The following is a 552,323-nucleotide window of genomic DNA, read 5'->3' as shown; positions in this document are numbered from 1 at the left end:
ACACTCCAGAGTCCGGTAAGGCAGCTCCTTGCTAATTTTTAAGCCTTACAAATCTAGTGCCTAAGTCCTATCAAGGTTGTTTGTAATGGTTGCGGTGGGACTCTTGGTTGGGCGTTTTATTTACTTTTTAACCTTTTTTATTTTCCCACAGTCTTACTTCCCAGACTGGCCTGGAAATCACAACAGTCCTCCTGCCTCAGCATCCCAAATGCTTGGATTATAGGCTGTTGGATTGATCAAAATTCATTTAGCAGCACTTGGGAGGCAGAGGCGGGTAAATCTCTATGATTTCAAGATCAGCACGGTCTATAGAGTGAGTTCAAGGCCAGCCAGGGCTACGTAGTGAGAGCTTGTCTCAAAAAGGAAAAGAAAAATAAATCTATATGTAGATTAAATACATTCATTTTACTTAAAATGCACAAATGGAAATTCATTCACAAATCTGTTGGTATTGAGCCATGACATTATTCGATTTCTGCAAGTTGGCAGTTCTCTACGACCCGATCGTCTCTTCGCATAAATCTCATCTATTTTGCATAAATCACACTTACAAGGCAGCATTAGCGTGTTCCCCTTTCTGCTTTTTCTCCTTTACTTTCCTCCTCCTCTCACTCTTCTTCCTTTTGTTTCTTTTTAAAGTGGTTTTTAAAATATTTATCTAGTTTTATGTGTACCTGTGTTCTTTGCCTACATGTCACCTTGCACGATGTCCGTGCAATGCCCTTGGAGGCCTAAAGAGGGTGTTGGACCCCCTGGAACTGCAGTTACAGATGGTTGTGCCCTGCCGTGAGGGTGTAAATAATCCAAGCTGAGTCCTCGGGAAAAGCAGCCAGTGCTGCTGACCACTGGACCATCTCTCCACCGGCCTTTTACTTCTTGAGTCTGTATTCCCGGATGGCCTTGACCTCAAAGCCGTCCTTGGGCTTCAGCTCCTGCGTGTTGAGATTACAGAGACATACTATGCTTTGCTTATTTGTTTATTTAAAACAAGGTCTCACTCTGTAGCCCAGGCTGGCCCAGAATTCAGTGTGTAATACAGCCTACCCTGAACCTCATAGCAATTCTCCTGCCTCAGTCTCCCACGTGCCTGGATTATAGGCACTCCCAGCTTGAGTTTCTATTTAACTGGGTACAGTGGCACATGCATTTAATCCCAGCAGAAGCAAGCAGAACTCTATGAGTTCGAGGCCAGCCTGGTCTACATAGCCAAGTTCTGGGTCAGCTAGGATTACATAGTAAAGTCATAACAACATCCCAACCCCTCAGAAAAGAAGAAACTAAACTAAACTAAAAATAAAAATACATAAAAACAGTGTGCGTGTGTGTGTGTGTGTGTGTGTGTGTGTGTGTGTGTGTGTGTGTGTGTGTGTTTAGCAGCAAGCTGCTCTAACCACTTTGGTCAACCCTGAGTTTCTATTTTTTCTTAAAGTCTGGGTCTTTCTCCTCCTCCACCTTCTCCTCCATCTCCTGCTCCTGCTCCTGCTCCTGCTCCTGCTCCTCCTCCTCCTGCTCCTTCTTCTCCTCTTCCTCCTCCACCACCTCCTCCTCCTCCTCTCCCTCCTCCCCCTCCTCCTCCTCTCCCTCCTCCCCCTCCTCCTCCTCCCCGTCCCTTCCCCCTCCTCCTTCCCCTCTTCCCCCTCCTCCTCCTTCTCATCCTCCTCTCCCTCCTCCCCCTCCTCCTCCCCGTCCCCTCCCCCTCCTCCTTCCCCTCTTCCCCCTCTTCCTCCTCTTCATCTTCCTCTTCCTCCTCGTCATCGTCCTCCTCTTCCTCTTCCTCCTCCTCTCCTCCTCCTCCTTCCCCTCCTCCCCCTCCTCCCTCTTCCCCTCCTCCTCCCCCTCCTCCTTCATGCTCCTCTATTAAGCCGTGAGTTCCTGAGGAGCAGGCTCCAACAACTCAGGCGCTCCTTCCAGCAAGTTCTCACACAGCCTGCTCTCCAGGTGACACAGGCTGGAGCAGGCTGGGCCTTTCACTTTGGCTTCCTTTCATCTTTGATCATTCCCTTGCCTGTTTCAGGGCTGACCTCAGCTCTTAGAGTGCTTGCTATGCCCAATTTGCACATTAATCTCTCGGCATGACTCTGGCCCTTCCCTCGCCTCCACCGCCGGTTTATTTACAGCACGCTGAGTGACACTGGCCTCCTCTCTGGTTTCATCACACTGACATTTATGGAGCAGTCCATTCTGGACACTGCTTATTACCCTGATGTCTACAACATCACCCTTGCAGACACACATTCCCAAAGGTCTGAGCGCCCATTTTCTGAAATGCCCAAAGAACATGTAGTGGGTGCCTCTCTCCGCTCCCTCTGTGCCATTTTGGGGGATTACTGGAAATAGATGGCTCTCGTCAGAAGGTTGAGTTCCTACTTCTTTCACAAAAGCAGTTTGTAGAAATGAGCAGTTGCTGGGAGAGCAGGCCTCTAGCTCTCATGATCTTTCCCCAGGATTCTCTAGGTCCTACCTATGACCAAGTCAACAAGACTTACTTTCTTTCTTTCTTTCTTTCTTTCTTTCTTTCTTTCTTTCTTTCTTTCTTCCTTCCTTCCTTCCTTCCTTCCTTCCTTCCTTTCTTTCTTTCTTTCTTTCTTTCTTTCTTTCTTTCTTTCTTTCTTTCTTTCTTTCTTTGTAGTTCCCCTTTACAAACAGGAACACAGTTCACCGAGAAGTGACAATTCTGTTTCCACTCTTACTTTACATCTTGCACTATCATTTATGAAACCGTGTGAAAACCATCAGCAGGTTTACCATCAGGAACAAGTTTGAAACAACTGATGCTTTGTGAGCATCCCGATTCGGGAAGGGAGAGTAGACAGGTTGATGGACAGCCTGCCGGGCTCTAGAGAGCTCTGCAGGTTTTGCAAGAGCATCTAAGGCATGCATTAAATCCAGGAGTCAGGAGAGAAGGGGTTAGAGAAGAGGCATCTGTGTCACATTGTGAGTCCCCGTGTACTGTACTTTACAACCTATTTTCACATCGATAAGAGGTTTCTGAGTGGTCATTTTGACTACGCATAATTTTTAACTTGCATATAATTGGGAACCCCGTTCCCACAGGAGACATAACTTACAGACCCCACTGCCTGAGGATGTTTGCTTCAAGTATAATAACAGGCCCTCTTTCCGGTCTTGGCTCCAAGATGAACAAAAAGAGAGGAAGCAACGGTCTCACCAAAAAGGACCACAGCCATGGGTAGCAAATTTACTGTAGCAACTGTGCCCAGACCACGGCCAAGGGTAAGGCCATTAAGAACTGCCTCACTTGAGTGTAATAGAGGCATCTGCCCTCAGAGATGGTAATAAAACCAGAGTTTTCCATGTTTACATGTTTCCTGAGCTGGAGCTCAAGCCAGATCTCGAAGCGTGAGCTGTGCGCTTCAGAGAAGGTGGTCAAGGGCGAACCTCGTGAAGCAACCCCACCACAACTTAGACGCTACCAGTGTGTCACGGTAAATATTATTTGGGGATTTCTTTTTTTTTTTTTTTTTTGGTTCTTTTTTTTCCGGAGCTGGGGACCGAACCCAGGGCCTTGCGCTTCCTAGGTAAGCGCTCTACCACTGAGCTAAATCCCCAGCCCCTATTTGGGGATTTCTACCCCACCTCTGATCATTCAGTTCCTAAGTAAAAGACACAAACCATTTACATTTATAAGTCTTAAAAGCACTAGCGCTAGGCAGATATCATCTGTCTATGCTATTTTGCCTACTTCCCTGTCAATAACCCCGAGATAGAACTTGCTGTGTTCTACCAGCGCCGCTCCCAGTCCTTGTGGTGTCTTCTCCCCTTTTCTTCACCCTCTCCTACTCATCTCTGCCTCAGACCCCAAACCCAGGAAATGGAAGCCCCACCTACCTCTCAACATCTAGGAGCAAGGTTTGCACGATAAAAGCTGGCATAGTGAGGCAGCTAGACCCTGGGATACAGAACTCAGAATCACAATACACAGCAGCAGGCCAAACCTCAGCCTCTATGACCTCCACCAGAGCCCATGCAAAGAACTGGCTTCATGAGGATAGGAGAAAAACCATCTGGGGAAAATAAAATAGAATGGAAATTATATGTAAAAGGAAAACATAACATGGCAGCCAGGAGAGAGGGATGATTCTAGAACAATCTTCCGAAAATGTTGGGACTTGGAGTGTTTTCATGGCATCTCATTGTGTAGATTCCATGTGGAGCCCAGGCTGGCCTGGAACTTATGACCCTCCTGCCTCCATCTCCCATGGGCTGGGATTACAGGCCTGTGCCCACCACCGTGCCCAGCCCCCCCATTTACCTAGGAGAACTGAATGAGCCCTTAGCAACCATCAGTGAGATTTCAGGGTGGGATCGTTGGCTGGAAAGCCAAGCACAGTGGCACAGTTCTTCAATCCCAGCACTCAGGAGGTCAGAGATAGGCAAATTTCTGTGCGTTTGGGGCCAGCCTGGGCTACGAGAGACCTTGTCTCAGAAAACAAAACAAGGAGGCTGGGGAGGTGGCTCAGTGAGTAAGAATGCTTGCTTTGCAAGCAGGAAGACCCAAGTTTGATTCCCCTTGTAAAAAGGTTGGGCATGATGATGTGTGATGACTTCAATCCCAGCTTTGGGAAATGGAGACAGGTACCACCATTTCTACTACCATCCCCACATCAAGTTGTGCCCTGCTCTCCTTCAGGGATCCCCATAGCCAGGTGTTGTGTCTGAAAAACGAGTCTTGCTGAGGAACCCTTGGGAGGCAAACAGGCCTATCAGAGTACACAAGGCAAGCTTCAAGGCAAATTTACACACGGTTGAGGTTCTACTGGGGAGAGATTTGAGGAGAGATCTAGGCCGGTTTGGTTTCTCTTTTTGTCAGCTTGACTCAAACTACGAGTCACCCTGGACGAAGAACCACCTCTGTCAGATTGCCCTATAGGCAAGCCTGTGAGGTCTTTTCTTGATTGATTGCTGATTGATGTGGAAGGGCCCAACCCACTGTGAGTGGTTCCACCTCTGGGCACGTGGTCCAGGGTTGTATAAGAAAGCGAGCTGAGCAGGCCACTGGGAGCAAGAAGGCCAGTAGAGTCCCTCCACAGCTTCCTCCGGTGGAACGCTGTGGCCCGCAACCTGAAATTAATGAGTTATCACTACAGAGATCATCCCTGGACAAGATTCCTCTCCTCAGCTGTGGGTGAGTTATGGAAAAATAACAGCAGGTACATACACAGGGGTAGGACAGCCATTCCCACCTATGCTATGGCCAATGGAAAGAGAAGTTTCTAGAACTTGGCAGGAAAGTCTGGAGGGGGGAGAGAGGGAAAAGGAGAGAGAGAGAGAGAGAGAGAGAGAGAGAGAGAGAGAGAGAGAAGTACCCAGTGGCTTGCCCTGCTCCCCACCCATGCCATTCTCCTGTCTGAACCCCTTACAATACAAATCCAATTCCCAATGAGAATTTGAGGGTGCTGGGGTACAGATCATGTATAAAAGACTCCTTGTTGGGTAAAGAATAAGGCAAGGTATAGTCAGGAGGGCAGGGCAAATAAAAGCCAACAGGCCCATAGAGAAGTCTACTGGTGTTATGTCCCCATAGAAAGTTTCATGCTTGACCCACCATATGTGATATATATATATACATATATAGTCTTTCCTCAGTATCCCCAAAAGTAAAACAGTGGGATTTCACGAGGTGTCTCCACATTGCTATCGCTCACTCCAACTGCCACATCCCTGTCCTGAGACTCCACTGATGTGTCAGCCAATCCTCATCAGAACCCAAGGATGTGAAAACCTCCCACACACCCCCACAGTAAGGAGCCTGCTATGGAAACATCAGAGCCAGGATTTGAACCCAAGCCTTACCAGGTGCTACCGTGCTCCCCTCTTTTAACCAGTGAACAGTTTGGCTCAAAGTTGAGACACTGTTCACCCAGAGGAGAAAGGCTCGATGTCTGTGAGACTTCCAAACTCTGTGTGGGTGTAAGATCAGCAGGGGACATTGTCAAAGCCCTTGGCATCCTACTGGCCAGCCGTAGAGGATATGCAAATGAAGGAGCATGGCAGTGTTCTGGGAAGATTTCATGTGTGGATGTAAAAATCTGAGTCAGCTATGATTTCATGTGCAGCCAAATAGCATTCTGGTTTCTTTTTTCCTTGACTTACCAGCCATTTTTAACTCACAGGCCACATAGAAACAGAGTGGACTCGTTGTCTAGTGCACCTTGGAATTAAATACACATTCACTGGATCTCTAGTTTTTTGGCATGGTTCCTGGATAGGGTAGGTATGTTAGAGCAATGTTTTCCCAAATTCACTTCTAATAGAAACCTCAGAAGTTGGGTCATGAATTAAAAGCAGGCCCAAGGAGGAGAGGACACAGGGACACATCTAGGAGAGAAGGCCACGTGAAGGCAGACAGAAGGCAGGCTCGGTGACCTGCATTTACAATCAGAGACAGGCCAATCCCTGGGTCTCAATGGCCAGCCAAGCCTAGCCTAACAGACAAGCTCCAGATAAAAGTGAGAAACGCGGGTTGGGGATTTAGCTCAGTGGTAGAGCGCTTGCCTAGGAAGCGCAAGGCCCTGGGTTCGGTCCCCAGCTCCGTTGCTGGGATTTGAACTCAGGACCTCTGGAAGAGCAGTCAGTGCTCTTAACCCCTGAGCCATCTCTCCAGCCCCATATGTTCTCTTCTGAAGTGTCTGAAGACACCTAGAGTGTACTCACATATAAATAAAATAAATAAATCTTTTTTTTAAAAAAAAAGAGTGTCCTCTAGCCTCTACATGCATATGTAATAGGTGTACAAATGCATGTGTGGGCACATCCATGCACACACACTACATACAAAAACAAAGGTTGAGCCCAAGTGGTATTGATGCCGTTATAGGCTAATATGGAAAACTTGCCAGGAATTATTAGCGGTTCCAAGAGGCTGGAAGGGGCACCCCCACCACCCCAAAAGACCTGGCAGATGCTTTGATTTTGTACTTCTGGTCTCCACATGGATGAAGATTGCACAAACTGCATTTGTGGTTATTAGTCATAGCAGACCTAGACCCCCCACCTAAGAGCTGCCCTTGGAGTTGATACAGGAGTTTGATTAAGCCTCCAGGGGCTGATGGGATCCCAGAGTCAAGGACCTCAGCCTCCATTCACCTTCCCCGTCCGGCAACATTACGGTACCTGTAGGAAACTGCAGCCGGTCCTGAGTTAATTTGGCAATTATAGGATGTTTGCCTTCCTCTCGCTCCCTTGCCTCCCCCATTTAAATTGTTTCCGCCTCTCACCGAGAACCAAGCCCATCCTTCCTTGGCTGGAAAAACTCACCCGCTAACCAACCAGCAAAGCACTGATCCCAGATGCTGGGGGTCCAGAACTCGGGGCTTCTGTCCTCCGAGGGGAGTCTAAACTGAGTGGGGAACTCAGGATGCCTGGCTGTGATGGAGGTGGGACCCTGTGCCCTCTTGGCTGGCACCAGGTCTGACCCGTGGGAGGGAAGGCAGAAGCAGGCATCAGACTGGAACCTCATCACCCCTCACCCCGCCCTGCGACTGCCAAGAGGGCAGATCAGCACGTGTCCTTGAAGTCAACAGTACAGCAGTAGGCAAAGGAAGGAAACCAGCCGCCATGGACACACGGGAACATTGTGATAACGTTCTCCAGGACGCCCTGGGCCTTGCAGACACGCATTCAATTCACGTCACATAAGAGTGACAAAGACAGGGGGCTGGGGATTTAGCTCAGTGGTAGAGCGCTTACCTAGGAAGCGCAAGGCCCTGGGTTCGGTCCCCAGCTCCGGAAAAAAAAAAAAAAAAAAAAAAAAAAAGAGTGACAAAGACAGACCTGCTAATCTGCTGAGGGGCGACAGAACTAGGGACACCAGAGACATAGTCAATGCCTGGAGACCATCACAGACAAAGCACAGCTTAGAGATGGTTCAACTCCGGGAGCAATGGGAACTGCCCAGCTTCCTATGCAGACCCCCAAACAGCAGGCCTTCCCTGACTCCTAGGCCTGGGACACTCAGCCATGAGCTGTTGGGTGGAGATAAGGAAGACCCCTGGGGCCATTTAGAATTAGTGTCGTTGACAACCTCATCATAGTTCGCTCCCACGGCATCTGTACAGGCAAGGATTTAGGGAAGCTCTGAGAAGAATCTAGAAGCTTTGGATGGACGGGAACGATGAGAGGTCAGAGAAAATACCTCAGATTTAGTCCGGATGTCATTCTGAGACCTAGAGCCATGGGGGAGAGGTGGGCAGAGGAGGTAGCCGAGGGCCGGGATAACCTCATCCGACTGCTGTTGTCCATCACCCTCCCACACCCACCAAGTCCTTCCCCTGTAATCAACCCACTGCCTGTGCTTGTCCAGCCCCACCCTCCTGCCTAGACCAGTCCTGCAGACACCGGGGCGTGTGTGAATCAGAGGCCTGGCTCATTTCTGCAGCCTTCTGCGGTTCTTGGGGAGAAGGTGGTGTGAGGTTGTTCGGGTCAGGATGCCTGGATTTCACCATAGCAGGAGTTCCCGGGGTTCTGCCCCGGGGAGCTTCCTGTGTGTGGGGGGGGACACACCCTCTGACACCCAGCCAACAGGGCAGCAAGGCACTGCATGAGAGAAAAGCTATAAGGGAAATGACGGCTCACTGAAGTGACTCAATGACAAGTGACAGTGGGCCTCGGAAGGGGCAGGCAAAGGAAGCAAAGGGCTCATTTGGGGAACCCTCCAGCCTCTTAACAGGGGCAGCCCTTAATGGCTGCTGACAGGGGGAAAGAGAGCCTGAGGCAGCAGTCGGGTTCTTCTGATTTCGAAAGGCTCAGGAGCCAGAGTTATGTAAATTTCCCTTATGTTTAAATACCAGCAAGTAAAACCAACACATATATGGAAGGCATGCTTGCGACAGCTCGAGCCCCTAAAAATGGCAATCTCCCGTCTCAGATGCGTCTGACGCTGTTGCTCCGTCAAAAAGGTAGGGCTCAAAAACTGGGCGTGGCGGAGCGAGCCTGAGATCCCAGCGCCTGGGACAGGAGGATCAGAGGTTTAAGGTCATCCTTGGCCGTGGTGGTGAGTTTGAAGCCAGCCTGAGTCACATAGAGCCCAAGGCTGGGGGTGTACGTTAGTGACAGAATGTTCACTTAGCATGCGTGTGAGACTTGGGTTTGATACTCAATGTGACAGTCACCGAACAAATTAATCTTACCCAGGATGATTTGCATCCCCTCTAACCGTGGTCAGGAGGATTCTGATGTGATGTTGCTTTAAGACTGAGCCGTTGGATTTTTGTTTTCCTTTTGGAATTTTCCTTTCTTTCTTTCTTTCTTTCTTTCTTTCTTTCTTTCTTTCTTTCTTTCTTTTTTTTTTCCGGAGCTGGGGACCAAACCCAGGGCCTTGCGCTCGCTAGGCAAGCGCTCTACCGCTGAGCTAAATCCCCAACCCCTCTTTGTTTTTTTTAAAAAGCATCTGCTCATGTCCTATCCATAGTCAGGAAGTAGAGAGCAATGAATGCTGCTACAACCACTTTAAAAGTTCCCTCCTCGGCTCCTCCCTGTTCCAGAGACAGCCGCATCTTCTTGTGCAGTGCCAGCCTCGTCTCATAGACAAGATGGTGAAAGTCGGTGTGAACGGATTTGGCCATATTGGGCGCCTGGTTACCAGGGCTGCCTTCTCTTCTGGCAAAGTGGAGATCGTTGCCATCAACGACCCCTTCATTGACCTCAACTACATAGTGTACATGTTCCAGTATGGCTCTACCCATGGCAAGTTCAACGGCACAGTCAAGGCTGAGAATGGGAAGCTCGTCATCAACGGGAAGCCCATCACCATCTTCCAGGAGCGAGATCCCGCTAATATCAAATGGGGTGACGCTGGTGCAGAGTATGTCGTGGAGTCTACTGGTGTCTTCACCACCATGGAGAAGGCTGGGGCTCACTTGAAGGGTGGGGCCAAAAGGGTCATCATCTCCGCCCCTTCAGTCGATGCCCCCATGTTTGTGATGGGTGTGAACCACGAGAAATATGACAACTCCCTCAAGATTGTCAGCAATGCATCCTGCACCACCAACTGCTGAGCCCCCCTGGCCAAGGTCATCCCTGACAACTTTGGCATCGTGGAAGGGCTCATGACCACAGTCCATGCCATCACTGCCACTCAGAAGACTGTGGATGACCCCTCTGGAAAGCTGTGGTGTGATGGCCGTGGGGCAACCCAGAACATCATCCCTGCATCCACTGGTGCTGCCAAGGCTGTGGGCAAGGTCATCCCAGAGCTGAATGGGAACCTTACTGGCACGGCCTTCTGTGTTCCTACCCCCAATGTATCTGTTGTGGATCTGACATGCCGCCTGGAGAAACCTGCCAAGTATGATGATATCAAGAAGGTGGTGAAGCAGGCGTCCGAGGGCCCACTAAAGGGCATCCTGGGCTACACTGAGGATCAGGTTGTCTCCTGTGACTTCAACAGCAACTCCTACTCTTCTACCTTTGATGCTGGGGCTAGCATTGCTCTCAATGACAATTTTGTAAAACTCATTTCCTGGTATGACAATGAATACGGCTACAGCAACAGGGTGGTGGACCTCATGGCCTACATGGCCTCCAAGGAGTAAGAAACCCTGGACCACCCACCCCAGCCCAGCAAGGATACTGAGAGCAAGAGAGAGGCACTCAGTTGCTGAGGAGTCCCAATCCCAACTCAGTCCCCAACACTGAGCATCTCACTCACAATTCTATCCCAGACCCCATAATAGCAGGAGGGGCCTAGGGAGCCCTCCCTTCTCTCTTGAATACCATCAATAAAGTTTGCTGCACCCTCAAAAAAAAAGTTCCCTCCTCCTCTTCCTCTTCCTCCTCCTCCTCTTCCTCCTCTTCCTCCTCCTCTCCCTCCTCCTCTTCCTCCTCTTCCTCTTCCTCCTCCTCCTCCTCCTCCTCTTCCTCCTCCTCTCCCGCCTCCTCCTCCTCCTCTTCCTCCTCCTCTCCCTCCTCCTCCTCTTCCTCCTCCTCTTCCTCTCCCTCCTTCTCTTCCTCCTCTTCCTCCTCCTCTCCCTCCTCCTCCTCTTCTTCCTCCTCTTCCTCCCCCTCCTTCTCTTCCTCCTCTTCATCCTCCTCCTCTTCCTCCTCTTCCTCCTCTTCATCCTCCTCCTCTTCCTCCTCCTCCTCCTCTTCTTCCTCCTCCTCCTTCTTCATCTCATCATCATCATCATCAATTATTACTAATGTGCTTGGAGTGTTTTTGCCTATATCTATGTCTATACATCCCATGCATGCCTGGTGCCTAGGGAGGCTAGAAGAGGGCATTGGATCCCCTGGAATTGGAGTTACAGAGAGTTGTAAACTGATCGTGAGTGCTGGGAATCAAACCCGTGTCCTCTGAAAGAGCAGCCAGTGTTCATCACTGGTCCATCTCTCTAACCCACTGGTTCCTTCTTGTACAGTCCAGGATCCCAGCCAGGGAATGGTGCCACCCACAGTAGGCAGGTCTTCCCATCTTAATTAACCTTGTCAAAATAATCCCTGCCTCCCAGGTGATTCTAAGTCTTACCAAGCAAGTTGAATACTGAGATAACCATAACAAGTTCTAACCTTCCCTACCCCACCTCCGACCCCCACCCCGCAAATATTTTATTTGGAAATGGGCTTTCTACAGATAATCGAGTTAAGATGAGGTCACTGGAATGAGCGATAATCCAACGTGACTGGTGTCCACATTGAAAAAGGAAGAAAAATTGGGCCAGGCGTGGTTCTGTATAACTGCATAGCAATGTGTAGTAGGTTGAAGTAGGAGGGTGGCAAGTTGGAAACCAGCCTGGGCTATATAATGAGGCCCTGTCCCAATCATCAAAAAAATAAAAAAATAAAAAAAAATAAAAAATTAAAAGGGAGCAATGACAGGTGGGGACAGGTTTGGGAGCATTTGGACATAGACATAAACATGGAGACACAAATTTAGAGTAAGAACACTATGTGGAAATGGAGGCATATAGCATTCATCAGCCAAGGAAGGGATAAGGGAGCCAGAAGTCGTAGAATAAATGATCCTATACTGGATTCATAGCCCCCAGTACTATGAGACCATAATAAATTTCAACAGTTAGCCATCCTCTCATAAAGAAGCCCAAAGCATTTCCTTAGTCGCTACCTTGGGAGGAAGCCCGAAGCCTTCTAGGGACAGAGATCATCCCTAGGTGTTCTGGCTGACAATCAGCCAAGGCCCCAGATGACAATTGACATCAGCCTCCAGCCTAAGCATGGTCCAGTGGACTCCAGCTCCAGCTTGGAATCTCCCAGCTAAGACCCCTTCAGTAAGCTACTATACTTAACACTCTTCGAAGCTGGCCCAGCATCTCACAAAAACTGACACATATGGAGGGCTTGCTAGCGCTATGATTAATCTCATGATTTTCAGAGGATGCCTTGAAGCCTTGGGGTCTCCCAGAAGTACCCCAGGAACTTGATTGAGAACAGCTGAGCAAATGGGGCTCTGGGACCTTGCTTTCTAAAATAGCAGGACCACCTCATTGGCTTTATGACTTGCTGTAGGGTGGGAGGAGGTCCTCTGTTTACAAATGAGGCCTTTCAAAGCCTCCCTTCTGGTTGAATGAGCAGCAGCCTCCAGGAGTGGGGGGTGGGGTTGGCAAGTTCTTTCTCAGCCCAGATTCTGCTAACAGCCAGCACTGTGCTAGTAGACATCGCTCCTCTGGACTTTATTTCCTGTTCTCGGAGATAAGTAGCTTCCCTTGCGTCTTATTCTCCCAGAAATAGTCAAACCATTGGCTCGCACAAAAAGATGGTGGTGGGCATCAAGGTGTCTCAGCCAGTAAAGACGCCACCAAGTCCAAAGACGAGCAAGTTCAATATTCCGGAACCCACTTGAAGAGGAGGAGACTCCTGAAAGTTGTCCTCTGACTTCAGATGTATGCCGTGGTACATGCACATCAACACACATGCACACACACACACACACACACACACACACACACACACACACACACACCCCTCTCAAATAAATAATGTAATAAAAAATTAAAAATAAATAAATTGGAACTGGAGAGATGGTGGCTTGGCCTTTAAGAGCACTGGGTGCTTTTCCAGAGGAGCCAGGGGTTCAATTCTTAGAACCCACATGGTCGCTCACAACATCTGTAACTCTAGTTCCAAGAGAGCCTCTCGTGCACGAAAAATAAAAACAAATTTGCTTTAAATACATAAATAACAAAAATCATAAAGAAAAGCTCACATTTCCTTCAGTTCATGGTAGATTCAGTTGCAAAAGCTTTAAGTACCTTCCCCCACCCCCACCCCCGCCATCTTTGACACACATCAGCGACCTTCGACTAAGTTTCACTCTGCTGGAGACAAGGGTCCTGTCCTTGGCTATGTCCGTGCTCTCAGAGCCTGCCTGGGTCTGGGTCACTCCACTTGTGCACCCTCACAGTGAGCTTGCTTAACATGTCTCTCATCTTCAACTACAAGTGTTTTCTGGAGAGCAACTGACTCGTGAAGATGACAGAGGGTTTGGGGAATGGAGAATGCTAGCGTCCTGCAACATGAAGCTGTCAAGACGAGAAGTGTAAGTCAGCCTTGACATCAGACTCAGTTGACTTATTGTTATGACTCAAAAGCTTTCTGGGACTAAAGGACACATATTCATGTGCTCGTGTGTTGTGCACACACACACGCACACACACACACACACACACACACACGAAATCTCATTGATGGTTCTGGATTGATTTGTCTAGACAGATGTTCCTCACAGCCTTTTTCTTGCAGATAGCCACTGTTCTACACTTACAGGTTGGGACCATGCAGGCTAGGGTGAGACAGAAATACCAAGGCATAGGAAGCCCAGCCTGGGCCTGTTGAGGCTCAGTACAAGGGAGGGAAGAGGAGGTAAAGGAATTTCCTAACCAAGGACCCAGGCACCTGAACCTTTGCCTTGAGAAGCCTCCTTCTTTGAGCCAGTGGTTCCCAACCTTTCTAACACTGTAACCCTTTAACGTAGTCCCTTGTGCTGTGGTGAACTCCAACCATAAAGTTATTTTTGTTGCTACTTTATAACTGTCATTTTGGCAATAGTTATGAACCATAATGCAAACATCTGTGCTTTCTGATGGTCTTAGGGGAGCCCTGTCTCAACCCACGGGTTGAAAACCACGGCTCTAAACACCAGGGATAGCTGAGCAGAGGTATGTCACATCAGGTTGGGCTTCAGAGGGTGCTGAGCGATGCCTTCAGCTTCAATCAGTTTCTCCTTTACCCCTGGGCTTTGCAGTGAGCTCTAGGGAATGATTTAATTGGCAGTGGCAAAGGTAGTGATTTTAGACATTGCCTTGGCCTTCCAGAAATGCCCGGAAGCAGAACGAGTCTCCTTACAATTATATTAAAGATTTCTGTGCAGAAAAGAGTCTCCTACTGTCTTAGTCAGGGTTTCTTTTTTTTTTTTTTTTTTTTTGGTTCTTTTTTTCGGAGCTGGGGACCGAACCCAGGGCCTTGCGCTTCCTAGGCAAGCGCTCTACCACCTTGAGCTAAATCCCCAACCCCTTAGTCAGGGTTTCTATTCCTGCACAAACATGATAACCAAGAAGCAAGTTGGGGAGGAAAGGGTTTATTCAGCTCACACTTCCACACTGCTGTTCATTACCAAAGGAAGTCAGGACTGGAACTCAAGCAGGGCAGGAAGCAGGAGCTGATGCAGAGGCCATGGAGGGATGTCACTTACTGGCTTGCTTCCCCTGGCTTGATCAGCTTGCTCTCTTACAGAACCCAAGACCACCCACAATGGGCTGGGTCCTCCCCCTTGATCAGTAGTTGAGAAAATGCCTTACAGCTGGATCTCATGGAGGCATTTCCTCAAGGGAAACTCCTTCCTCTGTGATAACTCCAGCTTGTGTCAAGCTGACACACAAAACCAGCCAGTGCACCTACCTTGGTAAAGATGGTGTCCAGTTTGCCCACCGTGCTCAACCTAATGACATGAGCCCTTATGCAACTAGAATCCTCCTCCTGCTTCCCATAGAAGAGCCACAGTTACAGGAGCCTTCTTCCTAGTTTGGGATCTGGACTTTTCCTGAAGCATCGTGTTAGGCAAATGGTTCGGCCTTCCGGTTTCTAAGATTACTTTTGTAAATACAAATGATGTGTATCTGTGGGTTGCATGCCACAGTGTTGACTGGGAGATCAGAGGACAATCATTCACACTTCTACCATTATGTGGTTTCTGGGGATCAAACTCAGGTCATCAGACTTTCGTGGCAGATACCTTTACCCACTAAGCCATCTAAATAGCCCAGTCTTCTGTTTTGACTCGAGAAATGGTAACGAGGACATGTATTCCATGATGCAGAGTCTGTAATTGCTTGATCAATAAATGAAGCCAATCCAAGGGCAGGTCCTTCCTTCCTTCCTTCCTCCCTTTCTTCCTTCCTTCCTTTCTCACTCTCTTTTTGAAACAGTTTCATATAGCCCTGGCTGCCCTTGAACTCTCCATGTTGATGAATATGGCTTAAATTCCCTTACCTCCAGCTCCTGAGTGCTGAGATTACAGGATGTGAGGCTAGCCCTGGTTTATGCAATGCTGGAGAACAAACCCGGCATATTGTGCAATCTCTATACCAATCGAGCATCATCCCGGGCTCTGGCTCCTGCCTTTCCTAAGTGTTCCTACTGAAGGCATGTTTGCCACGAGAGAAGAAAGGTCTCTTCCCTCCTAGAATGCCTGTCACTCGAGGGCCCGGGAGAGCTCTGGCTGATAGGGACTTATCTCCTCCTGCAGAACTGCATCTCTGCTTAGGTCTGCCGACTGCCCAGAAACCATGATGGGAGAGCCACACCACCCTGGAGAAGCCCATCAAAGTCCTCAGCAGATGCTCAGGCCTTGGTGCTTAGAGCATAGTTCACAGTAGAGCCCTTACTTAGTATGCAGAAGGCCCTGGGTTCCATCTCCAGCACAGGGGGATGAGACACAGCTGAGGTCTGCCTCCTGCAGATAACGCTGCTAACGGTTTTCTGTTAGCACAGTTCTGATAAACTTTGATGGCGGTGGATTAGTCCAAGCCTGGTCTAGCTGGCACTTGACTTGGAGACTGCTTGGTGACTCCTGTGTTCTTAGCTCTGCTTAGCTGGAGGAGCCTCTTTAACTGCTCACTAATACCATAGGGTATGTGCTCATGTGATACCCATTGCCCAGGCTTGGGGGAGGTCAAGTGACTTCTCTCGGGTCATGCAATGCCATCTGGGATTCAAAGATAAGGGCCCTTGTCCCCAGGGCTGTGTTCCTAGTCTAGACTTGTAGACACTGGGGCACTAAGAGGAAGCTTGCTTAGGGGCAAGTCTGTTCTCTTCCTGTCTCTCCTGGAGAGGTTGGTTACCCAGTGCATCCCCTCTATGGACTCTTGGTCGAGGTTTATGACAATTTGGTCAGGAGCCCAGACCTCTGGCTGGATCTTGGCCACTCTCCTCAGCCTCCTGAAGAATGCCCTCTCCCAGCTCAGGGATCCTGGAGCAGCCTGTTTATAATGGTGGTTCACAGTGACACTGGGGTTTTGATGGCAAGCAGGGACAAACAGGCTCAGACACCCATTCCTCAATACACCAAATAAAGAGGGGGAAAAAATACAGCAAAAAAGCAGAGAAAGATTTATTGAGTGTGGCTACCCTGGGAAGAAAAAGAAATGACAAGCCCCAGTGACACAACCAAGTCATTCTTTGGGGTATTCTCGTGAGGTCTGGGTTGGAAAAGAGGCCTAGAAGCATGCGTAGCCAAGCAGTCCTGATCAAGGGGTGATTCTGCCCACCACCGGTCCCTCACTGTCTCAGCTCTCGGCTCTCCCTAAAGATAGTCCAATAAGTCATCAAACCTGCTTAAAATCAATCTGGCTGGCACCAGGCTTCAGCCTTTCCCTTCCCTCAGCATAGGATTCCTGGGGAAGTTTTAATTCTCTGGGGACTGTTGTTTCAGTAGTTTGGAAGCCCGAGTGTCCGCCTTCCACAAATGCTCATTCCTTCCAGGACACTCCATCTTTCCTCTCATAGAGAGATGGAGCAAACCTAACATCCGATTTAGCATCAATAATAGTAACATGGGTCTAACCTTGGACCATAGTAACATGGTCTAATCTTGGACCATAGTAACATGGTCTAATCTTGTCTTTAACCAATACCCAAACACGATCCAAGGCTTGGTTGGTCCCCTTGAGTTTGAACGAGAGAGCTCTTGTGGGTCAAATGATAACTGTATCTTCATTACAGATGTGACTCAGGGAGACCAAGCAATGCTCTCAAAGTCTCACAGCTGGGGAAGCACAAGCAATGTGTTCTGATCCCCAGAGGCCAGGCCTTATTTCTGGAAAGCTCCATGACCCACCTGCTCTGTTGCTTCCCCTTCATCTACCTCAGCCCTGGTGTCACTCCTGTCCCCAGAGGGACCCAGCCAGGTATGCAACATCTCCTGGGCCAGGGGGCCTCTGGTACAGCGACCTCTGTAGCACCGGAACCCACGTGTGCTATGAGCTCTTCGGAGCTGTCCCATTGTTTCAGTGTCTGGCATACAAAACACGCAAAACACGCAGAACACACAGAACACACAGAACATACAGAACATACAGAACACACAGAACATGCAAAACACATAAAACGCGCAGAGCACACAGAACACGCAGAACATACAGAACACATAGAACAAACAGAACATACAGAGCATACAGAACACACAGGACATACAGAACATACAGAACACACAGAACACAGAGAACATACAGAACATACAGAACACACAGGACATATAAAACACGCAGAACACACAGAATACACAGAACACACAGAACATATAGAACACACAGAACATATAAAACACGCAGAACACACAGAACATATAGAACACACAGAACATACAGAACACACAGAACACAGAGAACATACAGGACACACAGAACATACAGAACACACAGAACACAGAGAACATACAGAACACACAGAACACAGAGAACATACAGAACACACAGAACACAGAGAACATACAGAACACACAGAACACAGAGATCATACAGAACACACAGAACACAGAGAACATACAGAACACACAGAACACATAGAACATACAGGACACACAGAACACACAGAACATACAGAACACACAGAACATAGAGAACACACAGAACATAGAGAACACACAGAACATACAGAATACACAGAACATACAGAACACACAGAACATACAGAACACACAGAACACAGAGAACACACAGGACATACAGAACACACAGAACACAGAGAACACACAGAACAGAGTATACGGCAGAGGAGATTCACCTGAAGTTCAGTCTTAAACAGGGGTGGGGTGGGAGTGGGGTGTTCTTAAATTTTCTCTACTCCTTTCTGCCCAAGAAAAATTTGGCCCAATATAGATGGGTATGTAAAACCAACATACAGCTCAAGCATTTAGTAGTAGTAAATCAATATATATATACATATAATACAAATACATATAAATTCATTTGAAAGTGATTCTTGGGTGTGCCTGTAATATTGACATTTATTAAAGAAAGGCAAATGCAAATTTCCACACTAACCAGACGGACACAGTTGTTTATGTTGACGTAGGCATTAAATGTTGGCTGAATATTTTGATACTGCAGGGTGTGGTGACCTCTCAACATTTTTCAGAGTTGATGGAGATTTTGATTTTGTAACCGTTGGTAATGACAACATCATTTGTATGAATATGCAGCACAGGATGGTAGGAGTATGTTCCAGACCACTTCAGGATTTGTTAAAAATTCTGCCCTAACCCCAAGCCAAAAGTCACATAATGGTTTGTTAAAATTAATTTTATGTATTTATTTCACAATACTCTCAAGTCAACCACTCGGACAGCAATGTTTATAACCAAATATTCTAGCATAACCCAAACCAGTGGGCTCGTCTGGGGCCTGGAGAATGACTCAGAGGTTAAGAGCAGGCACTGCTCTTGCAGGGGACCTGAGTTCAGTTCTCAGCACCCATTCACACAAAGATACACATGCCCATAATTAAAATTGACAATAAAAATAGTTGGCCAGCATGGTGGTGCATGCCTTTAATCCCAGCACTCAGAAGGCAGAGGCAGGCGGATCTCTGAGTTCGAGGCTAGCCTGGTCTATAAAGTGAGTCCAGGACAAGAAGGGCTCTGCTACACAGAGAAACCCTGTCTCAAACCTAAATAAATAAATGAACACATATTTTTAAAAGATTTACTAATTTGATGGTTCCATGCTGAGGTGTAATTGTAGGAGAGCTTTTTTTTTTTAATCTAAGTCTTTTATTGTCCCCAAAGACACCCCAAAATCACTGGCAGTTCAGGATCTTGTTACTGAAACTGGGTAACTTATGTCTTACTCATCAGCCTGCTTTTCAGACACATAGATGCCAATCGAAAACCTTGTTTTTAAACTGTTGTGGCTTGAATTTGAAACAAATTCAATGTCATTTCCTTCAAGGATTAGTTCATCCTTCTGGGCTTGAGAGAAAGAACAAGCAACCCACCCCTCCATCTGAACCCTGCAGATCTATTTTTCACCCAAGAAGTTTCACATCTCAAACAAAGACCCTTCCTCCTGAATAAGGACTTTGAAGGGGAAGGGAGCATCTGCGGACCTCATCTTGTAACGGAAGCCCAGCGTAACACCCTCGGTCGTGTTCGGAACACGATTGCAGATGGTTCTGACCTCGGCCAGTTCCTTTCTGTTACCCCCACCATTTGTCAACATGCAGCCTTTTCTTTTTCTTTACATCAGACCCAGCTCTACCGTTGATGTGCGGTGAAGTTCCCCCCGAGGGTTATTCTGGGGCCTTTCACAAGGACTGTGTGCCCCTTCAGAGTGGGATATCAGCAAACTGATTCATTCTTGCAGTAGATAGGACAATAAAAGCTAGAAGACCATTTTTAAAATTTCATTTTCGCTGGGTGATGGCTGTTAGGGCTTAAATCTCGGCCCATGACCGGACAGAAAATACCAAGCCAATGGTGGCATATGCCTTTAATCCTAGCAACTGGGAGGCAAAGGCAGGAAGATCTCTGAGTTCCTGGGCAGCCTGGTCTCCAGAGTGTATTTCAGGGCAGTTAGTGTAGTGGCTATTCCTGGTTGTCAACCTGACTATATCTGGAGTGAACTGCAATCCAGAATTGGAAGGCTCACCTGTGATCCTGATCTCGAGGCTGGGAGATACAAGTTTCTGACCTGGATCTTGGCATGGAGATCTTGAGATGTAGTGGCTATGAATCCCAGGAGAGTAGGGCAAGGAGATCTCTGAGTTTAAAGTCATCTGGGACAAAGCAAGTCCCAGATAGAGTCATGGTGGTACACACCTTTAATACCAGGAGACAGGCATACAGAGCTCTAAATTCAATGTCAATCTACAGAGCAAGATCCAAGGCAGCCAAACTTAGGGAGTGGAAGAAGTTGGAAAACAGAAAGCTATTGATTATGTAATAGAACAAGGGGACCATGTTCCAGTCCCTTCAAGCAGCAGAACTCAGCGGCTTCAGCCATGTGTCTCTGGCTTTAGAGTCAGGAGGAAATGGAAACTACTAGGACAATTGATGCTGGCTAGCTAAGAAATTCGTGGTAATTACAAAGAGACCAGCATCACTGAGGTGAAATGTTCTGGGAAGTGTTTTCTGAGAGCACAAAGAAGCCATGTTCCAGAGATAGCCAAGGTTGTACCTCGTGCTGCAGCTGTACTTGGTAATGTGTCAGAGTCACCCAGGTGGTACTGGTTTTGAAGGCATGAAGGGGTCATGAAGAGCAGCTGAGGCTGGGCACTGTGAGAGGCCATGGAAGGCCATTGGTGAAGGTACAGCCTCAGTTGCAATTGACAGCCCAGGACTGAAGGGGTCATGCAAAGGAGTTGAGGCTTGGCACCATGAAGAGAGCCTGTGAGAGGCTATTGGTGAAGGCTTGTTGCAGAAGAAGACCCCAGCGTATTGGAGATGCCAGTACCAGGGGACGATCACCAGGAACAGCAGCAGCAGTGGAGTGGATCTACCCGAGCTTAGAGTGCGACAGAGGGCAGAGCTGGAGAGGTGACGCCAGCCCTTTGGAGGAGCGAGATCATGTGTGGAATCCCGGACATTAAAACAAGAAACTGTAACATTGAAATTGCCTTGGAGACCCCAAGATGTTTGAGATGCCAGACCAGTGGGCTATCTGCTGAGGAAAGCTGCTAACAGGGAGGGGAAACAGCCCAGGAGGAAGAAGTTTGTTGCAGTCAACAAAGATAAAAAAGGAGTTGGAGATCTGAAGACCGCTTTGACTTTAGACATGGAGACGCAGAGTTCGGAGTTTGCCCAGTTGGTTTCCTGCCTTGCTTTGGGGATTACAGTTTAGTGATTGGATGAATCTCAGAAGAGACTTTGAACTCTGGACTTTTAACACTGTTGAGACTGCTATAGGCTATGGGGACTTTGGAAGTTGGACTAAATGTATTTTTGCATTATGCTATGTTTAGATATGGCCCCCATAGACTCATGTGTTTGAACAAGCATTTGGGGGCCAGGGAGTGGAACATCATGGTTTGAATATGCTTGGCCGAGGGAGTGGCTCTATTTGGAGGTATGGTTTTGTTGGAATAGGTGTGTCACTGCGGGCTTGGGCTTTTACACCCTAGTCCTAGCTGGCTGAAAGTCAGTCTTTCAGTAACCGCCTTCAGATGAAGATGTAGAACTCTCAGCTCTGCCTGCCCCATGCCTGCCTGGATGCTGCCGTGCTCCCATCTTGATGATAATGGACTGAACCTCTGAACCTGTAAGCCAGCCCCAAATATATGTGGTCCTTTATAAGACTCGCCTTGGTCATGGTGTCTGTTCACAGCAATAAAATCCTAAGACAGCTAGGGTTACTGAAAAAACCCTATCTAGAAAAAAAAAAAAAAAAACAAAACGTATGTGTATGGGTGTCTTCCCTACATACGTGTCTGTGCACCATGTGTGTTGGATCCCACATACTGAAGTTACAGATGTTGCAGAATTCTGTGAGTTTGAGGCCAACCTGGTCTACAGAGCAAGTTCCAGGACAGCCAGGGATACAGAGAGAGAGAGAGAGAGAGAGAGAGAGAGAGAGAGAGAGAGAGAGAGAGAGAGAGACATAGAGAGACACACAGAGAGAGAAGTCGTTTGTAGTAATGCATTGAATAATGGATTACAGTAAGAACAGAGAGCTGTGTGTGTGTGTGTGTGTGTGTGTGTGTGTGTGTGTATAGTAAACACACTGCAATTCATACACACAGTTGTCTAGAATCTGAGCGGGGGGGGTTATTTGCTGGTATTTTGTGGGGTTACAGCATGCACTGTGCCAAAGAACAGGTGCTTGGTGTTCAGAACCAAGGCTGCGGGGGGGGGGGGGGGGGGCTATGGGAAACACCTTGGGTTCACTATGTGTATCTTGGGCGCTATACATTCAGACACCGCCTTTTACTACTAGTGGCAGATCTTTCCCCGCCCCCATGTTTACACTCTTCCATGGCGTCACCTACAGAAACAGAGGCCAGCTGCTGGCCTCCGGATAGTTCATTTCTTTGAAGAACTCTGTCTCAGCCTGTCTACACTCTTGACGATTCAAACTGTGAGTCAAACTCCCCATTGTCTCCAGGAGACCTAGGAGAGTCCTGTGTCTGGCTTCCTAGGAAGCGTGGTCACCTAGACCCCAGATGTGTCATGGGCCTGGAGCCTGGGCCGAAGAGCTCCCAGATGAGGTACTTTAACTCCACAATGGGGTCAGGGCAGACCCCGTCTTGAGCCCTCTGCACTACTTGGATGTCCTGGGAATTTTCCTAGATACTCTGCAGAGGTCCCTTAAGACCTTGGAGGTGCCCCCAGGTGGTTGCCAACAACTGGGAACTCCAGAGTTGAAAAGGTCTTTGTCCTGAGGCCAGAAAGTGAATAAGCCCAGAGCCCAGAGGACAGTGACAGTTCTTGACCTGGGTGACCCAGGCCACTCCAACCTCAAACTTCCAGACACCAGGGTCTCAGGAGGACGCTGTCACAGGATCTCGGGTCTGTTTTGTTTCAGTGGTGGAAGAGATGTGAAAATAAGTCTTCTCACGGGAAGGGGCTCTGAAGGCGAGCTGAATCCAAAATGGAAGCGAGATTTAGGGTTGTGTGGCTCCACGGCAGAGTGCTTACCTAGCGGGCACCAGATCTGGTTTCAATCCACAGCACTGCAAAGAAGGGACCAAACTGCATGGTAAACACCAGAGAAGACTGAGTGTGGTTTCCAACTTCTCTGTAAGGAATGGGATTAGCCAACCCATTTCAGGCTGCGGCAACAGAGGTGAAATAACGTCTCGCTGATAACAACTAGAGGTATGCCCCGGGCTCGGGGGCGGGCTTCGGAGGTACAGGCCCACACAGCTGCAGGAATCACGCATGCGCAGACTCCAAAGACAGGCTGGGACATAGGCCCAGGCCTAAAGGATTAGAGATCAGGTCACACCTTAAAGGTTCAGTTAAGACCTTAAGTCCCTCCCCAAACTCTGGGGCTTAGCACTTGCTAGTTTCCAGCTAGGCATTAGAGTTCCCAAAGTTAGTTGATTTCCCCCTGCCTGGCCACAGACGGCACCAGCCTAAAACAAATAAAAACAAAACCTCCCAAAACAAAAACAAAAAGTTGGGGTGAAATTTAAACCAGTGGAGTTTTAGGAGAAAGATCGCCGGGACTGGGTTGTAAACGAAGGGAGAAATTAGCATTTTCTTTTGGTCTTCCTCCCTCTGCTATGTTCTAAAAGGAGATGGTCTAGATCCCCCACAGAGAGGAATCAGCTTCCACCAGGCAATCTGAGGGCTGGGGCCCAGGTGACTTTGTCTTCTAAGTGGGTGGGGGACAGGGACTTCTCCACTAACTTCAAATGTTTGTGGAAGGAGTTTGAATTTTAATAAAAAGAGAGGCCAAAACAAGGAAGGCAAACTTAGGATCAAGGAAAATCCTGCAATAGCGACCTGAGAAGGTGGAGCCTGAGGGGTCCCTCTTCCTATGACTACCCTGACGTACCCTTTTCTCTAACCGGGGTGGACAGCTGGCTCTTAAGGTGGGCTGGCATTCCCAAATGCTTTACTGAACATGAAATGAGGGAGAAGACTGAAAAAAATCAGAAAAGCACTTATGAATCAAATTAAAGCTAACAGATGAAAATCTCCTGGGACTCTAGGACCCCAGGGAGGCGCCAACAGGGAACCGCTGGGGTACTGCGGTACCATGGGGAAGGCCATCAAGAGCCTGCATCTACCAGAGTTAATCTGGGGAATGTTAACATTTGAACCAATAAGGGAGGCAAGGGGGTAGGGTGCTGTTCTGTGTTATAAATCCGAGGTGCGGTATGTGGAGGGCGGGGTAGGGATGCCTCTGCGGGCCCATTATGGGGCATCCTTCCCTCTAGGGTACTAGCCACAGTCTAGTGTAGAGTTTATTTAGGGCGTGAGGAAACAAGGTTGAGGGAGTAGAGACAGAGAAAGGCAGAGAGGGAGAGGGAGAAAGTAAAGGAGTAGAGGCCAGCCATGAACACGTGGGGAAAGAAGGGGAGGGGAATGGGGAGAGAAGGGACAGAGAGAGAGAGAAGGGAGAGAGAGGGAAGGGAGGGAGGAAGAACGAGAAGTGACGACTACTTTTATAGTGAGTGAGGCACATCTGGCTGTTGTAACTGCGGAGCCTAGAAGGAATGACAACAGGTGCTGTACCCATTTTAGAGATGTGAAGGCTTGTGGGCCAGAGAGGGGTAGAGTTGAAGGTTTAAGCCGGAAGCAACCCAAGTCTCTCCAACTGGTTTGTCCTAGCACCCTGTTATAGCCACCTCTGACCCACAGCCCTGACTCTAACACTGCTCTCTATTCTGAACCAGGTTTCTCCTTCCTCTTGACAACCTCCAGGTGAAGTTGGGTCAGGGACCCACACAAGGCCGGTCAGACTAAGGGGAGGTGGTATAGGTTCCCTGTGGTAACCCAATCAGGGTCAGAACCCCAGGGATATCTCCGTCCCAAGTTGCTGTGGACCCCGTTTTTTAGTTTCACTAATTTGACATCTCTTTTGGTTGTTGGTGGTGCTGGACTTGAACGCAGTGTGAGCTAGCCTCGTGCTCTGCAGCGAGAGCTAGACCCCTAGACTAGGCACTAAACTTTTAGATTTGATTTTCACAAAGCATGGACAGTTGTCTTTGTGGATAGACCGGGGTTGCGGGGAGGTGAGATCCTGAGAGACAGGTTTTCCAGAGGACAGTAAAGGAGCTGAGAGACCGCGAGGCAACGCTGAGGAAAGGAGGCTGGGGCCGCGGCCTACACCAACTCCACGCCACCAACTCCACGCCCGCTTCCTTTAAGTACTTAGGGAACTTTCACTTCGGCCTGGCTCCGTTTCCTCTTGACTATTTCACCGCCGGCTTTTATTTCTTTTAATGGTCATTCATAGCTGGGGCTTCCTTCACAAAGAGAGCTCCGCAATAGTTGCAAGTATCCGGCCTAAGAACACGGGAGTTAATTCCAGGAGGTCTCCTGGGGCGGTGGTCACCAGACAGAGCGATCAAAGCCAGGTCACCTTGCTGAAAAGCCTCTCCACTGTCCAGTCCGGGTATGGACTCCGGAGGACCTGCTTCTCCCGCGCTCCAGACGAGAACGGAATCCACGGAGCCCAAGCTCCTGCTCGTGCCCCCAGAGTCCCTGGTCCAGAAGTGAGTAACTGATCCTGGAGGAAGTTGTTTTCTTACCATTGTTCAAAACTGAAGAGCCTAGAGAGAGCTTCCCCTTGGGCCCTGGGGAGGAGATGCGCTCCTGTTTCTAGGGACCCTGGGTCGGGTTCCGCGGTAGAGCACTGGGAGCCGTGGGGGCGCAACTCCTAGAAACGAGACCTGCTCTGTCCACCTTCACAAGAGCTTGTAGGGGCTTTTAGATTTGAACCTGGGAGGCCGAGCAGCCGGACTGAGTTCCGTGACAGCCATTGGCTGCGGCGGCGAAGTGACATCAGCGCGGAGGGGTGTGGGAGGGAGGGCTGGGAGGAGCCTGGGAGGGGAGTGTCCCAGCTTCTAGCACACTCGGAGCCCCGGGAGCCAGAGGAAACAAACGCCGGCGCTGCCATGGGTCGCCAGCCTTGCCGAGGCGCCAAGCACACTGAGGGGAGCACACAGCCGCACCTGGTCCGTGCTCGGGGAGCTGGGGGCCGAGGTAGGCGATGAGCATCCGTTTGTGGCCCTGAAAGCCTGGGTAGGCTCGAGACCCCTGGTGACGTGGAGAAGGTAGAATAACCGGGGATCGGGAGGACGAGGACCCTAGAGCAGGGCGCACACACACATACACCTCTCTGGACCCAGCGTAGGTAGACTGGGACCAGACCCAGAGCCACATACCGTGTCCCAGAAAATCGTTTGCGGAGGAGGGGGTAACAACAGGGCTCAGCGTCGCCAGGACTCCCGGATCTGGCCACGAGAGCTGCTCGGGGTGGGGTGAGTGGGCAGGTTTTAAAGGTCCACCCCCTCGCGCAGGAATGGGGTGTGTTGCCGTGGGCAGGCACACAATCGTCTCGGCGGTCGCCCCGAGGGGGGCGTGTGCGCACAGACTTCTCCGTGAACAACAGCTGAGTTCGTCTGTAGTGGCAAAGGGGTGTACGCGTGCTCTCCCGCTCGTACACACACTGCAGTAGGCGCGCGCCACCCGGTGTCGCCCGGCCCGGGAGAAAGGAGGGCAGGAGCCGGCTGGAAGGCAATCGCCTAACGAGCAAATACTCCCCGCCCGCCCGAGCCCTTCCCTCTCCCGCCCCGCCCGCCTCCCTCGGAAGACTTGGAGGCCAAGGCCGCAAGAGGCGCAGGCTCTTGTCGGCCGGGGTGGGGCTGGGCCGAGCTGGCTGTCCCTTTGAAACCTGGTACGAGGCTTTACGCTGGGCGACCTGCGCCCGCGCCCGGTACGCCCGGAGCGTGGTGCTCGAGGCTTGTTCAGGGGCGAGTAGGTAGCGGTTGGTTAATGATTTAACCGCTCGCTTGGGACGTTGAAGCTGAGATCCTGGTCTCTGGCTCCTCCCCATTCCTGGAGCGCCCCCAGCCGGAGGAACAGATCTGCCCTTCTGTGTCTGTGGCGTCGCCTGTTGGAGCTGCCTCTGCCCGTTGGGGTCTCCTGGTTGCTGTGGGTGAGTGTCCCAGACCGTCGGGGTGGATGGCGGTTGAGCTTCCTGGGAGAAGACCGTAGGACTTGCGTGTGTGCCTGAGGGGGGAGGGGCGCTCCCTCTCTGTTAACTCAAACCAGGTTCCTTGTGTTTGCCCAATGAAATACTGCTGCCTGGGCTTCGGAAGTTTTCTTTTTCTTCCAGGGAGAATGAAAAGGAAATACAATGCTTTCTCTTTTCTTCTTGGCTGGGAACTTCTCCCCCCTCCAACAGTCTCACCTCTTGCAATCTGACCGGCTCCCAGGTCCCTCCCTGGGCCGACAGCTCCCATTTTTTTTTTGCCTAGGTAGTTGAGCAGTTGAATGAGGAAAGAGCCCTTGTGCGTGTCTTTACTTTGAAACCTCTTGTCTATTCTCGCTGGAGCGGTTGGGGTACTTTTCATCCTTACCCCCAGCAACCATCTGGACCAAAGATCTGGGGAGCATAAACAATGAGAGGCCCCTGGCAGGGGGCCTCTCCCTTGCAACTTCTTTGCCCCGTCTGGGTTTCCCGCAACGCCTGCTGCAGCTCTCCCGCCCCTTTCGGAGGCCAGGCTGGAGGAGGGGACCACCACTGGGGATGGAGTGAATTTTAAAGAACAAAGAACAGGGCCCACAGCGTGGGGAAACTCAGCTACGGGTTTCTCCCAGAACTTGCGGGTGGGGGTTGCGGGGGGGCTGTGCTGGAGCAGAGCCAGGCCTCTGGGCAACCCGAGGGCCGTTGGCAATAATGGGGCATCCACTTGAGTCCTGGAAGCTCCTATCCATGCTGGGGAGCTGCTACGGTGCGGAGTGTGGGAGGACCATGTGCTACCAGCTCTGATCAGCTGCTTGTATGTGACTACTGATTAATACGGTTTATCTCCTCTGCGAGCAGGGACTTTGCCCCTCAACTATTTCCCACTGTGTGGAACCTTGGGAGATACAGGAGGGGAACTTCTCAGGGCTCCCGGTGATCGATCTTAGCACAGGCTTCTAGGAGCTAGATGCTAAAGCGAGCCTGCTCCCAAACAATCTCAATTTGGGGTTGTCTGGGCCCCTGTGGTAACTGCTCAGGGTTCACAGGGGAGCTCTTGCTTACTTGAGGTTGGACTGCCCATGCTCTGTCTGTACGCTCATGCTGTTCCTTTGAACATTGCTTCCATATTCTGGGGTTCAGTCTCCCTCCTTTTCTGAACCCTCCTCTCCCCCTTCAGTTTGTGGCTCACACGTGCCCGCTCTCGCCAACGATAGCGCGCCCAACCGCCTTTTTGAAACTGACAATCCAAGCTTCCCAGCAGGAAGTCTCAAGCAAAGGGAGGGTTTTCCTCCATAAAGCAGTGGTCCCAGGGGTGGTCTCTTACTGACCTGAGGGATCCTACACCCTCTTTTCAGAGCCTTTTCCAGGAGAGCCTGGGTTGCTTGTGGTTCAGGAACACTCCCTCCGGCCCCCCAAAATGATTTCTATGGCCGGGACAGGCTGTGCCCAGCTGAGGCAGGCATGGTGTTTGATGTTGGTGTCTCCTTCTCTTCCTCTTTCCCTTTATCCCTGCCTCCCCCTTCCCTTGAAGTTTGGATGGAATTGGCAGAGGAGGAGGGTCTGCAAGCCAGCATCCTGGATAGCCTCGGAGTAGCCGCTCCAGCTGTTCTGTTTAGGACAACCATCCCACAGCCTCAGCCCCACAGACACTTAGGCGCTTGCTCCTGACGGGGGAGGGAGAATTTGTCCCTCAGAAGAACAGAGGAGTTGGGTTGATGCCAGCGATAAGGCTGGGGAGTGGAGAGAGCGGTTGAGCAATCTCACCCTGGCAGTTGAGCATGGACCTGAGCTATGGTTAGGTCTTCTGACCTAAGGACTGGAAGCTTCTCCCCAGCCTTGGAGGAAAGGACCAGGTCCTAGAGCCAGGGCACACCTCAAGTGATAGTTTAGCAGAAGTCCCTTGACAGCTGACTCCAGCTAATACTTCTGAAGTGCCTCTGGGACACTCAGCTATCCTTGAGCAGGGCCTGGGACAGTCACTGAGGGAGGGACAGGAGAGTGTGACTAAAAGTAGCCCTGCCTAGTGGGGAAAGTTCAGCCATTAGTGACCCACATTCCTACTCCTGATACTGGTGAAGCCCCAGCTTAAAGTGGGCTCCTGGAGCCTCAGGCTTCCTTTCAGCTGAGGAGCACTAGAGCCCTTCCCTGTGCCCCACACGCTGCTAGCACGCCACTCCTGCTTGGGGTGGGGTATGGGGAGCACTGCTGGCACGTGGAGCTCCTCTAGCGACTGGTGGTCTCTACCTGACCTTTTCAAGCTGAAGTAGGTGCTCCCTTTTTGGTCTGAGGTGGGAACAGTTTGAGGGTATCATGTGTGCATACCTCTGCCCTTAATCCCAGAGCCAGGCAGGGCGAGAGACCCTTGTATGTCTTGGTGTTCAGTCACAGCTGCTTGGGTTGCCATGCCCTGCCTTGGTTCTGAGGGTGGTAGGCAATACCAACTGAAGCCTCCCCAGCTCCCTGCCATCCCTGGGCTCTCCTTTCACCTGTCTTTATTCAGTAGCTGAATGGCCTGGAGACTCCAGGTTTCCATCTTCCTAGATGTGTCAAGAAGCTAGATCTGACGTCAGCACCTCACCCCATCCCCATCTTTTCCTCTGTTCTGCAGGCGTGTACATGGACGCATGCACGCACTCATGCACACCCCGAAAATCCCTTTCTTCAGAATGTTGTTCAGGCCCTGAAGTGCCAGAGAGGAGGCCCCCCCTGCTCTGTCCATGGAGTTTAAAGTTTTATCAGTGGTAGAGAGGGAGAGCTTAGGAGCAGAGAGGCCACTGGTACCCAGTGTGGAAGTCTCCCGAGCGGATCTGGGAGTTACAAAGGAGCAGGCCCTTCACACCAGGAGCCTGGCACACCTGTCTCCTTTGAGGTAGCACCCAGGGTCATCCCAGCTGTGTCTCTTCCTCACCCTTATCCTGGGGAAGAGTGAGAGTATTGCTTCTCACCATACTTATTGAACTGAGATAGGAAGGAGCTGAAGTCCTGTATGAGAAGAGCTGGCCCTCTCCATCCTTCATCACTAAAGGTCAAAGGTGAAGGAGAAGAAAGCCCCAGTCCGAGCTGCCTCATGAGCAGCCACCACTGCAGGGTGGCTGTGCCGAGCTAGCACAGACTCTGTACCTTGGCTTCAGGGGACAGCATTATGCACTGCCCTGGAGTCTATGGGGTAAGGTACATTCAAGGTTGCCCTTGGATCCTGTTTGAAATTAGCAGAGTGCCACTCACTGCGCATGCTCTGTAGATGTGGCGAACCAGCTGAGCGCACATCTCAGGGCTACCTTCATATTTGTTCAGTGCCACCTCTTGCAGTGTTGTGCAGAGGACTGTGTGTGTAAGCGTGTGTAAGCTTACATCCTCACCTCAATCAATGTAGACGGCTTTGAAAGCTATGGGGAAACTGAGGCAGAGATAGCTAGCAAGCTCAATGTGGTGGGCCAGATTGTGATCTGGGGACTCTGGCTCTTAACCCCTTTATTCCAAAGCCAGGATGGAAGCTCTGTCATCCTGCTTAAGGATCTTCTCTGGAGCCCCGAGTACCCTTGTGTCTGCCTCTCCTCTAAGGAGTGGTTCCTAGAAGCAAAGTGAAACTAAGCCAGGCCTCACGGATGGATCTGGTTTCCAGTGCATCCGCTTCCTTCTGATTCAAGACCAGGAGCAGAAGCCCCGCCGACCAGGAGCAGGGCCACTTCCAGACCTGAGAAGCCTGTCCTGCTAGGCACCCTCACCAGTCACCTGTGGTGGCTGGTGCTGGGCAGCCGACTCCTGGAGGCCCACGTTCCAGGAAGGGCCCTGTAAACAAGTGAAGCTCCCGGATGTCCTTGGGTCATTAGTTCTTCGCGTCAGTCAATTGTTGTTTCCGGTCTCTCCCAGGCCCCGGCTCCTTTCTCTTCCCTTGCAGGCAGGCCATGGGTGAGGGAAACCTTTTCCTTCACCCTTCTGCTGGCTTCCTTCCCTGGTTCAAGTCAGAGGGTTCTGGACTAAGGTTAGAGATGGACACTGAGCCGAGATTGAGGTAATTCCCAGCTCTCATGGCTCCCAGAAGGATGCATTCCCCCCCCCCCCTCCACCGTCTGCTTCCTGGAATTAATCAATTCTCTGGTAGAAAATGGAATACCCAGACTGGGGAGATCTTTAAAAATATTTCTTTATTTTTATATATGTGTATCGGTGTGAGCCTGCATGTATGACTGTTCACCATGTGTGTGAACTGCCTTCAGCTGGAGCCAGGTTCCTTGGAACTGGAGTTAGAGACAGTTGTGAGCCTCCCTGTGCATGCTGGGAACAGAGCTCTGATCCTCTGCAGAAGAGCAGTGGATACTCTTAGCTGCACTCTCTAGCTTCAGAGATATTTTTTTTTTAAGATTTTATTTTATTGTATGAGTACACTGTAGCTGCCTTCAGACACAACAGAAGAGGGCATCAGATCTCATTACAGATGGTTGTGAGCCACCATGTGGTTGCTGGGATTTGAACTCAGGACCTCAGGAAGAGCAGTCAGTGCTCTTAACCGCTGAGCCATCTCTCCATCCCCCCAGAGATATTTCAAAATAGTTCTTTTACACACACACACACACACACCACCTTGGTGTGTTCCCTTCTCTCCTTCCACCGTGTGGTTCAGCAGGCTGAACCCAGGCTGTCAAGCTTTGTGACCAGGGCCTTTACAGAGGTGAGCCATCTCGTCGGTCTTGGGGACATCTTTAAAAAGAAAACGGTCTATGGAAGCTGTGGGCTTCCTGTGCGTGTCTGGTCCCTTCAAGGAGTGATGAGTCCCTTACCACCCTGATGTTCTTTACACAGGAGTGGGAACACTCAGAGTTCTGAATCAAGCTTATCTAGATTCTTCTCTCAGCTCTGTCCTTGGGAGCTGTGTGACCTGGGTGACTCCTGGGCTCTCCAGCTTCAACATGGAGACTGCGGTGTTGATCCGTGGTATTTGGTATTGTTGGGAAAAGGACCTAAGATAAAAACTGTCAGACACTCGGCACGACAACCTTCAGTAAAAAGTCATTTAGCGAGAACACAGCATCTAGGACCTGGAGTGAGTGTCTGCTCTGCTTCAGACTTCTTATGACTGTGGCCGGGTGAGAGGACCGCCAGTCTGGCCCTCTCCCTGGGGCTAGGGAGCTTCTCGTCCTAGATGCCAGTTACCAGGACCAACTTTGGGAGATGTCTTTCCAGACCACTCCTGATTCCAAAGTCAACTGCACTCCCCCCTTTCTTCAACTATGGGATTGATTACCCAGCCGTATTGTGTTTCCCCACTTGTCAGCCCGGCTCAGGCAGTGAACTGTATATTCTTAGACACTGTTCAGGATTGCGAATTTGAGTGGGGGTGTGGTAGCACTCACCCATAATGCCAGTGCTCCCAGCGCTGGCGGAGGCAGGAATCTCTGTATAGTGGAGATACTGGAGGCTGTCCGTGACTCCACTGGAGAAGGTGACAGTTGATAGCAGTAGCCATAGGACAGTGCTGTTAATAGTTTAATGCTGGGTGCTGAGGGTGATTCAGTGCTGGGACACAGGCTTAGCACGTGTGAGGCCTGGCTTCCGGGTCCAGTTCTGATTCCCACTTGCCCCGATAAAGGAATATACGGCCAGTCATGCACATAACTTTAGCTCTTCTATAAGCTTTCTGTTTGGTTTTGGGCTTCGGAGACAGGGTTTCTTGTGTAGCTCTGGAACCTACTCTGTCGATCAGGCTGACCTCCAGCTCACAGTGCCGGGTGCTGGTGTGTGTGCCTCACCAATGCGCAGTTTAACGTTAACTTTCCTAATAGTCTTTTTTTTTTTTAAAGGTGAATTTTTATATTAACTCAGTACACCCAAAATATTGCCTTTCCCACAGAAGTGTTGACCTTTGTCAGTGGAGGGGATTGGGACAGGCTCAGCAGTGCCTGCTGCTCTTTCAGAGGAACTCGGGTTGATTGCCAGCACCCATGGCAGTGGCTGTAATATTAGCCCCAGGGGAATCTAACTCCCTCTTCTGGTCTCTGTGCGCATGTGCGTATGCATAGGTGCACGCAAACACACACACTCACACACATAGACACACACATGCAACACAAACCCACACACTAAAGATAAGTGGACGAAAATGGAGAGGTATGCACCTTTAATCCTAGCACTTGGGAGGTCGAGGCAGGCTAACCTCTGGTGAGTTCAAGGCCAACCTGGTCTACATAGTATGTTCCAGGCCAGCCATAGCTACCTAGTAAGACCCCATCTCAAATAAGTACATGAGTAAAAGTACAGAAATCACCTATGGTGTATTTTATATTCTTTAAGAATATGTCTCACACTAATAGCACTACAGTCTCGATGCCAAACTTTATAAATATTTGATCAATGTTTGGATTTCATAAAATTTACAGTCACACGCTCAGGCTTTCCCAACCCGCTGAAGTTTTCCTGTAAAGGAACCAAACACCCTGTTTAAAATTTAAAATACTTTGAATTAGGGGAAAAAAATGTTTCCCAAGTCATACTAGCCACAACTTGAGCACTTGGTGGCCCCTCCTGGCTGGTGGCAGCCAGATGGGTAACTAGGTTTAGGATGTCACTGTGGATGCCAGGCACAAGCCAGTGTACTTCATGTCTGCTGTAGTGTCCCATTCAGAAACACAGGACAAGATCTTCTCTCCCCTTCTCTTGTCTTTTGAGGTAGGCTCTTGTTTTTAGCCCAAACTGGACTGGAACTTGGAATCCTCCTGCCTCAGCCTTCTGAGGGCTGGGATGAGTAGTGGATGATGTCCCTATTCTGAGATACACATGGACGAGTAAATGGATCGGAACAACCAGGATGACTTCAGGGGGAAGAAATACACTTGGGCTCTTACCACAGGATACTCAAACCCTCTTCTGCCTGGTGGGAATCCAGGTCTGCTTCAGGAAGAAGCAGAACAGCGAACAGAAAGCCAGCCACAGCTGTGCAGGATCAGGAAGGCGTTCATAGTAAAGGCATCTTTGGTTGCTTTCCACCCGTTTTACAAGGCTGGTCCTTAGAAGAGTTCAAGAAAATTATTGGTCTTTGTTGCTGATATTTTTTTTTCCTAGTTTTGCCTACACATATGCACTGTGTGTGTGCAGTACCTAAGGTAGCCTGAAGAGGGCATCAGATCCCCTTAGAGCAGGGGTTACAGATGGCTGTGAGCTACAGTGTGGGTGCTGGGAACTGACCCCCATGCTCTTATCTCTCCAGACCTGTTTCTGTTTTTTTGTTTTGTTGTATTGTGTTTTTATTGTTGTTGTTTGAGATGAGATCTCACTTTTTAACTCTGGCTGGCCTGGAACTCACCATGCAGAACCAAGCTGTGACTAAGTCATGAAGATCTGCAGCCACAAGCAGGTTTAAAAAACAAACGAGGGGCTGGGGATTTAGCTCAGTGGTAGAGCGCTTACCTAGGAAGCGCAAGGCCCTGGGTTCGGTCCCCAGCTCCGAAAAAAAGAATCAAAAAAAAAAAAAAAAAAACAAACAAAAAAAAAAAAACGAACTAACAGGCAACATCCTGCTCTGTAGCTCAGGCTAGCCTAGAACTTACTGTGTAGTCAATTCTGCCGTAGTCCTCCTGTGTAGACGTCCTCCTGTGCTGAGACTGCAGACTCGAACCACCAAGCCATTGTGTTACCATGTTATATTTATGTGTTATATAATACTATTTCCTGTCTGTGTCTGTGTGTCCGTCTGTCAGTCTATATTACTGGGGATCAAAATCTAGGGCCTAGCACATGCTAGGTGAGCGGTCCAGCACTCACCTAATGTTGAAAGAGGCTCTTGGCTGCATTGCCTAGGTTTACCTTGCATTTACCACATGAACGAGACTTCTTGACCTGGGATCCTCCAGCCTCACACTGAGTACTTGGGGTCACATGTTACTGGCCTTTGTTGTCCCCCTTTCAGTGACTCAGCGGTAGAGGGCACAGACAGCTGCACTTTGCTGTATTTCTTTTGGGGGTTTTGTTTTGTTTTCCTGTGAGCACTTTGCCCTGCATTTTCCCATGGTTTTAGCACCCGCACCCCCACCCCCAGCCCACGTTTGCCAGACTTGGGGACTAGAAGTCTTTGATTGGCGAGATAAAAGCCAGAGACAGAAAGCAGCTTGGGCCACATACAAATGAGGCACTTGGCAAAATGTGAATCACCATAATGTAAACAGGCATATGCCAAATTTGCCAAAATATTTGCAGACTAGCACTAGGATTTGAAGATCTCAAGCAAGTCTATTGGAAAACGGGAAACCCCTCCTGCCAATAGAGGACTGGGCAAAAGCTTCAAGTGGTTTCCAAGAGAGTAGATATGCGTGACAATGACACGTTTCTTAAAAAAGATTTATTTATTGTTTTATGTAAGTATGTTGTCTTCAGACACACCAGAAGAGGGCATCAGATCCCATTACACATGGTTGTGAGCCACCATGTGGTTGCTGGGAATTGAACTCAGGACCTCTGGAAGAGCAGTCAGTGCTCTTAACCACTGAGCCATCTCTCCGGCCCCTCAATAATACGTTTTTTAAAAACACTCATACTTAGTAATCAAAGAAACGCACACTACAGGTTCAGGAGGAGAGGTGATGTTTGTATTTTGGACTTTCAGTTCAGTGAAAGCCTGGCGCGCATCCTTTGTCATATCAGCAGTTGGGAGCAGAGGCAAAAGAGTGAAATGAAAGTTTGAGGCCAGCCCTGTCTGTAGGAGTTCCAGGCCAGTCAGGGCTACGTAGCAAGACCCTGTCTCAAAGAGGAAACGGAAGCCAGGTGGTGGCAGCAGTACACGTCTTTATTCCCAGCACTAGGGAGGCAGAGGTAGGAGATCTCTGAGTCCAAAGCCAGCCTGATCTGCAGAGTGAGTTCCAGGACAGCCAGGGCTACACAGAGAAAAGAAACACTGTCTTGACACTCCCCCACCCCACCCTGAGTGCAGGTGCGCGCACGCATGCATGTACACACACACACACACACACACACACACACACACACACACACACACACACACTCGGAGAGGCAGACACAGGGAGAGGCAGGCAGGTGCCTAAGATTAGACACTTTGTGTTGCTGGGACTGTAACACGGCAGGGCCTCCTCAATACTGAATGGCAGAAAAAAAAACAAACAAACTGAATGGCAGTGGGAAACAGAAGTGATTTTTCCCTCCAGTGCCTCCAGTGCTACAGAAATGATTACAAACTGGCATATTTACGGAAAAATAAGAGGTTATAGAGTCTTTTTTTTTTTTTAAGATTTATTTATTTTATTATATATAAGTACACTGTAGCTGTCTTCAGATACACCAGAAGAGGGCATCGGATCTCTTTACAGATGGTTGTGAGCCACCATGTGGTTGCTGGGAATTGAACTCATGACCTCTGGAAGAGCGGTCGGACGCTCTTAACCGCTGAGCCATCTCTCCAGCCCAACAGGATGTCTTTTTTTTTTTTTTTTGGTTCTTTTTTTTTTTTTTCGGAGCTGGGGACCGAACCCAGGGCCTTGCGCTTCCTAGGCAAGCGCTCTACCACTGAGCTAAATCCCAAGCCCCGAGGTTATAGAGTCTTAATGAAAGAATAAAACATTTGTGACAGACTGGCTGAATGGAGACTCGAGGTGTTGGGATGGCATTTGGCATGGCGTGTGATTTACCAGCGCATGAGGTGCCTTTGGTCCCAGAAGGAACAATGGCTGCCTTTATTCCCCATCTGCAATGCAAAATCCTGTCTGTGTGATGAGGAGGAAATCTCAAAGTCTGTACTGCGCCGTAGAAGGGGTTTGCTTCCTTACACTTTGTGTGTGTGTGTGTGTGTGTGTGTGTGTACATGTGTACGTGTACCTGCATAGTGCATGTGCCCATGGACGCCAGAGACATTGAGTCCCCTGGAGCTGGAATTACAACAGGGAGGTGAGCTGCTTAATATGGTTGCTGAAAACTGAACATAGGTCCTCTTACCTCCACCATCTTTCCCGTCCTTCGCTTTATCTTTTGAGACAGGGTGTGTGTCTCCCTGAACCTGGAGCTCACCCATTTGACACAGGGAACTTTACTCCCTGGCCCTGGGATTACACCCATGTGCTACTCTGCTGGGCTATTTATCTAGGTGCTAGCAAGTCTGAACTCAGGACCTCATGCTTGCATAGTGAGTCCTTTGCTGACTGAGCCGCCTCCCCAGGCTCCGGGATGAGGTGTTTAATATCTCAGCAGCCACGTGAAACCATGGCCCATTGTCCTGGACATCAGGTGTGGAATATTTAATAACCCAGGGGTTAGAAGCCCTTGCTTGTCTCGTGGTGAACCCAAGTTCAGTTCCTATTACCCCCATCAGGTATCTTGAAACTGCCTGTAACTTCAGTGTCCGGGCTCCTGCACATAGTTGCATACAGACACGTACATATAAACAAATAATATAAAACCTTTTTTGAGACAGGCTTTCTCCCGTGTAGCCCTGGCCGCCCTGGAACTCTGTAGACCAGGCTGATTGAGATCTGCCTGCCTCTGCCTCCCTGAGTGCTGGGATTAAAGATATGCACTGTTGCACCTCCTAGCTAATAAATATAACAATTGTAACTATTTACACACTGCACACACATCTCCCATAAGGAAGTGGCAGAAAATGGGAATTGTGCAGATGTTGTGGTGTGGAGGACTGACTGCTCTTTTCCTTGCTGGGTTCACTCTGGTCCCACCCTGGCTGACTTACTACCATCCATCTCCAGCATCCTGCCAGCCCACCCCCATACCTCCATCCCCAAAAGCAGGGATTCCTAGGTGACATGCTTCCCAACACAGCTGTGGAAAGCACCAAGTAATGTCTGGAGCCTCAGTCACTTTCCCTTCCAGGAATAGGCGGTCAAAGAAGGGATGTTTATCTTTGGGAAGTAGGATGTGCCCTGCCTGGGCGTTGGGCAGTGTTGGCCAGACTTAGCTGGCCTCTGGGAAATGTGCAGTAAATACCCAGATGTAAGAATTAAAGAGCCATCTTGGGTCAGGATTCTGATCTCTCTCCCTAGGATCTGGAAAGGTTGAGACTCAACAGTGGATCAGAGCTTCCTTGAGAAAGATTTGAAACTAGGCCTTGTGCTGACCCCATTCCTAAGTACCCAGGGGATACTCGTGGGTCCTTTCCACTGCCTTCTCAGGACTCTCTGTGGGACTCTGGGAAGCATCAGCTCAGCTGTCCCTAAAGACGAACCTCTAATCAGGGAGTTGGTGATGTGGATTCTGGTCGCAATCATTTTTAGGGTAACAGCCTCCTTAAAGCCCCTCTAAAAATATCTGTGCCAAAGTTTGCCAGAGATGGGCTCCAGTCAGTTCAGAAATTGAGGGAGGGAGGGAGGGAGGGAGGAAATTTAACCTGCTGAAGCCTCAAATGGACCCCCTGCCTGTGAAATCGATGTATCATGAGAACCTCCTGCATGGCTGCTCTGTGGCACAGAAGATCCCGTGTCTGTTCTCCCAGCTCCGTGCTAGACACACGAAGTACCCAGTAAAGGCGAACAGTTGGCAGCCAGAATTTTTCTGCGCATGGTCAGTTGAAGGAATCACCTTGAGTGACCCCTGCCCTTTCCTGGTTTCCCTCTTTGCTCACAGTATTGGGGTGGCCAAGCTGGGACTACGGGTGGAGCAAAAGCCAGGCTTTCACCTACCTGGAGTGTCTGTTGACTGGATCCCACTGTTCCGTGGGTGGCTGACCTCCAGCTCAAAGCTCCAGTGACACTGGCTGAAGGCCAGTCTCTGCTGTGTGGGCGTGGTTGTTACGAGTCACCTGCTTGGCCAAGAAGGCTTGGGCACCAGGAAGCAGCTGCTAGTGTTCTCTGTGTGTGGGTGGGGGGAGGGGTGGGGGGGTCAATCTATACAGATCTGGGAATGAGTCTATTTAATCTGGCATGGGACTATGGGTCTATAGTCACAGATTTATCTTGCTTTTATTTTATGCGTATGGGTGTTTAGCGTGCAGGTATGAAAGTACAGTCATGACGTAGAGCCCAGAAGAGAGCATTAGATCTCCTGGGACTGAAATCTCAGATGTGAACGGCCACATGGGTGCTGGCAGTTGAACCCAGGTCCTCCTTGCTCTTAACCTGCTGAGCCATCTCTCCAGCATCCAGATCTCTATTCTGTAGATTGTCCACTCTTACCTCCCAGACACTTAGCATAAAACATGGCTCTTGGGGGTGAACTGTGAGAGGGAGGAAGGACAGATGTCAGTGGGGAAAGCCTGCAGATTCGCAGAGCCCCACTAGCCCTGGCTGATGTCTTGTCCTTGTACATGCTGAGCCCTGACAACTGGAGAGTTTTAAGCTGTTTTGAAATTAAAGTCTTTTCCTTAAGCCTTTGATGCCTTGGGATTTATTATTATTATTATTAACAGCAGCTTCACCACATTAAAGGGACCTTTCGGGGAGGAGAAGCAGGGGAAATAGTTCAGTTTGTAAAACAGAAGGATGAGGACCTGAGATTGGTCCCTAGAAGCCTTGTTTATCAAGGGTGGGGGGATGGGGGCACCTGCTAGCAAACTCAGAAAGCTGCACCCCTGGATCACACATGGTGGGAGGAAGAGAACTGACCCCTTTCAGTTGTCCTCTGCTAGTGAGCCACGCACACGTGCACAGAATAAACACATACACATACACACATACACATATACACACATACATGTACACACACATACACACACACACACATACACATACACAGGAACACTCGAATACACATACCTCTGCAAGCCCTACCCCCACCCCCCTCCACCAGGGAACCTTTTTCTAAAGACAATGTATCACTGTGTAGACCAGGCTGGCCTCAAACTCAGAGCCACTTACTCTGCCTGCAAGTGCTGGGATTAAAGGCAGGGACCCCCGTACCTAGCCTTAGCCAGTTTCTCCCTTGAGCCCAGCCTCATTCCTTGCTTTCCCTCTGTCCTTTTCAATGAATGCATATCTGTGTGGTGTTGAGACAGCTGTGAGTGGATGGACATTGTGTGTCCCCTTTCCCCATGTGACTGTATGGCCTTGGGACAGACTCTCCACCCCACCCGGCTCCCACCCATCATGGTTTTGTGACAGTCCACGGACGTCATGCTTCCTCATTTTCTCTGCCCTCCCCTTAACTGCCAAGATCTGGTTCTCTCCCAGCTGTTGTGGTTAAGGCTTTGGTGATGAATAACTGAGTATTTGGGACTTCTCCTTTGACACAGTTCCACTAGCTCTGTTGTGGAGGTGGCTGAATTACTCTGTAGCCTAGGCAGGTCTTGAACTCGCTGTCCCCCTGCCTCAGCTCTTCAGCTCTCCCACAGTTGTGGGTACCCCTGTCCTGAGGTCATTAGGATGTAATTAGTTCTTGGGATGAGGTGCTGTGGCTTGTGAAATGTGTCCATCCTCACCCCAACACCCCACCCACCCACACCCACACACACACCTTTATTCCTCCTAACCTTTTTTTCTGGCTCCTATGTTAGGCAAGATGATAGAAGAGACAAGATGTGACGTCAGTGATCCAATTGCAGTGTTACTTGGGGAAAACTTTGAAATTGGCAGAGGAGATCTGGGCTCTAGCACCACCTGGGTCCCTCACAGACTCCATGGCCTTTGGCAAGTCACCTCTCCTTATCCCTCACTGCTCCCCCAGTCCCCAAAGCCTCAGCCAGGCCACTGGGTTGGATCATCTCAGTGACCCCAGGGTGCCACATTTCAACACCCACTCCTACCCATGGGCTGACAATCCACTGGTATGTGGGAAGGACATACCAGAGCCATCGCAGCTGTCCTTTGGTGTCTACAATGGATTGGTTCCAGGTCCCCTTGGGACACCAAAATCCACAGATGCTCAAGACCCTTACATGAGACAGCATAACGTAATGTGTGCATATCCCCGTGGGCACCTTAAACTGTCTCCAAAGTCCCATGTTCCAGTGCGATGTGGATGCTATGAAAATAGTTGCATTATGTTTCAGGGAATAAAGATGGGGTTGGGGTTGTATGTGTTCAGTATTTGTGTGTATAGTGTAGGGGGTGTTTTGCCTGCCTGCGCATGTGTGTAGAGACTGGAGATTGACATGATTAGCGGCTGTACATGGTGGTTGCCTGGGTGGAGGTGGGGGCATGCACTTGTCATGGTGAGTGTGTAGAGGTGGGAAGACAGCTCTGTGAAGTTGGTCCTCTCCTCCCATGTTTCCTAGGGTTACAGGGGTTGGACCCCGGTTGCTAGGTTGGGCCGAAGGTGCTTTACCAACTGAACTATTCTTCCAGTCCTGTATGCTACTTTCAAAAAAGTTATTGTTAGAGGTATTTCTTTTCTATGTGTGAGTGTTTTGTGTGCATAGTTGTACATGTACCATATGCACGCCTGGCGCCTGCAGAGGCCAGAAGAGGGGACTGAATCCCCTGGGACTAGAGTGACAAAGCCACTATGTGGGTGCTAGAAATCAACTGCAGCCAGTGCTCTTAACTCCTGAGCCATCACTCCAGCCCCCACCCTAAGTGAGAGAAGATAGGATCTCTCACTAAGCTGGCTGACCAGGGGAGCCCCCAGGATTTGCCCATCTCCGCATGACGTGTGTGCGCCAGGGATCGAACTCAGATCCTTGTAGACGGCACATGCTTTACCTGTTCCACTGAGTTCTCTCCCTAGCCTGTTTCTGAGATCTTTTCTTTTGACTGAGTCCACAGATGGGGAATCACAGGTTTAGAAGGCTGGCCATCTATTAATTGTGTTTTCTTAAAAGACAAAAACTGCCAAAGAAATGGCTCAGTGGTTAAGAGCACCGACTGCTCTTCCAGAGGTCCTGAGTTCAATCCCCAGCAACCACATGGTGGCTCACAACCATCTGTAATGAGATCGGATGCCTTCTTCTGGTGTCTGAAGACAGCAACAGTACACTCATATTCATGTAATAAGTAAATCTTTTTTTTTAAAAAAAGGCAAAAACTAAAAATTAATGGCTGCATGGTTGGTAATTTGCACATAGCCTATAGGAACCCTGTGCAGGCATGGTTAGCAGAGGAGAGGCAGGTGATCTCTGAGTCTGAAGCCAGCCTGGTCTACAGAGTGAGTTCTAGAAGTCAGGGCTACATAGTGAGACACTGTCTCAAAGCAAGAGTCGTGCGCGCACACACACAGAGGACACTTGAGGTGGATGTTCTTGCGTGGCACCTCCACACTGGAGGTTTAGACACTGACCTGGAGAATTAACCATGGCTTCAACCTGTGGTCTGGGCTGAGTCCCGTCTCTGAAAACCTGATTGCTTGCCCTACCCAGGTATTCTAGAGATATTTGTCGTGGGATGAGAAGTGGGAGTCTTGATGATCGCTCGTGGTTCTGGCTCCGGCTCTTATGTCTTGGAATTGCGGGTGTGCAGGCAGAGGATCTTAAACCAGTACATCCCAAGTTCCTTGTATAAACAGCAGACTTCAGACATACCACAGTTTCCTGCCTCTAATCCCCTCAGAGAACTCCTAGCCGTGTGTCAAAGCCGCATAGCTCTGCTGTCCCTCAGCTGCCCCTAGCCCTCCACAACTCTTTTAAAGCTTCCCAAAGCCTAGTGAGTGTTCCAGAAAATACCAGATCTTTCTCTACTGTCAAAAGGCAGAGCGCTAGCTTCTCTGGGAGAGATGTGGCCTGGGGCGGGCTGGTTTTCCTGTCCTGATGTGAAGTATTAGCCCTGGACACTTGGACAAAGTTAAGTTCTGCCCAGGGGCAGGGACAGTGCTGGCCCTGTGGAAAGAGGTAGGTATGACTCTGGGAAAGGATCCTGGAGTCCCCATGGAGGCTGCCCTTTGGTCTGCCATTGGGGACACCTCAACTCCTGTTGACCACAACTCTGAAACACTCCCAGGATGTGTCCCTCTGTCCTCCCCAGGCACACTCATGTCTTGCCTCCTCCTTGACCCAGATTCCAGAAAAAAAGCATCTGGACTGGATTTCTGTTTCCCCCTCCCGCATGGCTTCCAGGTCAGCCACCAAGAACTTTCCAGGGTTGTTGGTTTACATTCCAATACACACACACACACACACACACACACACACACACACACACACACACACACCCCTACCTACCTCTTACCTGGCCTGTCCTCTGACCATGTGGATTTTTGTTTTATCCCTAAAATATAAAAGCACATTCCCACCGCAGAAATGTCTGTGGTTTCTGTCAGCCAGGGTTTGACACAGCTGCCTTCTGGTTGCTCAGGGCTCGGTTCACAGTGCCCCTTCCTCAGAGGACCCTCCTCCAGTATCGCCTCTTTACACCCCCACTCCCCCCCCCCACCGCCAACTCGCTGTCAGCTGTGCCTTAGGAATGGTAATGTTCTATTTTCACGACCTGGAAGAGTACAGTCATCCCTCAGTATTCATGATGACTGCTTCTGGGACCTTTTCAGATACCCGAATCCCAGACGTTTATCCCAGAGTCCTTTGTCTAAAAATTGCATGGTTTGCGTGTAGCCTGCACATGTCTTCCTGTGTCCCTCAAGTAGGCTCTGGGTTCCTTGTATACACAACACAGTGTGAATGGTTGGTAGACAGAACTGAGCTATCTTGCTTACAATAAATCATACAGGAGAATCTGTGCTGTAGAATCCCCACCCCCACCCCTGTAGAAGGCTTTCTAACTGTGGTTGGCTGAATCTTCGGGTATAGAGAGAACCCTTTCAAGCACAGAGGGCTGGCTGGGCTAATCTGGATAACATGGGGGCCTACAATAACACAGTTAAGTGAATGAATGATAACTGAAACCACTTACAAGCAGTCTGAGCTAGCAGCTGCAGTTTCCATGTGTTCAGCATCCAGTGCCCTCTTCTGCTTAGCCACATTGCCTAGAGCTGGTCTCAAGATGAAGAACCAGGGAAGGACTAACTGGGTGTGGTTGCCCTTGGCATGCATAACTCTGTGGACTGACTGGGATGAGCGAGAGGCCTGACTGGCTGGCTGGCTGGCTGACTATCTCAGAAGAGCATAGCTCTGGCTCCCGCCTCAGGCAGAGATGCCAAGGACAGGCCACTGCCTGGGCATTTGGACTGGGATACATTGATGCAGCCTGATCTGTGTGTCAGTCTGCTGGCCCATCCGGGAAGGTATTGTTCACTGTTCATCTGGGCCAGGGAGGGTGGTGACAGGTCCAGAGTCTGGACTGGGGGGGGGGGGGGGGGTTGGTGGCAGTGCCTTAGGGGAAAGTGGGATGTGGCCTCTGGGGTGGCATATCCACCTGGCCTCATGAGGCAGCCTGTTTTAGGCATTTCCCCAGGGCTGACTCACGGTGTTTAGCAACACTCCTCCCAAAGCCACAGCCCATGTGGTCAGATCTCTTTCAGCAGTGAGCTGGAGGCCTCCAATGCGAGCGAGCTCCTGGCAGGCCTAGCTTCCATCTAGATATAAGACCCTCATCCTCTAATGTCCCTGACCATCTCCTCGGTCCCAAACCCTTGTCCGTCAGAAACTTAGGTGCCTCACTGTTGCTTGGGCTCTTGAAGCCAACAGCTTCAAACAACTTACTGGCTGAGTCTTCACTGGCCCTGCCCGCGGCCTGTCGTGTACTCTGTGTCACAGGTCCATAAACTCTGAGGCGCCTGGTCTCATCCAGCCTGATGGGTGGTGGGAGAACTGGGGACTCTATGTAAGCTCTCTTGCTGGATATTGAAAATGGCTAAGCCATGCAGCCTGTACCCAGCCTCAGGAGCAAGATCCCAGGAAATGGATGGCATTGTGTAGACCTGCCACTGTTTTTCAAGAGGCAGAGAGGGAGGGGCACGAGGTCTGGCCTAGGGTGGCATGCCTGAATGTGGAGTGCCAGTGATTGTCACTATGTGTCCCTACTGTCCCATTTTTATACCTACTGACAAAGTAGTGTGGGAGTGTGGGTCGCTAAGGGGATGACGATGGATTCCTCCTTCCTTCTAACTGTAAGTCCCTCTGGGTGGCTATGGGGACATTGCTGGAGAATCCTGGGCTGCTGAGCCTGTGGTTCCCCTTCCTTTTCTTTCTACTGAGCACTTCAGATAGGAAACTACGGTATGGGCAAACTTCCGAGGTCCTGAGGGGGTTTCCTGGATTTACTGTGAAGCCTTTTCACAAGTTGGTATGATCTTGCGTGCCCCTCCGGCCTCGGCCTCCTCGCATTCCTGTTTCCTGTTTTCGTGTGATCTTACCCTAGGAAAGCACTTCTCAGGTTCGCCTCCCACAGAATGTAGGGAATGAGTGCCCAGCCATTTGGGATGTCATGAATGGAGGATGTAGGGATGGATGCTGTTGGTGTCTAACAGCAGGGCCCAGGGGTGCAGGGACCAGGGGTGCTATGCATGTTCAGCCAACACCACCCCCAATTGAAAAATAATTTTTGACTGGTCCAAGCATCCTCAGGCCACACTAGAATAATACGATTGTTTTTAGACTGCAGAAGGTTCCTTCCTCCTCTGGGGAGTGAGGGTACTCCATTGTTGGTGGGCAGCAAGCAGAGCTCTAGTTAAGGACACAGAATCAGAAGAAAGCCTCAGAGGTGCCTGCCCTGGGCTGGCATGGCTCACTGGGATGTGAACCCAGCTGAGACTGGGTCATCCCTGAAGAGTGATGGTGCTCTCTTCTCCGTAAGATGGACGAGCAGCCTGGTATCCATCTAGCATCACGTGCGCGAGTCCAACACTGAGCTCTGAGCCGCGCTGCGCGCACACCCCCCCCCCCCCCCCCCCCCCCGTCACTGGCAGCAGGGAAAGGGAAGGCAGAGGGATTGCCAGGATACATTGTGATGACAGAGACCAGGCCTCCCTCCCTTTTTCTTTTCCTCTTTTTGGTTTTTCTTTTCTTTCTAACTAGGGGGTGGGGCTGGAGGGATTGCCCAGTGGTTAAGAGCACTGGCTTTTCTTCCAGAGGACCCAAGTTTGATTTCCAGGACCTATATAGTGGCTCACAGCTGCAACTCCAGTTGCAGGAGATATAACACCCTCTTCTGGCCTCCATGGGCACTGCATGCATGTGACAGACGTACATGTAGGCAAAAGACCCACACAACAGACATTTAAAACAAACAAAACAAGCACACGTCACACCACAGTCTGTGTTTGGAGGTTAAAGGACTGCCTCCCACCTTGTTCCAGACAGGGTCTCTTGTTAACTGTGGTGTAGGCCAGGCTAGCCTGCAAGCTTCTGAGGATTCTCTCTCTGCCTCCTGCCTCACTGTAGGACTGCTGGGAAACAGATTCATTTAGCTTTAACATGGGTTCTGGGGATCTGGGACTCAGTCCTCACACTGAGTGGCACACATTTTACCCACGGAGCCATCTCCCCAACCCTTTTATGTTTTAGGCTAAAGAATCTCGACACTTGGCCTGGGGTTCTTCCTGGCTCCCTTTGGTGTTTGCTCTGAGACCAGCAGGGTGATGATTGCTTGGGGGTGGTCATCAGACTGGATGGTGGCTGTTTGATGTGGAATTATAGAATGTAGGGAAAGAGTCAGAGGTCATAGAGAAGTCAAGCCAGGAGCCCAGAAGCTATGCTGTGGGCTGAAAGGAGGTGATGTGAAGGCAGACGGGGAGAGATACTGAGGGACTCGGGAATGAGGGCTGGCCATGCTTTAAATGAGTGAAGTCCAGCTGTGTGACATATGGCGCTGGCCAGGATTTAGAACCGAGACCTGTTAGAACCCTCTGGAAGCCCATAGCCTGGCAGGATGATTGGCATCCAGCTGGTGGGGACAGAACCATGTGACTGGTGCCTGCCAGGAGATGCTGTGAGAAGCAGGTGGCCTGGAGGACTAGCCTTGGCTATGAGGCTTTCCTTGGCTATGAGGCCAAATTGTCCTGGCTGAGGATGTTGGTGGCACCGGATGGTGGGGTGTCAGAAGAGGACACCCTTGTATCAAGCCCAAGAATGGGGCAGGAGAGCAAGGGAAGGGTTGCTGGCTGATAGTGACATTGAGGACATCAACAGGGACCGTCCTGGGAGGTTCGCAGGGAAGAGAGTGTCATTTGTGGACTTAAGGTCAGAGACCCTTTTTGGAGTGGGGTGGTGGCCTTTGTTTATTTAGCTAAGAAAGCAAGAATTTCTAGTTAGTCACTCAGGGTCCTGCACATCCCAAGATAAAGTCATCCAGCCCTAGTAATAAACCGGGAGGGGGTTTCCCAACTTCATCTTCCCAAAGCACGGGAGATGAAGCCTGTGATACACAGAGCTTGGGGCCTCACAGTGATGTCCCAGGCAGGAGTCTCCACGTATGTGACACTCCCATAAGGGCTGGAAGGCCAGGGAGCTGAGTTGGTCCTGTGGGTCCCTACGCGTCCAGCCCAATTCTGATTCAGAGAGCCAGGTTGACCAGCTGCCCACATGTGTAGAAGTGACGGACAGCGTTTGGGCTTGGCCTACCCATTCCGTTCTCTCTGACTCAGGCTGAGGTGTCCAACTCTACAGGGATTCAGGTTAGACAACAGGAAGTTCTCGGAGCTTGCCTGCAGATCAGCTGCCTGGAGCCTACTTGCTTCGGTACCTTTAGGAGGTAACTGTGGATTAAGGTGTTTGTTCCAACAGTATTCCAGCTTAGGCAGGGAAGGGGAGGTGGGATCTGGGGTATTATTTCCCTCTCAGGTTTCAAAGAAAATATGTCTCTGGTACCAAACTGTAGCTCAACTTATAAATATTCTTCCTCATCTCCTCAACGTGGATGAAGAAATGGTGAAGTTAGGAACTCACTGTTGATCATTTTTTCCAATAGTTTGGATGGGAAAGCAGGGGTTAAATGGTATATTATTAACCTTTTGATGGGTACCAGTCTGTATTAACCCTTTGCCTCCTGTTCTCTGCTTACAGCCCTCTGATTGCCCTGTCTACCCTTTGCACTTGCTGGACTTGAGATCTGACCCCACACCTGCCTGTTGCCTTGGGAGTGCCCAGCTCCCCCCACAGCCAGCAAGATGCCCATTCTCAAACAGCTGGTGTCCGGCTCTGTGAACTCAAAGCGACGCTCACGCGCGGACCTCACAGCGGAGATGATCAGTGCCCCACTGGGTGACTTCCGCCACACCATGCATGTGGGCCGGGGTGGGGATGCCTTTGGGGACACCTCCTTCCTCACTAGCAAGACGGGCGAACCTGATGGCGAGTCCTTGGATGAACAGGCCACATCGTCCAAACTCAGCCTCCTGTCCCGGAAGTTCCGGGGCAGTAAACGTTCACAGTCTGTGACCAGAGGGGACCGGGAGCAGAGAGACATGCTAGGCTCCCTGCGGGACTCATCACTGTTTGTCAAGAATGCCATGTCCCTGCCTCAGCTCAATGAGAAGGAAGCCACTGAGAAGGACTCCAGCAAGTTACCCAAGAGCTTATCATCCAGCCCTGTGAAGAAGGCAGATACTAGAGATGGTAGCCCAAAGAGTCCCCATCGGAACGGGGCCACAGGGCCCCACTCACCTGACCCACTCCTTGATGAGCAGGCCTTTGGGGACCTGATGGACCTACCCGTCATGCCCAAAGTCAGCTACGGCCTGAAGCATGCTGAGTCGATCCTGTCCTTCCACATTGACCTGGGGCCCTCCATGCTGGGAGATGTCCTCAGCATCATGGACAAGGACCAGTGGGGCTCGGAGGAGGAGGGAGAGGAGGAAGGCGGCATTTACCGTGTCAAAGAAGGCCCCGGTGGCATTGTCCAGGGGCCCCCTATGCTGGAGGCATCTCCTCGAGGGAGGCAGGAAAGCAAGGCCAGCTGGGACCATGCCTCCATGCTGCCCCACCACGCTCTGGAGGATGACGGTTGGGCAGCGGTCGCCCCCAGCCCCAGCTCAGCACGCAGCGTGGGCAGCCATACCACACGGGACAGCAGTTCCCTGTCCAGCTACACCTCAGGCGTCCTTGAGGAGCGCAGCCCAGCTTTCAGAGGCCCAGACAGGGTGGGGGCTGCTCCCCCAAGGCAGCCAGACAAGGAATTCTCCTTCATGGATGAGGAAGAGGAAGACGAGATCCGAGTTTGAGGCTGGACAGAAAGTTGAAAGTAGCTTCCACAGCTCTGGGCTGCATCTTTTCCCTGCTGCTGCTGCCTTCACTATGACCTTTGACCTTACTTGTAGGTGCAGCTAAGCCTCATCGGAGTGGACCCTGGACCTCAGGGATTGGGATGCCCAGGGAGTAGCATGAGTACTGGTGCCTGGCGGCCTGACTCTGACCTGTCCGTCCTTCCCGCACCAGCTTGGGACAGAGCCGAGTCTGCAGGAATCCATTCTCTTCCGGGCCCCTTGCTTCCAGCCTGGCCTCAGATGGATGCCAGATGTTAGTTTGAGTTCCTGCTGCAATGGCAGAGCCCCAGGTGTGGCCTCATGGACACTTGGTTCCCTTTTGTTCACCTCGTGTCTGGTGCCTACCAGGGAGGTAATGCAGCAGGAGGCAGGGGTGCCCACATATTCGGGCTCCTCCTTCCTCCACCCTTGCCTCCTTACTGGAAGCCTGGTGCTCTTTGAGGTTCAGCTACAGCTGGGGGACAACTTCAACTATTACACTAAATGCAGCCTTTCCCAGGGGCCAGGACAGGATGGGGCAGAGAAGGAACGCCCTGCTCCCAGCTTTTTGTGGTCTCAAGAAGGACCCCCCACCCCCCTCAGCAACACTAGAAACAGGAAAGGGGCCAGCTTGGCCGGCCCGTGGGTGTGTTTGTTCCTTGTTGCTATGTTTAAACCTGAATAGAGCACTGTCAGAATCCCCCACCAGAAGAGCGACTGTCTTGGTGGCAGAGTGACTGTTATCTGACCTGAGTTGGGGTGTACAGGCCCTGCCCAGTGTTTGTCCCTGAACCCCCCACCTCCATAGCTGTTAATGGCTGAATGAGAAAAGTTCTGGAATATGATGCTTAAATAATGCATTATATCCCAGTGTGATGTGTGCTTTGGCTCGTTAGTGTCCTCTCCTTGGGTTAAGGGCCAGGCTTAGCAAAAACACGAAACAAAACAGGACCATATTTGATTTGGATTCCAGGGAAATGAACGTGGGTTTTTGTTTGTTTGGTTTTGGCTTTTTGAGGTACAGTCTCACTCTGTAGCCCAAGCCAGCCTCAAGCTCCTGCAAGCCTCCCTTTCCCTAGGAGCTGGGGTTACAAGTGTGCACCACAGTTCCTGGCTCTTTGTTTTTCTGAAATCTGTTTTGCTCGGCTCCTGTAACTCTACCCAGAACAAGGGTAGAGGCTGGGACCTGAGCCCTGGGGAGGTGGTAGCTCATTACTTTTCTGTGCTGGGAGCAGGCTGACACACTCCCTGGTCAAGCATAGCCAGTGGGAATCTGGGGAGAGAGCAAGCTAAATTACAAGCAGAGTCTGGCCAGATGATGACCAGCCATGGGTTGCTCTGCTTCCAGAGGCCTCCTTCTGATCCTGAAATGCTCACTGGGCTCCTGACTGGTGCTCCTACGCAGGTAGGCACTGACAGAACTGCAGAGCTGTGTCTCTAGCCAGCAGCACACACACACCCCTCTCCTAAATCTACCTGGTTGGTTCTAGACTCTAAACTTTGTATTTTTTTCCATGACATTGATAAAGCAGTAAGAAAATATTAAAATTTCCTCCTAGCACTCCTAGCGTCTGTCTCTTCTTCCTGGGTGTGTGTGCATGCATCTTGCGGGTGGGGGAGTGTCTCAGTTCTTAGTTCTGGCAAAAACAGGAGCTTGAAGCAGCTGGTGATGTCCAGTCCACAGTCAAGAAGAAAGAACTGAATGCTGGACCTCAGCTCACTTTCTCTTTACACAGCCTAGCAGCTGACATAGAGAATGGTGCTGCCCATGGTGGGCAGGCCTTTCTACCTCAAGACACACAAGTGCACACACATGCACGCCCAGAGGCCTTTCTCATAGGTGATTTTATTTAAAATCTATTTTATTTATTTACATTTCAAATGTTGGTCCCCTTCCTGGTGCCCCCCCTTCATCTCCTCCCTTTTGCCTCTGAGAGGGTGCTCTCCTGTTCCCCCCAACTCAGTTGTTTTAGATGTCATCAAGTAGACCATTGAGAGAGGATCCATTAGAGTCAACTACTTCCTGACTTCTCAAGGCTAAAGAAGCTTCTCTTTCCCAGCTTGGGGCCCTCCTACCTTCAGGCCTCTTGGAGAGCCAAAGCCTCCTGTGTGCCCCTCTGCTTGAGCAGGCCCTACGGACTCTGGGATTCTGCTGGCCCCACTGCCCCTTAACAGTTCAGGGGAGGGAGGTCTTGGTCACTGAGCCTTTCTGTAAAGTCGAAGGGCTGCTGCCCTTGCTGGGTGGGTGGAGCTGGTGGCAGAGGGTTTATCCTGGTGTTCCTGGGATGGGGCTGCTCTTTCCCCATGCCCCAGGAGTCATGCAGGATCCTGCCACACCCAGGGTTGCCCTTGGCAGAGGGCTGAGATAAATGGGCCTTCTTCCTTCTCTACCATCTGTCTTTAGAATGGACTTCCAGACGGCTTGCTTTGGGCTTCACCTCAGTGCTCAGCCAAATGGGATCTCCATATTCCAGTGGTGCAGAATAAAGAGACCTCAGGGCCGCCATGGCAGCCCCAAAGCTGCATGCTGGTGTAGAGATGGAATGGGCGATCCCTGATTGACAGCCTCTGCTCCTTCGACACCTCCCCTGGGTGCATCTCTGGAAATGAGGCCAGGGTGCATCCACCCTGGGTGTGGGAACCAGGTGACCTCTCCACCCACAGTCCTCCATCCTCAGACCTTGCCTTCCTCACGCCCATACTCCCAACAGCCCGGGGTGGCTCTGAGGGCAGCATAGCCTGGGTAGGGCTCCCTGCTTTCTCTCTGGACATTTAAGGAATTCTTGAGCTGAGGTCCGGCTGAATCCTCTGCAGCGTCTGCAGAGAAATTTGGGTTTCCCGTTCATCCTCTCCCTGGGAAGCAATTAAAGGCATAATTAAGAATGTCACCCATGTGTCTGTGTCCCCAGACAGGCTCATTAAAGCTAGTGAGAGACCGGTTTAATGAGGAGCTAAGAGCAGGGTGGGGCAACGAACCTGAGTGAGAAAGAGCCAAGCTGAGGCACACCGGAGTCCCCTGAGAATCTTAGGGTGCCGCTGGCCTGAAGCCCATCTTCTATGATGGGGATAAGAAGGAACGACTGGGGTGATGGATGCCCTTCCCTCCCAGACAGGGTGCGAGAGGAAAGGCTCTCTGCCCACCTGGGACCAACCTAGGGTTCTTGAGAATCCAGTAGAAGGCAGCAGCCTTGGCAGCATCTGTTTTGAACACAGTAGGAACTGTCCCACCAGGGCCTATGGAGACTTACCCTCTGACTGGGGCTCCCACAGACCCAGGAGACAGGGACAGAGAGAGTGCCTCTTGGACTGCCTTCTCCGCCTTCTAGCTCATCCAGATTGCTTTCACTCTCCGCAGTGATGACACCCTGGAGAGGTACGTACACTGCCACGGCATCCCTTGAACGTGGATCCCTTGGTTGGCAGAAGGCCCACCTTTCACCAACCCCACGTTGGTCTCTGAATTGTACCCAAGCAACCTAGGGGTCCCACACAGCAAGTCACTTTCTTTTCTTAAGCTGACCTTGAATGTGTCTCCCCCAGAATGCTAGAATTCCAGGTGTGAGCCACCGGGCCTGGACCAGGTCTCAGAGATATTCTGTAGGATCCCTCCTCCCTCAGACAACTGCTCTCAGATAAGATTTCCCAAAGGCTTCTGAGGGGACCACAAAGGTTTCTCAATAACAAGTGTGGGCCTACTGCCTCCCCTTCCCAGACCCAGTCCTCCGGGCATGTTTCCTCCCTACCACCCCAAGGTGTTCTGTTTCTATGTCTTGGAGCCGTACTCTCCTGTCCCATCCTATTAGTGTGATAAGGGGCTTCAGTGTTGCTGTGACTGCCACACATCCACATCAGGACCACTTAAGTATTTGGTCTCAGGTGTCATGCAGTTTTCATGAAATGAAAATAGAGTACATCCACTTACATTTTTTTTTACTTTTATTTACATTTAATTATAATTACATTTATTTATGGGGGGGGTATGTGAAGCAGGAGGGGTGTTTGCCACAGTGTTCCTGTAGAGGTCTCCTTCCACCATGTGGGTTACAGGGATTGAACTCAGGTCCACGTAGAAGCAAGCACCCTCAGCCACTGAGCCTCGATGGCCAGAACACACACAAAACAGCTCAAGATGAAGCTTACAGACACCACACATCTAGTGACCAGAGGAGCCAGGACATAGCAGGATTGGTCCCTGGAGTCATTCTTGGAACCATCAGGCCTTTCTCCAGAAGTGATCTACACACTAGGACCTAGAATGAGGTCCCAGGTGGGAACAGCGCCCAGAGGGCCACACATGACAGAGGCCTGACTTGTGCCACCCCCAACCCCCACCTAAGAAAAACTGGCAACTCCTGGCTTTTCAGGGGCAACTATTCACTCACCAAAGGGCTGCTGGCTCTGCCCCCAGGCCGTGCAAAGGCCTTTCCCTTTCACCTTGTCCGTCCCACCTCAGCCAGGCCGGACCAGCACACTGATGAAGCCCTTTGCCTCCAGAACCCACAGCCTCAGCTCTAGCCTGAGCTGCTCCTGTGTGGTGATCACTTTCCAGCCCAGCATTCCCCTACACCCAAAGCTACCCCTCTTCTCTCCACCAACGTCCTCACCACATCCCAGGGGATAGCAGCTGAAAGGAATGGAAGATGTCACAGTCCTGACATCCTGGGGATTCTTAGCATCGTCCAAACATCAAATCTGGCTCCCAGCTGCCCCCATGTCATAGATCGGAAGATGGAGACTGGACAATAGGGGAGTGAGGAGAAGCACAGAGCAGAGAGCAACGACTGAGAGGAAGACTGAGGCCCCTTGCATCAGCACCGAGAGGGCTCTCAGAGAGGGGTTAGCCTTCACAGGTGCGCAGGTGCCCTGTTCACCCTGACTGCCCTGTAACAGCTTTCCGGAGACCTCCCTGTCCTATCCACCCTGGACCACAGCTCTAACCTGTGCACATCCCTGGCCGTGGTCTGATCTAGGATGCAGGAAAAAGAGTATTCCTCTGCTAACCACCCTTCTTCTCCCTTCACAAGCTCCTCCAGACCCGGAGCCTTCCTGCCATCAGTCAGACCGGAGACCGGAAGAGCGCTGTGGGGGAGGAAGCCAAGCACGTGGGCAGATGGAGGTTGCTGGTTTGGCCCCTGCAACCTGTTGCCTCGTCCCACTTAGTTGCTGTGGCCCTGGAGGGAGACTCCTAGGTGGGGGGGACAGAAAGAGTCAAAGGTAGCTTTGCCCCTCCACTCCAGGAAAACAATCATAAAGTGACACAAGGCAGCAAGTAAACAAAAGCAACCGGCCAAGGCCACGGGGCTCTACTGAATTGTGTTTTCTTTCTGTGCCCACTCTGTTCCAGAGAGTTTGGAGGCAGCTTATGAAATCGCATGGAACACAATAGGGTAAAAATAGAACAGAAAAAACAAGGCTGGAACAAATCGTACTATGACCCGCATGTTCAGGTGGACCCGCATTGGGCTCTGGGCTCCCTGTCAAGACAGAGGGAAATCTATTTATCGATTCTCGGAGTCAGGAGATGGATGGACGCAGGGCAGTTTAGTGTTTTGTTTTGTTTTTTCTTGATTCTGAAGTCTAAAATGAATTTTGTTTCGCTTTGATTTCATTTTTTCTTTTTCTTTTTTTTTTTTTTTTTTTTTTTTTGTTGTTGTTGTTGTTCTTTTTTTCGGAGCTGGGGACCGAACCCAGGGTCTTGCGCTTCCTAGGCAAGCGCTCTACCACTGAGCTAAATCCCCAACCCTTGATTTCATTTTTTAAGAGCAGCGAGTTTAGCTAACCGCTCTGTGCTCCCAGTGGGTCACGCACTTCCAACCACCCATCCAGGAACTCTTTGGATTCACAAATGAAATGTGTGCACATGCACGCGCACACACACACACACACACACACACACACACACACACACACACACACTAGCTTATTTTTGAAATGCCTTGACTAGCTCAAAGACTAGGCAGTTCTTTTTTTTTTTAATTTATTTATTATTATATGTAAGTTCACTGTAGCTGTCTTCAGACACACCAGAAGAGGGCATCGGATCCCATTACTGCACGGAGCCATATTGGATTTGGGCCTAGCCGCTTTTTGACTGCATGGTTCAAAGTGACTCTGGGCTGTTTGGTCACAGAGACTCACCCCGAAGATGACTGCCATAAATCTTAAGATTGTTGGATAAAGCCTCTCCCATGAATTTACGGCACAGGAGTATAACATTCAAGGGATGCCTCAGCTCGAGCAGATACCAGTTATCTCCTCAGTCAACACCCAGTGTCTCCACCACCTGACCTCATCGCCTGACTTCTTTGCCTCCAGCTATCACTGCCTATACCCTCATCTCCCCCTCCTTCATATTTCACAAAGGTCACTCCCCCTACCTGAAAGCCTTAAAAGCTGCAATGTTCATCCCAATAAACGAGACCTTGACAACAGAACTTTTGCTTGGTCTCCTTCTTCTCTTCACCCCCATTTTGGCCCACAGGTAGAAAGCCTCTTCGGGACCCTGAATAACTGGGTCCCCGCTGGCGGGGACAAGTGGCGCCCGAACACAGGGACCCCGAAGCAAGGCCGACTACAGGACGATGGAGATAAGAGAGCTGCAGCGGGAATCGAGGACTCTTCAGGCCGCATCGCTCGTGCGTTGCTGGAGAGGGAGGTAAGGACCGGTCGAATAATTGTCGTCTAATTGCCATGGGGAAGGTATGGATTTAGGAGGCTTGTTTCATAGGAGAGATCAAGCGCTCACTCAGGGAGAGAGGATTAAGAGTTAAGAAAAAGGATTTAATCAAGTTTTTTTGTTTTATTGATGAAAGGTGTCCCTGGTTAATTTTAAGCAGTGTGGGGCTAGCTTAAGTAAAACTTGTAATAAAAAAGGGACAAGGTAATGGTAAAGTGTTTTTGCATATGCGTTCTTTTAGAGTTATATTTTAGTCTTTGGATCCTGACTAGAGATAGTTTACACCCTAGACATGAGAGAGAATGGGTTTGGGAAAAACAGTCCTCCCGGACTCTCCACGGATGCTTTGGAGAAAGAGAAAAACCTTTTCAGAGCTCTCTTAGGAATAGAGGGAAAGCAGGAGACGTCCTGCCTCTCTGCTGGCTCCTATTGGAGAAATGCTTATTTCTAGTTCTGGGTTCCATAGGTAGGATATGTGGGTCCCTATCGTGGGACACCATCTAGTTTTTTCCCTCTATGTCTATTGTGTGTCCTTGGTGCACCAAGCTATCCATGTCTGTCAGTTTATGTCTGTGGTCTTTGTTTCTCGTTGTTTAAATGTTTTATGTTTCGTGTTCAAAAGAAAAAAATGATAAAAACTTTATCTGCCAGTCGTTCACACCTTGACTTGGTTTTAACTCGTTTCAAGAAGGGAACAATGCATAAAAAACAGTTTCAATTGGCTTTTGGAGCCTACATCTGTAGCTAGAAGCCTAAGTCTGCTGGACAAGCTCCCCAGGGGCTGGCTAAATGTTTATACTAGCTGATCCTAAAGACACCAGGAGCTTCACAGCTTAAAAGGTGTAACATTGGTAACAGAAAGTTGGCTTAAAACTGTAATTGGGATATGAGCCAACCTAGGGAAACAGGTCCAAATTGAGGTAATATTTTTATGGAATTCTTATTCTAAAAACCAGGCTTCTAAAAGATTTTAGGGCAATGTCTCTTTGTTGAGGTATTGGAGACCGCACCATCGTGCGTTCACATGTAGGAATTGGCAGTCATAGCCAAAGTTGTGGTTTGCCCTAAAGTTACTGTATTTTGATGCTAATTCCACTGCCCCAAGAACAGCTGCCTAGTCACATACTCAGAACTCAGGTGACTTTCCAAAGTTGTGGCTGTGCTCTGGTGTTACAAAGAGATCTTAAAGATTGTGATTAAAGACTGTCAGTGTTACATTGACTAACTCAAACTTATTTATAATTAAGAAAAAAATCAAACAGGTAGAGATTTGTTACAGGATTTAAAAAGGATTGATGAGGTTTTAAAACTTGTGAGAGCATTACAGCTTGTTTGCTTATCCAACTGCCATTTCAAGATAGATTTAGAGGATTGTTTTTATGCAGTTTGTTTACATCCTGGCGATTGTGAGTTTTTATTTTGTGAGCTTGCTTATAATTTTAGAGAGCCCATGAAGTGATATCATTAAAAATTTTTTACAAAAGAGTGGCTACTAGCCTTATATTATGTAATTTTGTTGCTTCTTCAATGTAAGAAGTTAGAACTTTGAATCTTTCAGTGTATATGGACATTTTTACTACAAACCTTTGCTCTCAAAATGAGCTTTAACATTTGGGGAGTAACTATTGCTCCAGAGAAGATTCAATATTCATTTTTAATATTTAAAACTAATTTTAAGCTTCTAAGGATATGTTAATTGCCAAAGTACCTCACCTTACCAGAGGACTTAACTTTGTTATCCTCATTGGAGATAAAGCTTTTGTCATTAGTACAAAATTGTAGGCTAGAGTCATGGAAGTATTTTAAAAAGAAACCTGGTGAAACATACCTTATTCCAAACAGCAATCAAATTGGTTATTACAAAATACTGATATTTGGCCTATTACATATACAAATTTTTCAGGCAAAATTGATAATTTTACTCTTTACATGTTTTTGTATTTCCTGTATATTTGTGCATACAACCCATAGGAAATGCGCTTACTGTATTTATAGGTGGTTCATCTAATGAAAAGGCTACATGTATGATTGGATCACTTGTTTATTCTCTTGAGTTTCTGCTGCTTCAGCACAGATTATTAAATTCCTGGCTTTAGCCACTGTTTTTATAATGTTAAAAAAAAAAAACAAGCTTTCAATTCATATACTGATAGCCAATGTGCTGCTTGTGGTTTACAATTGATTTCAATTACTTAATGCTTTATTAAAGGCAGGTTTTCTACATAAAATCAGTGAGTGATTTCAGTGTGACTGTCTGACAACTCACTGTCCTTTCAGTGCTCTGGCTCAGACAACTAAACAAAACCATAGACCCAGCTCTTTGAAAATGGTAATGGAGTTGATAACACACCCTCTTGAAAAGAGGAAGACTCCATTTGCTTACTTTCAACTCCCAGCCTCACCCTACCGGCTCAGGGATTTCTAGTGTGACTAAATCTGGACAATATTTATAGGATTTGGCATCTCTAATTAATGCTTATGTTTAGGTAAATAAAGCTGGTGAGGGGCTGGAGAGATGGCTCAGTGGTTAAAAGCACTAAGTACTGTTCCTTTATAGGCCATTTAAGAACTCAAACTGGATTGCCTAGACCCCTTAACAAGGGAGGACAATGATACCAGACAGATTATAGGCCTTACATAGGAACAATTAGTCAAAAAATCTCATTCTTTATATATCCAAAACAATAATGCTGGAGACAATAATTTGGTATAAAAGTCAATTTATAAATACAAGTGCTCAGTGTCCTCAATTTAATCCTTAAGGACTTATCTTAATAAATAATATTTTAACAATATTTTAATAAATAAAAAAGGGGAGTTATCCCTGTATGCTAAAATATGCTCCTTTTATTTCAATTTTAAAATTTGGATGCCAAGGAACACTCTGAGTTTATGGCACCCTACAACTAGGCATACTTCTGCCAAGGTGAAATAGAAAGATCCACATATTGGCATGATCCTGTTCAGATATTTTATATGGGGAAGAGGGAATCTTTGTGTTTTTTCTACAGGATGCTACAGGAGTGTGCCAGCTGCCCGAGTGTCTGGTGAGACATGCTGATCCTGGGAGCATGAAGATTCAGCTCTCCTGGTTCGGGTCCCTGGAGTCATTCCTGTGTCCTTGGAGGAATATGGAGGATTCCCACTCATCTTTTGTCATCACAGAAATTCTGGCGTTGCTGCAGTCATTGTGTCCCGTCCCACCACGGCCTGCGCTCCGACCCTCTGTGCACTGTTGCTTGGTGGAAGCTGCTGTGGACTGGGGAACTCTGCCCTGGTTTTGCAGATCTCAGACATGGTCCCATTGCCTGCTGGTTGTTCCAGAGAAGAATGGCTGATCCTGAACTGTCCTGGGAAAGACCTTGTTATTTTCGCTGCTATTGTAGCAGCCATTTACCTCTGCAGCCATTGTGTCTGCAGTGTCTGGAGCTACCCTCCCCCAATCTATTGTTAAGCAAGCACAGTGGGTGAACTTTCTGGAGTAGTTGCTAACAATTGGGAATTCTAAATTTTATTACAGGAGAGGCTTGACTAGGTCCTTGGTGGTATGGCCATAGCAGCTGAGGAGAACCAGATGAGGTGCCCACTACTTATCGGGAGAGGCTCAATTTCCACAATCTCTTATATTAATGCCATCTGGCTCCTGCTCCTTCGCCCCTGGGCTCAAGTAAGAGGAATGAGAAGATGATCCAATGTAGCTTTCCTCAGTGACGGGCAACTTCCTCTGACCCTTGACCAATCTAGACATGGAGCCTTGAGGGCGACAAGGTGGTCCTATGACAGAGAGGCTGGGGTTTGAGAGGTCGATCCTAAGACAGAGGTGGCTACACCCCGTTTAAACGTGCGGGCCGGTCAAATGCTCCTCTGCCCAGTTTCTCCCCCAATAACACACACGTATAGCCCAGAACGGTGTGTTACAGCATAAGTTCATTCCTAGCCATTGGGGTGCAGTCCTAACTGCAAGAGTGGCTTGCCATGGCCGAGCTGGGCACTCTGTGAGGCATGTCTGATCTCTCTCAGACCACTACTTCCACCTAATGGTTTTGTTTTTTTTTTTTTTTTTTTTTAAAGAAAAATGGGGGAGATGCACGGAGCCATATTGGATTTGGGCCTAGCCGCTTTTTGACTGCATGGTTCAAAGTGACTCTGGGCTGTTTGGTCACAGAGACTCACCCCGAAGATGACTGCCATAAATCTTAAGATTGTTGGATAAAGCCTCTCCCATGAATTTACGGCACAGGAGTATAACATTCAAGGGATGCCTCAGCTCGAGCAGATACCAGTTATCTCCTCAGTCAACACCCAGTGTCTCCACCACCTGACCTCATCGCCTGACTTCTTTGCCTCCAGCTATCACTGCCTATACCCTCATCTCCCCCTCCTTCATATTTCACAAAGGTCACTCCCCCTACCTGAAAGCCTTAAAAGCTGCAATGTTCATCCCAATAAACGAGACCTTGACAACAGAACTTTTGCTTGGTCTCCTTCTTCTCTTCACCCCCATTTTGGCCCACAGGTAGAAAGCCTCTTCGGGACCCTGAATAACTGGGTCCCCGCTGGCGGGGACACATTACAGATGGTTGTGAGCCACCATGTGGTTGCTGGGAATTGAACTCAGGACCTCTGGAAGAGTAGCCGGTGCTCTTAACCACTGAGCCATCTCTCCAGCCCGACTAGGCAGTTCTAATCCTCTGCCCAGCTAGCATAGGTTTCCCTCCTGTACTTCTGACTCAACATTCTCTATATCTGTGCTCTATCTTTGCTGCCCTGTTCCTTCTAGGTGGCCCTCTAGTCTTTGCTGTCCAAGACGCTTCTGGGCAGCCCTTCCAGGGGCTGCATTCCTTGTCCTCTACATTTTGGATGATTCTCCTTCTGCGGGTCTAAGTCTGATCAGTCTCCCTCTGAAACATGATGATTCTCCTCTCCTCTCTCTCACATCCTAGCTTGCACAAATCTAAGGGTCCTGCCCCTCTCCCTTTGCCCCGCCATTGGCCACTGGCATCTTTATTGATCGATTAAAAACCAACTGGGGACAAGGACCTTCAGCGTTTGGACACGTGGATTCCAGATTAAATGAAAGCATTAGAACCAATCCCCAACACACTTGTTCTTGCAGAGGACCAGAGTTCAATTCCGAGCACCGACCTGGTGGCTCACAATCATATGGTCCCAGGGATCTGATGCCCTCTTCTGACTTCTGTGGTACAAGGCATACACATGGTGCGTGTTCACACATTCAGGCAAAATATTCATACATATAAAATAAGATAAGTCAAAGAAAAAAAAAAGGCTGGTATGATGCCCCACAGCTTTAATTCTAAGCACTTGGGAGGCAGATGCATGTAGATCTCGGTGAGTTTGAGGCCAGCCTGATCTACGTGGTGAGTGCCAGGCCAGACAGTGCTCTATAGTGAGACCCTGTCTCAAAAATAAAGTAATAGTCATAAAAGGATATGTATCCCAGCCCCCTTAGGAAGAGTCTCTCAGCCCAGCCCCACAGGACAGACGTCAGTACGTGAACTGCAAGCCATGCAGTTATTAGGCAACGGCACACCTGGCTGATGGCCTGAGTGTGGGTGCGGGTAGCAACGGTTATGGGAGGGGGAGATTGAGCAGGCCAGAGGCTGGGGGAATTAGAATCTGTTGTCAGCTTTTCATTACCATAACAAATGCCCAGGAGAATCACCTTTGAAAGAAGGTTCCAGGTTTGTGGTACAGACTGCTTACTTCCTGTCCTGGAGAGGAAGGAGGAGAGGATGGACCCTGGGCAGGGTATGAGGATGGTACTGTCTATCAAGTGACATCCCCCCCCACCCCCAATGACCTAAAGACCTCCCACTAAGCCCTGCCTTTTAAAGGTCCCACCATCTTCCTTTAGTACTGTCCTAGGGACAAATCCTTTAACACATGCCTCTTTAGGACAAGGACTTTTCTCTTCGGCCTCTACCTGCCCTCAACAGTTGTTATCGTCACCAATTCTGCTTTCCATAGTTTCTGCTTTGGTTTTGGAGATAGACAGAGATGACTCTGTTCTTTGCCTTCCTCAGTGGGAAGAGCTGCCTCCTTTGTTGGGGGCTTTTCTTCCCTGACCTCACTGTGAGAAAGGGTTGGGAATTTTGCTTTTCTGAAGAATGGTTAGCTGGTTCCTGGTGACTTTAACACACCTGGCTGGTGAGATAGCTTGGGAGTGGGGGACACCTCCCATGTAAGAAAGACTTCAAAAAAAAATCTAATAAAAAAAAAATGGGGGTTGGGGATTTAGCTCAGTGGTAGAGTGCTTGCCTAGCAAGCACAAGGCCCTGGGTTCGGTCCCCAGCTCTGAAAAAAAAGAAAAAGAAAAAAAAAACATTAAAAAAAAAATGAGGGGCTGGGGATTTAGCTCAGTGGTAGAGCGCTTACCTAGGAAGTGCAAGGCCCTGGGTTCGGTCCCCAGCTCCGAAAAAAAGAACAAAAAAAAAAAAAATTAATTCACAGCCGGGTTGTGGTGGTTACACCTTTAATACTAGCACTCAGGGGCAGGCAGATCTCTTGAGTGTGAGGCCAACCTAGTTACAGAGTGAGTTCCAGGACAGCCAGGGCTACACAGAGAAACCCTGTCTCAAAATCTCAAAATAAACACACAACACACACACACACACACACACACACACACACACACACACACACACACACACACGAAGAAGAGGAAGAGGAAGAAGAAGAAATAATAATGTGTACCAGTCATCAGGCAAAGTGGCACATGCCTTTAATTCCAGGACTCCAGAGGCAGAGGCAAGTGGATCTTTGTGAGTTTGAGCCTGGCCTACACAGTGGGTTTCTTCTGAGAGAGAGAGAAAGAGAGAGAGAGAAAGAGAGAGAGAGAGAGAGAGAGAGAGAGAGAGACCACAGTAGAAGATGTTCCCTCCAAGCATCCTAGTTCTAACTATCTACTGGGATGGTCTTAGGGGATGGGGCCACCGGGAAATGACTAGGTTGAGATGATGTCAAGAGAACGGGGACCAGACAGGTTAAAAAGCTAAAAAGCAAAAGGGAACACAACAGCTCAATCTCTCTCTTTCGCAGGTTGGAACAACATGCCCTTGCAACCCCCAGTAGAGTTCCCTCCCTAGGATCTATCACTTCTTGATCTTGGATTTGCCAGAATTGTGTTGAAATGTCCAGTGGTTTACACCTGGAGACCCAGCTGTACAGAGACCCCAGAGGAGGTATCACAGGGTTAGTCCAGCCTGGACTCGCTACATTGCAAGATTCTATCCAAAACACAAAAGAGACAACAAAAACCAGAGCCTGGCCAGGCACGGTGGCCCAAGCCTTGGATCCCAGCACTCTTGAGGCTGAAGAAGGCTTACTGTAGGCAGGAGCCAGCCTGGGCTGCACAGTGAATTCCCTCTCTCAATAAAACTCAGCCACCAGCACTATTGGGATGTGGGTCAGTGGTACAGTGCTTATCTAGCGTGTGTAAGGCCCTGGATTAAATCCTCAGCACTGTCCCTCATGAAAAAAAAAAAAAAACCTGTGGTCAGCAGAGGAGGCTGACGTGGCGTTCGAGATCCCCCTTATCCATTCCTTCTGTGTGTATATGCATGATAGATGGATATGGCACTCGGGCGTGTCACGTGCGTGACGGTCAGAGGTCAGCTTTGTGGAGTCGGTTCTCTCCTTCCACCTTTCTGTGGGTTCCAGGGATTGAACTCAGGTGACCAGGCTTGCAGAGTGATCACCTTCACGCCCTGAGCCATCTTGCTGGATCCAGGTCATCATCATCATTATTATTTTAAGATTTATTTTGTGTATGGGTGTCTTACCTCCACGTCTGTCTGTCTGTCTGTGTGTGCCACATGCAAACAGGGTGTCAGATCCCAGGAACTGGAGTCACAGATAGGGAGAGTTGCTATGGCCATGCTAGGAACCACATCTGGGTCCTCTGCAAGAGTATCAAATGCTTCCTGGTACCCTTCTTCCTCACTAGTTTTAGACATAATCTCTTACTGAATCTGGCACTGTATGATTTGGCCAGGCTGGCCAGCCAGTGAGCCCCAGGGACATGCTTGTCTCTCCCTCCCCAAAGGTTTCCACACAGGTCCTGGGGATCTAAACTCAGGTCCTCAAGTTTGTATGACAAGCACTTTACCTCCTGAGGCAGGCCTATCCCTTCGCCTTTTCTGAAACAGGGTCTTGCAGGCACTAAGACACTACTGTGTTCAGTTTATTACGCGCTAGCTAGGGAGGGAACCCAGAGCTTCCTGCGTGCTGGTTGAGCACTCTTACCACCTGGGCATTATCCTGAGCTCCAAGATGTGTCGCTTTACAGAGCCCAGTCTGTTTTGTTACAGCAACCCAAGCTGACAGAGAGATCAGACAGCTGTCTACTCGTGCAGAGAAAATGCATCTGGACTGGGAAGTCCTCAGCCAAGAGCGGAATCCACTGCCTAGACAAGGAGCCAGAGCCGGGAAAGCTGTGGGCTTGAGGTTCTCCAAAGGGAGGCAAAGTCACAAGGGAGAGGAGGTCATGGGAGATGTGCCTACGCTCACTCCCTGTGCTGTTCTAAGTCTCATGCCCTGGCCCAAGGTCAGGGTGGTTTATTCAGGCAGGAAAGGAAGGTCCCCACCCGCCTCCTCTGTCACCTGCTACTGCCACCCACAACTACTGGGCTGTGCGCATAAAAATGGTCACAATGGCTTCCCTGTCAATAGTGGGGCCCGGAGGGTGTTTCCATCCGCGCTCAGTCTGTCTGCCTTCTATCCCGAGAATCATTTAGAGATAACAGCCCCGAGGGCAGGCAATGTCAATGAAAATGTTTTTCTTGGGTACACAGTGGACCTCAGAGGCAGATCGAATGGGTGACCTCGGACTCACAGTTGGTGAAGGATATCGTGGCTACCAGGTCTGGAGGAATCATTTCTTCTGGGTCAGAGGGTATGGATCCACCCCCAGCCCCCATGCCTCCCTGTTGCATAACCGTCCTGAGTCCTAGGTGGCCCTGCTATATCCTCTCCTGCCCATCTACTGGGTTACAAGTTTGCTCACGATTATGGTCTATGTTGGCATTTTACAGGTTTTAGAAGAGACGGTGTGCCCTAGGCCTGGAAGAAGAAACCTTCCTTTCTGGGATTGCCTTTTGGTTGCTGTGGGCTCCTGGTCCAGGGACTGTGGATGTCTTGGCTTTGGTCTTCTTTTCAGAGTGAGTTCAGGGTTTTGCAGGCACAGGGCTTTTTCTAAAAGGCACAAAAACGAGGTATCTGTCATGTGTGCCAAAAGCCCCACTTTCCTAATTTGGGATCTGGAGGTGCTTCCCAAACCTGGAGATCAGAAATGGCTTCTGAAGGGAAGTGCTCTATTATTGGGCTACATCCCTGGCCCTGAAATGGTGTGTGGTGCTGAGAATGGACCCAGGGCAGTGCCTATGTTGAGGACATAATCTATAACTAGACTTCCTTTTCTGACCTTCCAAGGCATGGGAAAGACTGCTTTTCTTCTCCAGGTTCAAATGGAGAACCTGTCTCTGGAGTTTTCAAGAACACAAAACCTAGCCAGGCATGCACATCTTTAATCATAGCACTTGTGAGGCAGAGGAGGCAGAGGCAGAGGCAGAGGCAGAGGCAGAGAGGCAGAGAGGCAGAGAGGCAGAGGCAGAGGCAGAGGCAGAGAGGCAGAGGCAGAGGCAGAGGCAGAGGCAGAGGCAGAGGCAGAGGCAGAGGCAGAGGCAGAGGCAGAGGCAGAGGCAGAGAGGCAGAGGCAGAGGCAGAGGCAGAGGCAGAGAGGCAGAGGCAGAGAGGCAGAGGCAGAGAGGCAGAGGCAGAGGCAGAGGCAGGAGAAGGAGCAGGAGCAGAAGCAGAAGCAGAAGCAGAAGCAGAAGCAGAAGTAGGGGGAGTCTTTGTGAGCTCAAAGGCAGCCTCAACTACACACTGAGTTCTAAGCCAGGCAGGGCTACTATCTACTGTGAAGGGAGACCTATCTCAAAAACCCAGAATTATAAAGTAAACTAAAAGAACATCAATCCTACGTTCCTTGGCTCATGACCCCGTTATCCACCTTTGCTCGAAGCTAGCAGGACAGCATCTTCAAATGTGTCTTTCTCTGCCTCCCAGGGTTCCTTGTTGTTGCCGGGTAACACACATACATAATGCCAACCCTTGAAGGCTGAGGAAGGAGGATGATTGGTCAGGGTTTTTATAGAGGCTGACTCAACAAGCAGTTCTTCATCAACTCTGCAAGGCCTCTTTTGCTATGTTTAGTGATGATTCTCAGTTTCTGGGGACCAGGACACAGGCCACCATTCTGCTGTCCACACCAGTAGGCAAGTGGCTCTGTCTTGTTCACTCTGAGTCGTCCAGAGGGAGAGGCTGTCAGGTTCTTTTTGTTTCAGAGACAAGAATCTTTTTCTTTTCTTTTCTTTTTTTTCGGAGCTGGGGACCGAACCCAGGGCCTTGCGCTTGCTAGGCAAGCGCTCTACCACTGAGCTAAATCCCCAACCCCAGAGACAAGAATCTTACACTGTGTAGCTCTGGCTGGTCCAGAACTTACTACGTAGACCAGGCTATTCTCAAGTTCACAGGGATTTGCCTCCAGAGTCCAGGATTAAAGGTGTGTGCCACCATTCCTGGTGACAAATACTTTTGAGTCTGTGAGTCAGTACATGAATGAGTGAGTGGATGTCCTCCCAGCGACCGAGTAGGCCAGAGGCCAGAAAAGGCAGCCAAAGGACTGTGAAGACCTGGAAAGAAAGCAGGTGACTCCCCAGCTAGTGCCATCTCCCACTCTGCCAACCAGCTTTTGGTTGATAGTGGGGTCTTTGGGTTCCCCTGAACTCCTGAAGTTCCTTTCTCTACAAAGTGTGGAGGACGGGCGTGTGAAGGATTCCCTCTGCACCCAAGGCGGTCTGTGGGAAGGCACTGCTCAGCCTTGAAGGCGCTCTGGGCTCAGAACTAAAGGATAGCGGGAAGTAAACTGAAAACCAGGTGGAGACTCCTGGTGGTAACAGTGCAGAAGGAAAATGGAGGGAATGGGCCTGCAGACCTGGGCTTACTTCTCGAGACTCCCGATGATTCTAACTTCTTGACTCTCAGGCCAAAACCCTAACGCTAGGTATTAGCAAAGGCCTGGTCACTGTCTTAGGCCTCGAGGGCCTTGTCTTACTTGTCTAGAGGAAGCAGGACCCTCTTCCTGAGGCCTAGGAGATGAGAGGGGACTGGCACTCGCGGGAGCAGGCCTGAGTTTTTAGGAAATCAGGTATAGATCCTGTCAGACTAAAAAGCACAGAGCTCTGCCTGCTGGGCCATTTGCCCAGTAGTCTAAGTAGCTACCATGCAATCAACAGCTGTCCCCACTAAGTGGCATCTCTAGGGTACACAGTTATGGAGGTAGCAGGGCGTACTGGGTCAACGTCTCTGGAACTGAGCAGGAGCAGCTGCTGCAGCAGCTGTGGGTCACCTCCCCAAACTACGGCTCTCAGACTACTGTGCTTGTCAAAGCTCGGAGTTTGGCAACTTTCAGGGTCTGAAACCACAGCAAACCCCACCCAAGGGCACATCTAACCAGGCAGGCCCTGCAGTAACAGAATAACAGAGGTGAACAGTCCAGAGGTTAGGGAACCTGGGTTCTTGTACACCAGGCCCCATTTAATCCCACTGTCATGCCTAGACAGCAGATAGATCTGTCCTCTCCTGGAAAGACAATTCCCATGAAACTGGCACTTGTGGGCCAGTGAGATGGCTCAGTGGGTAAAGGTGCTTGCGGCCAAGCCTGATGACCTGGGTTCGATCCCTGGAACTTACCTATTGTGGCGAAAAGGAGAGAACTGATTCCCACAAGTTGTCCTCTGATCTCCATGTGACACCTTGGTATGCACTCTCCGATGCACAAAAATAAACAAGTAAGTGTAATAAAAAAAAATAAAATAAAAACATGATTTAGGGGCTGGAGAGATGGCTCAGTGGTTAAGAGCACTGACTGCTCTTCCAGAGGTCCTGAGTTCAATTCCCAGCAACCACATGGTGGCTCACAACCATCTGTAATGGGATCTGATGCCCTCTTCTGGTGCGTCTGAAGACAGCTACAGTGTACTCATATATAATAAATAAAAAAATAATCTTAAAAAACAAACAAACAAACATGGTTTAGGACAGGTATGGTACACACCTTTAACCCCAGCACTCAGGGAGGCAGAGGCAGGTAGATCCCTGTGAGGTAGGGAACAGCCTGGTCTACAAAGCAAATTCCAGGCCAGCCAGGGATACGGAATGAGAACCTGTCTCAACAAACAAACAAATAAAACAAACAAAATAAAACAAAGCCCCCTGATATCTCTCTAACTTGTCCTCTGTCTCCGAGGTAGGTAGCGCTTATAGGTCCATATTACTGATGGGGAATCTGGGACGCAGAGAGAAGAGCAGAGAGGTGACGGTCTTGTGCCACAGGCGCCTTTCCATGAACTCAGGACTGACTAGAGTGTTTGGACGAGGCAGGTGCTGAGGACGAAAGTGGCACCGGCCCTGGGTGAGTTTGAGCTGTGCCCCAGCAAGGCTCGGGTGGGAAGGCTGCAAAGCCCTGGTGAGATAGAGGCAGGAAGTGCTGACCTCACCACACTCCATGGCCAGAGAATTCAAAGCTCTGGGCACTGACCCTTGCTTTTCAGAGGGGCCTTTATAAAAATGAAGGGAGGCAGTGTGGCGATGAGTCATGGAATTTGTAGCTGGAGTTGAACTACAGCGCCGTTATGATGGTGATTAAAAATCAATGCCACTGTGCTGTGACTTTGGTGTCTACTTTGCACCCATGAATTAATTAACAAAGGACAACACATGTGCTCAGGGCAAGCTCCAGGACGCAAAAGCCGGATCTAGAGTGATTCGGTGCAGAAGCTGGATCTACAGAGGGGGGGACATCCCTGGAGGGGGAAACCTATCCTCATTTCCAGAGCTTTGCTACAGCGGCTTGCTTTCTGTCTTTGTACAGTGGGGTGCTGGTAGACCCTGGGAACCATGACGTAGTCTAAACCAGTGGATGAGAAAAAGTTTCCCCTGGTCACAGGGGACATTTGTCATCAGTAACAGAGAATACAACTGGAGATTGACAGCTTGAGTCCCCAATGGGACCTCATGACCTGGGACTCAGGTAGCCCAGGCTGGCCTGGGATTCAAACTCTCTGTATAGCCAAAAATGATTTTGAACTTCTGGATCTTCCTGCTTTTACCCTTCTGGTGCTAGGACGACAGGCATGGGCCAGCACACCCAGTTCACCTGAAACTGGGGATTAAAACCAGCACCCAGTCCTGTTTTATTTAAGTGTATTTATTTTATGTATGAGTACACTATACTGTCTTCAGACACACCAGAAGAGGGCATTGGATCCCATTACAGATGGTTGTGAGCCACCATGTGGTTGCTGGGAATTGAACTCAGGACCTCTGGAAGAGCAGTCAGTGCCCTTAACCGCTGAGCCATCTCTCCGGCCCTCAGTTCTGTTTGTTTTTTAAGACAGGGACTCATGCTGCAGTCAAAGATGGCCTGGAACTCACTATGTAACCTAGATCTTAGCTACTTTTCTATTGCCGTTAACAGATACCATGACCAAGGCAACTTACAAAAGAAAGCATTTAATTTGGGGGTTCACAGTTCCAGAGGTTAGAGTTCATGACCATCATGGCGGGGAGCATGGTAGTAGACAGGCACTCGTGGTGGCATAGAAGATGAGCGCTTATATCTGATGTGTGTGTGTGTGTGTGTGTGTGTGTGTGTGTGTGTGTGTGTAGTATGGGCTTTTGAAACCTCAAAGCTCACTCCCAGTGACATACTCCTCCAACAAGGGCACACCTGATCTTTCCCAAACAGTTTCACCAAACTGAGGAAGGGGATCAGTTATCCAAATATATGAGCAGCATATGGGGACCACTCCCATTCAAACCACCACACACAATCATGGCCATTCTCCTGCCTCAGCTTCCTTACTTCTCGGCTTTGTATGCTGAAGTTGTTAAGGCCAAAGGTGCAAAGTCCAGGCCATGCCTGCAGTTCTTAGCTTCCTGGCGCAGTTGGACGGCTCCAGTCTCCACCTCCTGTCTTCCAGCGACTTTTCAGGATCCGGCGTGTCTCAAACCTCTCTCCTCCTTTTGCATTTTAGGGCAGACTCAAGATGCTCTCAACCCCCAACTCCTGCTGAGGCAGGATCTCAGGGCTAGCATTACAGATGTGTGACACCAAGCCTGGCTCCTCTCTGCTCACAAGGACATCCACTCACGGCCCTAATTCCAGGGTGATCATATCTTGAAACTCCTGACATCTGCAAAGTCTTTAATTCCAAATAAGGCCAAACCCACAGTTAAAGATGCTGAGCTGAGTAAAGGGGCAGTTTAGCCCACTACAGCAGGATTCTTTCCTGTACCACGCTAACCATTAGAAGACAAGGGGAAGGAGCCCATACTGTGGGTGATCTGTTTAAGCTCCACCCCCACAGCTACCTGGCAGCAGCCAAGTATGCTCCACCCCACAGTTGCCCGGCAACAGCCAGCTGTGCCTGACACTATAAAAGGGGCTCCTTGCCCCCTCCTCCTTCTCTTACTCTCTCTTACCCCTCTTGCTCTTTGTATTTCTCTGTTCTTGTCCTCATCCCCCTCTTCCAAGTGCCTATGGCCAGCCGCCTTTCCTCTCTTCTTCTACTCTTCTCTCATTAAACCTCTCCACGTGGAACCTTGGTGTTTGCGCGTCTTCTATCCGGGTACGGGCCGAGATTTAAACCCAAACACATACTCTGGCATTCAGGAGCATCTTCTGCGGATGAGGTACTAGAAGGACCCCTTGACCTAAGAGGAGGAGAAGGTTCTTGAACATTTTGGGGCCACTGGAGTTGTTTCAGAAAGGACCTCAGGCCACATCTCCAGGGCAGTTTTGTTTTGCTTTTTGAGATAAGGTTTCTGTTTAGCCCCGGCTGTTCTGGAACTTGCTCTGTAGACCAGGCTGGCCTCGAACTCAGAGCTCCACCTGCCTCTGCCTCCTGAGCACTGGGATTAAAGGTGGGAGCTACCACTGCCCAGCTCGACTGTTATTTTCATATTCCCTTTCCTGCCTTTTTTCTCAGCCCATCCTCCAGGGTCTCTGTCTTCTCTGGGGAGTCCTTGCAGGGTGGTCACCTTTGTGATTACGCCACACACACACACACACACACACACACACACACACACACACAAAACTTGCCCTCGCACACACACACAAATGCACACACACAACAGGCCTGGCAGCTTATGCCTTTTATACCAGTCCAGTCAGGCCACAGGGTCTCTATAGCCAGATTTACCTAGTGAGTTCGGGTTTGGTCAGGGCTAAGCAGAGAGGCCCTGTCTCAAAAAAAAAAAAAAAAAAAAAAAAAAAAAAAAAAAAAAAAAAAAAAAACAAAAAAAAAAAAACCACAAAACAACAAATCCAAGCCTCTGAAGTGGCCTAAGACTCCCCACCACCCTTCTCCTCCTGGCCTACCACGCACTGCACAACTGCACATCTTCTTTTTTTTTTTCCGGAGCTGAGGACCGAACCCAGGGCCTTGTGCTTGCTAGGCAAGCGCTCTACCACTGAGCTAAATCCCCAACACCACATCTTCTCAGAATGCAGTTTTTTCTGCCTCAGGTCTTGGTCTGGTCCCTCTTCTGGAACACCCCCCACCCCCATCCACATCACCACCAGATTTTTCTCTTAGCATACTCTCTGTCACCTTTTCCTGCCCTCATCCCTCCATCCAACCCTTATCCTGTCCAATGTTGTTTCTGCCCCACGGCCTGAGCCACCCCCCCCACCCCCACCCCCGCCCCAGGACGTCGTTCAGCTGTGTGCTGGTGAGCTTTCTGCACCTGGATTCCCCCCCTCTGCCTTCTCTAGCAGACTAGTGGGACTCTCAAATGAGGCCAAAGTGACAGTTCAGGGACCTAATCAATACCTAAGGACAGGGTCAAGAGTTGCAAGAGCTTCTTCCCCAGGGACTCTTGATCTCTAACCCTAGACAGCCATTCTGCCTCCAGTCCACAAGGACAGGGCCATCCCAGGCAGCGCTTACTCGGGCCCCGCCCAGCTCCGCTGCTGTTCCCAGCGTGGGTCTACCTCTCCAGCTGTTTTCTTTTCAGATCTGGAGTTCAAAAGAACAACTGATCTAGGCGGAACAGCCACAGGAAACAAAGCTAGCAGGCTGGATCCTGTCTGCTCAGCCACGGGCCTGCAGGGCCCAGCTTACTTCTCCCCGCTGGCTCCCAGGGAGGAGATCTCTCTAGTTCTGGTTCCCTGGACCTCAAAAGTCTCAAAAGCCTGTACGTACTGGAAACGGTGGCTCCAGGAGAGGCCTGGCCAGTACAGGATCCTGGAAGGAGAAGGGAATAGTTTAGTTTAATTAGAGCTTTAAAAATGCTACGGAGAAAACCAATTCAGAGGTCCTCGGCCCTGCCCCCGGGGCAGGGCTGGCCTAATAATAATAAATCAACATTTGCATGGAGATTTCATTTACAAAGCATTTTCTCCGGTGGGGGGGGGGTGTCCAGGGAGGCTCTGGGTGGCTCAGTAGATTCCTCGATGGGAGGTCACCCCCAGCTTTGGGTCGGTTCCACCCTCCCTCCAAGTTTACCATTGTGATGGCCTACGGGGTAAACAAAGGGCCCTTCATGCAATAGTTTCCGAGTCTTCTGGCCTGCATTCCTTTTGCACCCCCCCCCCCCATTCCATTCCCTTGTCATTCAGTCTGAGGCTCAGTGGGCCTTGTGGGAGGGAGAGTGACTGGGACCTAATAGGAAACTTTCCTCTGTCCCACGCCCTCTGATAACCCCCACCCCACCCCACCCCACCCATGGGCATTGCTGTACATAGTAGGCTAGCGTCTATGTGCGGCTGTGTCCCCACTTATACAATGGGAAAACACTGATTTGGCAATGACTGTGTTTTGTGATACGCAGAGATAAGCAGGTGTGAGTCTTTGCCAATCCCTCTCCAGCTGAGGATCCTGAGGGGTTGTGTGAACAGTGTGGGGGTGTGGGGCCCTGGAATGCCTGCACCTGCATGGGTGGGAGGGATGAGGCAGTTTCAGGGCCTCTGGGGTACAGCCAGTGAGAAGAAAGAGGTGACCTGAGAGAGAGGGACCAGCATCAGATGGGGCCTGACCCCTTAAGAGCTGATGGGTTATATAGGAGCCACCTGCAGGGAGGGCCTCTAGCAGCTTGGCGCTTTCCGCTTTCCGGGTGGGAGACCGGAGATGGAAGAGGTCATTGCCGGGCTGCAAGGGTTCACGTTCACCTTTGAGCAGGATGTGGAGCTGCAGAGGGGCACTGGGCTCCTGCCTTTCCAGGGCATGGACAGTGAGTGGTGACAGCCTGGTTCCCCTGCCCAGGTCCTTGAGGAGCTGTCCTCACTGACTTTCCTCTGCCTCTCCTACACAGCTTCTGGGTAATTCACTGTTACCCAGGATAGAGAGACAGATTTCAGAGCTTCCAGAGTTCCCTGGTGTCCTGAAGCCTTCCACCTCCTGTCTCCCTCAGAGTTGGGCTGAGTTTAAGTAGAACTTAGAGGCTGGCTCTGGGCGGTGGGGGAAAGGTTTTAGAAGAGAGTACTTTTGACTCAGTCTCCACAGCTGGAGACAGCCGCTTTTGATGGCAGACTGTTGGCCGCCAAGAGGCTGAGGTGGGAGGATGGTGGCGTTCCAGGCCAACCTGAACTACAGAGGGAGACTTCGATGCATAAACAGATAAGCAAAGGAACACACAACAAACCACAAAACCCCAAAGACTAGCGGGAGAGAGTAGTCGAGTCCCACTCAGATCCTAGCCCGTGGGAGGCTTAGGTGGAACTTGGCCAAACTCCGTTCTCCTCCGTTTCTTTCTTCTCCAGAGTCCAGTTCGGCTGTGTGCAACTTCTTCGCTAAAGGGCTCTGTGTGAAAGGTGAGTGAGTCAGGCCTGGGCTGGGCCGGGGCAGGGCAGGAATGGCTTCTCAGACCAGGCTGGCTTCAGCAGGGGCCTAGGACAGAGTGTGAGCTTGGTGCCTGGACTAGGACAAGATTCAGCCTCTGTCACGAGCAAGAAGGTAGCTGTCCCGTGTAGTCAGTACCACGGAAGTTGTATTTTATTACGCTGAGGGCCACCACACAAGGCTCACACTCTAAATTCCTAACCATGGTCTGATCTGCTCAAGGCTGATCACCTGTGCGACCTATCTTAGCTGAAGGTCAGGGTCTAGTCTGTAACGGAAGTCTCTGACTCGAGGGTCAGGATCCTGGGGGAGACTCTCCTCCTGCAGGGCAGGTCAAGGTGTCATCTCTCCAGATGTGCAGAGCAGAGAGAGCATTGCTCCTAGTCTCTGCTTATACACTGTCCAGTGGGCATCATGGGGTCCTAGGACCGTCCGGTTACCCTGAGTGAGTGATATCACTGGGTTTGGGTCATCTGGTGCAGCCTTGGGTGTGGTGGGGGATCCTGGTCAAGCTATTTTTTTTTTTCTTTTCTATTTTTCGGAGCTGGGGACCGAACCCAAGGCCTTGCGCTTGCTAGGCAAGCGCTCTACCACTGAGCTAAATCCCCAACCCCCTGATCAAGCTATTTTTACGTGTCTTAAAAAGACATTTTATGGGCTGGAGAGATGGCTCAGAGGTTGAGAGCAATGACTGCTCTTCAGAGGTCCTGAGTTCAATTCCCAGCAACCACATGGTGGCTCACAGCCATCTGTAATGAGATCTGATGCCTTCTTCTGTCATGCCTTCTTCTGATCACTGTATATAATAAGTAGGTCTTAAAAAAAAAAAAAAAGACATTTTATGCTCCTAAGGAGAGCATTGGCCTGGGAGGGGGCACCCCACTGACATTTGTACAAGGGCCATGAGGGAATTGCCTGGAAGGGGTCATTCCCTTCTGGAAATGTTTTTTAAATTATGTGTATCTGTGTGTAGTTACAGAAACAATGGATACATGTGTCCTTGGAAACCAGAGGTGTCAGATCTGTCTAGAACTGTAGTTACGGGTGGTTTTGAACTGTTTATCGTGAGTGCTGGGAACCAAACTTGGGTCCTCTGGACGAGTGGCCAGTGTTCTAAACTACTGAGCTATGTCTCCAGGACCAACATTCTCTTCTTTTTTTTCTTTTCTTTTCTTTTTTTTTTTTGGTTCTTTTTTTCGGAGCTGGGGACCGAACCCAGGGCCTTGCGCTTCCTAGGCAAGAGCTCTACCACTGAGCTAAATCCCCAACCCCCAACATTCTCTTCTTGATGTAGGTAGTGATGGGTTGGGGCCTTTGGTTTGTGCTCTGAGGAAGCTTCCACCCTCCTCATTCCAACTCAGCCTCTCTCCAAGCAGGAGATTCTCCTCCCTGTGAATCACCACAGAAACCCATCAATCACCCCAGGCCATTTCTTCTGCCCTTAGGTAGCTTCATGAGTGACAGCCTCAACTGTTCAAAGATCCCCCTCACAAGTCCCTCTCCCATAAGTAGCCAGTTACCCCCCTCCCTGGCTTCTGGTGTTCTCTTCTGGGTTGGGGGTCACTTTGAGGTTCCCTCCAATGGCAGCATACAGTTGTCTAAATACCTAACCCCCAACAGTAGTGTTTCCAATCCCCCCTGAAGCCTGGCTACAGATTCAGGTGAAGAGATTCTTTAGGGGGCCTGCCTTGGAGATCGTTAATATTCTGTTCCTAAAAGTCAGGAGGCAGGGGGTGGGGCAGAGAGGCCCTGGAGCCTGAGTGACTGGATGAGAAGAGGAGCTCACTGGCCATCCAGGGCTTTGGGAAACCAGAACCTTCCAGGTCCATAGAGAACGCTGCTATTTGCAGAAGGCCAGAGCACTAGGAGTGGCCAGGATATTGTGTGTGTGTGTGTGTGTGTGTGTGTGTGTGTGTGTGTGTGTGTGTGTGAGAGAGAGAGAGAGAGAGAGAGAGAGAGAGAGAGAGAGAGAGAGGGACAGGGAGAGGAAGGGGGGTTCTGGGGGAAGAGGGGATGGGGGGAGTCATGCAGGCAGGCCCAGGGGCATTCAGAGAGGACATCCTTGTCACGAATAGACACAAGTCCAGATTAGACATAGCCCTCCCTTCCAGTGACAGTGTCTACTGAATAAAGATACTGAAGTGGTCACATGTGATGTTTCTAGTGTCTGTCCACTGTTAAAGTCATCCATTTCACGCCTGCGCTGTCCTTAATATTTGAAGTCATGAACTCACGCAGAGGGGGCATGCCATGGGTGGATCATTTGTTGAGCACACATGCCATCTCATCTCAGCAAGCACGCATCCATGAACTGAGAGTGGTGATGCAGGCCCGTCACCTCAGCTCTTTGGAGCTGGAGGCAGAAAGGTCAGAGTTCCAAGATCATTCTTGGGAACATAGTAAATTTGAGACCAGCCTGGGCTATGGGCAAGACCCTGTTTCAAATAATAAGAATTGACAACTCAGCAGCTAGAGGCACTGGCTTCCCTTGTAGAGGACCCTGGTTCAGTTCCCAGCACCCACCTGGCAGCTCACAGCGGTCTGTAACTGCAGTTCTAGGGGATCCGATGTCCTCTTCTGACCTCCGAGGGCTCCAGCATGCACAGCACACACATACATATGGTCAGACACACACACACACATAAACACATAAGCATTTTTTTAAGGATTTATTTTATTTATATGAGTATACTGTAGCTATCTTCAGACATACCAGAAGAGGGCATCAGATCCCATTATAGATGGTTGTGAGCCACCATGTGGGTGCTGGGAATTGAACTCAGGACTTCTGGAAGAGCAGTCAGTGCTCTTAACCACTAAGCCATCTCTCCAGCCCCAGTACTATTATTATTATTATTATATTATTATTATTATTATTATTATTGAAAATAAATTCAGAACAACATTTCCCTCCCTGTAAAAGTGCCTGTAAAAGAACTCAACAAGCACTTACAGTATGCCCATGGGGTAAGGCAACTGTTCCTTCAAGGAGAAAGCAGCCCGGAGGTTCCTGGGGTTTTGTTCTGAGAGAGTGACCCTGGTCTGTTAAGGATAAACTCCTTTCCTAGTGTGGTCCTCTGATCCCTCTTCCAGCCCGTCCTGGGTTGTGTGTCCGGGTGATAGGACACAGAGATGGCAGAGGTGAGGAAGGGGGCCCGGGGAACTCCCCCAGGCCGGTGTTAGGTGGGGCCCACAGCAGGTGTCGGGTTCCGCAGGGATGCTGTGCCCGCTTCGGCACGAGCAGGGCGAGAAGATGGTGGTGTGCAAACACTGGCTTCGAGGCCTCTGCCGGAAGAGTGACTGCTGCAACTTCCTGCACCAGTATGACGTCAGCAGGATGCCGGTGTGCTACTTCCACTCAAAGTTCGGTAATGCCGGCCCCTCCTGGTGTGTGGCGGTGATGGGGGGGGCTTTCGGGCGGGGTAGGAAAGGAATCTGGTAGTCGGGTGGGACCCAGAAGTCCAGCCTTGTCTGAGCCCAAGCTTCTCTGAATCCTAAGAAGAGAGAACCAAGGCTGGATACGGTGGGGCACCCCTCTAATCTCAGCACCAGGGAGGCTGAGGCTGGAGAATCAGGAATTCAAGGCCCGTCTCGGCTACAGAGAAGTTCGAGGTTAGGCTGGACTACAGGAGACCTCGTTTAAAAACAAGAAAGGAAATAAAAAATAGCGTTCAAGTATGGCGGCACACACCTTCAGTCCCAGCACTCAGGAGGCAGAGGCAGGCAGATCTCTGAGTTTGAGGCCATCTAGGGCTCCACGGTCAAAACTTATTTCAAAAGTAAACCAATAAGGGGCTGGAGAGCTAGTTCAGCGCTTAAGAGCACTTGTTCTTCTTCCAGAGACCCTGGGTTTGGTTCTCAGAATTCACATGGCAGCCCACAACTGCCTATAACTCCCATTCTGAGAGGGATCTGATACCCTCTCCTGGACGCCTCAGTCACCAGGCACAGACATGGTGCACACACAGCACACAAGCAAACTACCCATACACACAAAATAAAAACGAGTCCTTAAGAAAAAGATACAAGGGGTTGGGGATTTAGCTCAGTGGTAGAGCGCTTGCCTAAGAAGCGCAAGGCCCTGGGTTCGGTCCCCAGCTCCGGAAAAAAAAGAAAAAAAGAGAAAAGAGATACAAGGGTTAGAGATTTGGCTCAGTGGTAGAGCACTTGCCTAGCAAGCACAAGGCCCTGGGTTCAGTCCCCAGCTCTGAAAAAAGGAAAAAAAAATTGAAAAAGAAAGAGATACAAGGGTGCCAAGCCTGCAGTCTGTTAGTTTCAGTGGGGCAGTTACCTCAAAGGGAAAAGAACGGAATCCTGCCCCCAACTCCGGGCCTGGCTAGCCCACACCCGATGACTGTCAGGAATAGCCTTGAAAGAAATGCCTCTCAGTCCCTGCTGGGCCCAGGCAGATGCATTTGGTACACGCACCCCTGTCTTCTTCCTACTTGCCTGCTCTTTCTAACTTTATTTTAGATGAAAATGTCATGTTACCTCCCAAAGGGACATCCTGCATCATTTGTTGGAAAGAGAAGGTCACTGTGTAAATAAAGCGACAAGGTTCAGAAGTCTGGGCTCTAAAATTACCTTGTGTGGTCAGGTCTCCAGTCTCTCTCTCTCTCCCCCTCTCCCCCTCTCCCCCTCTCCCCCTCCCTCCCTCCCTCCCCCCTCCCTCCCCTCCCTCCCTCTCTGTCTCTCTCTGTCTCTGTCTCTCTCTCCCTCCCTCCCCCCTCTCTGTCTCTGTCTCTCTCTCCCTCCCTTCCTCCCTCCCTCTCTGTCTCTCTTTCTGTCTCTGTCTCTGTCTCTCTCTCTCTCCCTCCCCCCTTCCTCTCTCTCTCCCCATGGTGATTTCCCTGACCTCCTTCCTTGGGGCCAGTGAACTCACCCACCTGAGAGAGCAGCTTCCCAATAAACCCACATTTAATATAATCTAATTTGGTTTGGACTGGCTCATTTCACCTGTGGAGAAATAACTTATCAGATGGGGCTGTGTATTCTATATCCTAATGCTGGGTCCCTCAAAGAGGGCAAAGTCTTTCACGGGACGGGGAAAGTTCATCCCAATCTCTCAGTCCAGCATTCCAGACTGCCTTCTCCAGGGAGCCAAGGCCTGTGGCAGTTTGTAAGGGCTGCCGGAATGTCTTTCTAGAATAAACAGAGTTTATCTGGAGGCTGGTCCCCAGGAGTCACTGCCTAAAGCATTCTCACTTAGAAATGCCCCCTTGAAATCTTTCAACCCTGACTCCCTTGGTTTGAGGATCAGATGTGGTCCATCATGGGACCAATTTTGCATGCAAGTAATTTGTGTGCAGCAGATGTGCAAGCTCGTGGTTATGATTTGTAATCTAAGGTTTTGGTTCTTAACAGTGGGTGAATACTATATATAGAACTTAGGAGACAGTTGTCTGTAAAAAAAAAAATCATGTGTGTGTATGCATGTGTGTATCACCCCTCATTTTTCTTAGTCACCTTTCTGGTACCTCTCTCCACTTGCTGTGTAGACCAGGCTGGCCTATTTCTTAACCTCTGCTGCCCAAGTGCTGGGATTAGACTCTAGTGGAGTGCGTCACCGTGCCCTGCCTCAGTGTCTCTGTTTTAAAAATACTGCTGAGCTGCAAGTGATCTGGGGAGATGTGTAGAGTACGTGATAAGACTAGCCAAAAGGGGATGACTCCGCGATGTAGCATATATCCATAGTTGTCATCTGTGGTGGGCTGAAATCTGCTTTTTTGAGGTCAGTTAACTTCTGTAAGCAACGCCTTGCCCATGCTCTGTAAGTAAGCTCAACAAACTCCTGGGCATGCAAGCACACACACACATTGTTGAGGCCTGGCAGCGCAGGAAAGTGCATTTGGTCCAGGGCTTGAAAGGAGTAAGGAAGGGCCTTTGCAAAAAAAAAAAAAAAAAAAAAAAAGACGGGAGTACAGGCTGGAGTGTTGCTGCCACCTGCTGGCCAAAAGTTGGAACAGCAATGTGCAGCCTGGACGGACAGGTAGTTTTGAGTCTGAAAAGGCTCAACCCCAGGGGGCAGTGCTACACTAAGTTGGCCTAGGATATGCCAATAAACCCTTTTGCGTAAGGAAGCTGAGTGAACAGATGTGGTACTTGCCTCTGAGGGCTGACATCCATGGTTTTTTTTTTTGTTGTTGTTGTTGTTCTTTTTTTCGGAGCTGGGGATCGAACCCAGGGCCTTGCGCTTCCTAGGCAAGCGCTCTACCACTGAGCTAAATCCCCAACCCCGACATCCATGTTTTAAATGTGGAAAGGAATAACAGAACTCTTCCCCAGATGATGCATCATCTTGTAGAAAGCCCCCCTGTATAACTCTGGAAGAACTTGTGAAGTTTGTATTAGGACCAAAGAACAAAGTTGTAGGCTCTTAGGAAGGAAATGTTCATATTCTCCACTGAAAGAAGACAGGACAGATAATAATTTTCTTCAGATCTAACTTAGGATCCTTCCTCGTTCAGCGGTTAAAGGTAGCCTGTGCTTCCAAGGCTGCCCCTTGTAAGAAATGCAGCCTACCAAGATTTGGTTTAATGCATAGACACAGCGCAGCCCACGCTCATGGCTAACACAGTCCTTCAGAAAGGTTCCCTGGGTCCCAACTGGAGCCTCTACCCTGTCCTTGGTATTTCCTTCAAACCGTCCCTGCCCTGCCTGGGGCTCTGGAAATGGCAGCGTGTTTCTAGCTGAGATAGATGACCAGAGGGTAACTTCCTCTTCCAGTGTTAGAGGTCTTCCAAAGATGGTGACAGGCAGACGACTATGCCATGCAGGGAGGGTCAAGGTAAATCTGGGTGGGGGTGCGGAAGTGCGAACCAGCGTATAGACAAAGAACTGTGGGCTTTTCAGGTAATTGCAACAACAAGGAATGCCCCTTCCTCCACTTGAAGCCAGTTCCTAAGCTCCAGGACTGCCCTTGGTATGACCAAGGGTTCTGCAAGGAAGGTGAGGGCTTGCGGGCAGGGGTGGGGTGCACTGAGGGATGCAGGAGTTCCGGATGGAGATGCTCAGCAAGAAAGGAGTAGGACTCCCCCTGAAATTGGGCCATATAAATACCCCAGTGGAAAGCCCTTCTGAGGTTGTCCAAGGCTTGTATGCCAGTGGAGACCTCGCCTGAGATACTCGGAGGCTCGGCCTGGTGTGGGCTGTGGGATTCACACCCTATTCTTCTCAACAGGTGGGTGTGGGACTAAGAAGCCTAGCAGAAAGTCCAGTCCACGAGAGACACAGTGCTCCCAAGTGCTGAATGCCACTTAAGTCCAACCCTTTCCCTGGTTCCCAGTCAAACTTAGAAGGCTATGTTCCCAAGGGTCTCTGGGTATTGTGTGTCTCTCATGTGTCTCTGAGTGAGCTTCTTAGCACTGGGGTGGGGGTGGCTGCTGGGGGAAAGAGACTTTTAAGCATGCTCTCCAACCAGTACCTTCTTTATGCTGGGGGAAGGCAAAGATGGGGAATGGAACCCTGGGCCTAGAGTATGACCCACCTTTACCACTGAACCACACGTCTAGCCCTTACCTGAGCCAAGGTTTCTGCCCCTGTCTGACTCCTGGCTTCAGGGACATCGATGGGGAGGCTTACCCACCCCATCTCCAGTGGAGAGCCTACCACAGCCTGTGCTTTTCCTCATGAGATATTCATGTATACTTCCTCTGAATGAAGCAGACTCTTGGCCATTTGCTTTTTGTCTAGTAGGTCCCCTGTGTAAATACCGCCATGTGCATCAAGTCCTGTGTCCCAACTACTTCATTGGCTTCTGCCCCAAGGGACCTAAGTGCCAATTTGGGCAGTAAGTATGATCCCTCTACACCCCAATCCACCAGAGTACCCTACCTTCTGGATCTAGATCTTTATGTAATTCCCTTTGCCCTGGCGTGAGTGGGGGGGGGGGGAGTGATTAGCTAGCGAGTATCTCCTAGGGATTCTCGATGCTGCCCCCATCCTGGAGGTCTGGGTGCTATTGGCTGGGTGGACTCCAGCTTTTCCTGTTAACATAACATGTGCTCTCAATGGAGGAGGTGTGCACCTCTCACAGGATGTTCTCCACAGGAGTAGAAGCATTTGCTATCACCGCCCCTCTGCAGATCTATGCAGTGCTTGGGCGAGGGCTCCTTCCCTAGGGGCTCTGGAATGGGAAGTCTGCAGCAGCCGGCTGGCGCTGAGCATGCTAATGAGCAGGGATAGAGGACTAGCGCCCACTTAACACACTCTCTCTCCACTCCCATGTCTCTCCTCCTTCCCTCAGCCCTAAGATGAGTCCTATACTCCATCGCAGTAACATGAAGGTAAGTCAGCACTTTGCTGCCCACATGAGGGCCGCCCCCGCTCCCCTTTGGCTCCCACACCTGTCTGTGTTTCCTAGCGCTAAACTATCCTTGGGAGACCCCACTCTTCCATGATCTGCTGAGTCCCGATTCTGTAAAAGGTGCATGTGGTCATGGGGCGGGGCACCTGCTTGCAGTAGCCTATCCCAGCCTCTGTCAGGGCTGCACCGGGAAGGACTCCACCATCACTGGAAGGCCTTCCTTGAGCTGGGAAACACAGGGGGGCTTTCCTTTCTTGTTATTTTATTTCTTTTTGTGTATACATGTCGATACATACTTGCTAACTTCAACTTGTGGAAGTCAGAGGACAGCTTGTAACAATTGGTTCGCTACCGTCTGGGTCCTGAAGGTAGAACTCAGGCCATCAGGTTCCACTGCAACCGCTTTTACCAACCCAAACATCTGGCCATCCCACACTGGTGACAAAAAATCAGGACATATGGTCCAAAGCCAGCTTTCTGAATGAAAACTATGACGAGTCATATTTTCCTGGTTCCTAGGTTCATATTATCCCCATCGCTACCAAGCATCGGTGAGATTCACTTCAAGGGTCAGCAGGCTAATTGTGCTCCCCCAACCAGACCTCAGTGAACCAAGGGTCCTAGGTAGCCAGGCAGGTGTTGGCATCACACGAGCACCCTTAGCTTCTCCATGCTTCTTTTCCCCCTCTCTCTCCCCTCACCTTCAACCTCTCTCTCCTTTTAGAGATAGCGCCTCACTATTTAGCTTTGGTTGACGCCTGACCGACCTGGGACACTTGCTGTGTAAACTAGACTGGCCTCAAATTCATCTGCCTCTGCCTCCCCAGTGCTGGGATCAAAGATGATCCCGGCCACCACCCCTGGATAATGGTTCTCTATAACTGGAGCGATGCGAACAGTTTTTTTTTTTTTTAAAGATTTATTTATTTATTATACATAAGTACACTGTAGCTGTCTTCAGATACACCAGAAGAGGGCATCAGATCTCTTTACAGATGGTTGTGAGCCACCATGTGGTTGCTGGGAATTGAACTCATGACCTCTGGAAGAGCAGTCGGGTACTCTTAACCACTGAGCCATCTCTCCAGCCCGAGAACAGTTTTTTTTTTTTTTTTTTTTTTTTTTTTTGTTCTTTTTTTCGGAGCTGGGGACTGAACCCAGGGCCTTGCGCTTCCTAGGCAAGCGCTCTACCACTGAGCTAAATCCCCAACCCTCCCAGCCCCCCAACCCCCCCCCCCCAGAACAGTTTTTAAGAGGTTGCGAGGAGGGTTTGAGAGATGACTCAGAGTAGGTACTGCTCTTACAGAGGACCCCAGCTTAGTTCCCAGCACCTAGGGCATCTGATTCCTCCTGGTCTTTGTGGGCACCTACACACACCTGTACATGCCCACAACACAGGCACATACTTAGTTAACAAAAAAAACAAAATAAATCTGAAGAGGTTGGAGGGAAGTGAGAAAGCTGTTTTGTGACATGGGAGGATCCTTTCAGGGCTCGTAGCAGCTTTACTGGACTGGCCCCAGCATCATGTCCACATTGCCCATTATGGTTTGAATGTGTTATGATCACCAACTCAGCCCCAGGCTGTGTCTCCTCTGGACAGCAGTGTTGGGTGGAGCCAAGTGGGAGGTCTCTAGATCTCAGAGGTGGAGCATACCCATGGGACCAGATACTGACGAAAGTGGTTGTAAAGGAATTGGGCTTTCCTCGGCTTCCTTGTCCACCTTGGGACCTCTCTGCATGTACCTGTTCACTTGGAGCAGCACATGGCCCCTGCCCAGATGCCCAGCAGACACAGCTTCCAGTAATGTGAGTGCGGCTAAACTCTTTTCTTTATAAGTTACTGAGCAGGTAACTTCTTTCAAGACATACTTTTGGTAGTTTTTTTATTTTTTTTAAGATTTATTTATTAATTTATTATGAATAAGTACACTGTTCCTGTCTTCAGACACACCAGAAGAGGGCATCAGATCCCATTATAGATGGCTGGGGGCCACCATGTGGTTGCTGAGAATTGAACTCAGGACCTCTGGAAGAGCAGTCAGTGCTCTTAACCACTGAGCCATCTCTGCAGCCTGGTAATTAAAAGAACAGGGGAGGTAGAGAGGCAGGAGGCAGGGGTTTTAGGTCAAGGCCACCCTTGGCTACATCTTGAGTTGGAGGCAAGCCTGGATTACACTGGTTACTGTCTCAGAGATAAAATTGTGTGTGTGGGGGTTGGGGATTTAGCTCAGTGGTAGAGCGCTTGCCTAGCAAGCGCAAGGCCCTGGGTTCAGTCCCCAGCTCTGAAAAAAAGAAAAAAAATTGTGTGTGTGTGTGTGTGTGTGTGTGTGTGTGTGTGTGTGTGTGTGAGAGAGAGAGAGAGAGAGAGAGAGAGAGAGAGAGAGAATGATCAAGACATGTCATATGAATTTCTCAAAGAACTAACTAAAAATATGTTGGGAGCAGCAAAACAAAGCAACTCCCTCAAAACAATCTCACGTCAAAATACAAAAGCCAAACTCCCAAACCAGAAAACCCTATAAATATGGGTATTTAGGATGTCTACACAGCATCTCTGCAACACGGTCTCCTCCTGATTTCACTGCAGCCTATCAACCAGCTATGGGATTCAACAACTTCCACTGGCAACACTCTGGTGCCCCATTCTCAGGCAAAGGCCACAGTCCACCATCAGAAGAGGTGGAGCCTGCCTCCGGCCTGCAGCTCAAGGGCCCACCTTGCACCTTAGGTAGGTGATGGGGAGGTGCATGGCCGTAATCCTAGCAGGCAGCAGGCAACGTCTGGAGGACCGTAGCCAGTCTGAGGCACATAGCCTCCACATAGCGAGCTGCAAGCCAGACAGGGCTACAAAGTGAGACCCTTTGTCTCAAAAGAAAAAGGAACCGCTGGGTGTGGTGGTACATACTTCGGATCCCAGCACTGAGGAGGCAGAGGCAGGTGGATCTCTGAGATCCAGGTAAACTAGGGCTGCATAGTGAGACCCCCATCTCAAGATAAGTAAAGTATTAAAAAAAAAAAAAAGAACCATACCTTTATGAGGTAGCCTGCAGTCTGTCCTGCATCGTGATTTTTTTTCTCCTTTTTTTTTTTTTTTTTTCCCCCCGGACCAAACCCAGGGCCTTGCGCTTGCTAGGCAAGCGCTCTGCCACTGAGCTAAATCCTCAACCCTGATTTTTTTTTTTTCTCTTTGACCACACAAATAATGAGTTGTTGAGGATGTGTGAGTTCAGCTGGTAGTATGCTTGAATAGCAGGCATCAAGGGTTTGGTTCCTAGCACCTGGCGTTATGGTGCGTCCCTGTTAGCATTCAAAATGGAGGCAGGAGGTCCAGAAGTTCAAAATCATCCTTGGCTATAGAGAGAGGCAAGCCTCTGTTACCTGAGACCTGGTTTCAAAAAGAAAATATGATCATACCAGAATTCGAGGTAAGAGGGCAGAACCCTTTATTTTCTTGTCTGATTGGACCTTTGAAAGCCCAGAACCACCTTCTCTGAAATATGGGAGGCGAACGAGCTTCTCTTTTGGGTCCAGATCTTGTTATTTCCAAGCTGGTCCCAACTCGTACTTACAAGGTTCTCCCATCTCAACCTCCCGATCAAGATCCCTGTGAGGCTGGAGAAGCCAATACATTCTAGAAAACCAGGTTGCGGTTCTCTGGACAAGTGGAGACTTTTCTTCTGAGGACTTAGGAAAAGGCACGACCTTGGCAGGACAGTGGTGGCACGTACCTTTAGTCCCAGCACTTGGGAGACAGAGCCAGGCAGATTTCTGTGAGTTGAAGGCCAGCCTGGTCTACAGAGCGAATTCCAGGACAGCGAAGGCAGAGAAACTGTCTTGAAAGCCAAAAACAAAACCGGCATGACCTTAGCTTTCTCCTTTGTCTTCAAAACCCAGGCCACCACGCCAGCGAAGCAAGCTGTACTAGTTGGAGTCATCAAAACCTAGCCTGTAGTGAGGGAGCTGGAAGTTCTCCTAGCGAAGGGCTCCAGGGCCTCCCCAGAGTGTTCTGTACCCTGTGGTTCAGTGAGCCCCATCACCCGAGTGAGATACAGGATGCAGAAAGACCTTGTTTCCATTTATCCTTCGCGTGAACGAGATGCCAACAGCAGGACCAGAGGCCAGCTGACTGTGGAAGGGAGGAGCTATTCAGCAGAACAAAGTGCACTTGAAGCCATGAACTCTACGAAGTCAGTCAGTCAGAGTCCCATGCTCCGCTCCCACGTTCCTGCAGACCACTCCGGGTCAACGGCCGCGATCCAATCAAACAGTTGCTTTGAGTTTGGCAGCTCTTTGCCTGAACAGCTTATTTATCCTTGAGAATATACTGTGTCTTCTGTGTAGCCGCATTAATTCCGTTTTTTGTTTTTTTTTTTTATGCTGTGAGAGACCATCCAACTGGGGGCGGGCGGAGGAGGGGTCGTTGTGGCTCGTGCTTTGAGAGAAAACTATCTCACATGACAGAGAAAACCATGGTGGCCGTGTGAACCTGCTGGCCATACTGAATCCAGTCGAGGAAGCACAGGGAAAGAAACAGTCAGCTTCCTTCTTGTTTTTCTCTCTTTTTTTCTTTTCTTTTCTTTTTTTTTTTTTTTTTTTCGTTTTTCTTTTTTTTTTTTTCCCGGAGCTGGGGACCGAACTTAGGGCCTTGCGCTTGCTAGGCAAGTGCTCTACCACTGAGCTAAATCCCCAGCCCCTCTTTTTTTCTTTTTAAAAAATATTTATTCATTTATTTCATGTATGAGTACACTGTAGCTGTCTTCAGACACACCAGAAGAGGTCACCAGATCCCATTACAGATGGTTGTGAGCCACCCTGTGGTTGCTGGGAATTGAACTCAGGACCTCGGGAAGAGCAGTCAGTGCCCTTAACCGCTGAGCCATCTCTCCAGCCCTTGGTTTTTCTCTTTTAAAATTCAGTTTGGCATCCCAGTACACAGAGATGGTGCACTCATATTTGTGGCTTGTCTGTCTTCTCTTCTCGGCTAAACCTCTCTGGGAATAACCCTTACAAACACACTGAGGTGCATCTCCTAGGTCACTGCAGCCAAGCCGACATCGAAGATTAAACCTCGTGGGGGATTAGGCAGTAGGCATACAGAAAAGGCTTATCCTCCTGAGGTAAAGCAGTGACCAGGACAGTAGCCTATTCCATGACAAAGCAGGCATAATGCTACTTAATGCACTGGGAAGGAGTGGGCAGTCAAATGGACTTTTATAAGATTACAGAAAAAGGCCATGCAGTAGTGGCATATGCCAGCACCTGGGAGGCAGATCTCTGTGAGTTTAAGGCCAGCCTGGTTTGCAGAGTGAGTTCCAGGGCAGCCAAGGCTACACAGAAAAAGTGTCTCAGAGGAGGCAAAAAGTACAGAAAATGGCAGCCTTCAGGACCAGATGGGAGTATGGTCGCCTGCCCTCTTTTAGCATGAGGCCTTTGCTGAGGTGATGCATACCACAGGCCCAGGGGGCTGGGTTGCTGGTTCCCATATCACTTCAAACCGCCCTAAGATGCTACATGATAGCTCTTGGCCACGTAGGAAAACTGTCTCCCTTCCCCTAGCCTGCTTCCTCATTCTAGAACACAGGCAGCCACACCACAGAGCTGTCCTACAGCTAGAGTGATCTAGTACATGTAATCAGAAATCTGTAGGCCTCCCAGCACCAGCATGCAGCAGATCTTGCTGGAACAAGTGTGGACTGCTGTGGAACCTAATGAGTCCCTGTGGTGGACTGAACGAGCCCGGCCCACATAGGTTCATGTATTTGAATGCCTGGTTGCCCGTTTGTGGAAATGTTTGGGAAGGGTTAGGAGGTGTGGCCTCGGTGGAGGAAGTGTGTCATTAGGATTAAATCCATACCATTCCCGGGTAGCCTCGTGTCTCAAGATGGGAGCCCCTGGCTACTGCTCCAGTGTCATGGCTGCCTGCCTGCTGCCAAAAATCCCTCCATGATGGTCATGGACTCACCTGCTAAGTCCCAATAACCTCTGCAGGGAAGGTCAAGTCTGCCCCAATTTAGAGTTCAGCAAGCTCAGGGAACCTACACTATCTGCCTGGTCATGTGACCAGCCACTTGTTTGAGGGTGGAAGATGGGAATGATTGCTTTAATGAAGAACGGTGATGGGATTTTTCTCATTAGTGGCAGACAGACTGAATATCATGTTAAATAATATTTTGCTTTCTTGAAACAGGGTCTCATGTAGCCCAGGCTGTCCTCATTTTCAGTCTACTGCTGATGGTGACCTTGTCTCTAATTCCCAAGTGACATCCACATATCCAGCTCCCCTCTAGTTATTTTTGCGATGCTAGGGAACCGAACCCAGGGCCTCCTGCAACATGCCGTCTTCCACTGAGCTACATTAACCTTTTAGCAGCCTGTGAGACAAGTTCTTATGTTGCTCAGGCCGGCCTTGAACTTGTGGCCTTCCTGCCTCAGCATCCCAAGTGCTGGGATCCCAGGTGTTTCACCGTGCCTGGATCAAAGGGTCCGTGTTGATTTTGTTGATGTTGGTGATCTTACCCAGGGCCTCATGAATGCTAGGAAATGCTACCTCTGAGTTACGTCCCCAGGTTCTGACTTTATTCTATGTGGGGACATGCATACCACATTTTGGTGGAGGTCAGGGAATAGTGTGTGGGAATTGGTTCTGTCCTTCTAGCATGTGTGTCCTGGAGAGTTAAACTCTAAGTTTGTTTATTATTGTATTTTGTGTATGTGTGTTTTTGCCTGCATATATGTATGTGAACCATATGCATGCCTAGTGCCTGCCTTTGGAGGTCAGAAAAGAACGTCAGATCCCCTGGAACTGGAGTTACAGATAGTTGTGAGCTGCCATGTGGGTGCTGGAAATCCAACCCAGTCCACAAGAGTAACAAGAGCTCTTAACTGCTGAGCTATGTCTAGACCCCATTTTCAAGTTAGGTTTGTGTTATCGGGGAAATTGAGTGCTGGTATTAGATGTGTATGTCACCACACCTGGTGAATTCCTGTACTGACACTGACTAATGCCGAACAAACCCTTATTAACACAGGCTCTCGCCTTGGTCCTAAGCCTGGTGAGATGACACACTTCAGGATTTAATGGGCCATTAAACTAGTGCCACATCTAACTAGAACGTTAAGGATCACAGGATCCCACTTGCCACAGTAAACCACTGATGTTCCTGAAAGTGTGCTCCTTACGCAGATGCCCAGGCGACTTTTGTATTTCCATATTAAGAGGTGTCAGGGTGCTGGCTGAGGTGGCTTCTCAGGGTACAACATGAGCATTTGAGAAAAAGAGGTGTTCTGTGCTGGATAGTTTTGTCAACTTGACACAAGTTAGAGTCCTCAGAGATGAGGGAATCATAGTTGAGAAAATGCCTCCCTCTGTAAGCTCAGGCTGTGGACACACGCCTGGAGGGCATTTTCTTAGTCAGGGACTGATGGAGGAGGACCCAGCCCACTGTGGGTGGTGTCCCTGATTTTATGAGAAAGCAGGCTACTCAAGTGAAGGAAACCAAGGCAGTAAGCAGCCCCTCCAAGGCCTCTGCGCGTTGCTCCTGCCCTGCCTTCCTTCAGTGAGAGCAGTGTTGTGGGAGGTGACTTCCACCTGGCCTGGAGGCCCACATCTTCAATCCCCCGCATCCTGCAGGTGGAGCTCTGTGGGCCAGCCAGGGCTACATAGTGTGACCCTGCCTTAAAAACAGCCAAGGGAAATGCCTTCCCTCTTCTCTGGCTTTGCAGCCCCTGCTGAGGTTTACAGCTGGCCTCCCTAGTTCTTCTCTGAAACGCTAATAAAATTGTCCTCCATCATGGAGAAAAAAAAAAAAAAAAAAAAAGGAAAAGAGGAAACCCGCGATTTCAGCATTTTATTATTTGCACTCTCCCTGACCTGGCACAAATTTAAAGTGTCTCTTCTCTGCAGTCTCTGTCACATTCCGTGGCTCCCGGGCATGCTCATCCTTACTTACGCCAGCGCTGCAGCTCTAGGGACAAACAGACAAATATGAGGACCTGGGAGGGCGTGTCTTACTGGCTATGTCTATCTTTTACTTAGATAAATCACTTTTTAATATTTTCATTTCATGAACTTAGAAATCCTCTTGGGCCTGAGAACATTCATCTTTAGAGATTAAAAAACAAAACAACGACCCACAAAGCCAAGTCAGGTGCATGACGTCAGCAGCACTCAGGTCAGATCAACCCAGGCTGGGGTGAGGCCCTGTCTCAGCACAAACACATCTGCATGGCTGCCACCAGCAGCAGGAGCCAAGAGCTCTTCAGAGTGGCTCTGCAGGAGCAAGCGCCGTCCTTAGGCAGACAGGACTCTGCTTTTGTGTTTTTCATCTGTGTGCAGAGCCCGTATCTCACTAACGGTCCAATGCCTGCTGCAATGCCAGTCTGTGGCAGGCTGCTCCACATGCAGGGGTGCGGCAGGTCCACGCCTGTGTCAGCGGCTCACAGTCCTCCCTGACTCTCCAGGCCTAAGCCAGTGCGTTAGAGAGTTTTCTTATGATATGGGCTCCTGCCACCTCTTAAATTATGGAAAAACACTAACCTCTTTTTGGGTAGTCTCCTATGATATTAAATAGGAGTTTTGTCTGCACTGTATGTGTGCATGATAAGTGCAAGCCTGGTGCCTGCAGAAGGCAGAAGAGGGTGTTGGATCCCCTGGCACTGGAGTTAGGGGCATTTGTGAGCTGTCACACGGATGCTGTGAACCGAACCTGGATCCTCTGTGAGAGCGACAAGTGCTCTTAATAACCAAGCCATCTCTCTAGCTCCAGACCTGTTTTTACATCACGTGAACAAAAGTTATCTTGAATTATGAGAAAAGAAATCTGGGCCTTTCCTCCAGGTTAAGATTCTGTGTGAGCTCACCCACCCGTAACTACACAGGCACCGTGGTTTGGTTTTGAAGGCAGGGTATCATGTACCCGAGTGGCTCGGAGTTCTCTACCCTTGAATGCTGGGATTCCAGGCATGCGCTGTCGTGTCTGGTTGAGGAAGTCAGACTGGAGAGATGGCTCAGCAGTTGGGAGCACGTGGTGGGTCTTCCAAAGGTCCTGGCTGGGTTCCCAGCATATACAAGGCAGCTCAAAAGTGTAATTCTGTGCCAGGGCATCTGGTGCCCTCTTCTGGCCTCCATGGACACTGGGCACATACTTGGTAGACAGACATACACTCAGGCAAAACACTCATACACATATAAAATAGAAAATAACGAATTAAAAAATGTTAAGTGGCCAGACTCTAGCCAGGTGTGGTGCATATACCTGCCATCCTAGCTTACAGGCTGAGGAAGGAGTGCGAGTGCAGGGCGGCAGGGCAGGGCAGGGCAGGGACACTGAATCCCTGGCCTGGCCTGCACAGGGAGACCCAGTGAGCCAAAGGATGAAGCTACTGTGTCTGAGCACACGGACTGTTCTGTTTCTCCTGCTCTCTCTTATGGCATAAAGCCCTTCTGTTCCACTGTGAAAACGGGCTTCTCAGGCACCAAGGGGAACCCTTCCTCCTAGCAGGGAATGGTTTAAAGTAGGGAAAATAAACAAACCCAAGCTCTACAGTCCACCACTGACATCACTACTGGGCAGCAGGAACAGTCATTAGATGTAAGTCAGATCTTACGTGGATCTTTAATGGAAGCCACAGAGCCCCCAATGACAGCTGATCATTAGGCTTCTAGACACTTCCTTCAGAGCCCAAGGGGAGGCAACTAGCCACTAAAGCGACCGGTTACAAGGCTTACTCAGATGCTTGAAGCTCCAGCTACAGCACAGGACAAAGTAGCCAGCAAACAGCATCGAGAGGCGTCCGACACCACTCCTCTTTATGGTGGTGTTGCACAGCACCCAGCCTGTTCAAACAGAGGCAAGGCACACGGTTAGCGGCTGGGCTGGGGCCCAATATGTGCGCACATTACTCTATTGCCCTGCTAGCTCGGGCAATGAACCTAGATACCTTCATAAGAGTGCTCTATTCAAAGTATAGATACATTTATACATTTCCACAGACAACATGTCGACCCAATAGACAGACAACAGGGCCGAGCTATGCAGGACTTGACTAAATTCAGATCACTTGTTCCCACGCTGGGAGCCAGGTTAAACAAGTGATGCAGAGGAATATGCTTGGTTAACCATTGTCTTTGCTGATCACTGTGGGGAGGGAAGGAGAGAGGACGGCAGGGGAGTGAGGGGATGGAAGGAGGGCTGAGGACAGGTGGCAGGGTGGGTTTTAAGTGAAAGCAGCATAATAAATGGAGCTGCTGCCCTGCCAGCTTTGGGTTCTGACAGACGCCTGATTCCGAAATGGAACCAGTCAGAATGCAACCGCTTCTCTCTTCCTCTGCCTTGGTTAAGCAGCCTGCAGTTGAGAAACCTCTCCACATGCCTGGAGCCAGCAAGAGAAGCAAGAGGCAGTAACGCCGTTCTCACCTTTGTGCACAGCTCCCAAGAGTCTCATTAGAGGGAGGCTGGAAGTTGTAAGCGCCAGGGGTTCCAAACTCCTGCTATCAGCCGAACTTCTTTCCCACCAAGGAACTACGGTTCCAAACAGAAGTCACTGTGACAGTTGATCTAGAATCATCCCTTCCCCAGCATGCGGTCGACATCCTTAAGACTAGGCCTCAGGAAAAGCTTGTCTTACCGTGGATCAACGAGCTCCTCACTGGGCTGCAGTTAAACTATACAAGGAAGTAAAGTCCGCTTCAGGCCAAAAACTCTCTTGACAGAGACTTGCACTGTGGTGAATATTCACGCCTGGCTAACCCTCGTTTTAATTGTCTGCTGAGAACTTAGGAAGAAGCACGACTTTTTACTACAGGTTGAATATCTTGAACTACGTGGGCCTAAGAGTTTAGATTCTGGATTGAAAATAAATCTGAACCATCTACATATATAATCTTGGACCTAAAACTCAGAACCAAATACAGAACCTCTCTGTTCTCTGCACCTCCACCCCACTGTTGCCTGAGCCCAGGACATACGCTAAAAACTCATCCACATGTCCTCACTACCGAGTTGCATCCACAGCCCCCCAATCATTTTTCTCAAGTGAATTTGTCAGATGAACCCTGTCAACATACTCTGAAGACTGTTTGAAAGCATGCCTGTTCTGATTGCAGTCTGCCCACCAGTGACTGGGCTTGGGATTTCACTATTCCCAGGGCCGCTGAGACCCATGTCAGCATTCAAGATGCTGCCTTCTGGGGAGTCCTGTGGTTTTGAGTCTAGGGATGATCAACATACATTGGAAATAACTCTTCTTCCCTCTCATACTCATCTTAATTCTATCTGTATGCACTACATATGTACTGAGACCCACGGGCAGGTCTCCTTCGAACCTTCCTATGTGTTCTGACACAAGAATAACAAATGGGGTCAGAAAACAAGGTGCGTGTTTCTTTTCCACGGATTTCTCCACATTCATGCCAGACAGCTCATCTTGACTGCCCATGGTTTTCTGCTCTTTTTGGTTTGTCAGACATAGGATAAATTAAGATAGATGGGTTACAAGTGTGGTAAAAGCTGCTGTGGATATAAAAATGCTCAAATGACCATATTATATATATGCAACAATGGAAACCAGCATGTCGGGGTGTGGCAGAGGGCTCGGTTGTTAAGAGCACTCGCTACTCTTGCACAGGGCTCAGGTTTGGTTCCCGAAACTCTAGTGGTGGTTTACAGCTATTTTAAAACCATGGTTCCTGGGGATTGGACACCTCTTTCTGGTTTCCATGGGCAACTGCATTCATTGGTGCACACGGCACACAAACTTCCATTTACACACATTTACAGTAAACAAATGAACAAAAACACTTCCTAGCCTGGGGTGGTAGTGCAGGGCTTTAATCCTAGCACTTGGGAGGCAGAGGCAGGTGGATCTCTGTGAGCTCAAGGCCAGCCTGGTCTTCAAAGCAAGTCCAGGACAGCCAGGGCTGGTTGCATTGAGAAACCCAGTCTTGAAAAACACGATAAAACAAAAACCTTAAAAACTAAACTAGCCAACCAAAAAAACCCCAAACCCCATTGGCTTCTAATGAATTTGCACAGTACACACTCATGCAAGGTCAAAGTCTCTTAAAAACAAACAGCGGAGAGACAGCTGCAGTGGTGAAGACTGTACACTGACTGCTCTTCCAGAGGACCTGGGTTCAGTCCCCAGAACCCACATCCAGCAGCTTCCAACCACCTCAACTCCAGCACCAAGGACCTGCTGCCCTCTCCTGGCCTCCACAGGCACTGCACATTCTACATCTGCCCCAATACTTATATCCCAATGCACACACTTGAAGATGTTTAATACGTATACCCCAGTACACACACTTGAAGATGTTTAATACTTATACCCCAGTACACATACTTAAAGATGTTTAATACTTACACCCCAGTACACATACTTAAAGATGTTTAATACTTATACCCCAATACACACACTTGAAGATGTTTAATACTTATACCCCAGTACACACACTTGAAGATGTTTAATACTTATACCCCAGTACACACACTTGAAGATGTTTAATACTTATACCCCAGTACACACACTTAAAGATGTCTAATACTTATACCCAGTACACATACTTAAAGATGTTTAATACTTATACCCCAATACACACACTTGAAGATGTCTAATACTTATACCCCAGTACACATACTTAAAGATGTTTAATACTTATACCCCAGTACACATACTTGAAGATGTTTAATACTTATACCCCAATGCACATACTTGAAGATGTTTAAAAAAAAAAAGACAAAACCATAAAATCTGGAGATGGAGCTCGCCTCAAAACACAAAGTGTAACCCCAAGACCCCCACCACCTTTGGTCCAGGGTCTTGGAGGTGCTAGGAACCCTGTGCACCCTGACTTTGTTTCTCTCTAGTTGGCCAAGCTGGGTTCGCTTCCAGGTCAAAATTCAGGGGAACTTACACAAAGGTAATCTGAGCTGAGGACACATATTTTTGGCACCCACAGGCTTTCTTCCCTACCTGTCACTCAGAAACACTGGACTCATCCCTTAGAGCCTTACCCGTTGGACTTCCTTCCTTCTCCAAGACTGTGTACCACTGGCTACCCTGAGACTCATCTGTAGACCAGGCTGGCCCTGAACTAAGATCCACCTGCCGAGGTGTGCACTAACATGCTGGGCTCCCCACTGAATTCCTCTTATGCCTCCTCCCAGCACAGAAAGTCAACTGCTACCCACATTGGCAGCCTGTCCTAGTCTAACCTTCAACTCTCCATGAAGGAGAAGGGAGAAGGAACACTGAAATTGACTCTGGACCAAGAATTCTCTTCCATCAACCAAGTGAAATGTGGGGTAGACTGTGTGGACTAGAATTAGTTAACTGAACCAAAGTGACTGATTCTGATCCTTATTTCAAAGGCACAGAGCATTGTGGAGGGGCAGGGTGGCACCCGCAAATGTGCTCACTTACCTTTTGAGACGCTCCTGCCCTGGAAAGTGGCAAGAGGAGGCATCTGAGCTGCCCAGTTCCAAGGCTGAGGCCTCCTTGGCAACACCCCCAGTCCAACGTAACCAGGATAGAGTTCTGGAAACCACTCCAGTCCCACAGACCTGGGAGGAGCCTCTGAGGTAGCGGGGAAGTTCTCGGGAATATGACACTGAGCGGAGTGTGACGCTAAGTGGTGCCTGAGTGTCATGGCAGGCACTTGACTTTGTCCACAGAACTGGCCTTTCTCTTCTGGAGTAGAAGTCACAGCTAGAGAGGGGAGGCTCTGACTCTCTGACCCTGGCACTGAGAGAGGCTGACTCAGAGCTCCCTGTGGTGGCATGAACACATTCCTAAATTCAAGGGTGGCCTTTGGCTTTGCCTTTGTGGCTGCAATGGGGTCCTTACCACGGTGGCCCAAGCCAGTGGCTTCCTGTCCATCTGTGACGGACATCCTGTTCTCAGTATTTCCCTTACTCTGGCTCAACTCCATCCCAAGGCCAAGTTCTTGATGCTCTCTGACCTGTGCTTTACCCAGCAGGCCATTGTGAAGGCCCAAGAGGAGTGATTCTGACCTTTGGGTCTCGGGGTCACCAGAGTGGGGAGAGACTCCTGAGAGGTGGCCTCCATCTTGGGAGTCTTTCTCCCTGCTTGACACTGAGGGTGCTACTCTCTGAACCCCATGGCTGCCATTCTTTGGAGAACGACAATCACCAGTAGGCACATCTAATAATTTTACCAGAAGCTTCTGCCTTTGGGGATCCGCTGTGTCCAATCTGAGCCTGGCAGAAGTGGCTGGTTTAGCATGAGGCTGAGCTGACACATGCTCTCTGTCTTGCTTAGTGGAAAAAGGTTCCCTTGAGCTGACCAGTGAAGATGCTTCTGTCTCTGAGGGGCAGCGTGGACTTCCCTTGGACTCAGACACATCTCTGGTGGATTCTATCTTGGGAGGAGACTGAGGGGCTGTGACTCTCTGCAGAGTCACCTCTGGCTTGGTGCGCCTGAGTACTCGGAAGGAGAGCAGCTTTTTCTCTTTGGTTTCTCCTGCTTTTGTTGTATGGGTGCCTTCCGAGGCACCCTCTGGAAGCGGAGAGGCTGCAGTTGTCCACTCTGCTTGGCTGGTTTCCACTTTCACAGTTCTTTTCGGACCCTCTTTCTCTAGCTCCTTCTCTTCAGCTCTGGTTAAGTCTCTGGTGGGCCTCTTCTCTTTTTTAGTAAGTGTCGCTGTCTTGGACTGAGAAACTTTTTGATCAGCGGGTATGGATGATCCTGTCATTTTACAGTGCGGCAAGTGGGATTTTAATCGCTTAAATGGCTTCTTACAATAAGGGCACACCTCCATCCTGGGCTTGGAATCACTCAGGCTCTTCCTGGAAGGTAAAGGTAGAAGACCATGAGGAATATAGAGTAACCATCAAAGCTGATGTATGGATTTTTAACTTACGGTTTGCTCTTCTTAAGAAAGGCTTTTGTGGGGTTGGGGATTTAGCTCAGTGGTAGAGCGCTTGCCTAGGAAGCGCAAGGCCCTGGGTTTGGTCCCCAGCTCCGAAAAAAAGAAAAAGGAAAAAAAAAAAAAGGCTTTTATGTGTAGCCCAGGCTAGCCTCACATTCACTATGCTGCCTTGTCTACATAGTGAGTTCCAGTGCAGCCAGAGCTACATAGTGAGACCGTCTCAAAAAACAAAAGAACCCAACAACAAAAAAGAACAAGTCAAAAAAAATCTAGTAACAACTCCATCCAAAAAAAAATAATAAAAAACGAAGCAATACAAAACCAGAAGTCTTAATATCTAGTAATTAATGCGTAGTCAGAGGAAAAGACATTAAAAATGTCAGCCAGAATTCGACTTCATTATTTATTTATTTGACTTCATTGAGTTTAATCAAATTGTTAAAAAACAAAACAAGGACTGGGGATTTAGCTCAGTGGTAGAGCGCTTACCTAGGAAGCGCAAGGCCCTGGGTTCGGTCCCCAGCTCCGAAAAAAAAAAAAAACAAAAAACCTTAAACATTATGGAAAAAAGGAAAAGAAAAAGACCTCCTTAGGGCCTTTAAAAGCACTTACCACCCATTGTTATTGCCTAGGGTTCTCTCCCCAGTACCCACATCAGTCAGCTCATAACAAAATGAAAAAAAGAGGAAGGCCGTGACTGCTCCTATGTGTGGTGGCAGGGAAAGTCTATGTAGATAAAAGGGAGAGCATAACCAGAGGCAAAGGCATCTGGGAGAGTCCAGAGTGGACATGGGCCTGCAGCTGGGCCATGCGAGACAAGTAGGGGAGGGGAGAGCGGAGAGCCACAAGAGTAAAAGGTAAACACGGCCTGTCGACCAAAATGACTGGATTATATGTGGAAGGGGAGCTGGGAGAAGTACAGGCTAGTGGGCAGGGTATGCCAGCCATACCTTGTAACTGGTAGGAAATGAGGGATGCTGGGAGAACCCAGAGGCCAGGTCCACTATGACACATTAAATAGGCACCATTTGTCCTGGGTTTGTGACCTAACAATAACCACCTGTAACTCTCCTTTTGGGGGAATCTGGTGTCCTCTGATCTGCTGGGGCACTGTGTGCACATATAACACACACATGCAGGCACATAGACATACACTTAGTAAAAAAGTGAGAGGGGCCTCCAGGTGGGTGTTCCTCCCTCGGAGCCCCCTCCCACTCCCAGGAATTTGTTCAACAAATCACATCCACTCTTCTTAACTCTGTCCTTTAAGGATGAAATGAGGAGTCGTGCAAAAACTGGTTAGAACAGTTTCTAAAGTTTCACAAGCCAAGATTCACTGGGGTGTAAGGACTCAGAACTCTTATCGGCTGGTGGTGTGGCTCAGTAGGTTGGTGCTTGCCTGGCATAAAACCTGATACTGTGGTAGACATCCACGACTCCAGCACCTGGGACTAGAGACAGGATGGCCAGGTCAATAGACCAGCCTGAGATTCATGAGACCCTGTCTCCAAAGTAAAGGGAGGAGGATTTCCCACAATCCAGGAGAAATGAATCTGAATCCCTGCTTATATTAATATAGCGACAGGCACATATAAAAAATAAAAATGAGCAGATATGGTTCCCAATTTCCAACTTATAAATCGTAATATAATTGGTTATTGTATACATATAAAATCGTACATTATCAATTAGTTTGAAATCTTTGGAAATTTACATCACAGACCATCTATCTCTTGTTATTCTCTGGAGTTGGGAAAGGAGAACGTTGAATTGCAAAGCTCGGCTATGAGCTATGACTGCTTCTTTAAAAAAAACTCCAAAGGCCAGGAAACATATGTATCCTGGGCACGGCTATAGTCTCAAAACACACAAAGCATATTGTGTACCCCAGTGTTCTGAGGAAGCTGTGGTAGTTAATGTCAGCCTCGGTTACACAGGGAGATTGCCTCTCAAACAATCAACACACACAGAGACACACCTTGAACACTGAAGCTGGTGTATGACATTTGTTGAATGACGAAACACGTATACTATAACTACTTAATACCGTGACTGAAAATATCTCCTGGCCAGTAAAATAGATTAAAAAACAAAAAGTCTGAAACCACTTAGCAAAATAACTACCAGTGTATTAAAGCAACCAGCACTTTACCGTCCGGGAAATGCAAACCCAAACTGTTTTCTACCAAGTGCACAATGAGTCTTCTTACTGTAGTGAGAACACATTGACACACTGAAGGGAATTGAATGGCTGTTGCAAAATGCACACGACAAAGGCAATACATAGGTTTTCTAGTTTTAAGAGTGCACTTTTCGGGGTAGGGGTTGGGGATTTAGCTCAGTGGTACAGCGCTTGCCTAGCAAGTGCAAGGCCCTGGGTTTGGTCCCCAGCTCCGAAAAAAAGAAAAGAAAAAAAAAAAAAAAAAGAAAAGAGTGCACTTTTCTAGCTTTTTTTTTTTTCTTTAAGTAATGAGGTCTCACTTGGTAGCCTTGTTCGACCTGGAACTCTCACTAGGTAGACCAGGATGGCCTTGCACGCACATAGACCTGCTTGCCTCTGCCTCCCGAGTAGTGGAAATAAAAGGTGTGCATTACTATGCCAGGCCCTACACCCTACACCTTAACAAGGGTTTAGGTTTCCTGCCTGACCTCTGGTCAACTCTTCTAAAGATCCCCATGCTTGTGGATCACTGTTCGCGTGTTTGGCAAAAAACTTTGAACATCACTTTGTGTAAGAAGATCAGAACTAAGCGGCGAGCTGAAATAAGATGTGATTAAAACAAGTAATTGGATTATGCTCCTGGCAGATAACGGGGAATGCTTCAGAAAACCAAAGTTAAGCCTTCCCCAAGTCTCTTGGGCCCAGAGTACACCTATTCCGGTGGTGGTGGTGGTGAAATTAAATCTTTAAAATCTGATTCAAGGTCTCAAGTAGCTCAGGCTGGCTTCGAACTTGTAAAACACTCAAGGATGACTTTCACCTCCTGGTCTTCCAGCCTCACCTCCCAAGAATTGGAATGACAGGTGCGCGCCACTCAAGGCGGACAGGGACCTTACGGTTTGCTCTGATCACGCTCACCTCGCCGTGAGCCAGTCCGGTTCTCACAGCCGCGTTCTCACGCCTGCCCGTCTCCCTACACCTTTCTGTCCGGCCTCTTCCAACAGGTGGGCGTGGCCGTTCCCGGTGGGGCTGGCAGTCCGTTATCCCGTTCGCCTGGTTCCGCACTCCTCTCTTGACCTGCAACAAAGGTCGCGGAAAATAGCTCAACCCTTAGATACTCCACTGAATCGGCTCCGCACCGTTCGGAGACGCGAAGTTCCAAGCGGCGCTCTCTTAGAACCCATAGCCCACCAACACCTTCCCAACAATCGCACCCTGAACTCGTGGCCGTCCGCGTCAGTGCCTGATGGGTCTCGACCTGTTCTTTATAAAATTTTCACCTCAGAGTGTCTTAACGCAGATACAAGTATCAACAACTGTCAAATAATTTAATTTATCTAAAATCCGGCCTTACTCTTACCGCGCGTCCCGCTTTGTTTTTGAACAGGCGGATGCCTCGGACACCTAAACGGGGTCCTGGAAGTTCCCGGCCGAGCCTCCCTTTAGGACCCGCCTCTTCCTGCGGACTGGGGTTCTGGGTGAGCGCGGCCGGCGTCCCGCCTCTGCGCAGCCGCAAGAAGACGGTACCACGGCGCCTGCGACATGGGGAGGCGCGGAGGAGACACCGGAAGTAGCTGTGGTACGGGTGGGACTGAGGGGTACTCACCGCCGGCAGCCTCCACCCGCGCGGCAGTCAGAGCTCAGGCCCGTGGGGGTGGGCGTGGCGGTCGCCGGAACACAACTCCGACTGTTCGCTGTCGGCGCGGGGCGGCGCCGCGTCGCTCGCCTTCACCAGCTGCCATGAGCGAGCGCCTCCGCCCCAGGTGAGAGAAGGGACCCACTTTCTCTACGGCCCCTCGGCCGAGGATGTGCGCCATGGAGCCGAGGGGCGCACGAAGCCGGGGTGGTGTGAGGCTCTTGTCTGCGCTGCTCTGCGGTCGGAGGAGGCCGGGAGAAGGTTGCGCGGCCTCTGACAACTGGACCCTGTGGGTAGCCAGAGAGGTGACTCTCTGGAATCCAGGGCTACCCCTTCTCCGTCTTTTTCTTGTTTTCTTCGTCTTCTGCCCTTTCCACTTTGGAATGAGGTTTGTTCGGTCCTACGAGACAGACGGTGGTCCTTCCTAAATTTAGGCGGGTGGTAGTGGTGGGGGGATGGGAGGAATAGCCGATCTTGAAGAGACAGCCCCTCGAGGCGCCTCTGAGAGGGGACGGGACGCTTCGGGGGCGGGGAGCTGCTGGCGCCCCAAGGTCAGCAGAAAGGCGGAGGTTGGGCTTAACCCTGCAGCTGGGAGGGCTTAGGGCAGACCGCGATGCTGCGACCTCATCTGTTGTAAACTCCGAGGGGCTGATGGACCCGGGTGGGTGGTGACCCACTCTCGGTTGTAGCATTAGCAGGCAGGATTCTAAACAGTTTGGATGAGGAGCCGTTTGGCTGTGATCTGGGAGGTGGCTAACATTGCGAGTTATTCTAGTTACCCTTTCCATCCAGCCTGGCGGAGGCCCTAGGCGGCCCCTCGGGGCTTTAGGCCCGGTCCAGATGGAGTTTCTTTTCCCCTTATTTTTGCCTTCCAGAAGGTGGGAAGAAGTAAACTGGGACGTGTCTTACCTCAGAATAAAGAAGGCCTGTTTTATTTCTTACTAGAAAGTCTCCTAATATGGAGTTTGACGACCTATATGCATCACTAAGTTGTACTTTTATTTTTCTGGTGGAGAACAGAGGACAGATTTAGAGACTCGTTTATTCATCTAAGCCCATCCAGGTTCACGGCTTTCACGTCTTTTATTCCGTAGTAGTCTCAGGCTTAAATAAGGTGGATCATAGGCTTGCTTTTTTTTTTATTTTCTCATAAACGATTTTATTTTATTTTATGTATATGAGTGGTTTGCCTGTGTATATGTTTGAACACAATGACATGCGTGTCTGGTGTCCATGGAGGCCAGAGGAGGGCTAAAAACAAAACCCCAGCCCCCCTTAGGACCAACAAGGGTTCTCAATGACTGGGCCATCTCCCCAGCCCTGGATCTTATTCCTTGCATTCTTTGGTTGTGAATGCAATCATTGTTTTGCTAGACTTCTCCTTGAAACAGTTACTTTCTGGGATTGGGGTTCCCCAACATTGAGATATTTGATCCAGTGGTAAAAATTTTGAGCTCCCTAGACTGAACTGAGTTACTGATTTTGGTTCTGTGTAATTGTGTCAAAGAAAGACGATCAAACTAAATTGGAAGTTAGAAGGTGCTTGCCAAAATTATAATCTGGCCTGTGGTGTTAATGTAGTACCGAAAGGTTTAATCTCAATGATTGTACAGATAGAATGAAGCCATAATCTTGCCAACTACTAAAAACTATTGAAAGGTTTAAATTAGGTCAAGTTGGAATTATGGCCCAGTTACAGTCATAGCATTAGAGTTAGGGTTGTGACCTTTAGATGCAGTAAGCCTGAACTGACTGCCATCTTTTAGATTTTCTTGTGATGTCTTCCTCATGTGACAGCCCTCAGCATTTTCTGTCACTAACAGATTTTTTTTTTTTTTTTTTTTACCTAATGCTGCAGACTAGCAGTGTGAGTTTGTACTGATTGTAGATTCTTTTTATCTAATATACTCATAGGAATCTTAGTGTGTGTATATTGTCTGGTGACTTCTTTAAAAGAAGCCAGTTGTTGAGGACAGACCCTTCTTGCCTATTTTGTTTGTTTTTTGTTGTTTTGGGGGTTTTTTTCTTCACACATGAGCTATCTTGGTCTCCTCTGGTGTCAGATTTTCACAGTAGCCTGAGAACACTGTAGAAGGGTGGGTGTATGGTAAAGAAGTCTGCCTTAACACAGATCCCTGTGTCTACATATGAATTGGGAGAGAGACACCTAGAGTAAGAAGCATTTGAGATGGAGTGTGGTTGTACCGTCTTTAATCCCAGCCCTCAAGAGGCAGAGGATCTCTGAGTTGGCGGCCAACTTGTTCTGTAGAGCCAGTTCCAGGCCAGCCAGGCTACATAGTGAGACTTTGTTTTAAAATAAAATGAATTGAAAACAAGCTGCTATACTTTATGATTAAATCTGTCTAAGGTTCTTGAAGAGGACTAAGAAGACAGGACAGAAGTGAAGTATGAAAAGTGATGGCGTCAACCATCCTGGGGTAATAGATGCCCAGCAATTGCTTTTCCCTAAGTGGAAAGGAGGTACCTGGAAAGATCACTGTAAACTAGTGATCATGTCAATTATCAATAAAGGTATCAAAAGCTGAGTGTTGCCAGGAAGGCATCTAATAATAAAAACCAAGGGCAACAAAAATGGTGACTAGGTAGAGCTCATTCTTAACTCATTACCATCCAAAGGAGAGGACAGCTCCCAGGCCAGAGAAATGGTCCTTGTACAGTGGAACAGCCCCTTTGCTAATCTTGTTACTGGGAGGAAACATGCCCTGTTACAGCTGAGGAGATGGCAAGTTTTGGTCAGCCCCATGAAGTTTGGTTGGAGTGACTCAGCAGCCCCAAGCACACCCAGCTGCTGCCATACTGATAAGTTAAAAGGTGAAGTGCCAGTGTGCTGCCACCGTGAGCTCCTCTCCCAGCAGACATTGCCTGATCGATGTACAACATCCTCATGTAAAACGCCTGTGTGGGGATGAAGGAGAAGCTTCTTAGTTCAGATTTATATACTAAGTCATTGATTTGTTTGTTTGTTTAGTTATTTAGTTTTTGAGACAGGGTCTCACTATGTAGTCCTGGCTGTCTTGGAGCTCTCTGTTACAGACTAGGCTGAACTTAAACTCACAGAAGTGCTTGTTTCTGTCTCCTGAATGCTGGGATCAAAGGTGTGCCCTGGTTTAGATTTATAATAGGGTACGACTCACTTAATGGTTATTAAAACTTGATGTGTTTAGAAGTATAGCTCAGTAGAGCCCTTAGGACCTACCAAATACAAGGCCCTGGATTCAACCCAGGCACCACAAAGAAAATACCCCCCCCCCCCAACAAAACTGCCAAAATAAAAAAAATAAAAACCTGGTATTTGTTGTCGTTTTAATTTTCAAGTAGCTGAAGAGTATTGTGCTGGTCTGGGAGAAAGGTAAGACGCAGGAAGAGATTCTCATTTTATTGCTGTGTGAGGTAAACTGTGTAGTCTCCAGCTAGTCAGAGCCTAGGCCTGTCTATAACTCTATTTCCAGGGGATCTGACACTTATATAGACAGACATGAGGAAAAACACCAATAAAAATAAATAAATAAACCATTTAAAAAGAGGAGGGGATCTGCTTTCCTCGACTCATAGGTTTTTCTGTACCTGACTTAAACACACACACAGATTCACACACACACTCACTCACACTTTCTTTTTCTCTCTCTCTCTCTCTCTCTCTCTCTCTCTCTCTCTCTTCCCCTGGATTCTTGTTTCTTTTGTTGTTGTTTTTTGTTTTGTTTTGTTTTTAGTTTTTGTGACAGTCTCTGTGTGTGGTCTCAGCTGTCCTGGAACTCGCTATGTAGACAAGACAGACCTCAAACTCAGAGATCCTCCTGTGTCTGCCTCCTAAGTATACATATAGGTTGAAGGGGACTGTCCCACCAGGCCCAGTACTGCGTTTTATCACTTTCTTGGAAGCATTTTCTCTGTAATTGATAAGCCCTTTGGATGAATGGATCTTGGCAGTGCTGCCCCATAGAACTGTTTCTACTCTGCAAAGAATTTTTTGCTAAAACAGAATTTTAGTAATTCAAAAAGTTTTCCTCAGTTATCACGAGTTCAATTACTTAAAATAGCTGATGGCTACAGAAATGGCCCAGCAGTTAAGAGTGCTTAACTGCTCTTGCAGAGGACCTAGGTTCAGTTCCCAGCACCACTGTGGTGACTATCTGTAACTCCAGCTCCAGGGGAACCATTGCCATCTGACAGCATAGACATGTAGGCAAAGCGCTCATAAACATAAAATGGGTTAACCAGACAGAGCTGATCCTGTAATCTATCCCACAGTAAAGAACTGTGGACCTACAGAATCCTCCACGTTTTGTTCTTTGCTGAACTTTTTTTTCCTAGGGTCTAAAAGCAGTCATTTGTTTTGTTTTGGTATTTTGTTAATTTTATGTTTTTTGTTATTTAAAGTAAAATAATTTAGGACTGGCATTGTTCACTAGACAGGTATTTTTCTCAGTAAATAATGTCTGAAATACCTTTTCCTGCTACACCTTTAATTCTAGCACTTGGGAAGCAGAAGCAGGAGGATCTCTGAGACTGGCCTGGTCTACAGAGTTGAGTTCTAGGACAGCCAGGGCTACATGGATCCTAGCTCCCCCTCCCCCAATCCTTTTACAGTTTATATTTTGCAGCATTTTTTAAATAATAAATTTACAATAGTTAAATAGGAGTTTCTTTCTGTGGTCTCTGATCAGTTTCACTGTTGATTTTTAAAATATATTTAATTGTTGTGTGTGTGGTGGTCAGAGAGCAACTTGTGAGAGTCCGTTTTCTTCTCCCACCACGTGGGGCCTGAGTTGGAATCCAGGTTGTCAGGCTTGGCGTGAGCACCTTTACCTGCTGAGCCCTCTCACCAAGCCCTGGTGAGTTTTAGTAGCTGGAACACCAGTAGTTGGTTGCCTTCTGGGCAGCCTCTACAGCAGCACTGCTGCAGTTTCATCCGCCGTAGGCAGAGAACTAGAGACTCAGGCATAGGAAGTGGTTCTGGGTGTCAAGTCTCCAGCACACCCATGAGTTTAGTGCTATGCATAGGCTGCATTGCTTGAATAAAAGAGAACAGCCATTCACCCAATGTTTGCCTTTGCTGTCAGAGGGATAGGTGCGCATGGAAATAGTTAGAGGACCCTGTACTTGAGCAGCAGGCCTTTGTGTGGTAACTGTGGTTATGCGTGAGCAGTTACGCACTCAGTGTACATTGGGGATTGTGGATTCCCACAGTATATTTCTACAGGGCCTGGTGAAGATTGGAGTGACTACAGCAGCAGTAGCTGCAGGACTGCAGCCGGCCTCTTGTGAATATGCTTAGCACATTGGTTTGGCAGGACAGCCTATGAAGAAGCTGGTCTCAGTACTGAAGGTGGTGTAGGAGCAGCTAGGAACTAGCCTTGGGCACATCATGTGATGGGTGAGGCCTCGAACTCTGAGTGGTCCAGTGAGTACTTGGTCTTAGTTGAGCAATTTGGCCTAGAGGTAGTGGGCAGCATGGCTGAGTCTGAGCTAGCTGTGTGAAGTAACCTGAAGGAGGTGCTGGCTGTCAGTTGGCCACAGGGTCGGCACAGCTTGTCCGTTTGCCATTCTCTGCATATACTGGTTGTGGTGAGGCTGGCACTCTGCTGAGCCAGAGCTGTCTGTGGTCACCTGAGTTGAGCTGCAGTGAAGAGGCTGCTGTCCAGCATAGTGATAGGAAGTCTAAGGCTGCCTCTGAAGCTCAGTGTTGCCTTGGGTGGCTTCAGATGTGTGGATTCACTTGCCTCCGCTTCTTGCTTGCCACTATGCCCAGCAGTAACTGGATTTTTTTTTTTTTTTATTTTTAATTTATTTAGCTTTTTTGAGACAGCCTTACCCTTGCTGGCCTGAAACTAACTATACAGAACAGACCTTGAATTTGCAGTGATCCCCTTGCCTCTGCTTCCTGAGTTCTGGGATTAGAAATGCAAGCTATTGTGCACGGCAGAATGAGGATTTTAAATTTTACCTTTCTTAAATTTAAGTGGCTACATTAGTGGTGGCTGCCATATTGAGCAGGGTATTCCAGGCAGTTCATTTTAGAGCTAACTACTACTCCTCTCATTCGTTCCTGTTTTCTAGTTTGAGATTAAGAATCCTTCTGATTGCACCTAGTTCTTGTAGACAAGCTAAGTACACACTGTCACACGGAGAGCACTTGCTGGAGGAAGGTGTGATTTATCTCCCCTGTAACCTGGCAGTTTTAACCAGCGTGTGTTGCTGCTCAGTGACAGCTCAGGGCAGTGATGCTCCAGCGCTGTGATGTAGTCTGAGCTTTTCCAGCCATGGTTCAGAAAAGTGATAGCTACCCCTACTTCCCATCCCGCCGCCATAGGAACCTCTCACCAACCTGTGTGCTCCCTTGCTGTGCCATCCTGCGTGTATTTTGGGGCACTGCTCTGTGGAACTCGGAGTTGAGTGGGGATTTGGAATTTTAATTTTTGGGGATATGGCAAGTGGAAACTGGGTTGGGAAGCTTCATAGTTATCCTCCTGCTGTTACTCTGACCCTAGCAGGCTTTGGAAACAGCAGCCTTTCCCTGTTAGGCTTGGCCTGGCTGTCTGTCTCTGTATGGTGCCAGTGCTGGTATACTTAATATTTTTCCTATTGGTGTGTTATGGATTAATCTTTTAGGAAAGAGGGTAAATTTTTCTATGTTGTCATGGTTTATATTGAAATGTCTGCAAGCTCCATAGCTGGTTATTTTTTCTCTTTGTTTTTAAATTTCAGAAAAAGGAGAAGAAATGGCAGTGATGATGACAACCACCCTCCTCCACAGACCAAAAGGAGCAGTAGGAACCCCATCTTCCAGGACTCCTGGGACACAGAGGTAGGCAGGCAGAGTGGCCACGGGCACCGCCGCATGCGCAGTTGGAGCTTACGTGTTCAAAGAATACCTCTCCTTCCTTGACTGTGGTGGCCTCCACTTCACTTGTTACTTACTAGTCTCCTTATTTCTAGGCAGGCTTTTGATGTGCAGTACTCCCTGGCCTGGAACTCAGTCTGTAAACCTGGTTGGCCTCAAGTGTGTGGCGTTTCTCCTTATTGCTGGGCTGTGGCTAAGTGCTGGCACAGCAGGCCTTTAATTCCCTTCTTGAATCAAAGCTTCTTTGAGGAAGGTGGGCGCTCTCTCTCTCTCTCTCTCTCTCTCTCTCTCTCTCTCTCTCTCTCTCTCTCTCAAAATCTTACAATGGTTTCATGGACTTTGAGTCCTTTAATTTTATATTTCTACCACTAGCCCATTTCTTGATGGTTTATAAAGTATGATTATCTCCAAGGGTGACATTTTGTTGCTTATATTCAGTAGCAGTTCTAGGCGGCAGAATGTGTACAGTGTGTGTACACAGATCCCTTTTAAAGAGGTTTTATTCTGCAGTGTGTTCTAGAACGTGTTCTTCCTAAGGAGAGAAGGCAAGAGAGTGAAGTGGAGATGGGGGTGCACTCAGTTCCAGAAACCATGCCCTGCTTTGGGGGATATTTTTAGTGCGGGTGGAAATCAATAAGGGAGGGACAGAGCTAAATGTTGAAGAGCTGAGGGTGGGTCTTGCTCTCTACACATCTTGTCTCCTAACAGTTGCTGTGTGGCAGCTGGGTCCTCACACACACTCCAACAATCCTGCTGTACTTGGTTCCCACTAATAGGATTTACCTGCTATCTAGGTTTGCACCACCAATCCAGTCGTTTCAGTGCCAGTTAATGACCAGGACTAGAGTGTGTCTGCCGTGTGTAGACTTGGCTTCTGATAGCATCTTGCACCTCTAAAAGTCTAAGTCTGCTCTTTTTGCTTTTAAGTATTTAGCCAAAAAATAGGTGAGCTTTAGTTTAATGGGATGGTTGGAGGAATCCCAGGGATGAAGAAAGTAGCAATCAGAGATGCCATCTGCATCTTAGAGCTGAAGCAGTAACCGCCATGAACTTGTGACCATGCTGTCTGTGGCTTTGATGCTTGAGAACAGGATAAAAATGTCTTTTTTTTTTTAACTTGAAGATATCTGTTTTCTTTCTAAAAATTGAAAAATTATATTTACTTACTTTCATTTGTATGTGCTTGTGTTCTGTTGGGCACTGTGGTGAGAGCCCTGGATGACCTACACAGAGGCAATGTTTTCCTTTTTCTGACTGGGTGGGGCTTGAGAATCAAATCAGTTGTCAGACTTGGGCAAGGAAGTACCTTTGCCTGCTGTCTCACTGGATCTGGCTTTGCCTTTTTTTTTTTTTTAATTTTTTATTTATGCATATGTATATGTGCCTACATGAGTGTATGTGTGCTACATGCTTGGAAGTGTCTGCAGAGGCCGCAACAAACTAGCTCTCCTAAAACCAGATAAGAGTGCTTCTGAGCTACCTGGTATAGATAGATGGCGGGGAACCGAAACCTGGGTTCTCAGTCCTCTCAAGGCAATAAGCATTCTCAGGTGCTGGGCCATGCCTTAAGCCCCTCTGCTTTATTTTAAGCGCACATGTTTTAGTATTAGGGTTTTTGTTTTGTTGTGAGTTTTTGTTTTTCTTTTTTCTTTTTTGGTACTGGTGGATAGGGTTTCCCTGTGTAATTGTTAACTTGGAACTTAGCGTGTAGACCAGGTGGGCCTTGAACTTGAAGAGATTTACCTGCCTTTGTCTCCAAAGTGTGTGGTTAAAAGTATGTACCACTACATGAGGCTTTATCGTTTGTTGTTGCTTGTTTCATTTTGTTTTGTTTTTCAAGACAGGGTTTCTCTCTAACAGCCCTGACTTTCCTGGAACTTGCTTTGTAGACCAAGCTGGCCTTGAACTCACTGAGATCAATCTGCCTCTGCCTCCTGAGTGTTGGAATTAAAGGTGTGCATCACCATTACTTGTGGTATAAGTACACACCAGAAGAGAGCATCGGATCCCATTACAGATGGTTGTGAGCTACATGTGGTTGCTAGGATTTGAACTCAGGACCTCTGGAAGAGCAGTCAGTGCTTTTAACCATTGAGCCAGCTCTCCAGCCCATTCCTGGGTGTTTCTTGAAATATTAAAATAATTTAGAGTTCCTTTTCTGGTAGCTTGTTTTCATTTGGAAGGCATTTGTTTAATATCACTACCTAAGATGAACTTCTAAGGCTTACTCTCTTCTGCCTTAGGTAATAGTTGGCCACTCCCGGAAATCACTTGTGGCATTGACTCACCTGCAGCTGCTACACTGGATCACAGGCTTTGTTGTCGGAAAGCTGGAGGTAGCAGACGCCTCTGCCTTGATATTCTGAGTGAAGGGCTGTGAGGCCAGACTTAGAGACTTGCTCTGCAGGGAGAGGCTTTGCTCTGCATTTTCTTCCTCTCATTTTAGTAGGCCCTTTGCACGCAGGTGGAGAAATTGGGCCACAGAAAAATAGCATGGCTGCTGGGCAGTAGAAGAGGCCTTGCGCCGTAGCTCCTGGCCTTAGACCCACTCATCCCCAACTGGAATGAACTGCTTTCAGATGACAGATGCCAGTTCAGATGGGCTTTGCTAAATATAGCCAGGAGCAGCCAGCTCTTAGGCTTCTCTGCAGTCACAGAAGCAGAATTCCTTCACCTGGAAAAATTCCCAAGTAAATAGTATGATATGGTAGGAATGCAGGGTGAGGGGTTGACAAGGAAAAGCAAAGAGATTGGGATTTTTTTCCTTTCAAAATCCTTAATTAGTATTTGAGGACTTGAATTTTAACTCCAGTGACTTAGAGAGTTAACGACTTAAGCTTTAGGATTCTCCTCCGTCTGCTGTGTGGATCATGTGTACATGCATGGATGCCTAAGGCTGAGGTGGTTTTCTTCCACTGCTGTCCACTTGGTGTTAACTTGAAAAGTTATTATTTGTACGAATGATGTGCATGTCATGCTGCATGTTTGGAAGTCAGAGGACAACTTAGTGGTGACGACTCTCCTTCTACCTTTACATGGGTTCTGGGGCTCAAACTGGGCTGGCCAGGCCGGCACAGCAGGCACCTTCACCCACTGAGCCATCTTGCTGGCGCTCCACCTTATTTTTTGAGTCAGAATCTTAGCGAACCTGCAGCTTGCCATGTTGGCTAAATTGGCTGGACAGCAAGCCCTCAGGTTCCTCCTGTCTCCACCTCCTCAGAGTCGTCACCTGGGATTACAGATGCCACTGTGCCCAGAGTGTGATGTGGGTGCTGGGATACACACTGGGTCTTCAGGCTCACACAGCAGGCACTTTGCCAACTGAGCCATTCCCCTAGCCCCTGATCCTCTTTTTAAATTGAGGTGTAGTTTGCTAGTGTAAGAATAGTTTTTAACCATTCTTAATGAGCCCAAATAGCACCTAAGTCAGGCATGCCTCTCTCTTCAGTGAGCAAAACAGGAAGTGACTTATTAACTTGTATTATTCTTTATATGAATCCTGTATAAAGACAACTGTGTTTTCTTTTTCACTCAACCTTTCTTTCCTTCCTTTTAATGGTGTATTTATTTTATGTAAATGTTTTATATGCATGTTTTGCCTTTGTATATGTGCATCACATGTGTCTCTGGTGCCCAGGAAGGTCAGAAGAAGGCATTGGAATCCTTGGAACCGGAGTTTGAATGGTTTCGAGCCACCATGGAGATGCAGGGAACTGGACCTTGGTCCTCTGTGAGAGTAACTAGTACTTTTACCTTCCGAGCGCCTCCAGCTGTCTCTTCTAGAGGATGCACTGAGACTGGTAAAGATGGACTAGATTAGGCAGGTGGAGTGGCTTGTCTAATTCCAGCACTTGGGAGGCTGAGGCAGGAGGGTCACCCTTAGTTTGAGACCAACCATTGGGGTGGTAATTCTTGGCCAGTCAAGGTATAAGTGTAAGAGCCTGTGTCAGACTTAGGAAGGAAGCAGTTTTATTTCACAGGAGCTGCTCTCGCTGCCTTGAGCTGTACTGAACACATGGAGGAGTGATGCTCTCTGGGTGTACTTAGTGTCGACAAGTTGCACTAGATGCTCCCATGCAAACCTGCCTTCCCGAGTACAAAGTACCTCCCTCCCCAATGTTTGCCATCACTGTGAGGAAACAAGTGGCTTTCATAAAGCAGCCCGTGCCCTCTTGTCTTCACAATAGGAAGGAATTCTGATGCTGACATGGATCCATGAGAATGTTGTTAGTGAGAGTCTAAAGGGTGCCCAAAATAACAAGTGGGGGTGCCCAGATGTTCAAGGTCAAGAGTGTGCACCCACTGCCATAACTGAGGAGGGCTGGCTGTTGAGCGACAGTGGGAACGTGTACAGCATTTGTCACTTTATCCACTAGCTCACTCACTGAGTCATTCGTTTCCAGGTAGGATTGGACCCAGGGCCTTGCGTGTGCCTGGCAATGCTCTAGTGCTAAGCTACATCCCTGGCATAGCTTAGCATAATCTCCTTAAAAGATGCCTTTAACTTTCATTTTATGTTGGAGTGTTTTGCTTGCATACATGTCTGTGTACATGTGGTATAGAGGTCACTTTGCCAGGCTTCCCCGGAACTAGAGTTGCAGAAGGTTGTGAGCTACCATGTGGGCGCTGGGAATTGAAACCCCAGTTCTCTGCCACAGCAGCTTTTTTTTTTTCCTCCTTTTTTTCTCTTTTTTTTCTTTTTTTCGGAGCTGGGGACCGAACCCAGGGCCTTGGCTTTCTAGGCAAGCGCTCTACCACTGAGCTAAATCCCCAACCCCTCAGCCAGTGCTTTTAACTGCTGAGCTACCTCTCCAGCTCCAGGTTGGGCTTACTTTTAATATTAAAGTGCTCGTTTGATTTTAAGTTAGATTTATTGGGTGATTTCTTTTGCATTTATTTATTGTCTGTTCAGTGTGTCTGTGTCTAGGTCAGAGGCCAACTGGGAGCTTCCTCTCCCCACCATGTGGGAATCATCTCTTTGGTCATGCTTTGTTTTTCTAAGACAGGATTTCAGTTCAGATCTCTGAGACAGACATGTCTCAGAGACAGCCATGCTGACCTGGAATTCACTGTGTAGCTCAGCCTACCCTTGAGCTTGTTTTTTGTGATCCTACCTCCACTTCCTAAGTGCTGGGGTTGCAGGCATGAGCCCCAGGCCAGCTAAAACTCACACTTTTTCTCTATCTTGAATCTTTTGTAGGGTAGCAGGTTCATGCCAAAACCCAGAACTGTTTGAGTAGCTCTTGGGTGAGGAACTAGGACTGTTGTTTATAACTCTGTGGTAAAGGTATTTTGAAAATTACCCTTTTTTGGGGTAGGGGGATAGAATCTTGGGATAGCCACGGCTGCCCTTAGACTTCTGATGGTGTTGCCTTTCCTCTCTGATGTGGATTACAGGAGTGCGTCATATTGTGCATGGGCGTTTTCTTTGTAGGTTCATAGAAAGTGAAAGCATTGGTGAATGTGGAGATAGGGATAAAGAGAAGCTAAGGCCTAAAGATTAAAATGCTTTTTCTAGATGGATGGAGTGGCAGGGCATAGGTAACACACCATTAATCTCAACACCTAGAAGGCAGAGGCAGGCAGATCTCTGAGTTCAAGGACAGCCTGGTCTACATAGTGAGCTCCAGGATAGCCAGGGCTGCATAGCACGACCCTATCTTTAATGTATGGGTGTTCTGCTGCATATACATCTGCAGGCCAGAAGAGGGCATCACATTCCCTTAGAGGACGCTTGTGAGCCACCATGGGGTGCCAGGGAATTGAACTCAGGACCTCTGGAAGAGCCGCCAGTGCTCTTAACCTCTGAGCCATCTCTCCAGCCCAGACCCTGTCTTAAAAAACAAAGCAAAACCAACCAACCAGTAAAAACCATAATATACCCTTCCTTTCTTCCTTCCCTCCTTCCTTCTCCTTGCTTGCTTCCCTCCTTCCCTCCCTCCCTCCCTCCCTTCCTTTTGTGATAGAGGGGGGAAAGCATGTTGTAGATGATAAATATACTCACATTCTGGTTTGGATTATTTTAGTTAGCATATGTTAATTATACATAATAGACTTCATGTGGCATTTTCACATGTACACATAAGGTATTTTCACATGTACACATAAGGTCTTTATCCCAACCTTTCTCTCAGAACATCCCCTACTTTTCTGTCTTCATTTATTATTTGGTTTACTATTTTCGATGGTTACTTAGGGTTGCTTAACTTTTAAATATTACCTTTATTTACACAGAACAGTGAACACTTATGGAAGTTTGTTTTCTCTTTACACTGTATGGGTCCTGGCTGTTGAACTCAGGCTGTCTGGCATGGCAATAAGTACCTTTACTCCTGAGCCCGTCGGAGCTTGCCCAGGTCTTGCACCAGTAAGCACTGCTCCTGTGAGATCAAAACTGCACAGACACTGCCACACTCAGAAACATGTACTCACTCACTGTACTTCCTCTGGCTCCTCCTTTCCTTCCCAGTTTCTAAGATGTGAGGGAAGAGGTGGTATAGGCATCCTGTGTGTGACTGAGGGATCCTTGAGGCGTTGCCACTTGCCTACAGCAGATTTCCATGAACCAGTCTGTAATAGCATGATGGAGGTTGGCGCTAGGTGGCCATGTCATGTCCATTTAGCTTCCCCATCAAGGTGTAGAACCTCCCCAGCCTCCAGCAGTGGAAGGTGTGGATGGTACCTATTTAGTCCTTCCCTAAGGGTAGGTCTCAGACAGCTGTGGGGTTGATTTCCTCATCACTGCTATTGGCAGCAGTGTGTGCTTCTTGCCTGGCATGGAGGGGCCACAGCCCAGTAAGACTTGACAACAGTTCTCCCTCAGCAGCCTGAGCAGCACCATTTAACAGTGTGTGAGCTAGCCATCAGGGAGGAAGCACCATCCTTGTTTTAGCTTGATGTCTCTCTGTCCTGTAATTGTTTCTTGAGAGTTTTATAGCTGAGGTGGCCCAGGCTAGCCTTAAACTCCAGATCTTCCTACTTTTATCTCCAGAGTGCTGGGATTACAGGCATGTACTGCCATGCCTGGCCTAGTTTTGATTTTATGAAGCAGAGAGACTCCACAATTAATATGCTTGCTTGGGCAGCTTTCTAAAGCTTATGAGTGGAAAACAGTATTTAGAGGTGTTTAGTTTCTGCTGTGCTGTAAAGGCGTTATCGTTTAAACTAACTTCACAGCCCGGTAAAACCTACCCAGGGGAACAGCGGTTCTTCATCTCTGGTGAGGAATTTGAGAAAACAAAGATGGCCTTCTTTAGTGTATTCATTCCTCTGCTTTGCAGCTCCTGCATCATGCCTTCTTCCTGCCTGTCACAGCTTGCCAGGTTCCCAGGGGCCATTGATGGTTTTCCAGTTCATGGTCTGAACATGGTTCTCTTCTGATCTGCACCCCCTCTTTCCTAACTCACCCATCTGCAGCTTTCTCTTCCCCTTCCCTATCCCCACCTGCCCTGCTTGTCTATAGCCTGTGTTGTTTTTTCAGGAACATTCCCTTCCTCTCCTTGCTTGGCTTCATTGTTGACTCAGCTAAAACTTGCAGGTAGTGAGCAGAGTGGTGTTGATATTCAGCAAGTGTTTCCTGATCCCTGCTGTCCTTTCTGCTGTCCTGTGTCCTTAGTCAGCTGGGTATGCCCATCTCCCTCTGGAGCTCTGCAGCCTCACTCTGGGTTGTGACATACACCTTCAACATTTCTAGTCCCTGTGTCTGCTTCCCGCTCAGCCTTATGAGGAAACCTCAGTGGACCTTTTTTCTGCATCTTCACCACATGCAGATCCTTGGGATCCTAACTTACGATTCTAACTAGAGCATGACTCCAATACTCAGAACTCTGCTGGTGCCTCAGAGGCTCTTGTATCTGGCTATGACCTCTTTCTGTGTTCTATGGTTCACCGGCCCATGACACAGTCCAGCCATACCACAGTGGGAACTTGTCACCCTCAAGACACTTTTTCCATTTGTTCTTTGAGTATGCTGGTTCTCCTGGTTTGTTATTTCCTGCCTATTCGAAGTTTAGCTTATAGACTAATAACTACCCTTAGAATCCTCTCCCATGTTTACCCAGCATGCACTGCTGCATTTCTCTCCTGGCAATAGTCTTAGACTCTGGTTATCTGTGGATGCATTACCACCATTTTCCCGACTGCACTTAGTAAATGTTTACCAAGTGCCTGAGCAGCTCTGGTGACAGCCTTATAGCGGACACACATGTCTGTTTACATAGCAGACAGGGATGAGAGCAACTAGTGGTCTGGCAAATACATCAGAAGCTCACAAGGGACTCCACAATTTCTACCAAGGACAGTGCCCTTCTGGCTGCATGGTGCTGCCAGCGGTTATGAGGATATAATGGTTGCCTGTACTTGAGACCCCTTTTCTTCAGGTTTTCAAAACCAGGGCTCTTCAGACTGGCCAGTGCTTTCCTGAGGGTGTAATTGGCAAAAGGCAGGCACCAGTTTTGGTAACAATTTAGTGTCTTTCAAACACAGGCGTAACAAGGATAGTTCACCCTTGCAGCCTTGGTACCAAAAGTTAGCGTCACCCAGTGAGAGGAGCTTGGTCAGTCCTTGCCCATTTCATATTTTCAGACTGGGAGGGAATCTTGCTTTTCATCTGTGGCTGGGAGGGCAGCGGGGGCAGACAGCACAGGCGACTTGGTACTTGTGCTCAGAGACTGGCAATGCAGCTACAGATGGCTTCCAGGTGGGGCTTTGCAGCACTTGTCCCATTTCCTCTTCTGGAACATTAAAGGATGGAAGACCTTGATGAGAGGCATCTCCTGGAGGAGTATTCCAGCCAGCAAGCCTTCCAGTCCTTGGTGGTTAGGGAGGTGAAACGGTTTCCTAAAATCTCATTAGCAGGTCAGTAGCTCTTTCAGTCTCAGTCTTGAAGCTGGAAGTAACTAAAGACCGTACTCTGTCGTAGTGACATTCTCTACCTGTGGCTATTTTTCCCCCTCTAAGTTTATTTTTTGAGTAAACTCTTTTAAGAAAATAAAATAACTGGGTCTGGAGAGATGACTGAATGCTGCTTACTGCTGTTTCAGCCCTGGTCAGTTCCCAGCACCAACATGGCAGCTGCAAACCATCTGTAACTCCACTCCCAGGGCATCAGATGCCCTCTGCTGGCCTCCTGGCTTTGCATGAATGTTGTGCACACAAGCACACATGCACACACACACGCATGCATGCATGCACCCATGAAGAATTTTTAAAAAGGAAAATAAAGTAGTTAAATAATGTAGAAAATCTAATTCTAAATGCTTTGCCACCTGTGTCTTCCAGACTTTTGATTTCATAGTATGTATATAATAGTTTGTTTTTAAACTAAAATATTTCTATTAATTCTTTCAGAATTTTCTGCAGTTGGGTTTGATCTCCACCTTCTCACAGATCTGCCCCCACTTCCCTAGCCACCCAGCTTTGTGTCCTCTCTTTAAAAACTCAGAGTCCAAATGTGCTGCCCCTTTGGGTGTGGGGGAAAAGAAGCTACTTTTAAAAGAAGTTTTATTATACTTATTGTGTATGTGTAAAGAACAACTTTTGGGGGATATCCCTGTCCGTGGAGGCATGAGGGAGAAGCGTTATGCATGCCAGGGCAGCCTGTGCCACACAGTGGGACAGCTGCTCAGGAAACCCCAGTGGGACCAGTGAGTTAAATAACTTCTTTTAAAAAGCTGGAGAGCTCCTCTGACCTGTTAATGAACTTTCATCTTTTCTGAAGAGAGTCATTTTGGCTATTATAGTTTGAACTACATATAATTTGGCATGCAAATTTGACTAAAGACTGATTCTAGTCTTGCCTTAATTTTCAGGAAGTGCCTGTAACAAAAAACAGTGAAGGAAGCAGACTGAGAGGAAATAGCCCTCTGTGGGTAGGTTTTTATCCAGGGTGGTGGTCTATCTAAATATTCATGACCTTCTTAAAGTGTAGGCAGCCATTCCAGGATGTTAAGGTAGCTTAGAAAAGGCCTTTGTACACTTTGTTTTGCTTTGAGTTAAGACTTAAGGAAATTAACTCCAGCCATTCCTGCCACCTGACTTCCTTAGAATCCTTTTCTGAATTGTATTTTTAATGGCATAGACACTTCCTGTGATCACTAGGTATGTGCCTGTGTGAGACAGTTCAAGTCACCTACGGACAAGTGGGTTTCAGGTGCACCAATGGCCGCTTCTGAGCAAAGGCATTTTGCTGTTTCAGATGATTGATTACATATATGTTAGTACACAGAGCTAGGACTTAATAGTCACTTTGAAAGTATAGATCTGGAAGCTTTTATAAATCTGTGCTTATAATGGAAATATATAATGGCTTTACAGAAAAAGTGATAGAGGATAGGGAAAAGTGTCTGTAATCTTCCCATTTTAACTATTTGGTCTGTTTTCTTTCCAGTCTCTTCTCTCGTGGGTAGACTTTACACAGTTGTAAACATTTCAAAGCAAATGCCTTTGTAACGGGTACATATATTGGATATAGCAAAGGGCCAAATTTCAGACAAAACTGTAAACCAGCTCAGGGTTGCACCCCTTCCTTAGTTTTTAATTCCTTCCCAGAAAAAGGAGAGGCAGCTGTAATCCTAGTGTCAAAGGGCAGACATATCTCTGTGTGCCTTGCTTTGATGAGGTTTCTGAGTAGCTTCTTTTAAGACGAGTGAATGTTAAGTCATGCTCATTAGAGGACACATGGTGCTTACTTGGGCACACATCCACGTGGTGGCAGCAAGATTGACAGCCTGATTCGTAAGTGTAGTCTGTGTACCAAGTGGTTATAGGGCATTATTCAGTGTAGGTTTTCAGTTACCTGTGTTAGAGTTTGTGGATGGGGCATAACCTTTTCTGTACCCTGTGCCAGTAGCTGATATTTGTCTTTTTGCTGAGAGCCACCTTTGATTACTGGAATTGGTGGGATGGATGGTTCAAGCACACAGAGAGGTAAAGGAGTAAGGTGCAGTTGAAGATATGGGGTCCAAGCTCATGCTTGGTTATACCTACCACCGCCTACTGCCAGGGTAGTTGTGTGTGAAGCCAGCATCTGTGAATGCGTACAGGAACCGTTTCTTTATAGCATTTTGGGATTACTTTTGAGGGGTTGTTTTTCTCTTACCACTTCCTTGTAACGTGTTGTCCCCAGGAGTCCCTTCCCACTGTCCTGTCTCATGTTCTGTTACTCCGTCCATCTCACTTAAAGCTTTTTCCTTTCTCACGATCCCTTCTACTTTCATAAGCTGTGCCCACTGTCCACATGAAGTCTGGGATAGATATTCATATCAGAATTCTATATCCATCCATTTTCAAATTTTTTATGTTAATTTTTCTTGCCATTTGGCCCAGAGATATCCTGGGCATGTACTCAAAGGACTTTGTGTCCTGCCACAGAAACACTTAACACATTTGTTTATTGTTGTTTTCATAGCAGCGAGGGAATGAAGTCATCTTAGGTGACTGTTAATTGATGAGTGGATATGAAAGCGTGGACACAGGCACAGTGGAGTTTTGTTCAGCTATTACAAAGACAACTCTTATACGGTGTCTCATTTTAAGCCCCAGTAAAGCCTTCTGCAGGAAGACTGGCTGGTAAGACCCTGTCTTTTCTTTCCCCTCCAGTCTTCGAGCAGTGACAGCGGTGGGAGCAGCAGCAGCAGCATCAACAGCCCAGACAGGGCCAGTGGGCCAGAGAGCAGCCTGAGCCACATCATCCCTGGATCCTGCCCCAGTACCCCCCAGCCGATGCCCGAGCAGTCTGCACTGTGCCAAGGCCCTTACTTCCACATCAATCAGACCCTGAAGGAGGCTCACTTTCACAGCCTACAGCACCGAGGCCGGCCTCCGACATGATGCTCCGGCAGTTTCTTGCCTTCTGTGAAGGGACAGCACTGTGCAGATTGGATATTTCAACTTAATGATTTGTTTTTAAAAGTTGCACACACACACAAAAAACTGCCTGTTGGCTTTCAGTCTATATTTGAGTACCGGGTCAGCAGGCGCTGTTTACTTGGGTTTTGCTGCACTATTGCGATTTCAGAGGGGCTTGGGAGCAATTTTTTATAGGATTCTTTTGAGAGAGGGCATCAGATCCACATCATGGCAGTGTATGAGGAAGTCTCATCTGACTGATTTCCACATCTGTCACTTAGATGCTATACTGTATGTAAAAGAGCCTCTTAAAAAATGTGGGATCTTAACTTTTTTAATTCAATAAACTAGTAAAGAATATCTAGTTTCCATGAAAAAAAAATGTAAGTTTCTCCCTAAATGTAGGAAGCTTGGCTCAGTGTTGCACTGAAGTTAACTGCCATACTACCTCTTAGTATGTAGATGTCTGTGGAAATGCTCTCCCTTGAAACAGAAGAGTTGCCCACTCTGAAGACCATGGAAGTTAAGCCCCTTTCCTAGTTGTGGTCTTTGTTTTATATTTGAATTTCCGGGGAGAATATCACTTCCATATCTATTTTTTTCTGGTCTGTAGCCTAGACGCTATAGAGAACATTGTGCAGTTCTCAAAGTCAAGAAATACCTAGTAACTGTCTTACGAACTTGTGTATTAACAGCTTAACTGCTAGCTCCTTGCAGTGCCCATGACCAAGGCAGCGGTCAGTGCAGATCAAGTGCAAGCTGCCCGACAGCTGGAGGGAGAGAGGTTTAACTCATGCCTGCGGGTACCCGGCCCTGCCAGGGGCCGCCGCATTCTTATCATTGGAGCTGGAGAGATTGGTGTGGTGTAGAAACCTGAGCAAAGGCACCGCTAGGACAAACAGTGCGGTAGGGTTTATTTAGAGCCTGGGCGTTGTTCCATGCTACTTGGTCATACTAGAGAGCCAGGCGAGCTTGAACAATGAAGGTGCAGGTGAGCCGTCTTCCTCACTTGCAAGCTGTCTGAATAGAGAGCCAGGATGCGCCGTTGGGTCACCTACTCTGGAGAGTGCCGGGGAGCCAACCTGCTGTTAGAAGAAGAGGAAGTGCCTTAAGCATCCACCCATAGCCTCCTGCCTGTCCCCTTCACTGCACCCCACTCAGAGGCCACACAGCACAGGCAACAGCGCTGAGGAGTGGGGATGGCTCTAGAGAGGAGGATCTGACAGGGACACACTGGACCAGAGCAGGTTACTATGTGACACAGTTGCAGTGTGAAGGAGGCCCATGCCAGGAGGGGAGTGAACATGCAGTGCCTTCCATGGCCTGCTCCTCTGAGGGCCACAGCATGGAAGGGCCGGCCCCGTGACATGGGAACTACTGTCATGAAGCCCAGAGTTCAGAAAGTAGTTTTTTTTTTTTCTTTCAGGACTGTTTTCCAGATTTTAAAACCAGATGTTTGCTGAGGACTCAGGATCTTACTGGGTTTGTTGGCAAGGAATGTGGGAAAGGATACTTTACTGGAATTCTAACAGTAAGGCAAACAGTGCTATGAGAAGTGAAGCTGTCGCTGTCAAGCACACATGTACACAACACAACCCAGAAATACCCAGGAGGGCTCCGGCAGGCCTAATGGATGGCGTCCTACTGAAACAAAACATGTATTAATAAAACAGTGTGTGAGGAAGCATGTTTCTTCCCATCTCCCACCCAAGTAAAGGCACAGGTGAGACCGTCTGAAGACAAAGGGTCTTCCCACGCTCTGAACACAGTGTTGGGGCACAGTCATTCTTTCACCCCACAAAATGCAAGAAGCCATCTCTATCGTGTGCTGTGCGGTTTTCACAGCCTGGGGTCTGGCTCTGGGTAGATTTCTATTTTGAGGTGTTTGCACGAGTCAATGGGTATCTTTCTATGAGCTCAAGCTAGTGAACCCTGTCTTCTCTACTGCGCCGCCATTAAAAGCAGCCTTAGTGCATTGCTGTACGTATGGTGCTTAAGTGGTTATTTCGAAAAAGAGCTGGTGGGGGTCGGGGAGGGGGCTGGAGAACCACGAGAGCTTCTTGGCACTGACCTGGGTTTGGCTTTCGATGCCCCGACCGGTTGCCCTGGCCTTTCTTGTGCTTGTCATGCTCAGTGGAAGGAGTCCAAACCTCAAGACATGAAAGATTATTTCATTTCGGGGAACAGGTATCGGGCTCGGCAGAGCCCGGCAGACCTCTAGAGCTACTTACCTGATCTGACTGGAGGCCAGTGGCAGTATGTTATGGGGTTCCTGGGAGTTGAACGTGCTGCTCCGGGAGGCGAACTGATTCTCTGTACCAGTCACCAACCCAAATAGAACCTGCAGGTAAGAAATGGGGGCATGTGAGCATCACAGACTGAGTCACCCTCTGGTGGGTTCTCTTCAACCACTGTTTCCATAAATCTCAAAGCCATGTAGTTCTTTTCTAAAAGTCACACTTTTTTTCCCTTTCTTGTTTGAATTTTCAAGACAGTTTCCCTGTGTAGCCCTGGTTGTCCTGGAACTCTCTATAGACCAGGCTGGCCTCCAGCTTCTAGAGATCCATCTGCCTCTGCCTCCCTGAGTGCTGGGAAAGAGGCATGTGCCACTGTGCCCAGCCCTCACTCTCACTCTGTGTGTGTGTGTGTGTGTGTGTGTGTGTGTGTGTGTGTGTGTACGCACGCACACACGCCTGTGAGACAGAGACAGACAGCATATGGAAGAGTGAACACATGTGTCTGTCCATTCACATCCACACGCACTTAGAGGTCAGACCTGGGTCCCGGGGACTGAAGTTGGTGGCAGTTAGTGGCACCTCCTTTACACACTGAGCCATCCTATTGGCACTGATGTGTTCCTTTGTGTGAGGCAGTGGAAATAAACTTCACCAATCCTAATCTCCAATGTGGCTGTCCCAATGATGGCATTTTACCTAATTCTTTTCTGTGAAGTGGCTATTCTTTTGTTTTTCACTCCTGTGTTTGGAGGACTCTAGCATGTTTGTAAATCTGAATCCAAGACACTGTGGTCTCATCTTTGGTTACACGGAGCATGGCTGTGATCCAACTTACTGAAGTTCGCTGCACCAGGCGATTGAGGTTGCTGTTGAGATGTGGTGTGAAAACATCCAGGTCAAAAGGGTCAATGAGGGCCTCCAGCCTGTCAGCCATCTTCTCTATTCTGAGGAGAGTTAGAAACATTATTCTACACACACTTCAAGAGAGGAAACAACCTGGCAGGATTCACGACGACAGAAACCCAGAGGTGGGGATTACTCCACCTCTGCTTACTGTCCTTAGAGAGCAAACAGGACAGGTTCTGCTGGCTTCACCTAGCTGTGGGATGTATTCACCAGGTATTATTTAACCACTGCTTACACGGTGACTTGCTGTTTAAGAGAAACCCAATCGATGTGCAGGATGTGGGGGCATCTCTGGAAAGGGACTTCAGATGGTCTTTAGCTTAGGATGTGGCCATACACCAACACACAGACACACACACCAACACACAGACACACAGACACACACACACACACACACACACACACACACACACACACACGACTGAAAGGACTAAGATGGTGCTACAGCTTAGAGTGAGTTCCTTTACCATGGCCTCAGGGCTGCACTAGTGTTTAACACACTGCAAGATCATGTTTCTTTACTGCTGGCCTGGACAAGCTTCTGAATGTTCTGCTCTCCCACTACTGTAAAACTGGAAAGTCCCAAGAGAAACCCTCCTAAGTAGGGTGTTGTCCATTAATGCCCAGGGGGTGCCCCAGTAGGAAGATCACCTGGAGTCGGACTTGCTCCGGCTGCTCTTCACCTCCTCCCCCTTGCTGGTCAGAACAATGTTGAGGTAGCGTAGGTCATAGAGGAGCTGCAGGGCTCGGTTCTGGGTCATTGGAAATGTCCCTTCTTTCTGCAAGTGAAGGCTGGCTGGTGAGGAGTGATTCCCTACATGGTTCCACTGCAGGCTCTGCTTGGCACACAGCTTGGTGCATTTTTAGAAGGTGCTGTTGGTCCCACAAGGCCAGGTCCATCTCAAAAGTGTTAAATAGAACCCTGGTCTTAAAATCTCTGAGCATGGAAGAGACAACCCTTAAAGGCAGGCTCCTAGATGAAGGTGGCCTTTGCAAAGAGGCAGGGCCTTGACCAAGGAGAGAGAAGTATGTGAGTTCTGAGGCTCAGAAGAGATAACGAATTCTTCTCTCAAGTTAGGACTGGCCCTGCCTTTAGATGTTCCCAGTGAACACAGGGAAAGCTCAAAGGTGCCGTGGAGGCCGAGAGGCTAGGACCTACCCACCCTAAAGGGAACCTTTTGGTGCCATCGCTTCCGCCATCCCTCACTCTCACCTTACAGTTGATCCTGAGTAGATCAGGGAGGTTAAAGACTTGCTCAGAGTCTGCGTGAGCAAATGGTGGTGCTGGGGCCAAAACTCGGCCCCTTTTACTGTGAAAGCTTTTACCCCATCCACCAGTCCTAATGAACTTGAGCCATTTGACCTTGAGAAAAGTCAGCCTGCAGAGGCGAGTCCTCTCCTGAGAACTCGGGGCATGTTTATGGGCCTGGGTTGGGCAATACGATTCTGAACCCTTTAAACAAACCGCCCAAATCCAAGCCAAAGGTCTGTTTGGATACCCACCTTTATCTGGTTTTCCTCTGTGAGCTGCTCATAGGCGGCGATGACTTGGGCCATGCAGGTCTTCAGCATCTCCTGTAGGGTAATCTTTGGCAAGGCATGGCCTCCAACCCGATTAACTTCCTGGCATAAGCTGAACAGGAAGGACTGTACGTACCAGGACGGCTGAAAGATCAGAACACCACATTGCTAACTGTATCCAGCAGGCCACATGTGTCCCTCACTAACGACATTTACCCTGACCTCTCTCCAGTTAAGCATCTACCTGTACCACTCAGCTGTTCCTCAGAATATACGTAATGGGAATGGCTTTCCAAAACCATTCTGCTTCCCCACAGCAGTTTGCTCCCTCTTGCTGCCCAAGTACCCGTGACAGTGGGAAGAACTCACCTGCGTGGGGAGGCGGATCTTTGATGTGACACTGCTACCAGACTCTGTCTCCTCTTGAATTTCTAGTTCATCCCAACTGGTGGCAGTAGCCAGGACTGAACCAGCATCACTTAAAAGCAATGATTGGGTGAATCCACAAATGAGAACCTGATGGGGAAAAGAGAGGAGCCACGTTAGTTCCCCAGGCCTTGGCAGAAGACTGCGGTATTGACTCAAGAGCGAGAAGCAGGGTTCCCAGTCTAGCTTGGGAAGAGGGAAACATGCTGTGGAATCTGGGCTGAGGGATCGGAAAGAGCTCACATCCGAGCTGCCTGGCCCATGGTGAGGCTGCTATGAAGTAAGCATTACTTCTCTCTAAACCTCACTAGGGCAGCAAGACTGGTGGGAGACCCAGAAGTCCTGTGACTCACTTTCACGAGTGCTGCGCTCCAGACCCGGTAGGCCATCACGCTCTGCTGGAGCAGGACTTCCTTCACTTCCTGCCACTGGGCCTGCACGGGGAGGACATCTTGAGCTTTCCCCTTTCCCTGCTTTTTCAGAGCCCTCACCTCCCTTGCAGGCTTTTCGGAACCCCCACACTTTCCCACAATACACTGCTTTAGGTGAGGGCACAGTTCTCCCAGGGACTGGCAGAGTCTGGCCATGAAGAGAACTGCATGCAGCTTGGTGCTGTGAAGGACATCCTTTTGGTCTTGTGTGACTTCTTCAATGACGCGAAGCTCTGCCTGGATGCAGCCCACAACGGACTTGATGCAGGCCACGGACTGTGTGCGCAGCATGTCCTGCACAGTCCCAGCGTCTGCATACCTATCAAACGCGGAGGTCTTTGCCTGGTGTGTGTGGGTGGTGTCCTTGAGCAATGGGGTGTCACTGGAGGGAAGGTAGGCGAGGAGGTCGTCCAGTTTAACCTTCAGCTTCGAATCCAGGGCCGAACAGAAGTTCTGGACACAAGGGCTGATTGCTTGGGCTTTCATGGAGAGGCCACTGTTGGCAAACTGAGCCCGATTTGCTACGCTGACCCAGGCAGCATCAGAAGGCAGGTCGTTGGGGCTCTCGGACCAGAGGTAGAGAGACATGTTCTGCTCAAAGTGGACATGCTTATTCGATGTGGAGTTGTTGGCCTCCAGTTCCTGCAAAGCTGAGACTAGGAGCTCTTTGGAGCTGCTGGAGATGGAGTCAAAGCCTTCTCTGGTCAGCGTCTATGGAGAACGAGAGCCGAGTTTAGCCATCACACTTTATGGAAATCTCCAAATGAGTTGAAATGGCCATTTATCCTGGCACTCAGAACATTCCCTACGACACTCATAGTGACTGTTTAAAGCCTGACTCTGAAACGCCCACAAAGGTTCAGGTGTTAACAGCTTCGTCTCGGTTGGTGGCACTACTTAGGGAGGTCGTAGCAACTTTTGGAGTGGGCTTAACTAAAGCAAGCACTCTGGGGTGTGTTCTGAGGATATGGATCTGTCCCTCTTCCCCAACCCCCATCCCATCTGCTCCCTGTTTGCCATGAGGCTAAGAGGCTTTACCACATGTTCTGATCACGAGTTGTGTCTCACCACAGGCTCCAAAACAGCCAAGTGACGTGCACTGAACTCTCACAACTCTGAGCTAAAACAATACATTGTTCCTCAGGTTATTTCTGTCAGCTATTTGGTCACAGATGAGAAAAACAACCAATACTGTCAACACAGTGTGGCAAAGGGCAGAGACAGCATCCCAGGGGGGGCCCGACAGCAGCCTGCTATGTCTTTTAACTTGTAGGAAATCTAGATTTGGTAAGAAATGGGGAAAGAAAACGTTCAATAAACAAGGGAGGTTTTAACACAGTCAAAAGGCCACACAGGCTTGGGTGTGAGGTGGCCCAAGTGATGCCCACTGTACCTGTAACCGATCCAGGAAGAGCTGCTGCATCAGGTCCTCCCAGAACAAGAGCGGCTTCTCCAGAAGCCGCTGACACACCACCTCCCAGCTGTGGCTGGCAGACTCGTTGGTAAGCAAATCCCATATGGCGTCTCTGATGCCTGCCAGACCTTTCATGCTCTTCACGTACATAAGCAGATTGCCGATCCCATTTTTAATGTCTTCACTGCACCTGTAACAAGACCACTTTCCTTGGATTTCTGATGTTTTGGGTTGTTTCTTTTTTTAAAAGGTTGGCTATGGGGGTTGGGGATTTTGCTCAGTTGTAGAGCACTTGCCTAGGAAGCGCAAGGCCCTGGGTTCAGTCCCCAGCTCCGAAAAAAAAGAACCAAAAAAAAAAAAAAAAAAAAAAAAAAAGGTTGGCTATGTGTTTCTGGCTGGTCTGGAACTTGATATGTAGACCAGGCTGGCCTCAAACTCAGAGATCTGTCTGCCTCTGCTTCTGGAATGCTGGGATTGAAGAGTGTGCCAGCACACCTGGCCTTCGTTTGTGGTTTTCACATCATTAAGAAAAATTCTTAGGACTCCATTTGAAACCTCTGACCTGAGTATGTCAGCACATTTCTAGCTGGACAGGCGCTGGGAGTCTGTAGTACTCTCAGCGGGCCAACTCTTTCCAGTGCCTCATGGCACGGCTTTAGAGCCAACACATTAAACAAGAGCTCAGAGTATTAGGTACTCGAGAAAAGCCTCTACTTAACTGTTTTGGAAAAAAAATTATGGCGAGTGTATGTGTGTGTGTGTGTGTGTGTGTGTGTGTGTGTGTGTGTGTGTGCGCGCGCGCCCCCCCGTGCGTGTGCAGGTGACTATACACGAATGGAGGTGCCCTCAGAGGTCAGATGCAACAGCTCCCCCTGGAGTTGGAGTCAGGTAGGTGGATGTGAGCCACCCCGTATGGGCTCTGGGAACTGTACCCAAGTCTTCTGGAAGAAGAGCAAATGCTCTTTAACTGCTGAGCCTTCTGTCTAGCCCTCGGGGAAAAAACAGCTTCCTGATTCTCAGTCCAAACGCAGCTGTGTACCCTGAGTGAGTGACACATTTTACCCCATGACTTGGAAGCAGCTTATGGCCTCCCAGGTGCGTGCAGGTCAGGCCTCCGGGGTGCTTTCTGGCTGCTTACATGTCGATCCACTTCCGCAGCGTGCCCTTCAGGTACTCCTGGCTGATGGGATGTGCGAGGGTTCGCAGTGCTGGCTGGAACTCGGTAACGGAGGCTGGCAGGTGTCTGAACCAGCTGCACAGCTTCATCTCCCCTTGTAGGGCACTGATGCCCTTTCCTAGAGAAAAGCCAAGTGAGAAGAATCCGGGCTGGGCTCTGAACGGCATTTTAAGGATTACAAACTCAGGAGGGAATTCCCAGAAACCTAGCTGTGTCACCCACCCTTGAGAAGGTGGGTCAAACTGGACAAAGGTTAGATAGAGGAAGTACAGGGGGTGTCAGTCCCTGTGCGTGACAGCCTCCCCACACTCTGCTGTTCTGGCCAGGAGGAGAGAGGAGGGCCAGCGAGGGCGGGAGGGAGGGCGGGAGGGAGGGAGGGGGGGGAAGGGAGGGAGGAGTGCTGTGAAATCTTCTGTGTGAGTCCGTGTGTGTGCACTTGCACGTGTGCCCCCCCGAATGTGTGGGTGTGGGTGTTTGAGGTGGGGTCTTGCCATGTGCTTAGGTTGGTCTCCAAGAGCCCCAGTGGTCCTCTTGCTTCAGACAACTGAGTAACTGGGTCTACAGATGAATGCCCCTGTGCCCACCAGTCATGGCATTTTAATGACAGAGCTTAAGCTGCCAGAGAGAAGTGTAAGCTATTCATTCCCCTTCCCTTAGCATCCAAGGTCACTCGAAGACCTAAGGGATCAACCACTGGCAACCTGTCCTGCCCGCTGAGTCTCCTGGTCATCCTGCAGGCTGCAGCAGCGCTCCTTGGGCAGTGCCTTTCGGGGCAGGTACTCTCTAGAGGCCGCTGAGGGTTTGCACATCCGTTTTCTATGCTGAGGCAGGTCCTTCAGGACTCACCTTTCACGAAAGGGATGAATAAAAACATCCCAGCATGGGGGCGGAGGGGTGTGTGTGTGTCTCAAAGCATAAGACAGGGATTTTACTCAAAGACGAGCCCTGGTAGTAATGATCCTGTACCCCCTTCCTTTCTTCCTTCGGCTGCCTCCTTTGCTGATGGTTCCTCTGACCCTGCAGCTCCTCTACTACAGGAGTCTGTCCCATTCTCTTTGCTCACTGATCCATCCCTGTGGCTACAAATGCTGCCGCCCGCAGGGATGCTGCAGGTGGGTGTCTCTGGGGACACCTGCTCACTCCTCAGCCCCATGTAAACCCATCCCAATCCCCAGACCAGTTCCTCTTCTAGTTAACGTGGACACCTCCCTTCCACCTGCTCCCCAGCCGACCCTTCATGTCCAGTCCTCTCAACAGAGATCGACTGGCCCCTCAGTTTCATCTCTATGGCTCCCTTCTAGCCCAAGTCCTCGTCCTATGTCTGACCCTGGACCATGGTGACAGCCTTCAGTTAGCTCTCAGCACCTCTCTGCCCTGCAGGACACCACTGCCACGTACACATTTAATTATAGCTGGGAAAATGCTACTCCAAAGAAGTATGGGTGCAGGGGACATGTGGCAGAGGGAGCACGCTAAACCTGCAAGGACATGGAAGGATACCCTGATCTCGGAATAAAGTCCAGCCCCCCACATCCGGCCCATTCAGCTGACTTTCCCTGACCCCTGGCCACGCTGCGGCCCTCTTCTCTCTAGATCCTCCCCTCGTTCTAGAACCCCCTCAAACCTGCTGGCACTTCAGCTCCTCAGTTACAGTATAACACCCTCATCTCAGGACTCGGGACCTATCTTCGTTTTGCGTGGAGCTCTCTTCCCTTCTTCACTTAACTCCTCTCAACCTTCAGCTTTTGGTTTAACTCCCAGGGAAGTCCTCCTTGGCTTTGGGTCCCTAAGCAATGACTATGGCTGACGCCAAAGAGCAACCTGTGTGCACCTCTGAAGGTTCAGCACCTCCTTTTACAACTAAGCTATGACGTCCGCCGCAAGGCAGGGGTCTGAATCTTCCCGGTTCCCTGATTTATCCCCAGAGTATGTCGCAGTAACTGGGAAATGGCAGATCAGTTGAATGAGGGAAAAGGTTATAGGCTCACCAGTGGGATGCTGCCTTGTGACCGTCTCCAGGGTAGAGAAGAGCAAGCCACAGGGCAGGGAGGGGTCGGGTAGCACACCTTCTGGCAGCGTGTAGAAAAGGGCATGTGCTTGGTTCAGAGTGGTAGCCAGCAGCTCCACCAAAGAGCATATCTGGGCCTTGATGCCAGCACCTGTAAGAAGAAGGCACACCCTCTTGCAAATAGTACCCGTCGGCAAGGCCTCAGAACGGGGCCTCAGGCTCCCTCGGCACACGCTGCTCCATTCCCTGTTGAAGAATCACATTTTTGAGCAAAGCATACCCACCGTGATGAGGCTGGTTCAGGAGTGTCTGAATAGTTGCCTTTCTGGCCAACAGGAAGTCTGTGAGGGCTTGCCGGGGAGAGCTCTCCTCCAAGAGCATTATGGAGCAGAGAGCCTCAGCCACAGCCTGGTCCGACACAGCCTGGCACTTGAGCAGCATCTTGCTTTCGTGCAAAATAGTTGACCTAGAAAGACAAAGATCATCAGGGAGTAGCTAACATTTGAGGTGAAGTGCCTCAGTGTATAAGAAAAGACAGGCAGAGGGGCTGGAGAGATGGCTCAGCGGTTAAGAGCACTGACTGCTTTTCCAGAGGTCCTGAGTTCAAATCCCAGCAACTACATGGTGGCTCACAACCATCTGTAATGGAATCTTCTCCTTGTGTGTTGAAGACAGTGGCAGTGTACTCATAAAATAAATAAACAGATCTTTAAAAAAAAAGAAAGAAAGAAAGAAAGAAAGAAAGAAAGAAAGAAAGAAAGAAAGAAAGAAAGAAAGAAAGAAAAGAAGACAGGCAGAACCCTGGGCTACTGTAGGGGGTCAGTGAGGTCCCGGGCTACCAAACTTACCGGAAGTGGCTGGCTGCTGCCACCTGGCGGACGAGTATGGGAAATCTCGAGAGGATGGGGCTGTATCTGGAGCTAGAGGAGTCCAGCTGCAGCAGGCTATGCAGGTGGCAGCACAGCAGGTAGAGCTGTGTGGCCTGGAGGTGCTGAGAGGCTTCCATGCAGCTCCAGATCTTCTCTGGGATCTCCAGCAGCAGCTTAATCTGGGCGGCCATGCTGTAGAACTTCTCGGACGGGGGATGTGGCTGCAGGGCAGAAGACCGTCATGAGAGCAAACGAACAGAAAGCATAGCTCCGTTTACACAGTTGGGGAGACACGGTTTAAGATCTGAAGCTTTGCCATGGGTGGTAGCACACACTTTTTTTTTTTTTTCTTTTCTTTTTTTTGGAGCTAGGGACCGAACCCAGGGCCTTGTGCTCGCTAGGCAAGCGCTCTACCGCTGAGCTAAATCCCCAACCCCGGTAGCACACACTTTTAATCTCAGCCCTCAGGAGGCAGAGGCCGGTGGCTGTCTTGTGAGTTAGAAGTCAACCTGGTCAACATAGCGAGTTCTAGACCAGCCAGGACTACACGGAGAAACCCTGTCTTAAAAAACAAAACAAACACAAACAAACACAAAACCCCACCAAACTCTCAAGTTTCAATTAAGCTACACTACTCAGCCTGCAGGGCACTGAGGTCTGACAGGGGCCAGCATCTCGCCATCTGGTTATCGGTGGGTGGGAGGGGCATCTTGCCATCTGGTCATCCAGTGGGAGGGAGCCTTCATACAAGCGTCCTCCTCCCTCTCCTTTCTCTTCAAGGTCACCACAGATTTCTTGTTGACCTTTCTTTACCACCCCTGCACCAGATCTTCATCTGGCTGAGTCTTTAGGCTTCTCATCTGCCCTTTGACATCGATTCTGTCTCCATTAGTGGGGTGTAGGGGTGCAGGTAAAGGAGGGGGACTAGCTCAGGCTCTTTTGTGCTCTTTCCCCATCTATGTGAGGCAAGCAGGTCCTCAACAGACATCAGATGCTAAGTTTGATCTCGGACTTCCCAAGCCTATGACTGCGGGAAAATGAGTATCTATTCTTTATGAACCATCCAGTGCTAAGTATTTTGTTCCAGCAGCATAGCTGGCCAGAGACGTCAATGTTCTACATAGTTGTCCCCATTGAGGAGGAGCCCCACCTAACGTGCTTCTTCCTTCAGAACTATTATGTTAAATGGACATAATTATTTTGGTGATTAATCAGCTTTATGCTAAACTATTTTCTACTTCCAACCTTTTTAAAGTTTAACCTCAGACTAGACTTTTTTTTTTAAAGATCTATTTATTATATATGAGTACACAGTCACTGCCTTCAGACACACCAGAGGAGGGCATCAGATCTCATTACAGATGGTTGTGAGCTACCGTGTGGTTGCTGGGGTTTGAACTCAGGACCTCTGGAAGAGCAGTCAGTGCCCTTAACCACTGAGCCACCTGTCCAGCCCTTCTGCTGCCATTCTAAATTATTCATATTAAAATTCAACTTCCCATGGATTTATTTAATTAGAATGCAAACGTCAAGAAAAGATTGGGAGGCTCCTGTTTGATTTGAGCGGAGAGGGTGTTCCCCCAGAAATGCATCAGCCATAACTATGAAAATCAATACATTTCTAAAACCAGGCCTACACAGCTGAAAGTTAGCCAGCTAAGTCTGTCCGTTTGAGAAGGGAACTGTATTTAATGTATAGATTAGGCCGATATAGTTCCAACCTTCTTCGGCCACTTTCATTATACTGCCCTAGTCCTTTTGCTTGGGTTTTTTGACACTCAGGGAGCACGAGAAAGCTAGTGCCACATGAGGGTTAGTTAGTGTGCTTTTGCAATTTCTTCTGCTGTTACAGTAAGTTCTTCTAGGTTAAAACTATTCACCCTCCTGTGTCCTCTGCTCATCCCTAGGACAACACCCTACGTTAGGATGAGCTTCCCACCTCATCATTCTGCATCTGGTCTTTAATCTTTCAGGGAAGGGCGTCAGGATGGCCTGAATATTCTAAACCAGCCTTCCTTGCCTAAAATGAAACTGTTCACCTATTAAAAGGGGGAGGGCCTGACGGCTGAGGCTACCCTCCCCCAATTCTCCAGGCTCGGGAGCAGGGTTGGGTAAAGAATGAATGACTTTGACAGGAAGGAGTGAGTGACTGTCGAGAGACCCCTGGCGTTTTCAGTTGAAAGGGAAGGAGAGCGCAGGGAACCCACAGGAGGCGAGGGAATCGTCCGGAAATCCGGGAAGGATCCTGGAGCAAAAGGCCGGCTGACTTTTCGGCAGCGGACCAGCGTCCCGAGGAAGGGCCGCAGACGCCTCCCAGAAGCACACAGCGGCGTGAGGGGCGGGCTCCTCCGGCGGAAGGTGAGGGGTGGGGTCCGCCGGGCAGCGGGGGCGGTGGGACGTGGCGGGTTCGGATCCCGGACTGACCTGCGGGGCCCGTGGGACCCGGGACGCCGCGGAGCCAGCCTGGCGGAGGCGGGCACAGTATTGATCGGTGGCCTGCACGGCGTCCACCAGCCCCTCCGCGCAGCGGCGCATCTGGCCAATGGTGTCCGCCGCCTCGATTAGGTCGCGGTACCGCTCGCCCACCATCTGCCGCAGCTCCTCCTTCTTGTGCTCGATCTCGGCTCGAACCTGGCGCTCCAGCCCGCGGATTTCCTCCGCTCCATGAGTCTCAAAGAGTGCGTTGGGATCGCGCAAATCCAGCCGCTTCAGCGCGGAGGAGGCGGTAGCCGCCGCCATGGTGCTAAACCAGGGATCCGCCGGCCGCTTCCGCCTGCCAACCCCGCCCCGCCCTCCCGCCATCATGGATGGGGGAGGAAGTACTTCCGCCAGGTCGGGAGCCTCGGTGGTCCCAGGGACTGATCCTCGGTGGCAGTGCTGCTCTTGAGAGCTTGGTTTTTTTGTTTTCTGGTTTTTGTTTTTGTTTTTTTTTTTGTTTTTTTTTTTTGTACTATTACAACCTCCCTCTCTCTTCCCTTCCCTCTGCTCCTCCCTTCCCTCCTCTTCCCCAATCTCAGCCAGTGTAGGGTGTGTGTGTGCGCGCGCGCGCGCGCGCGTGTGACAGAAACAGACACGCGCGGAGGTCACAAGTTTCAGGAGGCTCACTCCTGCCACGTGGGTCTCAGTATAGAATTTTTAGATGGGATTTTGTCGCATTTGGTGGCAATTGCCTTTGCCTGCTGTGCCATCTCGCCTACCCTGAGCACTTGTTTCCTTGGAGAAGTGAAGTAGTTAAGGTTGCAGAGCCGCACTGGTACTTGACGGTCAAACAAATGACCCGGAGCCTCTTATGTCGCACCCAAACCCTTTTCTGGGGAGAGAAGAGCTTCGGGGGGGGGGGGTGTTCATTATGGTAAAGATGCACCTATGGTCGTGTTGTTGTCGGTCTTGCGTGCCCTTCTGCCTTCGATAGGCCATCACATCAACCAGGCCTGGGTCTCAGGACTCTTTCCTGACCATCTGGACTCGCCAGCTGGAGATCTGAGTGACAGTTGTGGTTCCAAGGCTTAGCTGCCTGGGTCTTCTATTTTATTTAAATACTATTTAGTCATAAAATGAGTTTCCCTGTTACAGCCCTCCTGGATTGGAGTCTGATGGCGAGTCCATGACGCCTGAGGTTTGGACATCCTAAGACTGACCCAGTAAGAAAACCTGAGCATCCTGGCTTGCTGTTAACAAGTCCGTTCAGGACCCTTCATTTCTTGAAAAGTTTGCTGTTGAAGAATTCATACTTACGTTAACACAGACAAAACAGTATTGCGTGTACCATACACGGCCTCTGGATTTTCTCATCCATTCACCACTGTCACTACTTTGAGGCAAATGTCACAGCAATAGATTGATATCTAAATAAGGGTTTTACTTACGACATTCTAGAAACAAGAGTTCCTGCTCTTTGCGCAACAAAAGCCCAGGGAATTTTATTTACCTCGGGGAAAGGGGTTATCTCAGAACTCATAAGCCACTAGGCTCTAGATACTGCCTAAGTGTAAGAGTTTCCCCGTTCGGCGCGCCCCCTGGTGGCGCAGCTGTAAGATGCAGTCTTTTCTATCGTCTCCCTCTGCAGGCTCTCTGTTGGTTGTTTTGCTTCTGAGTCTGAGAATTTGTCTTCTGTGTTTGGAAAGCGCTTCTCTTGTCTGGCAGGAACTTTCCCCAAGACTTCTTGCACCTACTGTGCCAGCCTGGGACCTAGGACTGGTCCCCAAGACCTGCCTGGGCCGTTGGAGGCAGCGATGCCCTGGTGCAGGGATTTTATCCTTCCTAGTAGAGGCTAGGCATCACTCACAACATCTACTGTGCAGAAGTGGCAGGGACAGTGGCTGCAGCTGTAGTTTCAAGGGCTAGCGCTGGTGACTACAGGTTGGATCATTTTGGTTTGGGAGTGCTCTCCCTGCCTTTGCTCCTGTCTCCTCAGCTTAGTTGTGCATCCTGCCCAGCAACTCCGCGAAGCTGCCTGATGTCTTACTGATGCATCCATTTTCTCTGAAAATCAGAACCGTGGTCTATAGCTTGCCCTGGGTGCCTAACACTTGTGCCTCAAGCTTCCAGCGCCACAAGAGTTAGCTAGCACCTTTCCTACACTGCGGAGAACGTGACAGGCTACAGATCAGTTTGTGTGGGACCAGGAGCTTCCTGTGTGCTAGCTTTGGCAAAAGCCCCACTGCCCGATGTGTTTTGAGACCAGCGTTTGCTTTCCGTTTCTTTTGCACTGTTTCCTTGGCTAGGTTCATCAGACTTGCCTGAAGACGCCACTGTTGCCTCTCTTCCTGCAGAAGGAACTGCTGTTCAGGGCCGTTTCCAGGTGTTTTCTCCTGGGAAAGCTCCTCAGGCCCACAGGAGGTGTGGCCTTGGCTCTGCTCGCTAAGCCTACAGGCTTTACCCCTGCATCAAGGAGAGAGCAGCCCCCTCCTTTCCTGACACTGCCTGCCTATCAGCCAGAACTATCCAAACCAGCAACAGGGCCAAGAGCTCACCCCAAGCAGCTAGAGCAGGCACTGTGCCGGGATGTTGGGGATAGAGATTGTGTGCGTAAGCTAGTAGGAAGCTCAGGGGTACTGCCGTAGTTTAGTTTCAGTTTATGACCAGATGTAGGTATGTGCCGAATGAGGCTTTGATTTTAATTTATTATTGTTATCATTAATTACTATTGTATTACTATTATTATTATTATTAATGAGTGTGTGTGTTTGTGTGTCTGGGCATGTTTATGCAGTGCCTACAGAGATCAGAAGAGGGTTCAAGATCCCCTGGAGTTGAAGTCGCGGGAGACTGAGCGGGAGACCAAATTCCAGTCGTCCGTCGGTCCATCCATAAGAGCAGTTAGCACTCTCAACCGCTGGCTGTGCCATCTCTCCAGTCCTTTCAGTTTGACTTGTAGGATCGGTCTTCCTCCTTCTAGCTTAAACCTTTAAGTTGTAGCCCTTGAAATCTAATAGGCATTCCTCGGTAGCCCTAGCTGCCATTTAGAGCATCAGAGACCCTTTAGGATCTATCCTCTCTGGTTCTCACAAGGACCCCATGCAGAGGGGGCATCACAGACAGTTAAGGTCCCATAGGACCGAGTAACCTAGCTGAGGTCATCAAGCTGCTCGATGGCCAAGCCTGCTGTCACAGTGTCAGTTGTCAGCCGGACCAATAAACTGCCTTTCTTGGATTGGCTTGTGGGCGTGTCTGAGGCACTTTTTTTTTTTTTCCAGAGCTGGGGACCGAACCCAGGGCCTTGCACTTGCTAGGCAAGCGCTCTACCACTGAGGTAAATCCCCAACCCCCGACTGAGGCACTTTTTAAGATTGCTAATTGTTGTATGAGGGCCCAGGTCTCTGAGTAGCGCCACTCCTGGGCAGATGGGCTCGGGTGCTATAAGAAAGGTAAGCAAGCCAGTAAGGAACTTACTTCCATGGTCTCCGAACCAGGTTCCCTCCTTGCGTTCCTGACCTGACTTCCCTCAGTGACAGGATGTGATCCGGAAGTGAGAGATTTTAACTACAGGCTCTCCCACTCGTGCCCCAGTTTCTGAAATAATGACTCCGACACTTATTACTTATGAATAGATACCTAGGCCACAAGCTTGGGCTTGTTCCTCAAATAGATTGTAACTAATTAACCCCTTTATTCTATTCTATGAGTGCCACATGGCTGGTCACCTCTCAGTTTCAGGTGTCTGTCTCCTCAGAGTTTGGGGCAAATCTCTTCCCAAACCTGACTCTATCCCAGAGTTCCTCTCTTCCGACCTGAACTCCCACCTCCTATTTCGTGCCTCAGCTAATAGGCCATCGGCCTTTTATTGGCAGGTAATGCTTCCCTACAGACAACAAGAGATTCTCTCTCCGAAGATGAAATAGTCCCCCAAGTTGTTTTTGGTCGGAATGTTTGATCTGAGCAACAGAAAAGCAAACAGGGACTCTTGTCTTCAGAGCCTTGTCGGTCAGCTCGACTCTAGAAGCCCTTATCTTTTACTCAAGTCTCCCGATTAGCTTTAAAGAAAGATTTCAGAACGTCAAGATGACTCAGCTGACCAACCTTCACACGGTCCCCACACTGTCCCCTTCACCCTGCCTGAGCTGAGATCACTGAGTTTGTATTGACAGATTGGGGAGCACGGCGTAGCCATGTTCGCTGGGCAAGTATCGGGACATTAGAGGGAGGGCTGCCTCTCCAAGCTGGGACATACCGTGTTTTTCTCTAGGCTTGTCCATGTGTACCCTTGTCTCACTGAGGACACTGAAGGGAAAGGCTTAGCTTGTTTCACATCTCCCTTCAGGCTGGCCTGGAGCTCAGCATGTAGCCCAGGCTGGTCTGAAACCCATTGCAATATTCCTGTTTTAGCCTCCAGAGCACTAGGGTTGTGGGTATGAGAAGTCATGCTTGTGTTTCTGTTTTTGTCGTTTGGGTCTGTGTAGGAGGGGGACAGGGTTTCTCTGTGTAGCTCTAAGTTGACCTCTTGCCTCAGCCACTTGAAAGCTTGACATCATAGGCATGTGCCACCTTCCTTGGCTCTTCCTTACTTATAAAAAAACAACCTATTTTTATTTTATGCATGTGGGTGTTCTGTCTGCATGTATGTCTGTGCACCATACGCATGCAGTGCCCATGGAGGCCAGAATAGGGCACCAGAACCTCCAAGTGTTGCATACAGAGGATTGGGAGCCACCGTAGGATGCTGGGAACAGAATCCAGGGGTCCTGAGAGAGCAGCCAGTGTTCAAAATTGCTGATCCAACTCTCCGGTCCTCACCCTTCTTCCTTTGTAACGGACATATGGAAAACTAACCAGAGTAATCCTTAAAGGAGAAGAATCTTGCTGTGCTTTGGACATCAAATGTTCCCCTCGAGTCCCCCAAGGCAAGAGGTTTTGTCCCTAGGGTGGTATTTCTGGGATGTGGGGTCTAATGTGAGCTCTTAGGTCATCGAGAGCATGTGATCTCTGCCCCCTCCTTGCTTGCTCTTTGCTTTTCTGGCCATGAAGGGAGTGCCATTTTCTGCTACATGCTCCCACTGTGCTGTGCTCCTATCATGATGTGCTCTCACTGTGATGTGCTCCCACCGTGCTGTACTCCCATCGTGATGTGCTCCCACTGTGATGTGCTCCCACCGTGCTGTACTCCCATCGTGATGTGCTCCCACTGTGATGTGCTCCCATCGTGATGTGCTCCCACTGTGATGTGCTCCCATCGTGCTCCCACCGTGCTGTGCTCCCATCGTAATGTGCTCCCACTGTGATGTGCTCCCACTGTGATGTGCTCCCACCGTGCTGTGCTCCCATCGTGATGTGCTCACACTATGATGTGCTCCCATCATGATGTGCTCCCACTGTGATATGCTCCCACTGTGATGTGCTCCCATTGTGCTGTGCTCCCACTATGATGTGCTGCCTCACTTCAGGCCCACAGCAATGGGTTCAACCAATCACTCAAACTGGATAAGAAGTAGCCCTTTTCTCTTTAAAGATTTATTTATTTATTATATATAAGTACACACTGTAGCTGTCTTCAGATACACCAGAAGAGGGCATCGGATCTCTTTACAGATGGTTGTGAGCCACCATGTGGTTGCTGGGAATTGAACTCATAACCTCTGGAAGAGCAGTCGGGTGCTCTTAACCGCTGAGCCATCTCCCCAGCCCGCCTTTTCTCTTTATAAGTTGTTTGCCTCAGGTATTTTGTCACAGTCACAGGAAGCAAATGAATACAGGTGTTTTTTTTTTTTTTTAAACAGATTTTTCACAGATACCATGTCTCCTTCTTGGGGCAGTCTGTGACCAGGTGCCTGGGAAACGGTCCCATGAACTCTGGCTCTCATTCAAAATGACCCAGCTGATGCTTTGGAAATATGCATTTAGGTCACATAACGCCATGGCATCTACATAAAGGCGTGCACAGGAAAAAGCATGCAGGAAGATGTTTGCTAGAGAGTGATCTCATCCCGATCCGGCTCCAACCCATCCCAAACTCCTCTTGGATGGGAGTTGGCCATGTTCCACAGGTATACATGTCTTAGGGTTTCTCCATGTCTTAGGGTTTCTATTCCTGCACAAACATCATGGCCAAGAGGCAAGTTGGGGAGGAAAGGGTTTATTCAGCTCACACTTCCACATTGCTGTTCATCACCAAAGGAAGTCAGGACTGGAACTCAAGCAGGTCAGGAAGCAGGAGCTGATGAAGAGGCCATGGAGGGATGTTACTTACTGGTTTGCCTCCCCTGGCTTGCTCAGCTTGCTCTCTTCTAGAACCCAAGACCACCATCCCAGGGATGGCACCACCCACAATGGGCTGGGCCCGCCCACCCTTGATCACTAATTGAGAAAATGCCTCACAGCTGGGTCTCATGGAGGCATTTCCTCAAGGGAAGCTCCTTCCTCTGTGATAACTCCAGCCTGTGTGGAGTTGACACACACAACCAGCCAGTACAATACATAAACCTGAAAGTGGAACCTGTGCTCCCACCCCTTCTGTTGGAGGGAACGGCAGTCATTCACACCTTGTTCATGCTCAGACAGGAGATAGTAAGGGAGAGAGACAGGCTCACTTGAAGTGGAGAGCAGCATTTTAACTGTGGCTAAAGGAAGCAAGAAGGAAGGGGAAAAGGGAAAGGTGTGTGTGTGTGTGTGTGTGTGTGTGTGTGTGTGTGTGTGTGTGTGTGTGTGTGTGTGTGTGTGTGTTGAGGAAGCAGAGGATAGACCGTGTCAGTGAAAGCTATGCTGGGTTGCACAGAAGCTGGATTCTACACAAGTGCCCAATGGGATTCAGATGCTTGGTGTTTACTCTCGGTGGGAGATGCCAATGAGATCAATGCTTGCTGTCCCGACATTTTATCTTTGTGGCAGCATTTATCAGCTGTGTCTGCTGGAGGTGGCATTTGTAGAAGGGGCTGGTGATTGACTTGGCTGTTTGCAGGTACCTGAGAGATTACCTTCCACTAACAGCTAGGCAAGCATCTCTCTGGTGAAGGAGCCTGCATGTCTGGGCTCCCCGGGTCCTCTGTCCTCCATTTTTGTTGACTGTGCATGCACGTGGACTGGCGGTGTGCTGGCTGCTGCAGGGAACACTTAGGTCTGACTTTGGCTTGTTCTCTTGCCCCGTTCCACCCCAGCTTCACTTCCCAGCACAAAGAATAGAACATTTGGGAATGGCCTCAGAGTCCTACCTCAAAATCTACCAAGTTGTAGTTTTCTTTTTTAGAGCTAGGGTCTCATGGAGTCCAGGTCAGTCACAAACTTACTGTGTAGCCAAGGATGACCTCGAACTTGTGATCCTCTTGCCTCTACTTCTAGTGCAATGGGGTTATAGGCACGCATAACAAACCCGTTTCATGGGGTGCTAGGGATTGAACTAAGGACTTAGCAGCTCCCGTGGTCTCTGTGGCACAGCCACAGTCAAAGCCACAGCCATGTAAAACTAGCAGTAGGCAGTGGATGCTTGCCCGGGAGTGGCTGTGTTCCAGTCGGTAGGGCCTGTGGGTCAAACCAAGCGGAGAGCCAGTGTTCACTCACCAGCCCTGGCTCACGGACCCATTCTTTCTCATCTCTGCTTTACCACTGTGAATCAAGTCACCGGCATCTCAGTGGAACCAGAGTTACCCTGCAATTCTGCCAGTTTCTACTCTGTTCCCCCTTTAGTTTCCGCTCCTTGCTGCAAAAGCTGGCCGGATCTTCTCCGTTCATTTCTTTGAATGGTTAAGGCCGTGACTATCTATTTCACAAAACCAGGCCATCCTTTTGTTTTAGTCAGAGGCAATGATGACGACCTTCAAAGCCCATGAGCAGTCTTCTCTTTTCTCTTCCTCCCTCCTCCTCTTCCCTCCTCTTCCTCCTTCCTTCTTCATTTCCTCCTCCCTCCTCCATCCCCTTCCTGCTTCCTCCTCCGTCCTCCTCCTCCTCCTCTTCCCCCTTCCTTCTCCTCCTTCCTCCCTCCATCAGCAGCCTCCCTGGCCTTTGGTTCTGTAAGCTGAGGCTTGGTCCCTCCTTAAGGCCTTCATGCTTGCTGTTCCTTTACCAGATCACCGCAGGCCGGGAAGGCCACCTGGACCACTGCAGGTCCAAGCTTCACTGTGCGAGCCTCCTTACTCTGCTCCCTCCGTCCACCAGACTGAGCTTCACTGTGCGAGCCTCCTTACTCTGCTCCCTCTATCCACCAGTGCTCAGAGCTCATCCTGCTTCTTATCTTTATGGAGGAGGAAATTGGGGCAGGGAGGTTTTTAATTTGCTCCCAATCATGAGGAAATAGCAGAGCTGATGTGTAAGTCAGTTGTTGGTCTCTGGGACTGGAGCCTCAGCCACTGCTCTTTACTGCCTGTGTGTTTTCAGTGTAGCATTTGCTGCTGCACTCAAATTCAAAGGTCATTTATTTGTGTATTTTATATAACACACACACATACACATACACATACATATAGATATATATACATATACACACAAACACACATAATACACATATATGCACACACACATAATACACATATACACACATACACACATACATATATACACATATATAGACACATACACACATTATAGACACATACATATATATACGTACACATGCACACATACATAAACATACACACATACATACACACATAAATACACAATACACATACACATATGGACACAGACATACACACATACATACATATATACACATACACATATAGACACATTCATACACACATATGTAGACACACATATACACATAATATATACACATATATAGACACATACACACATTATAGACACATACATACACATGCACACATACATAGACATACATACATAAATACACTCATAAATACACAATACACATACACATATATGGACACAGACATTCACACATACACATATATACACATATATACATGTGGACACAGACATGCACACACATATATACACATAACATATAGACACCTACACATATATACACAATACATTCATACACACCTATGTAGACGTATACACACACACACACACACACACACATACACACATACACACACACGGGATATTTGTCTGCCAGTCTGTGCAAATGGAAGTCAGAGGACAACTTGCAGGAGTCAGTTCTCTTCAGTTCCACCTCGTGGGGTGCTGGGCAGAACTCAGGGTGTCAGGCTTGGCAGCAGCGCCTTCACCTGAACTACCTCACAGGTCAGTTTGAATATTTGGAATCAAATGTCTCCTACCACAAGGAGCAGTGAACTGCACTGTCTTTTGTCTTCCTGAAATCCCAGCTTCTAGAACAGCCTCTGGGACATAATTGACATCCAGTATTTGGGGAATACCAGAGCAATTTAACTTTGTTAGTAAGTGATTTTTGGCATGCTAAAAAATGTATCTATGAAAATAGTCACGCTACCTCTCACTCTAACTTCTAAAGGAGAGAGTGAAAATTCATGTTGAGTTCATCTGTATTGTTTTTATAAGACACACATATATGTATGTATATATATTATCTTTATTTTGTTTGTTGCTGTTTTGCCTGTATGTATGTCTGTGTGAGGGTGTTAAAAGTACTGGAACTGGAGTTGCCCACGGGAATGAGCTGCCATGTGGGTGCTGGGAATTGAACCCGGATCCTCTGAAAGAACAGCCTGTGTTCTTAACCACTGAGCCATTTCTCTAGCCCCAAACATGTTTTGTTGTTATTGTTTGTAGTTTTCTCATCAGCACACGGTGATGTATATGGGTGGGCTTTGCTATGCCCTTTTCATACATGTAGACACCTCGCTTCGGTTCTATTCATCCTCCTTACCCTCCACCCCTTCCTTCTCCCACCAATCCCTTCCCTTTCTCAATTAGCCATCCTCCCCACCTCCCATCTACGTTGAGGTTGTTTTGGGTGACCCAGGGAATTTAACCAGGGTTGCTTTCAGGAGTACAAGTGAGGGGCTCTTCAGGGGAGCAGGAACCACTTAACCACACTGAGGAAAAAAAGGTCTCTCACTTCCCCAGTGACTGTTAACTGCCTAGGAGGCGGGGCTGCATGACTCCTCCCCGATTCAGCACCCCCCCCCCCAACAGAAAGATGGACTCAATCTTGTTGCTACCAGGGTTGTTACATGAGTAGCAACTGCTGTGCGTTCCTCAGGGCTCTGACGGTTCCATGCTCGGAAGAGTTTCCGGACTCTCCACCTCTTTATCCGGCGCTTACATTTTCTTCTGGTCTCCCTCGACTTTCTGTAAGCCTTGGACACGGTGGTACTGAGACACAGTTAAGGCCGAGCATTCACCAGTTGAGAGCTGGCAGTAGCTGCTACGGGAGGAAGCCCCTCAGACCCCGACTGACGGCAGCAGCACTCTCTGATAAGCATAAACATGTTCAGAAAGCAATTTGACAGGCACATCACATCCACTTAGCCGAACAACAGTTGTAGCTGTCCGCTAGGGCCTATGTCCTCCTGATTTTAACAAGGCCAACAGTACCATGAGTTCATTTATATTCAAATCTAACATTGGCGTCTTTGTCCCAAAATGGGGACACCTTTGCCCTTATGGATGTTCTGTAGAGTTAGGAAGACATGACTACCCGGGAACCTTCTGATCGCTTGTCTGCAAGTTTCTGGGCTGTGTATGAGTCTGTTGACATATTCATACTCCACAATAGTTATGCTCAATATGGTGATTATAACGATAGATATTAGCCCGGGTTTCAGTCTTTTGAATACTTTGGTCCAGGTAGGTGGCGCTCTTTGGGGAGGCTAGGGAGGCGTGGCCTCGCTGGAGGAAGTACGTCACTGGGGGCAGGCTTTGAGGGTTCAAAGCCTCATGCTTGCAAAGGGCCCTCCTCTCTCCGCTTTGGGCTTGTGGTTCAAGATGTGAACCCTCAGCTTCCTGTTCCTACAGTACGCCTTCCATCTACCCACATGGCCATGTGGGTGTTGAGAATCAAACTCAGGTCCACTGCAAGAGGGTCTTGTAGAGAACGCAACCATTTGAAGGGCGTTTAAACAAATGTATTGACTGGGGCTAGAGGGACAGCTCTGCGGTTAACAGCACTGGTTGCTCTTCCAGAGGGTGGAGTTTGGTTCTCGGCACACACATAGCAGCTTACGACTGTCTATATAATTCTAGTTCCAGGGAACTGATACCCTCTTCCGGCCCCCTCAGACACCAGGCATGTGTATGGTATACACACACATATGCAGACAAGGATTTATACACATAAATATCAAAATTAAATCTTATTATTGCTGATGTATGTAAACTGCCACGGTGTGCATGTGGAGGTCAGAGGACTGTCTTTCGGACTTGGTTTTTTCCTTCCGATTTAACATGGCCCCCAGGGACTGTACTTTTCTGTCACCCAGGTTATACCGTCAGCCTCTCTTGCTGGAGATCATGCTGGTATTGCACCTGCCATTCTAACAGCGCCTGAGACAACCGTGAGGCGGTTCTACGCATTCTGTGCTTACCTCCGCCTCTCGCCATATTCGATATGTGGTGCCTCACTGCCCTGTACCCCTGAGGCTGCCTCATCGTCTCAGTTGCCCTCTGGTTCCAGTTGAGGCCTGCAAAGGGAGATCAAAGGAATCACTGGGATCCTGGTGGCAGACTGTCTCACTTCCTGGCAGCTTCTCTCACTGGCTTCTCGTGACATCATTTCCTCCTCCACTCTTACGCCTCAGGATTGAGGATTCTGATAGGGTTCTCTGCAGACAAAATGAATCTACTGAAGCCAAACAGGAAGTACAAGGGAAGGTTTATGGAGAAGAAGCTCTGGAGCGAGTTTACTGCGATCATAGGCAGAGGTCAGGGAAGTCTTGCATCTGGGCTAAACAGGGGGTTTTTATGGGTTTGGGATAGGCAGTGATGACCTATGAGCTGGGATTATGCTCATATAAAGTTTAAAAAAGCCGGGTCCCTGGGTGAGCACTCGTGGGTGGGTCGCGGAAACCCGGAAATAGGTAGAGATGACGTCAGGCCAGAGTTTTCTTCTTTGGGCGGGGTTGGAGGAAAAAGAGCAAACAGGGGTTTCTGAGCTTGTGCAGGGATGAGCTGGGGCCTCAACCTGTCCACTTTGTCTTCAGGACTATCCCTCACTGACTCCTTTACAGCCGCCCATTCCTGTGAGCGCGGTTCCTTCCGTTGTGGCATGCGTTTCTCTTGAGTGCACTGTCCGTTTCTGTTGGACCCGTGACTGACAGACACAGGAGACGACAGACTCAAGACAAAAGTGCTTCTTTTTCGGCTTAGCACCAAGCTCTAGAGACAAAAGTGCTTCTCTTTCGGCTTAGCACCAAGCTCTAGAGGCTGGACATGATCCCACAACCGAGGAGATAAAAAGGGTCTGGAGAGACAGCTCAGGGGTTAAATGCACTTGTGGCTCTCCCTGAAGACGTGAGTTCAGTTCCCAGAACCCACATGGTGGCTCACAGCCACCTATAACTTCTGTTCCAGGAGGTTTGATACCCTCTTCTGGCCCTGGGCATGCGCACTGGTGTAATACACACATGCAAGCAAACTGGTGACATGCATAAATTAAGTTAATGAAAGTAAAGACCGAGACAATCTCGCTTTATTTTGTTTAACTAAAGGTCTAATGACATTCATCTGTAGTCTGGCTTCCTGAGAGGCTGAGGTGGAAGGATCACGTGACCCCAGAAGTCTTAGATCAACTTGGGCAAAATAGTGAGACCCTACTTCAAAACCAGTCCGTTAATCGTTATAACGAAGGCGAAGAGAATGTAATATTTATTGGGCACTTCTCTGACAGATTTTTAAATTTTTTCCTTCCTCCCTTCATTCCTTCATTCCTTTGTCCCTCCCTCCCTCCTTCCTTCCTTCCTTCCTTCCTTCCTTCCTTCCTTCTTTTCCAAGACAGGGTTTCTCTTTATAGCCCTGGCTGTCCTGGAACTCACTCTGTAGGCCAGGCTGGCCTCAAACTTAGAGATGCACCTCCTCTGCCTCCTGAGCACTGGAATTAAAGGTGTAAACCACCGCTGCCCCACTATAAAATATTTTTCTTTGGTCTGATCTTTACGAAATTCTGTGAGGCACAGGTTATCCCCAGTTCTGCAGATAAGGAAGTGCAGTTCTAGGAGGTACTCATCTAAGGTCACAAGTCCTTCAGGTACAAGTGTCGTGTGGGGACGTGGTACACTGAGGCTCTGGGGAAGCCACAGAACGTTGCTGTGCCTCATTTACCCATTTGTAGAAGGGGCACATGAGGCTTTTTGGGGAATTGAGTTAGATAAGGCATGTGAGTGCTTAGTGCAGGGTTTGGCTAAAGAAAGATATATTTGTTTTACTTATATAAGCGTTTTGCCTGTGTATATGCATGAACACTGTCTTCATTGCATGCTTAGTGTACACAGTTGTGAGCTTCGCACGCTGTTGGGAGCCAAATTCTGGTCCTCTTTAGGACAACTGTGTCATCTCCCCAGGCTCTTTTTTTTTTTTTTTTTTTTTTTGGTTCTTTTTTTTCGGAGCTGGGGACCGAACCCAGGGCCTTGCGCTTCCTAGGTAAGCGCTCTACCACTGAGCTAAATCCCCAGCCCCTCCCCAGGCTCTTTTAATTAGTTAATGAATTAAGTTGTTTTATTTATCTTTTTATGTTTGAGTCAGATCTCACTATAGTCTTGGCTGGCCTGGGACTCACTCTGTAGACCAGGCTGGCCTCCAATTCAACAGAGATCTGCCTGCCTCTGTCTCCCTGAGTGCTGGGATTAAAGCACCCGGGCTACTTTTTGAGTCAGGGTCTTGCTAAGTTGCCCAGGCTGGTTTTGAACTTGCTATGTAGCCAGGGAGGGCTTGGATTTCTGATCCTCCTGGCTTGTCCTCCTGAGTAGCTGGGATTCCAGGGCCACGTCCCTAAGCCCAGCCTCTAATTGGTAATTAAGACTATCTAAGCAGCTGGTAATTGGTTCAGATTTGAAAGAAAGGAAAAAGGGGTGATAACAAGTTGTTTCTTGGACCACTTTCCAAATTCTCAGCATTTCTTATCATTTGGTTGTCACCAAGTCCCTGCTTGACATTGTGGTGCTTGTAGATCATGCCTCCTGTCACCTGCTCTCCATTGAACAGGCTGCACTGTCTACATGATCTGGAGGGGATCTGATGTAGCCCCAAGGACCAAGCATGATCTGAAAGTATCTGTCCGTTTTCAACATTTTCCCCCTTGCCCCCCCCCCCCCGTGTCACATCCCCACCCCCCCACCCCCCACCCCCGGCCTCCACACCTTTTCCTTCCATTCTTAGGCTTTCCGTGGGCAGAGAGTTTTCAAACACATGACAAAGTTCTATCGCCCATCTCTGGTTCAAGCTAGCAGAGATGGAGGAATGGTTATATTTGGTAAGATTCTAACAGGTTTTGCTGAGCATTGTGAGCTCTCTTCCAGAGGGACGGTGGAAACAGGGGAGAGGATTTCCATGGCAGTCCTAATAAGCAGACTCCAGCTTGAGTTCCTTTGCTGGAGAATGCGATTTTCTTGGAAAGTACCTCCTAAAGGGCACATTCGGAAATTAAGTCACAAAGGGGAGAGAGAGAGAGAGAGAGAGAGAGAGAGAGAGAGAGAGAGAGAGAGAGAGAGAGGTTAGCCTTTTGCTCTTTTTTTCGTATTAGTGCTGTATAATTACTCTGATGGCAGATTTGGAGGTCAACGTATCTGAAAACTATAAACAGGCAATGGAGATGCATGGGAAGGAGGGGGACATGGTCCGGGCTGTCCATTTAAAAGCTGGCAGGCAGGGATGGCAGATCAGCAAGAAAACGAATGTTGAAAAACATAAGAACATATAAGAACAATCTTAAGAACAGAAAAATAAGTCTAGTGATAGGGTATGGCAATTTTGTCAGCATATCTATGGAAACCACCAATTATGTAGTTGGGGCTGTTTCTGCAGCCTGCGCTGCTACAAAGGCTTCTCCTGGGTGCCTTGGGTTTCCTCAGATCCTCAGGGCATGGGAGGTGAAGGGAGGCCGCATTCAGTCTTCAAATAAGGGTGGTGACTCCAAAGACAGCATCCCTACCACCTTCAGAAGACAGAGGGTAATGTCCGTGGTAAACCCCGGAAAGGGCATGCAGTGTGTGTGTGTGTGTGTGTGTGTGTGTGTGTGTGTGTGTGTGTAAAAATGTTTGGTCCCTCTTGACAAAGACTGGTCTCCTCTTTGTAAAAGGCTGCCACTGTTACTTTGTGACAGCCAGAGTGATGGATGGATTAGAAACGAGAAAGCATTCTGAGAAACACGCACGACGTAAGTCCAACAAGCCTTAAGCAAGTTTTAAAAGCCAATTTATACACTCTGCCCACCGTGGTTTTGTGTATGTGTGGGTGTTGGGTGTACATGCATGCGTGCAGGTGTGTGTGTACATGTGTGTGGACGCTGGAGATCAATGTTGGATGTTTTCCTTAGTTACTTTCCACCTAAAAAAAGAACTCTATGTGCATGAATATTTTGTCGGCATTTATCTATGTAGATTGCATGCTTGCCTGGTGTCTTCAGAGGCCACAGAGGGTGCCAGGATCTGATGGAGCTGGAGTTAGAGATGGTCGTGAGCCTCCGTGTGGATTCAGGTCCCCTGCAAGAGCAGCCGGTGTTCCTAACTACTGGGCTCTCTCTTCAGCCCTTCTCCACCTTCTTTTTTTGAGACAACAGTTCTCATCGAATCTATAACTCATCATCAAATGGCTAGGTTGGCCGTCCATCAGTCCTGTGGGATCCTCCTGTCTCCACCTCTCCAACACTGGGATTATAGACTTGTAGTTACAGCCTCTGGCTTTGACATGCATGCTAGGGGCCAGAGTTCAGAGTCCATGCTCTCATGCGGGCACTGAGCCGTCTCTCCCCTCAGGCACTTCTTTGTTAACGAGATGTTTTTGGCATGTTAGAAGCCTGAGAAGGGTGGGGGCTTCTGGTCCTCGGGGCAGTTGAACTGTCCCTTGGGTTTGGCCATTTATCAGATGGAGTGGTTTGGCTCCTGGGACTTCGATGGCTAACTGAGCCAGTGCGTTTCCGGGTCCATCTTGAAACAGATGGGAGCCCAGTCTTCACTAGCTGTTTGCTCTAAGGGTCTTTTCCTCTTGCTCAGCTACATAGTAAACTCATGTCAGAGCCATTTAAAGTCCAAAAGGAGGAAGGGATGGAGAAATGGTGACCCTGGCTCTGAACCATCGGGCACGGGACTCAGACTCTCCACTGCTCTATCCCTTTGGAATACGATCCCAGCTGTGTGCCGTGAGAATGGAGCCACTCACTAGTTGGAGGTATGGTAGAATTCCTTCCTCCCTCCCTCCCTTCCTGTCTGTCTGTCTGTCTCTGTCTCTGTCTGTCTGTCTCTGTCTCTCTCTCTCTCCCTCTCTCTCTCTCTCTCTCTCTCTCTCTCTCTCTCTCTCTCTCTCTCTCTCTCTCTCTCTCTCTCTCTCTCTCTCTCTCTTCCAACACATGGTTTCATTGTGTAGCCCTGGGTGTCCTGGAACTTGCTCTGTAAACCAGGCTGGCCTTGAACTCACCTCTAAATCCAGGTGCTGGGATCAAAGGCATGTGCCACCACCACCTGGCTTAGAATTCTTAAAAAGAAAAACGTTAAAAAATACTTTGATTTTAACTTGATTTTTTTTTTTTTTTTAAATTGTGGGTGTGTTTTCTGCGCCATGCACTTGCAGTTCCCGTGGAGGCCTGAAGAGGGCACCAGAACTCCCAGGACTGTAGTTACAGACTGCTATAAGCTACTATGTAGGTGCTGGGAACTGAACTGGATCCTCGGCAAGAGCAGCCAGTGGTCTAAACCACTGAGCTATCTCTCCAGTTCGAGATTTATTTTTAAACACAAATTTACACTTCTAAAGAACACTTTCATGTTGTTTTGTTAGTTTTAAGACAGATACTATGTAGCTCAGGCTGGCCCCAAGCTTTTATTTTTTATTTTTATTTTTTTAAGGATTTATTTTATGTATATGAGCACGTAAGAGCTGTCTTCAGATGCACCAGAAGTGGGCATCGGATCCCATTACAGATGGTTGTGAGCCACTATGTGGGTGCTGGGAATTGAACTCAGGACTTCTGGAAGAGCAGACAGTGCTCTTAACCACAGAGCCATCTCTCCAGCCCTGGCCCCAAGTTTATGATGTTTCTGTCTCTGCCTCTGTCTCAGTGCTGAGATTACACGTGTACACCATTATGCCTGGCTTGAAGAAATGGTTTTGAAAGATTGGTGGAAAGAGGTAGATATAGAAAAGAACTTTGACATGATTAATTGAAGAGACAGACAGACAGACAAAGACAGTGCTAGTACAGAGACATTGACTTTTACCAAAAGAATCTGGGCTTCCTTAGACCATGGTACTATTCTTTCTCCGTAGTCTACTATACTCCCCTGGCTGGCTTCAAACTCCATGGCTCATGTTATCTTCCAGCCTCAGCCATCTTCCCAGGTATCTCTCTTTATTGGAGAATTGTTGAATACTCCTAGTTCTCTCTGTGTGTATATGTATGTGTGCATGTTTGTGTATATGTGTGTATATACATATATGTATGTGTGCATGTTTGTATGTATACATGTATGTGAGTGTGTGTGTGTATGTGTGCATGTTTGTGTGTATATGTGTATATGTATATGTTCATGCTCATGAGTGTGTGTGTATATGTATGTGTGCATGTTTGTGAGTATGTATACGTGTGTGAGTGTGTGTATGTATGCATGTTTGTGTGTATATGTGTATATGTATATGTTCATGCTCATGAGTGTGTGTGTATATGTATGTGTGCATGTTTGTGAGTATGTATACGTGTGTGAGTGTGTGTATGTATGCATGTTTGTGTGTATATGTGTATATGTTCATGCTCGTGAGTGTGTGTGTATATGTATGTGTGCATGTTTGTGAGTATGTATACGTGTGTGTGAGTGTGTGTATGTATGTGTGTGCGCACACATGTTCTTGGGGGTGCCGTGCACACACCATGGCACAGTGGCTCTATGTGGACAAGCTTGGGTCTTGGTTCTCACTCTCTGGTTTTTGAGGCAGGGTCTCTTGTCGCTTGCTGTGTTCCTTGTTGCTGCCAGAAGCTTCTGGGCATGCTCCTGTTTCCACCTCCCATCTCCCCGAAGGAGTGCTGTAGACATGTGCTACCATGTCCAGCCTTATGCAGTTTCTGGGTACAAGCACACAGGTCTTCTCGCTTGTACAGCCAGCCTCCGCTCACTGAGCCGTCACTGCAACCCAAATGAATCCAAATGGCTGGATCAAGCTGTGACCTCCTCCCTGCACTGAAAGCCGCCATCGAAATGTCTGCACTGAAGGTCTCCCCTAATGGATATACACAGTGTGTGTACATACACATGCTACCCGCATCTGACACACACACCTCGCATGTCTGTCTGACAAATACATACGCATACATGAGTAAATGGGCCTGACCCATTTATGTGTATCCCATGTAGTAGCCATGTGTAAGAGTGTTACTAGTACATGCGTGTACACACGTCACAAGGAAGAGGAAGAACAAATGGAGGGGACTGGAGGCCCTGTGAACGCTCTCCCCTGAGACATTTAAGCATTGTCGTGGTGTATGAAGATCATTTGAATAGACTATCGATGTGAGACTGCAAACCTTTGGGAAAAAACATCAGCTTCCTTGGCAACGAACTTATTCCCTTACCTGGGAACAGCAGCCTATAAGGCTGGGGGATCACTGATCAGGTTGGCCATGGCTGGTCCCCTGCTGTCCCTAGTGTGACCAATGGCCAGTTGCCTCAGCCAGCTAATTGTAGATTTTGCCTCTGTGATACTAGCAGTTGCTCTGTAGGGCCCCTGCCCTGACCCTTCACAGCATCCTTCTTTGTGAGGAGCTGTGTGTAAGGCTGGCAAGGTCTTTGGTAGACCTGCCCCTGGGCTGGGCTCTCTGTTGACCTCCATGTTGCTTTCTTCAGTGACTTCTATTGCCAAAGGACCTTCTCCATTGCTTAGGCAACTGGCGTCCATGTCGTTGTATAACAGACGGAGCAGGCCGCAGCATGGCATTTCCTCCATGAGTAACCCCTGTATCATCCCCTCTCCACTCTTATTTTTTTTTAATGTATTTCGGTGTTTCACTTGCACACGTGTCTACTGCTCACAGAAGCCAGAAGAGGGCATCAGACCCTCTGAAACGGAAGTTTCCGATTGTTTCAGCCACCATGGTTGGAACCCAGGCCTTCTGGAAGAGTAGCGGATGCGCTCGACCCCTGAGCCATCCCTCCAGCCCCTTGTATCACATCTCTTAACAGACTTCGTGGAAAGGTCAGACAGTTGTGTTTGTAAACCAGGACATTCCCTTTCTGCTTCTGGTTCTGGCGGCAGCAGGAATAGAAGTGAGCAGTTCTCCCTCCTGAAGACCGGTATCCTAGCAAAGAAGTCCGGTCCTCCCCCTCCCCACCTGTGTCCCGGAGGAGCGAGTTGCAAAAGAAAGCCAGCCTCCTACCCTTGTGTCAGCTCGGTCCCTGTGCCTGTGCCTTCCCCTCCTCTCTGTCCAATGGGAGGCAGGTGCTCACTGGGCAAGGGATCCGACCCTTGAGTTTCATTTTAATGGCTTTATATTGTTAGGAGAATCAATAACTCTTTCCAGTGGGTTTGGCTAGGGCTTGGTTAATATTTAGCCCTGTTTTCAAGGCGTAGTCCAGATACGAACAGCCCGAGACGTTTCTAGGAGAACGAGTGGATCACCCACCAGTATTCAACCCCTCTGAATGCAGGAAGGGGTTGGGGGTGAAGTGGGGGAGTGTCTTTGTCTTTGAGACAGTATCCTCAACTCGGTGGTTGCTGAATCGAATAGGCGACGGCAGTTACAGAAGATTGTCCTCCTTAAGTAGAATTCTATTCCTACATGAGCTGCTACGGGGGAAAAAAAAAACAAGAAACGAAGAGATCTGCCAACGGCATTGTTCCCAGGAATTCGAGCACAGAGGGAAAACAAACTCTTAAGGAAAGGTTCTCTTTGATAGAACATTTGCCAGGGAATTGGTTATTCTCAAGCTGGCAAAAATGTGCATGAGAAACAGGTGTCTGAGTCCAAGTCATTACTTAGAAGCTCAAGCACTGGGCCTGTTGGCACTTACCCCTGAGAGGCTGCGCGCACACGCGTCAGAAGCCGCAATCGGGTTTCCCAACCACGCCCCGCAACTGCTTGGATCCCCCTGCCTTATTTCTTCGGCCAGGCAGAAAAGCCTGACCCTCACCCAGTGTGACTTCCCTTCGTTGAACAGTCACCCTTGGAGCGGATAGCGGAGGCGGCGTAGACCTCAGTCGCCATTGCCTATCCACCCACCCCAGTGTTCACACTGCACATTTGGGAAGCTGGAGCCAATAGGATCGGCAGGCATCGCTTGTGCACTGCCGCATAGAGGAGGTCAGATCTGTGTAAGCAAACAGGCTCTGCTGGTCCACAGAGTCCCCTTTGCCTGCTGCGGGTCCACGGAGTCTTCTCTGCCTGCTTCCGGACCACAGAGTCCCCTCTGCCTGCTGCGGGTCCACGGAGCCCCCTCTGCCTGCCGCGGGTCCACAGAGACCTCTCTCTCTTGCCTACTGTTTCACCTCCTCTGTCCTCTTCGCATCACTGGTGCGTGTTCTAAGCTAAGACACAAATTCAGCTCCATGTCCAAGATCACTCAGCTCTCTGGTACTGAAACCACAGCCAACATCATTCAGCGCCCCCGGAGCTCTGATGCCGTCCAATGCCTCTGCTAAGTCCGTGTAGGTTTAATCGGCCCTGAGCCACCCCTTGTATTGGGAGGCGAGTAGTAGCCTGTAAAACCCATCTGACCATCAGTGATCACGAAGTCGATCCGAGGCATTATTAAAAAAACAATGAAATAAAAAACAAAGATTTATTTTACTTTTAATTATGTCCATGTTTGTGAGCGCCTGGGTGCAGGTGTTCACAGAAGCCAGAAGAGGGCGTCAGATCCATAGGGTTGGAGTCCCGGGTTATTGTGAGCTGTCCAACGTGTGTCCTCGGAAGCAAACTCTGCCAGAGTAGCAAGCGCCCTTAACGGCTGAGCTAACCTTCCAGCCCTGATTCATTGCTTTTTATTGTACCCACTTCCCCTTTATCCATTAGATCTGTCTTCATGATGTTGGATTGAAGCTAAGAGTGACTTTTTGAACTAAATCTGTGTTAACATTTACATTAAAAGATTTTTTCCTTTTTTTCTTTTCTTTCTTTTTTTCCTTCCTTTTCTTTTTTTTCTTTCTTTCTTTTTTTTTTTTGTGATAAAAGAAATCCAGAGAACAAGTCGTCTTTAGAATAGATGTTTCAGGGGCTGGAGAGATGGCTCAGTGGCTAAGATCACTGGCTGTTCTTATAGAGGACCCAGGTCTGGTTCCTAGTATTTACATGGTTACAACTATCTAACTCCCATTCCAGGAGATCCAATGCCCTCTTCTGGCTCCCACAGGCACCAGGCATGCACACGGTACACAGACATACATGCAAGCAAACAATCATGTGTATAAAATAAAATAATATATTTAATTTTTTTTCTTTTTTCTTTTTTTTTTTTTTTCGGAGTTGAGGACCGAACCCAGGGCCTTGCGCTTGCTAGGCAGGTGCTCTACCACTGAGCTAAATCCCCAACCCCAAAATTTTTAATTAAATTATAAATATAACCTGTGGATTAACAGGTGAAACATGAATTTCCACATCCTGGGACCAGATTGCTTATCTGGATGGAATTAATTATTTATTGATCTTGTGTGTGTTTGTGTATGTGTTTTGTGTGTGTGTGTGTGTGTGTGTGTGTGTGTGTTCATGTGTACCCATGCTATGTGTCGTCAGGGTTTGTGTGTGTGTGTGTGTGTGTGTGTGTGTGTGTGGTGTGTCAGAGGATAGCCTCAAGTGTTGAGCGCTAGGCACATCTATTCTTTGAGACAGGGTCCCATTGGCCTGGACCTTCACCGTGTAGGGTCTGGTGAAGCTTCCAGAGGTCCGTTTCTCTCTACCTCCGCTCACCATTGCTGGAATCACAAGCACACGACTTGCACTTGACCTCTGTGTTGATTCTGGGGACTGAGCGTACATTCTCAACTTTTGTGAGATCACCTCCGAGCCCTGTCCCACGGATATTAAAGTCCTCTTCCTTCTGCCTTCAAATGACCATCCTGTTGCCCGAGTACCCCCCCAGACATCACGTAGACATTCCATTGTGAGGTTATTGGCGGCTTCTTAGGATCAAAGCTCTGTTGGAGGCCATTTCTCAAGCTACAGGACATGAAGGCTACAGCGTTACTGGGACTATCCGTCTTCCCGAAATATCTCTACCACTCTGGGTGTCTCAGAGCCACTCCCCGAGTGGGGGATTAAAAAAGGCATGTTTTTTCAAAGATGAGCACTTCCATTTGTGGCCATGGTAAAGGTGGATCTGTGGAGAGCTTCCTTCCAATTTGTTGCCTATTTGTATCAAAAAGAAAAGGAAGCAGTGACTCACTATTTGGTATGGCTGCCGAGAAGCCAGCCCACAGTTGAACTGGTAACTAAGTTTGCCTTTGGTAGCAGTCTGGGATTTCTCTGTGTGCGCTTGTCTTTTTTTTTTTTTTGTAACAATTGTCCCTGTAGTCTTGGTTTATGGTTGCACTTTTACTTCGGGGTGGATTTATTTGCCTATCATAAATCCCACTGAACGTATCTTGCTGAGCAATAGTAAGTAGTTTTGGGGAGTAGTTTTCGGTATTGACACAGCCGCAGAATTTGCACGGCCCACTAAGGTGAGCTAGGCACGGGTAGGGCAGCCAGCCATTCTGAGAACTAAACAGTCCTTGCTTATGGAGCCAGAAGAAAGCACACTTTAAAGCGCACTCGAAGTCTACATGCGGGATGGTAAACGGGACGCTTACCCAGCCCAGAGCCGGCAGCAGCATCCACTCACCTGCTCTTGGATTCCCTCATATCCTAGAGCTGTGATCAACCGAGCGGGTGGGGGCTGAATCGCTTCTTGTCACTTGTACACAAAGAGGAAAATAGCACCCTTGGTGTGAGGACCATCTTAATTAGCATATCTAATGAATAATGAACAGCCTAATTAGCATATTCAAATATCACATCAACTGTATGACAACACTTCATGCGCATACAGCTGAGGAAGGTGGTGACACAGCCGTCCCTGTGAAGGGTGGGGCTCCTAGCCTTTCCCTGCACACACCTGTATCCTCCTTTAGTGAGCCTTAATTTAATGTTTCATAAGCACCGTTCCTGAGTCTTCACTTCTGTGCATTCCATAATGTCCAGCTCTGTATCCAGTTCTTTAGAAGTCATGCTTGTGAGCTGGGACGATGACTTCACCGGTGAAGGTGCTCGCTGAGCAAGCCGTGTGACCTGAATTCGGTCCCCACAACCCACATAAAGGTGGAAGGCAGGGATCAGTCCCAGAAAGTTGTTCACTGACACCCACACATGTGCCACAGCCAGCGCGTCTCTGCCCCATTAATAATAAATACATGAAAATACCTCTGAGAGCTGGGGAGATGGCTTATTTGGGTAGCACATTTGCCGCCCAAGTGTGAGGACCTGAATCTGGATCCCCAGAGCTCATAACAATGTCATCTGGGCGCAGCAGATGGTTTACAACACCAGTGCTTGAGTGGTGGAGATGGGGTCCTCTGGACAAACTGGCTCACTTCACTGGAAGGCTCCGTGTTCAGTAAGAGACTATGTCTCAGTGAACTAGCATAAATCATGACGGAGGAGACAGCAGTGTCAGCCTCCAACTTACACACACAGAAGCACACACGTGCACACACAGGCACAGGCATAAACACACGTGTACACTACATATACATAGACAGGAAGAACCAACAGCCTGCCCCCCCAAAACGAACTGAGAACAAGAAGACCCCAAAAAAATGCCTTTAAAGAGTTGTGGAGTTACATTTCTCTTTTCTTTCTTTAAGAAGCCTTATCTGGCATTAGAGATATAATTCTACTTCATATTTCTTTTCATTGTTTTATTTATTTATTTATTTATTTATTTATTTATTTATTTATTTATTCATTTATTTATTTATGTGCGCGGGCTCCTGCATGTGTGCACTCACACAGGGACGGGTACGTGTTGGGGAGAAAATTGTTTGCCCATGGTAATCGTAGTCTGATTCTTGCCTCTCAGGCTCCTGATCCCTCCCTACCCCGAAGGTCCCCGAAACTAAAGGAATTTGAGGAGAGAAAACTATAATCTGATCTCAAAGCAGACTTTGTCTCGATAAACACAATGATCTATGGCCACAACCCTTTAAGTCCCTTCGGGTAAATGAATAACTGATCGTATCTGAGAGGCAAACTCGAGTTTAAGTTCTGACTCTCACAGAATGTTCTCACTGTCTCTTCTCACTCTGACTTAATGTGTTTGAAATCGATGAGACACCCATCCCATCACAGACGCAGCACCTGTGAGGCTAGGAGCCTATATAGCATCGGGGCCCTCTAGGATAAAGAACACAAAACTACCTTACTTTTAACTTTTTTTTTCTTCTTTTTTTTTCTTTTTACAAAAATGTATTATTATATGAACATACTGCTCATGCTCCTCCTGGGTCTGGGAAAGGCCCATGCAAGAGGGATGCTGGAAGCTTAGATTAGATTGACTCTGACATGGTGAGTCCTTGTCGTCAGGTTCAGCGCTGTGGTAAATGTCCACCTATACTAGACGCACATGAACTAGCTACTTGGGTTTACAAACACAGGACACGTGTATACTGGCTCCGCAGAGACCGGGGTGGGGGTGGGGAGGTGATGTACAAACGGAAATATCAGATCACGAGATTACATAGCGGGCAAGCACACGTACACGCGCGGAACTTTGATTTTAGTTTTGGTTTTTCCGGTTTCTGCCGGGTAGCTGCTTTCCACCGGGTCACACCCAGGCCATCGTGTCCTCTTCTCCAGTCTTTGAATTGTCTGCCTGCACGAAAACGTTCACTTTAGGGGTAGATGTGACCAGAGGGGTATACTTTCGGACAAGCCAGACTCAAATCCCGCTCTGCTCTAGAAAAGCCGGGTGTGATGGGTAGGGGAGGCAGGAAGCGGGTGAATGGGGCTCGCACTGCCAGGAGGCGGGGCTTGGCTAGTGCGTGTGCACGTTGCGTTCCCGGGTTGTTTCAGATACTGGTTTGGAGGTCTCCATTGAGGAGGGTCCTCTGGGTCTCCGTGGTCTCATTCAGCCGGGATTTGTCCTGCTTACTGTCGCTCCGCTCCCCATCCTCCGCACCACTCACCTTGACCAAGCAAAGAACATTCTGGAAGCTCTTCTTGAAGTTGTCGGACAAGAAGGCGTACAGGATGGGGTTGGCGCAGCTGTTGGCGTAGGTGAGGATAACCACAAAGTCAAACATGCCTTTCAGGGCAGGGGTGGGGCTGATGGCCACAGACACGGACGAGACATTGAAGATATAGAAGGGGAGCCAGCAGAAGATGAAGACAGCCACCACGATGGATACCATTCGGGTCACCTTTTTCTCTGACTTTTTCCTCTTGGACGACCCCACTCGGATCCCAGAGGACTTCACCTTGATGATGATGAACAGGTAGCAGAGACAGATGATGGTTAGGGGTACCAGGAACCCCAGGATGAAGGCATAGATAATGAAACCCGTGTACCATGCCCCGGATTCGCCCGGCCAGTTGATGGTGCAGCTGCTCCTACCCCACTGGTTGCTCCGGAGGCCAGCGTATATCATGATGGGCAAAATGACAAGCAGGGACACACCCCACACAGCCACGTTGATCATCTTGGCTGTCCGGGGTCGCCTCCATTTGGCTGACTTAATGGGGTGGACCACGGCCAGGTAACGGTCGATGCTCATGACCGTCAAGCAGAAGATACTGGTGAACTGGTTGATACCGTCCACAGTCATGACCACCCGGCAGATGGCCTTGCCAAAAGGCCAGTGGACCAGCGCCACCTGCATGGCCAAGAAGGGCAGCCCCAGCATGAAGAGTTCATCTGCGATGGCCAGGTTGAGGATGTAAATGTTGGTGATGGTTTTCATCTTGGCGTAGCGGAGGATGACGTAGATGACGAGCGTGTTGCCGCACAGCCCCACCACGCACACCACGAAGTAGATGAACGTGAGGACCGCGTTGCTTGTCATGTCGTAGTATGGCTCTGTCTGGTTGGAGCCATTGCTTGGCCCCAGTGAGCCGTTGAGGTCAAAGGGAGAAGGTATCCACACTTGGCTCCCATTGAACTGCTCAGAGGTCAACTCCATGGCTGCTCTTCAGTCCGCCTAGAACCAAGCAGCCCAGAGATCTTCCTCTCACCTCAGTGGACTCTGGGGCCAAGGGTCTATCGTGACATCTGGGAAAAGAAGCAGAAAAGGTAACCGTCAGTCCTGGGCTATTACACTACTTCTTGTTCATCTTAGTTAGACGTCCCCCACCCCTTTCTTTTGTGTATTCATGTGTGCTGCTGCTGCTGCTGTGTGTGTGTGTGTGTGTGTGTGTTTGCGTGTGTGTGTGTTTGTGTGTGTTTCTGTGTATGTGTGTGTGTTTGTATGTGTATGTATGTGTATGTGTGTGTTTGCGTGTGTGTATGTGTGTGTGTTTGCGTGTGTGTGTGTTTGTGTGTTTTGTGTATATGTGTGTGTTTGTGTGTGTATGTATGTGTGTGTATGTATGTGTGTGTATGTGTGTGTGTATATGTGTGTGTTTGCGTGTGTGTGTGTTTGTGTGTTTTGTGTATGTGTGTGTTTGTGTGTGTATGTATGTGTGTATGTATGTGTGTGTATATGTGTGTGTTTGTGTGTGTGTGTTTGTGTGTTTCTGTGTATGTGTGTGTGTTTGTGTGTGTATGTATGTGTGTGTATGTGTGTGTATGTGTGTGTGTATATGTGTGTGTATGTGTGTGTGTTTGTGTGTGTATGTGTGTGTTTGTGTATGTTTGTGTCTGTGTGTTTGTGTGTATGTGTGTGTGTATGTGTGTGTGTGTATGTGTGTGTGTGTATGTGTGTGTGTGTACGCGTGTGTGTAGGCCAGAGACCACTCCTAACTGTTGTTGAGTAGGTTCAGTGCCCCACCCCTTTTTGAGTGAGGATTTTTCACCGTGTAGCTTGGGCTAGCTGTTCAGTGAGCTTCAGAGACTCACCTGTGTCTGCCTCCCCACCGCCATGATTACAGATACACGCGTCACACTTCCCGGCAGTTTTATGTGGTTCTGAAGGTTGAACTCAGGTCTTCTTGCTTGTAAGCCAGGGACTTTATTGACTGAACCTTCTCCCACTCTCTCTCCATCTTTCTCCCGCCACCGAGCCGAGCCAGCCTGGAGCTCACTATGTAGCCTTAGCTGACTTTGCACGCACAGCTGTCCCCATGCCTTGGCCTCTGGTGCTTGGGGTTCCAGCCTTGAGCTCCCATCCCTGTTCCTCTTCTGTGCATTTTCAATTGAAAAGCAAGTTCTCATTTTTCTTTCTAGCTGCCAGCCCGCCTGCCAGCCTGCAGACTTTTTGAGGTCTTTTTCAAATGGCGGGGGAAGGGTTTGAGTTTAACCATCATCCTAGATGACGCACATGTGGCGGACGGCTATGGCTTCAAACACATGGACTTTGACCCCTAAGGAATTGACTGGTCCAGACTGTAAAAAGGCAGATCTTGCAGGATTTCAGCCCCTGACACTGGAGGGGTCTGACACCAGCATTCAGGGTTCCTAAGAATGCTGGCTTGATGTCTGCTTGGCTGAGTTTTCAATCAGAGATCTCCCATGGTGGGAAAACCCATGAATTTAAGGGGAGAACAAACTTTGGCTTCACGGTTGAGCCTCATGTGACCTCATGCCCAGCCCTTAACTGCTGTAACTCTCCTTTGTCAACACGGGGGTGTCATGAAGGTCAAGAGAAAGTATGTGCAAACGCCTAGCATTGTGCAGGCTCATAATCAGAGCCTCATAAATTCGACCCCTCCATCTGTACTGTCTCATCATGTCTAATTTATTGAAACCTGCCTACACAGTAATCAAGTTATAGTCTTCAATACTAAAAGTAAGAGTCTGGCTTTCTTTGATATTTTTTTAAAAAAATGATGCATTAGGCCTTCTCCTCCTCCTTTTCCTCTTCTACTCCTCCCCCTCCTCTTCTTTCTCCTCCTTCTCTTCCTCCTCTTTTCCTCCTCCTCCTCTTCCTCTTCTCCTCCTCCCCCCAGCTTCCTCCTCCTTCTCTTCCTTCTCTTTCCTCCTCCTCTTCTTCCTCTTGTCCTCCTTTTCCTCCTCCTCCTCCTCCTCCTCCTCCTCCTCCTCCTCCTCATCTTCCTTCTTCTCCCAGCTTCCTCCTCCTCTTCCTTCTCCTCTTCCTCTTCTCCTTTCTCCTTTTCTTTTCCCCCCTCCTCTTCATCTTCCTTCTTCCCCTCCTCCTCCTCCTCCTTTCCCTCTTCCTCCACTTCCTCTTCCTCCTCCTCCTCCTCCTCCTCCACTTCCTCCTCTCCTTCTTCCTCCACTTCCTCCTCCTCTTGGTTTTGGTTTTCTAATACTCAATGCTCTCCACTCCCCACTCCACCTCTGTGGGGGCGGGGGGTGTTGGGGGGTACGTTTGCCTGCAGTTCTCTGACTTAGGACAAAAACCCACGAAACCAGGTGAGGAATGTGGGCTCTTCATGAATGTCAAAAGATGCTTTTAAAAACTGATGGAGTCCATTCACACCCATTGTCCCCTTCACTGGGAGGTGAGGATTCTGTCCTTCTTCAGTGGAAACTGAGGCTTAGAGACTCAAAGTCCCTTGGTGGAGTGGGCACTTGGACACGGAGCCACCTGGCCCCAAGCCTTTTGTGATTCTCACCATGTCCAAGTGACGCTCAGTGGATGGAAACTGGGGGCTGGTACCTGGGCCTTAGTTTGAAGCCACTGACTCGAGGGACCTCCATGCTGAGAAAATAATGAGAATTCTGTTGACTTGGCCTAAGATGTAAAGCACCAGATCAACCCATAATGAAGTGATTTACACAGTTATACAACGTCTGTGTGCGCGCGCGCGTGCGTGCGTGCGTGCGTGTGCATGTCACTGCGCTGGGGAGCTATAGCAGCTAATTCTTCAGTCGGGGAGGAGAAGGGTGTCAAGTCACATGATGTGTGACTTGCACGCAAGTAAATCTTATGAACAAAGGAGAGTAAGGCACAGCCCTTCCCTGGGGGTTCCTCGGAAAGTTGAGGGCTGAGTCTTGTGTGTCTGAAGAGTGAAGGGCTCAGGGCAGGAGGTCCATCCAGGAAGAGGAGAGCTGGTCAAGGGCTGGATGTCCAGCATCCCTAGCTCACGTGCCTGACACATTTAAGCAGAGGGCTTTTCCAAGTGACTGCCTAATGCCGGTAGAGGCTGCAAGGGGAAGCTAAAGCTGTCGCAAGCAACAGGCAGGTGGGATTCTTGCCCACCTCTGTCTCTGCTTCATTCTCACTGCCAGACGCCAGCCTGCCTTTTCTTTCTGCATTCATTTCCCCAGCACGTGCTTGGCACATCGAGGTCTGGGGTTTTCGCATTTGCGTGTTGGGGACCCATAGCATTGGGTCTACGTTGGGGAAGCAAGCAACCAGAAGCTGTAAAGAAACTCCTTTTAGTATCCCCAGATTAACTCAGGTTATTTCCGCTGTCTTTTTCCTCCTTTGCCATCTCAGTGACTTAATTCTATAGACCCAGAATCCCATTCAATCTGCTTACAGTGGGGCCTCACAGTAACCATTAGCTTGTGCCATCTATGGACCGTGAGAGGGTGCTTCAGTGTCTGACTAGCACTGAAGACCCCTAGGCCTTGGAATCCCTGCTGGAGCCAAAAGGAGGAGGAGCGGGGGAGGGGGAGGAGGAGGAAGAAGAGGAAGGGAAAGAAGAATCAGAGGTGGTAAAAGGCCCGATGGAGCTCTTCAGCCCTAACTGTGCCCTTTGTGCAGAACCAGAATGAATGGCAAGGGGTGGGGGGGGTGTCACTTTTCTTTGAAATTGGCTGACACACACTTTGGGGAGAGAAGTCTTGGAAGGTGGATGGGGGTTACATGCTGGGAACCCCATGTCCAAGGAAGACATGAGCTTAGAACCCAGGAGTCCTATATAACAAGCCCAAGATCCCCAAGTGGCTTCTTTTCCTTTTCTGATTGTCTCACCGAAAGTGAATTCCAAATGCCACCAGTCGATACTTGTTGAATTGTGGTTAAATGAAATGTACCGGGAAGTCGGAGTCTCTGCTTTGTCTTTTTCCGGTATCATAGCTGTAAAATACTGGCCTGTGGCTTGGTGGGTGCTTTCCCCTGAGAGAGTCCTGGCTCTGATGGAAAGAAGGATTTCCACTCAGGAATCCCCTCTCCCATTCCCACAGAGTGTTCCAGAACCAGAGGAGTGAGAGGTGGCTTACGTGAGATCCTTCCCGGTTTTAGTTTCTTTCCAACATCTTTCTGTTGTGAGCCCTCAAGACCTCCCCACCCCCAAGCCTGCCAGACGCTTACACACACACACACACACACACACACACACACACACACACACACCCCTCCAAGAATCTGAGGTTGGAACTTCAGTTGGTTTTAGCTTAGACAGTAGCAGCGTCCACCATGGCGCTAGAGTGCCCCTCACCATGGGGGTGATGGTGGCTAAGTGAGCCTCAGAAAGACAGAGTTAGTGTGGGGAAAATATTTGGGGCCATAACTCGCTGACCCTGGGAACAAAGTGTTCCCTAATGGATCCCCACCGTTTCTAGAAAGACTAAGGGAGAGTGGACTGAGGTGCTTGTACGTCCAGCTTCGAAACGCAGAGGGGACTGAGGTGCCGGGGACGGGCAGTCGCCCGAGGACCTGACCATTCAGTAGTTGGTTCTCTCCAATCTAGACAGAGTCTCTGCCTGAGGGCGGCGGGTGTGTGTGGGGGTTGGGGGGTACCTGACCGCATACGAATCTGGGCCGCCTCCCCATCGGGCGTTAAAAAGCCAGGAAGAATCTACTTTCCGGTGACGTTCCCATCACCCGTCCCTCCCTAACTTAGGTCTCAGGGTGTGGACCCTGTAGTGGCACTTGGCATGCCCCTTCTCCTTTAGCTGATCTCATTTTCCTTGGACCAGGGCTGTTTCGCAGGTGGCTGGGAAACAAGTTGTCCCCATCACAGCTACCACCTGGACACTCGGGCTCGCAGGGCACACGCCATCGTTCTTGGGCAAATCCGTCCCGGAACACACTACCTTTCCACCCCAGACACCAGGGTACGCCTCTTTCACCCACCTGTCACCTCCAAAGGCACAAAAGCAGAGAATTTGCACGCCGGGACTAACTAATATGCAGGTCGCCGGAATCGGCGGTCTATCCCCGGTGCAGATGCATGTAGGTGCCCAAAGTGTGTTGTCCCTCCCTGCATCTCTCTGTGACACGCACATATGCACACACGCACCCCTCACCTTGCTTTTCCACGAGCACTCGCTTCTCTGTGTTCTCTAGCTCCCAGAAGCTGTCCTTTACCCAGCCGGGCGCCCGGGAGCGCAGCAGGTTTAGGGGGTGTTTGGCGCTCCGCAGTAGCTCTCGGGCTCGCAGCTTCCCAGTCTGGCTCGTGCTGGCCCTCCTGGCGTCTGAGAGAGCTTGCGTGGGCCCCGGTAGAGCTACCCTGGCCTGTAGATCATCGACGCCCAGCGGCGGACTGGTGCTCCAGGGGCCGGTGGCCTCGCCAGCGTGCCGGTGGCTGCGCCGCTAGCATTGGCCGGGGCGGGTGGCAGCCCCCGGGCACACTTCCCCACGCCCCCACCCGTGACGTCACGGCAGCTTGGCTCCGCCTGCCGAGTCCTGTAGGACCTGGTGAGGAGAGTGGAGAAATCCGCGGGTGGCCGAGGGCGCCCAGTGAGGATAAGTCAGCGGATCTGGATGCTGGTGGATGGTGAAGCGATGTCAGTGTCCCCACGACTCCTCCCGATGAGGACGTGCTGGCTTTGTCTCCGATTTCAGAGACTTGGTCCGGTTTTACCCAGCAAATTGCAGGCAGCTGGTGTGGCGACTGGGGTGACCTAGACTAGCTCCGGGACCTTTAAGGCACGTTCTCAAGTTTGCAAAGCCGTGCCTACCACGGACCAGTCCCGGGAACAGGGCACAGGTTGCAGAGCCAGGCTAAGGGCAGAGAAAAAGAGGGGTGAAAACGGCAGGCGAGTCTCCATGCAGGCGCCTGCAGGTGTGGGTGTCGCACCTGGCTTCAGTTCCCGCAGCCAGCGGGCTCCGCGGGCTCCACCGGTCTCCCAACTGGAGGCCCCGGGGCCATGCAGTCTCTCCTTGCTTTAATTTAGTCTGTCAGTCACTGCTTGCTGGTCTGACCCAGCCCCAGCCCAACCGTTCCGCCTACGCGCGCTGGGGCGCTCTGCGGGAGCAAAGAGGGACTTGTAAGAAGTGGGAGATGTGTCGCATCGAGTTACAGCTATTTATTTTTTGACTGTGATGATTCAGTCGGTGTTCCAATACTTTAATAAGTCATAATCAATCCTGTAGCCTCCCTTCCCTCACCTCTCACCCTATTGCGCGTGCACGCGCGCGCGCGCACAGAGAGAGAGAGACAGAGACAGAGAGACAGAGAGACAGAGAGACAGAGAGACGGAGAGACGGAGAGAGACAGAGAGTGCACCTGGGTGGTTTCTAGAACAAGAAAAATCAGGAAGCAAACTCGGATTAGCTTTCTCTGTGGGCCCCCCGATGCGACCACCCTGTTTATGACTGCTTGTGTGTTCATCTGGGAAAAGCATAAATCCAGAAGTTGTGTGTGTGTGTGTGTGTGTGTGTGTGTGTGTGTGTGTGTGTGTGTGTGTGTTTTGACGGGGAAAGAGAGCCAGAAGGTAAAAGCAGCCTAGAATTGCTTGTAAGTCAGGGTGTCGCTCATGGACGTTTACTGCACCATCTCTGTGAGATGTCCACGTGGACTCTGTGGGCTTGATGGAGGTTGCGGTAGGTGTTGTCAGGTCCTAGCATCTGCAGTTGGGCAGGGTTGAGGGGACAAATAGTGCAGCTCTCAGGATGAGGGGAGTGGCCCTGAGGGACAGAAGGGGACCTGGAATGAGCTCAGGCCTCCTCCTACCTCTGAGACACAGTTGTCACAATCCGTATTACCCTCTCCAGTTTAAAACCAATGGCCCTCTTGAAAAGCCAGGAAGCGTCCATTCTGAGTTCAGGTCTCCTCAGGTATCATGTGACCTTGTAAGAGTTCTTCAATGGCTGCTGCTCAGTTTGGGTATTGTTTAGAAAAATAGCTGTGCAAAAACCAGGAACCCCTGGTTCTCAGCGTTTCCTTCTCTCATACACAAGGTGACCCCCAGGGGGCAGTGTACAGGTTTTTGGTTCCATGTCAACACCACCAGCAAAAGCAGGCTGCTCCTATCAGCGAAATAATCCGTTCCCAAACAACCTGGGGATCATTTCTGTATGCTGTTAACATGCTGAGCACACACAATAAAATCCACCCTTCGTGCACTTGGGAAGTCTTTCCCCAGCTGTCTCGGAGTCAGGTCCGGCAGGCTCAGCCCCAGTGGATAGATGAAAGCCCCCGGCGGGCCTAGCTCTTTTGCAGCTGGCCCCGTGAGATCTGAACGCGTTGACCTTGACAGCAGAAAATGTCATCTAGAACAATTATTGATTTTGTCCCGTTCCTGCGTGCCTCTCTCCCCTCCCCAGACCGGTGAATGTGTCCATAGAAGCTCTGAAGTCACGTTTGCCTCTGGTGCACCACCCCTCTAGCCTCCGGGTTTGAGTTCCCATTCCCCGTTTGACAATACCCTGCTCTTTAGACACTCTCAGCAATCTGCCTCGCCTGCCCTTCCTCCATAGCCCCTTAGTAACTAAGTAACAAGACCTTGAACCACAAAAATACAGGCTTGCAAAAGAGATAACCTCCTCACTGGCTTGCAATCTTTTTTAAATTAAAGATTTACTTATTTATGTATATAAGTACACTATCGCTGTCTGCAGACACACCAGAAGAGGGCATCAGATCCCATTACAGATGGTTGTGAGCCACCCTGTGGTTGCTGGGAATTGAACTCAGGACCTCTGGAAGAGCAGTCAGTGCTCTTAACCACTGAGCCATCTCTCCAGCCCCTCACGTGGTATCTTTAAGCCAGTGAAATGACACACCTCTTCGTTTTTTTGCACTTATCAGAGGGACACTAGGTGTCAGGAAATGAAGAAGCTCAATGGCCTGGGAGTTGAGCAGGGAACGGCTCTGGAACTCCCAAGTAAGTCATTCTGTCTGGCCGCTTAGAAACTTTATCAATTAAATGGGGAGCAAGTGTTCCTATGCCATCGATTTGGTGCAAGTAACTGTTTCAGTTTAGCGTAGAGGAAAGTGCGAGGCATAGGAGAACTGGACTGATTAGTGCTATGAGATGGCAGACCAGGCGTCTGGCATGGGGTCTGTCCTCTGCATGTGAGACATGTCTGTGGATGAAGACAGAGCAAGGCCCCTAAGCTGCGGCATGTGGGGTACGTTGGAACTCACTGCACAGTTCAGGCTGGCCTTAAACTTGTGGTGATCCTCCTGCCTCTGCCTCTAGAATGAGGGGAATGCAGGTGTGTGTCACCACACCTGGCCTTGATGTTTTGTTTGGAAACCGTATGTGGTTACCATGGTGCTTTAAAGATGTGCCCATTTGGCCTAGAGGGCCTGAGGGCTCTTCAGATGCACCAAGGGGTGACAAATGCCCCTTAGGGGGTGATGGGTGCCCCTTTCTTCCCTTTTCTCTCTCTGCTGTGGAACCTCCTTGGAAACTGCTCCTAAGTCTGGAGTCAACGATCCCTTCCCTCACTCCTTTTCCTACTCCCTCTCCTATCTTGTTGACAGTGAATGAAGAATGCCGGTCCCACGAGGGACCTCAGAGCCTCTTATGTATAGAACCAATGCCCCATCATTGTGTAAATGGGAAAACCAGACTCGGAGACACCAGGGGACTTGCCTAAGACCATTCAGGTGGGGAATAGAAAGCCAGGAGTTGGGCTGGAGAGATGGCTCAGAGGTCAAGAGCACTGTCTGCTCTTCCAGAGGTCCTGAGTTCAATTCCCAGCAACCACATGGTGGCTCACAACCATCTGTAATGAGAGAGGCAGGAGTCGAGCTGGCTGACAGCGTCAGGCTTCTTCCATAGGACACAGCCCACGTGACCATGGATCCCTGAATTGGGATGAGGGAAGGGAGTCCTTCCCTCTCTTCCCCTAGTATGTCATGTCTGTTAACATAACAAGGTTCCTCAGCTCCCATCCTGGGGCAAGTCCTCGGTGAGACTTGGGAAAGATGTAGCATTTCCAGAGTGCTCATTGCAGTGCTCACTGCAGTGCTCACTGGAGTGCTCGCTCACTGGAGTGCTCGCTCACTGCAGTGCTCACTGCAGTGCTCACTGCAGTGCTCACTGGAGTGCTCGCTCACTGGAGTGCTCACTGCAGTGCTCTCTGGAGTGCTCGCTCACTGGAGTGCTCACTGCAGTGCTCTCTGGAGTGCTCGCTCACTGGAGTGCTCACTGGAGTGCTCATTGGAGTGCTCACTGGAGTGCTCACTGGAGTGCTCGCTCACTGGAGTGCTCACTGGAGTGCTCACTGGAGTGCTCGCTCACTGGAGTGCTCACTGCAGTGCTCACTGCAGTGCTCATTGGAGTGCTCACTGGAGTGCTCACTGCAGTGCTCACTGCAGTGCTCACTGGAGTGCTCGCTCACTGGAGTGCTCACTACAGTGCTCACTGGAGTGCTCGCTCACTGGAGTGCTCACTGCAGTGCTCACTGCAGTGCTCACTGGAGTACTCATGTGTCGCAGGTCCCTCAGGAGGAGGGTGTGGACAGCTTAGGAGAGGTGGCCCATCGCCTTGTAGGTGCCTCCCGAGAGCACCAAGAGGTGCCTTTCATTCCCGGCCCATTGTCTTGCATGGGGCACATGTCTGTGGTCTCAGTAACCCTCGAATACTCCTGGGACGGCCTCTGGCACCATTAATTTGGCCATTGAAAGACATCTTGAGGAAAGAAACTGGCTGGCCTTTATTTACCCCGGTGTCTCACACTTGATTTAGTCCCGAGAGCCTTCCGATGAATCCATTGGAGCACGTATTGAGTGCTTACCTGTATGCCACACTGGGTGCTTTGTGTTAATTCGCTGCAGTCTCACGAAGCCCAGTCAGCATTCCCTTTTCTGAATGGACCAACCAAGGCACAGACAGACAGAGTTCTTCAGGGTCACAAAGCTACCAGTTCGAGCTCTCTGCTTTGTGAGTACCCACGGTGCGGTTACCCAGAGCTACGGAGGTTGGCAGATCCATCTTCTTCCAACTTGAGTAGACGGAAGAGGGACTGTGGGTTCTAAGGATCAAACTCAGATACTCAAACACAGCAAACCCTTAATGGACGGAGCCACCCCCTTCCCCAGCGTGGTTTTAATTATCTGTAGCTATCCTTAGCCTCAGGATGTCTTTGTAGATGGGTTCTGACTGGTTCCCAAATGCTCTGGGGTTCTGACAGCTGTCTGGTCCTCCCCTGACCTGACTTCCTGCTCAGAACGAGCTGGTTATCCCCTGCAGTCAGGTGGGTGATCTGCTACTCTTTGGGCAGAGGGGAGAAAGGACAGCTGCCTATGGGGTGAGCCTTCTGCCAGCCTGTGCAGAGGCAGCTGGGCCTTTTATGAAGGGGGTTGTCTTGGCTCTGTTCTTAGGAGACCCTGATTTCTCAGCACTTTGACCATTCAGGTGGTTTCACTGTGACCTGGAGAGGAGATGTCCCGGAGGCTAAATCTCTTGGTTTTAGATGATGGAGAAAGAAAGCCTGCCCTGGGGCAGCCTCCAAAGTGAATAGGTTTGAGAACCTCAGCTCTGTGTAAGTGGAGCAGACACAAGGCTTTGAGAACCTCTTCGTCCCTGCACCAGACCAAAGGTTTAGAATCGGTCGCCTAGCCTGTGCCCCTCAGGGATAGTATGGGGGCTTCAGATGGAACCCTCCTACTCCCTTGGGGTCCACCTGCTTATGTGTCACCAGGAGTCAGGGGATTTAGTGGGAGTCCTGCTCTGTCCCCTCGATGCTCTGTCCTTGCCCATTTCTTCCTGTCCTATGGCAACTAAAAGGCCACTTTTCCTTAATGGGACATTTTGACATGGCTTTGTGGGGGTGCGAGGAAGGTACAGACCCATGGAGGGTCTCCAGGTGGAGATGCTGGCGTGGCTTTGGTGGAGACTGGCCTGCGTGCCACACTGTGTGTCATTTCTTTGAGGATTCCCACTCTTTCTTTGAGTCAGGCATTTCTACTGTTGAAGGGCCTCTATCCCTAGCAAGCAAAACAGAGAACTGTTCCAGTCACTACAGTTGATTGACAGGTATTTTCCTGTCTCTGTGGGGGCCGCTCTCTGAGACTGCCGCCTAGAACCAAACCCTGTGAAAGGTACGTTTTTACCTTTACCGCTGTGTACTCATGATGCCGTTTCTAAAAATTGGGCATAGTTAAAAAAAAAAAAAAGAACAATTAAAAACTAATAATAAAATACAACAGCCATAGTAGGATATAAGAAAAGTTACGCTGTGTGTTAAGTTACGAATGGCTCATTTCTGGAATTTTCATTTCATGTTTTCGGACCTTGGTTTACCGTGAGAATCTGAAACTGTAGAAAGAGAACCTTGGAGAGGAGGGGCTTTAAAACCCTGTGAGCTGCAGTTCCCATGCTGGCCTCAGGGTGGCGTGAGCACACAGAACTCCTCTCGGGGTCCACCCTGTTCTCTCAGCTCCACCCCTGTAGAATGGAACCCAAAAGGCCCCTCTACAGCTGTACGTTCCTCCTCTCCTTCCTTCTCTGTCCTTCTGCCACTCTTGAGAAGTGACTCAGAATGATGGCCGCGGTGCCATTTAGGGAAGAGCCACCATGGATGGGGAGAGAGGCTGTCAGGAGCTGTTAAAAGGGTTTGGCTTCAGAGACGTGGCCCTCCTGGAGTAAGGAAACTGCTGAATTCTTTTACTTCAGCCTCACAAGTAGCTGAAAGTACAGACGCCTCCTGTATCCCACTTCTGGCAGAAGGAAGTCTGATAGAAAGAGCCGTGTTACCCAAGTGGATGTGGGCAGGCCCTTGAAAGGCTGTTGCCAGGAGCCAGCCGCCTGCCTGTTTCTGCTTCTGCTGAGTGCCTTTGAGGCAGAAAGCATAACCCTTCCCTTCACAGTGACACAGGAGTGGGCTCCCTAGAGCCCTGGATTTCGGTTACAGGACCAGGAGGGGCTTTGTTCAGCTGGGTGGTGTCTAGGGATGGGCTCTGGCTACTTTCCAAAGTGACAGTTCAATGGTAGCTTCTCCCTCGTGGGACAGCTGGCTGGTTGACTTTGTTCGGTGGTCTGGCTGCTAATTCCCAGGCTTCATGGTATTCACCTGCTCCAGGGCCCCAGAACAGATGGTCAGTCCAGGGAGGGGCTGTGGGAGGCTTCTTCATCCTGCGAGTCATTATCTGTCTTCTCTTTCCTCCCCACCCGCCCCGAAAGGGCTACGGGTGTGCTTCTGTCCCCCTCCCTCCCCCAGTTGCTCTCCTGTGACTGGATCTCTTCTAAACAGATTTGCTCTGTGACTGCTGCCAGAACCTCATTTCTCCATGCTACTTCAGACACTCAGTCTCTCTCTCTCTCCAGAAAGACTCTTTTATTTGGGAGTTAGGAAGCATAACAACTCCTGCGCTCTGTTTTTGGGGGTTTTGTTTGTTTGTTTGTTTGTTTGTTTTTTCTTTTTTGCCAGCTAGGATATGTAACTGTTTTGAATAAATGGGATGCCAGGTTTAGGAGAAGTCCTTACACCTAACAGAGCAGGTGACTGGGGGAGGGAGGCAGGACTCTGAGCACGACACTGCAGAAGGACTTAGTAAGCTTACTCAAACAGGGCTCACACACTGTTTATGCAACATGCATATCCACAGCATAGAAAAAAGTCTAAGCAACTTAAGAGACTCGGGCTGTGTCTAAATATCGTGTCCACCTCCTCCATAAAGATTTGGCACCAACAAGTCTGCTCTGAACCTTGTGATTTCATTCAGCTCCAAGCTGAATTTTCAAGGACAAATTCCAAAAAGTGACTTGGCAGTGGTGGCTCGGAACACACATTTAGTTCTCTAGGACAAGCGCTTCTGAGTGGAAGTTGACTTAGACTGTCCAGAAATATCGACCACTCACTCACTCACTCACGAGTTTGCTCGGCGCAAACAAAACACCAACCTAGAGCTCATGACGGACAATGAACTCATACCTGTGACGATATCTCTCTAGGTGGCGCTCCTATGTAGGCACAAGCACCTTCATCTATCTATCCATCCAATCTGTTTTACCCATCTACCCATCCATGCAGCCCCATCTAGTCATAATCCATCCATCCACCCATCCATCCATCTAATCATCCATCCATCCATCCATCCTTCATCATACACCAAACCCACTTCTCATCCACTATCCATCTTTTCATCTTCTATCTTCATATCCACTTAGTATTACCATCCACCCATCTATTCTTATTTCTATCCATCCACCTGCTATACATCTACTCATCCTTTCATCCTTCATCCACTCAACCATCCATTCACCCATCGATCTATGCATCCAGTGTCACTCATCATCCATCTATTCACCAATCATTGATCCATCCATCTGCTGTTCATCTATCTTCTATCCATCTACTGCCAATCCATCCATTTATCCATCCATCAATCTATTTATTCATCCATCCATCATCCACCCACCTATTCATCCATCTATCCATCCATCCATCCATTTATCCATCCATCCATCCATTTATCCATCCATCCATCCATCCATCCATCCATTCACCCATCCATCCATCCATTTATCCATCCATCCATCCATCCATCCATCCATCCATCCATCCATCCATCCATCCATCCACCCACCCATCCAGTCAACAAATGACAAAGTATTTCAGAGAAAAGGGAGAACTCTTGATTTCTAAGCCCTGAGATAGTGTCCTCTTGTGACCAGGAAACCCATAAACTTAACCCTCATTCTTAGCAGGAAACAGGTAGGGAAATATTTATAGATTTGAGATGCCTCTGCCTATGTGGCTCTTCCAGAAATCAGGTGTTTTTCATGGGCTCCTACATTCAATCCGAGAGATGCTCCAGGGTTGTTATGTCTAAAGCCGTTTCTGTCCCTGTTTTTGGTAGTTTGCCACAAAGCTGGCGGTTTGTCAAAAAGCAATTAGTGGAACATGACTTTTTGACTATTTGATGCACTTCTGTGGTGGGCTGGGAGGGAGGGCAGCTTTGGCCCCCCTGGGTGGAGAGAGGCCACCTGGTGGGCTTGGATTACTCATCCTGGTTAATTTCTCCTAAACTTACATCATCCTCTGTAATTGAGGTATAAACAGTAAAAAAATATGCTGATTATATGAACTGATCTTTAATGCGGGGCAGTGGCAGGATTTGTTTGGCCAGTGAAACCTTCTGATTTGACTTGAGTTTTCTGTTTATTAGGTTATATATGAAGATGTTTTAGAGAGAGGCAAAAAGGCTGCTGAGGAGAGACTGCACGACTGTGTTCTGCCCTTCCACTTCTGATACTCTCCTAAGGACAGGCAATTCTAATTATTTCTATTTTTTTCTATTGATTTACTCAACTGTGTTGTAAATGGCACACAGGCACCTCTATATTTTTAAAATTTTTCTCTTCTAGATACCGTTGACTTCCCACTATAAAAGATGCCCAACTCAACATCGTGGAATCTCCTGAATCCCTTCATTTTCTTTCCATCAAACCAGTAGTTGGTGTTTGCGTTTTTTGTAACTACGTAAATGTTTAAAGCTGAGTCAAGAGCTCTTGTCTGCTGGCTGGCTTCTCTTTTGTAGAGCCTTTTGTTTTCCCTGGGTTAATGATTACCTCATTTCTGAATTTTTTTTTCCCCCTCTGCTTACTTTTCTATGGCTCTGTCAACGATTCATTCTCAAATTCTGACAGTTGAGGATTCGGTCCGTGTGTTACTTTTCTCACTCTTATTTTGAAAGGCCTGCTTATTTTTATTCTATGTGTGCCTGTGTTTTGCCTGCACACATGTCTGTTCACCACAGGTGTGCGGTGACCTCCGAGGCCATTGGATCCCCTGTGTCTTTGTCAGGGTTTCTATTCCTGCACAAAACATCATGACCAAGAAGCAAGTTGGGGAGGGAAGGGTTTATTCAGCTCACACTTTCACATTGCTGTTCATCACCAAAGGAAGTCAGGACTGGAACTCAAGCAGGTCAGGAAGCAGGAGCTGATGCAGAGGCCATGGAGGGATGTTTCTTACTGGCTTGCTTCCCCTGGCTTGCTCAGCCTGCTCTCTTATAGAACCCAGGACCACCAGCCCAGGGACGGCCCCACCCACAATGGGCTGGGTCCTCCCACCTTGATCACTAATTGAGAAAATGCCAGGTTGGGGATTTGGCTCAGTGGTAGAGCGCTTGCCTAGGAGGCGCAAGGCCCTGGGTTCGGTCCCCAGCTCTGAGAAAAAAAAAAATGAAAAGGAGAAAATGCCTTACAGCTGGCATGAAGGCATTTCCTCAACTGAGGCTCCTCTCTCTGTAATAATTCCAGCTTGTGTCAAGTTGACACACAAAACCAACCAGCACACCATGGAACTGTCATTACAGATGGTTGTGAGCCACCATCTGGGTGGCAGGAACACACAACCTGGGTCTCTAGAAAAGTAGCCAGTGCTCCTAGCCACTGAGCCATCTCTCCAGGACTGGCTTCCTTGTCTCATTTTGGGTTTAGTTTACTTGGTTGTGTGGGTGGAACATCATCTCCAGGAACTTCCAGAGCAGTGGTTCTTAACTTGTGGGTCACAACCCCGGGGACTCTTAAACTGAAGTCACCTAAGACCTTTGGAAAACACAGATATCTGCATTATGATTCCTAACAGTAGCAAAGTTACGACTATGAACTAGCATCGGAAATAATGGTATGGTTGGAGGTCCCCACAGCATAAGGAACTGTATTAAAGGGTTGCAGTGTTAGGAAGGCTGAGTAGCACTGTTTCAGAGGAAGAATATATTACAGCCAGACTCAAAGATGATCTGACCTCTTGGTACAAGTAGCCTATGTTACTCACACCCCACCGGACGCCACCCGTATTGATGTGATGGGAGTGGTGATATTTCATTTCCTAGATTAGGGGAAAGAGCTGTTCTGAGGTGTGTGTGTGTGTGTGTGTGTGTGTGTGTGTGTGTGTGGTCACACGTTTGTGTGTATATGTGTAGACATCAGACAGAGCATAGCCTCAAGTGTTATTCCTTAGGCCCCTTCCACCTTTTGTTTGAGGCGGGGGTAGAACTTGCTCTGTAGACCAGGCTTGCCTTGATCTCAAAGAGACTCCAGAGTTCTCTTTAAAGCCACTACACTTGACAATATTCCTTAGTCATTTTTAAAAGTAAAGACTTAATAAGGCATGTTTTGCATTTTATAAAGATTTATTTGCTTTTATGTGTGCAAGGGGTTTTATGTCTGTTCACTATGTGCATGTAGTACCCACAGTGGCCAGAAGAGGGCGTGGAGTCCCTGGAATTGAGGTTACCGATGGTTGTGAACCACCATGTGGGAGTGTTGAGAACCAAACCCAGGTCCTCTGCAAGAGCAGCCAGTGCTCTTAACTGATCTCTCCGGCCCCTACATTCCTTATTCTGTTGTTACTTTAGGTGCTTGGAACACCCTCTTTTCTTTACCTTCTTTTTCTTCCTGGTGTTTTCATTGTGCAGCTAGACCACGTCTCCTCATTCCCTTTTGCTGTTGTTTCTCTTTCTGTGCGATATTATTTTCAAAGATTCTTTATTTGTTTTCTACATGGGTGTACACTGTCACTCTCTTCAACCTGATCCCATTACAGTTGTGAACCACCATGTGGTTACTGAGACTTGAACTCACGGCCTCTGGAAGAGCACGGCAGTCAGTGCTCTTAACCATTGAGCCATCTCTCCAGCCCCTCTGCCTGATATTTTATTTCCAATTCTTTTATTGCTCTTTTAAGATTTTAAGGGTTGGGGACTTAGCTCAGTGGTAGAGCGCTTGCCTAGCAAGCGCAAGGCCCTGGATTCAGTCCCCAGCTCCAAAAAAAAGAAAAAAAAAAAGATTTTAACCATGGCATTTCTTAACTCCAAGAACTCGTCCCAGAGGCGTTCATTGTTTATAGCCTCATGTTATGCCATGGATCTGACCTTCCATTCCGACTCTCCCGGAACGATTCTTACTTTTTTTTTTTTTTTTTTCCCCCGGAGCTGGGGACCGAACCCAGGGCCTTGCGCTTCCCAGGCAAGCGCTCTACCACTGAGCTAAATCCCCAACCCACGATTCTTACTTTTAACCTTCTTTCTCTTACTAGCCCATTTCCGTCAGAGCCCTTTAGCATAGGCATTTTTGTCTGTTACTCAGGGTTTTCTAGAGATGTCTACAGTGATCCTAGATGAATTATGTCCTTGTGACAAGCACTCACATGCCCTCTGGCAGCCCTCCCCACATAGGTGTGGCTGACTAGGATTTGGTCACTAGAACCCTCTGGCAACTCTGTTGAAGAAGCTGTGTGTGCTGTTATATTTTCTGTCGTGTTGACAGAACGCTAGACAAAAGCAACTTGAGGTTCATTTTGTTTCACGGTTTAAGAGCACAGATGATTGGTGGGAAAGGCATGGTGGGAGGAGCCGGAGGCGGCTGGTCACAGGGCATCTGCCGGCCGGAAGCAGAGGGCTATGAACGCGGAGACATTTTAGTTCTCAGCTCGCTTTCATCATCAGCTTGCTTTCTCCTTATGTAGTCCAGGGCCCTGGTATGCATAATGGTGGTGCTCATATTTAGGATGGATCCACCCACCTCAGTTAACCGGATCTAGAAACATAGCCTGCCCACCCACAACATACCCAGAAGTTTGTCTCTTCAGTGAATCTAGATTCAGTCCAGTGGACACTCGCTATAAACCTCCATGTTCTACAAACCCACAGATTGTTCTCACTGGCTCGTCAGCCTCCCCAGAGCTCTAGCCTAGATCCTAGGGTCTTTAACCCTGGCTACTTCTAGTGCTTGTGGAGCCAAATGGGAGGAGGTGGTATAGGATGTGTATTTACTTCTCTTCTTTATAGCCTTGTAGCCCATCTTCACCTCCTGGTAGACCCCATAGCCCAAAGTCCGGAGCCTGATCTGTCCAACCCTTGCAAAGATAACAGCTTGTGGGGAGAGCTGCCCTGCGAGGTAGTAGGTCCAAGCATCTAGTGCTTAGCATGCCCTGTTTTCTCCAAACCTGAGCCCTCTGTTACTGGACAGCTTTGGACTTTTGCAATGTGAACAAAGTTTCTGTTTGATTGTTTCGTTTTGTTTTTCCCATGCAGGACCATTGTTGTTGGTTTTCTTTTACCTCTCCCTTTTGAAGTTAGCTGTCTCCCTAGTTGTTTTCCATTTCCCAAAGTGGTGTTGCAGTTTTTTTTTTTTTTTTTTTTGCTGGTTGTCAATTCTGTCCTCATTTTCTTTTCCTTTTGAACCATTTTCCCCACTTACTGTCGTTTTAGAGTAATGTGATGCTCTGAACGTGAACGGCCCTCTCCAGCTGGTGGAACTATTTGGGAAGGACTAGGAGGTGTGGCCTTGTTGGAGGACTTGTGTCACTGGGTGTGACTTTGATGTCTGAAAAGCCCACTCTAGGCCCAATCTCTTGCTTTCTGCCCACTGCCTGTGGATTAGCTGTTGCTCCAGTGCCATGCCTGTCTGCTTCCCATCATGATGATCATGGACTCTATAACCCTCTAAAACTGTAAGCAAGCCCTCACTCAATTGAATGCTTTCTTCTATAAGAGCTGCCTTGTTCATGGTGTCCCTTCATGAACAGCACTAAGATAAGTAATTTGGGATGAAGAAGAGAAACTCATGTGGATTATCTGATCTATTTTATAAAATATTTTACTTTATTGTTTGTAAGTGTGGTTAAGCTCACTATGGGTGTGCAGTACCTGAGGGCACCAGAAGAGGGCATTGGATCTCCTGGAACTGGAGTTACAAGCAGTTGTGAGCTGCTTGCTATGGGGGCTGGGAACCGAACTCAGGTCTTCTGGAAGGGCAGCAAGCACTCTTAGCCCTTGAGCAATCTCTTCAGCCCCCTCATCTGCTGTATTTAAACAGACATCTTTTTTTTTTTTGGTTCTTTTTTTCGGAGCTGGGGACCGAACCCAGGGCCTTGCGCTTCCTAGGCAAGCGCTCTGCCACTGAGCTAAATCCCCAGCCCCTTAAACAGACATCTTAATAGGTAGTCTGCATTTGATTGCTGTTTGATTTTATTAATTTCTATGTGTGGCTATATTTTTTAAAAAAGATTTATTTACTTTTATTTTGTGTATGGGTACCAGCAGAGGTCAGAAGAGGGTGTTGGGTCCCCTAGAATTAGACTTACAGATGGTAGCTAGCCACCACGTGGGTGCTGGGAAGCAAGCCCAGGTCTTTTACAGGAGCAGCAAGTGCTCTTAACCAGTGAGCCATCTCTCCAGCACTATGTGAAGATCTTTTAAATTCTCATTTAGTTGCTTATAACCAGTTGAGCATCGTTAAACTGGATAGCTTTGGACTTGATTATTAATTTGTTTGGCTTAAGTGCTTTTCAGTTTAGGCAGCTCACACAGGGTCCCCCACCCCAGGGATTTTCTGGTGCCTCATTTTAGGTCAGTTTGAGTGAGCTGATGGGGAGGCTACAGCACCAGGCTCCTCTCCATCAAACAATGCTACTGTGTGCCTGCCATTGCAACTGGAGCTGACTTGACTTCTGTTATGTGTGAATATGTGTGCACGTGTGTGTACACACGCGCACACACACACACACACACACACACACCTTCTCTAAGGATAGGTTCTCTGGCTGGTGACATGTGCTGGCTATGTCAGATGTGCAGATATGCTATTTCTGTCTAGTTAGGATACCTCCTCATGACATGTGCGTCCATGGTTGTGGGGTCAAATGATCCTCTCTAGTCCATGACCCTCTCTTTACTTGAGCTGTCCTCCTTGGGTATTACTGTACCTTTCCTTCTTTCCCTTCCTTTCTGATCTCCCCAGTCCCTCTGTATTCACCCAATCGGATCTGTCGAGTATTTGTTCTGTGCCTGCTCCTGCCCAAGGGAGGTGGAAACACGCCCGTCACACTTGATGCCCAGGGCTCTAATGGGAGCAGACAGGCCTCGGGTAGATAAAAGGAAAAAAAGCAAGCCAGGGATTGTGACTCTGCCTGGCAGAAATGAGATTATGAACAGAACACCTATTAGGTAAGGAGAGGGCCTATCTGCAAAATACGGAAGGGTGGGAAAATCTTTCCAGTAGACAGGCTGAGAAGAGAGACATGTTTGTCTGTGCCTCAGTTTGGCATCTATGCCTGTAAAGGGTCTGGGCTCCATACTCTGATTTAAAGCTAGGCAAGATGCCTCCCCCAGCTGCATGCTTTTAGCACTGCCGGAGAGCCATGCCGATGGTTTGTGTGCCTCGCGCTCTGTGTTCCGAGATGTCCTTTTAGGGACACAGTGCATTATGAAAGAGAGTTAAGGAGAGAAAAAGGCAGGCAGGGCCGTGGTTGAGGTGAGAGGGCCTCAGGTACTGTCGTTGAGTGGTATTCCCCAGAAGACGTCTAACTTCTGGCTCCCACAACTTGGACGTACCGATAGTTAAGTTTTTGTGTGTGTTTGTTTGTGGCTGTAATGGAGCATGGGATAAATGGAGACCGCTCATGGGAGAACTAGTGAAAGCTCTTTGTTCAGGGCTTGCTGGAGAAAAGGGTCCACCATCATCATCTGTGCTGGGATTAGAAGCTGGCACTGGGGCCGTGAAAGCTACAGTGAGACAGAAGATTCGGATTTGCCTAGTGTGTGGGCTGTCAGGATAGCAGAGGGTCTAGAAGCAGGACTCCCGCATGTTTGTTCATATTTCAGCATATTTGACTGCCCTGTTGGGCTTTTGAGACAGCTCTTTAAGACTTCTCAAGTCCTGGCTCTTTGGGGCCGTTTGTGACAGGGCTAACTTCCTGGCCTGGTCACCGCAGACAATGGTTGGCATCTTGGGTAAGCCCAAGAGATCTGGTCAGAGATCTGTGTATGGTCTGGCCATTGCTTGTCTATTCAAACCTTGGGGAGTAAAATGGAAGTCGTTAGGGTGAGTCCTACGCAAAGAGGACTGTTGTCCTTGTAAGGAAACAGAGACACAGGGCCCGAGGCTCAGGGGAAGGGTCAGATGATGATGCAGTCAATGGTGTGAGCAGTGCAGCTAGGACAGAGGCTAATGAAACAAGGAAGTCCTCTCTGAGGCCTCCTGGGGGTCCTCCCTGAGCCTCTGGGGAATGTGGCTCTGCCTATGCCTTCACTCCAACTTCTGGCCTGAAGAAACTATGAGACCATGGGGAACAATGTATTACAGCAGAAGCAGGACAAGGAGACAATTGTCTTTTTAAGGGTTAACTGGGATCCAGAAGGGTGGGACACATTTTCATGTATCCTGTCCTTAGACCACTGACTCCACACTCACCCTGAGGCTTCCCAAAATGTGATTCCCTGGTCTCTTATGTGGATCTAGGCAGGAGGAATTTCCGAAGAAGGGGCCAGAGGACTTGGTTCACTGAAGTTCCAGAATGTTTTCTGTTTTTAATTTCAAGATTTTTAGTTACTGTTATTTTTTTTTAATTTGAGTTTAAAAATTTTTATTTTATGTGATTGTGTGCTTTACCTGCATGTCTGTCTGTATAGTGTGAGCATGACTGATATCTGCCAAGGCCAGAGGCAGTGTTGGGTCTCCTGGAACTGGAGTCATAGACAGTTGTGAGCTGCCATTTGGGTGTTGAGACAGGAACCACGATCCTCTGGAAAAATAGCTAGTGTTCTTAACTGGGCATACATGCTTGTCTTAGGGTTTTACTGCTGTGAACAGACACTGTGACCAAGGCAACTCTTATAAGGACAACATTTAATTGGGGCTGGCTTACAGGTTCAGAGGTTCAGTCTGGTATCATCAAGTTGGGAGCGTGGCAGCATCCTGGCAGGCATGGTACAGGAGGAGCTGAGAGTTCTACATCTTCATCTGAAGGCAAACAAGATTAGACTGGCTTCCAGGCAGCTAGGGTGAGGATACTAAAGCCTGAGCCTACAGTGACACACCCACTCATCAGGGCCACACCCACTTCATCAGGGCCACACCCACTTCATCAGGGCCACACCCACTTCATCAGGGCCACACCCACTCTAACAAGGCCATACCTCCAAATAGTGCCTCTCTCTGGGCCAGGCATACTCAAACCACCACAATGGTGGAAAGAAAGAACCAAGTCTTGAAAGTTGTCCTCTGATCTCCATTCACATGCTGTGGCCCAGGAATAGGCTGCAGACAGGCACAGGCACAGGCACAGGCACAGGCACAGGCACACGCACACGCACACGCACACGCACACGCACACGCGCACACACACACACACACAGTACATAGATAGATAGATAGATAGATAGATAAGAAAAATATTTATATTTATTTGATAATAAAACCACAACCAAAGCCCCATAGGTGATCATCATTCCCAGACCTTGGTAAAACACTCCTGTGGCCTTCTGGTCTTTTCTAGGCCAACCCATACCTTCCTTCAGCTCCATCTTCTTCACCAAGAACAGTTATCTCTTAGCTTCTCCAGCCTGTGCAGTTCACTCTCCCTAACCCCCCCCCCCCGGAATTGCCACAGCTGATAGGAAGCCCCCCCCCATGCTCCTCCCACCAGAAGGAGTCCTAGTCTTTGGGTGACATGCTGTATGTAACCTGATAAAGCCTTCTCTATAGAGCCATCTCAGAGCCTCCTCTCTCCTTCCCTTCTCCCTGCCTGAACACCAAGGCTTCTATGCTCACATCTTGGCACAGCAAATGAGGAGAGACTGGAACTCAGGTTCTTGCTGGTGTTTTGAAAATCAAGGAGTTCCGTGAGTCTGCCTCCCTCCCTTCCCCTCGTCTCTTTGCAGAGCTTCTCTCTCTCTCTCTCTCTCTCTCTCTCTCTCTCTCTCTCTCTCTCTCTCTCTGAAACCCACAGGTCATCCTGTCCCCACCTCCCACACTGTCAGTGTCACCCCACCCTAGTGCCCGAGGAGAGTTATTCTATTTGGAAATAAAAAAAAGTGCAAGTGACTTCAGAAGCAGGAAGAAACCCTTTTCCCATGCAAATGCAATGTGCGTGCAATGGAGAGACCGCTTGCTTGCAGCTCCTCTCAAACTGAATATTCTTCAAAGTTATCCCAGGCCCAATCAAAGCAGCAGCTCGGGGGGGGGGGGTTGGGGGTGGGGGCGGTCTCCTCTGGAAGCAGTCAAGGGTGTAGCGATTTCTGTTTAATTAGGAAGCGACTGGGGGAGCGGGGAGCAAGGCAGGGTGGCTTATCTGTTGTCTGTATAAGGCTTTCTCCGTATTGTAGGCAAATTTTAAAGTCCCTTTGAAAGCTGATCAATCGATAGGCCCTCCACCGCTGGCAGGAGCACGCTGGCAGGAGCTCTGTGCAGATCCTCGGCTCCCCTGTGCACACAGATTGAGAGGGAGTGGGAGGTGACCATTTGCTGTCAGTCTTCCAGGCACCTCGCCTAATGATCATATTTGGGAAGGGGGCAGAATCCTCAAGCAATACATGGAGGCTCTCTGTGTAGGAGAAACAAACTCCCTGACTTGACTCCAGTAACTTCAGTGGAAGTTGGCCTGTTTCAGGTGCACGGTAGGTGAGTTTATGCATATGTAGCAAAACGGTCCACACCATCAAGGTCATTAGTTTGCCTTGTTGCATCTCGAATATACAGGGGAAAGGTACTGGCACCACTCTCTTAGAAACCCAATACCTTCCCACACCCTTCCACGATCTTCCTGAACACTGAAGTCAGCACAGGCATTCAGAAGGGCTGCTCCAGGCCCAGAAGGCCCAGGTACCACCTGGAGACAGGTTTGGGCTTTCAGGAAACAGAAATGAAACTGGAAAATGTTCCTCAGAGATCCAAGAGTCCAGGATGCTTCTGGAAGAAAGAGATGACGTGCTCTAGGGGAGACGGCCGACAGATGGTAAAGGCGCCATGTCAACTTCATCTTCCTGACCAGCTGTCACTAGGGAAATGTGCCCTAGGCTGGAAGGGAGCCAGAGAAAGGAGGATGAGAAATCCAGGCATCCAGAACATCCTCAGTCCTTATGGTCCAGCTCCAGATGACAGTGGTCTTCACGGATGTAGACAGGAAGTGAGGGCCTTTAAGCGTCCCACTCCAGAGGGTAGACCGGGCCGTGCGGTGTTTATCTTTAGTCGACGTTTCTTCCTGACCGCCTGTCCGCTGTCAGGCCACCCGCAGGTCTGCCTGCGTGGGCTGCTGTTTGCATACGCTAGCCCTGGGTTGATAGCCAGCCAGCGGGTTACTGCACGACCTCAGGGCCTGGCTATCTGGGCAGCATTGCCAGGCAACAGCGGGCTCACTTCTCACGGATCAGTGGCTGAGCTCCTCTAGAGGACCGATCTCTGTCCACCCTTCTATGGAAGCATTTCCTCTAGAACCAGACACAGGGCAATGGTACCGTGTCACTCCTTGGTCAAAAAAAAAAAAAAAAAGACACCCAAGGTCAAAAGCACTTATGTTGTAGGACAGTTCGGCTGCAGATAGTGTGTGTGTCTGAGAGAGATATGGCTCACAGAAGAACTGACAGTTTTCATAACACTTTACGAACTTATAAAAATGCACGTACGTGTACATGTTCTCGTGTGTACGTGGGTGCAGAGACCAGAGGGAAACCTCTGCTGTTGTCCTCAGCAATGCTAGCCAGCTCCTCTGAAAAAGGGGCTCTCATTGCCCGTGATGCACCAAATAGATTAACGACTGCCTGGTCGGCAAGCCCCAGGGATCCTCCTGTCTCTGCCTCCCCAGTTAGGGGTTGTACGCATGTGCCACCCCACCCTGTCTCTGCCTCCCCAGTTAGGGGTTGTACGCATGCGCCACCCCACCCTGTCTCTGCCTCCCCAGTTAGGGGTTGTACGCATGCGCCACCCCACCCTGTCTCTGCCTCCCCAGTTAGGAGTTGTACGCATGCGCTACCCCACCCTGGTTCTGCCTCCCCAGTTAGGGGTTGTACGCATGCGCCACCCCACCCAGCCATTTTTCCATGGGTTCTGATGGGAACCCATGTCCTCATGCTTGCAAGGTAATCATGTTACCAACTGTCCAAATCAGCTGTCAGTGTGACACAGTCTAGAGCAGCGCCTCTCAACCTTCCTAACGCTGTGACCCTTTACTACCCTTCCTCATGTTGTGGTGACTCCCAACCATAAAATTCAGTGCTACCTCATAACTGTAATTTGGCTAATGTTATGAATCACAATGTAAATATTTGCATTTTCCACTGGCCATAGGTGACCTCTGGGAAAGGGTCAGTTGAGAACTGCTGGTCTAGAGTCATCTGGGGAACTCCTCATTGAGGGATTGCCTGGTTTAGCTGGCAGTCATATCTGTGAGGGATTGTGTTGATTGATAATTGATGTCAGAGGACCCAGTCCACTGAGGGTGGCACCATCCCTAGGCGAGTAGACCTCAACTGTATGTAGCTAACTGGACGTGGCTACATACACATTTAAGCCTAGCATTTGCAAGGCAGAGGCACTTGAGAATCTCTGTGAGTTCAAGGCCAACCTGCTCTATATACCAAGTTTCAGGCCAACCACAGCTACATAGGGAGATCTTGCCTCAAAATAAATAATAAGTAAATGAATAAGGAAAGGAAAGAAAGTTAGCTAGACATTAGCATTAAGCCGACGGTGGGGCCAACAAACAGGATTCCTCCCTCAGTGATTGTCCCTGACCTGGAAGTAGGAGCCAAAATAAATCCTCTGCCAAGTGCCATTGGTCATGATGTTCATCACAACCACGGAAAACTCAACGAGCAGCTCCCTTGCCCCCTTTCCGAGCTTAGAAATGTCCTTGAAAGTAGAAATGGAGCTGTCAAGGGAGCACAGGGCCTGGGGGGAATGAGGAGAGGTGAGAAGTGACAGGGGAGGCGGGTACACAGGTGCCATGGCATGCTTATGGGGGTCAGAGGACAATTTGCAGGGCTCAGCTCTCTTCTACCAGGCGGGGCCTGGGACTTGAACTCGGGCCTCCAGGCTTGGCAGCAAACACTTTTAGACTGCTGAGTCATCTCCTTGGCCCTGTACTTTTATTTTCTGGAGGAACCGCCCCCCCCCCCCCCCAAACACACACGGCTTTCCATAGTGACTGCCTCAGTTGTACATTCCCACGCACAGCAGGTATATACTGATATCCTGTACTTTGTGTATGGAATTTGTTTTCAGGAATTAGTGGGCTTTCAGGTTGGATCTATCACTGGGCTTCTGAGTCTTAACTCTCAGGGGGCCAAGGCGGGACAGTTGGGAATCCCAGCCTTGCCTAAGCTTTACAGGCAAGATTCTGACTCGGAATAAATAAATAATGAATAAAAACAAAAGAAGATAACAAAGTCGACACGTCCCCTCTTCCACAACAGAACTGTAATGAGTCGACTGGAAGCGACTTAAAAGCGAAGACTACAGAATAGGAAGAAAACGAACCGTAAGAAAGGCAAAGCAGGGCTGGAGAGATGGCTCAGTGGTTAAGAGCACTGACTGCTCTTCCAGAGGTCCTGAGTTCAAATCCCAGCAACCACATGGTGGCTCACAACCATCTGTAATGAGATCTGATGCCCTCTTCTGGTGTGTCTGAAGACAGCTACAGTGTACTTATATATAATAAATGAATAAATCTTAAAAAAAAGGGGGGGGTTGGGGATTTAGCTCAGTGGTAGAGCGCTTGCCTAGGAAGTGCAAGGCCCTGGGTTCCGTCCCCAGCTCCGGAAAAAAAAAAAAAAAAAAAAAAAGGGCAAAGCAGTATAAAGCCACTGTGAAGTATTGTGTCCAATATATGGGGTACCCAGGTGGCTCAGTTAGGGTTTTACTGCTGTGAACGAGCACCATGACCGAGGCAACTCTTATAAAAACATGTTTCGACTTACAGGGTCAGAGATCCCGTCCAGTATCATCAAGTTGGGAGCATGAAAGTGTCCAGGCAGGCACGGTACAGGCAGAGCTGAGAGTTCTGCATCTCATCTGAAGGGTGCTATGAGGAGATTGACTTCCAGGCAGCTAGGATGAGGATATTAAAGCCCACGTTCACAGTGACTCCCGTACTCTAATAAGACTCCACCTCCTAATAGTGTCACTCCATGAGCCAGGCTTAGACACACCATCACACCGGTGTATGGATACATATATGATGTATATGTATATGATATAGATGACATGTTTATGAAGTATATGTATATATGTGTATGTATATATGTATATACACATGTGTATATACACATATATGTACACACACACCGCCTTCTTTGTGAGACAGTCTCGAAGGCCTCACATTCCTGACCTTTCCACCACAGTCTCCCATGTGCTGACATTACGGCTGTGTACCAGCATATCCCACAATGTTTGTCCTCTTTTGAGGGTGGTCTATCATAAAAATGATCTCCTGTACAGGAATTGCCATCTCCCGTCTGGAAACCCTAGGCATCAGATTTCCCTAGTCTCCTTTGCAACGGAGACCCAGGTGTCATTGCTGGGGCATGCTAGTCACACCCACCAGCACGTGAGCTGGTGACAGAAGCAGGGAGCATGTGCAATGTTCATGGAGCAGCAATAGCAACTGGGTCCAGTCTGCAAAAGTCACAAGGCTCTGGTCCTAGAAGCAGTGTGTGGGGCTCTGGGGGCCAGGGCTGTACCAGGGACTACAGTTTCACTGCTCTCGCGGGTTGGCTTTGTGTCATAGGATCTTTTATGGTGCCTGGGATAGAACACGGGGCTTATGCAATAAAATATAGGTTGTATTACTAGGAAATACTTTCATGATTAAGAATTTTCCAGAGGACTCGGGGTTTTAGAAACAATCTAAGGCATTTGCATGATTAATAACATGATATATTTGCATGAGTGATTTAAGCTTAAAATTTTATGGAAGTCATTGAAAATAATTCTGGAGGGAACTTGTTTCTTTTAGCTAATAACCGGGTCATATATTGAAATTTTCAAAGGCCAAGCAGGTTGGGATGAAAATATTACTTCCAATGAGTCTCGCACTTAGTCATTTCCCCGAGTGGAGTACCATAACGGTGGGAGTTGGTGTTGAAACCTTTTGATTTCCCACATTGCCGCAGTGCTAGCCTGGTTAGTGTGGTGGCAAGGCATATTGCTAATAACCCGTAGGTCAGTCTTGAACCGCTGAAATCTCAGTGCTTGGGGGCAAAAACCAAGAGAAAGAAAAACGCTGCCAGCCATCCTTCCTCTGTACAGAAGTGGCAAACCGCATCCAGTTGTAATGAAACCAAGGGATTTCTTTTTCTTGAGTTTTGCAAACATGTATGTTATTAGTGTCTTCAGTGGGATTAGGAGGAGGGAGGAGGGAGGAGGGAGGAAGGCAGGCTTGTTCATTTATGCAACAGCATGTCTTCCACGAGTGCTACCTACCTAATGCGTTTCTTGCAATTAGCCTCAACGCCAAGCAATAGAAAGTCCTAAGTAACTGCTCCTTGTCTTAGAGAGGAAAAAGTCTAAGGCCAGTATCGTGTCCCCAGATATGAAGTGACACCGGCTCCTTGTTGTTCTGCAGGAGGTCGCTTTCATCTTCAAGTCCCTTTGTAGTCCACAAGAGCTGCTGGAGTGACAGCCCTATTTCCAACAGCAAAAAGGATGAGGCAGAGAAGAACAGCCTTTTCCTACAGCGCGCTCCCAGGTTAAAATCCCATGCAAATCACACAGCTGCAAGCGTTCCTGGGAAATGTAGTTCAGATGTCTGATTGTCCAACCAAGAACTAGAGTTTCTTTTAGGGAAGAAAGGGGACAGTGGGTTAAACAAATTAGATGAGGTTGGCCATAGTGAGTAATGCATGCCTTTAATCCTGGCGCTCAGACGGATCTCTGCAAGTTGGAGACCGACTTGAGCCGGATGGTAAGTTCTAGGCCAGCCAGGGCTACCGAGTGAGACCCTGACTCAAAAATAACTAGCTAGATAACCAAGTAACTAACTAAACAAGGAAACAAGTGAGTAAATAAATGAATACCTAGGTAGGTTTCTTTTCCAGGGGGTAGAGTTGACCCACTATGTGTTATACTTAGATAGGTTTACTTTCCAGGAGATGGAGTTGACCTACTGTGTGTTGTCAATTCTGCCCACTGTGTATGAGAGAAGAGCCTTCGGAGTGGCCAGAAGGGAGACCAGCATAGTGCAGTGCAGAGCTAACGGCCCTGACCTAGGATTTTATTACCTGGGTGTGAATTTGTCTTTGGCTTTTCCTAGGTGACCTTAGAGGACTCCCAAAACCTCTTTGCTTTTGAGAGTGGCCCCTTGAAGCACGTCCTGAACGACACCCAGTGACCCAATAATTGAGCCATACCTGATACTAAAATGTTACTTCTCCCGCTCCCCCACTCCTCTCAGTTCCACCCGTTTTTCACCCACACAAGTGTGTGTGTTTTATTTTGTTTGTTGCTGCTGTTGGTATTACACCCACAGGCCTTAGTTTGTGTGTGGCTCATGCGGTCTCAGATGCGCAGCCTTCCACTGGAGCATGGTTGATTCACCAAGGACCACACTGTTTTTTTTTAAAACATTACTTATTTAATGTACATGAGTCCATTGTAGCTGTCCACAGACACACCAGAAGAGGGCATCGGATCCCATCACAGATGGTTGTGAGCCACCACGTGGTTGCTGGGAATTGAACTCAGGACCTCTGGAAGAGCAGTCAGAGCTCCTGACCACTGAGCCATCTCTCCAGCCCAAGGCCACACTCTTAATCTTCTTCAAGACATTTCCCATTTGCATTCCAACTCCTGCTGGATCAGACCCTTTAGATGGCCTCTGTGTTCAGCAGGAGGGGAGAGGCTGCTCTCAACACCAGTCTGAGTCTCACATGATTAGGAAGATAACATCTGCCAGGGGAGGGAGAGAGGGAGAGGGGGACTATTAGCCTGTGAAACCATTATAAAAGGTTTTTTTTTTTTTTTGCCTGATCTCTGGCTAGGCGCTGTCCGAACAGCTCCCAACACAACTGGGAGTTAACTGTGCTTAGATGTAGATTAGTGGAAAAAAGCAGAAAAGAATAGGAGATTATTGGTCCTTGACTGAGGAATAAAGAAAGCATCACATCACCCATTGGGTTGCAGTTTTTTTTTTTTTTTTTTGCCTCTAGAGCAGTGGTTCTCAACCTGTGGGTCTCGACCCCTCCTATATCAGGAATCCTGCACCTCATAGATTTATTTAAATTATGATTCACAACAGTCGCAAAATTACAGTATGAAGTAGCGATGAGGTAATTTTATGGCCGGGGGTCACCACAACTCGAGGAACTGTATTAAAGGGTGGCAGCGTTAGGAAGGTTGAGAACTGTGGCTCTCTCGGGTGACACTCCGTAAAGTTCTCCCACGCACGGCTGTAGAGAGAAGATAATGTTATGCTTTGAGGACCACAAACTCTCTGTTGTAAATAGTCACCACCCTTACTGTAGAAAAAGTAGCCATAGGCATTCCAGTAAAAGTCTACACGGGCTAAGGAAATGACTCAGTACAGTGCCATTCAAGTCTGAGGGGTGGAATTTGATCCTGATCGAAAGGGTAGAAGCTGGCGAGGTGCACATGCCTTCCGTGTTAGCTCTGTGGCTGGGGGCGGGGGGTGGGGATCAGGAGGAGCTCAGCGGGTCATGGCTCCAGGTTCCGTGAGAGACCCTGTCTCAAAACCCAAGGGAGAGAGCAATTGAGGAAGACATCGATGTTGAACTCAGGCCTCAACACATACAAGGACACGCGTGTGCAAACAAAGGTGCCCTTCCCTTCCCGTGTACCCTTTATGAGACCAGGTTTGGCTTGTAAGCTGCACTGTGCTAATCTTTGAGCTAATATTGAGTGAACTGATGGGCCATTCATTTCATGCCCTCTCCTCCTCTTCCTCTGTATGTTTCAAGTATGTGGGTTACCATATCCCTGTGCTGACTCAGTCCCTTAGAGGGCTGGCAGGGTCCACTGCCTCGCAGGAGAGACCCACTTTGTTGTTGGTTTTAATGTTTTCAGGGTGAAGATTTGTAGAGTTCTGGTAGAAGAGCTCTTCGACTGGCTTCCCGTTAACGACTCCTGTTCCGTCAGGGTTGGGGGGTGGTTTGGATGGCCTCCCTGATGCTCCAACCAGTCATAGAGCAGGTTTTCAATTTAAGCTGATGAGCCCCAGGAGACAGGAGTTAGAGCTGGCTTGCCTCAAGAGCATTGGCACCCTAAGTACCACCCACCGGGATGGCCTTAACCCAGGCGCAGGCGGCAGGGCGCTCAGAGACCTCTAAAAAGTTAAGGATGCGTAGCTGTGCACTGGTTTGTATGTATGTGAGGGAAAAAAAAAAACATATCTTTCAGTTCACCATGTTAACCATTTGTGCGTGTGTGTGTGTGTGTGTGTGTGTGTGTGTGTAAGTCTGTGCTCATGCGCATACTCAGTGTGTGTGTGTGTGTGCGTGTGTGTGTGTGCAAGCATGAGTGCGTGTGTATGTGTGAGTGTGTGTATATCTGAACGCTCTTGTTATTTGCTGCTGTGTAGCCCAGGCTAGTCCTCCTAGGGGATTCTGGGAACTATATCTCCATAGCCCATCTCACAGTAGGTATGTTTAGCTTGACACGGATCCTGTCGATCCAAAGTCAGGCCCTTATACTTGTGTGGCAAGCATTTAACCCACTGAGACATCTCTACAGCTTGCTTTTGTTATTAATTAATTAACTAATTAATTAATTTTAGAAGGAAAACTTGGGCTGGTGGCACAAGCCGGGAACCTGGTCTGAGAGACCACAGGGTGGAAAAGGAGAATCAGGCTTGCAGTTGTCCCCTGACTTTCACTGGTATGCCTTGGTACACATACTCCTCCCAGAAATACATACATACATATGTACATACACCACATAATTTCCAAAGGCAAAAGCAGAAGAAAAATGCAAACAGGATATTTCTATAGTCCCACATTTATTAGGACATGGTTATTGGTGTCTGCCCCAGGCTAAGGCCATGGGCTACTCTGCTCTCTTCAAATTCTCAACTTTTTTTTTTTTTTTTTTTTTGGTTCTTTTTTTCGGAGCTGGGGACCGAACCCAGGGCCTTGCGCTTCCTAGGTAAGCGCTCTACCACTGAGCTAAATCCCCAGCCCCCAAATTCTCAACTTTTAAGGACAAAGGCAATAAACGAGTAGACGTACAATTCTACCAGAGAAGAGAGAGTTCTTTAGCTTTGGGTGTTTTGAAGGACCAAGCAGCTAGTGCTGGAGAGACTTACTCAGTGGGTAAGGCACTGGCTGCTCTTCCAGTGGACTAGGGTTCGAGTCTCAGAACCCACACGGCGGGTCACAACCTTTTGTACCTCCAGTTCCAGGGGAACCTGGCACCCTCTCCTGAGCTTTGAGGGCGCCAGGCATGCGTGTGCGCAGACAGACGTCCATGAAGGCAGAGTGCCCATACACATACAGTGAAGTAAATACATCTTTCCTTTGTGCTAGCAAGCATTTCACAGCAGAAGTGGAGGGACCGGCCCTGCCTACACGCCATTCCCACGTCAGGTTCATGTGCCTGTCTGCAGAAACCCACGGCTAGAACTTAATTATAACATTCCTACATCGGAAAGATGGAGGCGAGGTTCACATAGTAACGGATTGAATATTTTCCTCTTTATTTTAAAATCATTTTTATTTTTTATCTGTGAGTGTTTTGCCTGCATGCATGTCTGTTTTACTATATACATCCAGTACCTGTAGAGGTGGGAAGGGGGTGCCAGATCCTTTGTGATGGAGTTATAGACAGCTTTGAGCCACCATGTGGGTGGTGGGAATTGAACCCTGATCCTCTTCAGGAATAGTCAGTGCTCTGAAGTGCTGAGCCCTCCCTCCAGCCCAACCGTTTTCTTTCTTTCTTTTTAAAATTTACTTATTATATACAAGCACACTGTAGCTGTCCTCAGACACACCAGAAGAGGGCATCAGATCTCATTTCAGATGGTTGTGAGCCACCATGGGGTTGCTGGGAACTGAACTCAGGACCTCTGGAAGAGCAGTCGGTGCTCTTAACCACTAAGCCATATCTCCAGCCCAACCATTTTCAATAAATTATTGAGTGCCATTTGCAGGATTCACATCCATTACCTCCATCTACATTCAAACCTTTTTTTTCTCACTATAAAATAAAACCCCATATCTGTTAGTGCTTTCTACTCATCTCTTCCTGTAGCCCCTGACAACCACAGGTCTTTTTTCTCCTTCTCTGAGGTTATCCACTCTGGCTGTTTTTGCGTGTGGAATCACATGTGATGAATCCTTTGTGTCTGGCTTCTTTTACTGTGATGTGTATCAATGGATACTCCATTTTCATGGTTATATAATATTCCGTTGTACAGATATAACCCATATATTCATCCATCCACCAGCCCTTAAACATTTGGGTTGGTATTTTATCTTGACTGCCAGAAGTGGTGTTTCTAGGCATATTTCTGCACAAGGATTGTTGGTTTGTAATCAATTTTTCTTGGTGGGGAAGGGGATGATATAACCATAGTGTAGTGGCTATTCCCGGTTGTTTACTTGACTGTGTCTGGAATGAACTACAATCCAGAATTGAAGGGCTCATCTGCGATCCAGATCTTGAGGCTGGGAGACACAAGTTTCTGACCTGGATCTTGGCATGGAGATCTTGAGGCGCAGTGGCCATGAAAAGCTTAGGCCCAGGCAAGGTATTAGGCATCTTTAATCCCAGGAGACTGAGGCAAGCAGAGCTCTGAGTTCAAGATCGCCTTGGACAAGGCAAGTCCCAGATCCTTACATGGTGGTAAACACCTTTAATCCGAGCCACACCTTCTGCTGGAGACTTACATATGGACAGCGGAAGAAGGAACATTCTCTCTTCTTTGCCTGCTTGCATTTACTGCCAGCACATCTGTTAGAACCTACTTCAGCATTCCTACACAGAAGAGCAGCTGAAACACCAGCCTCGTGGGTCTGAGCAGCTACTCAATTCTTGAACTTCCCATTCACAGCTGACTATTGTTGGGGAGTTGGGCTACAGACTGTAGGTCCTCACAATAGATTCCCTCAATATAGAGACAGTCCATACGTTCTGTGATTCTAAAGAACCCTAATACACATAGCTTGATTTAGACGTCCCTCAGTTTCCACACCATTATAAGTAAGAAGCAGAGGATGTTGTATGTCCATTCTCATCTCCTTACTGAGAGAGCCCAGAGCTGGATTTCTCAGGCCTGGGATCTTTAAAAGTCCTTCTTCTTCCAAAAGAAGGTCCCAGAGCTACCACCGGAGGGCTGCACGTCTCTCCGCCAGGCACTGCTTTATGGTGTCCTGATGGCGTATCAAGGTCCTACCCTGGGGAAGCTGGATCAGGGCTGGAGAGACTGGGACAGGTTGTGGAAACCCCTCTCCCAGGAGGAGAGCAGACCCTTCTTGGTGGGTTTCCCCCCATGGATCAGCCCACCCCATCCTCCAGGGGACAGGGAAGAGGTACTCGCCCTAAGCCTTGGGTCCCTGAGATTTCAGGATTCACTGTACAGCCTTGTCTCTGAGTGGTTCCCCTCCATTACACATAGCTCAGGCTGGACCTTGGGCTCCACGGTAGCCACATATGGCCTTGTATTTCTGATATTCCTGCCTCTATCTCTCCAGTGAAACACCACACACTGCTTTTCTTTTTTCTTCCTTCCTTCCTTCCTTTCTTTCTTTCTTTCTTTCTTTCTTTCTTTCTTTCTTTCTTTCTTTTCTTCCTTCCTTCCTCCCTTCCTTCCTCCTTTCCTTCCTTCCTTCCTTCCTTCTTTCTTTCTTTTTTTCTTTCTTTCTTAGATTTATTTATTTTGTATATGTGAGTACACTGTAGCTGTCTTCAGACACACCAGAAGAGGGCATCAGATCCCATTACAGATGGTTGTGAGCCACCATGTGGTTGCTGGGAATTGAACTCAGGACCTCTGGAAGAGCAGTCACACCCTGCTTTTTGATTTCTCTTTTGTTCTCTTTCTATTTTTGCCTGAGGGATTAGTGAACTGCCAAGCATCTCTCTTTGGTGTTACTGGGCATGAGTTTTTGAGTGCAAAGAGGAAAACAGAGGAGTAGGAGGGAAACAGAGCACGAAGAGTTTGTCTCTAGGTTGGAAGGATTAATTTCTCCAGCATTTCAGACCCCCAGGCACTCAGCAGAAAGCCCAGTGCAAGGAAGATACTCAGCAGTGGGTCAGTTCACCCCGAGGGAGGGCGGTAGGATGGAGCCCACACGGTTCCCCTACCACAGCTGTGCCCAGCCCTTGGGGATTCCCCATCCCGGGACAGAAAAGCATAATTGGGTGGGATGAAACAGCAGCTCATCTCTGAGCTCTAATTCTGGAGCTGATGGTGTTTCTTGCCCAGGTTACCCTGCCTTCAGATTCCCCATTGTCTCTTAGACCAAGCCTCTGGGGACCCTGTGTTCACTTGTTAGTCTAATGGGTGGCCTAGTCCTTGGCTTCCCAGGGCAGGGCCACTTTCTTTGTGAGCTGGGTGCCTTGGGTGTAACTTACGGCTGGGGGACATCTGCATTATCTAATGTATTCCTTTGAAGCGTTTCATTCTTGCTGATTGCTGCTTAAAGGTCATTTCCAAATAAACATGGACTGAAAGGTCATTGTACCCAGCTGCTGAATCATCTGAAAGCTGCTCTGATCCTGTCCAGCGCCAACTCCGTGCTCCTCTGACCTTCCCTGCTGCCTGTTCTGGTGGCCTCTGGTTAGTCGTCGTGCCGTTTGCTTTTAGGCACCGGAGTTGGGCATGGGGCTGGTGTGGTGGAGCATAGTGTAGGATAATGGGTGGGGATTGCATTGCAAACTTTTGTGTTTTTTTTGTGTGTGTGTGTGTGTAAGCAAGAGGTCAATTGATTTTGGGTGTCATTCCGTAGGAGCCCTTTTTTTTTTACTATGTATTTATTTATGGCTTTTTTAAAAAAAAGATTTATTTATTTATTATATATGAGTACACTGAAGCTGTCTTCAGACACACCAGAAGAGGGAAGGCATCAGATCTTATTACAGATGGTTGTGAGTCACCATGTGGTTGCTGGGATTTGAACTCAGGACCTCTGGAAGAGCAGTCAGTGCTCTTAACCACTGAGCCATCTCTCCAGCCCTATTTATGGCTTTTTGAGACAGGGTCTCACTATGTATCTCTAACTGGTCTGGAACTTGCTCTGTAGACGAGGCTGGCCTCGAACTCACAGAGACCCACCTGCCTCTGCCACCTGAGTGCTAGGATTCAAGGTGTGTCCTACCACACCCAGCTGTGTATATTATGTGTGTTTGCAGGTATGCCACAGCACGTGCGAGCGGTCAGATGTCACCTTGTATGAGTTGGTTCCCGTCTTCCACTGTGTGGGACCCTAGGGTTGAACTTAGGTCTTAGACATGGTGGCAACTGTCTTTACCTGCTGAGCCATCTTTCTGGTCCCTCTGGTTTTTGAGGTCAGCCAGCAATCTCCGGGATCATCTGTCTCTGCCTTGCCGGCACGGGGCTGTAAGCTTTCTTCTCTGTGTTTGCTCTTTACATCACAGAGATGTCACTGAACAGCCAGGGAAGCCATGCGCTTATCCACGATGAACCAGCTACCTCCAGACAAATCCGTAAGATTGAGGGTTTAATGAGCAAATTCTGGATGAGCATAGGGCAGCGAATTTACAGCAAATGACCAGGAAAGAGTGCCTTTGCATCTTCCAAGTAACAAAGAAGGAACACACTTCTGTCCAAGGCTTGCTAGTAAACCGCCAGTCTGAGTCTGTACCTCAGGTGGATTGTACAATAGGCGAGCCACCCACAAAGTCACAGCTGACTATGCCCTTCACTTTCTGTGTTGGATTGAGTGGCAGGGAAGTCATGAGCTCTGTGACCGTGGGCCCACAGACTGTCAGAAAGCATTGCTCATCGTGCAAGGCAGGCGGGCTCAAGAACCACCTACCCAATAAGTCAGTCAGATGTGGGCCCAAGGGAAGGTTTCCATGGGGGAATAGATGGGTTACTCTGGTACAGGGGGAGGCAATAGGCGACCTGTTCAACTGTCTGCTTCTAAGAGGGTGAACCTAAATTGGGGCCTTGGTGAGGATCCATGAGTAACTCTCAGGAAAACGAAGACTCTCCATTCACCGTTCATGGCGGCGGAGCATGGAGGCTACTTTGAAGGGTGTGGTTTGGCAATGTCTGTCAGAATGAAGTGTGCCCATCCCTTATGACGAAGGGATAAGGCATATCTATGAAGGGATGCTATGCCAACCTCACCATACTTTAACGACACATCTATAAGAGCATCGTCTATGCCAGAGAGAGAGAGTGTAGAAGCATCCAGTAAGTTTCTTGGGGAAATGGGGTCAAGCCTCAGTGTACAGCCCCACAGTGGACACTACACTGGACATGCAAAGGAAGGAGAGGTGAAGTGGTCATGGCGGCTCAGAAAGTGCCTGTGCTAGGCCACAAGGCATCCAGCATATCCTCTGAGGAAACTGCCTACTGCAAAAGATAACCACCCGATACTATACTTTATATTCATATAAGTGAACAAGCATATAACTTACCTTTATATACATCCTTGCATGTATCTCTGTAGAGATAGATTTGTGAATATACATGTCTCTCTCTCTATATATATATATGTATATACATATGCGTGTGTGTGTATGCATATGATTTATCTCTGAGTACGTTTGTATATGACTCACAAAAACATTTTAGAAGAAAACATTTGGAACTGTTAATACTAGCTATCTCTGTCATTGACCACTTAACTCTACCCTTTAAAGGCTGCACGACCTTAATAATGCCACATTGGGGCAAGCTCCTGACACGTGAACCTCTAAGGAACGCAACAGCTGTCCAGGGAATTAGGGACACACACAGGCCCTGAGGGGTAAACTGGCTTCCCGGTGAGACAGAAATTTGGTTAAAAGATGGATGGTCTGATGCTTGTCTGCTCGGCATAGCCTGGGGGGCAGCCTTTCTGGGTACCACAGAAGGTTTTAATTCATAGTCTATCACAGATGCTCTGACTCAGTTCGTGACAGGAGGGGAGCGTCACCCTCAGCTTCCCTCTCAGCCAGCCTTGTCTTTCGCTTTTATGGGGGAGGGGTACAGAGGTGTTGGAGAGAGCTGGGGAGAAGCCTAAGGTATCCCCTAACACAGGAGCCCTGCAGGAAGAGCCCAGTGGAAGCAAACAAGGTTGAGAAAGGCAGGTTTGTGTCTAGAAGGTGGTGACTGGCTATGGGCTGGTCACTGAAGAAAGCACCTTACTGTAACACCCCAGGCTTCTAGGCAAGACTGAGGAGGGTCAGAGTGGGTAATAACCATTGGAGTCTAAGCCCCTAGCAGCCCGAGTATTTTGTGATCCTCCAAGAAAGAAGAAAAACGGCCACAAACTGTAATACCCACTTCTGCTTCAAAAATCTAGCTTATGCCAATTCAAAGGACTCTTTCAGGACCTCGGAGATGGCTTCATCCAAAAATTTTTCATCCTTCGAGAATGAGGACCAAGTTCCATTCTTCAGAATCCAGGTGAAAAAGCCAGGTCTCATAGTGTACACCTGCCGTCCCAGTGGGAGCAAGAGGATCCCTAGGACTCACTGGATATCCAGTCATGGAGAATCAGTGTAGCTTCAGGTCCTGTGAGAGAGCCCGCCTCAAAACATTTGAGATAGAAGAAGATACCTGGTGTTGGCGTCTGGCCTGCACAACATGTGCACACACACACACACACACACACACACACACACACACACACACACACACACACAGTGCACACTTATACATACAGAAGCTGGAAAAAAAAGTCAGAACTCTTTTATACTTAGTTTGATCATATGTTATACGTATGCATAAAAGAAATATGTGTATATATGTATGCATACATGTCTGTACATACATAGGGTCCTCACATACACAGAAAAATAATGGAATAAATTGGAAGAGGAATTATTTAACACCCTTGTGATTTGAGTATGATACTTTCTCTTTATGTTTCAAATTGCTCAACCTCAAGGTAGGTTTTTGTTTTTTTTTTTTGTTTGTTTGTTTGTTTTTTGTTTTTTTTTTTTTTTTTTTTTTTTGGCATGATATTTGCCTGGGGCCCCGCTGCTGCCAATCCAGACTGGTAGGTTTAAGACATACATTCAAGTCAGTCTTGGTGGTGTGTATCTAGGAACTGAGGCAGGAGGATCGTGTGTTCCAGGTCAGTTGGGGCCATGAAGAGAGTGAGAAATTATCCTGGGTACACTGGTATTTTGAAACTGCATCTCAAAAGAAAATGTGTGAGCAGGGGTGGTGAGATGGCTTGGTGGGTAAAGGGGCTTGCTGCTAAGCCTGACAACTTGAGTTCGATTCCCGGGATTCACATGTTGGCCAGAGAGCACCAACTCGTCTCTTGCTGTGGTGTGCACAGGGTTTTTGTTTGTTTGTTTGTTTTGTTTTGTTTTTGAGACAAGGTCTCATGTATTCCAGCTCAAGCTTTTTCTGTATCCATGGAAACTTTATAAACTCCTCCCCGCAGGAGGCAGGAACTACAGGTAGTGCACTACCACACCCAGTCTGTGCTAGGCAGAGGATGAAACTTAAGGCCTAGTGCATACTGGGCAAGCAAGCTACAGTCTCCTGACCCAGCTTTTTCAAGATGCTAAATTGTTGTAAGAAGAGGTCAAGAATACATTTTATAGTTGACAAAATATAGACGGGATTGCCTTCCTTCCGTGCAGTAAAGGTGGGTAAGTAAAACCTGGACACAGTTATGGGAGGTTTTTTGGCAGTCCCCAAGTATCACGCTGTGATACAGATAGTAAACAGCACTCCCCTGCAGTGGGGGCAGAGCTGTAAGTGCCCCAGCCTGGGATAGACTCAAGCCTTCTGTTGGATGGCTGGGGAGCATGCAGATGGATTACTGGGGCTATCCTAATAAACGATCCTGTCCCCCCAAACCTACCCCCCTTAGACAACGCCGTTAGAAAGTGTCTGATATGACTCAGAATGTACGCGTGCACGCATGAAAGGCGAAAGGCTTTTTATTGCCTTCTGTGGGTTAAATAATAGAGCGCAGTTGTGGGTGGAGGGGCAGATGGCACGAGCTCCCGGCAGCTGGAGGCTGCTTGTCTTCATTACTGTCACGGACAGAAGGCTTCCCCATAGACATGGGATAGCCCTTGGTCACCCAGCTGATTCTCTCCAGGAGCCTGCAGGGTTCAACCTGGCCTCCTTTTCAAGACTTTAATGAAGTCTTCAGCTGGCAGGAGGCTCGCACTCACTGCCGTAAGGACCTCTCTCCTTTGTCCAGGCTTGCGGTGGTTCTTAACCGGGACGCTCTCTGGTCCCAGGGGAGACCGCCTTGGTCGTTACATCTAACGTTTCTGCTAAGCAGGCGATTGTGCCCTGGCCTCACCGTCAGGAATGGTCTGGCTTGGGTACTCCGCTGTGCTGTGGTTGGGAAGTTGTAGCCAAACAAAGCAGCCTCCGAGGTCCAGAGGATCTGGTTGCCCCGCCCTCTCTTGAAACAGGGAGGCAAGAAAATGGACCAAGGATTTGATTGGTGTCGGCTGCAGCCTCTTACAGGGCAATGTCCTAATTGTACACAAAATGCTGTCTTTCACCCAGCGCTGAATTTGGAAGGCTCCCCTTGGTGTAAACACAAAAAGAAATAGTCCGTGCATGGAGCCGTAGATAGGGTGAGGACAACTTCCAGGTAGTGTCTCTGCACCCTTCCTGTATGACCGGCGCATCCTGGGGAGCTGGCTGAAGTTTGGGCCCAGGGTCATCCACTAGAAGCCTGACATTCTGCATCTTTAATAACAGCATCTGTTTATGCTGGGTGTGTGAGCATCACAGGTTGAGAGGCAAGGCATGAACCTGACCCCTGAGTCCCCACGGTGAGGACTGGTATTGTTCCTTTTAGTGCTGAAGTGGGGAAGTCCCTCTTGAAGCTCTGTTGCTCTGCGTTCATCTTTCCTTCTCTCTTGTGACCTAGCAACCTGGACACCGACTTGATGGCCCTGGGAAAGGATGGTTGGTCACCCAGGGGAATAGCTGTGTTATGTGTATGTAGGTATGTGTGTGTACAAGCACTAGGAGGCTGGAGGATAACTTCATCCTCTCAAAGAACCAAGAGTACTGTCCATCTCCTTTCAGGACCTCTCCTTGGCCTGAAACTCATTAATTAGGCTAGCTTGGCTAGCTGGCTTGAACCAGGGATCTTCCAGTCTCTACCCATCACAGAGGGATTGTCAAGGGGCAACTCAGGTGTCAACCTCTATCTTGCACCTTGTCTGAGACGGGTTCTCTTGATTGGTTACTTACAGTCGTGTACCTCAGGTTAGCTGGCCCTCAAGAGCTTCAGGTTGGTCTCCTGCCTCTGCCTCCAATCTTGCTATAGGAATTCTGGGATGGCAGATGTGGCTAGGATGTCTGGCTTGATGGCCTCTAGTGATTCACTTTTGAAGTAAGCACTTAATGTACCTGGTTGGGCATTTCAACTCTCTCTTGGTGGAGAAAGTTCTCTGGTCCCCAAGGGTGTCAATCTCTGTCCTACAGAAACCTGCAACGTCATGAACTTTACTGGTTCATGTTAGAGTTCAGTTCTGTCCACTGGGTGGTTTCTCACCTGCCACAGGACTTGTGTTCTCTGCCCCAACACCCATTTTGCTCACCGCTTCCAGATTTTTCTCTGGCGGTACTCTGAACAGGCCACGCTCTACTGTGAACCTTAAATTACTTCTCGCCATATAATTCTCAAGATTGTATCCTGGAGGAATCCTTGGATTGTATCCTTGGAGAATGTAATGGTTCTTCCTGGTTGCCAACTTGACTGCATCCGGAATGCACTACAACCCAAAATTGGAGGGATCACCTGTGATCCAGATCTTAAGACTGGAAGATATAGTTTCTGACCTGGATCTCAGCGTGGAGATCTTGAGGCAGAGTGGCCATGAAAAGCTTAGGCCCAGGTAAGGTAGTAGACACCTTTAATCCCAGGAGACTGAGGCAAGCAGATCTCCAAGTTCAAGGTTATCTCAGACAAAGCGAGTCCGAGATCCAGTTGTGCTGGTAAACACCTTTAATCTGGGCCACACCTTCTGCTGGAGACCTACATAAGGGCATTGGAAGAATCATTCTTTGACTGCTTGCATTTGCTTGCCAGCATCTGTTGGAACCTACTTCTGCAGAAGGCCAGCCGAAACAACCAGCCTCGTGGGACTGGGCAACTACTCGATTCTTGGACTTCCCGTTCACTGCTGCCCGTTGTTGGGGAGCTGGACTACACAGACTGTCAACATAGGAAGACATTCCATACGTCCTGTGACCCTAGAGAACCCTGACTAATACAGGGTGGGTGGGAAAAAAGGACCATTTTTCTGACTCCTACCTAAGCCACACACACACACACACACACACACATGTCAAAGGGATTTTGTGGCTAAGGGTTGTATTGCTGGGTGGGTTGTGGGGCTGCATGGATGTGGGTTTGGATGAATCATGGCAGACTCAGCAGGAATGCTTACTTAAGTTCCCAGGGCAATGACTTGGCCAAGTGTTCTTTCTACCTCTTTTGCCCTGAGTTGTTCTGTGCTTTGGAGTCAGCGTATCCTTGTGTAGCCCAGGCTGGCCTAGAGCTGGTAGACGATCCTCTTGCCCCAACCTCTCGAGTACTGGGATTATGGGTGTGAATCACATTGATGATGTATAACCATAATCCCAACACTATCTAACAAGGCCCAGCTTGGGCTCGGGGTGTGAGTTACCACAGAACAATGGTAGGACATTTCCCAGCATGCACAAAGCCTCCATTACTACCCCAGCACCACCAAACCCCAAACAGAACCAGAAGGGAAAGAGTAAGGATTACTTCCATCTCAACACCCTCAGATCCCCCACATCCTCTGAGGGTCCCGCCTCACCATCCACAGTGCCCCTACTACAACCCTTAATGACCTCTGATCCGGGATGTTTGACCCTCATTGGTCATGGGATGGGGTTTCAGGGAGGGTAGTAACCATAGCTTAGCCAAGCAAGGGCTCCACGGAGATGCTCACATACGAAGAGAATGCTAGCTCTTCAAGGAGGAGCCAGGGTCATTTCAGGGTAAGCTCTCCCATGTCCCCTGCCAGCCTGGTCACCGGAAGTGCCACCAGCCTCCTAGAACAGAAGCTGTACTTATTTCTTTGATTAATTCCTGGCTTAGGGGTAGTCGTGAGATATTCACCAGGAGCCTGGCTGGGCAGTGTGTACTGTAAAAATTAATTGTCTTAAAAATGTGGATCGCCGTTCATTTATTTGACAAATGCTTATTAAATGCCTCCCCCGCTCACCAGAGAGGGAAGACACACACTCAGTGTAATCCCCTTCAGGGTTGAGCAAGCTAATTGGTGTACATGTTAGGAGAGTGGGCTGGGGGGGCTGGGAGCTACTTGGCTGGTTAACTATTTGGAGTGATGTATTTCTGTGATCACACTCCCCGTCCCTCAGACTGACGTCTGTGGGTTTCATTTCTTCCCCACAGCAGTGATTTCCAGCCTGCAGCATTTGAGGTTGAAGGAACGGCCTCGTATCACGTTATCAATTATTAATATTTCCAGAAGCCGAGCAAGTCAGAGGCAAATTAAAATCCGATTTCCTCGCTCTGGGCTGTAGCAGCAGACCCTCAGTTCGCTAGCCTGGTTGGTGGCATCGATCCCCAGTGCTGATTGGTAGTGGCATCTGTGTGCTTTCGGTGCATAAAAAAAAAAAAAAAAACCAAAAACCAAAACAAAACAAAACAAAAAAAAAAAAACACCCAGGAGAAATAATTAATTCCTAACTAACCTATTTTGCTTGAAAAATCTGTCTCAAACCAATTTTAAGACTAGATTTATTTTTGCTTAATGCGTTTGCATATTTTGTCTGCATTTATGTATATGGGCCTCCTGAGGCCTTGGTGCCCTTACAGCTCCTATGAGGGAACTGGCTTCTCTAGAACTGGAGGCTGAGGGGCGAGCCACCCTATGTGTGCTGGGAGCTGACCTGTATCTTTTGCAAGAGCAGCCAGCGCTCTTAGCTGCTGAGCCATCGCTCCAGACCCTTTCAAACCATTTTGCGGTTGCGGGGTATAGAACTGAGTTAGTCTTAGAGTCAGCAGAGAACTGCTCAGTGATTATTAAAATGAATACAAGGTAGATTTTTGGTAAAGAGGGCGTGTTACTGAAGGTTCTAGAAGAACTCAGCGTAGCCCTCTCAACCCCAGACACAGTCGTATCGGGCTATACTTACTAAAGTCTGTTAGGTGAGCCCTGACAGCTGCTTGGTTTGAATCCAAAGCCTATGCATTATAATTTTCTGGGTTGAAGGAGGAGAAAAGGAGCCCGGGGTACAGGTATCTTGGCTTGACCTCATGGCTATCTGGGAACATATAGAGAGTCTGTAATGTTTAGAGAAATTGGGGCCTCTGGTATATGGAGGGCTCTGCAGGGCTGGAGGCTTGTAGCCTGAGCCCAGGCCTCACCAGCAGTCTATGGAGCTTGTCGGGAATAAAAGAAGGTCATTCAGTTATCAAGGCTGGTCTGGGGGCCACAGGCAGCCCTGGGGCCTGTGGGAAGGGAGGGGAATGTGCAATGGAGGAGGGTGCCTTCCTTAGGACTTTGATTCTGGTCACATGACACTTCCCCATTCTGCAACTGGCCTACGGAAGGGAGAAAATTCTTGAGAAATGACAGATTGAAGTAAGTGGTGACAATTCTCATGAAAACTTGGGGTTCCAAACTGGGAAGGATGCCAAGCGCTCAAGAGGCCTTGGGCAGAAGGACTCGAAGTCTTGTATTCGGCAGTAGGGGTATCTTAGGGTTTCTATTCATGCACAAAACATCAGGACCACGAAGCAAGTTGGGGAGGAAAGGGTTTATTCAGTTCACACTTCTGCATTGCTGTTCATCACCAAAGGAAGTCAGGACTGGAACTCAAGCAGGTCAGGAAGCAGGAGCCGATGCAGAGGCCATGGAGGGATGTTACTTACTGGCTTGCTTCCCCTGGCTTGCTCAGCTTGATTTCTTCTAGAACCCAGGCCCTCCCACCCTTGATCACTAGTTGAGATAATGCCTTACAGCTAGGTCTCATGGAGGCATTTCTTCAGGAGAGGTTCCTTTCAAAATGACACACAAAACCAGCCAGTACAATGGGTCTTGGTTTCTTGGCTGGGTTTATTAAGTAATCACAGAAAGATTTGATTTGGGGGCTGGAGGTGGCTCAACTGTTAAGACCACTGTCTGGTCTTCCAGAGGACCAGGGTTCAATTCCCAGCAATCACATGGCGGTTTACACCTGTTCCAGGGGATCCGACACCCCTCACACAGACACACATGCAGTCAAAACACCAATGGACTTAAAATAAAATAAATAATTAATTTAAAAAGATTTGATTCAGCATTTTTATTTGAATAAAAATATCCCTAAGTTGTGAAAGGAACCTGTGACAAGCAGGAGGACTCGTCTGTTCTCATTTTGACCCAGAGTTCTAGATAGTAATGCACAATTGGGTTGACTCCCCCTCTGTCATGGGGAATGTCGTTTTCTTATTGTGATGACAAATGGTATACTTTTTAAAATACCAAAGTCTTTGTGCCTTCAATCCACGCGGCTAACGCTCCTACTCGCTAGCATGTGGGGCTTCCTCACTTTCCTGACATAGAATGACAAAAATCAGCACATATTAGTTTCTTAGCGCTGGCATGACGAAAACCAGAGCAAAACGCTCGTCTACCGGGTGGTGTACAGACTTTATTCTCTTGCCGTTCTGAGGCTAGGGATCGAAAATGAAGGTGTCACCAGTGCCGTGAAGGGTCCTTAGGAGGGATTTCCTGACTTCTAGCTTCTGATGGCTCCGAGTATTCTTTGACTTGTGGCTTCCTTGCCCTAATTTCTGATTTTGCCTCTGTTTTTCCTCCCTATGATCACCCGAGCCTCCTCTTTTCTCCTCTCAGGTACCTCATGCAAACCTGTCGATCCCCCGGAGTCCTCGTCTGTCTCTTACAAACACACCGGGTCACTGGGTTTAGGGGCCACTTGCTTAGACCACATGATCCCGCCCTCAGATTTTATTTAATGATAATCTGCAGAGAATCTGATTTACAAGTGAGCATCTTTATGTTCAGAGGCTACTATGCAACCCATCCACAAGACCTCAGCTGACCTCACTCGGAGCTCTCATATGACCGACTCTGCCATGGGTTGTGGAGCTCCTCGACCTGCTCCCCTCCTGACTGTGCACTGGTGAGGGACTGGCTTTATAAAGGTTAATCTCAGCTTGAGATCTAGAATCACCTTGGAGACTCTGGCTTGCTGTTAAGGCTAATTGAGGAGGGAAGCTCCACCCACTGTGGGCGGCACCATTCCCTGGACTGGGATCCCGGACTGGATAAATAGAAGTGGGCGGAGCTCAAGCATATCTCTTGTTTCTCCGCTGTGGATGTAGCGTGACCAGCTGTCTCAAGCTCCAGCCGTTGTGACTTCCTCACCATGATTGACTACACCCATAAATTCCGAGCCAAAACAAGCACTTTCTCCCTAAGTAGCTTCCATGAGAGTATTTTATCACAGCAACAGGAGAAACTAATAACAGTCCCTGCTTTTCCCTCTCTCTCTTCACATGCTCAGTACTCCTTTCCCATGCTCCCTCCCTAACACCGCCTCTTTTTGCAGGTCTTGGCTTACTGGTGGTCACAGGCCCTGGAGTAATGGTGTCAGCAGGAAGCTACCTTCCTCTGAGCAAGGCAATGCCCACCCTCTCTCTGGCATCAGATGGGATGGGATGAGTTTTATTGGAAGAATAACATCTTGAAACCCTTGCTCTGACCTCATCCCAGGGGCCTTTTAGCATCTCCATAGACACCCTAAGATGTGTTTTTTCAAGATGAAAAAAAATTGGATACCAAACATTAAAATGCTCCTACATTACAAATAAAGTAATTCAACCCCTCCCCCAAGTCAAAAGGAAGTCTTTATGATTTTGCTTTTGAACCGCTTAGCTTTAAGCTTTATTTAATTTATGATTGGCTATGATTTCTTGGCTTGTGCTGTGCATGCTTAAGAATTCTCTGGATGTGAGAAAAGTCAATCCTCAGATTAGTTTTTGAATGAGATTAAATTTTTATGAATACTAAAGTCAATAATTAAGAAGGGCTAATGAGCGTTAAGCTAAACATTCATTAATTTAGGTCTCTGCAGGTGTGTTCCCTTTTGAGTCAACATATCTATTTTTTCTCAATCCTTAAACCATTCCTCCAGCCCTCATGAAGCTTGGAGGCCCCGATTCTGGCCCATTCATTTTTTGTTTCCCCTGCTGTTTCTCCTTGCCCATCTTTTAATTCCCACTGTGAATTGGGGATGTTTTCCTTCCAATATCCCAATCCAAGGCCCCAGCCTGTGGTATTCAGGCTATAGTTTGAGATTCCTGGGACTGCCTCCTATGTGGGCTGACTGGCTCCAGGTCTCACATATTCTGTCCCTCCCTCTAGAATGGTTCTCAACTCCTGGGTCGTGCCCCACAAACTTCTATCTCCAAAAATACTTACACCATGATTCTTAACAAAATTAAGCAAAATTACAGTTATGAAGTAGCAATGGAATAATTTTATGTTTGGGGGTCGCCACAGCGTAAGGAACTGTACTAAGGGATTACCGCATTAGGAAGGTTGAGAACCACTGATCTACAGCCTTCTAGTGCTAAACCTTTTCGGGACAGTTTGACCAAATGCTTAGCCCTACCCTGATTTGACACTTTGATCTCTCTCCCTCCCCCTCCCTCCTTCTCTCTCTCTCCCTCTCCTTCCCCCCCTCTCTTTCTCCCTCTCTCCCTCTACCTTCCCTTTCCTCTCTCAAAATCCTCCCATATATACAGGTCCCCCGTTTGATCTTGTGACCCCCTTCACCTTGCTCCTGTTACACCAGCCTCTGAAACACCACCCACCCCACAGGTGTGTACCCTGTGCAGTCATTCAAAAGGCCCAAGCTTGGCTTCCTGTTCAGTTTTCATTGGCTTTGTAAGCAATGCTGATAGGACAACGGAACGTGTATGTTGTTCTGTCTGTCTGTCTCTTCTGCCCCCGATGTATATGATGTTTTTACCTGTATGTGCATGCATTCACAAGTGCATGCATACAAGTGTGGGTGAGTGTGTGTGTATGGTGTGTGTGTGGTGTGTATGTGCATGTGTGTGTGCACACAATGTACATTTGGGAGTCAGAGGCTAACTTTGGGTATTATCCTCACCCTACCTTGTTTGATACAGGGTTTTATCACCGTTGCACATACCAGATCCGTTGGCCTGTAAGCTTCCCAGGATTCTCCTGTCTGCACCTCCCAGCTCATTGCAAGAGCATTCTTGTTACAGACTTGTGACACTCTGGGGTCTGGAGATCCAAATTTTGTTTCTCATGTTTGCGCACAAATGTTTTAACCACTGAGTCATCTCTTCAGCCCTCTAGTACCTTCTTGAACACTACTTCTCCTCCATTAAAAAACAAACAAACAAACAAACAAACAAACAAACAAACAGGGTCTCACCATAAATCAATCCCTGGTTTGCCCGGAACTCGCTCTATAGACTGGGCTGGTCTTGAACTCAGAGATTAGCCTGCTTCTGCCTCCTAACAGCTAGGATAAAAGACATGTGCCACTGTGCCAGCCTTTTCACTCTATGTCTTGAATAAGGGGCTTCCCATTTTTGTCTCCCACCGGGCCCCACAAGTCATGTAGTTCTCTGCTAAGTAATGAGTGGACAAGACCAGGCATGGGTCCTGGTGGTTCACAGTGCCACTGGTGAGATTGGCTGCTTCCAAGCAAAAGGAGGTATGAGTTTCTTCTTGCTGCTGTGACAGGCTGAAATCTTGGTAGTTTAAAGCCACATTGATTTGGGCTTTGGTTGTGACACAGTGGGAGACTGTTTGCTTAGCATTTGCAAGGCCCTGGGCTTGAACCCCAGCACTGTGACCAGCTTGCAGTCCTAAGCCTGAAAGTCAAGGTGTGTGAAAAGCTCCTTCCAGAGGCTCCGGGAAGGTCTATTTCCTGGCCTTTTCCAGCTTCAGGTGCTTGCCCACTGACCTTGGCTTCTGTCTGTATTTCTCTGATCTGTGACCAGGGCCATCTCTGCCTTTGTTCTTTCCATTGCCTCCCTCTTTTCCCTCTTCAGGACCATTGGAATGTCACAGACTCACCATGTGTTCCAGAAATCATTTCTTTACCTTAAGGCCCTTCACCTAATCATACCGGACAAAGATCCTTTTGTCGTGTAAGGATGACGATGACGTCATAGTTGATTCTGATCGCCGGTTTGTCTAGGATTAAGAATCACCATGGAAACATACCTCTGAATGTGTATCTCTGAGGGTGTTTCCAGAAAGGATGAAGACTCACCTAATGTATGGGCGGTGCGGGCCCACGAGCTGGGGTCCTGGGCTGAAGAAAAAGAAGTGAAGTGAGCGGAGAGACCTTTATCTTCCTCTGCCTCCTGATGGTGACGGCAGTGTGACCAGCTGCCTCGGGCTCCCGCTTATCATGCCTTTGTCACGATGGACTGTACTCTTAAGCTGTCAGCCCGAATAAACCCTTCCTTCCCAGAGCTGCATTTACCAGATGTTTTGTCAACGAGAAGAGCAACTGGTAGAGTCGACATTTAAACGGTTCCTGTGTATAGGCAGATATCTCTGGGCTATGGGAACGTGACCGCCTGTCAGGAGGTGCTGCTGGCTCGAATCTCTGAGCATTCATCCATAGCACATCCGGCCTTTGTGGTTTCCGGGGTTCATACAATTCCGACGGTCTCTTCCGAGTACAGTGAACAGGACCGGGTATGGTGGCATGGTCTTAGCATGGGGGAGGCTGAGGCCGGAGGATTGGGGAATTCAAAGCCGCTTTGAGATACACAGAGAGTCCCTGTTTCAAAACAACACGATGGCAAAAAGGCACAAGTAGAAATCTTGGCACAGAGATAAATCCTATTTCAGAATAAGAACCTACACGTTTTCAGAGCTTCGGTCCAGAGCTCTGGTTCTGAGGGCTCTCTGGTCGGTTTCTCAGTGTTGTCTACATGGACGAGATGCCTCAAATATGGCCTCCTCCCATACACCTGCCACCATGGCCCTGGGTGCCGATTGCAGGATTGCAGGGTCTATTACTCTCCTACCTTTAGGAAGGAGAATGTGTTCTGCCGGTTTGTCCTGCCTGGCTGGAGACATCCACAACATCCATTAGGGGAAGGCATGGATGTCTGCAGCATCCTTGAATAGCACAAGGAAGGCTTCAATAAGAAGCCTTGGTTTACAGCCAACACAGGGCACAGCAAGGTATCTGAACAGCACTGTAAAGCCGTGGTTTGAACTGACGTCATGTATTGCTGTGCAACCAGCACCTCCCACATCCTATCACATCGCTGATGTGTGGTGAACATTTGCTGAGGGATGGGATAAGCAGGCCACCCCAGTGAGCGTCGACCGGGCAGGCTGGAAACTGAACTTAAGCGTTGAGCCAGAACTGTTTTGTTAGTATGCTTGTTAACATGGCCTCCATGGACTTTGGAAACTGGGAGATGACGGAAAAGGCAGGTTTTATTTTTGAGTTTTGAGACGGGGTCTTGTTCTGAACTCATGATGCCCCTGCTTTGTTTCTGGAGTGGCTGGGAACGCCATGCCTGGTTCAGAGGAGTTATTTAAAGCGGTGCCGGCAGAGAACGGGGAAATTGATTTCTGCTAATTATTGTCTCAGATTATGTCACCCGAGGGTTGATTCCATATTCAATCGGTGGTGGTTTCTACTTAGTAATTGGTATCTTGTTAAGCCAGCACTGAAGCAAGCCGAGTATGAATTTTAAACACCTTGTTCAGGACTAGAGACTTCTCTCTCTGCAGTGGATTTCCATAAGTCAGCAGGAAGGCATGCCTAAGCCTCTCTAGAGCATCTGTATTACAGGGCTCAGAAGCAAATGTTACACAAAGACGAGGAGGGGCCGGATTGCTGACTCAGTTTCTTTCCTGAGCCCTGGAGAACAGCTCTAGTTTGCAGCAGGCTCAGAGAGAAGTGGTGTCCAGTTGCTGTGGACTTCTCTGCTTAGGTTAGAGGCTTTGTGGTTTTTACCTGTTTGCATCAAGGAGCCAATCTGAAGAGGAATAGGCAGGTCTGTGCCAACTGTGAAGGTGCTGTCCCATTGTGTCCTTGTGTCCTGGTCTTAGCGGTCAACTTGACCCAGCCTAGACTCATCTAAGAGGAGAATCTTTGGTTGGTGAGATGCTCAAATCAGATTGGTGCATGGCTATGTCTGCAAGGGGATTGTCTTAAAGCAGGAGGGTCCAACCCACTATGGGCAGCATGCCCTAGGCAAGTGGTCCTGGGCTGCGTAAGAAAGTTACCTAAGCATGATCCTGCAAGCAAGCCCGCAAGCTGTGTTTCTCCATGGCTCGTACCTCTAGGTTTATGTCCCTAATTTCACTGAGTGACAGACGGTGGCCTGGAAGGACAAACCAAAATAAATGATTTCCTTTGCTGTATTGCCTTGGTCATGGTGTTTTACCACAACAGAGAAGAAGCTAGATCACACTGCCAGAGCCCTTCTAGAAGTTTCCATGCATGAAGCTCCGGGGTGTACCACTGTGGTGACCAGCACTCAGAGAACGGGAGGGAGCAGAAGCTAGCAGGCTGTTCACTGTGATGATTTTCAAGTTGTGCTGAAAACGAAGATGCGTCGGACTGTCCGTTCTCAAGGGTTATGGTAGGGTCACATGTTAACTAGTGACTGAATACATGGCTTTTTAAAAATTAAGTTTTGTTTTACTAGGTTGTGGTGTGTGTGTGTGTGTGTGTGTGTGTGTGTGTGTGTGTATACACACTCATGCTGTGGTGCACGAATGAAAAATCAGAAGACAACTTGTTCTCACCTTCCACTGTGTCAGTCCTGGGGCTAGAACTCAGGTCCTCAGGCTTGGCTGCAGGAGTATTTTCCCACTGAGCCGTCTCCTTGGCTCAACGGATTCTTGAGACTCGTGTAAAATGTTAGTGAATGATTTCCTCTCTGAGATTTATAAAATGACACCAGAGAGTCACACAGCTTGCTTTTGTAACCCCTGACACTTTGAGTCAGATAGCTTTTTTTTTTCTTTTGCCCTGGAGTTGGAGTATTGTAGGATAGTTAACATTCCTGGCTTCTAGCCTGGGGGTACTAGGAGTGCTCCCCAACCCCATCACTAAGTGCCTCAGTGAGCAGCAATAAGAGCGAAGTTAGTTTGGCTGATAACCTACGTGATACTGTGGTAGGTGCAGTGTGGGATTCCTGGAACAATTTTATCTGACACGCACACGTTATTTTCCTAATAACTCTTAAGAAAGTCTTTATAAGGTGCAGCCAACAGATCATGCTCTTATCCCTGGTCGATTTATTCATTCAGTAAACAGGGGCCATCTGCTCTGCACTAAGTCCCAGAGAAACAGGTACACAAGGCAGGCGTGGTCCTGCTCTCAGGAGTTCGCCCTTAGGGAGAACAAGGGAGACAAGAAAGGTCTGTGTTAGGTCAGGTATTCCAGGAATGCTCCTTTGAAGGGTAATACTTGAGGTGAGGTCTGAGTGACAGGAGTTCAGCCAGGTGACCCTGGGAGCTCGGTGCTTCAGGCAGAGGCAGCAGCAGGTGCAGACACTGGGTGTGAGGCGGGAGAAAGGTCTGTGGAGTCAGAGGTTGTTGGTCTGTGGGGAGTTAGATTTCCTTCAAAGGGCAGTGAGAAGTCCTGCAGGGGGTGCCGCAGGAGTACACGGACATGATTAGACTGATCCCCATGGTACAGAAACTGGATTGCAAGGACAGAAATGGAAGGACGCTCGGTCTGGTGGGCGGGGGCAGGGGAAGCAATGTTGTGGGGGACGGAGAGACTACGTTGAAGTGGAGGGTGGTAAGCAAAGTCTAGAGGTTATCTGTAAGTTACATATGTAATGAGCACAGTAACACACCAGAAGAGGGCATCGGATTCCATTACAGGTGGTTGTGAGTCACCATGTGGTTGCTGGGAATTGAGCTCAGGACCTCTGGAAGAGCAGTCAGTGCTCTTAACCGCTGAGCCATCTCTCCAGCCCATACATAGTAATTTTCAAACACTCTATTGAGTCTTATATACATGAGACCCTTTAAAAGTCCCCTAAGGGAATGATAAAGATGGAAAGCCCTCCTAACTTCGGTAGCACCTCTCAGAGCTTCCTGTTGCGTTCATTTCTGTGGTCCTGCAGATATGAGAGCTGCTTTTAGCTGGGCTTGCTTACTGTTCACACCAAGCCGGCCAAGTCATAATTTCCATCCAGTTTCCACGCTGTGTCAGGGGACAGCTGTTCTAAATGATGGCTGGGATAGGGCATCCTGGCAAAGCCAGGTCTCCTTTGTTGGCCTCTGTGGATCCCGGTTCATCGGTGCGAGTCACCAGGTCACTGCTGAAAACAGATCTGTTGAGTCAATCAAGTCTATGAATGGAGGGAGGGGGAAAGGAGGGAGGGCAGTACTCATTTAAAGTGTCAGGAAGGGCTGTTGGATGGGGTGAGATACCTATTCTAGGTCACAGTGGCTCAGCACAGTGTCAAGGGGGGCACTGAAGCCCAAAGGGGGGTTGGGAATTCATCCAAGGAGGTACATGTTAGGTCAGACACTGAGGTGAGCTCTCAACTGCTATATGGTCTCTGAAAGAAATGGGATGGAGATGGAAGGCAGGAAATAGAGGTCGGGAGAGAGAGAAGGGAGGAGATAGGGAAGGAGTGAGAGAGGAGAGAGGAGGGAGAGAGGGAAGAGGGGAGGAAGGGAAGGAAGAAGGAGATGAGTGAGTCTTCAGGACTCACTGGGCTAGACTACTTTTCTTGATCACCTCTTCCGTTTGAACAAAGCTGTTGCCTACTTCCAGGACCTCCTAGTGGATGGGCCGAGGGGGAGTTGCTGGCCAGGCATTGTGCTGCATCAAATGACACAGCCGCCAGCCTACTTTTAAGCTGCTGTGGATTCCTGTGGCCCCTTCCCTGATGGCCAGGGTGTCCCTTGGTCATTTGACCCCTCAGGTTCCTGTGGCTGTAGAGCGCCTGCCAGCCCTTACAGGAATTATTAAAATCTCCTTTCACAATATATTTTGATTATATTATTTTCCTCCTCCAACTCCTCCAAGAGCCTCTCTCCTTCCCTATGCACTCCAGGGAGACATACACTGTCTCTCTCTCTCTCAAAAAAGTCAAAACAAGCAAACAAAAATGCCTATAAGCCAAAAAGTAACCAAACAAAAACTTCAGACAGACAGACACACACACACACTCACATGCACACACACACTCGAGACATACATGCATGTGCACACACACATGCACACTCACACACTCACAAGCACACACATGACACCATACACACATGCACACGCATGCACACGAATGCACACGCATGCACACACACAAGATCTATTTTGTGTTAGCCAACTTCTCCTGGCCACAGTGTGCCATCCTGGAGTGTGGCTTATAGACCCATGACACCCCATCAGTGGAAACTGGTTTTCCTTCTTCCAGTAAGTATCGTTTGTAGATAGCTTTTTGGTTAGGACTGGGACTCTGTCCATCTCCCTTATTATTTAAGGAAATGTGCAAGGAGCTTAAGGAGTCCACATAGTTTTGGAAGGATTTCCTGTGAGGAAGGAAGCGTCCTTTCAGATTGCCTCTCTTGTTTTAGGGCACCCTTGTGGCTTGACTCAGGTGCCCAGGACTAATCTTGAGAGCTCCAAATGTCTATCAAAGGAATGACCTTGTTTACTGAGTCATCTGGGCCTGGATCCCACACTACTTTCGTGACTTTTGGGGGCAGGAGGTGTCCCTCCAGAGCTTCCCAGACCTTCATTTTCCTTTTCTGTAAGGTGGGGATGGCAGTGCCCAGCCCCTAGCACCCCTGCTTGTTAGAAATTTTTGTTTATTATTTTGTTGGTGTTGTTTTATTTGCAGAGGCAGGATCTCACTGCAGATTCCAAGCTGGCCCTGACCGCACGCTGACTGCACGATTTTCCTGCCTCAGTCTGTGGAAGCTGGAATTATACTAGTGTGAACGACACACCAGGGCAGCCCTGAGAGGAAGTAAATTCCCCCTTCCCATCTACATTAGTGACTTTGACCTTTGCTGTGAGCAAAATACCAGACAAGGCACAACTTTAAGTAAGGAAGTGTTCCTGGGGGAGTTGGGAGGGCAATTGTGTTAGAGCTTAATAGAAAATGACAAACCAGGGAAACTGTAAATCTACCAAGGAGAAGGAGAGGAGGAAGAGAGAGAACCAGGCCTCCTGCATCAGAGGTCGGCAAGCCACCATGCTGCGGAAGTGTGGGTGGGTGGTGTAGAGCATCAGAGAATGGATGAGAAGCTCCAGGGTACCTGGGGAAGCATGCACAGGCTCGGGTTAGTATCCAGAAGGAACAGACATAGAGAAGGAAATGGCAAAGTTACATCTGTCAAGCGTTAGGAGCTGCACGGCAGAGGCTCCACAGAATTACCTTACGGGAGCTTGGCAGCAGGGGAGGTTGGGAACGAGCAAAAGAAAGGTATTCTTTTTTTTTTGTTCTTTTTTTCGGAGCTGGGGACCGAACCCAGGGCCTTGCGCTTCCTAGGTAAGCGCTCTACCACTGAGCTAAATCCCCAGCCCCAAGAAAGGTATTCTAAGTACTACCATTTTGTGTTCATTTAATTATAGGGAGAAATGAAGTTCAAGGTCCCGGGTCCTACGGAAGCTTAGGACTTTCCAATAGCCGAACAACTTCTGTTGTAAGGGGCAGTTGTCTGAGTCCAGACATCTCAAGGACACCTCCACCTTGCTGGCAATGTCAAACTAGGTCCATGTTCCCTGGTCCTCTCCTGATCAATGGAAACTCCCTTGCTCAACCCCTTATGTCAAAAATGACAATGCTACAGCCCACCTCCCTCTCCCTCTCTTTATGGCTTCATCCTTTAAATGTGCTGTACGTCATCTCTCCAGGGTTGTAGTCCAGCTCCCGAGTCTGCTCTGTGGCCCCGATCGATCAGAAGTGGCTCGATTACAATAGATTTCTTTTCATCTGCATTGATCTGGTGTTTTGAGTTATGTTGGATTTAAGTGGATCCCATAACATAGGGCACAGGGAACACCGAGGAAGAGGTGTCTGGGAAGGAAATGGGGATAATCAATGCCCCTTTCTTCTGAGTAATGTCTTTAGGTGACTCAGATCTCTTGGTGATAGTTGTGGTGTGTGTGTTTGTGTGTGTTTGTGTGTGTGTGTGTGTGTGTGTGTGTTGTGTGTACTCTTGGCCGGAGGGACACTGTGCAGATTGGTTTAAAAACGAAACAGAAAACAAAAACAAAAACAAAACCCAACCAACCAACCAACCAACCAACCAACCAATACCATCCAACCAAAAATCTTGGTTAATTTTCCATTCTGAAAAATTTAAATGCATATGAAAGTAGGAAAAATCAGGGAACCTCTGTGCAGCTGTGAATCTGTAACTGTGGTAAGTTTTGTTTAATCTCAACTTCATTCACTTGGGCTGTCCCTAGAATTCCATTTCACGTCCAAGGCTTCGTGCTGTATAATGGCTAGCTCAGTGCGGGAGTGCTGTGACCATTGTGTGTGTGTGTGTGTGTGTGTGTGTGTGTGTGTGTGTGTGTGTGTGTGTGTGTGTTGGAACTGATGGCCTCACCCCTTGGGCCTTGTTTTGTGCTGCTCCCATAGCAAGCTGTTGTTTGCTTGTTTTTCAGACTGGGTCTCTCATCGTATAGCTCAGGTTGGTTCCTCACCAGCCCCCTATTTTTCAGTTCCCCAAGTACTATTATCACAGGCATGTGGCTGCATGTTACCTGGCTGAATGTCCCTGGCATGGGAGGTGGTGGGTCTCTTGGGGGCCTGAGACCAACCCTCCAGGTTGCCTCCTGACACAGCACAGAGCCTGTGGAGTGACCGTTGGCATGAGTTTAGCTGACTCTTGGCGGACTGAAGCGATAGAATGGGTATTGTTAAAGACTTCCTAATAGGTTCGCTTAGGAGACATTAAATCACGCAAGTGGAATTTAACTCAGGAGCGCCAAAATGCTGCAAAGATAAGCAGTGTTGCACAAAGGCCTATTAGAGGTAAGAGAAGTTTAGGATGCTAGGGTGTAAGTGTTTAACGGCCAGGATCTCTCAATCATTTGACTTTTTGATCCCCATGACAAAGGAGACAACTCCAAGTTGACAACCAGCCGAATGGGGAAGACGAACCCATAAATCGAACCCATAAATTGCAGTTGGGGCAGGGGGTGGGTGGGAGTGTAGGGTCACAACCACCATTAAATCCAGGTCTGCCACGAAACCCTTTGTGCTCCTATCTAGAAAACCATAATTCTGCCAAGTGGACAAGATGACTCCGGGTGACTATTCAGAAAAAGGAAAACACCGGGCATACTCAAAATTAATTCTGGCACTGTGTTACTATCTTTGCTGTGTAAATCTCCTAGCTGCCTATGTGGCCAGACTTGCAGTAATCAGTCTCTATTTAAGCTGTTCAAAGGGTTACCTGGGTCTAGGACCTGAGATTGAAGGATGACGGTACGTGTAAATGCTTAAGCCTAACGTGGGCAATCACACTAACAGAGTTCTTCCTTCATCTCTGAAGTAGGCAGAATGGTCCTCACCAGGAAGACTTATCATTTCTATAGCAGGGTAACAGATGCCTGCTCTTACTGTATTCCTCGTGTACTTCACTGCAGGCTGTTTTTCTGTCCTGATTACTCTTTGCTTGGGCTGCCAAATGCAACATGGACCACTCCTTTATAATAAGAAATTATTTGTTGTTTTCCTGACATTCAAGTTGAACCACATAGATTTATTGCAGCAAAATCTAGTCAAGGTGTTTCCCCAGAAGCCCTGGAGTGCAAAACCCATGACCTGGGCGAGGCTTCCTAGAATATAGCCCTCAGTGGGTCCTCAGTATTGACAGCCTCTAGTTCAAAGTGAAAGGCTGCAAGCTCAAGTAGAATACAGAGCATAGGCATCGTTCTAACGGGAACTGTTGACCTTGAGAATAAAGCCACCGACCTTCGGAACGTTGCCCATAGAGACACTGGCTCCGTAGCTCCGTTAGGACTTATGTGGTCGTCATGCTTAGGACCTATGACAAAAGATGTAGACAACATTAAGTAGGTCAGAACTGGTCCAAAGTGCCCCATCTTTGGGTGTCTGTAGCCTCCTCTAGGCTTCCAGGGGTGTGTGTCGGCGGTCAGCACTGCCCTTGGCCTTGGGCTCTGCATTCGTGGCCTTGGGGGAGGGGGGAGGGCTCTGCTCTTGCCCGCCCGCCTCTGTTCCTGCGCGCACCGAAGGCTGTGAACCAGAGACTTTATTCTCCAGGCAGGATTCGCCAGTTGCGAAGGGGCGGGGCCGGTGGTGGAGGGCCACGTGTGCTGGAGTGAAGCAGGAAGTGACTGTCGGAGTGGAGCCAGGCGAGCGAGTGGCATCGGGGGCTGATGGAAGTGGAGAGGGGGCTGGAGAGGGCACCCTAGTGAGTCGCCTTTTCTCTCCTTCAGGCACGGGATGCCGGGCAGTCTCGCGGCCTGGAGCTTGCAAAGGGGTGCCCTAAGAGGCAGGTCCTGGAAGAGCCGCAGAGGGCTGTGACAAGTGGCAGGGGAGGAAGGGTGTTCGGGCTCCCTCTGCTCCACCCTAGGATTAGCTAGAGACTGATCTGAGACCCTGAGTGAACAGCCAAGGGTCTCTTCATTCATTGATTTATGGTGGATAGAGGACAAGGGACCTGTGGTATCAATGGCAGCCATTCATTGGCCCCTCCCACTTCCACCTGTGGCAGGTCCGGGTGAAGCTGGAGAGCCGGCAGCCTGCTTACTGGAGAACTTTTTCGTGTTGGTACTGGCGGCCCAGATCCTGAATCGGAATCATGGGCGTCTCTGGTAGAGCCTGGTCTGCGAGTTCTGTGCCAGGTCACTTAAGTCCAGGCAGTGCCTCGCTTTAACTAAACCAGCATTTTGAGGGAAAGTGACAGAGAAGGACAGAAAGAAACTTATTGGCTTTATAGGCGCTGGCTGCTCTTTGCTGCTTCAGTGAAAATGCAGGCAAGTCCAGCCCGCTGTTGGCTTCTCTCAAGTTACAGGACGGGCGGAGAATGGTCCCCTGTCCTGGTCACTGGTCCAGTTTATAATGTTAATATCCAGCTCTCGAGAGAGTCTGAAGCAGGCTGCGTGGCATGATTTGGTGGTGCTGTGGCTGGTGTGTCCTGTTCTTGTTGGTCTGTTAGATTCAGGAAATGACAGATACTAGTCTCCTATAGAGAAGGGCTCACTAAACCATTGCTGTGTAGAAAGCTGGTCTGGTTTTATGTACTTAGTTGTGTGCAGGAGCTCCCCCATGGAGTTAAATGAGGTGTAGATTTGGGGATCCAGCAAGTATGGGGTGTCACCTGCGCTCTGTGCTTTTAAGTAGCTCTAAGAGTTCCAATGACCGGACGTGGAGCTCATTTGGTAAGAGTTCTTGCTTACCATGTGCAAAGCTCTGAGTTTGATCCCCAGTACCACAAGGACCGGGTATTGTAGCCCACTCTGATAATCCCAGCTTGGGGAGGTAGAAGGCAGGAGGATCAGGAGTTCAGAGCCACTCTCTGTAACACATTAAGTTACACTGAGTGGTGGATGGATGGGAACTGTCTTTCTCTTCATCTCGGGTACTCAGTTATACACTCAACTTAAGAGTCTGAGTAGTTTCCTACCTCACTGGCCGCCACGAACACCCACAACTCCTGTTTGCTTTTGCTGGTTGGCATATGAGGATCGTTTCTTTTTACCAATAGCTATCAAAAGACACAGTGAGGTACTTGGGGGCAGTGTGTGTGTGTGTGTTTTAGGCTGTGCTCGGTCTTGGATAGTGGTAATTGAGAGGATGTTAGCTCAATGTCTGTCTTTGTGAATGCTTAACCGTTTACTCACAAGCAACTCACTATCAGCACATCGATGCTCTAGGATCTGTTAAAAACAAACAAACAAACAAAGCCAAAAAAAAAAAACCCCAAAAACAAAAACCAAAAAAAACCCCACATAAGTCTTTGTTTTGCCAAAGAATCTTACTATATGGTCCTGGCTGGCCGGAAACTCACTAAATACGCCAGGCTAGCCTCAAACATGCAGAGATCTGCTGGCGTTTGCCTCTTCAAGGGCTGGGACTAAATAAAAGGTTTGTGCCACCGTGCCTAGCACGCACCACTCTTTTGAGGTTGACTTGACTCTTTTGAGGGGATGGTGGAAAAGGCTCTTTGTTTGCTTGAAAAAAAATTTTTTTAAAATTATTTTAAAATTCGTGCAGTCGCCATCTTGAGTTCCTTTGTCATGTGTGCCCAACCTGCACCCCAGTATAGAGATGAGTACAGCCCAACACAAAATAGTAAGCTTACGTGAGACTTGGGAAAGAGTGTATTTTAAAAACTCTCTCTCTCTCTCTCTCTCTCTCTCTCTCTCTCTCTCTCTCTCTCTCTCTGTGTGTGTGTGTGTGTGTGTGTGTGTGTGTGTGAGGGCTTGTGTATTCCATGGTGCAGATGTAGAGGTCAGAGGAGAGCGTGTTGGTTCTCACCCTCAGGTGTTGTCAGGAACCAAGCTCAGGTTGTCAGATTTGGTAGTTTTTCATTGTTGCTTTGCTTTTCTGCTTCTTGATTACGGGGTTCTCCAGTGTTGAGATGTCAAAAGGTTGCGTATGATTGGAATCTGAACCGTAGATGGTTTGACCTTAGGCCTAGCACAGGGACCCAGCTCATTTGAGCACATGGCCTTTTTTGAGGATGGACTGGGCACAGGGCCCTACCCACGCTCTGCTATGGCTTTGTCTAAGGCCGGCAGAGGGAACTTCTTTAACATGTGGGCACATAGCTCCTGTCTGCTCCTCTCTGAGGGAGCTAGGCCAGGCAGGGTCAGGTCCAGTCCTGGGGATGCTGGAGAGCCAGCGAGGAACTGAATGGGGCCTTTGAGTAGAGGCCCACACCTAGCTTGCAAGTGTGTGTGTGTGTGCGTGTGTGTGTGTGCCGGAACACACGGCCGCTTCACAAGTGGGCTTCTCTGTTTTGTACCTTTCCATGGAGAAGCCTAACATTTCCCATCTAGGACACGATGGACAAGATATGGTCTCAGTCTTGAGCGTAGTTAAGTCTGAAGAGGTTCTCTGGCCCCACACAAGGGAGGGCCCTTTCTTTTCTTGGACGACACTGTTACTTCCTTGGTGGCAGCTATGTGCAGAGCCCATTTATGGGTCTATTTCCTTGTGCTCTCCGGCTCTCCTTTCTGGGTAAGCTGGCTCCTTCTCATTCAGCAGCTAATTTCCAGCGGATGGCCATACCCGCTTTCACAAGGCTGTGGGAAAGTGTCGCCACCCTTCTCAAGCAGTTACAAGTCTAAGTTACAGATGTAGGCAGGCTCCCATAGAAAACAGCCAAGATCTGTTTGGATGTGGTGGGGAGGGGGTGTCATAGAAGGTTTCATCACAGATCTGGCATGAGGTGGGCCTCAGAGGAGGCTCTTGGGTTTCGAGGGTAGGAGCTGTGGAGGGAAGGCATCCTCGAAGGGGCTTATGCGAACGGAACCACGAGGCACAGCTCTCTGGGTTGGAAAGGTGCCCTAATGAACTGAGTTGAATGGGAGTGTGGTGCCCCTACTGCGCGCTGCTGGACTTCGCCTGGAGAGTCCATGGGGGTGGGAAGGTCTGTCAGTGGAATTCACTCTGTGTGTGGCTTGAAGAGCCAGGAAGGTGTGACCAAGAATCCGATGGAAGGTATTTAGAAGAAAATTTGAGCTGGGGGGCCTGTTCTTTGGCAGGGGCTGAGGAGAAATGGCAGGTAGGGACAGATGTATGGAATGAGTGGGCCTTTTGGGAGAAGAGTATCCTTCCAGTATCCTCATGTCGCCACTCCAAGTTACACGACTTTTAATGTCTGTGTAGCTTGGGTGAAAAGGCTTGACCCTGGAGAGGGTATGCTGAGGCCCATTGCGTTGGTTTGACTTGAGGCAAAGGCCACCAACTCTGGGAGAGGGCACCTCAGGCAGTGGTTTAGGACATACGTATGTCACACATTGGGGCCCCCTCAGCGTCTGACCATCTGTCCTTCTGTGCACAGCTGTATCCAGCATGCTTCAAGGTTACAGCTCTGTTTCCCAGGCCTTGCTGGGGACCTTCTTCACCTGGGCAATGACAGCGGCGGGAGCGGCTCTCGTGTTCATATTCTCCAGTGGGCAGGTGAGTCGCTCCTCTTCTGGAGGTTCACAGAGTCCCTTTGTGAGCTTTGAAACCAGCTCCTTGCCACACAGCACTGGCAGTGGCCACACGGGCAGGCGACAGGATGCTAACGCTTTCCAACTTCCTTGTTTTCTCTCTGTTTCCTTACTAGGCCAGGGAGCAGGCACCCATTAGTGGTACACAAACCAGGCATTGTTTTCCCCTCACCTGCCTCTGGCACCCAGACTCAAAGGGTGAGGGAGTGAGGGACTAGCAATTGTGCCTTCACTAACCTGCTGCCTCATTCCCAGTTCCCGTCTTAATTTCCTGCACGGCCCAAGACGTTTAGGGTTCAGGTGGAACTGCCCTACCTGTGGCGTGAGTGAGTTAGACAGTTAGCTGGTAAGGGGTTGGAGGAAGGAAGAGGTCTGCTTCTCTACTACACATGACAGAAGATTGGCAGGCTCCCCTCCTCAATCCCCTGTAGACGTCTGTATACCCACCTCTGTCCCCACATGCCCTCCCTCCTGAATGAATACAGATAGGTCCACTTGCTCTTTCTCTCTTCTGATATCACATGAGCCCGCCCTCACCACGATGAGTATAGATGTGCATGTGCATACGGAGTCTTCTCAGTCCTTCCCATATCCCCTAGGCATCCCACAGAGAGCCCCACGGTGTCCTCAAGTCACTCTCAGGCAGTGTGTTCTGGCCTCACATCCTCACGAGGTCTCATGTATCCCCCCATCTTTCCTTCCTCTGCACCCCACATCCCTGACATCCCTCATCCACCCTCTACGCACACCCTTCCTGTCTCTGCGCCACAAGCACAGCCTGTACCCACCTCCTGTGCCTGAAATTCTATTCTCCTCCAACCCCGAGCTGCTCCCCAACTCATGGCCATCTTGAAGAATGCAACCCTCGCCTTGCTCAAGGGCAGTTGTAGATGCTGCAAGAGTGGCCCGTGAGAAAGCAACTTCCATCTCTTTAAACACACAGAGCCCTGGATCTAGAAAGGAAAACGTGTCTGGAAAGCCAGTGTCTCAGGCCCCTTGTGTTGTAGACCAGTTCGGCAGGTCCTGGCTTCAGTTATACTATCCTGCCTCCCACACTGCTGCTCCCAACCTCACTGGGGGAGGTTGGTTAGCCCAAATCTATCATTTGGAGACTTGGCTCTCCAAACTACACAACCAGGAATTACAGGGTACTCAAGATTTCAGTGCAAAAGACACCTAGGGAGGTCAAATTCACGGTTAGGAAATAGAATGGTTCCTGGTAGTAGCTGGGAGGAGGAGGGGGAGGAAGAAGAGGAGGAGGAAAAGGAAGAGGAGGAAGAGGGGGTCGGGGGAGAAGGAGGGAGAATGTTGAGTGGATGTGGAGAAGCCTCTTATGACCTGTGGGAGCTTCTTCCCTTTCTAATGCTGAAGAGCATTATGTAGACTGTACAAACCACAAGTGATTATCTACCAGGTATGATGGAAGCCAAAACACCTTTTTATTGATGCAGATGCACACAGAAAGGCGCACATTTTACATCTAGGCAATTTGCTTATAAACTTTGAAAAGGCCTAAATCAAGTGCCAGCTTCTCACGGTCCCTTCAGGCTCCTTCCTAGTCACCACTCCCACTCAGACTTTCACTCCGTGTAAAACACTCCCACGCTGCCCGTCTCTCCCACAGAGTAGACATCCCTGTCTGGGTGCCGCTGTTAGGTTCTCTGCTCACATAGCTGGTACTGTTTTGTGTCGGACTGAACCCACCCTGCTCAGTTCCCAGTTTACTTAATGCTTCTGCCTGTTGGGTACACGCATGCACGCACTGCGTTCTTTGTGTATGTGATGTACGGGCATGGTTTCTCTGCCCTGTGGTACTTGGTTCTCCTCGTTGGTATATCTATCTTTCTGTGGATGGGAAGTTTCTAGCTTGTGGGCCCTTCGGAACAGTGGGTGGACCTGGGGATTCCCAGAATGCATTTCGTGTTTCTCAGGAGTGACATGTACAGATACTTGCTGTTAGTCCCACTGCATTGGCTTTCCCTGTGACACGATTGCGCCAGTTTGTGTCCCCACCGGTATTACTGGATTGCTCCTGTGTTCCTCACCAGCCCTTGGTCATTTCTGCACTCGAGATTAACTACTTCCTAAGTTTTGGGGTGCTGGCGAGAAAGAAGGTGTGGGCCTGTGCACCCCAAGACCCTGTCCCCCTGACACGGGTACTTTAGGTTGACGCTGGAATGGGGGTTGATACCGAAACAGGTGTCATGTTTAACTGTGTGTCCATGTCCCTCCCGTCCTCCCCCTGTTCTTGGACCATTCTGTAAGGTCAGGAGGTCACCCCTAGCTTAGAAGTAGGTCAGTGACCCTTTGAGCCCCTGGGCTTTACGGCAGTGTCCTTACTGAGGCCACACCATCTTGTGGTCCTTGGAAACTGAAACATCTCTCTCTTTTCATTTGCAGAGGCGGATCTTAGATGGAAGCCTGGGTTTTGCTGCAGGGGTGAGTTCACAGTGGGTGAAGTGTACTGATTCTAATCTTTCCCTCCCTGGGGCCGGGGCCAGTGCCAGCCTTTCGCCACAGTGGCCCGGTTTGCTCTCTGTAAGAGCCTAACTCCTCCTCTCATCACTGTTGCCGACTGTCTTCACTCCCCAGCCTATGAGGCGTTCTCCACTCCCTTTCCATGGAGAAGGGAGTGGCCATGACTTAGGAAGTAAGACGACATCAAGACAGGCCTAGCCTGATAAAGAGTACAAATTTAACATCTCCTTCCTCTCCTCTCCTAGAACAGCTTTTAAAAGGATTTATTTTTTACCTTTAGTATGCATATGGGTTGGGGGTGTGTGTCTCAGGGGTGGTTATGTGCATCTGAGGACAGGTGGCGCCTCCACAGGTCATTGATACCAAAGACCTCCCTGGAGCTGAAGTTACAAGAGGTTGCAAGACTCCGGCTACGAGTCGGACTTGCCATTTATAAGAATAATATGTGCCCTTGCCTGGCTCACCATCTCTCCAGCCCCAAGACTTTTTATTTTAGGTACTTTTAAGCACACAAGTTAAAAAAAAAAAACCCATAATCTATATCCTCAGTACGTGGTACCCACCTTCAGCCGTGATTGACATTTGGCAAATCTCATTTTATCCGTCTCCCTTCAGCCTTCTTGGGAACTGAGAATGTTTTATAAAAGCAAACCCCAGATCCGTGTAATTTCACCTGTAAATTCAATATGTATCTCAAACTGAGTGACTTCAGCACGGCAGCGTCTCTTCTGACAGAAGGCAAACAGTGATTCCTCTCTGTGAGCTGACACCCAAGCGGTGTTCACATTCCAAGGGGGGCCCTGCCCTGTGAGATTGTTCTGCAAGAGTTGGGATCCAAAGAAAATTTGCTGGCCGTGTTCTCTAAGTCGCCCAAGCCTCCCCCAGGACAACCCCACAAGCTGGTGATTTGTTGGAGAAACTGGGCCTTTGCTTCCAGAATGTTCCAACGTTCTGACTTTGGAGGACTCTTCTCCTGTTCTGTTCTTGAGCTCTGCAAACTTAGACCTGGAAGGCTTAGTTCAGATTTTATCTTCCTTTAAAAAATCATTTGAATGAGCCGGTTTTTGTGTCCGTGCGTGAGCACACCTGTGCCACAGCACACATGTAGAGGTCAGAGGACAGTTTGGAAAGAATTGTTTACTCACTCTTTCCACCTGTGTAACCTGAGATCTCCCTGAGCAATTTCACAAGCCCCGATTTTATTTCTCAAGTGTGAGTACTATGTGGTTGTGCTGTGTTTTTCCAACTGGATGGCTGCATCAGGAGGTGCAGACCGAGGGATTTCTCTTGGAGTAGATCAGAACGTGGTTCTTACTGTGCTCTCCGTAGTCCTGTGATCTGGAAAAACTTGTCTTGGGGTGAGACCTTACTGAAGTCATCTAAGCCATTGACTGTCAGACCAGAGCCTGTCCTTAGAGAACCTGAAGATCCCTAAGCTATAAATAGGTCACAGAGACTTGTAGCAGAATCCATTCCTAGGTCTTCAGCCAGCGTACATTCCTCTCCGTAACACTCCTCTGCCTTGCCTTATTCTCCTGTCACTCAGCAGCAAGAACTGGCAGAAGTAGAGATTTAGGGTCACATCCCCTTTGAGGCATTGCCTCCAGTGGCCTATGGACCGCTCCTGAAGCCCCATTTTTCAAATGTTCTGTTACCACCTGCGATGGTTTACATATGCTTGGCCCAGGGAGTGGCACTATTAGAAGGTGTGGCCTTGGAGGAAGTGTGTCACACTATGGGGGGGGGTGGGCTTGGAGACCCTCCTCCTGCACCATGCCTGCCTGGATGCTGCCATGCTCCTGCCTTGACGATATTGGACTGAACCTCTGATCCTGTAAGCCAGCCCCAACTAAGACACTACCCAACGATACCCATCTTTGAGACCCAACTATAAACTTACAGACCCGTGAGGGTTACTCCAAAACCATAGTGACGTGGTAGGACTCTGAGCTTCCTGCCGAGGGATCCCATTTGACAAGCTGGTGTGTTGTAATACCCGAAGATTCTGAGAGCCCTTCTCCTGCCATTCTTCCCAGCCTCACCTCAGGTCCACAGCACTGTCGTTAAGTGAAGGGTGAGGCCCATAGGCTTGGGCCTTTTCTATCTTTGGACTCAGTTTGACTCTCATAGCTCCCAAGCGCTAGCGACCTCTGAAGGCTCAAGGGTACTGCAGTGGCATCTCTGTCCCCAGCCTTTCCCCCGCCCCCTCTACACGTGCAAGCATGACGGAGGGTGGCCTGTTCAGCAGTCCTAATCCCTGACCCACACTGCCAGGAGAGACCAAACTGCCACACCGTCTATGGGAACGTTATTATTACTGTTGTATTTCTTTCCTTTTGATTTTGTGCTCAGGCTTCCAGGGTGACTGTAAATGGTGTGAGGGAGGAAATGACTTATGTCACCTCCTCCTCCACAGAGCTGCGATGCAACAGTGTTTGCCTTGGGGGAAGAGCTCTTGCTTTCTCTTGTCCTGCCCAGGGTGGCATGGCCCCTAGTTGAGCGACCGTCATGAGGCCTTCCTCTGGAGTCTCCCAGATAGTCAACACCCTTCTGTCTTTACCCACTTCACCCCATCTTGCTTGTACCGGTACCTAGTTAGTGTGAGCGGGTGGCCAGCCGCCAGCCTGCGTTCCTGCCTAGATCCTCCTTATTCTCCCGCCCGGCTTCGTAAGCCTGGGCCCACTGCGTGGGTTGACTGGAGTATCTGTCCTTAGAATGCAGTAGAGGCTCCCATTGCCTGTGTAAAGAGGTGGTGAAACCCAAGTGAAGAGGAATCTGAAAAGGCCCTGAGATGGGATGCGGCTCAATTGACAAGCATGCACCCAGCATGCTCAAGGCCCCGGGTTCAATCCCCGCCCCCCTCCCGAATGAACCAAACATCTAGAGATTTGGACTGCCCGGCCCGTGTATGTTGAGTCACCCCACCTCTGTGGGTTCTCAGTTGGAACTGGTAGATGTCTGATAGCTGCTCCTTTAATGTCACTGTCCCAGGCAGCCGCTTACAAGATGCTCTTTTAGCATGACCGAGCCATGCCCGCTGCACCTGTCTGTCCATCCAGCCGCTCCTCTGTCCATTCATCCAGCATCTGCTGGAAGCCAGTTCCGCTTTACTCACTGTGTCAAGTGCAGGGTAAGAAAACACCTCTGCCTGACGACGTTGGGATCCGAGGGAGGGGCGTGCCGACCAGTCTGGCGGACTGCGTCCTCCTGCTTCCTGTTCCTGTGAATATAGACAGTGCGCTGAAGCCACGCCCACACGCCCCAGTGCCGGTGGCTGTTTCTGTATCATGGTGGTGGTGCTGTGACTCAGTGACTCACAAAGCCAGAGCTATCTGTTCTTTGGACTTTAAGGAAAGTGTGCTGGCCCCTGGGCTGGTGTTTGAGGCGGGGTATTCTGAGGCCTAGTGGCTGTGTGAAGGGCAGAAGAGGAAAAGACCACAGCTGTGATCCATTGGGTCCAACTGTGGGCTCCAGGACGCTCACTGGCATGTCCAGTGTTCCCGAGTGGGTGGTTTCCTGGAGTGTGCCTGGCTTTGTGTGGACCTCGCAGAAGAGGCTTGGTCCTTTTTCCTCCTTCCTTTGCTGAAGTCCTTTGAACCCTTCAGAGGATGGCTTTGTAGCGTAGTGTGGTGACTTACATGGACTCTTAATACCATTTTTCATGTCACCCAGGACACAGAGTTGGAGGGCTAGAAAGATGCTCCAGTTAAGATTGTGTACTGCTCTCTCAAAATAGCTGAGCTTGGTTCCCAACACCCCCATTGGGCAGCTCACAACTGACTGTAACTCGAGCTCCGGGGGTAGAGTGGGGGTGGGGGCGAAGGGAAGGATCGGACTCCTCTGAATGGCACCTGTACTCATTGCTTAACATCTGCACCGAGACACAGACACGCACACAGTTAAAATACAATAATAAATCTGGAGAAGGATGTCTCCAGAGATAGTCAGGGCAAAGGCATTTTTAATGGTAAATGTTGTGAACTTGATGGGTGTTGTTAAATTTCAGCCCGTGCCTGGACAGCACACACCCAGGCAACATGGTTCCACACGGAGAGGTTTAATGAGAGAAGAGAGGAGAGGAGAGAAGAGGAAAGGCGGTAGGCCATGGGCACATGGTGGGAGTGGGAAGGGGACAAGAGCAGAGAACAAAGAGTAAGAGGGGGTAAGAGGAAGAGGAGGGGGCAAGCAGCCCCTTTTATGGTGTCAGGTACAGCTGGCTGTTGCCAGGCAACTGTGGGGCGGAGCATACCTGGCTGTTCCCAGGTAGCTGTGGGGGTGGAGCTTAGACAGAATGACAACTGTGGGATTTAGGATCAAAGGGAAACAAACCTCTGGAAGTGTCTTGTCTGTAAGGAAGCCTGTATAGGAGTTTAACAAGGTGCGGAGAAGTATCCTAAATGTTGGCAGCGCCATTCCACCAGGGTCCTGACTACAAGAAAGTGAGCAGAACACCAGCATATCTCTCTCTCTCTCTCTCTCTCTCTCTCTCTCTCTCTCTCTCTCTCTCTCTCTGACTCCTGCCTGTGAAAGCAGGGGGACTACCTGCTTGTTCTTCTTGTCACAATGTCCCCCTCCCCCTACATTGTGGACTGCATCCTCTCAGGCCTTAAGCCAGAATAAACCTTAAGTTGCTTTTTAATCAGGCATTTTGTCACAGCAAGGAGAGAAGCCACTAATCCCAGCATGCAATGGGAGAGTGTGAGAGCAATTTCAGTACAAACCCAGCTCAGTTTTACAGCCGTAGCCCTGACCTAGCCGAGCTGTTGGCCCTGGAGACTTTGGCTGTTGAGTTAAGCAGCCCTCTGGCTCCGGGAGTGTCGCTGCCGTAGTGATCCACACCCTGGCTGCATGTCGCAATCACCTGGGAAGCTGATATGAAAGTTTTAAGATCACACTTGTTTGTTGAGTCTGTTTGCCCATGATTCAGAGTGGGGAAGCATGCGTAGAGGTCAGAGGGCAACCATGTGAGTCCCAGGGGTCACGTTGAGGTTCTCAGGAAAGTTGGCAAGCACCTTTACCCACCACACCATCTTGCTTGCCCTCACCCGGTGAGTTTTTATCACGCCATACTTGCAGTGCCCCAGGCATACACAGTACTAACTGCATCAGCCTCTCAGGCTGTTGGGAACCGCTCAAGAGTGTGCATCTCAGAGTCAAGGGTTCCAGTCTCCCAGAAACCATGTTCTAATAAAGGATGAGCTAGTGTTCAGAGGAGTCAAGCTCCCTTCAGAGTCGCCAGTTGTGAGGCCGAGAATTGAACAGAATCAATACACAATACGGAGTGTCAGGATCATGCATCCTATCCAGGACAGGAGTCTGAACTGTGGCTGGGAGAAGCCAGGAAGAAGCTCTTTCTCCACCTCAGGCCCGTCCGCTGAAGGCCTTTTAGCATTCACTGTGGACTTGCTAGATGACCGGCTCCCAACCCTGGTCGATCTAGCCTGGCAAAGCAGGCAGCTGTCATACTCCTGGCTAATTTCCAGTCGATCAGGCGATATTTGGCCAGCCACCAGTCAGGAACACAGGCTCTCTCGGTTAATTTGGCTCTTGCAAAAGAAAGAACAGGAGGCGGGAGCTTGGAAAACTCGAGCTCGGGTTGAAATCCCCACCTGATGGCTGAGCGCTTGTTGGATTACATATCTTGTGTGAAATATCACAGGACTGGCAGGGACTCGTGGGAGTCATCGCCGGCTGGCATCAGACAGGGCAAGACTTCACGGAATCCAGACAGATGGTGGGAGTGGAGATTGTTCTGCAAGACTTTTGTGAACCAGGATTTCATTCTGTAAGAACCTGGTTGAATGTTTAGCTGGCCTGGTATAAACTTATCTGATCTTAGTACCTTCTTCAGCATTCAAATAGTCAAGGGTAGCTGGCATAGTCTCTCCTAGGCATTTTCGTACCAATCCTGTTCCAAGCATGTGACCAGGCATGTTAAACGCCAGCTTTCTTGAAAGATGCTCTTAAGTGACTGCACTGGATCCCAGTCAGGAGCGTCTCACTTCTGTCCTTTAGACTCTGCATGTCAGGGCCAAATCTCTACACGTCCTTATAAAGACAAGTGCTTTGTGAAGGGCTGCTGCTGCTCCACACAGGATCACTCCTTAGCATTCAGTCCCACACGACAGGGAGACGAGCCAGTAATCTGTGCCTCGTGAGGGGCCGGCAGACAGCCACTTACCAGGCAGTCCAACGTGTTCAGTTTGCAAAATACCCATTGGTTTTGTTCCTTGGAGCGCGGAAGCAAGCCGAGAAAAAGTTGTCTTCAGGGCAATCAGCTGTGTGCAGGGCATTATGGGAGAGCGAGCAAAGAAGTGATAGGTGGGAGCTACTAGCCCTGCCAGGGGCTTGGGGTCTGTCGGGACAGAAATCGCTTCGCCTGTAGCAAATCAGGAGCGAGATTAGTATGTGGTAGCTAACGGAGATGATGAGCGAAAGGTTCTGGGGCCCAGGGACAGTTGGGGAATTAGAGGGGGCTTCATGGGTGAATTTCAGATGGGGAGATAGGCTAGGTTTTGACAGGGATGATGCAGGGGGAGGGCAAGGAAGTGAATTATAGGCACTAACGGCACAGAAGAGCTGCCAGTGGAAAATCCAGTGGTGGCAGGACCGGGAAGAGGATCAGTTGGACACAAGCTTGCCGTACAGGAGGTTTGATCCCCAGCCCTCATGCAAAAAGCTCGGTGTGGCGTGCGTGCTTGTAATCTCTGTGCTGGGAGCTGAGCTTCGGACCCTAGTGACCGTCACACAGAATGGAGGGCCCTGGAGAGATGACTCAGTGGCCAAATGCACCTGCTGCTCTTTCAGAGACCGAGAGTCCAGCTCCTAGCACTCATACAGTGACCAAGTATGACTCCAGATCTAGGGGATCTGGTGCTCTCTCCTGTCCTTCATGGCCACCACACTCATGTGCACATACACATACACAGACACACAAACATACACACAGAACACAATAAACCTTATAAAAAAAAACCCCAAAATGGATGGCTTCTGAGGAAAACAACCAAGATTGACATCTGGTCTTCACATACATGTGCATCCATAACCATAGCACATATATGCATACATATATACACATGTATATTCATATATATGTGTATATATATGTGTGTGTGTGTGTGTGTGTGTGTGTGTGTGTGTGTGTGTATGAATGAATGAGAGAGGGGGTTGGGAGAGAGAGAAGAAAAGAAGAATATATGGGTTTGTCCAGGACATGACTGTGGAATAGCTGTCTGGGGCCCAGATACATACAAGTTAAGGTGCTGTGGGAAAGCATTGGTTCTTTCTTTAGAGGGACGGAGGAGCCCCTAGAGGCTTGGGGGATGGGCAGAAGAGCGGAGCTGTGCTTTCGGGAGCATTCAAGGGAGGTGCAAAGCCAAGGGGAAGGATACAGACAGATAAAAAATCTAGAGCTTGAATAGCGGGAGGCAGAGGAGACAGGAGTGAGGTCTAAGGGTGGCCCTGCCGTTAGGCCCAGAGGGCTGATCATCTGAAGGCGAAGGAGGCCAAAGAGATTGTGTTTCCGGTGCTATCTTTTCCAGGGTTGGCATCACCATCTGGCTCATGGGAGGAGGGGGAACCCAGCAGAAAGGGGAGGGGCTCTTTAACGCTTACAACGGGGCTTCCCCACCCCTGCCCCTGCCTTTCTCTTTGAGTGAGTTTGTACTTTGGAATCTGCATGTGTTAGGGGTGGCCTCCATGGCAACCAGACACCTACAGCTTCCCCTGCTGATGGCGATGTTCCCTCAGTGTCTGTTAGGATGAGTTTTGACCCAGGACTGAGGCTCCGAAAAAGTGGCCTGAACAAGAAAGTTTCCTCTTCGGCAGAATTGGAACAGTAGGTCCACGAGTCAGCTGGAGTCAGGGTCTAATCCTTCACTGCTTTGCCCCGGCTGGCACTTCTTTCCTTTCTGCCCCAAAGTGGCTGCATGAGCTCTGGTCATCACGTTTGTCTCCTAGGGGCCTTCCTTGTAAACCCAGGATAGCAGCCGTCCTTGTATGTCACCCACCAGGACCTGCTCACGTGATCAAATCCAACTGCAAAGACAATTAAGAGATGCAGTCCTTTATCAAACCAGCCGCCACATGTCTGGCTAAACACTGGGGTTCTGTTTCTGCAAGTTGGCTAAGAACAGAAAGTGGGGTGGGGGCACGAGCATGCTCTGTCCCAGGGCCTACTATGGAGAGAACGTCGAGCCCCAGCGTTCTCCATGGCTTAGCCTTCTCTGTGTGCATTTCATGGCCTAGTTAGTTTTCTATTGCTGTGATGAAACGCCACCACCCAAAGCAACTCCAGGAGGAGAGGGTTTGTTTCATCTTCAAGGTAACAGCCCACCACTGAGCGAAGTCAGGGTAGAGGCCAAGGGGAGCACTGCTTACTGTCCTGATTCTCATGCCTTGCTCTGCCTACTTTCTTAAGCCATCCGGGACCACTTACCAGGGGTGGCACCACACACAGTGAGCTGAGTCCTTCCGCGTCAATCATCCACCAAGAAAACGCCCATCATGCTTGCCACAGTCCAGTCTGGAAGAGGCATTTTCTCAACTGAGCTTCCTCCTTCTCAAAGGACTCTAGCCTGTGTTCAGTTGACATAAAGCTACCCAGAATATTTTATATGTCGCTTTCTTTGCAAGTCACGCTATTCTTCCAGTTACGAGTTTCTTTGTAAATGATTGAGTGTAATGCAGGAAGTTGAGTGCTACACGGGGTGCATGATGAAGCAAACCCTTTGCTCTCTGCATCAGCCATGGTGGAAGGAGCCGTAGAAACCCTAATTCAGGCTGGTATAAGGGTTGGGCGCGTGCATTACAACTCTTTCGTGTGTGTATGTACTTGTGTGTAGATGCACACGAATGTGTTTGTGTGTGCATGAACACATGTATGTGTGCATGCAAGGGGCGGAGGGCAGTGTTAATTGCCATTTCTTAAGTGGCATCCCTGTTGGACTCACCCACTAGTAACTGGGATGACTGACCAGTGAGCCCCACGGATCTACCTGTTTCTGCCTCCCAGGTGCTTAGAAAGTGTGCATATCATGACTAGCATTTTTATGTCCTCATGTTTGTGAAGTAAGGACTTTATCGACTGACCCATCTTCCAAACCCTTCAGGGATTATTACCATTGTCCAGGAATAGACCTGTGGGTCAGACAGGAGCATTCTGGCTTTTTTTTTTTTTTTTTTTTTTGGTTCTTTTTTTCGGAGCTGGGGACCGAACCCAGGGCCTTGCGCTTCCTAGGTAAGCGCTCTACCACTGAGCTAAATCCCCAGCCCCGCATTCTGGCTTTTTAATGAGTCACTTATCAATTAGTCTAGAAGGGTCTTTCTTCTGTGACCTTGTCATTGACTTTCATGGTTGGGTGTAACTGGCTTGGCTTTGGATATACTCATCCCTGAAGACTGTTCCTTTTGGCTCCCTAATCCCCTGATGAGAATAAAATACACAGACAAGTCCTGACTGGACGAGCGGTCCCATCAAAGTAAGATGGATGTTGGTGCTTGAAGTAGATGTGGTGATGATGGATAGGTGACCTGAGGTGGATCACCCAAACAGTGCAGCCCATAGCCTGCAACTCACAGAGGACGCACCTGTGACATTCTGTTGACACGTCTCACATGCTTCCACACAGACAAGATCCCCAACTAGAGTATAGTTAGGAACCACCATAATGCATAGTGGTTTAAGTCAAGGACACTTACTGTTTATTATAACAAGGTGGCTGGGCTCGAGTGGGTGGCTCTCCTGCTGGCCTGGCTTCACTCTGAGGTTTCTGTTGTCAGTAGCTCCTGTAGACCACGAGTAGACAAGAGTGTCACTTGCAGGTCTGTGACTCTGGTGCCATTGCATCCTCTCCTCTCTGTATGTCCAGTCTTGGCTCAGGAGTCTCCCCCAGGGTTTCTTACCACAGCGAAGGAGAGTAGCAAGAGGCTGGGCATGAAACGGCAGGGCCTTTGGAGACCCAGACTTGGAACAAGGAGCCACTTAATTCACCTTTCCTTGACCAAAGCAAGTCAAGGCCTATTTAACCCCAGGGTTTAGGAAATCATCACAGGTTCTTTCACAGGGACTTTGATGGCTAGTGTTAATTTGAGACGACCTAGAATCAGGGTTGGCCTGTGGGCATGTCTGTCTGTGACTGAGTATCTTAATTAAGTTAATTGATGTAGGAAGACGCAGTCCACTGTAGGAGGTACCATTTCCTAGGCAGGGGTTTCTGAACTGGGTGGAAGGGGATGAATCTAGCTGAGCACAAGCAAGGGAGCAGGGAGCAAGTAAGGGAGAATGCATGCATGCACACATTTCTCTCTGCTCTTGGCTGTGGATGTGAGGTGACTAGTTTCAAGATTAAGAAATAGATTTACTTTTATTTATGTTATGAGTGTTTTATTAACATGTCAGTATGGGTGCTGGGTGACCATGGAAGTCAGAAGAGGGCATTGGATCCCTGGAAGTTGGAGTTACGGATGGTTGTAAACCAAAATACGGGTGTTGGGAACAGAACATCTCTGAGCCATCTCTCCAGCCTGTGACTAGATTTTTGAAGTTACTGTCTTGATTTCCCCACAATAATGGCCACAACTTAGAATTCTGAGATGAAACTCACCCCATCTCTCCCAAGTTTCTTTTTGTCAGGATATCTTATCAGATGAATAGAAACGACACTGGGACGCAGGCCCAGCACTCTGTATGTCCCTTTGCTGGGTCCCACATTCGGGTCCCTACCTCATTCTCTGCAGCTTGCCTCTAAGGCCTCTGATGCACTGGCCCTCACTCTGGCTCTCACTTGGTGAGAGCAAGGATAGCCTCCTCAACTCCCCCTCCCTCTTCTCCTGTGCACATCGAGGGAGGAACCCAGGCCAGCTCAGCCTGACCTCTGTCTGTAAGCCCCAAGGACTCAGGTCGGTTGTGGGTGTTTGGATTCACTAAGGGGAAATGCTTGGGCTGCATTCTTGGGGCTGTGTTGTACCAGAATTGAAGAACTCTGGATAAGACAGCATTCTCTGGCCATCAGAGATGTAATCTCCCCAGAATCTGTAAGAGAGCAGGGTATATGGTCCCAGAGAACAGAGCCATCTTGGCTGTGGAATCGGAAGAAGCAGGGGATGTGTATGTGTATGTGTTTATGTATGTATATGTACGTGTGTATATGTATGTATATATGTATGTGTGTATTCTATATATAACCTGCTCCGTCTGTATGACGTTCTCAGGGCCGAATATTTCGTACTAGATAACCAACGGGTGTGATCGAGGGAAGGCTGCTACTCCAGCTCCCAGCATTCCCCACCTGTCTGCAGTTCTTTGTGTGGGTCTATAGCCTTGTGGGCTTTTCTGCATTAGCGGGTCTGTTGATGTTCTTGTTCAGCTCTGACATCCCTAGGAGACACAGTGCCACAGCAAACTCCCTGGTCCTCCGGCTCCTACAGTCCCCTCTTCCACGATGTTCCCCGAGCCTTAGATGTAGGAGTTGTTGTAGAGCTTTTGATAGTGTGTGTGCCGGCCTTGGTCTGCTGAGCCCCCTGCCTCAGCCTCTTAGGTGCTGGGATTACAGGTGTGTACCACTGTGTTTGACTTGAGACATGTCTTTTTTGGGGGGAAAGGAACAGAGTCTCCACATACAGTCCAGGATGATTTTGAACCTACAGCAGTCTTCCTGTCTTTGCTTCCCGGGTGCTAGGCTCATAGGCATGCACCATCGTGCTCAATTTTTATTAATCTCCCCCCTTAAACAAGAAGTTCTCTTTCTGAATCAGGACTCAGCCTTCGTTTGCCTTTGTCAGGGAGGCTCTAGTTCATTTTCCATGTCTCTTATGGATGGTCTGGCGGTGGTAGCCCATGGGGCGGTGGTAGCCTCTGTGAGTTAGTGACTAGTCTGGATTGCTCTGGTTACCCCCAGAACTTGGTGAAAAGGACGGATCTAGCCTCTGGCTTGTAACTAAGCTGTTTACCATCCCTACCATTTAAGAGACAGGCCCTTTGACTTCCAGGAGGCAGACCCCTTCTCCTTCTAGCTTGTGCCACTGGCGAGGTTAGATCCAGCCCTGACCGTTTAATGTTACCGTGCCCTCCAGAGAAAAGAAAGCACAAATACCAGGGAGGTGAGGGTGTTCATCGCTGGCTGCGGCAAGCTGCTCTTCTCTGCCGCCCGAGGGAGGACCACACATCACGGGCTGCACACTTACCTGGGCGTCCATGCCCTTTCGTCTTGATTCTCTCTTCTGCCCTGGCATTTCTCTGGCAACCTCTCTGTGTGTCTGGAGCCCTGCCACCCCTGTGAAGAGATCACCCGTGACAGCCCCAGAGCTAAGTGAATTAGCTCTCCGGGAGGGTGGACACAACACCGTATCTGCTAAGTTTCATAAATAAGATGAAGAGAGATTAGCGCTGCATTTAAGATGAGGAAGGGAGACGCAGCCATTACTGAGGCTGGGACGCTTTAATAGGTTCTGAGCTTGAGTTTGCCCAGATTTCTGTGGGGTGCAGGTGTCCCCACCAAGGAACACTGGTGCTTTTGGGGCTCCCGAGACCCTATGTTTTTATTTTATTTCTTTCTAGTTTTCAAAGCACTTTCCCACCCATGACCCCCAACTCGTGCAGCGACTGCAGGGCTCTAGGTTTTTCTGTCATTTGCATCTGGAAGATGAAGACTGGACCGGACCCCGTGCTGGGCTCTTTCTTCTGCTCTGCTCATGAGATGCACAGGACAGAATGTGAAGAAAGAGCCCCTGCTGGTCCTCCTGGTCCCTGAAGTTTATGTCCTAACGGACAGTACTGCACAGCCCTCTTCCTGTGAACTTGTAAGTCATCCACTTATTGGACAACTCTTCACTGCCAACACTGGAGACTGGACCTTGTGCATGCTGTATGCGCCAGGCCAGCGTTCCACCACTGACCAGTGCCCCCGGCTTTTCTTCTGTGTCACTTAGGTTACTTAGGTTGGTATTGAACTCAGTCCTTAGTCCAGGAGGCTGGCCCTGAACTTGATCCTCATGCTAAGCCTGTGAGTATTGGGATTACAGGCGTGGACCACCATACCTGGTTTATGCAGTTCTGGGGCTTGAACCCAGGGCTTCATGAGTGCTACGTAAGCACTCTACGTCTGTTATCTCCAGCTCTCATTTTCGCCTTTTGAGACAATCTTATAAGTATGGTTCAGGTTGGCTTCAAACTCACTCCCTGGTCTCGGGCTGGCGTTGAACTTCTGGCTCTCCTCCCATTTCCTCCTGGGTGCTGGGATTGTAGGTGTGAGCCTACATGCCTGGCTCACAAATATTTCTGAAGCAAATGTGGGGTTCAGGTGTCACAGGTGCTGGAGGGGTGCGTGCGCGCGTGCGTGCGTGCGTGCGTGTGTTGTTTGTGCGCATGTGTGTTTTATTGTAGGTTCAACCCTGTTTCTCCAGACTCTTATGCGTGCCAGAGCATCAACGTACGATCTCAGAGCAGGCACTGAGAAACCATCTCTACCCAGGCTTTAAGGGAATCATTGAGGTGATTCTCCCGATGAAGGAAGATAGTAATTGAATGCAGACTCATTACTCCTCTGAAGCCCTTTGAACATCTTCCCATGATTTAATTTCGATGAACATTTCAGGATGCAGCCAGGCCAGGAAATGTCTCAAATGATTCCCCGGGCTGGGATGAGTTCAGGACAGGTGCAGTGGGACCTAGGGTGGGCCCTTCTGTCAGTCGGACAGAGGGTCTGCTATCAGAAAGGACTCTAGTCACCTGCCGTGGTGAGCTCACACAGCTCCGTCTGCCTCTGCTCCTGAATGCTACCATACCTGGCGTAAGCAACCCAGTTTTAATGAGTGGCTTGTTAGACATTGAAGTGATTTTCATGTTTTTGAATGTTGCCTCCACCCTTCAAAGACTAGATGCACATCCAGGGTGCCAATAAGAGGCCTATGGAGAAAAGGACACAGGCTGTCCTTGAACTCAGTCCCTCCTCTCCAGGAGGAACCTCTTATGTCTGTTTCTTGAGAAACTTGCTCCTCTGGATGAGCCTACAGTTTCTGGGGTTGGAGGCTGGGGCCCTTCCTCCTCTTACCCTCTCTTGCAGCCTCCGGTCCGTTGGTTAGTTGCCTGGTGGGTCTCTCACCTTCCTCTTCTCCCTGTGTGTCAACCACGGCTCTTCCCCTCTGCTTGGTGGCACAGCTCATCAACCTCAACTCCAGCAAAAGAGGAAACGCTCCTTTCGTGGATGTGTTCAGAATGCATTGGTGTCTTCCCCTTACAACTCTTTCAGTTTCTTCTCGAGTGCCAGTCCTTTCTACGGGCTCATCCCACACATTCTGACCTCCCTGGCCTGAGTCCAGGTTTTCCTTTCCACAGATGATGACTTTTTTGAGCCCTCTGGTTTCCGCCAGAGGTCTGTCTTCTTCCTGCTTGTTTGCTGTGGTGTCCTTTAGCGGTGCTGGAGACCGAAACTGAAACATGATTTCCAAGTGGGTAATGGTGCCAGTTTCAGCGTGGCCAGGATTCCTTGTGCCCAGTATGTGTCAAGTAGCACATGCTTGCTCATCGTGTCCCCGCTAGTTGAGGGAGCCGGGGACTGTTCTGGCAGTCTTAGGGATGACAAAAAGCCATTTATCCTCAGCCCTGTGGTGTTCTCAGTTCCTCCCTAAGCCTGGCTGTGCAGCTTTCTCTCCTGCTCCTTGGACTACAGGCAAGGTGGGGCACCTGCTGTGTTCCCCAGTAACCCCAGGTAGTGGTTTTTTTTGGCGGTGAGTTGCTGATTTATGCCCTTCCCCAGCTTGTCATACTAGGCGTGATGCACATGTGTGTGCAGGTGCATGAGGTACATCAACCTCAGGTATCCTCCTCTGGTGCCGTGCACTTGTTTGGTGAGTCAGGGTGTCTAGCTAATCCTAGAGCTTATTGATTTAGTTACACCGACCAGCCAGACTGACTGTCTCGATCCACCTCCTCCTTAGCGTTGGGGCTGCAAGTGTGCACCGCCAGGCCTGTTCGTTTTTAAACTTGGGTTTTCGGTATTGAAGTCAGGTATCATGCTCATGTGTCAGGTACATTACCAACTAACCTGTCTCTCCAGCTCCACTTTTGAATTTATATTTTTTTGTGTGTGTGCATGGGCATGTGTGTGTGCATGTATGGGTGTGTGCCATGTGTGCATGTATATGTATGCATGTGTGTATATGTGTATGTGTGCATGTGTATGTGAGCATGTGTGTGTATGTGTATGTGCACATGTATGCATGTGTGAGTGTATATGTGTATTTATACATGTGTATATGTGTACATGGGTATGTATATGTGTATGTGAGCATGTGCGTGTGTGCAAGTATGCATGTGTGCGTGTATATGTGTATTGTGCATGTGTGTATATGTATGTTTGCATATGCATGAATGTGCATGACATGCATGTAGAGGTCAGAAGACAATCTGAAGGAGTCAGTTCTCACCCCAGCACAAACTCTCATGGTCAAGCTTGACTGTAGACATCTTAACCCACTCAGCCATCTTTTTTATCAGAGGAATTTGAAATCAACCAATTAGAGCTCTCTCCTCTCTTCTACTTCTGTCCATCTTGGAACCTTCCACCAGCTTGCCACCTTCCCTACTAGTCCTTCAGCCCTTCCGCCCCTCTCTCTTTCTTAGCTCAGGCCATCAGTCACTGCTGTGATCGACTAGCCAGCCTCTCTGATTGCAGGGTCATCCACTCCTCGTGATCCCCATTCTAGACTTCAGGCTAGCTGGCTGGTGGATAGCCTGGTCCAGCAGCTTCAACGCACAGTGACTGCTGGCTCTGCCCTGAGGCTTCTTTTCTCAGTTAAGGGCACCACAGTTTTCAGGATGCCTAAAATCATTTCATACGGCCTAAAATCCCATTACTCTATGCTGCCCTATGCCTTGGACCACTCGCTACCCGACCATACTTGCCCTTGGGGGTTGAGGATGAGGTGGTGCTGAATCAATGGCTTGGACTCTGGGAGCAGGTGAGAACGCCGGTGAGAAAACCACCGCAAGTCTCGGGAACGCTGTCCGCTGCTGCAAGCTCATTTATTAATCCTCGGGGAGCGCCCTTTATACTCTCCGCCCACATCACATCTTGTTGGTCCCAAGCAAGCTTGTCTTCTAAGTGGCAGTTCCCGGTTGGCTGGCATTGTCTGCGTCACCAATCTTTAGTTTCTCAGGCAGTCTTCAATTAGGTCCTCATGCGGAAGTTGCCTCTGCGGCTGCGCAGCCCCAGATGTACGTACGGATGCAGACCCCGCTTGTCAGTGAGTCCCGCTGTTCCTCCGACAACTCTACACACAGGTGTAGATTGGAAGGCTTTGGTTCAACCTCTTCTTGTCTCAGGTCACTGGCTGCCGTAACAGTAGGAATAGAGACATAGCAACATGTAGTGCCTGACATGCCTGGGCCCGCTCTGTTGTTGTGCATTTTACACGGACAAACTCATGTCATCCTTCTTGTAGCAACTCTTGGAGAGATCACCTTCTGGGAAGAAGGCTGAGTGCCTAGGGGGAATGGTGTGGCTCTTTTGAAACCTCAAAGCCTGCCCCAAGTGACACAGCTTCCCCAACAAGTCCACACCTCCTAATCCTTCCCTGTTGCATCAACTGGTTTCCAGTAGTTTTGTTTGCTAAACCAGACACTCCTAGTAGGGGTTTTCCTCCACTATGTCAATTCTCTCTTGAGATCCTGCCCTGGTGCTCTCTCTGTACCCGCTTCTCTTCCTCTCCCAGAGACCACGGCCATTATACAGGTGGGATCCTTCACTTTTCTCCGGGGAGTCTAGTGCAGGAAACACTTTCATGCCTGTCCTTGTTGCTCTTCAATTGCTGTGATAAGACACCGTGACCAAGACACCTTATAAAATAAAAACATCCAATTGGACTTATGGTTTCAGAGGGTTTGATCCAATGACAACAGAGCAAAGGCCGGGTGGCAGGTGACAGCTCATATCTTGATCTGCTAGTAGGAGCCAGAGAGGCAGTGCACTGAGGATGACAGGAGTCTTCGGAAATCTTAAAGTCCACCCCCAATGACACACCTTCTCCAGCAAGGCCACACTTTCTAATACTTCCCAAACAGAACAACCAACCGAGGTCCAAGTATTCAAACATAGGAGCCTAAAGAGGCCATTCTCACTGAAATCACCACAGCAAAGCACATGAATTAGTCACTTTTGCATAACCTGGTCTGTAATACCTGACAGACAGGCACAACTTAAAGGAATGAAAGAACATATTTTGACTTTGTTGTAAGTTTACTTTTATTCACGTGCATTGGTGTTTTGCTTGCCTGTATGTCTGTGTGAGAGTGTCAGATCTTGGCGTTACAGACAGTTGTGAGCTGCCGTGTAAGTGACAGGAATTGAACCCGGGTCGTTTGGAAGAGCATTTGGTGCCCTTAAACCATGAGCCATCTCTCTGGTCCCAGCTCTTAGTTTTTTAACCGGAACACCAGATCACATGACTGCCTGTCACTGGCAGATGCCAATCAGCAGAGGCAGGAACTGAATCGTAAAACCGTGCTTCATTCGGAGAGCCCTAAATCTGAGAAGACAATGGACTAATATCTTAGAAAACCTGTCTTCCACCTCATATTCGTCTGGCATATTATTTAGGAGAAAGACAGGGAATGGGGCAGTCGTGTCCTGGAGATCTGTCTCGCCCCTCTGGTTAGATGCTCAGCATGGTTTTAGAATACGTATGACCCCCTCATATTCTTCACTCATGTTCTGGATGTCAGAACTCAGGCGCTGCTTGAGACAGGGGGATTCTAATTGACATCTTCTGCTATCAACATTCCATTTCAGACTGGCTGGGTTGGGTTGGGAATAACTCAGAACAAACAAGCCATGAGCAGTGCTTATAGGCTGACCTCCTACTCACATGCACGTGTAGATTTTTTTTTTCAGAGTGTGGGGTTCAAGGGTGTCTTTATAGTATAGAATGTGAAAGTGTTCCCATCCTGTCCCATACCGTAATTCCTCCTGTCCCCTACCAGTGTCAGTGCACTGTAGGAGAAAAACTTCACAAGGAAGCAGCTCAATTCGTGGCCATTGTAGCATATGACAAGAGGATGTTCACATCATGGTGGACCAGAAGATAGAGAGCAACACAGGAAGCAGGCTGGGTTAACATATCCCCCAAGAACCCACCCTCCAGTGAACTACTTCTATTTGGGTTGTATCTCTCAAGTTTCTAGAACCTTCCAAAATAGCACTACCAGGTCCAGGTCCAGTGTTTAAAACACTTGAGTATTTCATATTCCAACCAGAGTATTGTGTTCTTCCAAGTGGTGGGGTGATCTGTGAGTCTGTTTGGAGGGGAGGAGTCTGTTTGGAAGGGGAGGAGTCTGTTTGGAAGGGGAGGAGTCTGTTTGGAAGGGGAGGAGTCTGTTTGGAAGGGGAGGAGTCTGTTTGGAAGGGGAGGAGTCTGTTTGGAAGGGGAGGAGTCTGTTTGGAAGGGGAGGAGTCTGTTTGGAAGGGGAGGAGTCTGGAAGGGGAAGAGTCTGGAAGGGGAGGAGTCTGTTTGGAACCGGAGGAGTCATCTTTTCTTGGCCTTCAGGGGCCTGCTCCCGAGTCTTATTGCCAGTGATGGCTAAGAGAGGCACACAACCTCTCCCGAGGGAGCAACACTGGGAGAAACTCGTTCCTAGATCTCTGAGTTTTCTCTCAATGGAGCCAGGCAGCTCACCCCGCTCCCCTCCTTCCAGTGTGGGCAGGTCTGCTTTCTAGCCACCAGATCGGGCAGATTGGCTCAGCGTGAGTGAGTGGTGTTGTTGGGGCGGGGAAGCCCGGCCAGCTGGTGCAATTGTCCGTCAACACGAGAGGTGCTGATGGATTGGTGGCTGGCTGCCATGGGAGGCTGCTGAGGGCAATGTGTTCACACCATTTTGGTGGGCAGCTGGTGAAAAGGTTTGGTGGGCATGCTCTCCACTCCGCCATCACCCTCGATTTTTTTCTCTTGTCTTCGTGGATTTAAAAATTTTGGCGATCTAAGCGAGTCTTCTGGGAGTCGTTTTTTGATCAGCCAGTCTGCGCTGAAAGAGCCGAAGTAATAACGTGTGCTTGTCCGTCTGTCAATCCTAGCAATAGATCTGTGGGGAAGGAGCGTTGAAATCAAACAAAGAAAGTAAGTCTTGGGTCTCAGGGTTGTTTGCCATACAACCATGTGGGCTCGGTTTGGATTCCTGGGACCCATGTAAAAGGCAGGCAGGGAAGTGCGTACCTGTAATCTCAGGGCTGGGGAGCAGAGACAGAAGGGTCTCTGAGGCGCACTGACCAGCCAAACTGGTGGAAGCTGTGCTCAGTGAGAGACTTTGTCTCAGGCAAACGACGTGGAGAGCAGATGAAGTCATCCCATGCTGACCTCTGGCCTCCACACACTCACACACACGAACACACCACTAAGTATGGTTCGACGTTGGAGATGTGTGATCTCCCTCAGGGAGTCGCTAAGGCCAGAGCTCATGAGCGCCTGGTAGGTGGACACCACACTTGGCAACAGCTTATAAACAGTTGGATTGAGCTTAGATTTAGAACAAGAACAGGCTTAGGGACTGCTTTTCAGCTCTGATTCCGCAGCACAGTGGGAGTCAGAATTGACTGGACCTTCAAAGCCCAGACATGTCCTGGGTGATGGTGTGTGCTATTTTTTTTTTTTTTTTTTTGGAGCTGGGGACCGAACCCAGGGCCTTGCGCTTGCTAGGCAAGCACTCTACCACTGAGCTAAATCCCAACCCCTTGGTGTGTACTTTAAGAAACTTATCTCCTGGGATTTTTATCAGTGATGTTTCATGGCAGTTAACCATGGCCGTGCTGGGAGGCCCCTTTGGGTCTAGTCTTGCTGGTATATTTCACGAGAGCTTGCCTCTCAGCTCTCGGCCTGGATCTTGCCAGACACTTGGGGATTACAGTGCCGACTCAAGCACAGGGATCATTTCAGGGTGGACTCCAGAACCCACATGCCAAGCATCGGTGTCCACCATGAGCAGAGCTGGCTCACGAGAACCTGGAGTGGGTATGCACTCCCTTCCAAAGACTTACAAATGGTTATAACTTCTAGCATTTCCAGGTCCAATACAGCTATCTTCTTTTAAGAAATTGAATAGGAATATTAACTGTGACTTTGTTTGTATTGCCCTCTACTGGAATCAGTCTAAAGGTCTGATCGCAGCTGAGTAGAATCACAAATCACAGCCTAGCCGTATAAAACCATGCATAAATAAAAACAATACGGTACTTGGATGCAGCATGATTGGATCTCTCGGCAATGATGGATGGAGAAAAAACGTAGAAGAAAATGGGTCTGAGCTGGAAAGAAGGCTCAGCGGTTACAAGCACCAGCTGATCGTGCAGTGGACCCGGATTCAGTTCCCAGCACCCGCATGGCAGCTTACAACCATAGGCAACTAGTTCCAGGGGTCTGCTGTTCTTTCTGGCCTCAACAGCCACCTACACCAATGTGGTGCACATAAACGTGTGCAGGAACACACATATACACATAAAAGAAATACATAAACACAAAAAAGAAGCCAAACATGATTCATTCACTTAAAATACTACAAAGAGCAAGCAGACTGACAGAGAATAATTAGTCACTGGCTGTGGCACAAGAAGACAGGGCTTGACAGTCAGGCGTGACTCTGGTGGTGGCCAGCATATGCGCTACTGTGATCACAAGGCGTTGAGTTTAAACCTATTCAGAAATAGCAGTTCTGAACCCATGGGTCTCAATCGTTCCTTTGGGGGTTGAATGGTCCTTTCACAGGAGTCATATATCACATATCTTGCGTATCAGATGTTTACGTCACAATTTTTGTTTTGTTTTTTTTTTTGTTTTGTTTTTGGTTCTTTTTTTCGGAGCTGGGGACCGAACCCAGGGCCTTGCACTTGCTAGGCAAGCGCTCTACCACTGAGCTAAATCCCCAACCCCTACGTCACAATTTTTAACAGTGGCAAAATTGCAGTTAGAAAGTAGCCACGAAAATAATTTTGTGGCTGAGGATGGCCACAACAGGAGGAACTGTGTTGCAGCACCAGAAAAGTCGAGGACCGTTGTAAAAAGTCACATTTTATTCTTCAAACACGTACTGCTTATACCAATTCTACCTCAGCAACTCATTTTAAAAGTGATTCCACCAAGATCAAAAGCAAACAAGAAACTCCTGGATCATCAATTTCTCTTGAGAAACTGTATTTAGCAAAACACATATCAGATGAAGCCCAGTCTGCCCCAGCCTTTGGCAAGGGCAGCGAAGGCTGGCGGCATTGACAACTGGGCTGGGGTGATGGCTCGGTGTGTAAGGCCTTTGCCATACAACCATAAAGACCAGTCCACATCCCCAGAAACACATAAAACTTGACACAGTAACACACGCGTGTAATACCAGTACTTTCGTGATAAATGGGACGTGGAGACAGGAGACTCCCTAGGAGTGTGTGGGTCAGCTCACCTGTCATGCGCAACAGTGAACAGTAAGGAAGCCTGTCTGAAACGAGGAAGAAGGTGAAGACGACACTTAGGGGTGTCCTTTCACTTGTACAGGTGGGGTGTGGCATATGTATACCTATACACACACATGCACACACACGCTCACGCACACGTGCACACATGCCCATACGCAAACATGCACACGTGTGTGTGCATGCACACACACACACACACACACACAGCATCAAAATTGTTTCTTTGTGACTCACCGAAGTCATTGTTCTAAACTGCAGTTTTCCTGCTGCCAGCCTTTTCCTTCCTCTGCGGCCATAGACTCAAACCGAGCAGCTCAGGGATGGCCTTCCCCGCACCAAGCACTAACTAAGAAAATGCTCTACGGGCTTGCTTACAACCCAGTCTTATGGAGGCGTTTTCACAATTGTGGTCCCCTCCTCTCAGATGGCTCTAGCCTGTGTCGAGTTGACATAAAATTAGCCAGCACACCTTTCTCCATTTTTTGTTTTGAGAAAAGGTCTTATGTAGTCTGCTCTGGCCTCCAACCTTCAAAGAACTGGAAGACGACCTTGGACTTTTCATCCCCCTGCCTCCGCTGTAGAATGCTGGGCTCACAGGCATGCCGACCCTGTCCAGCCTGGCCTCTTCACCACACCCAGCTATGTCTTCATGCTTCCTCTATCGAGGTGGGTCGGGTCGCCGTGAAGTCCCACTATGGAAGCCCCGATGCTGCTTGCTAGACTCTGTCCAGCACTTGGTCTGCTGAGCAGCTGGAAAGCACCCACCCTTGGGTTCCTGACCAAACTGTGTCCAGCCTCCAAGGGCACGCCGTGCGGTCTTTGAGGCTCTGCGTCACAGTCTTTCATGGAGTATGAACTCGTCCGTGTATCAGTCTAGATGCCTCTGGGCAGATGTCTCAGCTCTTCTGCAATCTGTCTTATGGGAGAGCATCATCAGCTCCTGGTAAAGGCAGGGCAAGGATCTTCTCTTCCTTCCTTTCATTATCCTCCAGGATAATGCAAGTTGCATAATCACTTCCCAAGTTTTGGTTGGTTGAAAGGAAAAATGTTTATATCTAATGTGGAGACAGAACTTAGATATTACTTGGCTCTGTACCTCGGGAGTAATTATTGCCTTGATTTTCATGGATTGTGAGTTTGTGCCTATTAGTCAATTATACTGTAGGTGTGTGTGTATGTGTGTGTGTGTGTGTGTGTGTGTGTATGTGTGTGTGTGTGTATGTGTATGTGTGTGTGTGCCTGTGTGCGTGTGTGTGTGTGTGTGCGTATGTGTGTGTATGTATGGTGTGTGTGCACATGTGTGTATGTTGTGTGTGTGCCTGTGTTGTGTGTGTGTTGTGCGTGTGTGTATTGTGTGTGTGTGCGCGCGCGCGTGTGTGTGGTGTGCACTTGGGAGCACTTTTGTGTGCCCTTGTTTGTGCATGTGTGGAGGCCACTGATTCGCCTTGAGTGTTGTTTTCAGGACCCATCCTCTCTGGTTCTTTTGAGACAGTCTCCCAGTGAGGCCTAGAACTCACCCATTAGGCTAAGCAGTGAGCCTCAGGGTCAGCCTTTCCTTCCTTACCCAAAGCTGGGATTAGAAGCACACACCTTCATGCCTGATCTTTGATGTGGGTTTTGGGGATCAAACTCAGGTGCTTATGCTTCCTTAGAGGGTATTTTACTGACAGAGTCCTTTTCCCAGACCCTCTAAGACAATGGTTATCAACCCTCCTAACACTGCTGTGACCCTTTAATATGGTTCCTCATGTTGTGGTGACCCTTCCCTCAACCATAAAATTTGTTTCTAATTTGTAGCTGTTATTTTGTCACTTTTATCAATCAGTTCGTACAACCTGCAGAATATCTGATATCCAGCCCCTGTGAAAGGGTCATGGAGACCCCCAAAGGGTCACAACCCACAGGTTGAGAACTGCTGCAAGTTTAGAGTCCATGTTCATTTCCCGTGTCACCCGTTTACAGAGGACCTGTTCTGCAGCATGTACAGAGCCCAGGGATGGTACTTTGAACTGTTTCTTTCCATCTTCTGTAGACAGAGAATGGATCCAGTGGAGAGCAGCATGGCCCAGTGGAAGTATGTGCAGCCATTTCTGCTGTTCCAAGTTTCTTTGTGCGACTACACTGCCATTGCTTTGAGCAGGCTTGATGGCACCCATCATGCCAGAGTGTTGGCCATGTCCCTTAGAGAGCTCTTCATAAACCCACTTCTATTTCCAGAGGGGAAACTGGTCCAGGTGGAGCACCACACAGAGATGAGGAGGCTCACTTCATATGCTGGCTGACTGTTGGTGATTATTCTGTGCTGGCACCTGGGACACCAGGGGAGAGTCACGGGCGATAGGAAGTGTGGGACCTTGAGACAGGATATTTTCAGGGCATGGATCACATCATGAACTCCGCTAGATTGCAAGAATGACCACAGGGAAATGAATTCACTCTAGGGGAATGTAAGAAAGAATCTGGATATTTTGTTTCCTGAGCTTCCTTTTAATGTGCGTGCATGCATATGTGTGTGCATGTGTGTCCATCTGTGTGCGTGTGTTTGTGTCTGTTGCATGCATGTGTATGTGTGCTGAGGCCTGAGGTAGATGCTGACATATTGACATATGACTTTCTACCTCATTACCTTGAGATTGGATCTTTCAATAAAGCTAGAGCTAGGCTGGGGCCAGTGATCCTTAAGTCTCTGCCCCATAGACTGTAGTCACACACATACACACACACACACACACACACACATACGTACATAGACACATACACACACATACACATACACACATATACATATATACAATGTACACACATACACATATACACACAGACACACGTATACACACATATACATACATACATACATACATACACACACATACACACATATACACACACATACATACACACATACACACATAGACACCACACATGTGTGGCCACGCTTGTTTTTTTATGTAGGTGCTGGAGTCTGAATTTAGGTCCTCATGCTTGCCTAGCAAGCAACCTTACCCATGAGCCATCTCTCTAGTCCCAAAATTGCTTGAGTAAAGTTCAGTTTTGATGTCTATTCCAATGCCCAGCCAGTTGACTGGGTGTTAATGAATTAATGAATAATCTCCCCCTTTAACTGTTTTGAAATGTTGTGGCTGGAATTTGGCTACTTTGTGCATTCTTTTTTCTTCCATCCTTCTCTACCCTTTCAACCCCCTAGATAGGAGAGAGAAAGGGTAGAGGGGAAGGGGGCAACGTTGCTATTAGACTACGTCCTACTGGTTAGGGGGTGCTGAATTCCTCGGGGCAAGTTTGATCTTTGTCATCAGGATATCTAATATCTAATTTCTTGTTTCTTCTTTGCACGCTACTACCCAACAAACCACGACCAACAGCAACCAACCAATAACCAACATCCAACAGCCAACCTCTCAGGGCCCTGGCATTTATATATCCTCTGAAGGATACATAAATACCCCAGAATTCCAAATGTCACACAATCATGGAAGCTATCTGCCACTGACAAAAATCACACCCGGGCTAGAGCATGAGGCAAATCCTAGTCAGCTGCTGCGGACAGCCTGGAGCAGCCTCATATCCCTCACCTGGGATTAAAACAAGAACATATTCTTATTCTGTGTTTCGTTTTTAAGAAACCAAAATTCTCATGACGAAATGTCACAGTTGCTATTAATAAAACCCTGCTGAAGCAGGCAGAAGCAATAACAAAAAGTAGGGAACTATCAAATGGGCAAGAGATGGCTTCTGCGTGGGGATGGTGGGTTTGGGGTCAGGCCCGGTTTCAAATCCTGGTGTGGTCATTTTCAGCAGAGTATCCTTGAGTGAGTAATGGAATTACCCAGAGCTTCAGACAAGAGGCCATGGGATCCAAGGAGGTGGAGTCTGATGTCTCTCGCTCCCCCACACGGAAGCCCCACACCTGTGCTCACAGAGTAAACCCTGGGTGTTCTTGTCTTCAAGTGTTTGCTTGGTTTCTGACCCTTGCTGGCATGGCCTCCCCAAGTCCCCTCCCTCCGCTTGAAGCTCCCTATCAGTTTCTGCTAAACTGATCACTGTGGAAGTGTTTTAGATTTCCAGAGAAGTTTCTAAAATGGTGCAGAGTCTATGGGTCTCCAGTTGAGTTTCTCCTAACATGATCGTCTCCCACTCTCCCATGAGTCAAGTCTGGAAGCCTTGAGACATCAACACTGTGCTCTGGTTACTTTGTTTCCCTGTGACAGACTCCTGGGACGAAGTAAGACTTACAGAGAAGACATTTTGGTCTGTAGTTCATCCTGGTGGGGGAAAGCAGGCCAGTGAGGACACTGTGATCACATTTCATCTGCACACAGGAAGCAGAGGAGGAGGGAGGGAGGGAGGGAGGGAGGGAGGGAGGGAGAGAGAGAGAGAGAGAGAGAGAGAGAGAGAGAGAGAGAGAAAACAGCCAAATATGAAAACAGGAAGTCTAAAACCTTAAAGCTACCCACTGTGTAATGTACTTCCTCCAGCAGTGCTCCATCCCTAGATTTTCCCCCTTTACTTTTTACTTTATCTGTTTGGATGCTTTGCTGTTTGTGTATATATGCCCCATGAATAAGTGGTGTCTGAGGAGGCTGGAGGACAGTGTCGGATATTCTCAAACTGTGTGAGCCGTTGTGTTGGGGCTAGGACTCGAACCCAGGTCCTTTGGAAGAACAGCCACATGTCTTAGGGCTAGAGCTACCCAGCTCCAAGCCTCCATGCTTTAAAGGTTCCACACCCTTTCCATACCGCACCACCAACTGTGGGCCAAGTGTCCCAGGGGACCATTTCTCAATAAAACCGAGACACACGGAAATGCAATAGTAACCAAAACTCAGGCTGCAGCGTATCCCCCGTCCCCTCATTCGTGTCCTTGTGCTGTAGGATCAGGTCCAGAGTAGACGTCATGTGGAGCCTCCTGTGGTACAGGTCACCCGGGAGGAAAGTGTCGAGTCCGGTCTGTGCGTGCTTGGTTTTGCCCTTCCCAGCTCTAATTGTGCTTCTGGATGGGGATCACACTGTGATCCTCAGCTGCCTGTTTGCCTCTCTGCTTCCCTGGCACTCGGGGGCTGTTAGAGAGAGAAGGAGGCCCCCATTCCTCTTGCAGATGCAGGTTCTCAGTGGGCTCATTCAGTTGTTTACTAGTTGCCTGCCACTCTGGCATAAGCAGAAGCGTGCCCCGCTCATCGACACCCGCTCTTTATTTCCTTCAGGTATCTCCCCAGCGGCATCGCTGTACCACGCGACGGTTCTATTTTTAACTTTTCAAGGAACCTCCATGTTTTCCACAACAGCTGTGTTGGTGTACACCCTCCCCACCCCACCCCCCGACAGTGTGTACGTTTTTGCTGCGTCCCTGCCAACATCTGATATCTTCCATTTTGCTGATGCTGATTTCATGCCTCCGCCCCCATTATCCCAGGAGCCTTTGCCCGATGAAGGCAGGTGGTAGCTTACACCTGTTCTCTACTCAGAAGTTTCCAGAATTTCACAAACGATTGCATCTTGGCACGGTCAGAGGATGGCGCTAACTCACTGGGGGTTGGGGCAGTCAGTCCTATGTGGCATCATTTAGCTCCGGGGCCTTTGGGAAAGCCACTGTATGTAGCTGAGTCTTGCTAAGCAAATGCCGGGACTAAGTAATGGGTTACAGTTGCTCTCAGCAGCAAGGGAATCTGGGATTCTTTCAGATAGATTGTTCAGTATATTATCCACAGAGCCTTGCAAAGCCCATGCTGGTTTCCCACCCTTGGAACACTCCCTGATTTTAAACAACTACCCAGCCAGCACTTGTCAGAGTTGAAGGCATCTGAGCGTGAGCCTGCGCTCTACTTAATTTGAAAGGTTAAAAAAAAAGTCACTTTCAAAATACAAGGCAACAGACTCAGAAATGAGCGTGGCACCACTTCCTGTCATACGTTCGGGTCTCCTCGCCCCCACTGCTCCCCTTCATCAGCAGAGATGACAGAATTCCTCTAGGCAACAGATATTAAAGAAGTCTCTCTCCAAGACTGCTCTGCTGGATGGTAGCAGCACACAGAGATTCTCCAAGCATGAGCCAGGTCCCGTTGTCTACACGGCCCCGGGAGTTTGGATGCAGAGAACAAATCCAGTGAGATGGAGAAGGGCCCCGGGCAGAGGGGAGCTGTGCAAGTTCGGGGGAGGAGGAGCAGACCCAGCGAGCAGAGCTTGGGGAAGTGGGATTGTCTAACACAACACCTGCCTCCCGCCAGCTCGTGGGTTGGCATGCTGGCCCTATTGCTCCATTCTTCCAGTAGCCCTGGTTGGTGGCATCCCTGTCAGTTGGCCAAACTGAGCAACAGAGGCCTCCTTTTGTTTGCTGGGGCCACCTCACTGGTAGGTGCCAGAGCCAAGCTTCTGAGTCCAGATTCGTCTGCATTTTGTTGTCACGGACATGAACTGGCAGCCAAGGGTCAGAGACGCCGGGAGAAAGGCCAGCAGTGATAGTCTTGGCATTGCCACAGTGGGAGACATAGAGGTGTCCGCCGGGCCTGGAGAGCTCAGCACACCTCTGAGGGCAGTCGTTCAGGGTCAGGTCCTTACAGTTGATTAGGGTCCTGGCTTTCCACAGCTAGGGTCCTTGGCACAATGTTGGCCCCACCTTGATGACCACAGCTATCTCTTCTATCTCTGTGGTTAGTGTGGTCGCACCCACAGAGTTCCTTCTGTCACAGGAAAGGAGAGAGTCACAGGTCTGACCACATGTGTCCTCGTAATGACCCCGCCCGCTTTAGATGTCAACCCATTACCGTGTACAAATTGTTCTGTTGGTGCGCCTCAATTTATGTGTAAATCAGGAAGCTGGCAAGGAAATTAAAAATGAAGGTAGTCCAATGGGGCTCTAGATTTGACCAGAAGGGTGAAGAACAGTGGTCACCATGGAGCGGTCCACCGTGTTGTCTGGATCCTCTCCAAGCATCCCAGCGTCCAGCATGGCCTTTGAAGAGCTTGACTATCTGCTCCATCATAAATAATGTATCTGTGACAACTTGGCGTGTTTCTCATGCCCAGGGACATGAGTTAGCTGTGGCCGTCTTCTTGAGGATCTAGGGGACAGGCCTGGTGGAATAAACCCTATGAAAATGAATTTTATTAGGTTACCTTACATGATACAGTCTGGCTGCCCAGTAATGGCTTCTGTCTGCATTGGAAGCCTGGGGATGCTGGCTCTGTTATTGGTGAAGAAATGCTTCAGGAACGGAGCAGACGAAGTTGCCAGCATGGTGAAGGCAAGCAGGCAAAAAACTGATGTTTTGTTTTGTTTGTTTGTTTGTTTTTTTCCATTTCTTTTTATCTGGGTTGCCCTTGGGAGGTGCCACTCACATTTAGGGGAGGTCTTTCCTCTTCTGAGAGTGTGATCAAGGAAACCTCTGACGGCAGACAGTGCCAAGGGGCTTGTCTTTTAATTGATTCCAGACCCAAGTTGACAACCACGTTTAGCCATCACAGGCGGAAAACAGCCTTGGTTCCAGAGATGCTGAGGACGATGTTGGAGTAGGTGTTTGAAATAGGAACGGGCCAGACTGAGGTGCCCAGCTGAGGTGACGCTGGGCAGAGTGGCTTCGTTGCCTCGCAGTGTGTAGAGAGTTCGGATGGTCTGACAAGTTGGCTTTCCCTGGGTCTTAAATGGTTTTGAAACTGTTGTGGGACAGGAAACTGAGTGGGGCATGGATTCCTGGTCGGGTCAGGTTCACAGAGGAGAATGAGGAGTGAGTCTGTGTCCCATCCCTGTGCAGATGGTAAACTTACAAGGGCTGTGGAAGCCTAAAGCTGACGAGTAGAATTCTGGACGGGGAGTCTCTGGATCCTTCTGTGGTCTCTCGTGATGGTGCAGGCTCATGGTGTGAACTGGTCAATCTCTGCACCGGTCTAGTTGAGATGACATAATTTCTTCCTTTCCTGGAGCATCAGAGGCACAGGCAGAGTTCCATGGGTGACATGAAGACCTTTGCTGGGACAACCAGTTCCCCGAGCGAGCGGCTCTGTGTGAGCCATGGCTGGCAGAAGGCAATCCACGGCTTCCTGCGTGGATTGTTCTCCGTCTTGCCATCCTAACGCCTGGTTGTCACTCCACGTGTTATTTCAGAGACCGGTGATGTGGCATAATTAAGTAAAATTTAGAAACCCATTCAACATTGTCTATGTCGTCTGTGACTGTTACGACAGGTGGTGGGTGGACTCTAGCCACGACGATGTCACAGCATGCGTAAGATTAAAAAGCCACAGGCGAATGATTAATTCGGTCAGCCCCGGAGAACACTTTGTCAAATTGAGCTTGTTGACCTGTGAGAGCAGCTGCACGTCTCTCTTCCGGTCACTGGGTTGACTGCGGTGCTGGTTGGCCTGCATCTGCCGCTTACTGCCCGTATTTAAGATTCAATTCCTCTCCCCATTTCTAGTGTGTGTGTGTGTGTGTGTGTGTGTGTGCATGTGGGAGTGTCATCGTTCATTTTTCTGTCGGTGTGATACAACGCTGACCAAAAGAAAGTCGGGGGAAAAGGGTTTACTTCACCTTACAACTAAGTCCTAGGTCATAGCCCATCACAGAGGGAAACCATGGCAGAAGTCAAGGCAGGACCCTGGGTAGGAAATCATACAGAAACAAGGAACACTGCTCATTCCAAGCCTCACATTCAACTACTGTTTTTATGTAGCCCAGCACTACCTGCTCAGGAGTGTGTCACTGCCCACAGTGGCCTGGGCCCTTTCACATCTGTCAAGAAAATGCCACACAGAGAGATGCCTACGGGCCATTCTGGTGGAGGTGATTCCTCAGTTCCGGTCCCCTCTTGGGGGTGGGAGAAAGTTGACAACCAAGATTAGCCAGCACAGTGGGTACGCATCCACATGCACGTACACTCTTATGGAGGTCGGAGATCAACTCTGGTGTTGTTAGACAGTTTGTTTATTGAGACAGGGTCTCTCCTGGAACCGGGAGCTGTCAATTTGTCTAGGCTGGTTGGCCAGCATTCCCAGGGGATCTGCCTGTCTCCACCTCCCCAGAGCTCAGATTTCAAGCATGGGCTGCCACACTCAGCTTTAAACAGGGATTCAGGAGGATTTGACTTAGGTCCTTCTGCTTGTATAGGGAATGTTTCACTCCTGGAACCCATATCCCCAGCCTGCGATTCAATTTCTTTTTCCACAAATAACAGAGAACACCTGTCTCCCGGGGTGCAGATGACAAGACAAGATATCAAATACAAACCTTGGTGCCTAGAAATGGCTGTTGATCAATAGTTATTAGCTCCACTCTTCAGTTTTAGAGATGAGGACACTGCAGGAACTAATCTGACATTGATGGACTGACGTCTTCAGACGTTTCACACGCCGTCACATGACACAAGGGGGAAGACCCACCGCTGTTGACGTGCCAGAGAGCGGGAAAAGAGCAAGGAGGGAAACATGGAAGGAGACACCTGTCATCCAACACAAGGAAGATCGCTGTAATAATCAGCTGTGCTCTAATGCAGTGGAGCCCGTGTAATTATGAACACTTTGTCTGGGGAGCTTGAAATTGGAACAGCATCTCTCAACAGCCTTAGGACTCACATCTGGGGCCACATGTCTCTTGGCTGTCAGGGGCTGTGATGTGCGTGGGAGGGTGTTTATCACCAGACGTAGCCTCCTCCCCCACCCCCAGTGTGACAAAGCGACTCCCATGTCGCCTGTCCCTAGAGTGCAAAAATCACGCTTGGATAAGAACTCCAGTGTCTGAGCGTATTAGCTACATTATACACAGTAGTGGATCTCATGACATCCTCATACATATATGTTATGTGTTTTTTGATCATATCTACTCCCCTTACCCTCTTTTTGCCCCTCCCTTTCTCGCTGATGCCTTTCCTCTCCTCATCTAGCCCCTCTGTAAGTTTCATGCCTTCGCTGTTTGGTGACCCAATGTGTTTCACGCTTACGGGAGCGTGAGTGAAGGGTTGTTTACAAAAGCCCAGGCTACTTGCCAATGGCCTTTCCTTTGTTAAGTTAGGTTCATAAATAAGAATTCGGGGGGAACTTTTGCTAGTCTCCTTGTTGAGATAGTACCTGCCACCTGGGTTAAAGGCCTAACAAGTGTGAACTCTCGTAGCTTATTTTAGGATGAAGAGAACGACGAGGCTCCCCCTTGGAAGGCCTTGGGTTGACTCTCACCATCCTCAAAGCCTTATGGATTGGTTTTTCCACCTCTTGGAAGGTGGAGGACTCCCTCCTCAGAAAGCCTTATGGGCTGGTCTTTCTCCTCGGGGGGGTGGGAGTGGTATGGGTTATTCCTCTACCCCCTCAAAGCCTTATGGTTGGTTAATGACTAGCTTCTCCCTGTGGTTTCTCCAGGTCATGTTAGCAGCTTCCTATTGGTCGCTGCTTGCACCAGCGGTTGAGATGGCCACCTCCTCAGGGGGCTTTGGTGCCTTCGCCTTCTTCCCAGTGGCCGTTGGCTTCACCCTGGGAGCTGCTTTTGTCTACCTGGCTGACCTCCTGATGCCCCACCTGGTGAGTATCGTTGTCCCACTCCGGAAAGCAGATTTCTCTCTGCTTGCCTTGCTGGATCCATTCCTACCTCAGGTGGTTGGTGGAGTCTAAACAGACAGGTCATCAGAAGGAGTGAATGGTGATTCCTTCCATCAAGAAAGCACCCACCCGCCTGTTAGCATGACTAATTCCTCGCTGTTCACTCCTTGCTGAGTTCAGATTTTGAATGTCAGATGTGTAAATGGTAGCCATTGTGGAGTGCTCACGTACATTTACGTGAGCAACCGGAACGGGGGAGGGGGGGAGAGGCTTAGGCTCATGGTTCTAGGAGAGCTTGAGAGCTGACAGAGTCATCAGGGAAATAACAACACAGCCAAAGATAGAAAGACCTTTACAAGTTCCTCACATACACCCAGGTTAACAGGAAGTGGCAGGTGGAGGGGGAGTCTGAGAGGTCGGAGTTCACCTCTGACATTTATGGCCACGTGTTCTCTGAGCTCCAGGTTTCCCCTCCCTACCATCCGGAGACTGTAAGATGTGAACCGTAACAAAAAACATCAGTGTTGGGGAGAACCAGAGCTATCGAGCTTCCGGGTGGGAACCAGGCAGGTGGTTTGGGCTTGGTTTGAGCATCCCTTTCTGACTTGAACTGCTTGGCCAAGCAGAGAGCCAAGGCCAGGCTGTGTGTCGGCAGCCAGAAGAAGCCTTTAGTAAACTCTTGTTACCACAGCACATGCTATTGGCAGAGCAGATAAGGGTTGATGTCATTCACAGGGTGGGATGTGTGTCAGGTCCCCGTACCACATACCTGCTCACATACCTGGATGGAAGGACCTCCAGGTTGGTGCCTGGCTTCACTGCTCACCCAGAAAGGGGAGGGGTATGTGAGAAAAGTGAGATTGTTTTTCTGTTAGATGGAGTCGGGAATGTGCTCCAGTACACAGTGGAACCGCCCTTGTGTGTATTCTCTCCCTCTGCTTCTCCTGTATCCCCTCCCTTATATATTCTCTTGCCCTTCCCTCCTCTCTCCCTGTCTGTCTTCTTCCCTCCCTCCTTCCCTATTTCCCTTTGCCTCCTTTCTTCCTTCCTTTCTATGTAACCCAGGCTAGCCCTGAACTCACAGTCTTCCTGCTTCAACTCCCAAACGCTGGGACTTCAGGCCAGTGCATCCATGTCTGAGCCTTTCCTCCTGTCTCACCTTAAATGACCAGCTCGAGAGAGGGAAGGTTGATCTAGATCGCTGGGCCTGGGGCTGCCACAAGACTTATCACTTGCAGGGCACACGTACTCGAACACATCCCCTGGACCTAGTCGGATGCGACGGCCGCACGGCCGACTGGCGATAGTTTCCTAAGGAACCACCATCTGTCAGCTGCTGTCTTTCCTCTGGAAGCTTGAATGGCAGAGTCTGTTTCTGCCCCCTGGACCTTTGGTTTCTTTGCTGTCAGATCTAACTGTATGTGCTGGTGGCTTTTAGAAACCATCACGGGGAGCTGAGGATTCTTAGAACTGTCTGGCCGTGTGTCAACTTCTCTTTGGGAGATTTCCCACTCATACGGGAAGGAAAGTCATGGCCAGAGGGGCCCACACTGCTGAGCAGTGGTTTGAAGTGGCCGCCTCAGTGGCTCTACACTGCCCTTGCTTGCCTCCCATTCTGCTTGCTTACTAGGGCCACCTGGGCTCCTAAGCCAGTCTCTCATTCAGGGCCCTCCAGTCGTGATTGGCCAGCCTTACTGGGACCTGGGAGAGGGGGGGAATGGTGAGGGGACCAGGCTTGGCGGCAGGTGTATTTGACCAGCTGCGTGAGCAGAGGGGATTTCTCTGGGCAGTGTAAATACTCATTGGCTACTTTGTATCGTGCTGCGTGCTGCGTGCTTTCTTTGTTGTTATTGTTAATCTTTGGCTTGTGTTTGTTTTAATTAATCTGTGCTTTAGATACAGAGATGCTTCGGGGCAAGCTCTGGGTAGATAATACAGAAAGTCAGAAATGATTGCGGAGTGGACGCTAAAGGCTGTGGGGTGGGGTTTCGGAAGGGCTGAGAAAGAGGCGCCCTAACCTTCGGTGCCCAGACCTCACTCCACTCACTCGTTGGCAGAAGATTCAGTAAACATCTGACCTGGAACACTGGAGCAGAAATTAATTGCTACTCTTAATGGGAGAATGGGGACGCGTCTCAGAAGGTCTCACAAATAGGCAGGCTTTGTTTCTGATCACTCTAGCTTCTGAATGCGAATGTCTGCAGAGTCGTGCGCAGAAGTAGCCTGCTGCCCTGCACTTGGAGACGGGCTAAAGGTTTCCCTCCCGTGTCTCTGTTAATTTGCTTCCCAGACCTGAAAAGGGCTGCAACTTGGCCCTTCCACAGGTGCCACGTGGAGTGCCAATTAATGGTTTTTGATGACGGAATCCCTGTGGTTATCCCATATCGACTGAGCACGGGCAGGGTATGGACCTTCTGGGTCAGCGAGACTTGATTCCCTGGAAGCCTACTGCTCCCGGAACTTGGGAGCCAATGGCTTTTGAGGCTGTGGGGAGATTGGGGGGGGTGCAGGTGCGTTTAACTTGAGTCCTCTTCAGTTTTTAATCCATTGAGCCTTACCGCAGAGTCAGAGCGGGCAGTCAGTGGTCCTGGAAGAGCAGGGGGAGGCAGGAAGCCAGAAAGCCCTTGGTATTGGCTGGCTGGCCTTCCCATGTATGCCCGTGCGTGCCTGGGAATGGAATCTTGTTTTCCATCACCCACAGTGTGTTCTCCCCCTCCTCCCATCTCCCTTTGGGCGTCTGACATCTTAAAGAGACTGCAGGAGAGGCTGGAGTGGGAAGAGGAAGCAGCAGGTGCTTGTGGCTCTCTGTGGCTCTCCTGCGTGTGAAACTGTATGTCCCAGCCTGAGCACGCTCTGAGTGGGAGTAGAGGGCACCAGCTTCCTCCCTGGTTCTGTTATGTCTCCAGTGTCTATCAGGTCTCCTTGTGTCGGCCAGGAGATCTGTCTCGTTATAAAAACACCACTATGTGGGACAGTCACGCACAGCACGCTCGTGCTGGGGACAGTTTTTGGAGGGCAGGAGCTGCTTCGAGGAACTACCTGTGATTGATGTCTGAAGTGACATGTTGCGAGAGGCAAACTTTGACCACCAGAGGGGTGCTTGCACGTATCTCTGTCCTTTGTGGATGTTCTCCACCGCTAACACTCTTCATGCGCATCTACGAAGACCGAGAGAGAAGAGCGAGCCCTGTGCCGTTCTACTCACAAGTTGGTGGGATAAAGCTGGTGCTGTGGGGAAGCCCGGCTGCAGCTACAGCAGAAGGGAGACTTGGTCCTCTCCATCAGACTTTCCCATCGCTCTAAGCCTTTATATGTAGTCCTGCCTCTCTCTGTGAGCTGCACTTCAGGCTGGAGCGTCTTACACACACACACACACACACACACACACACACACACACACACACACACACACACACACAGAGTATGAATGTGTGTCTGTGTCTGTACACACATGTTATGAGTGTGTAGATGCCAGAGGTCAACTTTAGGTGTTGACATTGGTCTTTGAGACAGGCTCTTTAACTGGGTCCTGAGGCTCACTAATTCAGCCAGGCTGGCCAGCCAGCGTACTCCAGGCGTCTGACACTTTACTGGTGGATTCACCTCCCCAGGGCCTGTGCAGTTTCTTGTAGGGTCGAGCTAGAGAGATGGCTGTGGATGCTGCCATAGCCACTGGGCGGGCACAGCATGTTCTTAAGCAGAGCCCACACTGGACATCTTTTCCCTAAGCGCCCCTGCTGGCTGTGAGGGGATTCCCTGAGGGGCACGCCGTGCTCAGGAATCTGAGACGCTGATTAACATTCCACTTCTGAGTGGAGAACCAGCATGCGTGTGACCCTGGAGGTCCTGGCTAGGGGACATTAGGAAAGACTTCGTGTTTACAGAGCATCACTGACTAAGGGACCCCTGGTGTCCTGAAACCCCAGGTTTTGGCCTAGATAGGGCTTTAGGGAGCCGCATGCCTAGCATTTTTTCTCAGGTACAAATGGCATAGCTGTGATAGAGGCAGCCTCTCCAGCTGCTGGGGACACCCACAGCCTCCTGTGGCTCCTAGAAATGTAGTCACATACAGCTTGGGGACCCCATTGGCTTGAGGCAACTCCCTAATATAGTACCGTCACTGACTTAGAGAAAACAGTGCCTTGGACTGGAGGGGTCCTGCACTGTCTGGGCCTTTGTCCAGAAGGCTTGTGGTTCTGGGTTCCCTCCTCAGTACCACAAAACAGCAACCTCGAAGCAATTTAACCATTCTGTGGACATGCGTGAGGACCCACGTGGATGGTGGGAGTACATGCTGTGAACTGTCTTTCCCCGTCTACGTGCTATGTCTTTTGGGGCAGGCATGTAGACGGCTCTGTGTGTGCTTGTGCTTTAGCTGTCCTGGCTCACTGAGATGGCAGAGGGCCAGGAGCTTGCTGCCTGCTCGTCAGTTTTCAACCAGGGCTATAAATTACATTGGACAGTGCTGTTGTTCCCGAAGGACTCAGAGTAGAACTGGTATGAGAAACACACACACACACACACACACACACACACACACAGAGAGAGACAGAGAGAGAGAGAGAGACAGAGACAGAGAGAGACAGAGAGAGAGAGAGAGAGAGAGAGAGAGAGAGAGAGAGAGAGAGAGAGAGAGAGAGCGCGAGCGCATTTTCTGAGGGAAACTCCTTAAGCCTCCAGTGGTTCTTGTCATCATAGACGGTCTTCGTCTCGGTAGGGAGGCTCGAATGTGGACATGTGTGCTTGGAACCTTCTAAAACCTGAGCTTGCCCCCCCATCTTTTTGATGTTAGGCCATAAAGTTGTGACTGTCCTCTCTTGCCATAGCTTGAGTCAGGAAACATTTCAGGATCCACATATGTAGAAGTCATGGACAGCTGGGGTGGTAAAGACACCGGGTGTGCACTCAAGCTAGTGGCACACGGGGGCTGGGACAGGGCTGGCTTGGCCATAGTCTGCAGCTCTCTCTCTTGAGTCAGGTGGCTGGTGCTACCTTCATAGGACACCCCCTCGCTGTATCTCACTGCTCACCAGATCTCAGATTGGTTGGGCCAAGGAGTCAGAGTCCCAGGGAGTTGGAGGGAAAAAGTGGTGTCAGGAAATAAAAAAACAAACCAGATAGTGCGGTTTTGGGACAGAGATGAGGTTTGGCCAGTTTGTACTGAAGGAGAGGGTCCAGTTAAAGCCAGTGGGGATAAGTCATTCTCTCTCACATGCAGTCTTGGGGATGCCTGAGGTACGATGGAAGAGGTGGGATTTGTTTCTTTTTTTAACCCCTTGTCTCAGACACAGCTTGCCTCTGATCACAGCTAGTGTCCCAGTGTCCTCAGGAAATTCCCTTTTCTCAACACACAGGTGACAAGAGGGAGAGCTGCCACTCTCCCTTGATGTGTGTGGGGGTGGGGTGTTGTGAACTTTTATCACGCAAATCATAAAATGATTAAACATAATGTCAGTGGTTGGCAACAGCCATCTGGGCCAGTGGGTCAGCTCTGGGCTGAGCGTGTGAGTCTTGCTATGCACATGACCCTTTGTGTCATGAGAGAAGGACCTGGGCTGGAATTGAGCTGGCTGTCCCCTGGCTGCTCACCCTCCGGCAGCCTCCCCGCCCCCATCTCTGCAGCAGGTTCTTTAGCTAGGAGCCATCTCCATCCTCACACACTATCTCTATGGTTGGACAGTGCTCCCTGTATCCCCTGGACCAGCCCAGCTTTAGCCGCAAAGTTGGGCTTGCTGCTCGCCCTGAAAGCTGGGAAGGGCCCTTGTGCATACCCAACCCGGTGCCAACAACAGGAATGACGTGCCAGAGATGATTCTAGTTGATTCCGAGTGTAAACCTACGAGAAGGAGGAGCAGATAGAATGTCAGTGGAGAAGCTGCGAACGGGCCAGCCCAGCATCCGGTGGCTAAGATGAGCATCCTTTATAGGTGGTCGCATGGTGGTCGTGCACTCTGGGTCACTTGACTACTCAGCGGCCTGCTCTCTGCTGATCACCAGCAAAGTCGAGATCAGGCAGATGTTACCGTAAGTGGTTATATGTAGACAGCAGTGCATGTGGGTGCATTTCCACACACATTCTCACTTGCATATGTGGGTGCATTTCCACACACATTCTCACTTGCATATGTGCAGTTCAGACGGCATACACACACACACACGCACACACACACACACACACATACACACACACACACACACACACACACACACACACACACACACACTCATGAACCCGTGTCTTCAGGGTGGCTCCCGTCCTGTCAGCCTCATGAACTAAGACCCTAGTGTTGAACAGGATGGCAGTGGTTACACAGTGCAGTCGAGTGACTAGGGACAGGCTGCCAGAAGCAGCCTCCTGCAGAAGCTGGTGTTCAGCCCCGAGATCTGGACGTCCCAAGGAGAAGACTGAATATGGGCAGTGTCAGCTCCAGGCATGATTTCTGCAGCAGTGGCTGTGGCTGCAGGGACCGAGGTAGACTTGAGCAAGTGTGCTGTGCCAGCTCCTGGGGACACTGGGGTTTCACTGCCATCTGCAGCAGCACAGTGCCATGCCAGGTTCTTCGAGATTACTCAGCCTTTCACCACGCTATCCGAGGAACAGCACGGCAGATGCCACCTAAGAGTGTCCCAGCTGTCCTGTGGGTCGCACCGCTGTAACGAAACACCAGTCAGGGATGCTTAAACAACACACCGTGTCAAGGTTCTGGCTGATTTGGTTACAGGTGAAGGCCACGTCTTCCCGGTTTGCAGATGGCTGCCTTCCCATTGTGTCTGTACACGAGTCGAGACAGAGAGATGGCAAGCCTCCTGTGGGTCTTTTCTCATTAATTCACTAGCTCAATCACGAGAACCCCACCCATATGGCTTCATCTAACCTTATCATCCCCCAGAGGCCTCAGTGACATTGGGTACTGCTTCAACACAGCAAGTCTTTTTGGTGGATGGATATGACACAGAAATTGTGTTTGTTAAAAGCTGCTGTAAAGAGTTCCCTTCTTCCATATTTCCATTGTGAAGTTTCCCAAGCAGAACTCCGAATAGACAGCTCTCTGGCCACTGGGCAGCACTCTCTCTGGCCAAGGGGAAGAGAGAACAGTAGCTTTTCAGAGGAATAAAGTTGATGATACTCTGTGTTAACCTCTATTTTGTCCTAATAGTAACAGCTGGCCCAGCGGCCCTCTGGTAGCGTGGGCAGATGTGCTTTTACCTTTAATAACCAACAGAACTAGGTCTTATCTTTTATATTGGTGTGTGTGAATACATGTTTGCATGTGTGCATATGTGTGTGCATGGCTGTGTAGAGGCCAGAAGTCGACCTCTTGGGTATCTTCCAAAATAATTTTCTCCTTTTTTCTTTTCTTTCTTTCTTTCTTTCTTTCTTTCTTTCTTTCTTTCTTTCTTTCTTTTTTTTTTTTTGGAGACACCTTTCACCGAGCCCAAAGCTAACCAGCTTGGCTAGGCCTGCTGGCCAGTGCACCCCAGAGATCCTCCTGCCCCTGGCTCCCCAGAGCTGTGCCTACTGCTGTGTACCCCACACCTGGTTCCTTAGTGTGGTTGCTGGCCATGAAGCTCTTGTCATGCACTTTACTGAGCCTTCTCCCCAGCCCTGAGCTCACCTTTGCACGGGGACCTTTAGTTAACTTACACTTCCTGTGGTGACTGAACCACTCAGGTCCGTGTCTCCTGTCTCACTGTTATCTCCTATGCACTTCCTTCGGGTTTTCGCTGTCGCTATTGCTCTTCCAGAGCCCCTGCCCCGCCATCTTCTGGGTTACCCAAGCAGTGTCCAATTCTATTTTCCTTACTGGGTTTAAGAGCACATATCCCCAGGGGCTGTGGGGATGGGTTGAGGAGGCTCTCGTCACACAAGCTCGGGGATCTGAGTTTGAATCCCACGTACCTGTGTAAAATACAGATGTGGTTGGCATGCAGATCTAAGCTTCATGCTGTGGATGGGGGATGCAGACAGGAGGATGCCTGGGTCTTGCTGCCTATCAGCCTGGCTCCAGTACAGTGAGAAACCCTGTCCTGCGAGTGACAGTGCACCACGTGTGCTGTTGTCCTCTAGCCTCTGTGCCCATGCATGGGTGGATGACCCGCCTGTGAGTATTCATCACACACACACAAAGACATAAATACAATGCACACAGAGATATAACAAACACACAGATAACACACATACATCACGCACACACACATAACACACATATACCCCCACACACACCACACAGACACACACACACACACCACCACCACACACAAACATACACACACATATACAAATACCACACAGAGACACAATAATACACAGAGACATACCACACACACACACACACACACAGATGCATACACACTGCATATAAACACCATACACACCACACACACATACACACAGATATGCCACACATACCACACATATTCAGATATACTACACACACAAACATAACACACACACCACAGACACAGAGACATACCATACACACACACACACACACACTACACATATATACCATACATAGACACACAGAATACACATATAGACATACCACACACACACACAGATGCATACACACTCCATATAAACACCATACACACCACACACACATACACACAGATATACCACACATACCACACATATTCAGATATACTACACACACAAACATAACACACACACCACAGACACAGAGACATACCATACACACACACACACACACACACACATACTACACATATATACCATACATAGACACACACAATACACATATAGACATACTACATACAGACACACATATCACACACATATACTGTACAGACATACACAAACATAATGCACACACCACAGATACACACACACACATACCACACATATGTACCATACACAGACACACACAATACACATATAGACATACTACATACAGACAGACATATCACACACATATACTGTACAGACATACACAAACATAATGCACACACCACAGATACACACACACACACACACACACACACATCTACCCCTCTGTTTGCATGTTGCCATAATGGTTACTGCATCCTGAATCAGGGTTACCACTGGGCTGTTTCCTATGTGGCATCACAGCTACCCACTGGCAGGCATCCCCTTTCCCCTCCTGGACCCATCAAATTGTTTTGTCACACATTTTTTGTCTCAGAAGTTTCCTAAAATAGTCAGCACACTGCCAGTGTTTCGGCTTCCAACAGTCCATCACCTTTAAAGGGAAATGTGCAATTGTGCATCTCGCCTTCTGCGAGGTTCACAGCCCGGTGCAGTCCATTTGCCAGTTCCCGGAAACACTTGGAGTGTGCTTTCACCTGTTCCGTAGAGCCCGCAGCAGAAAGTCACGGTGAACCTAAGTAGGACCACTGTGTCAGAGTCACTGCCAGATATCTTGTCCTCTCTGTGTTTTACTTTTCTCTCCACCCTCTGATGCCCCTTTGCCTCTCAGATGGAGATGGTTTAATTGTACGGTCACTGTGTGTGTGTGGTGCATGTGGTGTGTGTGTGTGCCTGTGTGTGCTGTGTGTGTGCTTGTGTGGGGTGTGTGTGTGTATGTGCCTGTGTTTGGGATGTGTGTGTGTATGTGCCTGTGTGTGGGATGTGTGTGTGTATGTGCCTGTGTGTGTGTGTGTGTGTGTGTGTGTGTGGTGTGTGTATGTGCCTGTGGTGTGTATGTGCCTGTGTGCTTGTGTGTGGTGTGTGTGCCTGTGTGTGGTGTGTGTGTGCCTGTGTGTGTGTGTGTGTGGTGTGTGTATGTGCCTGTGGTGTGTATGTGCCTGTGTGTGTGTGTGTGTGCGCGCAGTGTGTGTTGGGGGGCAGTATGTGCCTGTGTGTGGGGTGTGTGTGTATGTGTGGTGTGTGTGTGTGTGTGCGCAGTGTGTGTTGGGGGGCAGTATGTGCCTGTGTGTGTGTGTGTGTGTGGTGTGTGTGTATGTGCCTGTGGTGTGTATGTGCCTGTGTGCTTGTGTGTGGTGTGTGTGCCTGTGTGTGGTGTGTGTGTGCCTGTGTGTGTGTATGTGCCTGTGTGTGGGGGTGTGCCTGTGTGTGGGGTGTGTATGTGTATGTGGTGTGTGTGTGTGTGTGTGTGTGCGCAGTGTGTGTTGGGGGGCAGTATGTGCCTGTGTGTGTGTGTGTGTGTGGTGTGTGCCTGTGGTGTGTGTGTGTGTGTGTGTGTGTGTGTGCGTGCGGTGTGTGTTGGTGGGCAGTATGTGCCTGTGTGTGGGGTGTGTGTGTGTGTGTGTGCCTGTGGTGTGTGTGTGTGTGCGGTGTGTGTTGGGGAGCAGTATGTGCCTGTGTGTGGGGTGTGTGTGTGTGCCTGTGTGTGTGTGTGTGTGTGGTGTGTGTGTGTATGTGTGTGTGCGGTGTGTGTTGGGGGGCAGTATGTGCCTGTGTGTGGGGTGTGTGTGTGCCTGTGGGGTGTGTGTGTGTGGTGTGTGTGTGTATGTGTGGTGTGTGTGTGTGTGGTGTGTGTTGGGGGGCAGTATGTGCCTGTGTGTGGGGTGTGTGTGTGTATGTGCCTGTGGTGTGTGTGCCTGTGGTGTGTGTGTGTATGTGTGTGTGCGGTGTGTGTTGGGGAGCAGTATGTGCCTGTGTGTGGGGTGTGTGTGTGTGCCTGTGTGTGTGTGGTGTGTGTGTGTGTGTGTGTGCGGTGTGTGTTGGGGGGCAGTATGTGCCTGTGTGTGGGGTGTGTGTGTGTATGTGCCTGTGGTGTGTGTGCCTGTGGTGTGTGTGTGTATGTGTGTGTGCGGTGTGTGTTGGGGAGCAGTATGTGCCTGTGTGTGGGGTGTGTGTGTGTGTGCCTGTGTGTGTGTGTGTGTGTGGTGTGTGTGTGTATGTGTGGTGTGTGTGTGTGTGTGTGTGTGTGTGCGGTGTGTGTTGGGGGGCAATATGTGCCTGTGTGTGGGGTGTGTGTGTGCCTGTGGTGTGTGTGTGTATGTGTGGTGTGTGTGTGTGTGTGTGTGTGGTGTGTGTTGGGGGGCAGTATGTGCCTGTGTGTGGGGTGTGTGTGTGTGTGCCTGTGTGTGTGTGTGTGGTGTGTGTATGTGTGGTGTGGGTGTGTGTGTGCGGTGTGTGTTGGGGGGCAATATGTGCCTGTGTTTGGGGTGTGTGTGTGCCTGTGGTGTGTGTGTGTGTGGTGTGTGTGTGTGCGGTGTGTGTTGGGGGGCAGTACGTGCCTGTGTGTGGGGTGTGTGTGTGTATGTGTGTGTGTGCGTGTGTGTGTGCCTGTGTGTGTGGTGTGTGTGTGTGTGCGGTGTGTGTTGGGGGGCAGTATGTGCCTGTGTGTGGGGTGTGTGTGTGTATGTGTGTGTGTGCGTGTGTGTGTGCCTGTGTGTGTGGTGTGTGTGTGTGTGTGTGTGTGTGTGCGGTGTGTGTTGGGGGGCAGTATGTGCCTGTGTGTGGGGTGTGTGTGTGCCTGTGGTGTGTGTGTGCCTGTGGTGTGTGTGTGTATGTGTGGTGTGTGTGTGTGCGGTGTGTGTTGGGGGGCAGTATGTGCCTGTGTGTGGGGTGTGTGTGTGTATGTGTGTGTGTGCGTGTGTGTGTGCCTGTGTGTGTGTGTGTGCGGTGTGTGTTGGGGCAGTATGTGCCTGTGTGTGTGGTGTGTGTGTGTATGTGTGTGTGTGTGTGGTGTGTGTGCGTGTGGTGTGTGTGTGTGTGTGTGTGTGTGTGTGTGTGTGGTGTGTGTTGGGGGGCAGTGTGTGCCTGTGTGTGAAGGCTGATGATGACTTTGAAGGTCTTCCATATTCACTGCTCAGCTTGTCTTTTAGGCAGCCAGACTAGCAGCTCCCTAGGATTTTCCTGCCTCCACCTCCCCAGTGCTGGTCTTAAAACTCGGAGTTGCTGAGCCTGGCTTTTACGTGTTGTTGCCAGGATCCAACTCAGGCATGTTTGTGCAGCAGGCACTTATCCAGTGACCCATCTCCCAGCCCTAAGGTCGTTTTGAAGAAAAAGCCACATCCATTTCTGAACCAAAGTTTCTATTTTTCATTTCTTTCTTTATCTCCTCTCTCTTTTTCAAATCCCCAGTTCTGTGTCTGTTTCTGGAATATTGGCTGCGTTCTAGTGCACACTTTTAAAGACTTTAATTAGCTGGCACTCAAGTGGGGACCTCGAGTCTCCATCCTGATGTTTAATGGAGTGTTGCCTCGGATGGCAGGAATCAGAGTAATTGGATCATAGCTGGGACGCTGGCTGATTCACAAAATCACCCAAAGGTGTCACTCCCGAGAAGGGACAGGGTTTAGCTCCGGCTCACGGGTTCTGAAGCATTGTCCCAGCTGCTGGATGCCTCTCAGTTTCAAGGAGACACTGAGAAAATCACCTCTGGGCAACAACGGAATTAAGGGCTCTTTGAGGGATTCTGTATGTTGGAGCTTGTGTGTGCATTAGACACAACATGCTTTCTATAACAGCAACTTCCTGAAGCTCTCCCTCCCTGAAAGTATCTCTCTGGGGGACTGGGGTGGAACCAGAGCTCTGCATTTTTACCAAGTGTCCAGGAAGATTCTGACGTAGAAAATCCAGACTTGCTGTGTCTGATAAACTTTATAACGATTTCAGCAGCTGGATGGTCTGTCTCTTTTAATATTTTATTTACCTTCAAGACAGCAAGCATAGAGGCAGCCTGATCATTGACTCCCACCTTGATGACCTTGAGGGCATGGGCATCTTGACAGTGGGCAAGGATGGAGCCCAGGCTACCCACAGGCTCTTGGGCCCATGGACATCAGCTGGTGATGCTAAGGCGTAACGGTTCCTTTTGATTGCCAACTTGACAGAGTCTAGAATCATCTAGGGGACAAATACCTGTGCATCTTTTATGAGGAAGCGTTCTAGATTGGGTTGGCTGAGGTGGGAAGTCCCACTTTATCTGTGCAAGGCCTCATTCTACTAGGGAGGGGCCAGACATCGTCAAAGGAAAGAGTGGGCGGAGCCCTTATTCTTCCGAGGAGGGGCAGGACAGAGTCAAAGGCAGAGCACCACCATTCATCCCTCTCTGCTTCTGAATGTGGATGCCATGTGACCAGCCACCTTGTGCTCCCGCCATGCCTTGCCTTCCACGACAGACTGTGCCGTCACAGCACAGGCCAGAATGAACTTTCCCTTCCTTAGATTATTTTTGTCAGCTGTTTCCACAGCAACAAGAAGAGTGATGGACACACATGGTCTGAGATGGGAAGGCACCCATTTTTTGCATTTTCCTCTCTCCATCTGTCTTCCTGATGTAGAAATACTAGTTCCTGGGGCATTTTGTTTAGGGTGAGTCTTGAGTGATATGGCTTTAGCATGAATGTGGTGCCCATTAAAGCGCTCCAAGTGGGTTGGGGATTTAGCTCAGTGGTAGAGCGCTTGCCTCGAAAGCGGAAGGCCCTGGGTTCAGTCCCCAGCTCCGAAAAAAAAGAAAAAAAAAATAAAGCGCTCCAAGCTACAGAGTACTCACGCCCCCGCAAGGCACTACTTCCTGGGCGTGGGGTCCGAGGGAAAGTTGTGACTTTGTGAGTGCTATTGTTGTCTCTTCACCTGACAGTGCATACTTGGATACTCCAAGACAAGATTCCTAGGGACCAACTGGAAGCTTAGATGGTGGCATTGGACAGTAGACAAGGTGTGTGTGTGTGTGTGTGTGTGTGTGTGTGTGTGTGTGTGGTGTCTGGACTGATGCCAGTGGATATGGTAGGAGATGGGGAATGCGATTTGTGTTGTCTGGACAGCATGGTGGCTGGGAAGATGGTAAGGGCCGTCCACAGCGTGGTCCGTGGCATGGGGAGATTTGACATATGAGTAGATTAGCCCAGTTTGATTCAGAGCTTGTATCCAGACCAGAGTCAAAAGAATGCACCAGGAAGGGAGCCATATAAGGCTAAAAGTGGGTAGAACCAGGGCCTCAAAAGCTGGCCAGCTCCTTTGGGACTCAGTGAGGCAATGTAGGCCCCAAGGCGGCTTGGCTGCTCATGTCTAGTGTTAGGCACACAGTAGCTGACTTGTGAAAGAACAGCCCTGCTGGAGAGAAGGCTAACGTTCCCACAGCACTGGAGGCCTCTCGCTTCTCCTGCCAGGCCAGGTCAAGGCTAATTGGCCAGTTCCTCCTGAAAGAAGGGGCATCTGAGAGGCCAGGCTGATGCTCTGTCTCCTCAGGGGCGGAGACTGCGGGAGGATGAGGCACGGTGGCCTGAGAGGGTTCCGTGTTTGTGCGCGGGAGACACAGGCTCTGCTGAGCATGAGGCGAGGGGTGAACCACAGGCTGGCGTGGGTGAAGTGAGCTCATGCAAGCATTAGGCATTAGGGCACCCAGCTGTGTGGTGTGCACATGGGCTGTGTGGGGAGGAGGGCAGTGCTGGAGGGGTTCACTTTAAGGCTGCGATCAGACTTCGCGTCTCCGATGAATGAAGCAGTACGTATGTCAGTTACTGGGCTGTGCTGCCTAGGGGCTGCAGGATGAGCCTCTCTGTGCCCAGTTCAGATGCTTGTTATGGGCCAAGCCACACAAGGGAACAGGGTAAGAGGCAAGAGTGCAGAGCATGGAGGCGCCTGTAGGTTGGCAGGGGCTGCGAGCATCCCTCCCCCCTCTCCCCCCATTGGTGACGGCTGATACAGTGCTCTCTCAGCCACGCCTTCGAGCTTTGGTCTGAACCAGAACTTTCCCTTCCAAATGTCTCCTCTCCCCTCCCTGTCTTCCCCTTTCTCTCTCCTTCCTTATTTCCTTCCTTCCTTTTCCCCTTCTCTCCCTCTCTCCCATCCGGTTTTCCTCTCCCCTTCTCCTCTGAACTCCCTGCCCCCTCCCTTTCTCTCCCACCTCCCCTCCCTCTACCACAGGAGTCCTCAACCTTCCTCACACTGCGGCCCTTTAATAGAGTTTCGCCTGTGATGGAGGTCTCCAACCATAAAATTATTTTCGTTTCCACTTTATGACTGCTGTTATGAATCGAGAGGTAAATGTCAGATTAGCAGGATACCTGATATGCAACCCCTGTGGGGGTCGAGACCCACAGGTTGAGGACCATCTACTTTTCTCCTCTCGCCCCTGCACCTCCCTTCCCCATCCCTCTTCCTTACCCTTCCTCCTCACTCCTTCCCTCTTTCTTCTTTCCATGGTTGTGGTTTTGCCAGTCCAGGCTGAATGCAAACTCATCATCCTCCTGCCTCAGCCTCAGGTATGCTAGAATTACAGTCATGCAGATTCTTCTCTCCTTTCCTGTGAATATATTTTCAAAACATTTATTTTTTTTTAATTATGTGACTAAGTGTATGTGTAGGGACCCAGAGGGGCCAGAAGAAAGTATCAGGCTCCCCAGAGCAGGAGTGGCAGGAAGTAGAGAGTTGCCTGGCGTGGGTATCAGGAATGGAGACACTCTCCCCTACCCGCTCTGCAGTAACCGCTCTGCAGTCTTGGAGCCATCACTGACCTGTGGTTGATTGACTCTGCAGGCGCAGAATCGTCAGATACAGATGACCAGTGGTTGGGGCGGAGGGGAGCCATTCAACTAGCTTGCCCTTTGTAGAAGCAGCTGCTGACCCTTGATGTGAGCACACCTCACTTAATCCTTTCTCTCTGCACTTCATCTCCACTATCCAGGGATCTGTCCCCAGTTGCTTCAGGTTATAATCTGTAGCAGCACTCACAGCTTGGGAGTCATGAGTCTGCCTTGAAGCCCTCCAAGGGCTCCTGGTGCCCTCAGTCACAGGCTTTGTCAGCGCTCGCTGCTCTGGCCCTTGGTTCCCTCCACAGCCTCTCCATCCTCTGTAGCACACTATAGACGTCCTTCCTGTCCGGCAGCCTTGCACCAGCTAGCTCCTCTGCCCAGAGCAGCCATTTTCAACCTGGAGGTCTCAACCCCCACAGGGTTCACATATCCGATATCCTGCATTATCTGGTACTCACATTATAATTCACAACAGTAGCAGAATTATAGTTAAGGAAGCAGCAGTGAAAATAATGTTACGGTTGGGGGCCACCCCAACATGAGGAACTGAATTAAAGGGTCGCAGCATCAGGAAGGTTGAGGAGCACTGGGCTAGAGCACTGCCCCATCACACTCTCTCCAATTCTCCTCCGGCTTGTGGCCTCTATGCTCCTTCCTCAGAAGGCTCCCAGCTTTGCCTGTGACATGGGTCTACTCTTGGCCCTTGTCTTCCCACAATGACCTGGGTACCTGTGTCCTGTGCAAGGTGGAGACATACCATTCTGTGTTCTTCTCTGTTGTCATCTAAAACAGTGACCAAAAGCAACGTGGGCAGGAAAGGGCGTGTTTCAGCTTACAGATTATAGGCCGTTGTTGAGGGCAGCTGAGGCAGGAACTTGAAGTGAAGACCACCAGAGGAACACGGCTTACTGTCTGGTGGAGCTACCTTCCTCGCATAGTTTAGAGCCATATACCTAGGGATGGCACCTCCCTCAGTGGTCTGGGCTCCCCAGTGTAAAAACATGCCTCTCAGACATGGCACCAGGCCAGTGTGATGGAGGTGATTCTTCAGAGGCAGTTCCTGCTTCCTAGGTGACTTTAGTTTATGTCAGGTTGGCAAGCGACACCGTGATAGAGGTCTTAACTAAGATACAGGCCTGCCTTGGTCTCTGCTGGGTCCTGGCTACCAAGAGCCCTTTACATAACGGATCTTCAGGAAGCATTTGCTGGATGAATGAGTGAACAGGGATCCTGAGATCTTTATAAAAACCCCTCCTTTCAGTTTGTACGCTGAATAACACGAGGAAACAGGTCTGCGCCCTTTGCAATTGACCACTTTCTTAGCTCTCTAAACACGAGGCTCAGATAATTAAACATGCAGGAGAAGAAAAATGTAAATTTTAATGTGCACATTGAATGTGTTCTGTGGTGGTTCATGCTTTATTTACTTTCATAATTATGTTTGCCTAAGAAGCTAAAAGACCTCTGCCATTTATAATCAGTGCTTTTGAGCTGGAGCAGGGAAGCTGCCTGAGTGGTTCTCACTCAGCAATGAGACCACACTGATGGTTGGTTCTTCCCACTAGAAATTCGCATTCCTTATATCCAAGGCATGCGCATGTGCATGTGCATGTGTGTGTCTTTGTGTCTGTGTACATATGTATGTATGCATTCTTGTATGCATATCTCTCCTCTGACACCGGGCTGCTACCAAGGGCTGTCACTCCCTTGCTTCTGTCCAGGTCCTGGATTTTGGACACCATTCATTGAGATTCAGTACATTCCTCTTCCCCTTTGAGGCCAGAATCATCTTACTTATTACAAAGGATTCTTTAGCAAGGGAAATGTTTGGGGACACTCTCAAGAGGAAGAAGGAAAGGGCCTGGCTATGTGCGTTTCAGACCTTGCTGTTCTGACACAGGCTGTGGCTCGATCTGACCTTGACCTCCTGACCCTCCAGTCTCCAGCCCCTGAGAGCACCACCAGTTCTGGTAGAGCGGGAGCTGTGTTGTGGGGTTGGGGCTATGGAGGGTGGGAACCATAGACGGGGAGGGGGCATGAGAGGGGACCATGGAGGGAGGCAGTCATGGTGGGTGGGATTCATGGAGGGTGGGCCAAATGCCATAATTGATGGAGCCCTCTGAAATGGTGTGGGGGAGTGTCCTGTGGGGGTTCGAATGAGAAGTGCATCCTACAGGCGCATGTATCTGAACACTTAGGTCCCAGCTTAGGACAGTCCCTGGCAGAGGGTTAGTTAGTGCAGTCTGGCTGGAGGAAGTACATTGCTGGAGGCGGGCTTTGAGAGTTCACAACTTCACCTTAGTTCCAGTTCGCTGTCTACTCATTCTCAGACGGGAGCTCTCTGCCCTTTGCTGTGGCCCATGCCTTCCTTCTATCATGTTTCTCCACCATGATGGCTTCTTGCCCCTCTAGAACCATAAGCCAAAATGAACTCTTCAATAAGTTGCTTTGATCATGGTGTTTCACCACAGCAAGAGAAGCTTTAACACAGTTGGATCAAACCCCTCTTCCCGAAGGTGTGTACCAGGCATTTTGTTATATCAATGAGAAAAATAGCGAACATAGCGGTCATTGTTTAACTGGCTGCCCGCTCTTCATAACTGGTGACTCCTTGAGGAGCGGCATACCTACAGTAGAAGGCTTCAGGTTGCAGACGCTGACTCTAATTGGTTCAACAGGGTTGGAATCCATGAATGGCCAGTGAACAGTTACTGCAATCCTGAAGGAAGGAGGGAGACAGAGAACCAGTCTAAAGACTCGGCTTCTGAGAATAATGGCTAATATCATCAATTCAAGAGGAGCTAGAATCACCGAGGAGACAAATCTCTGGGTGTACTTCTGAAGGACGGTCTAGATTAGGTCAGCCTCTGGGAACGCCCGTAAGGGATTATTCACATTAGGTCAATTGAGGTAGGAGGACCTGTCGCACTAACTCCCTGACAGAAACTTGAGGGTAGCTTGTGGTCAGTTTGAAGGCAGTAATAATACATTCAGTCACTAACCATACATCCATGTTACATTGAGGGAAGAAATCAATAAAGCATTTCTCCTCAGTCATTTAACCGAAGAGTGAGTCCAGGTATGAATTCTCAGTTACATGTTTCCCTGTGTCTTCTGTCCTGTCCGTTGCAGGAGTTGAATTTGTGGCTGCCTGAAGGCCGTCTTGTGAATCTGTCCCTGTGTCTTTATTCATTGTGTGTCTGTGACTGTGTGTATGTCTGTCAGTGTGCCTGTGTGTGTGTGTGTGTGTGTGTGTGTGTGTGTGTGTGTGTCTGTTGACTGTGGGTATGTCTGTCTGTGTGTCTTTTTGTATGTCTGTGATTGTATTTGTGTATGTTTGTATGTCTGTGATTGTATTTGTGTATGTTTGTATGTCTATCAGCACACGTGTCTGTCAGTGTGTGTTTGTGTGTCTGTATGTGATTGAGTCTCTGTGTATGTCTGTATGTATGTCTGCGATTATGTCTCTGTGTGTGTATATGTCTGACAGCACCTGTGTCTGTCAGTGTGCGTGTCTGTCTGTTGTGTAACTGTGTCTGTCCTTAACAAAGGGCTTTGCTGTGACTTTATTGAGCATCATAGGAAGCCTCACATGTGGAAGGAATGTGGTACTGTACAGAAATCTTTACCCGAGTTTCACAGGGGATTAAGCCGTTGGCTTTAACTTATCCAGATGACAAAGAGTACCACAAATACCATTGTTTATCAAGCCCTATCCAAATGTTTTGTTCAATATTTATGGTGGATATTCTTTTTATAAGGTTCCTTTAAACCTGTATTTCCTGTTTCCAGCAAATGACTGTCACAGCACAGAATACAAACACATTCACACTATTTGGATCAAGGACCTTGAGGAGTACATAATTCCAGATTACAGCCATGCATTAGCTCAGGTTGTAAAAGTTGATTCTGTGGGAAATCCAAGACAAATAAGGTTGGTTGTTACCTTGCTCTCTTAAAGACAGGGTAAACAGGCTGAGTGGAGCACACAGTGGGACAGCAGTCAAGTCTTGAGTGACCTCAAGTTGGTCATTAACTGTGGCTGTGAAGTCTACCGCAAGTCCCAGGCCCTTAGAATGTGCACGACATTCTTACCATAATGTCCTACCGCAGACTTTCCTCCTTTGTGTCACTGATGAAGTCTGTGGATGGAGGTGGTCACTGGCACAGAAAGCTAGCGTACCATGGGTCGGTCTGAGTCCGCACAGCTTTGTTTTCTGTGGCCTTTTTGATAAGCTGGCCAAGGTGACTGAGGAGGAGGGAGACACAGAATGGCCGATCCTGTGAAAGGCTCCGTCTCAAGGTTGATCCTGAGAAGCAATTATAACGGTCAAGATAGGCAGGTACCAACACCACCCCGAGGTGTTTATTTGGAAGAAGGGAACGTACCTCTATGTTCCAAGGCATCATTACGTTGCTCTAAAGTAGATCCCCAAGGCCATAGACGAGTCAGGTGAACAGGAATTCAGCTATGGACTTATTGTCTAGGGATTAATATAGAAGAATCTTAAGCACAGACACAACCCCCCCCCCCCTCTCTCTCCTGCCTGTGAACGTGATGTGGCCACCAGCTTACATTCCGAGTGCCACCCCTTCCATGCCAGTATGGGCTGTACCTTCAAACTTAGCCAAGGAAAGCCCTTCTTCCTTTCAAGTGCTTCTTGTAAATTATCTGGCCACAGCCACGAGAAAAGTGCCCAAAGCGATACCCCGAGTGAAGTCCCTGGACGGCTCGGTTGAGCAGGCCAGTGTGGGTCAGAGAACCAGCTGCTTGTGGGCCACCCTGCGGCGCATTTTGTTACACAGATACGTGGGATGCAGCCGCTGCCACGGTTGTGTTAGCCAACACAAGAAAGAGTGACTGACTGGAAGAGAAATGGCTGACTCGATTTCTTCGGTGTCAGCCTGATCACGTGACACGGGCTGCCTCGTTGCCCAGGAAATTTTCTAGCCCTTTGAACTTCGCTGATGAGAAGGGGCATGGGCACCAGAGTACTGGAAAGAAAGGCTGCCGCATGGAATAATGGGGCACAGGAAGTGGGAACCCTCGCCTCTGGAATCTTCTCAGCCAAGTCTGCAGCCCTAGGCACACCCACGCAGAAAGGAGCTAAACCCGCGTCTAGAACAACCTCGTCTTAGGCTCAATGAGCGATAGGTGGGGAGAACCCTTTGGTAATTACAGCTTCGAGCGTTCATCAGCTCTCCTGAGAGGAGCAGCACCAAGGGGAACCTCATCACGGGATTCCGGGGCCAAGCGACCTTTGGGGGCCTAATCTAGTTTTTAAAATAATTTTCCAGCAGCTTCTCAGGATGGGAAGACCAAATATTGTTGCATTATGGGAAGGTCCAGCTGGGGGAAGAACTAGAGAATCTGCCTGCTTCTGCCTCCCAAGTGCTGAGATTAAAGGCGCGCACCACCCCTGCCCGGCTGTTTTTTTTTTTTTGTTTGTTTGTTTGTTTTGTTTTTTGTTTGTTTGTTTGTTTGTTTCCCTTTTCTTTTTTTCGGAGCTGGGGACCAAACCCAGGGCCTTGCGCTTGCTAGGCAAGTGCTCTACCACTGAGCTAAATCCCCAACTTGTTTTTGTTTTTTAAGTTAACTTTTATTATCTGACAATTCTGACTACTCTCTTACCTTCCTCCCATTTCTGTCAACTCTACTCTTCCTACCTGTCCCTGCTAGTGATTTTGGGTTTGGTTTTGTGTTTCATTTAGTTCAACCATGGCCACGTGTGTGACCATTGGATAGGAACCGTCCACTGGAGTCTGGTGGAGTCATCAGTGGGGGGACAACTGGCAGACAATGATTGCACCCCTTCTCCCTGATCTATCAGTAGAAGGTATCAGTAGTGAAGGTCAGGGTCCCTGATCCCCTCTTCCATACACAATGTATTTGATCCTATCTACTCCTCTAGGTCCCCTTTTAAAAGTGAACTATTAGGTGCTTTAACAGTTTTTCTTGATAAAAATTCTTTTATTTATTCAGTATATTTTGTATATGTGGACAATCTTTTCTTATTTTTCCCATCCTGCCCTCGTTCTAACTCCTTTTATGTCCCTCCCATCCCCATTGACTATGAAGTGCTTGAACTCTTCACACACACACACACACACACACACACACACACACACACACAGGAATATAAAGTACACCCATATATCAGTAAGTATATAAGTACAACCCCCTGATTCCATTGTGTTGCATATATATGTACATATGTATATATGTGTTTATGTACATATGTATATATGTATATATGATGTATATATATGTATGTATGCTTTTAGGGCTGGCCACTTGCTGTTGGATAATCAGTTAGGGGCTTATCCCAAGGGAAGAAGAATTCTCTATCCTTAGCAGAAGCGTCCTAGTGCAGGTGTCAGGGCTGCTGTGAATCATGATTACAATGACTGGTTTCCCTGAAGGTAACTTTTCTCAGCCCTTCCTGCTGTGTTCCAGCTCTGACATTCTTTCCACCCTGTCAGCTACAATGCTTCTGGAACTTTAGAAGAGAGAGTCTATGAGACCTATACCTGTCATTTTTTAGAGCCAAGCCCCTGTCTGTCCTCAGTGAATTTGATGTGTGGGAACACTCTGTGGAGAGGGGGGTTAGGAGGGTCTTTGTTGTTGTCACCTTAAGACTGCTGCTTTCTCCAGGGACTCCTCTCTGGCCTCAGGGAAAGCCACTGGCTGTCAAACGTTCCACCTCCCAGGATCAGGGAAATCCACATGACTTTCTCAGCTCGTGTCTCAGCAGACTTTGGTCGTAGGCTTGGTAACTGGGTGGGTTTTTAATATCCCAAGACGATCCCAGGGCATTGATTGTCAAACCACATTGAGACATGAGGCTAGACTCCAAGACGTTCCCACACCGCCATATTTTGCCCTTTTAGGCCCTGAGTGCTTTCTTTTCTCCATCACCAACAGCTGCCATGTTTCTACAGGGCCTCTGTCTTCTACAGTTCATTTAGTGCCAGTCCTGGGAGCCAGACATCATTCTTATGCAAACACAAGGAAACACCATGGCTGACATATGGTAGGAGCTCCCAGTCTGTCTGCCGGTGGGTCGTCAATGGTGGCTTCCTGGATTGGCACCTGAGTTTACACTTTAGAGATTAAATCATAGTTTGCCAAAGTGGATGGCCTTGGTGGAAATGGAGAAAGGCGGTGTGCATTTCAGAGGAAGGGGACAGAAATATCTAAAGTTATGCTCAGTCGTCCTACCAGTTCATCTTGGATGTGGTGCAAAGTGTAGGCGAGAGTTAGCAAGTGCTACTGTGTAACAAATACTGTGTGGTGTTGGTGGTCCTCTAACATTGTAGCCTTGTTAGTTTACAGGTTTACTTTCTAGGTGTCTGGTGTTGGCTCAGTTGACTTCCCTGGTATCGTCTGGCTGGCTTTCTACTTGTATCTGGGGGTTCATCGAGCTTCCCAATATTAAGCTCTAAGTTTGCAGATTGGTGAAGTGCCTCCAAGTGCCTGTCGTCCCCTTACATCTGGGTGTGTTCTCCTCATGGCATGACGAGGGACACCTTGGCCTTTCTGTCCTGTGTCACCGAGTAGTCAGATCCCGTGCAGGGCTTGTGAGAGGACCTTTGCAGTCTATGTAGCTGATAAAACACCAGTGTCTAGAGTAAATAATGACCTCCCATAAATACGTGAGAAAAGGGCAATGCATGCACAACAACAACAACAGCAGCAACAACAACAACAAAAATGAGTAAACTCCTGGATTAGGAGTTTAAAATGGAAAAATTGCCCAAGACCAATAAATGCATGAAAAGATCCCAAGCCTTTAGTCTCTATGGTTGCAACCTATTATACTTGCCCCCAAATGACACAACAGAATTTGGGCAAATGAGCATGCGCGTGGTGGGCGCTGGTGGGAGCGCAAGCTGGTCCGGCCATCTGGTACATCTGGTATCATTACGTCTAGTGAAATCAAAGATGTTCGGATCCAGTGGCCAGGCCATTCCAATTTTAGCCGAGTAATATCTAAACAGTTCTACAAACACATGTGAAGAGACCCTGCAAGCTCGTTACTGTATTTTTGTTGGTAATGGTGATAAACTATATTCAGATAAAATATCAGTAACCTGAGAAAAGGATAATTAAGTTGTGGTCAGTCCATAAGGTAGCACGCTGACAGCCATGTGTGAGAGCTGCCGAGTGTCATGTACTGTTAACTCTCAGTTACCCCTTGAAGACATGGAGGAATAGTGTGTACATCTATAGTGACAAGCTTCATTAGCTGGACATTGTCCATAGTAGGACATGGCTATGAAGGCCACCCAGGGTCTTTCCCACCTGCTTCCCATCTCATTGGCGGGCATCAAAAGGAGAGAGCTTCAGTTCTTTCTGGAATGGCTTACTTATTACTAGGTGTCAGGTCCCTGTTTTCTTCTCATTAGTTCCATCCATTTATACATCACTGAGAGAGTCTGAGTGGTTTCGAGTGGTTTAAGGAGGAGAGATGAAATGGCCCCAAAGGCGAGATGCTTGAAGTGGAGTTGTAGATTTAGTGGGTGCCTCAAATCTCCCTTCCAATTCGGTAGTAACAGCCCCTGGCCTTTGATGGTTCTGGAACATATGTACCCTACCCTTTTCATGTCTCATATAGTTCATCTGTAGATTTCATGTCTAGAAATCTATAAGGCTTTGGTGTGTGCGTGAGAGAAGGGGGCAGCAGCAGCGGGGGCTGGGGGTGGAGGAGAATGATGCTTCTACTGCTTTTGGATATTACCAAGAAATCTTGATATGAGGGCTGGGCTATGAGGGCTGTGGGTAAAGGGTGCTTGCTGTCTAACCTGACAAGGCCGGGTTAGTTCTCTAGGGACCCACAGGGTGAAAGGAGAGAACTGACTCCTGTAAGTCACTCCACACACACACACATGCGTGTGTGCACACATGCACACACACACACACACTCACATGAAATAAGTAATAAATGAGTCTGATTCTATTTATACTCGAGTCCCCCTCCCCACCAGGGTCTCCCTCCTGGTTATTTTCTCACTGACTATTATAACACTAGGCTATAGTAACTACCGAGAAAAGTCGTCTAGATTTGCCAACCTCCGGGTTTGTAACACACAGGAAAAGTGATTCTAGTGACTCCGAGGGCACCCACTGCCCATGGGCTGGGCACTCTTACTGCAGATCTAAGCAGGAGCAGGTCACCTCTCCTCATCACACCTAATTAAGCTTGCCTGCTCCCGAGGTGGGAGTGTGCGATGCTGTGCCTTTTCTATAATGAGTTGTCTCAGCCCCTGACAAGCACATGCTTGGATCTCCATCCACTGTAATTTACGGTGACTTCTCACTGAAAGAGGGAATTACTTGACTGAAGAAGACAAAGGGAGTTGCCAGAGAGCCTCTTACATGTGCATTTATTTCATCCTGCATGACAGTTGGGACCCTAAATAATTCAGCTTCAATAATTAGCTTTTGTCATATACATGCACGAAGCCTGTCGTGGAGGGGACACTACCCCTGGACTTAAACGCTGGTGCTTACCACAAGCGACAGCTGGCTTACTGTTCAAGGTGGCAGCTTAGCACCTTTCCCTGGTGACTGCCACGTTCTACACTCCACCTCTTGAAATAATGGCACCAGAGAAACTGTCTCCACTCAAAACCCAGCTTGATAAACCCTGGGGGTGAGGATGCCTGACAAATTGTCATGATATGTTAGCAGACATTGTAAGTCTGATGATAATTTCTTAGAACAGTGGATGCCCTTACAAATATTCTGTTAGAAGGGGAAAAAACCCCCGAACACCAGACTAGATTGTTTAAAGGTAATCTATGTCCTGAAGACATATCTTGAGGTGGTCTGAATAAGAGAAACTGACAAGAACAGAGTGTGTCTCCTGTCGCCGTCATGTTAGAAGGCATGGTGGTTGCTCCCAGCAGTGTAAGTGAAACTTGGGCCACTCTTAGGAGGCACTCAATTCATTGCAAGTAAAAATCTTAAAAGTTAGAGGAAGGGAGATTGCAGAGTCTAGAAAATGCTGGGAAATGCAGCCAAGATCATTTTATATCGGAGCATGCGGGTGTTGGCGAGGCTGCTGGCTGTTTTCCTTGACGATATCTTGGGTTTGTTTCTCTGTCATTGTGAAAAAACACCACAGCCTTGCCCCTCTTGCTTTACCAGGCTTCAGTGTGTGGTTCATTCCAGAACATTATCATTTTCAGGTCCAGAACACAGCACCCGTTAAACGGGTACTCCCCCTTGTTCGAACGCTGCCCCAACCGTGAGGAAACAGAGCCTGTGTTAAGTGACCGTTCAGCCACCGGGAACCCCTGTACTTATGGGCTTTTTGCATGCTGTTTGGTGGTCACTCGATGAGAGAGACGCTTAGGTCTTGTGTGGAGCTTCTTAGGTCTGTGGGAGAGTGGGTGTGTGAGACTCCAGTATCGTGGCATTTCTCTTTCCGGTGAGACAGCTTGGAAGCGCTGCTGAAGACAGTGAGCAGCGCCTTCTTTTCTTTTTCCTGGGCTTCTTCGTGGCCTGTATCACATGACCTCAGTGCGGCCTCTCCAAAAAAAAAAAAAACCATTTAGATTTATTCTTTTCATTTAATCATTTTCCTTACATTCCTGGAAGTACTTTTTATCCTGGAATATGTCTTCGATTCACCCTGGGAATCCTAGTAAAACACATGCTCGTGGCTCATTTCTGTAATCCCAACACTTGGGAAGTTGAGGCAGGAGGACTGCTGTGAGCCTAGCCTGGGCTACACAGTGAATTTAGGGTTAGCCTGGGCTACAGTGTGAAATTCTGATTCAAAAAAAAAAAAAAACAGAAATCAGGGCTGGTGAGAGAGTTCAGTCAGCCGAGTGCTTTGCTTTGCAAGCATGAGACCCTGAGTTCAGCCCCCAGAAGCCAGGGGAAAAGGCATGGCGTGATGTGGTGGTGCCTGAAATCCCAGCACTGGGAGGTAAAGACAAAAGCCCCTCTGGGGCTTGCTGTCCAGTCTTTCCAGCCTAGTTAGTGAGCTCCAGGCCTGTTGGAGACCTTCTCTTAAAGGAAGGAGATTGCCAGAGGTTGCCCCGACTTAAGTATCTACACACATACATCTCAGCACACGTGAGCATGTGCATACACATTAAAAATAAATAAGAACAAAGATCAAAACAAACAGACAAAAAACTGCACGTCCTAATGGAGCAGGGCTGGAAAGGGCTTGGGTTTTACCCTGAGCCGGCTCACAGTGGCCAGCTGAGAGACCCTGGGAAGGTCTGTGTTCTGGTACCTGGCAGGAGCACACGACACTAGACCCTCTGATATTCTGAGGTAAGAGGTTTGGGGTGCAGTTCAGAGCCCTGCATTCTGAAAAGCTTCACAGTGACTTCAGATGGATCCCCAGGTTTGGAACTCACCCTTTGTCAGAGTCCCCTAATGCTCTCATCGTCGCCCCCTAGTGGCCATGTGGTGACTGGGTTGACCCCGTTTGGGGAGGCAGCTTGCTACAGGGGCCATCTGCCTTTAGGGAAGCAGGAATCTCACTGTAGAGTGCCTTGCTTTGCAATGGTGGCTCTGATAATGGGCCACAGCTTGAATGGCTTCAACTATAGACATCTACTCTGGGTGCTGAAACTTTCCAGAAGGTTCTAGAAGCATAAGATCAAGGTAGATGAGAGTCCTATTTTCAGAAGATACTGGGAAAGGATCTTCCCCAGGCCTCCCCCCACATCCTGGCAGTTCATTTGGACTCTGCACACACAATTCCAGCCTTCCCAGGTCACCTCTATACCTCTCCATATATACGAATCCCACTTTTTAATACGGACCCTGTAGGTCCATGGAGCGGGGTCCATGCTTCTGAGAACAGTGCTGGGGGCCATGACATCATTTGGAAGGTTCCAGTCCACCCAGTGGTCCCTATCCCTGTGACCTAGGGGGTAGATATCTGGAGGATTAATAACTCAAAGGCAATTTGAAAAAGCTGGACACTGGTATTTAGAGAGGGAAACTGGGTCCCTTGTGAACACTAAGAGTTCGGCTGGAAATGAAGATGCCACTGGCCGTGTGGGACAGCAGCAAGCTCTCCCATAGGTACCACTCGATCCTCCCTGGGTAGATGCTGTGTCTTATGCCCTTACTCAGTGTCTCTTTCCACACGGCCCCTGGTGGGTCTCTCGCCCAAGCACTTCAGCATCACTGCCCTGTGCCTGGTGTGTGGTAGAGGGCTTTACACCATGGTGGGTACTAGAAGGACAACCCTAGATATCTCGCTTTCACCTGCCTCTAGCCTGGGCCTCCCACAGTTCTCTGACCAAATCGAAGCCAGTGGAGTTTGTCAAGGGAAGATGTCTCTGTTTCTAACAGAAGAAAATCAGTTCTGTAAGGATTCTTGGTGGCGGGATCAGTTAGGGCCCATATTGGTTAGTAGAATTATTAGCCTTGGAAAGAAAGAATGGCGACTTGGGATGTTGCTGTGTTGCAGATAAACACATGGCTGTATTCATTTAGCATTCTGATCCCAGGGGGAGAAGAGTGGAAAGGTTGGGACTGTGTGACTTGACCTTTCTTGGTGTCTGTGAATGGCACAGGGCATACCTGGAAGCCCTTCCTCAAGTGAATGCTGGGCCTACTACCCTGTGCACAGGTTCAGGATGTCTGACCAGGGTTCCAGAGTTTGCATTTCTAGCTAGTTCCTGGGTGTTGCTGATGTTGCACCCCTAGGACCCTATTTTGAGAACTGCTATCTTTCTAAATTTAGATTCTGCATGTCTGCAGATTTCTGGTGTCCCATAATGCTCAGGGAAAAGGAATCTAGTTTATTGAGTTGGCAAGAAGTGCTGGTCCTGCTGATTCCATTATTAAAAAGTCATTTTTCAGAGAACACTAAAGCTTGTGTGTGTGTGTGTGTGTGTATGTGTGTTTGTGTGTGTGTATGTGTGAGTGTGTGTGTATGTGTGTGTCAGTGTGTGTCAGTGTGAGTGTGTGTATGTGAGTGTGTGTGAGAGTGTGTGTGTCAGTGTGAGTGTGTATGTGAGTGTGTGTGAGTGTGTGTATGTGAGTGTGTGTGAGTGTGTGTGTGTGTGTGTGTGTGTACAAATGCGTATGGAAGCAGAGGTCAACTTCAAATGTTCCTTAGGACAGCCTTGTTTACAGGGTGAGATCTCTCACTGGGACCCAGGGCTCCCTGATTAGGTAAGGTTGGCTGGCCAGTGAGCCCCAGGGATCCTTCTGCTTCTGCCTCGGCAGTGCTAACTGGGATTAAAAACCCAAGCTACCATGACCAACTCTAAAAATTTTTGTTTTTAATATTTTATTTATTTTTTATGTATCTGAGTGTTTTGTCTCTGTGTATGTATTTGTACCACATGTGTATCTGATGCCTGGGAAGGCCAGAAGAGAGCATCAGATCCCTTGAAACTGGAATTATAGTTATTACCACCATATAGGTGCCAAGAATCCAACTTGGTTTCTCCACAAGAGCAACAAGTTCTCTTAACTGTTGAACAATCTGCTATAGTCCCCCCACACAACTTTTTATATGAATCTTGGGGATTGATTTTGGGTCTGAATGCTTCTAAGACAAGTACATTATGTGGATCAAGCAATTCACCACCCCTTATTAAATCATTTTATAGTAAAGCATATGTACCATTTCTTAGATAAATTGGTACCAGGAGTGGGGTATTGCTATGCTAGAGCTGACCTGACCTCCATAAGATCTGGCTCCAGAGCTTGGTGTGGTGGTGCACACCTTTAATCCCAGCATAGCACTAGGGAGGCAGAGGCAAGTGGATTTCTGTGAGTTTGAAAACAGCCTGGTCTATAGAGCGTGTTCCAAGACAGCCAGGGCTACACAGAAAAACCCTGTCTTGAAAATAATAATAATAATAATAATAATAATAATAATAATAATAGAAAGGCAAGCCTGTAGAGCATTTTCTTAGTGATTGATGGCCCTGCCCATTGTGGGCGGAGTCATCCCTGGGCTGGAGGTCCTGTGTTCTATAAGAAAGCAGGCTTGGCAAACCATGGGGAGCAAGGCACTGAGCATCACTGTTCCAAGTATTTCTATGCAGATTCAGTCAGTGGCTTGAATGACCTGCTAATACCAAATCACTAAGTTTCTACCAAGTAAGAAACAGGAGGGACAGCTGTAAAACAGGGCTCAGCCACGGGCCAGCGAAGTTGAGAGCGATTGTTGTCAGGTTTCTTTCTGGGCCTCCTGACGTCCTCACCATTTTAAAGAAGCCAGGTCCAAAGACGGCAGGTGAAAGGCGGATGTGAATTTTATAGATTTGGTGAGGTAAGGAGGCCCCGGTAACTCCACAAGTCTCCACATGCAGTGTAAAATGGACAATATAATGCACATTGATGCACCTGAGATTAAACTATTTGAAGGACTAAAGTTTTCCCTTAAATTATTTTTGTTCCATTGGGGGGTGTGCCCCAGAATTGGCACTCGGAAACTCTACATGCTAAACAAGTAGTCTACTACTCCCCTACACCTCCTGCCTCTGCTCTGATTGCTTTTAGAATTAATCTAATAACCACCAGTTTGAGCCACACCAGAGAAAAAGATATATACTGTGTCTGGCACATATGGACATATTATTAGGGTATGGTTTTATTTAAAGGTTTATTTTCATTTGCGTGTGTGTGTGTGTGTGTGTGTGTGTAATGTGTGCACATGTGTAATGTGTGCACATGTGTAGTGTATATGTGTGTAGTGTATGTGTGAGTAGTTTATGTGTGTGTGTACTGTGTGCATGTGTGTAGTATCTATGTGTGTATGTGTGTAGTGTATATGTGTGTATAGTGCATGTGTGTGTGAGTAGTTTGTGTGTGTGTGTTGGTGTCCTATGTAACCTTGTGTTTTCAACCCAGTCACTTTGTTCCCAGAAATGATTCTGAGAGTGAATTATATATGAATAAAGGCCTAGGCCAATAGCTTGGGCCTGTCCCCCGACTAGCTCAGAACTTAATATCACATATATTCTATTCTGTGAATGCCACACGGTTGGTTACCTTTTCCTTAGTTTCATGCGATGATCTTCCTTCGTGTCTGGGGTGAATCTCCTTCCCCTAGCTTGTCTTTCTCCTAAAATTACTCTCTTTCTCTCTGCCGGATGTCCCGCCTTCTAATCCTGCCTCAGCTCATTGGCCAATCAGCTCTTTCATTGACAGGTAAAGCATCCATATATTGAATAAGAGGTTCTCTCTCTGTGTGTGTCTGTCTCTGTGTCTGTCTGTCAGTCTCACTCTCCCTCTGTGTGTGTGTGTGTGTGTGTGTATGTGTGTCTGTGTCTGTGTTTGTGTCTGTCTCTCTGTGTGTGCATGTATGCTGGTGCCTAGAGGGGCCAGAAGAGGACATTGAAATCCTTCCTTTGAGCAGGTGTTACCGGTGACTGTGAGCTGCCTGATGCGGTTGCTGGGAACTGAACCCAGGTACTTTGCACAAGCAGCAAGCTCTCTTAGCCTTAGAGCCATCTCTCCAGCCCTGGGACATGTTTTTAAAAGTGAGATTATGTCGTGCTTTATGACTTCTGTGTTATTGAAAATTTCCAGTTGGCCTGGGCAGAGCTTGTATCCATTTATAGTCTCACAACAACATACACAGAGAACGCTTTTATCCCGACTCCTCACGCCAGGCTTTTAGCAAAATAAAGAAAGATACATCGCATTTCATAGTGGGTCTGATGGACCTGCACATCTTCCTATGCATGTCACTCTGGCCATCTCTGTCTTCCTCCTGTTTCTCAGGTACACTCTTACCCTTGCCCCAGGTCACTTCAAAGTCCCTTATGCACAGAGGAAATAACCTCTCCTGCTTTATTCCCTGTCTGTCACTTACGACTCCGTCTATGGGGCTTCTGACCATGAAAGTTTTTATTTAATTTGTACTTTATTACTGTTTCTAGAAAGACACATGGTGAGTCTTCATTCATTCCAACATGGTTGAGGCATTATCTATTTTTCTATTTGTTTTTGCATTCAAATACTCTGTGTGTGTGTGTGTGTGTGTATGTGTGTGTGTGTGTGTGTGTGTGTGTGTGTGTGCATGCGCGCGCATGCGTGCGTGCCAATCTGTGTGAGTGTATATGAATGTGAGGGCAGGTATTTGGAGACCCAAGGTCAACCTGGAATATTGTTCCTCAGGGGACACTCCACCTCCTGTCTTTTGAGACAGCTTTTCTCCTTGGCCTGGAACCTTCTGGAGAGCCCCAGGAATAAACATGTTCATCAACCTGGCACCTGGATTACACTTATGAGTTACCACACCTGGTTTTAACTTGGGCTCTGGGAATCAAACTCAGGTTCAAATGTCCATGCTGCAAGCGCTTTACTGACTGAGCCAACTCCCCGGCCATTTAGACTTAAACACTTCAACCATCCCAAGCTCCCGCTTAAGGAAGGGGGCGGGGATTCAGATGCGTGTAATTCCTCTAGGACCCAGAAGTCCCCAAACCACTGCTGGATACCTCAGCTTTTCTTCATGGATATGAAATGCCAATGGTATAATTTGCCAAGTTAAAGGATCTATTTGGGTGCTTTTTTCAAATCTCTTAAAATACTAAGATAAATAGCGTACTAGCCATTAACCCTGTGTGTCTGCCGGGCACGTAACCTTGGTTTGGTTCAAATGAAAATCCACATTCTGCATTTTGGAGACATACTTAAAAAGTTCATATAAAATGACTCATTAGCATTTTTGCATTGCTTGCCTACTAGAACGGTAATATCTTGGCTATATTGGGTAAAATAAAATATATCATTAAAATTAATTTTACCTGTTCCTCTTTTCTTTGTTTCTAGCTGCTTCTAGAAAATTTAAAATTCTATTTGTGGCTCACATTATAGTTTTATTGCTCCTTGAGGCGCTAATCCTTTCTGCATTGTCTTCCCAGCCTTAATACATAATACTATTTCACTGACGGAATGCTCTGTTGTGTCCGTGTTTCTGACGATGTGTCTTTCTACACTTGGGAAGCTTTGCTCTCCTTCCCCAGGTGGTCTCTAGGTATCGATTTATGTATTTATCTATTCCTCTGCTTTTGCTAGCGTTTCTGAAGTACAAATGCGTTTAGGCAGCTCTGACAGGGCGCCCGTGATGTGTGGGGAGCATGTCACCCCATCCCCGTGTCCTCAATCACGTCATCCTGAAGAGTCTTCAGTTCTCCCCACAAGCTTGCCACATTTCTGGCTGAGCAAACTCTGGGGTCTTCCGCTTCCCTTGGTAACGGCCACGAATGGTATCTTTCTGTTCAGAACATCGTGCCTAAAGAGAAGCTATTGTTTTGGGTCTTCTTTTTCTATACTAGTTTTGTTTTGAGTCGCCAATCTGAGTATTTTTAATTTTTTTTTGTTCTTTGCTTACATGTGAACATGTTCATGTATGTGTGTATATGCCTGTTTGTACACGGGAGGCCTGAGGTCCACACGAGCGTCTTTCTTGCTCTCCAATTTAATTTGTTGAGGCAGAGTTTCTCATTCAACCTGAAGCTTACAGATTAGGCTAGAGCGGCTCGCCAGTGAGCCCCAGTGTCTCAGCCTCCCCAGCGCCGGGATAGTAGGCACGGGTTCTCAGGGACCGGACACAGATCTCGTGCTCACACAGCGTGCGCCTTACCAACTGAGCCATCTCTACAGCCACAAATCGAATATATTCCATGTAAGCAATTATTCTTGCTGCTTCTTTGAGATTCGTATGTATACAACAGTATTTTTACAAGTAAGGCTGGTTGCCTGCCCCCTCTCCCCTGCCATCTTTTTTTTTTTTTTAAATATTGTTCATGTCTCATTTCTCCTGTCTTGCCTCTGGCCTTGTATCTGTGACTTGGCTCTTACTTGTCAGACACATTGCTTGTCCCCAGGCTCATGTCTGTCTTCTCCACATCCCCTCCCCACCGATGAAGTTCATGTTTTACTTTCTGCGTTGGGCTGTTCCTTTCTTCCCCTGAGGTACTCATCTGAGTGATGGGGCTGCCTGGCTGGGAGAGCCTCTGGGTACAATGGAATTACGGAACAGAGCCCTTTTTACAACCAATAATTAAAAATATTCTCCTGCCATACTTGACACAGAAATTAGGGTAGACGTGGCAAAGCTCGTCAGCACAAGACACTTCCTTTTCATTTCTCTTCTCTCCTCTGAAGAACAAGCTTGGCGCTGTCTGCACGGCTCTTGTGAGGACGCTCACTCTTGTGTCGTTATGTCATTTAAGCATGCGTCATCTATGGCTTTAATAGCTGTTTTGCTGTCGTGCCCAGGTGTGATTTGGCACAGGCCATCTCCCTTGTCACTGTCTGTTGATCTCCTCAGGACCTTCTGACATCTCCAGTCTATTGACATTGCAACAAACAGTACCATCCACAAAGTTCATGCCTGGGAACCTTGCAATCAAGTCACCAAAAAAATTGAAAAGAGAAGCCTCTTAATGTCTTAATTAAATGTAGGGTTTTGTTTTGAACTGTATTCATCACTCTCCTGGGGTGCAAGTAGGCTATGGGCCCCAGTTGGAAACCCCTGATTGCTGTGTACTACCTATGAGCCCAGTGCCTTTCTAAGCATTGTGGCGGGGCACAGTGTAGAGGACAGCCATGCCCTCCCGAAGCATTCAGACTCTAAGGAGGCAAACCCAGGCATCCCACTGGGCACAGAGCACCCCATGACCCGAAGGGCACAGACCGTACATGCTACACCTGAGAGTACGTATCTCTCGGCAGGAGTGCTTGGTGGTGAGAAGGAGGAGACAGAGAGGGTTGTCTATATCTCTGTGTGGACCTCTGGCCAGCAAGGGCAATGGTGTCAGGTGTAAAGGGTTTGTGACAATGACAGATGGCACAGAACAAGACTCAGGTCTCTGGCTGTCACCCTGGCTGAAGTCAGTTGTTAAGTAGCATGGAGAAGCGGTGTGAACATGAACTTTGAGCTAGCAGAGTCTTCTCCTCCCCATCCCAGCCCACATAGAGTCTTCTCATTGGCTCTCCCCAGAGAGGGGCTGTGTAACTCTGACTGAGCAGTGATGGAGAGCTCTCTGCTCAGCAGGTGGCAGGTGGCCCTGGCTCATTTCCTCTAGCAACATCTGTGAGAAAATAATTTTCTTTCTTTTTTATCGAATATTTTTTTTTTGGTTCTTTTTTTCGGAGCTGGGGACCGAACCCAGGGCCTTGCACTTCCTAGGTAAGCGCTCTAACACTGAGCTAAATCCCCAGCCCCTCTAATATTTTCTTTATTTACATTTCAAATGTTAGCCCCTATCCCTGAAACCCCCTATCCCATTTCCCCTCCCCCTATTTCTATGTGGGTGCTCACTCACCCACCCACCCACCTACTTCTGCCTCTCCACCCTGGCATGCCCCTACACTGGGGTGTCGAGCCTTCATAGGACCAAGGACCTCTCCTCCTATTGATGCCTGACAAGACCATCCTCTGCTACATATGCATCCGGAGCCATGGGTCACTACATGTGTACTCTTTGGTTGGTGGTGTAGTCTCTGGGATCTCTGAGGGGTCTGGTTGGTTGATTATTGTTGTTCTTCCTATGGGGTTGCAAACCCCTTCAGCTCCTTCAGTCCTTTCTCTAACTCCTTCATTGGGGACCCCGTTCTCATTTCAATGGTTGGCTGTAAGCATCCGCCTCTGTATTTGTCATGCTCTGTCAGACCCTCTCAGGAGACAGCTATATCATTCTCCTGTCAGCAAGCACTTCTTGGCATCCACAATAGTGACTGGGTTTGGTGACTGTATATGGGCTGGATCCCCGGGTGTGGCAGTTTCTGGATGGCCTTTCCTTCAGTCTCTGCTCCACATTTTGTCTCCATATTTCCTCCTGTGAGTATTTTGTTCCCCCTTCTAAGAAGGACTGAAGCACCCACACTTTGGCCTTCCTTCTTCTTGAGCTTCATGTGGTCTGTGGATTGTATCTTGGGTATTCCGAGCTTTCGGGCTAATATCCACTTATCACCGAGTACATACCATTATTTTCTAAGGGCTGAACTGAACTTCTTTTGAATGATGTCATTTTAAAGATCAGATAATTTCAAATAAGAGTCCTGGCTCCTTTCTCTTTGTGTGTTGTGCATGTACACATGTTCATATGTGTGTGTGTGCGTGTGTGTGTGTGTGCGCGTGTGTGTGTGTGTGCGTGCGTGTGTGTGCGTGTGCGTGTGTGTGCGTGTGCGTGTGTATGTGTGCGTGTGTGTGTGCATGTGTGTGCGTGCGTGTGTGTGTGTGCGTGTGCATGTGTGTGTGCGTGCGTGTGTGTGTACGTGCGTGCGCGCACGTGTGTATGCGTGCGTGTGTGCATGTGTGTGTGCGTGCGTGCGTGTGTGTGCGTGTGTGCGTGTGTGTGTGCGTGTGTGTGTGCACGTGTGTGTGTGCGTGTGTGTGTGCATGTGTGTGTGTATGTGTGTGTGTGTGTGTGTATGCATGTGTGTGCTACTGGAGGCCAGAGGTTGGCTCTGGATGTCACTGGCTCTCCCATCACTTTCCATCTTAAGTTCTGAGGCAGCCTCACTGAGCCCTGAGCTCATTGGATTGGCTAGACTGGTGACAGCAGGCCCGAGGATCAACCTGTCTTTGCTGTCTGACACCACCAGTCCCCACATACATGGCCCAACCTGGCTTTTTAAGTGAGTCGTGGAGAATCCCAGTTCTGGTCCCAATACTTGTACATCAAGCATTTTTTCCCCCAAGTGACCGTCTCTCCAGCTCCAAGAATCCTGATTTTTTTCTTTTGATCCTTCTTTTTGGCAATTGAAGGCTGGCATTCCAGCTGGGCCACTGTCTGTTTGGTCATGGCGGCTGCTGCCCCTTGTAGGTGATCTTGAGCTGTTATTTAGCCCATGGAGTATGAATTCACCTCTACCCACACGACTTTCTCATCTGCCAAGGGCCTGCCAAGCCCTTGGCCCTTGCCTTTGAATTTTGGGGCTTCTATATCATATATGTAACTGGTTAGCATCTGGAATGGGAATTCCCGATTTCAGGAAACAGACGCTTTGCCATTATTTCTGAATGTACCCAAACTTACAGATAGCATCTGACTCCATGTTGAAAGGCTAAAATGTGCTGATGATGACTTGAATCCAGTACTTATTAATTCTATAAGCCCCGTGCTCCCCCCACCCCCGCCAGGAAAGTGGGAACAATTTGGTATTCGCCTCCGTCAGGAGAGCTTTATAAAGATGGGTTGAGTATGGGCTCAGTATAACAGAGGCAAGAACACAGAAGCATCCGCTAAGAGGTGGGAGAGAGGCGCTACAAACAATGCCATAAAGTCAAGGGAGAAACCCCAAAAATGAAGGAGATCTGGTGATCCCCAACCCTAACCCCAGCACCCTAACACCTCAGCTTTGTGATCTACAGCCCTCGATGGGAGCGGGTTCTCTGTACTGGACATTCAGGGCTCCGTAAGGTAGCATGTTTTGTTTTTGAACACCTCAGAGAAAAAGGCACTGTGATTTCTCTATTAAAACAAGACCCAGAAAGGTCTGAGATGGTAGCTCAGTAGGCAGTGTTTGCCTAGCCCATGCCCTAGCTCTATACGAAAGGTGCTAGTGCCTGCCTGTAATCCCTGCCCTCAAGAGGTAGAACCTTGGCTACATAACGCTACATAAGGAATTCGGGCTAGCCTGAACTACATAAAACCCCGTCTCTAAAAGGAGAAGAGGAGGAGACGGAGGAGTGAGACAAAGAGAAGGCTGAGTTGTGAACATCTGGGATTCTCTGTGGCTGTCATGATTCCTTCTCTCCCTAAGGCGAGCTACGAGAAAACCCTACTCCTTTCCCGCGCCTCATGCTTGCAGTCAGACAGCTCTGAGGAGCAAACAGCGTCCCATGCTCCCAGTCAGGGGAGATGCCGTGGGCTGTGCTTCGATGAGCAGCCCCACCTTCATGGAGGGAATCAGTTCCTGTGGGTGACTGCTCTGGGGGTCAGGAAAGCTGATGGTTTCGGAAAACGGGGAGTCTGTCTCCTTCAGTTCACGTGGGATCGTACTTAAAAGAAGTACGAATGCAGGAGACTCCCTGGAGAATCTCTCCCATGTCCCGTCTCGGCCCTTGTTGTGGGTTGAGGTCTGTGGCTGATGGTGCGAATCCACATGCCTTTTGGGAGAGAGAGCTTGGCCCGGAAGTCGCCTCTTTGGATCCATTTTAGTGGAGAGATTTCCTGGCTTCAGCAGCCACTTCCCATTGCCACATAATTGTTTTTCCTGAGTCCAGTGAGGGACAGGAGGCATTTTTACCAGCTGGGAAATAGAGTTTAAGATGCTCCCACGAGGGACTTCAGTAGCGTTTGGTCAGCTCAGCAGAGCGTATGCAGAGACAAAGCTGAGGTGGCCAAAGTGTTCCAGTGGCCAGTCACAGGAAGTGCATTTGAGCTGTAGTGGATGTTCATGGACGTCCGGCTTGACTGTTTTGTGTGATACTGGTGAACCCAGGGTTCTGCACATGCTCATGACTGCCCTACCCCTGAGTCCTGTTGTGAATATGTTTGGTGCAGATAAATCAAGGCCATTTGACATGAATTTTCTTGGCTTCTGGGCTAGAGTATGAAAAGGGACCGTGGCGTAGATCCTGCTGTCTTTGCTGCCATTTAATTGTGCTATGTTTGACAAACACTCAACAGACCATAAACCAGCCTGGAAAAGCAAATCCCGAAGGAGTTGTTGGATGTCCTGTCTAGGCAGAAATAGAAACAATCTTTGGAGATGCTGAGCTCTGGAGAGTACTGGTCACAAGCTTCTCTGAGGTGGCACTGCAGAAGCCGGAGTCAGGGACATCACCATACATACCATTCAAGAGAGAGCTGTGAGCTGGGACATAGCTCAGTTGGTAAAGTGCCTTTTGTGCTAGCACAGGGACCTGATTCTGGAGCACCAGCACCTTAAAGGAAAAGCCAAGTGCAGTTGCCTGTGCCTATAACATAGGTTGGGGGTGGAGACAGCCAGATCCCTAGAGTTGCCCTGCCAGCTGGCCCAGCAAATTGGTAAATGTTGGGTTTGGTGAGAGAACCTGTCTTAAAAGACAAGCTGGAAAGCGATTGAGGGAAACACCTGACATGGACTTCTGGTATACACATGCATTACACATGCATGTGCTTAAGCACCCATATGTGCCTCCACATGTGGATACCCAGTCAGAAATCAGAGAAGTGAAAACCAGAGTGTTAAGCCACAGGACTGAACCAGAACATGAGATTTCAGAATGCGAAGAGGCTTTCTGAGGGGCTGGAGGGCTGGCTTCCCTCTCTAAAGAGTGTCTGAGAGGTGGTGGGAGGAGGGGAGTTGGAAGAGCAAAGGTGTAAGGAATTTGGGGAAGGTTAAGTGTAATTGTCTTAGGAAGGTCATGGATTATTTTCTTAGTTGCTGTGATATAACAACTAACAAAGGGAAGGGGTCGTTCCAGCTCACAGTAAAATCTTCCTAAACTGGAAGCCCAATACTTGGTCTTTTTTTTTTTTTTTTAGGTGAGGCAAACCAACAGTTTTAGGGTCTTGATTAGTTCCAGAAAGTAAACAAGAGACTAAGAACACCAGGTTTGCATAGCCCAGGGTCCTGGGAGACCCTACCCATGTCCCCACAACAAGCACGATTGGCTCAGCTCACCTAGACCAGCGGTGGCAGCCACTTCGGCTTGGCTTCTGTTCCTTTTGTCTTCTTTGCCCACTCCCAGCTTTTCTCCATGGTCAAATGGGGGCAAAGAACTTCAAAGGCTAGGGAGTTCTCGGCATGCTGTCTCTACCCACAAAGTGTCCCCAGGAGGATCTTGGCGTTGTTGCATGATGGTCCCCATTGAGATCCTCCTCCATCTTCCTGACCCACTCCAAGGAACACTTGGTCTGGCTTCCATGTTTCTTATGCCGTCCTCCCTGCCCCCCCCCCCCCAAGTCTCACCAGGTCTCCTTCGTGGCTTGTGCCACCTGCCTGTTCAAGGACTCAGCATCTACCTCTAGGTCCCCTGACTGGTGGTTGCTATAGCCTAGACTTCTGGCGAATGTGGCCGTGAGTGAATGAGAAGGGAGGAGCCGAGCTGGGGTGCACCTGGGCATGGAAGGGCCTTTGGTTCCTTGGCAGTCTCCTGTCCCCGCAGCAGATTAGAAGTAGACTGTTTGTTTGTTTTACAGGTGGTCTTCCTCAGGCAAACCTCTGTGAGAACTCCCTTACAGACATACACAGAGTCGTGTCTCCACGGCGATTCCACCACCTCTCCGGTTCCTTCCACACACCATGCCTTCACTCTGAGCAGCGTCACAGTACACATTGCATGTGCCTCCCGAGCCCTCCCTCCAGCCCCCCGCCTCCTCCCTCTCCATTTCTCTCCTAGAGCTTGTCACCGTCTTTCATTATACATTTGTGTTGTTGTCTATTATTAGATTCCTTTAGAAAATCCCATTTTCATTTTGCAGGTGCGTGTTTGTGTGTGGTGTATGTGGTGTGTGTGTGTGTGGGGGGGAATTGCGGGGCTACATGTCTGCCAGGGCATGTTTGTGGAGGTCACACTGCTTTGACATCAGTGTTCCTTGAGGGCAGGGACTTGTTAGGCCTGTTTGCCAGCACCAATACAGGTAGGGACCTGTGTGAATTCTTGCCCGGGAAATATCTGGGCAAGGAAGGAAGGGACGGAAGGAAGGAGGGGGAAAGAGTTCTTAAGGGCTGGAAAGATGATGCCTGCAGTCATCAGGTTTTCAGATGGGATCGCCCTCCAGGAGGTCAAGGGTAGCCTAGACTCTGACCCGTGAGTCTCTCCTCAGCTGCAGGGCAGATGGTGGCCCAGTAGTCTCCCAGACTGGACGGATGGTTGGCCAGAAGCTGACATTTGTTATCATTCCCTTGGTGACCCTGTGACTCAGCACTCCTTCAGTTCCTGCAGCTTCATGGGAGAGAGAAGCACCTGGGAACAGAGTCCCGTGTGGTCAGCCGTTTCCGGGCACCGCAGCTCCCCCAGGAAGCTGGCAGCCGATGGTGTCGTCTGGGAGGTCTCTTTATTGTTTTATTGAGTGGACTTTCATCCACCCTGGGAGCTATTTCCCTGTGACTGCTTCCCCTAATGTGATTCCCTCTTCCCCAGATTCATCACTGTGAGGTGTGTGGAGGTGGGGTAGGAGGCTTGTTTCTATGCTGGTGGCTTCTTTTACAGGGCTCGTAGAAGGTGCTAGAACCTTGCGGTTCTTTTCTGCTTGTCTCCCAGAGTCCCTCCAGATACTCTTGACTTATTCCCTGTTCCTGGGGGCTTTTGCAAATGGTTCATCTGTATCTTGTTCCTGACTCATCTACCCAGTGTAAGGAGCTGTGCTCCGACTGCCTCAGTGGCTCAAGAAGGCTTCTCTCTCCACACTTGGCCAAGAAGTCATACCTTCTCGGCTATATTAGCTGGTTCTCACTAATTGGCAGTGTATCAATGACTGCCTATTCAGCAGCTTTAGGTTCTGTCCATCTGTCAGCCCAAAGATTGGGTTAGAAGTCAGGGAGGAGGGTCTGTTAGGATCTCCATGAGCGCTGGACTCAGGATGGCTGCTGGTAGACATAGTGTATGGATCCTGAATTCTCTGCTAACCTCATCGCCATGAGCTGAGTTCAACATAGCTGTGGGCATGGGGCCTGTTTCTTAGCTGTTTGTTATCTAGGGCTTCTGTTGCTCTCTTAAGCCGCCCATATCTCTCCTCACACAGCTCTGTCTTCAAAGCCAGCCAGGAAATAAGTTCTTTCTCCTCCCTAGGGTCTCTGATTTCATTTCCACCATAAACAGAGGAATCTCAGGTCCGGCCTTGTGACTTATAGGCCAGTTATCCGAGCTGCGGAGTATACTTTGGGTACAGATTGAGAACTTATTGCAATTCCCAATTCTGGGGAGTCAGAATATATTTGTGGTGTCATTTTAGAAGTTCTGCCTGCCTCATCTGGCCTGAGAGTTGAAATTATAATCCTGAAACCCCATAGGAAGGTTTCCTCTACTGTTTGAGTTCTTTGAGTAAAGGATAAAGAGAAAGGAAGGTGTCGGTTATCCGTGGTGGACATCACAGTCTCTATGATGGCCCTCAGGGTCCTCAGCTGTGACCCTATATGGGGACTTGGGTTGAAGAAGTTGCTTACAGTGCCAGCCAGCTTGCAGTTCCTTCCTTTACCACCCAGACCCACCACAGAGCTTGGCGATTGTTTCTGAGTTCTGGTCAAAGGCCAGACAGAAACAGGCACTCTGATCATAGCTTGATCTTAACCAAGAATCTGTGTGTGTGTGTGTGTGTGTGTGTGTGTGTGTGTGTGTGTGTGTGTGTGTGTGTGTGTTTTGGAGGGGGATGTCTAGATCAGACTGACATGAAATGACCATTGTGCTTTCCAGGGGAAGAAGCATTTCCTACTGCCAAGGCCTGCTCAGGTGGGCCTCCCAGGGGCCATCTCTATTGCTGTAGTCTGTGATGGGAACCCCATGGACCACAGTAAAATAATCTGGGTTTAGAAAAACCTTGGTAAAGTCAGAGACTGCATCTGTTTTTAAAAAGCATCTCTGTGGATTATAGCGGTGGAAAATGATTATCAAGTCTCTGCTGTTGGTTCAGGGCCCTTGAATGGGAAGTGGGAGAGGGTATTGATTAGCCAAGTGGCTCTTTCAAGCGCCGGCAATGTTTGCCCTCATGCCTCATAAGCAGGCAGCTCTTCTCTGTCTCCATACTTATTGGATTTCAGATGGCAGTGCACACAAATACTGCTTTTGCTGGGTAAACATTAGGCTTGCAATTGGATGGGAGACCTCGGAAACAGGTCTGTCAAGTAGAAGGGTTGGAGAGCAATCTAGACTGTGATGCCTAAGCCGGTCTGGATTTGGGACACCCCTTTCCATGCCCACAGATTTCACCCCCTCTTCTCCTGAAGCGAGCATCCATGGTGGTGTCAAACATGGGGGTTAGAGAGCAATGGCGGTGGTTACTAAGCAGTCTTTCTGCTCTACTGGGGGAACAGCCTTGTGCATACTCACTCAGATTCAAGCAACCTTGACTTTGTTATAGCCACACTGGACCTATTTTCCTTCCCTTCCCTGTGCCTTTCTGTGCCAAGAGAGCCCGAGGAATGACATTTGCCATTGGTGGTGGTGGTGGTGGTTGATGATTGCAGCTACTATTAAGGAAAGTTTGCTACCTTGAAGGCATCCGGCTAACCTCTTGACACATGTTGTCTGTGTTCTCATTCTGCAGAAAAGCTCATGTCCCAGCAGGTCGGAAGTAGGGTTTGGACACACAGCAGGCATCCTCTTGTCCTGGAGCAGGAATGTGGGGGCCTTATAGATAAAATCTTGCCCCTTCACATGGCTACATTGGGGCCCACAAGCAAGTTTGGGTGCCATGTGCCTAGTTAGGTGGGTAGAGTTTGGTGAGCGGTCAGCATTGAGGGAGCCATAGGATTGGAGCTGGGGTGCCTTTCTGAGGGGGGTGGGGGCGGTTGCCCCAAAGCCCCTCCCACTTGCCAACCCTAATGGATTTGAGAAGAGAAGCTCTGAGGATTCTTCTCTTCCCAGCTCGCTCCTGTCCAGGACATGCTCCTGTTTGCTGCACTCCAGCACTTTGTGGAAGCTCTGTTGGACCGCCAAGGTCAATGGCATCTCGATTTGCATGGTTTCTCTGTATGCTTTTCATCTGAATGGGGAAGGAGAGAAAAGACGTTCTTGACTGGAAGAGGTTGGAAATAAAGGCTTTTATCACCACCGAGGGAGTATGCCATTTCCTGTGGGGTGAGGAGCAGGGCACCCGACTGATTTTTTTTTTTTAAAGATTTATTCATTTATTATATATAAGTACACTGTAGCTGTCTTCAGATACACCAGAAGAGGGCATCGGATCTCTTTACAGATGGTTGTGAGCCACCATGTGGTTGCTGGGAATCGAACTCAGGACCTCTGGAAGAGCAGTCGGGTGCTCTTAACCGCTGAGCCATCTCTCCAGCCCCAAATAGAATGAATAATCTTTTTTTTTTTTTTGGTTCTTTTTTTCCGGAGCTGGGGACCGAACCCAGGGCCTTGCGCTTCCTAGGCAAGCGCTCTACCACTGAGCTAAATCCCCAACGACTGATTTTCAAAGAAGGGGAGATGTGTGTACTCATGTGTGCATGCTTGTGTAAGGTGGGGGGTGGATGGTGAGTACGATGAATTTTTTTGGCAAGAAGATTCTTTATGTAGGCCGTTACCGAAGTCTCATGTAAAGGATCTGTTTAATTTATGTGTGTGTCTCTGTGTGGTATGTGCTTATGTATACGCCTGGGAAGGCCACCAGAGGGTGCTGTATCTCCAGGAACTGGTGTCATAGGCACTTGTGAGCTGCCAATGTCCTTACTGGGAACTCGGGTTCTCTGCAAGAATAAATACTCTTAACCATTGAGCCATCTCGTTATTCACCCCCACTTGCAACCCCAGCTTGCAATGGTCTCAACCACTGATCCATCTCTTTAGATACCTCCTTACCCCCACAACCCCAGCTCTCAGTTGTAACCACTGGGCCATCTCTTCAGACACCCTCCCCACCCCCAGCCCTGCAACCCTCCTAGCCTCAGTCTAAGCTCAGCCATTTTTATTATCAGACATGGCTTAGCTTGTGGTAAGTTATTTCTCCTCTGCCGAAATGAGCCAATTTGAGTCAGATTAAAGTATTTAAAGGCAGGATTATTGGGAGGACACTCTCTAGGTGTGTTTACAGTTTCAGGAAAAGAGTCCAGGGAGGTCACCATGGGGAGGGAGATAGAAGAGAGGGGGAAGAGAAAGAGAGAAAGCACGCAGGGGAGCTGGGGAGGGAGACCAAAATGCTTGTGTTACAAAGTGAAAAGCCTCTTGGAGAAGGGAAACCCAACCCTAGGGCTGGAAAGTTCAGCGCAGAGGACCAGGCATGCCAGGTAGAGACTGAGGGATGCTGGGAGAACTTGGAGGCCAAGTCCACTTTGGTATGTTAAAATTATATCTCTCAGCTGTTTGTCCCCAGTCTGCATCACAACACCTTGTGCTTGACTTTCTCCTGGATCATTCTCTGCACAGAGCAGGGAAATAAGAGCCCAGGATATAAAGGAGATAAAGAGGTCTGGGGGATTTGCAGACAGGATACAGGCCTCTGGTATAGGACATGTTGTTGCACAAGGCTGACGCTATTGAAGGCCATCTGTGTCGTGGGCTGGAGTAGCATCAGAGATCCTCTGAGCACCATGCCTACTGCAGGTGCAGGGCAAGGATCCAGCCAGTGGAGAGCCCAGTGTACCGCTCTGCTGACTCAGAGCCCCTGAGTGAGGTGAACTCCTCTAGGAAGCTCTCTCACCTCAAGTGGCCTGGGACTCTAGTGTCCCCTCCTCCAGACCCCTCTGGATAGCTGTCTTAGCTAATCCCCTGCCACCTTTTCAGTAGTCACTAGATGAGAATCTCCAGGCTAAATATCGGTGGCTTCTTTCTCCCCGTCAGCTCTCCAGCTGCTGCTGGGTTTGGATTCATGTGAACCGGAGGCTGATGTCACATGCTTCCTCCTCGAGGCAACAGCACCTCACCCCTGCCTTTCTCTGGTTCAACCAAGGTCTACTCAGGTCCCTCCCTGCTTCATAACCCGAATGGGGAAGGCAGGGTCAATGAGATACTGATATAAGCAGAGGCAACCTGCTGGGATTCCCAGGGTCTCCTGCCCCAGAGCGAGCAGTTAGACCCAGGATATTTCCACAGTGGGAGATACAGAGACACATTACCAAGAGGGAAGGGGTTTAAGAGGGCCAGGGCTGGAGAAAGATCAGAGGTTCAGTGGCGCCTGTGTGGCGAGGGTGGCATAGGGAGACAGAGATGTGGGGGAGCAGATGGGAACGTTTATGCACACTTATGCAGTGTACACTTGTCTGCACATGCTCTGGCTGCCTTGGTGGGGGAGGGACTCTTGTCTATCTACCTAGACTTCTTTTCTGTTGTGATGGTTAGCGTTAGAATCACCTGGGGAATGGGGGAATCCTCTCGACTCCATTCATTGATGTGGAAAGACCCATCTTAATTAAGGGTGGGACCACTTCCTGGGCAGAGGCTCCCAGGCCATCTATAGTGAAGAAAGTGGGTGAGCACCAGCTCGCTGGAGTTCATGGTCCCAATGGTGGCTGCCATGTGACCAGATGCTTCCAGGCCCCTGCACTTTCCCACCATCACGGTCCGTCCCCTCTAGCTGTGAGACAGAGCACACCATTTCTCCCTTAGGTTGCTTTGGTCCAAGTAATTTCATCATGACAACGGGAAAAGGGACCAGGCACATGTGAAGTTTGATGCCCCTCTCTTTGCCCTCCTCTGGCTTCTGAGTGCTGTGACTCCTGGGGGGTGGGGTTCCTCCTCTGCCTGCTTCCAGGTCCAAATAAGGCAGCGTTGCATATCCCAAAGGGGAGGGGGTGGCAATGAGAAAAGCAGAAGGCTATAGGGTAGCCTTCTATCTACCTACTCTGGCTTCAGTGTGGAGTGAAAACCCAAGTCTATCTGGGGACAGGTGTGACCTTATATATCCCCCACTTAACGTCTGGCTTGCTTATTATTTGTCCTCATGCATTCTGGGAATGCTGGCCTTTTACTGCCAGAAGATTAAAGGCTAGTTGTGGGGCCTTATAATCGTTGGAGCAGAAGCCAACATGTCTGACTCTTGTTGGCAGTTCCCAGTTCAGGTGGGGAGCGGGTGTGGGGCTGGGCTGGCCTTTCCCCCTGGGTACCCACCCCCAGGGGAAGTGAGCTCTGCGTCCTTTCAGGTGGATCTGTGACCAGTACCAGGGACCGCTATAGCGGCGATGCACCCTTTGCTGCCATGTCCATGAAACGCAGGCCCAGAGTGCTATAGAATAAAAAAAGGGTAAAATCAGCATTCTTTTCTTTCTGATGCATAATTGTTCTTAGCATTCAGTCCATCTCCCAGTAACCAAGGAGATGAATGTGCCTTCTCCTGGATTGTTTTCTGTGCATTGACACACATCCTAAAAATGTATATATATGGCTGGATGAATCGAAAACCTAGAGGGTAGGGTTGGGGGAAACAGGAGGAGGGATCAGGAACGTGGTGACATATTGTTCCTCCTCACTTTCCTGGTGTCCACTGCTGGGTAGCAGAAAGTACCAAACGGTCCCCAAGAGACACCTCGTGGTTTCCCCAGGATCAACCTCATCTTCTGAAGACATTTTCCTAGCACACTTTACTCGCGTGGAATACTGGGTTTTGTTGCGGCCAGCTTCCTTACATGGGCAAGCCCTGGATCTTGTTCTTATGTATCTTATGTCCCCCGCCCCGTCTTCTCGATGGTCCTTGCTCACATGGGCCCAGGTCCCCCTTCAGTGGCTCACTGAAATGGATCCTGTCTCTTGTTGCCCTCTCCCATCCCTGCATCTAGAAACTTGGAAGTAGATAGATACGTATAGTACAGGTGAATGCCCCATTCAATCCCACAGTTGACGACTACAGGTTGACGTGGCAGGGACAGCAGCAGCAGGATCTAATCCCTGCTCAGAGTGGTCAGCCCCTGAGGTGTGAAGACAGAGGCCCCTGTCTACCTGGGCCTCCTCCATCATAGGGTCCTTCCTACTTGTTAAGCTCCTCCTCTGCTTCCTCCCCTTCCTCCTCTTCCTTTTCTTCCTCCTCCTGCTCCTCCTCCTCTGCCCTCCCCCTCCCCTTCCTCCTTTTCATTTTCTTCTTCCTCGAACTTCCTCCCATCTTGGCGTCCCCCCACCCTGATGTCACCCCCAAATCGTATTGATACTTAACTTCCTGTTGCACACTATGCTAACCCCACTGTCACCCCAACGTCCCAAACTTCAATCTCTTTTCCACTTAAAAAAAAACCAACAGGATGATTATCTACTTGATATTGTCAACAATAGTTCTTTTTTATTTTTTTTTTAAGCATCTGAGGAAGATTTTTATTGCTTCATTTAAATCGTCTACCCCCGGAGGTCATCGGTTCTCAGCTGTGAGGTGGCTAATGGGACTGGAGGCCCAGTGAAGCTGTGCGCCTTTTGCTAAATGGCTCTTTGAGGAACCACAAATAGCCCTATTAGCCCCACGCTTATAGCTCGGGGCTAATTTGTTTCCATCAAACTAATCACCAAGTTTGTGCTTAGGAACTACCCCTTGTCATTCTCCATCACCCTCATTACGGGGACACCAAAAGTTCAGCCTGGGGATTGTCTCCTTGCGTCACACACAGAAAATGTGTGTGCACCCTGAGGGGTATCACACCCTAGCCTGACCTCCTTTGGATCTGTGCTGTTCTTGGAAGCTTCTGCCTTCCTGGACTTACTTATTCCTAAAAGAGTATAAATCATATATTACACCTGTGTCGGCATTGATGAATATGAATGGCACTAGAATTACATATTTATTTGTTAGTTTTTATTCATTTATTCATTTTGTTAGGTCCTCTATATTGTTGCGTTTTGTCCTTTAGAAACATTTTCTTTCTTAGTTTTTGGTAGTTTCATAAGAGTTTTAATCATGGTTTTTCTTCCCCATCCCCATTCCTCCTAGATTTGCACACTCCCATCCAACTTCCTGTTCTTTCTCTTTCTTAAAAAAAAAATCCAAAACCTTTTTGCTAGGTGTGGTGGCGCACACCCTTAATCCCAGCACTTGGAAGGCTGAGGCAGGTGGATCTCTATTAGTTTGAGGCCAGTGCGGTCTGCAGAGTGAGTTTCAGGCCAGACACAGCGAGATAGTGAGACCATGTCTCAAAACAAACTAGCAAACACCTTTCGTAAACCAAAGCAGACAACAACAAAACCCAACAAACAATAAGCACGCACGCACCCACGCACGCACCTAGAGTTCAATTTTATTGGCCGGCTACTCCTGAACACAAGGCTGCTCTGGTGTGTGACTTTTGCTCCAGTGAAGCAAACTGACTTTCTCTATCCCAGCAGCGGCACATGGCTTCTCGGTGACAGCGGGACTCTGTCCATTCCCCTTCTCAGTGCTGGGGTTTTGTCTACTTGAAGCTTGTGTTGGTCTTGTGTGTGCTGCCACCGTCTCTGTGAGTTCATATGTTTGTGGGCACGGCCGTGTCCTTGGAGTCATCTGTCCTGTCTAGCTCTTGCAATCTTATCTGTACTCTATTCTACATAGGTTCCTGATCCTTTCGGGGACGGATGTAATAGACATTCCACTTTCGGAGTCTTTTACTCTCTGCATAAGCCTCTGTTTCGAAGTTTCTAGAGCATCGTGGCTTGCAAGTATTTACCGATGAGTGAAGAGACATGGACTTACTTGGTCTGTGAGGTTGCAGTTCCGACTGAAAGGGTGTGCCACAGGGACTTCCTTGAGTACCGTGCTTTCTTAAAACATTGCTTTGAATCTAGAACCCCAGAAATCTCAGAGGTAGAAGGCCTCAGGGAAGTGTTTGATGTGAAAGGCGTCACTGTGGGTGAAGTTCTCACATGGCTCCGAGTTGCCAATTTACTTATGATTTACTCCCACAAGATGACCAGACTTCGTGTCCACATCACCCTTGAGTTAACATGACCCCATAGACAAACCCTTAGACCAGAGACTTGTTCCTTTGTGAGGGCTAAGGAATTGCAAGAGAGACATACAAGTCTCTGCTCACTTTGAACAAGCAGGCAGGCAGCTGTGACTTGCCCATGAAGGTAGTAACCACATGGCCGGAAGCTGAGTGGTCACTAGGGGCTTAGTAAGAGCAGTGGCCACCTAGTAGCCAGCAAGAGGACAGAGATTTCCCTCCTTCTGTAAGGAACTGAATTCATCCAACAGCCAATATCTTGAAAACTTTGAATCTCAGACAGGGGCTCTCCTGCCACCACCCCAGGTTTGATTTCAGCTCACGAGGCTGTGAGCAGAGGTCTAGCCAGCCCATTCCTGGACTTCCCAGCCATGAAGAAGAGAAAGGGGCTTCTTCAAAGTGCTGGGTTTCTGGCAGCTTGCTGCTAGGCAGTCAGAATCCTGTGTTGTCTCCACTGGAGGCTGTGCTTTGGAATTTAGTCATAGAAAAGAAAGGAGAGGGAGAAGATGGCAGTCCCCACATCCCCACAGCGGGAAGCAGAAAAACAGTGCCTCAGAAGCAAGCTGCTTCAATGCCCTGTCAGCTGCCAAGTCCTCATCAAGCCCAGATAAGCTGAATAATTAACTTCGCTCCAAGCAGAGAGATGCCACGGATAAAGCCCTATCCCGTTAAAAAGAAATCAGATATGTTTTTTCAAAGCTCCAGCCTTCTCTTTGAAGAAGTCTCTGCCATTCACAGTTTCCATAGTGCCAAACTGCCAAGGTTTCCTCTCCCCCTACAACCTGTCCTGCCCTCCGAGTGGTCCGTCTTCCCCGGATGGCTTGGTTTGAGCTGATTTCCCCGGTGGATCGCTCCTTCTGTCAAGCTGTGTCTTAGCCTGCACTGGATGAATGACGACATTTTTGAAGCAGAAGACTTGGGGTTGGGGATTTAGCTCAGTGGTAGAGAGCTTGCCTAGCAAGCTCAAGGCCCTGGGTTCGGTCCTCAGCTCTGAAAAAAAAGAAAAGAAAAAAGAAAAGAAGCAGAAGACTTGGCTTCAAATCTTGCCTATTCACTGAGGCAGGATTGTAAATTTCAGGCCAGCCTGGGGGCTTCATAGTGAGTTCTAGACCTCATGTTAAATGAAAAACAAAAAATTTCCCAAACAAAAGCAAACCCTTGAAGGAAAGGGGATCAGCGGGAAGGGAAGGACAGTATGGAGTGAATATGATCAAAGTACATTATAAATGTGTATGGCAATGTCAAACCAAAATGCATGGTGTATCATTAGTATATAATAATATAAAATAAAAAAAATCTGCTGTTCTTCTGATTAACAGTGTGACGGTCAGTAAGTCAATGATCAGTAAATGACAAAGTGACCGTTAGGACTGCCATGACCAAGTCCCCGGACTAGATGATTTAAACCCAGACATTTACGCCCTCAAAGCTTTGGGTGCCAGACATGAGAAGGGAAGGTGCTGGCAGGGCGGGGCTTGCAGAGGCCTGGAGGAAGGCTCTGTCCCCACCCCTCTCCAGTGGGGAAGGACAGCTGTGTCTTCTCTGTCTTCACATGCCCTCCTGGATCGCTTTCCAGATCTTCTCTTAGGAAGGTGTTCTCTTAGGTCTCTGGACCTCTACTAGCTTCAATTAAATTGTTATTATTTTATATAATTTATGCTCTCTCTGACTGAGTGTGTGTGTGTGTGTGTGTGCGTGTGCGTGCGTGTGTGTGTGTCCACTCTGAGCCTACTACAGTACAGCTTATGAAAAATGGTTCTCTCCTGTGTGTGTGTGTGTGTGTGTGTGTGTGTATGTATGTGTGCATGTATGTGTGTGTGTGTATGTATGTGTGCGTGTATGTGTGTGTGTGTGTGTGTGTGTGTGTGTGTGTGTGTGTGAGAGAGAGAGAGAGAGAGAGTGAACTGTTGCTACTGTTGCTGGGAAAGTCTGGAAACTGTTGCTGGGGAAGTCTGGAAACTTCTGCTGACCCATTGTCCTTACCTCAGGCCAGGTGGCGGGCAGCTTCTGAGGCCTGAACTTGCCTGGACTTGCCCAGTTTTCGGAAACAGAGATTTAAGCCTAGTCTCTTGAACTGCCAACTTGAAGCCTGTCATGGAGCCAGCCTAGCCTTCTCATACTAACTCTATCTGTGGAGCCATGCCCAACCTGTTTCTATCTAGCCACATCCCTCTCCTCTGCCCTAGCACCTCTGGGCATGGCCGCCCAGTTGAGAAGAGGGTTCTGGTCTTCTGAACAGTCATCTGCTGTGGCCTGTGACCAGCTGGGCTGGCTTTCAGGCAGGTATGCACAGTTCCCCCTCTGTTTCTGGTGTCAAGGAGTGTCATCAGTGAATGTCAGACCTGTAGCGATTGGCAGCACGCTGGGCTTTACCCTTCTCTGCAGTGCTGTGACAAAAGGCTGTTCTCCAACCTTGGTGATAGAAAGCCTAGTTTATCTATTTCTATATTTATCACTTTAAGTTGGGGGCTGATTTTTTTTTGGGGGGTAGAGTAATTACCTTCTTGGTTTTCCTCATCTCCAGTTAGTATAGCTAGAAGGGTTACACACACAAGTGTGTCTGACAGATTCTACCAGGTCCTATCTTCACACAAGGTAAACACAGACCTATGCTTGCAAAGATTTGAGACTGAGGGTTCTAGCCACCTTTCCCCCTACTCAAAGAAATAGGAACAGGTCTGGTGCAGGGAGAGGGGTTTTGCTGAGTATCTGTGAGCACTGAGCCTGGAATGAGGTTGCTCAGAACACTGTTGCCTATGGCTTTAAGTGCTGGCTAATGATAGGTTTATACATGACTGAATGATAAATGATTAAGCAGAACCCGAGTTCTTTGCTGTGAGGTTTCACAAGAGTTATTGCCCGCTCTTGGATAGATGTTCTTACATGTATTTATCTGTGGAATCTCTTCTCTCGCAGCAGCAGCCTATGAAACATGGATCCCTGAGAACTCTTGTGTAAGGAGAGAATGTGTCATCGGGAGTTTTTGTGTACACACACAGACGTGGGTATAGTCTCCAAAGTCCAGAGAGTGATAGTGTAAACAGGTTATTCTACAGCCTAGTAAGCAAGCCCATGACTGGACCATGGTGGGTTCATACCCTCTGTATGTTAGTCAAGGGTAGGAAACCCTGTATTTTGAGTGGCAGCATATGGGGGAAAGAAGGAAAGGGGAGGCCCATTGTTCTAAGCTGTAGGTCAGTGTCCTCCCCGTTTGACTAATAATCTGTGCATCAAATAGAATTAATACAAACCAATGGTCAGTATAAGTGTGTGTGTGTGTGTGTGTGTGTGTGTGTGTGTGTGCTTAACTATACACAAGTATAAAGCTATAAGTATGAATTGGGCTCATGTCTTGACTCTTCAACTGTCATACAATGAAACAAAACTGAGAGTGCAAATCAATTAAATGAAATCAAACACCCTGTGTCCCACCTCCATCCCCCCTCCCCGATAATATCAACCACTGGCAGCAAGGTGGCGAGGCATTAGTGGCACTGGCTTCCACAATCGGCACCCTGGGGTTCCAACAGCTCTGTGCCATGAAGGTGCTTACCTAGTGAAGTTCTAGAACCTCGTGGAGACTCCTGCCCTCTCTCTGGGGCTGTGTAGAGCAAATGACTCACTCTGGGCTCAGATAGCATCTGTCTGTGGAAATGACCTTTGTGCTGGCCCTGTCTTCCCTCCACAGTCACAGAACTGTGACCCATTCACCCAGAGGTGCACACGTAAACGAGGCCCCCCAAATCCAGCAGTGGGGTGGCATTTCCCAGAATAGCATTGTACTGAAATATAAAGTAAAAGAGAAAATCTGAAACTTTCGGGGGCTTGGGGGCCAGGTTCTCGGGGCGTACGGCACATTCCCAATGCCTGTGCATATGTCATGGATGGCGAAGGTGCCACAGACGACTTCTCCCCAATGGCTCCTCTGAGTCCACCGCACTGCGAGTGCTCCTGATAAGGAGCACTGCGGATCTAGTCATATAGTCAGGATGCTACTGGCTTGGTTTGGTGCATGGGACAATAGCAAATTTTATTCAAGCAGACACTTGGCAATGACTTGATACTGGAGACCGGTTTCATGTTCACCACAAGCTAACTCAGCCCCCCTACGTGGAGGATAAGCAGTCCCACAGACGGTAGTTAGACGGTCCTGGGCATCAGCCTGCAGACCTATGTGCCATTCTGGACCATATCTACCTCTGGGTGAGCCACCGGATGGTAGAAACACAGATGAGGCCCAGGACACCAGCATCAGAGCCCGACGGACTGCAGAGCAGCAGTGATTGATGGTGGTTTAAAGCTAATACTTGGGGGTGGGGGTTGTTGCCTTAGCAACAGGTACCTGAAGCACATAAAATAGGCCAGGAAAAGCTTGCCTAAGGGCTGAGACTGGCTTACAGAGGTGCAATTAATGGTATTGAGGATGAGGGCCGATGTTAGATGGGAGCCATCACATCATCTGTGACATAGGGTAGAAGAAAAAGCAAATTACTTTACTGTATGTACATAGGTCCTTGCATTCCTCTACGCCTTTGTTGTCTTAAGGAACGCCACGTTTTGTACTAAAAGAAAGAGCATACTGATTTGGAAAGCTTCCACACCATGCCTCTCTGTCACCCACACCAGCAGGACACCCAGCTCTTTGAAACGAATCTAAGGAAAGAGTCATCTACCCAGAATGCCTCTTGGCACTGGCTCCAGATCCCCTCAGAGCTGTACCTTTGTGGAACAGTGTCATGTTTTGAAATGTGTTTGATGCGGTTAAATAGGCTTGATTATGAATAATAGTTGACTGACACCAGGAGAAGGCTTTGTCCCACAAAAGATAGGAAGCGTGCATTTACACGACTTAAGTATAACCAGAAGTCAGTAATGGATGGCTTCCATGTGGAGCGTGAAGCCCAGGTCTGGGAAGAAACAGGGAGAGATGGCCTTGGGGATCATAGGTTTCCTGGTGGGAAGTGATCACCTGAGCGGGACATTCGAGTAGGGAGTTCCTGGCTGCACATCCTCATGAGGCTCAGGCTTTAGGATGACTCCTCAGGACTCCCCAGGGTGGAGATGGGGATTAGGAGGAGTCCTGCTCTCTGTGAGCACCCAAAGAGCCAGAAGTTCATTTCAGCAGCACACTTCCCTTTTGCCTGTTCGACTGGTCCCACGCCTTCCCCTCGTACCCACACCTTCCTTCTCTGTTGGTTTGGAGATTTCGTTGTGGAGTTAACTCCCCCGTTGAACACTGTGTGTGGCTCCTGAAAGCTGCACTCTGGGATCCACTGTGCCTGTTTGAAGAGCCTCTTGTTCTGAGAGGACCAGAGAACAGGGAAAGTTTTCATTTTGGTCACCATATGGTCGAAGCACGTAGATGTCAGGGGAGGACAGAGGGGACACACTGGATCCACAGGAGGCTGCCCAGAAGGACTGAAGACCTCGGAGCTTTGAGCCTTCCTTGCTCACTGCTCATTGGATGCAATAGTCCCTGAAGTCATAAGAACGAGGGACCAAGGCTGAGTTAGAGGTGTAACCTTGAGCCCTGGCCAAGGTGAAAGGGCTGCACCTTACATGTCACTAGGAGCACTGGCTTGCCTTGTTCATTTCTCTGACCCACAGTCCCCGAGTGTCCAGGTGAGCTGAGGTAAGGGACATATTAGTGATAGCAACCTTAGGACCTGAGGTAGGACCGTACCCCAAGCCTGCGCCTTCCACTCTGTGTCCCCATTTGCTTTGAGGATGGCCGTTCCTCTCTCTGAGTCAATCTGGCCTTGGGCAGAAGGCCATGCTGGGCTCCCTTTGAGAGAAAGTCATTTATTATGTAAGCGTCATTCATATTCTAGCTGGTGATCAAAGGCGACATTTAATTTTTTTCCATTATGTGGAATAATTTAAGATTATGTTATCAGTGTCATTTTTATGGCAATTTCTCAGTCATAAAAACAGCATGAATTATTCCCCGTCACCTTGTGAGGCTGGGTTAAGTGGGGATGGCGGGGGGGTGGGGGTGGGGATGGGGGGGTAGAGGCGGGGCATGGAGGAAGCTGAGCTCAGGCGGGGCTCCAGGCAGGTGGCCCTGTGGGCCCTTCTTCATCCTTGCCTGGGCCCTTGAGGACAGTTTCTCTTCAGGGCTCTGCTCCTGTCTCCCCTGGCATAATGTCATGGAGTGGGGTGGGGGTAGGAGGACCAGTTAATTCTCTGACCTTTCTCTTGATTCCTCTCAGAGAGTTCTGAGCTTTTCACAGACCGCCCACTAAACAATCTTTGCCCTAGGGGTCTGGGAAGCTCACAGAGTCTAACACCAGGAAAAGTTAGGGAGTCCCCACTCTGAACCCCATGAGCATGACGGCTGGCGTATGTGGACTTGAAAAGGGCAAATCTCAGGGACAGCTAATGTCAGAGCCTGGCCAGCATGCTTCTCCCTAGATCCGGTTGTTGTAGCTTTGAGATGCCCCAACAGCGAAGAAAAGAATACGGGTGACATGGAGCAGAGACCGTTGGGACCTGAGGCAGGTGTGCCTGATGTTGGGTCTACTGTGAGTTTGGAGGACGGCGGGGCCTTGGGGGTCTCGCATCTGCTGCCATTCATGTAGCTGTGTTTTGCATTTAGTTTGCTGTCTTATCCTCAGCCGTGGATAAAACAACTCCTGAGAGTGGAAGGTGAAGAATGCTGAGACTGCCAGCAGCAAAGAATGCTGGGAATGCCAGCAGCAAGTGAGAAAGGAGCTCTGGGATGCTACTGCCTGAGGGTGATCTGGCCCTCCCATAGTGCTCTCTGGTGTGCTCTCTGATATGTGTGGGTGTTCATGTGTGCACACACCGTCTGTGGCAGTCTGACCCTCCATTACCCATCTCATTCACTGCCTGGGCCTGCTGGCTAACTGTACTAGGAGTGCAGGGAGAGCCCTGGCCTCTGGCTCCCCTCTCCCTGCAGGAGTGCAGGGGATTTCAGATGAGCGCACTGCCTCACCTGTACTTTCACGTGGGTGCTGAGCCCCAGACCCAGGTCAGGCTTACACAGCAAGCTCGTTATCCATGGAGCCGGCTCTCCAGACATCTTGACTTATTTTGGGTGTGAGTATGTGGGTGGTTCTGGGCAGTCTCTCCCTCACCTGGGAACAGCAAACCACAACGAACAGAGAACCGGCCTTTGTACGCTCTGCATCCCGAGGCCTCTTGGGTCCAGGCAAGGCACAGGCAGAATCACCCCCCCCCCATGCCCCCACCGTCTGCCTCTCTACCCCACCTTCCTTTCATCTCATCTCTCCTCCCCCTTCATTCTACTTCCTCTGTATTCCTTCTGGAAAATGCTATTCTTCTTAGCTCCTGCCTCTTTGCAGGAGTGGGTGGGAACCGTCTTGTGTATTGTGGGCCAGACACTGGCCCCAAACCTAGCATGGCAAAGGTAATAATAACAACAGTAATTGTTGTAATTCCACTGCACAACCATGGAGAGCCTCCATTCCAGAGCCTTAGAGGGGCGTTGTCTCCACCCCCAGCAGCCCACTCTTGGCTTTCAGTGTAGAGCTGGCTTCAGGGTCCTGGGTAAGAACGGAGGAGGAAGGGCAGGGCAAGAGGCTGCAGGCGGGTGAGAAGGAAGTGGAGCATTTCTTCTCACAGTTTGGGAGGGAGCTTGTGCATTTCTCACTCTGCCATTTGGAAACTGTTAGGTGACACAGCTCACCCGAGCTGTCCAAAGCCCTTGTGGCGGGGACAGGGAGGGCGGTGACTCACTCGGCTAGGCACACGCACGGCTGAGGCAGAGAGTCCAGAACAGCTGGTACCAGTCACACGAGTGTCCTCAGTCAGAGGCGTGTGCTCCTTTTCCCATCTTGTGGGGCCACCAGGTTTCAAGGAGGGAGCGCGAGTGGAAAGTCACTGGAGGTTAGAGCTAGTTAGTCCTGGAAGAGAAGACTACCACGTCATGGTAGTTACCACAGCACAAGAAAGACAAGGAGGCCTTTTGCCCTCCATTCCCGATGCCCTCCAGAGGGAAACAGGTTGAGGCCGTGTCTACAGAAGGCATCTGCGTACAGAACTCTGTCACCATTTCACGTGGACACCAGACGTGCAGCAAGACAGGGCTTCCCCAGAGCAGCAGTGCTGTCCTCCCACGTCAGGAGCTACCTTAAGCCAGAGAGAGCCTGTGGTACTCGCCGTTCTGTGTGTCTGACTGCTGTCACCTAACCCAAGCCAGCATTTCATGCTTCGTGTGGCCAAGTTGTATCTACATCACACCTGACCCCTCTGCCCCGTTCTTATAGTGACAGGCAAGTGTATCTGAACTATGGTCAGAATACTACAGTACGTGTAAGGCCTCAGCCTTCTGAAGGGTAAATGAGCAAGCGTGTGGCCGTGGGGGGCAGGTAGGCGTGGACACAGCTGAGATATCCTGGTCCTGTTCCATTCTCCTCCTGGAGCTAGAGAGATGGCTCTCTGCTTGAGGACATTGTTGCTCTTGCAGAGGACCTGAGTTAGCTCCCAGCAGCACACGGTGGCTCACACTTACCCATAACTCCAGTTCCAGGAGAGCGCACGCCCTCTTCTGACCCCTGTGGGAGCCAGCACTCACGTGGCACACAAACATAGATGCATGCAGGCACACATGTAAGATAAGATAAGTAATGTCTGGGGTGGGGCTCAGTTTACTCTATATATACATATGTATGTGTGTGTGTGTAGACATAGACACACAGATAGATAATAGATAGATAATAGGTAGATGGATGGATGGATAGATGATACATAGATGAATAGATAAATGATGGATAGATAGATGATAGATAGGCAGATGATAGATGATGAATAGATAGATAGATGATGGATAGATAGATGATAGCTAATGGATGGATAGATAGATGATAGATAGATAGATGATAGGTGATAGATAGGTGATGGATGGATGGATGGATGGATAGATAACACAGGGATGCACACGCAAAGGGAAATGCATAGAGGAACTTTCAGGAGTCTGTTCTCTCCTTCTACTGTAGAGTCTAGGGGTCACACTCAGGTCTCCAGGCTTGCACCTTCTAAGCTATCTTTCTGGCCCGAAAAGGGCAGCTTCTGAGTGAGTGCAGTTGGGGTAGTACGCTTCCCCTTATCCCCTAAAACGTGGACATGAAGCAATATAGCCACCGGCATCTGGAGTGATGGAGTGGTTGAGGGGTCTGAGGGCTAAGGGGTTGCCACATTTTGTTTTCCTTTTCCTTGATGCCATCTTCACGAAGAGGCCAGTCTCCCCAGCAAGCCTCCCTGTTTGATCATGGAGAAGCTTCCGCAAATCACTGAACAGACCCAGCACAAAGCCAGGAGGAGGTGTGGCTGTGACGCGGTGGTCTCCACGTGTTGATGCACTCACTTGCTTTAGGCATCATGGTCAAGGCTGGCATACAAGGTAGTACACATGTGTATCTATGTGTGCACATGTGTGCGGAGACCAGAGGCTGATGCCTGATGTCTCCATCATTCTCTGCCCCATCTTCTCAAACAAGGACTCTTCACGGAAGCTGAGACTCCCCAGTTCTCTAAGCTGGTTGACTGATGGGCTCCAGGCATCCTTTTGTCCCCCTCCCAACTGCCCCCCCTCCAGAGTTGGGTCTCAGGCACCAGCAAACCTTGCTCTTATATGGATGTCTGGGATCCAAACTCAGTTTCCACAGTAAACACCTTACCCACTGAGCCACCCTGCCAATCCCTTTCTTCCAAGCATCGTCACCACTGGGGTCTGCAGTTGTTCCATCGGTCATTGATTGGTCTCTCAAAGGAGAAGGGCGAGTTCGTGCGGGTGTGGGGATTGGCTCTTTTATATCTCAAGGAGCTGCATTGCTAGCAGACAGCTGATGCTTAATTAAAAACGTATTGAGTCGTGAGGGCAGGCAGGCAGCATTCATCCTAGAGAAAGTGACAGAATTCTTTTCTTGGTAGTAACAAGAGCTCAGAGTTCCCCAGCGTTAATTTGTAATCACACGGAGAGCTGTAAGGTCCCAGGCAGCCCGAATCTTTCAAAAGCAAGACTTCTCCGAATTAGGGATGCTGTCATTATTGACATTTGCTCTGAGGCTGTCCCGTACATGACAGGGCATTGAGGAACACCAGAAGAACCACCCACGCCCACTGGAGCAGCCAAAGATGCTTATTTCTCCGTGTTCTGAGGCCGGGGGACAGGAGACTAAAATCACCCTGTTCGTTTCCATTGTCTTAAATCAACCCTCCATGTTGTGCCTTGCCGAGGAGGTTCAGTTGGGTGAGCATCCTCAGCTTGGTGCACACGAAGGCAGTGGCGTTTCCCCCACCACCTCCATCATCCCCCCAGTTCTTCAAAAGAAGTCAGCCGTCACCCTTTCATGGCGAGACCCGTCCTCTCTTCCTGCGGCAGTGATCTGTCAGCTATCAGCGGGAGGTGGAGAATTAGGAATAATTAAAGCATATAAACAAACAAAGAGGCGAGACTCTGTGGCCCATGGCTCATGGCGCAGACACCAGCTGTCACCCGAGAGGGCTTGAGTGGGGCCTTCTGCAGAGGTGTGGACTGGCTCGTTCCGTCTCTCCTCCACCCAGGATTCTGCCCATCTGTGGTGCCAGCCTTGACCATGATGCCAAGAGCCAGATGCCACTCAGTGTGACAGAGGGGGATTCCAGGATTCAGCCTAGACGCTGAGGACTTGTGTGGGGCTGGCCAAGCAGGAATGGGGGCTTTCCCCACTTTTCAAACAAGATAGATGTGGCCTTGGTACTCAGTGCTCCATAGAAGGTTTGATGAACAAAGAATAGACACTAGAGCTGCATGACAAGACAAACAAACAAACAAACAAACAAACAAATAAACGAGATGTGAGATACCTGGAAGTGTTTATGCTTAATATTTAACTGGGAAGAAATGATTAAATAAAATAAAGTACATGAATCTTTAGGTTTTCTTTTTTTTTTGTCCTTGATGATCATGGCCATAAGAAAACAAAAAGGTAGGTGTGTGTGTGTGTGTGTGTGTGTGTGTGTGTGTGTGTTACAGCCTGGCACACTTTTTTTCTGAAATTCTTTCATTAAGGAAAATTCCCCAAGAGATGTCCTAGTTTGTTTGCCTTTCGTGGCCCCTGGGACGGCCATCCTGTGAACTTCTGTCCATTGCCATGTCCTCCCCACTGTGGTGAACTGAAAGCCTCAGAAACTGGAGACAAATGAATTCTTCCTCCTCCTCTGGTCTCCTGCCAAGTGTCTTGGTTATGGGGACACAGGAGTTACAAATGCAGAAAAAACTGATACCAGGACTGGGAGACTGGTGTGACTAACCCTCATTATACATCTCTCAAGCCTTCGGAACTGGCGTGTGGGAACAATTTGGAAGCATTTAGAGATGTGGGATGTGGGTGGCCTAGAAGCTGTAGGTGGAGCTTAATGGGTGATTCTCCTGGAAGCTCAGGAGACCAGAATCCCACAAGGAACTCAGACAGTAAAGAAGGGGCTCATCGAGTTCCTGCTGGGGAGAAGCGCTCTACCGAGAGCTGGGTCCTTCATATTATATCCCAGCAAAGACATTTGTCTACATTTCGCCTATGTCCTAAAACTTAGTAGGAGGCTAAATTCAAATTAATGGATGGGGCTGGAAAGATGGCTCAGTGGCGAAGAGCGCACACACTACTCTTGAAGAGGACCCGAGTTTGATTCTCAGCACCCACTCACAAATACCTGTATCTCCAGCTTCCTGGGCATCTGATCCTTCTGGCCTCTGTGGATGCACGCATGCGTGCACACACACACACACACACACACACACACACACACACACACACACACACATATATATATAGAGAGAGAATGAATAAGGAGAAAATAATGATTAACTTGACAAAACATATTCTCCAACAACGAAACAACGAAACATTCTGGTGTGTGTGTGTTTGTGTGAGTGTGTGTGTTTGTGTGAGTGTGTGTGTTTGTGTGTGTTTGTGTGAGTGTGTGTGTGAGTGTGTGAGTGTGTGTGTTTGTGTGTGAGTGTGTGAGTGTGTGTGTGTGTGTGTGTTGGGGGTGAATAGTTATTGTTTGCTGCTTTTAGCCAGGTTTACAGTGAGGATCAAGGGCAGAAAGGTGTGACAGGAGTGAGTTGTGGACAAGAGGGGCATCCTTTGCAAAGGGATTAGCTATGTTAAAGAGATGCAGTGAGACAACTGGATCTTGGCCAGACCCTCTCCAACCTATAAATCAGCAACCCCCTCTGAAGGAGTTTTCTGGTAAATGTGAGCACCAGGGTTTCCTGCTTGCACAGGGCTGTCTAGGGAATTGTTTTCTCAGATTCTGTCACCCAGGCACCCATAGCTTAGCCAGGGACAACAGGCACAGGCCACATTTAGCTGTGGTCAAAGCTGGTCTGGTTATTTAACATGGGAGCAGACCTGGAAATTATCCATGTGGCGTTGGTTGAGCGGGCAAACAAAATGCAAGACCAGCCCGTAGATAACGGACTTCCTGTGCGGATCTCCCAGGATGCTGATGTGTGTGAATCCGTGAGAGTGAAGCCTGAGCTGCAGTCAGACTGTAGGATGTCGGGAACATGGGCTGTATGTCATCTGCGGAGAGAGGGCAAAGCAGTGAGCGGGACTAGCCCAAGAGAAAGACTGCATGGTGGGGGAGGTGTGCAGATGGCTTGGCCATGGAGGCCAGGGGGAGCCCAGGCCTACTGAAACTCACATGACACTGTGCACCCTGGATGAGATGTGGAGTTGCAGGGTCTAATGTTTTCCCTGCTGGGGTTCAGTCTGCCCCAACTGTCCTCCCACTCCTCCATTTTGGATTTGAAATTCTTACTTTGGGCTTTTGTATAACAGGAGCATGTGCCTTACATTTTGATTTCCTAAGACTCTGTAGCTACGAGGTGTGGGGAAGCCTTAGGTATCTGAAGAGTCTTTAAACTCAGACTTTGGGTGATAGTGAGACCATGCCCTTAAGGACTTTGAGAGGACGAAACACGTCTCGTTTTGTGGGGTGTACACAGTCCTTTTGCATGCCCGGAGTGAGGCACTGTGGCTTAACGTGAGGTACCTGAGTGTCGTGTTGACAAGTGGTGACCTTTCGGTGGTTGGCCTTCTCTGTTGACCGGATTCACAGTAACCAGGTACATAGGTGAGGCCTACCTGCGGGGCATCTCGAGAGCATTTTTGAGAGAAGATGAACTGTGGTGGGAAGATCTAGTCTGTATGTGGGCAGGACCATCTTCTCAGCTCAGTGACTGGGTGGAATAAGAGGAGGAAGAAGAAAGGTGGATACGCATGGCCTTGTTTCCTTTCTTTGCTTCCTGGCTGCTGGGAGGTGAACTGAAAAGCTCTGCCATGCCCTCTCCACCCTCACAGACTGAATCATCTGAAGTCGTTAGCAAAATTAGCCTTCTCCCTCTCAGGCTGTCGAGCGTTGTGTCACAGTGACCAGCAAAGGCAGCCACATGTGGGATGGATGGATGAGTGGCCCCATAGGCTTACTTTCATAGGTTAGAATCTTGAGATAACTCTTCCAGATATCCAGCAGCGACGGACCGCGTGAGGAGGAGTTGCCAGTTGGGAGATCACTGACAACCTGTGAAGCCATGTGTCCCCAAAGCTTGTCATTTTCCTGACAGTCCAACCTGAGAGAGCTGGGTCATGTCAGATACTCAGCTCTGGTACCCTTAGCAGGACCTGGGTCCTTTGCCCAGACATCTGTGGGCCCCGAGGGCGAGGAGTACCAAGGACATGGAAAGGCTGTAATGACACTCCTACTTCTTGTTTCAGGGTGCTGGAGAAGACCCCCAGACGGCCCTGGCGCTGAACTTGGACCCTGCATTGGTGAAGAAGTCTGATCTCAAGGACCCCGCCTCACTGCTCTTCCCCGAGAGGGAACTTTCCATCCGGATAGGTAGCACTGTGCTTCTTTCAGGCAAGCTTTCTGCTGCTGCTGAGCTGGGCCGGTCTTAGGGGATGCCAGGCACACTGCTTCTAGGCCGCTCCTCGCCCCACTGCTCATGGTGGCCTCTGCCCGTGGGCCTTCGTGCCGGAGGCTTTCCAGGGAGCTCTCTGGTCTAGCTAGGTGCGCGGGTTCAGGCAAAGGGGAGAGAACCCTGACAGGGACGGGGGACTGCTTTTGCCACCTCCGCTGCTGGTGCTGCTCCGCCTCCATTTCCGCTGCTGTGGCTTCCATTGCTCCTATTGATTTGGCCTGACAGCTTGGGAAGACCTCATCTACATATTTGGGGGCGTGATCCTGCTTTTCCGTGACTGATGTGTCTTGAGCCTATGTGATCTATGGTCACGTCCTCACCTGTGGAGGAGGGGCTTGGGGTGTTGCCCTAAGTGACTGATCTGTCTCCAGCCTCTCTAGAAGAGACTGTGAGGGTGTGGGGGGGGGCGCTGTAGCTATGTGAGAGGGCCCTGATCTCCTGGGAGACTGGGAATGCTCCTGCCGTCCCTTAGAGTCCGCTGGGATTCGACATATCTTGACCAGGAATCGGTACCTTTCACAGCCCGCCGCCCCACATCTGCCCACGTTCTTTTCTCTCGTTTGTTCATGTGAACTCGCGCCCATCCACAAGCATTTCCGACAGCTTTGTGCCTTTTCAACTTGGTGAATGGACAGGGGTCCCTCTGAATTGGATGGGGCTGGTTTAGATTAGAAAGGATGACCTTCGGTCCCTCCATCTCCCCATCCCTGATGAGCCCCAAGTGCCCTCTTCCTTCTTGTGATTCATCTGGGGGAAGTACTGGGTGCATCGTCTCTTGCGTTGTCTGTGTGGGGCCGGAAAACTTCAAAGACAACAGGGGCATCTTTCCTGCTGACTTAGAGGGAAGGGTCTCTCCAAAGGAATCAACTCACACTTCTTAAATTTCAGAGGGGTCCAGTCTGTGCTTGGATTCTGCCCTGTGCAGCCTGAGCTCAGTGGTCTCTGTTCAGATTCGTCTCTGAACACATTAACCAGAAAAAAAAAAAAAACCTTGGCTGCCTCCTCTCGGGTTGATCTCTCTGCCTTCCATAACTTCCCAGCTGAAATATAAGCAGGAAATAAAATTCATCTAATAGGATCTCAAGCTAGAGAGGGTCAGACATCACAGCTGCCCTCTGCCGCCTGTAACACATCTCATTCATACTCAGCCTACGCTGACTGAAGCTTTGCTTCTATTCTCTCACAGGATTGTAGTCAAGGGCTATCTTCCATCAAACTTGTCACTTTTTCAGGCCAAGTCCCGACAATACAGGTACACAGGTCTCTCTGTGGATTCTCAGTTGCAATTTTCTTTGCTCTACTCCTGTGTGGCCTTGTGAGGATGTTGCAGCCCTAACTCAGAGTGGGTGTAGGGTGGGAAAGAAAGCTGGCTTTCTTCCTTGTCTTTTCAGCCAAAGGAGTTTGGGGTTTAGGGGTGGTTTGTAGTGGTGGCTGTCAATCAAACAAGGTAACAACTGGCAAACACACACACACACACACACACACACACGCACACACGCACGCACACACACACACACACCGGAATATGGATGTATGTGTGGATTATTGTCTGTATGCAGGTGAAGGCAGACACAAAGTAAGACAAGGCCTGTGATTGGGCAGTGAAAAATAAGGCGGGCACAGAGTTTTCGAGAGGGGAAAGAAAAGGAAAGGGGGGGGGGTGTGAGAACCAAGATAGAGGCAGAGAAGGATGACCCCAATCCGTGTGGCCTTAAATGGCCACAGGTAATTATGAATATTTCATAAGGGATGGAATTTTACAGGGCAATTTGTCTTAGCTAGGTGGGCAGTTTATATCAATATTAATTGGCTCTGAGTTTATTGTGTGAACGTTTTGTGGAGTGAAAATTTACTGATATAAATCTGATTGATAAATTACAAGCTTATTGAGTTTTGATTTTAGCAGGTTACTGGGAGTTGTGACTATAACCACGGGGTGGATGCTGCGAACGTGAACAGAGTCCACAGCAGAGTCCCAAGAGGGCAGCTGCTGCTGGGGCCAGAGAGTAACGGGCAACAGCGTGGGATGGAGATTGGGAGCGTAGTGGTTGAGACGCTTTGCTGGTTGAGATGAAAATACCCCGCGGATGCCGTGTGGCCAGCCTGAGCTGGCAATAGCGTGGGTTGGTGTGTCCATTTTTTAATATTTACTGCTATACGTGTGAGTTGTGGAAGCCAGAGGACAACCGTTGCCGTCGTTCCTCAGGAAACTTCTTTGTTTTCATTTTGAGACCAGAGGTTGATCCTCTTTCTAATCTAAAACTTGCCAAGTTGACTGCGCAGGCTGGCCAGAGAACCCTAGAATCTGGCCTCTCTCTGTCTCCCCAAATTGGGATTGCAAGCACATACCACTATGTCCAGCTTTTTTCTGTAGGTCCTGGGGCTTGAACTCATAACCTCACGGTTGCAAGGCCAACACTTTAGAGGCTGGGTTATCTCTCTAGCCGCTCAGTGGGCCTTTCTCAGAGAGCTCTGGGAAATTTCTGACTCTTCTCAGGCGACCCAGTGCTCAATGGTGTGGTTGTGTAGAGGGAGCTGTGATCCTCTCCCCTGCAGCTGAACACCAGGCACAGCCTGTTACTAGGTTGCCAAGCAACCCCTGTGGCTGTTGCTAACTGTTCCGATCCAGACTCGGATGTGGCCCTTGAAGATAGATCGTTTGCTCTCAGCACCTCTTCTCACCTGGGTGCACCTGTGGGTGTCCGGCATCTGGGGACTCTCAAACCTGATAATGCTCATTTGCTGACCGGCCTCCTGCAGACCAAGCCTGGGGGGGGGGGGACACTGTTTGTGCCATCTGAGTTTGTCCTTTCACTTGCCTGCTCTAACTGCAGCAAGGAGGCAGCTTAATGGGCATTTAGTGACAAACACCAGCCTTAAAAAAAAATAATCATGGCACTGCTATCATGCCCTTTAATTGGTTCAGCAGGGGGAATAGCCAGAGAAGCCATGCCTTGGGAGAGAAGTTCAGCTGCCCTGGTGGTAGCAACAGCCAAGCTGGGGAAAGCATTTGTTAGACACTTCGCCATCGATGGCTGTCTGCCCAACGCTTATAGCATCAGCTATTCTCAAAGCTGGGAATATTTCGGGGATATAGTGAGGCCAAGACTTCCTTTACAACCATATCATTCAGTTTCTCTGTCTCTCTGTCTCTCCCTCCCTCCCTCCCTTCCTCCCTCATCCCTCCACCCCTCACTCCAGTGTTTCTTTCATTCTTTCCACCGTCCAACTGCCCATCTACCTACCCGCCCACCATTTTTCTTTCTTCCAATCCAAGTGTCATGGCAAGGGTTAAAAGGAAAGAGTGTTTTTTACTTACAACCCAAATCTCTTGTAGTTTAATCCCCCTACCAGGGACACAAGCCCGATTCTGGTTCTCATGTGTCCTTTGAGGCTGCGGTCACCCCTGGGACATCGTTCTGTACCTGGTGACTTTGAACTTGGTCAGATTTTGTTACTGTGTGGGCACTCTTAGATCAACACATTCTTGTTAACTGACCTTGCGTGATGAATTCTAGAGTTCGATTTTAGTTTAGATTAGATCGAGTTCATTGATTTAGATGAATTCTAGTGTTCTGCTGTTATCAAGGGTTTGGCAGAGAGGAGGATGAGAGAGAGCATGAGAAAGAGAGAAAGAGAGAGAGAGAATAAGAGAGGGAGAGAGAGGATGAGAGAGAGAGAGAGAGAGAGAGAGAGAGAGAGAGAGAGAGAGAGAGAGAGGAGCCTGGGGAGTCTAATCCTAACAGTAATAGAATGAAATCCCTTTTAATTCACCAGGGCTTTGGAGCCTCTGCCTGCCGCCCTGCTTGAGGTATTCATGAAGTGATACAGAGGAGTTAGGGTACTGCCTCCTTATGCAAAATTTAACATTTGCTTGGCTAGCAGGCGTCTTCATATTTATAAGAACCTGACACATTCATTTCAGCCCATAAGTCTATTAAACAGGATAATGTCTTTTTAATGTGCGCTCGGGAAACAACTGAGATGCGGGCCAGAGTCCCACCAGCCGGGTCAGGATATTCCTGCCGGGCTGTTATTACTCGGAGATTTAGAGGGGCTGCTCCCAGAAACAGCCAGCTCAGTGGTTTCCTGTATTGTTCTGTCTTGTTTTTTTTTTTTTTTTCTTTGCAGCTTTTTAAACTCGTAAAATACAGGGTAGCACTTTGGTTCAAGGTTTAGGACTTTTTTCCTCTTTCCTTCAGTGCTGGGGAAGGGGTGGTCCAGCTCAAGGCCTAATGCAGCTAAACCAGCCCTGTACCCCTGGGCTGCATCCCCAGCCTCTCTGAGCATGTAGGATCGGTATGTTGTTTTTTTTTTTTTCTATGTGTTCACTCAGATTCTTTTTCTTCTCATCGTTGTTATTATCTTGCCTGGGTACAAACCAGAAGCTTCTTTTGATCCTGGGAGATGGAAGGGCTGAGGGAAGGAAGGCACAGGATTGGGTTTTGAAGTCAGGAGAGGTTCGAGGTAGGGCTGTCATCTGCAGTGGAGTGGGTGCAGCCCCGCCTTGAGGGAAGGGGATTGGTAATGGAGTCGGTGGTGTGCTGTGTGAGCAGATGTGTGGTGCAGGCCTTCTTACTCCTTTTGGTGGTCGGTGGTCACTCTAGCACTGTGTTCTGTCTGCTTCTTTGAATGCCTCCTCTGTTGGGATCAGAGGAGAAAAGCAGCCCCTTCTTTCCAAACCTAAGTCAGTTGTTTCAAAGGACTATGGTTTGGTAGGCCTGGAGCGCTTTGGACCTGTGTCTTCAGAGACTTACCGATGATTCTGAAACAGGAGCAAGTCTCAGCACTGCTGGTACCTCTAACCAAGTGAGGAGGGAAGGCAGGCATCATGGAGGACAAGGAGGAGAGTGTACGGTGCTCCATTAGAACTGAGGTGGCCCTGGGAATCTCGGTTCTCTCCAGGAGACAAGGCTCACCTGCTGGGCTCCTAGTATCACTGTCAGGTTTGGTCCAGTCAGCCTTAGTAATGAGGGGGTTCATTCTTTCCTCTGAGGAAGATGCTGAGGCCGTTTACATGGGACCTCTGCCCTCAAGGAGACTCAGATCTCCCTGGAAAACAAATGGGACCATTGGTTTACACTGACACCCCCACCGTGCGCCCCAAAGTTTTTTGAAGCTCTCAGCACATAGTCAGACTCCACCTCCACCAGTGCCGCCTCCCATCTCCTGCTTCCCCATCCCACCCATCCCTGTGTGGTCTCGGGCCTGTCCTCACTGAGGTGTCCGTATTCATTCACTTAGCTTTAGCCAGAAGCCATACACCACGGTCTGGATCATCTCTGATAAGGTCAGATGTATACCTTGGTTATAAAAACAAACAAACAACAAACAAAAAGAACAAAAACCCCTTAAGATTATAAATGGCCAGAGTCCAAGCTTTATGGCCATTTTAAGACTGTGCAGTTGTCTGGGAGATAAGATTCATAAAATGTATTTTAAATCTAGCTCTGGACATATTTACCTTTAATCCCAGCACTTGGGAGACAGAGGCAGAAGGGTCTCTGTGAGTTTGAAGTCAGCCTAGTCTACATAGCAAGTTCAAGGCCAGCTAGGGATACATAGTGTGACTGTTTTGAGACTTATTTTAATTTTTAAAATATATAAACAGCTCTGTTCTTCTTGCCCACAGTTCCCCGAGTTATAGAAAATGCACAGAATTTTCTTACTGCTCCAGAAGTGGATAGAAGACAGTCCCAGCAGCTCCCCACTTACCTTTGGCCACACACTCCAGTCACTTCTTTTACCCTTGCTTCTGTGGGTTCCGCTCCTCCCAGAATGTCATATGGAATCACACAGTCTTTCCAGCCAGACTTCGTTCACGTGACACCGGGCATTTGAGAGTACTTCATGATGTCGCAAGTAGTAAGAGCCACTCCTTTTTATGGCTCAGTAATATTCCACATTATGTGGATATACCACATGTTATTATCCATTCTGCAGTTGGAAGACATCTGCCTTGGTCCCCAGTTTTTGGTGGTGGTGAGGGGTGTTGCTATAAATATTCGCACACAGCTTTGTGTGTAAACAAGCTTTCACTTCTTTTGGAGCAGAGTTGAGGAATTATGTGGTGTGTGGAGTTAGCCTTTGCTGGATCCGTCCAAACTGTCCTTCTAAGTGATTTTCTAGTTCATCAGTCCCACCAGATTTCCGCTTGCTGTGAGTCCTGCCTGGCCCTTGGCAGTGGAAACTTTTGCTTTTTACATTTCAGCTCTCCTTGTGGTCTCTTGTGATTTTAGTTTGTGTGATCCTTTGTGCTGTTCTGAATTTCTTCCTGTGCTCCTTTGCCTCTTTATAACATCTTTGGTGTCAAGAGCCTTTGCCCCAAAATAAACAAAAGCTGTTTGTGTGCCTATAGCAGAGTCCCTAGACCGCTTTTTCAGCATTGAGTATAAACCCTTTGGCAGATCTGTGGCTTTCATTCCTTTTAATCCCAGTTTCTAGGTTACCTTCTTATTCTCTGATCAATTCTTTGGGGCAGGGGGAAGCTCTTAATTCTATCAAGTCCAACTTACCAATTTCCCCAAAATATCCGTATGGAGTCATATCTAACAATTATTTGTTTAACTCAGGGTCACCAAGATTTTCTCCTATGTTTTCTTCTACAAATTTTGCATTCTACATTTAGGTCTATGCGATGGTCGATGTTTATTTCACAATCGCCTGGGAAGAGTTTCAGCGAGGGATTGACTAGGTTGGCCTTCAGGCATGTCTGTAGGGGGTGGGAACACCGCCCACAGTGGACACCATTCCCTAGGCAGGGGATCCTGGACTGTCTGCCTAGAAAGAGTGAGCTGAGCACCAGAAGGCAAGCATCCATTGCTCTGTTCTCTGACCGAGCACCCAGCATGGCCACGTGCTTTTAAGTTCTTGATGCTTTCTTGCCTTCTCCACCCTGGTAGATTGCCTTGCAACCGTGACCTGAAATAAGTCTTTCCCCTTAGTTCACCTTCGTGAGAGGAATTCTGTCACAGCAACAGAAAAGACGCCAACACAGTTTGTGTTCCATCTTGAGCTACCTTTCTGGTTAAAGAGTTACATTATTTTTAATGATGTGTATATGTGTGAGTATGTATGTATATATGTATGTATGTATGTATGTATGTATGTATGTATGTATGTATGTGTGCAAGCGTGCTGCAGGCCAGAAGAGAGCATCAGGTTCCTTGCAGCTAGAGTTACAGGTGTTGTGAGCTACTTGGCATGGGTGCTGGGAACTGAACTTGGTCCTCTAGAAGGGCAGTGTGCACTCTTTTCCACCAAGACATATCTCCAGCCAATTCAATTGATAGTGTTGGGTGCAACTTCTTTTCCATGTAGATTCTTGCTTCCCCAGCACCAAGTACTCCAACTCTTCTTTCACTATTGATTGGCTGATTGGCTGATTGGCTGATTGATTGTGTGTGTGTGTGTGTGTGTGTGTGTGTGTGTGTGTGTGTGTGTGTGTAGGGGGGGTGTGCATGCACGTGCACGCTCTCGTGAAATACAATTGGCTATATTAGTGTAGCTCTGTTTTTGGATTCTTTGTTCTGGTTAGTTTGTGTGTCTCTCCAAATTCCCTCTCTGTTATTGGAGTTTTATAATATTTTTGAAATCAGGTATTGATGAGATTATTATGTCTGTGCCACTTCCTCAGTCATCACACGCAAATTTAGAACCAGTTTGCCAATACTTACAGGAGAATTCCTGATGAGATTTTGCTTTGGATTCCATTGAATTCATTAACTTAGAGAAAATGGAAATCTTGAGAATCTTGTCTTTCATTTATGAATCCTGTGTAAGTCTTCATTCATTCACGCTTCCTCTGAGTACTTTGTGGTTATTTTCGTTGTTTGTTTGTTTGTTTTTATTTTTTGTTTTTTTGTTTTGCATCTGCGAGCTACAGGTTTGGTTAGCTCTGTATGCATCCAGTGTCAGATAAATATCAATATGTTTTAAACTTCAACTGCTCATTGCTCGTGTGTAGAAACCTGGCTTTTATGTATCCTAAAACCCTACGTGCTCATAATGTTAGTTGTAAGAAGCCTGTTATATCGCTCAGAGTTTTCTGTGTCATGTCTGTGAAGTATAGTTTCATTTTTTTTTCTCCTGATGTTTAAGAGCTTTTCTTGCTTTATTGCAATGGCTAAGGCTTTTAGTGGGACGTTAGATGGTAGAGCTAAATGGAGTCATTCCTCCCTATCGAAAGCACTCATTCCTGCCCTGTCATTACGAAACTACAGATGTGCTGTTTTCTCTAGGGCTTTGATGCATAAGAAGACATATATTCTAAACACCACCCAGCTCGTTCCTGAAAGTTGTCAGGTTGCACAGATGGCATCAAGTTGGAAACGGTCAGAGAAGGGGTTGGGGATTTAGCTCAGTGAGCGCTTGCCTAGGAAGCGCAAGGCCCTGGGTTCGGTCGGGGGGGGGGGGGAAGAAAAGAAAAAAAAAAAAAGGAAACGGTCAGAGAGTCGGTCATAGATTTAGACAAGCGAGGGTAGGGTTAGGTCTTGATCCTATAGCAGCTGCTTGGCCTTAGTGTTCCTGGGAAATTGACTAAGCTAATACACATGAGTTGTATAGAATAAAACCTATTTTCTTGTGGGTCATCCATATGTATTAGTTGTTTTTGGTTCGTTTGAACAATAACAAAGATCGGGAGAGATCCCGGGAAGCTCGGCTGTGAGATTGCTCTGCTCTAGGCTGCTCACAGGGGAAACCATGGAGAACTTTGGGTTTGGAGGCGGATTCTTCAGTCGCTGAGCCCATGGGTGTCAGCAGTGCTTTTGCGCTCTGAGAAATGAGTCAACAGACTGTACTAAGAAGAAGGTCGGCTTCTTTGCGGAGAAATCAATCCCCGCCGAAGACAAAGAGGCATAAATATATGGATTAGGTAAAACGCATCATAAAATAGACTCGACGAATCACGGACGACTGGGTGTTAGGTAAAACGCATCATAAAATAGACTCGACGAATCACGGACGACTGGGTGGTAGAACATGTCCGTGCGTGTGAAGAGCTGGAGGCTTGCGGCTGTAACGAAGACACATGGTTCACTAGCCTACAGGTAGACTTTGTTCAGCTTCCCTTTTCTTCCGCCCAGGAGATGGGGCAAGGCCTTGAACTAGAGGATGGCCAGGACCATGGCCACCAAACCTCCTGTGTCTCTGGAGCACACAGGAGAAGGGCTCATGTAACATTTTCAGTCTGGGGCGACAGATGCACAAAGGTGGGTTCCGGTATTGACCTCGGGGTGCGGGAGTGGAAAGTCGACTGCAGGATTTTACTCTGCGGTCCTCCAGGTGAGCGTGTAGATGTGCAGCAGCAGGTGTAGCCACCGGGGACATTGGCTACTTCCTCTGTTCTTGCCTTTCAGCAAGCAAGGTGTTGCCATGGTAACCGTAGCCTTAGCTGTCTTCTCCAAGGTCCACCAGGCACTCCTTGACTTGTTGGCTATTTCTCTCTTACTCCTTTCCGGTTTTGTCTCATCTCACCTCTTTCTTTTTTCTTCACCCCTCTTGGCCTCTCTCGTTTCGTTGACCCCTTCTTTCTCTACTGCATCCCTCTCGGTCTCAGTGATCTGCTTTTCTCCCCCTCTTCCTGTGGTTGGTTGAAAGTATCCCCAGCCTCTCCCTCACTTCTGAGCACTGGCAGCTCCTCGGAGGACCCTGTTGGACTCTGGGGGCTGCAGTGAGGACATTTTTCTGCCCCATCGGTGCCACAGCACTTGGTGATACTAGTAACTGGAAAAGCCCTCTGGAGGCATTTTCTTCCCCCTCCAGATAGAGATCCACAGGGGTAGATGCCACCCTGGAGTCCTTCCCCTCTTTCTGGGAAATTCAATCTGGGTAAAGTCTCCTCCAAGGCCCTTGCTTCAGGCCGGCTTTGCAGAGCAGAAGCCCATTAGCCTACAGCGCTAATTAAAAGTCTCCTAGCGGTGTGCCTCAGGCCCACCATTCACTGGATATCAGCAAGGAGCGTGAATATCCAGGAGATTTGTTAAGAGGCAGAGCCTCGCTTTGAAGCCTCCCTTCCCAGTGCCTTGCTGACAATATGTCATCCTCACCGCACCCAGCCCTACTTGATTAGAGTCATTAACCACCTAAGTGTCATACTGTTTGCATTTCTCCCTCGTTGGTGGGAATAAAGCTTCACGCTCCCAATCTCCCCCTTCCCACGGTCTTACATTCCAACACAATCACCACAAAGGTTCTTCATTGCGTGGCCTTTGCGCAGTGCACCTGTCTGGGACCAGGGATAGGGCCAGGGATAATGACTCCCCTGAGTCTAAGGGCTCTTGTAATCTGGCCAAGACATCCTCAGAACCCTTCTTTGCTAGCGATTGGATTAAGCAGCCCAGAGTCTCCCACTGGTGGACGAGAGGCTTTGCAGGGCCAGGGCACAGGAAACATGACAGTAGAACTCAATTGAAGACGACGGTCGGAGAACTAACAAGCCACCCCTGGCTATCATGTAGCTTGCTGTTAGGAAGCCCCATGGCTGATTTGACATACTGAAGGAAGAGGGTTACAGAGAGGCCAGTTTTCATTGCACATCTTGACCAGCAGAGCAGGATTTTTTTTTTTTTTAACCAAAGCTGCGTTCTGGAAGTCTGGTTAGGAGGCTTTCCCTGTATCTCCTGTCTCTCTTCCTTTCGTGCCCTTCCTTAACGCTATTGCCAAGTCACATGGCTCTCTGTGCCTCATTTCAGCGGTACATTGAGGCAGACAAATACTTGCCCCCCCCTCTACCCCCCCCCCCCCGCTGGGGACTCCTCAGTGCCATGCATTAAACCCAGACATGCGTTTTATTTTCTAAGCACGATGTTTTCTTTCAGCTGATTAGCAATTAGGTCTTTACAGGGTGAATCACAGACATTAAACCCATGGTTTCTAAGGACTCCAAGACACGCCCCCTGACCCTAGGGCACCACTGGAAAGGGCGGAGGGGCAGGTCCTTCTGGGCATGTCCAACCCTTCCATGTCTGCTTCTCTCCCCTATACAGGAACGCTGCTTCAAGCTTAAAGTGGGAATTTCAGTATCTGAGAAGTTTCGAGTTGAAAGGGAAGGTAGAGGAGGTTCAAGCTGAGTGGATATGCTAGCTGATGAAATAGATTTTAAAGTCTCCCAAGAATGTTCTGGTTTGTCTAGACACTCAAAAGTAGCTTTTACTTCTTTCTCATTTGGACTCTGTATGGGATGACTCCCCCCCCCCCCCGCCCCTTTCTTTCTTTCTTTTTTTTTCTTCTTTTCTTTTCTTTCCGGAGCTGGGGACAGAACCCAGGGCCTTGCGCTCGCTAGGCAAGTGCTCTGCCACTGAGCTAAATCCCCACCCCCCACCCCTTTCTTGTTAGAATCTCTCTCTCTCTCTCTCTCTCTCTCTCTCTCTCTCTCTCTCTCACACACACACACACACACACACACACACACTCACACTTTGTGTGTGTGCACGTGCAAACACATAAGAAAGTCAGAGAACAACCTGACATCCTTTGGGTGCGTTCCACTTTTTGTTTGAGATATTATGGTGATTTGAATATGCTTGGGCCCTGAGAAGTGGTGCTATTAGTTGTGACCTTGTTGGAGTGGGTGTGGCCTTGTTGGAGTGGGTGTGGCCTTGTTGGAGTGGGTGTGGCCTTGTTGGAGTGGGTGTGGCCCTCTTGGATTAAGTATATCACTATGGGGGTGGGCTTTGAGGTCCTATGCTCAAGCTCTGCCGAGTTGGAAGAGATTCTCCTTCCAGCTGCCCTTGGATCAAGATGTAGAACTCTCAGCTCTGTCTCCAATACCATGTCTGCCTGCACACCGCCATGATGACGATGGACTGAACCTCTGAAACTGTAAGCCAGCCCCAATTCAATGCTGTCTTTTATAAGAGTTGAGCTTGGTCATGGTGTCTGCCCAGCAACGAAACCTTAACTAAAGCAGGCAGGATCTCTCGTGGGGTTGAGCCTTCATCAGGCTGGTGGCAGGCTGGCTGGTGGCAGGCTGGCTGGTGGCAGGCTGGCTGGTGGCAGGCTGGCTGGTGTCAGCCTAACTGGTGTCAGGCTAGCTGGTGGCAGGCTGGCTGGTGGCAGGCTGGCTGGTGGCAGGCTGGCTGGTGGCAGGCTGGCTGGTGTCAGGCTAGCTGGTGGCAGGCTGGCTGGTGTCAGGCTAGCTGGTGGCAGGCTGGCTGGTGTCAGGCTGGCTGGTGTCAGCCTAACTGGTGTCAGGCTAGCTGGTGGCAGGCTGGCTGGTGGCAGGCTGGCTGGTGGCAGGCTGGCTGGTGGCAGGCTAGCTGGTGTCAGGCTGGCTGGTGGCAGGCTGGCTGGTGGCAGGCTGGCTGGTGGCAGGCTAGCTGGTGTCAGCCTAACTGGTGTCAGCCTAACTGGTGGCAGGCTGGCTGGTGGCAGGCTAGCTGGTGTCAGGCTGGCTGGTGTCAGGCTGGCTGGTGTCAGGCTGGCTGGTGTCAGGCTAGCTGGTGTCAGGCTGGCTGGTGGCAGGCTAGCTGGTGTCAGGCTGGCTGGTGGCAGGCTAGCTGGTGTCAGGCTGGCTGGTGGCAGGCTAGCTGGTGTCAGGCTAGCTGGTGGCAGGCTGGCTGGTGGCAGGCTGGCTGGTGGCAGGCTGGCTGGTGGCAGGCTGGCTGGTGGCAGGCTAGCTGGTGTCAGCCTAACTGGTGGCAGGCTGGCTGGTGGCAGGCTGGCTGGTGTCAGGCTGGCTGGTGTCAGGCTGGCTGGTGTCAGGCTGGCTGGTGTCAGGCTGGCTGGTGGCAGGCTGGCTGGTGGCAGGCTGGCTGGTGGCAGGCTGGCTGGCTGTTGAGCTTCAAGGGATCCTCCTGTCCCTACTTCCCACCTCGCCAGCAAGGGGAGTATAAACATGTGCTGCCATCCTGACTTCTCATGTGGGTTCTGGGGATTGAACTCTGGGCCTCACGTTTGTGAACCCACTTAGGAGATGTGCAAACAGCTTCCATGAAAGGCTTAATGTCCCTGAGATTTGCTTTTAAACAAATACTACATGTGACATCCCGAGACTGCCATCCATGCCACCGAACACCCAAGCATGTGCGATTGCCCTCTGTTCTGTTGAGCACCAGTGATGTCCTTGTCAGAGAGTGCCTCAAACTGTATTCTACAGGCCAGGTGATGGGCTTGATGCTGTCTCAGGAAATACTGGTTCACACTCAGTGATGGGAACCCAAGAGTTAGCATGGAGTATTTGTATTCTTAGTTCCATGGTGGGAACTGTGATCTCTCTCAAACAGAGACTATAACTCTGGGTCATAAGGACATTTGACTTGGTTCTTTTTAAAGATTTATTTATTTATTCTATATCAGTACACCGTCACTGTCTTTAGACACACCAGAAGAGGGCATCAGATCTCATTACAGATGGTTGTGAGCCACCGTGTGGTTGCTGGGAATTGAACTCAGGACCTCTGGAAGAGCAGACAGTGCTCTTAACCACTGAGCTGTCTCTTCAGTCCGGCATTTGACTTGTTAACGAAGTCTTTTAGTCTCTTATTCACCTAAGCCCAGGGTCTTAGTATCCCACGAGGTCAGGAGCAAAACAAGCCTCTAATTCTGAAGCACACGGTCACCCCTCTTGGAGTTAAAAAAAAAAAACAATTTATGGAGACACATGGAGACATGTGGTAGAACTCTCCTGGACAAAGGACCCTGGGGTCCCTGGGAGTGCTCCATTTGGAATGTTGGCTACTGTAGTTTGGGTACAATATAAGTGTGAACCCCCTCTCCCTGAGTTCATGTATCAGAAACTTGGACCCCATGGTGTCAAAATTGGGGTGGTGGAATTTATAAGAGATGGGGCCTACTTCAAAATAGTTAGATCACAGGGCTCTGCCATGGGTAGGAATTAATACTGGACTCACAGAGTGAGTTCCTATGAGAGAGCATTCATAAAACTAGCATCTTCTCATTTAAACCTTTACTAGACATGCGTGGCCTCCACTCCGCTGCTCTGACTAGAAGAGAGGAAAATCTTAGGGCAAGCCCTGTCCGTGGGTCTATAATCATGAAACATTTTCTTGTGTCTGGTTTCTGTGGCTCCTGCTGGCTTTCTTTTGGTCCTTGGAGCTGTCAGGGTCCAAGTTAGCTGTTATCTAACTTGGGGGGAGCCTATCACAATATCTCCCCAAGATGGGTCTGACCACCCATCCTCAATAAGACCATAAAAAGAGCCAACTTAATAATGGAAAACAGGGCAAGCACAAGGCCCTGGGTTCGGTCCCCAGCTCCGAAAAAAAGAAAAAAAAAATAATGGAGAGCAGGGAAAGGAGATTAATTCAGTGTAGCCACACTTGGAGCAGAGACAATAAACCCTCACTTTAATCATTGGTATTTCACCAGCAAACTCTGAGCTACAAGTGACTTGGCCTGGCAAGACACGCCCACTATGCAATAATGGTGTGAACACCACGGGGTAACCAAACACTCCTTGTTTAGGTTTAAGTCTGAGTGCATATTATGAAACTCATAATTGGCAGCATTGTTGGGCCAAGGACCTGTGGCTAGTGACATTAAAGTTAAAGTGGAGGGCCAGCTGGTTACAGTGTGGTCCTGTCTACCACTGCCCCATCATTTGTTGGGCTTCAGTCTCCTCCTATAGAACTGTGTGAATTCTCTTTCTGGGAGACACATTCCCTCACTGGCTGGTACCCTCTCATTCTCCCAGAGTGAGGTTCCCGGGGAAATTTCCCAATTATTCGGGGGTCCATCGTTAAAATAGTCTGACAGATTGAGAGACACAGGTGTCTCTTTCAGACATCTTCCTCTCTCCCAAGCAGACCGCAAGAACAGAGACCAGGTAAGCTCTAGACACAGCTGTCGTCCAAAGCGTGGTTGGTTCAAAATAAAATTGTAGTTTCGATTTTTCCCCCCCATTGTTATTAACTTCACAGTTAGATGACTCACCGACGATGGAATTCACCCAACATTTCTAGGAGCATTTATATAGAGAAAATTGTGCTCATGGGCACTTTAGCAGGGAGGAGGAGGGTCGAGAAGTCCAGGGGCTCATGTGGCTCTCCAGGCTTTTGCTTTCCATAGATGCGAGAGCTCTAGCATTGACTGCATTTGTCTGCTGTCACAGGCCGTGTGAGTCAGCTTCTCCTTAAGAGCGGAACAAGCAAAGCTCAGTTGTCTGCAGCCAGAGGAGTTAGTTTGCTTTCAAATAAGCAGGTGACAGGTTGGCTCTACACCAACCACCCCAGCCTCCACTTTCTGCCCCTGGTCCCAGGCTGGTGAAGCAGCTCTTAGAATGACATGCCCTGTGCCATGGTGAGGGACAGATTGAAAGAGCTGGCGGAAGCCTTTTAAGAATTTGAAAGCAGGGTTTGGGGATTTGGCTCAGTGGTAGAGTGCTTACCTTGCAAGCACAAGGCCCTGGGTTCGGTCCCCAGCTCCGAAAAAAAAAAAAAAAGAATTTGAAAGCAGCACTTGAAGGCAGAGGCAGGTGGATCTCTGAGTTCGAGGACAGCCAGGACTACACAGAGAAACCCTGTCTTGAAAAACAAACAATGGCAAAGTGAATTCTGCACGGCGGCGACACGGGCTCTATCCCGTGGTAGCGAGCTTGCAAGCTCAAGTCTAACCCAAGCCACAGAAGCCCAATCTTCTTTTTCTCTTTTAAAAAATTCCGCTGAGCTCTGGCATGTTCCCATTGCCCAACGGAGTGAATGGCGGATGCTGACACTGGGTAGAGGAAAACACTCATGTGGCGGGCTGTAAAGATCTAGAGGGAAGGTTTGCTCCTGTCCCTCTGCCACAGGCACTCACGTGTTTGTTTCTCGGTTTTACGAGGCCACTGTTCTAGGCCAAACTCCTGTGCCCGAACAGCAGGATCAAACACAAACGGGGGGAAGGTCACGGAAATGGTTCCTAGTGATATTCTGCTGTGCTCGTAGACTGGTGTCTGGCCCAATTGTCACCAGAGAGGCTTCCAGCAACGGATGAAAACAGATGCAGAGAGACCCCCAGCCAAACTTTGGGGGAATCCTGCACATGAGGGGGAGGAAGGATTGTAGGGGTCCAGGACACCATAAGAAAACCCACAAAATCAACAAAACTGGACCCACACACACACATACACATATGCACACTGCCCTGGTTGGTTAGTTCCTGTCATCTTGAAGCACACACTGACTTCTGGGAAGAGGAACTCTCAATTGAGGAAACGCACGTCTCCATCAGATTGGCCTGTCCGCAGTCCTGCGTGGCTACGCTCTTGGTTGGTGATTGACATTGGAGGGCCTAGCCCACAGCGTGGGGTGGCACCCTGGGGCTGATAATCCTAGGGTGTAAATGAAAGCAGTCTGAATAAGACAGTAAGCAGCAATCTTCCATGGCCTGTGCCCCAGTTCCTTCCTCGAGTTTCTTGCCCTGATTTCCCTTCGTGATGGGCTGTGATTAGAATGTATGAAACAAACCCTTTCCTTCCAAGTTGTTTTTTTTTACTAGTATGTATGCATGTGTGCATACACTGTAACTTGACCCCACCCGATATTAGCCAGGTATTTATTTTTTTTTTATATTTCTGCCTTCCTGCTGAGAAAAGTAACTTGGAGAATGCTGTCTTTATCAGGACTTCTATTGTTCTGATAAAACGCCATCACCCAAAGCAGCCTGGGAAGGAAAGTATTTATTTCACCTTAGAGCTAGTCCATCACCCAGGAAAGTCAGGGCAGGAATTCAAGGCAGGAGCTGAGGCAGAGGCCACAGAGGAGTGCTAATTAATTGGCTTGATCACCACACTTCTCGGCTCGCTTTCTCATAGCACTCAGGACCAGCATAGGGTTGGAACTGCCCAAAGTGGGCTAAGTCCTCCCACATCAATCCCCAATCAATGAAATGCCCCACCGATTTGCCTACAAGCTAGTCTGATGTGGGCATTTTCTCAGTCGAGGCTCCCTCTTCCCACATGACTCTAGCCCGTCAGGTTGACATAGAAACCAGTCCACATAGGACCAGTCTGCTTTGGGGGTTTTGTTTCTGCTCCCCCCATTCTTTTCTGTGCATAAAACTAACCCTTCTGCTTGGCTCATGGGACACTTGTTTTCTGTTCGGGTGTGAGATATTATCTGATTCTGGTATTGAAAATGAGGTCCTGGAAGAGCTTTAAATTGCTATAATTTTGTCACTTGATACAGCCAAGAGGAGGATTGAGGGATGGCGAACAGCCACGGTAAGCCTTCTCTCAATAGTAGATAGAAGGGAGGGGAGAGCCAGCCATGCCCGTGCTCCCAGTAAAGCCGTGCACGTATCACTGTATTAATGGGAGGTTCGCTCAGGAATGGGCTTGTTTGGAAAACCCAGCTCGGTTTCAGCTTGACTTTTCTCTGGTCTCCTCTGTGTGCCTTAGAATCTCCTCACGGTGGGAGCAACACCCCAGCTTGTGGAGATAGCCAATGGGTTGCATGTGCTTTTGTTCCTTAAATTCCTCTTCCCCTTCCCCTCTGTGGTGCACACATGTCCCATAACCATGGCAAATCCCACCCCAACCCACCTAAACTTTCTTCTGTTCTTTTATTGGTGAAACGGCCATATTTTAGGTCTAGTAAGGAATTATACACCTTCATTCCTACAGCTTTCTCATGGCTCAGAGCACTGTCTGTCCCAGGCCATTAAATTCCACTTAAGCACTTGTTTATTGCACTGTGAGAAGGCTGGCTCTGCAGTTGTTGTAAAAGCTGATGCTCCCTAGAATAAAAAAAAAATATGAATTCGCTTCTGGGCATCTGGAAGTGTGTTTGAATTATTGCTGGGTCCTTCTGCAGTGTTTGATCGCTGGTTTTAATTACTTATCTGTTTCCCCCCCAGTACAGCTGATTGCCGGAGTTGTTCTCTTTGTGTATCATTTATCCTAGCCCACCCTTCAATCCCATTGTGTAGGTGATGATGAATGACCTTGAACTTCTGATCTCCCAGCCTCTACTTGAGTGCTTGGGATGGCAAGCATGTGCTACCCATGTCTGGTTTGCACAGTGCTGGGGAACATGCAAGGAAAGGCACTTTATCAATTGAGCAATATTCTTAAGAAGTCTAGATCATTACAGATGCTTATCCTATACTTATGTGGTGGTTGACTAGGCATGACCCTGTAGACTCACGTGTTTGAATGCTTGGCCCATAGGGAGTGGCACCATTAGGAACTGTGGCCTTGTTGGAGGAATTGTGTCACTGCGGGTGTGGGCTTTGAGGTCTCCTATGCTCAAGCTTGACCCGGTGTGGAAACCAGTTTCCTTCTGCTGCCTTTGGATCAAGCTGTAGAATTCCCATCTCTTTCTCCGGCACCATGTCTGCTTGGAAGCTGCCGTGCTTCCCACCATGATGATAATGGACTAAACCTCTGAAACTGCAAGACATCCCCAATTAACCGTTTTCCTTTGTTAAGATTTGCCTTGGTCGGGGCTGGGGATTTAGCTCAGTGGTAGAGCGCTTACCTAGGAAGCGCAAGGCCCTGGGTTCGGTCCCCAGCTCCGAAAAAAAAAAGAACCAAAAAAAAAAAAAAAGATTTGCCTTGGTCATGGTTTCTCTTCACAGCAATGAAACCCTAATTAAGACAGGAGTTAGTATTGGGAGTAGGGTGCTGGTAGGCCTGACCATGCTTTTGTTAGGGAGAATGTGGATTTGGGGGCTTTGGATCATGGAATGCTTTAAGTGGGGCTTTCTAATGCTTTCTAATGGAAACATGGAAGACAGGGGTAGTGAGGGAGACTTGAAGTGTGGGAACCTGGCTCAAGAGGAGAAGAGGTTTTAGTAGGTTGCCTAGAGATTGTTCTTGTGATATTTTAGTGTGAATGTGGCTGGCTGCGTTTTGCCCTTGTCTCAAGAGTCTGCCTGAGGTTAAAGTGAAGAGATTTCAATTAATTGTATCGAGAAAGGAAATATCAAAAGAGCCTCCCATAGACTCTGTCCTGAGGTTCACTCTTATGAAGATCGTGTCTTGATCAAATGTAGCAAACTGAGGAAGAAAAAAAATAGAAAATGTTTGGTTTAAGAGTTAAAAGGGCACCAAGAGGTGTGAGGGAGCCAAATCTGTGTTCACGGAGATAAACAAATATTCAATGGAATTAAGGAGTGGTGACCTCCGATAGATCCCACCCAGCTAGGCTTCCATCCCGTGCAAAGGATGTTGGAAAGGGACCTTGCCACCTCTTCTAAATTTACTGTGCATTCGCATCATACGAGGGAGTTTTATCATGTTAGGCGTTATTGTGACCTGGTTATTGTTTTCACTTGGAGATATGATTTGAGATATGATTTCATAAGGAGATATGATTGTCTGTCAACTTGACAAAAGGTGTGGATTCTTGGTTGCCAACCTAACTATATCTGGAATGAACTACAATCCAGACATGGAGGGCACATCTCTGACCTGAATCTTGAGACAGGTAGACAACAACATGCCTTCGATCCGGACCTTGAGACTGGAAGACACAGGCTTTTGATCCTGATGGACACATAACTTTAATCCAGATCTTGAGGCATAATGGCTATGCTTATAAAGATCTACCACGAAGAGAAATTTTTGAAAAGCTTAGGTCCAGCCGTGGCGGTACCTCTGAGTTCTAGGCCAGCCTGGTCTACAGAGCAAGTTCCAGAACAGCCAGGCTTAGGGAGTGAAGGAAATCTTTGAAAGTGGAATTGAGAAGATGTGATTGGACAAGGGGCCTTGCTCCAGCCCCAGCAAGCAGGAGAGCTTGGCAGATTCGGCTCCATGGCTCTGGTTTTAGAATCAAGGATGGAATTTCTCTCTCTGAATTAAGGAAAGCTACCGAGGCCAGGAATATGTCTGGTGTCCCTGCATGGAGGCCTGGAGAGGCCATTATGAGAAGCTGTGAAGGTGAGGCCTGATTGCCTTGAATTCCCCAAGAGGTTAGAGATGCCAGAGCTGTGGGATACCTGCTGAAGGGAGCGGCCAACAGGGAGCAAGAGAAAGAGAAATGTGTGGTAGGCAGCAAAGCTGGGAGGAGTTGGAGATCTGAAGAACAATTTGACATCAGACAAGGAAATGTTGAGTTTGGAGTTTGCCCGGCTGATTTTCCGTCCCGCTTGGGTCCGATATCTCCTCACTATGCTCCCCCCTGTGTTTTGGGATGGTAATGTATATCCTGTGCCACGATACGTCGGACGTATGTGATCTGCTTTTTCTAATTTTGATTGTATAGGGGATCTTAGTTAAGAGATTGCATGAATCTCAGAACAAAATTTAAACTTGGAACTTTTAAACATTGTTGAGACCGTGATGTACAATGGAGGCTTTTGAAGTTGGACTAATGCATTTTTTCTTATGTTATGGATACAAGCCTATGGGGGCCAGGCAGTGGAGTGTGGTTGTTTGAGATAGGAATGACCCCCTTACAGACACATGGGTTTATATACTTGGCGCATAGGGAGTGGCACTATTACTTGTTAGGTCAAGTGTGTATCACTGTGGGGGTGGCCTTTGAGGTCTCCTGTGCTTAAGCTCCACCCAGTGCGGAAGCCAATCTCCTTTCGCTGCCCTTGGGTCAAGATGTAGCACTCTCAGCTCTTCTCCAGCACCACATCTGTGTGGGTCTTGCCATGCTCCCACCATGATGACGATGGACTAAGTTTCCAAAGCTGTAAGCCAGCCCCAATTAAACGTTTGCTTTCATAAGACTTGCCTTGGCTATGGTGTCTCTTCACAGCAATGAAACCCTGGCCAAGACCCTGGCCTTTCAGTCTACAGCTCAGGCCATGAAGGTGCTAAGGGGACAGGCATTCGTGTGGGCAGGCGGGGGGAGTGTCTGAGCTCTCCTTTAATTCTGGCTGTGTTCTTAATTAAACACTTGCACACCCATTCATCATCTCAGACCGAGTGACTATGAAAGAGACAAATGGTGTTTAGACGTGGGGTTCAAGAGGGGAGAGAGGGAACAATCAGAACCGCATCCTCATCAGCCTTCTTGGGTCATGGTAAGACTGATTTTGTACTGAGAGTCCCGTTAAGCCACCGGGGGGTTTGAGCCTGGCCTGTCTGAAATTTTTAAAGGATGACCCTGGCTCTGTCACCAGGGATAGATCAGAGCAGGGAGAGCATCGACCTGTACCCCTGATGCACTTTCTCTGCAGACTTAAGTGCTTCCATGGTTCTGGCAACATTCAGCAAGCAGAGAAAACCCAAGTTTGTAAAATGCTCTGTGAGAAGCCCCTTTGAAAATGTCCACAGCATCCAGTTTTACTGAAGCCACTCACACTCCCAAAATAGAATCCAATCCAAGCCCCAGCTTGCGACCCACTTCTCCGGAATGCCATCCAGAGCAGCCGAGCTCAGCAGCAGCTAAAGTCTTGGGGAGAGCTTCTGGAGAGTCCGTGCAGCTACTCTTGTCCCTGACGCCTGGTGTTCTCAAAGTCGTTTTCAGCTCCATCTTGCATTCCTGACAGGGCACCCTAAAACTCTAACCCCCCACAGGTCACAGTCGGAGGGCTCCGAGCTGCTCTCTGTGTAAGTTGCTAGGTTTTGACCTTTTTTGTGTTTTTCTTCTAGAAGGCAGAACCATTCTGTCTCCCACTGCCCTATGGTTGGGGTGTCAGGAGTGTGTCCAGTTGTCATGCCTGTGGCCGTGGTCCCCACCCTGCTCCTTTCTCTTTTTTTTTTTCTCTCTTCACTTTTATGATCACTGGAAGAGAAGTGTTTTGAGGTAACCTACCCCGTTCCCCCACAGATAACCTACCCATTCTCCCCGCCTCTTCCTCTCACTTACCTTATCTATCTTCCCCCTTTTCCCCCTCACTTCATTATTTAAATTGTTTTTCATTAATTTGTGTCTATCTGTCTGTCTGTCTGTGTATGTGTGTACTCATGTGCATGTGCCCACAGAGAACAGAAGAGGGTGATAGGTCCCCAGAGCTAGAGTTACAGGTGGGTGGGAGTGGTGCCTGTGTGGGAGCAAAGGTCCCATTTTAAGAGCAACAAGAACTCTAACCACTGAACCATCTTTCCCCTCCTGTCTCTTGTTTTCAAGACTGAGCAGAGAATTTTTCTCAGGATACTTCTCCCTTCCCTGACATCTCAGAGAGCTCACAGTGGCAAATGGAGAAATCACAGATAAGCTCTGAATCTCACGGAGAGCCTCACTAGGAGGTAGGAGTTTGAGGATTTCCAGGGCCCAGCCATGGTCCTGCTCTTGCTGGGTTTGGGTGTTCTGTGGACTGTCTGACATTGGGTTGTAAGGTGTTATTCTTAGGTTTGCGCTTGTACCAACAGAAGGCTGGGTTTGGGAGAGTTGAGGTTGTAGAGAGGTACATTCCTTCTTTGTCTCTGTCTTCTAAGGTCAATTGTCACCCACTCACAAGCTCTGTCACCGAACACAGCTGCTGGGCTGAGGGCCATGCCTTTTGGGGACATCTAAGATCCAAACTATAGCCACAGATTTGTGAGATCCAGTAACTGCCATGCAGAGGAAGCTGACAAAGACACCTTGGATGTGACTCCAGAGCCTACCCATGGTGGATCTGCTCAGCCCCCTACCCTGATCCCCCCACATTCTCTAAAGATAGGGTTTTTGTGGGGATGGCAAGACAAAGGAAATGTATGCAGATGAGGTCATTTTTTAAAAAATATTAAAAACACATTTAGGCTACTTTTATGGTTTGGGTTTTGTGTACTATGTCTGAGGTGCCGATGGGATATGGCCATAGCTTCAGGATGTGGAGCCCAGCGGGACAAAGTAATGTCATTGGGGTGTGAGCCCCTCTTACCTCCTCATGAGGTGAACGTGTACCTCTACTACATGGTTCTATTGTCATGGGTTGTGTGTCTATGACCTAAGGTGACCCTGGAACAAAACCTCTGAAACCGTAAGCCAGGATCCATCTTTCCTTCTTTTAGTGTTGGTTTTCTCAGGCAATTAGTCATACATACCTACAGGAAGCTGGCCAGCATGGATTTCAAATCAAGGGGATGGGCATTGGGTATGGGCTTTGGACGCTGTCACCTGGTTTATTACCCTTTGTGACAGGGGAAGGTATTAGTTCCCCACTAGAGCAGAGGCAGGTCCCAGCTGGCCTGCTGCACCTGAGTTCAGCCCTGTTGGTTGCTCTCTTTCCTTTTGCTCTGTACCCGTAGCTAACGGTCCCTTTGAGTCTGGGTCTGTAGGCTTCATTAGCCACAGTCCACTCCTTGGCCACCTGCCACAACACCCCCCCCCCCAGTCCTTCTTGGTGAAGACAGGTAGTGATCATTGTGGAGACGAGAGGCCAGCCAGATCAGAAGGATTGACTCAAGAGTATCTAGTGGAGGGCTGGAGAGATGGTTTGCTTTGTCCAAGCATGAGGACCTGAGTTTGGATCCCAGGAGCTACCTAGCAAACCAGGTATAGTTCCATGTACATCGGTGACCCCAACACTATGGGGCACTGGAGACAAGAGGATTTCTTGGGGTTGCCTGCTGTCTGCCTTGCTGAAAAACACGTTAGCTCAAGGTTTAGGAAGAGACCTTGCCTCAGAAAGAATAAGGTGGAGAGGGGTAGAAGGGGACCCCTAAAGCTCCCCTCTCAGTTCCGTACACACATGTACACGTATGCCATATGTACCTAGACTGCGTTCCCACATTCACACCCACAGGCTTATTTAAAGTTTATATAAAAATACATACTGGAGAAGAGCCCATAGATTGTCATGTGGCACTCCTGCAGGGAACTCATCTGGACTGTGGGCACGTTGCAGACCCATTCACATCATGGTGGTTCACACCTATTCCCTCCCTTGTGGACTTAGCCTTGTGAAAAGCTTCCTTGTGGAGGGCCACGAGCTCTTTCATAGTTAGAAGGCCAATGAGGTTTTATTTTGAAATCTTCCTTGTCTTTGTCTGGAATCCTCCAGACTTCTCTCTGGCCCTGCAAGGCTCTTCATGGTGCGGCACTCCACTGGGCTATGGGGTTGCTGTCCATGGTGGGGTGCTCCCCTGGACTGTGGGGTCGCTCTCCATGGTGGGATGCTCCACTGGACTGTGGGGTTGCTTGCCATTCCTTACTTGCCCATGATGCTCCCTTGGCCTTACTTCTCCTCCCATCTGTCTTCTCCAATTTGTAGCTTCCCCGAGATGCATTTCATTTGAAGGCGTTCCTCCATGAGGTAGAGCCTGGCTTTCCTGCTCTGGAGCCACAGTCCCTGTTCCTGAGGTGCCCAGCTGTTGCTGCAGAGAGAATGATTTGAAGACTTAGCAGGAAGTGCAGTGGGGAACCTGTATTGCACATCCTTGAACATTGGATAGTGGGGAGCAGACCAATGAATCCCTTAGTCCTTCCCAGTAGCTCTGTTTTCTGTGCACTGGCCGAGGCATCGTTGGGAATACAGAGCTGGTTTCTCCTTCGAATGCCCTATACCAAACATTGTGTGACAGTTTTCCCGGGGAGATAGAGAAAAATATCTAATGACCCTAGATAGGAAAACAATGATAGACCAAAGCAATGATACTACCAAAGACAAGTTCAAGGAACCAGTGAGTTTATCGGGTCTCCTTGCAGGGGTGAGTGAGAGCTTAGTTACAGGGACAGGATGACTCAAAGGCAGCAGCAACCCTGAGCACACCCCTGGCACACAGTATAGGGGATGCCTCTTGAAAGCTCGAGCTCTGGTGTTTACTGGAGGACTTTAGGTAGCTTGACAGGTCAGAGAGTCTCTTCCAGGCAGCTCAACTGGTCTGTGTTTTTCCCAGCAGCTCCGCTGGTAGCTGTTCTTCCCAGCAAGCCTTACTGCCTGTATAACCTTGAGGAAGGAGGAGCTTTGTGCATTTCATCAGTTTTAGGTACTTCCTGAGACTTGTGAGTCACTCATTTCCCAAGTCTTTTTTTTTTCCCATGTAGAAAGGTTTGATGAGAGAAGAAGAGTAGAAGAAGAGAGGAAAGGCCGGTCATGGGCACATGGGGGGGAAGGGGGAGATGGGGAGAGAAGCACAGGGAAGAGCAGAGCAGAGAAGAACAAAGAGAGAGCAAGAGAAGAGTAAGACCATCATTTCCCAAGTCTTAAGGAGTCTCTCTCCAGGATGGAATATTTTAAGTTAGTGGAAGTTACCATATAATACCAAGCAGATACACAGTGTCTTCTCAGGTTACTGAGGGCAGAGTAGGAAGCCCTGGACAATACAGAAATGATCTTAACTACACAGATGATTTTTTCTCCACTTCCTTTACTTTCTCCAAGTTCTCATGCCCCTCTTTAATTTGCAGATGTTCTGAAAAACATGTCAATTTCATCTCAGTGTTAAGAAATAGCCTGTGTGTGTGTATGTGTGTCTCTGTCTGTTTCTCTCTGTCTCTGTCTCTCTGTGCGCGTGCGTGTGTGCATGCGTGTGTGTGTGTGTGTGTGTGTGTATGTGCGCGCGCGCGTGCGCGTGTGTGTGAGTGTTTGCGCTTGTGCATGTGCACGATGTAGAGTGTTCCCTTTCTTGACTGACAAACTGTCTGCTAGAGGTATGCCAACTCCGACTGGGCATGCTTGGTAAATCACTCTCATGGCCTCACCAGAGTTGAGGTGTGGAAGCTACAGGGTCCCTCCTGGTACAAGTCACACCTGGTAAACAGAAACTAAGATACTCCTGAATCCAGGAAGACAGCTTCAGTGGCCACAGGAAGTCTACCCTTTGAACTTGACCTTTGGCCCATGTCTGATCATTAGATTTTTGCCAAGATGCTTTAGAAGGGAAGTGGGTGAGAAGGTTTCTTGTAAAGGGGAGAGGTGGGACATAGACCTGGTGGCCTTAGGACAGTGATGTCCTGGTGAAGTGGCAGCCACGTTCAGCTGCTTTGTGTGACCCATGTGGCCATCTCTAGTTTAGAAAGCCTAGAAAAGAGGAACAGAAAAGGAATGGAAATTTCTGTGCACAGTGGAATTCTGGGACCAGCCTTCAGGGTTCCCAGAAACATGGGCAGGATGGACTTTGTAAGACAGCAGGGACCTGCCTTCAAGAAAAGGGTCAGGGACAAGGGTTATGTATGTGTTTAAGGGGAACAATTGTGATGGGATCATTTTTCCCGTCCTGTCATAAAGCTTTGAGATTTCTTTTTTGTTCGCCTGTGTTTGGCCATGTATGTTTCTGTGTGCATACACATACAAAGGGCACGCTTGTCTGTATGCATCCATGTTCCACCCCTGTGAATATGGCTGACAGTATGTCATATCTCAGAGATCACAAAAATGGTGTAGATTAATGGGCCACTCAGAGGCAGTTAACTCCAGAGCTGGCTCACTGACTGAGCAGAAATTCCCATTGTTGTGAAGACAAGCTGCTCCCACTTGATCCCCTCTTAAGAAACAAAAGCCTCCTTTGTGTGCGCCTGCGCTCCTAGGCAAGGGCAGACAAGGGACGTGTGTGTCGCAGCAGACAGCCCTCGACAAGGACAGATGGTGGTGTGGGTGTGAGTGGCTGGCTCCCGTCTACACAAAGGGAAAAGGGCGGGTTTTTGAAAAATGTCTATTTAGCAGACTTTTTATTTTCCCTGGATCCGGGGACATTTTAGTTAAAGGTGTGAATCCAGGAGCTGTGGGGTGTGAGCTGCTCCAGGCTGACAGTGCGTGGGACCATCTGGGCTGCGTGGCGTGTGGTTACTGTCAGCCTGGCTGGGCTCTGCCCACTGCTAGGATTAACAAGGTGCCAGCACGTGAGTGTAACACATAGAAGGTGGTAGAGGGAGGCCGGCAGGAGTGAGCTGAGGTGGAGGGCCTCATGTGCACCCGTGGGACTTTTAACTCACGGGAAAGTCCGAGTGGGCCCATGCAGAGGCCTGTGCTATGCAAAGGGGAAGGTGGAGCTTAGATGTCTTAAGAGAATTGGGCACACCATAGCAGGTAGGGCCAGAGGGAACCAGCAGGGGGCAGAAGTCAAAACTGAGAGGAAAATGGAGGTCAGAGCGTGGGCTCCTCTGGGGAAGGAGGTTCCAGTGGAGCTGGAGAGATGGCTCAGCACTCACGTTCAGGAGCTCTTCAGAGCACCCACATCAGGTGCCTCACAGGTGCCTGTGATCCCAACTGCAGGGCATGTACCCCTCTACTCTGGCTTTGCAGGCACCTGCACACATGGGCACATAAACCACACATGCACATACACAATTAAATATTAGAACTGCACTTACAGACGGGAGCGTAGCATGGCTCTCTGAGAGGCCCTCCCAGCAGCTGACTGAGACAGATGCAGATACTTACAGCCAACCTTAGCTTCAAGTCAGGGACTCCTACAGAGGAATTATGGGAAGGACTGAAGGAGCTGAAGGGGAGGGAGACCAACAGTCTCAACTTACCCATACCCCTGGGAGTCCAGAGACTAAGCCACCAACCAAAGAGCATACACTGGCTGGTCTGAAGCCCGTGACACATAGATAGCAGAGGACTGCCTTACCAAGTCTCAGTGGGAAAGCATGTGCCTAATCCTATAGAGACTTGAGGCCACAGAGAAGGGGGAAAAGCAGGGGAGCACCCTCTCAGAGGCAAGGGGGAGGGGGAATGAGATGAAGAACTATGGGAGGGGGGCAATGTCTGGAATATAAATAAACAAAATAATTTAAAAAACTTAAAAGAAATAAGTGAAATGGGGGTGTGTGTGTGTGTGTGTGTGTGTGTGTGTGTGTGTGTGTGTGTGTGTAGGGCGTGGGATAGTGAACAGTTTAGGTCAGGCCAGTGTTACTGGTCCTACTCTCCCTGAGCTGTAGCTCTGGCCCTACTTGCCTGGGATTGGCTCTGCACTACTGAGGGCGTGGTTGAGTTTTAGTTCACCATGGAAGGGTTGGTGCCTCCTGAATCTGTAAAACCTCACATATGCTAAAACAGGCTAAGGCTGTATATAAAAATAATATTACTAACTAGTGCCCAGGATTGGGGACAGCAACAACTCCCTGAGGTCATACAACAAAGAAAAGACAGACGCTCAGGTTCAGGCGGCAAAACATCCACAGATGTAATGAAAATTCATCTCTCTCCCCTTCAAGAGAAGCAAAGCCTTGATCCATCTAGGGGATAACTGGCATGCTTTAAAATCCAAACAGGCCTATCATGATCAGACGGCTCAGGGGCTTACACTTGTATGTGGGGTATGAATTCTCCCCGCAAACCCCACTTCTCAACAACTTTGTATTTTTAGCTTTCTAGTACTGGTGTGCAGACCTTTTGACATTCAAACGCTTCCCTGATGGAAGGGGCCTGGGAACATTGCTGGAGAAATGGCACAGCAAACTGTCATGCAGTCACGTTCATGATCCCCAACCTCATGGATCCTTAGTGAAAGGTCTGAAACCTGAGATGCACGGTCCCCATGTGCTTCCCGGGATGACTAGTCCAAATATTTACCTGTGCGTGCCCTTAACCTCATGCCCATGTTTGAACTTTTCCTCCTCTGTGAATGAAGCCATCTCTCACTTCTCTGGGCCAATTGAGCCTCCCGGGACTCCACCCACTTCATACTTTCTTGAATTTGCCTTCCTGTTTACTTCCTGCTTGGTCACCTCAGCGGAGGCGAACTCAGTCAGGTCCCTGCCCTTCTGCAGGATTCATTTCCCTGGCCCCATGATTGAGCCCCATCCCTTTTCTACAGGTACTTGCCTGAAAGCCTTCCTTCATTACGTTCACAGCATCTGCCCTGAGGGCTCTGTTTATTTCTCTCGAGAATGCTCAAGAAATTCTCATTAAATGTAGTATTTTTGCCCCAACACTCTACTGTTTCTTACCATTCGTTTCCTGGTTGTGGGTTTACTTGTTCATGCAGCTCTACCGTGTGTGCCCTATCAGTACAGGTTAGGACTTTTCAGAATAGCTACAAGTTAGCTGGAGAGTTTTATCCTATTTCTTGCTCAAGAATGGAGTGGAAGATGGGAACGCAGCTTTGATTTTGATTTCATCCTGGAAGGACATCTTGGGATGCCCCTGGTGCTCGGAGTGTCTGCACATCTTGGGATGCCCCTGGTGCTCGGAGTGTCTGCACATCTTGGGATGCCCCTGGTGCTCGGAGTGTCTGCACATCTTGGGATGCCCCTGGTGCTCGGAGTGTCTGCACATCTTGGGATGCCCCTGGTGCTCGGAGTGTCTGCACATCTTGGGATGCCCCTGGTGCTCGGAGTGTCTGCACATCTTGGGATGCCCCTGGTGCTCGGAGTGTCTGCACATCTTGGGATGCCCCTGGTAGTCTGAAAGGCTGTCTTAGTTAGGGTTTTACTGCTGTGAACAGACACCATGACCAAGGCAAGTCTTATAAAGGACAACATTTAACTGGGGCTGGCTTACAGGTTCAGAGGTTCAGTCCATTATCATCAAGGCAGGAACATGGCAGCATCCAGGCAGGCATGGTGCAGGAGGAGCTGAGAGTTCTACATCTTCATCTGAAGGCTGCTAGCAGAATACTGCTTCTAGGCATCTGGAATGAGGGTCTTAAAGCCCACCCCCACAGTGACACACCCACTCCAACAGAACCACACCTTATAATAGTGCCAGTCCCCGGGCCAAGCACTATTACACAGGCCAACACTTACAAGCTAGTGGAAAGCCAATGGAAACAGGAGGGATGGAGACGGTGGGTGGAGCTTACAGCTGGAGACTCCGGGCTTCAATGAGGGATATACTATGTAGCACTGTTATAGACTAGGGAAGGATACTGTGTAGCATTGACGTAGACTCCGGCTTCAATGAGGGATACTGTGTAGCACTGACATCCTGATCACAACTGTTTGGTCTCCATGTCTTTAGTACACAGGACCAGGACTCTGGTTGGTAGCTGATGCTTCCTATCCAGAACCCTTTGTAGTCATCATTGTCATAAACAAACTTAGTTTTGTCCATGAGATGTAAAGGGAGTTGCAGGTTGAGAGTTGGGAAAGGAGTTAAGATTGAACTAAAAAACAAGATTATGCTTGGACCTCAAGCATGGCTCCTACCATTTTAACATTTTTATTTGAATTATCTTTATAGAATAGGCAGTCCTGTCTCTTTGTAGGCAATGTTCACAGTAACTTGGCTGTCAGTTGGTGAGGGACTCCAGTCAGACTCCAGTGTTGGGTCCTTTGCCCTTCTCATGCCCACCGTGAGGAATTCATGTGTTGGAATTACAGACTTGTGCCACCATATCTGGTTTTATGTGGGACTGGAGCCCAAGGCTTCACACATGCTTGACAGGCGTTGCTAGGCAACGACTCTAACGATGGAGCTACATCCCCAACCCCTCCATCCCTAATCCTAAAGACCCATGATGGCCCAAAGTCAGTTTTTGGAAACATCCTCATTGCTTGGAGGAATGTAGACCCTCTCTACCTGAGGATCAAAAGTTTTGATCTGTCTGAGCAAAGAGAGTCGGGAAAAGGCCTGGATTTAGACACTGGAAGACGCTCCCCTAAGACCTTTCTCCCACACATGCCTCTGACATCTTGTTACAGTGAGAAGAAAGGGCGATGCCAAGGCTCGCAGCCTTGTGGACTTGTTATTAGCCCAGATAGCTAAGAGCAGCTGTCCCAGAAACCAGCTTCAATATCCCTCACTTTCAGTATAGACACTGGTTGGAAAAGTCTCAGAATGCCAGGGGACAGTCTCACCTGTGGTGGGACCGAGAGAGGGGACCATGAGGAAGGGAAAGAATGCACCGGCAGGAAGCTCTTCCTACCAGTGTTGTTAGAGGCCAGGCCTGGGCCCTTTGCATGGCCAAGGATACACCGTGCATCTGTTGTACTGGTGGGAAGATGACGTCAGACCTGTCTACAAGCTGTTTGTCTCCTCTCCTCTCTGCCCTATCTATGTACAGCCTCCCCAACCGGAGCACACACACCGCTTGCTTTGGCCAAGGCGCAACCATTCTCCTCTCACATCTCTTTATCCCTTCTTTTTATTGTTGCCCCAAGTTGGAGCCGTAGAACATTATATAGGGCACGGATGTGTGTATTATCGACAACACCAAAAGTTACTCCTGTCTTGTGCACATCATCTCTTTCTGGAGTTGGGATCTACCTAGAGGGCCGGGAATTGGAGTGCCTGGGTGGAGCGGAAAACAGGGGGAAGGGACTAGCTGCCCCCTATGGTGTTATGGAGGAGAAAGAGGAGGAGGAAGAAGAAGAGGAGGAGGAGGAGGAGGAGGAGGAGGAGGAGGAGGAGGAGGAGGAGGAGGTGGAGGAGGGCGGTGTGAGGAGATGTCTATTTCAGGATGTGGGATAGGAAGCCCTTTGCCAGTTCCCACGTGAGTCCTGCCACATGTATGTGGGCAGGAGGTCTCACACCATCCCCCTGAGTCACTTTCTTCTGACTACACTCTCCTTGCACATTCTTCCAGACCCAGAGAGGAAGCCCAAGAACTGTCACTGCTTCCTAAATGTCATCCCTCCCTCCCCACTCCTCTCCTCCGGTGACTGACGTCACTGGCTACCTTTGGTCTCTGGTCTGCCTGCTTTGGGCAGATTTGGCTCTCAGAGTACTTCCGGCAGGAGCAGGAGTCCTGAGTAGCCAGCAAGGGCTCTCAGGGTGCAGCCCAGGCTGTGTCGCCTGAAGAATGGATGTCCCCATTAAACGTGTTTCTGAGGCAGGGATCCAACCAAACACAAGCTGGCCTAAGAGTAGAGCTGTAATAGAGACATGCCAAGTTTGCCGCTGAGAGGAACGATTACCTGAGACCCGCGTGGGTTTTGGTTTTAGACCTCTAATGAGATCGGCTTAAGAATGCTGTGCCAGTGGATGCTGTTTTGAGCTATTATGTATCAGCCTGGCTCCATTAAACAGGTCGATAGCAGAGGAGTTTCATTTATCATCCATGGGAGCCTGGGGCGGTGGGGTACAGCGTGCCTGAGGCAACACGGCAGCTTCCTTGACTTGGACATCATCCCAATCAGCATCCCGTTGGGCGTGGCCTGGTGTCCCATCCCCAGGCCTCTCTCCAACCGTTGCTCCTTTTACCTCCCGCGTGCTCACAGCCCTCTGAGTTCTGAGCCTGGTTCCTGTGGTAGGGAGGGATCTCACCATCCCAGTCTTCATCCCGATTCTTCACGCTCTGCAGTTTGGCTTCCTGGATGCTGGGGGCTCAGATATTTGACCAACTTCCCTTGTTTCCTATGAACTCCTGGTCTGGGTGGGGGATTCCTCTCTGTATTCAGTTTCCTTTATGCTTTCACTTGCTCCTTGGGTCCAATCTCTAACACATGTGACTCACTGGGCTTTTTCGATATCTCTTGTCCAAACTCCACACCCTGGCCATTCTGGGCTACCTGGTCCAGTTGTGAGCTGAAAGCCAGCATTAGGTATTGGAACATTGCCAGTGTTCATGCTGAAGGGGTTAGCTTCAGGGCTATGGATGTCAGTACGCAAGGGGTGGCTTGTTCACCAAGTGACACCAAACAGGTACAAAAGTACCTTGGGAAGTGTAGCCAAGTGGCCCAAAGAGGCACAAGGGGCCTGAGGAAGTGACATTTAAGAGCAGAGCAGACTGGAGTCTTTTGGTGATAGGCTAGAAGTCCATCCAAATCGAAGAGTGGCAATGAGTTGGTGTTGGGGGACTGGTCCAGGATGGCTTGCTGCTGAGCTCAGAATGCATCCTTGCACCTTTGACTGGGGATGCCTTCCAGAAGATGTGGTACTTACACTAGGCCTGTGTTCATGTTCCCACACTGGAAAGTACTCCTGGAATATTTGCTGTGGCTTTCATTCAGAACCTTAGATGATTCTTCTGAAGGTAAAGTCAGTGTGCTGTTTTATTTAACAAGTACGGGCACCCGAGACCTGGACCCTGTGAGCAGACCCTCAGCTGACATCATTGTCTTCCGAGCAATACACAAGAAGTCTTAGGGATGATTAAAGGAGGAGGAACAGGAAGTGTAGGGTAGGGAACAGGGCTGCACCACACGCATCTGAGATTTGGTCCATGAGCATCCCAGCACGGTACCTATCCATGGGAGTTCTCAAACATGGGCAGCTTCACCACAGGAATAGGAGAGAATGCTTATAACATCATTTTCTGCTTTCTGGAGTTCATGTCCCTGAGTTGTCTCTTTAGTCTGCTGCCCATGACCTTGTCCCCAAGGTGCAGTTCAGTTCCAAAACGTGGGGCTCAATGCTGTTGAAAGTTTCTTCATTCCATGGGGGATGCACATCTATTTCCTGTCGCTCCTGCAACAACTCACCAGTAATTTAGCTGTAAGAGGCCCACACTCGACACGTTTATTCTCTTGAAAGTTTTGGAAATCATAAACACAAAGCCAGTTGCGTGGGGATCAAGGTTAAGGCTGCCTTGGTCGGTTCCTTTCCCAGCCGGAGCCTGTGACACATTCCATGACATTTGTCTGCATCACCCAGCCACGACTTCTATCATCACATGGTCGTCTCACTATCCTCCTGTTTCCCTCTCCTAGGTGTGGTTATGATTAGATATAACCCTTTCCCCTCAGCTACAACCCAGTGCAGTCCTCATGAACTTAGAACCTCAGCTCAGTCACATTTGCAAACATCTTTGCCATCAGAGGGACAGTCGTAGTTTTCAGGCCTTAAAATATAAACGACTGGAGAGGGTATTAGTCATCCCCACACATGATTCTACTGAGTCATCACACTCCCTAAAACATGGCTCCCATAAACCCCTATTGCTTTTCCCTTCTAAGAGCCTCAACATGATCACAAGACAGAAGGAAGGCCCACATAGCCACTGGTACCCACACTCCTTCACTTCTGTGAGGGAAAACTCAGTTACATGAGTAATGCATTTACCAGAAGGGGGGTGGGCTCAGTTACACAGCTCTACTCTTCTTCCCCACTGTCTGCTCTGTGGGTTGTCAGAGAACTCCTTAAACCGTAGGGATGGATAATCTCCCTCAAAGATGCTACTCTTCTTCCCCACTGTCTGCTCTGTGGGTTGTCAGAGAACTCCTTAAACCGTAGGGATGGATAATCTCCCTCAAAGATGCCAAGTTCATGAGGTTAATGGGCCCACAGGAAGGAAACACAGCTTGCCAAGGTCCCAGTGGAAATAAGATGGCGCCTGTCTTAGTTAATGTTCTGCTGCTGTGAGAAATGCCATGACCAGAAGCAGCGTGGTGGCGTAGGGGATTTATCTCAGTTTACATGTGCACCACATTCCATCACTGAAGGAAGTCAGAGCAGGACTTCAGGCAGCACTCAGGAAGCAGGAACTGAAGTAGAAACCATGGAAGAACATGGTGCTCTACTGGCTTGCTCTGCCAGCTCCCCTATATAGCCCAGGCCCACCTGCCTAGGGATGGTACTGCCCACAGTGGCCTGGCTCTCCCACATCAATCATTAGTCATCCGTTTACCGAAAGTGCCCCCTACAGACATGGATACAGGCCGGGTTTGATGGAGGCCGTTCCTCAGTTGAGGTTCCCTCCTCCTAGCTGACCCTGCTCTGTGTTAAGCTGACAAAAATGAAGCAGCTCAGCTCCTTACCCTGACACCTGACTCACCCAGCCATCCATGGCCCAAGGGCCCTGGGACTGAGTTGAGTGTCTTTGTTGCTTTTTAAGATTTAACTTGTTTTTTGGGGTGACCGTTCCTGAATGGAACATGACTCGTGAGGATGAGACAGAAGGTAGCAAGAGATGCTCTAGACTTCGTCCTTGGCGTCATGTCCTAATTCTGGATGCCACATCAAGAAACTCAGTGGAGGCCCAGGTCCTCCAGGTTCTCCGACCTGGTCACCATCCTCTCTAATCCCAGGCTTCTGATGCCATGGTCACCTTCTTGGAAGGAACCTTCCTGCATCTCCATCCCTTCTCCTCTTCCCTAGAGATAACAGCTACAGGCGGTTAATGGTTTGTGAAACCCATCCCCCAGTGATACCCACCCTATGTCTTGCCAATGTCAGGGCATCATGTCCGGCACAGTCCAGCCTTTACTGTGTGGGAGACCAGCCTCTGATCACCAACGGCATCAAACGTTGGCAGAACAGTTTCTGGCACAGAAGCTCAGTGGCTGCCATTACGTATGCATCTGGAGCTGAGGGGAGAGGAGGCATAGCTTCAGGGCCAGAGGCACTCCTGGCTTGTTTGAAACTTGTGATGTTTTTTTCCCCCTCTTTTATCTTCAAGGCAGACAGATCTTTCTAGACAATTGAAAAGGCCCGTCAGGCCCAATTATATTTTAAAAATTCTCATTGTTTCTGCCCATTTTCATCTCTCCCCGCCCTTTCCCTCTTGACGTTTAATGGGGGTTGGAGGGGGCTTGAAAGTAAACAGCGCAGAGCACCCAGGCTCTGGGAGATCTCCCGTCCGCTGTTCCTGAGGCTCCCCTGCCCTTTCGTGCTGTGGAGCTGGCCCAGGTTTCTGAACGCCACAGATGCCTTCATGGAAATATTACAGATGAGAATCCAGTTCAAAGAGGATGGGAGATGGGGCGTCATCGGGAGGGGGCCTTCTTGGACGTCCGTCCAGAAAGACAGGCTTGACTTTGTGCTTAAGCTTCTTCTCCGGTCTTTTTCTGGGTACATGTAAATTTTTACCTAGTTGTTTTATTTATTCATTTTTGAGTTTGGGGATGTTGTCCTACTGTGTAACACAGGCTAGCCCTGAACTCTTGGGTTCCATCAGCTTTTCTGTCCTTGGCTTCCCAAGTAGCTGGAATGACGGGCGTACTTTGCTGTCAACAGGCATGCAGAGCTGTCTGACATTTCTGTTCACCTTGCCAGATCACATGTTTGCTCCCCAGAGCATGGTTGATGATTCTTGACTATGATTGAGAAAACCCCAAATAAGTTTTAGGCTGTGTATTTACAGGGCAGGACGCACTCTGAAGTGTCCTAGGAAATTGGGGTGATTAGCAAGAAGAGATCTGGGCCACGGAGTAGCTGACAGAAGACAGTGGCTTTTAAGCTAATCCGGGTCCTTCTGCCAGCTGCACTTGAAGCCCTCGCTTCACTTCCTGGTTCTCAGAGTTCTCTGGTTCTAACATCTGTTCTCGTTCTCCACTCGTGGGTACTGACTGCTTGCCCCTGTCCGTTTATTCAACCATTCTCTCAACTATTCATTCTCTCATTGTTCTCTTCTCAGTTATGATGCTCTCCCAGTCATGATGCTCTCCCAGCTCTGATGCTCTCCCAGCTCTGATGCTCTCCCAACTCTGATGCTCTTCCAGCCACAGTGCTCTCCCAGCCACAGTGCTCTCCCAGTCATGATGCTCTCCCAGCCATGATGCTTTCCCAGCTCTGATGCTCTCCCAGCTCTGATGCTCTCCCAGCCACAGTGCTCTCCCAGCCACAGTGCTCTCCCAGTCATGATGCTCTCCCAGCTCTGATGCTCTCCCAGTCATAATGCTCTCCCAGCTATGATGCTCTCTCAGCACTGCTATAACAAACTACTACACACTCGGATGACTTTAGACAAGTCTCCCTTCTCAGCAGTGATATCTGGTGTGAGTGGGGATGTGTTCCTTCTGATGGCTCCTGGGAAGGATCATTCCCCGCCTCCTCTCCTTGGACTCTAGTCACTCTCATCTATCCAGCCTATAGCTCCCATGCTCCTGTTTCTTCTCTGTGTTGGTTCCACGTTTGCTTTGAGGATCACCCTAATGCGATGTCATCTTAATGACCTCAGTGAAGATTCTAGTTCCCAAAAAGGTCGTGTGCTGCAGCTCCAGGTCATATCAGTTTGGAGGGGACACTGTTCAGTCTACAACAGCCCCAGCGTACATGGTGTCAAGCTTTAACCCTTTGGCAAGTACTCTATCCATGGGCAAAGGCAAACATGGTCCACCAGCCTTGAACCTGAGGCTCCTGGGGAAGATGGTGGCTGCATCATCTCCAGATATCTAGGTATGAGCTGGAGTCACCTCCCCATGCCAGCTTTTCTGATCTCCCATCTCTGTCTTCCTGTGTCCCTGGTCTGGGTTTCTACTTAAGGACACAGGCAGTACACACCTAACCCTGTTGTGTTCTAAGACAACAAGGGCTCACGTTGGCAGCCTCTGGTAGGATTTCACACTGAGCCATGCATCAGCTGGCCCCCAGGATGCAGTGCACCTCTGCTTTAGCAGGGGCAGTGGGTCAGTGGGTCAGTGGGTCAGTGGGTCATTGGGTCAAGCCTACACCCAGCACAGTTCCCTAAGAGGTGTTCAGCTCTCACACGCAGCTCTGTCCCCGGCATGGAATCCTATCCGTGATGCCAACCCTTTGGCTTTCAGCCTCTACGCCCATAAATCCCCACAGGGAAGTTGTCCTGACTTAGTTTTGCACCCAGTTCTTCAAATGTCATCAGCTTTGCGCCTCCATCTCTTCAGTTTGATGACCCCCTTACCACATGATCCTAGAAGGTGATGTGTTTGCTTTCTCAAATGGATGCAGACATGTGATAGCTGGAAGCTTAATGTCTGCATAGAACGCAGGAGACAAAAATGAGCCCCCACCCCAGCCCTGGCCCTATTGCCAATGAGAGACCAGGCTCTATGGGGCTGTCCCTTTATCAGTGTCTCCTTCCCCAGCACACCGACTTGACATGCCTGGTGCATGGATGTTAGCATGTCCATGTATTGCTCAAGATCAACCCAAGAACCCGAGGGAACGTTTTCTCTGCTACCGAGCTAGACCCCAGTGTCTTGCGGCTCCACCAGTGACTTTAGATGTCACTGAGGCTGTCACTAAGTAATCATTCTCCTCTTTGACCATTCACCACGACAGTCTTTGTCCTGGAAGCTGCTGCCTGCCCTTCATTAACTCCCTCATCTTCGTGATGGGTTGTGTTCCTGTAAACTTGATGGGATCTGGACTCCCCTAGAATGCAAGGCTCCTGGTACATGAAGGGATTACCCTGATTGCGTTAACCGATGTGACGGGATACGTCTTCATTGCGAGCAGACCCAGCCCCAGGCAGGGATCTTGAACAGTCTTGGTTGCTGACTGTTGTTCAGTGTCTCCCATCTTGACTGCCCCCACCAGGATGGGCAGGGCTCTTGGACCGTGGGCAGACATAAACGCTTCCCCACTTAAGTTTTTGTCAGGGAGACTTAGCAGAGCAACAGAAAAAGAAGCCAAGGTAAGTTCAATTCCGTCCTCACACCTGAGCCCTGCCCAGCAGCCACAGTGACCAGGTCAAAGTGCAGATTTGATGACCCCTAGGCTTTGGAGGGTCAGGGTCATGGCGACCCCTCTTCCTTACCATTCTGTTGCAGGTTCTCAGACACCCTCATCCTCTTCCCTCTCATAGCCACATGGCTTCTCTTCTCTCTAGGCTTTGTTTGGTATGGTCTGTTCCTCTTTCCTAATGGCCGTGCTTCAGCGACAACCTCCCAGAAATCATGGTGCCGTCTCCCGTTTGCTCCCCTTGATGGCCGCTCTGCCTGTGCTCACAGCTTGCCTCATTTTCCTCACGCACCTTCCCCCATTGCCTGTCTTCTTTCCCAGTCTGTGTGTCTTGCCCACCACTGTGATCCTGAGACATGAAAATAGCATCACTCAGCAGGAACGGGGCTGGGACTGGAGAGAGAGCAAAGCTACACCGGGCTTTGTCTCTCCTACAAAATCCTGTTGTCCTCCGTTCAAATTCAAAGGGCACACAAAGAAAATGGGATTTGAGGTTTAAAACACTGGACAAAATGGAACCGGTGGTAATTGTTGGTTTGAGGATGAACGCGCCAAGTAGGATTCAGTGTTCAGTTCAGGTTTGGGTGATTGTTTTGCTCTAACCAATATAGATATTGCACCATCTCTGTGTGTGTGTGTGTGTGTGTGTGTGTGTGTGTGTGTGTGAACATGTGCACTTGTGTAAATGCACCCCCCCGTGAGTGTGTGTGTGTGTGTGTGTGTGTGTGAATACTCATGCATGAGCACAACTTCAGCTGTTGTTCCTCAATTGTCACCATCTTGGTTCCATTTATTTTTATTTCTAATCATGCATGGCTGTGTGTGTCGGCGTGTGGGCTTGTACACATGTGTGTGTGCAGGTTCCCGCAGACACTCAAGGAAATGGATCCCCTGGAGCCAGAGTTGCAGACAGTTGCGAGCCACCGTGTAGGTGCTGGGAGCTGAACTTGGGTCCTCTATAAAAGCAGCAGGAAGTCTTAACCACTGAGCCACCTCTCCAGTCTCTCCCTCCGTTCTTGAGACAGGATCTCGCATTGGTCTGGAACTTGCTAAGCAGGCAAGGCTGGCTTATCAGCAAGCCCCAGGGCTCTGCTCCTCTGCCTCTCCAGAAATGAATTCCCAAGTACTGTCTTCCGTTTGTTTTCCTTACTTGAGTCTTAGGTGACTGAACTCAGTTCCTGCCGTCCAAACTATTACCCCAACCCTGCTGAGACGCAAAGTAGCCCTCACCTTCGTGCAAACTCCCTTTCCCTCACCACCTTCAGTAGGCTGTGCTGAATCGCTCTCTCCTCTACGTCTGCACTTTCTTCAGTTAGTACAGTGAGCTAGTGTGTCAGAAAGATTACCAGAAACAGACCTGCTTCCCACCCTGGGGTGTCGGAGGGAGGACAGGCTTGGTCCTCACTGGTCTTCTGGTCCCCTGCTTAGTACCGATGTCTACTGAGCACACAGAGGTGTAACCTGGATCATCCTTCGGTGTCCCCATCGGCTGTGGACTGCTTGGTACCTGTTATCTAACTCTCAGTTCACACGCTCTGAATGCTGTAATGGCGATCGTAAACAAGCTGGATTCTAAAGACTTTGGGGTTTTAAGGCATTGAATCATATCCAATGCATACTAAGAAAAAAAAGATTAAAAGAAATCTTTAATAGGGCCCTGGGATTCCAGGCACTTCATTAAACACTAATTCCTTCAAAATTGGCGATTTGTGTATGATATGTATTAGCAATTTTCACTTTACTGCAGTCTTTGCTTAAGTAATACCCATTCCCAACCATCCTTCACAGAAAGACTTTATTGAACATTCTCAATTGGGTTTTGCTGATGGTAAAATATTCAGATAGAATTTTCTCTCCCTAAACCCCAAGCACATGGCATGGAGAGGCAGACTTTAAGAGAAAGCTTTAAGTCTTGGTTCTTGGCATGCGTGTGGGCGTGTGGGCGCATACATGTGCGTTTAAACTTTGTTTCCTGACACTTGGTCCCTCATTGGCTGGGATCCACCCAGGCTGGGCTAGCTGGCCAGTGACCCCACCCCTAGCTTTCCACGTATCTCTGCTTCACCGGCGCTGGGATCACAAATACGCTTCATCACACTTGGCTTTCTATGTGGGTGCTGCCGGCAATCTTGGGCACACCAAACACTTTACCAATGGTGCCAACTCCCTCAGCCCCAGGGTTCTTTATGGTATAAATGGCACATTCACGGTGGTATTGGGACTTTTTAGGTAGTTCTAAAACCAAATTGGAGATGTTTATTTACTTTGTGCTGTAATATCGTCACTGTGTATTGCAACCTGGCTCCTCCCTGTCCCCTAGGTCACCATCCCTGGTCAATCTCAGTCTTCTGTGCTACCCATATGCCTTCAGATTGAATATCAGTCCAATAAATACTGCCAAAGCAATTTACTATACCAGCGATCACCCTGGAGAAACCCTGGTTTTTGTCAGTCGGTTAAGCAAAGGTATGAATAGGAGCTCTTCTTCAGCTCCTCTGGATACAGTAGAGCCCTGGAATGGCTGCGCCCTCCCAACTCCACCACACTCAGCATGGCCGCTCCTGTGAAGCTGCCCTCTGCATGTGAGCTGTTCTCCCTCTCCCTGGCAATTTCCACATTGTTTATTAAGCCGCTCTAACTACTCATCTTCCATGGAGTCGCTCCCCACAGACAACACAGCCAGCCCCACCTAGATCTCCTCTGCCCTTTTCCCATCTACTGCTGTTTTGCTTTGGACATCATCAGTTTGAGGCATCGTTTTCTCTCGCTGCCTGCATCTCAGACGCTGTGCCTGACTCTGTATTCTCCCATGTGGCTCTAACAGTGCCTGGGCTATGACAAGCCCTTGGTAGGTATTTAAAATGACACCTCTTCTAAGTCTTTAGAGACTTAGTCTATTGTCTTAAAATTATTTCTATATGCATGTCTTTGTCTGTTTATAAGTGTGTGGGTGCCAGTACCTGCGGAGGCAGAGGCAGAGGCAGGAGGCAGAGGCAGAGGCAGAGGCAGGAGGCAGGAGGCAGGAGGCAGGAGGCAGGAGGCAGGAGACAGGAGGCAGGAGGCAGGAGGCAGAGGCAGGAGGCAGGAGGCAGGGGGCAGGGGGCAGGAGGCAGGAGGCAGGAGGCAGGAGGCAGGAGGCAGAGGCAGAAGGCAGAGGCAGAAGGCAGAGGCAGGAGGCAGGAGGCAGGAGGCAGGAGGCAGGAGGCAGGAGGCAGGAGGCAGGAGGCAGGAGGCAGGAGGCAGGAGGCAGGAGGCAGGAGGCAGGAGGCAGGAGGCAGGAGGCAGAGGCAGAGACAAAGTCCCCCTGGAGCTCAAGTTCCAGCTGTGAGTCACATGACGGCGTGCTCGGACTAGAACTCCAGTCTTCTTCAAGAACAGTGCGTGCCCTTAGCAGCTGAGCCATTTCTGCCCCCTGTAGCCAGTATTTTAATCAAGTGGTGCATTTGTTACTTTTTAAAGTGTTTTCTTCTTTTCTATTGGTTGAATTTATCTCATACATAGGTAGAGAACATATTCTGTGTATCCTGCCCATACCTCCTCATCCCCACACACTCCTGCCTCTATTCCTTACAGGTCCCCTTGAAGACACTTTCTAGTTTGTTTTATGACCCATGGTCTTTAACCAGAGTCACCCAGGTGATCGCAGAGTTGGAACCTGCTGGACTCTTCTGCGCTCATTGTTAGGTATAAAACTGAAGACAGTGACTGACCCTCCACCAGAATCCATCTGTAGCCAATATTTCAACAGGGAGGGGGGAGGGCAGGATTGACGGTAGACAGTCTCATGCAGGCCCAGTGCACTCTGCACAGCCGCTGTGAGGACGTGTTTCTAAGAGGAGTGATGTAGAGAAACCAAGCTGGAACTATGCTGGAAGCTTCCTTCCTGCTGACTAGTTTTTATGATTCTGAAAGGGGCCCAGTGTCTGCTGCTAGGGAGGGTCTCAATGGTCTTACTCAAGCGAACTCTCCAGACTAAGATACACGGACTGATGCAAGAGTGGCCCAGCAGTTCTGGGGCAACCAACTGCTTGCCACTTGGATTTGAGGTTTGCTCTACAAGAGAGAATACAGAATACATACATTGTTACTTTGTTTGCTACTGTGGGAATTTACCTGACAAGAGAAACTTTAGGAAGGAAAGGTTTGTTTTTGGTCCATAGATGGGTGTTGCAATCCATCATTGCAGGGAAGCCACCCAGCAGGAGATTGAGGCAGCTGTCACATTGTGTCCAAAGTCAGGAAGGAGAGAGAGAGAGAGAGAGAGAGAGAGAGAGAGAGAGAGAGAGAGAGAGAGAGAGAGAGGAATTCTGGTACTCAGTTGTTCATGGTCTCCTTTTTATTCAGCCAGAGATCACAGTCTTCAATGATGCGCCCCCACATTCAGTATGCTAAACCTTTCTGGAAACACCTTCACAGACACAGATAGAGGCATGTTTCCATGTTAATTGTACATCCAGTGAAGTTGACTGTGACGGCTGCTACATGCCTTGGTGTAGCCCAGGGGATTCTCTAACTTCTGTCCAACGGTGGCATTCTTAGCTCTTCTTCCCAGTGCTATAGAATAGTGACAACAGCATAGTCTAGACCAGGTCTTTCTTGTCTGATTGTCTTCTCAATGCTGAAGGTAGAACCGAGGGGTCTTGCACATGCTGACCAGGTGCTGTACCAGGAAGCCACAGCCCCGGCCCCCAAGGCTGTTCTTTACTTCCCCCTTACCCTCTGCTTCTAACCACAGCATTATTAATCCTATCACGGTGGCAGGACACCTAACAGAAATGACGTGAGGAAGTTTTATTTAGGTTCACAGTTCAGGGCATGTGGTCCATGTGCCATCTGGTCACGTGCCCTCAAGCCCACCACAGTGACCCACTCCCTCTAGGGAGGCCCCAGCTCCTGAAAGGTCCTAGTGCCTCCAAAACTGTGCCACCAACTAGGGAACTCGTGCTAAACACACCTCGGGGTTGGCGGAGTGGGGGAAGGCACACTTCATATTTAAACCATCACACTTTTGTTATGCATTTTGGATTTTCATAGCAATTAAAGCTCCACCATCACCACCCCTCCATGTTTTTCCCATTATGCTTCCAACGTTAGATTCTCGGGTTATGAGCAGGAATCACATTTAAAGAAGTTGTGTTACATAGGTATCCAAAGAATTAATTCTGTTTTGAGATTCTGTGGGCCCCGTGATTTCACGCACGGAAAGGAGTCTTTTTTCTCCCCTTGTCTGTCTTCCTCTTCCTTTTGGTGGGAGATGGAACGGGGGTATTGTTTTCTTTAAACCTCATATAATTGATTGCTTTGACAGGAAGACAATAGTCCTCCTCCTGATTGGCACCACGTTTGAAATCAAAGTCACAGCTACGGTTATGAAGACCACCCTTATTTCCCGGTGATCAATTTAACGTGATTGTCTCTTGGAGAAACCATCATGTAAAATACATCAGTGCTATCAGTGAGTGACAAGCCACGTTCACTGGCTTCTCTCTGCCTTCTGCTTTGGCTTTTTGATGTAACCACTCACCCACTGTCATAGCAAGGGGTTTGGTGCCCAGTCTGTGGTCTGTAATGGCCCCCGCGGAGCGGCTTGTAACCGCCGAAGCTGTGTGATCCAAGCTAAATGGATGGGTTGTAAACCATTTGTTTCTGTGCAATGCCATCTTGCCCAGACTCTGAAGAAATTGATGGCATCTTTTAGCCTCAGAGTCTAAAGATTCAATTTACTCTGTAGCTCACTTAGAAAAGACGGGGGGGAAAAACACCACCAAAAATCAGCGGGGAAATAGACTCTCCCTCCCATCCGGAACGAGCTATACAATAGTAGTTAATCTATTTCTCCTCTTTTTTTTTTTTCCTTCCCAGGGCTGTCTCATTTTACTCCTCCCCGAGACTTTCGAGGGAATCTGTTTTCTGTCACTTCTGTCCCCCCGCGCCCAATTTTACCTATATAAGAAGAGAAAGCTATGTATGTGGCCTTCTCCTTCCACAGGTGTCCTCCCTATCCTGTGCCCAACTTGTGAAGACTCAGACTCTTGTCTCTATATTGATCCCCATCTTTTTTTCTTCCTTTTCACTACTGGATTCCACCCAGGCCACCAGGAGTGATGGAGGGGTAGAGAGTCACGCTCTACCACTAAGCCCCACCCCAGCTCCATTCATAAAATCCTTTATGTCTGACTCTGTTCCGGGCCTTAGGAAGCAGCTACGCAGACGAGGGAAGCAGCACCCCAGGTTTGTGGTCTGGTGGGGCGGCAGAGAAAATGATCTCAAAGGCACCTGAACAAGTTTAGAAGGAGTAATGACGTCATGATGCGTATGGAATGAAGTTAGAGATATATGCATCTATAGCTGTATGCATGACAGTATCAAGTAGGGAGGGGCCAAATAGAGAAATAAAGTCAGGTATGGTCAGAGATAACGACCAGGAAGGTCGTTTTCGGGAGAAGGATGTGCATGCACAGAAGTGTGCATTTAGAGGTCTGAGGTAGACGCTGCCTATCTTCCTTGGTTGCCCTCCACCTTATTTATTGAGTCAGGGTCTCTCAAATTGAACCCCGAACTCACCTCTTTGATTGGACTAGATAGTCAGTTTACTCGCTGACAGTCCCTTGACTCTGCTTCCTGAGTGCCAGAACAACAGGCCAGGTTGCCATGCCTCCTGACAGTTATGTCAGGTGCCGGGGATCGAAGCGGGAGGAGGGGGGTGTCCTTGTACCTGCATGGCAACCATGTTGTCCTGGAAGCCACTTCCCAGGCCCTGGAAGGACACAGAGCACAGGCTAGAATCCTGGAGCCCTAGGAAATGAACAAGGAGGGATACCTTCCAACTTGAAGGGTTGTAGGGGATGCAGGTAGAAGTGATATGAACCCCAGGCATACCAAGGGTGTGTGTGTGTGTGTGTGTGTGTGTGTGTTTGTGTTTGTGTGTGTCTGTGTGTCTGAGTGTGTGTGTATGTGTGTATGTGTCTGTGTGTGTGTGTGTCTGAGTGTGTGTGTCTGTGTGTGTGTGTCTGAGTGTGTGTCTGTGTGTCCATGTGTGTCTGTGTGTGTGTCTGAGTGTGTGTCTGAGTGTCCATGTGTGTCTGTGTGTGTCTCTCTGTGTGTGTGTGTCTGTGTGTGTCTCTCTGTGTGTGTGTCTCTCTTTCTCTGTGTCTGAGTGTGTGTGTCTGTGTGTCCATGTGTGTCTCTGTGTGTGTGTATGTGCGTCTGTGTGTGTGTCTAGTGAGTGTGTGTGTCTGTGTGTCCATGTGTGTTTCTGTGTGTGTCTGTGTGTGTCTCTGTGTGTGTGTCTGTCTCTATGTGTGTCTGTGTGTGTGTCTCTGTGTGTGTGTCTGAGTGTGTGTGTCTGTGTGTGTGTCTCTCTGTGTGTGTGTCTGTGTGTGTCTCTATGTGTGTTTGTGTGTGTGTGTCTGTGTGTGTGTCTCTGTGTGTCTGAGTGTGTGTCTCTGTGTGTATGTCTCTGTGTGTGTGTCTCTGTGTGTATGTCTCTGTGTGTGTGTCTCTGTGTGTGTGCCTGTGTGCGTGTCTGTGTGTGTGTTTGGAGGAAAGCCCAAGTCCTATGATTGGTTAGCCCAGCAGTCTGGTTTAAACTCTGAAGCCCAGCAAGTGTGAGGCCTTCAGGTGCTCCTCACTTCCTGCCTTGGTCTCACTGCCTCAGACTCTCTTCTGCATTTCTCTGAATCCCCACCCAGAACTCAGACCCAGTCCCTCCCACTCTGTGATCACCCTCTTGTCCTTAGGCCCCATCCCTTCCCTGCCTTGTGGATTTATCTGGAGAACATGTCTTCTGCCAACTCTTCGTGTCCACTGGTACAGCCTGTCATTTACCTGGGTCCTGTGCCCATAGCCATCCATAGCTAGGACACCACTGTCCAGTTAACCAGTCTCTTCTCCCAGGTTCTCAGGCCTCAGGGCCAGAAGCAGGATTCCTATTGTTATTTTAGCTTTCAGTCGAAGCTGTCTTTAAGACTCCTGTGTCTGGCTGGACACCTCTTGATTTATCCAGTGGGCAACTGTTGTTAATAAATGACCGCTGAACTAAGTGAAGTCGTGAATCTTGCTGGCTGACTCGGGGAGGGGCAGGTGGAGCTCTGGTCTATGCACCTATGCTAGCCTGGTACCCTCTCAGCTGGTAGGTCCTGGGATCGTGGAGTTCTCCCTTAGGTCTTCCGAGATTGGCTTACAGACAACAGGAGAGTGGGAGCCAGGTGAGATATTCAGACACCAAGTCTGGAAATATCCTATAAGCTCTCTCTTTTGCCTACATTCCTATTGGCTTTACCCGAGTCACATGGCTCCCCTCAACGCAGGGAATCCTGGGAAGTACCTGGAGGAAGAGGAAGTAGAATATGAGGAACACAGAGTGTTCCCACCTGTGAGGACAGGGCCCTGGTGCTCCAGTCTGCTGTGAACTTTGACATCATCCTCTGACCGCAGTGCCCAGTATTTTCATGTTTCTTGTTACTTCTCTTCCCCTTTTCTGGGCATCTTCTTATGGTGGACACATCTCATTCCACTGGCCTCTTTGCTATCTTTTTCTTCATCTTCTGGATCATTCTCTTCCCGAATCTCCCCTTCCTGCACATTGCATTCTTGACCATAGACAGCATTGGCCCATCCCACCCTCTGCTTCTTTTTGCTGCTCCCAAAGCACACTGAGACTACGCCCACGAGGGCTCAGTTCCGCTCCAGGTTCAGGGTGCGCTCCGCCGGGCTCTTGGGACTTGGCAGTTCCTTCTCTTCTTTTCTAGACGACTGTTCAGAGAATTGTCAGACTTTTCAAGCTTCCTTCTCAGCCTCCAGCCTCCCATCATTCCCTCCTCTCCCTCTTTGAAGCCTCCATCAGAAGTGGACTTTCCTGCTCCCCCGCAGCTCCACACTGTGATTCCTATGGCATCTACAGGCAGCGATTAGCCCTCTGTTTCCTTGCCATCTGGCAACATCTTGCGGCATCTTCCGGAGCTCCTTAGTTGAGCGCTCACTTAGCAGCCGCCCTTCCGCACTCCCCCCCCCCCAGCTCTTCACTTGTGTTGACTCCAGTTCTCTCTCTCAGGCTCGCTCACCGTTCTTGGGCCGAGGCTTCCAAGTCATTAGTCCAGCTAAGCTCTCTCATGAATGTCAGCATCAGATGCCCCTACTCTTTCTGAATCTCTTTATCCCTTTGTCCCACAGCTATTTATATTCAGCCGTTCCAAGATGGGAGTCTGCCTATAGATCCTTCCCCCCACCCCCTAACCTCCGCTTTCTCTCTTACTGCTCAATCAGGAAGAACTTAATGGAACCGAATTTACTCGGCCTCTCCAGCCTGAAGCCTCGCTGCTATTTATCTCCTCTCCCTTGCTCGCTTTTCTCTAATCCTCAAATCCACTTAGTTCACCAGGCTCTGCTTCACAAACACTTCTCAAACCTCTGCTTACTGAGACTGCGGAATCCATCCTGCATTGTAACCTGCCCGGACCTCTCCCCGCTTCCCCGCCCCTGTCATCTCTTACCTGCCTAGCTCCGAGGATCCATTCGCTTCCTCTCTCCACTGGGTCAGAGTCTGCTGTCCCTCACGTTGAACTCCAGCCACGCTGATCAACGCGGCACATGACTCCCTTGTGCAAATCAGATCTGCTCCTATAAGACAAATGAGAATGAAATGAACAAAAAAAGGCCCAGTGCCGTGAAAATGAATCTCTGGCTCGGGACACAATTATGAGTGACGGTATTATAGTGGGTTATGAAGGAGACAGATCTTAAGTAACTCAGGAGGGAGCAGAAGTCATGTGCTGTTGAAATGTTGTTTGGTAACGGAAGGGTCTCTTGTGAGGGGACCGACGGCAGCATCCACGGTGCAGAGGTTGGAGACATTGCTTTGTGAGATTTACAAACGTGCGAAGGGACATTTCTAGTTGATGCGTCTTGTACGGTATTTCGCACGTGCATAGGGAGTGGAACTAGCTCATTAGTACCAGTCAACATCTGGGCACTGCACCCGTAGCTATGTCTTCAGAGATGCGTGCACAGTGTTAGAGAGTGCTCTCTGTTTTGGTGGGAAGAACCACCAAAATTTGCAGAGTCGGTGAACATTTGGACAATAGAAAGATTCGTGGGATTTTGTCTGGCCACTAGGACTCCTCCTGATCAATATGTTTGATCACTTTAGCAGCACGGCTCTGCAGCTGGTCACTTGCAGTGGATGCGGACTTTGAGTGAACTCCTCTTAGGGCTGGTGAGTAGACAAAATGCTGCCGCCACGTGGATTCCGAAAGATCTTAAATGCTTAGAAATATCTTTATTTAGAGCAAAGAAGGTTCCAGAAGGTGTGGTCATCAATCCAAGCAGCCACCTGTAAGTGCCCATTCACCTCCGACCTTGGGTAATGGGTAGATCCAAGGTCCTGGGGCTCAACTAGATGACTCAGTTACGTGTACTAAGGTTCCAGGTTGAAAGTACACAGAGTTCTGCATGGCCCTCAGTGCTGTGGTCAAACACCCAAGCACACAGGTAGTACACTTTAGACCTGTGCCTATCTTAGAATTTAATAGCATTTAAAATGTAAGTGTAGACTCAGCGTCCAAGGTGAGCTTAAGGCAGAAAGGAGGCTATTCTAAAAAGATGTCTCTTTCATTATCAGTTAGAACACTGGACCCCAGAGATTGGAATTTCCCCAGGAGCCTCCTGACGGGAGAAGAAAAGAGCTGATGCCTGGTGCCAGCCAGAGGAGGAGCTTGTCTCCAGAAAAGAGAACTCACATAGTCCTGACAATCTGTCAGACTGCCTTGCCGGAGACACTGGTACCGAGACGTTGATGGGCGATGGACAGGAGCGCGTCCAGAGCGATCTGTTTATTAGGTCTGCCTCCCGCCTTCCGTTTAAACGTAAATCTCATGCTAGTGCCCCAAAGGTGGGCTTGAAGTGAGGGGTGGTTGCTGGACCTCTTTGTAATCCTTCCCAAAGCGGCCACATTGCATAACCCCCCCCTTTCAGACTTTAGCTATTACTTGGCTGTTTAATTGCCCTATTGAGGGGTAGGGGAGAGCCTGGCTGGCTGAGGGGCTTCCAGGGCTCAGACTCTGACCTTAGGCACTCCATTGACACTGAGATCAGGAACAAGGACCCCCGTGTGACCCACCGTGGTTCCATTCCCTGGTCCTTGAAGTACTCATCCCGATCAGTAGGATTTTGGGAAGAGTTTCCCAGCTCTCGAAACATTTCTGAAAATCAAAATACAAAATGCAAAAAAAAAAAAAAGAAAGAAAGAAAGAAAGAAAGAAAGAAAGAAAGAAGCCTTTTCGTTTTTAGAAACAGTGATTTGAGTGTGAGGGGAATGGAGCTTCCAAGGCAGGCTGGGAGCAACGGGGGAAAGTTTCGTCTCTAAACTCCCACTCAAAAATCAAGACGGAAGGAAACATCGCGGGTACCAGAGCAAGCTCGCATTTAGCATTTAGCTTTATGTTTAGTGGACGCAGGGAGGACAAATGGATGCAGGGCTCCACTCAGCAGAGCCGGTATTTTAATGACCGTTTTTCCCCCCTCCTCTATTCTGCATTTGCCTTAATCTGGGCAAGCGAGTACACAAATAGTCACAATTTGTAAATTGCGCCTGACATATTTTCTGCTCTTTGAATTCCCTGAGTGCCTGCGGCATAATTAGAAATAAGCAATCTCTTACATCAGTAATAGGGAAAGGGACGCGGCTTCGGAATGCAAATAAGACGTTACCTAAACAGAAAATTACAGCTGCAAAGCCGGCTGTCGTCACCAAGGAAGAAAGGGGACGGCGGTTGAAGGCGGCGGGGACAGCTGCCAGCTTTGCACACTGACTTCTTCCTCCCATGTCTGCTCACCCACTGGGCGCACAGGTGGACGGAAAGAGGCTCAGATGATGCAGGACCCCAGGGAGAAGTGCGTTGGGCATCCTTGGTGGGCCTAGTCTGGGCTGAACAGATAGATCCACCAGTGGCTTCCTCAGCCTAATACATGGTTCCGTTTGTGTGTGTGCACATGCGTGTGTGTGGTATGGTGTGTGTGTGTGCATGTGTGTGCGTGCGTGTGTGCGTGCATGTGCGTGTGTGGTGTGTGTGTGCACATGCGTGTGTGTGGTATGGTGTGTGTGTGCATGTGTGTGTGTGTCTGTGTGTGTGTGCGTGCGTGTGTGTGTGTCTGTGTGTGTGTGCGTGCGTGTGTGCGTGCATGTGCGTGTGTGGTATGGTGTGTGTGTGCATGTGTGTGTGTGCATGTGTGTGTGTGCATGTGTGTGTGTGTGTGTGTATGCACAAGCGCACATGTGTGCGTGTGTACCTGCATGTGGAAGCCAGATGTCAATCTCAGGTATCATTCCCTGAGAGCTGTCCATCTTGGTCCATCTTTTACTTGCGTATATATGCATCTGTGATGATGTTTGCGTGCGCGTGGAGGCTAAAGGCCGATGTCTAGTATCTTCCACTGTGTCTCTCTGTCCTATCTTTTGAGACAGAATCTCTCAATGAACCCAGAGCTCACTGATTGAGCTGGACTCACTGGCCAGCGAGTTCTTGCAGATCTACCTGTCTCTATCCCCTGTGTTACAGGGTTACCTGTGTATGTGACTTCTCCTACCTTTTTTTGTGGGTGTCAGGAATCTGAATTCATGCGATTATATGGCAGTCACTTCACTCAATGGAGCCATCTCCCTACCCTTTAATTTAAATTTTTAAATATGTAGTGCATGAGTATTTTGCCCATATGCACACCATATGTGTTCAGTTCCCATAGAGGCCAGCAGAGGGCACCAGATCCCTCAGACCTAGAGTTACATATGGTTGTAAGCGCCCATGCAGATGCTAGGAACTGAACCCAGGTCCTCTGTAAGAGCAACAGATGCTCTTAAGCACTGGGCCATCTTTCTATCCCTACCTTTACTTTGTTTTGGGTGACAGGGCCACTTACTGGCCTGGAACTCACTAAGTAGGCAGTGCCAGCCAGTCAGCCAGCATCAAGGACCTGCCCGACTTGGTCTCTTCTGTGACGGGATTGCATGTTGTCACACCCAGCTTTTGAATCTTGATCAGACCCAGATTCTCATGCTCGGCCAGTAAGTCCTTTACCCACTGAACCTTCTTCCCAGCTCTGCACAGGGGTGATTATTGGAAGAAGAAGGAAGAGTTTTCAAAGGTCTCTTTTAATTTCAATTAAGTTTGTTTGCATCATTCATTCATTCATTCATTCATTCATTCCATGCACTGAGTGACCTAAACATTGAGATGTCATCCATGTACCAGCTGGTGTGGGACATAGACTCCATTGAGGAGGACTGATAGTTGATTAAGGTAGAGGATAATGTTCTCTAATTATATGGAAAACGATACTGTATGGCATCGGGGTGGCCCAGGTGAGCTGCTACTCAGATGAGCCATTCGGTTCTTTGGGGCAGCTGAAACACATCCCCCTGTGTTTCACATCTTCCAGTTCTCTCACATCCATACCAACACCTCCTGTGGCCAGTCCTATCATTGTAGCCTAGTAGGTGTGTTACAGTATCTCCCACATTTATGTATTTATTTCACATTTCTGCAGAGTCTGATAAGATCGAATGTCTTGCTTGTTTATGCTGACAACATATATATTTGCCAATTGAAAATTTTATATCGGTTTTCTTTGGTTTGGGATGGGGGTTTACTGGCACAGGTCGCCCTTGAGCTCCCGAGCCTGATTGGCCCCTGTGCCCCCCACCCCCAAGGATAAGGATTAGACATATCTACCTCTACCCCGGAAAATGGTTGTCTCTAATCAGATTTTGGAAGTATCTGTTAAGTTTCTGGCTTGTTTCTGGCACTGTGCCGGTTAGTTTTGTGAACTTGAGAGACCTCCACACACCTGGAAAGGGAGAGTGTTCAATCAGGAGCTGTCTCCATTAGATTGACCTGCCGGCATGTTTGTGGGGACGGCTAACCCATCTAAGAGGGCTGGTCCACTGTGGGCTGGGCCAGCTCTAGGCAGGAGGTCCTGGGCCGTATGGAAAAGCTGACCAAGCGAGCCAGTAAGCTGTTCCTCCATGGCTTCCGCTTCAGTTTGTTTCTCCAAGTTTCCGCCTTAAGGGACTGCCACCTGTAAGCTCAACTAAACTCCTTTGTCTCCCAGATGCCTTTGGTCAGGAAAACGAAGCAGGGTGGGTTTTGTGAATTAAAACTAGAGCCGCCAGGTGCCTGCCAATGATCGACCACTGATCCGTGTCCCCAGAACTTCTCAGTTTAAGGTTTTCATTTGAGCAAGGTCACACAGAATCAACAGGATTTTTTTTTTTCAAATCAGAAATGATTAGCAGACATTTTCTGTAAGTCCTGATGGTTGTCCTTCCAGTATCTCTTGGGGAACGCTCAGCCCCCTCCACCCAGCAGCTCACTGCTCCTCCTCCCAGAACCCCTTCGGTTGGGAGTTAATGACTCAGGGTTGCTAATAACCACGGAGTTGGGTGAGACTGCTTGGCAGGTGTACAGGTGCGTTTTCCTAGGAAGCGACCCCAGCACATGCTGTCAAACTCTCCATAGAAAGACATTATGACCCACATTGTAAGGAGAATCTGCTGGAGCCATCTGGGGAAAAGCAAACCAATCTCTCAGCACCTCGATGATGTGAGGTCGGGCAGATGGCACGTGGCCGTATTCTTTATCTTCCACTGCTCATGTGAGGTTGGACTCATGGCCACCTGCTTGTACTCTATATCATTCACTCTGTCTTTGAGACTGGTTTGGAGGACCTCAGTGTCAAGGTGAAGCCACGGGAGCACAGCCTGTGCTATAGGCACAGAAATAACGATGGCCTGGTTGGATGGCATCATGAAGCCCAGTTTCTCAGTCATTGTCTTTTAATCTCAAAGGTCTTTTTCTCTTGTCACTAGAAGAAAGACATTTGCAGGCATCAGTGTTGAAGCTAGGGTTGTGCTGGCATGACTGTCAACTCCATGATCTTATAGATGCAGAGCCACAGATCTGGAGCCAAAGCAGGTACCTGTGTGTGTCGTGTGTGTGTGTGTGTGTGTGTGTGTGTGTGCGTGCATCCATGCAAGTGTGCATGTGTGAGTGTATATGCTTGTGAGTGTGCATGTGCATGTACATAATGTTTATACATGTGTATTCGTGCGTGCTTACATGAGTGTTCATGTATGTGTATGCATGTGCCAGTGCGTGGGTGCACATGAGTGTGTGTGTGTGTGCCTGTGCATGTGTGTGCATGTGGATATATGCATATGTGTATGTGTGTGAGTGCATGTGCTTGTGTGAGTACATGTGTGTGTGCATACATGTGTGCTTGTGCGTGTATGCAGGCTGTAGCTCAACTGTGGGTGGCCTTCTGATTGCTGTTCACCTTGTTGTGACAAGGTCTCTCACTAGACCTGGAGATCACCCAGGCTGGCTGGCCTGTGAGCTCCCATAGAGCTCCCGCTGTCCCCCTGTTACCTGCCACACACTCACTAGGGTTCCAAGTGTACCCACCTTGTCTAGCTCTCTCAGTGGCTCTTGGCAATCTGGACTCAGGTCCTCCTGCTCCAAGACACTGCACCAACTGAGCCTAATTGTGCAACAAAGTAGCCTTCATTATGTTTTGACAAATATATACCTAAGGTACTTTGTACAGCTTCCCCTTGTTACCCTTTCTTGCCCCTTCTTCTTCCCGCTGGTCTTCTTCTCTCCCCAAGTAGTCCCTCCCCTACTCTAATGTCCTTTTTGAAAATCTAGGCTTCGTGTAGGTGAGACAACACACGGTGTTTGTCTTGCTGCATTTGGCTTATCATAGTTATGACAATGATCTCCAGTTCTTTCAAACGCGTGATTTTGTTCTCTTTATGGCTCAGTAAACAATCATTCCACGTCTATATCCTGTTCTCTTTATCTACCCATTTATCGGCGAAGGGCTGATGCCATTACTTGGTTATTGTGAGTACCTCAAAAACAAATCCTAGACAGAGGCGTGGGGACTGTCTGCTGGCCTGAATTCCTTCGGATAAATACTCAGGAGTGGTATAGCTGGATCATATGCTAGCTCCGACTTGGGGCTTGGGGGAACCTCCACGCTGATTTTAATGAAGACCAGACGGATTTAGATTCCCAATAGAGATGCATACGCACTTTTAATTCCTGACATCCTTGTGGCCTTTGTCATTCCTTGCTGTCTGACTTGGGAGGGAGGGAGGGAGGGTGTCTTCGACATGGTTGGGTTTCGTAGTCCTCATTATTTTGTTTTATTGAAACAGTCTCACTGTGTGTTTCGTCCGGCTTGGAACTCCCTGTGTGGCTTTGCGCTGTCTCGAACCGCCCCTCCTCCTGCCTCGGCCTCCACATGGTAGGATGTGAGGCACACTGGACTACGGGGTAGTTTCGATTTGCATTTTCTTGCTGGCAGAAGGTGTTAATGTGTTTTTTCGCTTTCTGGCCATTTGTACTTCTTCCGAGAGCCATCTCTTTAGCTCATTTGCCTGGTTATGGCTGTGATCGCTTACTCCTCGGGACTTTCGTTCTTTCAGATCATTGACCCTGACACTCGCCCCTGTGAGATGAATAGCTGGCAAATCGTTTCTCATGTTCCGCGCGCTGCATCTTCGCCCTGGTGGCTGTTTCTTTTGTTGCGCAGAGGACTTCATTTCACGCAGTCTCACCAATTCATGTTGTTTCCCGAGCTATTCAGAAAGCCATCGCCTATGATTGTGTCTTGAAGTGTTTCCTTCTGGTGGGCTCAGATTTTCAGGCCTTACACTAATAAGCCTTTTGATCCACTTTGAGTTGATTATTTCATAGGGTGTGGTAGTTTGAAATGAGAAATGCCCCCCCAACCCCCCAGACTCCAGTGTTTGAATGCTTCCTTCCCAGAGGGTGGCACTGTTTGGGGAGGTTTAGGGGGTGTGGTCTTGCTGGAGGAAGTTCCTCCCTGTGAGTGGGCTTTCTCTTTCCCTCCCCCTGCCCTCCCCCTATCTCCCTCCCCTTCCCCTCCCTCCATCCCCCTCTCTGCTTCATGTTTGCTGTTGAAGATGTGCTGCTCTCTGAGCTCTCTGCTCTCACTGTCACACCTGCCACATGCTGCTACTGCTCCCCAAGATAGCCTCCTCTCCCTCTGGAACCGTAATCCAAAATCAACTTCCCTTCAGAAGTCACTTTTGTTCATGGAGTTTTTATTGCAGCAACAGATAAACTAACTAATGCATGGGGGGAGGGAAAAATGCCTCGGTTTCGGCTCCTTCGAAGGCTATCGAGTTCTCCCCACACCATCTGTTGCAGGGTCTGTCTTTTGCCAACCCTTGCTTCTGGCGTTGTGGTTCAGTGTCAGATGACTGTAGCTGCAAGGGTTTATCCCCGGGACCTCCATTCTACCCCACTGGCATATGCACATTGGTGCAGCGGCTGCCTCTCTGCCTTCAGTTATTTTGACTCCATTGTTCAGTTTGAAATCGGGCACTGTGGTCCCCCAGCCATCGCTCTCTCTGCTCAATGTTGCAACGGTTCTTTGGTAGTTTTCGTGCCTTTTCATGAATTCTAGGACACACACACACACACACACACACACACACACACACACACACACACAGTGTCTGAAGAATGCCATCGGTCTTCTGATGGGAATTGCATCACTCCTGTAGACTGCTTTTAGTAATATCCCACTGCAAGAATATTAATTCTTCTAACGCATGCACTTGCAAGGTTTTTCCCAACTTTTAGAGCCTTTTTTAGTTTCTTCCTTTGGTGTCTTTTAGTTTTGCTCATAAAAGTCTTTCAACTTTAAGGTTTCTTCTTAGGTAATTAACTTTTTAAAAATTTATCTACATTGTAGGGTTGTTGTGTTCCCCTAATTTTCCTCCTCAGAAAGTTCAGCACTGGTGCATAGAAAAGCTACCCATCTTGTGTGTTGGTTTTTGCCGTGATTCTTCCCTGAAAGCATTTATCAGCTTTCAAAGTTCTCTGGACAAGGCCGTAGGGTCATGACGTCTGCACATAATCATAATTCAAAGCAAGGACTCTTGTTCAATAGGCTGGGAGATGCTTCAACTGTAAGATCACTGTGCTCTGACAACAGTCAAGAGGATGCACTTAGAGCGTGACATTAGCATGCTTAATTTGTCTTCCAAAAGACATTTAAGGAGCAGCGGTACAAACCACTTAGGATGCTAAGAACACCGAGGACAAATTGATTATTAAAGATGGCTGGAAGCGAAGGCAGCCTGGTTTGCAGGGGAGGAACACAGCCGTAGCTACTGCAGAGAGGTTTGGAAGGGAGAAGAGACTACCGTGAAATACAGCAGAGTGTCTGGGGCTGCCAGTCTAGGGTGTCATTCTATCTTTTGGCTTGGAAAAGATACTCTTGGGGTCAAGTCGTGGAGCCCCATGAGCCGTGCATGGATGAGCCTTAGCAGTGATCTGGGGCCCACGAGTCATCGTCGAATCTACATAACTTGTTGGAAGTAGCCGCTCCCCACGCTGACACGGCCCCAGCCAGCATCTGCAAGCATTTGCTCAGCGACAGCTCTGCTACGCTGATGTTCTCTGGGTGAACGTCTACAAATGAATCCCTTGGGGCTCCCGAAAGCTCAGGCTCTGAGACAGGGATATTTTGTCATTTTAGGTATATATGAAAAGCAATTAGAGAAGGAAGATCTCGGTGGCTCTTTCATTTCTAGGAAATATCCGAGCAGAGAGACTAGCGTATGAATCTCTACAACATTTCTGTGGTGGAGCTCTGGTCCGCACAGTCCCTCCCTGGAGCCTGGTGATGGATAGTAAATTGAATGCATGAACTCCATAAATGTCTAGACCTTGGGACTGCCACTAGAGACATTAAGGAGGTACTAGGTCATGACCCGAGGAGACCTACTTTACCTTTGATCTTTTAAATAATTCATTTATTGATTTTTGAGACAGTCTCTTGTAGTCTAGAGTGGCCTCAAACTTACTCTGGATCCAGGTGTGGGGACTGTAGGCATGTACTACCGCTCCCGGTTTACACGGAGCTGGGACTCCAGTCCATGCCAGGCAAGGCCTCCATCACGTGATCTGCAGGTTCAGGTGCTTATGTTGTTTTTTGAAAATTGCAGCTTGATTATCTTAACAAACATGATATTTGGGTTTTATAAACATTTAACTAATACAGGGGATCCACAGAGGTAAGGGAAAAAATCCACCACTACCCACAACCCCAAAAACTTCCCACAAATATAACAATTCTTTAAAAAAAGCCAATTTTAGATATCTGCCTCTGCATGAAATTTAAAAGTATAAAATCTGATTTTATTTTAAGTGAAGGTCAGTTAAATAATTTACTGACATTTAGAGACATAACTGCTCATTCAGATGATAGACACAGACAGATGACAGACAGATAGATGACAGATAGATAGATAGATAGATAGATAGATGATGGATAGATTGATTGATAAATAGATGATAGATAGATGACAGATAGAGTCTGACAGATGATATATGGATAGATGGATAGACAGATGATAGATAGATAGATAGATAGATAGATAGATAGATGATGGATAGATAGGTGAGAGATAGATGATGGATAGATAGATGACTGATAGATAGATGAGAGATAGATTGATAGATAGGCAAATGATGGATAGATAGATGACAGATAGACAGAGAGTCAGACAGATAATATATGGATAGATGGATAGATAGATAAATAGAAAGAAAGAAAGAATAAAAGCATGCAAGGCTTTCTGACGTCTTTGGGGAAGCCATTAAATAACCAGAGAGAAAATGGTTGTAGACATCCAAGATGCACAGTATGAGAGGCAGCAGCTGAAGCAGTCAGCCTGGGCGACATCATACACTGAATAAATTATACTGTATGCTAATTCCAGCCAGTGACACCAGGGCTCACAGAGGTGAGCCTGGAAGAATCCACTCCACGTGACTTTCATGGCCCCTCTGTCTTTCCATGCACTGGGATGATTGACAGGTTCCCTGCTCTGTGCAGGGCTTTGGGAAGTATGGGGAGACCATTGAGATCCCCACCCTGTAGTTAGTGTCCACGTCACTGAGATGAGCCTCAGATGGACACACCTTAAGGACACAGCTTGTCTGGGGAGCACTTGCTAACACTGCGGTTTTCCCTGTTGAGCCCCTTTGAACGACACTGCCAAGGCCAGATCTCCCTTAAACAGCAAGGCACCTGCCTCCTTCCGTTCTCAGAGGCCCTCAGCCTCTCCTTCCAGAGGCACTGGTTGAACGTTGCACACCCTCAGCTGCGGTCTCACCTCAGGTGCTAGGAGAAGGTCCTTGTCCCTTGTCTCAGTAATTCCCAAGCAAATATAGGTTGAGCCTCCTTTATCTGAAACCCAGAAATGCTCTAAATTAACCACCACCACCACCACCACCACCACCACCACCACCACCACCACCACCACCACCACGGCAGCAGAAACTAATCCCAAACTTTTGAATGTGTTATCACAGGTGGAAAATCCCACACATGACTGTGTCCTCCCCAAAGTGGTTACACCTGTGACCCCAGCACTCAGCTGCTGGAGCTAGGACGACAGACACCTGAAGTCCTACGTATATCACGTTAATTAGCTGCACACCATGCACATAGGGTGTCTGAGAAGCAAAGGTACTTTCTGTTTAGTCTTTGTTCTCAACCCCACGATATCTCATGTACATGCAATCATTAAAAAACAAAACAAAACAAAAAAAACCCCAAAAGATGTAAAACCCAAATTGTTTCCGGTCTCAGTAATTCTGAGGGGAAAAAAAGCATATTTAATCTGTAGGAGGAGGAACAAAAAAAAAATCCTAATTTCGCATTCGTGTAGAGAGGAGAAAATTTCATTGTATAATCAGATGCTCTTTCTGAGAGGGGAAAAAAAAACCATTTAATTTCCTTTCTTAATTATAGGCTCTCAGCTCTGGATGGGATATTAAAATGTAATCCAACAGGTGCCAGTGAGAAAGAGCCCCCAGTGGAACAGTTTAAGCGGCCAAATTAATAATGTATTATTGGATTATAACCCAAAATATAAACCCACGTGCCCAGACCAACCTAAGTATCTGACTAAATAAATAACAAACGAAGGAGAAGAGAGGAAGGTGTGCAGGGTGTAGACACTCGCTCCTTAAGGAAGGCGACTGTCCCTCCCTCTCTCACTGAGCGTGGGAACCTCCCTGGCAGCTTGCCTCTCTAGCTGCTGGGCACGGAAGGCGGGGCCAACTGATGGTCCCTCCCTCTCTCGCTGAGCGTGGGAACCTCCCTGGCAGCTTGCCTCTCAAGCTGCTCAGCGCTGCAAGGCGGGGCCAACTGCTGACCTATCCTAGGTGATCATGGTTAACTCGTTAGACGTCATATTGACAGCGTGTGCATTCCCGTCTGACAAGGGCACTTGATATCCCCGTAGTCTTCGGTCCTCAAATCCCCAACCCTCATCCAATCATGAAAAATCCAAATCCGAAGGCTCCCTATGGGATACCAGAACTCACACAGTTGTCAGAGCTCGGGCTGGGGAGAAGGTCCGGTGGTTAAGAGCTCTTGCTGCTGGTGCAGAGGAACAGCATTCAGTTCCCAGCACCCAGGAGTTGGCGCACAACGGTCTGTAACTCCAGTTCCAGGGCACTGAGCGCCGCCTTCTGACCTCTGTAGGTACTGCATGCACATTCTACACAGACATATATGCAGGAAAAACCCAATTCACACAAAACATTTTTTTTAATGAAAAAATAAGCTTTAAAAATCGCCAAAGTTGAGTCTGGAGATCCGGCTCAGTGTCTAAGAGCACACTCTGCTGCAGAATGCTGGAGTCCCGGTCCCAGCATGGTCAGTTGCCCGCCCCGGTTCGGTAGTTTGCAATCACCTGTAATTCCAGTTCTAGGGGGAATCCAGTGCCCTCTCAGGTCTCTCTGAGCAACTGCACTCACATACACATAGCCACACACAGGCACGCACAAGCACGTACATGCAATAGGTTTTTTTTTTTTAAAAAGTATCAAAGTCATCAAAAAGGGAACAAATCTAAGAACCCGTCACAGTCCAGAGGAGCTCAGGGAGGTGTGATGGCCAGGTGCATTGTGGAGTTCTGGATGGGATCCTGGGCCAGAAGTCAGTGAAAATCAAGTGAATCAGTGAAGTCAAGCGAAGGGTGGTGTCAGCCAGCTGTGACTTGTCACGGTCTGTTCTCTGGCCATAGCAAACTAAACTGCCAACCAAAGAGGAAGGTTGTGCAGGGTGACGAGTTGTGAGGACACTGTACTGGTTTTTGCACATCTTTGGTACATCTGAGGCCATTTTTAGGGTGGACAGAATATCTCAGGAGGTTAAGGCTCTTGCTGCAGAGCTCGACAGTCTGAGCTCAATCACCCGGTCCCACATGGGAGGAGAGAACCGAGTCCTGCAAGTTGTTCTCTGACTTCCACAGGCACAGAGTGTGCTTAGAGTGTGCAGACCCATAGATGGAAGAAATCAAGGTCTTCTAAGCAGCGAGCTAAAAGCTACATGTAAGGGGCGGGTGATTCTCGGAATACTCGAGACTGTCTCCGAGATGGTACAGCCCACAAGGCTTGCTTTCTTTAAAGATTCACTTTTGTAAGTGCATCATTGGCATCCTGGTGTCTGCAGAGGCCAGAAGAAGGTGTCGGGTCCCTTAGAGCCGGGGTTACAGTTGTAACATAATGTCTTGTCCACTAGTTGTTATGTCAGGCTGTTGATCTGGGACTTTACTCTCTTTTTCACTGAGAAAATAGACAGTAGGGTCTATGCAAAATCCATCACAGTTGTAGCATCTTCCCTGGTCCCTCCTCTCCTTTCTTCTAAGGCTCATGGTCATTCTGGCTTTGTAAAATGTGTATGTGTATAGCAAAGAACCCATGGTATTGGCTCTAACCCCTGTGTGAAGCTTTGTGATTCAATTGCTCTGTTTATACAGCGTCGTCCAGGCCCCATTTGCATGCTACATAGTAGCCTCTGTCTTGTGGCCCACCCACTAGTGGGCGGGGTCTCACAGCCTCAGCTCTGGAACTGTCTCTGTACTTTTCTCACAGCACATTTCTCACTTGTAAGTATCACTACCCTCCTGGCCCTCTGCCCACAGACTGAAGAACAAGCCCAGTGCCCGGAATACACTCGGCGAATATTCTACCACTGAGCCACACCCCCAGGTCTTTGTCTGTAGCTCTGTGATCCTCCTGCCTCAGCCTCCCATGTAGATATAACCACAGGCCTGCATCCCGTGAGGTAAAGTGAGACTCCTTCTGGAAGTCACCCATAGATTTCCTAGGCACGAAGCTGCTTCCAGAGGGGCAGGGTCAGACTGCATCGAATCAAGGGACACCTAGCTGGTGACCCCCGACTGCTGGATGGTGGGGAGAGGTCCCTATACCCTGTGGTAGTTGGGGTCATAGAAGCACTCCTGCACCGATCGCTGCGTGATAATGGGGTGGGGGATACTTCATATCTACTGTGCCCCCAGCACAGCAGGGAAGTATGTGCAGGCACTGGCATTTTAAGTGAGATAATAATGGTTTGTTTTTAATGAGATAATAAAGGTTTGTTTTAAATGAGATAATATAGGTGCTTACTGAGAAGACATGGTAATAAGCACCGAGTTAGGAGCACGGGAGAGTCTTAGGGACGGCTTAGTCCAAAGAAAGAAACTATTAGACCATAACAGAAGAGCAAGCAGGCAGCATAGCCCAAAGGTCAGGGAAAGTTCCTCTGGGCTAGAAACCTTGTTATCCTGAAATTGATGAAGAATAGATCTTACTGAATAAACCATCTTTAAGAACTGATTTCCACTTGTAATTTCCAAGAAAAGCAAAAGCACTAATCTACCCTTTCTGAGGAAGCAAAAGGTGGACAGGGCAGTTGTGACCATCAGAGCGTGTTAGAACAGCCTTCATACAGGCAGCCTCAGGCACCATTTAAAAAAAATGTGTTTCTGCGCAGGTGCACATGTGTGGAGGTCAGAGGTTGACCTCGGGCATCATTCCCTGCCAGTGACCCTGTGTTTTGAGTCGGTGTCTCTCACTGACCTAGAATGTGCAGGGTTCTAGGGTACCTGTCTTGTGAGCCTCAGGGGTTTGCCTTTCTCCGTCCCTGTAGAGCTGGGATTACATGTGCGCCATTTCACCAGCTTTTCAAAAGAATTGCACTCTGGGGTTGGAACTCAACTACTTGTGTGTGCAAGGGACACACATTACCAACCGAACTTTCCCCTCTGCCCTCTGGCGCCATTTTGAAAATGAAGACCTATCCGGTCCCTCCCCACCCCTTGCCCCAGATGTGGAGATAAGGCAACCATAGAGTTGGAATCAAGGCCACTCATCTAGTTGTCACAAGATCATGGGCGCCACTTAACCAGCTCACAGTAGGAGCTTCAGAGTCAGGCAGCTAGAACCACACCTCTCCCAGGGTAATTACCTGCGATCTCTCTCATCCAACCTCAGATTTTTCTCCCACTTTGATTACCTTTCATGAGTGATTGGGGGAAAATAATTGGTGAGTTTCATTTGAGCATTCCAAGCTAGTGCCGGATGAAACGCCTAGTCCTCCTGTTCCCCCTCTTGCCTATTTTTAAGTGACACCAACCACTGTGGTAGTAATTGTATCTGATGGTCTAATTGCCCGCGCGCCTTTCAAAGGAGTCAGGAAAATGGGCCACATTACACAGCCACCAATAATTTCGCCTGGCGAATTACTGTTCAAAGACCTGGTGTGATGGGCATTTGTGAAGCGAGACGAGAGGAAAGTAGATTGGAGGGACATGACAATTGATCACAAAGCCTTCACTTGCACTTTTTCCCCAAAGCGCACGTGTAACACACACACACCACAATTTCTCATTTAAATTTAGGCCTATCCTGATCTAAGGAAAATGGTGTGCGTTAACGAGAACAAATAGTTATTCTATCTAATCCTTTGGTCAGATGGCACCTAATTTGATTTTGTCTAACACAAGTGGGACACCATGACTTTCCTCTTAGCCTCCTCTAACTAAGGACCTGGGGGTTGCGTTCTGCCTGTGACATAGGGAAATTGAAAAGGCTCCCAAGGGGTCCACGTTTCTGTGATATGACAGCACCATGTCGGAACAAGTGGAATCAAATGTTTAAAATTTAACAGTGTGCACCTTTGGTGCTGTAATTCAGATCCAAAAATACCCCCCCCACACACACACACCAGACGTTTTGAAACTCCTGGTCCTTGGCTTATGCAGTTATTGTTGTTTTAAACTATTTATTCTTATTTTGTGCATATTAGTGTGTGTCTGCATGTGCCTATGTGCACCACTTGCATGCAGTGCCTTAAGAGGCCAGAAGAGGGTGTCAGAGACCCTGGAACTGGAGTTACAAATCGTTGTGAGCTGCCCTGTGGGTATTGGGAATCAAACTTGGGTCCTCTGGAAGAGCAGCCAGTGCTCTTAACCAGTGAGCCATCTCTCCAGCCCCTTGTGGAGTTATCTTGACAGTTGTGACGTCTTTAGGGGTCTGGCTCACAGAAGTGGGTCACTGGGGGGCAGGCCTCTGCACCTACCTCTGGTTCCAACCTATATCCTGCTTCCTGCCTCCTATCCTCCACCGTAAAGTGTGTGGCCTCCATGCCACACCCTGGCCACCATGGACTCCACTTTGCCTTCCTTGATGCTTCTCAAACCAGGGGCCAAAACAATGTTTCCTACCCCACTCACACCTGTCAGGTGACACGGTTACTTACAAGGGACTAACGCACTCGGCTCTGGTTCCTGACTAAGGCTTTGGGGTCACGAGAGCCCAGCCCTTCCTATGAAGCTCTTGGTCTCGCCCTTCTCCCTACAACAATTCTGTGCATTCTGTAGTTGACTATCTCAGTCTAATTAGTAGACTATCTCAGTCTAATGTATTTCTCTCCAGCAAGCCAGAGGCTCTGGCGTTTGGTAGAGCGGGGTAAGGAGATGTCAAGATGAGAAAGGGAAATTCAACATTGACCCTCACAGAAGTGGATGTGTTAGGAAGTAAACCCACACTTCAGGGCAGATCATTGCTATGCACACGAGCTGGGTAGCCAGGGGACACATGATGTAGCGTGGCAGTCATGTGCATGATTGTGACCGACCACACTCGTGGCTTCCTGAGAGATGAGGAACCGGAGTGGGTAGGTTTTGGAGGATTTATTTCCAACGGTTTTGAACAGCTTCCCCCTCAAACTGCCTCACCCTGCAAACTTGCTTGGACAGCCTCAGGGGACCCAGGGTTCTGCTAGTCTCCTGGGAAGGTCTTCTGGACAGTGACTGCTGTGTTCAGAATGGTACCTGTCACTCTGGCTGCTATGAAAGCTGCCCCCAACCCCTGGCCTCGCCCCGTGGGCTGCTCTCAGGGACATGAAATCTGGCCCACCCTGCCTAGTTGTAATTAAACTTTAAGTTGAAGTCTTACCCCGGGGCACTGCTGGCAAATTCGATAATGATGAATTAAGTGGGATATTTACAGCATTAACGTGAACAGGATTTAAAATAATGTGTACAGTTCACTTAATTACATTCCCCGTGACTCCACACCCGCTCTCAAAATGTCATCCCAGATCCCGGTCTAATTGCAACAGCTCTGCCATTTCTTGTTTCTGCCTCTGCTCCTCATCCCTGTTCTTCTCTGTGTCAAACTCTAGCTCTGTTCGCCCCGTTGAGGTTGTCACTTGCGGGGATCCTTCCTTAGTCCCGTTTATTCGAGCTGTGGCCATAGCAGTCCTTAGTTTTCTGTATGGAATGGATTTCTTTCGTTCCTATGGACTGGGAAAGAGTCAGGAATGGCTGAATGCCCCATGCTTTGTTCTTGCTTAGTCCAAATGTGGGTTGAGGCCCGAGGTTGAGGTGAGTGAGGGGCAAGGACCAGGCTTGGCTCGCCTGACTAATCCAGACAGTGTCCCCATCCAGGACTCACTCTGTGCTGTCGCCCCTGCTTGTTGCCTTGGAAGCGGGGTTTGGAAGTTGAGGTTTTCTGCCTGTACTGGTTGTTCCAGGCCTGTGCTAAGCAAGTGTTTGCAGGAGTTGGATTTCCATGCATCAGGTTCTTCCCCTAGAATCCCCAGGACAGACAGTCTTGCAAGTGGACACCACTGGTCCTTGTCCTTAGGAGAGCTGTTCTTGTTATGCATGGCGAGAGGGAACTGCTTGTCTGGGATGAGACCGGAGAGGAGGATGAGTCTTGCATCTAGCAGGGAGCAGGGCAGAGTCTGGGCTCTCCATTTTCTTTGGAGCAGTGGGGAAGGCAGGGAAGGGCTGCCCTCAGTGGTTTGTTTCCCTGAGCAAACATGGAAACAGTTACTGCCAGCCTCTTGTTGCCTTGCCACACCATCAACCATGGAGACTTCTGGGTATCCTGGTTGGGAATGGAAAACTGGGCTTAAGGAGAGAGACACACTTGAGACTACCCGGGGGAAGGCAGAGTGGATTAGAGGGAGACAGCACCCCAGGGCAGTGAGACCATTACAGCAACTATACTCACCCAGCACCCGAGCTCCCTAAACCCAGTCCTCCCTGGTGTTTAAGTTGGTGAGCATGCTTATTCAGTCACTGGCGTTAGGGCAGGAATCCAAGCTGCACCCTTTCCCCTCTGTGGAAGCCAAGCCAATGTGTGGAGATGAACGTTCCAGCCATCTAATCACATGTCTGGCTCCCTGGCTATGGGGGTCCTTTGAAAGAGCCCTCACATTGCCATTAACTGTGTTCTGAAGGGACATCTCACAGCTCTTCATTCTCTCTTAACACTTAGGAAATTCGCAAGGGCCCACAGAGTTCTAGAACCAGCGCTAAGGACCAAAATGTGTTTTCCTTCCTACGTCACCACACCACTCCTCTCCATTTGGAGATCTCTGGGTGACCAATGACATCATCCCTTCACCCCTGGGAGGAAGCCACTGGCACGGATGTTCAGAGATAATTAGATGAAGGCTAACCACGAAGGCTCATTAGCAGGCAAACTTTTTCCAATTACGAGATAAGTGAGCTCGTGAAACGATGCCTCTGGCAAATCAGTAACAGTGTTAAAAAAAACGTTGGAGGCTCTTGTGAGGCAGCCAAAAATCTGCGGGAGAGTATGTCCAGGAGAGGAGAGACAGAGGGCTATCAACACCCAGAGAGTGCCAGGGCCATGAGAGACCAACCTCTGGGCTGCTGCTAAAGCTTTGGCCTTGAGCCAGGGGAGGGAATGGACGAGCAGACATCTGAGGCTCTGCCCAGCACACTTCACATACAGAATAGATGGCTTCTCTATAGGCCATTTTCAGAGGCAAAGCCAGGCACACTCCCTGCCTACGCTACCTGCCAGCCGCCAGCTGTCCGGAGACCATGCAGGTGTTAGAGTCTGCATAGGAACTGTCGTCCGCTTGGACGAGACCCACGGTACCGAGGACGTTGTAAGAAATTCTATAGGATGTATGTGTGTAGGCATCTATGCTTACCCATATAACGAGCTAACACACTGAATGCAGTTTATCTTGGGCCGAAAAGTATGGGCAAAGGTGTATGTCCTCGTCTGACTGTCTTTTTTCCCTTAGAGGGGCACATGAGAAGCTGTCATTGGGGAGTAACCATGAGAACAAATTTCTAGGACTGAAGAGGGAGAGGGGGAAGAGGGGGAGAGAGAGAGAGAGAGAGAGAGAGAGAGAGAGAGAGAGAGAGAGAGAGAGAGCGAGAGAGAGCTATTTGCATTTCTCAGTGCCCGTGGTCGTCTCCCATTGTATGAGGTCAGCAGGGAGAAGCTGAACAGTAGGGTTGGAAATCATATTCTTTTCCTTCTCATCTCTTTGTATGAGGAAAATTATCTTTTAAAGATGCACCAGCCCCTGCTCCTAGCCTCAGGTCATCTGGGGGAAGGAAGCCAGCGTTCAGTGTTTGACACGTGCAGCCCATACTTCAGAACCTGACTCCTCATACCAGGCATTTCCAGATGGGCGTTCGGACAAACACTGGGGCCTTCTCTGCTCTTAGGAGTTGGAATGTTCCAGTTCAGTCTTGTTCCTATCTACAGTCTCCAGCCCAGGATACCAAAGCCTGGAGCCATTTGCTGCAGGGGGATGCCCTTTGGAGTGTGCGTGTGTGTGTCCGTCCGTCTGTCCATCTGTCTGTCTGTCTGTGTCTGTGTGTGTGTCCCTCTGTGGAAGTCAGCAGAAGACAACTTCTTTCTTTTATTTTTTATTTATTTATTTTTTATTTTTTTGGCCTGGTCTCTGGAGTGGTTGGCCGGGGTTGGGACATTAGTTCTTGTAATTTCATAGTCAATGTTAGAAGTGAAATGTAGACACACTAATCCTGACAAGGGTTTGAGCTTGCAGGGATTCAGGAGTCTGTGGCCTGCTGAAGGGTGTGAGGGGGGGCTTTCCTGGGCTGTTCTCCAAAGCAAGAGAAAGGAAAGACTTAATTGGTTAGAGTGGAAAGCCCTTACGTAAGGTTGCCTGGGAATTTCTAATTGGTTGGACTTGTATTGAGCTGCATATGGCTTTTGTACCTGGAAATACCAGGAGTTGGGGGTCTTCTTTTTCTTTTCTTTTTTTTTTTTTTTTTGGTTCTTTTTTCGGAGCTGGGGACCGAACCCAGGGCCTTGCGCTTCCTAGGCAAGCGCTCTACCACTGAGCTAAATCCCCAACCCCAAGGGTCTTCTTTTTCTAATGAGCTCTCTCTCTCTCTCTCTCTCTCTCTCTCTCTCTCTCTCTCTCTGTGTGTGTGTGTGTGTGTGTGTGTGTGTGTGTGTGTGATATGCACATATGTATGTGCAGGCTTATGGGCTCGAGCACATGCTTGTGCATGTGTGAGGGTGATGTCAGTGTCCTGCTCTTATCACCCCCACCTGGTTCCCTTGAGACAGCGTCTCTCAATGACTCCGTGTGGGCTGCATATAACCCTCTGTAACTCTAATTCCAGGGGCTCCGCAGCCACCTTCTGACCCCCGACGGCACTGCACGCACCTGGTGCCAAGACATACTGGCAGAAACGCTCATGCACATAAAATAATTACAAAAATAAGTAAAAATTCAAGGCATACCAGGCAGTTTGTGCCTGTAACCAAATCCCAGTGACCAGAGATGAGATGCAGAGACAGGAGGATGCCTGGAGCTCCCATTGCAGCCAGCCTGGCTTATATGACAAAGTTCCCCACTAAGGACAGACCCTGCTTGGAACACAAAGGTAGCCAAGGACCAATACCTGAGGTTGTCCTCAGACCTGTATCCCTGTGCCCACCGATGGACACACGCAGATGAACATGCATATATGTACACACACACACACACACACACACACACACCATTTCATTAGTCTTAATTGGTTTGTAAATGGTCTCTCGATTTCTGTGTGTGTGTGTGTGTGTGTGTGTGTGTGTGTGTGTATCTGTGTTCATCTTTATAACATGTGTAGTTGGCTTGAAGATGTACACAATTATCTATACCCCTTCCCTCCCCATCCCAGAAGGAGGACCACAGATGCTGCCAATTCTTGGTACCCCCACCTCCCTCCTGTCCTGGTATTTCCACCTTTCAGTCTCTTCTTTTTGCTGTCTTCCAGTTAGTCTGTGGAACTGCTCTTCTCTCCCCATGGCCAGCTCTTGAGTCTGCTCCCCCAAGGCTCCACAACCCCTCCTGTCCCCTCAGCTTCTCATCGCTCAGTCCTTTGGAACCACACTCTTCTGTTGGGAAGAAAAACAGGCTGCACCTTTCTTTCCTCTATTGTGAAGTCGCTTAGGAGCTGGGGGTGAGGGTGGCATTTATTCCGGCTGGAAATGTCTTCACTTTGCTGACTCTTGGAAGATGAGTGTGTGTGAGCCGAGGAAAGTTTTCCCTGGCACGTCTGACTTGGTTCAGACCGCTCCCCTCACCTGGAGAACTGCATTATCTGTGTGTTCCGTGCCGGTCTTATACAAGCCTCTATGCCGGTCTCTCTTTAACCCATTCCCTTTTCATAGAAGTTTTAGTATGATTCAGTTGACTTTTGGGGTTTCTATTTTAATATGGTGTGTGTCTAAGTGTGTGTGTGTGTGTGTGTGTATGTCTGTGTGTGTGTGTGTCTGTGTGTGTGTGTGTGTGCGTGCGCGCGCAACGTTTTTGGAATAATTATTCTTGGAAACTATTTAGCAACTGTCTCTTTAATCTTTAAACCTCTTTCTGACATCCAGTTTCTTCCTGTACAGCCCTTGTTGGCCACACAGTGTGTCCTGATTTATCTCCCCCGTGCCTTACCCCCGTGTTAATAGTGTGCATCCCAGAGGCTCTGCCTGACTGACGTTACCCCACCCGCTGGGCCTCAGGCTGCCCACCTAGTCACCTGGTCCATTGCCCTAACTTAAGTGCCAGTAGGTTACAGTTCTAGCAGGTTCTTATTAATGTACCTGCTTTCGGTTTTTGATACTCAGCCCTCCCTTAGAGTTTTCATTTATTCACTCAGATTTGTAATCAGGTAAGACATGTCATATATTACATTTTAAATGGCAAGTCTGTCACGGAAAGGTCGAGTTTCTCTGCTCACCTCCCCGCTCCCCCTATCCATAGAGCATCACCTGCCCCAGGCTTTAGAACCTGTCAGGGCTGGCTGTTCTCCTCCGGGTACGTCTTCCTTTAGCTCCTCAGGGCCCTCGTTATGGGAGCAACATCTTAGAGAAGGGTCTGTAATGTCTTTTTAGAATCGGATTAATCTCAACTAACCTTTGCAACAATGTCCAATTCACAAGGAAAATGGAACCTCAGACTGCAGAATGTTAGAAATTCAGGGTTTTTCCTTTCCGGTACAAAATTTTTTTCTTTCTCGTGTGTGTGTGTGAGCACAGACCAGAGGCCAATGCTAAGTGTCTCCCTCTATCATTTCTCCATCTTCTTTTTGTGAAATAACTTGTTTGCTTTTTAAACTGAAACTGGAGCCCTCCCCCCCACCCCCTATCTCCCCCCCCCCCCCGCCCTCGTTCAGTCAGACAGTCTGCAAGCCCCCGGCCAGCACTGGACTTGCAGGTTTTTGCCATACTCCCGGCTTTTGAATGTGCGTGCAGGGATCGAACTCAGATCCTTACATTTGTGTAGCAAATGACTTAGTGACCGAGCCGTTTCCCCAGCCGTGAGCCGTTTATCTGCTGAGATCTGCCTGGACGTGCACTTTTCCCCAAACTCAGTCTGTCTTGCCAAGGGTGCATCCGTGGGAGAGCTGCCCGTTCTTCTGAGTGTGAGTCCTGAGCTATGCACACCAGTTGTCCCGGGGCTAAGACAAAGCACAGATGTTGCCGCCCATGTGAACCTTGCAGGGACCCGGGGATCTGCATTTTAACCCTCTTCAGGTAACTCTGGGCCACAATAAAGCAAAAGAGTGTTTGCTGTGGATGGCCCAGTGTCCCTATGGAAGCTAACACACTCCTAAGGGTTTCAACAGATGATGGAATCCCCTTGGAAGGCTAAAGACAGCTCGTCAGTATAGTGTGTGCTTAACATGTGCAAGGCTCTGGGTTTACCCCCTAGCACATTTTTTTTTTAGAAATCTCTTTTGACGGCCAGGTTACGATTACCAGAGGACTGGGTGTGGGTGGACTGGCGGAAGTGCTGGGTCACATTGTCCCAGTGTGCTGTTGAGGATGGGGCACAGTTTCTGGTTTATTCAGGGGCCTTTGGAGGTGTTTTGGGAGGGAGGCAAAGGGGAGAGAGAGCTGTGTGTTTAAAGTTTAAATCGGAGAGGGAAAGGAGAGAGAAAAGCTAATCGGGCATCAACTTCCTTGGGGTTTGCACTCTCCAGCATTGCCCGGATTTCAATTAAGCAAAGCACCTCTTCCCCATCCCCAGTTGATCATGAGTTGCCATGGCAGCAAGCACTCTGTACAGTAAGTCCACCCCACCCCCTCTACCTGCCTCTGGCAATGCATAGTCTGTGATCTCCTGGGTTCTTAGTTGACGAAGGGTAGGGCCCTGATAGCTCAGTGGGACAGACACCAGCAGAAGGTCAAGGCTGGCCATTTCTGGGGGTACCTTGGCTCTGTGACCTCAGGAAATGTACAAGGCAGCCCTGTTGGACACAGCATGGCTCTCCTGCTCACCTGCATCAGAGTGATCTTCCTAAAGAGACCCGGCAGGTCATCCGGCAGGCGGCTCACGCTTGTGCTGGTTCCCCTGGTCACTCTCTCACACATGTCCAGGATGTGAGTCCATGGGCTCTGGGACAAAGATTCTCAAAGTGGGTTCCAGAGACTTACCGTATGGACCCTTGTTTCCATTCAGGCTCTGGGTTGTAACTGGGGGAGATGATAGAGTCCGTCATCTTGTGTGTGTGTGTGTGTGTGTGTGTGTGTGTGTGTGTGTGTGTGTGTGTATAGAGACTGCGTTCAAGTCTGTGTGGGCAGGTGTATGGGCGTGCTTACTGGTGTGAAGTCAGAAGACAGCCTCTGATTCTCAGGTGTTATCTACTGGGGCTCACTGACTAAAGTGTCCTTCTGTCTCTATTAGAGGGGTGCACCACTGTCCCCAGCGTTTCGAATTGGGTCCTTTGCGCTCATGGGACAGACAATTTTCTGACCGGTCTACCTCCCTACCCCAGCCGGCCATTCTGAGTCTCCTAGGAATGCAAGAAATGTGGTCCATGTGGGGGCAGGGTGGCTGGGGAGGGATGCTGTGGTCCATTTAGGGGACAGAAGCAGCTGAGATTATGATCTCCTGATGGAGATTCCCAGGAAGAATCGGCAGCTCTTAGCAGCTCAGCTCAGGAGACTGCTGTTGTCATGATAGGGGTCCTATAGCCCAGTTGGCTGCAACTTGTGTGCATCCTACCTCAGCCCCCAAGTGATAGAATTACAGTCAGCTGTTGACCACCATGCCTGACTGGAAGAGCAGGTTCATAGCAGGTCCCCACCGTGTTTCCTTAGAATGCGCCCCTAGACTGTGATCGCTAGGGTGCCCTTAACAAGTGGAGACTCTAGAACAAGGACTTCAAGGGTGAGCCCTTGACTCCCACATAGTTATGTGTGTGTGGGATGGAGGTTGTACATGTAGTGTGCGGTGGGCAGCTCTGGATAACTGTCCTCAGTTTCCTGGCCCCGAGGCTCTTCTGCACATAGCTAATGATCCTTTGGACGGCACCTGGACCTTACCTTACCTTTGTTTCCAGCCAGATGTTTTGGGGTTTTCTGAACCCAAGAGAAGACGGAACTCTGTCTGACCATGGGGTTCCTTTCTCATAATCTCTGCTGGGTGGTTTCGTCTTCCTGTTTCCGGTGTGTTCCTGCCTAAGAATGAACAGCGTGGGGACACTGCTTCTGCTCCGCCTCATTTAGTCTAATGCTCTCACCAGCATGTCCACTCTGGAGCATCAGGGCAGCCGTTTCTGTCCTCACTCCAATCTTCCTCAGTCCCACTTGGCTAGATTCCTAATTTCCTTTATTTCTGCTCTCTCAGAACCAATTTTTTCTTTGCTCCATTAGCTCAAGAAATATCAGGTCAGCCCAAGATACCTCTTTTCCTGCCAGCTCCCTTCCGACCAGGGTTGTGCATTCAGAGAGCAGAGGGCTCCAGGATCCAACTGGTGGCCTTGGCAGGTCAGTCAGGCATCTCAGCACTGTACCCAGTGGTGGGAATAGAGACTGCGTAATTGGGATTGGAACGGTGGCTAAGTTAGTGAGGGTTGTTGCTACATGAGGACCTGAGTTCAATTCCCAAGAACCCATGTAAAAAGCTGGGTGTACTCACATACCTGTAACTCCGGGACTGTGGAGTGTGAGTGTGAGACAGGAGGATTGCTGGGACTTGCTGGATGTCATCCTAGCTCCAGGTTCAGTGAGAGACTTTGTCTCAAAGGAATGAGGAAAAGAGTGACAGAGTAGGGACACTCAAGGTCCTTCTCTAGCCTCCAAGTGTGCACAGCGCAGGAACCCTCATGTACATGTGTGCACACACGGCATCTTTGCAACACACACACACACACACACACACACACACACACCCCACAAAGGACACACACACACAAAAAGCAAAAAGGATAGCAGCCTCAACTCTACAAAAACAAAACACTAAGATGTGTCCCCTTGCTGAGAGCCACAGTCCAAATGGACTCCTGAGTCCTGCTACCCTCCACCCCTACCCCAGAAACCAGGTTCTCTTGGCCCTTCCCCCATCTTGCTCTGTTATAGGAAAATCCATGGACCACAGGATGGTGCCTTTTCTTTCCCACAATTGAGCCGTCCACTCCCAGTTCACGGTGAAGTTTTTAAGACCGTGTACAGTGAGTTTTAGAAATTTGCCAAGGAAATGGGAATTGAATGGCTTAATGAAATAATATTGAACATTATATATATGAGATATATAATATATCTGAGGATGTATATATCCATTTATCCATCCATCCATCCGTCCATCCGCCTTTGGTGATTCTTTCTTATATCTATCTGTCTGTCTGTCTATCTATCTATCTCTTACTAGCCAACTGAAGTAGCATCATAGGCAGCCAGCCAGTGAGCTTCAGGGATACAGCTAAGCTACTTTCTACTCATCTTTCGGACCAGAAGATGTTCTTAGGAAGTGCAAACTTGTATCAGTGTTCTCCTAGGTAAACTTAATTAGAGGAACAAACCTGGTATTTCAAGTAACAAAGGAAAGAGTGGATAAAAGAAGGTTACTTTGTATTCCGGGGTAATCCAGAGCCCCCGAGAGGACACCCGCTCCTCCTCGTGTTGATGGAAAGTCTCTATTATCTTCAGCTGCAGGGAATCCTTTCTGAAAGGTGAAAATGTCAGCATGAATGCAGAATTTTAAGGCATGTTTGAGTTCCAGGCAAACAGTGGTTCTCCTCTATCGTGGAGGTTTGGGATTTAACACTACTTGACAATTCTGTACCAAATTCAATCCTGATCCAATTTTTTTCCTCCTTCACCACAGGCAAATTTCAGTTATGAATAGATTAGGTGTACTGGGGGAACTGTTAGTCTTTCTTATTGTATTTTTACACATCCATTCCAGGTTCACTGTGGGACTTTGTTCTCAGTCTGTTAGGCAAGCGGGCCTTGTTCTCCTCAGCTTCCACAGCCCGACTATTGCATGAGTCACATTGATCCCCAAATAACAAGTGGGGAAACTGAGTCTCAGTTGACATCCCCAAAGATCTTTGACTTGAAAATTGTGGGGCTCACGACATGAATGGGGGAGGGAGCAGAGTAATTGCCGCATGAAAATGAAGTCACATTGGACCCTATTAATCGGTAATAATTACTCTTTGTAAAATAAAATTTCCAAAACAAACTAGTGAAGAGGGATCCCAGTTTTCCAGCCCTCGAGGCCCTCTTCCCTGCTTCCTTCAACACTTCACACAGGGGAAGGAAAGAAAGGGCAGAAGCTAAAGTGGACAAAGACGTGAGCAGTGTCCGATGGCTTCACTGGGCTCTGTGGTTGGCATCCACTGGGAGCACTGGATGCCACGGGCCAGCATCCAGGCAGTGTCCGCTGGCTCTGTGTGTATCACTGCCTGCCTGACCCACTGTTCCTTGCTTTGATGATCGTCTCCAGGAGAGGGCTTAGAAGAGTTGCCACACCAGTGAATTGTACATTGTACCAAGTCATAGTCAGCATGTGGGCACACATATATGTGCCTGCTTCTCTGCATGTCTGTCTGTCTGTCTCCTCCCTGTGAATGTGTGTAAGACAAAAAGAAAAAGGAAATATGTGTAGGTTTATGTTTGCAGATATATATTACTTTATTTTATAGTATCGTGTGCATATGCATGTGCATCTATCAGTGTGTGTGTGTGTGTGTGTGTGTGTGTGTGTGTGTGTTGTGTATTTGAGTGAGGGGGGGGTGTTCTTCATAAAGATGTGAGAAGACTTCGGAACTTCCCAGAAGCCTTTCTGTTTCAGGCAAGGGCGCAGGACTACCCCACCCCCATATTCCTTTTGTAGACCAAGAGAATTAGATCAGGACAAAACTCTAAATCAGGGAACAACCAGCAAGAGGAAGTAGGACTTCTTCCTTTGTGCCTCCCAGTCCTCCGGTGGGCTTTTCCTGCTGAGTCCGCCCTCAACTCGGTGCTTAGCAGAGGTTCCGACCGTACCATTTGCCTCTATGCTCTGATCGTGGAGAGCACGCAGGTGTGCAATCCGTATGAGATGGTAGAAGGACCTGTCATCCTTAGGCATCTCGGGTGATGTTTACCTCTGCGTGGACTGAGATATTCTCTGATTACATTAATAGCATGAAAATACTAGCTAATTAAGAAAACAAACTTTTCTAGACGCAAACATTGAGCTTCCTGATATGTAAATTACATGCATCTGGATGATATGCTAATTGCCCCTTCTGAGCCCTGGCTGATTAGCTGTGAGCTCACCCGGCCCTGGGATGTTCATGAGCATCTCGATGGGGTTCAGCTTCTAGCCTGTCAGCTCCTGCCAATCTTGGCTGCTGCTCTACCTGAATACATCCTCTGTGAGGCCCTTTTCCCTCCTCCGGGAAAGAACTTTCCCTCAAACTTCATGCAGCACTGATCCATTTGGTGGGCCTAGACAATTAATTTAGGGATCTGAAAGGCTTTGGAATAATTCAACTAGCGACCAAAACATAAGGGATGTTAGTGCGTTGGTTTTTCTTTTTAAAGGCTCGCCTTTAAACATCTATATCAGGAGTCAGCAATAGGTCCTGTCTGAGCTGCTACCTGAGTTTGCAAATAAAGCTAAAACACAGATTCACCAACCCACACATTATCTGTGGATGCCTTTACGCTACAACGGGCAGTTGAATAGTTATGGCAAAGCCAGAGTGACCCTCAACGTCTAACATTTTGCAATTTTGATCTTAAATAAAAAAGTTGGCTGACCTTTGAATATGTCCCTGAAGTAGATCTTTGTGTATATGAATGTTGTTCTAGCAGTAAAATAGGACATTATACAACTACATCCATAACCCTAAAGAAAATCGTAATGTCCTGAAAGCAGGAGCAGAATGTTCCGTGTGGCTGTGTAGACGCTTTTCCAGGAAATACTCCCATTGGCTTTGGTGCTCCCTGCCACAAATATTCAAATATTCACAGTCACCATGCAAGCTCTGCAGACAAAATCCTGTGCAAAACCTCCCTTGCCCTTCTCACTTGGTCTGCGAGTGAGTGTGGAAGGTAGTAGGACTTAAGACACAGCCGTAAGTGGTGCACCTGAGAACTGGTAAACGTGGTGACAAACCAGTAACAAACCAGGCTGCACAGAGAAGTCTGGCCTGCACTGGTGCATGTACACACACACACACACACACACACACACACACACACGCACTTACATTCACACATACATACACTCACACACATGCTCACACCATGAACACTCATACTCACACACACACACTCTCACACACTCATATACATATGCTCATACACACTTACATACACTCTCCACACATGCACACACTTTCTCTCTCACACATACACACACTTACCTTCACACGCACTCTCACACTCATACACACACATACATACTCACATGCACACTCTTACACACCCTTACACATGCTCACACACATATTCATACATGTACATTCTCATACACACGTTCACACATACACACACTCACATAAACATACACTCATGCACACTCATGCTCATACACTCACACATTCACACTCTCGCACACTCACATACACTCATATACACTCATATGCACTCACATACACTCATACACACTCACAACACATGCACGCATGCACGTGTACTGTCTTTTTAATATGGCCTTCACGCTGTGCCTGGACAAGGAAAGACTCCCAAAGCACTTTTATAAGCGTAACATTCATGCCACAAATGTCTCAGAACATGATGTATTGGCCCTTTTTAAGTTCAAACAACATTTGGCCAATTTTTAAGTGGTCATTTGTAATTCCCGTCTAGCTAGCTTTTATTGTTCTAAGCAGCGGGCTCTGCAGAGGGCTAGAAGGTAGCTGTTTGTGCCTGACTTTGAAATCATTTGGACAATGAACACACATCTCCTCTAAGAGAAAAGGAAAATGAACATCTAGTTTCGGTTTGGGGTTCGGCTCCTTGAATTCTTCATAGTGCTCCCCTCTGCTAGATGCTAAGGGGGATTCTGTTGGGAGCTACTGATGCAGGAGAGTATTTATAGATCATGCTTCGGCTGCATAGAAAACCACATCACAAAGCCCAGCCGAATAAATCGTGTGTGTGTGTGTATGTGTGTGTGTGTGTGTGTGTGTGTGTGTGTGTGTTCTTATGAACACTCACAGATATGATAAGTATGTGAGTATTTCTAAACACGGAGGTCAAAGGTCAATGTCAGGGATAATCCTTCCATTTCCAGCTTCTCCACAGGGCCATTACATGTGCACACCGTCCCAGATTTTTTACTTTAACATTTATTTATTTATTTTATGTATATGAGTACACCGTAGCTGTCTTTAGACACACCAGAAGAGGGCATCAGATCCCATTATGGATGGTTGTGAACTCCAATGTGGGATTTGAACTCAGGACCTCTGGAAGAGCAGTCAGTGCTCTTAACTGCTGAGCCATCCCTCCAGCCCTTGTTTCAGTGTTTAAAATGGAAGTCATCACTGGGTGGTAAATGAGTTCTAGTTTCTCGGGGTGCTCATCAATGTTTTCCAAGACCCCCCGTACAGTATAGAAATGTTTGTATCATCTGGTGACATTTTAGCCAGGTGCACTGCCATATGCTTGTATGCCACTACCTGGGCAACAGAAGCAAGATGACCCCTTGAGCCCAGGAGCTCGGGGGCACCCTGAACACTACAGTAAAACCTCCTCACTTAAAAAAGAAACAAAGCATTTTAATGAACTTTAAAGGAAAATAATGTATATTGCTTTTGGGCACCAAGAGACATCCTGTCATCTTGTACTTGCTTCTTACTGACTGGGCCTTGTTTCTCTGTGAGCAGTTAAGGTGGGCTTCCCCTAAAACTCTCAGAGAGTCTCATGGGCTGTTCTGGCGTGCAGATAGCCATGGGGCTCTTGATCTTGGGACCAAGTGGCCATTTTTGACAGCAGGTTCAGAGACTTGTAGAGGCTGGAACGGACATGTTCATGCTATGCCAAAAGTCATCCTGGAGTCCACCCATGTAGGCTCCCTTATAGCCAGAAGCAGCTGAGACCTTTAGAGGACTCCTCCATTCAGAGGATGGTTGGCTGGAGAAACCCAAGCCCCAGGATGCATGCTTTTCTTGGTGTCTTTGTAAAGGGGAGGAAGGTCTGGGGTGAGTTTTATGGGCATGCGTGCTGTGAGTGTCTAAGGAAGTAATTAGGCATAACTTATTATCTAGTTTTATATCAACCGTACATAAGCTAGAGTTAACTGAAGCGGGGAACCTCGGTTGAGAAAATCCCTCCTTAAGATCTGTCTATAGAGTATTTTCTTAATCAGAGATTGATAGGGAGGACTCAGCCCATTGTGGGCGGTGGTGCCATTCCTGAGCTGGTGCTCTTGGGTTGTATAAGAGAGCAGGCTGAGCAAACGCTGATGAACAAGCCAGTCAGCAGCATCCCTCCTCGGTGTCTGCGTCTGCATCAGCTCCTGCCTCTAGCTTCCTGCCCTGCTCCGTCCTGTCCCAGCTTCCCTCAGTAAGAGACTGCTCCGGGGAAGGAAGCTGAAACACACCCTTTCCTCTCCAAGTTTCCTTGGTCACGTGTTTCGCCACAGCGATGGCAGCTCTTCTGTGCAGTCTCTTCCTCTGCCCAAACCACTGGGCAAGTTTGGCAATCCTCCAGTCAGTCCTCAATGGAAGGCAGAAACCATCTTCAGGTCAGAAGGTAGACTTTAGGAGGGTCGCTTTCTTGGATTCTCTAGTTGTGCCAGGTGACCTGGGCATGACCTCATAGATGAACCTCCCAGCAGATTGAGGCTAACAGTTCCAGTTAGGGAGGGGACACCATTCAGTGGTGGTGACCTCAGAAGAGCCATGTGATCTCCAGCACTGGAGAGACAGAGCCAAACCTAGGGCATCGCAGTGGCTCTTGTCCTACAGAAGGTCATCCTGCTCCCTAGCGGCTTCCAAGATGGCTCTCCCTGATGAAGCTGGGCACTGGCTGATTGCTCACAACCTCTCAGCCTTCTTAGAACAAAGACAGGAAGCAGAGCCTCCCACTCTTGTGGCTGTGAACTTTCTTCCCTGTCTCCATCCATCTCACCACGTGCGGCCCACTGTTTACAACATAAGCCACAAGGGAACCCACAAACCCAGCGCTGCCTCAGGGTTTTAGGTCCTTGAGGCCTTTTATTGTTTCATATCCCTCCCCGCCCAGATTGATGTGGCTTTAGACAAGATAGTTTTCGTTTTTACTGTAGCGCACTGGATAAGGCACTGTGTACAGGAGGTGAACTCCTGATTGGGGGAACTTCCAGTTTTCTTGGATGTGGTCCTGAGACAGACTGACTGACAGGATGGGAGAGGATGTGGAAGATGAGGGGTGGTTTAGATGGGCAGACCTGGGAATGGTGAGGGATTGCCTCCCTCTGGGTGGGAAATTTCTTTTCCTCTCACTCTGTCTGCCTCGTTGTATCTTCTTTTACATCTGCCCTGTGCTGGGAGAGCAAAAATCCTCCGGGAAGGGGCTTCATCTGAGACAAGGGAAGCAGTGTTTCCTCTCAAGGCAACTTAGTTACTTTTTACCTCCTAGTCTTTAAAAATACTTTTTTTAATTAAAAAATAAACAAATAAAAGAGTGTCTGTATGCAGATATGCATGTGTGTGCAGGTGACCAGAGAGGCCAGAAGGGGAGCTGGAGTTATAGGTGACTGTGAGCTACGCTGTATGGGTGCTGAGAATGGAACCACCAGTCCTCAGCCAATGGGCTTTCTCTCCAGCCTACCTTCTAAGTTCAAGTTCCTTTCCTCTCCCCATCCCCTGGGTATTGGGAAAGAATCTCATGTATCTTCATGGTTGCCAGATGCAGGGAAGGGTCAGGCACAAGCCTGTTAGGTACTTCACACGCAGACATAATGGGAAGATGTGAACCAATATCTACTTGGTCCAGACAGAGTACCAATGACAGATACAGTACTAATGACAGACCAAAGGAATGATGGCCTTCCAGTCCAGAGCTGATGAGTGGGGCAAAGGAAGGAGGAGCTGGAGTCTCAGGTGAGGGTCTGCTGACCCTCCTCACTCCTACGAGGGACTGGTTTCTGACCTCCCAGAGGGCCTCTTACCATCCTGAGCATCTCTTGAGGGTAGTCATGGCCACTTTAATTAAGGTGTGTGGGGGTTGGAATGAGATGTCCCCCATTAGACTCAGACATTTGATCATTTGGTCCCCAGTTGGTGGAACTGTTTGAGGAGGATTAGGAGGCGTGGCCTTGTTGAAGGAGGTATGTCGTCACTGAGGGCAGGTACTGATGTTTCAAAATACTTGAGCTATTTTGAGCATGATCTCCAGGTTTCCTCCTGCTGCCCCTGCCCTTATAGACACTGGATCTGTAAGCCCCAAATAAACTCTTTCTTCTAGACGTGGCCTTGGTTGAGGTGTTTTATCACAGCCTCAGAAAAGTGTTTAATACAAGATGCTAAGAGCTTTTACTGCCTAGAGGACAGCATTCCCCTGTGGACTGGAGGAAGAGTCCTAGAGGTAATTTTTAAGTCTGGCCGTATTCTCAGTTGAGATTCCCTCTTCCCAGATGACCAGAGCTTGTGTCAAGTTGACCAGAACCAAAACCAAAACAACCACACAATAACCTTGCACCACCATCCCCGTAAGTGCTGGGGGCTTGAACTTAGGCCCTCCTGGTTGTGTGACAGGCACTTTACCCACCGAGCATCTCCCCAGCTTTGCAAGGACCTTTTGCATGCAACTATGCTGCTGCCAGGTCCTCTGGAATCCATGATGATCAATCACGTTCGCCTGCAGAGCTCTTGTTCTAGGCAGCCTGGTTCAGGATGAGCCGTGGAGTGGCAGAGAGGCCTCTCCAAGGCCAGGTTAAGTTTTGATTTCACAATCAAGTCACCGGGAGTGAATCCAGGTCCATGAAGTGGCTGCTTGTCCCTTTAACACAGAACAGCCAGTCCGACAGATAGGCTTTTAATATTACTGGATGTTTTGGTTCTGTTGCCTGAGCGTAAAAATTATATTTTACCTGGATCCTCAGAATGAGGAACATTTTAGGGATGGTTTGCTTAATGGATGAGAAATCTTCCGCTAATAGTGAGCCTGCCTCTTCCGCAGCTGCACACTTAATTCCTGCCAATTACGCAGACCTATTTGCTTATTCATAAGCGTTCAAGGTGCAGCTGCGATGGCTTTTGGTGCCTGTCAAAACATGCATTACCTGAGAAGGCCGGGAAATCAGATGAGCCGCCTTACATGGGCGGCTTCTGACCCCTCTGATCACAGTGCAGCTGGAGCCCGTTGGAGCGATAAATGGAAATACCCATTATAGATAGCTAAGTAGGTTGCAATAAATTTCCGACTGTGCTTCTCGAGCTCCATGGCGGGGCCCAGATGTCTCTCGACCTAGAGGTCAGTAATAGAGCGTGGGAAATAATACTTCAGTTCTCTTCCCACAAAGTCCCCCATGGTCTCCAGTGAGAGCCCTACCCGCCTGCAGCTCTGGAAGTCTCAGAAGAGCATCCTTTACAGGCTCCAGACAGAGGCGAGTGCACGCCTGCTCTCCGTATGCAGCATAAGTAGTTTCCTCACCCTTGCTCCTTAGAAGACCTGGGTTCTCGACCGGACACAAACTGGGGTGTCAGGTGAAGTGCAGCGGGCTAGCCTGAGGTGCAGCTGCTCAAGTATGAGGACCCGAGCTCTGATCTCACAGAACCCACAGGAAAGCTAGATGCACCAGCATTCAATAGAACCTCAGAACTCAGGGCTGAGGGGACAGAGATGGGAAAATCCCAGGAACCCAGTGGCCAGGCAGTCTAGAACATTTTCAGTAAAAAAGGTTGGAATTAATTGGGGAAGAAAACTGGCACCCACTTCTGCCTTCTGCCCTCTACAGGCACCTGCATAAGTGAGTGTACACACACACACACACACACACACACACACACACACAGAGAGAGAGAGGGGGGGGGGGAGAGGGAGAGAGAGAGAGAGCCTAAATCTGAATTTCAAAAATAAATGTATACTTTGGTGTAACTATTTTCTCATGGCTTGCTTGGGTTATATTTACATGAACAAATTACTGATCTGAAATTCATGTATACCCAGCCACCTGCTTTTTTCTTTCTTTCTGTGTCAGGCATCTTAGCAGGGGCCCTATTTACAGTGGGTCTTTCTTGATGTGTTGTTTGCAAAAGTGCTATGACTCCTCTAAGGATCCCAGGGCTGCTGGTGGGGAGGGGAGGGCCAGGAAGATGATGGAAGGGGTGTTCCTTCCCTGCTCTCAGAAAGAGCGGTACCCCAACATCAAGAGAGAAACAGACTAGAGTGGCTCATTGCCCTCAGTGAAGCAGATGCAGCATTTTAGAAAAGATACTATTTGATCTCCAGAAAACCCCGAAGGAGCCGAAAGCCCACCGAGACGGTGTGCTGGAAGCCTCTCTCGGCCAGGTGGATGCATCTGTCTGGTTTATACTGAACCCCTGCAGCTACCAGCCAGGCCTCATCAGTCATCAAACGTAAGTGGATCAGGGGAAAATTACCTGTCTGTAAGGAATTAGCCAATTACATGGTAATTACTTAAAGAGGCCCCATTTGGGCCAAGGGCATATCACAAAAGAGGAATCAGATGTGGCAAATGTCAGGCCACCCTCCTTGCGGTCAAGGAGATACAAGTTAAGGGAGGTATCACGTCCTCTTCCTTCACATGACTGCGGGTTTTTTTTTTGTTTGTTTGTTTTTTTTTTTTTGTTGTTGTTGTTGTTGAGAAGTACCCAGTACTGACTGAAGTACGGCCAATGAGAATACAAGACGCTAATCATAGTGGTGCCAATGGCGCCATCTTCCTGCTCCCTCGGAATTTCTGACTGTTTGCACAGGTTAGTGTTTGTGATGACATTTAATAAGGGACAATTTAAAAGCGGCCTCAGCGCCCAGAGGCATGAGAAAGCCAGGACCAATCTGTAGTGCTTGGCAGTGCCTGAAGGAGCATCAGATCACCAGAGAAATCGCTTCTTCTGCGTTCAGTGGGAGCAAAGAGCAGCCCGACATCGCATAATGTGATATTTCAGCTCAGTGCAACCCAGTGAGGACGCACGGAAGAAAGGGCACCCACCTCCCTTAGTACCCTTTCCTCAGTGAGGGTGTGGGGGCCTGCAACATCTTCTGTGTTCAGAGTCCCACAGTTCCTTTAGCATGCATTTATAACTTTGTGACCAGTAAGATCACAGATGTGATGTTTTGAGTGAGGTGTGTTACCCCACAGCGAGGAGGATGGTTAGAGCCCATCCTGTGGCGGTCTGTTTAACACATTCCATCAATGATACTTGGGTGAATGCCCTGACTTTGACTTTTATGCCAGGACCTTACATTTGTATCTCCCAGTTGTCAATTCAAAGGGCTCTGTAAGATTCGAGGACACTCGGGGCTGGGGATTTAGCTCAGTGGTAGAGCGCTTACCTAGGAAGCGCAAGGCCCTGGGTTCGATCCCCAGCTCCGAAAAAAAGAACCAAAAAAAAAAAAAAAAAAAAAAAAAAGATTCGAGGACACTCTTGGTATATAGTCCGGAAGGATTCAGTGACGGAAGATGAATGGCTGGGCAGAAATGCCTGTAATGCCTTTTCCTGCTCTTACTGTCTCCTGACAGACAACAGGCCGGTTTTATTGCTACTGTGCCTGCCTGGCAGTTGGGTCACAACTCAAATGCCTAACGTGTTCTAAAGGTAACCATGCAGCGAAAATTACTAACAAGTCAAAACACCCTGGTGGAAACCCCTTCTCTCCTCTAAACCATCTGGACTGAGGCCCCCAGAAGATCAAAAGCCAAGAATCCATTTTTGTTTTCCTCACCATCTTATCGAAGCTTCCTCCTTGTCCTTGATGTGAGGCCAAGATCAGTTTGAAGAGGGAGTGGAACTGAGAAAGAGTGACATGGGCAGATGGAGGGGGTGTTCTCTCATCTGCTTATTTCTAGTCTTGTATTCATGTGTGTGCGTCTAGGTATGTGTGTGCGTCTAGGTGTGTGTGTGTGTGTGTGTGTGTGTGTGTGTGTGTGTGTGTGTGTGACTGTGCACGTGTGAGCACAGTTGCTCATAGAGGCCGGAAGAGTGTAAGTCACAGGTCGTCGTGAGCTGCCTGATCCGGGTTCCAGGGAAGAGAAGCTAGTGCTGTCATTGCCCTGTTATGGGGTCCACTGAGGAACATAGTCCATGAAGCTAACATACAAAGGTCTGTGTATCGCGGCACACAGAAAGGGGCTTTCCCAGGATAGGTGCCCGTTCTGGATGGAAGACAGAGAAATGGGACTCCATGTGGCAAGAGGTGATCACTACAGCTTTGAGCAAAAGAAATAGCTTGAATGTTTTCCCATTCATTTAACATTCCAGTCGGAGTCCCCCGCCTCCCACCCCACCTCACACAGTCCTTTCCTCTTTCCCCATCCCCTTCTCCTTTGACCATTGAGGCCAGACAAGGCAGCCAAGTTAGAGAAAGGGGATCCACAGGCAGGCAACAGTCAGGGACAGCCCATGTTCCAGTTGTTGGGGGACCTGCTTGAAGACCAAGTTGCACATCTGTTGTTACGTATATGTGTTTGGGGGTGGGTAGGTTCAGCCTGTGTATGGTCTTTGGTTGGTGGTTCAGTCTCTGCTTAGATATGGGAGAAATAATTTGGCAAATAATGGGTTCAGAACTAGCCAAAAGCCCTAGGACCATTAAACAGAATCCCAGAGACTGAGAAATGTAGAATTGTTCCATATTCTCAAGTACAACAGAATATAAAGCTGGGCCATGGATTGTGTGTTTTGTGAGTCAGGCACTGCACCACAGCCAGTTGTTGGAACGATCTCATGAGGTAGATATAATTAAGCGCAACATTTTATAGCAAGGAAACCAGTGGCAGTGTTGTAAGACTCCACAGTGGCCTTACCTCAGGAGCGCAACCCACAGAGCACAGATTGACAAAGTGACCGCTGCAATAGCATGAGGGTATAAGGTTTTTAATCCACGTACATGGGGTTGCTCATTCACACAGGGAGAGGCAACCCCGAACCCAAAAAGCACACAACTTTTATTTGTTACAGAGGGCAGACTTCAGCAACAGGGCTAGCTGGCTATTCTCATTGGTGGTACACAGGACAAAGGGATCTGGTCGGGTATTGGCTGGCCTGCTCAAGGGGCTGCTCTTGGTTCAATTAGTCACTTTCCTCATCCAGCCCTACACCCGGCCTTGGTGAATCACTGGGGAAGGGCTAAGTTGGCATGTCCCTTAGAGGGGGGTGAACTGGGTGGTCGGGCAGGGTCAGGATGGCATCTTGCAGTTGTTCTTGGAATTTACCACAGGGAGGGGTATGGGGGTCTTTCCGAGAACAGTTGTTTTTTGTTTTTTGTTTTTTTTGGGTTTTGTTTGTTTGTTTGTTTATTTTGTCTTAATTGGCTTAGTCAGAATCTTGATCACCAAAACTTTATCATATCACTGGGCATCATGACATCAGATGTATCTTTCAGAAAGGTCACAAGTTTGTCATAGGCATCCTGACCACCAGATGTATTCCTCAAAACCTTGTTTTTACAACTTTGTTTCTTCTGTCTATGAAACTATGAAACTATTTCTTCAGCAGCATTTGCTGAGTGAAACTAGTAACTGAATCTGGTGGCCTGAATGAGAGTGGCCCCACAGGGTCATGCGTTTAAATACTGTGTTATCAGTTGGAACTGTCTGGGAAGGATCAGGAGCCGTGGCCTTGTTGGAAGGAGGTTTATCACTGGGAGCATCACTGAGGTTTCAATTTGGGCCATTCCCAGTGTGCTCTCTCTGCCTCCTGCTTGTGGTTTGAGGTGTAAGCTTACTGCTGCCATGCCTTCACCCCTCCATCATGGACTAACAATTGTCAGCCCAATTAAACACACTCTGCTGTAAGTTGCCTCAGTCATGGTGTCTTATCTCAGTGGTAGAAAAGCAAGTAACACACCGATAGTCCCACGGCAGGCACTGTGGTCCTTCCATCCAGTCTCCACTCAGTGACAGCCCTGAGTCCAGACATACAGGAAGACAGAATCCACATGCATGAGCTGGTTAAGGGGCTGGGCGGGTACTGAAAGAAGCCATGTTGGGGTGGGGGGATATCCTTTAGACACACGCTCTCTAACCACATCCAATGTATACGGTGTGCACATTTGTAGGTGCTTGTGCGTCTGTGTGTAGGGTTTCTCACTGACTCGGCTGGGCTATCCGTTCAGGTTGGAGATCGCCGTCCACGCTGTAGTTACAACATGCTGTCCTGCCACCTTTAATTTATCTGTACTTTACACACACACACACACACACACACACACACACACACACACACACACGGAGACAGCATGGAAGAAGAGGAGCCAATAGTATATCCCCTTCCTTATGGTTTTCAGAGAATCAGCTCAATTTGGGGGCTCGGGTAAAAGTACACATTGTAACAATGCTAAGAACTGGGTTCTGAGGGCCGGAGTGATGGGTCCCCAGCTAAAGAGCACTTTACTGCTCTTGCAGAGAACTGGGCTCCGTTCCCAGTACCCACATGGTGGCTCAGAACCATCTGTAACTCCAGTTTCAAAGGAACCGCCGATGCTCCTGTGGGCACTGTATGTACATAGTGCACATATATACATACAGGCACGATTGTGCGTGCGCGCGCGCGCGCGTGTGTGTGTGTGTCTGTGTGTGTGTGTGTGTGTGTGTGTGTACAAGCATGCAGGCATAGAGGTCAGAGGACAACCATGGGTTTTGGTTATTCCTGAGGTTTCTCCCACCTTTTTGAGACAGGCTTTTCTCATTGGCCTGGAGCTCCAGTGAGTTAGGCCAGGTCAGCTAGCCAGCAAACTTCTAGGAATCTGTTTTATCTCTGTGTCGCATCAGGCTCCCACTGGGGTTACAGGTATCTGTCGGACTTAAAGTGGGGTTACACATTGTCTTAGTCAGGGTTTCTATTCCTGCACAAACATCATGAGGAAAGGGGAGGAAAGGGTTTATTCAGCTCACACTTCTGCATTGCTGTTCATCACCAAAGGAAGTCAGGACTGGAACCCAAGCAGGTCAGGAAGCAGGAGCTGATGCAGAGGCCATGGAGGGATGTTACTGGCTTGCTTCCTCTGGCTTGCTCAGTTTGCTCTCTTATAGAACCCGGGACTTACAGCCCAGGGACGGCACCACCCACAATGGGCTGGGCCCTCACACCCTTGATCACTAATTGAGAAAATGCCTTACAGCTGGGTCTCATGGAGGCCTTTCCTCAAGGGAGGCTCCTTTCTCTGTGATAACTCCAGCTATTGTCAAGTTGACATACAAAACCAGCCAGTACACACATATCTGCCAGGTTTAAAGTTCTCTTAATCACCTGTATGTATATAATTTAGTGTGCGCATTTGGAGGTCAGAGAGCAACTTAGGAAAATTGGTTCGCTCCTTCTACCCTGTGTGTTCCAGGAATCAAACTTGGCAGCCACCTTGCCAGCCTCTTTCTTGCCAGATTTTTACAAGGCTTCTGGGGGAATCTGAACTCAGGTCCTCAGACGTGCAGAACGATTGCTGTACCAAGTGAGCCGTCCCCCACCCCTACCCCCACCCCAGCCCTTTTCCCCCACACCCCTGTTTTGCTCGCTGATGCTGCTCATTAACACGCACCACATACTCATTCTGCCTCCCTGGCCACTCGTTACTATGTTTCGTAACAGGGCCTTAGAAACAAGACCTTTCTCCGGGATTTGGAGCTGTGTGGGCTCAGTAGGTAAGAACTCGCCTGTTGTGTTATCTTAACGGAACTCCTCTCCAGTGAGATGTGGGAGCTTTCGTCCCGCTCTCTCATGGCTGCTGATCTGTTAATTAGCATAGCTGTATTCACAGGGGGCCCGAGATTCCATCACTGGGCCCATTTGTTCCAACTGGTCCTCTCGGGGACCACAGGCCATCTGTGGCCTCGTGTGGCTGGGCCCACGGGCTACGAAAGAGGAGGCTAGCGCCACATTCACCTCCCTAGATGCGTCTTGAACCCCTGAGGACCCAGTCGGGCTCCCAGGCCGTCTGTGCCTGTTCGGCTGCTGGGTGGATTGTGACTCCCACACTGTGCTCTCGAGAGCAGTTGCTGATTAAGACGGCTCCGCTCTGCCATGGAGAGGATGTCAGAGCTTGTCTGTTGCAGGGGCAGCTGCATCCTGGGCAGCAGACAACAGTTTGCTCAGCCCACGGCTCCAGGTTCGTGCTCACCAGGTGTCGTCCATTGGACTGCAGGGAAGAGAGAATTCTTGGTGTCTGGGAAGAGGAAGCAGGGACGCAGGTGCTAGGCTCCCGGGCAGCACTCAAGCTGTCCCATTATGCCTCTAGACTGGGAGCTTGGAATTCTGGGAACCCCTGACCAGCCTCTGCAGTCTGGGTCATCTGTTATTAGCTTAAGGTATATAAAACTACTTCGGGCCTTATGCACACAGAAACACCTATGTATACATTCAGGGAGCCCACCTGGTATGTCTGACATTGAAGATGGGACCGAGGGGCAGGAACATCTCTCTCTCTCTCTCTCTCTCTCTCTCTCTCTCTCTCTCTCTCTCACACACACACACACACACACACACACACACACACACACACACACACAGAGTGTGGACACCACACAGCCTGGATTGAATTCCAAAGGTTGCCCAGGGAGAACTACTGTCCCACTGAGATGCTGCATTTTCCAGAGGCCAGCTATGAGCTAAGCACTGTGAAGGATCAATTTAAGGCCTTCTTTCCCTTTTCCCCTTCATTCACCTTCCCTCCTCTCCCCTGCCCTGCCCTCCTTTCTTTCATTCTCCCCACTCCTCTTCCCTTGTGTCTCCCCCCCCTTCCTTCCTCTTTTTAAAAAGATTAAAAAAAAATTATCTGCGTGTCTCTATGAGTGTAGTTGCCTGCAGAGGCTAGAAGAGGGCGCCGGATCTCCTGGAGCTGGGGTTATAGAAAGTTAGCCACATGATCAGGGTGCTGGCAACTGCACTCGGATCCTTTTAAGGGCAGAACCAACTCTCCAGCCCTGTGGGACTCTGTTCTTTAGGGCCAGCACCCCCGAGGTTGAGGTAACCCACGTTAGCCAGATGTGACAAAGAAGGTGTTAGATCAGCTATGTATACACAGTGAGGGGCCAGGAGACCCCAGAGGTGTCCTTTGTTTCTGTTTTAAGTTGCATTTCATTTATTAGTAGTACATGGCAGTGGTGAGGTGGGGCTCAGAAGCCACAGCATGGAGGTCAAAGAACAGCCCTTAGGAGTTGGCTGTCCTCCTCCATCGTGGGTTCTAAGACAAGAAATCCAGGTCACCTAAATCAGGTTTGAGGAAGGCCTTGCCCTGCTTTCATCTTCTAGAGGGAATTTCCCACAGAAATAAGAGGAGAGACGTTCCCTGCCTGGTGACGGGAAGGATGAATGTCCACCGTCCCTGTCATCCTCAATCAAGGGCATGGACTATGGTGTTGTACCCAGAGTCCCAGAGTGTAGGCCTTCTGCCATCTCCCACAGTTAGGGATCTCCCAAACCAGGACACACGCGAGGGTGAGGTGCGTTCACAATCCGCCTAGCAGGGCAGGGTGCCACTCACTGTCATCCTTACCAACAACGGCAAAGCCCATGGACTCCGGCTTCAGCACCACAGAACAGCAGCAGCAGAAGCAGCTTTGATTGTCAACACCACACAGTGGGCATGTCTGTGAGGGATTGTCTCAGTTAAGTTAACGGCGCCACAGTGGGTGGCACCATTCCTTAGGCAGAGGTCCAGAACTATGTTAGGGTGGAGAAATGGAGCTGGGCCCAAGCAAGCGAGCCCATGTGCACTCCCTGCTCTCTGCCCTTGACTGTGGGTATAAAGTGACCAGCTCTGTAAATTCCTACCATGGATTATCACTGGAATTGCGAGCTAAAATAACCCCTTTCTCCCCTAAGTTGCCCCTTTTGTCAGAGTATTTTATCACAGCTACTAAAGCGAACTGGAATAACCATCATTGCGATTCTCCAGAGAGGGCGAGCCCTAGGTGCAGTGTGTGGCTGCCATACTCTTAGCTCTTCCCAAGATGCTCTAGGCTATTAGGTCTGTCTCTACCAAGCCCTCACTTCCTGTTCTCGCTATCACATTTACCTGCAAATATCCATTAGGAATAAACAACCTGGGGACAATGTACCTCTGGGGCACGCATTAAGAAACACTGTTTAAGATGACAGTCTAAGAAACAGCAACACTCCAGAACTATTTTTTTGAAACAGTCTTTTATGTATCCCAGCCTTGGGATACATACTTACACTTACACTTGAGATCCTCCTGCCTCAGCCTGCCAAGGGCTGGAATTTGGAGCATGAATCAACATACCTGTCAATCAAATCAACGTGGGATTTTTAGATGGTTAGTCGATGAACTCAAACCTGAGCATTTCCCCAGACCCGGGCTGCCATGTTTTTCTTTCTTCCCAGGCTGCCGTGTATTTCTGTCTGTCTGTCTGTCTGGATGCTTGCCTCTTTGCTTCCTGGAACACATTGCTTCTTTCCACCCGTCTGCTCAGCTGCCTTTGTCTCCCATTCTTCTACAGCCGCTCTTAAACCACTGTCAGCTTCGGTACCCACACCTGTAAGTCACCCCGTGTTCTAGGAGAGGGAATCCGACTGGCCGAGACTGACATCCGCGTTGTTCCCCTCGAGTCTCAGGACGGCCAGGAGCAGGGTACTGCACATCATTTCTTGGAGAGAGGGAACATGTCACCAACCATATCCATCCGTGCATTCAGCAGTTAGAGTAGTCCAGGCACTTCATACGCTCTCTTGTTGAGTCTCCCTCGCCTGGTTCTAGGGTTGAGCTAACTGAAGGGGTGAGGGCAGGAAGACACGGCAAGCATGCAGACACGCCGCATGTAAAAGCTGGGATCGGATGAAGCGGACTCTGATGGAGATGCTGCAGCACCCCAGAAATTCGGGGAGTCACCTATGTGGAGTTGACCAGTGAGGAAGGTGATTCTATACAACCGAATCCAGGAGGCAGGGTTATTATTATTGACAGCCCGATCGAAGAAGCAGCTTCATTTCCCACAGCTGGACAAGGAGGCAGGGCTGTTATACAGAGCTGCACAGGAAGGCAGAGCGCTATTTCACACAGTTGGACAAGGGGGCAGGTTGAGGTAGTCGAGTAGGAGTCTGTAGGGGGCAGTCTTCAGGCCACAAACTTGGGGAGTGGGATAGGAGGGAGCCGTGACGCACTTCTCCTTCACACGCTGTCCACATTCACACTCAGACTCCAAGCAAGCTTTGTCATTCCTCTGGGGCTCACCCACAGAAGGCTCTGCCACTCCCATGGGGCTCCAGTGCTGGTACTCGACATGGCCCGAGCCTATGAGTCAAGAGCATCGGTTCACTGAGGACTTCCATCCCTTCCAACATCCCCTTAACCCCATCCCCACCCCCGAAAGATTCGATGCCCCATTAGTTTGAATCAGGGAGTTACAGTACAGCGCAGTGAAAACACTTGGTTAGTAAGCCTCCCTCAGCGGCTGTGTGGCTGGGTCCTGAAATAAAAATGATGGCCCCCATCCCACAGTCTGTGCTCCTTACCAGTCCTCTGTGCCCCTCTATATGGCATCTTCACCTTCTTAGGACCAAGACTCCAGGCACAGACTGTCTGGCTCCTGAGTGCTCGCTGAATGACTGTCCAAAGGAGTGGCCGAGCTGTCAAGAGACGCTTGGCCCATGACAGTCTACATGTAGGACGGTCCCTGGCTTGGAGGCATCCTCTTGCTGCCGCTTGTCCCGAAGTCAGTGTGCACATTTTTACAGCCCCCGCCTCTCCATTCTTTCCCACAGACAAGCGTGAGAATGGCGAGGTGTACCAGAGGAAGAAGCTGGCAGCTACCGACTTCCCAGAGGGCGAGGCCCCCTCAGGACCTGTGCACGGGAACTCAGGGCAACCCGGGGTGAGCAGCTGGAGGAGAATTGCTCTGCTCATCCTGGCCATCACCATACACAACATTCCAGGTAAGGACTAGTCCTGGACTGCTTGCCGCCTGCCTGCGGGTCGAGCCACTTGTTGTCCACACAGCTGGAAAAGGGTAGCTGTTAGTAGTGACCTCAGTCCTATTGGGAGGGGAGGGGAGGCCATGCTGTGCTATTCCACATCCCTGTTCCAGTTACTCTACATCACCTCTGCTGTTTTGACCCAGGCGACCCTCTCTTTGGTACCAGGTCATGTTTTGTAGCCTCTGTTAATTGCTAGGGTAGAGGGAGCCTCCTCTAAGTGCAGGATGTCTGACTGATAATTTTTTAGGATCTGTTGAATTCAGTGGCTCGGGAGATAGCTCAGTCAGTGAAGCATTTGCTGTGCAAGTATGGATTTCACCCACAAAACCCAAGTGGGAGAGCCGGATATGACGGCATATGATTGTCATCTCAGCACTGGGGAGGCAGGGATAGGAGGACCCCCAGGGCTCGTCAGCCTGCCAAATTACCTTATTCGGTGCAGTGGTTCTCAACCTTCCTAATGCTGTGACCCTTTAATACAGTTCTTCATGTTGTGGTAATGACCCCCCCCCCCATAACATTATTTTCATTGCTACATTGTAACTAATTTTGCTACTGTATTGAATTGTAATGTAAATATCCCTGCTTTCCAGTGGTCCTAGGTGACCCCGGTGAAAGGGTCATTCTATCCCCAAAGGGGTCATGAGTCACAGGTTGAGAAACGCTAGTTTGGTGAGTTACAGGACAGTGAGAGATGATGCTGTTACCCAAAAATTAAATGGACATAGCTGAGAAAGGACTCACAAGGTTAATCTGAAGCTTTTACACAAACTTGCACACATGTGGACCCACACACAAACGTATATAGCCACAAACATGCAAACCGCCCTGCACATATAACCAAGAAAACAGTATGGAATTCTGCCTTGATTAATACATATTTCACACGCATGCTTTCTTTGTAGGGATCCCTGTCTGAGAAATTTATAGACTTCTTCCAATTACAGATGGCAGGAGACTTACTGATGCTTTATTTAGAAGATACTATCTTTTAAACAAATACTGTTTGAATAAGACAAATACTGTTTCTTTTAGAGCAACGGGAAGACGGGTAAGCATAAAATTACAAACACTAAGGCCACTACAAAAATAAACACATGAAGGACCCCAAGCTTCTGGGGACACACTGTGGGATTTTAGGTCGGCCACCCACTGGCGAGGTTATCTCTAAATACTGTCTGGTTTTCTCATGGCTGAAATGAGACTAATATGCCAATGGTTTCTTTTGAGACTTCTATGAAACCTGCATGTAGCCGTTGGCTTTGGTACCAAGCTTAGGCCTTCTGAGCATTTGACAGATGGGGGCCATTGTGTGGGCCAGGCTCCTCAGGTCTTTCAACCATGACTTTGTCAGTCTTGGGTGGTTAATTGTTCTAATCCATTGTTTGCTGAAAGTTGCGCATGTGTGATCACCTTGGTGGGGAGAGGAGGGCGGGGAGCTGTCTTTGAGCATGCGCCCTAGTCTTCCCCAGGGCCTAGCCTAGGTGATTTGTTTTACAAATCCACACAGAGTTCAGTGATCCCTCTGGTGTCCCTGACAGAATCTGTGCAGCTGGCCAAGGCTGTCTAGAGTGACGATGTTTTTTGTTTGTTTTTTTTCTTAAGGCCCATGTGGCTGTTATTCTGCCATCTCCTGGCTTTAGTTCTGAGGCAGAGGATACAGGCAGATTGAGGTTATTTCACTGGGGAACTTGATGACTCTTATTCGTGCACAGAAGCCACTGTGTGTAGCCTTGTCTCCCTTATTATAGTCGAGTGCATATGGAATTCGCCAAAAAGACGGGACCAGATAGATCACTTTTAAGCTGGGCTTTTTCTCTGGGAGGAGAGAAATGTGTTCCCCTGTAATTTTCATCCCAGTTACAGCAATTTCAATCATATAAGCATACATAGGCTGCTTTTCTTAGAATTTTCCTCATTGCCCGTCTCCCTGCCATTTCCCTCTCCTTTCTGGGTCAGGTGCAGAAGTTCTTGGTTAATTTTTCTAAATCTCCCAGTTTAGTCTGTCATCAGGTGGACCCCAGCACACAGTGCAAAAAGACCTAAATGGGTTCGCACTGTTGGGGGCTCTTGACATGATATCCACAGAATCTTAAATTGCCCATTGGAAGTCTGAGGACTCCTGAATCTTTCCAGCCAATCATTGAAGAAGCAGGGTTACCTATGTCTTCTTGTCGGCCACAGTAGAGTGCTTCCTTAAGACCTTTTGTTAACCAGTTTGAAGAATGTAGAACCATCTAGTGGGCTCAGAGTCAGGTCCAACAAGGACACTGGCTTATGGTATGTCACAGCAGTCTTCGTTTCCTCAAAGGACTTGAAACTGTCTACAAAGCAGGCTTTTCAACAATGCACTGCGTACCAGGCTCCCTCTGGAGGAGCCTTAACCACACAGCACAACCACACCATCTTCCTGGCTATCAAGGTTGGGGCAGGTGGACCGGCTAGGAGGTCTGAGAGGGGATGGGCAGGGGGAGCCCCAGGGCTCTGAGGTGACTGGTTACAGGCGTTGGGTTGTGGTTAAGATCTTCCAGGAAGAGAACGGGAGCTGAGCTAAGAGGATGGGGACTGAACTGCGGATGGTGAGGCTTAGCTCCTGTCAGGCATGGGCGGTCCTGAGCAGAGGGCTGGGTACACAGGTTCGAGTCTGACTATAGGGGTAAACTGAGATTCATCAACACATTCCGTGCTAGTATTAATCGTCAATTTGATAGCGAATGGAATCTCCGAGAAGACAAACCTGTGAGGGGTTGTTTAGCCTCTGGACACTTGAAAGTTCATTAGATTCATTGAGGTGAGGAGACTCAAACTAAAAGCCAGCGCACCATTCTCTGGGAAGCTCCTGGATTACGGTAATTAACAAAAGAGAATCCTTCAATCCTCTCTGTTCCCTCGTAGGGAGGCGGGGGGGGGGGTGTATGTGACCAGAGACTCCAACCTCCTGCCATTTGAGTTCCCCGCCACCTTAGGTGTGCTCTTAAACGACAAGGCCAAACAAGCTCTTCCCTCACGAGCTGCCCTCGTGGAGGCATTTTATGCAGAAAGAAAAGTAACAGAGACAGCACACGATGGCTCTCTAAATCCTTGGCACGGTAGGACATCACCAATGGCCTAAGTACAGAGTATAACATTCCGGGGGCTGGGTGCTGTTCGGGGATATAGTTTAATATGCGTGAACCCCTCAGGCTGATGCCCAGAACTGCATAGGCAGGGCATTGGTATACACACTTGTACTCTCAGCACGCTAGAAGGGAGAGGCAGGAGGATCAGAAGTTCAAGATTATCCCTAGCTACAACAGCAAGTTTGAGGCCAGCCTGAGTTATATGAAACCCTGTCTGGAGAACAAAATTACAGAACTCTGAAGTTCCCAGCAAGGTTCATCTCTCATGTCTCTGGTTTCTGCCGTCGTTTGAAGAGAATAACTCACCCACGGTTCCTGTCACTTGTGGGGTGCTCTCTGACAAGAGTCATTTTAAGAGGCTGTCCAGTGTCAGCTGCCTTTGAAAAGGTCTCTTCTTCTAACATCCTCCTTTATAGTTTATTAAAAATTTAGGCACATCTTTGACATTCTCCAAGTCTCTGGGTTTTCAGATAGACTTTCCACAATGACTTAATGGATAATTGATTTTTCTTTTGAAGCTTTTTGTCTTTGCTGCTTCAGTTTTGTACATCCCAAGGATGACACTTTGTTTTAAAAAAGACTGCTGTAAGGTAGAAAGAAGGCTTATAAATGGGTGGCCTGGCTCTGGAGTTTCCGCAGTATGACCACACACCCGAGGGCATTGGTACCCGAGGCACTTGAGTTAGTGTGTAAAACCTACACGTGTGGACAGATGAATCCCGAGCCTCCGAGCTTCACTGTCCTCATGGACCCCTTAAGTTCTGGACCATTGTTAGCTACTGCCACCACCATGACAAAATACCTGAAATCAAGTTAAAGGGGGAAAAGGTTACCTTGGCTCATGAGTTCAGTCATCTGGTTCCAATGCTTTGGGCTGGAGGCAAGGCAGAGTATCGTGTGGGATCTCCCTCTGATGTGACGTGCACCATTATATACTCCGTTGATTCAATCCGTGTGTTTTCCTGTTCAATGGGGCATCTCTTCAAAGGGCCACCACCTCGTTCTTTTATCAGCCCAGTATCACAACCCACTCCATGGCTACTCTACACTCCAGCACCAGGAAGGACAGATACATTTGCTCCCCACCTCCGTTCTAGGAGAGCAGAGGTTAGGCGAGAACCGAACAATCAGTTCTCTCTCCGTGTTGGCTACTAGGTGGGCTAAGGGTAGATATTTTTGGTGCGTCCATGAGAGGGGGGTGTTGCACACGTGGGCATGAAATGGAGGGCTGGAGGATGATATCCGGTGTCTTCCTCCATCACCCTTCACTTCACTCTTTGAGGCAGGATCTCCCACCAGGCCTTGAGGCTCAGTGATGAGATGAGGCTAGACCGGCTGGCCTATAAACCACAGGGATCCACTCGTGTCCACCTGCCCAGCTCAGGCACTGCAGGTGCATGTGCCACACATAGCTCGTTGTTTGGATTCTGGGATGGACGGCAGGCAGGCCCTCTGCCTTCCCCTGTGAGGCTGATCATCGAGACCCACAGCGGAGCCTGCACGGTTTACTTCCCCTCTCCCCTCTCCCCTCTCCCCTCTCCCCTCTCCCCTCTCCCCTCTCCCCTCTCCCCTCTGCCCTCTCCCCTCTCCCCTCTCCCCTCTCCCCTCTGCCCTCTCCCCTCTCCCCTCTCCCCTCTCCCCTCTGCCCTCTCCCCTCTCCCCTCTCCCCTCTCCCCTCTCCCCTCTCCCCTCTCCCCTCTCCCCTCTCCCCTCTCCCCTCTCCTCTCTCCCCTCTCCCCTCTCCCCTCTCCCCTCTCCCCTCTCCCCTCTCCCCTCTCCCCTCTCCCCTCTCCTTACAGTCAAGAGCTGAGTTCACTTGACAGTTGTTGCCGTGATATAGCGACCCGGGGGCTGCTGCTCGTGTCTCTAGGACAGCACAGCGGTTGGTTTTAATTATTTGGCTTGTCATCATGGCTGGTTACTAATAATGGCTTCAAAGGAATGCTCGGGGTTTGCGTCAGAAGTGATTTTAGTTTCAGGGAACTCAAGAACACATTTAGAGAACAAAATATTAACACTGGCTGGCTGTTCCTGAAGGTTATAACGAATTTTTATCTTCTTCATGGTTTTATCAGATTTAGATCCAAACTTCCCTATGGGGGGAAAAAACTACCCTTATTTGTGATGAAATGAAAGTGGGTTTGGGGAAGGGGATGTCCCCAGGTTGAGTTAACCACTTCAGGGTCCCTGGTTCTCAACATACCCACCATTCAGTAGAGAAAGAAATCCCACAACAGGGCTAGCCTGGTGTCCTCATGTTGCGGAAGTAGAGAGGGAAAGTAGGTGTTGGTGACAAAGAGGGTCTTTTTTGGGCTAGCCTGGTGTTCTTGCATTGTTGAACAAGGATTAAAAACTCTCTGGGGTCGTGTGTGTGTGTGTGTGTGTGTGTGTGTGTGTGTGTGTGTGTAAGTAACCTCATTCCCAAGGGCTCCATCCTGATGACCTAATGACCTCCTCGAAGCTGTCTTCTAACGCCAATATCTGTGTTAGAAACAAGATGAAGGACTGTATTAGTTAACTCTAATAACCTTCTACTAACATACTGGCTTAAAAACACCAACCAAACAAAAGATCAGACTTACTCTCCTACAGTTCTTAAGTTGTTGACAAGACTCTGATTTGCAGCAGATGCCAGGGTGAGGCTGGGGACATCCATTTCCTGTTCCTTCCAGCTCCTTCAGGTTTCTGCAGGGCAGTCACTCTAATGTACGTCCTGTTGCTGTGCGTGTTTGGTCTCCCCTGCTACGTTCTTGTTTGAACCTTTGACGACTGCATTGAGAGCCTCCCCAGGTAACTCAGGGCAATGGGAATCTGATGATTCTCTTCAGCCTAGAGGGCAGTTTTAATAGGCTCAAGCATTAGAACTCAGATGTTTTCGCAGTTCTCATTGGCTGAGCTGCAGGAACCCAATCAATCAGTGCAGTGCTGGCCAGAGACAATTAGCCTGAGTCTTCCTGGGTTTTCCTCTTCCCCTGGGACTTCCCTTGAGCTCCAGCTCTGTCTTTGTCATTTCCCATTCCCAGGCTGCTTCCGTTTGGCCTTCTCTATACCTGCAGCTGCCTCTGAGCTGTACTGCAACTTATTCTCTGTGCCTTAGCCAGGGAGAGGTGGGTGGGGTTCAAAAGTATTGACTCAGTGCTCTCTGACTTCTCTCTCTCTCTCTCTCTCTCTCTCTCTCTCTCTCTCTCTCTCTCGTGTGTGTGTGTACACGTGTGTGCACGTATGTGCGTGTGCGTGCACAGTGAGGGTACCATGGGGCTGTTGCCGTATTCATCACGTGTATACCTCACAGTCACCACGTAAGTGAGGATTTGGGGTTCTGAGGGAAGAAAAATTTGTTTCGGCCAACCATGGATTTAGCCGGTCACAGTGGCAGAAAGCATGGCTAACAGAGCACCTTGGTTTTTAACAGCGTTGACAGGGCCTGGAGATGAGCCAGTCCCCCACCCCCACCCCCCAGCCCCACACACCCATTTCCTACTTCTAACTAAGCCTCACCTCCCCAGACAGCGCTACCAGCAGGGAGGGACCAAGCATTCAAAACATGAGCCCATTTCAGGCTTCTACCACAGCAACTCCCATCTCCTCCCTGTGGATCTCCCCTCCCCCTTCCCTATTTAAATCAGCACTCTCGGTGCCAAAAAGATGTTGATGGAAAATGGACTCCCGGCTGCCTTTTCCTGAAGGTAACAAGATAATCACCATACAACGTTTACCCCCATGATGCTCTATTTTAAAGAACTAGATCGCAGGAGGTCTACTAATCGCTTGAAGATATCGCTTGCCCTCCCACACAGAGGACACTGGTTCTGCTAATTTCTCTTGAGAGAGAATCAACATTCCATATTACGCCACCCTTTCGAGGTACACAGGAGTCAAAGGGTGGGTAATGCTCACCGGAGTCCAATACCCACATCCTCCCCATCCCGTAGAGAAACCATACACCAGGCGGCAGTCAGTTTCCGGTTCCCACGCTCACTTCCGCCAGTTCTCCCTACTCTGTCCTCCCACAGATGGCGCCCCGCACTGCTTGTGTGGCCGACCGCGGCTAGTTTCTTTCACTCGGATTGTCAGTTCTTTTCTTGTATGGCATGTATGTTAATTCGGCTTCCCCTTTTAGCCCAGAGTATCACGTGATGCGGTGGTGGCTCACCACTCATGGCACTGCACCTGCAGACCCACCTCTGGATCACAGGGAGGCTCCACCAGGTGGGGAGCACCTACCTGGATATAGACCCCAGCCCAAGGGCTGGGCACCGAATCCAAAAGAGAAAGAGCTGAGCCCGGGCATTCATCTCTCCCTGCTTCCTAATTGTGGATGCAGTGAGGTCAGCTGCCGCCCACGCCCGCCTCCATGGCTTCCCTGCCACGGAGGGCCATATCCTCGGAAACCAGGAGCCGAAATAGACTCTGAAGTGGCTTTGTTGTAGGAACAAGAGAAGTGGCATCCACGGGGACGAGTGTCACTGGGTGCATATTAGTCACTCCTGCGCGGTCAGCTTCCTTCCACCTTGTTCAGTGCTGAGTAGGAATATAGTTCTGTGTGGACAGGCCTTGCCCCTTTCACACCTTGGGGCATAACTGCCAGGTCACAGAGAAACCTTTTCATTCATTGAAGTCCATGGATTCTTGTTTTATTTTTTTGGGGGGGGGATATTTTCCATTAATTAATTCATTTACTCGCTTGACATCCTGATTGCAGCCCCCTCTCCTCCCAGTCCCCCACCTCACATGGCCCCTCCACCCACCTCTCCCATTCACCTCTGAGAAGAGGGAGGTTCTCCCTGGGTACCAACCCACCCTGTCCTCTCAGGTCACTGCACCACTAGGCACATCCTCTCCCACTGAGGCCAGATAAGAAAGACAGCTAGGAGAAACAGGATCCATAGGTAGGCAGGTAGCAGAGTCAGGGTAAGTCCCCTCATGCCCCCCTCCCCCACTCCAGTTGTTGGGGGACCCACATGAAGACCAAGCTGCATATCTGCTACATATGTGCAGGGGGCCTAGGTCCATCCCATGCATGCTCTTTGGTTGGTGGTCCCTGGGAGCCCCCAAGGGTACAGGTTATTTGACTCTGATGGTCTTCTTGTAGAGTCCCTGTCCCCTCTACGTCCCTGTTTCCTTGTCCCACTTTGTTCCTTGCCACCAGCCTTCTATGTTCTTGGTGTATTATAGTTGAGGACCGACCACAGTACCACCCAGGAAGCCTTGGCTTTGGGGCATCTATGAGTTCCACTCACTTTTGAGTTTGGATTTTTATTGGACCACGAAAAAGTCAGGATTCCACTGATCATGGCCTAAGACACTGGCTTCTGTGTGTTTCAAACATCCACGTTGCCCCAGCATGTCCTCTCCATGTGCAGCAGGGGTGGCTTTGGAGGGCCAGCACTTGGAACAAGGTCGGGGCCACCGCTTGTGAGAGGCCAGTAGTTACAGAGAAAAGCGTGGTGTCTCATTTTCCTGGGACAAAGACTGGGCAGAACACTCTGTCATTAGGTACGGATTTTCCCAGGAAAAGCATGATGTAATCACTACTAATTCACATTCTGCTTCTGGACATCGGGTGTCGTTCTTAGCAACCGGTGATACAGCAGGCCATCACCACACATAACCTTGTATTATCAATAACAGTTCTCTTAGTTCAAGTGTCATTGCTGAGAAGAGACCCCATGACCAAGGCAACTCTTATAAGGATAGCATTCAGTTGGGGCTGGCTTACAGTTTCAGAGGTTCAGTCCATTTTCATCATGGCAGGAAGCACGGCAGCATCCAGGCTGACATGATGCTGGAGGAGGAGCTCAGAGTACTACATCTTGTTCCAAAGGCAGCCAGGAGGAGACTGATTCTGCACTGGGCAGAGCCTGGGCACTAGGAGACCTCAAAGCCCACCCCACTGTGACACACTTCCTCCAACAAGGCCACAAAATTCCTTGTGGGCCAAGCATTCAAATACATGAGTCTATGGGGGCCATACCTATTCAAACCACCCCAATAATAAAAGGTATTTACTCAGGTCTTGGAAGTATTCCATGATCATGTCTAGATATTTGTCCCCTAGAATTGCACAGAGATGCAGAAGTTCAGGGACAGAGCCTAGGGCCACACAGCAACCACTTAGGTGGCGCTGACTGTCGTTCAGGGTGTTTTCTTCCTGACTAGAAGAGCTCTTGGCCTTTCTTCTACTGATAAGCGGTGAAGCATCTCAGTGATTTCCAGAAAGTTCAGGAAACACGTTTTGCTTTTTTATTTTTATTTTTTAACGACATGAAATGTCAGCGTCTGTGACACCAGCCGGGTATGTTGGCAGACTTCTCGCTCAAGATGTCCTGGGCTCTCTGCTTAGCAGCAGCAGGCTTATAGGCTAGGCAACCTGGGTGGGAGACCTCGTCCATAACCCGGGCTGTCCCTAAGGGAGCTCCGCAGAAGGTCGCAGAAGGAGTGCCCCAGAAGCGTGCCCTCCACACACCCATCACCAGCAGGTGAGGGTGGTCGTGGACCCATCAACGTTAGACAGGCGTAGTAGGCCTTAGAATCAGCAAGGCCCGGACTTAGCTCCCAAAGCCACCAGCTGCCTTATCGGCCATGTGGCTTTGGGTAAAGGCCTGAGCATCTCAGTGTTGGTAGATGTAAATTGGCAATAACACCTCACCTTGCAGTTCTCTATGAAGTGAGTTAACAGCTACTGCAACAGGCCAGTCACCTGCTGAGTAACCTGACTTGAGGTAGAGCACAGCAGAGCCTGCTGCACTTGAGTTCTTTGCTCTCCCCTCCTCCTCCCTCTGTCTCCCCCCTCTTCCCCTCCTCTTCTCCTCCTCTGGGGAGGAGAGTTCAATCCTTAAGAATCTTCCACCTCTAGTCAGGTGACCTTCAAGGGGGACGGTTCACAGCACTTTAAATTCTCATCTCCAGCAGGTTACTTCAAGATTTCCCTCATTTACTCCAGGAGTTTGAAAACACTGTAATATTCTCCTTTAATTATCCGCACCTCGGTGGGGAAAGTGACATTATAATTAGCATGGGCTCCTGTATGGGATGACATTTCGCTCAACACATCGCGTTCCTGGGTGTATGCAGTGGCGGGAGCTGAGAGCACACTTTCAAATTGCGCTGTCGGATGTGAGCACACGCCCTGGCGTGAACTCCGAGAGTGGGAAATTACAGCTCCAGGTCCCCGTGTGATCCCATGAGCAAGGCAAGCTGGGATACCCACCACCTCTGCCAAGGGCTGTGGACACACAGGACCTCAGCCCTGCTTCCTGGCTGACTTAGTTAGAGTTTCATTGCTGTGAATGGACACCATGACCAAGGCAACCCTTATAAAGGACCACAGTCAATTGGGGCTGGCTTGGAGGTTCAGAGGGTCAAGTCCATTATCATCAAGGCAGGAAGCATGGCAGCATCCAGGCAGGCATGGTGCAGGAGGAGCAGGGACTTCTACTTCTTGATCTGAAGGCAGGCAGGAGGAGACTCTCTTCTTCAGTGGGAGGAGCTTTGCAGTAGGAGCCCTTAAAGCCCACCCACACAGTGACACACTTCCTCCAACAAGGCCACACCTCCTAATAATGCCACTTCCCATGGGCCAAGTATATTCAAACCACCACACTGGCCAAAGCCACAGTCTAAGGCTGCACTTGTTGGGTTAAAATGAAGACTAGTTTCCATGTTGACTCTGCTATGTCATTCTCCTATGTCTCATGTAAGGTGAAGAGAAAAGTCAAAGCAAGATAGTTGGAAGGCAATTTCTGTATCAACGTGCCAAGCTTCTGGCTAACTTCACTCTGTCTTGCTACCATGACCAGAATACAGCTTAAATTGATATTTATTTGTTTATTGAATTTTTATTGAGACAAGGTCTCACTCTATAGCCTGAGATAGCCTGGCACTCACTCTGTAACCCAGGCTGGCCTGAAACTATGGCAATCCTCCTGCCTCAGTGTCTACAGTACTACTGTTATAGGCCTGAGCCACAATGCCCAGCTTAAGCAGAGGATCCCTGGAATTTGGTGGCCAGCCGAGCGGAATCCAGGTGCTTCAGGTTCAGTAAGTGACCCTGTCTCAAAAAATAGGACAGAGAGTGCTAATTTCGCACGTCCCAACGTGAACTTGAGGTTTCTACACACACACACACACACACACACACACACACACACACGTACGTGTACATGTGTACTTGTACCAATGTGTGCGTATATACACACAGGAGCACATACACACATAGACGCATGAAACTCATCCTGTAGCCAAGCTCAACCTTGAGCCCTGGATCCCCCTGCCTCTGTTCTTGAGTGCTGGAGTTGCAGGTGTGTGCCACCACACTTAGTGTGATGCTGGAGATCGGTCCTGGGGTCTTCTGCTGGTATGGCAAGCACTCTACCAGTTGTGCTGAACCCCCAATTCTGTTTTCCATTCTTGAATGGAGGACAGACACGGGTTCAGATGGCTTGTCCAAGAAAATTTGTACATGCTGAATCATTATGTCCAGTGCTGGGCTAAGGCAGCTCCAAGACTGGGAAAACTCATGCTTTTCTTCCTGGTCCTCCTCTGCTTCTCCTCCTGGTCGTCCTCCTGCTGCTCCTCCTGCTCTTCCTCCCAAGCCTCTTCTCCCTGCTCCTCCTCTTTCTGCTGTCTTCTGCCCCTCCCTCTCTTCTTCCTCCCCCTGCTTCTCCTGCTTTCCCTGCTCCTCCTCCTCCTCCTGCTGCTGCTCCTCCTCCTCCTTCTCCTGCTTTTCCTGTTCCTTCTCCTGCCATTCCTCTTCCTCTTCCTACTTCTCCTCCTGATCTTCTTCCTCTCCTACTTTCTTTTTTCTTGAAGATTTATTTATTGGCCCTATAAATAACAAACATTTATTTGTTATTTATATGAATACACTGTCGCTGTCCTCAGACACACCAGAAGAGGGCATCAGATCTCATTACAGATGGTTGTGAGCCACCATGTGGTTGCTGGGAATTGAACTCAGAACCTCTGGAAGAGCAGCCAGTGATCTTAACCTCCGAGCCATCTCTCCAGCAACTCTCCTACTTTCTTGTTCTTTTTTTTTTTTTTTTTTTTTTTCCGGAGCTGGGGACCGAACCCAGGACCTTGCGCTTCCTAGGTAAGCACTCTACCACTGAGCTAAATCCCCAGCAACTCTCCTACTTTCAAATAGACATGTGCCCACTGTCCTGGCCAAGACAGCATAATGGACCATGCCATCTTATGCCCATCTGAAAAAGTAGCCCTTTAACTCTGATTTTGAGGACGGGATCCTCTCTGATGGAAAACACTGTGACATTTACTCTCAGGTCTTGCTAGGGACACCGCCCAGCTTATCACCCACTGCTACTACATTTATTGGACAGTATATTTTCTGGAAATGCTTTGCCTCTCCTGTGAAAACAATTCATTTCTTGTGAATATCTTCTAGTCATTGGCTGCCAGGGAGGCTGAGGCCTACATTTCCTTGATAACAGTGACATATGTTCTTAGGATCTGAATTATTAATCTCCCATTTTGCAAGCAATCATCACATCACACTTAAATCAGTTTCAAAGGATTTTTTTTTCATTAGCTGCCAAAATTTTATTCCCACATTGCCATTTAGTTTCCTAACCACCGATCATACTTCTAATCCAGATTCGTGGCCTGAAGGAGCTCATTCTGGTAATAGAGGAGAGGGAGGGAGTGATCTTTGTAGTGCTCTCTGAAGACCTGCACAGTGAAGCCAGCACACGCCTGTATCTCAGGGATACAGCGCAGGAGGCTGGAGAGGTGGCTCAATGACTAAGAGCACTTGTTCTTGCAGAGGACCTGGGTTCAACCCCCTCTTCCCCGCCCCTGCCCTAGCACACACACAGCAGCTCACAACCATTCATAACTCTAGCCCAATGGGACCTGACACCCCTTCAGACCTCTAAGAGTTCCCGATACGCATATGCTGCATATGCATATATGAGCAAAGCATTCATGCAGTGCAATAAAGTGAATAAATCTTTAAAACAAAGAAATACAGGAAACAATGTGAATTGTTAAGCTCTCTAATAGCCATATATAGGAAAGATGTGAACATGCATGTTATATATATGCACATATATCATTTATTATGAAATATTCCCTGGGTATAAATTTTAAAAACGAAAGAAGCAGAAAGCAAACAGAATTAATTTACAAAATACACTTCATCTAATGCGGCCACACTATTACCATTTCGACGTGGACTCCATATTTTAAAACATGGAAGACCATATAAGTTCTGAAGTATTTGTTTTATGTCCATGCCACATTTCAGCATAGATGCAGAATTTTAGTGGTTAAAGTGAAATTTAGTCATCCTGAAACAGGGTTGTGGGTCCAGGAGATAACTCTATGTAAAAGTCAGCTGCCACACAGACACGAGTTCAGATCCCTAACAGCGATGTAAAAACCCAAATGTTGTTATAACAAATACCTATAATCCCAGCAGTCCTGCAGCGAGAGAAAGGAGGCGGAGACAAGAGAAGGAACTGCCTGGCAGCTTGTGGGCTGGGAAGCTTGACTTATCATGGTGACCCTCCCTAAAACAAAATGGAAGGAGAAAACCAACACCTGAAGGTTGTTCCCTGACCTCCACACATGCACTGGGGTATATACACCTCTGTCTCTCTCTCACACACACACACCCCTACACCATAAGCCTTTACATTACATCCTTATTAAACTTAAATAAGATGGTCCATTTTCTCAGCGTCTCCAATACTCAACAGGGAACTGTAGCTAGCAGCCGCCGTGGTGAAGGACTCTGTCCCCACTGGTTAAAAGAGGATAAAGGGAATGAAATAGGGTTTGTTCTTGCAACGAACAAGCTTTCAGTCTCTCAGAAGAGACAAAGCTTACTCACACATTCATTTCAATGCTGTGCAGAAAATGGCAGCGGTGGCACAAGCCCTTAATCCCAGCTCACAGGAGGCAGAGGCAGGTGGATCTCTGGGAGTTCAGTGCCAGTCCGGACTACATAGCTGGTTCCAGGACATCTAGAGCTACATAATGAAAAGAGTCAGTCTTAAAAGAAATAAATCAACATTGTACAGAGTGGATGTGTCTCTGTCTGGGTTTGTATTCCTGCACAAACGCCATGACCAAGAAGCAAGTTGGGGAGGAAAGGGTTTATTCAGCTCACACTTCCACATTTCTGTTCATCACTAAAGGAAGTCAGGACTGGAACTCACGCGGGTCAGGAAGCAGGAGCTGATGCAGAGGCCATGGAGGGATGTTACTTACTGGCTTCCTTCCCCTGGCTTGCTCAGCTTGCTCTCTTATAGAACCCAGGACCACCAGCCCAGGGACGGCACCACCCACAATGGGCTGGGCCCGCCCACCCTTGGTCACTAATTGAGAAAATGCCTTACAGCTGGGTCTCAGGGAGGCCTTTCCTCCAGGGAGGCTCCTTTCTCTGTGGTAACTTCAGCTTGTGTCTCATTGACACAAAACCAGTCAGCACAGGATGGATCATCATAGGAAGTCAACAGAATCGAGGCAAAAGCCTGGAGAGCAAGAATGTGTTGTTGTTGTCATTGTTGTTGTTTTTCTGTTGTGTTTGAAAATGAGACAGTTAAAAAGTCACTTTGACTGCTGGAAATACTCCTGTTTGGGATAGAGATATAACTCTGTGGTAGAGCTCTTGCCTAGCGTGCACAAAGCCTTGGTTCTATCCTTGCTACGGGAGAAACAAGACAGAGCAAACAAACAGAGCCAATGGAAACAGTAAAGAGTCATCCCTCGTCACTGGTGGCATGACGTGAGGGATGCTTGTCCCCACAGAGGGGAGGCTAGTCATTTTTCTCCTTGCTTGTACGAAGCGAATTAAAGGAAGGAAGGTTGATTCAGGCTGACAACTTAAAGGGTATAGCCCACATAATGAGGAAGGCATGGTGGTGGGTGGGGTCACATGCCGTCTACAGTCAGGAAGCAGAGGGAGGTGGGTAATATTGGTGCCTATCCATCTTTCCTCTTTTTATTCAGTCCAAGACCCCCAGCCCATGGAATAGTGCCGTTGATATTCAGGGTAAGTCTTTTGTACCCATTTACATTTTGTTGTTGTTGACATAGTTCACAGATACACCCAGAGGTTCGTTTCCATGGTGACTCTAAATCCCATCAAGTTGACAAGCTCAACCATCACAAGGGGCTTAGAGGGGACTCCAAGAGCACCCTACACAAAGGGGGAGATCAAGGGCACTGTCTGGGTCCCAGATGGCTCCCTCTGGTCCCACTAGTATTGTCGCAGCACCAACCTGCCTCCAAGGTGTGGGGGAGTCTGTGTCAGGGGTGTCCTTTTCTGTCAGATTCATCCCCAGGGCTCCTCTGCTGATGGTCCTCCCTGGGTAAGGCTGTGGTAGTAGGTGGGGTCACAAGATACATATCAGACCTGATGGTCCCTGGAGAAGCCACACAGAAGACCAACCCTACTGGCTGTTCCCATCACTTTGATACAAAGCTATTTAAAGAGTATCAGTGAGCAGACATTTCAGAGTCTCTCATGGGTGTCCACCCTAGCTCAGAGATGACCTTGGTTCGCTTTACCCTAAATGGAGCCGTGGCTTTTCTAGAAAACTCTCGGCACCTTGGCTGGCTTTAGGCTCCCCAGCCCAGCTTCCAGTCTCCTTCCCTGTACCCACCCCCCACCCCCAGGGGGCTTGCTGCTCTGTTCCCAAGCCACAGCAGATAACACGTTTAATCAGTTGATAACGTTAGGGGTTCATGCTCTGTAGCAGTCACAGCTGATTCTTATTCATGTATGCTAATCTTAATGCACATTAATTATGCATTTAATAAGTCCTTGTTGCTTCTGTTTGCCTGCACTCCCTGGATGGCTTTTATGGTGTGGGGTTGAGAATAATGAGAGTGTTACTTGTGTTCCACAAATAACAATTAACCGAGGGCGGATCCCCAAATGGAAATTCCATTTTCTCTTCCTGTCTCAGACGAAAAACAATTGAGTCAAGGTGACAAATGGACCTGACCCTTCTAGGTCTGTCCCCTGCTCTGTCATACTGTTCACTCTTCAGGGCTGCGGCCACCCATGGAGTCCTCCCGTTAGCATAGACCTTGTGCTCCTCCCTTCTCTTGTAGACATGGCCACTAGGTCTGAGATATGAGCTCAGTATTTCAGCTTGGGAGAGAAGACACACCTCCCTCCACAGACAGGCCTAGGTTGTAGAGAAACTTCTAGATGTGTCTTGAGTGGAACCTCCTAAACCCCATAGGGAGAGTCATGACAAACCTAAGTTCCCGGAAATACCTGGATGGCCATGCCATTTTGAACCAGCTGCCTCACGGTGGTTCTATTCTTGAGCAAACAGACAGCCCTACGGCCTGTGTGATTTAGATGTGACCTGCCCGATTGTGAGTGCTATACCCTCATTGAGTCTTCTCCCGGTCTGTGGATGCTGGGAACTGAGAGCCTTTGGGATTTCCCATCTGACTCCTTTTGTCCTGGGCCCTGTGCTAAAGCTGGTCATGTCCGGTTGTCTGCATGACTAGGGCCCTGTGACCTGGCTCTCTCTCTCTCACTGTCTTAGTTCCTTTCTCACTGCTGTGACAAAATATCAGACAAAAACAACTCAAGGGAGGAAGATTTACGTTGGCTCACAGTTTGCAGATGCAGTCCATCATGGTGGATGTCAGCAGGAAGTTGAGATGGTCACATAGCATCTGTGTCCAGGAAGCAGAGAACACTGTGTATCAGTTCTCTCTCCACTTCCTCCTTTTCCTGCAGCCTGGGATCCCAGCCTATGGAATAATGACACCCACGTTTAGGGAAGATCTTCCATCATCAGTTAACCCACTCCAGAATCTCACTCACAGGCACATAGATTTATCTTCTGGATAATTCTAGAACCTGTCAAGCTGACAAGCAATACTAACCATCACTCCCACCCTCTGCTCCGATGTTCACAACTCCATGGATGGCTCTGGGCGGCGGGATCTTTGCAGCCCGTTGCAATGGCTCAGGCTACCTCCCTGCCCCCAGCCTTGTGGCCCCCTCTTCTTCACTTCAGCAACACGTGTTCGTGTTGTCAGTGAATCAGAGTGATGACCCTGAACGTCACTCTACTCAGGAATTCGGGAACAAGGTGATGCATTTTGGTTACTTGTTTCGACAAAATACTCTGATGAGACTGACTTCAGGAAGGAAGGGCTGATTCTGGCCCACAGTTTAAGGATACAGCCCATCATGGCGGTAAAGGGACAGCTGCAGGGGTGTGGGACAGCTGGTCACGTATCCATGGCCAGGAAGCGCAAAGTGATGAATGCTGGTCTACAGTGTTCTCCAGTCAGTCCAGGGCTCCAGTGCACGGAGCAGTGCTTCCTTTACAGGCCTGCTTAAAAGGCAGCGTAAGGATCCCTCACTGGTTTGTCTGGAAGCCTGTCTCCTGCTCTAGATGATGTCAGGCTAACAGTCTCTATTTTCTATCCTAGGGAGACACCCTGATCAGATCCATTCAGTTGAAGGATGACTAAAACTATAATTCCCTGTACTCCCTGAGATTTGGGGGTTTTACTTGAACGATGACAAACTAGGCTGTCAGAATTCTTCAATACCAACAATAGGACAGAGTTTGCACACAGACTCTGTAGTGTGTGTCTTATTGAGAAATAACCTTGTGTGTGCAGGAACAGCCCCAGGTAGAGATGGCCAAGGCTGTGAAGGAAGGGGCCTCATTCTAGGCACTAGCCTTGCCCCTGCTATACTGCGAGGGCAGCTGTGGCCATGGACTTGAGCGGGCTTGAACATAAAGGATTGAGATGGATGGTGGTTTTCCGGGTTAGAAGATGCAAAACTTGAAAATACCCCATGTTGGCCGGCCCCTTCCGTTTCCCAGTTCCTTCAGCCGCAGAGCTCAGCTCACCGGCTTGCTCCTCTGGTCCCCGTTAAGACTCATAGCTGTCACCTCACAAGAGTTGTCTCATTTATACCTCTTTATATTCTTAGACATTCTTCGTGGCCCGGGGATGGGGCACAGCAGTAAAAAAAAACCAAACCCTCAGAATCCCATTTTCTGAGGCAAACAAGGTCTTCTTAAATGTCAACACCACAATATAGGTGTCTTCTCTCTTCTCTTAATCAAATCCTTTTCTCCCGGCTGAGCTATCTGCTAAGTCATGGTGACAGTGACATGTTGCCTTTCCTTCCGTGCCCTGCTCTCTAGGGTCGGCCTCCTCTTCTCCCCGCTGCTTGAGGCCACGTAGGGCTTTTGCATTAGGAATGGGGCAGAGTTAGATGATTACCTAACAGGTTGAGTCACTGTGTCCTCCAGGGAGTGACCCAAAACATGTACATAAGGAACTTGAGGGGGTGGAGCCCGGGTGCATGTGGTCTGGGGAAACACTTGGGGACACGTACCTTTCCTAGCAGCCTTGGGCTCTGCCTTGTGAGGTGGCTGGTCAGTCACTCTTCCCCAATCTGCTTTGTCCTGGAGTGTGGACAGGGGCAAGCGCTGGTTTTTACCTCCTGGTAATTCCGAAGAGTGCCCTGTTGCTTAGAGACAGGGATGGTGCCTGAAGTGAAGATAAGGTTGTCAAGGAAACCAAGCCACACATTCCCTTGTTTTCCTTCGGGTTGCTGGACTGAAGAGTAAAGGATTTTTACTCTGACAACCAGAAGATGCCTTCCTTTCTGCCTACATCTAGTGGATTGATATGTTGTTCAAAACACAGCAGAGCCAGCCCCTAAGTTGACAAACATGGGACCAGCTCTGACTCACTATTTCTGTTGGAGAGCACTTTCCAGTGTAGACAGAATGCGGTGGCCATTTCAATCTGGACTTTTCTCAGCCACACCATCGCACAAATTCGCCTCCTTGAATTCTCATGCTGGCGCAATCCCTCGTCTCTCTGTGCTGTTGAGATTTTCTTCTTGGAGCGTCTCAGCTGGGATCATCCTCTTTTCTGTTTTCCAGCTTGGATGGATTTTCATGCTTGAGATGGGCGAGCATGGGCGAGCCTCACACGCCTAGACACCTGCCTCTCAGCCCTGGCACTGCTCGGAGTTCCGGAAAGTGTTCTCCTTCAGCTTCAAGGAGATCCTTTGTGAAGCTTCAAAAACAAAAAAACAAAACAAACAAATGAAAAACCCAAAACTTCCCGTCAGCCCTCGCCTACTGTCCTGTCCCAGTGTACCACAGACAGGCAGGGGTGACATCCAGGAACAAACCCCAAATGTCCATGCAAGTTAGAAGCCTGCTAACAGCCTGGGCAGCCTGGGTGTGTGTGTGTGTGTGTGTGTGTGTGTGTGTGTGTGTGTGTGTCTGTCTGTCTGTCTGTCTGTCTGTCTGTCTGTCTCCATGGCTTTATATTCTTTGCTCTCTGTTGGTCACCTCTTCTTTCCCTCCTACCTGATGGTCCCTTAGCATCGCGGGTTTTCCGAGCCCCTCTGTCCCTGCCTCTCACTACTCTCTTACCCCGCACAACCTTCCTCCACTAGTGACCACCCCGAACACAGTCCCCTTCTGTCCCTCCGCCATGTCCAGGGGTGCTTTGGTGAAGTAGCACAATCGCCCAGCCAAGTCTGGGAGACTTGAAGCACAGCCAGGGGAAGCACACAGCCGCTGGCTGGTGTGGAGATGAGGGTGTTAGAGCAGGGAGGAGAGAACTCTGGCGGGGGTGTGAGCATTGTATGGACCCTGAGGTAGAAGGACACAGGGACATCAGACTCCCCCACCATGGAAAGGTTTCTAATTAAAAGGGAGAAAGCAAAAGGGCCTGCTCTCCAGAGCCCCAAGACACTGACTCCAAATATCTTGCCAAGTCTCTACCAAGTTGTCCTGCAGACTTGCCTATTCTGTCCCCACCATCTGTGTCCCATTGCAGATAATGTCCTGATCTTCACTCAGGTGTTCTTGGCTAGAAACCTTACTACTCTCATGGTACCTCCCCCTCCCTCACTACCTTCCATTTCCCTACTGGTCCCACTTCACCACACCCACTCTCCGACCTCTTCTGGCCTGCTGTCTTGTCCCAACAGTCCCACCCAAACACCCTGCACTCTGTCCCCAGACTAAATTTCTTTATAATCTTTTGGTATTTTATTTTAATTCTCTGTGTATAGGTGTTTTGCCCTCTTGTATGTATGTACACTGTGTGCATGCAGTGCCCATAAAGGCCAGAAGAGGACATCAGATCCTCTGGACCTGGAGATACAGATGGTTGTGAGCCACCATGTAGGTGCTAGTCACGGAACTCAGATCCGCTGGACGAGCAGCCAGTGACCTTAATCACTGGGCAATGCCTCCAGTCCCCCAACCTCACTTCTTAAAAGAGAAATCTTGTTGTTTTTTTTCCCGCTGATCACCACCTCTCAGAGGAAAGAAGAAAAAGTATTTCTAGTACTGACACCTTACCTATTAGATCCCATGCCCTTGATTTCCGTGTTGTGCTTGCCCGGAGACATACCATTTGAGATTTCCCCAGCAGCACAGGGGAGCCCTGTTGTCTCTGCATGCTCACCTGTCATTGTCCGTGTTTTCCTAGTATACGAGATATGCGTCAAGGTGGTTTTGACTTGATCTCCATGATAGTTAGTAATAGAGAACAGGTCCTATGTAAGGGAGCACAGACCCTCATGGATATCTGACTGAACCCATGGGACCTCTCCTGTAATTCCTGGGTGCCCATTACAATGGCATATAATGTGCAGTTGTAGATTGACAGATTCTTGATTTAATTCCTCTTCCAGAGAAGTCAGCCTGCCCCAGGGGAAGAGAGTGAAGCTCTGGCTTGTTTAGAAGAAGCAGGATCTGAACCTTTCCCTGGAGGGAGTGTGGACTGTATAGACAGGAAGAACTTGTATTTCCTTGTACTTTTATTTTACATGGAGAGCACCCAGAATATCAAATAATCCTTTCTGCACACAAAGGCTTGGCACTCTCTCCTTCCCCCTTTTCCTTCCTTACCCAGAATTCCATGCATGCACTTCTAAGTTCAGAGATCCTACAGCAGGTCATGTTCTTCAGACTCCCATTCATCTGAGAGAGAGAGACAGACAGACAGACAGACAGACAGAATCCTTATTCTTCACGAGTGTTATCAAATTCTCTGTGACTTCAGAAAGTCAGACTCTGGCCAGTGTGGATGAAGTGACTTGTGTGACATTAGCCATCCTGGAAGTTTCTGGGCTTTCTGATTAGAGCCTACCACTTGCCTCTGAGCTGCAGGCAGGGTGTTCCTCACTGGCATGTCTGAGTTGGGGAATCTGTGAATGATTTTAAGTATGCACATAGGTGGAAGTGATCGAAAGACTGAAATGCAGTTCAGGAAGCTACCCCATGTCTTGGAGACGGTGGGAAGGATGGCAAGTGGAATGGACTTACCAGAACATGCGCAGTTCAGGGACATCTCCCTGGCTTGTTCTTCACTTTAAAGACAGCAGAGTTTGTGATTGGCTGTTGTGGATAAAGGATGGTAGAGAGACTAATCCTCAGTGGTTATCACATGGAAAAGAAGAGGAAATACAACCATTTGCTTCTGAGCTCACTCTTTGCTATTTACCTCCAGGCTATCTGGTCTGAGAAGAGGGGGCAGGAAGTAAGGGGACCCATGCCCCAAAGCTGAGCAACTTTCATGGAAAGGACTTTTTTTCAAGCTCTTGGAAGCTGTGCATTTGAAATGAAGGATTAGATAGATGTTCCCTTCAGGTGGTACTGAGTGAACCATTCCTTTCAGATCTGCATTAGTTACTTTTCCTATAGCTGAAAAAGGGACTTAAGGGAGGAAATTTATTCTGACTTACAGTTCAAAGGGACCAAGTTCTGGCTTACAGTTCAAGGAACCCAGTCCTGGCTTACAGTTCAAAGGGACCTAGTCCTGACTTACAGTTCAAAGGGACCTAGTTCTGGCTTACAGTTCAAAGGGACCTAGTCCTGGCTTACAGTTCAAAGGAACCAAGTTCTGGCTTACAGTTCAAAGGAACCAAGTTCTGGCTTACAGTTCAAAGGGACCTAGTTCTGGCTTACAGTTCAGAGGAACCAAGTTCTGGCTTACAGTTCAAAGGGACCTAGTTCTGGCTGACAGTTCAGAGGGACCCAGTTCATTATGGCAGGGGGGATGTGGTAGCCAGAGCTGGAGGCAACTGGTCACATTGCATCTGAAGTCAAGAAGCAGAATAAATAGGAAGTGAGGTTGAACTATACAACCTTAGGGTCCAGCCACAAGACCCCATTCATCCATGAGTCTTCCCCCCTTAAAGGTTTCACAATCTTCCCAAGCACAATCATCTGGGGACCAGTGTCCCCAGTTAAGCCAATGGTAGAAACATCCATTTAAAATACATCAAGGTCTTCTATGTGCCTTATAAGTGGACATATTTGCCACATAACTCCTCACATTGTTTTCCTTCTGTATCTCTCCAGGATGTTTTCTCATTGCCCTGTATTTAAGGTTTATTTTTAATGTTTGATTATGAGTATGTGCGTCTGTGTGTGGATATATGCATGGGGCTGCAGTTGCCTATTAGAGCCAGAGGAGTCAAATCACCCTGGAGAGCTGGGATCCCAGATGGTTGTGCTGAGACCTGAACTTGGGTCCTCAGCAAGAACGGTTTGCAGTCTTAACTACTGACACATCTCTGACAGCTCAGACATTTCCCTTTTCATGAGGGCATTAAGCATAGACTAGGGACCCACATTACTTATAGCGATCTTACCACAACCTACCTAATTCTATCTGTAGTCACTATTTCTAAATGAGACCACATTTTGAGGTTTGGGGGTTTAAGATATTATCTTAGGGTTTGTATTGCTGTGACTAAACACCGTGACCAAAAAACAAACTGGGGAAGAAAGGGGATTCTCTTAGCTTACACTTCCATGTCACTCTTCATCAATGAAGGGAGGCAGGACAGGAACTCAAATAGGACAGGATCCTGGAGACAAGAGCCGATGCAGAGGCCATGGAGGGGTGCTGCTTACTGACTTGCTCATCATGGCTTGCTCAGCCTGCTTTCTTACAGGATCAGGACAGCAGCCCAGGGTTGATACTACCCACAATGGGCTGGACCTTCCGCCATTAATCATTAATTAAGAAAATGCCATACAGATTTGTCTACAGGCTGATCTTATGGAGGCATTTCTCCTCTCAGATGACTTTAGTTTGTGCAAGTTGTCATAAAACTATCCAGCACAGATATCAACATATTAGTTTGACAAAGGTGTAACTGAATCCCTAAACTCTCTTTCTGGGGAAGACTAGACAGGATATTAACTCGCCTTAAGAAATGAATGAAAAATGGATTTAAGACAAAAATAATCTAATCGTTACTTGGCCAAATATGTCAGTGGTGTGACGGTGTGTTGGCATTGAAGAAAGGGTGGGCATGGGAGAGAGGAACTGGTGCTTTGGTGTAATGGAATCCAAGCCAACAGACTCAAGAGGCTCATGTTCTGATGAGTTTCAGCCAGGCCAAGTGAGCACCAGGTGGGGTCCGGAGGAAGGTCTGGAGTCAGATCCCCCAAAGAGGCGATAAGAAGGCTGACGAAGCAGGGAGAGCACATGGGATTTATTTAGTAATGAGCTCTCTGGTGCACCCAGGCACTTGTTAATCCGAGAAGAGTCACTGTCCCCTCCTGAGAAAGCCCCGAGGGCGTAAGTCAGGCCTTGGCAGTGGTTTCTCTTGGGGTACTGTTTGTTTACCTTTCTGTTACCATGGTAACAAATGCTGACCAAAAACAAGTTAGGGAAGAAAGGGTTTGGTTTATTTTATGGTTCTAGAAGGATCACAGTTCAGGATGTTAGGAAATCCATGGTAGCAGAGAGATCACATTTCATCCACACATGGAAAGGAGGGGACAGAATACGGGGAGGAGAAGGAAGAGGAGGAAGAGGAAGAGGAGGAGGAAGAGGAGGAGGAGGCCAGACTATAAAAACACTCAAAGTCTACCACCAGTGATACACTTCCTCCAGCAAGGCTCCATCTCTTAAAGGTTCCATAACTTCCCCAACAGCACGACCAGTGCAGAGACCAAGTATCAAGTACAGAAGCCTATGAGGGACATTTTCCATTCAGACCATCACAGTGAGTTCTTGCCCACATCCCGGAGGTTATGCACTCCTCTAGAACCCAGCATTCCACCCCCTCATGCTTTCAGACCATAACCGAAGCCATCTGGGCTGGACCCTCAGCCTCAGGGGCAAAGGCTGACAGGATACCACCTTCCAGAATGGAAACATGAGAGGCACAAATCGTTTCAGGTCTTTGGAAGGACCTCAGTGGGAAATAGTCCGACGTCCCGGTTAGCTCTTGTTATTAGCCTAACACAAATGCCCAGGAAGAGGGAATCTCAGCTGAGGAATTGTCTCTGTCAGAATGGCCTGTGGTCATTTTCTATATAAATGGTTGATGTGGGAGGGACCAGCTCACCGTGGGCCATGCTACCCTTAGACAGGTAGATCTGGGTTCTATAAGAGAGCAGGCTGAGCAAGCCCTGGGGAGCAAGGCAGTAAGCAGCCCCCCTCCACGTTCCTATCTCTGCTTCCGCTCAGGTTCCTGTCCTGACTTCCCTCAATGATAGGCTGTGACTGGATCATGTAAGCCAAGTAAACCTTTCCTTTTCCCAAGTTGCTTTTGGTCATGGCATTTATCACAGGAAAAAAAAATACCATGAATATGCTGTGCTTGTCTCTGAACTGAAGGCCAAAGTCACAAAGGAAGAGGTGACCCTCGATATACAGCTGGCCCACAAATCACCAAACCTATTCTAAGTTGAGAATATCTCAAGTTAATTTTATTATTATTTCAATTTTATTTGTATTTATGCCTCTGTGTGTGTGTGTGTGTGTGTGTGAGTGTGTGTGAGTGTGCATGCACAAGCTCATATTTGCATGTGGAGGCCAGAGATCAAACATAGGTATCACTACTTAAAAACTCACCCACCTTGTTTTTCAAGAGTCTCTTGTTGGTCTAGAACTTGCCAGTTAGGCTAGGCTGAGCCTTAGGCATTCTCCTGCCTCAACTTCCCCATCACTGGGGTTACAAGTGCATGCCACCATGCCTGGGTGCTTACACGGGTTCTGGAGAGCCACTTCAGCTCTTCAGGCTCGTAGGGCAACGACTTTGCCAACTGCAATCATCTCCTCGGCCCCCAAAATGTGTTTAATACACCGAGGAATTAGTTCATCGTTGAATGAAGAGACATTAAATGTGACCAGAACAGTGTATGGTTGGGCAAAAATAATGTCACAGGAGTGTCAGGCTTTTGAATAAAGATGAGAGTTCATTTAATTTATTAGTATGAATACACACACACACACACACACACACACACACACACACACACACGCACACTGCACTCTGTTCTACTTCACCCTCTGATCACCTAACTCACTTCTGCTTCCGGGGTGGGTGGAAGAGAGACGAGACAGAGTGGTGGCGGCTTACAGACACACTTCCAGCTCAGAGAAATATTCTCCAAAGATCACCATGGAAGTAATGCCAGAATGCATATGGTTTTGTTCCACGGCAAAGACAAAAAGTTTTGAGTAAAAGAAGAAACCACAAATTAAATCACTTTCTGAAGGAAGTATTTCTGACTCAGGACTGTCTAAACCTGTTCAGGTCGGCTTTGGCTGGATGGGCCATGGGCACAGCCGCCATATATTGATAACCTGTTAGACAGAGAGACCTCAGGATCTGCCAGGGCCAACTGCAACCACTTTCAATGTCAGGAACCTTCCAGGTCTGAAAATGGTCTTGAGCAAACTGGTTTCTTCCCCCGGGCACAGAGCCTGGAAAAACTTGTTTGCATGCTTATTAGTGGATTAGAAGTAAATCTTGCTTTTGAATAAAGACCCGCTCTTCATATCTCTCCACTTAAGCTGGTCCAGGGCTGCGGTGTATGAAATCTAATCTGCAGTCCCAGGAAATGGTTATTTATTTGAATGCTCTCCTACAGCCATTAGGCTCTCTGGAGCGTTGGTTGAGAAATGATAGATTTCTGTGCCTCTCACTCCTGTGGAGCTCTGGTTTCTGTATTCCACGTCTACCCGCTTGGCCAGCTCCGAGGGAGGGGAATAGAAGCCCCCAACTGCAGTTGGCAGAAGCCCTCTGCATTAGCCTGCACCGTTCAATAGCCCCGTCACCTTTCTTAATGTGCTGCTTTGTGCTTGGGGGTAATTTGCAAACACTCTTCAGGCAACTGTGCCTCTTGTGTCTCTGCTTTTACAGATGTTTTCTTCTAATTAAGAAAGGGAATTGGATGTACTCTTGCTGGAGTGGCTTTTCCCCTTTCCTAGCAGGGGAATGGGTGCTGGAAGGAAAAACAAAAGAAATCATGTGTGCTCACACAGATGCATATACATGCATGCACATGCACACACAGACATATATACACAGATATGCACACACACAGAGACATACACAGAGACACAGAAACATGCACACAGACACACAGACATACATACACATACACAGACACATATGTAAACACACACAGACATGCACAGGCATAGATGCTCATACACACATACACACTGACACACACACACATATACACACACACAGATGCTCACACACAGATATACACACAGACACACATATACACAGACATATATGCACACACATAGATGTGCACACATACAAATGCTCACACACAGTCATGCACACAGGCACATAGACATACAGACACATATACACACAGAGACATATACACAGACACAGAAGCACATGCACACAACACACACACAACACACACACACACGCGCGCACGTGCACGCACTCACTCACACATGCAAGCATGCACACACGCAGACCTCTTTGATTCCACCAAAGCTGACCCTTGAAGCTCATTCTGCAGGTGGTGTTTCCCATCCCCCCTCCCCACCTACTGTGATTCCCAAGTTTAAATCCACTCTGAGGACAATGGAAATGACACAACTCTATACAACTGGGCAACTACCTTCAAGGATTATTTGGGCAGATGATGCTGAATGAACCACGTGGGACTTCATAGAACGCCCATCATGACTTCTCAGCTTTTATAAGGCATTGGCCACAAACACAGAAAACCTGAGATGTGAGACTCTTTTCTCGGTGAAAGATATCCTGAGACAGGGAGTCCCTTTCTGACAATGTTTTGGGGCACACAAACTCGTTTACTGTTTTAAAGGGGCATGTGCCTTTAAGGTGACCTCGTGGTCTGAGCAGGAAGGTTTGTACTTGATTGCTTTGCCTTCTGGAAATTTCTGACATACAGTGTTCTCTTAGTTAAGAAAAGGGTGGGATGGATTTTGGAAGGCACCACCAGCCTCTGTCCCACAAAGCAGTCTCTGGGAAGTCATTGTTCTACCTGAGCTCTGGGAAGGGGCCTCTGGGAAGGGCCCACAGCATGGAGGTTAGGGGGGTTCTGGCTCACCCAATCTCAAGGGCACTCTGGAGAGTTAAGCTGTGGAATATGGCTCAATGGTAGAGCAGTGCTGGAATAAAGGAATTGACGTGTTTGACGTTACACTTCTCTCTTTAAAATGAAACGAACATACTTCTGTTTTACTCTGGCCAGTGACCTGCTGTGTGTGTGTGTGTGTGTGTGTGTGTGTGTGTGTGGTTGGTGGTGGTGGTGATTTTCCCAAAACAACAGGCTTCCCCTGTCCTATTGACACCATGTGGCATCCATTACCTCCCTGTGAATCATTGTATCCCACTGTGTACTTGGAGGTGCACCTTTCTCATGCATTTCTTCTGGAACCTTCTGAGTTCAAAGGGTTTCTTCATGCCCATTTTCCTGGTTCTCCCTTCCCTGCCTTGATGATTTCATGAACTGACATACAAGATCACCTCATTTCAAGGTCAGGGTCTATTTCATCACCCAATTCCTGGTCTGATTTAGTTTTGGGAGCCTGAGGTGAGCAAGAGGTGAGTGATTTGTAACTCCTTTTCTTGATTTCCTACCTCATGTCTCAAGTCCTGAGGGTTGAGGATGAGAGAAAGGGGAAGGAGAGTATGCTGGGGTTGGGGGGGGGGGCTTTAAGGGATGTTTCAGCCTTGAGATGCCGACATTGTGGGACTGGGCTAGTTAGGACCAGAATGCGTTCCTGACAAAAAGATGATCTTTCCTCTCCAGCCTGCCCTGTCAGAATCTGCTCTTAGGTTCTTTGCCTCCCACTCTGGGAGAACACAAGATGTTCTGCGCCAGGTGCGGGTCCTCGGGCCATAGGCTTCTCAAAACAAATTGTTTCACTCTCTAAAATTACCCAGTCTCTGTCATCCTGCTACAATAGCACAACGTAGTCAAAAACTAGTACCACACACCTTCCCCGAATGACACAGCAGTGACTTCGTGTCCTCAAGGTAGCAAACCGTCAAATGGTCCTTTGTCCCCATAGGACCTAGTGTTGAGGGTACTTCAGAACTTCATGTGAGAGCATCCACAGGGTAAGTAGGTGTTAAGGTTCACTCTCCCCCAGCCATTCTTTCTGTACGGATCCTCTTAGAGTCAGGTTGTCCTCAGAGAAGGACCACTCAGGGTAAGAATAGATTTATGAGTTTTATGTCTAAATGACCTTCCAAAAATTCACTGACCTTTTGGCCTCCAAGGGCTGCCTACTATCTCCAAATGGCCAGCCCTCGCCACCTCTTACCTCTCGCTCTGCCCTGGATGCATTTCCATAGCAACCCAAGCATCTATCCTGAAGGATCTGCATGGAGGAAAGTTCCTCAGGCACACCCAGATGCTCTCTCGGGTGCCTCACCGTGCTCGCTCTCCCTGCCTTCTAGCTGGGGAGCAGCGGCATCCAGGAGGGACAAGGGCCAGACACCTCCTACCCAAGCAATGCTACTCCAGAGAACATTCTATGATGACAGAAATGTTCAGATCTGCACTGGCCCTCAGGGTGGCCGCAGACCACCCTCAGCTGTGGGGCACTTGAAATGTGGCGTCTGTGACTGAGAAACTGGAGATGTGATCCAGCTCCATTTCAGTACTTAAAATTTTAACAGCCACTTGTGGCCACTGCATTAGCCCTGCAGCAGGTTTTCTGAGCTCTGAGACGAGAAAACCCCAGCCAGTGTCTTGCTCTGCTCCCCTGGGAGCCATCTTCATGTCTTCCTACGCTGGCATCGTGAATGACTGGTCTAACTGGCAGGTCATAAAGCCATGTGGGCAGGGACATAGATGATAGCTTTTATCTTGTGTGTGTGTGTGTGTGTGTGTGTGTGTGTGTGTGTGTGTGTGTGTGTAGAAGCACACACACACATTTGTGTACTCAGGTGTGGAGGCTAGGAGTCAGTCTTAAGCATTGTCTTCAACTGTTTTCCATCTTGAATTTTGAGATAGGGTCTCTCACTGAACCCGGAACTCCGTGATGGTCTCACCAGGCTGGTTGACCAGAAAGCTGTGGGATTTACTTGCCTCGTCTCCCCAGCAATAGGATTGCAAGTGTGTGCCTGTGTTCTGCTTTGTCAACAAATGTGCTAGGATCAAGCTCAGGTCCTCATGTTTGCAGAGCACTTTACTGAGTGAGCCTGTCCTAGCCAGCCACCCTCCCTCCCTCCTTCTTGATAAAGGTCTCACTTTGCAGCCTGGCTAGCCTGGAACACACTATGTAGACTAAGCTGGCCTTGAACTCGCAGAGATCAGCTTGTCTCTGACTTCCTGGTGCTGAGCTTAAAGGTATGTGTCACCAAGTCGTACCACCACCCTGTATTAATGGAAGTTCTACCTTTTACTCTTCCATAGGCTGACTTTCCCAGCCACAGCTCTTTTACTCTGTCAAGAGTGACATTGGAAGTTTGGCCTATGCATGTTCTTGCTCTTTTTCTTGGGAGACATATTTGTGTCGGGCAGTGTCACTGTGAACTTGGGCTGAGAGATAAGTGACTGCTCTGCTTTTCTCTTCAGTGCAGGCAGCACCGGGGCTGCCATCAATGCTGCATAGGATTCTGGGAACACCTATGGTTATAGAGAACTGAACTCTGAGGGTCTGGGTCTGACCTTTCAATGCACTGGTTGTAACGTCAGGATTTTCACCACATTTCTAAAGTACAAGGAATTAAAGGCATGTATCACCACTGCCCAGCAACTGTTGGGTCTTAAAACCACATGGTTAGGGAAATTGAAGCCAGCTTTTGTTTTATTTGATTTTATTTTATTTTTTGAGTGACTCTGTGTGTGTGTATACATGCACATGCGTGTATGTGTTTGCATGTTGCAGATGGATACATATGTGTACAAGTGCATGTGTATTGCAGTGTGTATGTTCAGTATGTATGTGTGAAGGTACCTGTATCTGCAGGAACATATATGTATAAGTGCGTATGTGCAGTGCAGTGTGTGTACGTGCAGTGTAGCGTGTATGTGTGCAGATGCACCTGCGTGTGTATGCTTAGATTACCATTGCAGTAATCCCAGTCACTCTGTAGAAGCAGCTGTTATCTTAGACCATGAAATTCTAGTCATGGTATTAAAGCTACCTTAAATTGTCACTTTAAAGTATACAGCCCTACAGTGTGGAGTATTAACCAGGATTTGCAGGTTAGAGTCAGTTCTAGAGGCTGAATTAGTTTCTGTACATGAAGAGGTAATGGAGACAATAAAAAGCAGAGTGTCAGGCCTCAAGGACCACTGACAAGATGGCCACATATCCACACTACCAGTAACAGAGGTGAACACAGTGTGTGTGTGGGGGGTGGCATTTGTTTTTGTCACAGTGACAAAACACCCTGATAGAATAGATTTCCTCCAGCTCGAAGTTTGGAAGGCACAGCCTTCCTGTGATGGTAAGGAAGTCTGGTGGAACGCATGGCTGTGGCGGCCTATAGCTTGGCCTCCTTCCTTCCTGGTGGACCGCAATGCTGAGAGAGCCAGCCTGTGCCACTCAAGCTCCTGTTCTGATTATGTCTGCCCACTGGGTCACAGGCCCACAAACCTCCAACCTTCTAACAATCACGCTCCAAGCTGAGGACAGAGCGTTCAAGCAGGAGCACGTGGGCCATTGCATTTTCAAACCCTAACACAGCTTCTTCAAAGGGCTGACATCAGAGTGATTCAGAAACAAAGCCATTTCTGCCACTGTGTCATTATCCTGAACGTCCAGTTCTAGAAGAAAACATTTGCTTGGCCTGGTCCAGGGAAATTGTAGAGGCTGACAGAACGGCAAAGAGGATCTCAACTAATGATCCCATTAGTACTGCATAAGACAGAGCTGAGGCGTTCTCAAGAGAAAGCAGGACAGCCACCAACACAGGAGGGTGAGGGTGCTGGAAATAGGAAGACAGCCCCCTAAAACACACACACACACACACACACACACACACACACACACACCTCTCACACACATACACACACACAGCCCTCTAACACACATACATAACACACACAGCCCTCTAACACACATACACACACAGCCCTCTAACACACACAAACACACACACACCTCTAACACACACACACAACACACACAGCCCTCTAACACACATACACACACACACAAAAACCAGCCCCCTAACTAACACACACACACACACACACACACACACACACACATACCCCTTCTATAAATAGAGCCAAGGGGTTTGGACACACATCGGACGGAGTTATCTCAATAAACCTGGCACTCACCTGCTGCTGTGATTTTCATTCATGAATCACAAAATAGGAAAGTTCACCATAGGAAGGGGGCTTGGGAGTTGAGTTTGTTTCTCCAAATAGCCCACTTTACAGATTGAGGGACTTGACCCTTGTCCGAGGCTAAGTACAGCAGCAGTGGGGCAGAAACGGGTGTCTCGACTGCAGAACCATGTTCCGGGTCATGCCTGTCTACAAATGCTTGGAGGTTTCTCAAAAGCATGACAGAGCCCTGCAAGATCAGCTCCCAGGAGGCTGAGGCAGAAAGGGTGCTATGGGCTTAAGATCAGACTGGGCTACACAGTGAAATCCTATGCCCAAATTCAGGAGGACGATGACAGAGACCATTAGCTGTCTGCACAGTTGGCCGTTGCTCTGGTAACCCCTCAGATGCGTTTTTGGTGGGCGACATCCAACCCTAAGCCAGATGACAAAGCATCCTGACTCAAACTCGTTTTCCTTTCTGCTCAGCTGTTGTCTTCTGTTAGAAAAGATCTCTGGTCACACTAGGGATGAACTTGGGGAGCAGATTTCTTACAATAATAGTTATAGCTGGGCAATGGTGGCACATGCCTTTAATCCCAGCATTCAGGGTGCAGAGGCAGACAGATCTCAGAGTTCAAGGCCAGCCTGTACTATAAAATGAGTTCCAGGACAGCTAGGGTTACACAGAGAAATCCTGTATCTAAACAAACAAACAAACAAACAAAACAGTCTTAGGGTTTTACTGCTGTGAACAGACACCATGACCAAGGCAACTCTTATAAGGACAACATTTAATTGGGGCTGGCTTACAGGTTCAGAGGTTCAGTCCATCATCATCAAGGCAGGAACACGGCAGCATCCAGGCAGGCATGGTCCAGGAGGAGCTGAGAGTTCCACATCTTCATCTGAAGGCTGCTAGCAGAATACTGGCTTCCAGGCAGCTAGGATGAGGGTCTTAAAGCCCACGCCTACTCCAACAAGGCCACACCCACTCCAACAGGATCACATCTTCTAATAGTGGCACTCCTCGGGCCAAGCGTATGTAAACCATCAGACAAACAAACCAGTAATAGTTTTGGAACTTCCCACCTCAGAGGAAACAAGGCAAATTCAGAGGGAGGAAAGGCCTCTGAGTTTCTTCAACGGTCACTGTGCTGCAGGTACAGCTGCTCTCCCGCCCGCCTTCCATCGCTAGACAGCTTTGTCACTAGCATGTTATCATGGGTGAGAGTTTTACAGCCTTATGATATAGGCCTTCACTTCAGAAACAACATGTTTCCCAGCAGAATTAGGCTCTTGCGTCTCCCAGCATCTGCTGCGTTCGTCATGGGGAACCGGCTGAGTACAAGCACGGACAGTGTGTTCTTCTGCCCTGGAGGGCTAGCCATCGGCTCTGGGTAGGACAGTAGGGGCGGGGATAACCGGAGTCTGATAGACCGAGGAAGGAGATGGAATGAGTTCTTCACAGAAAAGCAATCCCTGCCCCTACCCCTAAATGGTCAAAGAAGTAGAGTGAACCCTGCTGATGATATAGGTCACTTCTGTTTTAAGAAAAAAATTGAGGCTCGGGGGACATTGTGACTTGCAGCCATACTGTGGCTGATGCCAGAGCCGATGGGCTAAGAACGGATAACTGTGGTACACGGAGAGCATCCCAGCGACCTCACCTCTGATGGCAGGGATGCCTACCCCCTCCCCTCACTTCTGAGACCCAGGTGGGTTTCTCATTTAGGTTTTGAACCTGGGCGGGGAGCAGGTTCCTATAAAACTTTAAAACGACCAGCAACCACTATGGTCTGAATGTTCAGATCTGTAATTTTAATACCAGGGAGATAGAGCAGGTCAGAGGCTGGGGGTGATTGGCTCGGGGTGGGGGTGAGATCTTGTGAGTGGAATTAATGCCTGTATTAGATACAGTTCTCATTGTTGTGACCAAACACCTGCCACAAGCAGCAGCACAAGGGAGGGAGGCTTCCTTTTGGTACCTGGTTTTAGGGACTGCACACCACCCTGGGAAGCAAGGTGTGGCTACTGGGTCCCTGAGCTTCAGGTTCACTGAGAGACCCCGCCTCAAAAGAGGTCGAGAGGCTCCTCAGCCCGCCAGCCCACTTCCGTTCCCATGGGTGCTTTTGCTCTCCTACAAACTATTTCTGTTCTGTGTCTGCTTTAAACACTGTGACTTTCTCTGTTTCTTCCTGCCAGTGGCTGAGACTTTCACCTAAGCTGTTGTACATTTCTCTTACATGATGCTAACACTGTCCTTGAGCTTTAAAAGGGTGGGGACTGTTTGAAGACACCTGATGCCAATCTCTAGTGCATGTGTGCATAAGTGCACCCACAAGCACACACTACACACACACACACCCTAAATTTTGAGTTCCATGCCTTTCTGAGTCGCGTGAATGAATCTTGTGCACTGCCCTGCTCTACCTGTCATGAGACAGGAATCATCTCTTCATCCAGTGTATCCACACTGTATACACTACCTGCTCGTTAGTAACTCTAGCTATTGCAGTTATCAGCTCGACCGTTGTGGTAAAGCAATACTTGGACTCAAGAAAGCCCTGTTTTACTCAAATGTCTTTACATTAAGGTCACTACCATCTGTGTTTGTCACTCTCAGTTCTCCTACTCTGCCTAGATCATCATTTAAACGTGATTCTAGGTGCATGTGCAGGGAAGAACATAGTTGAGAGGGCTGGACACACGGAATGCCAGACATCTGCTGGTGGGCTGGCCTTGGGTCACCAAGGACACTGAGAAATGACTTCACTATGTGACAGACAAAAGACTCTTCATACGTAGGCCTGGATAAGCCCAAATACTACTCTGCTTGGCCCTGGTCAGGAGACTGATTGAAACCCTTAGCCCCTTAGGAACCACCGTGGACTGCTGTACCTCTTAAAAAAAAGTGTGTATCATGTTGGCCTGTAAAATACACATACACACACACACACACACACACACACACACACACACACACACACACACGTAATATAAAGTACCTATCACCTTATACTGTAATTCATCTTTTTTGTATCAGGGTGGTTTTTTTTCCTGAAGTTAACTTAAAAATTATTTTCTTTTAAAAATGTTCATTATCATGTACATATGCTGTGTGCATATGTATGTGTGCATGTGTGTGTGTATGTGTGTGCGTGCAGGCATGCATATAACACAGTGCACATGTGCCTAGATGGCCTTATAAATCGGTTCTCTCCTTCCGCCATGAGTTCCAGGGTCATCCCTCAGGCTTGTGGGGCAGTGCCCTTAACCGCTGAGCCATCTCGCCAGCGTTCCCAGAATGAGTTTGGCATCAGGGTTGGGGTAAATGTCTTTATTTGCCAAGCACTTGGCACAAGACAGCGTGCCGTCAGTACCCAGTGTGGAAGAGAGGCTGTCTTCCCAGTGTAAAGAGTGCCTTGTCTTGGCCTTGTCTCTCTGTCCCTCTTCCCGGTTGATCATCTCTGTAACCTGCCTCTCCTCATCTCACATTTCCCAGCAAGGGAAGGTCAAAGGTGGAAGGCTTGACCAGTCAAAGCTAAGAGTCAGACCATCACACCAGCCCAATCCCATGGAGAAGAGGCATTTCCAAGTCTTGGACTGTGTTATTTGGAGCCTTTTCCTCTCCCGATGCACATAGGGTGACCCCAAGAGAAGTCTGCACATACCTGCCAACTGGCTTCCCTGGGCGCTCGGATGGCAGCAAACGGCCTGGAGCCCATCGCTACTACCAGGGGGAGGTCGCAGGATCCTCATTTGCTAAAGGAAATGTGACTTCCGGGCTCCTCCATCTCGTTTATTGGGAAATAGCTTTGCTGTCTGGCCAGCATCCTGCTGAGCCAATCTGAGGTGTTACCTGCTGCCCAAGGCTGAGCCAGGGTCTCCTGCCTGTAACTCTCTGTGTGAGACACAGTCCATGGAAGTGAGGCTGATCTGTGTGCTCCCAGAGCAGGAGTTTGCATCGCATTAATATGTCCCTGGAGGAAAATCACCCTGCATCTGACCTCTCTCTCCTCGTCTTGTTTCTTTCCCCTTCCTCTTGTTTCCTCCCCCTCTAGTTCCTTTTCCTTCTCATCCATCCATCCATCCATCCATCCATCCATCCATCCATCCATCCATCACTCACTCACTCATTCACCCTGTCAGTCATACAGGTATCCATTAGTCTAGCCATCCAGTATTTTTCAAGCCCATTTTACACCCTAAATTCTGTGCCCTCTGGGAGTTATGCTCGCAACCACCCTTGCCTTTCTGGAATCCAGAGTTTAAGAAGCTGGACAGACAGACAGCACCCTATAAACTATAACCTAATCAGCCCCAACAGTGGCTGGTTCTAAGCTGCAGAAACCTGGCCAGCCGTGCCCACTGTGCCACCTAGCAGGAGATCTTGACTTTATGGATTTGGAGGATGTGATATCTAGATAGAGGTGTCTATGATATGTCAGGTAAGTGACTCATTGGTAGCATGCTTACCAGGCAAGCATGGGGACCTTGGTTCGATGCCCAAGCAGAGGCAGATCTCCGAGGCTCACTCCCTTGGGTTTCTCCTTCACCGGAAATTGGCTGTAGCTCTGTAAGCAGATCTTTAGCTTTGAGACAGAGTGGAGGCTGGACTTAAGCCAGCAGCCACAAGAATGAGTTGAAAGTAGATCTTCAAGTCCCAGTCAAAAGGCTCCTGGAGGAGGACAGGCCACTCAGGCCTATGGCAGCAGCCACAAGAGAAGTTGGGGTATGGCCCCCGAGTCTTGGGCCTCACTAACCATGAGCTTATACAGGCTTATTGTTAGAAACCATGAAGTTGGGGGTGTCAGTGTGTTTATTAGACAGGACTACCTGATACAGAAACGAAGTCCTCAGTGTCTGCTTGTCTGCGTGTGGCCTTTGTTGTAAGTTCACATTGGGCTGGTGGCCTGTGTACAGAGCTCTTCCCCACAGCTGGAAAGCTGAATCTCAAAGGCCTCTCTTTACCCATCAAACCCAGCACAGTGCTATTGCAGAATGCGGATGTCCCCAGTGCCCTTCTTCCCCATCCCCAAACTATAGACCCTGCACGAAATAATCCATTAGGGCTGGTTTGCTATTTGCTAGCATTCGTTATCCAGCCTCAGATACAGAATCCAGAGGAGACATCTGGATGGAGCCTCGAGGCAGAGAAGGAGTTGGGTAGAGGAAGAGATGGGGTGAGACGCATTTCCAAACAGTTTAGACAGGAACCCCACGCAATGGAATGTGCTGAGACTCAGAGACGGAATGGAGACCTGTGCCTCTGGCATCGGAGAAGAGAGGGAGGAATGGCTGGAGATGCCACTGGGATGGACCAGACAGTGGGCAAGGCGCCTGGAGCATGGGCACAAGGCTATGCTTGAATGACAGGGCACTTGGGCAGGAGAATCACTTAGCAGACTGTCACTCAACTGGAAACATTATCATCTGGGCCCCAACAGAAAAGGGAGTAGTGCCATGCTAGGCCTTCCTGTCCATGCCTACCTTGTGGGGCAGACAACTCTACCCCGTTCTCCAAGGCTCTGGTGCCTCCTCTCAGGCAAGCCTCCTTCCTGACACACAAGACAGGGTGGGCAAGTTTGCAGTACTGACTTGCTAGGATTGGCCTAGGGCTGCAGCTTGCAGGCGTGCGTGTGTGACATGCATGGTAGAGAGACTGCAGTGCCTTCCTTTGCACAATCCTGTCTTGTTCTGTCACCTGGAAATCTGCACATCTGGGGGTTCCTGGAGAATATAGATGCTCTACCTGGAGAATCAGAGAATTAGCAGAAAGATCTGTGAGTTGGGAGCTCAGCTTTGTGCTTGGTGTGGCGGAGTGATTTGTGCACTTAGTTTCAGAGTTTACCCACAACATTTTTATTTTCTTCTTCCCTCTACTCTTTTCTCCTCTTTCTCTTCCCCCGGATCTCGTGTGACACAGACTGTCCCCAAAACTCACTGTGTAGCCAAGGATGATCAAACTTCAGATCCTCTTCCTTCCTGAGTGCTAGGATTCCTTGCCACAGGAGCATGCCACCACGCCTATTTTATTTGATGCTGGAAATCCACAGGGCTTTGTGCACACTAAGCAAGCACCTTGCCAACTGATCCACGTTCCCACACATCCTTCCCCCTTTGCTCAGTGTCTGATTAACTTTGCCAGTTAATGCTACTTGAATTCGGGAAAGTCTTTCTCTTTATAAAAAGAGTCTCATTAATCTTTCCTTAGAAGTGGTTAGGGGTGTGTTCAAGGTGGAGCGCCCTTCCACTGACGGGGACTTTATCTCCCACAAGCATCCTGAGGTGCAGGAGGCTGCAGCTCCGGTCGGAGGCATGGCCCCCTCTCCCTGCTTCCTCTCTGTTCCCTGCTTCTCCAGCTCAGTGTGTTATACTTCACATATTTGCTTTTGAATTTGACATTCAGCAACCGGGATGTTGTCTTCCTCCTCAGCCAAAGTTCCCCCTTTGATTATCCCAGCATGGAGATCGGTAGACCAATCTATCTCCCCTGAACATATGGGAAACCTCGCTGTTAAATAGTTCCCGACGTTTCTAGTCTGTAGTAAGAAAAGAATGTTAGCCACAGCTCTTCCGTTATGTAATGGGAATGCGGCTTCCTGTCGTAGTCTTCTGTTGCTAGAACAAACGCCTGAGACCGGTGGGCTCATAAAGAAAATAGGGGTTATACTGCTTATACTGCTGGAGATCCAAGAGACTCCAAGAACACGGTACCAGCATCTTCATGGCTCCTGGTAGGGGCTTTGGGACAGGTGGGACCAACCACACGGAGATAGCGCATGTGGCGGTGGTCAGCAGACATGCGAAGAGGCCGACACAGTACCAGGTGACCTTGCTTCACGACAGCCAGCTTTCAGAATAATGAATCACGATGCTGAAAGGGCCTCTGCCTGTTACCAGAAGAGAGAACATAAAAACTCGTTGTCACTTCCCTACAAGCCACAGTGACCTGAATAAAGACGCACTCGTGCAATAGCGGCACGACTGTTGTGGAGGTAACCAACAACGTCGTCAGTTGCATTGAAGGTCCCCTCTATGAGGTAGAATCCACGGCTGACACTACTTGATTGGCCAGGAACCTGACGCTAGATAGGTTATGGGGGAAACTACTATTAATCTCCAAAAGGAACAATGAAATGACCACAGTGGCATATTTCTGTACTCATGGATGAGAACACCACTCGGCCCTCACCAGAGAAGCTTCTTTTTGCGATGGATGGTAGTTAACACAGAGACCCACGATTGGACAGTGTGCGGAGAGTGACAAGCTCTGGAGCACTCACCTCGAAGTGTGTGGGAGGCGACTTCACGAATCTACTTTCTTGAGCCAGGCTCTTAAGAAAAGCAGTAACTCATTCTTCTCTTTCTTCTTTATTCATTCACTCGTTCTTTCTTTTTTGGACAGTATCTTTCTCTTTTTTTAAGATTTATTTATTTTATCTATATGTTAGTACACTGTAGTTCTCTTCAGACACTTCAGAAGAGAGCATCCCATTACAGATGGTTGTGAGCCACCGTGTGGTTGCTGGGATTTGAACTCAGGACCTCTGGAAGAGCAGTCAGTGCTCTTAACCGCTGAGCCATCTCTCCAGCCCCAGTATCTCTCTCTTATGTAGCCATGGCTGTCCTGGAACTCTTGAGCTCACAGAAATCTGTCTGCCTCTGCCTCTTGAGTACTGGGATCAAAGGTGTGTGCCACCATGCCCAGTCATTATTTCATTCTTTGTGGGAGAGCCACCATGACTTAATTATGTTTAGAAAGTTGCCACCATTTGACCCTGAAATGAAGGAAACACATTTCAGTGTGAATTTTGAGGTGACAAACCACGTCCACATCATGACACTCACTCCTTTGCACGCAATACACACATGTTGTCTTTTTCGATCCTGGGTGGTAAATAGGCTTCCGTTTTCATTGTGTCATGGAAGCCGATTCCCTCTGCTGAATCTTCTGTAATCCATCGGGTATCAGTAAACCAAAAAAAAAAAAAAAAAAATCAGGCGAGTCATGTATGCCTGTAATCTCAGAGCTCAGAAGGCTGAGGTAGGAGGATGGCTGCTTAGTTCAAAGTCAGTACTAGGTCCACTGGGATTATAGCAATGCCATCTCAAAAAAATAAATAAAAAATAAAATAATTTAATAAAATAAAAGCGAAGTCAAAGTAAAGTTAAATTGTCTTCAAAAACATCTCCAAGTTTGCCAGATCAGACACAGATGGGGAAAGTCTGGGATATACACAAATTATCCTTTCAGTCTGGTGGGAGGCAGGTCTTGTGCCTGTCTCCCCGGCGGTTCATACTCCTTCCAGGGCTGGACATCTAGACCTTCAGAGAACTCCCTGGGAAGTGGGGTTCCACAGCTCCCCGAGGGACAAACAGTTCTTATTTAGAAGCCTCACAGAAAACGGGGCCTTTCATCAGACGGACGTTTGATGTATGGGCTCTCCAGCCTTGCCTGCGCAGTGGGGGACTGATCGGAGCTTGCTGAAGTGAACTGAAGGGTGGAAGTCTGGTTCTGTCTATTATCTTCCGTGTAATAGGCCTGCTCCTCGGGGGTCCTCACCTCGGTGACAATTCATTTCCTCTCATCTCTGATCACAAGACCAGGCTGACCTCATCTGCCTTCGGTCGGTCCCAAGTTCTGCTGAAAGTTGAGTTGGAGGAAGTTGGTGCCCAGCCTAGGTGCGAATGCAGGGCTGTGACAAGCAGAGTGTACTGAGTGGCCCAGGGCAGAGTAGAGCAGCATTCTGCCTCCTGTGCCTTTCCTCCGGGTGAGATACTGACATCTGAGAACTCCGGGCTCAGTCACGTGAGAGTAATAATATCAACACAGCTGAGAGCAAGCATGGGGGTGGGGGGATGAAGTAGCCGGCGCCACGCCTACTGCCTGTGATTGGGTGTCAGGGGCATGCTGAGCACTGTTTGCCTGTCTTCCACTCCGCCATGCTGGGCATTCTCCTGTGGTCCAGTCCATTACACAACCTCATCTTCCAGCATTTGGAATGGGACCCTGTCTCTGATGATGATGCTAAAGTTTGTGTTTAATCAGGGTGAAATTTACTACCTGGGTACCTATGATTGACTAAGGCAAGCACTGCTTTTTGTTTGTCTGGTTGGTTGATTTTTGGTGGGGCTAAGGTTTGGCCATTGTGACAAAGGGTTCTCCTCCTGCTCAAGAATACATGTGTTTATCGTACTGAACACGACTGAAGAACATGTCAGATTTGCTCACACCTATAATCCTAGCACTTGGGAAGCTGAAGCAGGAGGATTGCTATGAGTTCCAACCTGAGCTACAGAGTGAGACCCTGTTTCAAAAACATAACCAAAAAGCAAGAAGGAAGGAAGGAGGAAGAAAGAGGTGGCCGACTGGGGAGATGCTAAGTCACCAAGTGCTTGTCACATAACTAGGAGGACCATCCTCAGAGCCTCTACACCATGTCCTAAAAAGCTGAGTTGAGAAGCTGAAATCTCACTGCTGGGGAAACAGTAACAGGCAGGTTTCACTGGCCAGCCGGGCCAGCCAAATCAGTGGACTTCAGGTTGAATGAGAGATGGTCACAAACAAACAAAAACCTTGAAGAGCAACTGGGAGGATACCTGGTGTTGACACCGGGTGTTTCGACATGCATCACTAACGCAGCGTGGGGGGAAAAAGGGTTCATTTTACCTTCTACTTCCAGATAACAATCCATTATCCAGGGAGTCAGGGCAAGAACTCAAAGTGGGAGCCTGAACTCAAGCCTGCTTGCTCTTCTACACAGCACTGCCTTTAATCAGGGAATTCGTGTACAGCAAAAACCACAGAGGAACTCCGCTTTCTGGCTAGCTTGCAGACAGATCTAGGCTTAGCTAGCTTTTTATGTAGTCCAGGATCACCTATCCAGGGAATGGTGCTGCCAACAGTGGGATGGGCCCTCCTCCACCAATTAACATTCTTAACAATTTCTCTGAGCCTTGCAAGGGAATGGTGCTGCCCACAGTGGGCATGGCTCTCCTCCACCAATTAACATTCACGACAATCTCTCTGAGACATGCCACCATCTAGTCTGATTTAGGGAATGCCTCTCAATCAACCTAGTGATTTCTAGGTTGTGTCAAATCGAGCTAAAGAGGACAGGTAGCGTGGTAGCTTTGGAGTTAGTGTGCTGCTGTTTGGGACGGAGCAGACATGCAGCTGCAAAGAATAGTTTGTCAGGACATGACTGGGTTTTTATATACTTGATTTTTGCTACCTCAGAAAGTGTTTATACCCCCAGGACTCTGTACATTTTGTTTCTGAACTTATAATTGTCTAAGCTATTAGGATAGTCTGTGGAAAGGAATCCGGCTCTAGAACCCCAAGGATTTCAGCTTACAGAAAGAGAACTCTCTCAAAAACCTTCAAGATATGCCAGCAAAAGTGACCAGGGGCCAGGGACGGCAGCCCACACCTATCATCTCGGTAGTCAGCAGGAGGATCGCCCCGTTTGAGGTCAACCTCAGATACACAGTGAGTTCTAAACCAGCCTAGGCCCATGTGAGACTCTGTTTAACAGAAAAAGGATGCCTGGGGAGATGACTCAGGTAAAGCACTTGTACAACCATGCAGACCCGAGTTTGAGTCCTCAGTGCCCATGTAAAAGCCAGGCATCCATACCAGTGTGCAACTGTAAGCCCATTGCTGGGAAGGCAGAGACAGGAGGATGCCGGAAGCTCCCTGGCCAGCCAGCTGAACCAGTGAGTTCTACGTTTAATTCCAGACCCTGCTTCAAAACACAAGATGGAGAGTAAGTCGTGAAGGTAGTTGATATCAACCTCTGACCTACACATGTACACACACACACACACACACATACACACACATGCATGTACACACACACACACAGAGACACACATATATCTCTATATACATACACATAAATACATATATACACAAACACAAACATGCACATATATTTACAAGACATAGGAATGCCAAAATGGAGAGAAGGGAAGGAGGAAGGGAGGGAGGGGAAAGAGAGAGGGAGGGAGGGAACGAGGGAAGGGGGGCAAATCATAAATGATGATAGCATAGCCCCTTCAGAACCCCTCGAGGTATGTTTGTCCCAGTAAGTTGATACAGGCAGACTGCACTGAACCTCTCTGCTTAGAAGCTGCCCTGGGGACCGCTGTCATCTACCCACAGGTCACTTTCCCTAGCATCTTCGCCTCGTCCCACCTCCCATCTGGATCTCATCTCCTCCCTTTGTGGGAAGAAGGGGTCCATGACAGATGCAGAAATCATTGTGTAAACTCCTGGCCATCGAGGAATGTCCTGGGTGCCTTCTAGTCATGAAAAGCGCCTCAGATCCCACCCTGTAAATTTTTATCTCTTGGAAGCAGTTGAACGTTTGGGGGGTATGGCGAGGGGCCTCATCCTGGTATCTAGGACAGCTTTTCTATCTCAACGGAAAGGCAGGATGTGAGGTCTAAAATAAGACGTGTGTAGGAGGGCATATAGCACATTTGCCTTTGAAATCGGATTATATTTACAGTAAGATAAGAAGATAAATGTAAAATTCCGTTGGCATGGGCTGTGGGGCAGTTGTATGGAAGCGTCAGGATCGAAGGCATCTGCAGTTACAGTGTTAACTAAGAATAGAATGTTCCATGGGCTCTTCTGATGTGCTCCAAGTCTTTGTTGAGGCCTTCCATATGCTTATGCACAGGGTAGAGCGACGTTTTCATCAGATTCTGGCTCCCAGCCCCTACCTCTCTTTTTCCTGTCTACGAGATTATACCACATGGTCTCAGCTTATGTCCACGTGCTCACAGGGATGGCATGCATGCGTAAGTGTGTGCATGAGTGTGGAGGGGACACAGGGCTCGGAGGACAGCCTCTGCTGTCACTCTTCGGCTGCTGGTAGTTCACCTCGTTTAGAACAGACTCTCGGTGGCCTGGAGCTTGCCGATTGGCTAGCTTTAGGGATCTGCCAGTCCTCTCCTCCTAGACACTAGGGTTACAAATATGTTCTACTGCAGCCAGACTTTAAAAAAAAAATGGGTTCCGAGGGATTGGATTCAAGCGCTTTGTTGTCTGAGCCATTTCTCTAACTCAGGGACTTGTGATTCCTGGGATGCTTGTTAAGTGGCCTGTGACACATAGTAGCTTTTGTAAGACAGTGTAAGTGCTTCATTCTAGCTGCAAGGGAGGCAGGGTGTGAGCTTTTCTTCAACAGTCCTTGTCCTGCTAACACTCTATTCCCAGGAAAGGGGGACAGAATGGCTGAAGAGGGACCAGGTCTCCCACATGCTGGTGTGTTATTTCTCTCAGCACAGCCATGTATCTGACAAGCATCAACTTGAAGGGGGGGGGTAGTTTAATCAGCTCACAGAAGGGCAGGGAAGGTAGCAACGGGAACGAACGACTCTCTCGGCTGTGGGAACACGAACCTGCTTGCTCACATGTGGACATTTCAAGAAGCAGAGGCGAGACAGGAAGTGAGGCTGGACTATAAACCCCAAGGTCCCACAGCGACCCACTTTCTCTAGTGAAACTCTATCTCCTAAAGGTTTCACACCCTCCCAAATCAGCACCATGAGCGGGTGTGGGGGTAGAGTATTCATATGTGTGAGCACACAAGCCTGAGAGACATTTGGCGTTGGAACCATAGCATGAGGTATCTGCATGGGGCAGAGCAACACAGAGTGGGCAGAGCCTGGCTGCTGATTGACATGGGGAGCAGGTGAGGAGGATAATAAAGCTCCGCCTCCTCCCTCCAGCCTAGGAAACCAACGCTGGAGACGGAAAGTACTGAATAAGGGAAGTAAATCAGTGGGAAAGAGATCTGTGGTTGGAACATTCAGCTACAAGCCTCCTAATGTTGCCTTGGGGGAAATAGCTCTTGAAATTGGCACACGGCAGGAACGACCTGGCCAGGGACCAGGACAGAAGCAGCACGAGCTTCCCACACAGCCCTGTCTCTGCTCCCTCCTTGGCTGTCTTCACCCCTTGGCTTACTTAGCAAACACTATATAGTCCATGCCTCACGGAAAACAGACTCTGCTCCTTACGGCTCTGGAGACCCAGATGACCAAGACACGGAAGGAGCAGAGTCAATGTCTGGTTCCTAGCTGACATTTTTGCTGTGTCTTCACAGGATGGGAAGGACTGTTGGGTTCCCTTAGGCCACTTTTACAAACGTGCTAAATTCATTCCTGAGAGCCCCATGCTCCAATCGAATCATCCCCTAGGCCCACCTCCTGATAGCTTCACCATGGGGCTGAGCATTCCAGGGTGTGAACGTAGAGACCATACGTTTAGCCTGCTGCGCCACCCTCCTGACATGCTATTCCAGCCCCATGCTCCCCTTCAATCGAGAAGCCATACCTCCCGATGATGATGCTTTTCTATGAGTGGCAGTTCTTTGACAAGTCCTCCTTTTCTCCTGGTCAGTTCCTACACGCCCTTTCCCATCCAATCCCAAAGCAATCTTAGTGAGAGAGCCACATCCCATCAGGAAAACTTTCATCATGACAAGGACCACAACTCATTCTATTTTAGCTCCCAAGACAGCTGAACAGGAGGATCAGGGCCCCTCCTGAGTCTCGGGAACCTCCTTTGAAGCATAGGGTTTCCTCCAGGGAAAAGAAATGGATGCCTGGTTTAACAAAACAAAAGCTGACTGCACCATCCACAAGTGGAGAGGCAGAAGGCCACAGGTTCTTGTGAAAGGGTCTGGTTACCCTGTCGTTATAGAGTCGTATACTGGAGATCAGCTGAAGGCTGATCACACTCATCCCACCGTGAGGTGACAGGCGTCTCCCCTGCCGTCAGTAGGCAGCGTGGCACGTTGTCATGGAGGATCAAGAGGCACATTAGCCTTGGTTTGAGGCTTGAGTCAGTCAAATTTTGTACTATCAGACAAAACAAACAATTTTATCCCTGCAGGGCCAGTGTGGGAGAGAGATGACCCTCAGAAAGGCAGAAAAGACACGGGTTCATTTTGAGACTGTTTTATGAGGTAGGGCGTGTTTTGGGAGTCCACAGAACAGGCGAGAATTCATCTAAAGCCTTTCCTTTCTTGTCACATGGGACGCCGTGCCACCCAGACACCCAGCTAGAGTTTGTAACTGTGACCCTCACTAGTCCATAGGTGGCTGGGGACCTGCGCAACTTCTTCCCATAGAAACTTCACTGACAATGGAGACACTTGGGGGGGAGGTGGTAAAAACAGTAAGGGCATGGCTGCTCCCAGTGTCCATCCTGTGGTTAGCAAGAGGAAAACCAGTGTCACAACTCCATCTGCAGCCAGCTTTAATACAATATCAGCCAGAGTGGACTTTGGTCACTACTGTCATGACCACTCCCTGGAATCCCCAGCTGAGTGGTGACAAGACATGGTTATAGTGTCTTTTAAAGACAAAACCATGAGGCCACTGTATTTTTTTCCCATGTGGCTTTGTTATTTTCCAAGAACTACAACTCCCAGCATTCCAGGAAGTTACATGGCCCATGGGCAGGCGGGGCTTACAGGTTAACTTGGGCTCTTACAGGACATATGGGTGAAGAGGTTTGCCGAAAACATGAGAGAGAAAACAGCCAGAGGCACCTGTCCAGACTGAACATGGCCATGAGAGGAAGCGGTGAGGGAGAGTGAGAGAAGAAGAGAAGAGAGAGGAAGCAAAGAGAGTACTTGGGAACCCAGACCTAGAGGACCACGGACACCAAGGCAAAATGGCTGGTTTATATAGGTGTCAGAGAAGCTCAGGGGCTGGAGAGGTTCAGGGTTGGGAAGCAGGGTAAGAAGTGTTGAGAGGAGCCAGGACTCCAACAGGTATTGGCCAAAGTCTAGGGAAACTGGCAGCCAGTGTCTGCTTTGATATGTTAAATAGGCATCTCAGACATGGGTTAATGGAGAACAGTGTGTCCCTTTTGCCAGATATAAGGACAGTGATCACCTCACCGCTAACAAGTTAAGAACTATCTTCTCTAAGCCTCAGAGAGAGTGCTGGCTTTTGTCTAAATGGCAGACTTTGGGAAAGGAGTGTCTTGAGACCTGGTCTCAGGTGGTAGGGAGCCTGCTGTGTGAGTGGGAGAATTGGAGTTCGGTTCTCCAAAACCCATGTGAAAAAGATGGGTGTGATCGAGTGTACGTACCAGCCCAGCCCAGGCTGGTCCCTGGAGCTCAGTGACCTGCAGGCCAACCTAGCCTAACCAGACAGCCCCAGGCCACCGAGAGACCTGACTTTCAAAGAACACAATGTGCACAGTGTCTGTGCGACCTCCACCCACCTGTGCAATGCACGTGCACACATGCATGAACACAGAGAGAGAGAGAGAGAGAGAGAGAGAGAGAGAGAGAGAGACTTGGTGGAGTGGTGGGTGGTTCTCTTACCACCCTTCTGTTTCCATTCACAGAGTGGTGGCTTCAAGCTACCCCCAAAAATGTGTGCGGCAGAGTCAGGCCGAGAGGATGGGTTTCCTGTAGGTGCTGTAACAAGTACTATAAACACAGCAGATGTGGGCGAAACACCAAATTCAGGGTGTCAGTAGGACTGATCTCTTCTGGAGGTTCTAAGAGGAGGGAACTGCGTATGCCGGTCCCCCAGCTCCACTAGTCCTTAGAGTTCCTGGCTCTCAGACACATCACTCCCGGCTCTGAGCCTGACTCCTTGGTGCATCAGTGTCTGTTTCCTCACCTTTCCTTTGGGTGACCTATCGGATTTAAAGTCCACGCTAGGGTGGGTGATCTCATCTCAAGGTCCTTGCCCGTGTTACATCTGCCAGGCGCCAAGTTCCAGTTCATCCTCACAGACACAGGGTTAGGCTCGGTGGAGAGAGCAGAGGGATGCAGTTCAACCCTCCAGAATGAAGGAGCCTTTTCATCAATAGAATCCTTGTGATTTTTTTTTTCTCTAATGGTGCCAGATACTGTGAAGTGGACCCCCGGTGTGAAGCATCCATTCTCTGAAGACTGTAGCGTGTTGTGTCTAATGTTGCTAACAGCATCTCTCCAGCTCCTGCGTAAGCTCGGGCCGAAAGAGAAATGGCTAAAAGCAAGACGGCTCAAGGTTAGAGCACTTGCCGTGCACACGTGAGGACCAGAGTTCAGATCCAGAAACCATGCAAATGCTGAGTGGGCGTGTGACCCTCCTGTAATTCCAGCCTTGGAAAACGGAGGCAGGAGATCTCTCAGCAGGCTGCTGGGCCATAGTAGCCATATTGGTGAGCTCTGGCTCTGCATGGAGACCCTGCCTCACTGAATAAAGCAGACAAGCGGGGGAGGGTAATTCCTCAGATCAACCTTAGTCTCCCACGTGCACCCGCATAGGAGTGCACACATATGTTCACACACATGCAAAAATATGCACATACACATATATAAACCACGTACACGTGTGATAGCCTTCTCCCTGAGCTTCATGGGTCCCTGCCCTAATGGGAAGAGAGTGGCCAGAGGTTGTAGGCCTGTACCAGGATGTATGAAGTCCTCACACCTTGGAACTCTGCCCTAACAGGTCGGGGCAGGACGGGGCAGGAGGACGTTTGTGTCGCTCACAGTTTCGGGGAGTTCCAGTAAACTATGTCAGGGAAGCCGTGAAGGATAGCTTAGTCATGGCTATGGCAGTGTGTGCTAAAGGTTATCCAAACCACAGCAGACCAAGAAGCAGCGACCCAGATGTCAGGGTCTGACCTAAACCTGTTATGAGCAGCTTCCTGTGGGTGGGCCTCCTAAAGCTTCACGCTGAGAATCAGGTGTTTAAAACATGAGTCTGTGGGAGACATTTCAGAGTCAAACGGTAACACACACACACACACACACACACACACACGTTTGCTTGTGTGTATACACACACATGCATGTGTGTGCGCCTGTATGGAGGCCAGAGGTCAACCTTACCTGTCATTCCTCTGGAGCCATCCACCTTGTTTTGTAAGACGCATTCCTTAGTGTGACCTAGAATTTCACAATCCTGCTGGGTTGGCTAGTCACAGTCCTCCCCACAGGAATCCTCCTGTCTCCACCTCTTCATCCATAGAGTCACAGATACAGACTGCCAATGCCAGGATTAATTACTCAGGCACTAGAGAATCCAAGCTCAGAGTCTCACGCTTGTGTGACAGGCACCATACTGACCGGGCCATCTCCCCAGCACAACAATTCTGTCTTTTATTCTGGGAGCCCAGTCTGGCTCATCCTCTGCCCCAGAATGGAAGTCATTTATTCAGCTCAGCCAGGTCTGTCTAAGGGTAGCTCATCCTTTGAACTCAGCCCGGGAACAGAAAGACAGTGGGTAGGAGGTTTGTGCCCTCTGGAGAGGAGATCAGATGCCCTACGTTACTCAAGACCCGACCTATACAAGAGCTCTTTGGTCCTCCATTCTATTTACTCTGAGTGTCTGTCTGGTTACCGGGAATTCAATCGTCTCCTTCCTCAAACTTGATTAGGTTAGAAGAGAAATAAGAAGTAAACTCAAAGAGGAAGGGGTCTCCGGGACACGGGCCTCCTGATAGCAGATGCCAGGATGCTAATGAGGCGGGTGGGGAATCAACCCACAGATGCCACCTCTGCTTGCAGACCAGCTGGGGATGGCGCTAACGAGGACCTGACATCCTCTTCTGCTCCTCAGTGACCTAGGCCGCCACCATTTCGTGTAGTCACCCACTAATGAATGTCTCCAAGACAATTCCGAGTCATTGGTGCGCAGAAATTAAAGAGGATTATGGATGCAGGAAAATGAATATAACCCCTGGGAACGACTTCTATCAACATAGGGGAATACCGCCATGGAGTGACAAGGCCCTTGGCTGTAGGAGAAAACGAACTAATTGGCCTGCTCAACTCCTCCGTGGCTCTGAGTCCACCCGGCAAGGCTGTGCTCACTGTATCAGGGTAGAGGTTGGGCCAAGTAGGCCACGGGAAAGCAGGGAGTGGGGGTGGGGGTGGGTGGCTGATGACTGTTTCCTCAGAGCTCAGCCTCTGTGATGTCCCCCCCTGTGAGGCAACTGTTCTAACACTGTGTCCCTGTAGAGTGAACATGACAGCTACACAAAGCCTGGTGTCTCAGAATCCTCTGTGGCCATTGTGTTTATTCCCCAGGGCTCCTGCAGCAAAGGGCCACCCACTGGGTGACTCAAAAAAAAAATAAAAAATAAAAACAAACTAACAACAACAACAACAACAAAAAAAAACAGACACATTGCTGTCAGTCACTAGATTCTAGAAGTCTGAGATAAAGGTGTCATCAGAGCCAGGCTCCCTCTGAAGCCTCTCTGAAGGGCTCATCCTTGACTCTCTCTGTTCTCAGGTGACTGTACTTATGAACAACTCATGGCTCCCACCCCCAACACACACATCTTCCTCTGACCTCCCTGTGCTCCTCTAGATCGCCGCCTCCTCTTGTTAGGACTCTGGTATTGGATTTAAGTCAAACCCACCTTACTCCAGTTAAGCCTCCCCTTGTGAATTTCACCTACGAAGATTATTTCCAGGGGCTGGAAAGAGGCTTGCACTCACACAGATCTAAGTTTGGTCCTCAGAACCCACATTTTAAAAGCTGGGCATGGTGGCCCACACTTGTAATCCTGACTCCGAAGGGATCAAGACAGAGGGATTACTGGTTTGGACACAAGTTTGAAGGGGACTATATTCAATCCAGGGCATTACTCCCTGATGTGATGTACAGTTATTGCCACGCCCACCACCCAAGACCTTTATACCCTGCCAGACAAGGCCTGAAACGCAATTTTTTTTTTGCTTTTATTTTTGTGCACTAAAGCCTCATTGTGACCGCCTTCACTCACAACAGATCACACACCCTACCCATGTGCCCTTTAAACTGCAGAACCCCAGGACCTTCCTCATTCTCACAGTACCTGGGTCCGCTTAGAGGAGAGAGGGAAGTTGGAGGCTTGGAGAGATGGCCCAGTCTGAAGTAGCCTGTTGTGCAGCAGGAGGACCTGAGTTTACTCCCTTATTTACAAAAGAAAAAGCTTAGTGTGGTGGTGAAGGTTTGCCCGCAGCTGTGGGGAGATGGAGACAGGCTGGGGTCTGGGAATGGTTAGCTGGGCGAGCCTTGACAATTCTTCAGGTTGCAGGTGGTGAGAGTCCCTGTTATAGGCAAACAGGCAAAGAAACAAACGGGGCGGGGGGGTGAGCATCTCTTGAACAGAGACATCTGTGTTTGACCTCTAGTTTGTCCTGCTCCCTGCTGCCTCTCTGGTCCCCCCACCCAACACACACCACACACACACTTGAAGTTGAGAGAAGCTGCATGTCAGTCAGTTGCTCAGGAAAACCTCAAAGCCCACACCCCCATTCCTTGCATTGAGGCCGATGGCCATCAGATAGACACCTCACTATAGCACAGCCTGAACAGCATCAGCAGCCCCCCAACACTCTGTTTCTACTTGTAAAACAGAGCAGAGGAGAACTTCTTTGGGATGCCACTGTGAGACAGAATTAGGCCGTGGGTGTTGGGGACTGCTTGGAAACTCTCTTTCCTGTGTGTGGCCATCTTGGTATCATGGCTTGTCTCCTGGTCTTGCTCAATAGATTTCCCCATGTGATTCCAGATAATTTACATTTGGGAAGTGTAAGGCAGAGGGGATGGAGAAGGGGGTTTGAATGAATGCAGCCAGCCTGAGGGTCCTTCCATGGAATCAGAGCATCTGCGGGGTGGGCTCCGTGTGGACCCCTGTGGCAGTGCCTCCCCTCCACCATCTGGTACTTGCAGGCTCCTGTCCTGGCCAGCTGCCTGTCTTCACATCTCCCTCCAGCAAGGGGGTCTGGCAAATCTTCAGGTCCCAGTTTTCACCAGATGAGGCTAAACTAGGGACAGGAGCCGTGTGGCAGGTCCATGAGACCTGCCTGGAAAAGACGGGTTCATAAATATCATAGAGGCATTTAGGGACCCTTGGGGGCAGACCCAGGAGAGGAGTTGTACACAGCCTGCAGTGGCTCAGAAATATCCACAAGGTTCGAAAACCAGGCTGCCACCAAGTCCTGTCCATCAGTAGAGAAAGAGCCCAGGGTCCCATTCAGATGCACCATGGTTCTGAGATGGGTTTTATCCAGCCCCCGGGCTTAGAAGGGTTGGGCCTCCAAGACTGGCCATTAAGAGGCATCTCACAGTCTATCTCTCAGGCCAGTATGAGCTGAGGTGTTTGCCATCCCGCCATGATAGGCTGACACCTCTGCGGCCATTGGCCAGAGTAAATCTTCCCTCCTTCCTAGTCACACCGACGCACAAGTTTGACTAACGTGAGAACCAAGCAGCCTTGGCCTCCATGCTGTCTCTGCCAGTTCTCCGGGTTTGCTAATCCCTTTGAAAGCTCTTTGGTCTTTGAACCCCATGCTCTGGCTTACAGAAAGCAGACATACACCGTGTTCCAGATGCCCGCTGTGGTCCCAACAGTTCCCATCACTCATAAGCTCCTTGGGAAAGGTCAGTATTTGAGTCTCCAGCCCATGCCTCTTCTTGACACGCATACCTGCCCAAAGTCAAGCCCAGACTTTTTCTTTCTTTCTGTTTTTTAAGCCTTACAGATCGGTGGGAGTCAAATTTTTCAAATGCTGTTACAGTGGTTAGGCTGGTCATCCCGACTAACCTGTGCTTTTGAGCATGCCGCAGAAGACAAATGCACTGTGATATTTGTGTGTGCATGTGTGTGTGTGTGTATGCATGCGTGAGAGAGAGAGAGAAAGAGAGAGAGAGAGAGAGAGAGAGAGAGAGAGAGAGAGGAAAGTAAACTAGTCTCTATGTATGAAAGATATATTCAATATGGTGCACAGTTTGCGGTTCAGTGTGCCTCTTTCAAGGCGAATTTTAGGACAGTCCTATTACTAAGATGCTGTTTTCACCCAACCCTTTGAGATCCATGCTCACCACTAATACTTCTTTCTGCTTCCCCTCCCCCCCTCACTCCTTTTGGATAACCTTTTCTTCTCATCTCACACATTCACGTCACTCCTTCAAACCTTGTTCCCTACACACCTGCTGAGAGCTGAGTCCGAGCTGTGGGCAGTCGGTCCATTGTACCATCATCTCAGCCTTGAGATGTGGGCGGCCCGTCTGCCAAAACGCCACCAACCCAACTGGCGGGCAGCCCGTGACTCATGCACATTGGCCTTCCCATCCCATCCCTCCCTCAGCTCTGCCCTGCTGAGCGGGAAATGGCTTCCCTCACCTCTCCTTGCTTCACTAGGATAACAGACAGCATTCTCTCAAGGAGGGTCAGCCACTCTCCACATGGGGTTTTTGAACACCTGCTGTATGGCTTTCTGAGCTCTGGACATGCAGAAACTTCCCAAGGTAGGGTCATGGTCACTAGCGTCAAGCAATTTAGAAGCAACACATAGCATATTCAAGGAATTATTTGTCTAGTTTAGGTTTTTTTTGACGTTTTCTTACACATATATACTGTGTGTTGAACACATTCTCCCTCATGACCCCTACATCATATCATTAGCCCCCTTTACCCCCATAGAAAGCGATGCCACTCCTTTCACACCCCCATATACATATGTGATTTTACACATTTGTGTAAAATCCAAGAACTACCCATAAGAGGTAATATGCAATATTTGCTTTTCTGAAATGAAGGCGATGTTTCACACCTTTGAGTATAAATGTTTCTGTTAATCCTGCCTCAAAAAGGAAAAAAAAAGTGTCGTGGAAAAAAATATAGATAATTAGGAGGTGGCGATGTCTGCTACCGTGGTGGGTCTGGAGGTTCTGGGGCCTGAAGAATCCCAGGAAGTCATGGGATGTTGGGGGTGTCTGAATCTACAGCCTGTGGAAGAGTTGTGGGACTGCTGTATAAGTAAAAGTACACGTAGCATGGAGAGTGGGAGCTACAGAAGTCTTCCCCTGGATGGAGAGGCAGGAGTCGTCAGGGCCATCTTTACAGTGACCAGAGCTAGTTCTGCTGAATGTGGATCCCCACTGAAGGCTCGCTGCCAGCCCTCCCTGCTCCCACTCTGCTGGAAAGGGCTCAAGGGTGAGCAGAGAGCCCCTGGCAGCAGCTTTCCCTCTTGGGTGTGTACGAAAAGGGACCCGCTGTCTTCGCTTTAGCCAGAGAAGGGCATGGCAGGGTGACCATCAGAGAGCCCCTTCTGCTCCCTGCAGGAAGGAGTGTGTGCAGCAGAGACGACGTCCTCCTGGGAACATGGACTGGCTCTGGGTGTCATGACCCCTTTCACACAGTCCCCGCCTCTGTCTCAGATGACTAGTTTATTGCACTTCTTAAATGAACATGGTGTCAGGTGTTACTCCTTGACTGGCATCTGAAAGATGAAATCATAGAATTGCTGTCTGTAAGCAACACGGTGATCCCCCCCCCTCCCTTTCTATGTTGCAGTCGGCCCCAGCCAGGGCTGAGACTCAGTACAGCAGTCTTGTTTTAGGAGGGTCCTCGGCCAGTGCGCTCTACTGCCTGTCTTCCCCTTGATGGCACCTGGCATGTAAACCGATCAGGTCTCCCTCCCCCAGACCATGGAGTCTGAGCTCAGCGCTCTCTCCTACAAGGTGGGCCTGGAGAACCGGAGGGGCTCTAGCCCCCATTTCCTCCTCTGGCTCATTCTTACAGCACCTTGGATGATTCTGTCTGTGCACCTGGGCTTCTGGTTCCTCATAGCTCCCCTAAACGGAGCGGCGGGGTCCGTTGTTAAAGCACAGAGCAGAAGCTGCCACGTGTCAAGAACTAAATGGTATCGCCTGTTATTTCTAACACCATTGAGGTCAATTATAGCCTAATCGTCTGCGTCTAATAAGCCCTTACGGTTCACTCATGTGCAGAATGTGGGCAAGTAGAGCAACCAGCCCACCTCTAACGTGCAGGAGGCCCCGTGTTCTCCGTCGTTAAATGAATAGCGAAGGCTGAGAACGAAGTTAAGGTATTTATTGCCCATTCAAGTGGACACTTTGCCCCGCAGAACAGATGTTGGGTGTGTTGTTTGTTCAGCCAGCATGGTGGATGTCAGGTGCTAAGGAGGGCTTAGACGCTGAGGCATTTACTGAGGGACTCAGGGAGGGGACAGGGCTTGGTGAGCCGCAATGCATACCTGCCCCCCTTGAGAGGAGAAAGATAGAGGAGGTCTGAAGCAGAAGTGTCTGGACCGCAGGCAGCTCCCAGCATGTCTTCACCAGACCCAAGTGAGGCAGACCGGCCTTTTCAGAGTGCTTTATAAAATGGCGGTATAATTCGGTGGCGGGAAAGAGCAACTCAGCGGGGCGGCCAAGATGTTCCCCTAAGGAATCACCACCATGTGAAGGGGCTAGTTTATTGGGGGAGGAGAGACCTGGAAAATGGGGACCTAGAAGGACAAAAAGAGAGAAGAGGGAAGAGAGGAAGAGGCTGGCCAGGTACATGGGGGAGAGAGGAGGGGGAGGGGGAGGGAGCAGGGAGTGTGTGTGAGTGAGTGGGGGTGACTGAGCAGTCCTTATATGCCAGGTTGGCTTGCACCTGGCAGGGGCCTGCAAGCTGTTGCTAGGGCGCTGTTGGGCGGAGCCTAGTGGAATTGACCACAGAAGAAGCCCACCACTTATTTGAGTGAACCCGTGCCAGTCCCGCCATGCTCGCTCACCGGCCGCTGGGTTATGAGGCGTGGTACTGAGTGCTGAGGGACCACACCTGAAGGCTGGAGATCTGTGACAGACAAGAAATGGACTCTGTCCAGGCACAGGCACTGTTGGGAAGGTTCATTACACATCAATCACAGGGCACTGTCCCCACAGCCAAAGTGCTGGTTTCTTACTTCTTACTGTGGTAGGGTATGCCGAAGGGGTGGAGGCAGGAGGATCACCAGAAAGACAACTTGTCAGGTGCAAAATTAGCTGTCTCCCTGTAAGAATGGCTTCCTGGAACAGCCTGAATACAGCAGCTGTTCCCCGTGGGCAAACAAGGAGACCGGTGCTAGAGACTGGGCCATGTCTAACCCCCACCAGCAGCACTGCTGCCATTTTGCCTACACTCTGTCCTTTCTTGTCACCTCAGATTGTCATCTCTTGGTCTCCTTTCTAAAAACTTAGACTTGACCCATACCTGCTTGTGACGGTTTGTATATGCTCGGACCAGGCACGATTAGAAAGCACAGCCCTGTTGGAGTAGGTATGTCCCTGTGGGTGTGGGCTTTAAGACACCCCCACCCCCATCTTAGGACTGGAGAGATGGCTCAGCGGTTAAGAGCACTGACTGCTCTTCCAGAGGTCCTGAGTTCAATTCCCGGCAACCACATGGTGGCTCACAACATCTGTAATGGGGCCTGATGTGTTCTTCTGATATGTCTGAGGACAGCGACGGTGTACTCACCTAGCTGCTTCCTTTTTCTGGAGTAGACGTCACCTTTGACCCTTAGTGATACAAGAGGTCAGAGAACGGAAGTCACCAGGGACCAGTTTCCTTCTTTGCACCCCACCTTCCACACAAAAGCTCGTGGGTGGTCCAGTTGATTGACAGTTCCTAGCGGCTGGGTGCTCTCTACTCCTATCCTGACCGTGTTTGCAAACACTCGCCACCGTGCTGGCCCCTGGAGGAGCTCAGACAGGCTGGCCATCTGAGTGCTGCATGGGCTTTTAGAGCTTGTAAAACACCAAGTTTCCCATTATCTCCCTCTTCCAGCATTGGGTTAGTTATGAGTCAAATGGCCTTTGTTCGATAGAGGGAAAATAAATCTGTCTTCCGGGTGCCTTAAAATGCAGAGATAAAAATGACAAACGTGTTCTTATTGGCTTAAACTGCCTCCTGGCTGACCTGATTTCACGTCTGGGGCTGCAAGGACTAGCACCGGTGACTTCATCTAGATTCTAGAAGGAAAGGAAACAGCCCAGCTCCAGTGGGCAGAGCTCTCTGGACCTTCTGGCTAAGGTTCTCAGCACGCCATTGATGGGGACCCCTGCCAGACTCAGCTGACCCTGCAATCCCTGGTCACACAGCCCACTCTGGCTTGTGTATATCGACGCTGGGTAAACCTTCCATCCCTACAGAGATCCTGAGTCCCCCCCCCCCCACCTCACCTGTTGTGTTTTATCAAAAGAGAAGGAGAGAAGGAACATGTTTGGTGGGGGTTCGGTAAGGTGTAAGGGAAGAGGGTACCTCTGTGGGTCCATGCTGAGGCATCTCTTTCCCCACCTGAGGTACCAGACACATGACAGTATAGAATAGAGTTGATTTAATGCATGGGGAGGGGAGTTTATAGGAAAGCAGAAAGAGAGACAGAGACAGAGAGACAGAGAGAGACCAAGAGAAAAAGACAGAGAGAGAGAGAGACAGAGAGAGACCAAGAGAAAAGGACAGAGAGAGAGAGAAACAGAGAGAGACCAAGAGAAAAGGACAGAGAGAGAGAGAAACAGAGAGAGAGAAAGAGACAGAGAGAGAGAAAGAGACAGAGAGACAGAGAGAGAGAGAGAGAGAGAGAGAGAGAGAGAGAGAATGAATAGAGGAGTAGAGGAGTAGAGACCAGCCATGAGCATGTGGAGAGAGAGGAAGAAGGGGAATGGGGAGAGAGGGAGCAGGAGCAAAAGGACAGAGCAAGAAGAAGAAGGCAAGAGAGCAAGCAGGGGGCAAGCAGCCCCTTTTACAGTGAGTCAGGCACACCTGGCTGTTGCCAGGTAACCGTGGGGTGGAGCCTAGACTAAATGCCAACACTACTCCTACCCCCCACACCCCCACCCCATTGCTGCACTGAACATTATAGGTGTGTATCACTTCTGTCAGGCGTAGGATAAGACGTCAACTCCGGAGCATGGTACCCAGGGCCCCCATCCATTATCTGCAGCATTTACACCTGCCCCACACATCACTCTGATCACTCTCCAGTTGTCTCACTGTTTACAGAAGCTCTTCTTATAGCATGAGACAGAGGCCACCAGGGCCTCCGTAGGAGAAAGGTTCATTGAAGGGGTACATGGTTGCTGAGAGCATAGGAGGCCGTGCCAGGTAGAGTCATGCTCACCCATGGTCCCATCTGCTCTAGAGGAAAACAGGAGCACTTGAGTCCAACAGATCTGGACCGTAGCAAGGTAAGCCATCAGCTGTCTATGCTATGTGAAGCCTCAGTATGGTAATCTCCTAGGAGGAGGGAGACCATCAGGTTGCCTAGGCAGAGGTGGACTTGCCCAAGTCAGAGAACTGTGAGAGGAAACCTGCCATCCCCGAAGCCAGCCAGATCCTTTTCTGTAATAGCTATGGATGAACGGAGTGCATCTAAGGACAGGAGGCATCATTCTTGACGTGCACTGGAACCAGGCAAGACTGAAGGTCTCTGCCTCTGCCTTTGCCTCTGCCTCTACACTCTGCATTACCAGAGGGAAACCTGGGGTTTGAAAACTCCAGAGGGTGACCCTGTCACCCCTCTCTCCCATGAGGTCATCCTTAAAGGCAGCCCCTCTCTTGGCTGCATGTAACTTCTGAGCCGAGTGTCTGAAGGATTCGGAGAGGGAGAGAGAGAAAGGATCAGTGTGTCTGAGGCTCGTTAGTGACCCCGCTGCACCTCGTCTTTGAATTCTAGAGTTGAACCGTGTAACACCATACTACCAACCTGAAAGATCACAGGCCCTGGCCCCACACAGTGGTGACTAAACCAGGTACTGTTTATTAAGGTAGAGGAGGATGAGACGGGCAGCAGATGGTAAGCAATCACGCTGGCCTGGGGCCCGCAAGAGCTTCCTGTGACGAACACTCAGAGAATGGAACTGGGCTAGAGCAGAGGGCCTGTTTTTGCCTTGCTGGGTGGATGGATGTGGCACTTACCTCTGTCAGCCTCTGTCTGGGGAATTCCCTGTAGACCCTGGTTCAAAACCGAGATCTCACAGAAAGCCCGTGGTTGCTCCCTCTCGCCGAACTGGTCTATCCATCTTTCCCGTCCGTCTCTTTCTTCAGAACCCCCCTGCTTTAGCGAGTCCTTGGTTCTAAACCAGAGTCTGGTACCAAGGAGGCTCTTAATAATAATCCGTGAGCTGAATACCTGAGTGCCACCACCCCGGGATGTGTGGATTTTATTTTATGCAGTTTATGCAGATGCAGCCTTGGGGTTGGGGAGGATGGCTCTGAACAGCTCGGAAAACTCTTAATTATCTGAGTTCTCCCAGGCAGTGTTTCCCAAAACAAGTCCCCACAAAGAGCAGGCTTCACAAGACGTTAACAGGTGCTATTTAATGCAAGAGGTCTCTTGTCAAACGCACCAGGGAAACAGAACTTGGCAGGTTTCTTCACTGATGGGGATCTGAGGCTGTGGAATGTTCTGGAATTTTCTGACCCTTCAAGAGAACAGTCAGGGTTTATAAGCTCATTACGTCGTGCTACATGAGATTTTTATCTTATGATTTAAAGATAATGGTTGTGTAGTCTAGGGATGTAGCTCAGAGGTAAAACATTTGCCTAGCGTGCCTGAAGGTCTGTGTTTAATCCCCAACCTCTCCAAGAAACGGTTGTGGGATGGAGGCCTAACTCGGTGGTAGAGCGTGTTCTTAGGATATGCGAGCCCCAAATCCACTCTACAGCATCTTTGTTGTTGTTGTTAAAGTGATCAGTTAGGTATAATATCATGTGACTAGCCCTAATATTTGCCCCAGAACTTTCCTTAATGTTTCTAGTGCCCAGGGCAGTGTCTCCAGTGACCTCTAGTTGCCTTGGTTACTTCCTCATCGCTGTGGAAGACACCTGATGAGAGCAACGTGAGGAGGAAGGGCTCACTTGGCTCCCAGTTGGAAGGGCTACAGCCCATCGTGACAAGGAAGGCACAGAGCCTGAAGCAGCTGGTCCGGTTGGGAAGCAGAGAAAGATGAATGCTGGTAGGAAGGAGGTGGGGGAAGACACAGAGACAGAGAGGAAGAGACAGAGACAGAAGCATAGAGAGAGACTGTGAGGTAGAGGTGACTGAGGGAGAGAGAAAGAGAGAGAGAAGGAGAAGGAGATCCCAGGAATCCCACCCATGGAGTGGTGCTGGAGTCATTCAGGGTGGATATTCCTACCTAAGCCTAATCTAGAAACCTCCTCAAAGACATGCCTGGAGGTTTGGTTCCAATGGCGATTCTAAATCCTGGCAAGTCAAAAATCAAGATTTTCCCACACCAGAACATGGAATTTCAGCTGGAGATGCTGCAGAAAAATGAGGAAGGAAAAGGTTTCCTGAGCATGATTCTTAGGCATCCTGGGAAGGCAGGCTCTCCCTGGTCTTGGAGGATCTGTACTGAGGCTCTGGGTCATAAATTACACGAGAAGGCAAAGTGTTCATCCACTGGAGGTCATTCATTGCTGCTTCCCAAGTGAACTGCAGTCTAGCTGAGCCTCAGAGGTCTGAAGACCTACCGTGATCAGGAGTGACTCTGAATGGCATGGGCCACCCACAGGACGTTGGGGCCACCTCCGCATCGGTGGTGGAAGGAAGCATCAGGCTGAACAGTTCTGCAACAGAGTCAAGATCCAAGTGTCGCTTATCTTCTGCAAGGGGACACTCAGCATCCAGGGGCCCCCGTGTCCTCACAGGAGTATGGAGCCCCCGGTTCCTGATGATGGAAGCCCCAGCCCTGCCCTCTCTTCTCTTGCCCGATTCCTCCTGGTCTTCAATTCATGTCGCATTCGCATCATGAAAATGCAAGTGACATTTGATTGCAACTTCACAGGGTGATGGGTGAAACTCCTGGACCAAATTCAACATTAATCGATCATCCATCTTGGGCAAATGAGAAGACTAGAAGACTGGGCTCGACAGACATGGCTGCCAGGCATTCTATGCACTCCAAAAGTCACGTGACTTTCTTGGGGTTCTAGCTTCTTATATTTAAGGTGTAGATTTCTACTCCGTGGTGGTTGGAAGGTTAATATTTGAAAAATATGAAATACGGTATCTAAAAACTAGCAAGTTACCCCACAGCTACATCTGCACCTCCGGGCCGTTCCCTCCCGTTTTCCTTTAAGCTCTCCCTCTGAAATTCTTAACAGGGATTGAAAATCTGAACCGTACAATAGATTAGATTAGCAAGTTTTATTTTCCTTGATTGGCTGGGCTTACCTGGGGCATGTGCTCTAACAGTTTGTATTATTGGGGAAAAGCTGATAAAAGGGGAAAGAGACTGGGCCGCAGTATCACCATAGGTGTTGGGAGTGCAGCCTCCCTGGGGAGGGTGTTGATTTGAGGTGTCTGCAGAGTGGCTTCTGAGAAAGCAGTCAAAGTAGATGCCCTGTGGCTGGCTTCCTTGATCTGCTCTCTGAAGAGGTGGAGAGATTCATCTTGTGCTGATGGAGTCAGCCCTGCAGACATCCGGGCATCCTTCAAGTGACCGCACGGTGGGGGAGACTTCCTTTAGCACCAGAAGGAAGGATCGCTGCTGGGATGGGTAGGCGGCTGAGGCTGGACACTGGCTGCGATTAGCTGCCCCGGGACTGTTCCACATCCCCACAGAGACCAGAATTGTCTTTGTCTTCATGCTCTAGGCTCACTTCTGATAAAGGAACTGCAGGCGTGGGCACATCAGATGGGCTCTCTATACAATGTAGATGGTCTCCCCCTGTTGTCTTTCCTAATCTGCACATGCTCAGGTGCCAAGAGCCACGCCAACTCCGTAGACTGTGAGGCTTGTCGAGATAGAATCCAGGCAGAACCCCTTAACCAAAGAAACTGGGGGCTTATGTTCCTCCTGTACCTGTAACAGATTCACCCAATGTCAACTATACGTATCTTATATACACATGCGCACACATATGTATGTGCTATATACACATGTGGATATCTGTGTATTTGCCTACCTGTGTAAACACACATGAACACTATAAAATATGCACGTGCAAATATAGATGCACACAAATATACATATATGTGAACACATATATGCATGTATGTGAATGCATATATGCATATCAATAGATATATAAACATGACTATAAATATTAATATAAACATACCCATGCAAATATAGATACATATATACATACATGTGAACACAACACATATATACAAATCAATATATAATATGAATGTAAATATTAATATAAAACATACACATGCAAATATGGATCACATGTTCACACATATGTGAATACATATATATTAATAAGTATATAAACATGAATATAGATATGCATTTTGTAATATGTAATATCTACATTTGATAGAACCTTCTCATAAAACGCTTAGCATGTGGCCTGCATACCCTTCAGAACTCACGTTGGCAGTGACATCTTCTCTCTGATCCGATAGGGTTTTTGTTTGTTTTGAGATCCTGTTTCTGCCTGTGCCAAATGTCCCTAGAATGAGAAGTCCTCACTGCAGGGTTCATGCAGAAAGCTCACCACGAGCAAGGGCTTCTCATGTGACGCCCAGGGCCTCCCACAAGCCTCTCCTGATTGGTTCTAAATCCACGACGTCACATTTACTTTCCGTTACTTCACTGGGAAGGGAGGGGTGTGCATGTGGAGGTCAGAGGGCAGCTTTTAGGGGCTAAGTTCTCCCCTAGCATGCGAGTCCTGAGGAGCCAAGTCGGGTCATCCGGCTCAGTGACAGACGCTAAGCCACATCACCAGCCCACAGAGCTTCCTTTGCTTAAATCCCACACAGGAGCTTGATGTAACTCCTCCACCCTCTCCAGTTTTAGTGTGTTGGCCCCGCCGGGCCCCTTTGTGTTCTTGGCTCTGTGCTCCTGTTGATGTTAACGATGAATGGACGACAGCAGCGTGGCTGACTCCCTTCCACCCATCTCCACGGAGGACGCATAAACTCCTTGTTATAGACCTGAGAACGGTCAGTCAGGCCATTGGGTATTCATTTCACTGTACCCTGATGTCACCCCTTTTAAAACAAGTGTCCGTGTGCCACTGTGAGAATTCAAAGCCTGAAAGCAGTCCGGGCACACGGACTTCATTTTTCTCCTCTCCTGTTCTCCTCCCAGATAAAATCCACTCAAAGGGACGCTGTCATTCACTTGAAATGTTGCTGAGAACGAGGCCAGGCAGGCTTTTCTTCACCCTCACTTCCAGCGGATTGCGTGGGGAATTCTTAAGCCAGACTTAATTCTTGATGTATATTTTTTTTTCCTGTTTTGTTTATGGTGGCCACCAACAATGTGCCGTGTAAAGAGGTGCAGAGTTTGCTGTGTGGAAGTGCACATGTATGTTCGGGTTAGAGGTCAACGTCAGGTTCTGTTCATCCTGGTTTTGGGGGGGTGTGAGGGGAACAGGGTCTCTCACTTGGATCTGGGGCTCACCCATTAGTTTAGCCTGCCTAGCCAGACAGCCCCAGGCATCAGCCTGTGTCTGCCTCCCCAGAACTGGAATCACATAATTCGTGTCACTGTACCCGGCCTTATATGTGGGTTTCAGGAGTCAAACTCACATTTGAACCATCACACTTACTGGCCAAGCCATCTCCCTAACCTAATAACGTTTCTAGTCTGCGTACCCATGCAACACCTTCATCTTTAACCTCTAGCCATTCGCTTTTCTTCCGGGATCTCCGGGGTTTACTATAATCTCTCTAAGGTTATTTGATTTTCGGTGGCATCCATAATCTATCCCAGGCCTTTGTCAGATGTCTCAGTCAGCGTGAATGTACAAAGTAGAAGCAAGCAACAATAAATCTGGACAACAGGACCTTTTAAATATGTGGGGAGTTGTATCCCCCACACAGTCTAAAGGCCAGGCAGTTGTCAGCCTGGGAATTCTAGGGAGATCAAACGATGGCCCTGTTAATGGTGCCACATAGGGGACCCATCTCTTGGTGCAGGCCTTAATTCCATTCTTAAAGTGGCCGCCCATAGCATTGACGCCACCATGTACCCATAGGCATATCCTGCCAGGCCAGTCACTGTTATAGCTCAGAGGGTTCACATCTGAATCTGACTGATGATAACCTGTCTCCTCCAGCAGCATCATGCATGCCGAGTGCCTTCCAGCATCCTGAAAGCTAGCCAGTAAGGATGGCACTTCTGGGCCAGCACCAGCTCCGTCTCCCCATGTTCTAGGACTCGAGTACATGACAGCTTCAGCCAATATAGAGGTGTTGGGGGAGTGAGAACGAATATAATCAAAATATATGCATTGTATAGAATTCTCAAAGGATTAATAAAATACCATTTTTTAAAGGGAAAAATATCCTGGGCTCAAACTCCTTTCACATACAATCAGACTCATTTCTTTCAAACCATACAAGCCATCTCACCCTTAAAGAAATAGTAGCTTGTGTAACTATCGTGTGGTGCTGTTAGTTTCAAATGAGAATGTAAAATGAAGCATTTTTATATGCTGTGAGTCTCAGAAGTAACCTCGAGAAATGGGGTGCAGATATATGGAGATGGGAACAGCATATACAGCAAGAATGCTAATGAAATGAAGGTCTGTGCAGAAAAAACAGTCTGAGACTGGAGCAGTCCACAGCAGAGAGAACAGGACAGCATCCTCAGGCTCCCTGTGCCTCCAGGGCTCACCCGAGTGCCCGGGTCTCTAGAGTTTGCCAGGTAGATTGATATCCATGGCGCCAGAACTCCCTTGCACGTCCAGCACTGGAAAACCTAGGAGTAAGGATGGAGCTTCCAGGCCAGTAGCAACTTGATCTCTCCATGGTCTATGTCCTCCATAGCTGTCTGAGTTCTTCTCCTTCCCCAGTTCCTCTGGGTGTTGGGATCTGGAATCGCGCTGGACAGCTCCCCATTAAATGCCCCATCCCTTGCAACTCAGGGCACCTCACCTTTTTGTGTCCCACCAGTTCCCCCTTAAACCTTGAGTTGACGCCATTGCACAAGTTTCTCAAACGTCTACACAGGGCCACCCTGAAGAGAAAGAAGGCTGGCTGCAGCCTGGTACCCCAGCACCAACACACTGCTGAGAGGAGCTGTCGGGGGCAGGAGGTTTCTTTACCCCTGCTGTTAATCTCCTGGTGAACGACTGATACTTGTAAGAGAAGATACCCTTACCCCCAAACATGTTTGGGTGGCTGCCTGACCTTTGAGTAGCAATGCAGATCAGCGATCAGGGCTTTGAACTGTTTTCCAGCCTGGATTCTCAGCGTGCTGGGGTGCAAGTCAAATCTAGGGTATGATAAATGAACCTGGATCTTAGGCTATTCATCATCTCAGAGGAACTGCCAGGGTCTAATTTTATTCAAGAGTCCTCCAGGGAGGTTAAAAACAAATCCTTTCTTCTTGTTTTCTTCAGGTCAGGACTACAGAAATTACAAAGCCATAAATAAGTCCCCCCTGTTCCAACACATCCAACAATCATTTAATGATGCCTCACACTGCCACCAAGAGGGGCTGTATGTGCAGTCATAAGGCTCTGGACTTAGGCTGTTCTGTGTGTGTGTATGTGCGTGCGTGCGTGCGTGTGTGCATGCATGCACGCACATATGTGTGCATACATGTGTATTGTGTGGAACAGGCCATAAGACAACCTTGGCTGTCCTTCTTTAAGATAATTCTTTCTTCTTGTCCCAGATTTTCTAGCCATAGTGTAACCCTGTTCTTTCTCACACACCCACAGTGGGCTAGAGTATGATTCGGCCTGTCCATTCCAAGTCACCCCCTCTCTCACCCCCTGGGAGCTCGTTGTCATTGCTAGTGGTGGTAGTGTTTGCTGGTGGTGGCCATGTTTAATATTTATGAGGCCTCCCCAGGAAATGTTAGCCTTTGCCTTAATCTTAACGAGTTTCAAATTGAGGAGGCCGAGCTGCGGTGGCTCCCTCATTTCCTGTGTGGCCTTTGTGTTGACATTTTCTGGCCGTAAGTTCTAGATCTAACATCTGAGCACTTAGACTAGAGGCCCAGCTGGAAAACGAACTGCACACGGTGAGAAGACTCAAGGGTGGGACCTGAGCTGTGGCCTCACAGCAGCACACAAAGGAGACACTGAGCCCTCGGTGACCGTGGGCCCTGCCTTGTTCCTGTGGGAAGCCACCCAAGGGGACTGACTATTCCCGAGCAGTGTCCAGGGTGGGGAGTCTGACTGCTCTCTAGTCTTCTCCCCTGGTCCCACCACACTGGGATGAGCACGTTCTATTTCAGAAGCCTTGGGGGAGGCTCCATTTATGAATCGGGAAGCATCCTCCCTCTCTGGGGAAGTCTGGGGAAGCCATGACCTCGGCCCTTCCACCCTTCAGAAGTGGGAGATGGAAACTCCTTTTGTTTACGTACCACTCGGTCTATGGTGTTCTGTTAGAGCAGCCCTCTGCAACTAAGACATCTGTCAAAGTTGAAGTCGCAGAGATGCTGATGTCCGGAAGTGCCAAAAAAGACTTGCGAACTCTATCCGTGCCCTTAAAACCAAGTCAGTGGGGCCATTGGCAGGAAGAAAGGGCACTCTTTTTTCCTCCATCTTTATTAACTTGGGTATTTCTTATTTACATTTCAATTGTTATTCCCCTTCCCGGTTTCCGGGCCAACATCCCCCTAACCCCTACCCTCTCCTTCTCTATGGGTGTTCCCCTCCCCATCCTCCCCCCATTACCACCCTCCCCACAACAATCACATTCACTGAGGGTTCAGTCTTGGCAAGACCAAGGGCTTCCCCTTCCACTGGTGCTCTTACTAGGATATTCATTGCTACCTATGAGGTCAGAGTCCAGGGTCAGTCCATGCATAGTCTTTAGGTAGTGGCTTAGTCCCTGGAAGCTCTGGTTGGTTGGCATTGTTGTTCATATGGAGACTCAAGCCCCTTCAAGCTCTTCCAGTCCTTTCTCTGATGAAAGGACACTTTTTCTTTTACCATCTACTTAGCTGCCTGGAATGTTCTGGAATACTTGGAACTTTTGTTGGAGGTGCTGATCACTGGGAGAAAGAGAGGAGGAATTTCTCCCATGTCTCAAGCTCTGCTTATGAGCCATAGCGAATTTTAGCCAATTCTAAGTGGCCCCGGGTCAGTTCCATTAACGAGACTACTCTATAAGAAAAGCCACATCACCTGCTTTTCTATTCTGCAAGAACCTTAAGTAATGGAGTAGGAGCCAAGGTCGGTCTGTCTTGGTCAAAGGCCCTACATTATACTTCCCGTCCCCCTCTCACTTTTTAAAGTTCTTTGAGGATTTTGTGCAGTGTGTTATGATGATATTGATCTCGCCCACCTACTGCCCCAAGATCAATCCCGGCTTCCCTACCCACCCAACTTTTTGTGTGCCCCCCCCTCCCCACTTAAAAAACTCCATCAGTTTGTGCCACCCATATACTCTTGGATGTGCGGTCTTCCTTGGAGGGTGTCCTACCCACCAGGGACCACACCCCTAAAGAAAACTGACCTTCCTTCCCCCATCAGCTATAAACCGCCAACAGCTCTTTAGCTAGGGTGGGACTCCATGCCTCCCCTCCCCCATATATGCACACACACACACACACACACACACACACACACACACACACCGCCGCCTACACTCACACAAGCCAGGATTCTGTAGCTCTTAGGCGTGTCCTCCCCTCCCCCATATATGCACACACACACACACACACACACACACACACACACACACACACTGCCGCCTACACTCACACAAGCCAGGATTCTGTAGCTCTTAGGCGTGTCTCAATTACTGTGAACTGATTTATGCAGTTTCCCTGAAGTCTCCTTGAAGTCTCCTTACAGCCGCCCACCACCGGTGACTCTTCTAACCCATCTTTCTGACCCCTCTCAGCCATCATCCCTGACCCTCAGTAAGGATACTGTAGTGGCAAGGGACAGGCGGCCGGTCTCATCCCTGTCCCAGAGGAAGGCTGTGGCAGCTACAGCAGCTTCAGGCCTGGTGCTCTGCTTGTCCTCCAAGGGGCCTCCCCTGTGGTCAGCCATCCTTGTGGGTCCAGGCAGTGCATCTCCTCTCCTTGTACGGGGCTAATGGCAGCCGCTTACTCATGCTATTCCAGCACATGGGCATCTTGTCTTAATTACCTTCCTCATTTGCATCTTTGCTGGAACACCTGGGGGAAGAGATCGCATTCTACCTCCCTCCCTTTCCCACCAGCGGCCCCTCCTTCCCTCTGCTGATTCACTGATTTATGCTCTTTCCGAGTGTGTAATCTATCAGCCTCTCATCCCTCTGACTCCTGCGGATCACCTGCCACCTTTGAGCACAGCAACGGAAAACTTCTCTCCCTTATTACCCACCCCTACCTCTCTCCTTTGCTCAGCCCTGTGGGGACCCGAGCTAACACCGTGTCTCCCTCCCTTGCGTCTGCAAGAGAAGGACAGGACCCTCCGCTTTGGAAACCATCACAGAAAGTTGTCTCTCTAGTGGGCAGCGCCCCTGCTGGTGGTCTGTCGTGGGTGCCTAGCATGCTGGGAGATGAAGCATTCATTCTATGGGGAATGGAGCTGCAGAAGCTGGTCTTTGCTGCCCACAGAGCCACGCCACATCCACTGAGGGGGGCAAAAAACCATGAGCCCAGGCAGCAAACTGGGTATCAAATGGCATTCTGGGAATGATAACAGATGGTGGCATGGCTTCAAGGCCAGTCCCCATCCCACCACAGCTGGGTGACTTTGCCCAGCCTTTGTCCCATCCCTGAGTATCAGTTGAGGGTGCATATGTCTATGTGCTGGGGATGTGTGCCGAGCCTCTCTCCTGGGGGGTTGGTAATTTTGCTTATTAACTTAATGTGCCATTGCGTTAGGCTGCTCTGTGATTTACATTAAAATGACTAATTAGAAAAAGAACCATTAGCAGAGGAACCAAACAGCTGTTGTTTATGGCTTTAAAGAACAACATCCCCCTCCCCCCAAGGGAAATATGCAAGACTGGGGTCAATAAAAAGCTTAGACCCTTCCCAGCTTTTGACACCTGTCCCAGCTGGCCAGAGGCCCCGGGGAAGGTCCCTGTCCTGAAAATCCAGTGTCACCGATGGGAATGGTTGGGCATCTCAGCTGTGTTGGTGTGCCTTCTGGCAAAGGACAGCAGCTTAGCTCTGGGTGGCATTAAGCTGAAGGCTGGGGGGGGGGGGCAGCAACCCGGACACTTTCCATCTTTGTTTTCCCTTTGGTGTGGTGCGGGCAACTCTGCAGAGAGAGGCTACCCAGAACTTTGGCATCCCCACTGCAGCCTGCCTAAGCAGCGTCTGACACTCAGGTAGTAAGTCCCTCCCTGCCTGCCCCATGCGGAAGCTTCAGACCCACCAGGAAGATATTAATAGCCCTCTGCCTGGGATTGCTGCTTCTGCTCCTGGGGGGAGCATCTGGAAGAGAAGGGGTAGGACAGACAGCTGGTGGGGACCCAAACTCTGGCTCTCAGGACCAGAGCTTAGCCGAGATAGCACCCTGTCACCTTTGCCAGGAGATGACAGACCCCGACTATAATTCACGTATAAGCCTTGCATACCGAGGGTCACCACCTCCACCCCCTACCCCCCACCCCCACTCCCGACTTTCTAAGGAAAACAGAGGATGAAGATTCTGAAACAAGGCCCTAGTGGGAAACCATTATTATCATGGAGGAAACACTTAACAAGTGGGGAACTGGAATTACAGACCGTCATGAGTCACCATGGGGGTACTAGGAATCAAACCTGGATCCTTTGCAAGAGCGACAAGTGCTCTAAACCAGTGAGCCATCATCTCTCTAGCCCCATGGATGAAGTTTTAATAAACTCATTTTTGAGGTGTAGTTGTACAGCTCACGGGGAGCTTGCCCAGCCTCAGCAGGACTTTGGATACCATGCTCAACAGTTAGTCAATATGGAACAATCGGTGGCCCCGGCCTCGACTTAACTGCCTTCCTTCTACCCTAGAGCTTGGGAAAAGAAGTGACTTGGCAACTTCTGTGGCCTACTGTTCTGTGTAGGGTGTGTTCTGGGGATCCAAGGCTGAGAAGCCCCCATGCAGCTATGTGGTTTTAGGAAGAAACCCTCCCCTCCAAACATGGGTCTTCTTCACAAGCTGGGAATGACCCAGGCATCAGTGCAGCTGGGGACTCCAGAATCCCTCTACTTTGGAAGGTCCAACCCCCCAGGACAGCATCTTGCTGAACTCTGTCCTTCTAATGGTACAGCCCAGCCTACTTAATCTGTGTGCTAACAGGACCCCATTGTTCTGTTCATGTGTCTTTGACCCCTGTCAACTGAACAGAGCTCAAAGAAAGAAACAAATCATTCTAAGGAACAGTGGGTCCAGAAGAAACTCCAGCCCCTCTCGATCAGTAGATAGCACCTTTCTCATTCAAATAAAATAAAATGTTCTAGTGTAGCCCCAAAGCCCTTGACCTTGACCCAGACAAGTACTAGGAATTCTTCCCACCCACCTGCCTCCCCAGATCACAGGAACTTCATCTCCTCCACTGGGGCTGTTACCATTGGTACTGGTTCTTGCTTCTAGCCCAGGACATACAACTGCCGTAACATCAGGGAGGCTTATCTTCTCACGGTGGAGACAGACAACAGATAAAGGAGGGGCTCTAGTTTTATGCTTATTTCTTGTATGGATGTAGTTCAGAGGTACAGTGGTGGGGGGAGGCATGCGGGCAGGAGCCCGAGGCAGGTGGCTACATGGCGGCCGCAGTCGAGAAGCAGAGGGAGATGAAGGCCTATGCTCAGGCTGCTTTCTCTTTCTCGTTCTGAGACCCTGAGGAAGTGCACAGCCCAGATTTAGGGTGGTTCTTTCCACCTGGATTGACTTAGTTGAAATAACATCTCTGGTCTGGAAATGGCAGCTCAGGCAGATCTCTGTACGTTCCAGGACAGCCAGGAGTACATAGACTTTGTCTTTAAAGAACGGAGGAGGAGGAGAAGAGAAGGAAGAGGAGGAAGAGAGAGGGGGGAGGAGGAGGAAGAGGGGGAAGAAGAAGAAGAAGAAGAAGAAGAAGAAGAAGAAGAAGAAGAAGAAGAGGAAGAGGAAGAGGAAGAGGAAGAGGAAGAGGAAGAGGAAGAGGAAGAAGAAGAAGAAGAAGAAGAAGAAGAAGAAGAAGAAGAAGAAGAAGAAGAATGATGCCTCACAGATATACCCAGAGCTTTGTTTCCATGCTAATTCTAAATCCCATCATGTTCACCTGATATTAGTGCACACTCTCTCTGTCTCTCTCTCTGTCTCTCTCTCTGTCTCTGTCTCTCTCTGTCTCTCTGTCTCTCTCTCTGTCTCTCTCTCTCTCTCTCTCTCTCACACACACACACACACACACACACACACACATCAAAGAGGAGGCAGACTGGAGTTTACAAGACTAGATTAGAGGGCTAGAGAAATGGCTTAGCACTGACTGCTCTTCCAGAGGTCCTGAGTTCAATTCCCAGCAACCACATGGTGGTTCACAACCATCTGTAATGAGGTCTGATGCCCTCTTCTGGCATGTCTGAAGACAGCTACAGTGTGCTTACATAAAATAAATCAATGAATATTTAAAAGAAATAAAAAAGAAAACATAAGGCTAGAGTACAAATACCATCGTTACATTGATTTTCTGTTACTTGCAGCTTAAAGCAAGGGTCGCTATCTACGTTCCCCATCGGAAATGATTCCTAATCTCCGTGTCTTGTGTCTATTTCAGAGGGTCTCGCTGTCGGTGTAGGGTTTGGAGCAGTAGAAAAGACTGCATCTGCCACCTTCGAGAGTGCCAGGTAAGCCACTGCACGGGATCTGGAGCGTGGGCCTTATACCCCTCAGGTCCCTGTACTTGGAACCTGGGCCAGCTGCTGGCACAGGGCTGCTAAGCACCCTCAGTCCATCATGGCCAGAGTAATGAGGCTAGAGGAAGTTCATGTGTGAGGGAAGGACTCAGTCAGACAGGCAGGCTTGTACCGACTCTTTCACAGGAGTCAGCTCACAGGTAACCACACCATAAATGAAACCAAGACATAGCTGCATGCTGTCTCTAAGCACGTGAAATGTTTAAAGACTAAGGAAGGTCTTAGCAAGGGTGGCGACCGATCAGTACTCTGAATGGCTCTTTCCTTCAGGAAGTCCTTTTCTCTCATCATTGGAGTTTCCTGGTCCACTATACCCTCATTTTTAGACTCTTCCCAGAAGGCTCCCTCACCTGTTTCTCACACATTGACCCAGTCTTTTTTTTTTTTTTTTTTGTCTTTTTTCTTTTTTTCGGAGCTGGGGACCGAACCCAGGGCCTTGCGCTTGCTAGGCAAGCGCTCTACCACTGAGCTAAATCCCCAACCCCTTGACCCAGTCTTAAATGTCAGTGTCTCTCTTTTCGTGGCCTGCCCACTCCTCGGGCATCTTCCTCCATTCCCGTTACCCATTTTCCTTCTACTTACTAGTGATGCCCACATCCGGCTCTAGCCCAAAACTGAGCTCCTTCCTACAGGGCCGCCTGCCTTCAGATATCTCTGCACAAGTGTTTCGCCGGCTCTCCATGCCTAGCATCCCAAGCTGAGCTCTACTGTCTGTCACTGTCTCTGTCCTTGGGCTTTGTCCCTCCTTCAGGGTCGCCTTCAACCGTCTCACCATCTGCCAGCCAAGCTAAGCCCACTGTCATTGTCACCGTAGATTTTCCCTCTCCTTCTCTAGAGCACCAGGCCTTCTTCCTCTCTCCTAAATCCACTCACACGATGGCATTCAGACCTCCTTGATAAGCTCCACAAAGCCCACCCGCACTCACAAAGCCGTGACCACTCCGTCCTCCAGGCTGAAGGCAAGCAGTATGGAGCCCCTCATCCAAGGGCCACAATCTCAGCTGCCTCCAGGGAACCAGGGTTACAAGAACAAGAGAAACAAGAGGATAGAGATAGCGGGGGATGGTGAGCATTGAGGGAGTTTAACGTACTCACTGTAAACACCTGGATTCACGAGAATTGAAACCATAACTTAAGGGCTGGAGAAATAGCTCAGTTCCTGAAATGCCTCCTATAAAGAATGAAGATCCAGCCTCGATCCCCAGAACCTGTAGAGAAGAGAAGCTAGGCTCATGGTACATCCTGATAATCCTGGTTCTGAGGAGGCAGAGACGGGGATCCCTTGAGGCTAGCCCACCAGCCAGCTAAGGCCAATGAGACACCCTGCCTCAAAAACAAAATGGTGGACCATGGCTGGGGAACAACAGCCTGAGGTTATCTTCCGGTCTCCACAGGCACAGGCACACCCATGCATACATAAACATGAACATACATGCACAAAGCATGCACACACACACACACACACACACACACACAGCATGCACACATGCACATACAACTCTGTGTTCAGATGGTCCAGCACAACGCTACTCTGCTCCCCACCCCATCCAGTGTACCCCTCCCATGAGGACCAGCCCTGTGTCTACTGGCCAGGAATCTCAGGAGGAATGTCCCTCCTTACCCCTTTTCCATCTTCATACAAGTTCTATATACACAACTGGAGGACTGCAGCTACATCTGTCTGTGTCCCCAGATGCAGCGGAGCCCTGTGGGTTAAATGCCCTCACCATCTAACACGAAGTCTATCTATGTATTAAGAAGTGCATTTGCTCCATGAAGCCCCAGCCATGTAAGGGGCACTGGCAGGCTCTAGGTTGAAGTGGGTCCTAGTCTTAGCTCCTTCCTCTTGGACTAAGCCATTTTCACTTTAGCATCATGGTAAAAGTCAAATAAGAAGGTGGATGGATAAAGGGAAGAAGGAAGGAAGGAAGGAAGGAAGGAAGGAAGGAAGGAAGGAAGGGAGGGAGGGAGGGAGGGAGGGAGGGTGGGAGGGAGGGAGAGAGGGAGGGCTTTCAGAATGTTAGGAACATCACTCACACCCCCACACACACAGAACCAAGGACTAATGATGACATCTCACAGACTGGCCTGCTCCCATGTCTCTCTACCCCCTGGGCATAGCCAAATTGGACTTGACTTCATCAGACCATGAGAACCCTCAGGGCCAAACAGTGTCCCTGGGTCTGAGAGCCCAGGGGAGCTGACCTTATGAGAATCCAAAGGCCAGGCTCTCCCGGAACATGGGAGACCACATGTGCCCCACGAAGTCAGTGTGCCTGTAAATGACAGCCAAGCCCCAGGCACTGTCCTCTAGGTCAGGCTCTCTCTGGTGGCACCATGCCCCCATGACATCATGATATCGACTCCAGTATCCCTCTCATGAGAAGTAAGGTCATGGTCAATGAGAATATGTCTCTCTGACTGTCACAGCTTCAGGGAGAGGGCTTGATGAACTATGGATGGGGCAGGCCATGCCCAAGATCTTCGAGGTCAAAGCAAGCCAATGGTCAGGCCTCTTGAGTGCTTGTTTGTGCAGTGAGCTCGAGGGAGGTGACTTCTGGTTGTCCCATCATGCAGGGTCTTTTGAGTCAGTGCTGTATGTGGAGTCTAGCAAAGTGGCCTGCAGGTGCGTCCTTATGCCTTGAGACCCCCTCCAAGGCCCCACCTTGGATTACCACCTGCAACTTTCGAAAGGTATGTTACAGGTCTACCCCCACTTGTTAACTTTCTTTTTGTAAGGAAAGGAGTCTGTAGTCAACTGTAAGACAGTAAACACAACCGTGGTTCTTGGAGGAGCTGCTGGTGAAATCAAGATGTCCCCAGTGTTGAACAGGGCAGCAGGAGGTGGAGGTAGTGGCCGTGAGTTACAACACCGAGTTGGGGACTCTGCACCTGCTCCCTGTCTGTTCCCAGTCTCCTGAACATACCCAGCGCTTCATCTAGGGTCTCCCGGAAGCTGCAGATACTGAGTCTGAGCTCCCTTGATCTACACTCACTCATTCATCCATCCATGTGCACCTCAGTGGGCACAGTGCATCCTCCACAGTGTTCCAGCCGCTGTGAAGAACACAGTCCCTTTATGTAGACATTAGGAACGGAGGGGAGGGGAGTCTGGGGGCCGAGGAGATGGCTCGTTCCTGAGAGTACTTACTGTGTAAGCAGGACAACCTGAGTTGGGATCCCAGGCACCCACATAAAAAGCAGGGCAGGCTGCCACATGTCTGTAATCAGCCATTGTAGCAGCCAGTGTGAACTATGGGTTCAGTGAGAGACTCTGTCTTAAAAAGAAAACAAGGTGGAGAGTGATTGTGACGGAGACCTGAAACCCACCCCGCTCCTCCACGCCTGCAGACACACAAAAGACTTGGCAGCTAGACAGGAGGCTGGCAGCGTGGACCTGTCCGCTCCTGGAACATCTCCACATAGCTAAAGAAAATCTGAAGTAAAGGGTCTGTGGTTGCAAAGATGGGGGTGCTCTTTAACATCTAGTGAAGAAGAGAAATACGAGAAGGCAGTCGGTTTGCAGCCAAACAGGAAGGTCTGAAGAAACCCAATGCACACACTAATAAAAACAGCACAGACGCTCCGGCTTCAGCATCCGTGAGCCCTGAGGTGGGAGCCACAGAAAGAACAGAGGCACAGCTGAGGAAAAGGGAGCAGACTCCGGGATGATGTGACAGGCGTGCGTTTGTACATGAGCTCTGAGTTTAAAAGCAAAACGGTCTGAGCTGTGAGGAGAGAAGCTGCATCCGCAGTCCTGCGGGGAGCACGGTCTCTCCTTCTGAGGCTTGTTCAGAACATGGCCACGAAGTGAATGGAACGGAGAACAGACATTGTAGACTTTTATATCCTGGGTACTCCCTTTAAAAAAAAAAAAAAAAAGCTGAGTGTATATTTGTGTGTGTGTGTCAGTGAAGACATGTGCATGACACAGCATGTCCCTGGAGGTCAGAGGACAAGCTCAGGGGTCAGTCCTTGTATGACAACACTTTTCCTGGGGAGATACAACGTATGTCTATTCACCCCATAGAGGGAGCCCACAACAGACCCAAAAGCACAAATACTACCAAAGTCCAACTTGATATGTTGATGAGTTTTACTGGGGTCACTTAGAGAGGTGTGGGTGAGAGGTTGCTTACAGGAGCAGAGATGACTTAATGACAGCTGTGTGACCAAGTTCCACCCCAGCATGGGTGACAGCTCACAAACACTGGGGAACCTGGAGCTCACTGTACAGCCTGCAGGCAGTTCAGCAGGTTGGAGAGTGTCTTTTCAAATGGACAGCTCTGCTTGAGTCTCTGGGGAGAGGTCGAGCTTTTATTTCTTACTGTGTAAGGGAGGGGCCTAGTGAATCTGGTCAGTTTCAGGAACTTCCTGCAGCTATTTTGAGTTGTTTACTTTCCTGTTTCAGGAGCTTCCTTGCTCAGGGTGGAATATTTCAGTCTCCAAGGAAACCATTAAACAGTCCCACCCTTCCACTTTGAGACAGTCTCTTGTCTTTGTCACTGCATACACTGGGCGAGCTGCCCACAGGATTCCAGGATTCTGCCATCTCCACCTCCCATCCTGCCAGTGTCATGCTGGGATTACCCCCACCCCCCAGCCCAGGCCTCTTTCCAGCCCTGAAACCATGTCCTTTTCAAGAACACATGCTTGATTGGTGCCGAGGCAGACTCATCATCGTTCATCCAGGCCACATTCTCAGACCTCAGTGTGATCCGGTCGGTCATCATTAGCAGGAGCTGTAGACAACATAATTTGTGAGTGGGCATTTAAAACCAGAGGCAGCATGAAGATCAGCATAATCTAAGCTGCAGGGGAGTGATGGAAACCAGACCATCTAAGAAACCTTTCACATTTGTAGTATGAATGTCAGCCAAGCATAAGGGCAGTCAGCTAGGGATGCTGGCACCAGAGAACTCAGTAAGTGGAGCCCAGGAAGCCCCAACATGTTCTCTAGGCGGAAGGATTCTATCAAGATAGACTCCCCTAGTGGCCACGGGAGGGAAGTTGAAAGGATTCCGGGGAGGCAGGTTGAAGACAAAGCCCATCCCTCACACAGTGGCCTGGTCCCCATCCAGCCTGGTGCAGGCTCAGAACTGGGCTCCAGAGGTGCTGGAAACAGCCACCTGGCTACACCAGGATGGCGTGGGGAGGTGGTAAGGGGTCGCTGGAGCCGTGGGAAGGATTCCACCACAGAACAAAATGTTTGCTGCCCTCGAGTACAAACTTCAGTAACCCAGAGGGAGGGAGGGGCTGCCATGCTGGAGAGAGGAAGAAGGAAATCCCAGAGAGATTAATACAGACCACCAGTGTTCTCAGTTCTGGAGGGACGGTTGGAGATCAGGTGGCAGGGATGGGAGAAGGGGGGGAGGGGCTGCCATGAATGGTGGGGGAAACATGTATTCAGTGCATGCAAGGCAGATGCCCTACAACAGAGACTCTAAATGCTCTGCCCCTCTCTGAGGATGCTGGCAGTTCCTAGCTACCCACTCCAGGAAGCAACTGGCATTCTACAGAGTTCCGTGTTGCTGATCCATATGCCAGTGAAGGTAGATGTGTGGTCAAAGTATTGTGGGGGGCAAGGGGGACAGAGTACAGGAGTCCTGGGATCAAACTCAGGTCATCGGGCTTGACAGCAAGCACCCACTGTGCCACCTCACATCCCTCAATCCAGTTTTCACTTAATTCCGACTTCCAGCAAGTTCATCATAGCCCAGGGGGATGTGTACATAGACACAGTTAACCACGTCTGCCTAGCACCCGTTTCTATAGGTAAAGGTTTTCTTGAAATGCAAAGGTTCGTCAATCTCTCCACATGCTGTCCCTGACTCCTTGGCTACACCACCTGAGCGACTACCTGACATAGACTTCTTAAGGCTGAAAATGCTCTCCGACATTTTCCATAAAGTTCATGGACTTAGATCTAGTGGACACAGTTCAGAGCTCTTACCCAAGTTCATCGCTGAGCCCTCAGGTCCCACACTATGTCTCTGTGACCTCATGGATACTCCTTGCATCTCAGAGGGAGAGAGTCTCCCCCCTTGCCCACAATGTCAACCATCACCACCAACAGAGAAGAGGGCAAGCGTTCAAAGTAAATACTACAGGGCACTTTCTTCCACTCTCAACAGTTTGCCTGACCGGGTAAGACAAGAGACATAGGCAGGCAGGAGGCCTAGAATCAGTGTGTCTCTACTGCCACCTGGTGCCCATGTGCTGCTACTGCCCCCTCTTGTCCTTACTGGATCAGCCACAGGGGAGCTTTTCCTTCTAAAATCAGTGTCCAGTGGGGAGGGTTGGGGGGGGGGGTGAGGTAGTATAGACCTATAACCCCGTCCTTTGGAACCCCGTCCTTTGGGAAACTGAGGTAGGAGGATGTATATAAGTTCAAGACCAACTGGGTCACATGTGAATTATCAGATGAGCTAGCTACCTAGCAAAACCATGTCTCAAAAAGTGGGGAAAAGACTGACTGAGGATATAGCTCGGTTGATAGTCTGCATGTCTAGCATAAACAGGGACCTGGGATTAGTCCCCAGCCTGGAATAAACTAGGCATGGTGGGGTCATGTCTGCAAATCCCAGCACCTGAGAAGAGACACAGATGAGCTCAATGATGTCCTCATTTGTATAGTGAGTTAGAAACTGGCCTGCGACATGAAAGGCTGTCTAAGAAAAAAAAAGTGTCCTTTGAGTCAAGAAGACTCAGCCAGGCATGAGCAGCGCGTGGGCCAAGGGAAACACTGCTTAGCTTAGCTTTGCTTTCTGATCTGGTTCCTCAGTGGTTTCCTTTGGCTTCAACCACAAAGAAATGCCAAAGACTGTATGTCCTTGGGGAGTTGGATGATTAAAGTGATTTTCCTTTCATAAGTATCATTAAGAGGAGACCACACCTCAGCCCTCACTTTGTGGTACACATAATTCAAACCAGCAGGGAGAGCGAAGGAATCTTAAGCTTACACATTGCACTTTGCACACAGGCACACTCGCGCGCGCGCACGCGCACACACACACACACACACACACACACACACACACACACACACACCTGCCATTTCCAGCTCCAGCTAGGGGTGTTTATAGCCCATGAATCCGGGACTGATGGCTTCAACAAGTGTCCAGCTGCAGGGCTGTGCAGAACGGACAGCGCTGGCTGCAGATTGGCCATGTGCCTTGGACAATCCACAAATGCGCATATTCCCCGGTTGCATGCGTTTCATGTTGCATGCCCTGGCCAGCTGCTGCTGCCCGGTGTCCAAACACTTAATCAAGGATGTCTGCTGGGTTAACTACCACATCCAGAGCGACTTGCTCAGTTAGGACCAAGTTTGTGCCTGATCACATACCAAAGAGTAGACGTCATAAACAACATCTTTTGGGTTATAAAATACCAATGACCAATCACGTGATATGGGGGTCAAAACATATCCGTGGAGTAACGATGTATTTTCCTGGTTCACTGAGCGTCTTTTAGAGAACAACCTATGATAGCTGCCTCCCACAGAAGCAGTGTGTATGACTGTCCCTATAGGCACCAAGTCCACCTGCCATTAGAGACATCCCAGGGAGACCCTCTCTTCCCCCAGTTGTTGATCTGGAGCCCCCCTGCCCTCTGTCTTAGACCTCCCTGGAAGCATTCTCTAGGCTGAGGTATGGCAGTCGAGCTAGCACGAGGGTGTGCAGGCACCTGGTCAAATGCCTTTTACCCTTATCGGCCCCTCTCCTCACCATAGCCCGTCACTCACCCCCCCTGCTGGTCTTTCTCTGCACCCAAAGATCCTGTACTCAGTTTCACCTAAGCGAGCCAGCCTCTCTCTTAAACCATCTAACGGTCCTCTCGGGAGATCTAGAGTGGTCCACCCACAATCCTCTTAAACCTTCAGTTTCCTTGGAGAATGGCCCACAGCGCCACCATGTGGTAGTCTGGCATCAATACTCACTATGAGGCAGCCGGGGAGAAGGGCTGAGGTTTAAATAGAACTCTTGAGTTGCTGTTGGGCTTAAATGGAACTTATACCTACACTTACTCTCTCCATAAAGATAAAGTCTATCTGTCTATTAATCTTTCCATCTTTATCTCCTGTTGATCTCCTTCCGTCCTCTGCAGCGGTAGGAGTTGGTAAACATTCCCTAGATGTTTTGTGAAACAGCTTGTCTACCTCCCTGCTGCCTGGCTCTCAGTGGCTCCCCCCTCGTTTAGCCGTCACAAAGTAGATTCGTCATCCTTATTCCTTCTGCCCAAGGACTAAAGCAGACCTTTTGGATGACGCTCTGCAGAGATGCCAATAGAGCATGCAGGAAGCCACGGCAGTCAAGGAGGTGTGGGGAGGCCCACCTTAGGACCCCCCCCAAACTGTGCGCTATTGCAGGTTATTGTATGGTACATTTAGTGTCATAGTGACTTTAATAAGATTTATTTATTTTATTTTGTCTGTGTGAGTGTTTTGCTTACATGTGGGTTTGCTTACATGCCCACAGAAGGCAGAAAAAGGGCATCAAATCGTGTAGAACCGGAGTCATGGATGGCTGTGAACTGCTGTGCGATTGCTGGGAATTGAACCGAGAGCCTCTGTAAGGGCAGTCGGTGCTCTTAGCTGCTGAGCGCCCCCCCCCCCCCGCCATATATTTCTCACAGGTCCTGGCTAATGGAAGAACTGGGTTTGATCTGATGTCTTAGGGTTTTACTGCTGTGAACAGATACCATAACCAAGGCAACTCTTAGAAGGACATTTCACTGGGGCTGGCTTACAGGTTCAGAGGTTCAGTCCATTATCATCAAGGCAGGAACATGGCAGCATCCAGGAAGGCGTGGTGCAGGAGGAGCTGAGAGTTCTACACCTTTGTCTGAAGGGTGTTAGCAGAATACTGGCTTCCAGGCAGCTGGGGCGAGGGTCTTGAACCTCACACCCATAGTGACACACCTACTCTAACAGGGCCATTCCTTCTAATAGTGCTAATCCCTGGGCTGAGAATATGCAAACCATCATGCCTGGTTTGACCACAGTTAAGAGGGTTCTCGTGGACCATCTCAGATAATAAGGCGTGAGGCTACTCACGCACGCACACAGTATCTCCATCTCCTTTTGGAGAACGTCAAGACGAACAACTCCTCCAGCCATTTCTAGTGGAAGAAAACACTTGCAGTGGAGAACTGATGGGCTCTAAGTGGTCTCCAGGGACAAGCTTCATCTGGAGTTCTCTTTTTTCAAGTGATACTTTCAAGCAAGATTCTGAGCAGAGCAGATACCCACTCCCAATGCACAGCGCCCTCTCTGAGCTTGGATGGAAGCCGTTGACTGAGGCCAGGTGAGGTACAGGCAGAGCACAGAACCACAGAGTTCTTTGTCTGTGGTGAAGGGAGGCCTACACTTGGCTCCTCCCGAAGCTCTTCCTCTGCCCTAATAAAACTCGCTCATCCTGACTGTCCCTGCCTCCACCTGAGACGATGGAGAGACCTCTAGGGACCTCAGCCCTGGCTTTCCACTCAAGGTTGCTGCCTCCTTACCTATCGTGGCTATATTTCCCTCCACTTAAACTTCAAGAGGATCCTTTCCCACTGTAGCGGTAAATCTTGAAGCCCAAGTGAGCTTCCTAGACCTACCCCATCTGCGCTGTAGAAAACCTGAGTTCAAAGGAGATTCGTGAAACGTGGTTTATGGCCCAGAAGTCACCTGTCACCTCAGACAGCCTGGCTGTGAACCCACCACTCCCTTGGATATTCTGCCGCAAACCCCTTCATACCACCCTTCAAAGGATCTGCAATAAGGGAGAATCTTTAGGAAGCCAAACCTGCCTCTCAACCCCAAAGACTCTCTCTGGGGGCCAGAGACTAGGCTAAGGACGAAGCTTTTCCCTTGCCTGGTGAAGGGTCTGTGGATAGGGCACCAGGGAGTTCAAAACAGAGTAGGGATGTACAGATCACCTTAGGACCCATCTCCAGGATCTGTGCCCACTGCACGGCATCTCAGACCTGTTCTGCCCTGTTCACACACAGAGCCAGAGGGGAGTACTAATGAATACGTGGTCAGGGAAAGCGGCACAGTGTAGGACTGAGCCTTCCCCACTCTTGCCTTACTGTCACCCAGCAGTGAAGTCTGAGGAGTAGACCTGCATCTTCCTTTCTCTTGGACACACACCCAAGGAGAGGAATCACTGGGTTCCATGGCCACTCTATATTCAACTTTCTGTGGAGTTTTAAAAAGCCACCCCACGAGTCAAAGGGACAGGAAGCAGATTAGGCCAAGAGTTTGTCATGGGTGCTTTAAAGCACTCAAACACAGATGCGGGCTCATCCCAGAAACCCATGATGCCCTGCACAGTAAGCTCTGTACCTGAATCACGAGGAGGATACGTGTCCCTGCCGAGTGCCTGTTGTGGGCTCAGTACTCCTTTCTTCTCATTGACGTGTCATGCGGCCAGCAGGAGCCACATTTTATGAACCTCAATAACTGAGGCCCTAAGGGGAGCCCTAACAACAGACCCATCACCAGTCAAGGGAAAAGCCAAGCCCTTACTCCAGTCTCTGGCTCTGACAGAGAGTCTTGGGGGTTGAGAGGCAGATTTGGCTTCCTAAAGATTCTCCCTTATTGCAGATGGTATGAAGGGCTTTGCAGCAGAATATCCAAGGGAGTGGGTTCACAGCCTGGCTGTCTGAGGTGACGGTGGCTTTTCCTCTATAAAGCATAGGTAATGGTCGCTACTGCAGTGAGGGTGTTCAGAAATTACCTGAGTGTGTCTACAGGAAGCATCCACCACAGTGAGACAGGCATCCCACAGCGCTTTATATGTTATAGGAGATATCCAGGCTCCTGGCTCTCCCTGCATCCCTCTGCCAGCCCAAGCCCTGGAGGAGCAAGCGGTCCACCCCTGCTCACCCAGAGGATCTGGTGTAGAAGCAGCTTCTGCAGTGTAGAGAGGTCAGCCCCAGGCCTCTTGGTACAGGACCCAATCTAGGTGTCTCTTTCAGGTACCGGGCTTGTCGCACAGCCTTAGCATCCTGCCACTCTGTGTCCCCCAGCGCTCCCTCCCCCCCAAACAGAGTTCATAGCACTGCCTGGGCGCAGAGTTGATGTGGTCCTTGTTTCTTGCCTTAGTAATTCTAGCCTAGTGTCTTTAACCCTCGCCCTGCCCAGGACCAGGAAGTGTGTTGGGGACTGATGTCTTTGCTCAGAAACCCACCAGCAACTTCAGGAGAGACAGTCCTGAGAGTCTTTCTTTTGCTTCCCTAATTACCTGGACTCGATCCCAAGCCCCTCTGATCTCACCTCACTGTCTCAAAACAAGGAGGCTACCAAGCCCCGCACCCCCACCCCGTTTGCCCTAAGTGGCTAGCGGCCACTTCTCTCCCCTATCAGCAGTACAAGGGGCCCTTTATGCTCACCCCCTTCCTCCTCCACTGCTGCTTCAGCTGCCCCCACCCATGTCCCTGGCGACAGGGGCTGGACATCTTGGCAGCGGGGGCCATAGATTCACAACATGGACTCTGTTAGCCTGGAGCAACCAGGGGAGGGGCAGGCCCACGGGGCCCTGTGGGAGCCAGTGTGCTTTCCCAAGCACTCAGAGTGATTCGACTCCCTGTCTTCTCCATGGCTCCATCCATCTTCCCCCAGCAGCTGATGGGCAGATACCTCAGAGAAGGAAGCTGTTGTCTTCCAGGACGGACCACCGAAGCAGCACCCCATAGGGAGGGTGGTCTGCATCCCCATAGATTTTGCATGGTGAGCTGAGGTAGCTTTGGGACATTAGTGCCCCTTGTGGTACTGAATAAGAGCATGTGTCACCAATGGTCTGTTTACAGTGATTGACTGACCCAAGGCAGAGGTGCGGCCATTCTTTAGCAAGTGAGGGCACGTCAGTTCCGTCGTCCATCAGATTCCAAAACTCACGGAGCTAACATTTCCCGAGCTCCTTCCACATGGAGACCTTGCGTCCTGACGCAGGACACCTCGTATCCTATCTCTACCTCCCAGCCATTTGTGTGAGAGAAGATGACGTGCTCACTTTGCAGATGTGAAATGTGCGTACGACTGCGCAGGGCAGAAGTGGGTTTTGAACCCAAACAGCCCAACTACAGAGCCTGTGCCTCTAACCACTACCCTTCTTCGCCTCTGCTGTAACCTAAAGGCTTAGAAAGTGTCCCCCGGAGTGGTAGGGAACTGGGGTCAGCTTCAGTAGGGGCAGTGTGCCAACCCCCATTGTGAGTACTCCGGATATCATCTGTAGACGTCCAGGCTCACCTGTCAAGAGCATCTTCTATCTCCCTGGGCATGCTGGGAAACAATCCCAGGCTCACCTGTCAAGAGCATCTTCTATCTCCCTGGGCATGCTGGGAAACAATCGTGTATAAAAATCACATCAGTGGGAAGCAGTCTATGCAGCCAGTCCTACAGGGAGTGGACGTTAATGTCGAGGAAGGCTTCAGTGTCTGTAGGCGCTTGCCACCATGGTGACAACTATAACCCTGAATGGCTCCCCTGCATGGCGGGTAAACGAAGAATACATAGAACGGAGGGAGGAAGAGAAGTCAGATGGAGGAAGGGAGGGATAGAGAAAGGGAGGAAGGGAGTGGGAGGGAAAGAAGGGACACCCCAGAGAGGTGGGACCAAGACGATCTGGTGGCCCCTAAGTCATGAACTGCTTGCCCGGCCCCACCTAGTGGGGCAGGTGGACAGATGGGGGTCACTGAGGAAGACAGAGATACAGAGCAGGCGTCACTTGTCCTAGAAAGTTCCAGAATGGAGGGGGAATAGCGGGGGTGGTGGGGTGGCTGATGTCTTATCTGCCAGCACTGTGGAGATCCTTACATTGCAACAAGTAATTCAGGAACTATAATGGAACCCAACTCCTCTATGAGCAGGGACACTTGCGAGAAAGGCGGTGGGGAGTTGTTGGGGGGATGGAAGGATGAGGATGTTGGAGAGAGACAATGAGGGAGGAATAGCGACGTTGGACTGTTGCCCTCAATAACCCGGAGAAGTCTCTGCTCCAACAACCCTAAGGAATTCCTGGGGAGACCCTCCCCAGGCTACAATGTGGGCCTCCCTGACCTGGTCCCCTTTAACGTTCTAAACCACTTCCCCTTGCAAAGCCTGAAGGTCGTGTCCTGGTCCATGTCCCATCATGGCCTCATACCGGCTCCCCTTTAACTTTGTCAGTTTTGCTAGGAGGAGGTTAAAATTTGGGAGGCCAGTCCTCCTTACCCGGATCTCCCTCAGTTAAGTTTGAACCAGAGTGCAGAAAAGCAGCCGTGTTCTTCCTAACTCCTTCAGCAACCTTCGGAGCGGGGCCTGTGGGAGAGCCAGGGCTGTCCTGTATTGGAGCTATTAAATTGTCATAAGAAAGAGGCCTTTGTCGCAGGGACACAGCCCTCAGCTCAGTCACAGAGACAGATTGTGCCAGAAAACAAATAACAGAAGAGAGAGAAAAAAAGTTCAACCACAGCATTCTTTGGAACTTGGGTCACCCGCCTCCTGTCTGTTCTTAAAAGACGAATTACCTTTCATCATCCTAATTCCTACAGATAGGTTATTGACTTTTAATTCCATCCAGAACTCAGAGCCCTGTGGAGACCCTTGCCCAGACCATCCACAGGACCCACACCCTGCTCTGCCAGGCATGACCACAGGCCTGCAGGACAGGAGACAGAGGCCCCCTCAGGCCTGGACAAGCACTCAGAAGAACCAAGGCTGCAGCTGAAGGTTTCAGGCAACAGGGGTCAGTCAGCAGGACTAAGTTCTGAACACCTCAACTCACAAATCTGTGTTCAGATCCAGACTAATTTCTGCAGCCCAGGCCCAGAGGCAAAGGGTCTCTAGACCCAGGTGACCAAGGAGCCCCTGATTCCACCCCACCCTGCCCAAAGTCTTCTCAGAATATTTCTCACAAAACCCTTAGCTCCCGTAGCCAGCCTGAGCCACATATCTGTGCTCGAGACTTCCAGGAGAGACTTTAAAGGCTGTGTTGGCAGCCAGGCTGCCTTAGCAGGGGGGCTGCTCTCCTCAAGGAGACTAAGAAGACCTTGGCCACTGGGGAAGGAGGCCCACATCCTGCCTGTGAAAATGAGTGCACTCCTAAGGAGGATTTGGGGTTTGGTGCTGGGCTGGCACTCTGCCTAACTCCACCACATACTCACCCTTTTGTGATAGGAGTTCACCATGCAGCCCAGACTGGCTCCAAACCTGAGATACTCTTGTCTCTATTGCCTAGACTGCTGAGATCGCAGGCTTGTGCCAGCATGCTGTCAAGGAAGATCTTAAAAAACAAAACAAAACCATAACCCAAAAAGACGTGGCTGTGATGATAGCTCAGTCGGCAGAGTCCTTAGGTAGCATGCTCCAAGCCTTGGGTTCGAGTCCCAGCATGCTGTCCACTGGGCATAGCGGTACATGCAAGGTCATCCTAAACTAACAGGATACGTTTGAGGCCATGCTGGAATACATGAGACCCCGCCTCCAGATAAATAAGACCATTAAGAAGATACGTCCATATTAAGAGAGAGCTTGCGGTGTGTATATGGTGGCAGCTGCGGGGGAGGGGAGTATCTTGTCCTTCTCCAAGCCCCAAAGCTTCCCTTCCTGAACACAAAATCTAGGCTCCAGCTCTGACATGGTGTGTAGCATGTCAGGGTTAGGCCCCAGCCTCAGCTGTTCCCAGAAGGAAGGCTAAGAAAGGGGAGCCCAGGAAGCCCCACCGCTGTGCCCTCTGCCCTTCTGTAGGGGCCATGTTCTCCCAGATAGGCATCTTCTGTCTCTGAGTGCAGGGCCTCTGGCCAAAGACCGGGGAAGTCAGCTCAGGTGGATGGCAGTTGTGTCCACAGGAGTGCAGAATCCAGAGCAGAGTGACATTCAAGTGCCTTGATCCAAAGGCAAGAAAATGACATTTTTCTCTCCTCTGTGGTAGTTCTCTCAGCTTGTGATGCTGTGCCTGCATATGTGTACATGGTCGCTTTGACTTCTATTCAGAGTGAAATATACGTGAATGACACTAACTTACACAGTTGTTTTCTGTGATCTACGACCACACTGCTGTACAGCCAACACTGCCACCCATCTCAAGAACTCCCTATCTTGTCCCAAGCTATACCCTGTGCCCATTTGACACCACTCCTCCCTCCTTCCTGGCACCTAGGTTTTCTGCCTTCTCTCTCTACACAGATGACTGCCCTAGAGATGCCTGTGAGTATTTGTCCCTTTGCGTCTGACCCCTGTCACTTAGCATAATCTTCCTGAGGCTCATCCATGAGGTAGCCTGTGCCAGTCTCCTTCCTTTTCAAGGCTGAGTCACGGTCACTCTCACGAATGGACCATATTTTGTTTCTCTATTCACCTGTCAGGGGGCAATCATTTTATCCCCCTTAGCCCTTGTGAGCAACATTGCAAGGGTGTGACATAATGATGTAAACATCTCTCTGAGGCCATGCTTTCAATTCTTCTCCGAGTCTAGGAAAAAGTTGCTAAGGCACTGTGATTTAACCCGTAACTTTAGAGGACTCTGTCAGGGTGTGATATCTTTGCTGTCACCAGGGGCAAAGGGACACAACATAGAAGGAGGAGATTCTCAGAGCTAGAGACTAGGCATGTAGGATGTGTTCACCTCTGAGTGTGACCCCATCTGGCTATAGCCACACACTTATGCATTTTCCGGTCATGCCTCTCAGTTGGACTTCCCACCACTGGCCTCGTGACTCCAGCAGTGGTCACTCCTCCACCTGGTGGGTGACACACTGCACGAACTGTGCTCTGAAGCCAGGCAGCGGCAATAGGTGACAAGCTATAGACTGTACACCCCCTCCTGCCCGGCTCAACAAGCCACCCCATGACCATAGTCAGTTCTAGTGCCCTTCCTCCTCCCCGAGCTTTCGATTCGTTATCTGCAAAACAGGACTTGTCAAGAGAAGAAAAGGCAAGACTCTGGTGCGCAGTCCACCAAGGTAATTCTGTTTCTCTCAGGAGGCACAGTGTTTGTCTCCACCCCGCACCCCCAACCCCAGTCTGTCTTCCATTGGTACCTGTGACTGACTGTAATCTACCCACGGTCTGTAATGGTGGGCGCTGGTCCTGCGCTCAAGTTCCCCAACCCCATTGTCTAGGGACTAGGTTGGTTTTAGAAAGTCACCTTCTCTGTCTGTATAGAGATACCGACTGTCCCAGGCCACAGCGTTGGAGACAGAAGGCGAGCGCATATGAATTCCTAGCTTGGTTCTAGAATGAAAAAAATCACAATATCCAGTCAGATGGTGGTGTGATAGCAGCGGTGTGGTGCTGGGGGAGGGTGTAGCCTCTGGTCGAGTCCTGAGTAAAGCCAGATAAGGGCAATAGACTGGGCGGTAATGGCCACCGCCCTGGGCAGTGGCCTCCAAGGTCTCCACCTTGCTGGGGTTAGGGAGTGGTTCGGCGGGCAGAAGGGTTTGCTGTTCAGGCGTAAGGACCAGAGTTTAAGTCACCAGAGCCTGTAAAGAAGCCAAATGTGGCGGCTCAGTGCTTCTTCAGGGAGACAGAGGCAGAGGCAGGGTAAAGCTCAGGGACGCTCATGGGCCAGCCAGCCTAGCATAAACAGCAGAGTAGTGAAGAAACCTGCTTCCAAAGGACCGAGGTTAATGACTGCTATTCAAGGTTGTCTTCTGATCTCCACATTCATGTGCGTGCGCGCGCGCGCGCGCACACACACACACACACACACACACACACACACACACACAGAGTCACATAATGCACACACAATATGCACACAAATACACAGTGAATACCCATTCACACATGAATGGACACACAATACTTACACATGCACACGCACATAGGCACACGGTACACACCCATTCACACACATAGGCACAGAGAACACATACTCAGACACATAGTACATACACTCACACACCACATAGGTACACAGGGCACACACATTCACACACACAGGCACACAGTACATACACATACACACACGGGCACACAGTGCACACACTCACACACACAGTGTACATACTCATGTGCACACACAAGGAATACAGTGCACACACACAGACACACAGTGCACACATTCACATGCATACAGAGTCACACAGTGCACACATTCACATGCATACAGAGTCACACAGTGCACACATTCACATGCACACACATATGGGCACACAATGCACACGCTCACATGCACACACACAGGTGCACAGTGCACACACTCACATGCACACAGAGTCACACAGTGTACACATTCACATGCACACACATATGGGCACACAATGCACACGCTCACATGCACGCACACAGGCATGCAGTGCACACATTTTCATGTACATATGCAGGCACACAGTGCACACAAAGCCCTCACCCTGTGCTGCAGGGGCAGAAAGCTTGTCACTCAAGACTGCAATGCTGTGATGACTCTTGCTTAAACCTCCCTGTTCCACTCGGTCATGTGCCTTCCTGGCCCAAGCCTGCCTTGTCTGCTTGAATTTGGAGCTGCTCTGCCGCCTTCCTCGTTGGTGCTGTCTCTCATTGTCACCCGAGACCGGGCTCCCAACCCTTTCTTTGTCTTGTCATATAGCCTTGGCTCTCCTGCCGCTCACCATGTGTCCCCAACTGGCTTCAGAGTCAAGTAGTACTCCTGGCTAAGCCTCTGAGTGCTGACATTATAGATGTGAGCCACTACACTTAGCTCTGTATTATTATTATTATTATTATTATTATTATTATTATTATTATATTTTGGAGGTTTTGTCAAGTAATTCAGGTTAGCCTTGAGTTTGCAATCCTCCTGCCTCCACCTGCTGTGACTGGCATATCTCACCGTGCTCAGCTCCAGGGTCTATCTCTCTCCTCCACCCAGAATCCTCACATTCCTTTCTGACAGACTGGTCTCTCGTCCTCACGTGTGTGTAGCAGAGTCTGTCACCTGTCAGTGCGCTGGTCAGGGACACCCGGCCTACCCCTTCCTGCTGCAGCTCATGTCTCAATGTGACCCACGGTATTAACTTTCACGTTAAAAGTGCATTTCTATTTTTCTCTCTGCGGTTTAGTAAAACACACAAAATCTTATCCCTTGACCTTGGACTATTCAGAGGGAGAAACAAGGAAGTGTAGCAGGGAGGGTCACCTCTAAGGACTCTGGAAAGTTCCTCTCCTCTCCTGGTACAGTGGAAAGAACCACCAGAACCCACACTCACAGGCCTCCTGGACTAGGACAGCATTGCTATACCGGGGCAGGCATAACTAGGGAGGGATCCGAGACCATCTGCAGGTGGGCTTCCACACTGCCTGTTAGTTTACCTTCTATTAATAATTCGATTTTTAACAGAAACTCATCAGAAGCTTTAAGGTATATATTCTTTTTTGCAATAAGGAATCACTGTAGCTTAGGCTGGCCTTGAATGTACCACACAGCCAAGGATGGCTTTAAACCTCTGAGGCTCCTGCCTTTTTTCCAAGGAGCTGATATTACAGGCATGAGCCACCACACCAGTTTATCCAAGAAAAGGAGCCCAGGCCACGCATATACGAACAAGCACTCTACGAACTGGGTACATCCCCAGTTCTGGCTTCTGATCATGTTTTGATTTTTAGCATTCAAGGGTTAGTGAGAACTAACTTTGAGTGAAGAGCTGACATCGCCCAGCATGGCTGACTATGTTCTCCTGTGTTACATCAGCTCAAATATATGCTAGAAGAATGGGAACAGGGATTAAAATACATATGAGAGGCCTCTCTCCCGGCCTCTCTCTGTCTGTCTTTGTCTCTCTGTCTGTCTTTGTCTCTCTGTGTCCCTGTGTCTCTGTCTCTCTGTGTCTCTGTCTGTCTCTGTGTCTCTGTCTGTCTCTGTCTTTCTGTCTTTCTTTCTCTGTCTCTGTCTCTCTGTCTCTGTCTCTCTGTCTCTGTCTCTGTCTCTCTGTCTGTCTCTGTCTCTCTGTCTCTGTCTCTGTCTCTCTGTCTCTGTCTCTCTGTTTCTGTCTCTGTCTCTCTGTCTCTGTCTCTCTGTCTGTCTCTGTCTCTCTGTTTCTGTCTCTGTCTCTCTGTCTTTCTCTGTCTGTCTCTGTCTCTCTGTCTCTGTCTCTGTCTCTCTGTCTCTGTCTGCCTGTCTGTCTCTCTGTGTGTATGTGTGTATAAAATACAACCTGCTCGGTCTATATAATGTCTACTTGTATGTATGTTTTCAGGGCTGGCCATTCGGTATTGGTAACCAGTTGGTGTGCTCTTCCCTGGGGAAGACTTACTTCTCTCACTCTCAGGATTCCTTAGTTGCCTGTAGTTCTTTGTCTAGGATTGGGGCTTTGTGGGCTTTCTCTGGGCCACATTTGCATGTCTTTTGGTGTGGTCCTTGTTTGGCCCCGTTCAGTCTACGTGTAGACTTAGTCATGGTGAGGCTTCATGAATTTAGCTTCTGACAATCTCACAGCAAACTCCCCAGTCCTCTGGTTCTTGGTCTTTCTGCCCCTATTCCTGAACCATAGGAACAAGGATTTAGGTTATCGATGTATCCGTTGGGGCTGGGTCCACAACTCTGCATTTGATTGTGTGTGTTTTTCTATTATGGTTGGCAGGCCTGATGCGTCTTCTCAAATGAATAGCCAGTTTAATTGGAACTGGAGCAAAAACGATCGAAATTATAATAGAGAAAAAAATCAGATCACGTGGTATCTATTAGAGCCCCCATCAAACAAGAGAGCAGTCATTTCCTAGTGAGGCAAATGAAGTTTAAAAGACCAAGATGGTGCCGTTGGGTGTCTGGAAAGCAGAGCCCGGGGCGACAGAGACAGGTAGGAGAAGTCACAGGAGAGAAACAGAACAGGAGAGCAAGGAAGCAAATCCAAGGCCATGCTCCGCCATGATGTATCAAGAAAATGAGTCTAACTATTGGATCCTGTGTCATTCAGATGTAAGGGTGTCTGTGTGGAGACAAAAAAGTACAGAAGAAAGACAAGGGACTGACTACTCATTCGTCTCTTTCCACCCTCTTCCTCTGTGGCCCAGGCAGGCCCTCACATTTTTAGGGTGTATTCCCCATTATTCCAGGAAGCTGTGTGTGCCTAATCAAGGAGAATGTGGCCCCGGAACTGTCCTAGCTCCAGCTTCAGTCCTAGGGAGTCAGAGACCAGGCTGATATTAGGAGACGATCTGATAGGCTGAGGCCAGACCGTAGAGATGGCCTGATGCTACTCCTGTCAGTAGGATTCCACTAAGCAACACAACCGATAGGATGTGGGTATGAAGAGATCAGAAGGGAGGGCTCCCATGATTCCAGACCCAGGAAGTCCAGATTCAGAGTGCGGGGAGAACTGGTGGTCCCTCCGTTCTCACTTTGGGGGGCCGTGTCTTCTTGTTCTAGTCAGACCTTCAGTTGTTGGGATAAGCCTCCCACCCCCAGATCAGGGCAGGCAAGCTGTCTCATATCACCAGTTAAAGCGTTTGCTGTGGTACTAGGGATGTAAATGTTTTCCTAGAATGCAGAAAGCCCCGAGTTTGACCCCCCCACACACACCCCCACCCCCGCACTGGATAAACCCACTGTGGTAGCACACGGCTGTAATCTCAGCACCCAGGAGGTGGGGCAGAAGGATCAGAAGCAAGTTCAAGGCCTTCAGTGAGACCCTGCCAGAAAATGCAAAACAAAAGACAACAAGAAAACAATAAAATTCTCACCACCTCTTAAAAAAAAACACCCTTGTTAGAAACATCTAGAACCCTTGGCCAAATCCCGGGACATTCTGTAGCCCGGTCAGGTTGACACATAAAATGGCCATCACAGGTAAGACATGGTGGCACCACTCAGTTGAAGAACAGAGACCAGCAGACGTGCAGACAGTTCCCAGACAGCGGGCTCAGTCGGCAACCAGCAGTACTGTGGCAGGAGGAGGTTCTTCCTACTTTCCCTTCCCGCAGAAACTATGCCTGACTGTCGTCTGAGTTCTCCCGACTCGCCTCCCTATGTTGTGCTTCTTCTTGCAGTGCGTAGTTAGAGGATCTCTTTCAGAGGCTCCACACTCGGGCTCGGCAGTTTGCTTGGCACCGATCATTCCATGCTGTGGACTTTGCCCCCCTGGCTGTTCCGAGGACACTGAGAGTGACTTCCCGGGCCTGTAACAGAACAAGCGTGTGTGTCCCAGTGGGTGTGGGCATGTCAAGGGGGATCATTGGGCCTTTGTTCTCCTTATAAATGGAAATGATGATGTCTTAAAGCGGCTGGAAGACGCACAAGCTTGCTTTCTTTCTCTCAGTCTTTCTCCCCCTTGAATTATTCTTTCCACTTCTCACCCACCCTGCAGCACCACCCACATGTCCCTGCCCATACATGTGTGTGTGCCTGTCTCACTGAGGACAGATCGACATTGTTCCGGCTGAGAGCCACACAACAACCTCACTCACAACAAGGCTTAGAGTCTCTTTTTCACAGTCCCTGAAACCCTACTCCCGGTTACCGTGCATCTCGGTCTGGATTTACATAGTTCCAGCATTCCCCAGCCACCCGTGGATTCAAACTCTCGGCTGCACCTTGCAATCAGCTGGAGAGCTTTCAAATGCTGAGGCCGGGGCTGGAGAAATTGCTCCAACTTCTCTTCTAGAGGCAATGAGTTCGATTCCCAGCACTTACATGGTGGGTCACAACCCTCTGTAATTCTAGCTCTGTGGGCTCTGACGTCCCATTCTGGCTTCTATGGGCACGTTACATTCACAAGGTGACAGGTATTCAGGTATGCCTGTGCACATATGCAGGTACAGCACCCTTGCACATAATTACTTTTTAAATCCTGACGTCTAGGTCAGAGCTCACAGCCATTCGAAGCTTTTACTATTGCATTCTATTTGGGGGTGGGGTGGGGTGTGTGTGTGTTCACATGCACGTGCCTCGGGGCTTGAGTGGAGCTCAGAGGACGACTTGAGGGAGCTGGTTCTCTTCCCTCACTGTTGGGTTCTGGTGTTCAAACTCAGGTCAGTCTTCGAGGCAAGCATCTCCTGAACCATTTCACCTCCCCTGTTTCCACTTTGTTATTTGTTTCGGTTGGTTTGTGTTCTTTTGGATTTTTTTGTTTGCTCGTTTTATTTTTTTATTGTTGTTTTTTTTGTTTTTTTTGTTTTGTTTTGTTTTGTTTTGTTTTGTTTTGTTTTAAATGGTCTCAAGTAGCCCAGGCTGACCTCCAGAAGAAGGTACAGAGAAGAATTATCACGAACTTCTAATCCTCTTGTCTCCATTGTGATTAGAGCCATACAACACTGCACCTATTTCTAGGTTGCTAAGGACTGGGCCCAGGGCTTCCTGGGTGTAGGAAAGCACTTTATCAACTGAGCTACACCCTCACCCTCTACTGATCTTAATTTAAAACCCAGCCGAGCTGGGTTCTAGGCTCCCCAGACCCGTTGTAGACAGTGTTACAAACCACAGTAGTATAAGGCTCCGTCCTGGGGAGGCAAATCCCTCCTTCATTATGGCCAGCTGCGTCTTCCCCTCTGTGACCCACACTGTAAGCAGAAATTAAGCAAGCTCCAGTCTGGGTCACAGGGGGAAGAAAAGCAGGAATGAACGGAAGGGTATTAAATTCTGTCTGACAGGCAAGAGGGGACAAGCCAAGCTCCCTTTCCCTCCCGGGGTTTGTTTACCAACAGGTTCAGTAAGTGTTGGTTTTGCTGCTGCCCTTTTAGCTGGCAAGGCATTTCCCATCCCCTCTGCCAGAGTGTTCTCTGAGAACATGTTTAGCACGGCTTGACCCTGTGCACCTCTCAGGGAACTTCTGAGGATTTCCATGAGGAGCCTCCATCCCTGAAGAGAACGAAGGGATCAAGGTGGCAGGTGGCCAGGAACACTGCCACTTTTGCACAATCCACTCCTCTCTTTGCCCTAGACAAGTGAACTTTCCCTCTCCTCAAATAGAAGCCAGCCTGGGACTAACCACAGGGACTCAGGTTTTAAATGCATCCAGAAGTGATTGTTTCTGGGGGGAACCGATCAAATAAGGCGTGAGTAATTCCACCAGTCGGAGTGCAAACATAGTCACATCTGGGTGCCCTGGGCTCCAGGTCCTCCACAGCTATGGCAGCTCACACACACTCCTGAGGCTCCACTCAGTCAGTCGGTCCTTCATGCTTCAGGGGTGGCAGAGGGCTGGCATCCATGCATCCGAGGGACCAGAAACTTGAGAAGGGTTTCCAGGAGACTGCAAACCAGATAGGGAAAAATATACAGAGGAGGAGGGAATGGTCACCACCACCACCCCACCTTTCCTCGATTTTTTAAAAAACTATGCATATGTGCATAAGGGCAAAGTATGTGTATGTGACCGCAGGTGCTCCAGATGCTACACGTGTCAGATGCCGCCCACCCTGGCACTGGACTAACATGCAGCTGTGAGCCATCTGATCTGGATGCTGGAACCAGGATTTGAGCTGCAAATTCTGCAAGGATACAAAGTGCTCTTAACCACTGAGCCAGCTCCTCCGTCCTTCCTCTCTGTTTGGAGGGCATCAGTTTCAAGTTAATAAGATCAATAACCTATCCAAGAAGATAGTTCCTGCACCGTTCACGCTTAGGAGACGCATGGAGCTCCCATCTCAGCTGCTGGATCAGGTGGCCGTCTGCCACTTGTCACTTAAGGTGTCAGCCTTTATTTGTCAAAACCTTCCAGTAGAGAAGACGTATTGACCCCTCTACCTTTGTCTGTCTAGTCTCTCACCCTTGCAAATGGCAAGCTAGGTCAGAGGTGCAATGTATCTGCAGAGAGGTGATGCAGTCCTGCGAATCCTAGAGGATCCCTGGCTAGAGAGATGGCTCAGTGGGTAATGATCACTTGCTGCACAGTATGAGGACCCGAGCTCAGGTCCCACCACCCACGTACAGCCTCAGCACTGTGGGGAGTGGAGACAAGGGGATAGCATCTGCCGGCCACTAGGTTCAGTTCAAGGTTCAGTGAGAACCAAGGGAACAAGGGAGAGGAAGATAGAACAGGCACCCAACATCGTCCTCTGGCTTCCGTGTATGTGAGTGTGTATGTGTGTGTGCATGTGTGTGTGCATTTGTGCATGTGTGTGTGCATGTGTATGTGTGTGTGTATTTGTGCATGTATGCGTGTGCATGTTTGCGTGTGCATGTGTGTATGTGTGTGTGCATGTGTGTGTGTATTTGTGCATGTATGTGTGTGCATGTGTATGTGTAGGTGTCTATGTGTATCCCATACAATACCTGGGCAAAATACTAATAAAATGGCTCTTCCTGATTTAGGATCTCATCCTTATCCACAGATGACTCGCTCTGCTTATCCACGTAGCTCATGTTAACTTCCCATCATCTCTTGCTTATGACCTGACGGATGGTGTGTCTGGGAATACACTGAGACTTGGAGCCCTGGTCTCCTCGCTCTGTCCCCAGCAAGCCTACGCTTTGCATGTTTCCAGTCTCCGTTTATATCGTTTATAAAAACAGGGAGGCATAGCTCACCGTTTTGAAAACTAAAAACAAGAATGTGTTGACTCACAAAGGAAGAGAGTGTGCAAGGATTCTGGCTGGAGGCACAGTTTGGTCCAGGGGCTCACATCTTTAAGCACCTGCTTGTTTTTCTTTCTCAGTTCTCAGTATATAGGCGTTTATTCCCAGGTTCTGTGCTCTGGCACAGTGGCCTCCTTCCTGATAGTCCCTGTTGTGTCCAAGTAAACCCACGTGATTCACGGTGAGCAGAGATGGAATGCCATTATTCTCCAAGGCAGGCCCCCTGCAGCCTGGGGCTCAGAGTGAGACCTAAGCTGAACCTATGGAGGACGCTCCCTAACTGCTGTGACACTCCAAGGAGAAACCTTCATGGCTGAGTCTGTGAATTCCTTTTGGGCAGAATGCAAGAATGTGCAGAAGTGGTGTTTTGGGGTGTGCATGGGCTCGAGTGTGTGTGTGTGTGTGTGTGTGTGTGTGTGTGTGTGTGTGTCTCGTGTGCTACCTGCCTGTCTGCTTGTCTGCTTACATAGAGCCTACTGTCAAGTTCAGGGCCTCATGAGACCCAATGAAAAGCTTCCAGAAAGCAGTGTAGACAGTCTTGCACTCGTCAGGCCGTTACTCCTCTGGTCCTTCAGCCTCAGCTTTCCCTCCTCTCTCTAGTCTGCATGACCCAAGGATTGGCGAGTTCCTGTCTAGTATGATGTTTTGAACAATGGTCCCTGAGGTCTGACTTCCTGGGTTCAACTCCAGGCTCTGCTATGGACAGCTGTGTGACCTTGAACAAGTCACTGGAGAACTCTCCGATGTGTTTCAGAGAATGACGACTGCATATTTACTTCATGAAAATGGTATGAATGTGTGAGCTAATCTATTCAGAATGCTTGGTACTACATCTGCCAACTAATATTTGGCTATACCAAGAGACCATGAGACAGGTTCTTCTGTTTAGTGATTGCCAGACAGACAGATGCATTTCCAAGACACACCAGGGAGGAGACTAGCTCTGCTGTCCCCCGCAGTTACTTAAGAACTCTGAAAATCTTGGCTTGAACTGAGTTGGCAAAAGTATGTATTAGTTTTCCATGGTTATTTATGGACCGAATCTATCTGAACTTTGGCCTTAAAAGTTCATCAGGAAAATGGGGCAATGGTTCAGGAAATAAAGTGTCGGTCAGACATCAAGAGGACAGAGTTCCAGTCCCTAGAACTCACATGGTGGCATCTTCTTTTCATCCTGGAGGTGGGGAGGAAGAGATAGTCAGCCATCTAACAGAATTAGCATGTTCCAGGTATCAGTGAGATATCTCAGAATACAAGATTGAAAGCTTCCTGAAGAAAAGTGCCTGAGGTTAACCTTTGACTTTTACACATACATACACACACACACACACACACACACACACACACACACACACACCACACACCACACACACACCACACACACCACACACACACACACATACCACACACACCACACACACACCACACACACACACACATACCACACACACCACACACACACCACACACACACACACACATACCACACACCACACACACACACACACACCACAAGGTGGGGGCCTTTGTTTATGTTTCATGAGACTTCCATGTAGACAGAGAGCAGCAAGCTCGGAACCCTGAAGGACACCATTCCCCTGTGGTGGCCTCCCTACCTCAGGAAGGCCTACCTTCAAATGCATGCCTTTGCTTCCTTTCTGCTTTTGCTGTCATGGCCCCTCCCCAACTTCCTCTCCCCAAGACTACTGTAAATAAAGGGCCACTAGCTTTGTAGGGCTACTTGGCCACCAGGCTTTCTAGTCAGAACTAGAGTCCTGAGGAGTTTCACAAGGTTACCTGGCATTCTTAATGCCTTCTGTCCCTTTTGACACAGTTTCCCAGTAAGAACAGCAGACTTTGTTGAGGTCTCTTCCCTCCCTCATGGTTTGGAAAAGAGCCACTCCTGATGGAAAGCCCCTAGTGTTTCAGGAAAGGCCTCTTAGGGAAATCTCCACGGGAGGAAGAAGTGGTCAGAACCATCCACAGCCTCTCTCTGCTCTGCTGTCTGGAGACAGGGCAATAGTGGGGTTCATGGAAGTCTCCCTGGCTCATCCCAGACCCCCAAACCCACAAGCAAATAGAACCCATTCTTGACCCTCCTTGGAAAACAGGGGGCCTTGGGAAAATGTGGACAAATGTCTGCTCCCACTAGCAGACTGAAGGAACATTTCTACCAAGTTCAGCTTGGTAACTTGGTGAAATACTGGGCTTACTTACAAGAGTGTGGGTAACCTGCCCTCAAACAGCTGTATCACTAGAAAGTCTTACCCCAACATGGGTGACAAGTTCCTCACAGCTGTACAGATGCACCCCTCCTTTCAGTCAGCTTTCTAGTTACTATTATAGCATCCCCCAAAACCATGTGCCACTAATCGGGATTACATCAGCCTGGAGGGGAGGCATGGGGTGGGGAAGTGGCTGAATCTTAAGTAAGGGTCTGATGAGCTTCCCACCCCTCCTTTCTGTGAGGGAATGTCACAGACCCAACTTTATAGAGGACCTTCTGTGGCCAGTCACCTCTGTCCAGGTTGGAACAACAATGGCAGTCTTGCTCTGAGGACCGCACTCCCCCAACAGCCCATCCCACTCTAGCACTGGAGGACTGACTCCACCTAGATATGCTGCCTCTTTGGGATGAATAATCTCATGGAGGATGTCTGTGTAGGGTTGGACACTCAGCAACATCCTCGGCACCTGTCCATACTATGCGCCACAAGTCTTGAAGGCCTACTATGTGTCAGAAGCAAGTTAAAGAGGGGGGGACGACAAAACAAAACAAAGCCCAGTTGGTTCCTACCTCAGAATTCAGTAGAACAGGGCTGAAGCAGCAAGCTAAGTTATGTGAGGGAGGTGACTGTGGATTTATGTAGGAGCACAAGCTTGGGTGGCAATCAGTGTGTTCCTAACCCATGTCCCTCACTGCCTTTGGAAGAGCTCTGTCTGGCCCAGGGCTTCCCATTGAGCACCCACACCTCTCCAAGCCCCTCAAAGCTATCCCCTGGACAGCTGCTCGCAGCCTCCCTAGGCTTCTGAAGTCCAGCAAGCTGCCACTTGGGCCTCCTCCGTCTCTTTAAGAGAAATTGCAGCTCTTCAGTTTCCTGGAAGGCATTGTGGGTAATGCCCCACAGCTGCACGAACTGAATCCCTTCCAGGGATTTCCAAACTCTGCCTCTAGGACGAGCTGTGAAAGTGGCCCTCCAGGGTGTCAGAGTCTTGAACTTGACTGAGCTGTGAGATTGTAATAGGCCACGTGTCCTACTTCCCTGCTTGCTGCTCACCGTGGTGGCTCGTTTGTATCCCTTCCATCCCCCAGGGCCCGAGGACCCCAGGGGCAGGGCTGTGGGTCTACCTCCTGCTTTCCTCCCTGGCCCCTTGCAGTTGTGTGTCAGAGATATAGAGAAACAACCAAACAAGTGGAGGTGCTTGTCATGTGTAGGGACGGATGCTCCAATGTCCCCCTGGCCAGTTTTGTTGGTGTTGGTTTTATGGGTTTGTCTTGTCATTTGGTGGTGTTATGTCAGGGGCCAAGGCAAACCTCTCCCCATCATGGCAGGTACCCAAGAGAATGACTGACTGGATAAATCCTTGCTAGGTTAGGGCAGGTCCTCCCCACAAACACCAGCAGAGTCTAGAGTGATTTCAGTCCCTTCCAAATAAACCATACCCTCCCAGATTCCCAAACCCTGTCAGCCACGCTAGCATTAGGATGTCTACCCTACCCAAGGGCCAGGAAAACATGGGGCACAAGTGGATATCGGCTCAGTAGGACAGTGAGAAGAAGGTTCCAAAGTGACGCCTTTTATTTCTTTGGGGTTTGATGTTTTTTGATATCCCACGTTCTATTATGATCTTCCTGCTTCTGCCCTCCAAGTGTTATAATTGCAGGCATGTACCACATGTCCAGCATACCCCATTGTCCCTTAACTAAAACCACACTGTGTTCATTGTCCTCTTCCTCCTTGGGCAGAACATTTAAAACACACACAGAGAGAAGTCTGTAATATCAGATCCCATATGGTCCTCACACGGTGCCAGCAACTGTTCAGCCAAGCCACGTCTTCCCCCGCTTTCTTATTATGGAGATTTGTAAGCACACACCAAACGGGAGACCCTGTCATGAGCTCAGCGTGCACTGTGTAACACTTAGCTACCAGAGGCAACCAACTTTGCCACAGGAAAAGCAGTCAGGGCTTTGAGTCGCCACTTTGGAAACTGCCAAACTGTTTCCTTTCTGCACTGCTTAGTGAGACAGACCCAACATCCTACAGTTCTATCCAACTTCCTCTCCCAGAAAAGACCTAGAAAATGCCCGTTTTCCTCCTCCCTTTCTCCTGAAAAAGCTGCCCCCAAATTTCAGCCTTTGCCTATGTAAACGCAGACTTAGAGGCGTATAGGGGAACACCCGCCTCCAGGAGGGGGTTTTATCTGTGATTATCTTATCAGGATAACACTAAACCAGCCCCTGGTAGTACAAGGCTGCTAGTCTTTGCATCCGCTTCTGTTCCCAACCACCAGTTCAGTTTATAAATCCACCGTCCAAGGCGGAAAACAATTTGAAAGGCAACATTGTTTCTGGACAAGGCTGTAATTGTGACAAAGAGATTGTGTGGCTCTCTTCTACTAATAAATCCCCCGGCTGGGGTTCTGGCTCGCTGAAGGGGTTGGCAGAAGGATGAGGCGGCATGTTAAACTTTCTGGATCTGTTGGAGGAGAAGTCATTCAGCACAGGAAGACATTTCCAGGGACCCCGCGGTCACGGGGATGGTAGGCTGTGTTTTGAAGGCGGTGTAAGAGCAGATGTCCCTATGATAGCATTTCTGGGTGGGGAATGGGGACATCTGCCCCCAGGGTTCTGCCTCATAGGCAGCCAGGTGTCCTGAGTGGAGGGGAACCAGAGTACCAGGTGTTTGGCTGAGGATGGTGGTGTATGTCTGTGTATGTGTTCATGTGTGTGCAGGTGTGTATCCATAGGCACACGGAGACTATCTTCCTGTCACTCACATAGACTTCTCTCACTGAACCCTGGCCTCTCTAGTTTAGCAAAACTAGCTAGAAACTTCCCAGGATCCTCTTGTGTCCACGCCCCGACCACAGGCTGATGTTACAGATGTGCACCACTGTGCCCAGTCTTTTACCATGGCACTGTGGGTGGAACTCAGGTCCTCATGCTTGGCCAGCAAGTGCACCACCCACTGAGCCACCTCCCCAGCCTTTTTTTGTTGTCTTTGGGATGGTTTGGTGGCAGTGGACTCAGATGCCACTTCACTGGGTTGGGTATTCCAGGTCCTGGGCCCTCCTGTATCAGGAAGCCACTCCTGGTCCTGTCTTGATTCCAAGCTAGCTGAAAAGAGACACCTTACTGGGAGAGAACCAGGAGGTGAAATATACAAGAGTCCTTAGCAAAACCATAAACGATGCATAAAAGTTGGGTGTCAAGAGTTATTAGCAGAAATAAAACAAGAACACTGCAGGCAAGGGGCCAGGAGAGGTGTTGGACTCAGTTCAATACCCCAGGCCTTGGGCAGGGCCCCCAGTTGTACTTATAAAATCGAGACACCAAATGTAACTCCGAGGCCACCGTGATAGTAAGTGGGGTTTTGTGTGTCGAGTGTCTACTGTGGCATAGCACGCATGTCAGGGCGCACCAAGGGCAGGCAGTAACAACACAGCAATAATACCACTAATGATATGACCATTAAAAGTGGAAGAAGGCAAGCAGGACAGAGAGGGGAACAGGCCAGTGTGGATAAACTGGGAGGCTCCTGATTGGATGCAGCCTCGGATTGTAAGACAGTTCGTGGGGACATCAAAGAGTCGGACTCAGGGTCCCTCACTAAGGGAGTGGGCTTTATTGGTGGGGCATCTGACGACAGCTGGGGAGGTTTGAAAACAACAGAAGTGGCTGGGAGCCCAGCATGAGCACACAGTTTGAGGTGAGGTCTCAAGTCTCCTGTGTAAGAGCCACTCCACCGCCCCAAACATCTGTTCTTTGGTCCATAGGTGGAGATTAGTGGCAGCCACTCACATCTTGTAGCTGTCCTGTGGCCCTGGGCAGTAGTGGCCACTCCTTTATACTTTGGATTCCTCTCTCCATGGAAAAGGCAAGGATGCAGAGGTTAGGGGATGTCCACTTAACCCCACTGCCCCTTCTGGTCCATAGGACCCCCAGCTGAATGCCAACATGTCTGAAGGATGCCCTCCTCCTCTTCCTCTTCCTCTTCCTCTTCTTCTTCCTCCTCCTCCTTCTCCTCAGGAGACCCTCTCTTGCCTCCAGCCCACCCATGTCTTTTTAAGTTCTGCCCGGGCTGTAATTATAAGCATTTTCCTTTGCTGAATTATCGCCTGAACCTTCTCCTGGGCACTGCCTCATCTCAGGGGCCATCTGCCCACGCCTGGCATCTAGGCATCTCCCTAGTCACAGAGCCCTGTTCTCTTTGAAGGCTAAGGGAGGAGCCTCGTGTCTGTAGCTCCTGGGTGCTCCAGGCATCCCTTGGCTTGTGGCTGCACATGCTCCCTCAGCTGCCATCTTTGCAGGCCTTCCTCATCCTCTCTGTGGCTGGTTCCTGTTTGTATCCCGTGGAAACAGCCGTGATAAGATTTAGGATTCCCCTGGATAATCCAGGATGTCCCCAGACCCTGTACTACCTTACAGCTCAAAGCTTCCTTTCCAGTGTTTAGTCTCTGGGACTCAGGAGCATAATTTGGAGGATGGTGTTTGTCCCCAGAAGCCTGCCTTCACCAGAGGTCACACTGGGAAGAAATGTGTTCATGTGTAACTCTCCGAGTCCTCAGAGGCTTCAGGCCTCCAGCTGGACTCAGCAGTCAAGAACACTGGTGCTTCTCCAGTTTTCCCTCAAGATGGTTCTCAACTGTATATAACTCTAGCCCCAGGGGATCCATTGCTCACTTCTGGCCTCTTTAAACTCCCGGCATGCACACAATGCACAGACAAACATGCAAGCAAAATACCCACACACATAAAAACAAGTAATTAAAAATTAAGATGGGGTGAGCTTCCAACTTCCTCTTCCTGCCGTCATGGCTTCCCCCATCACCATGATGGAGAGAGCTTCCCTGTCTCTGGAACCGTAACCCCAAACAGACCCCTTCTCATTTAAGTTGCCCTGGTCATGGTGATTTATCACAGCAGAAAAGTAACCAGCATACTACTATCCTCTTCTGAAAGAACCAGAGTAGCTGGGTAGGGCTGGGGAGATGGCTCAGCGCTTAAGAGCACTGGCTACTCTTCCAGGGGACCCGGGTTCAATTCCCAGCACCCACATAGCGGCTCACATTGTCTGAAACCCAAGTTCCAGGACATCTGACTCCCTTCCATAGAAACAAAGAAATTCAAAACATCAGTGCACATAAAATAAAAAATAAAAAAATAGAACCAGAGCATAACATACTCCGGTACCCCAGTACTAGCGATGAGGAGGAAACAGGCCAAGGGAGGGCTTCCTGGCCACCAGCCTAGCCTATATGTTGAACCCAAGCCAGGGAAAGACCCTATCTCAAAAAGGTAGATAGTGTCTTTAAAAAAAAATGACATCCAAGGTTGTCCTAAGGCCTCCGCGCACACACTTGCGATCCCTTCCCCCAGCAGAGCGTGCACACCCACAGAACACGATAGTCAGCCTTACAGATTTTGACAGCCAGCCAACCTTGGTGGCAGTTGCTTAGCTCTCCCCTGGAAGCCAAGAAGGAGCCGTAAATAATACATAAATGGATAGGCGTGGCCGAGCTCCCATAAAACGCCCTTTATGAAACAGGACAGGTGAGCTCCAGGCCTCGGGCCAGTTTGCTGATCCTTTCTGCAGATAGTTCCTGAGCAGAGGAACAGCAGTCACAGCCTAGAGGATTCCGTGGCTCTTGCTTTCACGTTGCTTCTCTACGGCTGTTGCCCGCTGAGGCTGAGGGTGCTTCTCATTTTCTACCGAGAAGCAAGATTTTTGCCTTCCTGGGGCCACCCAAGAAATGGATGGCGGACTGATCTCTTTTTTACAGAAAGTGTTTAATAGGGAGCCTTTCTCGACACTAAGTCCCAGCTGGCATCGAGGCATCTGTCTGGGTAAAGAGAGGGCAGCATTGCCAGTTTTAATGTCTGCTTTGGTTAGAGCTAGGGAAGTTTTCCAGGCAATGAGCTGGCTGACTGGTCAGTGGTCTGCGAAGCCTCAGCAAAACAGCCCAGGTGGGGTTTATTTAGAATCAGAATGCTCACACACCTTCTTGGGGTGAAAGGACAACGGGAGAATGGGGTGTTACCAGTGAGAAGTGGCCTGAGCACACACACAGAGGCCCAGCCTTTCAATCTACAAGAGAGGGTGACTGAATTTCACTATTGATGTCAGGCAAACTCTTCCTTAGGGGGAATGAACAAAATCACCCTGGATGAGATACCAAGATGAGACCAGAGAAACACGCATCCATGGGGCACAGTGGGCCATTGGGCTTAACTGAGATTACGTAGGGGAGCATGGGTAACTTACACATAGCTAAACCACTGTAGAAAAGTACCCCCTTGAAACTCTACACACATGCAATGGAGGGGCAGGGCCTCAGTAATCCCACCCACCAGCAACCATTAAGTGCTCTATGCCCTCAGGGAGTCCACATTTTATGCACGTCTCCATCAGGTAACCATGGAGGCTAAGAGTTAGGGCAAGCCAACATCAGTGTCATATATAGAGGACTAAAGCAATTGGTATTCTCTCCTTTCAACCTTCTGTTCTCATCTTGAGACAGTCATTGTGAATGGCTCCAGAAGTTTGGTTTCTAAGGAAGATATCTGGCCTGCCACCCTGTGTGACAGTAGCACATTGTAGCAAACAGGTCTCGTCTAGGTCCTAGGCTAGAGCCCCAACCAGATGCAGGCAAGTTCCGGAGCAAGCTGCCGAGGGAAGTGGCCAGCCGGGCTCAAGAGCGTTTCCTCTGGCCCCTCCCCTCTCTCCTTTCCAGCCATCAGCCAGTCTGTGTGGACAGGATCTCATGGGCATTGATGCGAACACAAGCCAACCTTTGTTTTTCCTCTCAGCTCCCACCCCACCCACCCCATCTCTTCACTCTAGGGCTGAGCAGAGTAATAAGAGGTCACTCAGGAACCGCTTTAGAGGGATGTTGTCAGGGTGGGCAGGAGCTGAGTGTAATGTCCTAGTTGGGTTTGGGCTCCTAGGTTCCTTCCTCTGAATCCTTAAGGAGGAGTCTTACCCCTGTCTACCACAGTTGGCCTGCCTATCTTTGTCATTGTCCTGGCCAAGTAAATGTGTGTGTGTGTGTGTGTGTGTGTGTGTGTGTGTGTGTGTGTCTGTGTGTGTCTGTGTGTGTCTGTGTGTGTCTGTGTGTGTCTGTGTGTGTGTCTGTGTGTGTCTGTGTGTCTGTGTGTGTGTCTGTGTGTGTGTCCCTGGGTCTAAGTATCCCTGTATGGGTAATGTCGCTGGGTATGTGTTTTTATATGTGTTCCCTGCGTGTATCCCTGCACCTGTATGTGTATATACCCCTGTATGTTTGTCCCTGTGTGTGTTCCTTTGTGTGTGTCCCTGAGTGTGTATGTATCCCTGTGTGTGTGTGTTTGTCCCTGTGTGTATGTGTGTGTGTGTCCCCATGTGTATGTGTGTGCATGTGTGTGTATCGTGTGTAGTTGGCGTTAGGCTTTAAGCATGTTACTCACAGGCTCTAGCACTGACTGGATCCCGGGGTTTGTCCGGCAAGAGGTCAAGGCTGTCCAGTGGAGCAGCCCTATTGTCTGCCTAGGAAATATTAGTACCTTCCTTCTTGTGCAGTCATGCCTGCCGGGAGGCCCTCTCCAGGCCTGGCATCCACTCCTGTCTCCAACAATTACTCCGTACTTCCCCTGGGCCCTTCGTTCAGCCTCTCTCGGCCCCTTCTCATTCTGCCAGGCTCCTGCGAAGAAGCACAGCTTCCTCATTCAGAGGGTGGAAACAGGCCCAAGCAGGCCCAGGGCAGATCTGTGGCATAAAAGCACACTTGTCTTCCTTCAAGTTCACAGTTAATCAACCCAGACACTTGACAGTCACCTCAAGTAGCCTCCAAAGCCGATGGCTTCTCTCCTGTGTATACTCCACTCGGCATTGTTCTTACTGGAGTTAACCATCCTAGATATCGTCTGTGGGGAGCTGGGCACACCAGGGTTCGAGTCCCGGCTCTCTGGGAGGTGTACGATCTCGGAGGCATTACTTAGCCCCTCAGAGCCTCCATTTTCCGCTGGCTTAAATGGAAGTAATTACACTCACTTAGCAGGGATGCTGCAGGTAGCACAGGGTGTGCAGCTCAGACTTGGCATGCCTCTGAGAGACAACTGCCACTGTTTAATTAGCCTCACCACCGTTAACATTTTGCACCTCTCCTTCAACCCTCCTTCTCACGGACTGTTGGCCTCCAGGCTCCGAATCTCTGGATTCCCATGATGCTCTGCAGACCCTCATTGACAGGGCTCTCCCCTTCTGGGGTGGGGTGAGGGGCACTCAAGCTTTGCCCTCGTCGATTTTCAGTAATGTGTTTCTTTCCAAGACTCCTGCTGAGGAAAGGGGTTTCTGCACCTCGTTCATTTGGCAAATAGGCGTTCTTTAAACCTCCAGAGAGCCTGTTCCAGCCTTGGGTGAGCTTGTAAGTCTGACCAGCAGCAACAGGATAGATGCTTGACCAAGAAAAGTAAGCAAGCTTTTCTTGTAATGGGAGCAGCAGACGGACCAAGCAACCCATGGGTCTCAATGTGTTCTTGATATATGCACACTCTACCTTAAGTCTCTTTGCCGCCAGTTCAGCCCACTTACTAGAGGAACCTACACTTAGAAATGTAGCCATAAGTACGGGTCACATACAAACCTGGACGCTTTGTGATCAGTGGGGTTTATCCTGTGCTCTAAAATCATTTCCCAATCCCACCCCCATCACTTCCCATCCTTGAGGATGCTGCGTGGGAAGCCAAGTAAGACATCTGGCAGGATCTGGTGCTGACCCACCCAGGACAAAAACTGACCGTTGCATGTTCCTAAGAATAATCCTATCAGGACTCAGGACCCGTGGGATGAATTCAAAGTCACCTCCATCGGTGCATTCTGGCCTTACCCACGTGGTGTGTCAGCCTTTGCCGCTGTCCCTCTGAGTGGAAAGTTACTTTTCCATTAACAGTCACTCTAAGCCACCTTCACCCCTCCAAGTCTTACAGGTCTCAGGCCCAGCGTCATCTCTGCCAAAAGTCTTCCTACTTCCTTCTTCCTCTAGACGTTTCCTTGAATTTGACAAACCCACGTTTAGCATCGTGTGAGTCAGTACCATCTGGTGATGGCTCAGCATGGGGAGGTGGATACCGCTCAGCCCCTTTTAGCTTTCATGGCATCTGTGTGGCTTCAACTCCATGGGAATCTGGGTCCCTCTTCAGTCCCTCTTGTGTCACTTGCAGCCAGCTCGGTTCCTAGAACATGGGAAGCTCTAGGTAAATCATCAAAGACTAAATGGGAGGATCAGTCGTCTTAGCATCCATAGTCCACGCTTGGCCCATCCTGAGTTGGTTTAGGTGGAACTGTAGGCAGCTAACAAGCCACACACTGCATGGCTCGGTGTAGCCTCAGAACCCCTGAGACAAACTCGTGTACACGGACACCAACCCGAGTCGCTGGGACCCAGTCCGAGCACCCACAATCTGCAGAAGCAAAATGCTTTCTCTCCTGTCTGCCTGAAGAGGCTGACCCCCTACTGTCCCAAACCTCTGAGGGCACCAGAGCCCCCTTTCTGCCAACAGTGCAGAAGAACTCCAGTCAAGGGCCACATCTGTCACCTGGAGCAAGAGGGAGGCTCACCAAAGTCACTCAGAGGTGGATGACGGTACCCGTGATTTAAAAAGAAAGAAAAGAAAAAGAGAGAAAAAAAATCTGTTTAGCTGCTCTTTCTGTTTAGGTAAAGAATTAGGGGACAAAGTTTCAATCTCTTGACCTAGGAAGTCTCTAGAAACACCCCCATTGTTGACAGTGGCTTTCTGGAGTTCAGAGTTATCCCAGATCAATGTTAGTATTGGCTGGGCAGACTTTCCTGCCTTTGAGATAGTGAGCGGTTTTGTCAGCCTCCCTGCTTGAAGACAAAGGTCTTCTGCCCTGGCTTGTTGGTCCATTAGCATTTGCTGCTCACTTTTATGAAGTGCTAGTTAGCTCGTAAATTGCCCGCCTGTCCCACTGGGCAATGCCTACAGGCCATGAGCTAGACCCCATGCCTATGACTCCCCCATGGTACCACTGGACATCCGGCTGGTCTCAGGCTAATGTCAGGCATAGCGAGCCCTGATGTTTGGAGACCCCAGCTCTGACTCATGACTTATCAAGTCAGCCCAGCAAACTCACTCTTGGAGAGAGCGTAGGACACGTAAGCTTTTAGCAGTCTTAGAGAAATAGCCTCCTGGCTCTCTGGGGACCCAAGAAGAACAGGAAACCTGTCCTGTGAGTCATGGTGCCTGTCTACCCTCCAAAGCAAACCTCAGGCTTAAAAATCTAGACTCTGGGGCTCTAGAGACTCTCTGCCTGCAGAAGTCAGATGGGTGGGTTAAAAAGAGAGCGTCAGGAAGAGGTTACCCAAGAGGAGTCTAGGCCAGGCCTCCCTAGAAAAATGGAAGTGGCAGCCCCAGGAATGCCAGTTCTTTGGGGATCCGACCTCCAGGAAAACACATCTGGCCTGCAATTACATCCCGGTTGCCTAGCCTGGCTGTGCCTCTGTCTTCATGCAGGTTTCAACCAGCTCAGCCTTTTGCTGTATACCTCTCAGGTAAGCCTCTTTGTGGGACAAGGGCTGGCTGTGGAACCACACACAGACTCGGTCTGTCCTCACAGCTCTCTACATGAGCCCTAAAGAACTGGAGCAGCAAGCCCAGAGCACAGCACAGCATAGCACTGTTTCTTCTTGCTTCTGCAGAGGAATAGATGTCATCCACTTGTCTGTCCATCTCTCTTCCCTCCCATTAAACGAGATCTGTTGGGACTGCTTGGGGGTGAGGGGTGCCACCCAAAGTCTTTAGCTGAAGAGCGTTCCCTAGGAAGCAAAGCCCTCTTTGGAAGTCATAGCTACTTGGCCGCAAGACACGTTTTCAGTTGGAGGGTCTAAGATCTTTCTGGAACTACCTTTATGCGATTTTATAAAAAAGAAACAACTCATCGAAAGACTAGGGAACAGGTTCTCAGGGATGAAGATTCCCTGTGCCTGCACTGAGAGGATGGGACAGGCGTGCGGCTTCTACTTTTCTCTTGTCTGGTAGACTCTGTTATGCGTTTTGTTCGTGAATTTTATTGGTTTGGTTTTAAAGAAGAGAGTGTTCTTGGATTGGGGCTATTCTGACTAAACTCTGATGATTTAAACTTTGACCCAAGACTGTCCCTTACTAAGAGAAACAGTTACGTAAATATAAGGTTAACAACAGTGAAGACTTCAGGGGACAGGCTCCCCCAGAGGATGTCAGCTCCTGGTTGGAGGGAAGATAAGGATGGGTGGTGACCACAGTACCAGGCAGTGTTTAGACACAAAGATTCCTCAGATATGGTAGATGGGGTTCAGCTAAGAGAGCCTGGAAGAACTTTGGGGGAAATCATGAGCTCCTTGTGGCCCTCCCAAGAGTGAGTTCAGCATCCCCTGGACTAGTGGGCCTCACCAACTGAGGGTTCTACTCTTGACTCTTTGGTTGTTTTCAACCCATGAACAGGAAGATGGCTCCTTACCTCTGGTGCATGCATGCCTGTCACTGACTTCTCCACACCTGTCACCCTGACTCTCTCAGGGGGACTAGGTCCCACCACCAATCACCAATGCCTTCTTCTTCCAACCCTGACCCACGCCAAGCATTGCAGACTCCTGCGAACACATTCCTAACCCCTTGATCTTCTTACCTAAGTGGCACTTAGCCAGATGGTCCTGAGACAAACACAGAATCCCTAAAACTCAACTCTGCCATTTCCCTCCTCAGAATAGACTGGGCATGATTGGGAACTGGTGACCAAACAAAGACGTGTTTGCAACTGCTTGTGCAGCACTCTGACAGTAGCCAGAAGGCAGGAACAACCCAGATGTCCCATCGGTGGAGGGATGGATGGATAATGTTGCTTACACACACACATGCAATGGCATATTGCCTATGAAAAGGCAGGAAGTGGTGAAGCAGCATCAAAGAGGGCGAAGCTATTATGGTCTGTGAAAGATGCTTGTGACCACTCATGGTTTCTATTCAGAGTGGGTGACTAGACAGAGGGAAAAGCAGTGGTGGATTTTAGGGGCTAAGAAGAATAGAAAATGGAGAGTAACCAGCCTAATGAATGGGGTAGGGGGCAGAAGTTGTGGAGATGAGATGTTCTAGAACTATGGCTAGGCTTTTCTGGGACTAGGGGTAATGGCTTCACAACACTGTGGATGGGTTTAAATGCGACTGAAATGTGTTTTATGCTAGACAAGCGAGATGGCTTGCACATGCAATCGTAGCACTCTGGAGGCTGAGGCAGGGGGTGTGCCATGACTTAAAAGCCTGCTTGGGCTACACAATAAATCCCCAAGTCAGCCTGGTCCACAATCTGTTGAGTCCTTATCTCAAGAAATCAATCCCAAAGTTAATTTTTAAAACCATTTATATTGCTGGTTAGGTGCCTCAGTACTGAATGCTTGCCCACAAGCATGGCAACCTGAGTTCAGAACCCACCCTAAAAGCTAGGTGTGGTGGTATAGGTTTCTAACTCCAGTGCTGGGAAGCAAGACAGAAGGATCCTGGGTGTCAGGGGCCCAAAGCAAACTCCTAACTCCGCAAACTCCAAATGGCAGTTCAGATGTCCAGAAATGAGTTTAACCTGGATCATGGCAGGATTTCTGGCAGTTAGAAAAAAAGCCAGCATCCCTCAGGAACTTGTGAAGTAGGTTCTCCTCCACCCGAAGGAGCCATTTCATTTGCCTTACCTCTGGCAGAAAGGACAAATGGCTACCTGTGATGCCACCTATCAAAGCGCAGGCTGGTACCACAAGTATCCGTTCCACAGTTCAAGGTCCATGCTAGCATCCTACCTCCCTCACCTCCTCCCCACCCTAAAGCCCCTCCCCACGGCTGCTTACTGCTCTTGTAACCCTGCTATTCTGTCTTCTCCCTGCTCAGCTCATCCTTCTCCTGTGACTTCTCCATTCTCTGTCCCCTGCTAATCTCCTCTCTCTCTCTCTCTCTCTCTCTCTCTCTCTCTCTCTCTCTCTCTCTCTCTCTCTCGTGTGTGTGTGTGTGTGTGTGTGTGTGTGTGTGTGTGTGTTTGCGTGTTTGTGAGTGCGTGTGTGTCATATATTCCTGGCCATGTTCCTTCTCCCGATGCCTCCAGTTCTTCTCTCTCTCTCACATCTACCATGAAAGACTTTCCCTTTACCATACCAAGGAATGGTCATGTCGTCACTTTTTACACCGAGCAAGTATGCAGCATGGGTAGTGGTGGTGCCGGCACCATGTTCCCTGGTTGGCATTATGTTAGGGATTTGTACCTTGTTGACAGCAGATCATGTGTAGAGAGGGCTTCGGAACACCTAAGACTGTTTTCATATCATCGTTCTGACGGTATCTCAGCATAACGGTGATTGGTTATTTCCCCGCCATCAGAGAAATGAGCCAATTCAAGCCAGATCGGACTGTATTAAAGGCAAGTTTATGGGAAGCTGCTCTCCGGTGAGTTCACTGGCTCCGAGGATTGAAGCTGGGGTAGTCACCATGAGAAGGGGGGAGGATGAGGAAGGAAAAGATAGGGCACTCGGGGGGGAGAGAGAGAGAGAGAGAGAGAGAGAGAGAGAGAGAGAGAGAGAGAGAGAGAGGAGAAAGGAGGAGAGAGAGGAGAAAGGAGGAGAGAGAGGAGGAGAGAGGGAGAGAGAGGAGGAGAGAGAGGGAGAGAGGGAGAGAGAGGAGAAAGGAGGAGAGAGAGGGAGAGAGAGGAGAAAGGAGGAGAGAGAGGGAGAGAGAGGAGGAGAGAGAGAGAGAGAGGAGGAGAGAGAGGGAGAGAGAGGGGAGGAGAGAGGAGGAGAGAGGGAGAGAGAGGGAGAGAGAGAGGAGAGAGGAGGAGAGAGAGGGAGAGAGAGAGGAGAGAGAGGGAGAGAGAGAGGAGGAGAGAGGGAGAGAGAGGGAGAGAGAGAGGAGAGAGGAGGAGAGAGAGGGAGAGAGAGGAGGAGAGAGAGGGAGAGAGAGGGAGAGAGAGAGGAGGAGAGAGGGAGAGAGAGGGAGAGAGAGAGGAGGAGAGAGAGGGAGAGAGAGGAGAGAGAGGGAGAGAGAGAGGAGAGAGGAGGAGAGAGAGGGAGAGAGAGGAGGAGAGAGAGGAGGAGAGAGAGGAGGAGAGAGAGGAGGAGAGAGAGGAGAAAGGAGGAGAGAGAGGGGAGAGTGTCTCAAATGTCTGGATTACATAGGGAGGAGCCTCTCGGGGAAGGGCAGCCCAGCCCCTGGACTGGAAAATTCAAGGTTGGGGCCGGGTAGAGACTGAGGGATGCTGGGAGAACCTGGAGGCCATGTCTGGTTTGACATGTAAAATGTGCACCTCAGTTCCTGGTCCCGAGTAAAACCAAACAAATGGGTTTTTTAAACATCCAATGCCAGGAATTTAGTAGGCACTTCTAAATATTTGGTGGATGACTAAGTTTGCGAATTATTGTTTTAGAAGTCTCTGAGTAAAACAACCAATAACGTGGGCGAGAGAGGAAGTGAAGATATTTTCACTCAGTAATCCCAGCCCAGTTATCCTGGCGCTACCTGCTTTTCTCTTGTTGCTGTAACAAAATACCGTAAATGCAATTCTTGGGGGTTTTCTTTGTCCCCAGATAACTCCAGGGCGCCTCTACCCCCGCTTTAGCCTGTTTCAGCTCCTGAATAAATGACAAAGAGACCCTGTATTTTTATTAACATGCTCCAAGCACTAAGCTGGGCAGATTCTGAGTTCTAACTGGGCTATGCTGCTGATACCCAGCCACGTGGCCTTTTACCTACATGAGTGTTGGCCTGGCCCGCTCTGGCCCACGTGTCCTCATGGCTGCTCTCTCAGCTTGACCTCCTGCCGAATTCTCCTGGTCCATCCACACCTTCTTCTTTCCTCCCTCGACCCTTATTTTTTCCTTGGGACACCCCCAGACTGGGATCAGAAGACCTGCCCTAGTGTCTTCTCCCTCCCAGTGGTTGGCTGATCAGCACTTTAATAACCAATCAGAGGTGGAGGAAAATGATCTTTACGCAACATTGATACATTTGGTAAGCATGCTCTACCCCCACCCCACGACCACCTCCCCATCACCCCACCCAATCACCACCACCACCACATGACCACCACGACATCCAGCTCTAGGATGTGTAGCTGGAGCTCAACGTTGGGGCAGGGATGAGGCAGGGGCTCAAAGTGAAATGCCTAGCCATGAAAGGCAGTGTTGCTGTTCCTACTTTGTCTGAATGACCCAGGGGCCCTGCAGTCATTAGCATGTGCTTATGGGAAAAATGGCTCTGATGAAGGACTTGCTTCCTGGCATCTTGGTATCCTTAGCCTGTGCAAAGCAGCAGACACCCAACCTCCTGGCTCAGGTTGCTTCCCACCCACCCCCCTTGGTGGGGACTTCCTAGGCTACCTGGGAAACAAGGAGGCAACACATTGTTAATACCTGCTTTGTACCCTGCATTCGCCATTTCTTAGCCATCCTAGGAAGCTAAACAAACAACCATTTTCCAGTGACAACACCCTGAGGGCCCAGCTTGTTAGAAGTCAAGTCCCAAAATACACAGCACAAGGAAGGAGGTGTTCCCTCTTCTGTTGGCTTTCTGATTTGGGTTGTTTTGTTTTGTTTTGTTTTGTTTTGTTTTGTTTCTTTGCAGCATCTTCTTGCCTAGTTTCTTCCTCTACCCAGCCCAATGGGTCTTGGCCCTGTATTTTCTATACTTTGGGCTTCCTCTGGACACATGCTAAAGTGTCTAACCTTCCAAAAGTGCTAGTACTACCAGCAGGGACCGGGATTTCAACCCATGAGCCTGCGGGCGATGACGGGTCAGGTTCAAACCATAGCTTCTCCCCACTTTGAAACTCCCCCGCCGTGCTTAGCTACTCCTTCCCCTCACAAGGCCCGGGGCTCTAATGAGAGTTGTAGAATGAGGGTTGGACTTGCCTCCACCGTTTCACCTTAGTCTTTGGCGGTGAAGAAAGGTGGCCAGATACCCCGGACTCCGAGATCTTTCCTTCTCTCCTTGCAAGCATCCCCCGTTATCCACAGGTCACAGAGTTGAGGGTTCTCTGTTAGCACTTCAGCTAACTCCACACTCCAGGGTGTCCTCACCCTGAAGCTCACGACACCCCCAGGTCTGAAGGAGCGAGCAGGAAGCGTTCTGCATTTCCCTTCCCACCCCGAGTCCTATATGTCTTCAGCTCAGCTTCCTGGAACCTAGTCCATCTGAAGAGCCTTTATATATAATTCCTGTTTGTTTTCCGGACTCAGGCTGGTGCTCAAACAAGGAGACTGCCTGGTCCATCCATGCTCCCTTCCTAGGCAAGAAAGGAAGAGCACAAACTGCCTAACTGCAGGGGACTGACTAGCCAGGGCTCTCTCACTGCCCCCCCCCCCCACACACACACAAAGCATAGTTCTCTTTGCTTTGTACCCGAAGTGGTTCACTTGCTCCATCTAAAGGAGGTGGGGCAGGTGGTGTTGGGCTCTGTCTTTGAACTCAGGCCACATACCCTAAGGGTGAGTGAAGGTATGGTTTAGTCTAAATAAAGGGATAGGAGGAGGGGACAAACACCCTTTCAGTTAAGTTTTTGCATTGGCCAGGAGCCAGGGAGAGAGCAGTGTGACAGACAGGGGCTTCTGTCAGAGGCTGTTGAGAAGGTGTGGACCTCAGACGCATAGCATTCAGCCGCTAAGAGCAGGCCCAGAAGATTGTTTTGCAGATGGAAAAAGAAAGGCGCCTCTGAGCCTCTCCCCTTCCTTCGGCCCTCGCTGCAGTTTCTCTGAGCAGCCAGATTTTTTGGTGGTGGTGGTGGTGGTTTTTTTTTCCTCCCCCAGTTTCTTCTTGGAGCCATCGGTTTATGCTGCCCAGATGTGCACAATGAGTGGGGTTCGAGTTGCGGTTTTCCAGATGTGCTCAAATAGGAGATTTGGCGAAAGGGGAGGCCTGTCTATCTCTTGCGGCCTCCAGAATATCAAGAACCCCCAATCCCACCCAAGTACAGCAGCCACAGAGCTAGGAAAAGAGCATCTGCACTGCCCGTGAAACCTGCCCCAAAGACTCCGAGACCCGGATGAATGTGACACACGTTGCAGACCGATCCCTTATAGCTGGGAACAGATGTTAGCTGTCTTAGATTTGGGGCCTGGAATTAGACGTGGGACTCCTTCACGAATGCACCTGGCTCCTTTCCAGGCCATGGGAGCCCTCAGTGAGCCGTTGGTTAGAGGTTTCTTGCTTGTCCTGATGCCAGACTGGGCAGGGGAGGGAGACTTGGAGCTGTTAGTGCTGTACGCTGGTAGGCGAGAACTGCTTTTGGGAAAGATAAAGGGATGAAGGCTGGAGAAAGGAAAATACGCCAGCTTTCAGGTGGAGCATTCACGGCCGTTTAGCCAAGTACCTCACAGCCTGGTACCTTGAGTCATCATGTGTTGCAGGTCTTAGGAGGTATCCTAGTGGCTGTGATTGGAAACCTTCCAACAGAAAGCAACTTTAGGGATAAAATAGTGTTTATTGAATTTATAATTCTGTTACAGTCAATCATGGAAGGGAAGTCAAGGCAGGAACTCAAAGCCACTTACCACACCCTTCATGGGGAGGGAAGAAAACTGAACGCACACGGGCCAATCCGCTCACTTTTCCTCAGTTAGCTTTCTCATCTCTTAAACTGTTTCCTGTGCAGGCGCAGGAGGGGGAGGGCATGGGGGGGAGGGAGCGTTGTCTCACCAGGGAATGGTGCCAGCCCTCCCCACCAACCTAATGGAGGTTAATTCTCATTGAAACTTACCTCCTCACCTTATAGGCTCCTCATATGGCTACTTGGCTGTGGTTTCAACATGGCACCAGGCTTCCCTTGGAGCCATCAACCAAGAAGAGAGCCCTTTGGAGATTTTTTTGTTTTGTTTTGTTTTGTTTGTTTGTTTTTGGTGGAAACAGGACTGTTGCAAATAGCATTTAGTTTTGTATTTGTTTGTTTGTTTTGCTTTATTTCTTTAACTCACAGTTGTACAGAGGCAGATCTCACACTCCTGTTGCAATGTATGTTTCCAGTGTTTGAATGAGACCCGTTTCTTTTTTTTTTTTAATTTGCTCAACTGTCTTGGTCGGGTGTCTGCGTGGACCCCGGTTGGGGCTAATGCAGCTAACACTGCTGGGGCTCAGAGCATTCTTGGTCTCTGTCTTAGAGTGAACAGGTGAGCACACAGCTCCTGGGTACAAGAACCACCCGCTGCTTGAGGTGGCCTCACATCCGGACAATGCTTTATTTGCTGGTAGTCTTAGCAGGTCAAAGTCCCAAGGAGGGCCTGACTCTGGGATCACAGACCTCATGGATGCCTGCTCTTCTGCACGTCTACAAGGAGAGCCGTGTGTGGATGACCTGAACCACCCTCAGCCACCACCCTGCCTTGTGGCCTGGCCACCTGGTGCCCTTCCCTGCCCGCTTTGGGGAAGGCAGCAGACTTTAGCAGAATGGATGGGTCATCTGAGTCTGAGCTAGACAGGCTCTCGGAATAGCAAGAGAAGGGCGGGGAAGATCCCTTGCGTGCTAAGCCAGCCCTGCTGAGCGGGTAGGGACCCGCAGCCCTGCAGGGAGCACCCAGCCCCTTCCCACCTGCAGGCTCATCAAACACCTTGACAGGCTGCCCGAGTGGGAAGCCGGTGATGTCATCACCAGGCCTGAACAATCAGGCCTTTTAGGGCAGGACGATAACAATCAAAACAGTATGTAAGGGCCTGCCACGCAAGAATACACATGCTCGTTGCCCCTGGGAGGCTCCCGAAGCTGGGGTGAAGTGGGGCTTGTCACAAATACGCCTTTCTCCTTTCCTCACCAGCAGGCCAGGGAACATCGCCTAGAGAGCGAGCTTGTCTAGGTCCTCCCCTGTCAGTTTTGTGGAGAAATCCACAAGCTCCTCCACCACATATCCCAAAGAAGCCTCAACACCACGCTCAGAACTAAACCTCAGGCTGGACAACAACCCATGTGTGTGGGTCCCACTGCACAAGTCCAGGGGTGCCATGCATAAGAAACTCCCCCCAGACTTGAACCCAGATGATGCAGGAGAGTGGCCAGTGTCTTAGGACCTAGAAGAGGAGGTCTGGTGATGCTCACATGTTGTCCTTACAAATCAAGCCTCAGGCATTGTCTCCTCAACAGTGAAGCCCTCCAGACCCTTCATTCAACTCTGCTTAGCCTAGCTCTTCACCAGACGCCTAAGGGCCGGGAGCTATCTTGGTCAGTAAAATGCTATGCAAATGTTAGGATCCAAGTTTGATCCCCAGAACCCATGTTTAAAAAAAGATAGATGTATCAATAGGTACCTAGCATGTGACATCTGTGATCCCAGCACTGGGGACATGGGGATTAAAGGGTCCTGGAGGCTTACTGGCCATCCATCTAATCAAATTAGCAAGCTCTGGGTTCAGAAGCCCTGTCTCAAAATTAATATAGAGAAGATGCAGTGAGGAGAAACACTTGCTACAACGTCTGATGGCCTGAGCTCAGACCCTCAGAAGTCCTGTGATGTTGTGTCCGCTCCATGTCTGTGTTGGTGTCTGTGTCGGTGTCTGAGTCTGTAACCCAGCACTTCTCTCCGTGTGAGAGGCGGGGACAGGGAGGCACCCTGGAAGCTCCTGGGCCAGCCCTCCTGCAGTGCACAACATAACATCAAACAGAGAGAGGCCCTGACTCCAAAACAAGGTGGACAGCAAGGACTGACACCTGAGGTTGTCCTCTGACCTCCACACACATGCTGTGGCATACATGTACCCTCACATGCACAAGCATGTATGCACCATGTACACATATACTTTAAAATAAATATTTTTAGAATATAAGACAATGGTCTAGGAAAATAAGTGATGTCAACCTCTGGCCTTAACATTCACATGGACAGAAATATGAGGCCCCCTTTCCCCATACACACTCATACACATGCACGCACACACGCACGCATGCACGCACGCACAAGTACACATTTCTAAAAATAAATGGAAGAACATAGCATTTGAAACATTTTTTAATAAGATGCCTGAGACTGTGGTGTTTCTATGTATACTCTCACTCACCAACACATACATACACACACATACTCACCAGTGCATGTGCACATATGCAAACAAATACACACACACTTTCGTTGCTTCTAAAAAACAAAAACAAAGAATGAAAACCCATTTGAAACATCCCACTGCTCTCTCAAATCAGCAGAATGGACCAGAACCTCACATGATGAGCTGAGAAGGTATAAGGCAGTTCCTGCTTCCCTGTTGGGGCTTGCAGCCAGATAACCACTTCTCTCTCTGATGGACCAATGGCTAGGTCTGCAGGAAGCTAGCAAGACCCAAAGTGTATATATACTGCAGCCTAGTAACCCGAGGACCAGCCACCCAACTTCCTCACACATATCTGTTTCCTTCCCTACCTGCGAAATAGAATGACACCTGAGAGGCCACTGGGGAGAGGGTTGGGGTGCAACTTGCTGCTACATGCAAAACACTCCCAACCATGCCCAGCCTGTAGTCACACTACACACAGGATTGATTATCTTTTTTTTTCTAGCTAGAGTACCTCAGGCTCTGTCTAGTGGGTAATCAAATACAGGAGTTTGTATCGGCCGCAGGCTGTTGCAGTGGGGTTCACAGACTCTCTGCACATCTCCTGGCATGTGCTCCGTGCTGTCTCATGTTGGAAGTCACGCTGAGCTCAAGACCTGAGAGGGTCTTAGGCAAAATGTCTGAGTTTTAGGCAAAATGTCCGAGTGTAGTGGTCAATAAATGGATTTCAAGGAATACCCCTCCCCCAAATGTACCCTCTAAGCAAGTCATTCAGCATACAAGGATCTGCCTTCCAGAAATAGAGTGCTGGCTACTTAGATATAGCCCCTTGCCTTTGGCCTTGAAAGAGTCCTGGGCTTGGGCTGGGTATTAGCACTGGGGTTTCTTTTTAAAGCCACTGGAGTGTTATGGTAGGACAGTGTCATAGTGGGCAGGTGTCTAGAAGAGATAAGCTTTGAAGTTCATCGCCGTAGGTAGTGTTGTAGGCTTTGACTTAGTGGGGAAGACTTGATTCTCCCAATCAGGTCAGCTCTCATCTTCCTGGCCAAAGCTCGCTTCGCTCCCCCACTATATTCTCTTTCCCTTTCTTCAAAGTGCAGAGCGTCACTTTGTCCATGAAGTTTCTGGATCCACCCCCTGTGCTACTTCCTTTTAGGCCCCTGCCAAGCTTCTGGGATGCGTGGCAATTGTTTGCTCCCAAGCAAACATGGCTTAGGCTTCGTCACTCAGGAGGAGAGCCCCACCTGGCCACACTGTGATCAGAGGACACGGGAGGTCCTCCAGCCCTGACTGGAAGGGTTGTCCACCTGGACATGCCTCAATGTTTGTAAGTGAGCCCACCCCCTTTTCCGCCTCCACCACCCTAAAGTCAGTGGCCACGGGATTCTGAGTATCCAGCTCAGTACTGCCTCTTATGGAAGCCTTGGGTAGGGTTAACGGCAGCTAGCCCATAAGGAGTACCCACTATGAGATCCACACACCAAAAAGAATGGAGAGCCATTGAAAAAAGTCCCCACACTGCTTTCCCACGGAACCCGAATGGATCAGAACCCCACATGAGTAACTGAGACGGTATAAGGTCATTCCTCATATGGCCCCCAGCCTGGGACCTTAAAGTGACTATCTCCCATCTATGCAAAGACCCTGTGAAGGAAGTTCCTCACCATTTTACAGATGAAGCAGTGGCTGGTGCTGGGTCAGTCTCTGGGACTCTGTATTGATTGATTTTCTCATTGCTGTAGCAACAATACCTAATAAAAACAACCTTGGAGAGGACGGGGTTATTCTGGTTCACAGTCTGAGAGAAGACAGTCCATCCTGGGTCGGTGGGTGGGGGTGGGGTAAGAGTGGTAATGGGACATGGCTACAGGAACTTGAGGCATCTGGTCACATTGTATCCATAGTCAGGGAGCAGCAGAATGTCTTGAAGGAGGCACTCATTTTCTCCTTTTTATTTAGTCCAGATCTGCAACCCATAGAACAGTGCTTCCCAACACAGTCAAGCCAATCTACAGACTCCCTTACAGACATTCTTAAGTAATTCTAGATCCGGTCTATCTGATTACCAGTAAGAACCAGCACAGGCTCCCACACGCATGTATCTGGCTCCTTACAGATCACACGGCCTCCAAAGGTATCTGTCTTCTACTGCGCCCGTGAAGGCAGCAAAGAGGTCACCTTTACGGCCCCTTACCACCCAAGTTCTCTGACTTGTAGCTCTGGGAGGTGAGGCTCATCTGAAGAAAACACAGTGGGTAGGCAGGAGGGCAGCCATTGGGAGGCTAGGGGAAGGAGAGCCAGGCTTCCTTCCTGCTGCCCCTAGGTTTTTAAGGAAAAGCCTAAGTACTGGCCAGTCCCTTGGGATGAATGTTCTGTGAGGAAAAGGGAAGGAGGCTATTCTTTAGCTGGCAACCTGGAAGGGCCCAGGCCTTTGCCGCTGCATAGTCACCAGGTTTCAGATCAAGGAATGACAGGGACCAGCTGGGGAGTGTTTCTTCTGCCCTTGGATCCAGACCGAAGAGGCCCCGTCTGTGAATGGGCGCCCCTTGACCTTGCCTGTACCTCGTTGGCACCTGCATGGGCCTGGCTGCACAATCTGCTTAGAGTCCGTATTTGTGACTGAGCCCAGCCTGTCTTCCCCACCCCCATCCATTCTTCCCAACCCTGGGGGTTCCCAGCAGCCTCCTGGCCCCACACAGCCTGAATTGTTTCTTTGTAACCAGCCCAGCCCTGGAGCATAGTATCCATCTTCCTCTGCCACTGCCTTCGCTTAAGTCCCGGCAGCAGTGCCTGGCTGGCCCTTACTGTCACTCATACCAGGGGGCGGGGTGGAGACAGCAGCCTACAAGGGTTGTGCTGACTTCCTCAGGCTCTTGAGGGTTTTAGGGAGCCGGCTGTCTAGAGGGAGATGGGGGAGGGGGAAGCTGGCCTCAAACTTGCTGTGAAGCTGAGAATGACCTTGTACTTCCTCAGGCCTCCACCTCCTAAGCGCTGGGATCTTTATCCACTAGGTTTACTCTGCACCCAGAATCTAACCCAGAGCCTTCTGCATGATGGGCAAGCACTGTGCAAACTGAGTTACATCCTCAGCCCCAGGGTTATCTGTTTTAAGTACCCACTACCCTTCCAAGATGTTATATTCCTTCTCCACAACAGATTAAAAAGTCCTCCCCTGGGACTTGTCCCTGCCACTGCCCATGCAAGGTAACCAGCCTCACCCCCCAAGGTGTCCCCCAAGGGCAGTCTTCGGTTTGGTAGTACCAAGTCTTCTGCCCTCTCCCCCAAAGACCCTCAGTAACCATTCCTCTGGATCTGGTCCACCCTGGGAAATTCTGACTCCCCAGGAAAAGGAAAGCAGAAATCTGAACACTCAAGCCAAAGCCAACTTTAAAGAGAGGCAGCCCTTCCTTCCACACAGACCCTTGGCTCACCTTTCCCAGGAGAGGCCTCCTCAGGGGCTGCTCCTGCCCCTGTGGTTGCAGCCTGGCTCCCTGAGAGCCACTTACCTGCCCCCAGCTGCCAGTGTCCCTATCCTGTTAACCCTTTCCTGGCCCTCTGGTCAGGTCCCCTCTCTCATGCCTTCCAGGATGCACGGCTGGGTCAGAAAGGGGACACTGCTATCCACACATTCTGCTAACATGAGAAACCCAGCAACGAGAATTTTGCTTGGCTTTGAAGGGTGCGGTGGCAGAGTTAGTCTTGTGTGTCGTCCGGTGCCCTTTTGGATAAATACTGCCTGAAATCTTGTAGCAAGTCCTGGAAAGGAAACCTCATTTTAGCTCTCCCTTCCCCAAGCTGCAAGGAAGGAGGTCAGCCAGGCCTGTTTGCCCAGGAATGCCTTTATAGAGGGCTTGGCTGTACAAAAAGACTATGGTGGGGGCCTCCTCCGAGCCATCGGCTCTCTGTTAGGTATATCTTCTCCTCCTCACAGTGTGCCATTCCTGCCAGCACATCCAGACCAGCGGTAGGCTCAGAGTTTGTCCTCTGAAGACCTTCCCTGACAGCTGAGCCCTTCCCTCCTTTCTCTCTCTGTCTTTGATGTTCATTAGTCCCCAATGAACCAGCTCAGAAATTCTGGTAGACTTTGTGGCCACTGCTGCTTTGTCAGTCCTGGAATCCCCGCCAGGGCCCTCCCTAGTCAGATTCTACAGAGCAGACACCCAGTCTGCAGAGCCCCCATGCATTCACAGTGGCCCTGGTGTCCCTGGCCTGTGTTGGTAATCAAGACAGCGGCAGATCAGGCTCTCAAAATGGAGACGGCCCCAAACACTGCCTTCACCTCACCCTTGCTGCTGATGTTGACCATCAGCCGTCGCTCCTCAGAGTGTTTCCGTCAGACTTTGCAGACATGGGTCCCCAAATTCATCTGTCTGCAGAGCTGTCCCAGGCCTCTGGTAAAGCTCCCTGGTGACTGGACCGGAGAACTGGTTCTGAGAGCCCTGGATTCAAGTCATGCCCCAGAGCCGATGCTGATGATGAGGGAGAGAGGAAGACCCCATCTATTGGCTGCCTTCCCTACCCATCTGTGCTGTGGGTGTGGAGTGTCTCCTAAAGACTCGTGCACTGAAGGCCTTGTCCCCAGCCGATCAATCCAGACACTGAGATATGATCAGATTGTAATGGCTCTGACCCCCTCTTTGTCATTACTGATGGATTCATGATTCAGTGGCATCTGGGTCAGCTGACACATACTCACAAAGGTGGGACCTAGTTAGAAGTAGATCACTAGAGACATGTCCTTGGAGGTTGTCTCTTGTCCCAGGCCCTTCCTCTGTGTTTACTTCCTAGATGTCATGTGAACAGCTTTGCTCTGCCCTGTGCTCCCTGTCATGATACTCCCCCTATGACCAAGCACAGGGAAGCAAGGTGACTACAGACTAAATCCTGGGAAGCTGTGAGCCAAAGCAAATCCATTCATCCTTCCTCCCTTCCTTTCGTCCGTCCCTCCCTCCCTCCCTCCCTCCCTCCCTCCCTCCCTCCCTCCTTCCCTCCTAATGTGTTTATGTTAAGCATTTTGTGACAGCAATGAAAAACTAACATGATGTGAAGCTGGGAATGGGAATGGATGTGTGTGCATGTGTGTTCATGTGTGCATGTGTGTGCTTGTGTGCACACACACATTCGAACACTCTCATAAAGGAGAGCTGAATTTAAAAGGGTCATGTAGGAAGGAGAGAAGGCAGAGGGACTTTAGTTTCAGCCCGCACCGTGGTCTCAGGAGCCCAGGAATGTTCAGGATACACTTTCTGATCCTAAAGCAAAGCATTGCCCTGCAGAGAAAGACCTGGCAGGATCGCAGGGTGCGGCTGTAAACCTTGTGCCAGGGCTAGGGCAGGGCAGTGACAACGAGGCTTGCCAGGGATGGAAGAATGGGGTTTCTGTACTGCTTATCAGACTTCAGCTCCAGGGCAGGATATGGAGGAAGCTTCCCCAACCTGCCTGGTGGATGGTAGGACTTTGGACAGAAAGCCATCACTTTAGACTTGACACTGGGTTGGTGGCTCCATGCCCATGCCTAGATAGGTCACTTTCCTCACCTGTGTGTATGGAGGGTGGATACTAACTGTGGACCATTAGGCAGCCACAGATCTCTTCCTCTGCATCAGAGAAGAGACACGGGGCATAGCTTGACGCCCTAGGATGATCTCTTCCTGGCTCTGGAACAGGTCAGGGAAGCTGGTCTCATTTGGTCATCATTTGGGGAGGGCAAGGAAGGGATGATGCTAAATATAACCAATGCTCCCACTGGCTATCGAGAAGACAGCAGGGAGTACAGAAACGTTGGCAGGAACTTATCCTTGAGATGTGTTTCTTCCACGGAAATGCACGCCCAGTATTTTCCTCTCCTGGAATATGAGCGCAGGGTCTTCTTGGGCATAAAACTGGTAGAAGTTTCTAGAACAAAATGTAGTTCTCCCTGTGGCTGACTGGAACAGAAGTATAAGGTCTTCTATCCCAATCAGGAACCAACACAACCTCTATATTAATGTCTTCTCTACTGCTGAGATGACAGTGACCGAGGCCACTTAGCAAAGAAAGCGTTTAATTGGGCTTATGGTTTCAGAGGATTCAAGTTCACGATGGCGGAGTAAAGGCACGGCTGTAGGAATACCTTGGAGCTCGGATCTCAAACTGAACACAGGAAGCAGAGTGCACACTGGGAATGGCACTAATGCTTTGGAGCCTCAAAGCCTACCCCCCACCCCGTGACACACCTCCTCCAACAAGGTCACACCCTTTAGTCCCAGGTAGTTCCACCAGCTGGGGACCAAGGATTCAAAGATATGACTTAACTAAACAGAGTGCACGCCAGCTAAATGTTTATAAGTTCAATTATGGTAGGGTTGATCCTTGTCTAAGAGACTCCTCGAAATGGTCCCAGGGTGCAGGGACATCGAAATGCGTATCTATATGTGGTGACAGTGTGTGAAGGCAAATATGGTATGAGATGAACCCCTCAAACAAGGTAGAGATTTGATATTTAATACTGAGTGTTATCTGTGGTGCTCTTTGCTGGAATCAGGTCCAGAGGGCCAGGGCCAGAGCTGGCCTGGTGGGCTCTCAAGGCCCCAAGTTGTGTTCTTTTCCTGGGATCCTGGGGCCAAGGATGGAGTGGCCAGTAAAGACAGGGTAGGCGCAACTGCTGGTCTGCAACCCCCCACCCCTTATATCTGTCCAGAGCTAAGGGGCAAATTCCTGCTGCGAGCAAAGTGGACAGACAGGCGTCAATTGACCAAAAAGCCAAGCATGAGGTAACCGGTTCTCTTTTCTGTCCAGTCTACCCACAACTCCTTCAGGCCCTAGGCCAGCATTGCTAGTTGATGCCCTTGAAGGTCTGCTATCAGAAGGGCCCTCCATGGAGGGACTACCCCTAGGACCTGTCCAACCAAGGTAGAGTCTTGTTCATTACCATTTTGTTGCACTCAGCCTGGCCCCGTTCCCTCCTGTGACATTGTCTCCCTTCTTTGCAGGTTGGCATTGCACATTATGAATTGCAACCATGCAGGTGCCCCATCTCCCTTGATCAGTTCTGTGTTGCCTGTGTGCCCGCCTATTCCTATTCTCTGTTCGTCATGACCTAGTCTCTGGCTTCAGCACAAAGCAGTCCCGCAAAGACAGGTCCCTAGATTTGACTCGGGTGCACAACACAAGCCCCTAGTGTCCTGCAGAGGCAGAAAGCCAGAGGCTATCACAGCAAATGCCACCCAAGCCCAGAGAAATGCAGCAAGAGCCCACGGGAAACCTGAGCCTGGAGCCACATCAGCGTCACCTCCAGATTCTGTGTCTTTACTTCCTTGTACTGTTTCTCATGTGCCGTCTGGATAAAGCGAGCTACGCCCATCTCTGAACTATAGGGAACAGGAACTCAAGGGCACAGCCTATCTCTCGGTGTTAAGAGTCTTTCGGGCATTGTTAGGTTGTCCTGTAACATGATCACCCCTCAAGATGGAGGCCAATATCTCCATGTTGTACACAGATAAAAGTCCAATGATCGACACAGACTTGTACAGCAAGATGGTGGCAGGACTTGAACCATCCCGACTCGGAGCCAGCATGTTCTCTGCTGCACTCTATCATACTAAGGACAGAGTGTGACCTGGGACTCAGGACAGGAGGGCAACAAGGAGGAAGATGTTACTCCCTCCTACGATGCTACTACCTACCTGTGGGTCCTCTTTCTTCCTTTGCCCACCACAAAGCTCCCTGGTACCAAAGAACTTAACAGGTCCCCCACTTCAGGGTTTAATAGACCCCCCACTTCAGGACTTAACAGGTCCCCCACTTTCAGACAAGACTTTTAATACATTATTCTAATTTTCTCTCTATTACTATGATTCAAACATTCTGACCAAGAGCAATTTAGGAGAGAAAATGGCTTATTTCAGCTTACAGATTACACACCATCACTGAGGGAAGTCAGGATAGAAAATCGATCAGGAACTTGAAGCAGAGACCATGGAGGAGTTCTGCCTGCTGGTTCGCTCACAGGGTCATCCTTAGCTACCTTTCTTATATGGCTCAGGATCATCGTCCTAGGGAATGGTGCTGCCGACAGTGGACTGGGACCTCCTAATCGATGAATCATCAAGACACATTGCCTACAGGCTAGCCTGACCAAAGCAATCCCTCTCTAAGATGACTCTTAAGCTGTGCTAACTGGGTCACGTACCTTCTTGTTTTTGCAGGAATCTGGCCATTGGAATTGGGATTCAAAATTTCCCAGAGGGCCTGGCTGTCAGCCTTCCTCTGCGTGGAGCAGGCTTCTCTACCTGGAAAGCTTTCTGGTGAGTGTACCAGTCAGAAAGAGAGAGTCAGAAGAGAGTCATGTGGGCTATCAACTGCTCAGTGTGAAATCCTTTTGGCAGGGTCAGGCTCTTGTTGGAAGCCATGTTGGAAACCCGTTGCGGGGCTCTGGAAATACACCACAAATGTGGGTATATGTTGTATCCACAGTGGAGACCCCAAGAAACAAGATCATTTCTTGACCCTTTGACCTTTACATGACCAGCTTGAGTGGCTATGTTCCTTTTCAAAGGCCTCTGTGGTTAGAAACCCGCAGCTCTCAGCACTGAGCACTTCCCCCCTAATAGGTCTCCTGTAGATGTCACAGTGTCCTGTAGATGACCCAGGGAGTCCTTGCATGAGCTGCTCTCATATGTCCCCATGTGGGACATGGGCGTCACACATTACTTTACTAAAACAGTAGCTGACCTACAACGTAAGCTCACAGCGCTCACATAGACGGCTAATAGGGACAATTTAAAAACGCCTTCCATTGTACAAGGCCCTGTGGCTTGCAAGTTTGTACGTGTACTTAAATGATCATGTTTCCACTTTCTACAGATTTCTTTCTCCATTGTTAGAGTCCCGCAAATAGAGGCTTTGGGAAAGAAGGGAGGTGGGTGGCCTCAGAGATTCTCATAATCTACCAAAGCCACAGCTGTCATTTCAGATCGTTGAGGCACCAGGAAGAAAGGAGGGGGAGGGGGATGAGGAGCTTTGCGGTCAGCACCAAGATCCGAAAGTGAAGCTTTTCTCCTTCTCCCTCCCAAACTCCGGTCTGGGCTTGATGTCAAAGCTACATTTTCCAGAGACGAGGCCACAGGCAGAGGTCTAACAGACCCAGAGGGCTGTCTGTCCTGCTGCTCTGTTGGTGAAAACACAAGAAGACAGGGTGTGGTATCTACTCTAAAAGATTCATTAGCCAAAGTAGGGTCTCTCCCCATGCCCATTTTTGCTTCTAGCCAGAGAGGGACTGGGATCTCACAGTTCATACAACTTGCCCTTCTTTCTGGGGAGGCTGGCTGTGGGAGATGTCCCCATCCCCGTGATACAGACAGGAGGACCGAAGCTCAGAGGCTGTGCACCTTCCCAAGCGCCCGCTTCAAGAAGGAGACCTCTACTCTTGTCCTGCTGGTGTTGTGCCTGTAGCAGGTGGTGTCTGCCTTCAGGGCCCTGGCTTAGCTCTTGCCCTTCCCGTTCTCAATGACCATTCTGTGTTGCTCCTTTGATCATAGCTCATTTGGTCCGAAGTAGTGCCTACCTCCCCTTGCTAGCTTAAATGAAGGAATTCCTTAAAAGGAGGAATCTCATCTTAAGCCACGATGGCGGTTCTGGGAGTAGAGAGTAGAGAACATACTGTCAATGCAGAAATGGCCAGGTAGGCCAGCCTCTGCCACGTAAGTGTGTAGTGTTAGCCTAACCCCTAAACATGCCTACCACAACTGGACACACCAAGACCCTTCCTAATCAGTGTCCCGCCAATCTACATAGGCATCTTTGGATGAGCAGATTGATAGCTTGTTCTACAGCTATACAAAGACTGGTTCTCATCCTTGGAAAGACATTCCACTACACAGGCTGGGATGATAGCTCAGTGCGGAGGGGACTTGCTACGCAAGCACAAAGATCAGAGTTTGAATCCCCAGCACCCATGTCAAAGCCAGATGTGACCATGTGTGCCTGTGACCCCAGCGTTGTTTGACACAAGAGGCTCACTGGGGATTGTTGGCGTCCTGCCTGGCTTCAGGGAGAAAGAGTGTGTCAAGGGAATAAAACAGTAATAGAGCAGGCACCCACATCCTCTCTGGCCTATACACACACACACACACACACACACACACACACACACACACACACCCCACATATAACATACACATGCACACATATTACACACATACTTTCATATATACACCACACACACACCACATATAACACACATGCACACATACCACACACATACATTCACATGTACACCATACACATACCACATATAACACACATGCACAGATACCACACACATACTTTCACATATATACCACACACACCACATATAACACACATGCACACATACTACACACATATATCCACATGGACACCATACTTACACACACACACACACACACACACAGACACCACATATGACACACACATGCACACACTCTGAACTTTTTTTTTTTAAAAAGCTACAGGGAGGATACACCTTGAGAACATTATGCAGTTGAAATAAGCCTCCCCCCTCCAAACCCATATACGATTCTGTGTATAGGAAATATCCAGAGGCAGTCAACATATAGAGAGAAAAAGATGGAGAAATTCCTGGTGACAGAGCTGGGAGGAGGGAGAAATGGACATGGCTGCTGGTGGCCATGGACTTCTTTCTAGGATAAAGACATTGGAATTGATGGTGATGTCCACTTAACCTTGTAAACTCACTAAAAAACTAGTGACTACACAGAGAATGGTACACGGGATACAAGTTATGTCCCAATCAGATTGTCAATGTCAAAGACAACATAGGCTACTCAAAGATCTGAAGGAAATAAGGGTACGAGGCTCGCAAGGAGCTGTTCCTTACAACATGGCCTGACAAGATGGCCACCATACAGGTCTGCTTTCTGGGGTGGGATCACCGGTCTGGGCAAGTGACACGTCCGCACGGGTCAGTGTCTCCGTTCCCTTCACTGCTCCATGTCTCTACCCTCCTTAGGTATGGACAGCTGAGCGGCATGGTGGAGCCCTTGGCTGGGGTCTTTGGAGCCTTTGCGGTGGTGCTGGCTGAGCCCGTCTTGCCCTACGCGCTGGCCTTTGCCGCCGGTGCCATGGTCTACGTGGTCATGGACGACATCATCCCCGAAGCCCAGATCAGGTGGAGAGCTAGTCTCAACTATACTGTCCCAAGCCCAGTCTGAGACTACCCTCTCTCTCACGCTTACCCTCTCTTCCTTTCTCTCTCCTTTGCTTACTCCCAAGATCCCTCTGCCCCTGGCCACAATTATTCCTGTCCCTCCTCTGCTTGCTAAAACTGAAATAAAGGGGAGGAAGGTGACATCACACAGTGGCATAAAGCAGGGGATTTTTGGTCCCCAGCCCCTTGACAAAATAGCCACCTTTAGATTCTCTCTCTCTCTCTCTCTCTCTCTCTCTCTCTCTCTCTCTCTCTCTCTCTCTCTCTCTCTCTGCTGGAATGAGGAGAGTGATGGCCTCAGAGGTGCAAGCGATAACCATAAGCGTGTGTTTTATTATCTTGTCATGGGGCCAGCCAGGTGTCAAGAGGGAGGGTGGGCAGGGGAGGGGCCTTGCCCGGTCTCATTCAGCTTTGTATAACAGAATAATTCTGAAGCCCATTGATCATGACAGACGAATGTCTTTAAGGAATAATAACCAGGGCCGGAGAGACAGCTCTGTCAGCACTGTACTTGCCACTCCAGAACCCACATGAAAAGCCAGACATGGTGGCATGAGCTTGTAATCCCAGCACTGGGGAGGGACAGACAGCTGGATTCCTGGTGACCCGTGCCTAGCCAGATTAGCCAAATCTGAGAATCCCAGGCCAGTAAGAGACCCTGTCACAAAAAAATAGATAGCACTGGAGGAGAAATGGCTCCTATAACCTTCCCCAACACACATGAAGAAAACATAAGAAATGCTCACTATGTTTTAAAGTGTGTGCGTGGTGTGCATGCATGCATGTGTGCGTGGTGTGTGTGTGTGTGTGTGTGTGTGTGTGTGTGTGGTGTGCATGGAGGTTCAAAGTCATATCCCTGGAACTATAATCATAAGCAGCTGTGATCCTACTGATACGGTGCTAGGAACCGAATTCTGGTCCTCTGTAGAGCAGCAATGCACCTAACTGCTGAGATCTCCCCAGCCCTCCGGCCAACTCCTCTTGGTTTGTTCAAGCCTGGGACTAGAGAGCTCTGGTCAAATGATTTCCCTGTGCTGCAGCCCCTGGCCATGGCTTTGGACCAGGAGGGGACGTTCACTGGGTGTTTGGTACCCAACCATCAGTGCTGCCACGGTTGGTAGAATACCTTGTTGTGATTGGAGTCATCAGCCCTGACAGGGTCATAGGAAGCAGCAGCTAAGTCTTACCGTTCTCCTTTCCTTTCTTCCTAGTGGCAACGGGAAACTGGCATCCTGGGCCTCCATCCTGGGATTTGTGGTGATGATGTCCCTTGACGTGGGCCTCGGCTAGCTCTGAGAACCTTGGGACCCCATGAAGGAAAGCACCAGACTTCTGCAGGACCATGAGCCTCTCTTCACATTAAAACCCCATTCCTTTCTCCCCTCCGTCTCCTTACCCCAGATCAGCTCTGATTACATTTTTTTTTTTTTTGACTTTCCGTTTTGCTTTGGAGGGAGAAGCTGGTTTTCTTTGTAAATCTCAAGGTGTCATAGAACTGTAGATTTGTGTTTTGGCCACTGAGTGGAAGGAATCTTTCTTCAGTGGGTAACCCCTACTGTCCCACCTCCGGTCTCCCTTTCTAGACTCAACTTCAACACCTCAGGGTCACCTCCAGAAGTCAGCTCCTGGGATACAAGCTCTGAGCATGTTGGCCTAAGGTTTTGGAGCAGGTTGCCAGGGCCCCTAGTGCTCCTTCTCCATGGACCTCTGTCCATCTAGGATGCCGGGACAGAAGCAACAGGAACACAGAAGCCTGCTCGCCAAGGCTGAACCAGCGTAACAGGGTCTGCTTCCTCCAGGGAGGCACGCACAGGAAGGCCCACACACCGAGGGCAGGAAGTCAGCTTGTCTCTCTCCTAAAGATGGGCACTGCTGAAGTTAGAGAAATATGGAAACAAGGGTGACCATGAACATGCAGCGCTCTGAAGAGTGCCGTGAGTAGGTTTTAAGCTGAGCCCCCTCCCCCCCACGTCCCCGCTCTTTGTAGAGGACAAGAGCAGGCACTTAGTCCTGGCTCCCACGTCTCCTAGCTATTAATCTTGATGTGTTTATAGCCTTTGTTTTCCTGAGAGACTTGTGGATACCAGCAAATTGCAAATACACAACCCCCTCATTGACTCACAGAGTCACTTAAGTCAACTCTAGGGAATGACATGCAGAGCCCGACAAGGCTTCTTCTCCGCTGGCCCTTTGGAAGCTTACAAGCCAGAGCCGCTGAGCTTCTGCAGAAGCTTTGTGGGAATCTGGCCAGCAGGCTTCTAGTGGGGAAGGAAAGGGGAGGAAGAAGAGGTATTTTTTACATTTCCTTTCTTAGAAAACTCAAAACTCTGAGGTGATCCTGAAGAATGACTGGACCTGGACTACATGCTAACCTGCTCCATCATACATGTCGCTCCACCATCTGCCCTCCCAACGCATCAGCCCTGAGCCCTCCCTGGCTGGGGAGTGTGTGGGACTCAGAGAAAAGGCTTCACCCGGGAGCCAGGCACTTGGGTACTGGGTTCTCAGTATCTGCCCTCTGTGTTTACATGTTCCGTCCATCCATGGATGGATACTGTAGTCTGTGAATGCTCAAGATCCCAGAGGCCAACCTCGGCCGGATGTGTCTGTTCTTCTGAAAGCACTTGATGATCAAAAAGACACATCCAGAGATCTGATTGGTTGAGGTTAGCTGGTTTGGTGATTGGCACGTGTGTATATTTCTATCCTTAGGTCTCCGTGTGTCGTTCTGTTGCTGCAAATCACCCTTTCTGCTGGATAAGACCTCGTAACTGTGATTCATGTCAATAAAGGGAATTTTGTCATGCATGAGCTGTGTCCTCTTCAACACCAACGCTTTCTAGCCACTGAGGCCCCTCTCCTACACCGCCCCGGCGGGCGGGAGCAAAGAGATGCCCACAGCAGGGTGAGTGGTCACCGTCAGGCTGCAAAAAACCACATCCAACTCCAGCTTACTTAAACAAAGGTGACTGATGGGTGGGTGTTAAGAAACTTGGAGGATCTAGTAAGAGAATTGGGCTTGGAGATGAGGTGGTTCTAAGGCAGTTAGAGATCCGGGCTGCAGCCCAATGGTATTTGGAAAACCATTAGGTGCCATGCCCCTGGTGCTGGTGACTGACTAGTGGGCAGGCCTTCTGAAACTCCCGCTCCCTCACACCTCCAACAGCATCAGGAGAATTGGGCTGTCCGGATTGTCCCCATCCTTCCAGTTCTGATTCCTTCAAGGTCAGGGTTAGGAGAGATGGTCACCCAACAGAAATTTGCGTATACATGCTGTTATACATTACACACACACACACACACACACACACACACACACACACACACATAGTGCACAAACATCCACCTAGAACTTGAATCCTGTGCCCATGAACTGGCTGGCCTTACCCCTTATCAGGAATCCCATTACAGTAGGTTTTCTAGATTTGGGTTTGGGGTTGGGTTCAGATGCTAGAGAGCCACAGGAAGAGACAAGATTGACTCAGGGTATCACTGACTATTTCACTGTAACTCTCTTTTCTCATTCTGCAAAGGTCATTGGCTCAGAAGTTGTTGCCATTCCTCAAACCATCAAACGTCACTCGCCCCCTTCACAGAAGGAACTAGCCCAGTGGTGTGACAGTCCCCATTCTAAAAGTGTCTATATTAGAGTCCATTTTGATACATATGCTTTCTCCCAAACTATATAAATAAGAAAATCTTAATCCTAAAATTACATTGGTTCATAATTCTCATTGTTTTGTGTTTGCCAGTCTGCTGCTCTTGTTTGAGGGTGTGCCCAGGGGTTTCTTGAAACCTTGATTCCCCAATGCGGCAATGTCTCAAGGTTGGGAGATGCCTGCTGTTTAATTGGAGCTCAGAGGTCAAAGGGCACTGTTCTGCAATCTGGATTAAATCTGGAGTATGGTTCTTCCTGTCCTACCATGATAGGACATGATATCACTGGCCTTTAAAGCTTGTGTCATAGCTTCTGTCAACTTGACACAAAAAGACGTATTTGAGGAAAGGAAATCTCAATTGAGGAATTATTCACCAGATTGGTGGATGTTTCTGTTGGGGGAAATTTATTAACAATTGATGAGGAAGGACTTGGCCCACTGTGTGTCCAGCCAGGCCTCTTCTTCAGTTCCTGCCTCCAGGTTCCTACTTGAGTCTCTGTCTTGACTTCCTGCAATGACGGAAAGGGTGAGCCCAATAAATCTCTTCCCCCTCAAGTTGCTTTTGGCTGTGGTGTTTATCATAGCAGCAGAGGATCAAACTAAAACAGACTGTCCCCAGAGTCTGGCTGGCTGGAGCTGCTGAGTTAATGCTCTATGCTGAGTAAATTCTTTTCTTTATATAGCCCTTAGCCTCGAGTGCTTTATTACAGCCATGGTAAACCAACTAAAACTCTTCTGAAGCAGACCAGGCTTGCAGATTACTAAGCATGTGCCCATGAAGAACTTCTACTTTCTGCTAAGACGCTGTCAGTAAAGGAGGCAGGGGAATGACAGTGTCCTCCTTTCCACCATTAATTAATGTATTCACTTTACATCCTGATTGTAGTCCCCCTCCCTCTTCTCCTCTGAGTCCCACCCTTACAAATCCCTCCCCCAAGCCCTCCTTGGGTACAACCTCACCCTGGGACATCCTATTGCAGCAGAACTAAGCACATCCTCTCCCACTGAGGGCTTACCAGGCAGTCCAGCTAGGGGAAGGGGATCCAAGGGCGGGCAACAGAGTCAGAGTCAGCCTCCACTCCAATTGTTAGGGGACCCACAGTAAGATCAAGCTACACTTCTATAAATATGTAGGGGATGTAGGTCCAGCCTGCCTTTTCTTTTCTTCTTCTCCCCCCCCCCCACGGGCTGAGGACCGAACCCAGGGCCTTGCGCTTGCTAGGCAAGTGCTCTACCACTGAGCTAAATCCCCAACCCCACTGCCTACTCTTTTGTTGGTGATTTAGTCTCTGTGAGCCCCCGTGGGCCCAGGGTAGTTGACTCTGTAGCTCTTGTGGTGTCCTTGACCCCTCTGGCCCCCTCAATTCTATCCCTCACTCTTCCACAGGATTCCCTGAGCTCTGCCTGATGTTTGGCTGTGAGTCTCTGCATCTGTTTCCCTCAGCTGCTGGATGAAGCCTCTTGGGAGACAGTTATGCTAGGATCCTGTCTGCAAACATAGCGGGATGTCATTAATAGTTTCAGAGGTTGGATCTCTCCTATGGGATGGGTCTTAAGTTGGGCCAGCCGTTGGTTGGCTGTTCCCTCAGTCTCTGCTCCATTTTTATCCCTTCACATCTTGTAGATAGGCAGGACAAATTTTAGGTCGAAGGTTTTGGGGCTGGGTTGATGTCCTTCTCCCTCTACTGGAAGTCCACCCTGGCTACATGAGGAGGTCACTTCAGTCTCCACATCCTCTGCTGGTAGGAGTCTCAGCTAGGGTTATCCCCACAGACTCCCTGGAGCCTCCCCTCATCCCTGGCCTCCAGCTAAGTCCAGAGAGGCCCCCATTGACTTCTGTTCCCACTTCCAACCCTCTCCGCCCCTCCCTCCCCACAGCTGATCCCCATCCTCCTCCTCATCATCACTTCCTCTCTCTATCCGCCTCCAATGACTACTTTGTTTCCCCTTCTGAGATTCATGCATCCTCCATCGGGCCCTCTCTGTCACTCAGTTTCTTTGGGTCTATATGTGAAGAGTCCCAGTCATACAGATTCCCACATCATGAACTTCCCTACCAGGCCATGGTGGAAACCACCCTCCCAAACAGAGCCAAAACAAACCCCTCTCTACATTGCTTCTTGTCAGGTGTTCCAGAAGAGGAAGAGGCTAAGTACTATAGGCCAAAGCCTGCAGACATTGCTCAACTCCTGGTGCATGTGGGAGAGGTATGAAAGCCAGAAGCCAACGGGCCCAGGAAGGGAGTGGCTTTTCCCTTTCCTTTTACATGGCGATATGTCACCCATGCAGCAAAGACGCAAAAGTCTAGAGTGTATTACACATTTATATAGATCTTACCTATGCATCGATGGGATATATTCTGCCTGGGAAGTGGGGACAGACATCCCAAGTCACAAGCATCCGGGCTCCTGAGACCTGGGATCTCTTCCCTCTGGCTAGGGTCCTGGGTGAGCCCAGTCAGGCTGCAGGTAGGATCAGATTCCAGCTTGACCATCTTGGGCCAGGTGATGCATACTGCCTGCCCCTGCACAGAGTTCCTGGAGCCCTGTTCTAAATGTCCATGACTGTGATGAGGACACGGGTTGTGATAGGGGACAAGACCATATGCAGGGAGAGCCAGGTACACGTTCTTGGACCCTTCTCTGACCTGCCCTCCCGCTGAAAGACGCAGTGTGCTGACCCCAGCTGTTACCTACTTGCCTATGATGTGACGGGTCAGGTGCCCTGAAGTGACCTCTGGCTTCCCAGGATCCCTGGAGGGTCACTTTGCTGTCACCTCCTGCTTCCTGCTTGTCTTTTTCAAGGCTGAACCTGGGGAGCCCCAAAGATAGAGGGCATACATGGTAGAGAGGGCTCTTTGAGAAAAAAACATACTACAGAAGTGCCAACAAAATCAAACTGAAGGCTTTAGAAAAGGTCCCTAACTGCACACTTGCGAGGCTCAAATTTCATTAGGCTTTGGGGTGACCTGACCTCTAGCACAGGACATGGAGGCCAGAGATATGAAGGAATTCTTAACAAACTGCTTTTCTCAGACGTCTCCCTTTACAGATCAGGGCGGCAGCTAAGGAGAAAGACTTTTCACGGGTAGAAAGAACACTGCTCAAAACTCTCCCCTCTCTGCCTACCTCCCTCTCCTTCTTCCCTCTCACCTGGGCAGGCAGAAGTGGCTACTGGAAACAGCAGCCTTGAACCATTGCTGGATTCTGTTCAGCTCCTGGCCTTCAGATTTCTTGGTGACAGTGCCTGAGCTCTGCTGCTGACTTCAAGGTAAAATGGATCCTTCCTGGCCTCAGTTGGCCTTTGGAGCTACTGCCCAGACCTCTAGACTCCTAAATAACCTCAGGGGGCCTAGGCTACTGCCTTCTGCTCCAGGATAGGGATGATGTGGTGAATGAGAAACAATTGATTGCTGCCAGCCCCCAGGGAACTCTGCATGGGTAAAGCTCTGGACAGGTATTCTAACATCTTTGCATCCAATGGTTCCCCTGAACAATCCAAACCCAAGACTGGAAATCCAGACACAGCCTAGACTCACCTGAGAAGGGAGTCTCAATTGAGGGATTGCCCACATTAGATTAGCCCTTGGGCGTGTCTGTGGGAACTGTCTTGATTATTAATTGATGTAGATTGGGTATGCTCTCTACATTTGGGGACTCATCATTCCCCAAGCTGGTGGCCCTGAACTGTGTAAGAAAGCTGGCTGGGTATAAGCTGGCTTGTTAGCCAACTAGCAAGCAGCAGTCCCCGTGGTTCCTGCTCTGCTTCTTGGCCATGGAACGAATTCCTCAGTCAGAGGTTACGCTGTGTGGAATAGCGAGTTCAGTTGCCCTGAGCCCCTGCCTTGACTTCCCTCAATGAACCATGACCTGGAAGTATAAACCAAATAGATCCTCTCTCCCCCAAGTTGCTTTTGGTAATGCTTGTCATGGCAGTAGAAAGGAAACTAGCAGAGAGGTTTGTTGGGGTGACAGTTTTTTCCTTTTTGCTTCATCTTTTGTTCCCACCATAATGTTCTTCTCACCACAAGCTCAGAGAAACCATGGAATGAACCCTTTGAAACAAGAAGAAGAAGAAGAAGAAGAAGAAGAAGAAGAAGAAGAAGAAGAAGAAGAAGAAGAAGAAGAAGAAGAAGAAGAAGAAGAAGAAGAAGAAGAAGAAAGAAGAAGAAGAAGAAGAAGAGGAAGAGGAAGAGGAAGAGGAAGAGGAAGAGGAAGAGGAAGAAGAAAGGAAGAGGAAGAGAAGAAGGAGGGGAGGGGGAGGAAGAGAAGGAGGAGGAAGAAGAGGAAGAAGATGAAGAGGAAGAAGAAGAAACCCTTTCCTCCTTACAAGTTAGTCATCCCAGGGATGGAAATGTGACACAGTTGGGGACCATGCAGACAGAAAGAACCCTTTAGTCAAGGCCCACATTCTGTAGGTAGATGTGTGTGTAAGGGTGTTAGAAATGGACCCCATCTCGTCTCTGACATTGGCCTTTCAGGCCCAGTGCACAGTTGTCTTTGCAACCTGCTTGTCTTCCAGCACGTCCTGGGGGTTGTTCCATGGAGAACGATGAACCAAGGTAAGAGTAATTCAAATATGTAAATTCCTGCTGCTCTTTCAGTGAAGCTGAGTCCTGGACTGAATATGAAATTATGACATATGAAAAGGCGTTGTTTTCTACCATGCCCATAGCGGGAGATGGAAATAAAACCAGACTTCTCTTAAATAAATGATATATGCGGGTGGCATATATATATGTATATATATATATATTCAGTCAAATATTATATATATTCAAATATTATATATATACACATGTATATGTATATGTATATGTATATGTATATGTATATGTATATGTATATGTATATGTATATGTATATGTATATGTATATGTATATGTATATGTATATGTATATGTATATGTATATGTATATGTATATGTATATGTATATGTATATGTATATATATATGTCACTTCACCTCCCATCTTCTCTATGAGCACTGTGATATAGAGTCCAAAAGAGCTTTGACTCAAGTTGGTATTTCCACAGAGACATGCTTGGGACACTGCAAGGACATCTTAATTTGGGTCACTACATTCATCTTGGTCCTTTTAAAAAGAAAAATCAACTCCAAATAAGATACCTCTGCTGACATATGATGTCAAAACCGCAGTCATGTGTTGTTTGTGGCTGGGAAGAATCAGAAGGAAAAGGACTAGGGGTGAAGGGTAATTAAAGTGGTGCCACCATTAGACCCCTAAGAGGGGTTTTGGTTTACTATGTGTGGCTGTGAGAAAACACTAGACAAAACCAAGCTGGGTAGGAATCTGTTTGGCTTATACATCTCAATTATAGCACCACTGAGGGAAGTCGAGGAAGGAACTCAATTAGCACAGAAACCTGGAGGCAGAACCATAAAACAAAACAAAACAACAACAACAACGTGCCACTTACAGCCTCGATCTCCATTCCATGCTCAGCTTGCTTTTTTATATAACCCAAGACCACCTGCCTGCCTAGGAGTGACACCGCCCACAGTGGGCTGGGCCCTCTGGTCTGATGGAGTCCATTCCTCATTTAAGGTCGTTTCTTCCAAGATGATTCTAGCTTGTATCAAGTTGACAAAATAAACCAGCACAGAATAGGATGTAAAACATAAGCATCTCCCACGGCTTTAAGGCATATGTAGGTTACTTAATCAGAGCCTGAAATCTAGGAGGTCAAGTGGAGCCTGAACAGTCTTGCTTTCGAGCCCAGACTTTTATAGTAAGGAGTCCTCAGGCAGAGTTGACTTTCAGATCCTCTGTTGTTGGAAGCCAGCAAAGCCATGAACCCACATTGCCCTCCTGACTGGGAGCCAGTTCCTTATCCAATAGGTTCTGCTTGTTTGGGAGGAAGGGTGACGTGGGTGTGTGTGTTTGTTTAGTGCAGAATTCTTGGCAAACCTATCCATCGGCAAGTGTTGACAAGTCAAATCCTTCTCTTTTTCCAAGCTAGAAACATTTTTTTTTCTGATGCCAGTGTCTGGTCATCATCCTCACAGCCCTACTGGGTAAAGACCTCTCTTTGTCCTTGGTGTGCCTAGATACTGGAAATAGTGGCAGTCGCTAGCTGAACGCAACAGCCCTTAAAGGTCGAAAAGGGATTGGTGTTTTCCCCTTCATGGTCACTATCATTTGGAACAATCCCTTCCCAACTGTGGAGGGCAAACGTTTTAGTAACTTTTGTCATCGTTGGGACCAAATACCCAACAAGAACAACTTAAGGCCCATCTCCCAGATGACTCTAGATCCTGACAAGCTAACAGTCACAACGAAGATGTATTAGATTGGGGGAGTAGAGGTGGGCAGAGCAAAGAGAAGGGATGGGTGTTGACAGGGAGATGCAGACTGGCATCCTGGGAATCCTTGGGGAACATGTCTGGAGTTGGTATGCTGAGACCAGCATTTCTATAGCATGTCTATAGGGCTATTGTGAGTAGCCCTACAGAAATGTGTCCGGTTCAGGATGAGATAAGCATCATGGGCATCTATCTCTATGGAAACAGACCTGGATCGAAGATATTGAGACAACCATTGTGAATAGTCCTCTAGAAGTGTGGCTGCATCCTGAGATCATTCCTGCGAAAATAGACTTAGACCAGGGATGCTGAGACCAGCCTTGTAGGCATTCTCGTGGGAGCATACCTGGATGAACAGGTTAACATGACTTTGGGAAAAGGCAGAACTCCTCAAGGGTTCATCCTCAGAACTCTCAGCACCCAGTGCATGTCCGTGTAAGAGATGACAATGTTGATAGCATGGCTGATTGGGATCAGCCTTGGCAGGAGCTCCCAGAAGAGCTTTGTGGTTTGGAAAGTTGTAGCAACAGCCAGGGCACCAGCTGCCTCTCAAACACACCTTTCCCAGATCAGGGCAGCTGCTCCGCCCACACCTAGGCTTCTCCCACTGGGAGCTCAACTTCCATATTCTACCTTCTTTGGCTGGAGTAGGATGGCACCCTAAGGGTGTGACCCATGAGCACCTGATACCCTGCCTCTGGTGGGAGTGTGGACTTCCTTTGCTGCCCATGGCCCATGGATATAACCATATCCACTGAGGATCCCTTGACAAGAGGGCTCAGGCCATCCAAGGACATTTAGAGCCTGAGTTGAGGAGGAGGTTAGGTTGCTCATCAAAGGGAGGAATTCTTAAGCAGGTAGATGGGACTGCTAGGCTTTACGCTGAACTGCTTGGCAGCCTCCCATGTTACCTCTCTAATTCTAACATCCACCAGCCTGGATCTGCTAAGATCAGAACAGCAAGCAAAGAGTCAAGGGGCGCCCCGGGCCCCAGCTAGGCACTGGTTAAAAGCAGGATGGCCGTTTTCTCAGACAACAAAGTTAATGCAACCCTTTAGACTAATTAACTGCGTTACCCCAGGGCTCTAGATAACTACACATGATCACTGCAAGCCACCCAGACCACTCTCCTCGCCTTTCTGCTTGTATTCCTCTGCGTGGCAACCTTCTTTGAAATAATCACTAATGTCGAGCAAGGCTGGAGAGAAGGCCCAGCCGTTAAGAGCACTGGCTGCTCATCCAGGGGACCCATGTTCTATTCCCACGTGGTGGCTCACAACCGTTTGCATCTCCAGTTCCAGGGAGTTCAAAGCCCCCTTCTGTCCTTGGCAGACACCAGGCATGTGAGTGGTGCATAGAAGTACATACAGGCAGAACAACCACTCGTACACACGAGAAGAAACATTTAAATAGTAAAAGTGGCTGAAGCCATGATCGAAATGGACCCTGTGTTTAGTGGCTACCTAGAAGTCAGAGAGGTTTCTCCACCTAATCTCTACCTTTGTGATAGACATCTGGCAAGAACACCCCAGTATTTTAAGTAAAATTTACTACATTCTGCTTTGGAACCTCATCAAAAATAGTGACTGGATGGAACACTGGATGGAAAAGTCATTTGGTGTCTAAAATATTCATATTTTATAAATATACATTTATTCTATAAATACTCATATTTAAACAATTAATTAAATCGAGACGTGTGCATGTGTGTGTGTTTGTGTGCGTGCAGGTTCATGTGTGGGGTGTGGGTGCACACGTGTGTATGCAGGTGGAGGTCAGATGGGTTCCGAGGATCAGACTAAAGTTCCCAGTACGTGGCAAGCATTTTGAAGCTCAGACACCATCTCTCCAGCCTCCTTCCTCATCTTCTTATTGCCTGTCTATAAAACACAAATGGAAGTCTGTCTTAGCTGCTATAATATACAAAGAAAAGCCGTGTCTGCTCACTTCCTGTCTAAGTCTGCTCACTTCCTGTCTAAGTCTGCTCACTTCCTGTCTAAGTTTGCTCACACACTAAGTCTGCTCACTTCCTGTCTAAGTCTGCTCACTTCCTGTCTAAGTCTGCTCACTTCCTGTCTAAGTTTGCTCACTTCCTGTCTAAGTCTGCTCACTTCCTGTCTAGGTCTGTTCACACACTGTCTAAGGTTCACATGAGTTCATGTGCATGTCACTTGATTTTTCACTTTGCTCTATGAAATTTGTTTTTGTTATCTTTTTATTATGGACAGTTTCAAGACTAAGCTCAAGAACACAGATGGTATCATGAGCCCTCATAGACTCATCATACGTGAACTCCTGGGCCCAACACCTGTCACCTACGACCTATGTGCACCCAACGACCTATCGCCCATGAGTACTCATACACCTATCACCCATGAGCACTCACAGATCCATCACCCATCACCATAAGCCTTCATGGACCCAGGACCCATGAATACTGACACACCCATCACCCATAAGCTCTCATGTGCCGGTCATTCTGGTCTAGTGTCTATTTACTTCAACGAAAGGTGACCTCCAGACTTAGTGAGAGATTCTGTGTCGATCAGCTTCTGGCCTCTATGTACATACACACACACACACACACACACACACACACACACACATATAAAAAAGACATACTGTCACCTACTAACCAATATGAATCTCAAAAGGAAGGCTCCAAGACTTTAATGTGTCTCGCAAATTTTATGTGATAGAAACTTACCTGCAATTGCAAGTTAGCTGTATTTAGGAGTGGATCTTTGGGTAATGGTTCAGTCCTTAAAGGTCTGTCTTCATGAATACATGGTGTTTTCATGGGTTATCTCAATAATGACTTATTTACAAATCGAGCCAAGCTCATTTTTCCTCACCGTGTGATATCTGCTATTGTGTTAGGATGTAGGACC

General features: G+C 49.1%; 7 protein-coding genes, 1 long non-coding RNA gene and 2 pseudogenes across 72 annotated transcripts; 6 read left to right on the top strand and 4 right to left on the bottom strand.

The window, feature by feature from the left end:
* The first annotated feature begins 9,504 nt into the window (after positions 1–9,504).
* Positions 9,505–10,016, top strand: LOC134480898 (glyceraldehyde-3-phosphate dehydrogenase-like; annotated as a pseudogene). Its single transcript, XR_015632247.1, has one exon. The product of XR_015632247.1 is annotated as a glyceraldehyde-3-phosphate dehydrogenase-like, transcript variant X2 (transcript).
* LOC148003168 (glyceraldehyde-3-phosphate dehydrogenase pseudogene) lies at positions 9,946–10,553 on the top strand (annotated as a pseudogene). Its single transcript, XR_015632246.1, has one exon. The product of XR_015632246.1 is annotated as a glyceraldehyde-3-phosphate dehydrogenase pseudogene (transcript).
* A 13,745-nt stretch (positions 10,554–24,298) lies between these two features.
* Cdc42ep4 (CDC42 effector protein 4) lies at positions 24,299–50,616 on the top strand. Of its 5 annotated transcripts, none has more exons than XM_087572507.1 (2): positions 24,299–25,632; positions 47,878–50,616. In XM_087572507.1, exon 2 carries the CDS (start codon positions 47,982–47,984, stop codon positions 49,032–49,034), a length of 1,053 nt encoding a protein of 350 aa, XP_087428633.1. In that variant the 5' UTR covers positions 24,299–25,632; positions 47,878–47,981; the 3' UTR covers positions 49,035–50,616.
* A 22,190-nt stretch (positions 50,617–72,806) lies between these two features.
* Cpsf4l (cleavage and polyadenylation specific factor 4-like) lies at positions 72,807–86,497 on the top strand. 2 transcript variants are annotated; one of them, NM_001447225.1, is given in 8 exon segments: positions 72,913–73,053; positions 73,583–73,633; positions 76,877–77,029; positions 80,514–80,609; positions 81,357–81,450; positions 81,907–81,946; positions 84,557–84,697; positions 85,864–86,309. In NM_001447225.1, coding segments are annotated over 7 exon segments (678 nt in total). In that variant the 5' UTR covers positions 72,913–72,950; the 3' UTR covers positions 85,864–86,309.
* Positions 86,498–89,799: 3,302 nt separating this feature from the next.
* On the bottom strand, positions 89,800–101,185 carry Mtnap1 (mitochondrial nucleoid associated protein 1). Of its 10 annotated transcripts, none has more exons than XM_087570887.1 (7): positions 100,381–101,185; positions 99,939–100,097; positions 95,392–96,776; positions 92,385–92,489; positions 91,697–91,804; positions 90,833–91,144; positions 89,802–89,933 (listed from the first exon to the last, which is right to left on the bottom strand). In XM_087570887.1, the coding sequence occupies exons 3-7, from the start codon at positions 96,746–96,748 to the stop codon at positions 89,911–89,913; spliced, it is 1,905 nt and encodes a 634-aa protein (XP_087427013.1). In that variant the 5' UTR covers positions 96,749–96,776; positions 99,939–100,097; positions 100,381–101,185; the 3' UTR covers positions 89,802–89,910.
* On the top strand, positions 100,521–121,348 carry Vcf1 (VCP nuclear cofactor family member 1). Of its 16 annotated transcripts, XR_015630984.1 has the most exons (7): positions 100,521–100,783; positions 107,383–107,482; positions 107,614–107,771; positions 109,762–109,854; positions 111,156–111,318; positions 117,328–117,387; positions 119,117–119,412. XR_015630984.1 is itself a non-coding variant. In XM_087574094.1 (6 exons), the coding sequence occupies exons 1-5, from the start codon at positions 100,563–100,565 to the stop codon at positions 117,351–117,353; spliced, it is 603 nt and encodes a 200-aa protein (XP_087430220.1). In that variant the 5' UTR covers positions 100,521–100,562; the 3' UTR covers positions 117,354–117,387; positions 119,117–121,348.
* On the bottom strand, positions 120,256–133,115 carry Cog1 (component of oligomeric golgi complex 1). 9 transcript variants are annotated; one of them, XR_015630692.1, is made up of 16 exons: positions 132,779–133,115; positions 130,334–130,575; positions 129,770–129,951; positions 129,466–129,636; positions 127,439–127,595; positions 126,280–126,490; positions 125,206–125,597; positions 124,809–124,889; positions 124,399–124,545; positions 124,012–124,173; positions 123,160–123,287; positions 122,438–122,546; positions 121,597–121,706; positions 121,437–121,515; positions 120,972–121,006; positions 120,256–120,450 (listed from the first exon to the last, which is right to left on the bottom strand). XR_015630692.1 is itself a non-coding variant. In XM_087572501.1 (15 exons), exons 1-14 carry the CDS (start codon positions 133,091–133,093, stop codon positions 120,992–120,994), a joined length of 2,817 nt encoding a protein of 938 aa, XP_087428627.1. In that variant the 5' UTR covers positions 133,094–133,115; the 3' UTR covers positions 120,256–120,450; positions 120,972–120,991.
* On the top strand, positions 132,446–542,254 carry Slc39a11 (solute carrier family 39, member 11). Of its 24 annotated transcripts, none has more exons than XM_087570867.1 (10): positions 132,446–132,712; positions 220,927–221,045; positions 223,481–223,519; positions 255,361–255,519; positions 318,157–318,280; positions 410,134–410,304; positions 481,420–481,489; positions 536,445–536,543; positions 539,249–539,407; positions 540,658–542,254. In XM_087570867.1, exons 2-10 carry the CDS (start codon positions 220,938–220,940, stop codon positions 540,734–540,736), a joined length of 1,008 nt encoding a protein of 335 aa, XP_087426993.1. In that variant the 5' UTR covers positions 132,446–132,712; positions 220,927–220,937; the 3' UTR covers positions 540,737–542,254.
* Positions 157,255–164,442, bottom strand: Sstr2 (somatostatin receptor 2). 2 transcript variants are annotated; one of them, XM_087573892.1, is made up of 3 exons: positions 164,149–164,442; positions 158,018–159,099; positions 157,255–157,704 (listed from the first exon to the last, which is right to left on the bottom strand). In XM_087573892.1, the coding sequence occupies exons 2-3, from the start codon at positions 159,008–159,010 to the stop codon at positions 157,657–157,659; spliced, it is 1,041 nt and encodes a 346-aa protein (XP_087430018.1). In that variant the 5' UTR covers positions 159,011–159,099; positions 164,149–164,442; the 3' UTR covers positions 157,255–157,656. The 2 variants fall into 2 exon arrangements, with proteins under 2 accessions (XP_087430018.1, NP_062221.1); NM_019348.2 differs by having other exon boundaries at positions 157,276–159,099; positions 164,149–164,427.
* On the bottom strand, positions 422,989–429,373 carry LOC120095210 (uncharacterized). 2 transcript variants are annotated; one of them, XR_015632244.1, is made up of 7 exons: positions 429,188–429,311; positions 428,827–428,981; positions 427,072–427,211; positions 425,714–425,809; positions 424,829–424,963; positions 424,321–424,459; positions 422,989–424,230 (listed from the first exon to the last, which is right to left on the bottom strand). It is a non-coding gene; the product is annotated as an uncharacterized LOC120095210 (long non-coding RNA). The 2 variants fall into 2 exon arrangements; XR_015632245.1 differs by lacking the exons at positions 422,989–424,230; positions 424,321–424,459 and adding an exon at positions 424,571–424,667 and having other exon boundaries at positions 429,188–429,373.
* Positions 542,255–552,323: the final 10,069 nt, after the last annotated feature.

This window comes from Rattus norvegicus, chromosome 10, assembly GCF_021556685.1.
Source record: "Rattus norvegicus strain SHRSP/BbbUtx chromosome 10, alternate assembly SHRSP_T2T, whole genome shotgun sequence".
NCBI classification, from domain to species: domain Eukaryota; kingdom Metazoa; phylum Chordata; class Mammalia; order Rodentia; family Muridae; genus Rattus; species Rattus norvegicus.
This window is presented reverse-complemented; position numbering and strand designations above follow the sequence as displayed.

Coding starts and splice junctions, on each gene's coding strand:
- Cog1 (XM_087572500.1), bottom strand. CDS start 133,093: ATGGCGGCGGCTACCGCCTCCTCCGCGCTGAAGCGGCTGGATTTGCGC. Junction 129,637..129,769: donor CCTGAACCAGCCTCATCACG/GTGGGTATGCTT, acceptor TTCTTCTTACAG/GTGCTGGCATCAAGGCCCAG. Junction 124,546..124,808: donor GGAGCGCAGCACTCGTGAAA/GTGAGTCACAGG, acceptor TTTCCCCATCAG/GTTCTCATTTGTGGATTCAC.
- Mtnap1 (XM_087570885.1), bottom strand. CDS start 96,748: ATGGAGGTGTGCCCTTATTGTAAGAAGCCATTTAAGCGATTAAAATCC. Junction 91,805..92,384: donor CTTGGGAGCTGTGCACAAAG/GTGAGAACGGCG, acceptor CTGTTTGAACAG/GCTGGGTGCTGTGCAACACC. Junction 89,934..90,884: donor GAGAACTCCGAGCCACTCGG/GTACATGATACC, acceptor GTTTGTCCCTAG/AGCTGCAGCGCTGGCGTAAG.
- Vcf1 (XM_087574092.1), top strand. CDS start 100,563: ATGGGGAGGCGCGGAGGAGACACCGGAAGTAGCTGTGGTACGGGTGGG. Junction 100,784..107,382: donor AGCGAGCGCCTCCGCCCCAG/GTGAGAGAAGGG, acceptor TTTAAATTTCAG/AAAAAGGAGAAGAAATGGCA. Junction 107,483..117,327: donor AGGACTCCTGGGACACAGAG/GTAGGCAGGCAG, acceptor CTTAATTTTCAG/GAAGTGCCTGTAACAAAAAA.
- Cdc42ep4 (XM_087572507.1), top strand. CDS start 47,982: ATGCCCATTCTCAAACAGCTGGTGTCCGGCTCTGTGAACTCAAAGCGA.
- Cpsf4l (XM_087570894.1), top strand. CDS start 72,951: ATGGAAGAGGTCATTGCCGGGCTGCAAGGGTTCACGTTCACCTTTGAG. Junction 73,634..76,876: donor TAAAGGGCTCTGTGTGAAAG/GTGAGTGAGTCA, acceptor CGGGTTCCGCAG/GGATGCTGTGCCCGCTTCGG. Junction 77,030..80,513: donor CTACTTCCACTCAAAGTTCG/GTAATGCCGGCC, acceptor TGGGCTTTTCAG/GTAATTGCAACAACAAGGAA.
- Sstr2 (NM_019348.2), bottom strand. CDS start 159,010: ATGGAGTTGACCTCTGAGCAGTTCAATGGGAGCCAAGTGTGGATACCT.
- Slc39a11 (XM_087570863.1), top strand. CDS start 220,938: ATGCTTCAAGGTTACAGCTCTGTTTCCCAGGCCTTGCTGGGGACCTTC. Junction 223,520..255,360: donor GCCTGGGTTTTGCTGCAGGG/GTGAGTTCACAG, acceptor TGGTTTCTCCAG/GTCATGTTAGCAGCTTCCTA. Junction 410,305..481,419: donor CACCATACACAACATTCCAG/GTAAGGACTAGT, acceptor TGTCTATTTCAG/AGGGTCTCGCTGTCGGTGTA.